Below are 556927 nucleotides of genomic sequence, written 5' to 3'. Positions count from 1 at the left end.
ACGAGAGGTGATTTCCACAAACGGGTCCCCAGCCCCCAGTGGAGGCCAGGCCCAGCCTGTGATGGGGATTGTCCCCAGAGCCATGGGGAAGCCCCCTCGACCCCAGCTCTGCCCCCCAGCGCAGGGGCAGCATTGTATGGGCCAGGCCGGCTCTCCTCTGCAACAGTGTCTGGCTGCGCCCGGCCATTTGGGACAGGAAGTGCGGCTCTGCAGATGAGTGCAGGGGGAGGGCAGATCCAGTTAGCTGGCCCAGGTGCCGGGCTCTGAGCCAGGAACTGTACAGCTCGGTCGCAGCCTGCGGGTCACAGACATGTCGTTAGAGCTGCAGGCGTGGGTGGCTCCGGCCCCGGCCGCGGCCCCTCACTCCACCCCCACCCAGGAGCGGGGAACAGCTAGTTCCAGGCAGGGCTGAGAATAGAACCCAGGCATCCTGGAGCCTGTGGTGACGGGCGGGTGCTGGGGCGGAAGGAGCATCCGTGGCACCCTCGGTCTCCGGCTGGGGCGGGCTCAGGACGAGGCCAGATTCCAGCCCAGCTGGGAGAGCCCTTGGCCAGCGCTGCCTCGAGCTGGGGGCCCCTCCGGGAGTGGGCAGCGGGTGCTGTGGGCCCCGACTGGAGCCACCTGGGCTCTGCACCTGGGCACCAGGGGATGGGAGACTGGCGGCAGGCTGGAGCCCAGAGGCTCTGTCTTGGAGGCCCTGAGGCCGTGTGGCCGGCCCTGGAGCAGAGCGGGACACCCGGGGCGCTGGCCGGCCGAGGGGCCCCTCGCTGGGGCGCGGTGCCGGTCCCAGCCTGGCCAGGGCTTCGCTGCCCCGAGCAGGGTCAGAGTCTGCTGTAGGTTGTAAGCTGCCCCCTGTTCTGGCCAGGCCCCGCCACCTGCCCCTTGTCGGCCGGCACCAAGCTGGTGCCTCCGGTGCCCCGTCTCCCCCAGAGCCTGGCCATTAGCACAGAGCCCCCAGCCGGGCGCCCCGTGTCCCGTGGGGCTTCGGCCTGGCCCCTCGGCACCAGCCGTGAGCGAGAGCTGCCCAGAGCCACCAGGTGCCTGGTCTCTGGGGTCCCCCCCAGCGCTCAGCTTCCTGCCTGTGGCTCTGGCTGATTGAATTAATGGGGCAGCGCCGGGCGGGCTGGAGTCGCTCAGCAGCCGGCCTCCGAACGAAGAGCCTGGTGCACAGCCAGGGAGCAGGCACTGGGGGGACAGAGACACCGAGATGGGGGGGTGTCACGGAGTCCCCGGGCGATGCTCTGGAGCTGCTCCCCAGGAAGCCAGGCAGGACTCTGGGGCAGTCGCCTTTCTGTGAGCAGCCTGTCTGCAGGACACACAGCTCACCCGGCTCCACCTTCCTGGGTCTGACCTCGGAGCCTTCAGCCTCCTCTGCCCCTCCGTGCGCTTCCCCCCCAGCGAGTCCACCCAGGCGGGCTCCTGGGGCGGCCAGAGGGTCCTGCCCCCAAACTCCACAGTCAGACGTGACTCTCAGCCAGCTGGGAAACCAGAAGGTTTATTAGGCAACAGGAACACAGCGTAGGGCAGAACTTGGTAGCACAGAAATCAGTGACTTTCAACCAAGTCCATCTTGGGAGTCCTGAGCCAAACGTTCTGGATTCCCTGCTCCAGTCCCCCCACGCAGACCCCCAACCTCCAGCCACCTGACCTCCAACACCCCTGTGACGAAGTGGGACTGTTCTTAATGTTTCCTCTGAATAGTGTGGGGATGCCTCAGTTTCCCCTAGGCAGTTCTTAAGTATCTAGGGGGTAGGATAAGGGGGTATGATCACTGCAGAGCCCTAGAGGGGAGGGGTGTGCAGGGGTCTGGACACAGAGAATGGCCGACACCCTCTTTCCTGGCCACTGATGGCCTGGGCCCTTCCCCCCCTGCAAGGTGAGAGCTAAAGGGTTGGAGCACAAAGGAATCCGATGACCTCCTGGCCCGGGAAAGGGACAAAGCCCAGAGGAGGAGGGGCTGGAGGGAGTTTCAGTTTGGGGCTGGCTGGGACATGGAGTGAAGTGCAGACGTGGTTGTCTGGCTCACTGCCCCCCAAAATGGACCCAGCTGAGGGGTCCTGTTCTCTGCACCTGCAAGCTCTGTTTTAGACCACGTTCCTGTCGTCTAATAAACCTTCTGTTTTACTGGCTGGCTGAGAGTCCCGTCTGACTGCGAAGTTGGGGTGCAGGACCCTCTGGCTTCCCCAGGACCCCGCCTGAGCGGACTCACTGTGGGGAAGCGCACAGAGGGGCAGAGGATGCTGAATGCTCCGAGGTCAGACCCAGGAAGGTGGGAGCTGTGTGAGCTGTGTGTCCTGAAGACAGGCTGCTCACAGAAAGGCGACTGCCCCAGAGTCCTGACTGGCTTCATGGGGAGCAGTTCCAGAGCATCGCCCAGGGACTCCGTGACAGGGGGTGCCTCAATTTCCCTTAAGCAGTTCTTAAGTATCTAGGTGGTGGGGTAAGGGTGTACAGGCTGCTCACAGGAAGGCGACTGCCCCAGAGTCCTGACTGGCTTCATGGGGAGCAGCTCCAGAGCATCGCCCAGGGACTCTGTGACAACTGCTGGCCGCGGTGGGATGTACTGCACCCCGTGGACGGCACTTCCTGCAGTAAGTGACTGGGGAGCAGTAACACAAAGGGGGATTGACGGGGACCAGGCATGCTGAAGGCTCAGAGAGGAGCGGTTTTGTGGGGCGGTTAACCCCTGGGAGTGTGTGACCAGCGAGAAGGACTGTGCGGTAATGGGGTCCCCCTGGGGAAGGCGGTGAGCAGTCTCAGGGGTGGAGGAGCCTGCGGCTTGGCCCTGGGAGAGAGAAGGACTTTTGCAGTAACAGGGTTCCCCTGGGGATTGCAGCGAGCGGTCCCAGGGGCGGAGGAGTCTGCAGCTCGACCCTGGCAAAGAGGGGGTGACCTCGAGAAGGGCTGGCACACGTGGGGTTCTCCCTGGAAACCGTGGGGAGCTGAGAGCACACAGTCCTGTGAGTCCACAACAACTTGGGAAGAGTGGAGTGATGGCCTGTCACCGTCTCCTTAAGAAGGACATTGTAACCCTGTGCAGAAAGAGAGGGTTGAGCATTGGGAAGTTCACCAAGGCACAGTTCATCGTGCAGCTGGAGGAGGATGGCCGCTCTAAGGAACAGATTCCTGACCCCAGCCAGATGGGTGGGGAGGTGGACAGGCTCCCACTCCTGACCCCAACCTATATGTCTGTGTGGAGTTTCCTGGGGTCAGGCCCCTCAGACCTCCAGTGGGAGCGGAAGGGGATGGTCAATGGGGAGACATTCCTGGGGTGGCGAGATCCTGGGATAGAGGGAACTGTTGTCAGGCCCCAGGTGGTGCAGCCTCAGATGCTGAGGGGCTGGGTGAGCTGGGTGAGGGTCCCAGGGATGAAGCCCCTCACCCTGCCTATGGCCCAGATCCCTGTGCAGACCCAGGAGGGGTGGGGCTGGCTGGTCGTTGGGGTGCTCCAGGATATCAGCTGCAAGACCCTGTTGTGGGGTGACTGTGTCTCTTTGGGACAGGATCCAGGCCCTGCTCCGGTAACTGCCAAGGGTTTGAATTTGAATCCAGGGGACCAATCGGCAGAGAGGGAAATGGTCAGTGAAAATGCAGATGACCTGTGTCACGGAGTGTGGGGGAGTCCAGGCCCTGCACCCCTCTTCCTGGGATCCACTGAGACTCTCAGCCAGCCAGTAAAACAGAAGGTTTATTGGACAACAGGAACACAGTCCAAAACAGAGCATGTGGGTACAACCAGGACCCCTCAATCACGTCCTTCTGGGGGAGCAGGGAGCTTAGACCCCAGCCCTGGGGTTCCCTGTGTTCCTCCACCCAGCCCCAAACTGAAACTAAACCCACCCAGCAGGTTCCCTGCTGCAGCCTCTGTTCACATTCCTGGGCAGAGGTGTCACCTCCCCGTCCCCCTCCTGGCTCAGGTGACAGGTTCTCAGGTCTCCCATCCCCAGGGACATTCCCAGGTCAACACTCCCCCCTCCCTGCTGAGTCACATCGTCACAACCTGGCTGGCAGTGGGGAGGAGCGGCTTGGCTCAGGCTACCTGCCTGCCTGTAACCCCTGGGGCTGGGTGGGACAGAGAGATGCTCCCCGCCCCCTTGCCCACTGGAGGGGGACTCACGCTGGCTCTGATGCAGTGAGGAAAGCAGTGAACTTGCTGCCTACCCCCACTGGGACAGCAAGGGCAGTGCTGAGCCCAGTGGGAGCTGAGACCCCAGCTGAGTCGGGGGAGACAGAGGCAGGACAGGGGATCTGTGGGGAGTGGTAAAGTGCTTGGTAAGGAAAGTCTGGATGAGCCTAGGCAGCCTTGTGAGCTGATGGCTTTGTCTAGTCAGCAGCGTGGGAAGGCGAGGAGAGTGGGAGATGAGTGTCCCTGGACCTTACCTGTTAGCTGGGTGGAGAATTGGGACAGGGAAGGAAACGTGCCTGTGTCTGTCAGGGGTATTGACTTGCCTATGGAGGGAGCTACCCCGGTCTCCAAGCAGTTGTCTGTGACCAGCCTTGTGTGCTGGGACCAGGGGAATGAGATCCCAACCTGTGTGTCTGGGAAAGGAGAAAGTGTGTCCGGCTCTTCTTTGTCTGTGGAGCAGACAGAAGGGGCCTTTCAGCCTGTGACGGTTGAGAATAGTGCAGTTGTCTCAGAGTCTCAGACCATGTTCCTGTCGTCTAATAAACCTTCTGTGTTCCTGGCTGGCTGAGAGTCACGTCTGACTGCGGAGTTGGGGGGCAGGCTGAGGGAGCTGGGATTGTTTAGCCTGCAGAAGAGAAGAATGAGGGGGGATTTGATAGCTGCTTTCAACTACCTGAAAGGGGGTTCCAAAGAGGATGGCTCTAGACTGTTCTCAATGGTAGCAGATGACAGAACGAGGAGTAATGGTCTCAAGTTGCAGTGGGGGAGGTTTAGATTGGATATTCGGAAAAACTTTTTCACTAAGAGGGTGGTGAAACACTGGAATGCGTTACCTAGGGAGGTGGTAGAATCTCCTTCCTTAGAGGTTTTTAAGGTCAGGCTTGACAAAGCCCTGACTGGGATGATTTAACTGGGAATTGGTCTTGCTTCGAGCAGGGGGTTGGACTAGATGACCTTCTGGGGTCCCTTCCAACCCTGATATTCTATGATTCTATGACTCACATGCGATATGACATAACAAGATGAATAAAACCTCACTTCATCACATGGGGTCTGGGTTTGTGGGGGTAGATGGGTGGTGGGTGGGATTGCTGGAGGGTGGAGGGGGCTGGGAGGAGGGGGGGGCTGCCAGACACTTCGCCTGCCCCTGTGCGGCCAGCCCCAGGCTCTGGCTATGATGGGTTTGCAGAGGGTGACCCCCCTCCCCTGGCTGATGACCCCCTGCCCCTCCCAGCTGCTGGTGGGTCTGGCTGCCCTCAGCCAGCAGGACCCGTCTGGGGGTGGGGCTGGGTGTCTGGGGCAGAGGGGCTGACACAAACCATGCTAGCCTCATTAGGCTCTGGGGTGATAGCCTGAGGGGTGCAGAAGGGCCTGGGTCTCTCACAGGGGATGGGACATTTCACAGCTGTGTCCATCAGGGGCTGTAACAGGGCTGTGCTGATGCGAGTTCCTGCAGCAGGGAGTTCCACAGCCCTGGAAGTTACAAAGTGTGGGGGAGTCATGGTCCTGTACCCTTGTTTTCTGTGATTCACATTCACCGTGACTCTCAGCCAGCCAGTAGAAGAGCAGGTTTATTAGAGACGACAGGAACACAATCCAACCCAGAGCTTGGAGGCATGAACAGGACCCTTAGTCAGGTCCTTCTGGGGCGTAGAGAGCTTAGATCCCCGCTCTGGGGCTCTCTCCTCTTCCCCAGCCAACCCCAAACTGAAACAAAAACCCTCTAGGGTCCCAACCAGCCTCCCCCCAGCTCCTCCTCCAGCCTTTGTCCCGTTTCCTGGGCAAAGGTGTCACCTGGCCCCAGCCCCCTCCTGGCTCAGGTTACAGGCTCTCAGATCTCCCATCCCCAATGAAAGAAAAGGAGGACTTGTGGCACCTTAGAGACTAACCAATTTATTAGAGCATGAGCTTTCGTGAGCTACAGCTCACTTCATCGGACGCATACCGTGGAAACTGCAGAAGACATTATATACACAGAGACCATGAAACAATACCTCCTCCCACCCCACTGTCCTGCTGGTAATAGCTTATCTAAAGTGATGCTGGAAATGGCCCACCTGATGATCACTTTAGATAAGCTATTACCAGCAGGACAGTGGGGTGGGAATAGGTATTGTTTCATATTCTCTGTGTATATATAAAGTCTGCTGCAGTTTCCACAGTATGCATCCGATGAAGTGAGCTGTAGCTCACGAAAGCTCATGCTCAAATAAATTGGTTAGTCTCTAAGGTGCCACAAGTCCTCCTTTTCTTTTTGCGAATACAGACTAACACGGCTGTTACTCTGAAACCCATCCCCAATGAAACTCCCTTGCCACCTTCTGTCACGGGGACCCCAGGTGATGCTCTGGAACTGCTCCCTAAAAAGCCAGTCAGGACTCTGGGGGAGTCTCCTCTCCGGGAGCAGCCTGTCTGCAGGACACACAGCTCACCCGGCTTCCCCGTTCCTGGGTCTGACCTCGGAGCATTCAGCCTCCTCTGCCCCTCCCTGCGCTTCCCACAGCGAGTCTGCCCAGGTGGGGCTCCTGGGGAAGCCAGAGGGTCCTGCCCCCCAACTCCGCAGTCAGACGTGACTCTCAGCCAGCCAGGAAAACAGAAGGTTTATTAGACGACAGGAACATGGTCTAACACAGAGCTTGCAGGTGCAGAGAACAGGACGCCTCAGCTGGGTCCATTTTGGGGGGCAGTGAGCCAGACAACCCCGTCTGCCCTTCACTCCATGTCCCAGCCAGCCCCCAACTGAAACTCCCCCCAGCCCCTCCTCCTCTGGGCTATGTCCCTTTCCCAGGCCAGGAGGTCACCGGATTCCTTTGTTCTCCAACCCTTTAGCTCTCACCTTGCAGGGGGGAAGGGCCAGGCCATCAGTGGCCAGGAAACGGGGTGTCGGCCATTGTCTGTGTCCAGACCCCTGCACACCCCTGCACTCTAGGGCTCTGCAAGGATCATACACCCTTACCCCACCCCCTAGATACTTACAAACTGCATAGGGGAAACTGAGGCACCCCCACACTATTCAGAGGAAACATTAAGAACAGTCCCACTTCGTCACACCTTCCCAGGTCAACACTCCCCCTCCCTGCTGCATCACATCTCTCCCCCCCTTCGAGACTGAACTGAGCGGGGTCACTCTGACCAGTGACCTGGGGAAGTTCGGGGCCCCCTCTCTGGGACAGCACATCCGCTATCAGGTTGGCACTTCCCTTCATGTGGACCACGTCCATGTCATAATCCTGCAGGAGCAGGCTCCATCTCAGGAGTTTGGCGCTGGCTCCTTTCATCGGGTGCAGCCAGGTCAGGGGAGAGTGGTCGGTGTAGACAGTGAAGTGTCGCCCGAAGAGATAGGGCTCTAGTTTCTTGAGGGCCCACACCATGGCCAGGCACTCCTTCTCAATGGCCGCGGAGTGTTGCTCCCGGGGTAGCAACTTCTTGCTCAGGTACACGATGGGGTGTCTCTCCCCCTTTTCATCCTCCTGCATTAACACCGCCCCCAGTCCCGTGTCGGAGGCGTCGGTGAACACCACAAAGGGCTTGTCAAAGTCTGGGTTTGCCAGGACTGGGACACTGACCAGAGCCTCCTTCAGCGCCCAGAAAGCCACCTGGCACTGCTCGGTCCAGACCACCTTGTCTGGCTTCCCCTTCTTGCATAGCTCCGTGATGGGGGTGGCGATGGCGCTAAAGTGGGGCACAAATCTTCGGTAGTAACCTGCCATCCCAATAAAGGCTTGGACCTGCTTTTTGGTGTGGGGAGCGGGCCAGTCTCTGATCACCTCCACCTTGGCTGGTTCCGGCTTTAGGCGGCCGCTCCCCACCCGATGGCCCAGGTAAGATACTTCCGCCATCCCCACCTTGCACTTCTCCGCTTTTACAGTCAGCCCAGCCCCCTGGAGTCGGTCCAGCACTTGTCTAACCTGGGACACGTGGTCCCCCCAGGTCTGGCTAAAGACACAGATGTCATCAATATATGCCAGATACAGTGATGGCATTGAGCTTCCGATAGTCCACACAGAACTGGATCGACCCGTCCCTTTTGGGGACCAGCACCACCGGCGAGGCCCAAGGGCTGGCAGATGGCTGGATCACCCCCAAAGCCAGCATGTCCCGGACCTCTCTTTCCAGGTGTGACATTATGAGTGTAATATAATATCTCATTGAGAGGTGACCGGGCCAGAAAGAGTTAATGAACGCACAGACTGACCTGAGCCAGGGCCGGACTTTAAAGACTGGTTAGGGAGAGATGGAAATGGAGAGCTTTGAAATGCAGCCAGCATTGTTAGAGAGAGAAGGGGAGATGTTCGCTCAGGTCTTGCGATGTCAGCAAACAAGTCTTGTCTATGGCTATAGCTTGGATTCAAAAAGGACTATTAACAGACACTGGAGGGGAATAGTGTTATTGTCTACATGTCTCTCTGAAGGTCGTGGTAACCTGTATCCGAACTGTTCAATGGATAAATTATCCCGCACTAATTGCCAGGATGTTTGGGAGAAGGAAAGTCAAGCCTGTTGTTTTCTCAGGCCAAAAGGCTGCTGGAAATGTATAAAAACCCTGGGACAGGATCCTTCTTCATCCCAGATCTGCTTTGGGCTTCAAGAGGGGGAAACCTTAAGCCATAAGGATGGAGATCCCCAGTCACTGACTGGAGTCACCCTGAACATGGACATTGGACTATAACCTCTGGACTATTTCTAAAAGGGCTTTTGGCCACTACAAACTCATCTCCGCTCTGTATCTGGACCTCAAGAACTGAATTCAAGTCTGTCTGTATATTGATCTTTTAACCAACACTCTTTTCTTTTTTAATAAATTTTAGTTTAGTTAATAAGAATTGGCTATAAGCGTGTATTTGGGGTAAGAGCTGAGTTATCATTTGACCTGGGTCTGGGGCTTGGTCCTTTGGGGTCAGGAGAACCTTTTCTTTTCTATGATGAAATAAGATTTTCAGAATTTATCATCGTATGTTTGACAGGTGTGTCTGGATGGAGGCCAGAGGCCGGGCACTTTAAGGGAACTGCATTATTTGGACATCTGAGTAACCAGAGAGGTGATACAGAAGCTGGTTTGGGCTGGCTGGGTAAATCTCAGTCGTGGAATATCTACCAGAGTTTGGGGTTTCTCTGCCCCGGTCTGTTTGCAGATCACCATGATTGATTGACCTCAGCTGGCTCCCACAGTCAGCACCCTCACACAAGTTCCTGAGCCATTTTCCCTGTGACTCGGAAGGGGGAGCATCTTATCAGCGGGTGCGACCCTGTCTGCACCCGGTGGACAGTCAGATTAGGGCGTCCAGGCTGGTTGGAAAACAGCTGTCGGTACGGATGCAGCACCCCCCTGACCTCAGCTTGCTGGGCAGGGGTTAGCTGATCCGAGAGGGGAATTGTTTCCAGGGGGGAACCAGCTCTGGTCCCAGGGAATAGATCTACTAAAGGGTCATCTCCCTGCTCTTCCCACTGTCCACACACGGCCAACACCACATTCCCCCTGGCATAATATGGCTTCATCATATTCACATGGTACACCCGGCGGTGGTGCGCCCGGTTCGACAGCTCCACCACAGAGTTTACCTCATTGAGCTGCTTGACGACCTTGAAAGGGCCCTCCCAGGCGGCCTGTAGTTTGCTCTTTCTCACTGGGATGAGAACCATCACCTGATCCCCGGTGGCGTAGGCACGGGCCCGCGCCGTGCGGTCATACCAGACCTTCTGCTTCCTCTGGGCTCTGGCCAGATTCTCCCTGGCCAGGCCCATGAGTTCAGCCAGTCTCTCTCGGAAGATCAGGACATACTCCACCACTGACTCTCCATCGGGAGTGGCCTTCCCCTCCCACTCGTCTCTCATCAGGTCCAGGGGGCCCCTCACCCTCCTGCCATATAACAGTTCGAAAGGCGAAAATCCAGTAGACTCCTGGGGCACCTCCCTGTACGCGAACAGCAGGTGAGGTAAGTACTTGTCCCAATCCTGCGGGTGCTGGTTCAAAAAGGTTTTCAGCATCATCTTTAGCGTCCCGTTAAACCTCTCCATCAGCCCATTGGACTGGGGGTGATAAGCTGAGGCCCAGTCGTGCCGGACCCCACATTTCTCCCACAAGCACCGGAGCAGGGCCGACATGAAGTTGGAGCCTTGGTCTGTCAAGACTTCCTTGGGGAACCCCACTCGGCTGAAAATGGTCAGGAGCGCATCGGCCACGGTGTCTGCCTCAATGGAAGCTAAGGGCAGTGCCTCGGGGTAGCGGGTAGCAAAATCTACCACCACCAGAATGTATTTCTTCCCCGACCGGGTCGTCTTGCTGAGAGGCCCCACGATGTCCATGGCCACCTTCTGGAAAGGCTCCTCTATGATGGGCAAAGGTCTCAAAGCCGCTTTCCCCTTAGAATCATAGAATCATAGAATCATAGAATATCAGGGTTGGAAGGGACCCCAGAAGGTCATCTAGTCCAACCCCCTGCTCAAAGCAGGACCAATTCCCAGTTAAATCATCCCAGCCAGGGCTTTGTCAAGCCTGACCTTAAAAACCTCTAAGGAAGGAGATTCTACCACCTCCCTAGGTAACGCATTCCAGTGTTTCACCACCCTCCTAGTGAAAAAGTTTTTCCTAATATCCAATCTAAACCTCCCCCACTGCAACTTGAGACCATTACTCCTCGTTCTGTCATCTGCTACCATTGAGAACAGTCTAGAGCCATCCTCTTTGGAACCCCCTTTCAGGTAGTTGAAAGCAGCTATCAAATCCCCCCTCATTCTTCTCTTCTGCAGGCTAAACAATCCCAGCTCCCTCAGCCTCTCCTCATAACTCATGTGTTCCAGACCCCTAATCATTTTTGTTGCCCTTCGCTGGACTCTCTCCAATTTATCCACATCCTTCTTGTAGTGTGGGGCCCAAAACTGGACACAGGACTCCAGATGAGGCCTCACCAATGTCGAATAGAGGGGAACGATCACGTCCCTCGATCTGCTCGCTATGCCCCTACTTATACATCCCAAAATGCCATTGGCCTTCTTGGCAACAAGGGCACATTGCTGACTCATATCCAGCTTCTCGTCCACTGTCACCCCTAGGTCCTTTTCCGCAGAACTGCTGCCTAGCCATTCGGTCCCTAGTCCCGGATCTTCCTCACCCTCTGACAGGGGTCACAGGATCAGCAATACTGCCGGACCGTGGTAAAGACCCCAGGCCAGTAAAAGTTCTGTAGCAACCTCTGCCGGGGGCGCCGGATTCCCTGGTGCCCTGCGAGGGGGATGTCATGGGCCAGGTACAGGAGCCTGCGGCGATACTTCTGGGGGACCACCAGCTGCCTCCTGATCCCACAGGACTCTACTTCCCTTGTGGGAGCCCATTCTCGGTACAGGAACCCCTTCTCCCACAGGAACCTCTCCTGGCAGCCTCTCCTCATGGTCCGTACCACACTGAGGTCGGCCAGGTCCCTGAGCTTCTGCAAGGAGGGATCTTTCCTCAACTCGGCCTGGAACTCAGCGGCTGGGGAACGGGGCCCGGTTCCCCCTCAGTGACCAGGTCTGAGGCCTCAGCCTCTCTGAGCCGTGCCCCTCGGCGCTCCCTCCCCACCAGGGTAGGGTCCTGCGCCTCCGGTGTGGTACTCTCCCCAAGGACAGGGTGCAGTGCCCCTCGCCGGCTCTGGCTACGCGTCACAACCAGGGCGGTCTGGGGCTTGCTTGGCCAGTCCTCTAGGTCTCCCCCCATCAAAACCTCAGTGGGCAAATGGTGGTGTACCCCCACATCCTTGGGGCCCTCCTTGGCCCCCCATTTCAGGTGTACCCTTGCCACGGGCACCTTAAATGGGGTCCCGCCCACCCCTGTCAGGGTCAGGTACGTGTTGGGCACCACCCGATCTGGGGCCACCACCTCGGGCCGGGCCAGCGTCACCTCCGCGCCCGTATCCCAGTATCCATTGACCTTCCTCCCATCCACCTCCAGGGGAACAAGGCACTCTCTCCGGAGGGACAGCCCCGCGCCCACCCTGTAAACCGAGCACCCTGAGTCCAGAGCCTCCAGCCCTCTGGTGGAGCTGGCCTGGGGTACTCTTCCCTCCGGGGCAGGTGGTAAACTGGTAGCCCCCCTTGCCTGGGCCGTCTGCCCCTCGTCCAGCTGGGTCCCTACCCAGTTAACCCTGGGTAGGTTGGGTCTGCTCAGTCTGTCCCTGAGCCCAGGGCACTGGGACCGTACGTGGCCTCTCTGGCCACAGTGATAGCAGCTCAGGTCACGTTGGTCCCCTCGAGCAGGTCAGAGGGGCCCGACACCAGGCGTTCCCCTTGGGAGGGGGTTCTCCCTATTTCCCCACTGGGAGGCCCCCGTGGTGACTCTCTCTCTGCATCGGGGGGGGTCTGTTCTTTTGGGACTCCTCCCGGCTACCCCCTGACCGACTGTTCACAAACTCGTCGGCCAGCTGCCCTGCGTGCTGGGGGTTCTCGAGCTTTTTGTCCACCAACCACAGCCTCAGGTCGGACGGGCACTGTTCATACAGTTGCTCCAGTACGATTAGGTCCAGCAGGTCCTCTTTAGCTCGGGCCCCAGCTGTCCACTTGCGGGCATACCCCTGCATCCGGTTGGCCAGTTGTAGGTAGGTGACCTCAGGCGTTTTACGCTGACTCCGGAACCTTCTCCGGTACATCTCGGGGGTCAGCCCAAACTCACGGAGCAGGGCCTGTTTGAACAGTTCATAGTCCCCTGCCTCCGGCCCTGTCATCCGGCTGTACACCTCCACGGCTTTGGGGTCCAGTAACGGGGTGAGGAACTGGAGCCTGTCTGCAGGGTCAACCCTGTGCAGCTCACAGGCATTCTCAAAGGCCGTCAGGAAGCTATCTATGTCCTCCCCCTCCTTCCGCTGGGCCAGGAAGCACTTATCCAAGTTCCTTGCAGTCTTGGGTCCCCCCGCACTCACCGCAGCCGCAGCCGGGGCCCCACTGCTCTTCAGCCTGGCCAGCTCCAGTTCATGCCGATGCTGCTTTTCCTCATGCTGACACTGCCTTTCACGGTCCTGTCACTTCTTCTCTCGATCTTCCATTTCTCTCCGTTTCATCTCCCTCTCCCATTCCAGCCACCTCCGCTCCAGGGATGGGGAGCTCCACCGGCAGGATCCCCTGCTGGCTGCCGGGGTCAGGGTGCCCTCGGTATTTGCTGGGCTCCTCCCATCCCCTCCCCCAAGCATAGGTAGGAGGGGTCCCGGGATGCCCTCGGCAGCCGTCTGACCACTCCCAGCTGGGACAGACACTGGTGCCCACGCTGCCTCTCCTGGGCTGCTTCCCCCAGAGACAGGGATCGGGTCATCCAAGCGATCCTCCTCCTCCAGCTGGGCAATCAGCTGTTCTTTGGTGGGCCTTCCAGTGCGCAGCCCCCTCTGCCTGCACAGCTCCACCAGGTCGCTCTTCAGGCGCTTCGCGTACATCTCCCTGCTGGCCACTCGCAGGCCTGGGTGCTCTCAGCTCCCCATGGATTCCAGGAGGACCCCTAGGGTGCCAACCCTTCTCCAGGTCACCACCTCTCTCCCAGGGTCAAGCCACACACTCCTCCGCCCCGCAGCCTGCTCACCGCAGTCCTCAGGGGGACCCTGTTATTGCAACAGTCCTTCTCGCTGGTCACACACTCCCAGGGGTTAAGTGTAGCTCCTTCGCCCCCCCGAAACCGCTCCTCTCTGACTCTTCAGCACGCCTGGTCCTCGTTAACCCCCTTTTGTTTTACTGCTCCCCAGTCACTTACGGCAGGAAGCGCCGTCCACAGGGTGCAGCAGATCCCACCGCTACCACCAGTTGTTATGAAGCGTCAGGGAATCAGGGTCCTGTACCCTTGTTTGCAGGGTCCTGTACCCTTGTTCACCGTGACTCTCAGCCAGCCAGTAGAATAGAAAGTTTATTAGAGAGGACAGGAACACAGTCCGGGCCAGAGCTTGCAGGCATAAACAGGACCCCTTAGTCAGGCCCTTCTGGGGGGCAGGGAGATTCATCCCCTGCTCTGGGCTCTCCCTTCTTCCCTAGCCCACTCCAAACAGAAAGAAAAACCCTCCAGCCAACTCACCCAGCCTCCCACCGGCTCCTCCTCCAGCCTTTGTCCAGTTCCCAGGCAAAGGTGTCACCTGGCCCTAGCCCCCTCCTGGCTCAGGGGACAGGCTCTCAGGTGTCCCATCCCCTGCCACCTTCCCAGGTCAACACTCCCCCGTCCCTGCAGCGTCACTCTGGCATAGCCCAGTGCTGCTTATGGGACGTGCCCACCCCGCAGCTCCCGCTGGGGGGCAGAGGAGGTGACGGGACAGGGATTGTGAGGGATGAGATGCTGGGTGGGGGCACGGGGAAAGCTAATGGAAGGGGGCTCATGGCAGGATCGGGGCTACACCCCCAGCTTTGGAGCCCCGCCAGCTAGCCACCCCCCCAGGATCATGCAGCTCCACCGCCTCTGGGCTCCAGCTGCCTGTGTCCCACCCTGAGCTCTGCCCAGAACGTCCAGCTGTGATGGGCCCTGGGGAGCCGTGCCCGCCCTGCAGGGCCCCTCCCTGCTGGGAGCCATAGCCCCTGTCCCGGGGTCCCCGGGCGATGCTCTGGAACAGCTCCCTACGAAGCCAGGCAGGACTCTGGGGCAGTCTCCTCTCGGGGAGCAGCCTGTCTGCAGGACACAGCTCACACGGCTTCCACCTTCCTGGGTCTGACCTTGGAGCATTCAGCCTCCTCTGCCCCTCCGTGCGCTTCCCACAGCCAGTCCGCTCAGGTGGGGTCCTGGGGAAGCCAGAGGGTCCTGCCCCCCAACTCCGCAGTCAGACGTGACTCTCAGCCAGCTAGGAAAACAGAAGGTTTATTAGACGACAGGAACAAGGTCTAACACAGAGCTTGTCGGTACAGAGAACAGGACCCCTCAGCCAGGTCCATTTTGGGGGGCAGTGAGCCAGACAACCCCGTCTGCCCTTCACTCCACGTCCCCAGCCAGCCCCCAACTGAAACTCCCTCCGGCCCCTCCTCCTCTGGGCTTTGTCCCTTTCCCGGGCCAGGAGGTCACCGGATTCCTTTGTTCTCCAACCCTTTAGCTCTCATCTTCCAGGGGGGAAGGGTCCAGGCCATCAGTGGCCAGGAGACTGTGTGTCGCCATTTATGTACCCTGGCCCTTTGCTCTGCAACAATCACACCCCCTTATCCCCCCACCTAGAGACTTAAGAAATGCCTAGGGGAAACTGAGGCATCCCTACAGTATTCAGAGGAAACATTAAGGAAGGTCCCACTTCATCACACTTGGTTGCAACCATGTTCTGTGTGGTCCCAGAGTAGCAGCCGTGTTAGTCTGTATCCACAAAAGAAAAGGAGGACTTGGGGCACCTTAGAGACTAACCAATTTATTTGAGCATGAGCTTTCGTGAGCTACAAATAAATTGGTTAGTCTCTAAGGTGCCACAAGTCCTCCTTTTTTTATATGGTCCCAGTTCAAGTCAATAATGTGATACCCCGGGAGAGCTGCCAGTGCCTGGTCCCCGCTCCTGCCCGCAGGGCTCTCGGCTCAGCTTCCCTGCAGAGAGGGGAGAGTCAGGGTCAGCACCCAGGCAAGTGGCTTTGATTCCCCACCGACATGGGCTGGCCATGGCCAGTGGTTTGTACTGGCCCCTTCCAGCTCAGCCAGGCCACAGCCCCGCTGGGTCTCTCAGGCCACAGCTATGCTCAGACCGTGGGCGACACCCGTGACATCAGCCTACAGCCGCTGCGGTTCGTAAGGCGCTGGGGCACGTGACGCTCGGGTCCGTGTGTTGCTGCTGCACGTCCTCACCAGGCACCCACGGCCCTGCACAGGGCAGAGCGCCATGAGCGGCTCCCGCAGCGAGGTACCCGCCACCGCCCAGCTCAGGGGCTGGTGGGATGTGGGATGGGTCCCCCCCAGGACGCCACCTGGAACTGGGGTACCACTGAGCCCCCTGACCCACCCCAACTCCCCAGCCCAGAACCCCAGAGCGGCATCATCTGGCCCTGGTCAAAACCTGACCAGTGTGAATTTATTACCCAGTCCACCACTTCCACAAAGGAAAGTGGACGTGCCCCAACGCTTGTTACTGAGCGGAGATTTATCCCCTTGGCACTTCAAACAGCACAGTGTGTCCTAGGTAAAATCTAAGAGATTTATTTATCGGAAAGACAGAGCAGGTCGTGCTGGTGGGGGAGGAGCACCATATGTGAAAGAAAGTGTAGAAGTAAAAATCTTAAATGAACCAAACTGTGCTAGAGAATCTCTGTGGCTAGTAATTCCATGCCTGAATAGTAAGACGCCAGCAGCAGGGCTCTGTTACTGACCACCCGACCAGGATGGTGATAGTGACTGTGTAATGCTCAGGGTGATTAGAGAGGCGATAAAATAAAAAACTCAATAATAATAATGGGGGATTTCAACTATCCCCATATTGACTGGGTCCATGTCACCTCAGGACGGGATGGAGGGGAGAGGCAATTCCTGATTTAGTCCTAAGTGGAGCACAGGATCTGGTCCGAGAAGTGAATATAGCTGGACCGCTTGGTGACCATCCCTGGGGACGGGGGTCAGAAGCCCACCACAGTCCAGAAAGGGGAACTACACGACAGTGAGGAAGTTAGTGAAAAGGAAATTAAAAGGTACATTGCCCTGGGTCTGACGGTTCCCATTGGGCAGTGCTGTCTCTGAGAGGTTTCTATTGTGCACAGTTGCTGGGGTAGCCCTGGTGCGTGTGTGCATTTCCCCAGTGAGCCATTGACAGGTGTGGCCAGTTTACTGTCGTACCTGAAAGGCGGCTTGTGGGTGTTCTCAGCCTCGCCTCACGTGTCAGTAGCACACACACAGCCAAACGTCGTAACGTCACACTCGAGGGTAGCAGGTACAAGCCCGCGAGATGTGACCGTCCAGCAGATCAACACACTCGCAAGGACACCTCACAAGGCGCCCTCTGTACCCAACGTACCATCGTGATCTGCCAGTGGTGACTATGGGGTGTGGCCACTGCATGGTGGGGCACAAGTGAGTCGCGCGCAGGTACCTGGGCTTTGCAGAGCCCGACCCCACGGCTGGGAAGGTAGTGGTCGGGGCCAGAGGAGGGGATGTCAGCTGGGCCCCTCACCCTGCCGTGAGTGCGGAGGGGCTGGGGGAGGGGTCGTGCCCCATGCGGGCGCCTCCAGCTGCCTTATTCCGCCCACGTCCCTCTCTGCTCATTGAGCGGAGCGGGGCCAATGCAGCCAGCCCTTCCCAGCTGCGGGGTCGGGCTCTGCAAAGCCCAGACACCTGTCCGCGACGCATTTGTGCCCCACTGTCCAGTGCCATCCCAGCCCCCAGCCACACCGAGGGGCCCATCCCACAACCCAGACGCTCCTACCGGGGGCCCGTCCCAGTGCCCAGACGCTCCCACCGTATAGATCATTATTGCAACCAAGGTCCTATAGTTGCACCGAATCTGATACAAAGGAGGTCCAGTGAGGTGTCTATGGAGAGGTTATGATTTGCTGGGTATGATGATGCTGTCTGTCTGGGTGTAACATTTCTGTAGTTGACATTATGAATATTGGCTCTCTACTTTGTATCTCAAACGTATTTGATTCTAAGTAGCACCCGTGAAGCATTTGCTCAGCTTCTGGAGAAGGGACAATTCTCAGAAAGTGCCCAGTTGAGAAACACTGAACTGACAATGGACTTTGGGGGACGCCAATCCACATCTGAGGAACCTTCCTGGGAACGTTCAACGCAGCATGTGAGCAATGGCTGCTCTGCCTGCAAACTGAGTCCTGCATGGAGATGTGACTTGCCCATGTGACTCCAAACTCCATCTTGCTGCTGTGATTTTCCACAGTAAGAACAAAGGGGTGTCCTTCCACAGGCAGAGGACATAAAAGGCCATGGAGACCCTTCCATCTTGTCTTCAATCCGGCTTCTTGCCCCTGGAGGGACTTTGCTACAAACTGAAGCTTTGACCCAAGGACTGAAAGACCCATCCCAGCTGGGGATGCTCTCCAGAGACTTGATTTGAACCTGCCGTTTATTCCATCACTGCTGCAAGCCTGAACCAAGAACTTCGCTGTTACTGTCTGTCATTGATTCTATTTCACCCATTCTAGCTCTCATCTCTATCTTTTTCCTTTTATGACTAAACCTTTAGATTTTAGGTTCGAAAGGATTGGCAACAGCGTGATTTGTGGGTAAGATCTGATTTGTATATTGACCTGGGTCTGGGGCTTGGTCCTTTGGGATCGAGGGAACCTTTGTTCTTTTACTGGGGTATTGGTTTTCATAACCATCTGTCCCCATAACGAGGGGCCTTGGTGGGGATACTGGGAAACTGGAGTGTCTAAGGAAATGGCTTGTATGACTTGTAGTCAACCAGCGGGGTAAAATCAAAGTCCTCTCTGGCTGGCTGGTTTGGTTTGCCTTGGTGTGCACAGAAACCCCAGCCTGGGGCTGTAACTTCCCTGCTTGAAGCAATTTGTCCTGAATTGGCACTCTCAGCTGGGTCCCGCTGGAACCAGCCTCGTTACAGTCCCCCATACGAAACAAGGAAAAACAAGAAACTCCCCCACTGCGTCACACCCCTGGGCAGCCCCCAGACTGGCACCTCCAGGCCGAGCGCCTGGGCAGGGGCTGGTCTCTGCTGCGGCAGGCGGGAGCCTGGCGCACGGGGCCTGGTGAAGGCCTGGACCGCAGTCAGCAGGAGTCCGGCTCCCGGCCAACGCCGGCTCACGTCCCCTGGCTGGTCCGTGCACTTGGCAGGGGCCCAGCTGGCGCTGCCCAAACTCAGCCGCTCCCAGGACGTGCCGGGCTCGGGTGCTCGTGTAAACACTTTCCAGCAGCGAGTCCAGCGACGGGATAAACCCCGGCCTGGAGCTGGCCCAGGGACGCGCTGACCCCGGGCAGAGACACGGATGAGCAGGACGAGGGATGGGCTGCGGGGGGAACCTGCAGGGCTGCGGTGCAGGGTTGGTGGAGTGCCAGGCACCAGGCTGGCAACTTTCTAAATGCACAAAACTGAACGCCCTTGCCCCTCCCCCTGCCCTTCCCGGAGGCCCCGCCCCTTCCTGGAGGCCCCGCCCCTGCCCCGCCAATTCCCAGAAGTCCCGTCCCTCTCCTGCCCTTTCTCCGAGGCCCCGCCCCCACTCACTCCAGCCCTCGCCTCCCTCGCTCGCTGTACCCCACCCTCACTCACTTTCACCAGGCTGGCGCAGGGGGTTGGGGTGCAGAAGGGGGTGAGGGCTCTGGGGTGGGACAAGAAATGAGGGGTTCAGGGTGCGGGAGGGGGTCCCGACCCAGGGTGGGGGGTTTGGGGTGCAGGTATCAGTGGGGTTCTGGGAGGAAGTTTGGGGTGTGGGTGGGGGTTCTGACCCGGGACGGGGGGGTTGGGGTGCTGGTGAGGGTGGGAGCTCTGGTAGGGAGTTTAGGGTACGGGTGGGGGTGCGGGGTCCAGGAGGGAGTTTGGGTGTGGGAGGGGGTTCCGACAGGGGAGGGGGGTTGGGGTGCGGGTGGGGGGTGCGGGGTCCGGGAGGGAGTTTGGGTGTGGGAGGGGGTTCCGACAGGGGCAGGGGGTGCGGGTGGGGGGTGCGGGGTCCGGGAGGGAGTTTGGGTGTGGGAGGGGGTTCCGACAGGGGCAGGGGGGTTGGGGTGCGGGTGGGGGGTGCGGGGTCCGGGAGGGAGTTTGGGTGCGGGGGGGGGTTCCGACAGGGGCAGGGGGGTTGGGGTGCGGGTGGGGGGTGCGGGGTCCGGGAGGGAGTTGGGGTGCGGGAGGGGGTTCCGACAGGGGCAGGGGGGTTGGGGTGCGGGTGGGGGGTGCGGGGTCCGGGAGGGAGTTTGGGTGTGGGTGGGGGTTCCGACAGGGGCAGGGGGGTTGGGGTGCGGGTGGGGGGTGCGGGGTCCGGGAGGGAGTTGGGGTGTGGGAGGGGGTTCCGACAGGGGCAGGGGGGTTGGGGTGCGGGTGGGGGGCCGGGGCCGGGAGGGAGTTGGGGTGTGGGAGGGGGTTCCGACAGGGGCAGGGGGGTTGGGGTGCGGGTGGGGGCTGCGGGGTCCGGGAGGGAGTTGGGGTGTGGGAGGGGGTTCCGACAGGGGCAGGGGGTTTGGGGTGCGGGTGGGGGGCCGGGGCCGGGAGGGAGTTGGGGTGTGGGAGGGGGTTCCGACAGGGGCAGGGGGGTTGGGGTGCGGGTGGGGGGTGCGGGGTCCGGGAGGGAGTTTGGGTGTGGGAGGGGGTTCCGACAGGGGCAGGGGGGTTGGGGTGCGGGTGGGGGGTGCGGGGTCCGGGAGGGAGTTTGGGTGTGGGAGGGGGTTCCGACAGGGGCAGGGGGGTTGGGGTTTGGGGTGGGGGTGCGGGGTCCGGGAGGGAGTTGGGGTGTGGGAGGGGGTTCCGACAGGGGCAGGGGGGTTGGGGTGCGGGTGGGGGGTGCGGGGTCCGGGAGGGTGTTTGGGTGTCGGAGGGGGTTCCGACAGGGGCAGGGGGTTTGGGGTGTGGGGTCCGGGAGGGAGTTTGGGTGTCGGAGGGGGTTCCGACAGGGGCAGGGGGGTTGGGGTGCGGGTGGGGGGTGCGAGGTCCGGGAGGGAGTTTGGGTGTGGGAGGGGGTTCCGACAGGGGCAAGGGGGTTGGGGTGCGGGTGGGGGGCCGGGGCCGGGAGGGAGTTGGGGTGTGGGAGGGGGTTCCGACAGGGGCAGGGGGGTTGGGGTGCGGGTGGGGGGTGCGGGGTCCGGGAGGGAGTTTGGGTGTCGGAGGGGGTTCCGACAGGGGCAGGGGGTTTGGGGTGTGGGGTGCGGGGTCCGGGAGGGAGTTTGGGTGTCGGAGGGGGTTCCGACAGGGGCAGGCGGGTTGGGGTGCGGGTGGGGGGTGCGGGGTCCGGGAGGGAGTTGGGGTGTGGGAGGGGGTTCCGACAGGGGCAGGGGGTTTGGGGTGCGGGTGGGGGTGCGGGGTCCGGGAGGGAGTTTGGGTGTGGGAGGGGGTTCCGACAGGGGCAGGGGGGTTGGGGTGCGGGTGGGGGGTGCGGGGTCCGGGAGGGAGTTGGGGTGTGGGAGGGGGTTCCGACAGGGGCAGGGGGGTTGGGGTGCGGGTGGGGGGTGCGGGGTCCGGGAGGGAGTTTGGGTGTGGGAGGGGGTTCCGACAGGGGCAGGGGGGTTGGGGTTTGGGGTGGGGGTGCGGGGTCCGGGAGGGAGTTTGGGTGTGGGAGGGGGTTCCGACAGGGGCAGGGGGTTTGGGGTGCGGGTGGGGGGCCGGGGCCGGGAGGGAGTTGGGGTGTGGGAGGGGGTTCCGACAGGGGCAGGGGGGTTGGGGTGCGGGTGGGGGGTGCGGGGTCCGGGAGGGAGTTTGGGTGTGGGAGGGGGTTCCGACAGGGGCAGGGGGGTTGGGGTTTGGGGTGGGGGTGCGGGGTCCGGGAGGGAGTTTGGGTGTGGGAGGGGGTTCCGAGAGGGGCAGGGGGTTTGGGGTGGGGGGTGCGGGGTCCGGGAGGGAGTTGGGGTGTGGGAGGGGGTTCCGAGAGGGGCAGGGGGGTTGGGGTGCGGGTGGGGGTCCGGGTCCGGGAGGGAGTTGGGGTGTGGGAGGGGGTTCCGACAGGGGCAGGGGGTTTGGGGTGCGGGTGGGGGTCCGGGTCCGGGAGGGAGTTTGGGTGTGGGAGGGGGTTCTGAGAGGGGCAGGGGGGTTGGGGTGCGGGTGGGGGGTGCGGGGTCCGGGAGGGAGTTGGGGTGTGGGAGGGGGTTCTGAGAGGGGCAGGGGGGTTGGGGTGCGGGTGGGGGGTGCGGGGTCCGGGAGGGAGTTGGGGTGTGGGAGGGGGTTCCGACAGGGGCAGGGGGGTTGGGGTGCGGGTGGGGGTGCGGGGTCCGGGAGGGAGTTGGGGTGTGGGAGGGGGTTCTGAGAGGGGCAGGGGGGTTGGGGTGCGGGTGGGGGTGCGGGGTCCGGGAGGGAGTTGGGGTGTGGGAGGGGGTTCTGAGAGGGGCAGGGGGGTTGGGGTGCGGGTGGGGGTGCGGGGTCCGGGAGGGAGTTGGGGTGTGGGAGGGGGTTCTGAGAGGGGCAGGAGGGTTGGGGTGCGGGTGGGGGGTGCGGGGTCCGGGAGGGAGTTGGGGTGTGGGAGGGGGTTCTGAGAGGGGCAGGGGGGTTGGGGTGCGGGTGGGGGTGCGGGGTCCGGGAGGGAGTTGGGGTGTGGGAGGGGGTTCCGACAGGGGCAGGGGGGTTGGGGTGCGGGTGGGGGGTGCGGGGTCCGGGAGGGAGTTTGGGTGTGGGAGGGGGTTCCGACAGGGGCAGGGGGGTTGGGGTTTGGGGTGGGGGTGCGGGGTCCGGGAGGGAGTTTGGGTGTGGGAGGGGGTTCCGAGAGGGGCAGGGGGTTTGGGGTGGGGGGTGCGGGGTCCGGGAGGGAGTTGGGGTGTGGGAGGGGGTTCCGAGAGGGGCAGGGGGGTTGGGGTGCGGGTGGGGGTCCGGGTCCGGGAGGGAGTTGGGGTGTGGGAGGGGGTTCCGACAGGGGCAGGGGGTTTGGGGTGCGGGTGGGGGTCCGGGTCCGGGAGGGAGTTTGGGTGTGGGAGGGGGTTCCGACAGGGGCAGGGGGTGTGGGTGGGGGGGTGCAGGGTCCGGGAGGGAGTTGGGGTGTGGGAGGGGGTTCTGAGAGGGGCAGGGGGGTTGGGGTGCGGGTGGGGGGTGCGGGGTCCGGGAGGGAGTTGGGGTGTGGGAGGGGGTTCCGACAGGGGCAGGGGGGTTGGGGTGCGGGTGGGGGTGCGGGGTCCGGGAGGGAGTTGGGGTGTGGGAGGGGGTTCTGAGAGGGGCAGGGGGGTTGGGGTGCGGGTGGGGGTGCGGGGTCCGGGAGGGAGTTGGGGTGTGGGAGGGGGTTCTGAGAGGGGCAGGGGGGTTGGGGTGCGGGTGGGGGGTGCGGGGTCCGGGAGGGAGTTGGGGTGTGGGAGGGGGTTCTGAGAGGGGCAGGGGGGTTGGGGTGCGGGTGGGGGTGCGGGGTCCGGGAGGGAGTTTGGGTGTGGCAGGGGGTTCCGACAGGGGCAGGGGGGTTGGGGTGCGGGTGGGGGGTGCGGGGTCCGGGAGGGAGTTTGGGTGTGGGAGGGGGTTCCGACAGGGGCAGGGGGGTTGGGGTTTGGGGTGGGGGTGCGGGGTCCGGGAGGGAGTTGGGGTGTGGGAGGGGGTTCCGACAGGGGCAGGGGGGTTGGGGTGCGGGTGGGGGTGCGGGGTCCGGGAGGGAGTTGGGGTGTGGGAGGGGGTTCCGACAGGGGCAGGGGGTTTGGGGTGTGGGGTGCGGGGTCCGGGAGGGAGTTTGGGTGTGGCAGGGGGTTCCGACAGGGGCAGGGGGGTTGGGGTGCGGGTGGGGGTGCGGGGTCCGGGAGGGAGTTGGGGTGTGGGAGGGGGTTCCGACAGGGGCAGGGGGGTTGGGGTGCGGGTGGGGGGTGCGGGGTCCGGGAGGGAGTTGGGGTGTGGGAGGGGGTTCCGACAGGGGCAGGGGGTTGGGGTTTGGGGTGGGGGTGCGGGGTCCGGGAGGGAGTTGGGGTGTGGGAGGGGGTTCCGACAGGGGCAGGGGGGTTGGGGTGCGGGTGGGGGGTGCGGGGTCCGGGAGGGAGTTTGGGTGTCGGAGGGGGTTCCGACAGGGGCAGGGGGGTTGGGGTGCGGGTGGGGGGTGCGGGGTCCGGGAGGGAGTTGGGGTGTGGGAGGGGGTTCCGACAGGGGCAGGGGGTTTGGGGTGCGGGTGGGGGGCCGGGGCCGGGAGGGAGTTGGGGTGTGGGAGGGGGTTCCGACAGGGGCAGGGGGGTTGGGGTGCGGGTGGGGGGTGCGGGGTCCGGGAGGGAGTTTGGGTGTGGGAGGGGGTTCCGACAGGGGCAGGGGGGTTGGGGTGCGGGTGGGGGGTGCGGGGTCCGGGAGGGAGTTGGGGTGTGGGAGGGGGTTCCGACAGGGGCAGGGGGGTTGGGGTGCGGGTGCGGGGTCCGGGAGGGAGTTGGGGTGTGGGAGGGGGTTCCGACAGGGGCAGGGGGGTTGGGGTGCGGGTGCGGGGTCCGGGAGGGAGTTGGGGTGTGGGAGGGGGTTCCGACAGGGGCAGGGGGGTTGGGGTGCGGGTGGGGGGCCGGGGCCCGGGAGGGAGTTGGGGTGTGGGAGGGGGTTCTGAGAGGGGCAGGGGGGTTGGGGTGCGGGTGGGGGTGCGGGGTCCGGGAGGGAGTTGGGGTGTGGGAGGGGGTTCCGACAGGGGCAGGGGGTTGGGGTGCGGGTGGGGGGTGCGGGGTCCGGGAGGGAGTTGGGGTGTGGGAGGGGGTTCTGAGAGGGGCAGGGAGGTTGGGGTGCGGGTGGGGGGTGCGGGGTCCGGGAGGGAGTTGGGGTGTGGGAGGGGGTTCTGAGAGGGGCAGGGGGGTTGGGGTGCGGGTGGGGGTGCGGGGTCCGGGAGGGAGTTTGGGTGTGGGAGGGGGTTCCGACAGGGGCAGGGGGTTTGGGGTGGGGGGTGCGGGGTCCGGGAGGGAGTTGGGGTGTGGGAGGGGGTTCCGAGAGGGGCAGGGGGGTTGGGGTGCGGGTGGGGGTCCGGGTCCGGGAGGGAGTTGGGGTGTGGGAGGGGGTTCCGACAGGGGCAGGGGGTTTGGGGTGCGGGTGGGGGTCCGGGTCCGGGAGGGAGTTTGGGTGTGGGAGGGGGTTCCGACAGGGGCAGGGGGTGTGGGTGGGGGGGTGCAGGGTCCGGGAGGGAGTTGGGGTGTGGGAGGGGGTTCTGAGAGGGGCAGGGGGGTTGGGGTGCGGGTGGGGGGTGCGGGGTCCGGGAGGGAGTTGGGGTGTGGGAGGGGGTTCCGACAGGGGCAGGGGGGTTGGGGTGCGGGTGGGGGTGCGGGGTCCGGGAGGGAGTTGGGGTGTGGGAGGGGTTCTGAGAGGGGCAGGGGGTTTGGGGTGCGGGTGGGGGTCCGGGTCCGGGAGGGAGTTTGGGTGTGGGAGGGGGTTCCGACAGGGGCAGGGGGTGTGGGTGGGGGGGTGCAGGGTCCGGGAGGGAGTTGGGGTGTGGGAGGGGGTTCTGAGAGGGGCAGGGGGGTTGGGGTGCGGGTGGGGGGTGCGGGGTCCGGGAGGGAGTTGGGGTGTGGGAGGGGGTTCCGACAGGGGCAGGGGGGTTGGGGTGCGGGTGGGGGTGCGGGGTCCGGGAGGGAGTTGGGGTGTGGGAGGGGGTTCTGAGAGGGGCAGGGGGGTTGGGGTGCGGGTGGGGGTGCGGGGTCCGGGAGGGAGTTGGGGTGTGGGAGGGGGTTCCGAGAGGGGCAGGGGGGTTGGGGTGCGGGTGGGGGTGCGGGGTCCGGGAGGGAGTTGGGGTGTGGGAGGGGGTTCCGACAGGGGCAGGGGGGTTGGGGTGCGGGTGGGGGGTGCGGGGTCCGGGAGGGAGTTGGGGTGTGGGAGGGGGTTCCGACAGGGGCAGGGGGGTTGGGGTGCGGGTGGGGGGTGCGGGGTCCGGGAGGGAGTTGGGGTGTGGGAGGGGGTTCCGAGAGGGGCAGGGGGGTTGGGGTGCGGGTGGGGGTCCGGGTCCGGGAGGGAGTTGGGGTGTGGGAGGGGGTTCCGACAGGGGCAGGGGGTTTGGGGTGCGGGTGGGGGTCCGGGTCCGGGAGGGAGTTGGGGTGTGGGAGGGGGTTCCGACAGGGGCAGGGGGTGTGGGTGGGGGGGTGCAGGGTCCGGGAGGGAGTTGGGGTGTGGGAGGGGGTTCTGAGAGGGGCAGGGGGGTTGGGGTGCGGGTGGGGGGTGCGGGGTCCGGGAGGGAGTTGGGGTGTGGGAGGGGGTTCTGAGAGGGGCAGGGGGTTTGGGGTGCGGGTGGGGGTCCGGGTCCGGGAGGGAGTTTGGGTGTGGGAGGGGGTTCCGACAGGGGCAGGGGGTGTGGGTGGGGGGGTGCAGGGTCCGGGAGGGAGTTGGGGTGTGGGAGTGGGTTCTGAGAGGGGCAGGGGGGTTGGGGTGCGGGTGGGGGGTGCGGGGTCCGGGAGGGAGTTGGCGTGTGGGAGGGGGTTCCGACGGGCAGGGGGGTTGGGGTGCGGGTGGGGGTGCGGGGGTCCGGGAGGGAGTTGGGGTGTGGGAGGGGGTTCTGAGAGGGGCAGGGGGGTTGGGGTGTGGGTGGAGGGGTGCGGGGTCCGGGAGGGAGTTGGGGTGTGGGAGGGGGTTCTGAGAGGGGCAGGGGGGTTGGGGTGCGGGTGGGGGTGCGGGGTCCGGGAGGGAGTTGGGGTGTGGGAGGGGGTTCTGAGAGGGGCAGGGGGGTTGGGGTGCGGGTGGGGGTGCGGGGTCCGGGAGGGAGTTGGGGTGTGGGAGGGGGTTCTGAGAGGGGCAGGGGGGTTGGGGTGCGGGTGGGGGGTGCGGGGTCCGGGAGGGAGTTGGGGTGTGGGAGGGGGTTCTGAGAGGGGCAGGGGGGTTGGGGTGCGGGTGGGAGGTGCGGGGTCCGGGAGGGAGTTGGGGTGTGGGAGGGGGTTCCGACAGGGGCAGGGGGGTTGGGGTGCGGGTGGGGGTGCGGGGTCCGGGAGGGAGTTGGGGTGTGGGAGGGGGTTCTGAGAGGGGCAGGGGGGTTGGGGTGCGGGTGGGGGTGCGGGGTCCGGGAGGGAGTTTGGGTGTGGGAGGGGGTTCCGACAGGGGCAGGGGGTTTGGGGTGCGGGTGGGGGGCCGGGGCCGGGAGGGAGTTGGGGTGTGGGAGGGGGTTCCGACAGGGGCAGGGGGGTTGGGGTGCGGGTGGGGGGTGCGGGGTCCGGGAGGGAGTTTGGGTGTGGGAGGGGGTTCCGACAGGGGCAGGGGGGTTGGGGTGCGGGTGGGGGGTGCGGGGTCCGGGAGGGAGTTGGGGTGTGGGAGGGGGTTCCGACAGGGGCAGGGGGGTTGGGGTGCGGGTGCGGGGTCCGGGAGGGAGTTGGGGTGTGGGAGGGGGTTCCGACAGGGGCAGGGGGGTTGGGGTGCGGGTGCGGGGTCCGGGAGGGAGTTGGGGTGTGGGAGGGGGTTCCGACAGGGGCAGGGGGGTTGGGGTGCGGGTGGGGGGCCGGGGCCCGGGAGGGAGTTGGGGTGTGGGAGGGGGTTCCGACAGGGGCAGGGGGTTGGGGTGCGGGTGGGGGGTGCGGGGTCCGGGAGGGAGTTGGGGTGTGGGAGGGGGTTCTGAGAGGGGCAGGGGGGTTGGGGTGCGGGTGGGGGGTGCGGGGTCCGGGAGGGAGTTGGGGTGTGGGAGGGGGTTCTGAGAGGGGCAGGGGGGTTGGGGTGCGGGTGGGGGTGCGGGGTCCGGGAGGGAGTTTGGGTGTGGGAGGGGGTTCCGACAGGGGCAGGGGGGTTGGGGTGGGGGGTGCGGGGTCCGGGAGGGAGTTGGGGTGTGGGAGGGGGTTCCGAGAGGGGCAGGGGGTTTGGGGTGCGGGTGGGGGTCCGGGTCCGGGAGGGAGTTTGGGTGTGGGAGGGGGTTCCGACAGGGGCAGGGGGTGTGGGTGGGGGGGTGCAGGGTCCGGGAGGGAGTTTGGGTGTGGGAGGGGGTTCCGACAGGGGCAGGGGGTGTGGGTGGGGGGGTGCAGGGTCCGGGAGGGAGTTGGGGTGTGGGAGGGGGTTCTGAGAGGGGCAGGGGGGTTGGGGTGCGGGTGGGGGTGCGGGTTCCGGGAGGGAGTTGGGGTGTGGGAGGGGGTTCCGACAGGGGCAGGGGGGTTGGGGTTCGGGTGGGGGGTGCGGGGTCCGGGAGGGAGTTGGGGTGTGGGAGGGGGTTCCGACGGGGGCAGGGGGTTTGGGGTGTGGGGTGCGGGGTCCGGGAGGGAGTTTGGGTGTGGGAGGGGGTTCTGACAGGGGCAGGGGGGTTGGGGTGCGGGGTCCGGGAGGGAGTTGGGGTGTGGGAGGGGGATCTGACAGGGGCAGGGGGGTTGGGGTGCGGGTGGGGGTGCAGGGTCCGGGAGGGAGTTGGGGTGTGGGAGGGGGTTCCGACAGGGGCAGGGGGGTTGGGGTGCAGGTGGGGGGTGCGGGGTCCGGGAGGGAGTTGGGGTGTGGGAGGGGGTTCCGACAGGGGCAGGGGGGTTGGGGTGCGGGTGGGGGGTGCGGGGTCCGGGAGGGAGTTTGGGTGTGGGAGGGGGTTCCGACAGGGGCAGGGGGGTTGGGGTGCGGGTGTGGGGTCCGGGAGGGAGTTTGGGTGTGGGAGGGGGTTCCGACAGGGGCAGGGGGGTTGGGGTGCGGGTGCGGGGTCCGGGAGGGAGTTGGGGTGTGGGAGGGGGTTCCGACAGGGGCAGGGGGGTTGGGGTGCGGGTGCGGGGTCCGGGAGGGAGTTTGGGTGTGGGAGGGGGTTCCGACAGGGGCAGGGGGGTTGGGGTGCGGGTGGGGGTGCAGGGTCCGGGAGGGAGTTGGGGTGTGGGAGGGGGTTCCGACAGGGGCAGGGGGGTTGGGGTGCGGGTGGGGGGTGCGGGGTCCGGGAGGGAGTTTGGGTGTGGGAGGGGGTTCCGACAGGGGCAGGGGGGTTGGGGTGCGGGTGTGGGGTCCGGGAGGGAGTTTGGGTGTGGGAGGGGGTTCCGACAGGGGCAGGGGGGTTGGGGTGCGGGTGCGGGGTCCGGGAGGGAGTTGGGGTGTGGGAGGGGGTTCCGACAGGGGCAGGGGGGTTGGGGTGCGGGTGCGGGGTCCGGGAGGGAGTTTGGGTGTGGGAGGGGGTTCCGACAGGGGCAGGGGGGTTGGGGTGCGGGTGGGGGGCCGGGGCCGGGAGGGAGTTGGGGTGTGGGAGGGGGTTCCGACAGGGGCAGGGGGGTTGGGGTGCGGGTGGGGGGTGCGGGGTCCGGGAGGGAGTTGGGGTGTGGGAGGGGGTTCCGACAGGGGCAGGGGGGTTGGGGTGCGGGTGGGGGGTGTGGGGTCCGGGAGGGAGTTTGGGTGTTGGAGGGGGTTCCGACAGGGGCAGGGGGGTTGGGGTGCGGGTGCGGGGTCCGGGAGGGAGTTGGGGTGTGGGAGGGGGTTCCGACAGGGGCAGGGGGGTTGGGGTGCGGGTGTGGGGTCCGGGAGGGAGTTTGGGTGTGGGAGGGGGTTCCGACAGGGGCAGGGGGGTTGGGGTGCGGGTGGGGGGTGCGGGGTCCGGGAGGGAGTTTGGGTGTGGGAGGGGGTTCCGACAGGGGCAGGGGGGTTGGGGTGCGGGTGCGGGGTCCGGGAGGGAGTTGGGGTGTGGGAGGGGGTTCCGACAGGGGCAGGGGGGTTGGGGTGCGGGTGGGGGTGCAGGGTCCGGGAGGGAGTTGGGGTGTGGGAGGGGGTTCCGACAGGGGCAGGGGGGTTGGGGTGCGGGTGGGGGGCCGGGGCCGGGCGTGGGGCTGAGCCCCGGGCTGGAGCGGAGGCGGAGGGGGCAGTCCCCGATCGGGGGGGCGAATGTGCCCCCCCTTAGCGGGATGCTCCTGCGTGGCCCTGGTTGCCATGGCGATGGGCTGGTATCCATGGCACCAGGCTCTGACCTTGGTGGCTGCATGAGCAGCTCCCCTCCCCCTCCCAGCGCAGGCAGGCGACAGGGCAGGGGATGGGGGGCAGGGCTGGGGGGCAGGGCCGGAGGACAGGGCTGGGGGGAGGCTGGGGGAGAGGGCAGGGGGCTGGGGGACAGGGCTGGAGGGCAGGGCTGGGGGGCAGGGCCAGAGGACAGGGCTGGGGGGAGGCTGGGGGAGAGGGCAGGGGGCTGGGGGGCAGGGCCGGGGGGCAGGACTGGTGGGCAGGCTGTGGGGCAAGACTGGGGGCAGGGCTGGGGGGCAGGGCTGTGGGACAGGGCTGGGGGCAGGCTGGGGGAGAGGGCAGGGGGCTGGGGGACAGGGCTGGAGGGCAGGGCTGGGGGGCAGGGCCAGAGGACAGGGCTGGGGGGAGGCTGGGGGAGAGGGCAGGGGGCTGGGGGGCGGAGCTGGGGGGCAGGGGTCTCTGGCTCATATGCCAGGTGCCTCCAAGCCGCAGGGGCCACGGCACCAGCTCCCTTCCCCCCGGCCCCCCTGCGCAGCGACAGCCTGTGAGCCCGGACGCCTGGGTTCCTTCCCAGCGCGGCGAGGGGGGGCTCTGCTGTTCTAACCACGGCAGGCCATTTCCCTCCTGGCCCCCCGTCACCCCCTCAGCACTCTGCCCCCGAGCTGTACCCCAAGGCCGGGGGCCCCGGCAGGGCCCTCACACAAAGCACCTCGACCGCGGATTGTCACCCATGAGCCGCACGGCAGCGTGTGGGACCAGCCCCCCGGCCCCACCCACGCAATGGGGCCCCCTTCCCCGGCCGTCGGCCACCCACCCACCCAGCTCTGTGGGGGGAGCAGGGCTGGGGGGGCAGGGGGCTGCGGGTCGGGAGTGAGGGGCGCCGGCGGGGCTGGGGGGGGGAGCAGGGGGCTGCGGATCGGGAGTGAGGGGCGCCGGCGGGGCTGGGAGGGGAGCAGGGGGCTGCGGGTCGGGAGTGAGGGGCGCCGGCGGGGCTGGGGGGGGGAGCAGGGGGCTGCGGATCGGGAGTGAGGGGCGCCGGCGGGGCTGGGAGGGGAGCAGGGGGCTGCGGGTCGGGAGTGAGGGGCGCCGGCGGGGCTGGAGGGGGGGGAGCAGGGGGCTGCGGGTCGGGAGTGAGGGGCGCCGGCGGGGCTGGGAGGGGAGCAGGGGGCTGCGGGTCGGGAGTGAGGGGCGCCGGCGGGGCTGGAGGGGGGGGAGCAGGGGGCTGCGGGTCGGGAGTGAGGGGCGCCGGCGGGGCTGGAGGGGGGGGAGCAGGGGGCTGCGGGTCGGGAGTGAGGGGCGCCGGCGGGGCTGGGGGGGGGAGCAGGGGGCTGCGGGTCGGGAGTGAGGGGCGCCGGCGGGGCTGGGAGGGGAGCAGGGGGCTGCGGGTCGGGAGTGAGGGGCGCCGGCAGGGCTGGAGGGGGGGGAGCAGGGGGCTGCGGGTCGGGAGTGAGGGGCGCCGGCGGGGCTGGGAGGGGAGCAGGGGGCTGCGGGTCGGGAGTGAGGGGCGCCGGCGGGGCTGGGGGGGGAGCAGGGGCTGCGGGTCGGGAGTGAGGGGCGCCGGCGGGGCTGGGGGGGGAGCAGGTGTCCATGTTCTCGTCTCCCATCTGTACCTGGAGCTTTCAGTGCCCAGATGGTGCCGAGCCCCCCTCCCACCCCCGGCCTTCATTCGCAGCCAGGCCAGGCTCCCCCCCCAACCCTCCGGGATCCTCCGCCCGCCCCCCCCGGGCTCCACACAAGCTCAAAGAAAGACTAGGAATGGAGGGGGGAGGGGAGAGACACCCCCCCCCGGCGCTGCCCCCACCTTCCGCCAGCTGGTATCAGGGCTGCAGAACCAGGCAGGACAATCCCACTGGTGCCCCTCACTCCCGACCCGCAGCCCCCCAGTATCCCAGCCCTGCCCCCCCCAGATCTGCCGGTGCCCCTCACTCCCGACCCGCAGCCCCCCAGTATCCCAGCCCTGCCCCCCCAGCCCCGCCAGTGCCCCTCACTCCCGACCCGTAGCCCCCACTAGCTGAGTCCTGCACCCCCCAGCCATGCCCCCCCAGGCGCTCCCTTTGCCCCACAGCCCCTCTGGGAGCCCTGTGGGGGGCAGCCCCAGGGCACACAGGGAGCACGGGCAGATCCGGGCGGGGGGGCATGCACATGATAAGGGGGCCCAGCACGGCCTCCCCGAATGGCTCAGGAGCGGGGTGGAGACAGGGGAGGCAGAGAAAAACCTCAGGCCGAGGAGTAAGGCAGAGTGGGTCAGTCCCAGCCCCTCTGCAGGGCCCTGGCCCCCCATTCCCCGTCAGCTCCCCCATGCGCCCCCAGGGTCCTGCCCCCATGTCCGCTGTCAGCCCCCCCCGCGGATCCTGCCCCCATCCCCCGACAGCTCCCCTATCCCCCCCCAGGGTCCTGCCCCCATGTCCTCCCCATCAGCTCCCCCCTCCCCCAGGTTCCTGCCCCCATGTCCCCCATCAGCTCTCCCCCCCCCCGCGGATCCTGCCCCCATCCCCCGTCAGGTCCCCTATCCCCCCCAGGGTCCTGCGCCCATGTCCCCCCCATCAGCTCCCCCCTCCCCCAGGTTCCTGCCCCCTCCATCAGCTCCCTGCAGAGGATGGATCTGGCAGGCGAAGGGGAGGCAGGTAAATGTTGCAGCGAGGCCTGTGCCCTCCCCGTGCCCCCGTCCCGTCCCTCTGGGGGGCTCTGTGACCCTCCCCCCCAAATGCAACCAGGCCCCACACCAGCTTCTGCCCCGTCCCCTGCAGTGCAGCCCGGGCAATGCTGGGGCCGGGGCTCCCTCTGCTGGGGCCAGGCGGTACTGCAGGTCACAGGCCAGTAGTGGGGATGGGCCCTGCCTGTGCCAGGCCTTGGGGGTGACCCCTGTACTGGGCTGGGCCCCAGGCCCCCGCAGCTCACAAGGGAGGCCTGCGGCCTCCGAGGCTGGCCCATTGTCCGGGGCTCCCTGCCACGAATCTGGCCCTGGCGAGGAGCTGGTGCGTCCCCATCAGGGCACGATGCTCCCCGGGACCCCGGCAGGTCCCCCTCGACCAGTCACCTGGCTACTGGCTGCCAGGCCGTGGCTGGCTGGGGGTGGGGGGGCTAAGCCGGAGCAGCCTGGCCGGCACCAGGCCACAGGAGCCAAAGGCCAGAGCGCCTCAGCTCCTGTCGCCTCATCCGGCAGAGCCCTGCTGAGGTCCCCACCCGCCTGCCGCAGAGCCCTGGCTTGGTGTCAGTCGTTCAGTCTTGGGGGTTCCCCTGTCCTGGATCCTCCCTGAGCTGGGTGGGTTTCAGCCGTTCTGAGCGCCCATCACCCCTCCCCAGGGGGGATTCCCCGTCTCCGCAGGGCTGCTGAGCAGAGAGCCCAGCTCCGGAGCCCCAGCCGGGAGGGGTGAGGTGGGGATCAGAGCTGGGGGTGGGAGGAGTCGGGGCTCTTGTCCTAGGAGCAGCAGGGATCTGTATGCTCGGTATAACCTGTATGCTCAAGAGGTCTCTTACGCCTTCCCCCTTTGTCTCCTCTCCCTCTCTGAACCCCTGGGACGGGGCTTGCCCCCGCCCCCGCCCTTCTGGACTGCTTGGGGGATGGATGGATGGATGGATGGGCTGCTTGAGCAGCTGGAAGATCAGAGGAGGGAGACAAGGCGTCTGGGAGCCTGATTAGGCAGCGATCACACCCCCAAGGCAGGGACCCTTCCCTGGTGGAGTAGGACCAACCGGCCAGGTCATCTCCAGTCGCAGGCCATGTGGAGCAGGTCCTGACAAGGGGAAGGGCCATGTGCTCGGCAGGGCACTCACAAGCTTGTACCTCCCGGAAGGCCCTTCGCCCAGCCCGCCCGGCCAGGGGTCCACCGCCTTGCATGGCATCGAGCCTCAGGAAGACTCACCTTCATCGCACCCCCCTTCTTCTGCACTTCATTAGCAGTGCAGGAAGACAGCTGCTTTCCGCCAAACTCTGGTGGGTCCTTAGTCCTCCCTCAGCTTCCTAGCTGGCCCAATTTCAGATAACAGGGCTGGCCAAGGAGACTGACGGAGCCTGAGCCCAGGGGTTCCCCACAGCCTGGCTGGCCCAGCAGGGCCTGGGATTTCCCCGTCCGTTCTCTGCCCTGCCCCCAGGCTCCCTGGTGACCGACAGACGTCTGCATGGGTGTCACAGCAGCTCCTGGCTGGGGGTGTTGGTCCCTCCCCCTGGGGGAGGCCAAGAACTGGGCTCTGGGCTCCCCACCCCCGAGACACACCTGACTGAGGGGTCCTGGTCTCTGTACCTACAAGCTGTGCTTTGGGCCGTGTTCCTGTCGGCTAATAAACCCTCTGTTGTACTGGCTGGCTGAGAGTCCCGGGGAATCGCAGGAAGTGGGGTGTGCAGGGCCTGACTCCCCCGCACTCCATGACACCCATGCACCCTCCAGCGGACAGAAGCTGCCAGTCGGGTCATTCAGTCAGCCGGCCCCTGTCTCTCTCTCATAGAAGAGAATATCAGGGTTGGAAGGGACCCCAGAAGGTCATCTAGTCCAACCCCCTGCTCGAAGCAGGACCAATTCCCAGTTAAATCATCCCAGTCAAGGCTTTGTCAAGCCTGACCTTAAAAACCTCTAAGGAAGGAGATTCTACCACCTCCCTAGGTAACGCATTCCAGTGTTTCACCACCCTCTTAGTGAAAAAGTTTTTCCTAATATCCAATCTAAACCTCCCCCACTGCAACTTGAGACCATTACTCCTCGTTCTCTCATCTGCTACCATTGAGAACAGTCTAGAGCCATCCTCTTTGGAACCCCCTTTCAGATAGTTGAAAGCAGCTATCAAATCCCCCCTCATTCTTCTCTTCTGCAGGCTAAACAATCCCAGCTCCCTCAGCCTCTCCTCATAACTCATGTGTTCTAGACCCCTAATCATTTTTGTTGCCCTTCACTGGACTCTCTCCAATTTATCCACATCCTTCTTGTAGTGTGGGGCCCAAAACTGGACACAGTACTCCAGATGAGGCCTCACCAATGTCGAATAGAGGGGAACGATCACGTCCCTCGATCTGCTCGCTATGCCCCTACTTATACATCCCAAAATGCCATTGGCCTTCTTGGCAACAAGGGCACACTGCTGACTCATATCCAGCTTCTCGTCCACTGTCACCCCTAGGTCCTTTTCCGCAGAACTGCTGCCGAGCCATTCGGTCCCTAGTCTGTAGCTGTGCATTGGGTTCTTCCGTCCTAAGTGCAGGACCCTGCACTTATCCTTATTGAACCTCATCAGATTTCTTTTGGCCCAATCCTCCAATTTGTCTAGGTCCCTCTGTATCCTATCCCTCCCCTCCAGTGTATCTACCACTCCTCCCAGTTTACTATCATCCGCAAATTTGCTGAGAGTGCAATCCACACCATCCTCCAGATCATTTATGAAGATATTGAATAAAACCGGCCCCAGGACCGACCCTTGGGGCACTCCACTTGATACCGGCTGCCAACTAGACATGAAGCCATTGATCACTACCCGTTGAGCCCGACAATCTAGCCAGCTTTCTACCCACCTTATAGTGCATTCATCCAGCCCATACTTCCTTAACTTGCTGACAAGAATACTATGGGAGACCGTGTCAAAAGCTTTGCTGAAGTCAAGAAACAATACATCCACTGCTTTCCCTTCATCCACAGAACCAGTAATCTCATCATAAAAGGCGATTAGATTAGTCAGGCATGACCTTCCCTTGGTGAATCCATGCTGGCTGTTCCTGATCACTTTCCTCTCATGCAAGTGCTTCAGGATTGATTCTTTGAGGACCTGCTCCATGATTTTTCCAGGGACTGAGGTGAGGCTGACTGGCCTGTAGTTCCCAGGATCCTCCTTCTTGCCTTTTTTAAAGATTGGCACTACATTAGCCTTTTTCCAGTCATCCGGGACTTCCCCCGTTCGCCACGAGTTTTCAAAGATAATGGCCAATGGCTCTGCAATCACAGCCGCCAATTCCTTCAGCACTCTCGGATGCAACTCGTCCGGCCCCATGGACTTGTGCACGTCCAGCTTTTCTAAATAGTCCCTAACCACCTCTATCTCCACAGAGGGCTGGCCATCTCTTCCCCATTTTGTGATGCCCAGCGCAGCAGTCCGGGAGCTGACCTTGTTAGTGAAAACAGAGGCAAAAAAAGCATTGAGTACATTAGCTTTTTCCACATCCTCTGTCACTAGGTTGCCTCCCTCATTCAGTAAGGGGCCCACACATTCCTTGGCTTTCTTCTTGTTGCCAACATACCTGAAGAAACCCTTCTTGTTACTCTTGACATCTCTGGCTAGCTGCAGCTCCAGGTGCGATTTGGCCCTCCTGATATCATTCCTACATGCCCGAGCAATATTTTTATACTCTTCCCTGGTCATATGTCCAACCTTCCACTTCTTGTAAGCTTCTTTTTTATGTTTAAGATCCGCTAGGATTTCACCATTAAGCCAAGCTGGTCGCCTGCCATATTTACTATTCTTTCGACTCATCGGGATGGTTTGTCCCTGTAACCTCAACAGGGATTCCTTGAAATACAGCCAGCTCTCCTGGACTCCTTTCCCCTTCAAGTTAGTCCCCCAGGGGATCCTGGCCATCCGTTCCCTGAGGGAGTCGAAGTCTGCTTTCCTGAAGTCCAGGGTCCGTATCCTGCTGCTTACCTTTCTTCCCTGCGTCAGGATCCTGAACTCAACCAACTCATGGTCACTGCCTCCCAGATTCCCATCCACTTTTGCTTCCCCCACTAATTCTACCCGGTTTGTGAGCAGCAGGTCAAGAAAAGCGCCCCCCCTAGTTGGCTCCTCTAGCACTTGTGCCAGGAAATTGTCCCCTACGCTTTCCAAAAACTTCCTGGATTGTCTATGCACCGCTGTATTGCTCTCCCAGCAGATATCAGGAAAATTAAAGTCACCCATGAGAATCAGGGCATGCGATCTAGTAGCTTCCGTGAGCTGCCGGAAGAAAGCCTCATCTACCTCATCCCCCTGGTCCGGTGGTCTATAGCAGACTCCCACCACGACATCACTCTTGTTGCTCACACTTCTAAACTTAATCCAGAGACACTCAGGTTTTTCTCTCCTGACCGTGCGGGTGTTTGATTGAAAAGCGTGAATTGGAAGTGCTTTGTTCCAGGTGGGCCTTGAGTGGTTGATTGGAGGGAAGCCTCTGAGCCGGGCCACCTGCTTGGAGCCAGCAGCCTTATAAAAAGGCAGCCAATTGCGAAGTGAGTGAGCAGCGAACCGAGGACAGGCAAACAGAGGGAGTTTGCCCAGAGTGTTTCTGCCTTTCAGGCTCCGGTGAGCAGTACATACAACATGTGAAGCACCTCTTAGAAGGAAGACATGGCTAGTGAGCGATCATAGAATCATAGAATATCAGGGTTGGAAGGGACCCCAGAAGGTCATCTAGTCCAACCCCCTGCTCAAAGCAGGACCAATTCCCAGTTAAATCATCCCAGCCAGGGCTTTGTCAAGCCTGACCTTAAAAACCTCTAAGGAAGGAGATTCTACCACCTCCCTAGGTAACGCATTCCAGTGTTTCACCACCCTCTTAGTGAAAAAGTTTTTCCTAATATCCAATCTAAACCTCCCCCACTGCAACTTGAGACCATTACTCCTCGTTCTGTCATCTGCTACCATTGAGAACAGTCTAGAGCCATCCTCTCTGGAACCCCCTTTCAGGTAGTTGAAAGCAGCTATCAAATCCCCCCTCATTCTTCTCTTCTGCAGGCTAAACAATCCCAGCTCCCTCAGCCTCTCCTCATAACTCATGTGTTCCAGTCCCCTAATCATTTTTGTTGCCCTTCGCTGGACTCTCTCCAATTTATCCACATCCTTCTTGAAGTGTGGGGCCCAAAACTGGACACAGTACTCCAGATGAGGCCTCACCAATGTCGAATAGAGGGGAACGATCACGTCCCTCAATCTGCTCGCTATGCCCCTACTTATACATCCCAAAATGCCATTGGCCTTCTTGGCAACAAGGGCACACTGCTGACTCATATCCAGCTTCTCGTCCACTGTCACCCCTAGGTCCTTTTCTGCAGAACTGCTGCCTAGCCATTCGGTCCCTAGTCTGTAGCTGTGCATTGGGTTCTTCCGTCCTAAGTGCAGGACCCTGCACTTATCCTTATTGAACCTCATCAGATTCCTTTTGGCCCAATCTTCCAATTGGTCTAGGTCCTTCTGTATCCTATCCCTCCCCTCCAGCGTATCTACCACTCCTCCCAGTTTAGTATCATCCGCAAATTTGCTGAGAGTGCAATCCACACCATCCTCCAGATCATTTATGAAGATATTGAACAAAACCGGCCCCAGGACCGACCCTTGGGGCACTCCACTTGATACCGGCTGCCAACTAGACATGGAGCCATTGATCACTACCCGTTGAGCCCGACAATCTAGCCAGCTTTCTACCCACCTTATAGTGCATTCATCCAGCCCATACTTCCTTAACTTGCTGACAAGAATACTGTGGGAGACCGTGTCAAAAGCTTTGCTAAAGTCTAGAAACAATACATCCACTGCTTTCCCTTCATCCACAGAACCAGTAATCTCATCATAAAAGGCGATTAGATTAGTCAGGCATGACCTTCCCTTGGTGAATCCATGCTGGCTGTTCCTGATCACTTTCCTCTCATGCAAGTGCTTCAGGATTGATTCTTTGAGGACCTGCTCCATGATGTTTCCAGGGATTGAGGTGAGGCTGACTGGCCTGTAGTTCCCAGGATCTTCCTTCTTCCCTTTTTTAAAGATTGGCACTACATTAGCCTTTTTCCAGTTGTCCAGGACTTCCCCGGTTCGCCACGAGTTTTCAAAGATAATGGCCAGACTACATGATCAGCTGCTGTGACCTGCTCAGAATGTTTGTCTTTCTCCGAGAGGACAGAGGCGACTTCGGCTGTACGAAGTGCACGCTGGTCTGCATATTGGAGGAGCAGGTTAAAGGACTAGAGACCCAAGTATCAACCCTGCACCAGAGAACATGAAGGTTTTCTGGATAGAAGTCAGTGTTTGGTGCTGGAAGCACAACGTTCGGAAGGTTCAGAGCGGGCGGTGCAGAACGGGGAAGAGTGCGGCAGCAGGTGACCTCCAGAAGAAGGAGGAGGAGAGCCCACGTCCCCCCGCGCAGACAGAGGTGTGAAAGGCTCTCCGCACAGGCACTACAGTGGAGAGGGATTTGGAAGAGCCCTCGGCGGGAAGGGAGCAGAAGGAGACCCCATCAGCCGGAAGGCCTGGGATGCACTGCCCTAGGGATGGGGGTTCCACGGCCACCACTCCCAAGAGGAGGAGGCGGGTGGTGGTGGTCGGGGACTCCCTCCTAAGGAGGACAGAGTCATCCATCTGCCGACCAGACAGGGAAACCCGAGAAGTCTGCTGCTTGCCAGGAGCTAGGATTCGCGATGTGATGGAGAGACTGCCGAGACTCATCAAGCCCTCGGATCGCTACCCATTCCTGCTTCTCCACGTGGGCACCAATGATACTGCCAAGAATGACCTTGAGTGGATCACTGCAGACTACATGGCTCTGGGAAGAAGGATAAAGGAGTTTGAGGTGCAAGTCGGGTTCTTGTCCATCCTCCCCATGGAAGGGAAAGGGTCCAGATAGGGACCGTCAAATCGTGGAGGTGAAGGCATGATTGCACAGGTGGGGTGGGAGAGAAGGCTTTGGATTCTTTGACCATGGGATGGTGTTCCATGAAGGAGGGGTGCTGGGCAGAGACGGGCTCCATCTTACGAAGAGAGGGAAGAACATCTTCGCAAGCAGGCTGGCTAACCTAGTGAGGAGGGCTTTCAATTAGGTTCGCCGGAGGATGGTGACCTAAGCCCAGAGGTAAGTCGGGGAGTGGGATACTGGGAGGAAACACAGGAGGAAAGAAGGGAAGACAAGAAGGGGAGCCTCCTGATTCATATTGAGAAAGCAGGGCAATCGGCTAGTTTTCTTAGGTGCCTGTACACGAACGCAAGAAGCCTGGGAAACAAGCAGGGAGAACTGGAAGCCCAGGCACAGTCAAGGAATTAGGATGTGATTGGAATAACAGAGACTTGGTGGGTTAACTCACATGACTGGAGCACTGTCATGGATGGGTATAAACTGCTCAGAAAGGACAGGCAGGGCAGAAAAGGTGGGAGAGTTGCACTGTATGTAAGGGAGCAGTATGACTGCTCAGAGCTCCGGTAGGAAACTGGAGAAATGCCTGTTGAGAGTCTCTGGATTAAGTTTAGAAGTGTGAGCAACAAGGGTGATGTCATGGTGGGAGTCTGCTATAGACCATCGGACCAGGGGGATGAGGTGGACGAGGCTTTCTTCCGGCAACTCACAGAAGTTACTAGATCGCACGCCCTGGTTCTCATGGGAGTCTTCAATCACCCTGATATCTGCTGGGAGAGCAACACAGCGATGCACAGACAATCCACGAAGTTTTTGGAAAGGGTAGGGGACAATTTCCTGGTGCAAGTGCTGGAGGAACCAACTAGGGGCCATGCTCCTCTTGACCTGCTGTTCACAAACCGGGAAGAATTGGTAGGGGAAGTAGAAGTGGGTGGCAACCTGGGCAGTAGTGACCATGAGATGGTCGAGTTCAGGATCCTGAAGAAAGGAGAGCAGCAGAATATGGACCCCGGACTTCAGAAAAGAAGACTGTGACTCCCTCAGGAAACTGATGGGCAGGATCCCCTGGGAGAATAACATGAGGGGGAAAGGAGTCCAGGGGAGCTGGCTGTATTTTAACCTTATTGAGGTTACAGGGACAGACCATCCTGATGTGTAGAAAGAATAGCAAATATGGCAGGCGACCAGCTTGGCTTAACAGTGAAATCTTCAGTGAGCTTAAACACAAAAAGGAAGCTTACAAGAAGTGGAAGATTGGACAAATGACCAGGGAGTAGTATAAAAATATTGCTCGGGCATGCAGGAGTGAAATCAGGAAGGCCAAATTACACCTGGAGTTGCAGCTAGCAAGAGATGTGAAGAGTAACAAGAAGGGTTTCTTCAGGTAAGTTAGCAACAAGAAGAAGGTCAGGGAAAGTGTGGGACCCTTACTGAATGAGGGAGGCAACGTAGTGAGAGAGGATGTGGAAAAAGCTAATGTACTCAATGCTTTTTTTGCCTCTGTCTTCACGAACAAGGTCAGCTCCCAGACTACTGCACTGGGCAGCAGAGCATGGGGAGGAGGTGACCAGCCCTCTGTGGAGAAAGAAGAGAACCTGGGGAACCATAGGCCAGTCAGCCTCACTTCAGTCCCTGGCAAAATCATGGAGCAGGTCCTCAAGGAATCCATTCTGAAGATGAGATAACTGGCTCTGTGGATATGGGGAAAGCAGTGGATGTGATATATCTTGACTTTAGCAAAGCTTTTGATACGGTCTCCCCAGCAAGTTAAGGAAGTATGGGCTGGATGAATACACTATAAGGTGGGTAGAAAGTTGGCTAGATTGTCGGGCTCAATGGCTTGTGATCAATGGCTCCATGTCTAGTTGGCAGCTGGTATCAAGTGGAGTGCCCCAGGGTTGGTCCTGGGGCCGGTTTTGTTCATCTTTATTAATGATCTGGAGGATGGTGTGGATTGCACCTTCAGCAAGTTCGTGGATGACACTAAGCTGGGAGGACAGGTACATACGCTGGAAGGTAGGGATAGGATACAGAGAGACCTAGACAAATTGGAAGATTGGGCAAAAAGAAATCTGATGAGGTTCAACAAGGACAAGTGCAGAGTCCTGCACTTAGGATGGAAGAATCCAATGCACCGCTACAGAGTAGGGACCGAATGGCTAGGCAGCAGTTCTGCAGAAAAGGACCTAGGGGTGACAGTGGATGAGAAGCTGGATATGAGTCAGCAGTGTGCCCTTGTTGCCAAGAAGGCCAATGGCATTTTGGGATGTATAAGTAGGGGCATTGCCAGCAGATCGAGGGATGTGATCGTTCCCCTCTATTCGACACTGGTGAGGCCACATCTGGAATACTGTGTCCAGTTTTGGATCCCCCACTACAGAGAGGATGGGGACAAATTGGAGAGAGTCCAGCAGAGGGCAACAAAAATGATTAGGGGACTGGAACACATGACTTATGAGGAGAGGCTGAGGGAACTGGGGATGTTTAGTCTGCAGAAGAGAAGAATGAGGGGGATTTGATAGCTGCTTTCAACACCTGAAAGGGGGTTCCAAAGAGGATGGCTCTAAACTGTTCTCAGTGGTAGCAGATGACAGAACGAGGAGTAATGGTCTCAAGTTGCAGTGGGGGAGGTTTAGGTTGGATATTAGGAAAAACTTTTTCACGAGGAGGGTGGTGAAGCACTGGAATGGGTTACCTTGGGGAGGTGGTGAAATCTCCTTCCTTAGAGGTTTTTAAGGTCAGGCTTGACAAAGCCCTGGCTGGGATGATTTAGTTGGGGATTGGTCCTGCTTTGAGCAGGGGGTTGGACTAGATGACCTCCTGAGGTCCCTTCCAACCCTGATCTTCTGTGATTCTATATAGGCAATAACACTATTTCACTCAAGTGTCTTTCTAAATGTTAATATTCCTTTTTTTTTATCTTTGAATCCAAGCTACAGCCATAGACAAAACTCGTTTGCTGACATCACAAGACCTGAGCAAACATCTCCCCTTCTCTCTCTAACAATGCCAGCTGCATTTCAAAGCTCTCTTCATTTACAGATCTTCCTGAGTCTTTACAGTTCGGCCCTGGGTCAGGTCAGTCTGGGAGTTAATTAACTCTTTCTGGCCCAGTCACCTTTCAATGAGATGTTATATGACACTTCTAATGTCACAGAGGGGTGTTGGCCCGGGCCCCACCGGGAAGGGGCGTGTCACGGAGTCCCTGGGCAATGCTCTGGAACTGCTCCATACGAAGCCAGGCAGGACTCTGGGGGAGCCTCCTCTCTGGGACCAGCCTGTCTGCAGGGAAAGAAGCTTCCCCAGCTTCCACCTTCCTGGGTCTTACCTCGGAGCATTCAGCCTCCTCTGCCCCTCCGTGCGCTTCCCACAGCGAGTCCACCCAGGCGGGGTCCTGGGGAAGCCAGAGGGTCCTGCCCCCCAACTTCGCAGTCAGAAGTGACTCTCAGCCAGCCAGTAAAACAGAAGGTTTATTAGACGACAGGAACATGGTCTAAACCAGAGCTTGCAGGTACAGAGAACAGGACCCCTCAGCCGGGTCCATTTTGTGGGGCAGTGAGCCAGACAACCCCGTCTGCACTTCACTCCATGTCCCCAGCCAGCCCGAAACTGCCTCCCCCTCCAGCCCCTCCTCCTCTGGACTTTGTCCCTGTCATAAATATAAAGGGAAGGGTAAACCCATTTGAAATCCCTCCTGGCCAGGGGAAAGCTCCTCTCACCTGTAAAGGATTAAGAAGCTAAAGGTAACCTCGCTGGCACCTGACCAAAATGACCAATGAGGAGACAAGATACTTTCAAAAGCTGGGAGGAAGGAGAGAAACAAAGGGTCTCTGTCTGTCTTTATGCTGCCTTTGTCGGCGATAGACCAGGAATGGAGTCTTAGAACTTTTAGTAAGTAATCTAGCTAGGTATGTGTTAGATTATGATTTCTTTAAATGACTGAGAAAAGAATTGTGCTGAATAGAATGACTATTTCTGTCTGTGTATCTTTTTTGTAAATTAAGGTTTTGCCTAGAGGGGTTCTCTATGTTTTGAATCTAATTACCCTGTAAGGTATTTACCATCCTGATTTTACAGGGGTGATTCTTTTACTTTTTCTTCTATTAAAATTCTTCTTTTAAGAACCTGATTGCTTTTTCATTGTTCTTAAGATCCAAGGGTTTGGGTCTGTGGCCACCTATGCAAATTGGTGAGGATTTTTATCAAACCTTCCCCAGGAAGGGGGTGCAAGGTTTTGGTGAGGATTTTGGGGGGAAAGACGTTTCCAAACAACGCTTTCTCAAAAATTAACCCGGTTAGACGTTTGGTGGTGGCAGCGAAAGTCCAAGGGCAAAGTGTAAAATAGTTTGTACCTTGGGGAAGTTTTAACCTAAGCTGGTAAAAGTAAGCTTAGGAGGGTTTCATGCAGGTCCCCACATCTGTACCCTAGAGTTCAGAGTGGGGAAGGAACCTTGACATGGTGGCAGAGCGGTGGGATTAACTTGAAATCATTTTGAGATCAATTTGAGATTTTTTGAACCAGAAACACAGATTTTAAAAGGGAATTTTTTTTTCCTCCTTTGGGCTGCTGGAAAGCAGGTTTTAAGCTGAAAGCAGTTAGAGTTTTTTTTGTCTCTGCTTGGGGGCCACAGCAGAGACAAAAGGGAATTGTCTTTTGTGAGCTGGAGTTTTCTCTACCTAAAGGCAGGGTAGTTAACCTCCTGCAGGGAAATTCACAAGTCTTCACAGACCGGAAGTTTTTTGTTTTTTTTTTCTTCTCCAAAGAGCAACTAGAGGGGATTTCTGTCTATTTGCCTGGCGACAAAAGTGTTAGGGTTTTTTTTTAGGATTTCTCTGTAGGCTGACAATCATTATCAGAGAACATAGTATCCGGACAGCACAGCAAAATTATACAAGCCAAGCTTTTTTGTTTTTGTTTTCTTTCTAACTCTCGGGTGTAAAGTTAGTTAAAAACAGAGAGCTTAGGATGACAGACTCCACGGTTCAACAAAAGCTGGAATTAGCCAGATTTGAGGCTGAGGAAAAACAAAAGGAATATGAAAGACAGATAGAACTCATACGGAAAGAAATGGAGGCAAGGGAAAAAGAAATGGAGGAGAAAGAAAAAGAGAGGAAGCACATGGAGGAAGAGAAGGAAAAAGAGAGGAAGCATGCACTGGAGATGGACAAGGCAAAGGCTCAGCAGAATATACCAACAAACCCTAGCAATCCTTCTCCAGGTACCACTTCCCATCCCAGAAAGTTCCCCACCTACAAGGCAGGCGATGATACCGAGGCCTTCTTAGAAAACTTCGAAAGGGCCTGCCTTGGGTACAACATCTCTACCGACCAATACATGGTAGAGCTGAGGCCGCAGCTCAGTGGACCCTTAGCTGAGGTGGCGGCTGAAATGCCTAAGGACCACATGAACGAGAATGAACTGTTTAAAATCAAGGTGAGAGTCAGAATGGGGCTAACACCCGAGAGTTCCTGTCAGCGGTTCAGAGCCCTAAGGTGGAAACCAGACGTGTCATTTGCCCGACATGCCAACCACATTGTGAAACATTGGGATGCCTGGATATCGGGAGCAAGTGTTAAATCTCTGGAAGATTTGCCCTTCCTAATGCAAATGGAGCAGTTCTTAGAGGGTGTTCCTGAGGAAATAGAAAGATACATCTTAGATGGAAAGCCCAAAACTGTAATCGAGGCGGGGGAGATTGGAGCCAAATGGGTGGAGGTGGCAGAGAAGAAAAAAACTGGTCGCAGTGGGAGCGGATACCAGAAGGGACAACCTCAGATCACACCCTACTACCGGGGGCAGCCCAAGGCAGCCCAACACTCCAGCCACCTTATCGTCCCGCCACCCCGTTCTCCAGCAAACCCCCTCGCCCCAGTGACCCGTCAGCTAGACGATGTTTTAAATGTAATGAGCCAGGGCATGTAAAGGCCAACCGCCCCAAGAACCCCAACAGATTACAGTTCATTGCACCGGAATCACCCCAGAGGTCCTCAGGCCCAGATACCTCCCAGATACCTCCCAGATACCCTTGGAGCGGAGGGAAACTGTGAGTGTGGGCGGGAAGAAGGTCACCGCATGGAGGGACACTGGAGCACAAGTGTCAGATATCCATGCTTCCTTAGTGGACCCCAATTTAATCAACCCAGAGATCCAAGTGACGATTCAACCCTTCAAGTCCAACTCTTTCAATTTGCCTACAGCCAAGTTGCCTGTCCAGTACAAGGGTTGGTCAGGAACGTGGACTTTTGCAGTCTATGATGATTATCCCATCCCCATGCTGTTGGGGGAAGACTTGGCCAATCAGGTGAAACGGGCCAAGAGGGTGGAAATGGTCACCCGCAGCCAGGCTAAACAAGCCGTGAGGCCTAGCTCTGTTCCGGAAACTTCTACCAGGACCCGGTCAGAGGTGATGGACCCGGACCCCAGGCCAATGTCTGCAACAGCAGTAGTGGGTCCAGTCCCAGAGACCCAGACAGAGTCAGTCCCAGAACCGGAACCGGCTGAACAACCAGCACCAGACCCATTGCCAGCACTGAGCCCAGTACTTGCAACCCCAACACCAGAGGGCCCCACTGAACCTGAACCAACAGCAGCCCATAACCCTACACAAGAGGCTCAGCCGGAGCTTGAAACCCAACATAGGGCACCAGCGAGAGCGGTTCACAGTCAACGGAAACAGCCCTGATAAAGAAAAGAACCAGAAAACAACCCTATAATCATGTAAAGCTAGGCTTCTGTCTTTTTTCTATACTTAGCTGTCCTTTCCCTACGTTTATGGGTAGAAAGAATTTGAACTATGTGTAACCTGTACTCCCCGTTTGGGGAAAGAATTCCTTATACGGGTGGGCCTCCATGTTCATTCCTCAGGACTCAGACCAACAGGGGTTGACCGGTTTGAACTGGAAGAGATATCACAAAGTATGTTGAACCAAGCTATAAAAGCTCTACCTTGTTCTTTGTTCTGGGCTTCGCCATTTTCCTCTGTGTAGGAATTGGTGAGCCCTTCAGCTGTCGTACTTGCTAGCATTAAAGTGCCTCATTTTATCTAAGAGTCCTGACTCTGTGTTTGTTTGGCTAATACAGAAGTCCAGGGAAGGCTACCCTCCCAACCCTAGACGGGAGGGAAACCCTTTTTCCCTAACATTTTTTGGGGGCTCGTCCGGGATTGCCGCTTCTCCGGACCAGTGGACGGTCGGGACTCTGAATCCTTCTTGCTGGTACCTGGGTTGCTTTAACCCTGACGGTCGGGACTCTGAATCCTTCTTGCTGGTACCTGGGTTGCTTTAACCCTGAAGACTTCCTGTCTCGCCTCCACCCGCCGTTTCGGCAAAATAAGGCATCCCTCAAGGCACTAGGGTCCAGACCTATTGGTGAACACCGGCCGGTGGGAACTTGGTGAGTTCTGAATTTTTCTTTTGTGATTGTCTAGACAACAGTCAGGGGTTCTGTCTTTGGGAAAAGATGGGAGGGGGGTCCAGTAGAACTGTCAATCCTTCTACGCCCCTGGGCTATGTGTTAGAACATTATGATAGGGATATCAAGGCCTTACAATAGGATAGCAACAAAGCTGTGTATAAGTTTATATTTTTGTGTCAAGGTCCCTGGGTGGGAATGACGCAAGACAACCCGGAGCCAGGAAATCACTGGCCGGGGGAAGGAACACTGGAGTTACATACAGTTGTTCAATTACAGAAAGTATTGTATGATTTGAAACCGCGGCAACTTAAGTATTCAGATGTATGGATAAGAGAGGCCGAACGGCGCAAAAGCACCAGTGTAACTACTAGTTTACGAATTGAGGTAGAAAAACTTAAAGCCGTGCGGCCTCCACCCTACAATCCAGGATCCGGTGATGCTGACCGGAAGCCAAAAACACCAAAGTCTATTTATCCCCAACTCCCATTGAAGGAAGCAGGGGATCCTATACCATTGGACGAATGTACCTGGATATGGGGTGGGGAACCGCAGCCCGGCCCCGACACACCCACGTCCCTGGAGAGCGACCGGGCGCGCTACACGGAGAGGAGCGGCCCCGCTCTCCTGCTAGCTCCTGATGCACCCACACCCGACACAGAGCAGGGGGATGCTTAGCAGGCTGGCATCCCTACAAGGGAGGTGACACGTCTTGATCCGCGACATCCCAGTGATGCGACGCCCACTAAAACCTGCTCTCAAGACACACCTCAGGCAAAAGTTATTGGTGCTGTGATGGCTAGTGCAGTCCAAATGCCTATGCGACAACTACCAAGTGGTGTGGGGGAAAGCAAATGGTGTATGTCCCTTTTACCAGCACGGATCTAATGAATTGGTCACCTACTTTTCCCCCATTTTGAAAGTGTCTGGAAGAATTTATTAAAAAGTTGAAGGGTATTTTCACAATGTATAATTGTAACTATGATGATGTGGAGATAGTTTTGAATCAAGTGCTAAGTGAGGGTGAGAAGGCAACGGTGTATAAGAAAGCCAGAGAGATGGTACAAGGCAAGGAGGCTTATCCGCAAGAGAAACCTGAAATGGATTGGGATGTTCCGGAAAATGTTTGTGTGTGGGATAATATGAGAAAGCGATTTTTAGAAGCATTAGAGGGGATGTCTAAGCCTGTTTATGATTGGGGAAAGGTGGATGCATGTGTTCAGAAGCACGATGAACACCCAGGGGAATTTTTCCACCGCCTGTGTAAGGTTTTGAAAAACCATGGTGGCTTAGATCCAACCTCCCCTGTAGCAAAAACACAAGTGTTCGGCCAGTATGTAGAAAACTTATTGCCATTTGCTCGGAATCATAGAATCATAGAATATCAGGGTTGGAAGGGACCTCAGGAGGTCATCTAGTCCAACCCCCTGCTCAAAGCAGGACCCATCCCCAATTAAATCATCCCAGCCAGGGCTTTGTCAAGCCTGACCTTAAAAACTTCTAAGGAAGGAGATTCTACCACCTCCCTAGGGAACGCATTCCAGTGTTTCACCACCCTCCTAGTGAAAAAGCTTTTCCTAATATCCAACCTAAACCTCCCCCACTGCAACTTGAGACCATTACTCCTCATTCTGTCATCTGCTACCACTGAGAACAGTCTAGATCCATCCTCTCTGGAACCACCTCTCAGGTAGTTGAAAGCAGTTATCAAATCCCCCCTCATTCTTCTCTTCTGCAGGCTAAACAATCCCAGTTCCCTCAGCCTCTCCTCATAAGTCATGTGTTCCAGACCCCTAATCATTTTTGTTGCCCTTCGCTGGACTCTCTCCAATTTATCCACATCCTTCTTGAAGTGTGGGGCCCAAAACTGGACACAGTACTCCAGATGAGGCCTCACCAATGTCGAATAGAGGGGGACGATCGCGTCCCTCGATCTGCTGGCTATGTCCCTACTTATACATCCCAAAATGCCATTGGCCTTCTTGGCAACAAGGGCACACTGCTGACTCATATCCAGCTTCTCGTCCACTGTCACCCCTAGGTCCTTTTCTGCAGAACTGCTGCCGAGCCATTCGGTCCCTAGTCTGTAGCTGTGCATTGGGTTCTTCCGTCCTAAGTGCAGGAAGTATGTGTGTAGTCAACCAGCTTATGAAAACAAAACGCTGGAGGAGGTGGTGGGTTTAGCAGCCCATGCTTGGAGAAATAGAAAGGAATTAGACACTAGGAGGTCCGAAAAGCTTCTTAATCTGCAGTTGCAAGGGCTCCAAGACGGCTTTCGGGGACGAGACGCCAGCTGTAGGAGGGGAGGCTCTCGGGGACGAGACGCCAGCTGTAGGAGGGGAGGCTCTCGGGGACGAGGCGGAAGGGGAGGCAGCTCTACCCAGGGATGGGAACCACAAGGTCAGAACTTCCAGCCACGGCCCAGGAGGGCAGGGCCAGATGAGTGCCGGCGGTGCCGGCAAAAGGGACACTGGGCTGCCCAGTGTCCGAATTACCCCCGCTCAGTCAGCTGACCCTCTTATGCAAGCCTACCAAAGGGTTCAGGAAAGGGGGCAAGAAGAAGGAGGTACTGATTGAAAGCTAGCCGCCCACTATGCCTCGCTCCCCCCGCCAGAAACCCCCTCCACTTCTTGGACAGTGCAGCTGGATGCAAACCATCCGGAACTTCCCGTTGTGGTGGGAGGAAAAACGTATTCAGCGTTGGTTGACATCGGAGCAGAGAGAAGTACTCTACAGGACCCCAGCCATCCTACTGCTGCTGCAACTGTAAAGGCTAAAGGCGTTGGTGGCACCGTGTGCACCCTTCCTCTAACTGCGGAGCAAACAGTCCAGCTTGGCCCGTTATCGGAGGCCCATGGCCTTTTAATTGCGACCTCCTCTCCTGCAAATCTACTAGGCAGACACTTGCTATGTAAACTACGAGCAACTGTCTTTTGCAGCCTGGATGGGCTAAACCTCTCGGTCCCTATTTCTGTCCCTGAAGGTACGGTAATGGCATTGTTAGCTACCACAACTGCCCCCACTGCCCCTGTTGAGTTATCTGGAATTCCGGAAGCGTTGTGGGCCACAACTTCCACTGAAACTGGACTTCTAAAGCCAGCGGAACCAGCTTGTATCACTTACCATACAGGTGTCCCTCTGCCCCGAAAGATGCAATATCCATTGCCCAAAGAGGCCATAGAGGGCATTCGGCCAGTCCTACAACAGCTTTTAACCCAAGGGATCATGAAAGAAACTACCAGCTCCTGTAATACACTGATCCTTGCTCTTAGGAAACCCAAGCCTGGCCCTGATGGCAAGCCGGTTTACCGCTTCATGCATGACCTCTGCTTGATAAATGCTATTGTGATTCTGAGAGCTCCGGTTGTTCCCAATCCTGCAACTGTTTTGACTGCTATTCCCCCAGGAGCTACTTATTTCTCCGTGATTGATCTGTCTTCAGCATTTTTCAGCATCCCTGTGCACCCAGACTCGTAGTTCCTATTTGCCTTTACCTTTGACGGACGTCAATATGTGTGGACCCGCCTCCCTCAGCCCTACCATCTTCAGCCAGTATTTAAAACGAGATCTGGACTCTATTTCATTGACTATGGGTTCTACTTTGATACAATACGTTGATGATCTGCTATTATGCTCTACAGCCAAGGATGCCTGTGCACAAGACATTCGAATCCTTCTCTTTGCATTGGCCGAAAAAGGTCACAAGGTGGCACTTTCCAACCTACAGTTTGCCCAACCCGAGGTGGAATATTTAGGGCACCGTATTTCTTATGCCTCTACTGCGCTCACTCAAGACAGGATTGAAGCATTCTGGGCATGTCTAGGCCTACCACAAAAAAACAACTCCGCCAGTTACTGGGGCAAGTGGCTATTGTAGAGCCTGGATTCCGGCTTATGCGGAGTTAGGGCACCCCCTCACTGGTTTGCTGCTGGATTCCGTTCCCGAGCCCCTGCCATGGACGGCTCTACACGACAATGCCCTCACAGCCCTCAAACAAGCATTAACTTCTGCACCAGCTCTGGGCAGACAGGATTACGCGAAGCCTTTCACCTTATTCTGCCATGAACGAGATGGCACGGCGTCTGGAGTGCTAACTCAGCCCTTTGGACCTGGACAGCGACTGGTGGCTTATTTTTTGGTCCTTCTTGACCCAGCCGCTCAGGGTCTTCCGCCTGGTCCCCGCGCTGTTGCGGCTGCCGCCGTGTTGGTTGAAAAATCTTCGGGGCTTACCTTGGGTCACTCTCTTCTAGCTCCGGTGCCTCATGCCGTTGCAGCACTTCTCAATCGTGGATCCACGCAGCACCTCACAGCAGCCAGGTTGGCCAAGGACGAGTTGGCCTTGCTCGCCAATCAGACTGTCACCTTACGCCGCTGCGAAGTCCTGAATCCTGCAACCCTCTTGCCTCTGCCTGAGGACGGGGAACCTCATAATTGCCTGCACTTGGTGGATTTGATCTCCATGCCCCGTCCTGATCTCCCAGACGTTCCATTGCAGAATCCTGACCTCCAACTGATTTGTGATGGATCCGCCCGTTGGGACGAGTTTGGAGCCGTACGAGTTGCTATGCAACTGTTACCCTGACGACCACGCTGAAGCGCATGTCTTACCTACTCGTGGCCCTTGTGCGAGCCCGCCAATTAGCTGAAACCAGGCCTGTGGCCGTCTACACCGATTCTAAATATGCCTTTTCAGAGGGCCACTCTACTGGACAACTTTGGAAACATCGTGGGTTCCTGACTTCCTGTGGTTCCCAGATCTCCCATGCCGCCCTGATCTCTGCCTTGTTAGAGGCTATTCAACTTCCTGCGGCTGTTTCAGTTACGCACTGTAAGGGCCACTCCCGCGTGCCAGATGAGGGTTCCAAGGGAAATGCTGCAGCCGATTCGGCGGCCCGTCTGCTGCCCTCCACGGGGTTCCAGCCCCTTTCCCCTTTTTGGCCCCCCGCTACTGCAACCAGTGACGCCAGCTGTTCTACTCTCTGCCCAGCAGACAACACCCCTGGCCGAAGTTAACCGTTGGAAGTCCATTGGATGCCACTGGAATGAGGACAACCTCTATGTCAGCCCGGATGGTCGTCCAGTTCTTCCAAGACAACTCCTCCCTCAGGTTTCCCAGGCACTCCATTCAGCCTCGCACCTGGGAAAGGGGGGAGTGGTGGCTCAGATGGAGAAATTGTTTTTTGCTCCGGGGGTCCATGCAGCTGCGAAGGCCATCACAGCACAGTGTGGGTTGTGTCAACGATATAATCATCAAGGAGCAATCAAACCACAAGTTATGGGACATAGCAAACTGCCTGAGTACCCATTTGCTGTGGTCCAGATGGACTTCATGGACTTACCACCATTGACAGGACTAAAACACTTGCTTGTCCTGGTTGACCTTTTTTCAGGATGGGTTGAGGCGTTCCCCACTTGAAAAGCAGATGCAGTATCCGTAGCAAAGTTCCCCGCTTTGGAGTAATGACTCGTTTGGAAAGTGACCAAAGATCCCATTTCACTTCCCAAATTATTCCACACTTAGCGAAGGCCCTAGGCATAAAACAGGCCTTGCATACCCCCTATCATCCACAAAGTTCAGGAAAAGTGGAAAGGGTGAATGGGCTGATAAAACCCAATTAGCAAAGCTATGTGAGCAGACTGGATTACAGTGGCCTGAAGCGTTACCCATAGTGTTAACCAACCTGCGTAATACACCCCAGAGGAAACTCGTTGACACCGTTCGAAGTTCTATTTGGCCGACCCTTGCCAATCCCCCTAACCAGTACAAACGGGTTTGTTCCAGCGAAAACTTCATTAATGGCAGGACAAGATAAGTTGGCAGGTTACTGTCGCATGTTGCAAGATGCGTTGAGTGATGCATGGGCCAAAGTAAGGGATGCCCAAACTTTATCACTTGATATTTGTGCACGCTCTCTTTTTCCAGGTAACTTTGTCTGTGTTAAAATCCATCGAAGGAAGCATTGCCTGGAACCACGGTGGTCGGCCCCGGCCCAAGTCCTTCTGACTACTCCAACTGCGGTAAAGATCGAGGGCATCAACAGATGGGTGCACTGCAGCCACTGTAAAAGGGTTCCTGCTCCAACGTCTCCGACGACTGCCATCGCGACCGCCGCTCCTACATGAGCTGTGTACCGGTCGGTCAGCGGGATCAGAAGCAGTTACAGAATTCTGGGGCATTGGTTATACTGTCACAATTTGTTTTACCTTGTGTTTTGTTTGTAGTTGTTAGTGTTTACAATGTATATATGGTTATGGGCATTAACCTGGAACCTTGCCCTGGGGGGTTGGGATAAAAATACGTTTTTACAATTAGCCCAAAATCTAACCAACTCCTGGAATGTTAGTGATTGTTGGGTGTGTTCCCACTTCTCCTCCCATTCATTGCAAGGGTTCCCCATTTTGCCGGTTCCAGTACTCCTTGATTCTTGGCAAAATGGTTTGGTGTGGTACGGCCAAAAGGGAAAAAGGGGCAGGGGACCCATGGATTTTAGGAAGTGGATCCCAAACCATCGCCCAGACTTGCTTGTTAAGGCCCCCTTGTGTGTAGAGAAAAGGTCACTGCTCTCTCAAGGTAAAACCACTCTGGGAAAATACCCAAAAGCCCAATGTGAGAAAATTCAATTTTGGGAATGAATGCAAGTACTACCCTCTTGCAATATCCCAATGGTGCTGAGGTAACCAACTATAACCAAGCTGGTGGCTATGTGGGGTACATCCTCCGAGAAAATATGACCCGGTTCGCCAACCTTACAGTGCGGAATCAGGGAGGCATAGGAACCAATCATGATGATGCTTCGTCCCTGATAGGACTATTGCAGGACGTTTCTCAGAATTCAGGGGGCAAGAAAGACAGCTATAGCACAGTATTAGGAGATCACCATTTATGGTGGGTATGTGGCACCTGGGCAGGAAAAACCTTGCCCCCAAATTGGTTAGGAAGATGCACGGTGGCCTTTGCCTGGCCAGGAGGGATGCATCGTAGAAATTTAATGAACATCAAAGACACAACTCGAAGAACCCGTCGAGATACCAGTTATAATCCTATTGTCGAGGAAGGCAGTGCAGGTATGCGCGCCTTCCATATTCTTGTTCCGTGGGTGGGGGTGGGCCAACTTGAATATGCTCTAAAAAATATGTCAGCCGAAATGGAAATATTTGCGAACGCCACTCAAGATGCACTCCAAGCTCTGCAAGAAGAAATAAACTCACTAGCTCGCTACAGTATGCAGAATAGGTTGGCCCTGGATCAGCTTTTAAGTGCACAGGGAGGGGTGTGCACGTTTCTCAATGCCTCATGCTGCCTTTATGTGAATCAAAGCGGACGCATAGCCACGGATACAAATATAATTGCAAACGTGTCAGCCTTCTTCCATAAGCAGGCCTATCTTTCTCCCAGTGTGGGCTTTGACTTATGGGGCTGGCTCACCAGCTGGTTGCCTAACTTTGGATGGCTAAAAACCTTGTTTGTGTATGGAGTGGGATTCCTTATGATTGTGGGTCTGCTGTTCTGCTGTGTGTCCAGTTGTTGTGCCCTCTTCCACCGGGTATGTACAAAAGCCATGAGCCCAGGGAAAATATTATATGTAAGAAAGGGTGGCGTTAACCAAGATGAAAAGCATATGAACATGTTAAACAATGAATAATGAGCCATGTAAGATAATTATGTTTAGGCTCAAAGGGGGGAACTGATAAAGAAAAGAACCAGAAAACAACCCTATAATCATGTAAAGCTAGGCTTCTGTCTTTTTTCTATGCTTAGCTGTCCTTTCCCTACGTTTATGGGTAGAAAGAATTTGAACTATGTGTAACCTGTACTCCCCGTTTGGGGAAAGAATTCCTTATACGGATGGGCCTCAGGGGTTGACCGGTTTGAACTGGAAGAGATATCACAAAGTATGTTGAACCAAGCTATAAAAGCTCTACCTTGTTCTTTGTTCTGGGCTTCGCCATTTTCCTCTGTGTAGGAATTGGTGAGCCCTTCAGCTGTCGTACTTGCTAGCATTAAAGTGCCTCATTTTATCTAAGAGTCCTGACTCTGTGTTTGTTTGGCTAATACAGAAGTCCAGGGAAGGCTACCCTCCCAACCCTAGACGGGAGGGAAACCCTTTTTCCCAAACAGCCCCATCCCCTACATCACTTACAGAGGGACCAAGCCTAAGTCCACAATCCAATGAGGAACTGATGTCTCCAGCATCAAGGGAACAGTTCCAGATCGAACAGGAAGCAGATGAAAGCCTCCAGAGAGCTTGGACAGCAGCACGGAGCAACCCACCGCCTCTCAGCTCTTCTAATCGATCCAGGTTTGTTGCAGAAAGGGGACTTTTATACAAGGAAACTCTTTCTGGTGGACACCAGGAAGACTGGCATCCTCAGAGACAGTTGGTAGTTCCAACTAAGTACCAGGTCAAGCTCTTGAGCTTAGCCCACGATCATCCTAGTGGCCATGCTGGGGTGAACAGGACCAAAGACCGTTTGGGGGGGTCATTCCACTGGGAGGGAATGGGCAAGGATGTTTCTACCTATGTCCGGTCTTGTGAAGTATGCCAAAGACTGGGAAAAACCCAAGAGCAGGTCAAAGCCCCTCTCCAGCCACTCCCCATCATTGAAGTTCCATTTCAGCGAGTAGCTGTGGATATTCTGGGTCCTTTCCCGAAAAAGACACCCAGAGGAAAGCAGTACATACTGACTTTCATGGATTTTGCCACCTGATGGCCGGAAGCAGTAGCTCTAAGCAACACCAGGGCTAAAAGTGTGTGCCAGGCACTAGCAGACATTTTTGCCAGGGTAGATTGGCCCTCCGACATCCTCACAGATGCAGGAACTAATTTCCTGGCAGGAACTATGGAAAACCTCTGGAAAGCTCATGGGGTGAATCACTTGGTTGCCACTCCTTACCATCATCAAACAAATGGCCTGGTGGAGAAGTTTAATGGAACTTTGGGGGCCATGATACGTAAATTCGTAAATGAGCACTCCAATGATTGGGACCTAGTGTTGCAGCAGTTGCTCTTTGCCTACAGAGCTGTACCACATCCCAGTTTAGGGTTTTCCCCATTTGAACTTGTATCTGGCCATGAGGTTAAGGGGCCATTGCAGTTGGTGAAGCAGCAATGGGAGGGGTTTACACCTTCTCCAGGAACTAACATTCTGGACTTTGTAACAACCTACAAAACACCCTCCGAACCTCTCTAGCCCTTGCTAAAGAAAACTTACAGGATGCTCAAAAAGAGCAAAAAGCCTGGTATGATAAACATGCCAGAGAGCTTTCAGAGTAACAGCCGTGTTAGTCTGTATTCGCAAAAAGAAAAGGAGTATTTGTGGCACCTTAGAGACTAACCAATTTATTTGAGCATGAGCTTTTGTGAGCTACAGCTCACTTCATAAGTCCACTTTATGCATCCGATGAAGTGAGCTGTAGCTCACGAAAGCTCATGCTCAGATAAATTGGTTAGTCTCTAAGGTGCCACAAGTACTCCTTTTCTTTATGCCAGAGAGCGTTCCTTTAAAGTAGGGGACCAGGTCATGGTCTTAAAGGCGCTCCAGGCCCATAAAATGGAAGCATCGTGGGAAGGGCCATTCATGGTCCAGGAACGCCTGGGAGCTGTTAATTATCTCATAGCATCCCCCACCTCCAATCGAAAGCCTAAGGTGTACCCTATTAATCCTCTAAAGCCCTTTTATTCCAGAGAGTTAAAGGTTTGTCAGTTTACATCCCACGGAGGAGACGACGCTGAGTGGCCCGAAGGTGTCTACTACGAAGGGAAAAGTGCTGATGGTGTGGAAGAGGTGAACCTCTCCATGACCCTTGGGCGTATGCAGAGACAGCAGATCCAGGAGCTGTGCACTAGCTATGCGACTGACTGAACGGGCATACCACTCCATTGACACAGGTAATGCTCACCCAATTAGGGTCCACCCTTACCGGGTGTCTCCTCAAGCTAAAACTGCTATAGAACGGGAGATTCAGGATATGTTACAGATGGGTGTAATCCACCCCTCTGAAAGTGCATGGGCCTCTCCAGTGGTTCTAGTTCCCAAACCAGATGGGGAAATACGTTTTTGCATGGACTACTGTGAGCTAAATGCTGTAACTCGCCCAGACAACTATCCAGTGCCACGCACAGATGAACTATTAGAGAAACTGGGACGGGCCCAGTTCATCTCTACCTTGGACTTAACCAAGGGGTACTGGCAGGTACCGCTAGATGAATCCGCCAAGGAAAGGTCAGCCTTCACCACACATCTCGGGCTGTATGAATTTAATGTACTCCCTTTCGGGCTGCGAAATGCACCCGCCACTTTCCAAAGACTTGTAGATGGTCTCCTAGCGGGATTAGGAGAATATGCAGTCACCTACCTTGATGATGTGGCCATATTTTCGGATTCCTGGGCAGACCACCTGGAACATCTACAAAAGGTCCTTGAGCGCATAAGGGAGGCAGGACTAACTGTTAAGGCTAAGAAGTGTCAAATAGGCCTAAACAGAGTGACTTACCTTGGACACCAGGTGGGTCAAGGAACTATCAGCCCCCTACAGGCCAAAGTGGATGCTATCCAAAAGTGGCCTGTCCCAAAGTCAAAGAAACAGGTTCAATCCTCCTTAGGCTTGGCCGGTTATTACAGACGATTTGTACCGCAATACAGCCAAATTGCCGCCCCACTGACAGACCCAAAAAGAAACAGCTAAATGCCGTTCAGTGGACTGAAGAGTGTCAGAAGGCCTTTAACCAGCTTAAAGCGACACTCATGTCTGACCCTGTACTCAGGGCCCCAGACTTTGACAAACCGTTCCTAGTAACCACAGATGCGTCCGAGCGTGGTGTGGGAGCAGTTTTAATGCAGGAAGGACCTGATCAAGAATTCCACCCTGTCGTGTTTCTCAGCAAGAAGCTGTCTGAGAGGGAAAGCCACTGGTCAGTCCGTGAAAAAGAATGTTACGCCATTGTCTACGCTCTGGAAAAGCTATGCCCATATGTTTGGGGACGGCGTTTCCACCCGCAAGCTCTCCAAGATTTTGATTTCGACATCCAACACATCTCAGGAGCTTCTGATAAAGTGGCTGATGCACTCTCCCGTGCAAGTTTCCCAGAATCAACTGGTTAAAATTGTCCTTGAGATGTGGAAAATATTGTTAGTCTTTATGTACTTGGTAGTATATTTAGAGATGCATGTGTCTTATTAACTCTGTTTTTTCCTTGAGCTCCAGGAAGAAATCCCAGCCAGCGTTTCACCCTAGCTGAGATTTGGGGGGCGTGTCATAAATATAAAGGGAAGGGTAAACCCCTTTGAAATCCCTCCTGGCCAGAGGAAAAACCCTTCTCATCTGTAAAGGGTTAAGAAGCTAAAGGTAACCTCGCTGGCACCTGACCTAAAATGACCAATGAGGAGACAAGATACTTTCAAAGCTGGAGGGGGGGAGAAACAAAGGGTCTGTGTCTGTCTGTGTGATGCTTTTGCCAGGGACAGAACAGGAATGGAGTCTTAGAACTTAGTAAGTAATCTAGCTAGGTATGCGTTAGATTCTGATTCCTTTAAATGGCTGAGAAAATAAGCTGTGCTGAATGGAATGGATATTCCTGTTTTTGTGTCTTTTTGTAACTTAAGGTTTTGCCTAGAGGGATTCTCTATGTTTTGAATCTAATTACCCTGTAAGGTATTTACCATCCTGATTTTACAGGGGTGATTCTTTTACTTTTTCTTCTATTAAAATTCTTCTTTTATGAACCTGAATGCTTTTTCATCGTTCTTAAGATCCAAGGGTTTGGGTCTGTGGTCGCCTATGCAAATTGGTGAGGATATTTATCAAACCTTCCCCGGAAAGGGGGTGTAAAGGTTGTAGCCAGACAGCCGCCCCCCCCCCCCTCAGACCAGCATTGCTGGAAACACAGGAGGAAGCAGGAACAGGGCACTTAACATATATTCCAGCACAGCCTTTGAAGCTGTGAAAGCACAGGTGTGCTGCTACAATGTGCCTCTGGGAACAGACACAAGGATTAAGCTCACAGCAGGCAGAGGCCCTGTGACAGACATGGCTCTTAGCCCCAACTAAATAGCGTGATGCACACACACCAACATCCTAGTTGGGAAAATATTTACCCTGATAAAAGAAATGTCCAGTAGTCGACACTTATTGTTTCTCTCCTTTGCAAGTGTAAACTACTCTTGCGAAAGCTGGCGTCACCCAGACAGATCAGCCTCAATTTGGCATAAGAAAGGAGAAAGAGAATAAAGGAGTACAGAGGTATAAGTAGGGGACCTACAGCACCATGATTTTTGAGTGCTTTTCACTATCTATCTGCTGGTCAGATAAGTGACAGCCTCCCAAGGCTTCTGCAGCTAAGAGGGTCCCTACGCCTTGTCCCTTATTCGTCTTTCCGCGGAATTGAGTGACCGATCCTGGCTTGGCACCGCTGGAATCGAGAGATGCAAGGAGGGTAAGAAGCACCCACACCTGATCTCCTATCTTTAGTGTACACATATTTTGAAATAGAGCTCTATACTTTGTTTTCTTTCTTTGGGATTGTGGCTTCAGTTTTGTAACTTGTTTGTATGTGTAACATCTCTACATTTAAATAAGTAGGTACTAGCAATTTTGTAACCACATGATTAGAATCTAGCTTAATAAATTTTGGTAACCATTTATGCATAAGCCTGACTTGTTTTCTCTGGTTTACTGTAAAGCAGCCAACACAATTAAAGAACCTCAGCCATTTTGGCTCTAAAGCCTGGCCATTAGGTGAGAGTACTAAGAGCCTAGCGTTGAGTTGTGCCGCCTCCACGGGGCAAACTCTTGGGGCACCTGTCAGTCAATCCTGGCTGCCCGCTGCGAAGGAGCTCTGAGCTCTAGCAGTTAAAGTCACGGGTGTGGAGAGGCTCTTAGTGCTGCCATTGGGGCACCTGTCAGTCAGTATTGACTGCCCACTGCGAAGGAGCTCTGAGCTCTAGCAGTTAAAGTCACGGGTGGTTAGGACCTTGGGGCATCCGTCAGCCTAGCCCGGGCTGCCCGCCGCGAAGGGACAGTGCGTCCTAGCGGTTAAAGTCACGGATGGTATAAACGGGCATAGCTGGCACCTCACCAAACATCCTTGGCCGTCGGCTAACAAAGGTAAGGGAGGATTTTTGGGGAAAGACGTTTCCCAACAGACCCTTTCCTAGTAATATACTGGTTAGACGTTTGGTGGTGGCAGCGAAAGTCCAAGGGCAAAGAGTAAAATAGTTTGTACCTTGGGGAAGTTTTAACCTAAGCTGGTAAAAGTAAGCTTAGGAGGTTTTCATGCAGGTCCCAACATCTGTACCCTAGAGTTCAGAGTGGGGAAGGAACCTTGACACTTGCCCTTGGTGAATCCATGCTGACTGTTCCTCATCACTTTCCTCTCCTCTAAGTGCTTCAGGATTGATTCCTTGAGGACCTGCTCCATGAATTTTCCAGGGACCGAGGTGAGGCTGACTGGCCTCTAGTTCCCAGGATCCTCCTTCTTCCCTTTTTTAAAGATGGGCACTACATTAGCCTTTTTCCAGTCATCTGGGACTTCCCCCATTCGCCACGAGTTTTCAGAGATAATGGCCAATGGCTCTGCAGTCACATCCGCCAACTCCTTTAGCACTCTCGGATGCAGCGCATCCAACCCCATGGACTTGTGCACGTCCAGCTTTTCTAAATAGTCCCGAACCACTTCTTTCTCCACAGAGGGCTGGTCACCTCCTCTCCATGCTGTGCTGCCCAGTGCAGTAGTCTGGGAGCTGACCTTGTTCGTGAAGACAGGGGCAAAAAAAGCATTGAGTACATTAGCTTTTCCCACATCCTCTGTCACTAGGTTGCCTCCCTCATTCAGTAAGGGGCCCACACTTTCCTTGACTTTCTTCTTGTTGCTAACATACCTGAAGAAACCCTTCTTGTTACTCTTAACATCTCTAGCTGCAACTCCAGGTGTGATTTGGCCCTCCTGATATCATTCCTGCATGCCCGAGCAATATTTTTATACTCATCCCTGGTCATTTGTCCAATCTTCTACTTCTTGTAAGCCTCTTTTTTGTATTTAAGATCAGCAAGAATTTCACTGTTAAGCCAAGCCGGTCGCCTGCCATATTTACTATTCTTTCGACACATCGGGATGGTTTGTCCCTGTAACCTCAATAAGGATTCTTTAAAATACAGCCAGCTCTCCTGGACTCCTTTCCCCCTCATGTTATTCTCCCAGGGGATCCTGCCCATCAGTTCTCTGAGGGAATCAAAGTCTGCTTTTCTGAAGTCCAGAATATTTTTTATGAATAAACCTTTAGATTTTAGATTCGAAAGGATTGGCAACAGCGTGATTTGGGGGTAAGATCTGATTTGTGTATTGACCTGGGTCTGGGGCTTGGTCCTTTAGGATTGAGAGAACCTTTTTCTTTTTACTGGGGTACTGGTTTTCATAACCATCTGTCCCCATAACAAGAGACCTTGGTGCGGATACTGGGAAACTGGAGTGTCTAAGGGAATGGCTTGTGTGACTTGTAGTTAACCAGCGGGGTAAAACCAAAGTCTTCTCTGTCTGGCTGGTTTGGTTTGCCTTGGTGTGCACAGAAACCCCAGCCTGGGGCTGTAACTGCCCTGCTTGAAGCAATTTGTCCTGAATTGGCACTCTCAGCTGGGTCCCGCCAGAACCAGCCTCATTACAACCTTCAACTTGCACCTTTGCAGGGGAAGGGCCAGGCCCTCAGTGGCCAGGAGACAGGGTGTCGGCCATTCTCTGTGCAGACACCATCCCACTGGCCCTCTAGGGCTCTGCGACAATCACATCCCCTGATCCCCCCACCTAGAGACTTAAGAAATGCACAGGGGAAACTGAGGCACACACCCAGTATTTGGAGAAAACATTAAGAACAGTCCCCCTTCCTCACAGGCTGTGACCCTGGGGCCCACCAGGGAGGGGAGTTGGGTCCCTCAGGCCCAGAGAGCCCACGAGAAGTGGGAGCCCAAACTGCTGCAGGTAACAGAGCACCTGGCAGAAGCACATCCCAGTCAGGGATTCAACGAGACACTAAAGCCCCCACAATCCCCTCGGTGCCCCCCCAGTGACCCCACAATGCCCCACGGTGCCCCCCCAGTGACCCCACATCCCCCACAATGCCCCATGGTGCCCCCACCAGTGACCCCACAGCCCCACAATGCCCCGCGGTGCCCCCCCCAGTGACTCCACAGCTCCACAATGCCCCGCGGTGCCCCCCCCAGTGACTTCACAGCCCCCACAATGCCCCTTAGTGCGCCCCCAGTGACCCCACTGCCCCACAATGCCCTGTGGTGCCCCCCCAGCCCCCACAATGCCCCGCAGTGACCCCCAGTGACCCCACAATGCACCGCGGTGCCCCCCAGTGACCCCACAGCCCCACAATGCCCTGCGCTGGCCCCCCCCAGTCACACCTCAGCCCCCACAATACCCCACGGTGCCCCCCCAGTGACCCCCCAGCCCCCACAATGCCCCTCGGTGCCCCCCCATGACCCCACAGCCCCACAATGCCCCTCGGTGCCCCCCCCGCAGTGACCCCACAGCCCCACAATGCCCCTCGGTGCCCCCCAGTGACCCCACAATACCCCTCGGTGCCCCCCAGTGACCCCACAGCCCCCATAATGCACCACGGTGCCCCCCCAGTGACCCCCCCAGCCCCCACAATGCCCCACGGTGCCCCCCAGGGACCCCCACAGCCCCACAATGCCCCGCGGTGCCCCCCAGTGACCTCCACAGCCCCACAATGCCCCGCGGTGCCCCCCCCGACACTACAGCCCCCACAATGCCCTGCGCTGCCCCCCCCCCGACACTACAGCCCCCACAATGCCCTGCGACGGGTTCTCTCGAACAGGGAGGGGCACCAAGTTTTAAAGTCATGATAAACAGTTGCAAACAGGGTCTTGTTGGAGAGATTCCCCCCCGGAGAGAACCCAGGAGTCCCAGCGCCCAGCCCCCACCATGAGTTCCCGCTTCCCCCCCCCACCTGGTGAGAACCCAGGAGTCCTGGCGCCCACCCCCCACCCCCCCGAGTTCCCCTTCCTGGAGAGAACCCCGGAGTCCCGGCTCGATCTCACCGCCCCCCCCCGCAGAGCCGGGGAGAGAACCCAGGAGTTCTGGTTCCCACCCCCCTCACCCTCCAGCCCTCCCACAGCTGAGGGGGAGGCCGGAGTCCCGCGCCCCCCCCCGGGGGGCTGCAGCCAGGTGGGGTGGTGGGAGCCGGGGCGTCGGGGCCGGGCCAGCGGGGAGCAGTTCGGGTCCGAGGCCACGTGCAGGGGGGAGCTCCTGGGGGGCGGGGAGCGGCGGGGGGCCTGGGGGGGAGTTCCCGGGCGGGGCCCGGCGGGGAGCTCCTGGGGGGCGGGAGCTGGGGGGGGCAGGGCCCGGGCGGGGAGCTCCTAGGGGGCGGGAGCTGGGGGGGGGAGTTCCCGGGCGGGGCCCGGCGGGGCGCTTCCTGGGCGGGCGCTGCGGGCTCCGGCGCTGCTGCCGGACTCGCCATGGCCGGGGCCGCCGGGCTGCTGCTGGCTCTGGCCTGGCTGGTGCCGCTGGCCCGGCTCGGCTCGGCCCGGCCCGGCGCCTGGGGCCCGGCCCCGCTGCGGGAGCAGCTGGCGGCCGCGGGGGCGCAGTTCGGCTGGAGAAACCTGAGCTGCGCGGCCTGCCGCGTCCTCTTCTCCGCCATCGACCTGGGCGTGCAGGTAACGCCCGCCGCCCCTCACCGCCGCCTCGGGCCGGACCCCCGGGCCGGGCCCTGCCTCTGCTCCGCTCCGAAGGGAACCGCCGGTTCCGGAGAGCGTCATTCCGCCTCCCCCTCCCCCACCGGATGCCTGGGTTCCCTCCCGGCTCTGGGTGGGGAGCGAGGTCTGATGGGGTAGAGTGGCGGGGGGGCTGGCAGCCAGGATGCCTGGGTTCCCTCCCGGCTCTGGTGTTAGCGTCTGGCAGCGGTGTGAGGTGCCCGTCCCAGCTTTGGTACGAGATACAATCATCCGTGGGGCTGGGCAGCCTGCTCCATGGGGGCTCCGGGATCAGGACCCGCTGCCTGCCTCGCTGACCTCCGCCGCCGCCCCCCAACCCCCCCAGTGCCTGCTGGGAACAGTTTCTCCTCCCAGCCCCCAGAGTCTGTCCTCGCTTCCCCTGTGTTACAGAGGGAAACTGAGGCTGCTGGATGGGACAGGGCTGGGCACCCTGTGGGTCTGTGGCAGAAGCCAGGATCTGAACCCAGCCCCCCCCCCCGTTGTCGGAGCGGGACGTGTTTGCTGTCACCCGTGGCACAGCTGTGTCTCCCCTTGTGCAGAGGCCGGCAGGCTGGTGGGAGAGCGGGGCAGAGTTACGGGTGTCTGCCCACCTGGTGCCCCTCGCTCTGAGCCCCACAGCAGGGTCCTATCCCAGCGATGCGCCCTCAGGCCAGGTGTCCTGAGTCCTGCCCCAGCAGCAGAGAAATTCTGGGCCCGAGCTGCCAGGACAGTTGCCCAGAGCCCCTTGTGCCCTGAGCATATGGCCCCCCGGCAGTGCTGCAGTGACCCCCTCCCGGAGCCCCTCGACAGGCCCCCTGCCCCCCGCTGGTCCAGCCCCAGTGCGGTACCTGCGGCATCGTGCACGGCCAGCTCTGCCTGGCTGTGTGAGGCAGGACCCTTGGCTCAGCTGCCGGTGGCTGACCCCCGGGGGCCGCGCCGAGCCGATGGGGGACTGACTGGCCCTGTGGTCCTTGTCGAGGGCAGAGCCTGCCCCGCTTTCCCCCCCTTCCCGGGGCCTTGACCCGCTCCTGCGCCCCCCACAAGGCCTGGGGGCCCTTGGGCAGAGATGCCAGGGCTGCAGGCGAGTCTGGCGGGGAACCAGCCGTCCCCCCGGGGAACCAGCCCCTGCCCTGGGCTGAGAAGCTTTGAGACAAGCGGAGTCTCCCCCCGCCCCGGGGTCAGCGTGTGGGGCTGCGGCGGGCGTCCCGTGGGCGTGGGGGCTGGATCACGGCGCCCGGGCCCTGGGCTGCGGGCAGAGCCCAAGTGCAGAGGGAGCCTTGTGAGGGACACCGGAGGCTGGGCGCGTGCCCTGACCCCGTGGCGTCTTGCAGATGCAGTCGAGCGAGGCCCGCCTCGGGCGCCTGGCGGAGAGCGTCTGCACAGAGCTGCGGCTGGCGCGGCGGGAGGTCTGCCAGGACGCCATCCGGCTCTTTGAGAAGGACGTGGTGTCGGCCTGGGTGCGCTCGGTGCTGCGGCCGGCCGAGATCTGCGGGCTGCTGGTGGGCGCCGGCTGTGGGCACTGGGACATCCTCTCCGACTGGAATGTGACGCTGCCCGGCACGCCCAAGCCGCCGGTGGAGCCGCCCGCGCCCCCCCCGCCCGGCGCCCCCACCGCCCGCCTGCTCTTCCTCACCGACCTGCACTGGGACCGGGCCTACGCGCCGGGCAGCGACCCGGCCTGCAAGGACCCGCTGTGCTGCCGGGGGGGCCGGGTGCAGGGGCCCCCCCAGGCGGGCGCCGGCTACTGGGGCGAGTACAGCAAGTGTGACCTGCCGCTGCACACCATCGAGAACCTGCTGCAGCACCTGGCGCGCGGCCCCCCCTGGCAGCTGGCCTACTGGACAGGCGACCTGCCCGCCCACAACGTCTGGCAGCAGAGCCGCACCGACCAGCTCCTGGCGCTGCGCACCCTCAGCGCCCTGCTGCGCAAGTACCTGGCGCCCCTGCCCGTCTACCCCGCCGTGGGCAACCACGAGGCTGCGCCGGTCAACGGCTTCCCCCCGCCCTATGTCCATGGCAACCAGTCCTCCGCCTGGCTCTACGGCGCCATGGCCGAGGCCTGGGAGGACTGGCTGCCCCCCGAGGCGCTGGAGACCCTCAGGTGGGGCAGGGGCTGGGGGGCATGGAGAGATAGGGGAACTGGCTGGTGAGGAAAGGGGGCCGGGGGGCAGGGCCTTGAGGGCTGCGGGAGGTGGGGGGAGCTGGGGCTCGGGGGGCCAGGGTCCTGAGGACGGGGGAGGTGGGGGCAGCTGGTGCCCGGGGGGGCAGGGTCCTGAGGACGGGGGAGGTGGGGGCAGCTGGTGCCCGGGGGGGGCAGGGTCCTGAGGATGGGGGAGGTGGGGGCAGCTGGTGCCCAGGGGGCCAGGGCCCCGAGGACTGGGGGAGGTGGGGGCAGCTGGTGCCCAGGGGGCCAGGGCCCCGAGGACTGGGGGAGGTGGGGGCAGCTGGTGCCCAGGGGGCCAGGGCCCCGAGGACTGGGGGAGGTGGGGGCAGCTGGCGCCCAGGGGGCCAGGGCCCCGAGGACTGGGGGAGATGGGGGCAGCTGGCGCCCGGGGGGCCAGGGCCCCGAGGACGGGGGAGGTGGGGGCAGCTGGCGCCCGGGGGGCCAGGGCCCCGAGGACGGGGGAGGTGGGGGCAGCTGGCGCTCGGGGGGCCAGGGCCCTGAGGACTGGGGGAGGTGGGGGCAGCTGGCGCTCGGGGGGCAGGGCCCCGAGGACGGGGGAGGTGGGGGCAGCTGGCGCTCGGGGGGCAGGGCCCCGAGGACTGGGGGAGGTGGGGGCAGTTGGCGCCCGGGGGGGCAGGGCCCCGAGGACTGGGGGAGGTGGGGGCAGCTGGCGCCCGGGGGGGCAGGGCCCCGAGGACTGGGGGAGGTGGGGGCAGCTGGCGCCCGGGGGGGCAGGGCCCCGAGGACTGGGGGAGGTGGGGGCAGCTGGCGCCCGGGGGGGCAGGGCCCCGAGGACTGGGGGAGGTGGGGGCAGCTGGCGCCCGGGGGGGCAGGGCCCCGAGGACTGGGGGAGGTGGGGGCAGCTGGCGCCCGGGGGGGCAGGGCCCCGAGGACTGGGGGAGGTGGGGGCAGCTGGCGCCCGGGGGGGCAGGGCCCCGAGGACTGGGGGAGGTGGGGGCAGCTGGCGCCCGGGGGGGCAGGGCCCCGAGGACTGGGGGAGGTGGGGGCAGCTGGCGCCCGGGGGGGCAGGGCCCCGAGGACTGGGGGAGGTGGGGGCAGCTGGCGCCCGGGGGGGCAGGGCCCCGAGGACTGGGGGAGGTGGGGGCAGTTGGCGCCCGGGGGGGCAGGGCCCCGAGGACTGGGGGAGGTGGGGGCAGCTGGCGCCCGGGGGGGCAGGGCCCCGAGGACGGGGGAGGTGGGGGCAGTTGACGCCCGGGGGGGCAGGGCCCCGAGGACGGGGGAGGTGGGGGCAGCTGGCGCCCGGGGGGGCAGGGCCCCGAGGACGGGGGAGGTGGGGGCAGTTGGCGCCCGGGGGGGCAGGGCCCCGAGGACGGGGGAGGTGGGGGCAGCTGGCGCCCGGGGGGGCAGGGCCCCGAGGACGGGGGAGGTGGGGGCAGTTGGCGCTCGGGGGGGCAGGGCCCCGAGGACGGGGGAGGTGGGGGCAGCTGGCGCCCGGGGGGGCAGGGCCCCGAGGACGGGGGAGGTGGGGGCAGCTGGCGCCCGGGGGGGCAGGGCCCCGAGGACGGGGGAGGTGGGGGCAGCTGGCGCCCGGGGGGGCAGGGCCCCGAGGACGGGGGAGGTGGGGGCAGCTGGCGCCCGGGGGGGCAGGGCCCCGAGGACGGGGGAGGTGGGGGCAGCTGGCGCCCGGGGGGGCAGGGCCCCGAGGACGGGGGAGGTGGGGGCAGTTGGCGCTCGGGGGGGCAGGGCCCCGAGGACGGGGGAGGTGGGGGCAGCTGGCGCCCGGGGGGGCAGGGCCCCGAGGACGGGGGAGGTGGGGGCAGCTGGCGCCCGGGGGGGCAGGGCCCCGAGGACGGGGGAGGTGGGGGCAGCTGGCGCCCGGGGGGGCAGGGCCCCGAGGACGGGGGAGGTGGGGGCAGCTGGCGCCCGGGGGGGCAGGGCCCCGAGGACGGGGGAGGTGGGGGCAGCTGGCGCCCGGGGGGGCAGGGCCCCGAGGACGGGGGAGGTGGGGGCAGCTGGCGCTCGGGGGGGCAGGGCCCCGAGGACGGGGGAGGTGGGGGCAGCTGGCGCTCGGGGGGGCAGGGCCCCGAGGACGGGGGAGGTGGGGGCAGCTGGCGCCCGGGGGGGCAGGGCCCCGAGGACGGGGGAGGTGGGGGCAGCTGGCGCCCGGGGGGGCAGGGCCCCGAGGACGGGGGAGGTGGGGGCAGCTGGCGCCCGGGGGGGCAGGGCCCCGAGGACGGGGGAGGTGGGGGCAGCTGGCGCCCGGGGGGGCAGGGCCCCGAGGACGGGGGAGGTGGGGGCAGCTGGCGCTCGGGGGGGCAGGGCCCCGAGGACGGGGGAGGTGGGGGCAGTTGGCGCTCGGGGGGGCAGGGCCCCGAGGACGGGGGAGGTGGGGGCAGCTGGCGCCCGGGGGGGCAGGGCCCCGAGGACGGGGGAGGTGGGGGCAGCTGGCGCCCGGGGGGGCAGGGCCCCGAGGACGGGGGAGGTGGGGGCAGCTGGCGCCCGGGGGGGCAGGGCCCCGAGGACGGGGGAGGTGGGGGCAGTTGGCGCTCGGGGGGGCAGGGCCCCCCAGCCGGGATCTCACCCCCCCCCCCCCCCCGCAGACTCGGCGGATTCTACACCCTGCAGCTCCGGCCCGGCCTGCGGCTCGTCTCCCTCAACATGAATTTCTGCTCCGAGGCCAATTTCTGGCTCCTGATCAACGCCACCGACCCGGCCGGGCAGCTGCAGTGGCTGGTGGGGGTCCTGCAGGCGGCCGAGGGGCGGCAGGAGAAGGTGAGGGGTCTGGGGGGGTCGGAACGGGGCACGGTGATTGGGGGCCACTGCCCCTCCCCCGACCTTGCTGGCTGACTCCAGGGTTGCACCTTCAACCCCCCGCAATGGGAACCCCTCCCCCAGCCTGCCCCCCCCCGCAAGGGGAACCCCTCCCCCAGTGACCCCCGGGCTCCCCTCCCCCAGCCTGCCCCCCCCCCCGCAATGGGAACCCCTCCCCCAGTGACCCCCGGGCTCCCCTCCCCCAGCCTGCCCCCCCCCGCAATGGGAACCCCTCCCCCAGTGACCCCCGGGCTCCCCTCCCCCAGCCTGCCCCCCCCCCGCAATGGGAACCCCTCCCCCAGTGACCCCCGGGCTCCCCTCCCCCAGCCTGCCCCCCCCCGCAATGGGAACCCCTCCCCCAGTGACCCCCGGGCTCCCCTCCCCCAGCCTGCCCCCCCCCGCAATGGGAACCCCTCCCCCAGTGACCCCGGGCTCCCCTCCCCCAGCCTGCGCGCCCCCCCCCGCAATGGGAACCCCTCCCCCAGTGACCCCGGGCTCCCCTCCCCCAGCCTGCCCCCCCCCGCAATGGGAACCCCTCCCCCAGTGACCCCCGGGCTCCCCTCCCCCAGCCTGCCCCCCCCCGCAATGGGAACCCCTCCCCCAGTGACCCCGGGCTCCCCTCCCCCAGCCCGGGCCCTGGTGTCACTGTCCCCCGGGTGGGGGATGGTCGCTGTTGGGGGCCGTGTGTGCGGGTCCCACTCACCCCCCTGCCCCCCAGGTGCACGTCATCGGGCACATCCCCCCCGCCCACTGCATGCGGAGCTGGAGCTGGAACTACTACCGCATCATCAACAGGTGAGCCCCGCCCGGACGCCTGGGTTCCCCCGCCCCCAGGAGCCCCGCCCCGCCCGGACGCCTGGGTTCCCCCGCCCCCAGGAGCCCCGCCCCGCCCCGCCCGGACGCCTGGGTTCCCCCGCCCCCAGGAGCCCCGCCCCGCCCCGCCCGGACGCCTGGGTTCCCCCCGCCCCCAGGAGCCCCGCCCCGCCCCGCCCGGACGCCTGGGTTCCCCCCGCCCCCAGGAGCCCCGCCCCGCCCGGACGCCTGGGTTCCCCCCCGCCCCCAGGAGCCCCGCCCCGCCCGGACGCCTGGGTTCCCCCGGCCCCAGGAGCCCCGCCCCGCCCGGACGCCTGGGTTCCCCCGGCCCCAGGAGCCCCGCCCCACCCCGCCCGGATGCCTGAGTTCCCCCCACCCCCAGGAGCCCCGCCCCGCCCGGACGCCTGGGTTCCCCCGCCCCCAGGAGCCGAGCCCCGCCCCGCCCGGACGCCTGGGTTCCCCCGCCCCCAGGAGCCCCGCCCCGCCCAGACGCCTGGGTTCCCCCGCCCCCAGGAGCCCCGCCCCGCCCGGACGCCTGGGTTCCCCCCGCCCCCAGGAGCCCCGCCCCGCCCGGACGCCTGGGTTCCCCCCGCCCCCAGGAGCCCCGCCCCGCCCGGACGCCTGGGTTCCCCCCGCCCCCAGGAGCCCCGCCCCGCCCCGCCCGGACGCCTGGGTTCCCCCCGCCCCCAGGAGCCCCGCCCCGCCCGGACGCCTGGGTTCCCCCCGCCCCCAGGAGCCCCGCCCCGCCCGGACGCCTGGGTTCCCCCGGCCCCAGGAGCCCCGCCCCGCCCGGACGCCTGGGTTCCCCCGGCCCCAGGAGCCCCGCCCCACCCCGCCCGGATGCCTGGGTTCCCCCCACCCCCAGGAGCCCCGCCCCGCCCGGACGCCTGGGTTCCCCCGCCCCCAGGAGCCGAGCCCCGCCCCGCCCGGACGCCTGGGTTCCCCCGCCCCCAGGAGCCCCGCCCCGCCCAGACGCCTGGGTTCCCCCCGCCCCCAGGAGCCCCGCCCCGCCCGGACGCCTGGGTTCCCCCCGCCCCCAGGAGCCCCGCCCCGCCCGGACGCCTGGGTTCCCCCCGCCCCCAGGAGCCCCGCCCCGCCCGGACGCCTGGGTTCCCCCCGCCCCCAGGAGCCCCGCCCCGCCCCGCCCGGACGCCTGGGTTCCCCCCGCCCCCAGGAGCCCCGCCCCGCCCCGCCCGGACGCCTGGGTTCCCCCCGCCCCCAGGAGCCCCGCCCCGCCCCGCCCGGACGCCTGGGTTCCCCCCGCCCCCAGGAGCCCCGCCCCGCCCCGCCCGGACGCCTGGGTTCCCCCCGCCCCCAGGAGCCCCGCCCCGCCCGGACGCCTGGGTTCCCCCGCCCCCAGGAGCCCCGCCCCGCCCGGACGCCTGGGTTCCCCCCCGCCCCCAGGAGCCCCGCCCCGCCCCGCCCGGACGCCTGGGTTCCCCCCGCCCCCAGGAGCCCCGCCCCGCCCGGACGCCTGGGTTCCCCCCCGCCCCCAGGAGCCCCGACGCGGACGCCGGGGTTCTTGCTCTGCCCCTAGGGCTGGGAACCTCCTGACCAGCCCCTCCCAGAGCCCCCCTGGCTGACCGGTCATGGAGCCACTGGACCAGCCCCAGGCTCTCCACCTGGCATGGACCAAGCTGGGGTGTCCTTGGGGGGCCCTGGCCCTTAAGGCTCCATCTCTGCCCGCTCGTAACCCTCCTGCTGGGGCCTTCGCTCTGCTCCCTGGGGCCTGGAGGTGTGGGGGTGCCCCAGCCCCTCCCCCCGCCCGGGGGCCTGGCCACCCCCACAGGGATGTGGCTCTCAGGGCAGGGTGGGCCCAGCAGCACAGGGCCTCTCGGCGCCAGGCACCCGCAGCTCCAGTGCCAGCCGAGGCCTCCGCAGCGGGTGCTGGGCTTGGGCACTGCAGGGGGGCCCTTGGGAATGGCCGAGCAGCCGGCTGGCAATGGAGGGCACCCGCCCCGCCCCTTCCAGAGCTCCTGGAGCCGCTGGCCCCCCGCCAGAGCGCAGCAGGGCTGGGCTCAGCCCCCCACGGGCAGCCTCTGGCCCAGCTGCGGGGCCCCACGGTGAGCAGCCTGGCCCCCCGACTTCCGTCTCCGCCCACGGCAGGTTCGAGGGCACCATCGCGGCTCAGTTCTTCGGGCACACGCACGTGGACGAGTTTGAGATGTTCTACGACGAGGAGACGCTCTCGCGCCCCGTCTCCGTGGCCTTCGTGGCCCCCAGCGTCACCACCTACATCAACCTCAACCCCGGTGAGTCCAGCCCCCGAGCCGCGGCCTCCCCGCCTGGGGCCCCGCCGGCCCGCAGGGGGTGACTCTCCGCTCTCCCCAGGCTACCGCGTCTACCAGCTGGATGGCGACTACCCCGGCAGCTCCCACATGGTCCTGGATCACGAGACCTTCATCCTGAACCTGACGGAGGCCAACGTGCCGGGGGCCGAGCCGCGCTGGCAGCAGCTGTACCGGGCCCGCCAGGCCTACGGGCTGCCCAGCCTCTTCCCGGCCGACTGGGACGGGCTCCTGCGGCGCTTCCAGGCCGACGAGCCGCTCTTCCAGCGCTTCTGGTTCCTCTTCCACAAGGGCCACCCGCCCCGGGAGCCCTGCCGCGAGGCCTGCAAGGCGGCCCTGCTCTGCGCCCTGCGCACCGGCCGCTCCGCCGACCCCGGCCTCTGCCACGCCCTGAGCCCCCGCCTGCCCTTCCACCGCGTCCAGGCCCTCTGGCGGCAACGCCGGCTCTGCTGAACTGGGGGGCGGGGGGCTGGGCCGGCCGGGGGGGTGGGAGCCGGGCTGAGCTGGCTGGGGGCTGAGCCGGGCATGGGGCCGGGGGGGCTGAGCTGGCACTTGGTGGGGGGGACTCCAGCCCCTCAATAAAAGCGAAGAGAAACACAGATGTGCTGCTGATGACTGCTGGTGACCGGGAGCTCAGACAGGCCTGGGGTGGGGCAGGGCGGCTGAGTCAGGCCTGGGGGGCGGCTGAGCCGGGCATGGGGCCGGGGGGGCTGAGCCAGGGCTATGGCTGCCCAAACTTCCTGGAGTTCTTGGCCGTGTGGCCCGGCCCCAGGGCGGGTCTGTGACGAAGCGGGACTGTTCTTAATGGTTCCTCTGAATAGTGTGGGGGTGCCAGACCAGACGGGGGTCTTCACGATCGGGTTCCCCATCGGGGGATCGGAGACGGACGGGACTGGAGCTGAGTCCGAGGGAGCAAGAGGACGGTGAGAGACAGCGAGAGCCCGAGAAAGAGCTGCAGAAGCAGCAGCAGCATGAACTGGCGGTGGGGGAGTGGAGAGGCCTGGGGGACCTCCCCGGGGTGAGTGGGGATAGATCCCGGGGGGCCAGTTCCGCAGGGAACCTCGAGACTAAATTGCTGCCCCTGGTTAAGGAGGGGGGGATGTGGATGCCACCTCACTGCCTTTGAGCAGGTTGGCGATTTGAACCAGGGGGACCCTGCGGAAAAGCCCCGGTGTCTAGCTCCCTTGCCGGGTCCCAAGGCCATAGACTCCGTCAGCCAGATGGGTGGGGAGGTGGACAGGCTCCCACTCCTGACCCCAACCTATATGTCTGGGTGGAGTATCCTGGGGCCAGGCCCTTGGACCCCCAGTGGGAGCGGAAGGGGATGGTCAATGGGGAGACATTCCTGGGGTGGCGAGATCCTGGCACAGAGAGAACTGGTGTCAGACCCTGGGTGGTGCAGCCTCAGATGCTGAGGGGCTGGGTGAGCTGGGTGAGGGTCCCAGGGACGAAGCCCCTCGCCCTGCCTATGGCCCAGATCCCTGTGCAGATCCAGAAGGGGTGGGGCTGGCTGGTCGTTGGGGTGCTCCAGGATATCAGCTGCGAGACCCTGCTGTGGGGTGACTGTGTCTCTTTGGGACAGGATCCAGGCCTTGCTCCTGTAAAGGCTGAAGGTTTGAATTTGAATCCAGGGAACCAATCCGCAGAGAGGGAAATGGTCAGTGAAAATACAGATGACCTGGCTGGCAGGGGGGAGGAGCGGCTAGGCTCAGGCTACCTGCCTGCCTGTAACCAGCCCCCTGGGGCTGGGTGGGACAGAGAGATGCTCCCCGCCCCCTTGCACACTGGAGAGGGGACTCACGCTGGCTCTGATGCAGTGAGGAAAGCAGTGAACTTGCTGCCTACCCCCACTGGGACAGCAAGGGCAGCGCTGAGCCCAGTGGGAGCGGAGACCCCAGCTGAGTCGGGGGAGACACAGGCAGGGCAGGGGATCTGTGGGGAGTGGTAAAGTGCTTGGTAAGGAAAGTCTGGATGAGCCTAGGCAGCCTTGTGAGCTGATCGCTTTGTCTAGTCAGCAGGGTGGGAAGGCCAGGAGAGTGGAAGATGAGTGTCCCTGGACCTTACCTGTTAGCTGGGTGGAGAATTGTGACAGGGAAGGAAACGTGCCTGTGTCTGTCAGGGGTATTGACTTGCCTATGGAGGGAGCTACCCTGATCTCCAAGCAGTTGTCTGTGACCAGCCCTGTGTGCTGGGACCAGGGGAATGAGATCCCAACCTGTGTGTCTGGGAAAGGAGAAAGTGTGTCTGGCTCTTCTTTGTCTGTGGAGCAGACAGAAGGGGCCTTTCAGCCTGTGATGGTTGAGGGTCGTGCAGTTGTCCCAGAGCTGGTTCTGGATTCAGCTAAAGCCCAGGAAGGGAAGGGTCCTAAGTTTGGGTCTGCTCGGGAGAATGGCCCTGTAACTAGGTCGCAGCCAGTTAGTGTCTATGCAAAATCCAAGAGCCCAGACAATTCTGGTGCGTGTATTTTGCCTGTTGCTAGTGTGTTGTTGGGAAAGGGTGTCGCAACTCTGTCTAATCAGAGTGAGATCCTAGCCAGGGCACAAGGAGAGCATGAAGGTGATGTGATTGTTACCTACTGAGGGTGTGGAAACCTGTAGCAAGAAGGAAAAGATTCCTGAACTTTTGTGTGGCAAAGGGAAGGAGAATGCTTCTGACCTTTTATCTAGGAAGTCTGTCAGTTTGCCTGAAAGGGGATTGTGTAGGAATCCGCCGGATGGGCCAGAGGTGATTCTGGATGTAAGGGAGACCCAGAAAGAGTCTGTTGTTGCTCAGGAAAGTGTTCCTCTAGAGCAAGCCCTAGGTGAAGAGGGTAAGAGCAGAATTTCTGGGAGGGGTGAATTGTTGCATAGAAAAGCCCTCGGGAAAGGAATCCTCATGGAGTCTTTGCAAGCAGTTTACTGCCACTGAAGGGTGTGAAAGTGATTTAATCAAGAAAGTTTCAGTTCCTAACGGCCAGAAATTTTCTGTTGTGAATGAAGCCACTTTCACTTTGTTGAAAGACCCAGTGTGGAGAGCTTTGAGAAGGTCTCAGATCGAGTGACAGCTGTTAAGAAAGTTAAACAGTCCTATAACCAAGTGGCTGTGTTTGGCCGGCTTGTTGGGGAGCAGACCCAATTCCAGTTTGACTCCCTGGGCTTTTGGGGTGGCCAAAGGGCAGGGGCTGCATAAACCTTCCCACATGCGGCCTGTGAGTGCTATCGAACACCCCCCCAACCGAAGGGAGGGCGTGAAACTGGAAGTGCCTGGTGTAACTCCTACCAAGGAATGGGAGAGATGCTGGGGCATCCATGGGAACGTTGGTGGCTTTGAACTTCCCCAGGTCACTGGCTAAAGTGACCCCGCTCAGTTTGATCTCGAAGGGGGGAGAGATGTGATGAAGCGGGACTGTTCTTAATGTTTCCTCTGAATAGTGTGGGGGTGCCTCAGTTTCCCCTATGCAGTTCTTAAGTATCTAGGGGGTGGGATAAGGGTGTATGATCATTGCAGAGCCCTAGAGGGCAGGGGTGTGCAGGGGTCTGGACACAGAGAACGGCCGACACCCTGTTTCCTAGCCACTGATGGCCTGGGCCCTTCCCCCCTGCAAGGTGAGAGCTAAAGGGTTGGAGAACAAAGGAATCCGGTGACCTCCTGGCCCGGGAAAGGGACAAAGTCCAGAGGAGGAGGGGCTGGCTGGGGACAGGGAGTGAAGGGCAGACGTGGTTGTCCAGCTCACTGCCCCCCCCAAAATGGACCCAGCTGAGGGGTCCTGTTCTCTGCATCTGCAAGCTCTGGTTTAGACCATGTTCCTGTTGTCTAATAAACCCTCTCTTTTCCTGGCTGGCTGAGAGTCACGTCTGACTGCGGAGTTGGGGGGCAGGACCCTCTGGCTTCCCCAGGACCCCGCCTGAGCAGACTCGCTGTGGGAAGCGCACGGAGGGGCAGAGGAGGCTGAATGCTCCGAGGTCAGACCCAGGAAGGTGGAGCCGGGGGAGCTGTGTGTCCTGCAGACAGGCTGCTCAGAGAGAGGAGACTCCCCCAGAGTCGTGCCTGGCTTCGCAGGGAGCAGCTCCAGAGCATCGCCCGGGGACTCCATGACAGGGTCATAGCGGCCTGGGATCCCCTGCAGGATCGGGGCCTGGCCCCAATCATGCCAGCCCCAGACTCCCCTCCCCCTGCCAGCCAGTGATGGGGGTGGGGCAGGCCCCGGGGCACAAGGTACCCACAGGCCAGCGCAGGGGGCAGCGGGGCCAGGTTTGTGCCAGGGCGGCTGCCCACACGACTGAGCTGCGGGTGCCAGATTCAGAACAGGGTCGGCCCTGCCCCCCGGGCCCTGCTACCCTCTGCCCCGATTCCGGCGCTCCGTTGGCGAACTGCCCCCCTCCGCCCCCCCATGGGCGAGGCTGGCGAGTTCACACACGCACCCCGTTGGTGCACAGAGCGAGCCGGGCCGGTCGGGCCGGCCGGGTTTATTAACGAGTTAGTACAACACCAACCTCGTGACAGCCTAGACGCAGCTCCCAGGGCCCCCCCAGCACTAACCAGCGGGTCACATGCAGGGGGGCGGGGCCCCATAGGCCGGGGGGGGGGGGAGCTGAGCCAGGATCCCGGTCTCAGGGCCCAGAACAGAGCCGGGGCGGGAGGGGGCGGGGCCTGCAGATGCGGGGAGGGTGGGCAGCCCAGGTGCCGTGGGGCTGCTGCCGTGGGCCCAGCTGTGGCCTGTTCCCTGCGTTATGCCTGTAGCCCTGGCAGGCTGCCCGTGGGCACTGCCCCCGGCGGGGTCGCCCCGGCTCACGGCGTCTGCGCCCCAAGGCGCGAGGGCTTCAGGCTCCCCAGCAAGCTCCGGACGCCCCTGCGGACGCTGGACCCCACGCGCCGGGCCACGGAGTCAGCGGGCGGCGCGGGCAGGCAGGAGCTGGGGGCCTGGGGCCGGGCATCTAGGCACTTCTGATAGCGCAGCTGGGGGGAGACGGGGGGTTACCAGCTGGGGAGAGAAACCCAGAAACACCCCACCCACCCAGAGGGAGGGGCGCCTGCCCCCTGTAGGCTCTGGGTCCCAGGGCAGGGATGGGGCAGGCCCTGAGTGCACGGTCCCGGGGGGCAGGGCTCAGGTACAGCACCCTTTTGGTTGGGGGGGCAGGGCCCTGTGGGCTGGGGAGCAGGGCTGGGGGGCAAGGATGGGAGGCAGGGAGCAGGGCTCTGGAGGGCAGGGATGGGGATGGGGGGGCAGGGCTCTGGGGGGCAGGCCCCATGTGTCTGGGCAGCAGGGCTCTGGAGGGCAGAGCCCCTGGGGCAGGGTTGGGGGGCAGGGCTCTGGAGGGCAGAGCCCCTGGGGCAGGGTTGGGGGGCAGGGCTCTGGAGGGCAGAGCCCCTGGGGCAGGGTTGGGGGGCAGGGCTCTGGAGGGCAGAGCCCCTGGGGCAGGGTTGGGGGCAGGGAGCAGGGCCCCTTGGGCAGGGTTGGGGGGCAGGACACAGAGCAGGGCTCTGGAGGGCAGGGTTGGGGGGCAGGGCAGGGAGCAGGGCCCCTTGGGCAGGGCCCCGGGGAGCAGGACACGGAGCAGGGCCCCGGGGGGCAGGGTTGGGGGGCAGGGCCCCGGGGGGCGGGGTGGGGCTCACCATGCAGGCGGCCTGCAGGGCCTCGCTGAGCCCGGCGGCGTTGGGCTGGCACCAGAGCATGTGGCAGTGGAAGGCGCCCGGGGCGCTGGCCGTGATGAAGGCGAAGGAGCGAACGTCCCGGCCCACGCCCATGAAGGAGAGAAACCGCACCCGGCACTCGCACAGCACCGCCTCCGTCTGGGGGGAGAGCAGGGGTCAGGGGCAGGACCCCCACGGCACGGCTCCCGGGGGAGGGGGGGGAGAGCAGGGGCCGGACCCCCACGGCACGGCTCCGGGAGGGGGGGGGAGAGCAGGGGCCGGACCCCCACGGCACGGCTCCGGGGGGGGGGGGGGGAGAGCAGGGGCCGGACCCCCACGGCACGGCTCCGGGGGAGGGGGGGGGGAGCAGGGGCCGGACCGCCACGGCACGGCTCCCGGGGAGGGGGGAGAGCAGGGGCCGGACCGCCACGGCACGGCTCCCGGGGGGGGAGAGCAGGGGCCGGACCCCCACGGCACGGCTCCCGGGGGAGGGGGGAGAGCAGGGGCCGGACCCCCACGGCACGGCTCCGGGGGAGGGGGGAGAGCAGGGGCCGGACCCCCACGGCACGGCTCCGGGGGAGGGGGAGAGCAGGGGCCGGACCCCCACGGCACGGCTCCCGGGGGGGGAGAGCAGGGGCCGGACCCCCACGGCACGGCTCCGGGGGAGGGGGAGAGCAGGGGCCGGACCCCCACGGCACGGCTCCTGGCGCCGGGGGGCGGGAGAGCAGGGGTCAGGGGCTGGACCCCCACGGCACGGCTCCCGGGAGGGGGAGAGCAGGGGTCCGAGGGTGCATGGGGCAGGCCTGGGCATGGGAGAAAGACCCTGCCCCACGCAGTGGGGGGGCGGAGCAGGGAGTGGGGCGCACTGACCTGGGGATGTTCCTGGGACTGGCTGCGTTGGAGCTGGATTGTGGGGGGGTAGCGGGGGTGACGTCACTGGCGGGACGATACCTGCGCAGGTGACCTGGGCCGGGGGGGGCTGGGTGAGACGGCTGTTGGGGGGGTTTCAGTTTGGAGCTTGCTGGGGAAATGGAGGGAGGCCCAGATGGGGCTCTGGGCTCCCTGCCCCCCAAGATGGACCCAGCTGGGGGGTCCTGGTCTCTGCACCTACAAGCTCTGTGTTAGACCATGTTCCTGTCGCCTAATGAACCCTCTGTGTTCCCGGCTGGCGGAGCGTCCTGGGGAATCGCAGGATGTGGGGGTGACAGGGGCCCCTGACCCCAGATTGGGGAGGGCAGGAGTGGCTGAGCCAGACCTCAGGCCTGAGGGAGCCAACGGGTCTGGCATTTGCAAGGGGTGCAGGTGCCATGGTGCCTACCCCGCGGTGGGGGGCAAGGGCAGATGGGCCCTGGTGGGAACACTGGGTGTGCCTCAGTTTCCCCATGTCTTACTTAAGTACCGAGGTGGTGGGACAGGGTGTGTTATCATTGCAGAGACCCCCAGAGGGCAGGTCTGGCTGCTGACGGGCTGCAGAGAACGGCCGACACTCGGCAGCCTGGCAACTGCTGGCCAGGCCCCCTCCTCCGCAAGGAGCAGCCGGGGGTGTTGGAGACCAAGCGAGAGGTGATGCCGAGCGCGGGGCAGGGGAGGGGGGGTCTCACCTGTGCGTGGGTGATGCTGAGCGTGGCGGGGGCCACGTGGACGTGGCTGGGGGTCCAGTGGTCCCGGCTGGGGGCCGCCAGGGCCGAGTCCAGGGCCGCGTTGATCACGTCCATGCCTGGGAACGGGCCAATCACAGCGACCGTCAGGCCCTGCCCCAAGCCCCATGGAGCCGCTGGGGGAGCCCGCCCAGGGGGCCCTGCCATGGGGTGGCCCCCGGCCCCGCTCCCCCCAGCCCCCAGGCCAGCGACAGGCAGAGGCTGGAGCCCCAGCCATTAACCCCTTGTGGACAGGAGCCCGCTGGGCTCAGCCCAAGGGGGCAGCGTGCACCGTGGGCCCCCCAGCCCCCCACGCAGGCCGTACCCACAGGCCTGGCGACGGGCGCGCTGCCCAGGTAGGAGACCTGGAACTTCTGCACCAGCTCAGTCTTGGGGGCCGGGAACTCCACTGCCAGAGAGAGACGGGGGTCAGACGGGGGCGCACGGAGTCTGGGCTGGCAAAGCCGCACAGTCCCCCCCAGGACCCTGCCCCCCAGCCCAGCCTGGCCCCACCCTGCCCCCCACTGCTAAGCCCCCCATACCCCCAGCCCAGCCTGGCCCCACCCTGCCCTGCCCTCCCAGCCCAGCCCCCTCTGTACCCCCCAGCACAACCTGGCACCATGCTGCCCCCCTCTGCCCAGCCCAGCCTGGTCCCATCCTGCCCAGCCCCCCAGTACTCTGTCCCCCCAGCCAAGCCTGGCCCCACCCTACCCCCCACTGCCCAGCCCCCCTGTACCCCACCCCTCCAGCTCCCCTATGCCCCCACCCTCTCCCTTTAACCCCCCCATGACCCTGCCCCCACCCCCACTCTATGACCCCACCGTATGCCCCACGCCCAAACCCCGGCCCCAGGCCCCCACCCCGCCACTGATCCCGCCTGGCCCCAGCCATGCCACCCCCCAGCACTCGTGTCCCCACCCTGCCATGAGGCCCCCAGTCGTCCCCCCCGCTACCTTGGAAGGGAATCTCCACCATCTTGGCGTGCTCCAGTGCGAGGCTGTTCACCAGAGCCCGGGTGCTCTGCCGCTGCGCCATCATCTAGGGGAGGGGGGTCACAGCGGGTCTGGCTGCAGGCGACCCCCCCCCCCAGGCACCGCTACCCCTCCCCAGGCACCAGGCCCCCCGCCAGGCACTGCATCCAGCCCCCCCGGACACCGACACACACGCTGGGGTGAATCCCTGCCCCCCCACCCACCCAGCCCAGCCAGCCCCACACGTGTGGGGCGCCCCGGGGCCAGCTGGAGCTGGGAGCCATTCCCGCAAGCCTGGTGTGATGGGGCCCAGGGGCAACACACCCAGACACACCACATGCTGTCTGACCGGTGGGGACTGGCGCCGGGCGAGCCTCTGCCCCGGGTCCACAGCCCAGCCCAGGGGCTGGCAGAGACCCCAGGAAACCTCTGCCCAGGGCCCTCGGGGCTGACCCACCTGGCTGGCAGCAAGGGCCAAACCGGGGCCTGCATGAGAGAAGGGGTCTCATCTGGGAGCAGATGCCCTGCAGGCTGGTGGTGACGGGGGGAGGTTCGGGGGGAGGTTGGGAGCGATCAGGGGGGTTGGGGAGGTCGGGGGGGTCTCACCTGGGAGCAGACCCCCTGCAGACTGGTGGCCATGGGGGGCGGTTCAGGGGGGATCAGGGGGCCCGGAGAGTTCGGGTGTTCTCACCTGGGAGCAGACCCCATGCAGGCTGGTGGCATCAGGGGGGAGGTTTGGGGGGGCTCAGGGGGTCTGGGGAGGTCAAAGGTCTCACCTGGGAGCAGAACCCATGCAGGCTGGTGGCCATGGGGGGAGGTTCGGGGGGGCTAAGGGGGGCCCGGGGAGGTCAGGGGGTCTCATCTGGGAGCAGACCCCCTGCAGGCTGGTGGCCATGGGGGGAGGTTTGGGGGGGCTAAGGGGGGCCCGGGGGAGTTGGGGGATCTCACCTGGGAGCAGACCCCATGCAGGCTGGTGGCCATGGGGGGAGGTTCGGGGGGGCTAAGGGGGGCCCGGGGAGGTCGGGGGGATCTCACCTGGGAGCAGACCCCCTGCAGGCTGGTGGCCATGGGGGGAGGTTCGGGGGTGCTAAGGGGGGACCGGGGGGTTGGGGGATCTCACCTGGGAGCAGACCCCATGCAGGCTGGGTGGCCATGGGGGGAGGTTCGGGGGGGCTAAGGGGGGCCCGGGGAGGTCGGGGGGTCTCACCTAGGAGCAGACCCCCTGCAGGCTGGTGGCCATGGGGGGAGGTTCGGGGGGGCTAAGGGGGGCCCGGGGAGGTCGGGGGGTCTCACCTGGGAGCAGACCCCCTGCAGGCTGGTGGCCATGGGGGGAGGTTCGGGGGGGCTAAGGGGGGACCGGGGGGGTCGGGGGATCTCACCTGGGAGCAGACCCCCTGCAGGCTGGTGGCCATGGGGGGAGGTTCGGGGGGGCTAAGGGGGGCCCGGGGAGGTCGGGGGGGTCTCACCTGGGAGCAGACCCCCTGCAGGCTGGTGGCCATGGGGGGAGGTTCGGGGGGGCTAAGGGGGGACCGGGGGGGTTGGGGGATCTCACCTGGGAGCAGACCCCATGCAAGCTGGGTGGCCATGGGGGGAGGTTCGGGGGGGCTAAGGGGGGCCCGGGGAGGTCGGGGGGTCTCACCTAGGAGCAGACCCCCTGCAGGCTGGTGGCCATGGGGGGAGGTTCGGGGAGGCTAAGGGGGGCCCGGGGAGGTCGGGGGGTCTCACCTAGGAGCAGACCCCCTGCAGGCTGGTGGCCATGGGGGGAGGTTCAGGGGGCTAAGGGGGGCCCGGGGAGGTCGGGGGGTCTCACCTGGGAGCAGACCCCCTGCAGGCTGGTGGCCATGGGGGGAGGTTCGGGGGGGCTAAGGGGGGCCCGGGGAGGTCGGGGGGTCTCACCTGGGAGCAGACCCCATGCAGGCTGGTGGCCATGGGGGGAGGTTCGGGGGGGCTAAGGGGGGCCCGGGGAGGTTGGGGGGTCTCACCTAGGAGCAGACCCCATGCAAGCTGGGTGGCCATGGGGGGAGGTTCGGGGGGGCTAAGGGGGGCCCGGGGAGGTCGGGGGGTCTCACCTAGGAGCAGACCCCCTGCAGGCTGGTGGCCATGGGGGGAGGTTCAGGGGGCTAAGGGGGGCCCGGGGAGGTCGGGGGGTCTCACCTGGGAGCAGACCCCCTGCAGGCTGGTGGCCATGGGGGGAGGTTCGGGGGGGCTAAGGGGGGCCCGGGGAGGTCGGGGGGTCTCACCTGGGAGCAGACCCCCTGCAGGCTGGTGGCAATGCGCTTGGCTGGCGTCTCGCACCGGAACACGTGGCATTTTAGCATCTGTGTCAGTGGGTCCCGGGCCACGTAGGCAAAGTCCCTGTGGGGGGAGACCCGGAGGGTCAGAGCCCCCTGCTGAGCCCTCACCCTGAGCACTGAGCAGAGGGGTCAAGGCTGAGTTCTGGAGGTCACGACCTCTGACCCTGCCTGCCAAACTGAGCCCTGCAGCATCTTCCCACCAACCCGGCCGGGCAGAAGGGATCCACGGCCCCCCCCAGCCCTGGGCTCCGCGCCGGCCTGGCGGGCCGGACTGGACCCAGATCGACCTGAGGCCAGATCCCGTCCATCCAGGGGCCAGACGAGACAGGTGTCAGCTGAGATGTGCAATGAGTCTGGAGCCAGTTTCCCCTCACCAAGGGGGGCCCCCATGGGGCTGGCAGCCGGGTGCAGAGCCCAGAGCCCCCCAGCAGTGGGTGCAGAGCCCAGAGACCCCCAGTAGCGGGGTGCAGAGCCCAGTGCCCCCCCGGCAGTGGGTGCAGAGCCCAGTGCCCCCCCGGCAGTTGGTGCAGAGCCCAGTGCCCCCCGGCAGTGGGTGCAGAGCCCAGTGCCCCCCGGCAGTGGGGTTGACATACTGGGGATTTTCCCTTGTTATGTTGTATGTGAGTGTGATGCTCTGTACCTCGGAGGAACACCCAGCACCCCCATGTTCGTCTTTATAAAATGATTGTGTGGTATCCAGTGCGAAGTTTGTCGTGCTCGGGGTCTTCGGAAGTCCCATGATGCCCTGAGCATTGTTGTTATCGTGATGCTATATGTGTAATTTCATGTCTATAGTTAAGAGGCTGGAAATGTGTCCTCCTGGCTTAAAGCAAGCCCAGGCAAAACTCTCCAAGGGCAGACAAGCCGTTCACACCTCATCAGGACAAACCCGGCCCAGCCTCACAGGAACAAAGGACACTGGCCTAGGCAGCAACACAGGATCTGTTGGTCTCTCAAGTGAGTCACCCCCCCTTCCCTTGGTCAGTTTGGGACTGCGATGAGGTAATGCTCACCTGACCCTGAAGGGGGGGGGGCAAAGCCAAGAGGGAGGAAAGGACATGATAAAAGGAAGAGACGTTTGCCAGGCTCTTCCTCTCTCTTCCACCTCCATCTACAGACGCCACCACCCGCAAGCCACTGAAGCGCTGATGAAAGGGGAGAGCCTGGCTGAAGGGCAACCAGCCAGCCTGTGGTGAGAAGCATCTAAGCTTGCAAGGGCACTGAAAGTGTTAAGATCAGCTTAGGATGAGTTCTGCTTTTATTTCATTTGATCAAGTCTGACTTGTTTTGCTTTGACTTATAATCACTTAAAACCTATCTTTGTAGTTAATGTTTGTTTGTTCTACCTGAAGCAGTGCGTCTGGCCTGAGGCGTGTCAGAGCCTCCCCTTAGCATAACAAGCCTGGTGCATATCAATTAATTTGTTAAACTGACAAACTCATATAAGATTGCAGTGTCCAGTTGGCATAATGGGATGTTGCAAGACTGAGGATCCTAGGGTTGTGTCTGGGACCGGAGCTATTGGCTAGTGTCATTCGGTTGCATAATCCAAGGAGCAGCTTACATGCAAAGGCTGTGCGTGACCTGCCCAGGAGTGGGGGTTCTCACAGCAGAGCAGGGTCAGGCTGGCTCCCAGAGTCAAGGCTTTGAGTGACCGAGTGTGACAAATTGGGGATTTTCCCTTGCTATGGTGTATGTGAGTGTGACATTATGAAAGGTGACATAGGGCCAGAAAGAGTTAATTAACTCACAGACTGACCTGACCCAGGGCCGAACTGTAAAGACTGGTTGGGAAGAGATGTAAATGAACAGAGCAGCCGGCATTGTTATGCAGCCGGCATTGTTAGAGAAGGGCAGAGGTTTGCACAGGTCTTGTGATGTCAGCAAACAAGTGGGGGAGGTCGAGGCTTGACAAAGCCCTGGCTGGGATGATTTAGTTGGGGATTGGCCCTGCTTTGAGCAGGGGATTGGACTAGATGTCCTCCTGAGGTCCCTTCCAACCCTGATATTCTATGATTCTAAGCCTTGTCTATGGCTATAGCTTTGATTCAAAGATCAAAAAAGGAGTATTAATATTTCAGAAGATACTTGAGTGGAATAGTGTTATTGTCTACATGTCTCTTTGAAGGTCGTGGTAACGTGTATCTGAACTGTTCAATGGATAAATTACCCTGGGCTAATTGCCAGGATGTTTGGGAGAAGGAAAGTTAACCCTATTGTCTTCTCAAGCCAAAAGGCTGCAGGAAATGTATAAAAACCCTGGGACACGATCCTTCTTCATCCCAGATCTGCTTTGGGTTTCAAGAGGGGGAACCCTGAGCCATAAGGATGGAGATCCCCAGTCACTGACTGGAGTCACCCTGAACATGGACGTTGGACTATGACCTCTGGACTATTTCTAAAAGGGCTTTTGGCCATGACAAACTCATCTCCGCTCTGTATCTGGACCTCAAGAATTGAATTCAAGTCTGTCTTTATATTGATCTTTTCTTTTTAAATAAATTTTCGTTTAGTTAACAAGAATTGGCTAGAAGCGTGTATTTTGGGTAAGATCTGAGTTCTAATTGGACCTGGGTCTGGGGCTTGATCCTTTGGGGTCAGGAGAATCTTTTCTTTTCTATGATGCGATCAGATTTTCAGTAATCATCATCATACCTGACAGGTGTGTCTGGATGGAGGCCGGGCACGTTGAGGGAACTGCGTTGTTTGGACGTCTGAGTAACCAGGGAGGTACTGCATGTAGATAAATCTCCGCATTAAGCATCTTCGCAGAACTTCCACACGACTTCGTGTCAGGCCTCTTCGTACAACCTTGTCTTGGGTCTGTCCATGCGCGTCCTCTGTTTTCATGCAACTTTGTGTCAAGTCCTTTGATATGGGAACTTTGTATCAAATCCTGATACAGAAACCTTGTATTGAGCTTGGTATAATGTCATAGCCCCTAAGGACAGTTAAGGTAGAAGAAAAATGTCTTTTCCCGAGGACCAGAACAAGCTCCCCAGCCCCCGTTTTAGTCCATTGCCCCGTTGGATGAACGAGGTGTGAACGGGGGTGGTGGAAGGCCGGCACCTCCAGACAGCCGCAACCCTCGGAGAGGGGATGGGAGCCAGGGCCAAGAACAGCAAAACCGGCCCAGTGGGCTCACGGCAGAAGAGCAGACGTGTTGACGGCCTTGGGGGTTAGACGCGGCACCTTCTTTTGAAAACACCCTCTCTGGACGTAAACGTGGGGCAGTGGGACAGCGCCCAGAAGGAAGTGCCGCCAGGGACCCACAGACACAGATTTTGACGCTGGGCTCGATTTGCGGGAGAGGGAAGCGGCTATATATGTGAGGTGTCGTGCAGAGGACCCTGGGTCTCGTCTTGTCAACATGGGAGCATCGATCCGGATCGGCAGAACCCGGCTCCACCCCTCCCCCGTCGAACTCACCTGGCCAGAGATGTTCAGGGGAGCAACGAGGTGGTAACGAGGAGACGGCGTGTGTGCGTGTGTGTGCGGGAGTGTAATATCCACCCTATGCCGATGACACAGTGCGGATTGATACATGGATTACCTTGTCCCCCCCCGAAAAGATCCTGTCCAGAACTCGAAGTACCACACACACACAGGCTGGTTTGGGCTGGCTGGGTAAATCTCAGCAGTGGAATATCCACCCGCGTGTGGGCTTTGTCTGCCCCGGTCTGTTTGCAGTTCACGCTGGTGGAGTGTCCTCAGCTGGCTCCATGGGCAGCACCATCACAGTGAGTCTGACTGTTTTGCATGAATGCTGGTTGTGCCTCAGTTTCCCTGTGTATTGCACCAGTGCCTGGGTGGGTGGGAATAAGCATGCGTGACTTTTGCCGGGGCTGCTCCAGCTGCCTGCAGGGGTGCTGTGGCCGCCCCTTCATAACCTGAGACACCGGAGGGGGATGCGACCAGATGACTCTGGCCCAAGAAGCGAGAGAAAGGCCAGAGGAGGAGCAACGGGCAGGTCAGGAGCCAGGCAGCTGGAAGCGAGTCGGTCTCCGCTGGCTTGGGGCGCAGTGGTGGTGGGGGAGGGAACCAGAGCCCCGGCTCTGGGCTCCATTTGCCCCAAGATGGACTTGGCTGAAAGTCACTGATTTCTGTGCTAACAAGTTCTGCCCTACGCTGTGGTTCCTGTCGCCTAATAAACCCTCTGTTTTTCCGGTTGGCTGAGAGTCACGTCTGACTGCAGAGTTGGGGGGCAGGACCCTCTGGCTTCCCCAGGACCCCGCCTGGGCGGACTCGCTGTGGGAAGCGCACGGAGGGGCAGAGGAGGCTGAATGCTCCGAGGTCAGACCCAGGAAGGGGGAAGCTGTATGTCCTGCAGACAGTCTGCTCAGAGAGAGGAGACTTCCCCAGAGTCCTGCCTGGCTTCGTAGGGAGCAGTTCCAGAGCATCGCCTGGGGACTCCGAGACAGGGGTGCAGAGTCCAGCGCCCCCCCAAGCAGCGGCTGTTCCTCTGAAGGCCTTTTCAGATTCCAAGCAATTTCCCCCCCACATCCCAAACCCCAAGGGACAGTGCCTCCTCCCCAGACTGCTGGAGGCCCCTTGGAGAGCAGGGGGGCCCAGTGGCAGTGGGAAACGGGACTGAGGTACAGGGGGGCACAAGGGGGGCAGATGGCATGTGGTGGGGGGGTGACAAAGTGTGAATGTTCTTAATGTTTTGCCTGAACACTGTGTGTGCCTCAGTTTCCCCATGTGTTACTCAAGTACCGAGGTGGTGGGACAACGGTGTGTTATCATTGCAGAGACCCCCAGAGGGCAGGTCTCTGGTGGGCTGCAGAGAACGGCCGACAATTGGTAGCCTGGTGTCACGGAGTGTGGGAGAGTCAGGGCCCCGCACCCCCCACTTCCTGCGATTCACCAGGACTCTTAGCCAGCCAGTAACACAGAAGGTTTATTAGATGGCAGGAACATGGTCTAAAACAGAGCTTGTAGGTATAGGGAACAGGACCCCTCAGTCAGGTCCATCTTGGGGAACAGGTAGCCTAGACCCCGGCTCTGGGTCTCCCTCCGTTTCCCCAGCCACCTCCAAACTGAAACCCCTTCCAGCCGTCTCAAACAGCCTCCCCGCGGCTCCTCCTCCAGCCTTTGTCCAGTTTCCCCTGCCGAAGGTGTCACCTGGCCCCAGCCCCCTCCTGAGTTACAGGCTCAGGTATCGTCCCGCAAGTGACGTCACCCCCTGATACCCCTCTACCATCCAGCACCAATGCAGCCAGTCCCAGTAACATCCGCAGGTCAATGCTCCCCACTCCTTGCTCCATCACACCTGGCAGCTGCTGGCCAGGCCCCCTCCTCTGCAAGGAGCAGCCGGGGGTGTTGGTGCACCTGGGGTGACCTGCTGGACCGGGGAAAGGGACAAAGGACGGAGGACGGCAATGGGCGTGATGGGGGCTGGGCAGCTGGAAGCGAGTCATTCTCCTGGTTGGGGACTCAGGGGCGAGGGCCCAGGGCTCTGCCCCCCACCAGATGGACTTTGCTGAGGGTCCCCGATCCCGGTGCTACCAAGCTCTGTTCTACGCTGGGTTCCCGACGATAATAACCCGTCTGTGCCACACGCGGGCTGGGAGTCACGGCTGGCTGCGGCGTGGGGGGCAGGGCCTTTTGGGGGTGAGGGTCCCCAGGGGTCCCGCCCAGGGGGACTCGCTGCGGGGAGCTCATGGGGTGACCAGGGGGCTGAACGCTCCGAGGCCAGACCCAGGAGGCCCCGAAGCGGAGCAGGGTCCTTGCCCTGGGACAGGTGCCCTGAGGGCAGACGCTGCCCAGAGTCCTGCCTGGTGTCACTCGGATCGGGGCCAGCGCCCCCAGCCTGGGCGCTCTGGAAAGAGGGCTGACGGGAGTGTGACGTTGTTGACATAATCTGGGACCACGTAGATCATTGTTGCAACCAAGGTCCCGTAGTGGCACCAAATCTTGTATACAGGGAGTCAAAGAAGGCGTCTAAGACAAGGTGATGGTTTGCTGGTTAGGCTGATGCTGTCTATATGTGTGTATCATTTCTGTACTTAAAGATATAGGTATTGGCTCTGTACTGTCTGTATTTCAAACTTGTGCTGTGCTTCTGGGTGACACCCCAGACACGTTGGTGTCAGCTCTGCCCAGCCTGCTGGATGGGCCATTAAGGACCATCAGCGATACAATTGCAGGGACTTGCCCATGTGACTCCAAACTCCATTTTGCTGTAACTTCCCACAGTAAGAACAAAGAGGGGTTCGTACACCTGGAAGAGACTATAAAAGGGTGATGTCTCATCTCCATCTGGTCTTCAGTCCTGATTCTTGCCTCTGGAGGGACTTTGCTACAAACCGAAGCTTTGAACCAAGGACTGATGACCCATCCCAGCTGGGGATGTTCTCCAGAGACTTGATTTGAACCTGCAGCTTATTCCATCATTGCTGCAAGCCTGAACCAAGAACTTGGCCGTTACTGTCTGTCATTGATTCCATTTCACCAGTTCTAGCTCTCATCTCTGTCTTTTCCTTGTATGAATAAACCTTTAGATTTTAGATTCGAAAGGATTGGCAACAGCGTGATTTGTGGGTAAGATCTGATTTGTATATTGACCTGGGTCTGGGGCTTGGTCCTTTGGGATCGAGAGAACCTTTTTCCTTTTACTGGGGTACTGGTTTTCATAACCATCTGTCCCCATAATGAGTGACACTGGTGGGGATACTGGCAAACTGGGGTGTCTAAGGGAATGGCTTGTGTGACTTGTGGTTAGCCAGTGGGGTGAGACCAAAGTCCGCTCTGGCTGGCTGGTTTGGTTTGCCTTGGTGTGCACAGAAACCCCAGCTTGGGGCTGTAACTGCCCTGCTTTGAGCAATTTGTCCTGAATGGGCACTCTCAGCTGGGCCCCGCCAGAACCAGCCTCGTTACAGGAGGCCAGACGGGGAGAGCACACGGAGTCCACGGCACATGGCGGGCCGATGAGGGCAGACAGTGGCCATGGCACACTGGAGGCAGATGTGGTGCAGACGGAGGGGCACATGGGGGGCAGATGGCACACAGGGGGGCAAAGGGGGCAGTTGGGGGCCATGGCACATGGGGGCCAGACGGGGGGGCACACTGGGGCCATAGCACATCGGGGGCAGATGGAGGTCATGGCACATGGGGGGCACATGGGGGCCAGATGGGGGGGACACGGGAGGACACACCGGGGTCAGACGGGGGCCATGGAACACGGGGGGACACACGGGGCCGGTCCGTGCCCCGGAGCGTTAGGGTGGCCGGGCGAGGGGGCCCCCAAGCTGCGCCCTGCAGGGGCACGGCCGGTTGCCCAGGGCCACCTACCTGCCATCGTCCCGGCCGACGCCCCACACGCGGATGGTGGCCACGGGCTGGGCGTGCAGCAGCGTCCGCGCCACCGGATCCACCAGCTGCAGCGTCTCGTGGTCCAGGAACATCAGCATGGCCCGGCCCTAGGGGGAGAGCGGGGTGAGCGGGGGCAGGGCGGGGGAGGGGCTCAGAGCGCGGGGTGAGCGGGGGCAGGGGCTCAGAGCGCGCGGTGAGCGGGGGCAGGGCGGGGGAGGGGCTCAGAGCGCGCGGTGAGCGGGGGCAGGGCGGGGGAGGGGCTCAGAGCGCGCGGTGAGCGGGGGCAGGGCGGGGGAGGGGCTCAGAGAGCGGGGTGAGCGGGGGCAGGGCGGGGGAGGGGCTCAGAGCGCGGGGTGAGCGGGGGCAGGGCGGGGGAGGGGCTCAGAGCGCGGGGTGAGCGGGGGCAGGGCGGGGGAGGGGCTCAGAGCGCGGGGTGAGCGGGGACAGGGTGGGGGAGGGGCTCAGAGCACGGGGTTGGGGGGAGGGGCTCAGAGCGCGGGGTGAGCGGGGGCAGGGCGGGGGAGGGGCTCAGAGCGCGGGGTGAGCGGGGGCAGGGCAGGGGAGGGGCTCAGAGCGCGGGGTGAGCGGGGGCAGGGCGGGGGAGGGGCTCAGAGCGCGGGGTGAGCGGGGGCAGGGCGGGGGAGGGGCTCAGAGCGCGGGGTGAGCGGGGGCAGGGCGGGGGAGGGGCTCAGAGCACGGGGTTGGGGGGAGGGGCTCAGAGCGCGGGGTGAGCGGGGGCAGGGCGGGGGAGGGGCTCAGAGCGCGGGGTGAGCGGGGGCAGGGCAGGGGAGGGGCTCAGAGCGCGGGGTGAGCGGGGGCAGGGCGGGGGAGGGGCTCAGAGCGCGGGGTGAGCGGGGGCAGGGCAGGGGAGGGGCTCAGAGCGCGGGGTGAGCGGGGGCAGGGCGCGGGAGGGGCTCAGAGCACGCGGTGAGCGGGGGCAGGGCGGGGGAGGGGCTCAGAGCGCGCGGTGAGCGGGGGCAGGGCGGGGGAGGGGCTCAGAGCGCGGGGTGAGCGGGGGCAGGGCGGGGGAGGGGCTCAGAGCGCGGGGTGAGCGGGGGCAGGGCGGGGGAGGGGCTCAGAGCGCGGGGTGAGCGGGGGCAGGGCGGGGGAGGGGCTCAGAGCGCGGGGTGAGCGGGGGCAGGGTGGGGGAGGGGCTCAGAGCACGGGGTTGGGGGGAGGGGCTCAGAGCGCGGGGTGAGCGGGGGCAGGGCGGGGGAGGGGCTCAGAGCGCGGGGTGAGCGGGGGCAGGGCAGGGGAGGGGCTCAGAGCGCGGGGTGAGCGGGGGCAGGGCGGGGGAGGGGCTCAGAGCGCGGGATCAGCATAGGGTCAGAGGTCAGACCTGGGGCAGGGCAGCAGTCGGGGGGATGCCTGGCTGGGGATTAGCCCTATGGGGACCCCATTCCCTGCAGCTCACTGCCCAGCCCAGCCCGCGCCCCCAGGGACTGGCCCCGCCCCCCTCCTCCCCCGCTCACCTGGTCCCAGCCCCCCAGCGGGGGGGGCCCGCGGGGGGCCAGCTGGCGGATGCAGGAGTTCACAGCCGCGCTGCTCTTGCCTGGCGCCATCTCCTCCTCGCTCATCTCCACCCAGCCCAGCGACCGCACCGGGAAGCTCTGGGGAAGGGGGCACACCATGGGGCCGCTGCCAGCCCCCCAAACAGCCCCCTCAAGGCACAGCCTCCCCAGCCAGTCCCCCCGGAATAGCCACCCCGCCAGCCTCCCCCGCCAGCCTCACCTCCTGGCAGAGCCACCACCGCCAGCCCCCCCCCGGCACAGCCCCCCGGCCACCCCCCACCGACTCTCCCCCTCCTGGGAGAGCCACCACCGCCAGCCCCCCCCCCGGCACAGCCCCCCGGCCACCCCCCACCGACTCTCCCCCTCCTGGCAGAGCCACCACCGCCAGCCCCCCCCCCGGCACAGCCCCCCGGCCACCCCCCACCGACTCTCCCCCTCCTGGCAGAGCCACCACCGCCAGCCCCCCCCCCGGCACAGCCCCCCGGCCACCCCCCACCGACTCTCCCCCTCCTGGGAGAGCCACCACCGCCAGCCCCCCCCCCGGCACAGCCCCCCGGCCACCCCCCCACCGACTCTCCCCCTCCTGGCAGAGCCACCACCGCCAGCCCCCCCCCCGGAACAGCCCCCCGGCCACCCCCCCACCGACTCTCCCCCTCCTGGCAGAGTCACCACCGCCAGCCTCCCCCCCGGCACAGCCCCCCGGCCACCCCCCCACCGACTCTCCCCCTCCTGGCAGAGCCACCACCGCCAGCCCCCCCCCTGGCACAGCCCCCCGGCCACCCCCCCACCGACTCTCCCCCTCCTGGCAGAGTCACCACCGCCAGCCCCCCCCCCGGCACAGCCCCCCGGCCACCCCCCCACCGACTCTCCCCCTCCTGGCAGAGTCACCGCCGCCAGCCACTGGAGGGCCTAGGGTCTGACCGAGGGGGGCGGACGGGAGACATGGGCTGGCTGGGCCCAGGGTCTGACCCAGGGGTGAATCATACCAGGCTAAATGGATTCACTTGCTGTACTTAGCCGGCAGCTCCTCCCAGCGCCATGACAACCGTAACCCGGCAGCCCCTGCTGCCCCGGCGCCACGACGACCGTAACCCGGCAGCCCCTGCTGCCCCGGCGCCACGACGACCGTAACCCGGCAGCCCCTGCTGCCCCGGCGCCACGACGACCGTAACCCGGCAGCCCCTGCTGCCCCGGCGCCACGACGACCGTAACCCGGCAGCCGTACCTTGGAGCCCAGGGGCGAGCCCAGATGCAGCGTCTGTTCCTCGGTTTTCGGCGCGCTGAGGAAGAGCAAGAGAGGCTGGTGAAGCCCTGGGCACTGCCTGGTGCCTGGCCCCCCGCACCCCACGGGACGGGCCCCTGGGCTGATCTCCGTCACCCCCAGCCCGTGGATCCTGCAGCCCTGCCCTACTCACGTGAGGCTCAGCAGTGCCAGGTGCAGGGTGGGCTGCTCCAAGCCCTGCTGCCCGGGCTCCGGGGTCCCCTCCTCCGACGGGACGTCCTGGGCAAGGAACAGAGCGTCACAGCGTGTCAGGATGGACAGAACCTGCCCTGGGACCCCTCGCAGCCCCGCCCTGCCCCTGGGACCCCTCGCGGCCCTGCCCTGGGACCCCTCGCGGCCCTGCCCTGCCCAGGGACCCCTGGCGACCCTGCCCTGGGACCCCTCACAGCCCTGCCCTGCCCTGGGACCCCTCGCAGCCCTGCCCTGCCCTGCCCTGGGACCCCTGGCGACCCTGCCCTGCCCTGCCCTGGGACCCCTGGCGACCCTGCCCTGGGACCCCTCGCAGCCCTGCCCTGGGACCCCTCGCGGCCCTGCCCTGCCCTGCCCTGGGACCCCTCGCAGCCCTGCCCTGCCCTGCCCTGGGACCCCTGGCGACCCTGCCCTGGGACCCCTGGCGACCCTGCCCTGCCCTGGGACCCCTGGCGACCCTGCCCTGGGACCCCTCGCGGCCCGGCCCTGCCCTGCCCTGCCCTGGGACCCCTGGCGACCCTGCCCTGGGACCCCTCGCGGCCCTGCCCTGCCCTGCCCTGGGACCCCGGCAACCCTGCCCTGGGACCCCTCGCGGCCCTGCCCTGCCCTGCCCTGGAACCCCTGGCGACCCTGCTCAGGGACCCCTTGCAGCTCTGCCCTGCCCAGGGACCCCTGGCGGCCCTGCCCTGGGACCCCTCATGGCCCCGCCCTGCCCCTGGGACCCCTCGCAGCCCTGCCCTGGGACCCCTGGCGACCCTGCCGTGGGACCCCTCACGGCCCTGCCCTGCCCTGGGACCCCTGGCGACCCTGCCCTGGGACCCCTGGCGGCCCTGCCCTGCCCAGGGACCCCTGGCGGCCCTGCCCTGGGACCCCTCATGGCCCCGCCCTGCCCCTGGGACCCCTCGCAGCCCTGCCCTGGGACCCCTGGCGACCCTGCCGTGGGACCCCTCACGGCCCTGCCCTGCCCTGGGACCCCTGGCGACCCTGCCCTGGGACCCCTGGCAGCCCTGCCCTGGGACCCCTGGCGACCCTGCCCTGCCCTGGGACCCCTGGCGACCCTGCCCTGGGACCCCTCGCAGCCCTGCCCTGCCCAGGGACCCCTCGCGGCCCCGCCTATCCCTGGGACCCCTCGCAGCCCTGCCCTGGGACCCCTGGCAACCCACTCTGGGACCCCTCATGGCCCTGCCCTGCCCAGGGATTTTCCCTTGTTATGTTGTATGTGAGCCTATGTGAGTCTTACTGTTTTGCATGAATGCTGTGTGCCTCAGTTTCCCTTTGTATTGCACCAGTGTCTATGTGGTGGAGTGGGGCGCATTGACCTGGGGATGTTGGGGGGAGTTAGACTGGGACTGGCTGCGCTGGTGCTGGATGGTGGGGGGTATCAGGGGGTGATGTCAAGGGACGATACCTGAGCAGGGGCCCTGAGCCCAGGAAGGGGTTGGGGCCAGGTGACACCTGCCCAGGCACCTGGACAAAGGCTGGAGGAGGGGGTGGGGGGTGGGAGGGGGCTGGGTGCGAAGGCTGGAGGAGGTTTCAGATTGGAGCTGGCTGGGAAAACGGAGGGAGACCCGAGGTCGGGGTCTAGGCTCCCCACCCCCAAGACGGACCTGACTGAGGGGTCCTGGTCTCTGCACCTACAAGTTCTGGTTTGGACCAGGTTCCTGTCGCCTAATAAACCTTCTGTGTTACTGGCTGGCTGAGAGTCCCGGTGAATCGCAGGGAGTGGGGGGTGCGGGGCCCAACTCCCCCACACTCTGTGACACTAGTCCCCTCCCATCGCCCCACTGCCCGGTCCCCTCGCCCCCACTGTCTGCCACCCTCAGGCTCACAGCTCAGGCCTCCCTGCCCCTCAGAATCCAGGTCTGCTCTGTGCCTGGCCTGTCCCAGGCCTTGGGGGTGACCCCTGTACTGGGCCGGGCCCCAGGCCCCCGCAGCTCATAGGGGAGGCCCGTGGCCTCCGAGGCTGGTGTGAAGTGGGACTGTTCTTAATGTCTCCTCTGAATACTGTGGGGATGCCTCAGTTTCCCCTCAGCATTTCTTAAGTCTCTAGGGGGTGGGATAAGGGGGTGTGATTGTTGCAGAGCAAAGGGCCAGGGTACATAAATGGCCGACACTCTGCCTCCTGGCAACTGATGGCCTGGGCCCTTCCCCCCTGCAAGGTGAGAGCTAAAGGGTTGGAGAACAAAGGAATCCGGTGCCCTCCTGGCCCAGGAAAGGGACAAAGCCCAGAGGAGGAGGGGCTGGAGAGAGTTTCAGTTTGGGGCTGGCTGGGGACATGGAGTGAAGGGCAGACGGGGTTGTCTGGCTCACTGCCCCCCAAGATGGACTCGGCTGAGGGGTCCTGTTCTCTGTACCGACAAGCTCTGTCTTAGACCATGTCCCTGTCATCTAATAAACCCTCTGTTTTACTGGCTGGCTGAGAGTCTCACGTCTGACTGCGGAGTTGGGGGGCAGGACCCTCTGGCTTCCCCAGGACCCCGCCTGGGGGGACTCGCTGTGGGAAGCGCACGGAGGGGCAAAGGAGGCTGAATACTCCAAGGTCAGACCCAGGAAGGGGGAAGCCATGTGAGCTGTTTGTCCTGCAGACAGGCTGCTCCCCGAGAGGAGACCCCGTGACAGCTGGGCTGTTGGCACCAGCGACCCGTCTCTGTCCGGGCTCCCTGCCGCAAATCCGGCCCGGTCAGGCCCTGGCAAGGGGCTGGTGCGTCCCCGTCAGGGCGCGATGCTCCCCGGGACCCCGGCAGGTCCCCTTGACCAGTCACCTGGCTACTGGCTTCCAGGCCGTGGCTGGCTAGGGGTGGGGCTAAGCCACGGGCCAGAGGCAGGGGAGGGGGCTAATCCATGAGACATCAGAGGAAGCCAGTGAGAGGAGCCAGCCCAGCTGTGGGACGCCAGCCCAAGCTCTGTTCCCCTGTCCCCTCGCTCCCTGGCCCCGCGTCCCACCCTCTTAGAGGGGATTGTTCAGGGCTTCGTCTTTCTGATCCTCTGCTGATCTGAGTTCGTTTCCCCCACGTCCTTTTGCCCAGACAGGGGGCGACCCCCCCCACACCGCTCACTGGGTGGCCATGCAAAGAACAGAGGGAAACTGAGGCACACACGGGATTAATACAAATATTACAGAACGCCCCTGCCCCCAGGACACAGGCCTGGTCCCTGCCCCCACAACGGGACGTGGTGCCCACAGCGACCTGGCCCGTGCTTTGCTGCCATTCTCCAGCCACTGGCTGGGTGGTGAGCACCCCGATTGCTGCCCAGCCTGCCCTGCCCAGCCTGGGCGCCCCCAACACCGGCCCCACCCCGCAGTGCCGCACTCACCTTCCAGCCCTCGGCATCCGCCAAGCGCTCGGCCTCCACAAAGCCCGTCCAGGTGAGCTGAACAGCGGGACAGAAACCAGCCAGTGTGGGTCAGTGGCCTGCCCCGGGATTAGGGGGTGTCTGTCTGCCCCCGATGGGTATCACCCTCTGCCTCGTGGGGCGAATTCCCAGGGCTGCCCAGAGATAGGGGGACACCAGAGCAGCATCTCTTTGTCCCCTGATGAAGTGAGCTGTAGCTCACGAAAGCTTATGCTCAAATAAATTGGTTAGTCTCCAAGATGCCACAAGTCCTTCTCTTCTTTTTACGGATACAGACTAACACGGCTGCTACTCTGAAATGTGTCCCCTGAGGGGTCGAGGATCCCCAGGGAATCTGAGGCATCGCCCTCTGCACCCCAGGGTGGGGGGTCCCCGGGGCACTGGCAGTGTCTCCCCAGGGTGGGGGGTCCTTGGGGCACCAGCAGCATCTCCCCAGGGTGGGGGGTCCCTGGGGCGCCGGCAGTGTCTCCCCTGAAGGAGGGGTGGCCCCTGGGATACTGGCAGCACCTCCCCAGGGTGGGGGGCATCCACGGGGCTCTCACCTGCTGCTCTTCAGTGGGCGTGTTCCCCTGGGAGTCACGGTCGGGGCCGCGGCCCCCCTCGCCCTGCCCCAGGTCTGTGGGCGGCTCCCACTGCGTGGTGCCCGTGGGGATGTGCCAGTAGTAGGTGCCCGAGGCGTCCTGCACCCTCACCCATCCGGCCGGCAGGTCTGAGTCCGTCTCGAAGGCGTTGCGGGCCCAGGAGGCGTCTGTGGAGGGTGGGGGGTAAGTGGGGCCAGGCGCCCCGGGGAGTTGGCATGGACCAGAGCTGGGGCAGGACGAGGCCCCAACATCGGCCCAGGCCCCAGCCCAGCCGCCACCCCACCGCCCTGCCCCTCACTCTGCCCACTCGTCCCCCCAGGGCCAACCCTCACCTCAGCCCCCCCAGCCCTCCAGCCCTTTCCAGGGTGGCTGCTTCCCAGGGCCAGCCCCAGCCAGGCCCGGGGCTCCCCGGCGTGACCTGGGCTCGGCTGGATCGACTCGCACGGCCCCAGCGCCGGCTCGCTCGGGGCACAGCCAGCCCCCCATTACCCCCCCATTTCCCAGCAGTGACGGAATCGTTGCCTGCAGCCCAGGCCAGCGCGTGGCGAGCACCGGGCTGGGAACAGCCCCTGCGGGACCCCAGGAACAGCCCTGGAACCCGGGGCCCCCATTGCAACGATGGGCGGTGCCCGGCAGAGCCTCGTCCGGACGGCACCAAGTCAGACGTCTCCGAGCCTCTGCCTACGACACAGTCCCCTTGTCGTCCCCCCCAGCCACACCCAGCCGAGCCGGGCACCAGCCAGACCCAGCCAAGCACAGACCCAGCCAAGCCGGGCACCGGCCAGACCCAGCCAAGCACAGACCCAGCCAAGCCTAATCTAATCGCCTGCCCCCTGCTAATCTAATCGCCTTTTATGATGAGATTACTGGTTCTGTTGATGAAGGGAAAGCAGTGGATGTATTGTTTCTTGACTTTAGCAAAGCTTTTGACACGGTCTCCCATAGTATTCTGGTCAGCAAGTTAAGGAAGTATGGGCTGGATGAATGCATTATAAGGTGGGTAGAAAGCTGGCTAAATTGTCGGGCTCAACGGGTAGTGATCAATGGCTCCATGTCTAGTTGGAAGCCGGTATCAAGTGGAGTGCCCCAAGGGTCGGTCCTGGGGCCGGTTTTATTCAATATCTTCATAAATGATCTGGAGGATGGTGTGGATTGCACTCTCAGCAAATTTGCGGATGATACTAAACTGGGAGGAGTGGTAGATACGCTGGAGGGGAGGGATAGGATACAGAGGGACCTAGACCAATTGGAAGATTGGGCCAAAAGGAATCTGATGAGGTTCAATAAGGATAAGTGCAGGGTCCTGCACTTAGGACGGAAGAACCCAATGCACAGCTACAGACTAGGGACCGAATGGCTAGGCAGCAGTTCTGCGGAAAAGGACCTAGGGGTGACAGTGGACGAGAAGCTGGATATGAGTCAGCAGTGTGCCCTTGTTGCCAAGAAGGCCAATGGCATTTTGGGATGTATAAGTAGGGGCATAGCGAGCAGATCGAGGGACGTGATCGTTCCCCTCTATTCGACATTGGTGAGGCCTCATCTGGAGTACTGTGTCCAGTTTTGGGCCCCACACTTCAAGAAGGATGTGGATAAATTGGAGAGAGTCCAGCGAAGGGCAACAAAAATGATTAGGGGACTGGAACACATGAGTTATGAGGAGAGGCTGAGGGAGCTGGGATTGTTTAGTCTGCAGAAGAGAAGAATGAGGGGGGATTTGATAGCTGCTTTCAACTACCTGAAAGGGGGTTCCAAAGAGGATGGCTCTAGACTGTTCTCAATGGTAGCAGATGACAGAACGAGGAGTAATGGTCTCAAGTTGCAGTGGGGGAGGTTTAGATTGGATATTAGGAAAAACTTTTTCACTAAGAGGGTGGTGAAACACTGGAATGCGTTACCTAGGGAGGTGGTAGAATCTCCTTCCTTAGACGTTTTTAAGGTCAGGCTTGACAAAGCCCTGGCTGGGATGATTTAACTGGGAATTGGTCCTGCTTTGAGCAGGGGGTTGGACTAGATGACCTTCTGGGGTCCCTTCCAACCCTGATATTCTATGATTCTATGATTCTATGATTAAGCCGGGCACCAGCCAGACCCAGCCGAGCCGGGCACCAGACCCAGACGAGCCGGGCACCAGCCAGACCCAGCCAAGCACAGACCCAGCCAAGCCGGGCACCGGCCAGACCCAGCCAAGCCGGGCACCAGACCCAGACGAGCCGGGCACCAGACCCAGACGAGCCGGGCACCAGCCAGACCCAGGCGAGCCCAGACGCAGCCGAGCCAGGCACCAGACCCAGCCGAGCCAGGCACCAGACCCAGACAAGCCCAGACCCAGCCGAGCCAGGCACCAGACCCAGACAAGTCCAGACCCAGCCGAGCCCAGACCCAGCCAAGCCAGACACCAGACCCAGACAAGCCCAGACCCAGCCGAGCCGGGCACCGGCCAGCCCCAGCCGAGCCCACAGTGATAGTGATCACTGGGCCGAATGCGTCCCAGCTCAGCCTCCCCATGAGCAAGGGGGACGCAGCCACCTGCCCCTCCCCCCGCACGGCCCAGCACTGACGAGCAGCTCCTGCCATGGGCTGCCCCACCCACAGGGACAGACCGACAAACCCAGCCGGGGCTGCAGCCCCCCCACCCCGCCAGCAGCTGCAGGGCCCCCTCCCCCAAACCCAGCCAGGGCTGCAGGGCCCCCTCCCCCACCCAGAGCTGCAGCCCCTCCACCAGCCTTTGTCCTCTGCATCCCCCCATGGGATGGGCACTTGTCAATTTGGGTGAGTTTCAAGCACTTTAATGACTCCTCAGTCCCCCCAGACAAGCAGGTGACCCGCACCTGCGTTCCTTCGCCTCCCCAAGAGCAAACTCAGTCCCTTCCCTCCCGCCCGGGAAACGAGGCACGCCGGGGAAACTGAGGCACACCAAGGCTTCATACAAATATTGCCAACAAACGCCCGCGTTGTCCCCCTGCACTGAGCCCAGAGACCCGGGTTGGGCTGAATCCTCTTCCCGGAAGGCCTCCAGCCCGGCTTGAGGGGCACCAGGGCCAGCGACACAGGGGGACTTTCCATAACATCCTCACTAGGTGGGGAAACGTGGTTGGCAGAGACCCAGAGATCGGCTGTGACAGCGCCTGGCTGCCTGGGGCCCACGGCCATGGGGAGCCCCACAAGACAACGGCCCCTCCAACTGCCCGGACATTTGGCACCTAGCGACTAACAACCAGGGATGGGTCCCGCTCGGCAGGGAGCCAGCCCCTGTGACCAGCCGGAGAGCAAAGGGCGGAGGAGGGGCCGGGGAGAGGGGTTGGGAAGTGGGGGGCTGCCAGAAGGAGGAGAAGCTCCTGGATGGGGATTACAGAGAGGCCAGGGGGCTCTGATCCAACCCGGCTGGCCCAGGCTCTAACTCTCTGCGCTGGATCCAGACCCCCAGGCACCCCCCTGCTGTTACCCGCTGGCTGAGTCACTGCAGAGTCAGGCAGGGGGGTGCCTGGCTCCCTTGGGGTACAAGTCTCCCACGGGGGTCCCACCCAGGGGGACTCACCGAGGGAGCTCCCGGCGTGAGGTGGGGGCTGGGGGCTCTGAGGCGAGGGGCTGACCCCAGCGAGTGTGACCCAGAAGGGGCTGACGCCTGCAGGGGGCCTGCCAGGGCCTGTCCTGGAGCCGGGCAAGGGCACTGGACCGGTGGAGCTGGGCAAGGGCTGGTGGAGCTGTGACGGACGGTTCCACTGACCAGGCATGTCCCTGGATTCAGCTTCCAGCCCTTTCTTGGCCGGCCTGTCCCCCCAGAGCACAGAGCCCCCGAGCCAGCCGGTCCCCCCTGTGACGAAGTGGGAATGTTCTCAATGTTTTCTCTGAATACTGTGTGGGTGTCTCGGTTTCCCCTCGGCATTTCTTAAGTCTCTAGCTGGTGCGATAAGGGGGTGTGATTGTTGCAGAGCCCTAGAGGGCCAGTGGGATGGTGTCTGCACAGAGAATGGCCGACACCCTGTCTCCTGGCCACCGATGGCCTGGTGCTGACTGAAGGGGCTGGAGAACAAAGGGATCAGGTGGCCTCTTGGCCGGGGAGAGAGAGAAAGGCCAGAGGAGGGGCTGGAGAGTTTCAGTTTGGAGCTGGCTGGGGAAACGGAGGGAGACCCAGTTGGGGCTCTGGGCTCACCGCCCCCCAAGACGGACCCGGCTGAGGGGTCCTGTTCTCTGTACCTACAAGCTCTGGTTTGGACCATGTTCCTGTCGTCTCATAAACCTTCTGTGTTAGTGGCTGGCTGAGAGTCCCGGGGAATCGCAGGAAGTGGGGGGTGCAGGGCCCAACTCCCCCACGCTCCATGACACCCCCAGAGCACGGAGCCCCCAGCGCAAACCAGCCGACGCTCCTTTGTCCTTAAGGCGCCATAGACACAGACCCTCCCCCCAGACACAGACCCCCCCCACACACTGAGCTCAGGGCCCCGACATGCCAGGCACCCCACAGAGCCCCCCAGCCGACGCCCCGGGCACTGTACAGTCTCTGTGGACAGTCCCTGCACACCCAGACAGATGTGGGGGGCAGAGGGCCTGAGGATCACACCGGACGCCCCGGCAGAGCCCGGCCCTGCACCCAGCCCATGGCCCGGGTCTGAGCCCTGGGCCTTGGCCCCAAAGCAGCCTGCAAACAAGCCCAGGCCCCGAGACGCAGCTCCCGAGAGCTCACCCTGCCCGGGGCTCCTCTGGTGCTGGGGGCAGGCGGGCAGCGTCCGTGGTCGCTCCCAGAGCCTGGCTGTGCCCCGCTCCCGGCTCCCTTCCTGGGCGAGCAGCCAGCGAGCGACGGCCTGGCAGGGATCCGAGCTGTACGTGGTGCTGACAGCCGGTGCCACCCGCCCCCGTGGGCACAGCTGGCCGGGAGCAGCGTAAACAGCCTCCTGCCTGGCTCTGCGCAGCACCGTGCCCTCCCCGGTGCCTCCGGCTGCCTCCCCCGGGGCGGGGGCCCTGCGAGCTGCATGGAGCTCGCTGCAGCTGGCATCCACACACCGCCCTCGCCCCCCTCGAACGGAGCTCAGTGGGGGGGTCTGGGTCGCCTTCGGGGCAAAGGAGCATCGGCTGGTTTGCACTGGGGGCTCCCTGCTCTGGGGGGGACAGGCCGGCCCGGGGACTCTGTGCTGTGGTGGGACAGGCCAGTCCAGGGGGGCTCCGTGCTCTGGGGGGGACAGGCCGGCCTGGGGGCTCCGTGCTCTGGGGGGACAGGCCGACCGGGGGGGCTCCGTGCTCTGGGGGGACAGGCCAGCCCAGGGGGCCTCCGTGCTCTGGCGGGGACAGGCCAGCCTGGGGCAGCTCCGTGCTCTGGGGGGACAGGCCGGCCCGGGGCGGCTCCATGCTCTGGGGGGGACAGGCCGGCCCAGGGACTCTGTGCTGTGGTGGGACAGGCCAGTCCGGGGGGGCTCCGTGCTCTGGGGGGGACAGGCCAGCCCAGGGGGCCTCCGTGCTCTGGGGGGGACAGGCCGGCCCGGGGGCTCCGTGCTCTGGGGGGGACAGGCCGGCCCGGGGGGGACAGGCCAGCCTGGGGGCTCCGTGCTCTGGGGGGGACAGGCCAGCCTGGGGCGGCTCCGTGCTCTGGGGGAGACAGGCCAGCCGGGGGGGCTCCGTGCTCTGGGGGGACAGGCCAGCCCAGGGGGCCTCCGTGCTCTGGGGGGGACAGGCCAGCCTGGGGGCTCCGTGCTCTGGGGGGGCACAGGCCAGCCCAGGGGGCCTCCGTGCTCTGGGGGGGACAGGCCAGCCTGGGGGCTCCGTGCTCTGGGGGGGCACAGGCCAGCCTGGGGGCTCCGTGCTCTGGGGTGACAGGCCGGCCGGGGGGCCTCCGTGCTCTGGGGGGGACAGGCCAGCCTGGGGGCTCCGTGCTCTGGGGGGGACAGGCCGGCCCGGGGGCTCCGTGCTCTGGGGGGGACAGGCCAGCCCAGGGGGCCTCCGTGCTCTCGGGGGGACAGGCCAGCCTGGGGCAGCTCCGTGCTCTGGGGGGACAGGCCGGCCCGGGGCGGCTCCATGCTCTGGGGGGGACAGGCCGGCCCAGGGACTCTGTGCTGTGGTGGGACAGGCCAGTCCGGGGGGGCTCCGTGCTCTGGGGGGGACAGGCCAGCCCAGGGGGCCTCCATGCTCTCGGGGGGACAGGCCGGCCCGGGGGGGCTCCGTGCTCTCGGGGGGACAGGCCGGCCCAGGGGTGTCCCTAGCCTCTGTTTGCCAGAAGCTGGGAACTGGGGTGTCACAGAGTGAGGGGGAGTCACGACCCTGCACCCCCCTCCCGGCTCAGGTGACAGGCTCAGGTATCGTCCCTCCAGTGACGCCCCCCCCCGCTATCCCATCCCCAGTGGAGACAGTCCCAGCAAAACTCCCCTGTGACACCCCCAAGTCAATCCACCCCCCTCAGTCCCTGCTGCAGCACAGGGGGACGGGGACGGGACCTGGGCTGGACGGACCGTCAGGCTGACCCAGTCCGGCCGTTCTCATGTAACTACTCCTGTGCCCCACATAGCATCTGCCCCCCCCCGCCCCCCGCCCTGCCGCTGCCCCTCACTCCCAACCCACAGCCCTGGGCTCCCCCAGCTCTGCCAGTGTCCCTCTAGGGGCCCCCATCCCTCATCCAGGCCCAGGGTGGGGACTGGCTGGCTGTGGGGCAAGGAATGGGACATGAGGCCTGTCCCCTCTGGGGGGCACCAGTCCTGTGGGGGAGTGGGGTAAGGTCCATGGCTCCTGTCTGATCTGGAAGGGACCCAGGAGTCCTGACACAGCTCCCCCTCCCACCTACTCAGCGAGGCGACTCCTCTGGTGAAGCTGGCCAGAGACTGCCGGGGCCCCAGCTCCTACGGTGGGTGCTGCGGCCCTGTGCCCCCCGCTCCATGCGGCTGGCCAGGTCACAGCACCCCCCCGCCACTGACTGGGCAGTGGGAGGTGGTCCATATGGGGGGGCAGCAGGATGTGGGGGGAAGGGGTCGTTGTCCTGGGGCAGATGCCCTGAGGGGGGACGCTGCCCCAGAGTCCTGCCTGGCGTCACTCAGGGCAGGGCCGGCACCCCCAGCCTGGGGCTCCCTGTGGGGACCCCGGCAGAGTCAGGCGTGCTGGAGGTTCCCAGGGGGCCGAACCCCAGAGAGAGCCCCCCTCGCTGTCACGGTGCCCTGGCAGCCAGTAGCCAGGTGACTGGTCAAGGGGGACCTGCCAGGGTCCCGGGGAGCATCGCGCCCTGACGGGGACGCACCAGCCCCTCGCCGGGGCCTGGCCAGGCTGGATTCGCAGCAGGGAGCCCCTGACAGAGACGGGTCGCAGGTGTCAACGGCCCAGCCTCGGAGGCCACGGGCCTCCCCTGTGAGTTATGGGCGCCCGGGGCCCAGCCCAGTACAGGGGTCCCCCCCATGGGCCTGGCAGGGACACCCCCATTGATCTGTCCATCCGCCCGCGCAGAGCTCCGCCCCTCCATCCAACCGCCCGCGCAGAGCTCCGCTCCCTCCATCCAACCGCCCGCGCAAAGCTCCGCCCCCTCCATCCATCTGCCCGCGCAAAGCTCCGCCCCCTCCATCCATCCGCCCGTGCAGAGCTCCGCCCCCTCCATCCATCCGCCCGTGCAGAGCTCCGCCCCCTCCATCCATCCGCCCGCGCAGAGCTCCGCCCCCTCCATCCAACCGCCCGTGCAGAGCTCCGCCCCCTCCATCCATCCGCCCGCGCAGAGCTCCGCCCCCTCCATCCAACCGCCCGCGCAGAGCTCCGCCCCCTCCATCCATCCGCCCGCGCAGAGCTCCGCCCCCTCCATCCAACCGCCCGCGCAGAGCTCCGCCCCCTCCATCCATCCGCCCGCGCAGAGCTCCGCCCCCTCCATCCATCCGCCCGCGCAGAGCTCCGCCCCCTCCATCCAACCGCCCGCGCAGAGCTCCGCCCCCTCCATCCATCCGCCCGCGCAGAGCTCCGCCCCCTCCATCCATCCGCCCGCGCAGAGCTCCGCCCCCTCCATCCATCCGCCCGCGCAGAGCTCCGCCCCCTCCATCCAACCGCCCGTGCAGAGCTCCGCCCCCTCCATCCATCCGCCCGCGCAGAGCTCCGCCCCCTCCATCCATCCGCCCGCGCAGAGCTCCGCCCCCTCCATCCATCCGCCCGCGCAGAGCTCCGCCCCCTCCATCCATCCGCCCGCGCAGAGCTCCGCCCCCTCCATCCATCCGCCCGCGCAGAGCTCCGCCCCCTCCATCCAACCGCCCGCGCAGAGCTCCGCCTCCTCCATCCATCCGCCCCTGCAGAGCTCCGCCCCCTCCATCCATCCGCCCGCGCAGAGCTCCGCCCCCTCCATCCAACCACCCGTGCAGAGCTCCACCCCCTCCATCCATCTGCCCGCGCAGAGCTCCGCCTCCTCCATCCATCCGCCCCTGCAGAGCTCCGCCCCCTCCATCCATCCGCCCGCGCAGAGCTCCGCCCCCTCCATCCAACCGCCCGCGCAGAGCTCCGCCCCCTCCATCCAACCGCCCGCGCAGAGCTCCGCCCCCTCCATCCAACCGCCCGCGCAGAGCTCCGCCCCCTCCATCCAACCGCCCGCGCAGAGCTCCGCCCCCTCCATCCAACCGCCCGTGCAAAGCTCCACCCCCTCCATCCATCCGCCCGCGCAGAGCTCCGCCTCCTCCATCCATCCGCCCCTGCAGAGCTCCGCCTCCTCCATCCATCCGCCCCTGCAGAGCTCCACCCCCGCCATCCAACCGCCCGCGCAGAGCTCCGCCCCCTCCATCCAACCGCCCGCGCAGAGCTCCGCCCCCTCCATCCAACCGCCCGCGCAGAGCTCCGCCCCCTCCATCCAACCGCCCGCGCAGAGCTCCGCCCCCTCCATCCATCCGCCCGCGCAGAGCTCCGCCCCCTCCATCCATCCGCCCGCGCAGAGCTCCGCCCCCTCCATCCAACCGCCCGTGCAGAGCTCCGCCCCCTCCATCCAACCGCCCGCGCAGAGCTCCGCCCCCTCCATCCATCTGCCCGCGCAGAGCTCCGCCCCCTCCATCCAACCGCCCGCGCAGAGCTCCGCCCCCTCCATCCATCCGCCCGTGCAGAGCTCCGCCTCCTCCATCCATCCGCCCCTGCAGAGCTCCGCCCCCTCCATCCATCCGCCCGCGCAGAGCTCCGCCCCCTCCATCCAACCGCCCGTGCAGAGCTCCGCCCCCTCCATCCATCCGCCCGCGCAGAGCTCCGCCCCCTCCATCCATCCGCCCGCGCAGAGCTCCGCCCCCTCCATCCATCCGCCCGCGCAGAGCTCCGCCCCCTCCATCCATCCGCCCGCGCAGAGCTCCGCCCCCTCCATCCAACCGCCCGCGCAGAGCTCCGCCTCCTCCATCCATCCGCCCCTGCAGAGCTCCGCCCCCTCCATCCATCCGCCCGCGCAGAGCTCCGCCCCCTCCATCCAACCGCCCGCGCAGAGCTCCGCCCCCTCCATCCAACCGCCCGCGCAGAGCTCCGCCCCCTCCATCCAACCGCCCGCGCAGAGCTCCGCCCCCTCCATCCAACCGCCCGCGCAGAGCTCCGCCCCCTCCATCCAACCGCCCGTGCAAAGCTCCACCCCCTCCATCCATCTGCCCGCGCAGAGCTCCGCCTCCTCCATCCATCCGCCCCTGCAGAGCTCCGCCTCCTCCATCCATCCGCCCCTGCAGAGCTCCACCCCCGCCATCCAACCGCCCGCGCAGAGCTCCGCCCCCTCCATCCAACCGCCCGCGCAGAGCTCCGCCCCCTCCATCCATCTGCCCGCGCAGAGCTCCGCCCCCTCCATCCATCCGCCCGCGCAGAGCTCCGCCCCCTCCATCCATCCGCCCGTGCAGAGCTCCGCCCCCTCCATCCAACCACCCGTGTAGAGCTCCGCCCCCTCCATCCATCCGCCCGCGCAGAGCTCCGCCCCCTCCATCCATCCGCCCCTGCAGAGCTCCGCCCCCTCCATCCATCCGCCCGCGCAGAGATCCACCCCCGCCATCCAACCGCCCGCGCAGAGCTCCGCCCCTGCAGAGCTCCGCCCCCTCCATCCATCTGCCCACGCAGAGCTCCGCCCCCTCCATCCATCCGCCCCTGCAGAGCTCCGCCCCCTCCATCCATCCGCCCACGCAGAGATCCGCCCCCGCCATCCAACCGCCCGTGCAGAGCTCCGCCCCCTCCATCCATCCGCCCGCGCAGAGCTCCGCCCCCTCCATCCAACCGCCCGCGCAGAGCTCCGCCCCCTCCATCCAACCGCCCGCGCAGAGCTCCGCCCCCTCCATCCAACCGCCCGCGCAGAGCTCCGCCCCCTCCATCCAACCGCCCGCGCAGAGCTCCGCCCCCTCCATCCAACCACCCCTGCAGAGCTCCGCCCCCTCCATCCAACCGCCCGCGCAGAGCTCCGCCCCCTCCATCCAACCGCCCGCGCAGAGCTCCGCCCCCTCCATCCAACCGCCCGCGCAGAGCTCCGCCCCCTCCATCCATCCGCCCCTGCAGAGCTCCGCCCCCTCCATCCATCCGCCCCTGCAGAGCTTCCCCCCGTCCCCGCAGCGTCTGGCAGTTCTGCCCCCCAGTGCCGGGCCGGCAGAGGAGCTGAGCGAGCCCGTGGGCCCCGGCCTGCCCCTACCTGTGTCGTCGGGGGAGCTGCAGGCCGGGCTGCCCTGGCTCAGCGTGGCCCAGCTGGAATCCTCGTCGCTGGTGGCACTGGCCCGCGGGCCGAAGAGCAGGCTGGCGTTCTTGCCGGGCTCGCGGGGCACACGCTCCGAGCTCTGCTCCGACTCAGCCGTGATGGGGTCGCTCTGTACCGGGGTGGAGTCGGCGTCCTCCTCCTCCTCCTCCGGGCCCCCCAGGGGCAGGTCACTGAGCAGCTCCGTGGCCAGAGGGCCAAGCTCGTTGCGGTTCTGGTCCTGCTCGGCCGCCTGGAGCAGCTGGTTCTGCCCGTCCTTCACCCACTTGGCGTTGGCGGGCTCCTCCGCAGGCGGGGGGCCCGGACCCAGGGCGCTGTGGAGGGCGGGGCAGGCGCAGGGCCTGTGCCCCGGGGGCGAGGCCTGGCACGGCAGCATGCCATTCAGCAGCTCGCTGTGGGGCACCCGCAGCGCCAAGCTCAGCCCCGGGCAGCTGTTGTCATTGGCCAGGTCGCTCCTCTGGCTCAGCGGCCGCGACATGGCCCCAGGCACCCTGGGAAGGGAGAGATGCTGGCGTGAAGGCTGGCCCGGCACAGAGCACACGGCTGGGCCTGGCCCTGGGTGCAGCCAGCCAGGGGCACATCCATAACAACACAAGAATAGTCCTACTGGGTCAGAGCAAAGGTCCATCTAGCCAAGTGTCCTGTCTCCCGACAGTGGCCACTGCCAGGTGCCCCAGAGGGAGTGAACAGAACAGGGGATCATCAAGTGACCCATCCCCTGTCGCCCACTCCCAGCTCTGGCAAACAGAGGCTAGAGACACCATCCCTGCCAATCCTGGTTGATAGCCATTGATGGACCTATCCTCCATGAATGTATCTAATTCTTCTCTTGAACCCTGTTATGGTCACACGATCCTCTGGCAAGGAGTTCCACAGGTTGACTGTGTGTTACGTGAAGAAATACTTCCTTTTGTTTGTTTTAAACCTGCTGCCTGTTAATTTCATTTGGTGACCACTAGTGGTTTTTTACCTATGAAAGCTTATGCCCAAATAAATCTGTTAGTCTTTAATGTGTCACCAGACTCCTTGTTCTTTTTGTGGATACAGACAAACACGGCTACCCCCTGATACTTGACACCTAGTTCTTGTTGTATGAGGAGTAAACAACACTTCCTTATTCACTTTCTCTGCACCAGCCATGATTTCATAGCCCTCAATCATATCTCCCCTTAGCTGTCTCTTTTCCAACCTGAAACCTGAAACGGGTAGTGATGGCTCCATGTCTAGTTGGCAGCCGGTATCAAGTGGAGTGCCCCAAGGGTCGGTCCTGGGGCCGGTTTTGTTCAATATCCTCATTAACGATCTGGAGGATGGTGTGGATTGCACCCTCAGCAAGTTTGCAGGTGACACTAAACTGGGAGGAGTGGTAGATATGCTGGAGGGGAGGGATAGGATACAGAGGGACCTTGACAAATTGGAGGATTGGGCCAAAAGAAATCTGATGAGGTTCAACAAGGACAAGTGCAGAGTCCTGCACTTAGGACGGAAGAACCCAATGCACCGCTACAGACTAGGGACCGAATGGCTAGGCAGCAGTTCTGCGGAAAAGGACCTAGGGGTGACAGTGGACGAGAAGCTGGATATGAGTCAGCAGTGTGCCCTTGTTGCCAAGAAGGCCAATGGCATTTTGGGATGTATAAGTAGGGGCATTGCCAGCAGATCGAGGGATGTGATTGTTCCCCTCTATTCGACATTGGTGAGGCCTCATCTGGAGTACTGTGTCCAGTTTTGGGCCCCACACTACAAGAAGGATGTGGAAAAATTGGAGAGAGTCCAGCGGAGGGCAACAAAAATGATTAGGGGACTGGAGCACATGACTTATGAGGAGAGGCTGAGGGAGCTGGGATTGTTTAGCCTGCAGAAGAGAAGAATGAGGGGGGATTTGATAGCTGCTTTCAACTACCTGAAAGGGGGTTCCAAAGAGGATGGATCTAGACTGTTCTCGGTGGTAGCTGATGACAGAACAAGGAGTAACTGTCTCAAGTTGCAGTGGGGGAGGTTTAGGTTGGATATTAGGAAAAACTTTTTCACTAGTGGGACTATTCTTAATGTTTCCTCTGAATAGTGTGGGGGTGTCTCAGTTTCCCCTAGGCAGTTCTTAAGTATCTAGGGGGTGGGATAAGGGTGTATGATCGTTGCAGAGCCATAGAGGGCAGGGGTGTGCAGGGGTCTGGACACAGAGAATGGCCGACACCCTGTTTCCTGGCAACTGATGGCCTGGGCCCTTCCCCCTGCAAGGTGAGAGCTAAAGGGTTGGAGAACAAAGTAATCAGGTGCCCTCCTGGCCCAGAAAGGGACAAAGCCCAGAGGAGGGGGGGCTGGAGGGGAAGGCAGTTTGGGGCTGGCTGGGGACATGGAGTGAAGGGCAGACGGGGTTGTCTGGCTCACTGCCCCCCAAAATGGACCCAGCTGAGGGGTCCTGTTCTCTGCACCTGCAAGCTCTGTGTTAGACCATGTTCCTGTCATCTAATAAACCTGTATTTTACTGGCTGGCTGAAGTCACGTCTGACTGCGGAGTTGGGGGGCAGGACCCTCTGGCTTCCCCAGAACCCCGCCTGGGCGGACTCGCTGGGGGAAGCACACGGAGGGGCAGAGGATGCTGAATGCTCCGAGGTCAGGCCCAGGAAGGTGGAAGCTGGGTGAGCTGTTTGCCCTGGGGATAGGCTGCTCCCAGAGAGGAGATTTCCCCAGAGTCCTGCCTGGCTTCGTAGGGTCAAAGAATTCTAGGAGATTGGTGAGGCATGATTTCCCTTTACAAAAACCATATTGACTCTTTCCCAATAAATTGTGTTCATCTCTGTGTCTGACAATTTTGTTCTTTACGATAGTTTCAACCAGTTTGCCCAGTACTGAAGTGAGGCTTACTAGCCTGTAATAGCTGGAATCACCTCTGGAGCCCTTTTTAAAAATTGGCGTCACATTAGCTATCCTCCAGCCATCTGGGACAGAAGCTGATTTAAATGATAGGTTATAGTCTACAGTTAGTCGTCCTGCAATTTCACATTTGAGTCCCTTCAGAACTCTTGGGTGAATCCCATCGGGTCCTGATGATTTATTCCTGTTTAGTTTATCAATTTGTTCCCAAACCTCCTCTAATGACACCTCAATCTGGGACAGTTCCTCAGATTTGTCACCTGAAAAGAATTTGGCTAGCTGTTCTTCAAAATTTTTTTTGGCCTTCCTAATTATGTTCTTCCACTTCACTAGCCAGTGTTTATGCTCTTTTCTATTTTCCTCACTAGGATTTAACTTCCACTTCTTCAAGGATGCCTTTTTGCCTCTCCCTGCTTCTTTTACTTTGTTGTTAGCCACGGGGACACTTTTTTGGTTCTCTTACTATGTTTTCTAATTTGGGGTATACACTTAAGTTGAGCCTCTGTTATGGTGTCTTTAAAAAGTTTCCATGCAGCTTTCAGGAATTTTACTTTTGGCGCTGAACCTTTTAATTTCTGTTTAACTAACCTCCTCATTTTTGTGTAGTTCCCCTTTCTGAAATTAAATGCTAGAGGGTTGGGCCACTGGGGTGTTTTCCCCACCCCGGGATGTTAAATTTAATTATATTGTGGTCACAGTTACCAAGCAGTCCAGCCGTATTCACCTCTTGGACCAGATCCTGGGCTCCACTTAGGACTAAATCAAGAATTGCCTCTCCTCTGGTGGGTTCCAGGACCAGCTGCTCCAAGAAGCTGCCATTTAAGGCGTCAAGAAACTTCCTCTCTGCATCCCGTCCTGAGGTGACATGGACCCAGTCAATATGGGGGTAGCTGAAATCCCCCATTATTATTTATTATTATTATTATTAGTGAGTTTTTTATTTTTTAGCCTCTCTAATCTCGCTGAGCATTTCACAGTCACTATCACCATCCTGGTTGATAACAGATCCCTCCTGCTCTCGTCTTATTATTAGAGCCTGGAATTACGATCCATCGAGACTCTATGGCACAGTTGGGTTCATTTAAGATTTTTATTTCATTAGATTCTACGCTTTCTTTCACATACAGTGCCCCTCTCCCACCAGCAGGACCTGCTCTGTCCTTCCGATATGTTTTGTACCTTGGTATTACTGTGTCCCATTGATTATCCTCATTCCACCAAGTTTCTGTGATGCCTATTATATCAATATCCTCATTTAATACGAGGCACTCTAGTTCACCCATCTTATTATTTAGACTTCTAGCATTGTATATAAGCACTTTAAAAACTTGTCACTTTTTAGCTGTCTGCCATTACACAATGTAATTGAAAGGGACTCTTTTTCATTTGACTGTTTCTCATCAGATCCTACACATATTTTATCATCTTCCATCCTCTCCTCCTTACTAGGACATAGAAAATCTCCATTAATAGAGCCTCCCCTAAGGGATGTCACTGTTCAAACCACATGTTCCTCCACACCTGTCCGCTTTCCCCAGCCCTTAGTTTAAAAACTGCTCTACGACCTTTTTAATGTTAAGTGCCAGCAATCTGGTTCTGTTTTGGTTTAGGTGGAGCCCATCCTTCCTGTATAGGCTCCTCCTTTCCCCAAAGGTTCCCCAGTTCCTAATAAATCTAAATCCCTCCTCCCTACACCATGGTCTCACCCAGGCATTAAGACCCTGCAATTCTGCCTGTCTACCTGGTCCTGAATGCTACCATGGAGATCCTGGACTTCAATCTCTTACCTAGCAGCCTAAATCTGGCCTCCAGGACCTCTCTCCTACCCTTCCCTATGTCATTGGTACCTCCATGTACCATGACCACTGGCTTCTCCCCAGCTCTACTCATAAGTCTATCAAGATGTCTCGAGAGATCTGCAACCTTCGCACCAGGCAGGCAAGTCACCATGCGGCTCTCCCAGTCATCGCAAACCCAGCTATCTATGTTTCTAATGATCGAATCCCCCAGTACAAGAAGGATACATAACATCATCTGGAAGGAAGGTCCCAACTATGGGATCATTTCCCTCTGCTCCAGTTGGATGTTCTCCTTCCCTGAGACTTTCATGCTCCTCAACAGCACAGAGGCTGTCAGACCGGGGGTGGGACCGTTCTACTGCATCCCAAAAAGTCTCATCTATGTATCTCTCTCTCTCTCCCAGCTCAGCCAGCCTGGTCTCCAAAGCCCGTACGCGGTCTCTGAGGGCCAGGAGCTCCTTTCACCGAATGCACACATACGCCTACAAGGCAGGTAATCAGACACGCTGCATTGGCTGCAATATACTGGGATATATACACGGTATATCCAGAACCACATGCCCTGACAGCCCAGCTCCTGGCCTCAGGCCCCGCCAGGCTCCCTCAGCCAGGGTAGGGGCACACGACCGAACTGCGAGAGCCCAGGGCCGGGTGACGCTCAGCCATGGGGGATGAGGGAAGCTGCTGAATGCAACCACACCCTGGCCAGGCACCCCAGTGCGGGCACCCCGGGCATCTCCAGGACGGGCACCCTCGGCCTCTGCTCACACCGGGGGCCCTGTGCACAATGGCACCTCTGCGATCCAAGCCTGCCAGAGGTGGCCAGGGACCCTGGAAGTGCTGTAGCAGCTTGGGCAACAGGCCCATCTACCCGGGCATCCTGTCCTAGAACCACCGCCCCACAGGGCTAGAAGGGACCGCAGGGGTCAGCTAGTCTGGCCCTGCTGAGATGATGCAGGATTGGTTGGTTCTGACCGATCCCAGACAGACCCAGCCTCTTCTGGAAAGCCTCCACTGAGGGAGCTTCCCTGACCTCCCGAGGCGTCTGGTCCATTGTCCTCCTGGTCTTACAGTTAGAAAGTTCTTCCTGAGACTTCATCTAAACCTGCTCTGCTGGAGTTTGATCCCATCGCCTCCTGTCCTGCCCTCTGTGGCCAGAGAGAACAATTTTTCTCCATGTTTCTATGGCGTCCTTTCAAGGATCTGAAGACCGTGGTCACGTCCCCCCTCAATCTCCTCTCTTCCAGACTAAACATACCCAGTTCCTTCAGCCTTTGCTCGTATGGCTTGTATTCCACCCCTTGGATCCTCTTTGAACTCGCCTCTGGATCCTTTCTGGTTTCTCTCCATCCTTCCTAGGCACTGGTGACCAAACTGGACACCGTGCTCCAGCCGAGGCCTGGCCAGCAGCAGAGTGGGTGCTCTGCCCTCCCGTGACTCGCACACACTGCCTCTGTTACTGCAACCGGACAAGGCATTTGCTTTTAACAGCATCACATGGCTGACTCGTGCGGAGGCTGCGACCCACCCCTGCTCCCAGCTCCTCAGCCACGCTGCTGCCAGGCCAGCTCTCCCCCAGGCTGCATTGGTGCGTTCGGTTTCTCTTCCCTAGGCGGAGCACCATACATTTGTCTTTCTTGGCTTTCTATAAAATTTTAGTTTTATCCTCCAAAGTGTCGGTGCCCCCCCGCCCCCCCCCGGTTTGTGTCATCTGCATATTTGATCAGTACACTCTCTCATCCAGCTCATTAATACAGACCAGCCCCAGAACCGATCCCCGTGGAACCCCACTCAAGACCTCCCGCCAACCCGACCTCAGTCCATTCATAGTCCATCTTTCCTGGATCAGACTCACGGCCTGTCCAGCCCGGGATCCCATCCGCCCCCCTAGCTCACTGGGCACCATTCTACAGGCCCAACAGCGCCCCTGGATGGCGCCCTTACCCTCTAGCTGCAGGCCAAGGGTGCCCCTGAGGACCGGGACATCCGTGTCCATGCGGGGGTGCTGCGGGGGACCAACTCCCAGTACCTGGAGACAGAGGAACAGGAGAGGGGGTCACTCGGGAGGGCAGCGGGGTCAGACCAGATCCCAAGGGCAGGCGAGATGGACGGGATCAGCTGATCTGACGCCTGCCGAGCACAGGCCACAGGACGCCCCAAATTCCCCCCATCAGACTAGAGCCGTTCTAGGCAAACGTCCCAGTGGGACTCAAAGCCAGTTGTGGGGGACAATCCAGGCTGACCCTGGGAAATGCCCCAGCAGCTAATTCACCCCACTCCAGGGAAACTGGCTCGGGTCAGACCTTCGTGTGCCAGGCTCAGGAGCGCAGCCCAGACTGTGATCCCCCGAGGGCTCAGGATTCGGGGCTCCTGGGCCTGCCCCTGCTTTGGGGGGGTTTCTGGGCGCTCGGCAGCACATGGGCTGGGCTCAGGCGCCCTCCCAACCTCCCACGTGTGGATCACGTCTGGATGTCAATGGCCAAGGAGTCCAGCCACCACGCAGCCCAGCCCCAACGGGGGGTGACTAGCCGCAGAGCTAAGCTGCACCCAGCGCTGCTCACCCGCACGTGTGCCCCACGCCTGGCAGGGCCTGACCCACAGCCCCACAGACACGTAACTCCACACCCTGGGCTCCCCTGGCCCCGCTGGTGCCCCTCACTCCCGACCCGCAGGCCCCTGCACCCCTCACTCCCGACCCACAGCCCCCCGGCCCCCCTCACTCCCGAACCAGAGCCCCCTGCTCCCCACAGCGCCCCTCACTCCCGACCTGCAACCCCCTGCTCCCCCCAGTGCCCCCCACTCCCGACCCACAGCCCCCCGGCCCCCCTCACTCCCGAACCAGAGCCCCCTGCTCCCCCCAGCCCCCCCGGTGCCCCTCACTCCCGACCTGCAACCCCCTGCTCCCCCCGGTGCCCTTCACTCCCGACCCACAGCCCCCCGGCCCCCCTCACTCCCGACCCACAGCCCCCCGCCCCCCCAAACCAGAGCCCCCTGCTCCCCCCAGTCCCCCTCACTCCCGACCCACAGCCCCCCGCCCCCCTCACTCCCGAACCAGATCCCCCTGCTCCCCCCAGCCCCCCCGGTGCCCCTCACTCCCGACCTGCAACCCCCTGCTCCCCCCGGTGCCCTTCACTCCCGACCCACAGCCCCCCGGCCCCCCTCACTCCCGACCCACAGCCCCCCGCCCCCCCGAACCAGATCCCCCTGCTCCCCCCTGCTCCCCCCGGTGCCCCCCACTCCCGACCCGCAGCCCCCCGCCCCCCCGAATCGCAGCCCCCCCGCACTCCCGAACCAGATCCCCCTGCTCCCCCCAGCCCCCCCGGTGCCCCCCACTCCCGACCCGCGCCCCCCCCGGCCCCCGGACCCGCAGCCCCCCGGCCCCCCCGAACCAGAGCCCCCTGCTCCCCCCGGTGCCCCCCCCTCCCGACCCGCGCCCCCCCCGGCCCGGCCGGTACCTGCCGCGGCTCGGCTCGGCTCGGCTCGGCGCTGGGGGAGGAGCCGCCGCTTCCGCTTCCGAGAGACTTGCCCCGCCTGGGGGCAGCTGGGGGGCAGGTGGGCGCTGGGGGGCTGCCGGGGCCGGTGCAGGCAGGTCCGGGCCCCCCCGGACCCAGCCCGGCCCCCCCGGCCCGGGCCCCCGAGCCAGCAGCGGGGTGACCCCGCTGGGGGGGGCCGGGCGAGCTGGGGGGGCCGGAGGGGCCGGGGGGGCGGCGCGGGCCCCCCACGCTCCCAACGCGCGTGTCTGGCTGGGGGTCATTCGCCAGGGGCAGGACGGGGGTCCCCCCGCGGGGGGGCGAAGTGGGGGGTGCTTGGTTGTCAGGGATTTGCAGGCCGAGGGGTGGGACTCAGTTTCCCTGGGTGTTGCTGGTTTAAGGAGGGGAGGGGAGGGGGGCTTGTGGGGACACAGGGCGGGGGGGACAAAGGGCGGAGGAGGGGCCCAGCGACCGAGACAGAGGGCAGAGGCGGGGCTTGGGGGCGGTGATGGGGGGCTCGGCGGGGGGAGGGGGCGGGCAGAGCCCCCCTGGCTGGGCTGGGGGAGGCCAGGCCTGAGGCCGGGCAGTTTCCTGTGCCGGGTTCAGACACTCACGGACCCTCCTGTGGTACGCTGGCGCTGGCCCGGAGTCGCTCAGGGCTGGAAAATGGGGGGGCATTATTCCCTCTGGGGTGGGGGCTCCGGGGGGCAGAGCGAGGGGGCTCCCTGAGGGGGCCCATGGCAGAGACAGGTGGGCTAAGGCTCAGAGAGGTGCAGTTCCAGGAGGTGGAGGGGCTGGACCCCTGAGAGAGTGGCCCCCCAAGAAGGGCTGTCGCACTGAAGGGGGCTCCCCCCAGGGACTGCACGGGGCCAAGAGTGGGCATGACCTGGGAGTCTGTGACAGGGGGTCAGTGGATCCCCAGTGAAGTGGGGGGTTCCCCTCACTGGGGGTTGGTGGATCCGAGGGGGAGTGGTGGGTTCCCCTCGCGGGGGGGTCAGTGGATCCGCAAAGGAGGGGGGGTTCCCCGCGTGGGGGGTCAGTGGATCCCCGGGGAGGTGGGGGGGTTCCCCTCACTGGGAGTCGGTGGATCCCCGGGGAGGTGGGGGGGTTCCCCTCACTGGGAGTCGGTGGATCCCCGGGGAGGTGGGGGGTTCCCCTCACTGGGAGTCGGTGGATCCCCGGGGAGGTGGGGGGGTTCCCCTCACTGGGAGTCGGTGGATCCCCGGGGAGGTGGGGGGTTCCCCTCACTGGGAGTCGGTGGATCCCCGGGGAGGTGGGGGGGTTCCCCTCACTGGGAGTCGGTGGATCCCCGGGGAGGTGGGGGGTTCCCCTCACTGGGAGTCGGTGGATCCCCGGGGAGGTGGGGGGTTCCCCTCACTGGGAGTCGGTGGATCCCCGGGGAGGTGGGGGGGTTCCCCTCACTGGGAGTCGGTGGATCCCCGGGGAGGTGGGGGGTTCCCCTCACTGGGAGTCGATGGATCCCCGGGGAGGTGGGGGGGTTCCCCTCACTGGGAGTCGGTGGATCCCCGGGGAGGTGGGGGGTTCCCCTCACTGGGAGTCGGTGGATCCCCAGGGGTCTGCTCTGGCTCCCCCGAGGGGGCTGATGCTGGCGTCACTGGGGGTCAGTAAATCCCGGGGTAGATGGATGTGGAGCTCAGCGGGGATCACAATGGCTACAGAAGGGAGCGAACCCCTGAAGGAGCCAGGACTGGGGGGGCCGAGACACTGGGCCAGGAGCCATGGCACCGAGCTCTGCCCTTGGCAGCCCGTCCCCCGCCCTCCACGTGTGCTCGGCGAGCAGATAAGGCCGGGATATCAGCGGGGAAGGTGCCCGCTGCTCAGTCCTCGAGCCCGAGCTGAAGGCAGCATCACCCCTGGGCCCCTGGATCAGGTAGGGGCCACGGACTCGCTGCCTGGGGACCCTGGCTCTGGCCAGCCCAGCCCCTTGCTCCCGGGGCTGCAGGGAGGTGGGACCAGGCTGCTCCAGCCTGAGGTCCCCCCATGCATCCCCAGAGGCAGAGACCCCTCCTGGCAGGGGGTGTTGGCTGGGGGTCCTGCGGGTGCAGGTCTCTCTGGTCCCAGCAGGGCCTGTTCTGCCCAGGGTGGGCCTGGGGGCCTTGGCAGAACAGGGGAGAAGGAGAGCCCAGTGAGAGGCCCTCTGCAGCCCCTCCTGTCCCAGCTGGGCCACTCCCTGGGGCTGTTTGCACCCCGGTCCCAGCGCCCTGCCCTTGGAGCCGGCTGCGACCCACCTGGGCTGGGACGTGCGTCTGGTGGGGTCACCTTCAGCAGGTGGCTCCTGCCCGGCTTCCTGGGCCTGCCCCCGCGGAGCCAGCCCGGCTCCCTGCACCCCCCCCCAGGGCCCCTGGCACCCACTTTTCTGACAAAAGGGAGTTTGTCCCGTTCGCTCTTGGTCGGCAGCAAGCAGGAGAGATACCCACTTCTGCCAGAGGCTGTCCCAGCCAAAGCGGGAGGTGCAGTCGCTCTGCCGCAGGGGGGCTGGCAGAGAGCAGGGCTCAGAGTCCTGGCTTGGGCTGGCACATCCCCAAGTGAGATAGGGGGCCAGGCACTGCACAGACACTGAATGAGACTCCCCCACACCCAGCCCCCTGGGCGCCCATCCCCACTGTGCTCACTCACAGCCCCGCACGCGTGCCCAGCTCCCACCGTGCACCCAGCCCCCCCAGCTTGCGCCCAGCCCCCCACTGTGCACCCAGCCCCCCCCAGCTTGCGCCCAGCCCCCCACTGTGCACCCAGCCCCCCCCAGCTTGCGCCCAGCCCCCCACCGTGCACCCAGCCCCCCCCCAGCTTGCGCCCAGCCCCCCACCGTGCACGCGCCCAGCCCCCGCAGCCGGCAGAGGGACGCGCTGTCTCTGGTGGACGTGAACGGGGGTAGGCGCGAGGTCGTGGTGGTCACAAGTGGGGCAGCCTGGGCCCCCCCCGTTGCTCACACCCAGCCACAGGCCCCAGACTCTGCGAGATCCCATCCTGCCCCCTGACCCGTGGGGGCCCTGCTCCTCCCACCCCACTGCCGCAGCCCCGGGGCGAGAGGGAAGAGGGGCTCCCGGGGCTGAGTGTGGCCCCCCAGGCCGCGGCATGGCGCTCTTCGGGCAGCTCCTGGAGCCCCCGGCTCCCTGCAGTCTCTGTGCTCGCTGATGCGGGCGTGGTGGCACAGCGGCAGGGCACGGCCATGCCCGAGGAGCTGGCGTTCGCGCAGCGGGAGCTGCTGGACCGGCAGCGGGCAGGGCCCGGGGCTGCTGGACGGGGCGCTACGAGGACAGCGTGGCTGCCGGGTACGGGCGGCTGGGGGGGCCGGCGCTGCTGGGGCAGGCTGTCCAGGCCCACCGGCCCCGCCGCTGGCAGATGGCTCAGTTCTGCCAGCAGCTCAGCCTGGTGGCGGGCGCGGGGCTGCTGTGTCTGCTGACCCAGGCCGGGCTGACGGGGCGGGACGGGGCCCTGCTGCTGGCCCGCTGGGCCGGCCGCGTGGGGGCCCTGCACCAGCGCATGAAGGAGGCCGTGGCCCAGTGCGCCGCCTACTTCCGGGGCAGGCGCAGGAGGACCTGGCCGGCGGCCTGGCCCTGGCCCCGCGGCCTGGCCCCGGCCCCGCGGCCTGGCCCCGCCGAGGTGGCCGCCAGGGTCCTCAAGAAGCTGGAGAAGAACTTTGACTGGCTGCGCTGGGCGGTGGGGGCGTGGGGCGGGGAGCCGCAGCCCGGCCCGGACGGGGACCGGGTGCTAGCCCAGGGCAACTACATCACGGGCCAGGCGGCCTGCGGGCTCCAGGTGGTAGCCTGCTACAGCGAGAGCCCCTCCTCGCTGGACAAGGGCCGCACCCACCAGCTGATCGGGGAGCTGGAGTGGAAATTGCCCAACCCGCCGCCCGAGGTCTATGCCAGCCTGGAGGCTGAGCCAGCCCAGGCCCGTGGCTACCTAGCCCAGCGCATGCTGCAGAAGCTGGGTGAGGGGCTGGGGCCCGGCGTCACCGTCCACGTGGTGCCTGGCAAGCTGGAGATGAGGAGCAACTTCCCGCCGGCCGCCTGCCTGCTGCACGAATACCGGCACCGCCTGGCCTCCGGCACCGTCTGCATCTTCGGCTGAGCCGGCGCGGCCAGCGGGGGGGCTGTTCTGGGGGCCCTGCCCGCCCAGCTGGGCTAAGCCAATAAAGCTTCGGGCTACAAAATGCTGCATCAGTTGGCCGTGCATCATCCGCCCGCGCAGATCTCCCCCGGGCACGTCCCCACGTGGGCACGGCTCCGAGCCGCACCCTCACGCTGCCTAGGCTTCTGCTTTAGCCCGACACCTTTCCAGAACCCCGGCACAGAGCCACAGGGTCGGCACTACCCCCAACTTTCAGACAGGCCCTTGGGGGGGCCCCATAGGTGCGCTGGAGCCGCAAGGGGTCCCGCTCTCCCTTCAGGATAAACACACAGGAGGAAGGACTTCACCTGCCACACTGCCAGCCTGGGCAACTCACTGCCAGGGGCTGCTGGGAAGGGCAAAAGTGTAACAAGGTTCAAAGAAGAACTAGCTACGTGCATGGAGGGTGGGTCCATCAGTGGCTATTAGCCAGGGTGGGCAGGGATGATGTCCCTAGCCTCTGTTTGCCAGACCCTGGCAATGGGCGACAGGGGATGGGTCACTTGAGGATTCCCTCTTCACTGGGCTAGAGGGACCTTTGGTCTGACCCATTAGGGCCGTTTGTATGTTCAGGGTGAGCCACAGGGCCGCGGAGAGAGTTGTAAGGGGGGCGAACGGTCCTGTTGTGGGGAACACCACCCCAGTGAAATGGGCTAGTGAAAGGATCTGAGTCCTCGCTCCCGCTCCCTTACCCAGAGGCCTGCCTGACTCGAGGGGTCTCCTTCCACTCTCCTGGGTGGCAGAGTCCTCGTAGCCCCGACCAGGGTGGGCCCAGGATTCCTGGGGCTTGACCCCCAATCTGGCTGTTGTACTTAGGACAGGGCTCGGGTGTCCCCACTCCGGGGTGCTCTGTCCACGCCAGGCGCTTCCCTGACCCACTCATCATCACAGACCGTTCAAAGAAAACACGATTTATTCCACAGCAAGTCATTAAAAATGAGGAGAAACTGGGAAAGGTGGAAGGAAAAGCCGTCACCCCGCTCTGTGGCCCGGGGGAACCCCAGACAGCCGTGGCTGGATGTCAGGGCAGTTCACGGTCTGTCCCTCACACGGCCCAGGCCCTGCCCAGCTGGCTGCGCTGCAGGGATGCCGCAGGTCAGACACTTGCTCTGGCGGTGGCCACACGCCATCAGGCTCTAGGTGGCAGGGCCCTGCCCCCCAGCATTGCCTTCTCCCCCCCATGGGGGTTACGATCCCCCTCCCAGTCTGGGCTGCAAGGTCTCTTGGCCGGGGGGCCTCTCAACTCTGCCCAGCTGGCTGCTCACGCACTCGGCTCCGGTCTGCTCCAGCCTCAGCCCCCAGCTCGCGCCCCCAATTCCAGCCCCCAGCTCGCGCCCCCAATTCCAGCCCCAGCCCCCAGCTCGCGCCCCCAATTCCAGCCCCCAGCTCGCGCCCCCAATTCCAGCCCCCAGCCCCCAGCTCGCGCCCCCAATTCCAGCCCCACCCCGTCCCACTGCTGCTCTCCCTGGGCTGCCCCCTCTGGCTGTGGCTGCGGCTCTGTTCCCCCTTAGTGCGCCCCGCTCTGGCCCGGGCAGCCCCAGATCCCACCGAGGATGGGACCCCTGGACTCGTCACTCTCTCATTGGCCTGTCGCCCTGTCAGTCAGGCTGACCGGGGGCATGGGCCTCTCCCCATTGCCCCTGGGGCCTGTCAGTCTCAGGGACCTGGTTTCCCATCGACGCTCCCCCTTCCTTTTGGTGCTGGGGGAGAGCCAATCAACCGCCCCCCCGTGTCAGTGCGGGGCCAACAGCCCCCCCAACACAGAGCTTCTGCCCCAGCCACCTGCACCCCCCGGCTCCTGCATCCCCCCCCACAGCCAGTCAGGGGCCACAGCCCCCCTTGCCCAGCCCTCTGTGCCCTCCCAGCTCCTGCATCCACCCCCCCCATACCCAGTAGGGAGCCACAACCCCCCCCAGCTTCTGCATCTGCCACCCCCACACACCCAGTCGGGAGCCACAGCTCTCCCTGCCCAGCCCTCCGTGCCCCCCCCCAGCTCCTGCATCCCCCCCCACACCCAGTCAGGAGACACAGTCCCCCCCAGCCACCTGTGCCCCCCACAGCTCCTGCATCTGCCCCCCAACACCCAATAGGGAGCCACAGCCCCCCCCACAGCCACCTAGGCCCCCCCAGCTCCTGCATCTGCTCCCCCCACACCCAGTAGGGAGCCACAGACCCCCCGCCCAGCCCTCTGTGCCCCCCCAGCTCCTGCATCCACCCCCCCACACCCAGTCAGGAGCCAGAGCCCCCCCACACACACACCTGGCGCTCCCATGAGAACCCCCCAGCACCTCCCCCAGCGGGCGCCCTCAAGGGCCTTGTTGCTGGTCAGGACCCACCTGGTCTCAGCTCCCAGCCCTTGGCTCCTGTTCTGGGCCCCTCCTGCCCGGGGGGTCCCCAGGGGAGGTGCTTGGTGAATGTTAGGATACAGATATTCAGGCCTGTCTGTAAAGGCCTATACTCTAAGAATTTAGGTGTATTCCTATCACTTGGCTAGTTAGAGGTATAAAAGAAAGAATCAAAATCACTGTCTGCCGGTGTAAGGGCCTTCTCTTACTGTGACAGTCTGAGGCCCTGTTCTTAGGCTAAGGCCTTTGGCTAAGCGACAGAGGCAGCCATAAGCTGGGAAGTGAATGGTCACCTCCTCACATTCCAAACTAGTCACATGGAAATCAGGTGCTATTGGGCTGTTAGGAATTTAATCCTGTCCTTATAGTGCCTATCACCTCCAGAGAAAGGGAAGTGCCTAGAAGCTGTAAAAGGAAATTGAGGTTGATAGTTTTCTGTCTGGTAAGAACTCACTTATCAATAGACACAGCTGGGAAACTCTTATGTTTTTATAGATGTCGTTGTGAAATCCTCACTTCTGTATTGTTTTGTCATTATAGTTCCTACTTTGCTATTGTTTATTGGCATGGTCTCTGTCTGGTTCTGTGATTGCTTCTGGCTGCTGTATAATTAATTTTGCTGGGTGTAAACTAATTAAGGTGGTGGGATATAATTGGTTAGCTAATCCATGTTAGGATTGGTTAGTTAAATTTTAGTAGAATGATTGGTGAAGGTATAGCTAAGAATATTACTATATAAATTAGGGGCAAACAGGAAGTAAGTTGGGATTCGAAAATAAGGAAAAAAGGAACTTGTATTTAAGCTTGCTGGAAGTTCACCCCAATAAACATCGAATTGTTTGCACCTTCGGACTTTGGGTATTGTTGCTCTCTGTTCATGCGAGAAGGACCAGAGAAGTAAGTGGGTGAAGGAATAAGCCCCCTAACATCTTGGTGCCGTGACTCGGATACATCGCATTGGATAGGTGAGTGGCAGCCTGTAAGTCCCCCTCCCCAACAGTCCGCGCAGCTGCTTGGAGGGGGTATGGCGAACTCTCGTGATGGTAGTTGCGGGTTCTGGCAAGCTGGGGTAACGGATTTTTTGAACAAATGGATAAGGAAGAATCAGGGCCCATACCAGGTGCAGGGGTTCACCTGGGATGAGATTGAGAAGGAGATGGGAGAGGTTTTGGGAGACCCCAAGGGAAAGGAGTGTAGGAAAAAGGGAATGGTATTACAAGGTTTGTGTGCTGGGATGGCATACTGGGTAAAAAGGGAAGCTGATCTCCTCCAACACATTAAGGATTTGGAGGAGATTGTGGATCAGCAACGGATTTTAACAGAAAAATCTGTGTTAGCAGTAGAGGTAGCGGATTTGAAGGCACGGGATGCTGCACGGACAGAGGAGTCTTGTGAGGCAATCCGGAGAGAGAGGGACGAACTGCTGGGGAGAGTAGGAGACTTAGAGGAGGAATTGTATTATTGTAAACATGGGGGCAATGGATTTGGGGACCTCAAACCATCCACCCCACTAATGGAACTGAAGGAGACACCTCCACCACCCTACCCTGAAAAAACACTGTACCCACCACTGCCGGTGGGTGTTGTAAGCCGGCGATCCACAGTTACAGCCCCTGCGAGAGAGGCTACCTGGGAGGAACTGCAGGAGGCAGGAATAGTGGCCCCGGTTGCGGGGTGGGGGGACCATGCCCCACAGGTAGTAGAACAGGCAGAAATCCGCCCCTTGTCCCTGAAGGACCGGGAGGCAGTACTGGGCCGTTTGGGAAAGGTACCCCGGGATGATCGGGATCAGTTTGTGCTGTGGCTAGTGGAAGTGGGCAGGGAGATGGAGGGTCTAACTCGGGAGGACCAGGTGATGTTATGGCGTAGTCTTTTGGGACGAGGTACCTTGGGAATCGATGTGGCAGGAGTGGCACACCCATTTCTAATTCCCGGACAGGTGGCAAAACACTTGTTTGGGGTGTACTCTCGTACTGCGGGGATGAATAAGATGAAGCGAGTCCCTGGGGAAACAGGGCGGGATACACTTAATCGCATACAGGCCTGGGCATGGTGCTGGGTGGATCCCCTGGACGGTCCATGGGTGCTGCCCCAGGCAGGGCCACCGGGACCTGGTGGGGGTGTGGAGCAGGGCAGGGGTGTGGAATTGCTGGAGAAATGGTTGGAGCTGAGCAATCCGCAGTTCGTGGGGCATTTAAGGTTGTAGCACCCTGAACTTGCTCCCAATCAGCTACCCCAGTTTCTGGAACAGGCAGATGTGTGGAGGCAGATGCATCAGGGGGAAGAGCCAGTCCATGCTATTACTGCGGGGGATCAATACAAGGTGGAAAGGGGTGGGTCAGCCTGGAGAGGAGGAGGTAGAGGGAGAGTTCGTGGCTTTGGGAGGGTAGTCAGGGATGAGCGGGCAGCTATAAAGCAAGAGATCCAGAGACTGCAGGCTAAACTGACTACCCACGATCTTACCAGATCAGGGGGAAAGTGGCCACGGAGGCCAAGGGACTGGGACTGCCTGAAATGCCAGACACACAATTTTGCATGGAGACAGGAATGTGTTCGGTGCCAGGACCCCCGGTCCCCCCATGAACCAGTGGGAGGGACAGAGGTGGGTACTGCAACTTAGGGGTGCCCTGGGAGGCATCCTGTCCATGTTCTCAGTTTAGGACGGGATGCATCTGGTCGCCCCACGCTCCAGGGGGCAATCGAAGGGAGTCCCATGAGGGATTTTTTGATAGACACTGGAGCAGCCATCAGTTTAACCACATGGGGGCAGGGGAGACCCTCAGAAGGGACTGTGACAATTGTAGGGGCAACGGGAGGGGAGACACAGTTAACCCTGAGGAGGGGACAAATCAAAGGAATCTGGGGGGAAGGGGAGATTATGTGGGGTTGTAATGATATGCTTAATCTGTTGGGGGCAGGAGATTTACACAAACTGGGACTCGTACTGGATTTAGCCAATTGGGTGTGTTTACTGGGGCAAACACAGGACGGTCAGGGCTTTACCATTCCCATGGGGATAGCCACTATGACCATTAAAGCGGCACATGCCCTCCCACCACCCCCGGCTGGGTGGGAACACATCCCTGTGTGGGCTAAGGATAACCTGGATTGTGGTAGGGGCAGCATGGAGGTACTGATGGAGGGAGGGGACCCTCCCCCACAGAAACAGTACCCTATTCCTCGGGAGGCATTGGCAGAGGTGGGGACAACTATTGAGGAGTTGGAACAGAGGGGACTGATTCGGGCAGTTGCATCCCCTTGTAATGCTGCTGTGTGGCCCGTGAGGAAGCCAAATGGTACCTGGCGCCTCACTGTGGATTACAGGGCGCTAAATGCTCTGGCCAATTCGCCAGCCTCAGTGGTGGCAGCGTATCCTGAAATGTTGGCCCGTATTGGACCCCAATTCCGAATTTTCACTGTTTTGGACATAGCTAATGGATTTTGGTCTCTGCCACTAGCTACCTCGTGTCAGTATAAAACTGCATTCACATGGGAGGGCAGACAATTCTGCTGGACAGTCCTACCCCAGGGATATAGGGACTCCCCTGCAATTTTTCACAGATACATGAGACAGGCTCTGGAGGGGGTGGATTCAGCAAGGTGCATACAATATGTAGACGACCTGTTGCTAATGTCAGGGACAGAGGAAGAAGACAGGGAACTAACCGAGCAGGTCCTGCAAGCTTTGGCAAGAGCAGGATTGAAGGTCAATGAGAAAAAGGCTCAGATGGGACAGACAAGAGTGACCTACTTAGGAGTGGAAGTGTCTCAGATGGGAAGGGAAATCGATAAGGGACGGGTGCAACTGATCCAGTCCCTGCCACTGCCTACGGATGTTAAAAGCTTGCAAAGTTTTCTGGGTCTAACTGGATTTTGCAGGGATTTTGTGGCCAATTATGCAGAAATAGCCCAGCCTCTATTTGACCTAACCCGAGCCTCAACTTGGGAATGGTCAGAAGAGTGTCCTGAGGCAGTGAGAGTGCTAAAGGAAAACCTGGCCAGTGCTCCAGTGCTGGCCTCCCCAGATGGGGAGAAATTCTTTTATCTGTACCCTTTGGTATCGGACATTACCATTGGTTGTGCATTAACACAGGAGTATGGAGCAAAGGACCGACCTGTGGCCTTTGCCTCTCGACTTTTGAGTGCTGTGGAATTGAAGTATGGATGGTGTGAAAAGGTGCTGTTGTGCTCCTACTGGGGGGTAGGGAAATTTAAATACCTTACGGGAATGCAGAAAGTAATAATCCGATCTCATCATGACCCCCTGCGGCTGTTAAACATGCACACTATTTTACAGGGACAAGTGAGTGGGCAGCGTATTGCTAAATGGTTGCTGGCTCTACAAGCAGAAAACATTAAAGCAGAGGTGTTAAAGGAACCCATAGTCTGGGTAGCTGGATTACATCTGGCTGGCACCCCACACCAATGTGAAGCCAGCCCAGGTAAAACCCAACATCAGGTGTTTCGGGCAGCTAATCCCAATCAGGTAAAGGAGGGGACACTGGTATGGTTTTTGGATGGAAGTTGTAGCTATCAAGGGGGACGGAAAACTGCAGGCTTAGCTGTTGTGGGAATCAGAGGCAATGAGACAGTCAGCACCATTGGTTTCTCACTAGAAGCAAAGTCAGCTCAGGAGGCAGAACTGGCAGCCTTGCTAACAGCTTTAAATGAAGTGGATCCCAAATTTGAGGCAGAATGTTGGGTGGTGGTAGATTCAGATTATGTATTTCGTGGTGCCACATTAATGCTGAGATGGTGGGCAGATAATCATTTCAGGGCGACAGACGGCTCCACAATCAAGCATGCTACCTGGTGGAAGCGAGTGGAGGAGCTGAGTCACTGTTTTACACGGATCAATGTGGTGAAGGTAAAGGCACACAAGAAAACAGGACCCCTAAGCAAAGGGAATAATCTGGCCGATGTAGAGGCCAAGCGGGCTGCAACAGAGGCACCTCCATGGCCCTGGGAGCCAGAAGAGAGTGTGCCTGTAGCAGTGTTAACAAGAAGCGGGGTGGATACAGATCGGGGAGGGCGAATTCGAGAGTTGCAGGAATCTGACCCAGGACTGGAAGGCATCATGAAACTTGGACAGGCATGTGCCAAAGGTGGAACTAATGGAAGGGATTTGGTGTGTCTTAACAACTGAGGGACCGGTCATGTTGTGCCCTCAGGGAAGTCGGACGGCTTTCTTAAGCTGGGTGCATGGGAGCTTGGCAGGGGGACACCCCGGGTTTGAGGAGGCACTGGGAACTTTAAAAAGGTTGTGCTGGTGGCCAGGAATGGCAGCTGATTTAAAATCACATCTGGAACGTTGTTTGGACTGTGCCAGGCACAGCCCACCTCACAAGGTGCTAAGGGGAGAATTAATGAGACAAGCCCCAAGGGAACCATGGGAAAGGATACAGATTGATTACACAGGACCCCTACCACCAGATCACAGGAAAAACCGATTCATGTTGGTGGTAGTGGATGCTTTCAGCCGGTGGGTGGAAGCTTTCCCCACAAAGTATCAAACAGCCCGGGTAACTGCTGCAATACTGGTAAATGAGGGATTCACTCACTGGGGGGTCCCAAAGGTGATTGACTCAGACCAAGGAGCTGCTTTTCGGTCAGATCTGTTAGGGGAGCTATCAGCCCTCCCTGGAATCACACAGTTGTTCCGCATTGCTCATCACCCCCAGGCTGCGGGGCAGGGGGAATGCATGAACCGCACCATTAAGAGCAAGCTAAGAAAGGGAGTGGAAGTCGGAGGAAAAAACTGGTCACAGTTACTGCCCTTTGTCTTAATGAGAATAAGGGCCCGAGAATCAAAGGGCACAGGATTTTCTCCATATGAAGCTCTCATGGGAAGGCCTATGGAACGGTGGGAAAATCTACTTACCCCAGTACCTGGGGAAGTCACTACACACGGCCTAACACAAGAATGGATTTTAACTTTAATTGACCATGTAAAACAGGTACAGCAGGCGGTGGCCTGGGGAGACGAGCAAGGAGCAGCAAGAGTCAGACCGTGGTATGACCTGCCTGGGGAGCGTAATCTACCCACGGTGGGAGATCTAGTGATGTACAAGATTCCAGGTCAACACCATCCATTCCCAGCTCCTAAATGGAAGGGCCCCTATCTTGTCCTTGACCAATTAGGGCCCAGTCTGCTATTACTGGGTACAGAGAATGGAGGACGGGAGTGGGTTCACTGCACGCAAATAAAAAGGTACAAACAGGGGATTGGGAAAGGGGACGTGTAAATTGTGTTATGTGTGTATTACAGGTTAATTCAAAAAGGAGAAAAGAATGAAAATTCCCTGGCCCTGGATGAAACACTTACTAGTGCTAATCACAATTGTCACATTTACAAATTCTATTCAGATCCCACGATGTGAAGTGTCAAAAGGAGGAAACACATGGACGGCTACACATGCAACCTGTGGTAATAAAGCTAATGAAGACTATGAGAATCTCCCCATAGAAAGATGTACCACTAATACTCCAACAGGAATTTGGCAGTGTCGGTATATGGTTTATGGATTAGATGGGGGAATCCCAACCAGGTGGAGAATATCAAATTTATCAGGAAATATTGCATGGTACTCCCTGGGTGCTGCCATGATTAACGATAGTGAAAAACACAGTTACCCAGCTATGTGGTTTGTTACAGAGGGTCCAAAGAATATAACCCTCAGGTCTCCTGGAGCAAATGAACCCTCTTGGGAAAATAGGGCCCCACATTTAGGGTGTGATGTTACCATATGTAACCACAATGGTACTTCCATGGAAGATAATCCCCAAAGGTGTGATTGTTATGTACATATTACATTAGGCGTAAAATCCCCTTTGGGACGCTGGGTGTACGATGAGTTAACCATTTTACAGAATGTAACCCTACAGGTGATATGGATGCCAAGTTGGAAGAATCCAAATTTAAAGTGGCCACAGCCTGGAGCCAAGAATATTCCCCGACGAGCAAATGTCTGGGAGCCATTGTGGGAGCAGGTGCAGCCAGCACTTTTTAACGTGTCCTTTCACTCTATTACATGGGTGGTACGCCCCAAGGAATGGTGGGTGGACCAAATCCATCCTAATTGTAGTATGTACATAAAAGGATTGAAACAACAATTCAATGCATGGGTGAGGGGACACACCTGGAATCGTCGTCGGAAAAGGGGGTTGTGGGCAGCGGGGAACACTATGCTGGGTACATGGAATCTGGGGGACGAGTGGGTAACCAAACAATTAGTAAGCCAAAATGTGAAATTTCAACAACAAATTAATGAATTAATGGCACAGCAACTATCAGCAGTTGCCACAGGGTGGAGGACAGCAGTAGAGGTAAACTTGCAGTTAACTCATTGGGCAGGGGACCTGGTGACATGGGTAGAAGATGGCTTCAGAAGACTAACATGGGGAGAAGTGTGCATAGGTATTCAAAATGCTCAGTTAATAATGTTAATGGATATTATGAGAGATGCTTGGTCAGAACAATGGCCTTCAGTATTGAATCGGGAAGCTAGCCCATATTTATCCACAATTGCAAAAACATACCCATCTACCTGGAAAATAACATCCCCGACCTGTGGGGACAGTTCTTGTGTAATTGTTACTATGATACCATGGGAAGGAAATGCAAATAAGGTGGTTCCCTTGTACCCTATGGGAGTAAGTAGGGAAGGGGGAGCACGTTGGGAGCCACTAGGGAATAGGTGGGGGGCATGAAATGGGGTAAATTGGACTGTCATCACATTAAGCAGTTGTATATCCAGAGGAGGAATATGGATGTGCCCCTCTCCCATGACTATGGAGGAGCAGGATCAATGGCCTATTGCAAAGGGGGGGCATTTAGGGGTAATGTATATGGGGTATGGTGTATTCTGTTGGGAATGTATGCAATCCTGCAATATAACACTAGGAGGCAAAATCCTTCCAGTGTATAACAAAATTATGAACTTCTATACTCTGCCACTTGGACTATGGTGCACCAATGGATCAGTGGACTCAATCGTTGTAAACAATCGAACCAGCACCTACTACCCCATACCGTACCAAGTAGTTGAATTGGTTTGGACAATACCAAATTTCACTGTGGATATTCAATGGACACACAATATGGACAAAAGTACACAAAGATTACAAGAGCAACTTGCTGCAAGCAACAACAGTTGGACACACTTACAATACACACTACAGGATGGCGCTGACAAAATTTTAACCTTATCAAAGGAGGAGAAGCAGTGTTTTTGGTGGTGGCCAGGATGTTGGACCATACTGCAGTGGTCAGGACTCTCGGTGTTGCTGTGGAGTATCATAGCAGCTAGTGTATTGTTAACTATATGTGTGTTACATTGCATATGGAAACGATCAAGGGGGGCACAACCCCCTAGAGAACAGCCACTAATTATAACTTATAAGTAATGTGGTAAGCCCCCCAAGTGTACTAGACAACCTGGACCCAACCTTCTCGGGCCCACTACACTGGGAAGTCTGGAACACTAATTGGAATAGGTGTGGTATGCCCGTACGAGAGAAGGTGCAGGGCACTATACTACACAAGGGGCAGTGGGACAGATGGAGCATCGACACCTTCCACCTCGATGCCTGGCCCTATCAGGAAATGTGTCGCCATATGTCCTATGCTTTTCCAGGGATACCTGGGCAGGAGGATCCCAAAAGAAAAAGAAAAAAAAGGGGTGGAGTGTTAGGATACAGATATTCAGGCCTGTCTGTAAAGGCCTATACTCTAAGAATTTAGGTGTATTCCTGTCATAAATAAAGGGAAGGGTAAACCCCTTTGAAATCCCTCCTGGCCAGGGGAAAGCTCCTCTCACCTGTAAAGGGTTAAGAAGCTAAGGGTAACCTCGCTGGCACCTGACCAAAATGACCAATGAGGAGACAAGATACTTTCAAAAGCTGGGAGGAGGGAGAGAAACAAACGGTCTGTGTCTGTCTGTAGTTGTCTTGGCCGGGGATAGACCAGGAATGGAGTCTTAGAACTTTTAGTAAGTAATCTAGCTAGGTATGTGTTAGATTATGATTTCTTTAAATGGCTGAGAAAAGAATTGTGCTGAATAGAATGACTATTTCTGTCTGTGTATCTTTTTTGTAACTTAAGGTTTTGCCTAGAGGGGATCTCTATGTTTTTGAATCTAATTACCCTGTAAGATATCTACCATCCTGATTTTAGAGGGGGGATTTCTTTATTTCTATTTACTTCTATTTTTTATTAAAAGTCTTCTTGTAAAACACTGAATGCTTTTTCATTGTTCTCAGATCCAAGGGTTCGGGTCTGTGGTCACCTATGCAAATTGGTGAGGCTTTTTATCCAACATTTCCCAGGAAAGGGGGGGTGCAAGTGTTGGGAGGATTGTTCATTATTCTTAAGATCCAAGGGTCTGGGTCTGTAGTCACCTAGGCAAATTGGTGAGGCTTTTTACCAAACCTTGTCCAGGAAGTGGGGTGCAAGGTTTTGGGAAGTATTTTGGGGGGAAGGACGCGTCCAAACAGCTCTTCCCCAGTAACCAGTATTAGTTTGGTGGTGGTAGCGGCCAGTCCAAGGTGTAATATTTTGTACCTTGGGGAAGTTTTGACCTAAGCTGGTAAAGATAAGCTTAGGAGGTTTTTCATGCAGGTCCCCACATCTGTACCCTAGAGTTCAGAGTGGGGGAGGAACCTTGACATGGTGGCAGCGGTGGGATGAACCTGAAATCATTTTGAGATCCAGTTGAGATTTTTTGAACTAGAAATACAGATTTTAAAAAGGAATTTTTAGGAAGTCCAGGAAGCAACTTTGAAACTGAAAGCAGCTTGGTTTCTCTCTGCTTTGTGGCCAAGCAGAGACAAAAGGGGATTATCTTGTGAATTGCAGGTTTTCTTTGCCTGGAGGCAGGGTACTTAACTCCTGCAGGGAAATTCACAGTCTTCCAACCCAGAGGTTTTTTTTTTTTCTTTTCTTCCTAAAAGTAAATAGGGGGTGTGTGCTCTACCCATTTGCCTGGAGACAAAAGTGGCAGGGTTTTTTTTTAGGATTTTGATTTTTTTTTTGTTTTACAAGGAGCACAGGTTTGAAAAGAAATTTTTTTTTTCTTTGGGCTGGGTAAGCAGGTTTCCAAGTAGTTGGAGGTTTTTTGCTTTAATTTGGGCCCAGAGCAGAGACAAGGGAATTGTCTTTTTCTGTAGGCTGACAATCACTATCAGAGAATAGGTATTCTATTCCAGCACAGCAAAATTTTACAGCCAAGTTTTGTTTGTTTATTTCTAAACCTCGGGTGTAAAGTTAGTTAAAAACAGAGAGGTTAGAATGGCCAAATCCTCGGCTCGACTACAGCTGGAATTAGCCAAATTTCAGGCTGAGGAAAAACAAAGGGAACATGAAAGACAGATAGAACTCATGCGGCTGGAGAAGGAGGTACAGGAGGCTGCGCACAAGAGGGAAATGGAGGCAAGGAAGCATGTGGAGGAGATGGAGAGGATAAAGGCCCAGCAGAATATACCAACAAACCCTAGCAATCCTTCTCCAGGTACCACTTCCCATCCCAGAAAGTTCCCCACCTACAAGGCAGGTGATGATACTGAGGCCTTCTTAGAAAACTTCGAAAGGGCCTGCCTTGGGTACAACATCTCTACTGACCAATACATGGTAGAGCTGAGGCCGCAGCTCAGTGGACCCTTAGCTGAGGTGGCAGCTGAAATGCCTAAAGAACATATGAACAAGTATGAACTGTTTAAATCCAAGGCGAGAGTCAGAATGGGGATAACACCCGAGCAGTCTCGTCGGAGGTTCCAAGCCCTAAGGTGGAAACCAGACATGTCATTTACCCGACATGCCTACCACATTGTGAAACATTGGGATGCCTGGATATCAGGAGCAAGTGTTGAATCTCCAGTAAATTTGCCCTTCCTAATGCAAATGGAACAATTCTTAGAGGGTGTTCCTGAGGAAATAGAAAGATACATCCTAGATGGGAAACCCAAAACTGTAATCGAGGCAGGAGAGATTGGAGCCAGATGGGTGGAGGTGGCAGAGAAGAAGAAAACTGGTCGCAGTTGGAGCGGAGACCAGAAGGGACCACCCCAGACCACACCCTATTACCGGGGGCCGCCCAAAGCCCCACCTACCTCCCAAAGAACCCTCCAGACCCCTTATCGTCCCACCACCCCGTTCTCCAGCAACCCACCTCGCCCCGGTGACCCGTCAGCTGGACGATGTTTTAAATGTAACGAGCTGGGGCATGTAAAGGCCAACTGCCCCAAGAACCCCAACAGATTACAGTTCATTGCACCGGAATCACACCAGAGGTCCACAGGCCCAGATACCTCCCAGATACCCTTGGAGCGGAGGGAAACTGTGAGTGTGGGCGGGAAGAAGGTCACCGCGTGGAGGGACACCGGAGCACAAGTGTCAGCTATCCATGCTTCCTTAGTGGACCCCAATTTAATCAACCCAGAGATCCAAGTGACGATTCAACCCTTCAAGTCCAACTCTTTCAATTTGCCTACAGCCAAGTTGCCTGTCCAGTACAAGGGCTGGTCAGGAATGTGGACTTTTGCAGTCTATGATGATTATCCCATCCCCATGCTGTTGGGGGAAGACTTGGCCAATCACGTGAAGCAGGCCAAGAGGGTGGGAACGGTCACCCGCAGCCAGGCTAAACAAGCCGTGGGGCCTAGCTCTGTTCCGGAAACTTCTATCGGGGCCCGGTCAGAGGTGATGGACCCGGACCCCAGGCCAATGTCTGCAACAGCAGTAGTGGATCCAGTCCCAGAGACCCAGACGGAACCAGCCAAACAACCAACACCAGACCCCGTGCCAGCACTGAATCCAGTACTTGCAACCTCAACACCAGAGGGCCCCACTGAACCTGAACTGGCAGCAGCCGATAACCCTACACAAGAGGCTCAGCCGGAGCCTGAATCCCAACATAGTGCACCAGTGGAGAGCGGTTCACAGTCAACAGAAACAGCTCCATCCCCTATATCGCTTCCAGAGGGACCAAGCCTAGGTCCGCAATCCAATGAGGAACTGATGTCCCCAGCATCAAGGGAACAGTTCCAGACCGAACAGGAAGCAGATGAAAGCCTCCAGAGAGCTTGGACGGCGGCACGGAGCAACCCACCGCCTCTCAGCTCTCCTAATCGATCCAGGTTTGTTGTAGAAAGAGGACTTTTATACAAGGAAACTCTTTCTGGGGGACACCAGGAAGACTGGCATCCTCAGAGACAGTTGGTAGTTCCAACTAAATACCGGGCCAAGCTCTTGAGCTTAGCCCACGATCACCCTAGTGGCCATGCTGGGGTGAACAGGACCAAAGACCGTTTGGGGGGATCATTCCACTGGGAGGGAATGGGCAAGGATGTTTCTACCTATGTCCAGTCTTGTGAGGTGTGCCAAAGAGTGGGAAAACCCCAAGAGCAGGTCAAAGCCCCTCTCCAGCCACTCCCCATCATTGAAGTTCCATTTCAGCAAGTAGCTGTGGATATTCTGGGTTCTTTTCCGAAAAAGACACCCAGAGGAAAGCAGTACATACTGACTTTCATGGATTTTGCCACCCGATGGCCGGAAGCAGTAGCTCTAAGCAACACCAGGGCTAAAAGTGTGTGCCAGGCACTAGCAGACATTTTTGCCAGGGTAGGTTGGCCCTCCGACATCCTCACAGATGCAGGGACTAATTTCCTGGCAGGAACTATGAAAAACCTTTGGGAAGCTCATGGGGTAAATCACTTGGTTGCCACTCCTTACCATCATCAAACAAATGGCCTGGTGGAGAAGTTTAATGGAACTTTGGGGGCCATGATACGTAAATCCGTAAATGAGCACTCCAATGATTGGGACCTAGTGTTGCAGCAGTTGCTCTTTGCCTACAGAGCTGTACCACATCCCAGTTTAGGGTTTTCCCCATTTGAACTTGTATATGGCCGTGAGGTTAAGGGGCCATTGCAGTTGGTGAAGCAGCAATGGGAGGGATTTACACCTTCTCCAGGAACTAACATTCTGGACTTTGTAACCAACCTACAAAACACCCTCCGAACCTCTTTAGCCCTTGCTAGAGAAAACTTACAGGATGCTCAAAAAGAGCAAAAAGCCTGGTATGATAAACATGCCAGAGAGCGTTCCTTCAAAGTAGGAGACCAGGTCATGGTCTTAAAGGCGCTCCAGGCCCATAAAATGGAAGCATCGTGGGAAGGGCCATTCGTGGTCCAGGAGCGCCTGGGAGCTGTTAATTATCTCATAGCATTCCCCACCTCCAACTGAAAGCCTAAGGTGTATCATATTAATTCTCTAAAGCCCTTTTATTCCAGAGAATTAAAGGTTTGTCAGTTTACAGCCCAGGGAGGAGACGACGCTGAGTGGCCTGAAGGTGTCTATTACGAAGGGAAATGTGCTGGTGGTGTGGAAGAGGTGAACCTCTCCATGACCCTTGGGCGTATGCAGCGACAGCAGATCCAGGAGCTGTGCACTAGCTACGCGCCAACGTTCTCAGCCACCCCAGGACTGACTGAACGGGCATACCACTCCATTGACACAGGTAATGCTCACCCAATTAGGGTCCACCCTTACCGGGTGTCTCCTCAAGCTAAAACTGCTATAGAACGGGAGATTCAGGATATGTTACAGATGGGTGTAATCCGCCCCTCTGAAAGTGCATGGGCATCTCCAGTGGTTCTAGTTCCCAAACCAGATGGGGAAATACGTTTTTGCGTGGACTACCGTAAGCTAAATGCTGTAACTCGCCCAGACAACTATCCAATGCCACGCACTGATGAACTATTAGAGAAACTGGGACGGGCCCAGTTCATCTCTACCTTGGACTTAACCAAGGGGTACTGGCAGCTACCGCTAGATGAATCTGCCAAGGAAAGGTCAGCCTTCATCACACATCTCGGGCTGTATGAATTTAATGTACTCCCTTTCGGGCTGCGAAATGCACCCGCCACTTTCCAAAGACTTGTAGATGGTCTCCTAGCGGGATTAGGAGAATATGCAGTCGCCTACCTTGACGATGTGGCCATATTTTCGGATTCCTGGGCAGACCACCTGGAACATCTACAAAAAGTCCTTGAGCGCATAAGGGAGGCAGGACTAACTGTTAAGACTAAGAAGTGTCAAATAGGCCTAAACAGAGTGACTTACCTTGGACACCAGGTGGGTCAAGGAACTATCAGCCCCCTACAGGCCAAAGTGGATGCTATCCAAAAGTGGCCTGTCCCAAAGTCAAAGAAACAGGTTCAATCCTTCTTAGGCTTGGCCGGTTATTACAGACGATTTGTACCGCACTACAGCCAAATCGCTGCCCCACTGACAGACCTAACCAAAAAGAAACAGCCAAATGCTGTTCAGTGGACTGGAAAGTGTCAGAAGGCCTTTAACAAGCTTAAAGCGACACTCATGTCTGACCCTGTACTAAGGGCCCCAGACTTTGACAAACCGTTCCTAGTAACCACAGATGCATCCGAGCGTGGTGTGGGAGCAGTTTTAATGCAGAAAGGACCTGATCAAGAATTCCACCCTGTAGTGTTTCTCAGCAAAAAACTGTCTGAGAGGGAAAGCAACTGGTCAGTCACTGAAAAAGAATGTTATGCCATTGTCTACGCTCTGGAAAAGCTACGCCCATATGTTTGGGGACGGCGTTTCCACCTGCAAACCGACCATGTTGCACTAAAGTGGCTTCACACCGTCAAAGAAACTAACAAAAAACTTCTTCGGTGGAGTTTAGCTCTCCAAGATTTTGATTTCGACATCCAACACATCTCAGGAGCTTCTAACAAAGTGGCTGATGCACTCTCCCGTGAAAGTTTCCCAGAATCAACTGGTTAAAATCGTCCTTGAGATGTGGAAAATATTGTTAGTCTTTATGTACTTGGTAGTATATTTAGAGATGCATGTGTCTTATTAACTCTGTTTTCCTAGAGCTCCAGGAAGAAATCCCAGCCAGTGTTTCACCCTAGCTGAGATTTGGGGGGCGTGTCATAAATAAAGGGAAGGGTAAACCCCTTTGAAATCCCTCCTGGCCAGGGGAAAGCTCCTCTCACCTGTAAAGGGTTAAGAAGCTAAGGGTAACCTCGCTGGCACCTGACCAAAATGACCAATGAGGAGACAAGATACTTTCAAAAGCTGGGAGGAGGGAGAGAAACAAAGGGTCTGTGTCTGTCTGTAGTCGTCTTGGCCGGGGACAGAACAGGAATGGAGTCTTAGAACTTTTAGTAAGTAATCTAGCTAGGTATGTGTTAGATTATGATTTCTTTAAATGGCTGAGAAAAGAATTGTGCTGAATAGAATAACTATTTCTGTCTGTGTATCTTTTTTGTAACTTAAGGTTTTGCCTAGAGGGGTTCTCTATGTTTTTGAATCTAATTACCCTGTAAGATATCTACCATCCTGATTTTAGAGGGGGGATTTCTTTATTTCTATTTACTTCTATTTTTTATTAAAAGTCTTCTTGTAAAACACTGAATGCTTTTTCATTGTTCTCAGATCCAAGGGTTTGGGTCTGTGGTCACCTATGCAAATTGGTGAGGCTTTTTATCCAACATTTCCCAGGAAAGGGGGGGTGCAAGTGTTGGGAGGATTGTTCATTATTCTTAAGATCCAAGGGTCTGGGTCTGTAGTCACCTAGGCAAATTGATGAGGCTTTTTACCAAACCTTGTCCAGGAAGTGGGGTGCAAGGTTTTGGGAAGTATTTTGGGGGGAAGGACGCGTCCAAACAGCTCTTCCCCAGTAACCAGTATTAGTTTGGTGGTGGTAGCGGCCAGTCCAAGGTGTAATATTTTGTACCTTGGGGAAGTTTTGACCTAAGCTGGTAAAGATAAGCTTAGGAGGTTTTTCATGCAGGTCCCCACATCTGTACCCTAGAGTTCAGAGTGGGGGAGGAACCGTGACAATTCCTATCACTTGGCTAGTTAGAGGTATAAAAGAAAGAATCAAAATCACTGTCTGCCGGTGTAAGGGCCTTCTCTTACTGTGACAGTCTGAGGCCCTGTTCTTAGGCTAAGGCCTTTGGCTAAGCGACAGAGGCAGCCATAAGCTGGGAAGTGTAGGGTCACATCCTCACATTCCAACCTAGTCACATGGAAATAAGGTGCTATTGGGCTGTTAGGAATTTAATCCTGTCCTTATAGTGCCTATCACCTCCAGAGAAAGGGAAGTGCCTAGAAGCTGTAAAAGGAAATTGAGGTTGATAGTTTTCTGTCTGGTAAGAACTCACTTATCAATAGACACAGCTGGGAAACTCTTATGTCTTTACAGATGTAGTTGTGAAATCCTCACTTCTGTATTGTTTTGTCATTATAGTTCCCACTTTGCTATTGTTTATTGGCATGGTCTCTGTCTGGTTCTGTGATTGCTTCTGTCTGCTGTATAATTAATTTTGCTGGGTGTAAACTAATTAAGGTGGTGGGATATAATTGGTTAGCTAATCCATGTTAGGATTGGTTAGTTAAATTTTAGTAGAATGATTGGTTAAGGTATAGCTAAGAATATTACTATATAAATTAGGGGCAAACAGGAAGTAAGTTGGGATTCGAAAATAAGGAAAAAAGGAACTTGTATTTAAGCTTGCTGGAAGTTCACCCCAATAAACATCGAATTGTTTGCACCTTCGGACTTTGGGTATTGTTGCTCTCTGTTCATGCGAGAAGGACCAGGGAAGTAAGTGGGTGAAGGAATAAGCCCCCTAACAGTGAATCAAGGCACCTGGGAGCTGGGCTGGGGGGCCTCTCCATGCCATGCCTGGCAGCAGTGTCCCGCGTTGGGCTCCCCCACCTAGTGAGGGCAAACCCCCTGCTCCGCCTCACTGCCCCCGGGGCCTGCGGCTGCCAGGCTCCAAGCAGCAACCCCTCTGCCGCAGCGCCGGGGAGAGCTGCCGAGCCCCTCCTGTGGGCAGCTCCCGGGCACCCGCCTGCCCCCTTCCCCTCGCTCCTAAGCCCTTCCCACCCTGACAGGGCTCCCTGGTTGCGGGGGGCTCGTTGGGGAGCCAGAGTCTCTGTGGATTTGGGTGGGTTTCAACCATTCCTGTGACATCCCCGTCACTACACACACCCAGACATGCAAACTTGCACACATGCAAACGCACCCACATACACGCATGCACACGCAACTGCACACACAAACACACACATGCAAACGCACCCACATACACGCATGCACACGCAACTGCACACACAAACACACACATGCAAACGCACCCACATACATGCATGCACACGCAACTGCACACACAAACACAAACACGCACACATGCAAACACGCACATATACGCGTACGCAAATGCATGCACATGCAAATACACACACACAACCTCGCACATGCAAACACACACACAGAAACATGCAAACTCGCACACATGTAAACGCACATACAAACACACAAACTCGCACACATGCAGATACATGCATGCACACGCAACTGCACACACAAACACACGCACATGCTGTCACAGAGATTGGGGGAGTCCGGGCCCTGCACCCCCACTTCCTGCGATTCACCGTGACTCTCAGCCAGCCAGGAGAACAGAAGGTTTATTAAAGACAACAGGAACACAGTCCAGACCAGAGCTTGCAGGCAAAAACAGGACCCCTTAGTCAGGCCCTTCTAGGGGGCAGGGAGATTAGACCCCAGCTCTGGGGGCTCCCTCCTCTTCCCCAGCCCACTCCAGCCTCCCCCCAGCTCCTCCTCCAGCCTTTGTCCAGCTTCCCAGGCAAAAGGTGTCACCTGGACCCAACCCCACCCCCCCAGCTCAGGTGACAGGCTCAGATATCGTCCCTCCAGTGACACCCCCCTTCTATCCCATCCCCATTGCAGACAGTCCCAGTAAAAACCCCCTGCGACACCCCCAGGTCAATCCGCCCCACTCAGTCCCTGCTGCGTCACACATGCAAACTTGCACACATGCAAACACGCACATACACGCCTATGCAAATACACGCACATGCAAACGCACACAAACATGCACGCATGTGCAAATGCACACGAACATGTAAACTTGCACACATGCATATACACACATACACAAATGGACGCACATGAAAACACGCACACACACGTAAGAAGGGTCTGAATGAACTCTCCCCTGACAGCTGGCTGGGCAGGGGAGAAGCTTCAGGAGCCAACCGTACTTCCGTGAACACACCTACTCAACCTACAGAGCAGCGTTGCTTTAGCTGGTGTCGGGTCACAGATCACTTTAGTACCGAATGCAGGAGTATGAAATGCTGTTATCAATGTCGTTGATTTATTGTATGAGTAAAGGGGGGCAGAACTGTGCTTAACCTGTCCCAAATGAGGGGGTCACCCTCAGCTGGAAGGACCTCGTTAAGCCAGGGACTCGAAAGCCAGAGCCCGGTGACAGTAAGAGGGATGGGGACAAGGGTTCCAGCTACGAGATGCGCCCAGTCCATGGTCTGGTTTAACCTGTTTCTCCCCGCGGTTCAAAGACACAGCTAAATAAGCTTTATTAGGAGCCTGTTTGTTATTGTAAAGGTTCAAAGGGAGCTGAGGCCGGTTGTGGTGGGGCATGTTTCTGCCCAGTCTGCTCAGCGCTAAAAATCATGAAGAGACTGGCCGGCAGAGGTCACAGCAGAGAGGCGACTGGCAGGTAACCAGTGGAACAAGTGGCTGGTGAGGGAGCCAGCCAGAGCAAGTGCCCAGATGGCAGAGCAAGCCAGGTGCCATCTTCCCCGGGTGGGAGGGGAACTCTGAGCCCCGGGGCCTCACTGGCCCAGGACACCCCCTGTGCGTGGGGTGGGTGGAGGGAGACGGGAGGGGCACAGTAAAGGAACCGGGGGGCGGCTGGAAGGTCCCACTCGCCCCCAGGGGTCAGGCAGCGGTGCCCCATCAGTGGGGGCACCCAAAGAGGACGGCCGTCACGTTCTGGGGGGGGGAGGGCTTGGGGCTGGCCGTGAGCTCGGCCACGCTGGCGTAGCGGTGGAAGGTAGCACCGTGGAAGAGGTGCACCCCGTCCGCATTGCACATGGCGCTGTCCACCTGGGCGTGGGGGATGGGCCCCTCCAGCCTCTCGCTCCGCGGGCTCAGGTTCAGATCCACCCGCCTCAGGGAGTTTCCTGCAGGGCAGAGAGGAGCCGTCAGAGCCCCCGGCCCGGCCCGCACGCCCCTCCCCCGGCCCAGCCAGTGCACCCCTCCCCCGGCCACGTGAACAGAGCCCCCGGCCCAGCCCGCACGCCCCTCCCCCGGCCCAGCCAGTGCACCCCTCCCCCGGCCACGTGAACAGAGCCCCCGGCCCAGCCCCGCACGCCCCTCCCCCGGCCCAGCCAGTGCACCCCTCCCCCGGCCACGTGAACAGAGCCCCCGGGCCAGCCCGCACGCCCCTCCCCCGGCCCAGCCAGTGCACCCCTCCCCCGGCCACGTGAACAGAGCCCCCGGCCCAGCCAGTGCACCCCTCCCCCGGCCACGTGAACAGAGCCCCCGGCCCAGCCCGCACGCCCCTCCCCCGGCCCAGCCAGTGCACCCCTCCCCCGGCCACGTGAACAGAGCCCCCGGCCCAGCCCGCACACCCCTCCCCCGGCCCAGCCAGTGCACCCCTCCCCCGGCCACGTGAACAGAGCCCCCGGCCCAGCCCCGCACGCCCCTCCCCCGGCCCAGCCAGTGCACCCCTCCCCCGGCCACGTGAACAGAGCCCCCGGCCCAGCCCCGCATGCCCCTCCCCCGGCCCAGCCAGTGCACCCCTCCCCCGGCCACGTGAACAGAGCCCCCGGCCCAGCCCCGCACGCCCCTCCCCCCGGCCCAGCCAGTGCACCCCTCCCCCGGCCACGTGAACAGAGCCCCCGGCCCAGCCCGCACACCCCTCCCCCGGCCCAGCCAGTGCACCCCTCCCCCGGCCACGTGAACAGAGCCCCCGGCCCAGCCCCGCACGCCCCTCCCCCGGCCCAGCCAGTGCACCCCTCCCCCGGCCACGTGAACAGAGCCCCCGGCCCAGCCCCGCACGCCCTTCCCCCGGCCCAGCCAGTGCACCCCTCCCCCGGCCACGTGAACAGAGCCCCCCGGCCCAGCTCCAGGCACCCCTCCCCCAGCTCAGCCCCGTGTGCCCCTCTCCTGTCCCAGCCCCACCCGCGCCTCTCACCGGCCATGTGAACAGAGCCCCCAGCCCAGCCCCACACGCCCCTCCCCGATGATGTGAACGGAGACCCCCAGCCCAGCACTGTGCACCCCCACCCCACCTGTTCTGACCCTCCCCTCCCCACCCCTCCTGCTCCGACCACTAGACCTCACTGCCCTTCTCGCCAGGCCGTGCCCGGCCCACACCTTTGATGACGAAGAGCTCAGCGGAGTGGGGGCAGGTGAAGGTGGCGTCTGCCCCTGTGATGCCCAGCTCCTCCTCCAAGCCCCGGGGGTAGCCCTGCACCAGCGTGTAGCCCTGGCCCACCCGGTAGATGTAGACCTTGGAGCCCTGCAAGGCACACGCAGACCGGTGGGGTGGGGGTGGGGGACAGACACCCAGCCCCCACCCTGCCCTGGGGGGGACACAGACACCCCAACCTCCACCCTGCCCTGGGGGACACAGACACCCAGCCCCCGCCCTGCCCTGGGGGGGACACAGACACCCCAACCTCCACCCTGCCCTGGGGGACACAGACACCCCAGGCCTCGCCCTGCCCTGGGGGGGACACAGACACCCCAACCTCCACCCTGCCCTGGGGGGGACACAGACACCCCAGGCCTCGCCCTGTCCTGGGGGGGGCACAGACACCCCAGCCCCTGCCCTGCCCTGGTGGGGGGTCAGACACCCCAGCCCCCACCCTGCCCTGGGGGGGACACAGACACCCCAACCTCCACCCTGCCCTGGGGGGACACAGACACCCCAGCCCTCGCCCTGTTCTGGGGGGACACAGACAGCCAGCCCCCACCCTGCCCTTGGGGGGGCACAGACACCCCAGCCCCTGCCCTGCCCTGGTGGGGGGTCAGACACCCCAGCCCCCACCCTGCCCTGGGGGGGACACAGACACCCCAACCTCCACCCTGCCCTTGGGGGGACACAGACACCCCAGCCCCCCCGCCCTGCCCTGGGGGGACACAGACACCCCAGCCAAGCAGGCCCTGAGCTGGACACCCTGTTGTGAGTTGTCCACACAGCTGGGCTTGGCCAGAAGACGCCCCCCTCCCCCCGTACCTGGATCAGGTAGAGCTTCTTGTCCCAGCTGAAGGCGCTGTCCACCGGCCCGGCCAGCTCCTGCCACGTGTGGTTGAGAGGCCACGAGTGCCAGCCGTCCCGCTTGGAGTCCAGGCGGAAGTACTGCCCCCCTAGGCCGGGCGAGAACACTCCGCTCGGCATCACTGCTCTGGGGAGGGGGGCTGCTGGGCGTGCTCTCCGGACCATGGCCGGGACGTCCCGGTCACACCTGGAACCAGCAGCCGAGGGGAAGGGGTTTGCCCGCCAGACAAGGGGGGCCTATGGGGAGCGGTGGGGCTCTGGGGACTGTCCGGACAAGAGGGGTCGATGGGGAGCGATGGGGCTCCAGGAGCTCCAGCCAGGGGGCTGCAGGGCACCAGACAAGTTCTCCCTCCACAGGCACAGTGGCCCCTCGAGGCCCGAGCAGGCTGGAGCCGTCCTCAGGGTTGGGGCCGGGCTGTGGGGACCCGGGAGGGGGGCCAAGGCAGCAGGTTGGGGACCCCTCTGCCTCCCGGCGCAGCTGCTCCCCACTCACCCCGGAAGGCGTAGGTGCGGTTGGCATCGTCCGTGGTGAAGGCCTGGAAGGCGAGGCCGCTGCAGCGGTCCCGGATGGCCATGGCGGTGGCGTTTCTGCGGGCCTCGTGCCCGTGACCTGCACCCGTCAGCAGGGGAGAGAAGGGTCAGGTACACGGCAGGGGGGTGAGATGTCACAGGTGGGTCGGGGGCTGTTGGGGGTCCCAAGTTGGCTGGGGGGAACAGGGGATATCAAGGTCACAGGATGGCCAGTGGGTCTGGGGTGTTTTGGTGGCGGGCTCACAGGGCCAGGTTGTGTCAGGGGAGCCCGGGACACATTGGGGTCATGGGGCAGCTGGTGGGGGTCCAAGGAGGTTGGGGTCTATGATGAAGTGGGAATGTTCTTAATGTTTTCTCGGAATACTGTGTGTGTGCCTCAGTTTCCCCTAGGCAGTTCTTAATTCTCTAGGTGGTGGGATCAGGGTGTGTGATTGTTGCAGAGCCCGAGAGGGCAGGTGTGATGCCGTCTGCACAGAGAATGGCCGACACCCTGTCTCCTGATGGCCTGGGCCCCTCCTCTGCAAAGTTGCCCACTGAAGGGGCTGGAGAACAAAGAGATCAGGTGGCCTCCTGGCCCGGGAGAGAGAGAAAGGCCAGAGAAGGGGCTGGAGAACAAAGGGATCAGGTGGCCTCCTGGCCTGGGAGAGAGAAAAAGGCCAGAGAAGGGGCGGGGGAGTTTCAGTTTGGAGCTGGCTGGGGAAACGAGGCCCAGTTGGGGCTCTGGGCTCCCTGTCCCCCAAGACAGTCCTGACTGAGGGGTTCTGGTCTCTGTACCCACAAGCTCTGGTTTGGACCATGTTCCTGGCGTCTAATAAACCTTCTGTGTTACTGGCTGGCTGAGAGTCCCGGGGAATCGCAGGAAGTGGGGGGTGCGGGGCTCTGACTCCCCATCACTCGGTGACAGGGTCATAGGTTGGCCAGGGGGTATTGCAGGGGCTGTTGGGGGATGGGAGTATTATAGGGGGACAGGGGGTCAGAGTCACAGAGTGGCCAGGGGAGTTGGGGGTTGTGATCCTGGTGAGGCCAGGGATATTGAGGGGCAGCCACAATATCACGGGCGGGGGCCATTGGGGGTATCACGGGGGGGGGCTGCTGGGAGGATCATGGTGGGATATCGCAGGGGGGCTGTAGCCGGGGGTATCATGGGAGGAGCAGCCGGGGGGAATCAGGGGAGCTGTGGCAGGGGCTATCGTGGTGGGGCAGCGGGGGGAATCAGGGGAGCGGTGGCAGGGGGCATCGCGGGGGGCAGCGAGGGGGGCAGCGGTGGGAATCAGGTGAGCGGTGGGGGGGGCAGCGGGGGGAATCAGGGGAGCTGTGGCGGGGGCATCACGGGGGGGGCAGCGGGGGGAATCAGGGGAGCGGTGGGGGGGCATCGCGGGGGCAGCCGGGGTACCGCGATCTCACCCCTCCCGGGGCAGGCCATGAAGTAGTCGCGGGCGTCGTGGGGGTAGCCGGGGGGCACCTGGCCCGTGGCCGGCTGGAAGCGCAGGAAGAGGACACGCTGGAAGCAGTAGTAACGCTCCAGCCAGCGCACGGCCGCCGAGCAGCTGCTGACCGAGGGCCACGAGCGACGCTTCAGCACCCCCAGGCCCAGGTCGTAGAAGAAGACCTCACCCCCTGCAGGGAGAGAGACACGGCCCGGGTCAGCGCCCGCCCAGCCCCGGACCCCCCCACGGCCTGGGTCAGCGCCCGCCCAGCCCCGGACCCCCCCACGGCCCGGGTCAGCGCCCGCCCTCCTCCCAGACCCCCCCACGGCCCGGGTCAGCGCCTGCCCAGCCCCCCAGCCACCCACATGGCTTGCACAGCTCCCCTCTAACCAAGACCCCTACACAACACCTTCCCTGAGCCTGCCCCACCTGCCCTCCCCCAGCCTGGCCCCGTACCCTTGAAGAAGAGAAGGCTCTCGGCCGTGCAATCCTCGGGGTGACACTCCACGGCGCTGTCCAGGTCCCCAGGCACCCCCTTGAACTCGTCCCCGATGAGCCGGGGGTAGCCGGGCCGCAGCCGGCCCCCCGCATACGCCCAGACCCGCATGCCCTGTGGGCACACACACCTCAGCTGGACCATGGGGCTTTACGGAGACGGGCCCGGCCTGGCACCTGAGCCGGTAGGACCCCAGGATCCCGGGTACCGGCCTTTCCCGACAGCTACTCTGCCCCCAGCCCACTTGCACCTCAGCCCCACTGAGCCCCCACCCGGTCCCTGCAGCCCAGACCCCCCCTGCCCCCCGAGGCCCCCTGCAACACAGCCCCCCACTGAGTGGGAGGGATAGCTCAGTGGTTTGAGCATTGGCCTCCTAAACCCAGGGTTGTGAGTTCAATCCTTGAGGGGGCTATTTAGGGATCTGGGGCAAAAATTGGGGATTGGTCCTGCTTTGAGCAGGGGGTTGGACTAGATGACCTCCTGAGGTCGCTTCCAACCCTGATATTCTATGATTCTATGAGCCCCCACCCCACCCCCTGCAGCCCAGCCCCCCCACTGAGCCCCCACCCCACACTGAGCCCTGCCCGGCACCCCCCAGCACCTGGAAGAGGTAGACGCTGTCGTGCACACCGGGGGCCTCCTTGTGGTGGATGCGCAGCGCAGCGTCCACGGGGCCCTGGATCTCAGGCCAGGTGGCGTTGATGAGCTGGGCCGGGCCGTGGAAGCCCTTCCAGACGTGGTCACCTGCCGGGCGAGGCCAAGGGAGCCTGAGCAGGGCAGGGCTGGGCCCCGGAGCACGATGGGAAGTGGGGAGGGTGACGAAGTGAGAACGTTCTTAATGTCTTCTCTGAACACAGTGTGTGCCTCAGTTTCCCCATGTGTTACTCAAGTACTGAGGTGGTGGGACAGGGTGTGTTATCATTGCAGAGACCCCCAGAGGGCAGGTGTGGCTGCTGATGGGCTGCGGAGAACAGCGAACACTCGGCAGCCTGGCAACTGCTGGCCAGGCCCCCTCCTCCGCAAGGAGCAGCCGGGGGTGTTGGTGCAGCTGGGGTGACCTGCTGGACCGGGGAAAGGGACAAAGGACGGAGGACGGCAATGGGCGTGATGGGGGCCGGGCAGCTGGAAGCGAGTCATTCTCCTGGTTGGGGACTCAGGGGCGAGGGCCCAGGGCTCTGCCCCCCACCAGATGGACTTTGCTGAGGGTCCCCGATCCCGGTGCTACCAAGCTCTGTTCTACGCTGGGTTCCCGACGATAATAACCCGTCTGTGCCACACGCGGGCTGGGAGTCACGGCTGGCTGCGGCGTGGGGGGCAGGGCCCTTTGGGGGTGAGGCTCCCCAGGGGTCCCCCCCAGGGGGACTCGCTGCAGGGAGCTCATGGGGTGACCAGGGGGCTGAACGCTCCGAGGCCAGACTCAGGAGGCCCCAAAGCAGAGCAGGGTCCTTGCCCTGGGACAGGTGCCCTGAGGGCAGACGCTGCCCAGAGTCCTGCCTGGTGTCACTCAGAGCAGGGCCAGCGCCCCCAGCCTGGGCGCCCGGGACAGCCTGTGACGGACGCCCCTTTCCTTCCCCTGCCCCAGCGAGCCAGAGGCCCCCGTACCTCTGAAGAAGAGCATCACGCCGTGCTCGTCCAGTGTGACGGCGTCAAAGCCCCCCTCGTCCGCACACCGGCTTGCCACCTCTGGGGAGGAGAGTACAGTGCAGTCCAGCAAAGGGAGCTGGGGGGAAGCCCCCCATCCTGTCCCCCAGGAACTACCCGACCTCCTCCCACCACATTCACTGACCAGACCTGCCTCCACCCCGCCCCTGCTGCCACATCCCCAGGAACCAACCCTCCCTCTCCACCATGAGAATGTGGGAATTTTCCGAGTGTTTTGTACAACAACAGTGTGTGCCTCAGTTTCCCTGTGTGCTGCACGGTTACCTGGGGTTTGGGAGGAAAAGGTGGCTTGCTCTTTGTAGAGACCCAGAGATCCAGGTGGGATGGTGTGACGAAGTAGGACTGTTCTTAATGTTTCCTCTGAATAGTGTGGGGGTGCCTCAGTTTCCCCTATGAAGTTCTTAAGTAGCTAGGTGGTGCGATAAGGGTGTATGATCATTGCAGAGCCCTAGAGGGCAGGGGTGTGCAGGGGTCTGGACACGGAGAATGGTCCACACCCTGTTTCCTGGCAACTGATGGCCTGGGCCCTTCCCCCCTGCAAGGTGAGAACTAAAGGGTTGGAGAACAAAGGAATCCGGTGCCCTCCTGGCCCGGGAAAGGGACAAAGTCCAGAGGAGGAGGGGCTGGAGAGAGTTTCAGTTTGGGGCTGGCTGGGACATGGAGTGAAGGGCAGATGTGGTTGTCTGGCTCACTGCCCCCCAAAATGGACCCAGCTGAGGGGTCCTGTTCTCTGCACCTGCAAGCTCTGTTTTAGACCATGTTCCTGTCGTCTAATAAACCTTCTGTTTTACTGGCTGGCTGAGAGTCACGTCTGACTGCGAAGTTGGGGAGCAGGACCCTCTGGCTTCCCCAGGACCCCGCCTGAGCAGACTTGCTGGGGGAAGCGCACAGAGGGGCAGAGGAGGCTGAATGCTCCGAGGTCAGACCCAGGAAGGTGGAGCCGGGTGAGCTGTGTGTCCTGCAGACAGGCTGCTCGCAGGAAGGCGACTGCCCCAGAGTCCTGACTGGCTTCATGGGGAGCAGCTCCAGAGCATCGCCCAGGGACTCCGTGACAACTGGTGGCAGCGGTGGGATGTACTGCACCCCGTGGACGGCGCTTCCTGCAGTAAGTGACGGGGGAGCAGTAAAACGAAGGGGGATTGACGGGGACCAGGCCTGCTGAAGATTCAAAGAGAGACGGTTTCAGGGGGCGGTTAACCCCTGGGAGTGTGTGACCAGAGAGAAGGACTTTTGCAGTAACAGGGTCCCCTGGGGGATTGCAGCGAGCGGTCCCAGGGGCGGAGGAGTCTGCAGCTCGACCCTGGCAAAGAGGGGGTGACCTCGAGAAGGGCTGGCACACTAGGGGTTCTCCCTGGAAATGGTGGGGAGCTAAGAGCGCACAGGCCTGTGAGTCCACAACAACTTGGGAAGAGTGAAGTGATGGCCTGTCACCGTCTCCTTAAGAAGGACATCGTAACCCTGTGCAGAAAGAGAGGGTTGCGCATTGGGAAGTTCACCAAAGCAGAGTTAATCGTGCAGCTGGAGGAGGATGACCGCTGTAAGGAACAGATTCCTGACCCTCAATGGGGCTATAGCAGGATCTGGGAGCAGCGGAAGTGGTAGCCAGGCATCGCCAAGACTCCTGTCCCCGACCAGACGGGGGTCTTCACGATCGGGTTCCCCATCGGGGGATCGCAGACGGACAGGATTGGAGCTGAGTCCGAGAGAGCAAGAGGACTGTGAGAGACAGCGAGAGCCCGAGAAAGAGCTGCAGAAGCTGCAGCAGCATGAACTGGCGGTGGGGGAGTGGAGAGGCCTGGGGGACCTCCCCGGGGTGAGTGGGGATAGACCCCGGGGGGCCAGTTCCGCAGGGAACCTCGAGACTAAATTGCTGCCCCTGGTTAAGGGGTGGGGGATGTGGATGCCACCTCACTGCCTTTGAGCAGGCTGGCGATTTGAACCAGGGGGACCCTGCGGAAAAGCCCCGGTGTCTAGCTCCCTTGCCGGGTCCCAAGGCCATAGACTCCGTCAGCCAGATGGGTGGGGAGGTGGACAGGCTCCCACTCCTGACCCCAACCTATATGTCTGGGTGGAGTATCCTGGGGCCAGGCCCTTGGACCCCCAGTGGGAGCGGAAGGGGATGGTCAATGGGGAGACATTCCTGGGGTGGCGAGATCCTGGCACAGAGAGAACTGGTGTCAGACCCTGGGTGGTGCAGCCTCAGATGCTGAGGGGCTGGGTGAGCTGTGTGAGGGTCCCAGGGACGAAGCCCCTCGCCCTGCCTATGGCCCAGATCCCTGTGCAGACCCAGGAGGGGTGGGGCTGGCTGGTCATTGGGGTTCTCCGGGATATCGGCTGCGAGACCCTGTTGTGGGGTGACTGTGTCTCTTTGGGACAGGATCCAGGCCCTACTCCTGTAACTGCCGAGGGTTTGAATTTGAATCCAGGGAACCAATCGGCGGAGAGGGAAATGGTCAGTGAAAATGCAGATGACCTGGCTGGCAGCAGGGAGGAGCTGCTTGGCTCAGGCTACCTGCCTGCCTGTAACCAGCCCCCTGGGGCTGAGTGGGACAGAGAGATGCTCCCCGCCCCCTTGCACACTGGAGGGGGGCTCACACTGGCTCTGATGCTGTGAGGAAAGCAGCAAGCTCACTGCCTACCCCCACTGGGACAGCAAGGGCAGCGCTGAGCACAGTGGGAGCGGAGACCCCAGCTGAGTGCGGGGAGACACAGGCAGGACAGGGGATCTGTGGGGAGTGGTAAGGTGCTTGGTAAGGGAAGTTTGGATGAGCCTAGGCAGCCTTGTGAGCTGATGGCTTTGTCTAGTCAGCAGCGTGGGAAGGCGAGGAGAGTGGCAGATGAGTGTCCCTGGACCTTACCTGTTAGCTGGGTGGAGAATTGGGACAGGGAAGGAAACGTGCCTGTGTCTGTCAGGGGTATTGACTTGCCTATGGAGGGAGCTACCCTGGTCTCCAAGCAGTTGTCTGTGACCAGCCCTGTGTGCTGGGACCAGGGGAATGAGATCCCAAGCTGGGTGTCTGGGAAAGGAGAAGGTGTGTCTGGCTCTTCTTTGTCTGTGGAGCAGACAGAAGGGGCCTTTCAGCCTGTGACGGTTGAGGGTCGTGCAGTTGTCTCAGAATTGGTTCTGGATTCAGCTAAAGCCCAGGAAGGGAAGGGTCCTAAGTTTGTGTCTGCTCGGGAGAATGGCCCTGTAACTAGGGTCGCAGTTAGACAATTCTGGTGCTTATATTTTGCCTGTTGCTAGTGTGTTGTTGGAAAGGATGTAGCAACTCTGTCTAATCAGGGTGAGATCCTAGCCAGGGCACAAGGAGAGCGGGAAGGTGTGTGATTGTGTTACCTACTGAGGGTGTGGAAACCTGTAGCAAGAAGGAAAAGCTTCCTGAACTTGTGTGTGGCAAAGGGAAGGAGAATGCTTCTAATCTTTTATCTAGGAAGTCTGTCAGTTTGCCTGAAAGGGGATTGTGTAGGAATCCGCCTGATGGGCCAGAGGTGATTCTGGATGTAAGGGAGACCCAGAAAGAGTCTGTTGTTGCTCAGGAAAGTGTTCCTCTGGAGCAAGCCCTAGGTAAAGAGGGTAAGAGCAGAATTTCTGGGAGGGGTGAATTGTTGCATAGAAAAGCCCTCGGGAAAGGAATCCTCATGGAGTCTTTGCAAGCAGTTTACTGCCACTGAAGGGTGTGAAAGTGATTTAATCAAGAAAGTTTCAGTTCTTAACAGCCAGAAATTTTCTGTTGTGAATGGATCCACTGACTGTCCTGTTGAAAGACCCAGTGTGGAGAGCTTTGAGAAGGTCTCAGATGAAGTGAAAGCTGTTAAGAAAGTTAAACAGTCCTATAACCAAGTGGCTGTGTTTGGCTAGCTTGTTGGGGAGAAGACCCAATCCCAGTTTGACCCCCTGGGGTTTTGGGGTGGCCAAAGGGCAGGGGCTGCATAAACCTTCCCACATGCGGCCTGCGAGTGCTATCGACAACCCCCAACCTAAGGGAGGGCGTGAAACTGGAAGGGCCTGGTGTAACTCCTACCAAGGAATGGGAGAGATGCTGGGGCATCCATGGGAACGTTGGTGGCTTCAAACTTCCCCAGGTCACCGGCTAATGTGACCCCGCTCAGTTCGATCTCAGAGGGGGGAGAGATGTGACGAAGTGGGACTGTTCTTAATGTTTCCTCTGAATACTGTGGGGGTGCCTCAGTTTCCCCTATGAAGTTCTTAAGTATCTAGGTGGTGGGGTAAGGGTGTATGATCATTGCAGAGCCCTAGAGGGCAGGTGTGTGCGGGGGTCTGGACACAGAGAATGGCCGACACCCTGTTTCCTGGCAACTGATGGCCTGGGCCCTTCCCCACTGCAAGGTGAGAGCTAAAGGGTTGGAGAACAAAGGAATCAGGAGACCTCCTGGCCCGGGAAAGGGGAAAGCCCAGAGGAGGAGGGGCTGGAGGGAGTTTCAGTTTGGGGCTGGCCGGGACATGGAGTGAAGGGCAGACGTGGTTGTCTGGCTCACTGCCCCCCAAAATGGACCCAGCTGAGGGGTCATGTTCTCTGCACCTACAAGCTCTTGTTTTAGACCATGTTCCTGTCGTCTAATAAACCTTCTGTTTTATTGGCTGGCTGAGAGTCACGTCTGACTGCGGAGTTGGGGTGCAGGACCCTCTGGCTTCCCCAGGACCCCGCCTGAGCAGACTCGCTGTGGGAAGTGCACGGAGGGGCAGAGGAGGCTGAATGCTCCAAGGTCAGACCCAGGAAGGGGGAAGCCGGGTGAGCTGTGTGTCCTGCAGACAAGCTGCTCCCAGAGAGGAGACTTCCCCAGAGTCCTGCCTGGCTTCATGGGGAGCAGTTCCGGAGCATCGCCCGGGGACTCCGTGACAGAGGGGCACCTGAGCCCAGACACCAGCCCAGGCCTCGGGTACCTAGCAACTGACAACCCCCCCACCCCCTTGCGCCCCCTTGCGGACCAGCTGGAGGACAAGGGCCAGGTGACCAGGTTTGCCCAGGAACTGGAACAAAGCTCGGAGGAGGGACTGGGGGTAGTGATGCAGGGGCGGCTGGACACATGTTCCTGGACAGGGATTACAGAGGGGCCGGGGGGCTCTGGGCTCTGATCCGACCCGGCTGGCCCAGGCTCTAACTCTCTGCGCTGGGTCCAGACCCCCAGGCACCCCCCTGCTGTTACCCGCTGGCTGAGTCACTGCAGAGTGAGGCAGGGGAGTGCCTGGCTCCCTTGGGGTACAAGTCTCCCACGGGGGTCCCACCCAGGGAGCTCCCAACGTGAGGTGGAAGCTGGGGGCTCCGAGGGTCGGTCCCAGGAGGGGGGGAGCCGAGGGGCTGACCACGGGGAGTGTGACCCGGAGGGGGCTGACGCCTGCAGGGGGCCTGCCAGGGACTGTCCGGAAAGCAGGCGAGGGATCTGGGCTGGGGGATCCCTGACACACACACCCCGCTGCATCCCGACCCCCCGGCCGCAGGCTGCCCCCCGGCTGCGTCTCACCTGTGTCGTTGAGGTGGGTCCCAGCCCCATGGTGGAACCGCAGTCCGGCCTCCCCCGGTTTGCCAGGGCTGTTGTGGAGAGAAGGCAGTGTGGGTCCCGGTACCCTGAGGTCTCCTCCCCAGCTGGATCCTCTCCTTGCTGGGGCAGTGTGGGGGGCAGAGGGACCCCAGACCTCCAACAAGGGGTAGCTTTAGTCTTGGGGCCTGGGCCCTGCTGTGAGCTCCTGGGGGACGGGGCACCTGGGCGCTGGGCACCGGGTCTGGGCAGGTGTGCTCGGGACAGGTCCTGAAACACACCCACCTCTCCCGGCCTGCAGGAGCCACACCCGGGGTCTCGGCAGCTGCGTGCACGAACGCCCGCGCCCTCCTGACGTGCACCAGCGCCCGTCCCTCTCGCACCAGGGCCCGTCCCTCTCGCACCAGGGCCCGTCCCCCTCCCACATCTGTCCCTCTCGCACCAGCACCCGTCCCTCTCGCACCAGGGCCCGTCCCTCTCGCACCAGGGCCCGTCCCCCTCCCACATCTGTCCCTCTCACACCAGCACCCGTCCCTCTTGCACCAGCACCCATCCCTCTCGCACCAGCACCCGTCCCTCTCGCACCAGGGCCCGTCCCTCTCGCACCAGGGCCCGTCCCTCTCGCACCAGCACCCGTCCCCCTCCCACATCTGTCCCTCTCGCACCAGCACCCGTCCCTCTCGCACCAGCGCCTGTCCCCCTCCCACATCTGTCCCTCTCGCACCAGCACCCATCCCTTTCTCACCAGCACCCATCCCTCTCGCACCAGCACCCATCCCTCTCACACCAGCACCCGTCCCTCTAGCACCAGTGCCCGTCCCTCTAGCACCAGCGACCGTCCCTCTCGCACCAGTGCCCGTCCCCCTCCCACATCTGTCCCTCTCGCACCAGCACCCGTCCCTCTCGCACCAGCGCCCGTCCCCCTCCCACATCTGTCCCTCTCGCACCAGCACCCGTCCCTCTCGCACCAGCGCCCGTCCCCCTCCCACATCTGTCCCTCTCGCACCAGCACCCGTCCCTCTCGCACCAGTGCCCGTCCCTCTCGCACCAGCGCCCGTCCCCCTCCCACATCTGTCCCTCTCGCACCAGCACCCATCCCTCTCGCACCAGTGCCCATCCCCCTCCCACATCTGTCCCTCTCGCACCAGCACCCGTCCCTCTCGCACCAGTGCCCGTCCCTCTCACACCAGCACCCCCGCCAGCCCTTCCTCACACAAACGCTTCTGCCAGTGCCATCCCCACCTGCACACACAGCCAGGCCCTGCCCCTCGTACATGGGCCCCCCTCACACCATCCCCCCTCGCACGGGCCCTCTGGCCGCACACGCCCTCGGCCCCCTCTGCACACGTGGCAGGAGCTGTGCCCATGCCCCACGCCCCAGCTGTGCCACTCACAGGGAGTGGGCGAGCCCCAGGGCCAGCGCCCAGGCCAGGGACAGGGTGGCCACGGCACCCCGCATGCTGATCTGGCTCAGGGCTCTGGGCTGTCGCCTGCCCCTATATAGAGTGGGAGGCAGGGCCCAGAGCCCATGGCACAGCCCCCACCCCCCCAGCCCAGAGCAGCTCCAATTAACCCTGCACACGCCAGGCTCCCTGCTGCCCCGGGGACCAGCCCCACAGCCCGGAGCCGAGAGCCCCGGAGACCCCCAGAACCCAGCAGAGGCAGCCAGGTGGAATGGGGAGACTCTGCCCCCCTGGAGCCGAGCAGGGTGGGGGTTGTTCACTGTCTGCCCCAGGACTTGGCCCCCGGGGCCTTGCTGGGATGGGGTGCAGGGCTGAGCACAGGTCCACACCACCGCTGCCCCCCACCCAGGGCTGCCCCTGGGTCCCCACTGGGTAAATCCCCTGAGTGCTGGCTAGGGGCCTGGGGAGAGCTGGGGGCGGGGAGGGGGAGATGCATGGGGCAGAGGGACAGGGCGAGGGGGGGCGCTGCATGGGGGCTGCATGGGGCAGAGGGGACCGGGCCGAGGGGGCTACATGGGGCAGAGGGACAGGTGTGGGGGCTGCATGGGGCAGATGGCCGGGCTGGGGTGGGTTGCATGGGACAGAGGGACCGAGCCGGGGGGGGGGGGCTCCATGGGGCAGAGGGACAGGGCAAGGGGGGGTGCTGCATGGGGAAGAGGGGACCAGGCCAGGGGGTGTGTGTGCGCGCATGGGGCAAAGGCAACCGGGCTGGCAGGGCTTCATGGGGCAGAGGGACCAAGCCGGGGGGGCTGCAAGGGGCAGAGGGACAGAGCGAGGGGGGGCGCTGCATGGGGCAGAGGGGACTGGGCCGGGGGGGCTGCATGGGGCAGAGGGATGGGACGGGGGTGCTGCATGGGGCAGACGGCTAGGCCAGGGGGTACATTCCTGGCACTGTCCTGCCTGTTTCCCAGCAGCTCCCTGGGGACGCCCCGCAGGGGGGTAACCCTGGCCCCAGCTCTGTTTGCTCAGCTCAGGGCAGCGACCAAAGTGCAGGTCAGTGAGCACAGCACCCGGGGGTCAGCGCCCTGCCACCCTCCCCCACCCTGGGCCTGGGCCATACCCACCCTTACCTGGGCCTGGGTTAGGGCCCCCCCCTTCCCTGGCCACGGGGCCCTGCCTCCCTCCTGTCATGCTGGGTACAGGGCCCTGCTCCCTTTTCCTGGGCACGGGACCCTGCCTCCCTCCCCTGCTCTGGGCATGGGGTCCTGCCCCTCTCTCCCCCTCTGGGCACGGGGCCCGCCCCATTCCATTAAACTAGCCAGAGACATAAAGGGTAACAAGAAAACTTTCTACAAGTACATTAGAAGAAAGAGGAAGACCAAGGACAGGGTTGGCTCATTACTCAGTGAGCGGGGGAAACAATAACAGGGATTGTGGAAATGGCAGAGGTGCTAAATGACTTCTTCGTTTTGGTTTTCACCAAGACGGTTGGTGGTGATTGGACATCTAATGTAGTGAATGCCAGTGAATACCAGGTAGGGTCAGAAGAGGCTAAAATAGGAATAGAACAAGTTAAAAGTTACTTAGACAAGATAGATGTCTTCAAGTCACTGGGGCCTGGTGAAATGCATCCAAGAACACTCAAGGAGCTGACTGAGGAGAGATCTCAGCCATTAGCGATTATCTCTGAGAAGTCATGGAAGACGGGAGAGATTTCAGAAGACTGGGAAAGGGCAAATCTAGTGCCCATCTCTAAAAAGTAAAATAAGGACAACCCAGGGAATGACAGACCAGTCAGCTTAACATCTGTACCCAGAAAGATAATGGAGCAAATAATTAAGCAATCATTTTGCAAACATCTAGAAAATAATAAGGTGATAAGTAACAGTCAGCATGGATTTGTCAAAAACAAATCGTGTCAAACCAACCCGGTAGCTTTCTTCACCAGGGTAACGAGCCTTGTGGATAGAGGGGAAGCGGTAGACGTGGTATATCCTGACTCCAGTAAGGCTTTTGATACTCTCACAAACAAACTAGGGAAATGCAACCTAGATGGAGCTACTATAAGGTGGGTACAAAACTGGTTGGAAAACCGTTCCCAGAGAGGAGTTATCAGTGCTTCACAGTCATGCTGAAAGGGAATAACGAGTGGGGTCCCACAGGGATCAGTTCTGGGCCTGGTTCTCTTCAATATCTTCACTGATTTAGATAATGGCATACAGAGTACACTTACAAAGTTTGTGGACAATACCAAGCTGGGAGGGGTTGCAAGTGCTTTGGAGAACAGGATTAAAATTTAAAATGATCTGGACAAACTAGAGAAATGGTCTGAAGTAAATAGGATGAAATTCAATAAGGACAAATGCAAAGTACCCCACTTAGGAAGGGACAATCGGTTGCACACATACAAAATGGGCAATGACTGCCTAGAAAGGAGAACTGCAGAAAGGGATCTATACGAGTCAACAGTGTAACGCTGTTGCAAAAAAAGCAAACATCATTCTGGGCTGGATTAGCAGGAGTGCTGTAATCAAGACACAGGAAGTAATTCTTCCACTCTACTCCGCGCTGATTAGGCCTCAACTGGAGTATTGTGTCCAGTTCTGGGTGACACATTTCAGGAAGGATGTGGACAAATTGGAGAAAGTCCAGAGAAGAGTAACAAAAATGATGGAAGGTCTAGAAAACATGACCTGTGAGGGAAGATTGAAAAAATGGGATTTGTTTAGTCTGGAAAAGAGAAGACTGAGAGGCAATGGGCTTACGTTGCAGCAAGGGCGGTTTAGGTTGGACATTAGCTAAAGCTTCCTAATTGCCAGGGTGGTTAAGCCCTGGAATAAATTGCCCAGGGAGGTGGTGGAATCTCCATCATTGGGGATTTTTAAGAGCTGGTTGGACAAACGTCTGTCAAGGATGGTCTAGATAATACTTAGTCCTGCCACGAGTGCGGGGGACTGGATGTGACAAAGTTGGGGATGTTTGTGGTGATTTACATTAAGAGCATGTGTGCGCCTCAGTTTCCCTGTGTCCTGCACGTTTAACAAGGTGGTGGGAGAGGGGGGTTGTTGCAGAGGACAAGGTGTGACCTCGCCTAGCAACCGGGACCCCGGACAATGGCCTGGAGACGGGGAACCCCAACACCTGGTGACTAAGAGGCCCACCCCAGCTTGGCCGATAGCCGGGTCTGGGCAGTGGGAGGACCCCGGTGACCGGACCAGCGGGTCCCGCCGGGGGGGAACAAAGGGCGGAGGAGAGGGGCCCCAGCGACCGAGACAAAGGGCAGAGGCGGGGCTTGGGGGCGGTGATAGGGGGGCTCGGCAGGGGGGAGGGAGCGGGCAGAGCCGCCCTGGATGCGGGACAGCCCTAAATGGGCTGGGCTGGGGGAGGCCAGGCCTGAGGCCGGGCACTTTCCTGTGCTGGGTTCAGACGCTCACTAAACCCTCCTGTGTTACGCTGGCCCAGAGTCGCTCCAGTCTAGAGATTGGGGGCAGCGGGGGGGGGAGGGCCCTGGGGGTCCAGAGCGAGGGGACTCCTTGATGGGGCCCATGGCACAGACAGGCGTGCTGAGGCTCAGGACTTGTCTACACTACCCACAGGAGCAACGGGCAGCGGGGGTCGATTTATCGCATCTAGAGGCGATAAATTGACCCCTGAGCGCTCCCCCGTTGACGCCGGGACTCCACCGGAGCGAGAGGCAACGGGGGACCGTCAGCCGTCGACTCCGCGCAGCGAAGACACCGCGGTGAGTAGATTGAAGTACGTCAACTTCAGCAACACTGGTTTCGTAAAAAGAACAGGAGGACTTGTGGCACCTTAGAGACTAACCAATTTATTTGAGCATGAGCTTTCGTGAGCTACAGCTCACTTCATCGGATGCATACTGTGGAAAGTGTAGAAGATCTTTTATACACACAAAGCATGAAAAAATACCTCCCCCCACCCCACTCTCCTGCTGGAGTTGCATATCTTAGATCGAAACACACACACCCTTCCCCCCGAGTGTAGACCAGCCCTCAGAGAGGTGCAGTTCCAGGAGGCCGGGGGGCTGGACCCCTGAGAGAGAGTGGCCCCTCGAGAAGGGCTGTCGCACTGAAGGGGGCTCCCCCCAGGGACCACACGGGGCCGAGCGTGGGCGCGACCGGGGGTCCGTGGCACTGGACGAGCTGACCTCTCGAGGGCCCTTCCGGTCCTGTGATTCTCTGGTCAGTGCCAGGGGCTTGGAGGACGATCTTCGCAGCAGCAGACTGAGTGGATCTGGGCAGCCAGGATGACACTGGATCAGGTGTCCCAGAGCCGCACGATCGGTGCTACACCCCCTGCTTCGGAAAAGTCTTTTTGAGGGAACCTTCAGCGTGCCAGAGGCGAGGCCGGAGAGCGGGGGGGCAGGGATGGAGACACAAGAGACCTGGAGGAGAGTCTGAGCTCTGTGGGTGGCTCTGCCTCGGGCTGGAGAGGTGATGCAGGATGTATCCACAAGCCTTCGCCAGAGCCAAGCGGGAAGGAGCTGGAGCCCAGGGCCGAGGTACAGGCAGGCTGGGCTTGTGGCCACGGGGACCGAGAAAGGAGGGAACAGGGAGGGTTTGTGGAGGGAGATTTAAGTCTCCAGTTTTGCCATGTGGCGCTCGAGCTGCCCCTGCAGAGACAGGCCAAGGCCGCCCTTTGCACCAGAGAGGCCAGGCTGGAGCAGAGGCCGGGTTGGAGCAGAGGCTGGGCTGGATCAGGGAGGCCAGGCTGGAGCCGGGAGGCTGGGCTGGAGCCAGGAGGCCGGGCTGCAGCAGAGGCTGGTTCATTTGTGTTTGCAGACAAGGTGACCCAGAGACAAGGGCAGAGCATTCTCAGGAGTCTGGTTTGCAATTTTTTCCGTCCCCCGCTGGGCTCCTCCCCCGGTCCTTCGTTCCGAGCAGGGTCTCGAGCCCCCCAGGGGAGAACGGGGGCTCTGAATCCCAGCGACGGAGCGGCTGGATGGAGTGGCTGCACCCAGTGTCAGTTCGTATAAGTACATGGCACAGGGTCCTGGACCCGCAGGCCGGGAGGGGCCCAGGGGGCATTGGCTGGTCCCGTCCCTGCACTCAGGGCAGGGCCAGGCATGACTCGGCTTGTTGGGTTCTGAGCCTGCAGCCTGGGTGATGAATTTCCAGGGCTACAAAGTGGAGCTCAGACGTTGGGCTGCAGCACAGTGACAGGGGGCAGGGCGGCGAGGGCTCTCCCGGCTCCCCCCAGCCTCGGCTCTCCCTGCCGGTGGCCTCCAAGCACCCGGCATCGGCCGACCAGGAAGAGACGCATGACAGGTGCGGCCCTGAGAAATCCTGCCCAGAATGTCCCGCATCCCGTGGGCGGAGAGGAAACAGGGAGGGGATTGACCCGGCGGCCAAGGCCGGTGGTGGGTGCTATGGGGGGCTCCCTGCCTGCAGGGTCCTGCTGGGAGCGTCTCGCCACCAAGGGACTGTCTGGCTGTGTCACGTCTCTGTGTTTGACTCCCCAGGCTGGTCTCTGGGGTGCAAGGAGGGGGTGGGGACGTAAAACCAACCTTCAGGGGGACGAGCCAGAGGGGAACGGGCCAAGTGTCTGGCAGCTAGGAGCTTGGGGAGGGGGATTTGGGGAGACTCAGGGTCACCCTGCAGGGACTGACAGGGCTGGGGAGAGCCAGGGGATCAGGGCTCTGAGTTCAGGCTGTGCAGAGTGAAGCCCTCCAGGTTGCTGACCAGCAGTGACAGGACCCCTCACTGCACTGGGGGCCCCCAAAACATCAGACACCTTCACCAGGATCCAGCTGAGGTCTGAGAGCTCCCCCGTCCCTGTGTCACCAGGGCGGGGACTGGTGAGCGCAGTGTGGCGGGGCCAGTCACCATCGCTGAGACCAGGCCGGCTGGGGTATCAGATTGGCTCGCACGGCGTCTGGCATTTGGACTCTGCTCCGCTGCACGTGTGGCCAATGCTCCAGGGGCACGTCTGCACCCCGGCTCCTCACGTTCACACGGGATTTCGTCATCACACATTTGTAACAAAAAAATAATCTCCCTTTTGGGCGGCTTCTCGGATTCCCAGGACAGGGCTGTGCCTGCAGCTTTGGGACAGGCCTGGGGAGGAACCCCCCGATGACCCAGACCCCCAAGGATTCCTGTTCTCCCTCCAGGGCCGGCCATGCGGCCTCACCACCTCCTCTTAGCTCCAGCCTCCTGCGACTCCGGTCAGAGACCTTTACACTCTGCAGGGAATCTTGTGCCTGTCTTGGTCGTCCTCCCTGGGGAGACCCCATGCTCCGCTGGCCAGAGCTTCCCGGCTGGGGGCGTTGAGTGGTTCAGTCCTTGGAGTCCTCATTGTCCTTCGGGTCCTGCACTGATATGGGCTGGTCCTAGCCAGTCCAGACGCCCCGTCCTATCGTCCCAGACGGCTACAGGACGCAAATGCCTCAGCTCTCCTGCTCTGCCCCATGAGCAGCCCCTGAGCCCTTCTGCAGCCCTGGGGCAGCAATCTCTGGCCGGTCAGCCACTGTTGTGCCATAAAGCTATTGCAGATGAGTCCCACATCTTCACTGGGTGTTTGCTGGCCCTGTGGCAATGTCCAGGAGCGGTTCACGGTCAATTGCACGCAACATCAGACACGCAGAAATAAAGACATGAAACTTTTTATACCCTTGGATTATGTCCAAAGTCTCCTTCTCTACCTGATAAGCTATTACCAGCAGGACAGTGGGGTGGGAGGAGGTATTGTTTCATGATCTCTGTGTGTATATAAAGTCTGCTGCAGTTTCCACGGTATGCATCCGATGAAGTGAGCTGTAGCTCACGAAAGCTCATGCTCAAATAAATTGGTTAGTCTCTAAGGTGCCACAAGTCCTCCTTCTCTTTTTGCAAATACAGACGAACACGGCTGTTACTCTGAACCTTCTCTATCTGAGCACCGTGAGAGGGAAGCCAGGGGTCTGACTCCTCTGATAACACCCTGCTGAGGGCACCTGTGACAGCTCCGGCCTGCTCCACACCACACAGGTGTGGACACGTCTCCCTAGGGAGAAGCGCCCCATTCCAGCCAGGCAGGAACACCCCCTTCCGAGGGCGTTGTGCCATGGTCCATGTATTCAGAGTAGCAGCCGTGTTAGTCTGTATCCGTAAAAAGAAAAGGAGGACTTGTGGCACCTTAGAGACTAACCAATTTATTAGAGCATGAGCTTTCGTGAGCTACAGCTCAGTTCATCAGATGCATGCAGTGGAAAATACAGTGGGGAGATTTATATACACAGAGAACAGGAAACAATGGGTGTTACCTACACACTGTAACCAGAGGGATCAGGTACGGTGAGCTATTACCAGCAGGAGAGCAGGCAGGGGGACCTTTTGTAGTGTTAATCAAGGTGGGCCATTTCCAGCAGTTGACAAGAACGTCTGGGGTGGTCAGGGGGAGATAAACATGGGGAAATAGTTTTACTCTGTGTAATGACCCATCCACTCCCAGTCTTTATTCAAGCCTAAGTTAATTGTATCCAGTTTGCAAATGAATTCCAATTCAGCAGTCTCTCGTTGGAGTCTGTTTTTGAAGTTTTTCTGTTGTAATATCGCAACTTTCATGTCTGTGATTGCGTGACCAGAGAGATTGAAGTGTTCTCCGACTGGTTTATGAATGTTATAATTCTTAACATCTGATTTGTGTCCATTTATTCTTTTACGTAGAGACTGTCCAGTTTGACCAATGTACATGGCAGAGGGGCATTGCTGGCCCATGATGGCGTAGATCACATTGGTGGATGTGCAGGTGAACGAGCCTCTGATAGTGTGGCTGATGTGATTAGGCCCTATGATGGTGTCCCCTGAATAGATATGTGGACACAGTTGGCAACGGGCTTTGTTGCAAGGATAGGTTCCTGGGTTAGTGGTTCTGTTGTGTGGCGTGTGGTTGCTGGTGAGTATTCGCTCCAGGTTGGGGGGCATGTATTGAGATCGGCACGGCGTGAGTGTCAACGCCGCATTACTCATGTCAACCATAGCAGTCCTCCAGCAGCTGCCCCACAATGCCCCCACTCTGACCGCTCTGGCCACCATTGTGAACTCCACTGCCCAGGGGTCACAGAGACCAGACCCCCCTGGCGTGGATTTCGGAAATTCCCTTTCCTGAGAGCAGCTCTCCACTGGTGTGTGCAGTGTCCTGCTGGCTACGCGCTCCAGACGCACTCCTGCCTGGTGCTCACGGGAGATGCTGGATCTCCAGGGCCGGTGGGGAGAAGCACCGTTCCGATCCAGCTGTACGTCAACAGCTGCGATCTGGTTGCTCGGGCGGAGCAGGAGAAGGGGCGCGTCAGGGCCCAGAAGCAGAGCCACAGGAAAGCCAAGAAGCTGGGGCAGGTGTCCCGGAACGCCAGGGAGGCCGACCATCGACGCGGTTGGCTTTGACGTATTGCTGCGTGCCGTACTTGGTGAAGACAGTGAGCTCAATAACTCCCGGAGCTCTGGGGCACTGCTTGGCTCAGTCGGTGCCCGCTGGGTCCCATTGTTTCCTTTGTTACTCATAGATGTAGCCTGCAAAGGCAGAGAATGGGCCACTTGACACAAGACCAGCGTGACAGGAGCGTTGCCTATTCACCCAAAGCAGATCGCTGGGGAAGGCAGTCCACGGCTTTTTAGGATACAATTTTTTCAATTTTACTCACTAAAATCATAGGGGAAACCATCGACCACTTTTTAACCCTGAGTCCCTTTTATCCCATAACGTGTTTTGGTTTGTGTTTGAATTCTGCAAGAGAACTGAGTCCGGAACTAAGATACCAAAAGAACCCAAACCCAAGGATGCAATAGTCTCCATACTCCGATGCCCTCTGCAGAAGTTCCTCCTCACTTAGGGAGGGAGACCAATGGACTTTTGAAACGTTACCCCTAAACTATTGCTAAGACTATCGTGCATATACGGGGCGGGGTGGGGCTGCTGTTTGAAAACTGGGAACAGCACAATCAAGGATTCCAAAGCACATTACTTGAAGTGACTGGACTAAGGGAAGTTGCTATAAAGGTTAGCCATAATGTTAATGTCACCAAATCACTGGCCATGCTCTGGAACTGCTCCATACAAAGCCAGGCAGGACTCTGTGGAAGCCTCCTCTCCCTGAGCAGACTGTCCCCAGGGCAAGAAGCTTCCACAACTTGGACCCTCCTGGATCTGACTGGTATGATTTAGTTGGGGATCGGTCCTGCTTTGAGCAGGGAGTTGGACTAGATGACCTCCTGAGGTCCCTTCCAACCCTGATAGTCTATGACCTTGGAGCATTCAGCCTCCTCTGCCCCTCCGTGCACTTCCCACAGCGAGTCCGCCCAGGCGGGGTCCTGGGGAAGCCAGAGGCTCCTGCCCCCCAACTCCGCAGTCAGACGGGACTCTCTGCCAGCCAGTAAAACAGAGGGTTTATTAGATGACAGGAACATAGTCCAAACCAGAGCTGGTAGGTACAGGAAACAGAACCCCTCCGTCAGGTCCATCGTGGGGCCAGGGAGGCCAAACTATGGGTCTGAGCCTCCCTCTCTTTCCCCAGCCAGCTCCAAACTGAAACTCTCCAGCCGCTCCTCTGGCCTTTGTCTCTTTCCTGGGCCAGGAGGCCACCTGATCCCTTTGCTCTCCAATCTCTTCAATTGGCACCTTGCAGGGGGGAAGGGCCCAGGCCATCAGTGGCCAGGAGATAGTGTGTCAGCCATTCTCTGTGCAGACACCATCCCACTGGCCCTCTAGGGCTCTGTAACAACCACACCCCCTTATCCCACTGTTGCCGGCACCCAGTGCCGAGAGGCTGAACAACAGCTTGAGTTGGTTCGTTACCCGGTGTGCTACACCCAATAATCACAACGAGGTGGAGAAGCAGAAAAGTTTATTTGCAGCTGCAAAAAGGTACAGGGAGAATAAAATCTCAAATCCTGCACAACAGAGCAGGAAGTTACACAGGCTTTTATACATCCTTTTTCCCAGCATACTTATCCAATAGCAAGCTGCCCCAAGTATCCATATAGCCAGCCAATCCAGTTCCCAGCTAGTTCCCTGATTCTCTGTATCATTTGTTAAACTATATATAAAGCTGCTTTATTCAGCATTGTTCTTCCATATCTCCCCTGTTTGGCCTTGCTTAGTTTCAGGCAGTCTGACTCTGCAACATACTGTTGCAGATTCTCAGCATAACTGCTGTGTGTGCCTCCAGGCGGGGGGGCCAAGGACACTTGGGCCTAGTACGCAGAGCTGCTGCGAGTGCCTCCAGGCAGGAGGGGGGGCCAAGGACACCTGGGCCTAGTGCGAGGGGGCTTCATCGACACTCGTGGTCTTCCATCCCCTTGAGTTACCTAGTGGCCATGCCCCAGTGTCCCCAACACCACCACCTAGATACTTAAGAAATGCATAGGGAAAACTGAAGCACACACACAGTATTCAGAGAGAATAGTAAGAACAGTCCCACTTTGTCACAGCTAATGAGGGGCTTTTTACCATTTTTAAAGACCAAGGCTAAAGGCTTTATGTAAAAAGAGGTAATTCAATTTCTGGTACAAAACTAAAAGTGAATAAGGATGGCTGTTAACTTTGCGTACAGTTTGTAACTAAGGAAATCTACCTGCATGTATGACGGAGCCCGTGGGAGCTAGCTGAGGTCACTCAATCAGGGTGATCTGCAAACAGACCAGGGCAGACAAACCCCAAACGCTGGTGGATATTCCACTACTGAGATTTACCCAGCCAGCCCAAAACAGCTTCTGTATCACCTCCCTGGTTACTCAGATGTCCAAATAATGCAGTTCCCTTAAAGTGCCCAGCCTCTGGCCTCCATCCAGACACGCCTGTCAAACATAGGATAATAAATTCTGAAAATCTTATTTCATCATGTAAAAGAAAAGGTTCTCCTGACCCCAAAGGATCAGCCACACACCCAGGTCCAATTAGAACTTAGATCTTACCCAAAATACACACTTATAGTCAATTCTTGTTATCTAAGCTAAAATTTATTTAAAAAGAAAAGATCAATTATACAGACAGACTTGAATTCAATTCTTGAGGTCTTAAGATACAGAGCGGAGATGAGTTTGTAGTGGCCAAAAGCTCTTTTAGAAATAGTCCAGAGGTCATAGTCCAATGTCCATGTTCAGGGTGACTCCAGTCAGTGACACGGGATCTCAATTCTTATGGCTCAGGGTTCCCCCTCTTGAAACCCAAAGCAGATATGAGATGAAGAAGGATCGTGTCCCAGGGTTTTTATACATTTCCTGTAGCCTTTTGGCCTGAGAAGACAATAGGCTTAACTTTCCTTCTCCCAAACATCCTGGCAATTAGCCCAGGATAATTTATCCATTGAACAGTTCACATACAGGTTACCACAACCTTCAAAGAGACATGTAGACAATAACACTATTCCACTCAAGTGTCTTCCTAAATGTTAATATTCCATTTTTGATCTTTGACTCAAAGCTATAGCCATAGACAAGACTTGTTTGCTGACATTGCAAGACCATATCTCTAACAATGTGGGCTGCATGTCAAAGCTCTCTTTATTTACGTCGCTTGGCCCTGGGTCAGGTCAGTCTGGGAGTTAATTAACTCTTTCTGGCCCTGTCACCTTTCAATGAGATGTTATATGACACTCATAATGTCACAGCATGTTCCTGTTGCCTGGTGTTTTAACAGTTTGTTAAAACTTTACATTGTTGAGATTTTGAAAACACCTTAGGGACGTAGAAGAGTGTGGGGGAAAAGTCCCCTCTTCCCTCCGGGATGAAGTGTTTGCTTGTAACATAAGCCAGTATTTCTCTGAACTCTGCCTGGGTGTGTTTTGTCTAAAGCTTTCTTTGTGCTTTACGAGTGATACGCTTTTAAGAAGCAGACAGGCAACACTTTCAAAAACCAGCTAACGCTTTATTTCCTGGAAGGCTGCTGTATTTCTACCAAGACTTTGCATTACAGGCAGCATCTCTCTTTCCATTCCTTTGTGTGAGGCGCTGTATTTTTTAAATGGACCAAGGCTCGATGGCCACACCTCCATGGTCATGTGGCACATTCTGATTGGTTCAAGACAATGCATTCTATGATGTCGCCATAGAATAGCTTCTGAGGGGCTCAGCCAAGAGGCCTGGTTTGCCCCAGGCTGGCTGAGCCCGAAATTGTTGGCAGTTGCCGAGACGTGGTTTTCTCCTCTCCCTGCCACCTGCTCAGTGACAGGCCCTTTGTTTTGCCTCTTTCTGTAGCAGGCTAAGAGGCATTTGCTTTTCTTAGCTGCTCTTCAAGCCTCTCGCACTTCGTGCCGTGTTTATTTCCTGTATTTTTATGTATAAAGTCTGAAAAATAGGCGCGTGGAGGGCAGGACATAAACCAAAAAGGGGTGTGGAAACCTGTCAGAGTACAGAGTCCTTAACGACTCATTTCCCATTAAAACAGAGGTTTTCAAACTGTGGGTCGGGATCCCAAAGTGGGTCGCGACCCCATCAGGGCCAACGTTAGACTTGCTGGGACCCAGGGCTGAAGCTGAAGCCTGAGCTCCATGCCCGCCTGGGGCAGCGGGACTCGGGGCCCCCCCTCCCCCGGGGCCATGTAGTAACTTTGCTATCAGAGGGGGGTCGCGGGGCAACGAAGTTCGAGACCCCCTGCGTTAAAATGATGTGCTGACGGCCCCGCCCCGCAGAACACCTGAGCCGGGCAAGGAGGTCATGACGTGTCCAGTGAGATCCTGCAGCCAGCGCTGCATGGGACCGGGAGCACAGGGCCCGGAGAGCAAACGCTGCAGGCAGCCTGGGGAAGGGAAACGCGGAGAAGAAAAAGGCCGAGGAGTCCCAGCAGGAAAAGCAGAGGGGAGGCTCCAGGACGTGTGGGGGCTTCTCCAGCAGCAAGCACGGCGGCTGCAGACTCTGGTGGACCTCCTGGGCTGGCCTCCCTCCGCAGCCCGTGGAGAACTGCACTGCAGCACCTGCCGGGCCCCCTCACCATTCCACATGGCACCAGGGGCCACCTCCCTTCCCCTTCCCCTCCTCCTCCCCCCGGGGGGACGCCCACCGCCTGGTGACAGCCGCGGTTGCTGTATGTCCAGGTGGCTGTTCTTTCCCTCGTTAATATGTTCATGGAGCAGAACCTGAACGCTTCATTGTTTTAAATTGCTCCGGGGGGTTGCACTGGTTTAATACTGAATACAATTCTGAAAGTTGGAAAACGATCACGGTTCTGAGCTCCCAGCATATGCTGCAGAGAGACCCCACGTGTTACCGCTCGGTGTGACGCAGCTCCCAGGCTCAGTGACACACCCCGTGTGACAATCGCACGAGTGCAGAACACAGTCCCTAGCAGGCAGGGCCAGGGAGCGCACCGGGCACCACGGCACCCGGGATTCTTCAGACAGGCATGAAGATCACAGGCTACAGATCGCATTATGGGATGCAGACGCTGCATGCTGGGAAGTTGAGCCCTGGCTCCCACTCACCCGGCGTCTCTGCTCCACCCTGCATTGCCAGAACGTCCCAGCAGCCCCTGCGCTGGACGGTGGTGGTGGCACGCGGGGGCAGCCAGCCCCGGTGCACGGCCCTGCCCATGGCACAGGCAGCCTGGTGAGCAGGTGCTGCGCCGACGTGGCGAGGACCCGGGGACGCACCAGCTCAGGAGCCCCACGCGCCGCGGGGGCCGAGTGCATCAGCAAACGCTTGTAGCGTAGCCGTGGCCGCAGGTTTGCTCCTCCTGGCCTAGTACCACAGCGGGGGAGGGCAGGCTGTTTCACTGAAAAACATCCTCAGTTTCTCAGACTCTTTATGACGCTTTGCATCTCCTCTCCACAGGACACCTTTGCATGCCCTGCCCTGCCTGGGCAGCTCAGTCAGGCTCCAATTTCCCCCCGTGGGTCCCTGTTCGAAGGAAACTCTGCTCTCCTCTCTCGGCTGCTGGGGCAGGTGTGGGGGCCTTTTCTTTCAGCGTCTCTAACTGGGGTCCTGGCAACCCCTTGGCAAATTAACAAATGTCCCATTAGCTTCCCGGCGGGCAGCCCGTGTGCCTGGTGCCGCAGCTGTGTCCGTTGCTCCGGGGAAGAATCCACTGGTGCTGTCGTCACCCTCTGAATCCGGGCGGTGCACTCGGTGTTTGCCAGCTCCTGCAGGAACTGAAATGGGTCCCACCACTTTGCATCTGTTCCCATAGACTGGGCATTGGCTGGCTTGTGCTGGTTGTCACAGTGTGTGCAGCTCCATGCGCGGCTCTGGTTAGAGGCTTTGAGAGCTGTGTGGCTTTCTGCCTCAGGCCTCTGTTGGAGCCTGTCATGTCCAGTGTCAGAGCACGGGCCACCCTGCACAAACGTCACTCTGGGCTGGGCAACTTCTGGGGTTTGGCAAATCCTAATGGCCTTGTAGTCACGCAATAATCTGAGCTTTTCATTCCGATTCCCACCGTGCTTTGGTCTCTGATCAGGGACTCAGTTAACTCCCTAAACTTGGCTGTTCAGCCTCGGGTCAGCTGCGAACTCCCCATCATTTCTGCTGCCTGAGTGGACTGAAACCATTAAACCCGCGTGTGACACCTGGCATCCCCATAGTCCCCACTGTCATGGAGTGAGGCTAGGTTTTGTACAAAGTGTCATTCTAAACGTGCTGGCCAGTCGTATCTCGCTGGATTGTACCTGCTACCTCTGGTAAGATGAGGCCCTGAACCATAAACCCTTGGTATCTGAGGCCCGGGATGGGGCCTGAGGCCCAAAGTAAAGGAATGGTCAAGACTTTGCTACCATAAAGCAAAGTTCAGCTGGGAGCCAGAGGCAGGCCCGGCTCACAGAAGCTGCCAAGAAGAAGGCTGCTAGTTGCATATATATACATACCTAAAGGGGACCAAGCACTAATAGGATAAACATGGACAAGGATGGCACCAGAACGGTCCGCTACGAACACTTCCCACAGAGATAACGAGGAACAGGCTGACCCATCCTAAAGACAGGGTCAGAAGGACAATACGATGGATAGACTTGTTTCTTGGAACCAACCTGTACCAGGAGAGAGGCAGCACCCCAACACAGAGGGGCTGGACCTCCATGCGTCAGGAGTGATGTGTAACCTGTTTCTACCTGTGTACAAGAACGCACCTCTGAGGGGTTGACTTTGTCTGGCCTAGGGAGCAGTGGAGAGTACCGCCATTGACTGAGCTGTGTCCATTGCCGGGGGGCACATATTCGTAGTGTGTCCAGTAGAGTCTGCCGGAAACTATTTCTGTGCTTCGTTTGGCAATAAACCTGGCCGGTTGCCTTCGTACCTTACTGGAGTCTGTGGTCATTGGGGGTCCTCTCGGGGTCTGCTGTGTCAGCGATCTGCAGAGCCGGGGCAGCACGCAGGGAGAACACACACGCAGCCGACTGTTATCATCACTGGACAGAGCAGAGCACCACCCCGGTGACGTCTGACCATCCGCAGGTGACAGCAGCTGGGTGTGTCCTACCTGTGTGAATGCTGGTGAAAGTGCAGCTGGGGGGCTTTGCAGCTTGTCACAGCAGCACGGTGTAAGCGGGAGTCCAGGCTGGTGGGCCGGGGGGCTCAGTGGTACCCCAGTTCCAGGTGGTACCCCGGGGGGACGCATCACATTGCTGAGTGCAGCAGAACCAGCGAATATTGGAAACCGGCACCCCTCTGCGCAGCACCTTCTCATGGGCAGAATGAATTCCCTCCATCGTCTCCAAACTTCCAGAAAGCTTGAGCATTTAGCTGCTCCGTTCTCCCCCTCAGGGCTTGGCCTTGGTTTCTGTTTGCTCCGGGAGACACACGGTGGGTCAGTAACATCCCTCCGGGCCCAAGGGGCTTCAGACAGACCCTCCACTCAGGACCCTTCCCTGCTCCTTCTGCACCACAGAGCAGGAGCCTCAGCAGCCCCTGCCCGACCTCCTGCCTGCAGGACTAGCCCCCAGAAGGGTCCCCTTCCCTCTGCCAGACCCCACTGCTGCCCCCCACCAGCTACGTCCCTCTGCTCCTTGGGGAGGATGGGCCCTGTCTCGAGGGGGGTCCCGCTGCTGCCGGAACACAACCAAAAAGCAACGAGCTGCACAAGACTCCCTCCCCTCCGGGTGCCAGGAACCGGCCCTTGCCCAGCGCCCACGCCCGCAGAGCTGTGCAGCTCACATCTCTGTGCACCAGCAGCAGGGACAGAGGCCTGCTCCTCGCAGGCCCCGGGAGGGTGAAGTCACGGCGGGGGCTTGACAGACCCCCTGGAGGAGAGGCCCCATCCCCCAGGGAGGGCAGCCGGGCACAGCCCGAGCGCCAGGTGTGTCTCCTGCAGGCCCCTCAGGCTCTGCCCAGCGAGTGATGGCACCTCTCCCAGCTCTGGGTCCGCGGGGAGCAGGGTGAACCTGGGTGCGGTGGGGAACCTCTCCGGGAGCAGGGCAGGAGGAAGCAGGGCTGGGAGAGGTGCCCCCCTCGCCACCCAGCCCAGAGGAGCCAGGTCCAGCCCCCAGAGCGGCCCCCTACGTTCCCTCTCAGCTGCACGGCCGCACAGGTGCTCAGGGCTGCGGCGGGGAGAACGTCTGCAGCCAGGTTAAGAGAGCAGCAGCCATGAGCTGAGACGCAGAAACTCACATCCCCACAATCCCTCTAAATGACATTGAAACAATGGACTATCCGGCGGCGAAGAAGGAGACCCCGTCCTAATGGCCCCCGCTAGCACCAGGTACAGAAACGGATCTTAAGCTGGTTAAAGAAAACTTGGTTTGATAGTGTCTGTCTGGAAAGAAATCACTTCTCAAGAGTTGGGGTTGTGAAATCCTCATTTCTTTATTGTTTTGTCATTCTGCTCCCCACTTCCCTATGGTTTGTCTGTCTGGTCTCTGCCTGGTGCTTGGATTGTTTCTGTCTGTTACATAATTGATGTTGCTGGGCGTAAATGAATTCAGGGGTGGGGTAGGAGAGGTTCGAGAACGTTGTTACCCTTGGTTGGAAGTGGTTTGTAAAATGTTAGGGTAACGAGTGGTTAAGGTCTCGCTAAGCAGGGCTCAGACTGAAGGCTGCAGGGCAGGTGGTGTCAGGGAGCTGGCAGCCAGCTACCACAAGACACACTCCTTCCTGCGGGAGGCAGGGGATAACGGGGCGACCCCTGGGCACCCCGAGAACCGTCACAACAGGTGAGGAGGTGGCTGGGCGCTGGTGAGTTTTTCTTGGACCCTGTTGTATTTAGCAGCTACTCGGGCTGTTTGAACGTTGTGGGTGGAGCTGTCCCCTTAAGGACAAGGTGGGAAATGGTCGAAAGTTACCTGGGTAAGTTCCCCATGCGTCCCGCTGATCGCCCGCGGCTGGCAGCCTCCCCTCAGGACCCCCGGACACTCACCGGCGAAGCACACCGGAGCTGGCTGGTGCAGGGCTCAACGGGGATGGGGGGGGGTCAGGACCCCCCTGGGCTCTTTGCTTTTCCTACTCCCATCCCCCAAGGCCCCTGTGAGTGGGGGCACGACCTGGGGTCAAATCAACGCTCTCCACAGGCCGGAGTAAGGTCTAGTCCTCCCATTTGCCCCAGGGAATCCAGGCACCATCCAGCGTCTTCACTCCCAGCCCCCCAGGTAATTTTCACGGTGTGACGGAGCAGGGAGTGGGGCGCATTGACCTGGGGATGTCCCGTGGGAGTTTGACTGGGACTGGCTGCATCGGTGCTGGATGGTGGGGGTGACGCCTCTTGGGGGACGATACCTGATCCTGTAACCTGAGCCTGGGAGGGAGGAGGGGGGGGCTGGGCTGGGGCCAGGTGACACCTTTGACCAGGAAACTGGACAAAGGCTGAAGGAGCAGCTGGGGGGGGGCAGGGTGAGGCAGCGTGAAGGGGTTTCAGTTTGGGGCTTGCTGGGCCAATAAAGGGAGGCCCAGCTGGGGCTCTAGGCTCCCCACCCATCAAGACGGACCTGACTGAGGGGTCCTGGTCTCTGCACCTACAAGCTCTGCTTTAGACCATGTTCCTGTTGGCTAATAAACCCTCTGTGGTGGGCAGAGAGTCCTGGGGAACTGCAGGAAGTGGGGTGCAGGCCCCGACTCCCCCACGCTCCGTGACACCCTGTACGGCTGCAGCTTGCTGGGGCATGGGGGCAACAGAGTCCACAAGTCAGCGCCACGCGAAGGCACCCAGGATGAGCACACCTGGCGGGCCCGGGACCCAACACGAGTGGCGCGTTTGCTGGCAGCCGGATTCCTTAGCTCCGTCACGAAACGCTGCTGGAGGCGGGAACACGAGGCCTGGCGGGGGCTTTGGCGTTCCCCACTGGCTGAAGTGAGTGACGCGTGTGTCAGGCGGGCACAGCAGCAGAGCCCAGCCCTGAGCGAACCCAAACCTTGGTGGCCAGAGGGAGCCCCGGAGCCCACGGCCACAAGGCCAGCAGGGGGCAGTCGTGCTGCAGCCGCTGAGCTTGTGACTGACGGCCACGGAGCTGCGGGACCTGCCAGTGCCACTCAGGCGAGCACGGCCGGACAGTCAGACCGCGGTCAACAGTAGAACGAGGCCGTTACACAAACTGGGGGCTGTACACACCAGCCTGCACAAAAGTGCAACGCCCGGACAATACAGTGACTGGTTCCAGGCAGCCATTCTCCAGCCTGCATGACACAGGGGCCCAGGCCAAGTGATCCTAATGCTGCTTTCCAACCTTGAGCTCTCTGAATCGTGGGCTAAGCGGCGCCGCTAACCAAGTGTGCATCAGGAATGAGCTGGAGCCATGGCCAGGTGGGAGCCACGTGCATTCATAGAATCACAGACTATCAGGGTTGGAAGGGACCTCAGGAGGTCATCTAGTCCCACCCCCTGCTCAAAGCAGGACCAATCCCCAACTACATCATCCCAGCCAGGGCTTTATCAAGCCTGACCTTAAAAACTTCTAAGGAAGGAGATTCCACCACCTCCCTAGGGAACCCGTTCCAGTGTTTCACCACCCTCCTAGTGAAAAAGTCCAACCTAAACCTCCCCCACTGCAACTTGAGACCATTACTCCTCGTTCTGTCATCTGCTACCACTGAGAACAGTCTAGATCCATCCTCTTTGGAACCCCCTTTCAGGTAGTTGAAAGCAGCTATCAAATCCCCCCTCATTCTTCTCTTCTGCAGGCTACACAATCCCAGTTCCCTCAGCCTCTCCTCATAAGTCATGTGTTCCAGTCCCCTAATCATTTTTGTTGCCCTCTGCTGGACTCTTTCCAATTTTTCCACATCCTTCTTGTAGTGTGGGGCCCAAAACTGGACACAGTACTCCAGATGAGGCCTCACCAGTGTCGAATAGAGGGGAACGATCACGTCCCTCGATCTGCTGGCTATGCCCCTACTTATACATCCCAAAATGCCATTGGCCTTCTTGGCAACAAGGGCACACTGCTGACTCATATCCAGCTTCTCGTCCACTGTCACCCCTAGGTCCTTTTCTGCAGAACTGCTGCCGAGCCATTCGGTCCCTAGTCTGTAGAGGTGCATGGGATTCTTTCGTCCTAAGTGCAGGACTCTGCACTTGTCCTTGTTGAACCTCATCAGATTTCTTTTGGTCCAATCCTCTAATTTGTCTAGGTCCCTCTGTATCCTATCCCTACCCTCCAGCGTATCTACCACTCCTCCCAGTTTAGTGTCATCTGCAAACTTGCTGAGGGTGCAATCCACACCATCCTCCAGATCATTTATGAAGATATTGAACAAAACCAGCCCCAGGACCGACCCTTGGGGCACTCCACTTGATACCGGCTGCCAACTAGACATGGAGCCATTGATCACTACCCGTTGAGCCCGACAATCTAGCCAACTTTCTATCCACCTTATAGTCCATTCATCCAGCCCATACTTCTTTAACTTGCTGGCAAGAATACTGTGGGAGACTGTGTCAAAAGCTTTGTTAAAGTCAAGGAACAACATGTCCACCGCTTTCCCCTCATCCACAGAGCCAGTTATTTTGTCATAGAAGGCAATTAGAGGAGAGGAAAGTGATCAGGAAGAGTCAGCATGGGTTCACCAAGGGCAAATCATGCCTGACTAATCTAAGTGCTTCAGAATTGATTCCTTGAGGACCTGCTCCATGATTTTTCCAGGGACTGAGGTGAGGCTGACTGGCCTGTAGTTCCTAGGATCCTCCTTCTTCCCTTTTTTAAAGATGGGCACTACATTAGCCTTTTTCCAGTCGCCCGGGACTTCCCCAGATTGCCATGAGTTTTCAAAGATAATGGCCAATGGCTCTGCAATCACAGCCGCCAACTCCTTTCGCACTCTCGGATGCAACGCATCCGGCCCCATGGACTTGTGCTCGTCCAGCTTTTCTAAATAGTCCCGAACCACTTCTTTCTCCACAGAGGGCTGGTCACCTCCTCCCCATGCTGTGCTGCCCAGTGCAGCAGTCTGGGAGCTGACCTTGTTCGTGAAGACAGAGGCAAAAAAAGCATTGAGTACATTAGCTTTTCCCACATCCTCTGTCACTAGGTTGCCTCCCTCATTCAGTGAGTGTCCCACACTTTCCCTGACCTTCTTCTCGTTGCTAACTTACCTGAAGAAACCCTTCTTGTTACTCTTAACATCCCTTGCTAGCTGCAACTCCAGGTGTGATTTGGCCTTCCTGATTTCACTCCTACATGCCCGAGCAATATTTTTATACTCCTCCCCGATCCTTTGTCCAGTCTTCCACTTCTTGTAAGCTGTTTTGTGTTTAAGATCACCCTCCTGGTGAAATAGTGTTTCCTAATATCCAACCTAGACCTACCCCACTGCAACTTGAGACCATGACTCCTCGTTCTGTCTTCTGCTACCACTGAGAACAGCTGAGTTCCATCCTCTTTGGAACGCCCCCCCCCCCCCTTCAGGTAGTTGAAAGCAGCTAACAAATCCCCCCTCATTCTTCTCTTCTGCAGGCTAAACAATCCCAGTTCCCTCAGCCTCTCCTCATAAGTCATGTGCCCCAGCCCCCTGATCATTTTCATTGCCCTCCGCTGGACTCTCTCCAATTTGTCCACATCCTTTCCGTAGTGTGGGGCCCAAAACTGGACGCAATACTCCAGGTGTGGCTTCACCAGTGCCAAATAGAGGGGAACGATCACGTCCCTCGATCTGCTGGCAATGCTCCTACTAATGCAGCCCAATATGCCGTTAGCCTTCTTGGCAACAAGGGCGCAGTGGTGACACATATCCAGCTTCTCATCCACTGTAAACCCCAGGTCCTGTTCTGCAGAACTGCCTCTTAGCCAGTCGGTCCCCAGCCTATAGCAGTCCCTGGGATTCTTCCTTCCTAAGTGCACTTGTCGTTGTTGAGGGCAGAGATAGGGTGCAGAGTGACCTAGATAAATTGGCGGATTGGGCCAAAAGAACTCGTATCTCCCCACCCCCACCCCCGAAAGTGTAGTGTCATCCACAAGCTTGCTGAGGGTGCAATTCATCCCATCATCCAGATCATTAAATGGGAGAAAGAATTAAACAGAAATCTGTGACAAGTAACTGGGGACTGTAACAGCACTTCCTTAGCTGCTCCAAAAGCCACCATCCCACCCCGGAGAAAGAAGGCCGTAGTGGTTAAAACTAACCTGGCTTAGAGGAGAAGTCAGCTACAAACGCCGCATCTAACAAATGGAGGAAAGGGAGAGTTGATAGCAAAACTGTAACCCAGGAATCAGGAATTGTAGAAAATCGATAAGGGACAAAAGTAGAAACTTGTGGTCAGCAAATTTAAGGACATGAAGTTTTAAAAAGAATATTAAGAAAAGGAATCCTACCAGTGGTATTGGTGTATTATGAGACAGAACTGATACATTTGATCAATAATAATGCAGAAAAGGAAAAAGTGGTCAATAAATATTTGTATCCTGTATTTTGGGGAAAAAACATCCTGTCATCCTATCAAACAATGAGGCTGGCACTTGTTCCATTCTACCAGTATCACTGGAGGATGTTAAACAGCAGCTACTAAAATTAGACATTTATAAATCAGAAGATCCAGGTAACTTGTGTCCAAGAGTTTTAAAAGAGCTGGCTGAGGAGCTCACTGGACTGTTAATGTTGGTTTTCAGTAAGTCTGGGGATGTTCCAGAAGAATGGAAGACAGCTAATGTTGTGCCAATATTTAAAAGGGCAAACGGGATGGCCTGAAGTAGTCTGTCACTCTGATATCAATCCTGGGCAGATGGGGGAGACCGTTTTGCAGAATACGCCACTCTGCCCCCATACGCCACAGCCATGCCAATGCTGCGCCGGCTACGCCACACCCAGAGGTCCAGGCATGGCCGGGGTTCCCTCCACATGGGAGAGGTGCCTTCCTCCCAGCTGGGTGCCTTCCAGCAACCACCTGCACCCTGCGGCGTTGCAGACGAACACGTAACAAGGGCTGCACGAAGGCCACCTAGGGAGGAAGCACCGATGGGCAGCGCCAGCAATGTTTCACAGCAGTATGGAGCCAGCTGCCAGGGCTGTGCACTGCCGAAGGTCCATTGCTGGCTGGACGAGCCCCGGACAGTTCCAGGCATCGCCTTTCCAGGCTCCCATGAGAGGCCAAACAATCCTCCATGTCCCCATGTCGTGGGTCAGCCCCAGTCCAGGTGCAGCAGGCCCTGGCCCTCCAGGCCCACCTCTGCCCCAGGTGCCAGCCCAGGCCTTGGGGATCAGCAGCAAGGGCCTGTTTGTTCTGTGCCGATTCCCTGGGCTGCTTCCTGCCTTTGCCCAGCTGCAGACATTGGTCGGAGAGCCATGCTTGCCTGTCTCCTCCCGCCCGAGCTGCCAGCTCAGCATCTGCTCAGTTCGCTGCGGTGGGTGGGTGTTCTCAGGGGGCTCTGATCCGTGCTCGAGAGGTAACCGAGCCCTCCATTAACCCTTCCTGGCTGCCATCACAGCTGTACGGGCCAAGGCCAAGCCACGAGCCAGAGCCCACCTGGTGGCCCAGGATGGATTTCCCACCCCCTGGAGCCGAGTAGGCACAGACTTGGCTGCACTGGCTGGGAAAATGCTCCCATCCGTCTCGACTGCGTGTCCCTGAACCATCCTGGGCCGGGGCTGCTACAGACAAGGGGGGGTCGCGCTAACACATCTATCGGGCTGCACACAGACCACATGCCCAGAGTGCAGCCTGGCTGGGGTTTGCACGGCAGCCATGGCGCGGGGGTGGGGGGGAATCCTGCTGACACCTGGGTTCAGAGCAGACTGAGCCCAGGCTGCCTGTCGTGCCCGGCGCGGATGTCAGAGATTTGCAGACACATGGCGACGGCTAACTGAAGCCAGCGGGCGGCTCCGGGGTCCCGGGTGGCCCCACATCCCACACACAAGGGCCGTGCACATTGCTGGGGGAACCTGGGGTGCAACCAGCAGGGGGCTCACATGTGGTCACACGTGGGGTCGTAGGAGGGCGTCACCCCAGAGGAACAGGCGACAGGGTGGCCAGAGCCCAGAAGGCGGGCGAGAGGGGTCCCCGAGTCAGTCTCAGGCAGGCACCGGCCCCCGGGCACCAGGGCACAGCAGGGCCACAGGAACTGGCCTGGTTCTCCTGGCATCCGAGGTGCTGCTTGGGTGAGAGACCCGCACGTCCAACGCCCGTGCAGGGCACCAAGCGCTCGGTCTCCACTGCTCGCTCTAGCTCCGCTCGGGCCCAAGCACTGCGCTCTCCTGCGCCTGGCTCCCCCTGCCGAGGCCAGGGCTCCCCCAGGCAGCACCTCCCAGCCCTGGGAGCAGCACCGGCCACGGGACCGTCCCACAGCGCTGGGGCGGGCACGGTGCCATCTCAGGGGGTGGGGAGACGCGGGCAGTCGTGCGCTAGAAATGCTGTGACCCCGTTCCCCGGCTGCGGGGGGAGGAGCCGCACCGCTTGGCCACAGCGTCACCGAGCACATAGGAGCGAGCCCTGCCCCGGCCTCCCTCGGGACCCTCTGGCTAAGTGCCAGGCTCAGCCGCGGCCTCCACGTCGCCCCAGGCAGCCAGCGGACGAGGGGAGGCCTGAGGCTTTGCTGGGGGAGCCGGGCCGAGCTCCCAGCACTGATGCCCGGGGGGGGGGGGGGGCACGGGCACTAAGGCGTTCCCTCCCCAGTGCTCACACCAAGGCCGCGGGGAGGGGGGGGCGGACCTTGCTGATTTACACCCAACCCCCAGGAGGGCAGGTGCTGCGTGGACACTGTGCCCTTTGTCACCGGGCACCCCATCCGCTGGGCCCCTGCTGCGCCCGGCTCACCTCAGCCCCTTCGGGGCAGCGGAGGGCTGGGGCGGGGGCTTGCTGGGGGCGGGGGCTCCCCTGCCTGGGGCACAGCCCATGAGGGAGACAGGAACCTGGCATCATGCTGCTGTGGCCCTAACGCTGGCCCCCACCCAGGCCTCGGGGCTGGTGCCCGGCTCTGAGAGCCCACCCCCTGCCCCGCCCCAGCAAGAGGCGCCCCTTCTCCCCAGCCACCCGTAGGCCCAGCAGCCGCATCACACAGCCCGTACCCTTGTCATGGGCGCCCGGGGGCGTGAAAGGGGCAGTTTGCCCCCCAAAGCTAAGCAGCACTGTGACCCGGTGAGCGAGGCCCCCAGAGCCTCACCGTTATCTGCCCTGCCAGGAGCTGGAGCCAGCCCCAGCCCCGGGACAGGGCCCGAGCAGCTGGTGGGTCCGAGCAAGGGCCAAGCATGGGAGCTCAGCCCCTGCGGTTTGCTTGTCTCCCAGGTGCCCTCTGCTGCCCACACGGCTTGTAGGTGGTGCCAGGCTACAGCCCCAGTTAGGGGGGCTGCACACGGGGGGACCCCAGGGATCCCCAAGGCAGGAAAGCCCCGTGAGGCTTGCACAAGCAGCAAGGGGCTGAGCCGCACCCCACCCTGAGGCCCTGCCAGTCACTTCTTGCCATGCCCACCGCTCTCTACCCCACATCTGTCTCGTGGCTCCACCGCAGAACAGGGGGGCGGGGGCATGGCTCTGCGTGTGGCCGGGGGGGAGGATTAGGCAGGGCCAGGGGTGGGGCAGGGCAGGGCTGGCGGAGGGCCAGGTGCAGGGATGGAGTACGACAGGCCAGGGCGAGAACCAAGAGTCCAGCCTGTAGCAGGGCAGCCAGCACCCGTCACTGGTTCCCTCCAGGCCAGGGGACGGGCACTAGCCAGGGAAAGCAGGGGAGGAGGCTGCCCCCGATACACCCCGTATCCCCAGCAGCTGGGTCAGTCTGGGTTACAGCACCCACAGATCCACCGTTCCACCAAGCGCTAGCAGATGCCCGGGGGGGCACCCCCTCCCACCCCACTCACTGACCCAGGGCCCCCTGACAGAGGCCCTTGGCTGCCCCTCGGCACCGCCCTCCGTGTGAGCCTGGCAATGCTGCAGCCCTGCGGGCCCCTGCACCCCAGGGCCCCACTCAGCCCTCTGTCCCCGCACCCTCCACAGCGCTGCACCCCCTGCCAAGCCCCCACTCATGGCAGCCCAGCGATCCTGGTGCCACGGGGAGGTTGGGCCTGCCTCCCCCGACAGGGACAGGGCCCAGCATACTTTCAGAATACTTTATTTTGTACATATGGTTCATTAGCATACGGCAGTCCCACCCCCACTTGCACCCATGTGTGGAGGGTGCTGGCTGTAACCCTGGGACTGCGGGGCTGAAAGCTGGGGGGGGAAGCTTAGATTCGTGGCTCCTGGGCGTGAGGGTAGCATTACCCTGGGGGCAGGAGGGGCAGGATCTGGCTCCTGGGGGGTTCATAGCGGCGATGGCTGTGGGGCTCCCTAGGCACGGGGGTGCAGCCAGGATTGGGGGCTCCCCTGGAGACTAGCCCCCAGCATGGAGGGGGAACTGGGCTGGACACCCTCCCACCCGTGGGGTCTGCGGGGGGGGGAGGGACTTGCCAGGACCTGGCAGTGCCATGATGGGCAGGCCTAGGGCATGCATCCCTGGAGTAACACAGAGTGAGACGCACCCACAGCCAGGGCCTGGCAGAGGCCAGGGCACGCCCCGCTGCCCAGACCCACGCCAGGCCGCTGCTCTGGGGCCTGCAGGTCCCACGACCCCTCCCTGCCCCCAGTGCTGGGCTCGGCAACCCCATCCCTGAACCCAGCCACAGAAATAAAGTGCAGATCAACCCTAGTGAGAAGGGAGACACAGGGAGGGAGAGAGGGGAACGTGGGGGAGGGGTTACTGGAGGGCAGATCGGGGTGGGCTGGGGGAGGCCACAGTGGGAAGGCAGCTGGGGGTTGCTGGTGGGGTGCATAGCTGGGAGACACCGGAGAGGTGAGAGGTGCCAGGGAGCACAACGGGCTTTGCTGGCGGCACATGGGGGCAGCAGGTTGGCATTGCAGGGGGCACAGCAGGGCAGGGGGTGGGCATTGCTGGCGGGCACCAGGGGGCTGGGCAGGTGTTGCTGGTGGGCACAGGGGGCAGGCACTGCTGGGTGGCACCAGAGGCAGCGGGCAGGCGGTGAGGGGTTGCACTGGGGGGTGGGCGTTGCTGCGGGCACTGCTGGGTTGCACTGGGGGGCGGTGGTGCTAGGTTTTACAAGGGAGTGGGCGGTGCTGCGGGCATTGGGGGGCGGGCGGTGGTGCTACATTGGGGGGTGGGCGGTGCTGGGTTCTACAGGGGAGTGGGGGGTCCGGGTGCTGGACTGCACTGGGGTGCAGGCAATGCTGGGGGCTCAGAGGTGGGAGTTGCTGGTGGGTACGGGGGCGGTGATAGGCAGGAGATGCTGCACCCCAGAGAGAAGGAACAACAGCCCCAGCTCCCGTATTCCCATTGACCGTCTGGCCCGGATGGCTGGGGTGAGGGGCAGCCCCCCAACAAACACCAAAGGGCCCAGGTGTGGGGGAAGGGAAGACAGCCCCTAACCTTCACCGCAACCAGGGGGACCTGCTGGGCCGCCCCTCTCCGCGGGCCAGTCTCCCTGCTGTGGGGCACAGGCCGGCAGGCTCAAGGGTGGGTCCCCCCTCGCCGGGCTCTTGCACTGCAGCTTGGGGGGCCCAGGGCTCCTGCAAGCCCCCCCAGTGGGGCTGGGCACTCAGCACAAGCCTGCAGGTGGGGGAGCAGCCCCTCGGTCTCTAGTCCAGGCAGTGGGGCAGGTGCAGGCTGGGGCCCACCCGGTGCCCCTCAGCTACTGCAGGTAGCGATAGGCCTTGAAACAGTGGTTGCCCGAGTCGGCCACCACCACGTGTCCGTCCGAGGTGAGCGCCAGGCCCTGCGGCCCATACAGCGGGTCGGCCAGCGTGTTGATGTAGGACAGGAAGGAGCCTGAGCTGTCGAAGACCTGCCGAGAGAGGGGACTGTGACAAACCTGAGGGACGGTCTCAGACTGAGGCGGTTCTGGAACAAACTGATGAATTTAAACAGCAATAAGTCACCAGGAGCAGGTGGTCACCCAAGAGTTCTGAAGGAACTGTGAAATTGCAGAACTACTCTGTAACCTATCGCTTACATCAGCTTCTGTCCCAGATGGCTGGAGGATAGCTAATGTGACACCAATTTTTAAAAAGGGCTCCAGAGGAGACCCTGGCAACTACAGGCCAATAAGCCTGACTTCAGTACCGGGCAAACTGGTTGAAACTAAAGAAAAGAACAAAATTGTCGGACACAGAGATGAACGTAATTTGTTGGGAAATAGTCAACATGGTTTTTGTAAAGGGAAATCCTGCCTCACTAATCTACTAGAATTGTTTGAGGGGATCAACAAGCACGCGGATAAGGGTGATCCAGTGGATACAGTGTGTTTAGATTCTCAGAAAGCCTTTGACAAGGTCCCTCACCAAAGGCTCTTAAGCAAAGTAAGCTGTCATGGGATAAGGGGGAAGGTCCTCTCATGAATTGGTAACTGGTTAAAAGACAGGAAACAAAGGGTAGGAGTAAATGGTCGGTTTTCACAATGGAGAGAGGTGAATAGTGGTGTCCTCCAGGGGTCTGTATGGGGCCCAGTCCTATTCAATATATTCATAAATGATCTGGAAAAAGGGGTAAACAGTAGGGCTGTCAATTAATCGCAGCTTTAATCACACTGTTAAACAATAGAATTCCAATTGCAATTAATTAAATATTTTTGGATGTTTTTCTACGTTTTCAAATATATTGATTTCAATTACAGCACAGAATACAAAGTGTACAGTGCTCACTTTATATATATATATATTTTTTGTTACAAATACCTGCACTCTAAAAACAAAAGGAATTTTTCAATTCACCTCACAGAAGTACTGTAGTGCATTCTCTTTAGAGATGGTGTCCCTAGCCTCTGTTTGCCAGAAGCTGGGAATGGGCGACAGGAGATGGCTCACTTGATGATTCCCTATTCTGTTCATTCCCTCTGGGGCACCTGGCACTGGCCACTGTCAGAGACCATCGTGCTGACCCAGTCTGGTCGTTCTTATGCTCTTTATCATGAAAGTGCAACTTACAAATGTAGGGTTTTTTTGTTATATAACTGCACTCAAAAACAAAACAATGCAAAACTTTAGAGCCTACAAGTCTAATTACGCTAACTTCTTGTTCAGCCAATCGCTAAGACAAACAAGTGCGTTCACTTTTGTGGGAGATAATGCTGCCCACTTCTTGTTTACAATGTCACCTGGAAGTGAGAACAGGCATTCACATGGGACTTTTGTAGATGGCATTGCAAGGTATTTACGTGCTAGATATTAAACATTTGTATGCCTCTTCATGCTTTGGCCACCATGTGATGTTATTGACATAATCTGTAACCATTTAGATCACGGTTGCAACCACTCTCATATATTTGCAGCAAATATTGTACAAAGGTTATCATATAAGGCGTCTAAGACAAGGTTATGTGTTGCTGGTTAGGATGATCCTGCCTGTTTGCACATATCATTTTGTATTTAAAGATATAAGTATTGGCTCTAGACTGTCTCTATTTCAAACTTCTGCTGTGCTTCTGGGTGACACCCCAGACATCAGCTCTGCCTAGCCTGCTGGATGGCCCATTAAGGACCATCAGTGACACAAGTGACCCATTGAGAGAAGGCAGACATGCCTTGGGACTCAGCAAGGCGTGCAGGGACCTGCCTAGGGACAAAACTCTGAGGTTTTTTCATGCCCTGTGCTGGAATGATTGTCTTAGAAAGAAAGAAAGAAAGAAAGAAAGAAAGAAAGAAAGAAAGAAAGAAAGAAAGAAAGACCACATGACAAGAGACTATAAAACCCTGCTGCAGCTCCTCTGTCTTGTCTTCAGTCCTTCTTGCCTCTGGAGGGACTTCGCTACAAACGGAAGCTCTACACAAAGGACTGAACGACCCAGCCAGCTGGGGATGTTCTCCAGAGACTTAATTTGAACCTGCCGTTTATTCCATCACTGCTACAAGCCTGAACCAAGAACTTTGACATTACTGTATGTCATGGATTCCATTTCACCAGTTCTAGCTCTCATCGCTCTCTTATTCCTTTTATGAATAAACCTTTAGATTTTAGATTAGAAAGGATTGGCAACAGCGTGATTTGTGGGTAAGATCTGATTTGTATATTGACCTGGGTCTGGGGCTTGGTCCTTTGGGATCGAGAGAACCTTTTTCCTTTTACTGGGGTATTGGTTTTCATAACCATTCGACCCCATAACGAGGGGCACTGGTGGGGATACTGGAGTGTCTGAGGGAATTGCTTGTGTGACTTACGTCTGACTTATGGGCAAAACCAAAGTCTTCTCTGTCTGGCTGGTTTGGTTTGCCTTGATGTGTATAGAAACCCTAGCCTTGGGCTGTAACTGCCCTGCTTGAAGCAATTTGTCCTGAATTGGCACTCTCAGCTGGGTCCCGCCAAAGCCAGCATGGTTACACACCATTCAAAAGACATGCTTCCATGCTGATGATGCTCGTTAAAAAAAATAATCCATTAATTAAATTTGTGACTGAACTCCTTGGGGGAGAATTGTATGTCTCCTGCTCTGTTTTACCTGGATTCTGCCATATATATTTCATGTTATAGCAGTCTCAGATAATGACCCAGCACGTAGAATCATAGAATATCAGGGTTGCAAGGGACCTCAGGAGGTCATCTAGTCCCACCCCCTGCTCAAAGCAGGACCAACCCCTAAATCATCCCAGCCAGGGCTTTGTCAAGCCGGGTCTTAAAAACCTCTAAGGATGGAGATTCCACCGCCTCCCTAGGTAATGCATTCCAGTGCTTTACCACCCACCTAGTGAAAAAGGTTTTCCTAATATCCAACCTAGACCGCCCCCACTGCAACTTGAGACCATTACACCTTGTTCTGTCATCTGCCATCACTTAGAACAGCTGAGCTCCGTTCTCTTTGGAACCCTCCATTCAGGTAGTTGAAGGCTGCTACCAAATCCCGCCTCACTCTTCTCCTCTGCTGACTAAATAACCCCAGTTCCCTCAGCCTCTCCTCATACGTCATATCCCCCAGCCCCCTAATAATTTTCGTTGCCCTCCACTGGACTCTCTTCAATTTGTCCACATCCTTTCTGTAGCAGGGGGCCCAAAACTGGACGCAATACTCCAGGGGTGGCCTCACCAATGCTGAATAGAGGGGAATAATCACTTCCCTTGATCTGCTGGCAGTGCTCCTACCAATATAGCCCAATATGCCATTAGCCTTCTTGGCAACAAGGGCACACTGTTGACTCATATCCAGCTTCTCGTCCACTGTAATCCCCAGGTCCTTTTCTGCAAAACTGCTGTTTAGCCAGTCGATCCCCGGCCTGTAGCAGTGCATGGGATTCTTCCGTCCTAAGTGCAGGACTCTGCACTTGTCCTTGTTGAACCTCATCAGATTTCTTTTGGCCCAATCCTCCAATTTGTCTAGGTCACTCTGGACCCTATCCTTACCCTCCAGCGTATCTATCTCTCCCCCGAACTTAGTGTCATCCACAAACTTGCTGAGTGTGTAATCCATCCCATCCTCCAGATCATTAATAAAGATGTTGAACAAAACTGGCCCCAGGACCGACCCTTGGGGTACTCCACTTGATACCAGCTGCCAACTAGAGATTGAGCTGTTGATCACTACCCGTTGAGCCCAACGATCTAGCCAGCTTTCTATCCACCTTATAGTCCATTCATCCAGCCCATACTTTATTAACTTGCTGGCAAGAATACTGTGGGAGACCGTATCAAAAGCTTTGCTAAAGTCAAGATATATCACATCCACCACTTTTCCCATATCCACAGAGCCAGTTATCTCATCACAGAAGGCAATCAGGTTGGTCAGGCATGACTTGCCCTTGGTGAATCCATGCTGAGTCTTCCTGATCACCTTCCGCTCCTCCAAGTGCTTCAAAATGGATTCCTTGAGGACCTGCTCCGTGATTTTTCAGGGACTGAGGTGAGGCTGACCAGTCTGTTCATTTTAAGAACACTTTCACTGCAGATTTGACAAAACGCAAAGAAGGTACCAATGTGCAATTTCTAAAGATAGCTACCGCACTCGACACAAGGTTTAAGAATCTGAAGCGCCTTCCAAAATCTGAGAGGGACGAGGTGTGGAGCAAACTTTCAAAAGCCTTAAAAAAGCAACACGCCGAGGAGAAAACTACAGAACCTGAACCACCAAAAAAGAAAATCAACCTTCTGCTGGTGGCATCTGACTCAGAGGATGAAAATGAACATGCGTCGGTCCGCTCTGCTTTGGATCATTATTGAACAGAACCTGTCATCAGCAAGGACGCGTGTCCCCTGGAATGGTGGTTGAAGCATGAAGGGACATAAGAATCTTTAGCGCATCTGGCACGTAAATATCTTGCTACACCAGTTACAAAAGTCCCATGCGAATGCCTGTTCTCACTTCCAGGTGACACTGTAAACAAGAAGTGGGCAGCATTATCTCCCACAAAAGTGAACACTTTTGAGCGATTGGCTGAACAAGAAGTAGGACTGAGTGGATAGGCTCTAACGTTTTACATTGTTTTGTTTTTTAATGCAGTTATTTTTGTACATAATTCTACATGTGTAAGTTCAACTTTCAGGATAAAGAGATTGCGCTACAGTCCTTGTAATGGGGGAACTGAAAAATGCTATCATATTTTTTTTACAGTGGAAATATTTGTAATCAGAAATAAAGTGAGCACTGTGCACTTTGTATTCTGTGCTGTAACTGAAATCAATATATTTGAAAATGAAAAAAAAAACATAAATATTTCAATAAATTGAATTCTATTATTGTTTAACAGTGTGATTAATCACAATTAATGTTTTTAATCGCTCGACAGCCGTAGTAACCAGTGATGTGGCAAAATTTGCAGATGATACAAAACTGCTCAAGATAGTTAAGTCCTAGGCAGACTGCGAAGAGCTACAAAAGGATCTCACAAAACTGGGTGACTGGGCAACAAACTGACAGACGAAATTCAATGTTGATAACTGAAAAATAATGCACATTGGAAAACATAATCCCCGCTATCCATATAAAATGATGGGGTCTAAATTAGCTGTTACCACTCAAGAAAGATCTTGGAGTCATTGTGGATAGTTCTCTGAAAACATCCACTCAGTGTGCAGCGGCAGTCAAAAAAGCTAACAGAATGCTGGGAATCATTAAGAAAGGGAGAGATAAGACGACAGAAAATATCAGATTGCCCCATCTAAATCCATGGTACGCCCACACCTTGAATACCGCGTGCAGATGTGGTCGCCATATCTCAAAAGTCAACAAAATTGATTAGGGGTCTGGATCCGTATGAGGAGAGATTAATAACACTGGGACTTTTCAGTTTGGAAAAGAGACGACTAAGGGGGGATATGATAGAGGTCTATAAACTCATGACTGGTGTGAAAACAGTAAATAAGGAAGCGTTATTTACTCCTCATAACACAAGAACTAGGCATCACCAAATGAAATTAACAGGCAGCAGGTTTAAAAGAAACAAAAGGAAGTATTTCTTCACACAACGCACAGTTAACCTGTGGAACTCCTTGCCAGAGGATGTTGTGAAGGCCAAGACCATAATCAGGGTTCAAAAAAGAACTAGCTAAGTTCATGGGGGATAGGTCCATCAGTGGCTATTAGCCAGGATGGGCAGGGTTGGTGTCCCTCGCCTCTGTTTGCCAGAAGCTAGGAATGGGCGACAGGGGATGGATCACTTGATGATTACCTGTTCAGTTCATTCCCTCTGGGGCACCTGGCATAGGCCACTGTCGGAAGACAGGATACTGGGCTGGATGGACCTTTGGTATGACCCAGTCTGGCCGATCTTTTGTTCTTATGTACTGCAGAGCCGGAGCACCACCCCCCAACAGGGTCTCCTCACCCCCCGGAACAACCTAGGCCCCTGCCCTGCCCTGCACAGTGCCAGGCCTGTAGGGGGTCTGAGCCACATCCTGGATTGCTACCCACCAGTGCCAGTCACAAGCTGGGCAGCCCTGGGGACAGCCTCATGGACCAGGGGAATCCCCTCCTGCTCCACATGTCACAAGCCTACGGAACTCACTGCCACCAGATACAAAGGGGCCGGGCACTTAGAGTCAAGGAGGGATGGGGCATTTCTCTAATGTCAGAGAAGTGAATGCCAATGTGTGGGGGGAGGGGAGGAACTGCTGCATCGGGGCAGGACCACCAGCCTGGCAGGTTCCCAGTGCCCCCCATGCAAGTCCCGGCCCTCGTGCCCTACCTGGATCCGGCTGTTGCCCCAGTCGGCCACGATGATGTTGCCGTTGGAATCCACGGCCACGCCGGTGGGAGCGTTGAACTGCCCGTTCCCCTCCCCGTGTGAGCCAAACTTGAAGAGGAACTCACCATCGGCGCTGTACACCTGGGGGAAGGAGAGGGGCTTGTCACCCCGCCAGCCACCACAGGGAGCCCCCGACCCAGCGCTTGGCTGGCAGGGACCCAGCCGGCTGGGACTGTGCCAGCACAGAAGGGCTAAGAGCTGGAACCTGGAGGAGGCGTTGGCTCGATGGAGGGCCACCACGGGCCGGGGAGCACCGGAGCGCGGGAGCGGGGCAGGTGGAAGGTGTGAGCAGGCCAAGGGGCCGGCAGGGGCCAGGCTGGGGCCTGGGGACCGGCAGCGAGGGAAAGGTCAACTCGTTCCATGGCAGACGGGCTGGGTGGCGACCTCTTAACCGCTGCTGCTCTTGGCTCCCCAAGGTCGCCCCACGCTGGGGCCGGGACTGGTGAACCCTACACTGCCCTCAGCTGGGCGGGGGGCCCTCCGCAGGGACACGGCTCCCCAGGGCCCATTGTGGCAGGAGGCGCTGGGCAGAGCGCAGCCGGGACGCAGGTGGCTGGAGCCCAGGGGGTCAGTCTCTGGGGTGCTGAGGCAGTGTATGCCGAGGAGAGCGGGATCCCGGGGGACTGGCCTGCAGAAGAGTTCCTCCCAGGGCCAATCCTGTGGCTAGGTGCCGGGGTGCGGGCAGGGCCAGGTGTGATGAAGTGGGGCTGTTCTTAATGTTTCCTCTGAATACTGTAGGGGTGCCTCAGTTTCCCCTAGGCATTTCTTAAATCTCTAGGGGGTGGAAATAAGGGGGTGTAATTGTTGCAGAGCAAAGGGCCAGGGTACATAAATGGCCGACACTCTGTCTCCTGGCAACTGATGGCCTGGGCTCTTGCCCACTGCAAGGTGAGAGCTAAAGGGTTGGAGAACAAAGGAATCAGGAGACCTCCTGGCCCGGGAAAGGGACAAAGCCCAGAGGAGGAGGGGCTGGAGAGAGTTTCAGTTGGGGGCAGGCTGGGGACGTGGAGTGAAGGGCAGATGGGGTTGTCTGGCTCACTGCCCCCCAAAATGGACTCGACTGAGGGGTCCTGTTCTCTGTACCTACAAGCTCTGGTTTAGACCATGTTCCCGTCGTCTAATAAACCTTCTGTTTTACTGGCTGGCTGAGAGTCACGTCTGACTGTGGAGTTGGGGGGCAGGACCCTCCGGCTTCCCCAGGACCCCACCTGGGTAGACTCGCTGTGGGAAGCGCACGGAGGGGCAGAGGAGGCTGAATGCTCCGAGGTCAGACCCAGGAAGGTGGAAGCCGGGTGAGCTGTGTGTCCTGCAGACAGGCTGCTCACAGAGAGGAGACTCCCCCAGAGTCCTGCCTGGCTTCATAGGGAGCAGTTCCAGAGCATCGCCCGGGGACCCCGTGACACCAGGGCCCGACTCTCACCTTCACCGAGTGGTTGTGGAAGTCGGTCACTACGATCTCGTTCTTGTTGTTAACAGCGACGAAGTGGGGCCCTGGGAGGAGAGAAAGAAACCCCTGAACCTGCCTCAGCGCATGGGGCTGGGGCGGGCTCTGCTCGTCGGGGCAGGAGCCAGCTGGGGGCAGCTGGGGCAGGGGGAACCAGTGCCTGCCTCATGGCGGGGCAGGTCTGTCACCCCATCAAATGCCCGCTCTCCTGGGGATGGGGCAGGGAGGGCACAAGCCAGGGGCAGTGGAAGGGCCCAGGCCAGGCCCTGGAGGTTAGTGCACAGTGAATGCTGTAAGGGTTCAGGAGCAGCTGGTCAGCCTGGGCACTGGGGTGGGTGTGTGAGAAAGGGCAGTTAGTGACCACAGCAGCTGCCAGACCCATTAGAGAGGGAGAGACTTCAGCAGGAAACACCAGCCCTGCAGGGCATCATGGCCATTCACAGAGGACAAGTGCTGAGAAAGGAGAGAAAAGAACCCAGGAGTCCTGACTCCCGGCCTGCCCCGCCCCAACCCACCAGACCTCACTCCCCTCCGAGGTGGGAGAGAACCCAGGAGTCCTGGCTCCCAGCCCCTCTTGCTCTAACCCACCAGACCCCACTCCCCTCCCAGCCGGGATAGAACCCAGGAGTCCTGGCTCCCAGCCCCTCTTGCTCTAACCCACCAGACCCCACTCCCCTCCCAGCCGGGAGAGAACCCAGGAGTCCTGGCTCCCAGCCCCTCTTGCTCTAACCCACCAGACCCCACTCCCCTCCCAGCCGGGATAGAACCCAGGAGTCCTGGCTCCCAGCCCCTCTTGCTCTAACCCACCAGACCCCACTCCCCTCCCAGCCGGGAGAGAACCCAGGAGTCCTGGCTCCCAGCCCCTCTTGCTCTAACCCACCAGACCCCACTCCCCTCCCAGCCGGGAGAGAACCCAGGAGTCCTGGCTCCCAGCCCCTCTTGCTCTAACCCACCAGACCCCAGTCCCCTCCCAGACAGGAGAGAACCCAGGAGTCCTGGCTCCCAGCCCCTCTTGCTCTAACCCACCAGACCCCACTCCCCTCCCAGCCGGGAGAGAACCCAGGAGTCCTGGCTCCCAGCCCCTCTTGCTCTAACCCACCAGACCCCAGTCCCCTCCCAGACAGGAGAGAACCCAGGAGTCCTGGCTCCCAGCCCCTCTTGCTCTAACCCACCAGACCCCACTCCCTTCCCAGCCGGGATAGAACCCAGGAGTCCTGGCCCCCAGACCCCCCTGCCCTAACCACTATCCCCCACTCCCTTCCCAGACAGGAGAGAACCCAGGAGTCCTGGCCCCCAGTCTCGCACTCAGGCCACAAGTGTGCGCTGCCTGTCCAAGCGCCCGGTAGCCCAGCGGAGTGAAGGTCACCAAACTCACCAGGCTGGCCCAGCAGGAAGCCAAAGGCATGCAGTAGTAAGGACCTGCCGGTCGCGGTATTACCATCGAGGGTACCTGCAAACTGCCGCTCCGCCGTGCCGCGGCTGCCGAACTTGGTCACCAGCTTCCCGTTGGACTGGAAGATGAAGACGCAGCAGGCCTTGTTGTCCACCACGATGATGTGGCCATTGCGGTCCACGGCCACACCCTTGGGGCCCATCAGCCGCCCAGCCCCGATCTTCGTCTGCAGCGGCAGGGAGCGGGACATTGGATCACATGGCCTGGGGACTGGAACCTGTACGAGCCCTGCCTCACTCCCTCCACCCACCCCCGCGTCTGGAATGGGAACAGCCTCCAGCCCTCAGGGCTGGCATGTCCCCAATAACCTGTCCCTGAGGAAGGGCCCCCAGGCTGGGGGGTTAGACCCTGCTATTCAGCCCCCTCTGGTGTTGTTCTGCAGACTCGTTACGGGGCACAAGAACGGCCAGACTGGGTCAGACCAAAGGTCCCCCTAGTCCAGTATCCTGTCTGCTGACAGTGGCCAATGCCAGGTGCCCCAGAGGGAATGAACAGAACAGGAAATCATCAAGTGATCCCCCGTCGCTCATCCCCAGCTTCTGGCAAACAGAGGCGAGGGACACCATCCCTGCCCATCCTGGCTGACAGCCATTGACGGACCTATCTTCCATGAGCTTATCTAGTTCTTTTTTGAACCCTGTTATAGTCTTGGCCTTCACAACATCCTCTGGCAAGGAGTTCCACAGGTTGACAGTGTGTGGTGCGAAAAAACCATGTTGACTCTTCCCCAACAAATTATGTTCATCTATCTTTCTGACAATTCTGTTCTTTACGATAGTTTCAACCAGTTTGCCTGCTACTGAAGTGAGGCTTACCAGCCTGTAATTGCCGGGATCACCTCTGGAGACCTTTTTAAAAATTGGTGTCACATTAGCTATCCTCCAGCCATCTGGGACAGAAGCTGATTTAAGCAATAGGTTACCTACCACAGTTAGTCGTCCTGCAATTTCACATTTGAGTTCCTTCAGAACTCTTGGGTGAATCCCATCGGGTCCTGGTGACTTATTACTGTTTAGTTTAACAATTTTTTCCCAAACCTCCTCTAACGATACCTCAATCTGGGACAGTTCTGCAGATTTGTCATCCTGCTCAGTTCCTGGCTCAGGGGACCTAGTGGCAGAGAGTTCCACAGGCCCGTTGTGAAGTGGATTTAGAAGTGTTTCATTTGCCCCAGTATACATTTGCTAACTGTCAGGGTCTCCCCTTCATTCCAGGGGGAAGGAGACACCCAAACCCACCTTCTCTGCCCCAGGCAGGTCTTTCTCTCCCTTGATCCCATCCCCTCTGGGCACTCACCAGCCCATCTGGTCATTCTCTGCCCTTCCCCCAACCCCCTGCCCTGCCCTCTCACCTTGAACTTGCCCTCGGGGGAGAAGATGCTGACCCAGCGGTTGTCGTAGTCAGCTATGATGATGTCCCCATTCATGTCAACCGTGACACCGGTGGGGCGCTGCAGCTGCCCTGGGGAACGGCCCCGGACGCCGAAGCGCAGCCGGAACTGGCCCTCGTTGGAGAAGACCTGGCGGGAGCAGAGCAAGGCGGTTGGTGGGGTGAAGCTGGAAGGGAGAGAGAGGGGAGGGGGCTTGGAGCTGACGAGTCCCTACCTGCACACACTGGTTATTGCTGTCGGCCACCACGATGCGACCGGAGTTGGAGGTGGAGATGCCCTGCAGGTTGGTGAATTCCCCCTTCTCCCGGCCTCGGCTTCCTACAGGCAGAGCACAGGGTGAGGGGGCATCAGCCAGGGGAGCCAGGCAGGAGGGGCGTGGGGAGCAGGCACAGAATCACAGCAGTGTAGGACCGGAGGGACTTGAGAGGTCCCTTGCTGCAATGGGACCTCCCTTGCTGCAATGTAAGCCCATTGCTTCTTGTCCTGTCCTCAGAAGTTAAGAAAAACAATTTTTCTCCCTCCTCCTTGTAAGAGCCTTTTAGGCACTTGAAAACTGTGATCATGTCTCTCTCAGTCTTCTCTTCTCCAGACTAAACAAACCCAATTTTTTCAATCTTCCCTCACAGGTCATGTTTTCTAGACCTTCCATCATTTTTGTTGCTCTTCTCTGGACTTTCTCCAATTTGTCCACATCCTTCCTGAAATGTGTCACCCAGAACGGGACACAATACTCCAGTTGAGGCCTAATCAGCACGGAGTAAAGCGGAAGAATTACTTCTCGTGTCTTGCTTACAACACTCCTGCTAATACATCCTAGAATGATGTTTGCTTTTTTTGCAACAGCATTACACTGTTGACTCATATTTAACTTGTGGTCCACTCTGACCCCCAGATCCGTTTCTGCAGTTCTCCTTCCTAGGCAGTCATTGCCCATTTTGTATGTGTGCAACTGATTGTTCCTTCCTAAGTGGGGTACTTTGCATTTGTCCTCATTGAATTTCATCCTATTTACTTCAGACCATTTCTCCAGGTTGTCCACAAACGTTTAAGTGCTCTCCCTATGCCAGTATCCAAATCATTAATGAAGATATCGAACGGCACCAGACCCAGGGCGGACTCCTGTGAGACCCCACTCGATATGCTGTCACATTCCCCAGGGTACAATCTTGATCTGTCCTTCCAGCTTGGAGTTCGGTTTTCCAAGCAGTCGCACACTCACCTTACAGGAGGTTTGTCTAGGCACACCTCCCTAGTTTGCTTATGAGAAGGCCATGAGCCTTATTAAAGCTGAGATATGTCACATCTCCCGCTTCCCCCCATCCACAAGGCTTGTTACCCTGTCGGAGAAGGAAATGAGGTTGGTGTGACACGATTTGTTCTTGACAAATCCATGCTGACTGTCACTTCTCACCTGATTCTCTTCTAGATGCTCAAAGACGGGCTGATTATTTGCTTCATTGCCACCGAGTGTCAGCTGTGATGCAGTGCTGAGCCGATCCGGCCTCCCTCAGGACCCTCTGGCTAAGTGCCGGGCTCAGCCGCGGCCTCCACGTCGCCCCAGGCAGCCAGCGGACGAGGGGAGGCCTGAGGCTTTGCTGGGGGAGCCGGGCCGAGCTCCCAGCACTGATGCCCGGGGGGGGGGGGGGGCACGGGCACTAAGGCGTTCCCTCCCCAGTGCTCACACCAAGGCCGCGTGGGGGGGGGGACACCTTGCTGATTTACACCCAGCCCCCAGGAGGGCAGGTGCTGCGTGGACACTGCGCCCTTTGTCGCCGGGCACCCCATCCGCTGGGCCCCTGCCGCACCAGCCTGTGCCCGGCTCACAATGGGGCAGGAGCTCAGACTAGCTCTGAGGACAGGCAAAGAGCAAGTTAAGAATGTAGACAGGTTAGCGGTCTTCCAGTCGGCAGGGCCTGATGAAACCCAGCCTAGAACACTCCAGGAGCTGGCTGAAGAGATCTCTGAGCCATTGGCCGTTAGCTTGGAGAACTTCTGGACGACCAGAGAGATCCCAGAAACTGGAAATGGTCAAGTATAGTTGTCAGGGATCCACAGGCCGGTGTCCTGGCCCAGCTCCGGGACAGGCCCTGGCAGTCCCCCTGCAGGCGTCAGCCCCCTCCGGGTCACACTTGCTGAGGTCAGCCCCTCGGCTCCCCCCTTCCCGGGACTGAACCTCGGAGCCCCCAGCCCCCACCGGGAGCTCCCTCAGCGAGTCCCCCTGGGTGGAACCCCGGTGGGAAACTTGTACCCCAAGAGAGCCGGGCACCCCCCTGCCTGACTCTGCAGTGACTCAGCCAGCGGGTAACAGCAGGGGGTGACTGGTTGTCTGGACCCAGCGCAGGGAGTCCTGGGTTAGCACCAGGAACGGAGAGTTACAGCCTGGGCCAGCCGGGTCGGATCAGAGCCCAGAGCCCTCCCAGCCCCTCTGTAATCCCCATCCACCAGCTTCTCCTTGTGCCACCCATGCTTATCACACACACCCCCCCGACCCCTCCTCAACCCTCTGTCCTCCAGCTGGTTGCATCGGCTGGCTGCCTGTGGAGGGGGGCCCATCCCTGGGCATCAGTTGCTAGGTCCAGGCAGTTGTCTTCTGGGCCTCTCCATGGGACCAGGCCCCAGCCAGCCAGGCACAGTCAGATCTGGGTCTCTGCAAAGAGAAAATGCCCCTCCCCCGCAGCTAACCATGCAGCACATGGGGAAAGTGAGGCACGCCCTGTGTTCATCCAAAATATGAAAAATTCCCACTCCATCACTTCAGGATCTATCTATAAACAGGGACATAACCCAGGGAATTACAGACCAGTCAGCTTAATCTGAGCTCCTGCCCCATTCACACTGAGGCTGGCTGTGTTCGTCATCTGATAGCTGCTTACGTTTGACCATAAGAACGGTCACACTGGGTCAGACCAAAGGTCCATCTAGCCCAGTATCCTGTCTTCCGACAATGGCTAGTGCCGGGTGCCCCAGAGGGAATGAACAGAACAGAGAATCATCAAGTGATCCATCCCCTGTCATCCAGTCCGAGCTTCTGGCCATCAGAGGCTAGGGACACCATCCCTGTCCATTCTGGCTATTAGCCATTGATGGACCTGTCCTCCATTAACTTATCTAGGTCTTTTTCGAACCCTGTTATAATCTTGGCCTTCACAACATCCTCTGGCAAGGAGTTCCACAGGTTGACAGTGTGTCGTGTGAAAAAATACTTTCTTTTGTTTGTTTTAAACCTGCTGCCTGTTAATTTCATTTGGTGACCCCTAATTCTTGTGTTATGAGAAGGAGTAAACAACACTTCCTTATTTACTTTCTCCACCCAGTCATGGTTTTATAGACCTCGACCATATCCCCCCTTAGTCACCTCTTTTCCAAGCTGAAAAGTCCCAGTCTTATTAATCTCTCCTCATATGGAAGCTGTTCCACGCCCCTCATCATTAATGTTGCCTTTTTCTGAACCTTTTCCAATTCCAACATATCTTTTTTGAGATGGGGAAACCACACCTGCGCGCAGTATTCAAGATGTGGGCATACCATGGATCTATCTAGAGGCAATATGATATTTTCTCTCGTCTTATCTCTCCATTTCCTAATGATTCCCAACATTCTGTTTGCTTTTCTGACTGCCACTGCCCATTGAGTGGATGAAGTGAAAACTGAAACAAAACAGGTATTTAGCACTTCAGCCCTTGCTGTGTTTTCTGTTATTCTCTTTCCCTCTTCACTGAGTAACAGGCCTACCCTGTGCTTGGTCTTCCTCTTGCTTCTCATGTGTCTGTAAAACGTTTTCTTGTTACCCTCTATGTCCCTGGCTCATTTAATCTCATTTTGTGCCTTGTGTGACAAAGTGAGAATGTTCTTTATGTCTTCTCTGAACACAGTGTGTGCCTCAGTTTCCCCATGTGTTACTCAAGTACTGAGGTGGTGGGACAGGGTGTGTTATCATTGCAGAGACCCCCAGAGGGCAGGTGTGGCTGCTGATGGGCTGCGGAGAACAGCGAACACTCGGCAGCCTGGCAACTGCTGACCAGGCCCCCTCCTCCGCAAGGAGCAGCCGGGGGTGTTGGTGCACCTGGGGTGACCTGCTGGACCGGGGAAAGGGACAAAGGACGGAGGACGGCAATGGGCATGATGGGGGCCGGGCAGATGGAAGCGAGTCATTCTCCTGGTTGGGGACTCAGGGGCGAGGGCCCAGGGCTCTGCCCCCCACCAGATGGACTTTGCTGAGGGTCCCCGATCCCGGTGCTACCAAGCTCTGTTCTACGCTGGGTTCCCGAAGATAATAACCCGTCTGTGCCACACGCGGGCTGGGAGTCACGGCTGGCTGCGGCGTGGGGGGCAGGGCCTTTTGGGGGTGAGGCTCCCCAGGGGTCCCGCCCAGGGGGACTCGCTGCGGGGAGCTCATGGGGTGACCAGGGGGCTGAACGCTCCGAGGCCAGACTCAGGAGGCCCCAAAGCAGAGCAGGGTCCTTGCCCTGGGACAGGTGCCCTGAGGGCAGACGCTGCCCAGATTCCTGCCTGGTGTCACTCAGAGCAGGGCCAGCGCCCCCAGCCTGGGCGCCCGGCACAGCCTGACCTGTCTCACTTTGTCCCCACTTGCTTGCATTGGTTTTTTTACATTCATCTTGCGCGAGCTGACGCTGGGAAGACGCTGGCCATTTCTGGGAAGGCTGAGGAGGCCAATGAGGTCTGTGCCCCCTGCAGGACCCTCTCCCTGCTGTGGGTGCCACCCCTAGGCAAGCCCCCTACTCTCAATGACCCCCAGTCCCCACAACCTCCCGGCCCTCGCGCTCACCCACGCGGAAGATGAGCTCGTCCTCGATGGGATTCTCCTTCTTCTTGCCGGTGCCGTACATGCTGGAGGGGCGCCGCACGGCCTTCTGCCGGATGTGCCCGCTGCTGGGGGACTTGACACGGCGCTTGACGTCGTCGGGCGAGGGGGGCACGTCGCAGGCCTTGAGGGCCTTGGTGCGGAAGGGGCTGCCCTTGATGGGCTGCCCATAGAGCAGGATGGAGAGCAGGAAGTCGCCCTCCTGCCGCGGCGTGTACACCAGCTCGTAGGTGCCGTTCTTGTTGTCCAGCACCTCGGCTTCGGCCCGGCTGCCGTCGGGCGCCGTCACCTGGGCCTGCAGGCTGGCGCTGCCGCTGCGTACCAGCTCCCCGGCCCTGTCCTTGGTGGTGATGGTGAGGGAGGAGGCCTGCCCCACCACTGCGTGCCGCAGCCCCTCGCCCGTGGCCACCGTCTTGTGGGCGATGGCGCTGGTGGTGATGAGCACGCCCAGGTTGAGGATGGACTTGCGGACGCCGTCCGTCTCCACCACGTAGTCCAGCTGGTCGTTCTCCTGCGGCTGCTCGGGGAACTCCTGGCTGGCCAGGGCGCTGAGCCGCTCACTCATCTGCTTCTTCACCAGCAGCACCTCGGTCTCCGTGCCATGGTGCAACGCCTGCTCCGTGAAGGTGCAGCTGCTCAGGATGTTCTCCTGGCCCTGCCGCAGGGCGTCCAGCTGGGCCTGGAGCACCTGGGGAAGGGGCACATCAGCCAGCGGGGCATGGGAGGGACAGCAGGGGCGGGGCGGGGCTGGGGGGCAGGATCAGCCAGCAGGGCACAGATGGGGCTGGGGGGCAGGGACGGGGCATGGCGCAGGGGCAGCGGGGGGCAGGGGCAGCTTGAGGGCAGAGGCGGGGCAGGGCTGGGCTGGGCTGGGCTTGGGGGCAGCCAGCGGGGCATGGATGGGGCTGGGCTGGGGCAGGGTCAGCTGAGGGGCAGGGGGCGGGGTGGGGCTGGGGGCAGGGGCAGCCATCGGGGCACAGCCAAGGCAGGGCCAGGTGGATGCCCAGCGACAAACTGCTCAGAGGGACAATGCTGCTCCCCCGGGGCACTTCCTTTTACTCGTCTCCCAAGTCACTCTGCACGGTAGGGTCTATGGGGTGTATCTGCAGGGGGTGCTGGGGTAGAGCTATGGGGGTTCTGGGTGGGGCAGGCAGGGCTATCGGGGGCTCTGACAGAGTGGGAATTTTTTGTAATATTTAGATAAATCCGGTTCCCCTGTGTGCGTGGCTCACTAGGTGGTTGGCAGAGACCCAGAGATCGGCTGTGACAGCGCCTGGCTGCCTGGGGCCCAGGCCCATGGGGAGCCCCACAAGACAACGGCCCCTCCAACTGCCCGGACATTTGGCACCTAGCAACTAACGCCCGGGGGATGGGCCCCGCTCGGCAGGGAGCCAGCCCCTGTGACCAGCCAGAGAGCAAAGGGCGGAGGAGGGGCCAGGGAGAGGGGTTGGGAAGTGGGGGGCTGCCGGAAGCAAGAGACGCTCCTGGACGGGGATTACAGAGGGGCCGGGAGGCTCTGGGCTCTGATCCGACCCGGCTGGCCCAGGCTCTAACTCTCCGTGCTGGGTCCAGACCCCCAGGCAGCCCCCTGCTGTTACCTGCTGGCTGAGTCACTGCAGAGTCAGGCAGGGGGATGCCCGGCTCTCTTGGGGTACAAGTCTCCTGCCGGGGTCCCACCCAGGGGGACTCACCAAGGGAGCTCCCGGCGTGAGCTCCGAGGGTCGGTCCCTGGGGAGGGAGCTGGGGGGCAGACCCTGGCCGGAGCAGGGCACCAGGCCGGTGAGCCGGACCAGAGGCACAGGGAGGGGCTGGGGTTACCTTCTGCTTGGCGCTGCAGGTGGCCTCCAGGTCACGCACGAGCAGCCCCTTGCGCTGCTGCAGGGCCTGCTCCAGCTCCCCGAAGGAGCCGCTGATCTCGCCCACGGCGGCGTTCTTCCGCTCGACGAGCTGCTTGCTGATCTCGGTCACCAGCCCGATGGCAGCCGTCAGCTGGGGCAGCCTGCGGGGGGGCGGGGCCGTCACCCACGGGGCAGCCCCCTACACCCCGTCCCCCACGGGGCAGCCCCCCCCACAGCCATCAGCTGGGGCAGCCTGCGGGGGGGCGGGGCCGTCACCCACGGGGCAGCCCCCCTACACCCCGTCCCCTACGGGGCAGCCCCCCCCACAGCCATCAGCTGGGGCAGCCTGCGGGGGGGCGGGGCCGTCACCCACGGGGCAGCCCCCCTACACCCCGTCCCCCACGGGGCAGCCGCCCCCACAGCCATCAGCTGGGGCAGCCTGCGGGGGGGCGGGGCCGTCACCCACGGGGCAGCCCCCTACACCCCGTCCCCCACGGGGCAGCCCCCCCCACAGCCATCAGCTGGGGTAGCCTGCGGGGGAGCGGGGCCGTCACCCACGGGGCAGCCCCCCCCACAGCCATCAGCTGGGGCAGCCTGTGGGGGGGCGGGGCCGTCACCCACGGGGCAGCCCCCTACACCCCGTCCCCCACGGGGCAGCCCCCCCCACAGCCATCAGCTGGGGCAGCCTGCGGGGGGGCGGGGCCGTCACCCACGGGGCAGCCCCCCTACACCCCGTCCCCCACGGGGCAGCCCCCCTCACAGCCATCAGCTGGGGCAGCCTGCGGGGGGGCGGGGCCGTCACCCACGGGGCAGCCCCCCTACACCCCGTCCCCCACGGGGCAGCCCCCCCCACAGCCGTCAGCTGGGGCAGCCTGCGGGGGGGCGGGGCCGTCACCCACGGGGCAGCCCCCCTACACCCCGTCCCCCACGGGGCAGCCCCCCCCACAGCCGTCAGCTGGGGTAGCCTGCGGGGGGGCGGAGCCGTCACCCACGGGGCAGCCCCCTACACCCCGTCCCCCACGGGGCAGCCCCCCCCACAGCCATCAGCTGGGGCAGCCTGCGGGGGGGCGGGGCCGTCACCCACGGGGCAGCCCCCCCTACACCCCGGCCCCCACGGGGCAGCCCCCCCCCACAGCCATCAGCTGGGGTAGCCTGTGGGGGGGCGGGGCCGTCACCCACGGGGCAGCCCCCCTACACCCCGTCCCCCACGGGGCAGCCCCCCCCACAGCCATCAGCTGGGGCAGCCTGCGGGGGAGCGGGGCCGTCACCCACGGGGCAGCCCCCCTACACCCCGTCCCCCACGGGGCAGCCCCCCCCACAGCCATCAGCTGGGGCAGCCTGCGGGGGAGCGGGGCCGTCACCCACGGGGCAGCCCCCCTACACCCCGTCCCCCACGGGGCAGCCCCCCCCACAGCCATCAGCTGGGGCAGCCTGCGGGGGGGCGGGGCCGTCACCCACGGGGCAGCCCCCCCTACACCCCGGCCCCCACGGGGCAGCCCCCCCTCACAGCCATCAGCTGGGGTAGCCTGCGGGGGAGCGGGGCCGTCACCCACGGGGCAGCCCCCCCTACACCCCGGCCCCCACGGGGCAGCCCCCCCCACAGCCATCAGCTGGGGTAGCCTGCGGGGGAGCGGGGCCGTCACCCACAGGGCAGCCCGCCCTACACCCCGGCCCCCACGGGGCAGCCGCCCCTCACAGCCAGTTCCACACCTGGGAACCTCCCCTTGTGCAGGACACCAGCTCCCCCACCCCGCCCTCTCCCCAGCTCCCCATACCGGCTCTTGATGGCGTCGAGCTGCTCCTGCAGCGAGGCCTTGTGCTGCTCCACCACGTTGCGCAGGGGCACGGTGACGTGCTCCCGGTGCTCGCCCTCCGTGCACTCGCGGCACATGGCCGTCTCGCACGACTCGCAGTAGAACTCCATCACCTGGGGGCGGGCAGGGGCCGTCAGGGGCTGCCACTCCCCACGGCTGCAGGCCCCCCAGCCCTGGCTGTCCAGGTCCCGGGGGCGGGGCGGGGAGGAGGCTGGCACCAGGCCAGAAAGCCCCCCTCGCTCTGTCACTCCGCTCCCAGAGAAGTGGGGTCACCCTGCTCCCTCCCCTTCATGGGCTCCTGCCCAGGCCACCTCCCCCAAGCCAGGCTGGCACCCAGCTCCCTGAAAAGTGGGGGCACTCTGGCCTGGCCCTTTCTCCTAGGGGCCCCCACCTCCCCAGGACGCGGGGTCACCCCGCCCCTCTCCCGGCCAGGGGCCCCCACCTCCCCAGGACGCGGGGTCACCCCGCCCCTCTCCCGGCCAGGGGCCCCCACCTTGCCCTCGTGGTTGGGGCAGGACAGCGGCTGGCCGGTGATGGCGCTGACGGGGTCCAGCGTGGTGGCGTCCGGGCGGCTGCTGCCCTCGGGGGTGCGCTGCAGCACCTCCATGAGGTTGGTGATGAAGAAGTTGCTCTGGAGTGCGGCCACGCCCTGCTCCGGCAGGATGGAGGTCTGGCGGCACACGGGGCAAGACAGGGTGAGGCTCTGGGGCGGGATATAGTTCTGGAGACACCTGGGACAGAGCGGGCAAAACAAGAGGGTCAGGAGGCGCGGGCCAGGCTGAGGGCAGGCTGCAGGGAGCTCGGCTGGGCCAGCACCGGGACAAGTGGAGCCTACGAGGGTGGATCGGACAGACGGGGAAGGGATCCGGGCAGGGGGAGATGGACGGACGGGGGCAGAGAGGGAGGGAGAGACAAACAGTCGGACAGGGAGGGAGGAGATCCGGACAAACGAGTGCACGCCAGGCAGCAGGGTGATCCCAGAGACGAGCCAGCCATGAGCCCTGTGAATGGGGTGGGACAGACGGACGGACAGGTGAGTGGGTGCGGGACAGTGGGGAGCTGGGGGGGAAAATGAGGCAGAGGGAGATAAGTGAACATCACTCCAGGGGGGTGCAGAGGGTCACGCCCTGAGACACCCAAAATGAAGCTCCCCCCAGGCAGCTCTGATGGAAGGGGGGGCACCTGTCCCCTTCAAAATTCTTTCCCATCGCCCCTGGGCCAGCCCGGCCTGGTCGCTCTCCCCGGGCAGGAATCTCTCCGGCCACTGAGAGTTCCCAGAGCCCATCTCTGCCCCCACCTCTCTTCCACACCGGGGGGTGGATCCAGCGCGGGGAATGGACCCAGTGCAGCGCCCGGGGGAGGGAGAGCAATACAGCGATGCACAGACAATCCAGGAAGTTTTTGGAAAGCGTCGGGGACAATTTCCTGGCGCAAGTGCTGGAGGAACCAACTAGGGGTGGAGCTCTTCTTGACCTGCTGCTCACAAACCGGGAAGAATTAGTAGGGGAAGCAAAAGTGGATGGGAACCTGGGAGGCAGTGACCATGAGATGGTCGAGTTCAGGATCCTGACACAAGGAAGAAAGGAAAGCAGCAGAATACGGACCCTGGACTTCAGGAAAGCAGACTTTGACTGCCTCAGGGAACTGATGGGTAGGATCCCCTGGGAGAATAACATGAGGGGGAAAAGAGTCCAAGAGAGCTGGCTGTATTTCAAAGAATCCCTATTGAGGTTACAGGGACAAACCATCCCGATGTGTCGAAAGAATAGTAAATATGGCAGGCGACCAGCTTGGCTTAACAGTGAAATCCTTGCTGATCTTAAACACAAAAAAGAAGCTTACAAGAAGTGGAAGATTGGACAAATGACCAGGGATGAGTATAAAAATATTGCTCGGGCATGCAGGAGTGAAATCAGGAAGGTCAAATCACACCTGGAGTTGCAGCTAGCAAGAGATGTTAAGACTAACAAGAAGAGTTTCTTCAGGTATGTTAGCAACAAGAAGAAAGCCAAGGAAAGTGTGGGCCCCTTACTGAATGAGGGAGGCAACCTAGTGACAGAGGATGTGGGAAAAGCTAATGTACTCAATGCTTTTTTTGCCTCTGTCTTCACAAACAAGGTCAGCTCCCAGACTGCTGCACTGGGCAGCACAGCATGGGGAGGAGGTGACCAGCCCTCTGTGGAGAAAGAAGTGGTTCGGGACTATTTAGAAAAGCTGGACGTGCACAAGTCCATGGGGCCGGATGCGCTGCATCCGAGAGTGCTAAAGGAGTTGCCGGATGTGATTGCAGAGCCATTGGCCATTATCTTTGAAAACTCATGGAGATCGGGGGAAGTCCCGGGCGACTGGAAAAAGGCTAATGTAGTGCCCATCTTTAAAAAAGGGAAGGAGGAGGATCCTGGGAACTACAGGCCAGTCAGCCTCACCTCAGTCCCTGGAAAAATCATGGAGCAGACCCTCAAGGAATCAATCCTGAAGCACTTAGAGGAGAGGAAAGTGATCAGGAAGAGTCAGCATGGATTCACCAAGGGAAGGTCATGCCTGACTAATCTAATTGCCTTCTATGACGAGATAACTGGTTCCGTGGATGAAGGGAAAGCAGTGGACGTGTTGTTCCTTGACTTTAGCAAAGTTTTTGACACAGTCTCCCACAGTATTCTTGCCAGCAAGTTAAAGAAGTATGGGCTGGATGAATGGACTGTAAGGTGGATAGAAAGCTGGCTAGATTGTCGGGCTCAACGGGTAGTGATCAATGGCTCCATGTCTAGTTGGCAGCCGGTGTCAAGTGGAGTGCCCCAAGGGTCGGTCCTGGAGCCGGTTTTGTTCAATATCTTCATTAATGATCTGGAGGATGGTGTGGATTGCACCCGCAGCAAGTTTGCAGATGACACTAAACTGGGAGGAGTGGTAGATACGCTGGAGGGGAGGGATAGGATACAGAGGGACCTTGACAAATTAGAGGATTGGCCAAAAGAAATTTGATGAGGTTCAACAAGGACAAGTGCAGAGTCCTGCACTTAGGACGGAAGAATCCAATGCACCGCTTCAGACTAGGGACCGAATGGCTCGGCAGCAGGTCTGCAGAAAAGGACCTAGGGGTGACAGTGGACAAGAAGCTGGATATGAGTTAACAGTGTGCCCTTGTTGCCAAGAAGGCCAATGGCATTTTGGGATGTATAATTAGGGGCATTGCCAGCAGATCGAGGGATGTGATTGTTCCCCTCTATTCGACATTGGTGAGGCCTCATCTGGAGTACTGTGTCCAGTTTTGGGCCCCACACTACAAGAAGGATGTGGATAAATAGGAGAGAGTCCAGCGAAGGGCAACAAAAATGATTAGAGGTCTGGAACACATGACTTATGAGGAGAGGCTGAGGGAGCTGGGATTGTTTAGCCTGCAGAAGAGAAGAATGAGGGGGGATTTGATAGCTGCTTTCAACTACCTGAAAGGGAGTTCCAAAGAGGATGGCTCTAGACTGATCTCAATGGTAGCAGATCACAGAACGAGGAGTAGTGGTCTCAAGTTGCAGTGGGGGAGGTTTAGGTTGGACTTTTTCACTAGGAGGGTGGTGAAACACTGGAATGCGTTACCTAGTGAGGTGGTGGAATCTCCTTCCTTAGAAGTTTTTAAGGTCAGGCTTGACATCTTGGCTGGGATGATTTAGTTGGGGATAGGTCCTGCTTTGAACAGGGGGTGGGACTAGATGACCTCCTGAGGTCCCTTCCAACCCTGATATTCTCTGACCCAGCATGGCCCCGGGGGGGGGCGGGGTCAGGGGAAGCAGACCCAGTGCAGTGCCTGGAGCTCACCTACCAGCGCTAGGGGGCGCTGCCCAGAGCCTCGGGAAGGAACGTACCACCCAGACACCAGCACTGGGGGGCTGGGTGATAAAGAAAAGGAAGTGGAATTTAGGAGCATCTGTTCGATCTAGTTGTGATTGCTGTAAGCTGGTGGGATGATTCGCACAATTGCAGTGTTAGAGTCACTGGTTATAACCCATTGAGGAAGGGGTGAGTGTGCAAAAGAGGAAGGGGAGGGACTTTGTCAAAGATAGCATCACCTGTGTCCAAGTCACTGCTAACTCAGAAGACACATGATCCTGTTGAATGCGTGTAGATCAGTGTCCTAGGCGAAAAAGGCCCAGGTGGGGTGTTGGTACATGTCTGTTCCAGACTCCAAATGACCCTCTGGATGCGCCTGGCTGCAGCGTGTAGGGAAAAGCACTGCATGCCACTGAATCTGTGTGATGCACGCTGGAGCGTCCCATGCCAGTACGAGCAGCCCTTTGGAATCCCTAAGGACTGTAGAGGAGAATTTCCTAACTCCAACAGCACAGCACCGGCACGGGTCATGGGGAGAGGTTCTGTATTAGACCCTGGCCTAAGAGACAATGAAGAACTGATCACAGAACTCAAAGTTAATGGTAGCTTAGGTACAAGTGGTCATGACTTGATCCCATCTATAATGTGTAACAGAATGAAGTCCATGGTGCTTTAATAGGGCCAGTTTCACAAGGCTGAGAACAAAGCGAGAGGTGGAGGCCAGGTGCCCGGTTTGCCCAGGAAAGAGACAAAGGATGGAGGGGGGCAGCTGGAGGTGACTGAGGCTGGGCTGCAGGAGGCAAGTCAGTCTGCAGCTGGGGGACTGAAGAGGGGGAGCCCGAGGCTCTGCTCCCCCGCCCCCCGCCACACCGCTCCCAGGGCTTTGCCCTGGTGACAGGTGCCCTGAGGGGAGATGTCGCACCAGAGTCCTGCCTGGCTTCATCCAGAGCCGTTCCAGAGCCCCTGGCCTCTGCTCTTGTGACAGTTTAACAGGGTCTATTTTCCATAAACCCATGCTGATTTGCATTAATTACATTTCCCTCCTTTAGTTCTTTATGAATCAAGTGCTGTATCAGCCACTCCATTATCTTGCCCTGCATTGATGTCAGGCTGACAGGCCTGTAATTACCTGTGTCAGCCCCTTTACCCTTTAAAAATATTGCCACATTAGTTTCTTCCAGTCTCAAACTTGTCAAAAATCAACATAACAGTCCAGCAAGCTCCTCATCCAGCTCTTTTAAAACTCTTGGGTGCAAGTTACATGGATCTGATGATTTTAAAATAGTAGCTGCTGTTTAACATCCTCCAGAGGCACTAGTGGGTGGAAAGAGTGTTAGTATCACCATATGGCCATCACCAAGTCACCCTCACCTTCTCTTTGTTCCGCTACCCAGACTGAGCTCCTCCAGTCTCTCACTCCGGGGAGCTCTGCAGCCCTTGAGTTATTCCCATCACTTTTCCAAGCCTTCTTCCATTCATCACCAGCCTTCCCCAATGGGGACCCCAGAACTGACACAGACAGCCAAGCGTGGGTCAGCCCCATGTGATAGGGCGGGTTTGAGGCCAGGCCGCTGGAAGTGAGTCAGTCTCCTGGCTAGGGACTCAGGGGCGAGGGCCCAGGGCTCTAGACCCCCCATCTCCCCACGATAATAACCCATCTGTGTCACACACGGGCTGGGAGTCACAGCTGGCTGCGGAGTTGGGGGCAGGGCCCTTTGGGGATGAGGCTCCCCCAGGGGGACTTGCTGCAGGGAGCTCACAGGGTGACCAGGGAGCTGAACGCTCCGAGGTCAGACCCAGGAGGGGCCAAAGTGGAGCAGGGTCCTTGCCCTTGGACAGGCGCTCTGAGGGGAGACACTGCCCCAGAGTCCTGGGTGAGCTTCATCCAGAGCCCGGGACACATGAGCCCAGAAGTGGCACTATCCCAGCTGCAGCTGCTCTGTGAATCCCACCACGCCCCTCGAGTGGGTTTCACTACATCCCCCAGCATCGGCATGTTCCCCGCAGCTCTGCAAATACCCGAGGACCGCACACGGCTCGCAACACTCAGGACAACAGAGCAGACCTGTGCGGGCGCCATGCTTCTGGGAGAGATGGGGAACAGCGACTCGTCCAGCCCAGGATCGTGGGAAAGTGAAAAGAGGTGCAAAAGTTATGGGATAGAGATATTATGGGATGGAGACCGTTGCATTATGGGAAGTTGACCTCTTGCTCCCAGTCACCTGTTCTGTCTCATTTCTGTCCCCGCATGCATTGCCTATGCTACCCGCTACGCTGGACGGTGGCGGGTTGCTCGCTGGGCCCCGCCCATTGTGCACAGCCTCGTGCACGGACACAAGCACTCCTGGTGAGTACGCGAGGAGCTGAGTGTGCATGCGCACCAGTGACGTACGACCGCAGTGGCTCTATGCCAACGAAACTTGTGTCAGCAAAATGTCGTCGTGCGGACACCCTCAGAGACACGGGTATAAACGAGCTGTCGGAGCCGAGAGGGGCAGTAAAAAGAACTGGCCAAGGCCAACCCCACAGCAGCGGTCTGTGTTTTTCCCTTCCGTCCTCTGGGCTACCCTAAGGACTCCCTAGGTGGCTAATAAACGGGACTCTCCTCTGAAAAGGTGGCTTGGTGCATTCATCCCTGAAGAGGGGACCCATCTCAGAGCAGGGTCCGTTGGCTGGACTCACGGAGCAGAGCTCACCCTGGGAAGCAGCAGGCTGGAGTCCAGAGTCTGTTTCCCAGGTGGTGAGGCTGCGTGACCTGCCCTGTAGGGAGAGTGAGACCCCCTGCAGGTCTGGCACACTGAGGGACCACATCTGGGGCACAGCACGGAGCCTGCGGCCCCAGGACATGGTGTATGTGGGACAAAGTGGGAATGTTCTTAATGTTTTCTCTGAATACTGTGGGGGTGCCTCAGTTTCCCCTATGCAGTTCTTAAGTCTCCAGGTGGGGGGATCAGAGGGTGTGATTGCTGCAGAGCCCTAACAGGGCCAGTGGGATGGTGTCTGCACACAGAATAGCCGACACCCTGTCTCCTGGCACCTGATGGCCTGGGCCCCTCCCCTGCAAAGGTGGCAACTGAAGGGGTTGGAGAACAAAGAGATCAGATGGCCTCCTGACCAGGGAAAAAGAAAAAGGCCAGAAGAGGGGCAGGAGAGTTTCAGTTTGGAGCTGCTGGGGAAGGAGGGAGGCTCAGATCCCCTGCCCCCCAAGATGGACCTGACTGAGGGGTCCTCTTCTTTGTACCTCCAAGCTCTGTGTTAGATCATGTCCCTGTCATGTAATAAACCTTCTGTGTTCCCGGCTGGCTGAGAGTCACGTCTGACTGTGGAATTAGGGTGCAGGAGCCTCTGGCTTCCCCAGGAGCCCCGCCTGCACGGACTCGTTGCAGGAAGCGCACAGTGTGAGAAGACGATGCTGAATGCTCTGAGGTCAGACTCAGGAAGGTCGAAGCCGTGTAAGTTTCTTGCCCTGGAGACAATCTGCTCTCAGAGAGGAGGCTCCCCCAGAGTCCTGACTGGCTTCGTATAGAGTAGGTCCAGAGCATCGCCCGAGGACTCCGTGACAAGTGGTGGGATGTACTGCATCCCGTGAATCCCATTTCTTGCAGTAAGTGACTGGGGAGCAGTAAAACAAAGGGGGCTTAATGAGGACCAGGCGTGCTGAAGGCTCAGAGAGGGGTGGTTCCAGGGGGCGAAGGAGCTACGCTTAACCCCTGGGAATGTGTGACCAGCGAGAAGGACTGTTGCAGTAACAGGATCCCCCTGGGGACTACGGCAAGCAGTCCCATGGGTGGAGGAATCTGCGGCTCGACCCTGGGAGAGAGGTGGTGACCTCGAGAAGGGCTGGCACACTAGAGATTCCTCCTGGAAACCGTGGGGAGCTGAGAGCACACGGGCCTGTGAGTCCACAACAACTTGGGAACAGCGGAGTGATGGCCTATCACCATAGAATCACAGAATATCAGAGTTGGAAGGGACCTCAGGAGGTCATCTAGTCCAACCCCCTGCTCAAAGCAGGACCAATCCCCAATTTTTGCCCCAGATCCCTAAATGGCCCCCTCAAGGATTGAACTCACAAACCTGGGTTTAGCAGGCCAATGCTCAAACCACTGAGCTATCCCTCCTCCCCACGATAATAACCCTGTGCAAAAAGAGAGGGTTGCGCATGGGAAAGATCACCAAAGCACAGTTCATCGTGCAGCTGGAGGACGATGACCGCCCTAAGGAACAGAGTCCTGACCCCAAATGGGGCTATAGCAGGATCTGGGAGCAGCTGGAGTAGTAGCCAGGCATCCCCAAGACTCCTGTCCCCAACCAGACGGGGGTCTTCACAATCGGGTTTGCCATCAGGGAATCGGACGGGATTGGAGCTGAGTCCAAGGACCGTGGGAGACAGCGAGAGCCAAAGAAAGAGCTGCAGGAAAAGCAGCAGCATGAACTGGCGATGGTGGGGTGGAGAGGCCTAGGGGACCTCCCAGGGGTGAGTGTGGATAGACCCCCAGTTCCGCAGGGAACCTCGAGACTAAATTGCTGCCCTGGTTAAGGGGGGGGATGTGGATGCCCACCTCACTGCCTTTGAGCAGGCTGGCGATTTGAACCAGGGGGACCCTGCGGAAAAGCCCCGGTGTCTAGCTCCCTTGCTGGGTCCCAAGGCCATAGACTCCGTCAGCCCGATGGGTGGGGAGGTGGACAGGCTCCCGGCCCCAGCCTATATGTCTGTGTGGAGTTTCCTGGGGTCAGGCCCCTCAGACCTCCAGTGGGAGCGGAAGGGGATGGTCAATGGGGAGACATTCCTGGGGTGGCGAGATCCTGCGACAGAGAGAACTGGTGTCAGGCCCTGGGTGGTGCAGCCTCAGATGCTGAGGGGCTGTGTGAGCTGAGTGAGGGTCCCAAGGACAAAGCCCCTCGCCCTGCCTGTGGCCCAGATCCCTGTGCAGACCCAGGAGGGGTGGGGCTGGCTGGTCGTTGGGGCTCTCCAGGATATGGGCCGTGAGGTCCTGTTGGGGGGTGACTGTGTCTCTTTGGGACAGGATCCAGGCCCTGCTCCTGTAACGGCCGAGGATCTGAATTTGAATCCAGGGAACCAATCGGCGGAGAGGGAAATGGTCAGTGAAAATGCAGATGACCTGGCTGGCAGTGGGGAGGAGCTGCTAGGCTTAGGATACCTGCCTACCTGTAACCAGCCCCCTGGGACTGGGTGGGATGGAAAGAGGCTCCCTGCCCCCCTGCACACCGGAGAGGGGGCTCACGCTGGATCCGATGCTGTAAGGAGAGCAGAGAGCTCGCTGCCTGCCCCCACTGGGACAGCAAGGGCAGCGCTGAGCAAGGGTGGAGCTGAGACCCCAGTTGAGGGGGGGACCCACAGGCAGGGCAGTTCGGCTGCCAACCAGGTTTAGCTGGTCCAGAGATGCTGCTGGGAAGTGATCCCAGGGCAGGGAGGGAGCGACCAGGGACAGGGCTCAGCGGGGCTGTGACCCCAGGCCCAGCCCACGAGAGGGAGCAGGTCCCACTCCCGTCCCCAGCACCTGAATTCCAGACCGAGCTGCGGAAGGATCCCTCCTAGGAGGAGCTGAGGGGACTTGCTGGCCACAGGCTGCAAACCCCCGTGGGGAAGGCTGCAGGGACAGATTCCCGTGGGAGAAGGGATTCCTGTACCGAGACGGGGCTCCCCCAGGGGAAGTAGAACCGTGGGGGATCAGGAGGCCGCTGGGGGTGCCCCGGAAATGTCACCACCAGCTGTCGTACCTGGCCCGCAATGACCCTCTCTCGGGACACCAGGGGATCCAGGCCCCAGGCAGCGGCTGCTGCAGAACCACGACTGGCCCGGAGTCTGGGACGCGGCCCAGCGGCACGGCAGGTCCTGCAACCCTGGCCAGAGGTGGGGGGGAGGGAAGGCCAGGATAAGGGAGAAGCTCCCTTGAGACCCCTGCCCAACACAGAGGAACCTTTCCAGAAGGTGACTATGGACATAGTGGGGCCCCTGTGACGAAGTGGGACTGTTCTTAATGTTTCCTCCGAATATTGTGGGGGTGCCTCAGTTTCCCCTATGCAGTTCTTAAGTATTTAGAGGGTGGGGTAAGGGTGTATGATCATTGCAGAGCCCTAGAGGGCAGGGGTGTGCAGGGGTCTGGACACAGAGAATGGCCAACACCCTGTTTCTTGGCAACTGATGGCCTGGGCCCTTTCCCCCCTCCCCACCCCCAAGGTGAAAGCTGAAGGGTTGGATAACAAGGGAATCAGGTGACCACCTGGCCCAGGAAAGGAACAAAACCCAGAGGAGGAGGGGCTGGAGGGAGTTTCAGTTTGGGGCTGGCTGGGACATGGAGTGAAGTGCAGACGTGGTTGTCTGGCTCACTGCCCCCCAAAATGGACCCAGCTGAGGGGTCCCGTTCTCTGCACCTGCAAGCTCTGTTTTAGACCACGTTCCTGTCGTCTAATAAACCTTCTGTTTTACTGGCTGGCTGAGAGTCACGTCTGACTGCGAAGTTGGGGTGCAGGACCCTCTGGCTTCCCCAGGAGCCCCGCCTGAGCGGACTCGCTGTGGGAAGCGCACAGAGGGGCAGAGGAGGCTGAATGCTCCGAGGTCAGACCCAGGAAGGTGGAAGCTGTGTGTCCTGAAGACAGGCTGCTTACAGGAAGGTGACTGCCCAAGAGTCCTGACTGGCTTCATGGGGAGCAGTTCCAGAGCATCGCCCGGGGACTCCGTGACAGCCCCTCAGCAAGGCGACCCGGGCAGGGAAGAAATAAGGCCTGGGGGTGATGGATTTCGCCACCCACTACCCAGGGGCGGGTCCTCCACCAAGGCAGACGCGCTGCTGACCATCTTCAGCAGAGGCGGGGCCCCAGCAAGGTCCTTATCGACCAGGGGTCCAATGTCCTGTCAGTCTTGCTCTGGGGCTGGCGGGGGAAATGGGTCAGGAGAAATTAAGGTCAGGCTTGACAAAGCCCTGGCTGGGATGATTTAACTGGGAATTGGTCCTGCTTCGAGCAGGGGGTTGGACTAGATGACCTTCTGGGGTCCCTTCCAACCCTGATATTCTATGATTCTATGAAATGGGGGGTCTGGCCCACCTGGGCCTCTGCAGGTCACCCTCCGTCCCATGGGCTGGTGGAGAGAGTTTATGGGCCCCTGGGGTTGATCCTGAGGACTTTTATGAATCAGCATCTGCAGGACGGGGACAAGGACCTGCCCCACCTGTGATATGGGGAAGTGCCCCAGGAATCCACCAGGTTCTTCCCTTTTGAGCTGCTCTATGGGAGGAGAGTGAGGGGACCCTGGACCTGGTAAGGGTCGATTCGGAGGAGAAGGGGGAAGACCCCCGGGTGGATCTCTTCCCTGAGGTGGGGGCCAATCCTCCCATCAGGTGTCCCTTGTTCAGAGTCCCTGGGAAAACAGCCCAGAGCCTGGAGAGAGAGGTCAAGGATAGGCTGGCTTTAGGGGTGATCCAGCCGTTCAATAGCCCATGGGCCCATCTCAGCCCCAGCTGGTGGGGGGTCTCCCCCATAGCGTTAGCTGGCTAGAACAAAAGGCCTCAGGGCACAGTGCAGCTTGGCCAGCACGCCGGAAGCTCTGGTGCTGAATCAGGGCACCCCACTCCCATCCGCACTGGGACACGGCGCTGGGTCACAGGCAGATCCACCCCTGCAGCCCCACCCCCCACTGGGAGACGGTGCTGGGTCACATAGAATCATAGAATATCAGGGTTGGAAGGGACCCCAGAAGGTCATCTAGTCCAACCCCCTGCTCGAAGCAGGACCAATTCCCAGTTAAATCATCCCAGCCAGGGCTGGCCATGCTGCCCACATCCCCCCCAGGGACACGGCACCGGGTCACAGGCAGGTGAGGCCCTGAAGGCCCCCCCCATCTCACCGCTCACAGAAGGGGTGGAGGCAGAGGGGGAGCCCTGGGGGGGATGGAAGGGACCTGGGGGGGCGCTCACCGCTCACAGAAGGGTTGCAGGCAGAGGGGGAGCCCTGGGGGTGATGGCGGTGCCTGGGGGGGCGCTCACCGCTCACAGAAGGGGTGGAGGCAGAGGGGAAGCCCTGGGGGGGATGGAGGGGGTCTGGGGGGGCGCTCACGGCTCGCAGAAGGGGTGCAGGCAGAGGGGGAGCCCTGGGGGCGTGGAGGGGGTCTGGGGGGGCGCTCACCGCTCACAGAAGGGGTGGAGGCAGAGGGGAAGCCCTGGGGGGGATGGAGGGGGTCTGGGGGGGCGCTCACGGCTCGCAGAAGGGGTGCAGGCAGAGGGGGAGCCCTGGGGGTGTGGAGGGGGTCTGGGGGGGCGCTCACCGCTCACAGAAGGGGTGGAGGCAGAGGGGAAGCCCTGGGGGGGATGGAGGGGGTCTGGGGGGGCGCTCACGGCTCGCAGAAGGGGTGCAGGCAGAGGGGGAGCCCTGGGGGCATGGAGGGGGTCTGGGGGGGCGCTCACCGCTCACAGAAGGGGTGGAGGCAGAGGGGAAGCCCTGGGGGGGATGGAGGGGGTCTGGGGGGCGCTCACGGCTCGCAGAAGGGGTGCAGGCAGAGGGGGAGCCCTGGGGGCGTGGAGGGGGTCTGGGGGGGATGGAGGGGGCTGGGGGGGCGCTCACCGCTCACAGAAGGGTTGCAGGCAGAGGGGGAGCCCTGGGGGGGCGGAGGGGCCCGGGGGGGGGTGGAGGCACTCACCGCTCACAGAAGGGTTGCAGGCAGAGGGGGAGCCCTGGGGGGGCGCTCACCGCTCACAGAAGGTGTGCTGGCAAGGGGGAGCCCTGGGGGGGATAGAGGGGCCTGGGGGGGCGCTCACCGCTCACAGAAGGTGTGCAGGTAGAGGGGGAGCCCTAGGGGGGTGGAGGGGCCCTGGGGGGGCGCTCACCGCTCACAGAAGGTGTGCAGGCAGGGCAGCACCTTGGGGTTGCGGTACCGGTCCAGGCAGATGCTGCAGACCAGGAACTGCTTGTCGATCTGCCGCACCACGGGGCTGGCGTTGGCCTCCCGCTTCGCCATGGTGACCCTCGGTCAGCGAGGCTGCGGGCCCAACTGCCACTGACCTGCAGGGGCGAGAGTGGGGGTGAGCCAGGACCGGTGCCCTCACTCAGCGCTGTCCTGAACGGCCCCAGGCCCTGGGGTGCCCTCAGACGCCCCCCCAGGACCTGGCATCCCGCCCAGGCAGGCACCAGGCCAGAGGCAGCTCTCCGTCCTCTGGCCAGCTCCCTGCCCAGGGCCAGGAGCATCCAGCCACCCTGGTCCTGCTGAGGCTCTGCCCCCTGGGCACCCCGCCCCTTGTCCCGGCTCAGGGAGGGGGAGAACCCAGAAATGGCTCAGGGTGGCCAGAGCCTTATGGGGCCTGCCCATCCCTTGGAGGCCCCGCCAGCTCAGGCCACACCACCCAGTATCCAGTGTCCTCTGAGACCATGGGCACAGTTGGCAAAGAGCAGGGGCTGCAAGAGCCGGCTAGCCCCAGCTCCGGGGCTCCTCTACACCGAGAGCCGGGAGCTCCGTCCCAGAGCCGTGGGGCGAGCAGGTGCTGGGAGCAGGGGCACTTCAGAGCCTCGCATGGGGGCACTGCTCCCCCCTTCCCCCCAGCTCTGTATGCCCCCCTCCCTCCAGCGAGCTCTGCATCCCCCCCTCCCCAGAGGGCGCTGCTCCCCCCTCCCTCCAGCGAGCTCTGCATCCCCCCCTCCCCAGAGGGCGCTGCTCCCCCCTCCCTCCAGCTCTGCATCCCCCCCTCCCCAGAGGGCGCTGCTCCCCCCAGCTCTGCATCCCCCCCTCCCCAGAGGGCGCTGCTCCCCCCCAGCTCTGCATCCCTCCTACCCCCAGCGAGCGCTGCTCCCCCCTCCCCCCAGCTCTGCATCCCCCCCCCCGAGAGAGCACTGCTCCCCCCTCTTCTAGCTCTGCATCCCCCCCTCCCCAGAGGGCGCTGCTCCCCCCCAGCTCTGCATCCCTCCTACCCCCAGCGAGCGCTGCTCCCCCCTCCCCCCAGCTCTGCATCCCTCCTACCCCCAGCGAGCGCTGCTCCCCCCTCCCCCCAGCTCTGCATCCCCCCCCGAAAAAGCACTGCTCCCCCTCTTCTAGCTCTGCATCCCCCCTCCCCAGAGGGCGCTGCTCCCCCCCTCCCCGGAGGGCACTCTGCCCCACCCACCACCAGGCTCTGCACCCCCCAGAGAGCGCTGCCCCCCACGCCAAGGCTCTACATCTCCGCCCCCCAGCACTGCCAGGCTCTGCAGCCCCCGACTCACGCTAGCGGCTCTCCGCGCCGCAGGGTCCCAGGCCCGGCCGCCGCCCCGCCCGGCCGGCCATTGTGCGGGCAGCAGCTGAGCGAGGCTACGTCACCGCCGCCGCCCCGCCCCCGCCGCCGTCACAGCGCCCCGCCCCCGCCGCCGCGACAGAGGGCGGGGCCGCTGGGCTAGGGGATCCCGGCGGGGGGGGGACGTGGCTGGGGATCTCGGCAGGGGGCGAGGTGGGGGGCAGGGCGCTGGCTGGGGGATCCCGGCAGGGGAGCGGGGGGGAGGGACGTGGCTGGGGATCCGGGCGGGGGGCGCAGCGGGCGGGGGGACGTGGCAGGGGGATCCCGGCGGGGGGCGCAGCGGGGGGGGGGCAGGGCGCCGGCTGGGGGATCCCGGCGGGGGGCGCAGTGGGGGGGGACGTGGCAGGGGGATCCCGGCGGGGGGCACAGCTGGGGGGGGCGCAGCAGGGCGCTGGCCGGGGGGAGCAGCGCGCCGGCTGGAGGATCCCAGCAGGCGGTACTGGGGAGTGTGGGGGGAGGGTGCCGATTGGGAGGCTCACGGGTGTAACCGCCCCATGGCCAAGGGGGCACAGTGCCCTGGGGGGGCAGGCACACCGGGACAGGGGGGCTGAGGAGGGGGCTCAGGGGGCCGAGGCCGACCCTGCCGTCCCTGGGGCAGGACATGCACAGGCTGCCCACGCCCCTCCCTCGCTTGGGGCCGTGGCCAAGGGCCCGAGCCACTGAGGGTCCCGCCAGGGCAGAGTGGCCGGACAGGCCAGGGCGGGGCCGGGGTTCCCCAGAGGGGGAGGGTACCCGGACCCCAGGGTGTGGCAGAGAGTCCGGCCGGGTGACGGGTAGCACCGGGCCCAGGAAACCCTGCTAGCCTTCCTGCCAGGCCCCGGTGCCCGGCCCCTCGCCCCACGGCCAGCGCCAGGCCCCGGTGCCCGGCCCCTCGCCCCACGGCCAGCGCCAGGCCCCGGTGCCCGGCCCCTCGCCCCACGGCCAGCGCCAGGCCCCGGTGCCCGGCCCCTCGCCCAGCGCCAGGCCCCGGTGCCCGGCCCCTGCCCCCCCCGCCCAGCGCCAGGCCCCGGTGCCCGGCCCCTGCCCCCCCCGCCCAGCGCCAGGCCCCGGTGCCCGGCCCCTGCCCCCCCCCATCTCCTCCTCATAGCCAGCGCAGAGTCGTCAGACACCCCCAGCCTCAGCCCCCCGCACCCCTTCCCCAACAGCCCCCCGCATCCTCTCTCGCCCCCTCCCCCAGCAGTTGTGCCCCCCCTCCCCCAGCAGTTGTGCCCCCCCTCCCCCAGCAGTCGACCCCGCCGCTCTGCTCTGCGCTCCCTCTGCCCCGCCCCCAGGCCGGGCCGGGCCGGGCCGGGCGATGCTGCCCCACACGGCTCCAGCCCCACTCACCACGTGGCCGCGCCGAGCCGAGCCGAGCCGGGGTAGCGGGCGGGCCAGGCGCTGGGTGGCGGCTCCCAGCAGCGCAGGCCCGGCCCGGCCCGGCCCGGCCCGGCTCGGCCCCGCCCCCAGTGTTCGGACCGCAGCAAGGCGTGGACGCGACTGGTTACCATGGGAACCACATCCCGCCCCGAGCCTCGCCCCCAACCAGCCCCGCCCAGCCCCTGAGCCCCGCCCCCAGCCCCGCCCCGCCCTGCCCCAGAGGCCCCCCCCCCAGCCAGCCCCACCCCGCCCAGCGCCTGAGCCCTGCACCTCCAGCCCCGGAGCCCCATCTGGGTAGAAGGGGGATGTAACAATGGAAGGGGTGTATGGAGGTGGGGGTGGATGACTGGAAGGGGTGAATGGGTGTGGAGTGTATGAATGGAAGGGGTGTATGGAGATGGGGTGAATGGATGAAAGGTGGGGGTGGATGACTGGAAGGGGTGAATGGGTGGGGGGTGTATGAATGGAAGAGGTGTATGGAGATGGGGTGAATGGGTAGAAGGTGAGGGTGTATGAATGGAAGGGGTGTATGGAGATGGGGTGAATGGATGAAAGGTGGGGGTGGATGATTGGAAGGGGTGTATGGAGATGGGGTGAATGGGTAGAAGGTGAGGGTGGATGACTGGAAGGGGTGAATGGGTGGGGGGTGTATGAATGGAAGAGGTGTATGGAGATGGGGTGAATGGGTAGAAGGTGAGGGTGGATGACTGGAAGGGGTGAATGGGTGGGGGGTGTATGAATGGAAGGGGTGTATGGAGGTGGGGGTGGATGACTGGAAGGGGTGAATGGGTGGGGGTGTATGAATGGAAGGGGTGTATGGAGATGGGGTGAATGGATGAAAGGTGGGGGTGGATGACTGGAAGGGGTGAATGGGTGGGGGGTGTATGAATGGAAGAGGTGTATGGAGATGGGGTGAATGGGTAGAAGGTGAGGGTGTATGAATGGAAGGGGTGTATGGAGATGGGGTGAATGGATGAAAGGTGGGGGTGGATGATTGGAAGGGGTGTATGGAGATGGGGTGAATGGGTAGAAGGTGAGGGTGGATGACTGGAAGGGGTGAATGGGTGGGGGGTGTATGAATGGAAGAGGTGTATGGAGATGGGGTGAATGGGTAGAAGGTGAGGGTAGATGACTGGAAGGGGTGAATGGGTGGGGGGTGTATGAATGGAAGGGGTGTATGGAGATGGGGTGAATGGGTAGAAGGTGAGGGTGGATGACTGGAAGGGGTGAATGGGTGGGGGGTGTATGAATGGAAGGGGTGTATGGAGATGGGGTGAATGGATGGAAGGTGGGGGTGGATGACTGGAAGGGGTGTATGGGGATTGGAGTGAATGGGTGGGGGTGTATGAATGGAAGGGGTGTATGGAGGTGGGGGTGGATGACTGGAAGGGGTGAATGGGTGGGGGTGTATGAATGGAAGGGGTGTATGGAGGTGGGGGTGGATGACTGGAAGGGGTGAATGGGTGGATGACTGGAAGGGGCGTATGGGGATTGGAGTGAATGGGTGGGGGGTGTATCAATGGAAGGGATGTATGGAGATGCATGACTCTAAGCTCAGGAGCATTCGGCATCCCCATTTCACACCGTGCGCTTCCCACAGCCAGTCCGCCCAGGCGGGCTCCTGGGGAAGCCAGAGAGTCCTGCCCCGCAACTCCGCAGTCAGACGTGCCTCTCAGCCAGCCAGTAAAACAGAAGGTTTGTTAGATGACAGGAACTGTGACGAGATTGACGTGAACTGGGACTGTACAGGTTTCAGAGTAACAGCCGTGTTAGTCTGTATTCGCAAAAAGAAAAGGAGGACTTGTGGCACCTTAGAGACTAACCAATTTATTTGAGCATGAGTTGCAACCAAGGTCCTGTAGTGGCACCAAATCTTGTATAAAGGGGGTCAAAAAAGGTGTCTAGGACAAGGTTATGGTTTGCTGGTTAGGATTATGCTTTTTTATATTTAAAGTTATGAATATTGGCTTTATACTGTCTGTATTTCAAACTTGTGCTATGCTTCTGGGTGATACCCCAGATAAGTTGGTGTCAGCTCTGCCCAGCCTGCTAGATGGCCAATTAAGGACCATCAGTTATATAACTGATCCACTGAGAGAAGGCAGATACACCTGGTAACTCAGTAAGGTATGCAGGGACCTGTCCGTGTGACTCCAAACTCCATTTTGCTATAATTTTCCACAGTAAGAACAAAGATGGGTTCTTACACCTGGAAAAGACTATAAAAGGCTGATGCCTCATCTCCATCTTGTCTTCAATCCTGCTTCATATCTCTGCTATAAACTGAAGCACTGAACAAAGGACTGAAAGACCCATCCCAGCTAGGGATGTTCTCCAGAGACTTGATTTGAACCTGCCTTTTAATCCGTCACTGCTACAAGCCTGAACCAAGAACTTTGCCATTACTGTATGTCATTGATTCCATTTCTCCAATTCTAGCTCTCATCTATATCTTTTTCCTTTTATTAATAAATCTTTAGATTCGAAAGGATTGGCAACAGCGTGATTTGGGGGTAAGATCCGATTTGTATATTGACCTGGGTCTGGGGCTTGGTCCTTTGGGATCGAGAGAACCTTTTTCCTTTTACTGGGGTACTGGTTTTCATAACCATCTGTCCCCATAACGAGGGGCCCTGGTGGGGATACTGGGAAACTGGAGAGTCTAAGGGAATGGCTTGTGTGACTTGTGGTTAGCCAGTGGGATAAAACCAAAGTCCTCTCTGGCTGGCTGGTTTGGTTTGCCTTGGTGTGCACAGAAACCCCAGCCTTGGGCTGTAACTGCCCTGCTTGGAGCAGTTTGTCCTGAATTGGCACTCTCAGCTGGGTCCCACCAGAACCAGCATTGTTACAGGAACACAGTCCAAAACAGAGCTTGTAGGTACAGGAAACAGGACCCCTGATTCGAGTCCCATTCATTTCCCCAGCCAGCTCCAAACTGAAACTCTCCAGCCCCTCCTCTGGCCTTTTTCTCTTTCCCTGGGCCAGGAGGCCACCTGATCCCTTTGCTCTCCAACCCCTTCAGTTAGCACTCCTGTGGAGGAGGGACCCAGGCCATCAGTTGCCAGGAGACAGGGCATCGGCCATTCTCTGGGCAGACAACATCACACTGACCCTCTAGGGCTCTGCAACAATCACACCCCCTTATCCCACCAGCTAGAGACTTAAGAAATGCATAGGGGAAACTGAGGCACCCACACAGTATACAGAGGAAACATTAAGAACATTCCCACTTTATCACATCCCTCCCCACTTCGAGACCAAACTGAGAGGGGTTACTTTAACCGGTGACCTGGGGAAGTTCGAACCCACCAATGTTCCCATGGATGCCCTAACATCTCTCCCACTCCTTGGTGTACGACCGGACCACAGGTGGGGCAGGTCCTTGTCCCCGTCCTGCAGATGCTGATTTGTAAAAGTCCTCAGCATCAACCCCAGGGGCCCATAAACTCTCTCCACCAGCCCATGGGACGGAGGGTGACCTGCAGAGGCGCAGGTGGGCCAGACCCCCCATTTCTCCCACCAGCCCCGGAGCAAGGCTGACAGGACATTAGACCCCTGGTCTCTAAGGACATTACTGGGGCCCCCCCCTCTGCTGAAGATGGTCAGCAGCGCGTGTGCCCTGGTGTCTGCCTCGGTGGAGGACAGAGCCCCCGCCCCTGGGTAGTGGGTGGCGAAATCCATCACCCCCAGGACGTATTTCTTCCCTGCCCGAGTCACCTTGCTGAGGGGCCCTACTATGTCCATAGCCACCTTCTGGAAAGGTTCCTCTGTGTTGGGCAGGGGTCTCAAGGGAGCTTCTCCCTTATCCCGGCCTTCCCTACCCTCTGGCCGGGGTCGCAGGACCTGCCGTGCCGCTGGGCCGCGTCCCAGACTCCGGGCCAGTCGTGGTTCTGCAGCAGCCGCTGCCTGGGGCCTGGATCCCCTGGTGTCCCGAGAGAGGGTCATTGCGGGCCAGGTACGACAGCTGGTGGTGACATTTCCGGGGCACCCCCAGCGGCCTCCTGATCCCCCACGATTCTACTTCCCCTGGGGGAGCCCCGTCTCGGTCCAGGAATCCCTTCTCCCACGGGAATCTGTCCCTGCAGCCTTCCCCACGGGGGTTTGCAGCCTGTGGCCAGCAAGTCCCCTCAGCTCCTCCTAGGAGGGATCCTTCCGTAGCTCGGTCTGGAATTCAGGTGCTGGGGACGGGAGTGGGACCTGCTCCCTCTCGCGGGCTGGGCCTGGGGTCACAGCCCCGCTGAGCCCTGTCCCTGGTCGCTCCCTCCCTGCCGTGGGATCACTTCCCAGCAGCGTCTCTGGACCAGCTAAACCTGGTTGGCAGCTGAACTGCCCTGCCTGTGTCTCCCCCCTCAGCTGGGGTCTTATATCCCCCCCTTGCTCAGCGCTGCCCTTGCTGTCCCAGTGGGGGCAGGCAGCGAGCTCTCTGCTCTTCTTACAGCATCGGAGCCAGTGTGAGCCCCCTCTCCGGTGTGCAGGGGGGCAGGGAGCATCTCTCCGTTACAGGTAGGCAAGTATCCTAAGCCTAGCAGCTCCTCCCTGCTGCCAGCCAGGTCACCTGCATTTTCACTGACCATTTCCCTCTCCGCCGATTGGTTCCCTGGATTCAAATTCAAACCCTCGTTTGTTACAGGAGTAGGGCCTGGATCCTATCCCAAAGATACACAGTCACCCCCCAACAGGGTCTCACAGCTGATATCCTGGAGAAGCCCAACGACCAGCCAGCCCCACCCCTCCTGGGTCTGCACAGGGATCTGGGCCACAGGCAGGGCGAGGGGTTTCATCCCTGGGATCCTCGCCCAGCTCACACAACCCCTCAGCATCTGAGGGGTTGCACCACCCAGGGCCTGACAACAGTTCTCTCTGTCCCAGGATCTCACCACCCCAGGAATGTCTCCCCATTGACCATCCCCTTCCACTCCTACTGGAGGTCTGATGGGCCTGAGCCCAGGAGAGTCCACGCAGACATATGGTCACGGGCTGTAGGGGAGTCAGGGCCCTGCACCCCCCACTTCCTGCGATTCACCGGGACTCTCAGCCAGCCAGTAAAATGGAAGGTTTATTAGGGACAACAGGATCACAGTCCAGACCAGAGCTTGTAGGTACAAACAGGACCCCTCAGTCAGGTCCTTCTGGGGGGCAGGGAGATTAGTCCCCAGCTCTGGGAGCTCCCTCCTCTTCCCCAGCCAACTCCAAACTGGACAAACCCCTCCAGCCGTCTCACCCAGCTCCTCCTCCAGCCTTTGTCCACTTTCCGGGGCAGGAGGTGTCACCTGGGCCCAACCCCCCTCCCGGCTCAAGTTACAGGCTCAGGTATTCTCCCAGCCAGTGAAGTCACCCTCTGATATCTCATCACTGACGCAGACAGTCCCAGTAAACTCCCCTGCCACATCTCCAGGTCAATCCGCCCCCCTCCCTGCTGCGTCACACATATGGGCCAGTTTCAGAGTAGCAGTCCTGTTAGTCTGTATCCGCGAAAAGAAAAGGAGGACTTGTGGCACCTTAGAGACTAACCAATTTATTTCATAGAATCATAGAATATCAGGGTTGGAAGGGACCCCAGAAGGTCATCTAGTCCAACCCCCTGCTCAAAGCAGGACCAATTCCCAGTTAAATCATCCCAGCCAGGGCTTTGTCAAGCCTGACCTTAAAAACCTCTAAGGAAGGAGATTCTACCACCTCCCTAGGTAACGCATTCCAGTGTTTCACCACCCTCTTAGTGAAAAAGTTTTTCCTAATATCCAATCTAAACCTCCCCCACTGCAACTTGAGACCATTACTCCTCGTTCTGTCATCTGCTACCATTGAGAACAGTCTAGAGCCATCCTCTTTGGAACCCCCTTTCAGGTAGTTGAAAGCAGCTATCAAATCCCCCCTCATTCTTCTCTTCTGCAGGCTAAACAATCCCAGCTCCCTCAGCCTCTCCTCATAAGTCATGTGTTCCAGTCCCCTAATCATTTTTGTTGCCCTTCGCTGGACTCTCTCCAATTTATCCACATCCTTCTTGAAGTGTGGGGCCCAAAACTGGACACAGTACTCCAGATGAGGCCTCACCAATGTCGAATACAGCTTATGCTCAAATAAATTGGTTAGTCTCTAAGGTGCCACAAGTACTCCTTTTCTTTTTACATATAGGCTGGGGCCAGGAGTGTCCACCACCCTACCCGTCAGGCTGACGGTGTCTATGGCCTTGGGACCCGGCAAGGGAGCTAGACACTGAGGCTTTTCTGCAGGGTCCCCCTGGTTCAAATCGCCAGCCTGCTCAAAGGCAGTGAGGTGGACATCCACATCCCCCCCCTTAACCAGGGGCAGCAATTTAGCATCGAGGTTCCCTGCGAACTGGCACCCTGGGATCTATCCCCACTCACCCCGGGTAGGTCCCCTAGGCCTCTCCGCTCCCCCACCGCCAGTTCATGCTGCTGCTGCTTCTCCTGCCGTTCTTTCTTGGGCTCTCGCTGTCTCTCATAGTCCTCGGAGTCAGCTCCAATCTCATCTGTCTCCAATTCGTTGATGGGGAACCCGATCGTGAAGACCCCCGTCTGGTCGGGGACAGGAGTCTTGGGGATGCCTGGCTTCTACTCCAGCTGCTCCCAGATCCTGCTATAGTCCCATTTGGGGTCAGGAATCTGTTCCTTAGAGTGGTCATCCTCCTCCAGCTGCTCGATTAACTCTGCTTTGGTGAACTTTCAACTGCGCAACCCTCTCTTTCTGCACAAATTACAATGTCCTTCTTAAGGAGATGGTGACAGGCCATCACTCCGCTCTTCCCACGTTCTTGTGGATTCACAGGCCTGTGCGCTCTCAGCTCCCCACGGTTTCCAGGAGCAATCTCTAGTGTGCCAGCCCTTCTCCAGGTCACCACCTCTCTCCCACGGTCAAGTCGCAGACTCCTCCGCCCTTGGGACTGCTCACCGCAGTCCCCATGGGGACCCTGTTACTGCAACAGTCCTTCTCGCTGGTCACACACTCCCAGGGGTTAAGTGGAGCTCCTTCGCCCCCTGAAGCTGCCCCTCTCTGAGCCTTCAGCACCCCGGTCCTCATTAATCCCCCTCCATTTTACTGCTCCCCAGTCACGTACTGCAGGATGCTCTGTCCAAGGGATGCAGTACATCCCACTACTGCCACCAGTTATCATGGAGTCCCCGGGCGATGCTCTGGAACTGCTCCCTACGAAGCCAGTCAAGACTCTGGGGGAGCCTCCTCTCTCTGAGCAGCCTGTCTCCAGGGCAAGAAGCTCACACGGCTTCCACCTTCCTAGGTCTTCCTGCTGCTCACAAACCAGGAAAAATTAGTAGGGGAAGCAAAAGTGGATGGGAACCTGGGAGGCAGTGACCAGGAGATGGTCGAGTTCAGGGGAAAAGGAGTCCAGGAGAGCTGGCTGTATTATAAAGAATCCTTATTGAGGTTACAGGGACAAACCATCCCGATGTGTAGAAAGAATAGTAAATATGGCAGGAGACCAGCTTGGCTTAACAGTGAAATCCTTGCTAATCTTAAATACAAAAAAGAAGCTTACAAGAACTGGAAGATTGGACAAATGACCAGGGATGAGTATAAAAATATTGCTCAGGCTTGCAGGAGTAAAATCAGGAAGGCCAAATCACACCTGGAGTTGCAGCTAGCAAGAGATGTTAAGAGTAACAAGAAGGGTTTCTTCAGGTATGTTAACAACAAGAAGGAAGTCAAGGAAAGTGTGGGCCCCTTACTGAATGAGGGAGGCAACCTAGTGACAGAGGATGTGGGAAAAGCTAATGTACTCAATGCTTTTTTTGCCTCTGTCTTCACGAACAAGGTCAGCTCCCAGACTGCTGCACTGGGCAGCACAGCATGGGGAGGAGGTGACCAGCCCTCTGTGGAGAAAGAAGTGGTTCGGGACTATTTAGAAAAGCTGGACGAGCACAAGTCCATGGGGCTGGATGCGTTGCATCCGAGAGTGCTAAAGGAGTTGGCGGCTGTGATTGCAGAGCCGTTGGCCATTATCTTTGAAAACTCGTGGCGAACGGGGGAAGTCCCAGATGACTGGAAAAAGGCTAATGTAGTGCCCCTCTTTTAAAAAGGGAAGAAGGAGGATCCTGGGAACTACAGGCCAGTCAGCCTCACCTCAGTCCCTGGAAAAATCATGGAGCAGGTCCTCAAGGAATCAATTCTGAAGCACTTAGAGGAGAGGAAAGTGATCAGGAACAGTCAGCATGGATTCACCAAGGGCAAGTCATACCTGACTAATCTAATTGCCTTCTCTGACGAGATAACTGGCTCTGTGGATGAGGGGAAAGCAGTGGACGTGTTGTTCCTTGACTTTAGCAAAGCTTTTGACACGGTCTCCCACAGTATTCTTGCCAGCAAGTTAAAGAAGTATGGGCTGGATGAATGGACTATAAGGTGGATAGAAAGCTGGCTAGATTGTCGGGCTCAACGGGTAGTGATCAATGGCTCCATGTCTAGTTGGCAGCTGGTATCAAGCGGAGTGCCCCAGGGGTCGGTCCTAGGGCCAGTTTTGTTCAATATCTTCATTAATGATCTGGAGGATGGTGTGGATTGCACCCTGAGCAAGTTTGCAGAGGACACTAAACTGGGAGGAGAGGTAGATACGCTGGAGGGTAGGGATAGGATACAGAGGGACCTAGACAAATTGGAGGACTGGGCCAAAAGAAATCTGATGAGGTTCAACAAGGACAAGTGCAGAGTTCTGCACTCAGGACGGAAGAATCCAATGCACCGCTACAGACTAGGGACCGAATGGCTCGGCAGCAGTTCTGCAGAAACGGACCTAGGGGTGACAGTGGATGAGAAGCTGGATATGAGTCAGCAGTGTGCCCTTGTTGCCAAGAAGGCCAATGGCATTTTGGGATGTATAAGTAGGGGCATAGCGAGCAGATCGAGGGACGTGATCGTTCCCCTCTATTCGACATTGGTGAGGCCTCATCTGGAGTACTGTGTCCAGTTTTGGACCCCACACGACAAGAAGGATGTGGCAAAATTGAAAAACGTCCAGCGAAGGGCAACAAAAATGATTAGGGGACTGGAACACATGAGTTATGAGGAGAGGCTGAGGGAACTGGGATTGTTTAGTCTGCGGAAGAGAAGAATGAGGGGGGATTTGATAGCTGCTTTCAACTACCTGAAAGGGGGTTCCAAAGAGGATGGCTCTAGACTGTTCTCAATGGTAGCAGATGACAGAACGAGGAGTAATGGTCTCAAGTTGCAGTGGGGGAGGTTTAGATTGGATATTAGGAAAAACTTTTTCACTAAGAGGGTGGTGAAACACTGGAATGCGTTACCTAGGGAGGTGGTAGAATCTCCGTCCTTAGAGGTTTTTAAGGTCAGGCTTGACAATGCCCTGGCTGGGATGACTTAGTTGGGGATTGGTCCTGCTTTGAGCAGGGAGTTGGACTAGATGACCTTGATAGTCTATGATTCTATGACCTTGGAGCATTCAGCCTCCTCTGCCCCTCCGTGCGCTTCCCACAGCCAGTCTGCCCAGGCAGGGCTCAGGGCTCCAGCTGAGGGCGCTGGCTCTGGGGTGGGTTTGGGGATGCAGGAGGGTGTGCCGGGATGGGACCAAGGGGTTTGGAGGGCAGGAAGGGGATCTGGGTTGGGGCAGTGGTGCAGGAGTGGGGCATGCTCCAGGCGATGCTTACCTCAAGCAGCTCCCAGAAGCAGCAGCATGTCCCTGCTCTGGCTTCTATGCGGAGGCATGGCCAGGCAGCTCTGCGCACTGCCCTGTCCGCAGGCGCTGCCCCTGTAGCTCCCATTGGTTGTGATTCCCAGCCAATGGGAGCTATGGGGGAAATGCTTCGGGCGGGGGCAGCGTGTGGATCCCCCTGGCTGCTCCTGTGCGTAGGAGCTGGAGGGCGAACATGCCCGTTTCCAGGAGTTGCGCAGAGCGGGGCAAGCCCCCAACCCCACTCCCTGGCTGGAGCTCCAGAGCGGGGTAAGCCCCGGACCCCGCTTCCCGGCGGGATCTCAAGGGTCAGATTAAAATGTCCGGCTGCGGCCCCCGGGCTGTAGTTTGCCCACCCCTGCTCTAAGCTCACAGGGGACCATGTGAACAGCTCCTGTGGCTGCTTGGCTAGCCCAGGTCTGACCCACTCTCCCAGCAGCTGGCTCCAGTGGGGCTTTCGGAGCCCTGGCTGCTCTCTCCTTACCAGCTCGTGTGGGTGAGTCGCCATCGCCCCAGGCAGCGGCTCCAGCGGCAGACCGCTCTCCTGGCTCGGGCCCACGTCCCAGCTCCTGGCTGCATTGGCCCAACGCCGCTCAGCCCCTGGGTCTCTCGAGATTCCGGGTCCCCAGGCCAGAGGGGCGCAGGAGGACTGTGTGACCCCGTGTGGCGCCCAAGCCAGAGACCGGCCCCCACGATCCCTAGAGCGGAGCTGCTAGACAAACATTGAACGTGGCCAGGGATGGAGAATCCCCCGCAACCCTCGGCAAGTCCTCCCCGTGGTTAATTGCCGCCTGGTACAACGGTGCCACATCTCACTGCAGCTTCCTGCCCCGCATGGGTCCCCCCTTCGGCTGCTGGACTGCAGAGCCCGTGACACTGCACAACTGCGGCCCCTCCGAGTCCCTGCTTTCCAGCCAGTCTCCCCACCCCTGGGCACAACCCGTCTTCTCGGCCCCCAGCCAGTCCCCTGCGTCTGGCCCTGGGATGGTGCATGGTGGGGCTGGGACGATTTAACCCGTGACTTGACCCCTCTGTTCCTGGCCAGCAGCCCAGCCCAGATTCGCCTGATGGAGGGATGGGGGGCACCTCCCTGCTCAGATCATCCATAGCCCTGGGAACCCAGCCACTGGCGGGCAGGGCCACCCTTGCCACCAGTCCCTGCTCCAGGGCAGATCTCCTCCTGCCCTCCTGCCCCCCACTCAGCCCTGCTGCCCCCCAGCCGGAAGGAGGGGCAGGCGCAGGCATGACAATGTTCCTTGTGATTTATTAACAAACAACCCCAGCAACGGGCGCTGACAGGGACAGTTAAAATGGCCGAGCGGCTGCTGGTGCCTGAGGGGCGGCCCAAGGCAGGGGCCAGGGCACCCTGAGGGGAGGGTGGGGACCAAAGTCCCCAGGCCGCAATATGGCTCCAGGCCGTCCCAGGCCCTGACAACAGCATTGGGGGGACAGGCCTGGGGGCATGAGTACAGGGCCCCCCAGCAGTCTCCCCATTAAAGCCCCAAGGCAGCCTTGCGCCCCTGGCCAGGAGGGGCGGGGGCTGCAAAGCTACCCCCACGCCCGGCACCATGGCCCCCTCAGCTCTGGGAGGACCCAAGCGGCTTCTCGGCCAGGCTGAGGCGCCAGAAGAAGCCAACGAGGGTGGAGACGCCCTTGGGGGAGGCCCTGGGGGAGATGGGGCCAGCCTGCTCCTCAGCCCCCTTGGGGGGCCCCTTCTTATGGGAGAGGCTGGGGAAACGCGGGGGAGCAGCCTTTTGGCGAGGCCCCTGAGGATGGGAGATGCTCAGGGAGTCAGGACAGGAGGCCCCCTTTCCTGCCCACGGGGGCGGCAGGGGGCCCTGGCGGGGAGGTGTGGTTGGGGGGAGCAGGCGCTGGGCCCAGGGAGTCCTGAGGCTCGGGGTGGGCTGGGAGGGTGGCAAGCGTGTGGAGCCGGCTCAGGCATCTCTGGCCGGCCTGGCCCTCCCCCCTGGCCAAGGGCCCAGCCATGGCAGCCCGGTCAGGGCAGGCCCCGGCCCCAGAGGCCAGGCTGGCACAGGGCCCAGTGCTTGGGCGGGGGCCCTGGGGGGTGCGGCTCCGGCGGCACGGCTGGGGTGTGCGTGTGAACAGGACATCCAGCTCCGGCTCCCGGGCGGAGCACGTGGCGATTGCGGCGCTTCTCCTGCCGGCGCTGCTCTGCCTGCATGGTTCTCCTGCGGGAGACAGGGCTCAGGGACCGGGTGGAGTGCACAGGCCCCCAGCTGCGCCCCGCAGACCCCACTCCCTCCCCACGCCGGCATGGAACCCAGGAGTCCTGGCCCCCAGGCCTCCCTCTGCCTACCACAGCCCACTGCCCACACAGCACCAGGATAGAACCCAGGAGTCCCGGCTGCATGCCATTCTAATCAATAGACCCCACCCCACCCCACCGGAGGGGTGTTCTGAGCATGGTGGGAGGGGGTCGGGGCAGATGTGTGTATGTGGGGGGAGCCCTGGGGGTGGCAGACAGGGGCGGGGGGGGGTACCTGCACAGTAGTCCAGACGCACACCCCGAAGGCATGCAGCACTCAGGGGACAGGAGGGTTTGCGGGGCACAGGGGGGTGGGAGGGTTCAGGGGGTACCTGCATGGCAGTCTGGAAGCACCCCCTGAAGGTGTGCAGCACTCAGGAGGTATGAGGGTTTGGGGGGCACAGAGAGGTACGGGGGTTCAGGGGTACCTGCACAGCAGTCTGGAAGCACCCCCCCAAAGGCGTGCGGCACTCAAGGGGTATGGGGGTTTGGGGGGCACAGGGGGCTTCAGGGTACCTGCACGGCAGTCTGGAAGCGCCCCCCGAAGGCGTGCGGCACTCAAGGGGTATGGGGGTTTGGGGGGCACAGGGGGGTTCAGGGTACCTGCACGGCAGTCTGGAAGAGCCCCCCAAAGGCGTGCGGCACTCGAGGGGCACGGGGGTTCGGGGAACACAGGGGGGGTTCAGGGTACCTGCACGGCAGTCCGGAAGCGCCCCCTGAAGGCGTGCGGCACTCGAGGGGTACAGGGGTTTGGAGGACACAGGGGGGTTCAGGGTACCTGCACGGCAGTCTGGAAGCGCCCCCCGAAGGCGTGCGGCACTCGAGGGGTACAGGGGTTTGGAGGACACAGGGGGGTTCAGGGTACCTGCACGGCAGTCTGGAAGCGCCCCCCGAAGGCGTGCGGCATTCGAGGGGTACGGGGGTTTGGGGGGCACAGGGAGGTTCAGGGTACCTGCACGGCAGTCTGGAAGCACCCCCCGAAGGCGTGCGGCACTCGAGGGGTACGGGGGTTTGGGGGACACAGGGGGGTTCAGGGTACCTGCACGGCAGTCCAGAAGCGCCCCCCGAAGGCGTGCGGCACTCGAGGGGTACGGGGGTTCAGGGGGCACAGGGGGGGTTCAGGGTACCTGCACGGCACTCCGGAAGCGCCCCCTGAAGGTGTGCAGCACTCGAGGGGTACGGGGGTTTGGGGGGGTTCAGGGTACCTGCACGGCAGTCCGGAAGCGCCCCCCGAAGGCGTGCGGCACTCGAGGGGTACAGAGGTTCAGGGGTCACAGGGGGGTTCAGGGTACCTGCATGGCAGTCCGGAAGCGCCCCCCGAAGGCGTGCGGCACTCGAGGGGTATGGGGTTTCAGGGGGCACAGGGGGTGTTCAGGGTACCTGCACGGCACTCCGGAAGCGCCCCCCGAAGGTGTGCGGCACTCGAGGGGTACGGGGGTTTGGGATGGTTCAGGGTACTTGCACGGCAGTCCGGAAGCGCCCCCCGAAGGCGTGCGGCACTCGAGGGGTACGGGGGTTTGGGGGGCACAAGGGGGTTCAGGGTACCTGCACGGCAGTCTGGAAGCGCCCCCCAAAGGCGTGCGGCACTCGAGGGGCACGGGGGTTCGGGGGACACAGGGGGGTTCAGGGTACCTGCATGGCAGTCTGGAAGCGCCCCCCGAAGGCGTGCGGCACTAGAGGGGTACGGGGGTTTGGAGGACACAGGGGGGTTCAGGGTACCTGCACGGCAGTCCGGAAGCGCCCCCCGAAGGCGTGCGGCACTCGAGGGGCACGGGGGTTTGGGGAACACAGGGGGGGTTCAGGGTACCTGCACGGCAGTCCGGAAGCGTCCCCTGAAGGCGTGCAGCACTCGAGGGGTATGGGGGTTCGGAGGCCACAGGGGGGTTCAGGGTACCTGCACGGCAGTCTGGAAGCGCCCCCCAAAGGCGTGCGGCACTCGAGGGGTACGGGGGTTTGGAGGACACAGGGGGGGTTCAGGGTACCTGCACGGCACTCCGGAAGCGCCCCCGAAGGTGTGCGGCACTCGAGGGGTATGGGGGTTTGGGGGGGTTCAGGGTACTTGCACGGCAGTCCGGAAGCGCCCCCCGAAGGCGTGCGGCACTTGAGGGGTACGGGGGTTCGGGGGACACAGGGCGGTTCAGGGTACCTGCATGGCAGTCTGGAAGCGCCCCCCGAAGGCGTGCGGCACTCGAGGGGTACGGGGGTTTGGAGGACACAGGGGGGTTCAGGGTACCTGCACGGCAGTCTGGAAGCGCCCCCCGAAGGCGTGCGGCACTCGGGGGGCACAGGGGGGTTCAGGGTACCTGCACAGCAGTCTGGAAGCACTCCCCGAAGGCGTGCGGCACTCGAGGGGTACGGGGGTTCGGGGGGCACAGGGGGGTTCAGGGTACCTGCACGGCAGTCCGGAAGCACCCCCCGAAGGCGTGCGGCACTCGAGGGGTACTGGGGCTCAGGGGGCACAGGGGGGCTTCAGGGTACCTGCACGGCACTCCGGAAGCGCCCCCCGAAGGTGTGCAGCACTCGAGGGGTACGGGGGTTTGGGGGGTTCAGGGTACCTGCACGGCAGTCCGGAAGCGCCCCCCGAAGGCGTGCGGCACTCGAGGGGTACGGAGGTTCAGGGGGCACGGGGGGGTTCAGGGTACCTGCACGGCACTCCGGAAGCGCCCCCCGAAGGCGTGCGGCACTCGAGGGGCACGGGGGTTTGGGGGGCACAGGGGGGGTTCAGGGTACTTGCACGGCAGTCTGGAAGCGGCCCCTGAAGGCGTGCGGCACTCGAGGGGTACGGGGGTTCGGGGGGCACAGGGGGGGTTCAGGGTACCTGCACGGCAGTCTGGAAGCGGCCCCCGAAGGCATGCGGCACTCGAGGGGTACGGGAGTTCGGGGGGCACAAGGGGGGTTCAGGGTACTTGCACGGCAGTCCGGAAGCGCCCCCCAAGGGCGTGCGGCACTCGAGGGGTACGGGGGTTCGGGGGGCACAGGGGGGTTCGGGGGGCAGACACCTGCAGGCAGAGCGGCGCCTGGGCCTTGCGGAAGAAGTCGCACAGCGCGGCCGTGGCCTGGCACAGCAGCTCTCGTGCAGCCTGCTCCGTGCCCAGCTCCAGGAGGCTGCCGCGGGCCCCCGCCAAGGGCTGACCCAGGCCCTGCAGCTCCGATGCCACCTCCTGCTCCTGGATCCTGCGCACATGGACGGGGCGAGGGAACCCGTCAGCTCCATGCTGCCCCTCCACCCTCCCATCCCTCCAGCCCCACACTGGGGAGAGCAGAGACCCTGGCCCGGGGCAGAGTCAGCCCCAGGCACCAAGGGCAGAGGGGCCCACAGGGTACAGCTCTGGGGGCTGGAGGGGGGAGCTCACCGTGATGCCAGCCCCACGTGCTCCAGTTTGCTCGGGAAATCCAGCAGGCTCTTGTCCTTCCGCTCAGCCTCCTGGGGCAAGAGCCAGAGTGACCCCTGCCCCCCACAGCACAGCCCCCTCAGCACCTCAAACACTTCAGCCCCCCACAGCACATCCACCCCCAGTACCCCACCCACAGCCTCGCTCCCTCACATCTCTCAGCCCCCCACCCCACAGCCACTCTCAGTACGCCACCCGTCCCCCACAGCCCCCCCTTCACCCCCCCACAGCCTGCTACAGCCCCGCCCCTTCACATATTTCAGCCCCCCCACCCATCCCCCACAGCACAGACCCCCACTGTATCCCCACAGCACCTAGCGACCCCCCCACCCTAAAGCACCACCCCACAATTCCTGGATCACAGCGCTTCTCCCACCACTCACTCCACCCCCCTCCCCACAGCCCCCAGTGCCCTTCCAGTACCCTGTCCCACAGCACACCACTACACGGCACTCTCCACAACACTCCCCTGCCCCCCCACAGCACCCTCCCACCACCCCACATAGCACAGGCCCCCATGCCATAACATACACCCCCATGCCATCCTCCAACACTCGGAATATTTTGTAACATTCCTATGAAGCCTATGTGTGCCTCAGTTTCTCCTATATGCTGCATTGTTACCCAGTGGGGGCAGGGAAGGACTGTCTGCCCTCAGGTCGGGCGACAAGACATAGGTGTGAGTGTTGTCTAGCTGTCTGGGCCTCAGTCTCCATATCATACACCTGGGAAATTCTGCACCACTGCACACACTCAGAATTCATGTGCGCTTCAGATTCCGCCCCCCCCACCGAGGTCACACGGCAATTACACCTTTCGCCCACCAGGGGCTGCTGTAGCGCTAGAACAGGCAGGGCTGGGGGCCCTGGCCTCTGTTTGCCAGAGCTGGCAATGGGCGACAGGGGACGGAGTCACTGGGAGATTCTCTGTTCTGCTCACTCCCTCTGGGGCACCTGGCCCTGGCCACTGTCGGCAGACAGGACACTGGGCTAGATGGACCATCGGGCTGTCCCGGGGTGAAAGTTGTCACGAGATCTCCGGGCGATGCTCTGGAACTGCTCCCTACAAAGCCAGGCAGGACTCTGGGAGAGTCTCCTCTCTGGGAGCAGCCTGTCCGCAGGGCAAGAAGCTCACACGGCTTCCACCTTCCTGGGTCTGACCTCGGAGCATTCAGCCTCCTCTGCCCCTCCGGGCGCTTCCCACAGCGAGTCCACCTAGGTGGGGTCCTGGGAGGGCCAGAGGGTCCTGCCCCCCAACTCCGCAGTCAGACATGACTCTCAGCCAGCCGGGAAAACAGAGGTTTATTAGGTGACAGGAACATGGTCTAACACAGAGCTTGTAGGTGCAGAGAACAGGACCCCTCAGCTGGTCCATTTTGGGGGGCAGTGAGCCAGACAACTCCGTCTGCCCTTCACTCCTCATCCCCAGCCACCCCCAAACTGCCTCCCCCTCCAGCTTTGTCCCTTTCCAAGGCCAGGAGGTCACCGGATTCCTTTGTTCTCCAACCCTTTAGCTCTTACCTTGCAGGGGGGAAGGGCCCAGGCCATCAGTGGCCAGGAGACAGAGTGTCGGCCATTTATGTACCCTAGCCCTTTGCTCTGCAACAATTACACCCCCTTATCCCACCCCCTAGAGACTTAAGAAATGCCGAGGGGAAACTGAGGCACCCCCACAGTATTCAGAGACATTAAGAACAGTCCCACTTTGTCACAAAAGTAACTCCAGACACTTACTGGTGCGGGGCTGGCTCCAGCCCCCGGAAGGGGTGGGGCTTCGGGCAGACAGGGCAGGGCTGGGGGGGGTCAGCATCCCCCAGCCAGCCCTTCCAGGCTGCCTGGGCTGCGCCCGGGGCTCCAGTGGTGATTTAAGGGGCCTGGGGGAGCTGCTCCCTTTGCCCCTCACCCGTCGGTGGCCAAGGGGGGGGGGGCAAAAGGGGCAGGGACATTGAAGTGCTGCAGGGTCCTTTCCCATGACAGCACTTGTGTACGGCTGGTGTGGGTGTGACATTATGAGTGTAATATAATATCTCATTGAGAGGTGACCGGGCCAGAAAGAGTTAATGAACGCACAGACTGACCTGAGCCAGGGCCGGACTTTAAAGACTGGTTAGGGAGAGATGGAAATGGAGAGCTTTGAAATGCAGCCAGCATTGTTAGAGAGAGAAGGGGAGATGTTTGCTCAGGTCTTGCGATGTCAGCAAACAAGTCTTGTCTATGGCTATAGCTTGGATTCAAAAAGGACTATTAACAGACACTGGAGGGGAATAGTGTTATTGTCTACATGTCTCTCTGAAGGTCGTGGTAACCTGTATCCGAACTGTTCAATGGATAAATTATCCCGCACTAATTGCCAGGATGTTTGGGAGAAGGAAAGTCAAGCCTGTTGTTTTCTCAGGCCAAAAGGCTGCTGGAAAGGTATAAAAACCCTGGGACAGGATCCTTCTTCATCCCAGATCTGCTTTGGGCTTCAAGAGGGGGAAACCTTAAGCCATAAGGATGGAGATCCCCAGTCACTGACTGGAGTCACCCTGAACATGGACATTGGACTATAACCTCTGGACTATTTCTAAAAGGGCTTTTGGCCACTACAAACTCATCTACGCTCTATATCTGGACCTCAAGAATTGAATTCAAGTCTGTCTGTATATTGATCTTTTAACCAACACTCTTTTCTTTTTTAATAAATTTTAGTTTAGTTAATAAGAATTGGCTATAAGCGTGTATTTGGGGTAAGAGCTGAGTTATCATTTGACTTGGGTCTGGAGCTTGGTCCTTTGGGGTCAGGAGAACCTTTTCTTTTCTATGATGAAATAACATTTTTGGAATTTATCATCCTACCTTTGAATGGCGTGTCTGGATGGAGGCCAGAGGCCGGGCACTTTAAGGGAACTGCATTATTTGGACGTCTGAGTAACCAGGGAGGTGATACAGAAGCTGGTTTGGGCTGGCTGGGTAAATCTCAGCAGTGGAATATCCACCAGCGTTTGGGGTTTCTCTGCCCCGGTCTGTTTGCAGATCACCCTGATTGAGTGACCTCAGCTGGCTCCCACGGGCAGCCCCCTCACAGCGGGTTCTTACCGGTACACTGTACCGGCCCACTTTCACCCCCGGTCTGACCCCTTATGGCCAGTCTTGCGATTTTACTTACCAGAGGGCAGTGGGCTCATGGGCTGGGGGAGGGGGCAGAGGCTGCGTTCCTCCCAGTGCCCTGCCCCTGGGGTGAGGAGACACGGGATATGGGGGGTCACACAGACTGGGGTTCAGAAGGGCTAGTGGGGGAACAGATGGGTGGGGACACAGAGCCAGGGGCTGGGGGGAGGGGGTGCAGGGACCCACGTGGAAAGGGGCAGATGTGCCTGACTGACTGAGAGAAGCTAGGGGTCGGGCAGTGTCTGCACGGGGGTGGCTCCCTAACTGCCTAACAATTCCTCCTGCCCAAAAAGTCTGTTCCATACTTCTCCAAGAAGGCCAATGGCATTTTGGGATGTATAAGTAGGGGCATAGCGAGCAGATCGAGGGACGTGATCGTCCCCCTCTATTCGACATTGGTGAGGCCTCATCTGGAGTACTGTGTCCAGTTTTGGGCCCCACACTTCAAGAAGGATGTGGATAAATTGGAGAGAGTCCAGCGAAGGGCAACAAAAATGATTAGGGGACTGGAACACATGAGTTATGAGGAGAGGCTGAGGGAGCTGGGATTGTTTAGCCTGCAGAAGAGAAGAATGAGGGGGGATTTGATAGCTGCTTTCAACTACCTGAAAGGGGGTTCCAAAGAGGATGGCTCTAGACTGTTCTCAATGGTAGCAGATGACAGAACGAGGAGTAATGGTCTCAAGTTGCAGTGGGGGAGGTTTAGATTGGATATTAGGAAAAACTTTTTCACTAAGAGGGTGGTGAAACACTGGAATGCGTTACCTAGGGAGGTGGTAGAATCTCCTTCCTTAGAGGTTTTTAAGGTCAGGCTTGACAAAGCCCTGGTTGGGATGATTTAACTGGGAATTGGTCCTGCTTCGAGCAGGGGGTTGGACTAGATGACCTTCTGGAGTCCCTTCCAACCCTGATATTCTAGGATTCTATGATTCTATGATTCCCATTGACACCCATCAACCTTCCAGGTACACACCCAGGCTCCTTACCAGCAATTACTTCCCTCTCCCTCGGCTCCTCCGCTACCCCAACTCCCCCGAGCCTTTGGGCTGCTTCCGAGGGGGGCGAGAAATCCGGTTCTGTATCGTAGTTTAATTGAATTCTTACTCAGCATTCTGTATTAACATGCCTAGTATGGAATCTATTTGTCAAAAACATTTCCTGAATCGTTTCCATTGGCTGTATTGTCACAAACACACCTGCTGGCAGGTCTTTTGAAATAAATTACCAAAATCATTGAAAGTGGCGTGATGATACTGTGGTATTTTGACAAATGAAACCTGCAGGATTGTTTATTTTTGGTGCAGAATTTCCCCAGGAGTGGTACCATGACCTAGACGGCCCCACCTCTCTGCAGGGAGCAGGAGAAGAAAGGGCTGGGGTGAGTGCGGGAAGCAGTCTGGGCTCACCTGGCAGTCTGTGAAGGGGGTCAGACAGACACACAGAGCTCGAACAATGGTGTTCACTGCAGCCTGGCTGGGCACTGGCTCACCAACCATCAGTGCCGCGGTTACCTAAGGGCTCCAGGTGACTGGTAACCTGGCTGTGCCAGCACCATGGGAGCGTGACTGCCAATGCTGGGCGAAGGGCACTGATCCCTGCGGCGGGGGCATGGCTCCCCCAAGGTCTGTCTCTGGGACTGTCACGGAGTGTGGGGGAGTCCAGGCCCTGCACCCCTCTTCCTGGGATCCACTGAGACTCTCAGCCAGCCAGTAAAACAGAAGGTTTATTGGACAACAGGAACACAGTCCAAAACAAAGCTTGTGGGTACAACCAGGACCCCTCAATCACGTCCTTCTGGGGGAGCAGGGAGCTTAGACCCCAGCCCTGGGGTTCCCTGTGTTCCTCTCCCCAGCCCCAAACTGCAAACAAACCCACCCAGCAGGTTCCCTGCTGCAGCCTCTGTTCACATTCCTGGGCAGAGGTGTCACCTCCCCCTCCCCCTCCTGGCTCAGGTGACAGGTTCTCAGGTCTCCCCTCCCCAGGGCACATTCCCAGGTCAACACTCCCCCCTCCCTGCTGAGTCACATCATCACATCTCTCCCCCCTTCGAGACTGAACTGAGCGGGGTCACGCTGACCAGTGACCTGGGGAAGTTCGGGGCCCCCTCTCCGGGACAGCGCATCCGCTATCAGGTTGGCACTTCCCTTCACGTGGACCACGTCCATGTCGTAATCCTGCAGGAGCAGGCTCCATCTCAGGAGCTTGGCGTTGGCTCCTTTCATCTGGTGCAGCCAGGTCAGGGGAGAGTGGTCGGTGTAGACGGTGAAGTGTCGCCCGAAGAGATAGGGCTCTAGTTTCTTGAGGGCCCACACCATGGCCAGGCACTCCTTCTCGATGGCCGCGTAGTGTTGCTCCCGGGGTAGCAACTTCTTGCTCAGGTACACGATGGGGTGTCTCTCCCCCTTTTCATCCTCCTGCATTAACACCGCCCCCAGTCCCGTGTCTGAGGCGTCGGTGAACACCACAAAGGGCTTGTCAAAGTCTGGGTTTGCCAGAACTGGGCCACTGACCAGAGCCTTCTTCAGCGCCCGGAAAGCCACCTGGCACTGCTCGGTCCAGACCACCTTGTCTGGCTTCCCCTTCTTGCATAGCTCCGTGATGGGGGTGGCGATGGCGCTAAAGTGGGGCATAAATCTTCGGTAGTATCCTGCCATCCCAATAAAGGCTTGGACCTGCTTTTTGGTGTGGGGAGCGGGCCAGTCTCTGATCACCTCCACCTTGGCTGGTTCCGGCTTTAGGCGGCCGCTCCCCACCCGATGGCCCAGGTAAGATACTTCCGCCATCCCCACCTTGCACTTCTCCGCTTTTACAGTCAGCCCAGCCCCCTGGAGTCGGTCCAGCACTTGTCTAACCTGGGACACGTGGTCCTCCCAGGTCTGGCTGAAGACACAGATGTCATCAATATACGCCACGGCAAAACTCTCCATCACCCTCAGGAACTGATCCACTAGGCGCTGGAAGGTGGCCGGCGCTCCCTTGAGGCCGAAAGGCAGGGTCAGGAACTCACAGAGCCCCAGAGGGGTGATAAAGGCCGATTTCAGTCGGGCATCTGCATCCAGCGGCACTTGCCAGTAGCCCTTTGTAAGGTCCATGGTGGTAAGGTACCGAGCTCCTCCCAGCTTGTCTAGGAGCTCGTCCGGCCTGGGCATGGGGTAGGCATCAGATACAGTGATGGCATTGAGCTTCCGATAGTCCACATAGAACCAGACCAACCCATCCTTTTTGGGGACCAGCATCACCGGCGAGGCCCAAGGGCTGGCAGATGGCTGGATCACCCCCAAAGCCAGCATGTCCCGGACCTCTCTTTCCAGGTCCTGAGCAGTTTTCCCTGTGACTCGGAAGGGGGAGCATCTTATCGGCGGGTGCGACCCTGTCTGCACCCGGTGGACAGTCAGATTAGTGCGTCCAGGCTGGTTGGAAAACAGCTGTCGGTACGGATGCAGCACCTCCCTGACCTCAGCTTGCTGGGCAGGGGTTAGCTGATCCGAGAGGGGAATTGTTTCCAGGGAGAAACCAGCTCTGGTCCCAGGGAATAGATCTACTAAAGGGTCATCTCCCTGCTCTTCCCACTGTCCACACACGGCCAACACCACATTCCCCCTGGCATAATATGGCTTCATCATATTCACATGGTACACCCGGCGGTGGTGCGCCCGGTTTGACAGCTCCACCACATAGTTTACCTCATTGAGCTGCTTGACGACCTTGAAAGGGCCCTCCCAGGCGGCCTGTAGTTTGTTCTTTCTCACTGGGATGAGAACCATCACCTGATCCCCGGTGGCGTAGGCACGGGCCCGTGCCGTGCGGTCATACCAGACCTTCTGCTTCCTCTGGGCTCTGGCCAGATTCTCCTTGGCCAGGCCCATGAGTTCAGCCAGTCTCTCTCGAAAGATCAGGACATACTCCACCACTGACTCTCCATCGGGAGTGGCCTTCCCCTCCCACTCGTCTCTCATCAGGTCCAGGGGGCCCCTCACCCTCCTTCCATATAACAGTTCGAAAGGCGAAAATCCGGTAGACTCCTGGGGCACCTCCCTGTACGCGAACAGCAGGTGAGGTAAGTACTTGTCCCAATCCTGCGGGTGCTGGTCCATAAAGGTTCTCAGCATCATCTTTAGCGTCCCGTTAAACCTCTCCACCAGCCCGTTGGACTGGGGGTGATAAGCTGAGGCCCAGTCGTGCCGGACCCCACATTTCTCCCACAAGCACCGGAGCAGGGCCGACATGAAGTTGGAGCCTTGGTCTGTCAAGACTTCCTTGGGGAACCCCACTCGGCTGAAAATGGTCAGGAGCGCATCGGCCACGGTGTCGGCTTCAATGGAAGCTAAGGGCACTGCCTCGGGGTAGCGGGTGGCAAAATCTACCACCACCAGAATGTATTTCTTCCCCGACCGGGTCGTCCTGCTGAGAGGCCCCACGATGTCCATGGCCACCTTCTGGAAAGGCTCCTCTATGATGGGCAAAGGTCTCAAAGCCGCTTTCCCCTTGTCCCGGGCCTTCCCCACCCTCTGACAGGGGTCACAGGATCGGCAATACTGCCGGACCGTGGTAAAGACCCCGGGCCAGTAAAAGTTCCGTAGCAACCTCTGCCGGGTGCGCCGGATTCCCTGGTGCCCTGCGAGGGGGATGTCATGGGCCAGGTACAGTAGCTTGCGGCGATACTTCTGGGGGACCACCAGCTGCCTCCTGATCCCACAGGACTCTACTTCCCTTGTGGGAGCCCATTCTCGGTACAGGAACCCCTTCTCCCACAGGAACCTCTCCTGGCAGCCTCTCCTCACGGTCCGTCCCACACTGAGGTCGGCCAGGTCCCTGAGCTTCCGCAAGGAGGGATCTTTCCTCAACTCGGCCTGGAACTCAGCGGCTGGGGCAGGGACGGGGCCCGGTTCCCCCTCAGTGACCAGGTCTGAGGCCTCAGCCTCTCTGAGCCGTGCCCCTCGGCGCTCCCTCCCCACCAGGGTAGGGTCCTGCGCCTCCGGTGTGGTACCCTCCCCAAGGTCAGGGTGCAGTGCCCCTCGCCGGCTCTGGCTACGCGTCACAACCAGGGCGGCCTGGGGCTTGCTTGGCCAGTCCTCTAGGTCTCCCCCCATCAAAACTTCAGTGGGCAAATGGTGGTGTACCCCTGTGACGATGTGACTCAGCAGGGAGGGGGGAGTGTTGACCTGGGAATGTGCCCTGGGGATGGGAGACCTGAGAGCCTGTCACCTGAGCCAGGAGGGGGAGGGGGAGGTGACACCTCTGCCCAGGAATGTGAACAGAGGCTGCAGCAGGGAACCTGCTGGGTGGGTTTAGTTTTCAGTTTGGGGCTGGGTGGAGGAACACAGGGAACCCCAGGGCTGGGGTCTAAGCTCCCTGCTCCCCCAGAAGGACGTGATTGAGGGGTCCTGGTTGTACCCACAAGCTCTGTTTGGGACTGTTCCTGTTGTCCAATAAACCTTCTGTTTTACTGGCTGGCTGAGAGTCTCAGTGGATCCCAGGAAGAGGGGTGCAGGGCCTGGACTCCCCCACACTCCGTGACAACTGGTGGCAGCGGTGGGATCTACTGCACCCCGTGAACGGCGCTTCCTGCAGTAAGTGACTGGGGAGCAGTAAAACGAAGGGGAATTGACGGGGACCAGGCGTGCTGAAGATTCAGAGAGAGACGGTTTCGGGGGGCGGTTAACCCCTGGGAATGTGTGACCAGAGAGAAAGACTTTTGCAGTAACAGGGTCCCCCAGGGGATTGCAGCGAGCGGTCCCAGGGGCGGAGGAGTCTGCAGCTCGACCCTGGCAAAGAGTCGGTGACCTCAAGAAGGACTGGCACACGAGGGGCTTTTCCTGGAAACCGTGGGAAGCTGCCCGGCCTGCGAGTGGCCAGCAGGGAGATGTACGCTAAACGCCTGAAGAGCGACCTGGTGGAGCTGTGCAGGCAGAGGAGGCTGCGCATCGGGAGGTCCACCAAGGAACAGCTGATTGCCCAGCTGGAGGAGAGGGATCGCTTGGATGACCCGATCCCTGTCCCTGAGGGAAGCTGCCCGGGGGACGCAGCGTGGGCCCTGGGGCCTGACCGGGCTGGGAGGGGTCAGACTGCTGCTGAGGACATCCCGAGACCCTTCCTACCTATGTCCGGGGGAGGGGTTGGGGGAAGCCCAGCGAATACCGAGGGCTCCCTGACCCCGGCACCCAGCAGGGGATCCTCCCAGCGGACCTCCCCATCCCTGGAGCGGAGGCGGCTGGATTGGGAGAGGGAGATGAAAATGAGGGAGCTGGAGGATCATGAAAAACTACGTCAACATGAGGAGAAACAACGTCAACATGAGCAGGAGGAGAAGGAGAAACAACGTCAACATGAGCAGGAGGAGAAGGAGAGGGAGCGTCAGGAGAAGGAGAAGCAAAGACAGCATGAACTGGAGCTGGCCAGGCTGAAGAGCAGTGGGGCCCCGGCTGCGGTGAGTGCGGGGGGACCCAAGACTGCAAGGAACTTTGATAAGTGCTTCCTGGCCCAGCGGAAGGAGGGGGAGGACATAGATAGCTTCCTGACGGCCTTTGAGAATGCCTGTGAGCTGCACAGGGTTGACCCTGCAGACAGGCTCCAGTTTCTCACCCCCTTACTGGACCCCAAAGCCGTGGAGGTGTACAGCCGAATGACAGGGGCGGAGGCAGGGGACTATGAACTGTTCAAGCAGGCCCTGCTCCGTGAGTTTGGGCTGACCCCCGAGATGTACCGGAGAAGGTTCCGGAGTCAGCGTAAAACGCCTGAGGTCACCTACCTACAACTGGCCAACCGGATGCAGGTGTATGCCCGCAAGTGGACAGCTGGGGCCCGAGCTAAAGAGGACCTGCTGGACCTAATCGTACTGGAGCAGCTGTATGATCAGTGCCCTTCCGACCTGAGGCTGTGGTTGGTGGACAAAAAGCTCGAGAACCCCCAGCACGCAGGGCAGCTGGCCGACGAGTTTGTGAACAGTCGGTCAGGGGGTAGCCGGGAGGAGCCCCAAAAGAACAGGCCCCCCCCGATGCAGAGAGAGAGTCACCAGGGGGCCTCCCAGCGGGGAAATAGGGAGAACCCCCTCCCAAGGGGAACGCCTGGCGTCAGGCCCCTCCGACCTGCTCGAGGGGACCAACGTGACCTGAGCTGCTATCACTGTGGCCAGAGAGGCCACGTACGGTCCCAGTGCCCCGGGCTCAGGGACAGACTGAGCAGACCCAACCTACCCAGGGTTAACTGGGTAGGGACCCAGCTGGACGAGGGGCAGACGACCCAGGAAAGGGGGCCTACCAGTTTACCACCTGCCCCGGAGGGAAGAGTACCCCAGGCCAGCTCCACCAGAGGGCTGGAGGCTCTGGACTCAGGGTGCTCAGTTTACAGGGTGGGCGCGGGGCTGTCCCTCCGGAGAGAGTGCCTTGTTCCCCTGGAGGTGGATGGAAGGAAGGTCAATGGATACTGGGATACGGGCGCGGAGGTGACGCTGGCCCGGCCCGAGGTGGTGGCCCCAGATCGGGTGGTGCCCAACACCTATCTGACCCTGACAGGGGTGGGCGGGACCCCATTTAAGGTGCCCGTGGCAAGGGTACACCTGAAATGGGGGGCCAAGGAGGGCCCCAAGGATGTGGGGGTACACCACCATTTGCCCACTGAAGTTTTGATGGGGGGAGACCTAGAGGACTGGCCAAGCAAGCCCCAGGCCGCCCTGGTTGTGACGCGTAGCCAGAGCCGGCGAGGGGCACTGCGCCCTGACCTCGGGGAGGGTATCACACCGGAGGCGCAGGACCCTACCCTGGTGGGGAGGGAGCGCCGAGGGGCACGGCTCAGAGAGGCTGAGGCCTCAGACCTGGCCAGCGAGAGGGAACCGGGCCCCGTCCCTGCCCCAGCTGCTGAGTTCCAGGCCGAGTTGAGGAAAGATCCCTCCTTGCGGAAGCTCAGGGACCTGGCTGACCTCAGGGTGGTACGGACCATGAGGAGAGGCTGCCAGGAGAGGTTCCTGTGGGAGAAGGGGTTCCTGTACCGAGAATGGGCTCCCACAAGGGAAGTAGAGTCCTGTGGGATCAGGAGGCAGCTGGTGGTCCCCCAGAAGTATCGCCGCAGGCTCCTGTACCTGGCCCATGACATCCCCCTCGCAGGGCACCAGGGAATCCGGCGCACCCGGCAGAGGTTGCTACGGAACTTTTACTGGCCCGGGGTCTTTACCACGGTCCGGCAGTATTGCCAATCCTGTGACCCCTGTCAGAGGGTGGGGAAGGCCCGGGACAAGGGGAAAGCGGCTTTGAGACCTTTGCCCATCATAGAGGAGCCTTTCCAGAAGGTGGCCATGGACATCGTGGGGCCTCTCAGCAAGACGACCCGGTCGGGGAAGAAATACATTCTGGTGGTGGTAGATTTTGCCACCCGCTACCCCGAGGCAGTGCCCTTAGCTTCCATTGAAGCGGACACCGTGGCCGATGCGCTCCTGACCATTTTCAGCCGAGTGGGGTTCCCCAAGGAAGTCTTGACAGACCAAGGCTCCAACTTCATGTCGGCCCTGCTCCGGTGCTTGTGGGAGAAATGTGGGGTCCGGCACGACTGGGCCTCAGCGTATCACCCCCCAGTCCAATGGGCTGGTGGAGAGGTTTAACGGGACGCTAAAGATGATGCTGAAAACCTTTATGAACCAGCACCCGCAGGACTGGGACAAGTACTTACCTCACCTGCTGTTCGCGTACAGGGAGGTGCCCCAGGAGTCTACCGGATTTTCACCTTTCGAACTGCTATATGGAAGGAGGGTGAGGGGCCCCCTGGACCTGATGAGAGACGAGTGGGAGGGGAAGGCCACTCCCGATGGAGAGTCAGTGGTGGAGTATGTCCTGATCTTCCGAGAGAGACTGGCGGAACTCATGGGCCTGGCCAGGGAGAATCTGGCCAGAGCCCAGAGGAAGCAGAAGGTCTGGTATGACCGCACGGCACGGGCCCGTGCCTACGCCACCGGGGATCAGGTGATGGTTCTCATCCCAGTGAGAAAGAACAAACTACAGGCCGCCTGGGAGGGCCCTTTCAAGGTCGTCAAGCAGCTCAATGAGGTAAACTATGTGGTGGAGCTGTCAAACCGGGCGCACCACCGCCGGGTGTACCATGTGAATATGATGAAGCCATATTATGCCAGGGGGAATGTGGTGTTGGCCGTGTGTGGACAGTGGGAAGAGCAGGGAGATGACCCTTTAGTAGATCTATTCCCTGGGACCAGAGCTGGTTTCCCCCTGGAAACAATTCCCCTCTCGGATCAGCTAACCCCTGCCCAGCAAGCTGAGGTCAGGGAGGTGCTGCATCCGTACCGACAGCTGTTTTCCAACCAGCCTGGACGCACTAATCTGACTGTCCACCGGGTGCAGACAGGGTCACACCCGCCGATAAGATGCTCCCCCTTCCGAGTCACAGGGAAAACTGCTCAGGACCTGGAAAGAGAGGTCCGGGACATGCTGGCTTTGGGGGTGATCCAGCCATCTGCCAGCCCTTGGGCCTCGCCGGTGGTGCTGGTCCCCAAAAAGGACGGGTCGGTCCGGTTCTGTGTGGACTATCGGAAGCTCAATGCCATCACTGTATCTGATGCCTACCCCATGCCCAGGCCGGACGAGCTCCTAGACAAGCTGGGAGGAGCTCGGTACCTCACCACCATGGACCTTACAAAGGGCTACTGGCAAGTGCCGCTGGATGCAGATGCCCGACTGAAATCGGCCTTTATCACCCCTCTGGGGCTCTATGAGTTCCTGACCCTGCCTTTCGGCCTCAAGGGAGCGCCGGCCACCTTCCAGCGCCTAGTGGACCAGCTCCTGAGGGGGATGGAGAGTTTTGCCGTGGCGTATATTGATGACATCTGTGTCTTTAGCCAGACCTGGGAGGACCACGTGTCCCAGGTTAGACAAGTGCTGGACCGACTCCAGGGGGCTGGGCTGACTGTAAAAGCGGAGAAGTGCAAGGTGGGGATGGCGGAAGTATCTTACCTGGGCCATCGGGTGGGGAGCGGCCGCCTAAAGCCGGAACCAGCCAAGGTGGAGGTGATCAGAGACTGGCCCGCTCCCCACACCAAAAAGCAGGTCCAAGCCTTTATTGGGATGGCAGGATACTACCGAAGATTTGTGCCCCACTTTAGCGCCATCGCCACCCCCATCACGGAGCTATGCAAGAAGGGGAAGCCAGACAAGGTGGTCTGGACCGAGCAGTGCCAGGTGGCTTTCCGGGCGCTGAAGAAGGCTCTGGTCAGTGGCCCAGTTCTGGCAAACCCAGACTTTGACAAGCCCTTTGTGGTGTTCACCGACGCCTCAGACACGGGACTGGGGGCGGTCTTAATGCAGGAGGATGAAAAGGGGGAGAGACACCCCATCGTGTACCTGAGCAAGAAGTTGCTACCCCGGGAGCAACACTACGCGGCCATCGAGAAGGAGTGCCTGGCCATGGTGTGGGCCCTCAAGAAACTAGAACCCTATCTCTTCGGGCGACACTTCACCGTCTACACCGACCACTCTCCCCTGACCTGGCTGCACCAGATGAAAGGAGCCAACGCCAAGCTCCTGAGATGGAGCCTGCTCCTGCAGGATTACGACATGGACGTGGTCCACGTGAAGGGAAGTGCCAACCTGATAGCGGATGCGCTGTCCCGGAGAGGGGGCCCCGAACTTCCCCAGGTCACTGGTCAGCGTGACCCCGCTCAGTTCAGTCTCGAAGGGGGGAGAGATGTGACGATGTGACTCAGCAGGGAGGGGGGAGTGTTGACCTGGGAATGTGCCCTGGGGATGGGAGACCTGAGAACCTGTCACCTGAGCCAGGAGGGGGAGGGGGAGGTAACACCTCTGCCCAGGAATGTGAACAGGGGCTGCAGCAGGGAACCTGCTGGGTGGGTTTAGTTTTCAGTTTGGGGCTGGGTGGAGGAACACAGGGAACCCCAGGGCTGGGGTCTAAGCTCCCTGCTCCCCCAGAAGGACGTGATTGAGGGGTCCTGGTTGTACCCACAAGCTCTGTTTGGGACTGTTCCTGTTGTCCAATAAACCTTCTGTTTTACTGGCTGGCTGAGAGTCTCAGTGGATCCCAGGAAGAGGGGTGCAGGGCCTGGACTCCCCCACACTCCGTGACAACCCCCACATCCTTGGGGCCCTCCTTGGCCCCCCATTTCAGGTGTACCCTTGCCACGGGCACCTTAAAGGGGGTCCCGCCCACCCCTGTCAGGGTCAGATAGGTGTTGGGCACCACCCGATCTGGGGCCACCACCTCGGGCCGGGCCAGCGTCACCTCCGCGCCCGTATCCCAGTATCCATTGACCTTCCTCCCATCCACCTCCAGGGGAACAAGGCACTCTCTCCGGAGGAACAGCCCCGCGCCCACCCTGTAAACCGAGCACCCTGAGTCCAGAGCCTCCAGCCCTCTGGTGGAGCTGGCCTGGGGTACTCTTCCCTCCTGAGCAGGTGGTAAACTGGCAGCTCCCCTTTCCTGGGTCGTCTGCCCCTCGTCCAGCTGGGTCCCTACCCAGTTAACCCTGGGTAGGTTGGGTCTGCTCAGTCTGTCTCTGAGCTCGGGGCACTGGGACCGTACGTGGCCTCTCTGGCCACAGTGATAGCAGCTCAGGTCACGTTGGTCCCCTCGAGCGGGTCGGAGGGGCCCGACGCCAGGCGTTCCCCTTTGGAGGGGGTTCTCCCTATTTCCCCGCTGGGAGGCCCCCTGGTGACTCTCTCTCTGCATCGGGGGGGGCCTGTTCTTTTGGGACTCCTCCCGGCTACCCCCTGACCGACTGTTCACAAACTCGTCGGCCAGCTGCCCTGCGTGCTGGGGGTTCTCGAGCTTTTTGTCCACCAGCCACAGCCTCAGGTCGGAAGGGCACTGATCATACAGTTGCTCCAGTACGATTAGGTCCAGCAGGTCCTCTTTAGCTCGGGCCCCAGCTGTCCACTTGCGGGCATACCCCTGCATCCAGTTGACCAGTTGTAGGTAGGTGACCTCACGCGTTTTACGCTGACTCCGGAACCTTCTCCGGTACATCTCGGGGGTCAGCCCAAACTCACGGAGCAGGGCCTGTTTGAACAGTTCATAGTCCCCTGCCTCCGCCCCTGTCATTCGGCTGTACACCTCCACGGCTTTGGGGTCCAGTAAGGGGGTGAGGAGCCTGTCTGCAGGGTCAACCCTGTGCAGCTCGCAGGCATTCTCAAAGGCCGTCAGGAAGCTATCTATGTCCTCCCCCTCCTTCCGCTGGGCCAGGAAGCACTTATCAAAGTTCCTTGCAGTCTTGGGTCCCCCCGCACTCACCGCAGCCGGGGCCCCACTGCTCTTCAGCCTGGCCAGCTCCAGTTCATGCTGTCTTTGTTTCTCCTTCTCCTGACGCTCCCTCTCCTTCTCCTCCTGCTCATGTTGACGTTGTTTCTCCTCATGTTGACGTTGTTTTTCATGATCCTCCAGCTCCCTCATTTTCATCTCCCTCTCCCATTCCAGCCGCCTCCGCTCCAGGGATGGGGAGCTCCTCCGGGAGGATCCCCTGCTGGGTGTCGGGGTCAGGGTGCCCTCGGTATTCGCTGGGCTTCCCCCAACCCCTCCCCCGGACATAGGTAGGAAGGGTCTCGGGATGTCCTCAGCAGCAGTCTGACCCCTCCCAGCCCGGTCAGGCCCCAGGGCCCACGCTGCGTCCCCCGGGCAGCTTCCCTCAGGGACAGGGATCGGGTCATCCAAGCGATCCCTCTCCTCCAGCTGGGCAATCAGCTGTTCCTTGGTGGACCTCCCGATGCGCAGCCCCCTCTGCCTGCACAGCTCCACCAGGTCGCTCTTAAGGCGTTTAGCGTACATCTCCCTGCTGGCCACTCACAGGCCGGGCAGCTTCCCACGGTTTCCAGGAAAAGCCCCTCGTGTGCCAGTCCTTCTTGAGGTCACCGACTCTTTGCCAGGGTCGAGCTGCAGACTCCTCCGCCCCTGGGACCGCTCGCTGCAATCCCCCGGGGGACCCTGTTACTGCAAAAGTCTTTCTCTCTGGTCACACATTCCCAGGGGTTAACCGCCCCCCGAAACCGTCTCTCTCTGAATCTTCAGCACGCCTGGTCCCCGTCAATTCCCCTTCGTTTTACTGCTCCCCAGTCACTTACTGCAGGAAGCGCCGTTCACGGGGTGCAGTAGATTCCACCGCTGCCACCAGTTGTCACGGAGTGTGGGGGAGTCCAGGCCCTGCACCCCTCTTCCTGGGATTCACAGTGACTCTCAGCCAGCCAGTAAAACAGAAGGTTTATTGGACAACAGGAACACAGCCCCCAACAGAGCTTGTGGGTACGACCAGGACCCCTCAATCACGTCCTTCTGGGGGAGCAGGGAGCTTAGACCCCAGCCCTGGGGTTCCCTGTGTTCCTCCACCCAGCCCCAAACTGAAACTAAACCCCCCCAGCAGGCTCCCTCCTGCAGCCTCCGTCCACATTCCCGGGCAGAGGTGTCACCTCCCCCTCCCCCTCCTGGCTCAGGGGACAGGTTCTCAGGTCTCCCCTCCCCAGGGCACATTCCCAGGTCAACACCCCCCCTCCCTGCTGAGTCACATCATCACAGGGACTCACTGGGCAGAGCTCACAGGGGGCGGCAGGCCCGGAGGTCCAGTCTCAGTAGGCAATGGGGGCACAAGGCTCAGCCTGGAGGAACCGTGAGCCCCCCAGGGGTCTGGCACACTGATGGGGTCCCCCCCAGAGACTGCTCCAGAACTCGGGCATAGCCCCGATCCTGTGGATCCGTGACAGCCCCAAGTCCCACCACCAGCTGCACCCTCCGCCTGCAGATATCATCCCCCACAAGACAGCCTCCCTCCTGAGTCCCTGTTCCCCTCCCCCAGCCCTGACTCTGGGGTGAGCCCCCTTCCCCACTCACCATGGCCACGAAGTGCAGCAGGTCCATGCCTGGCTTGTTGCCCTGGTGTCTGCCAGCCTGAGGAGAGATGCCAGCCGGAAGCCTGCGGCATGGCCAGCGTAGCCACCCTGATGGGGAAAGTGCATGCCATGGAAACAGGTACCTCCAGCAGCCTCCCTCCCTCTAACCACTAGTCCCCACTCTCCTCCCAGAGCCGGGGAGAGAACCCAGGTATCCTGGCTCCCCCCACCCCCGATCTAATCGCTAGTCCCTACTTCCTTCCCTTCTCCCATCTTCACTTGTACTAGGGAGGTGCCAGAGATGCGTGGGGAGTGGGGCTGGAATGGCTGTGGGGGGGGGGGTGTCAGGAGACACTGGCCAGGATGCACCCTGTGACCAAGTTTTGAACGAATACACTGTGTGCCTCACTTTCCCCACGTGCTGCATGGTTAGCTGGGTAGGGGGTGGGGCATTTGCTCTTTGCAGAGACCCAGGTCTGACAGCGCCTGTCCTGCCTGGGGCCTGGGCCCATGGGGAGCCCCACAAGACAATGGCCCCTCCAACTGCCCGGACATTTGGCACCTAGCAACTAACGCCCAGGGATGGGCCCCGCTCGGCAGGGAGCCAGCCCCTGGAACCAGCCGGAGAGAGGGGTTGGGAAGTGGGGGGCTGCCGGAAGCAGGAGACGCTCCTGGATGGGGATTACAGAGGGGCCGGGGAGCTCTGATCCGACCCGGCTGGCCCAGGCTCTAACTCTCTGCGCTGGGTCCAGACCCCCAGGCACCCCCCTGCTGTTACCCGCTGGCTGAGTCACTGCAGAGTCAGGCAGGGGGGTGCCTGGCTCCCTTGGGGTACAAGTCTCCCGCCGGGGTCCCACCCAGGGGGACTTGCCGAGGGAGCTCCTGGCGTGAGGCGGGGGTTGGGGGCTCCGAGGGTTGGTCCCAGGAGGGGGAGAGCCAAGGGGCTGACCACGGCGAGTGTGACCCGGAGGGGGCTGATGCCCTGCAGGGGGCCTGCCAGGGGCTGTCCCAGAGCTCGGTGAGGGCACCAGTGGATCCGTGATACCCCGCTTGGCCCCTCAGACCCAGCCAAGCCCCCTCGCCACGGCCCCAGAGCTGGCGCTCACCGTGTTCATATAGTTGCCGGTTCTCAGGACAAGGCGGAGGACGATGTGCAGCTCCTCGCACCCCAGCAGCTCTGCGGAGAGGGGACGGGGGAGGTGAGCGGGAGGGGCTCTGCTCCAGGGGCCCAGCCCCTCCCCCACCCTCCAAAAACAGTGCCCCGGCCAGCCCCACACGCACCTCGAGCTGCCTCGGTCAGGATCTGGATGGAGCACTTGAGCGAGTTGAGCTGGGGAAAAAACTCCTCCTTCAGGACGAGCAGCTCCAGGCGCCGGCCGGTCGTAGCTGGGGGGAAGCAGAGAGAGGAGAGCGGAGAGGCCAGGCTGTGGAGATGCTCGGGCAGCGAGGTCCAGCCTGAGCTCTGGGATCCCAGCAACCGGGGCTCCCCAAGACCCTTGTCCACGTGCAGCGACCCCCACTTCAAACCGGGGCCTGGTCCCAGCCACGCAGCATCTGGCCCAAAGTGCCGTGCTCCGGCAAAGCCTTGCCCACAAGGGGGACTGTGCCAGGCCAGACACACCCCTGGACCTGCCTGGCTAGGGGGCCAAGCCAGGCCCCAGGAACGCAGAGCCCACCCCGTCCCCGGCCGTGCGGCCGAGCCAGGCCCCAGGAACGCACAGCCCGCCACATGGCCGAGCCAGGCCCCAGGAACACAGAGCTGTCCCAGGTGCCCAGGCTGGCTGAGGGTCGTGCCCACCTGTGACGAAGTGGGACTGTTCTTAATGTTTCCTCTGAATAGTGTGGGGGTGCCTCAGTTTCCCCTAGGCAGTTCTTAAGTCTCTAGGGGGTGGGGTAAGGGTGTATGACCATTGCAGAGCCCTAGAGGGCAGGTGTGTGCAGGGGTCTGGACACAGAGAATGGCCGACACCCTGTTTCCTGGCCACTGATGGCCTGGGCCTTTCCCCCCTGCAAGGTGAGAGCTAAAGGGTTGGAGAACAAAGGAATCAGGTGACCACCTGGCCCGGGAAAGGGACAAAGCCCAGAGGAGGAGGGGCTGGAGGGGGTTTTCAGTTTGGGGCTGGCTGGGACATGGAGTGAAGTGCAGACGTGGTTGTCTGGCTCACTGCCCCCCAAAATGGACCAGCTGAGGGGTCCTGTTCTCTGCACCTGCAAGCTCTGTGTTAGACCATGTTCCTGTCGTCTAATAAACCTTCTGTTTTACTGGCTGGCTGAGAGTCACGTCTGACTGCGAAGTTGGGGTGCAGGACCCTCTGGCTTCCCTATGAGCCCCGCCTGAGCGGACTCGCTGGGGGGAAGCGCACGGAGGGGCAGAGGACGCTGAATGCTCCGAGGTCAGACCCAGGAAGGTGGAAGCTGTGTGAGCTGTGTGTCCTGCAGACAGGCTGCTCACAGAAAGGTGACTACCCCAGAGTCCTGATTGGCTTCATGGGGAGCAGTTCCAGAGCATCGCCCAGGGACTCCGTGACAACTGGTGCATTTTGGGGGGCAGTGAGCCAGACAACCACATCTGCACTAAAAAACCACGTCTAATAAACGTCTGTTTTACTGGCTGGCTGAGAGTCCCGTCTGACTGCGGAGTTCGGGAGCAGGACCCTCTGGCTTCCCCAGGACCCCACCTGGGCGGACTCGCTGGGGGAAGCGCACGGAGGGGCAGAGGAGGCTGAATGCTCCGAGGTCAGACCCAGGAATGGGGAAGCCGGGTGAGCTGTGTGTCCTGAAGACAGGCTGCTCACAGAAAGGCGACTGCCCCAGAGTCCTGACTGGCTTCGCAGGGATCGTTCCGAGCATCGCCCGGGGACCCCGTGACAAGGGATCAGCTTGCAGCCTACGTGAGCTATGTGGAGGTAGAGCCATCACTCCAACCTTGCTCCCCACATGAGGGGGTCTATGGTGCAGCCCCACTGCCCCACAGAATCCCTGTCAGTGCTCAGCCTCCCCGCCACAGCAGCCCATGCTGGGAGACACCCCTCCACAGCCAGCGCCCCACCCCCACAGCACTCCTGCCCCCCACAGCGCCCCCTCCCACTGGGAAACCCCCACAGCCAGCGCCCCACCCCCACAGTGCCCCCCAGCACCCCATCCTAGGATCCCCCCAGAGCTACCACCCTGCCCCCCACAGCACTCCCTGATGGGTGCCCAGAGCTCTCACCTGGGAACCCCCACAAGCAACAGCGAGAAGGTCTCAGCGTCCGAAAGCTGGCTCCAGGGGCCCTGGAACGCCCTCAGTTTTCTGACCTGCTGGGACAGAGCCGGGCAGCGGGTTAGCCCGGGGAGCTCCCGCAGGGGCTGGGCTGGCTGCTCCCTCCAGTCCCCTCACCTCTTCTGCTGCACAGGCCTGGGAGCAGAAGAGATGTCAGCTCAGCCCAGAGACCAGCCCCCAAGCAACCCCAGACCCCCACACCTCAATCCCTGCCCCTCAAGAGCCTCCCATCCCCACCCTCCGAGACCAGCCACACCCTCCCTCCATCCCTGCCCCCGACATGAGGGGGTCTATGGTGCAACTTGGGGCTCCCCTCCTGTCATGGAGTCCCCGGGTGATGCTCTGGAACTGCTCCCCATGAAGCCAGTCAGGACTCTGGGGTAGTCGCCTTTCTGGGAGCAGCCTGTCTGCAGGACACACAGCTCACCCGGCTTCCACCTTCCTGGGTCTGACCTCGGAGCCTTCAGCATCCTCTGCCCCTCCGTGCGCTTCCCACAGTGAGTCTGCCCAGGCGGGGTCCTGGGGAAGCCAGAGGGTCCTGCCCCCGAACTCCGCAGTCAGACGTGACTCTCAGCCAGCCAGGAAAACAGAGGGTTTATTAGATGACAGGAACATGGTCTAACACAGAGCTTGCAGGTGCAGAGAACAGGACCCCTCAGCTGGGTCCATTTTGGGGGGCAGTGAAACACGTCTGCCCTCCATGTCCCCAGCCAGCCCCAAACTGAAACTCCCTCCAGCCCCTCCTCCTCTGGGCTTTGTCCCTTTCCCCGGGCCAGGAAGTCACCTGATTCCTTTGTTCTCCAACCCTTTAGCTCTCACCTTGCAGGGGGGAAGGGCCCAGGCCACCAGTTGCCAGGAAACAGGGTGTCGGCCATTCTCTGTGTCCAGACCCCTGCACACCCCTGCCCTCTAGGGCTCTGCAACGATCATACACCCTTATCCCACCAACTAGATACTTAATAACTGCCTAGGGGAAACTGAGGCACCCCACACTATTCAGAGGAAACGTTACAAACATTCCCGCTTCATCACACCTCCCATTGCGAGCTGCTCCCCAACCCTGACCCTGCGCCCCTCCGCTGTCCTGAAACGGGTCACTGTGGTGCCAGGCAGCTCACCCCCACCCCCACCTGTTCTTACCTCTTAAACTGCTTCAAAAATATCTCCAGATTCAGGATCTTCTTTGAGTCCAGGACAGAGACCTGGGAAGATGGGTGGGGGGAAGGGGCGGGGGAGGGGGAAGGGATGGGTTGAGCATGGAGAGAAGAGAAGGGCGAGGAAGGGAGGCAGAGACCTGCAGGCACACAGGGACATGCAGCCCCTGGGGCTGGGGGGAGTTCAGCCTGGCACAGCAGGCTGAGTGCCTTGGGGTCGGGGGCAGTCTCTGGTCCTACTGAGCCCATCCCAACCCCTCCAGTGGTCTGGGCCCGCGGGAGAAGTGGGGGTCAGCCCCAGGCAGAGTGCAGCATGCAACTCCCCCTCGCTTGTCCCCCACTTAGGGGGCCCACTGCCACCACCCGAGGGGGCCGCAGGACAAAAGCAGGGGCCAGCCCATCAAGGGCCTGTCCTGGGCTGAGGATGCAGGAGGGAGCCCCAGGGGAGACGTCCTGCTGGGAGGGACCCACGCGCCCCGCGGTGCCAGCCGCTGACCCAGACTCACCTGGCCCTGGGGCCGGCCCAGCAGTGAGGGTCCCCGGGGGCCCCAGCCCGGCTGCTCCCCAAAGAGCTTCTCCAGTGCTCCACGTCCAGGGGGGCGCAGTCATGCCGGCTGCTGGCCGTCCACACGCTGCCGTGCCCGCCCACCCGCTCCGCCGGGATCGCAGTCCAGTGGACGCTGCGCGTGCATCCCCTGGGGGCGGGGGCGGGGGCACTGGCGGGGCAGGGGCCCCGGGCGGGGGGGACAGGGCAGAGTCCTTTGAGGAGGGGCTCCTTAGGGTCACCGTGGCTCCCGAGGGGAGCTGCTGGGATTGGCCCATGGGGAGGTGCTGAGCCGGGTCACCCCTTGCTGCCAGCACCAGCCACTGCTGGGAGAAAAGGGGTTAATGCACCATTGGGGGATCCCCCCAGCCGCACCTGGGGCGCCCAGCGGCCCTGGACTCTGCGGGGGAAGGGAGCCCAGCTCAGAGCCTGGGGGAGCCCCAAGGAGACACCCCAGCTGGGCCAGGCACCTGCCTCCAGTGGAGAAAGGCCACAGAGACCCCAGGGCTCCCCCCTACCAGGGCCCACGGGCACCCCGGGACACAGCGCAGCTCTGCGGGGAGGGTCCCAGAACTTTATCGCTTCTCCTCACCCAGGCTCAGCTGGGCAGGGGCCCCAGCCCCGCAGGTCCCCCCAACCCCAGCCCAGCCCCGGCTCCCCCCCGCCCAGCCGCAGGTTCCCCAGCCCGGCCCCGGCTCCCCCAGCCCGGCAGGACCCCCGAGCCCGGCCCGGCCCCCCAGGACCGCCCAGCCCCGCTCTCACCCGGCTCCGCCGGCATGGGGGGCGCTGGCCGGGAGGGACTATCCGTGCCGGAGGCCGGGCGGGGCTGCGGGCGGTGCAGGGGGGGCGGGCTATTCCCCTGACCAGTCCCACCGGCCCGGGCACCTCCAGGGTGGGTCCCTGACGGAAAGGGGGAGCTTTGCTCACGGGAGGGGGCTGGGAGCCAGGACTCCTAGGCTCTAACCTGCCCGTCAGAGGGGAGCAGGAGCTGCTGTAGGAGCAGGGGTGCTGGCTGCGTGCCCCCTTTGCCCCAGCTGGTGGGGGCATTCAGTGTCCCCCTACAGCTTGGGGGCGGCAGGCAGAGCTGCCTGTTGGGCTGTCCAAGGGGGCAGGATACCTCCGGGTCTCCCCGCCCAGTACAGCCATTTCTCCTGCTCGGGGGCGCCTCTCCGGGCCACTGGGTCAGTAGCCCTGCCTGGGGCTCATTCCGCCCATCCCAAACCTCGGCCCTGGCTCTCCCCGGGCCTTGGCCGATGTGGGCAGGCCCCACACGCTCTGACCCCACCCCGTTCCCCAGGGGCTGCCCTGCTCCCAGCCCCGGGGACTTTTCTTCGTGCCTGTTCCCTCTGGGGGACCCTGCACCTGGGGTCAGCGGCACCTTTCAAGTAACAGTGGAGACACGGTCAGGTTGTGCCTCACCAGGATGGGGGCAGGGGCCAGGCCACGCCGGGAGTGGGGCAGGGGCCAGGTCACGCAAGGAAAGGGGCAGGTGCTTGTGACAAAGTGGGACTGTTCTTAATGTTTCCTCTGAATAGTGTGGGGGTGCCTCAGTTTCCCCTATGCTGTTCTTAAGTATCTAGGTAGTGGGGTAATGGTGTATGATCGTTGCAGAGTCCTAGAGGGCAGGTGTGTGCAGGGGTCTGGACACAGAGAATGGCCAACACCCTGTTTCCTGGCAACTGGTGGCCTGGGCCCTTCCCCCCTGCAAGGTGAGAGCTAAAGGGTTGGAGAACAAAGTAATCAGGTGACTTCCTGGCCCAGGAAAGGGACAAAGCCCATAGGAGGAGGGGCTGGAGGGAGTTTCAGTTTGGGGCTGGCTGGGACATGGAGTGAAGGGCAGACGGGGTTGTCTGGCTCACTGCCCCTCAAAATGGACCCAGCTGAGGGGTCCTGTTCTCTGCACCTGCAAGCTCTGTGTTAGACCATGTTCCTGTCGTCTAATAAACCCTCTGTTTTACTGGCTGGCTGAGAGTCACGTCTGACTGCAGAGTTGGGGGGCAGGACCCTCTGGCTTCCCCAGGAGCCTGCCTGGGCGGACTCGCCGTGGGAAGTGCACAGAGGGGCAGAGGAGGCTGAATGCTCTGAGGTCAGACCCAGGAAGGTGGAAGCCAGGTGAGCTGTGTCCTGCAGACAGGCTGCTCCCAGAGAGGAGACTTCCCCAGAGTCCTGCCTGGCTTCGTAGGGAGCAGTTCCAGATCATCGCCCAGGGACTCCGTGACAGGGCTGCACCGGGAAGGGGGCAGGGGCCAGGCCACGCTGGGAGGGGAGCAGGGGCCAGGCCTCACCAGGATGGGGGCAGGGACCAGGTCACGCAGGGAATGGGGCAGGGGCTGCACTGGGAAGGGGTCAGGGGCCAGGCCAGCTGGGAGAGGGGCAGGGGCCAGGCCGGGAGGGGGGTAGGGACTGCACCAGGAGTCGGGCAAGGGCCAGGCTGCACCAGGAGGAGCTCTCGGGTCACATCACAGCAGGAGGGGTGCCATGGGCAAGCCATTGGCTGGGCTACGCTCTTGGGCCCCGTCACACAAACCCAAAGGGCGATGCTAACCCCAGGTGGTGCCTGTTCTGAGCCCTGGCTCACTGTGGGTCTGTCAGTACCAGCCCATGCTGCCCCAGGTGTTTCTGCTGAACCTCGGCCCCAGGCAGCGCCCACAAAGGGCCGGGGCTCCCTGGTGACCGGCACCCGCCCTGGGGCAGCTGGAGCTCCAGGTGTCAGCCCCACAGCTAGGCCTTCTCCCTGGGGGCAGGACACTAGGCTCCTGCCGCGGAGTCCTGCTGGGGGGTGTGGTGCCAAAGGGAAGGAACCTGCTAACGGCTCCTCCCTCACCCCTTGGCTGGATGCTGAAGCCAGACACTTCCAGCCTGGAAACAAAGGGACACGTAGTGCACCAGGGAGGGGAATTAGCCACTGGGGCAGTTTCTCAGGGTCATGCTGGATTCTCCATCCCTGCCAGGTTTGTGTGACTCAGGCGTCAGACTAGAAGCCAGGCATGTTAGCCCCTTCTGGCCTTGGGCACATGGAAGGTGCGGGGGCGGAGGGGAGGGGCTCCCTCTGGCCCTGATTCTGCTGTGGCAGCCTAGGTGCATCCTGGAATAGCTGCGAGCGCCCAGGGAGCAGAGAAACCCTTCCCTTTCTAGGTTAGATTCCCCCAGGCAATTCAGATCACTGTGGGAGTGGCCTGGCCTCTTTGTTATTTACCAAGCCCCCAATTTTTGCATGAACTACAAACTTTATGGGTGATGCTTTTATGTTTTGTCAGGTAACTGATGAAATATTGAATAGCGCAGGGCCAAGAACCGCTCCCTGCCGGACCCCACTGGGAACAGCCCCCTTGATTATCCCCACACACATTCTGAGAGTTGGTGGTCAGCCAGTTTTAAACCCATTCTCCGGGTGTGTACGATGTTAACTTCACAGAGACAAGGCAGGGGAAATAAAAATCTTCTCTTGGACCAACTTCTTTTGGTGACAGACAAGCCTGTGAGCTACTCAGAGATGTGACCTCGCCCCTGCTGCCTAATACCCTGGCATGGCCACAGTTAATCTGATGGCACAGGAGTGTTTTACATCAAAAGGTCACCTTCCGGAAGTCTGAGTACGTCTGCCCCAGGGGTCCTGTCCAGGTGGACCCGCGACTGGGAAGTGCACGGTGAGAACAGGGGGCTGAATGCTCCGAGGTCAGACCAGAAAAGCTGTAGCCAAGGAGGCTCCTTGCCCTGGACAGCCCCTAGGGGAGTCAAGCCACCTCAGAGTCCTAGGAGATCAGGGTTGGAAGGGACCTCAGGAGGTTATCTAGTCCCACCCCCTGCTCAAAGCAGGACCAATCCCCAACTAAATCATCCCAGCCAGGGCTTTGTAAAGCCTGACCTTAAAAACTTCTAAGGAAGGAGATTCCACCACCTCCCTAGGTAACGCATTCCAATGCTTCACCACTCTCCTAGTGAAATAGTGTTTTCTAATATCCATCCTAAACCTCCCCCACTGCAACTTGAGACCATTAGTCCTCGTTCTGTCTTCTGCCACCACTGAGAACAGCTGAGCTCCATCCTCTTTGGAACCCCCTGTGATGTTATTGACATAATCTGGGACCACATAGATCATTGTTGCAACGAAGGTCCCGTAGTGGCACCAAATCTTGTATAAAGGGAGTCAAAGAAGGCGTCTAAGACAAGGTGATGGTTTGCTGGTTAGGATGATGCTGTCTATATGCATGTATAATTTCTGTACTTATAGATATAGGTATTGGCTCTGTACTGTCTGTATTTCAAACTTGTGCTGTGCTTCTGGGTGACACCCCAGACACGTTGGTGTCAGCTCTGCCCAGCCTGCTGGATGGGCCATTAAGGACCATCAGCGATACAATTGCAGGGACTTGCCCATGTGACTCCAAACTCCATTTTGCTGTAACTTCCCACAGTAAGAACAAAGAGGGGTTCGTACACCTGGAAAAAACTATAAAAGCTGATGCCTCATCTCCATCTGGTCTTCAATCCTGCTTCTTGCCTCTGGAAGGACTTTGCTACAAATGGAGGCTCTGAACCAAGGACTGAATGACCCCTCCCAGCTGGGGATGGACTCCAGAGACTTGATGTCTGGGGTTTGGTCCTTTGGGATCGAGAGAACCTTTTTTCTTTTACTGGGGTATTGGTTTTCATAACCATCTGCCCCCATAACGAGTGGCCCTGATGGGGATACTGGGAAACTGGGGTGTCTAAGGGAATTGCTTGTGTGACTTTTGGTTAGCCAGCGGGGTAAAACCAAAGTTTTCTCTGTCTGGCTGGTTTGGTTTGCCTTAGAGGTGGAAAAACCCCAGCCGTGGGCTGTAACTGCCCTGCTTTGAGCAGTTTATCCTGAATTGACACTCTCAGTTGGGTCCCGCCAGAACCAGCATCGTTACACCCCCCTTCAGGTAGCTGAAGGCTGCTATCAAATCCCCTCTCACTCTTCTCTTCTGCAGACTAAATAGCCCCAGAGCATTGGACTCCATCACACCAGCCTGCAGTGACTCTCAGCCAGTCTCACACCAGAGCATTATTGAACGTCTGAACCCAGCCCTGGCAGTTCTCAGGGGTCTCAGCCTGGACAGTCTCACACCGTCCAGCTGGGTCTGTCCCCGTCTGCTCTGTCTCCCATCCAGCTGCCCCCTCCTTGCAGCTGAGCCCCCGATATCACCTCCCCCAAGAGCCCTCCTGCATCTTCCGTCCCTGGCAAACCGGTTGCTGGGGCCCCCTCCCTTCTGTCCTGTGTGCCCACGGGCCGGAATGGCTGGCCAGCTCACTGGGGCCCTCTCAGCCCGTTGTCCTCCCACTGGCCATAACCGGCTGGCTGCCAAGCTGAGCTGGGCCTTCCGGTCACCAGAGTACCCAATCTCCAGGCCCTTGTCTGGGGTGCTGCCCGCTAGGTGAGGTTACCCCAGCCCTCTGCCACAACACACCCTCTCCCACCCCCCTTGTTCCACGTGCAGCACACAGGGAAACACACAGACACACACCATATTAATGCAAACCCCTAAGAACACCACCCACTTTCTCGCACTATTACCTTTATCAGCCAAATTTATAATCTCATCGAAGAAAGCTATCAGATTAGTTTGTGATGAAGTGGGAATGTTCTTAATGTCTTTCTGAAGTGTGTGCCTCAGTTTCCCCTATGTGTTACTCAAGTACCTAGGTGGTGGGACAAGGGTGTGTGATCTTCGCAGGGACCCCCAGAGGGCAGTCTGGGCACAGACAATGGCTGACACTCTGTAGCCTGGCAACTGATGGCCAGGGCCCATCCTCTGCGAGAGCCAGCTGGAGGTGTTGGAGAACAAAGTGAGAGGTGGAGGCCAGGTGCCCGGTTTGCCCAGGAAAGAGACAAAGGATGGAGGAGGGCAGCTGGATGTGACTGAGGCTGGGCTGCAGGAGGCAAGTCAGTCTGCAGTTGGGGGACTGAAGAGGGGGAGCCCGGGGCTCTGTTCCCCCCCCCCCCCCGCCACACCACTCCCAGGGCTTTGCCCTGGTGACAGGTGCCCTGAGGGGAGATGTCGCACCAGAGTCCTGCCTGGCTTCATCCAGAGCCGTTCCAGAGCCCCAAGCCTCTGCTCTTGTGACAGTTTAACAGGGTCTATTTTCCATAAACCCATGCTGATTTGCATTAATTACATTTCCCTCCTTTAGTTCTTTATGAATCAAGTGCTGTATCAGCCACTCCATTATCTTGCCCTGCATTGATGTCAGGCTGACAGGCCTGTAATTACCTGTGTCAGCCCCTTTACCCTTTAAAAATATTGCCACATTAGTTTCTTCCAGTCTTGAACTTGTCAAAAATCAACATAACAGTCCAGCAAGCTCCTCATCCGGCTCTTTTAAAACTCTTGGGTGCAAGTTACATGGATCTGATAATTTTAAAATAGTAGCTGCTGTTTAACATCCTCCAGAGGCACTAGTGGGTGGAAAGAGTGTTAGTATCACCATATGGCCATCACCAAGTCACCTTCACCTTCTCTTTGTTCCGCTACCCAGACTGAGCTCCTCCAGTCTCTCACTCCGGGGAGCTCTGCAGCCTTTAAGTCGTTCCCATCACTTTTCCAAGCCTTCTTCCATTCATCACCAGCCTTCCCCAATGGGGACCCCAGAACTGACACAGGCAGCCAAGCATGGGTCAGCCCCACGTGATATTTGATACAAATTACATGAGCTAATTTACATATTTAATAGATCCTGCGTAGACCAGGCCAGAGACCACCTAAGGCCAGATACCACCACCCAAGTTCCTCTGTATTGAGCCAATAACTCGTGTCTGGCTAAACCAGCTTCCAGTGTGGATGTGAAGACACCAAGAGATGGAGAATCCCACACTTCCCTTGGGCCTTGTTCCAGTGGCTAATCACCTCCCTGGGACACACTTGGGCCTTGTTTCCAATCTGAATGTGTCTGGCTCCATCTTCCAGGCACAGGCTCTTGTACTGCCTTTCCCCACTAGTGTAACAAGCCCGCTCAGATTCAGTGATTTCCCCCAGGAAGGGACTTCCACCCTGCAATCAAGTCACTTCTTGATCGTCTTTTTGGTAAGCTGAACACATCATGCTCCTTACGGCTCTCACTCAAGGCACATCAGGCCTTTTTTCCAGCCCTTCAATCAGTTCTGTGGCTCTTCTCTGCCCCTTTCCAGTACGTCACCATTGTGTTCGAAACACCGCCCAGTGCTATTGCAGTGCTGAGGTCACCGATGCCGCGCCCAGAGGTAAAATCACCTCCCTGCTCCCGTTTACACCTGCAAGGATAGCATCAGGGCTCTGGGCCACAGCAGGCCCTGGGAATGCGTGTCGAGTGGCTACAGCCTCCGCACCCTGCTTAGAGCGATGGCTTTCCGGGAGGCAGGGCCAGTCTTCCTTGGGCCAACATGAAGGACGTTGCCCGTGTCGGGGTTAAAACACGGTTTGTTTGAAGGCTTCCCAAGTGACCCAGATGGCTCAGGGGGACGGCCCTGGTCCCAGCAGCACTGACCGCGCCGCCCACCAGCGTTAGCAGCAATCACTTTGCTTTCTTCCAGCTCGTGGGGCCCACAGCAGATCCTGTGGAACCACCCACAACTGGCCGGGGAAAGAACTCAGCGCGGCCCGGCTCTGCACGGCCTGTCGCTCCGTTCCAGAACGTCGGCGAGCCTTCGCGGCGCCCCTGAGGACAAGACGCTGGTGAGCCAGGGCAGCAGGGGGAGGCAGGGACCTCCGAGCAATGGAGCCTCAGACTGGCCTGGGGGCGAGGGGCCCGGCAGGGGGAAAGCTCTGCCTGCAGCAACAAGGAAACGTGCAACCCTCCAGTAAACGTGCATTTAATACACCTGCAGCCTCACCAAGCCGGGCGTAGGGCCTGCAGCGCTGGGTGGAGCCCCAGCCCAGTGTACCGTGCTGTGTGGGCGGGGTGGACAGAGCCTGGCACCAGTACCAGGGGATCCAGCAGGGCGAGCTGGGGCCATGATGGGACAGGGCAGCCAGCAGCCCTGGTGTCCAGCAATGGGCTCACGGATGCCATACAGAGGCTCTGCCCCCACTAGAAACACCCTGCCCAGGGCGGTGCTAGGCTCAGCTGCAGCAGGCTGGGAGAGCTCAGCCATGACCCCAGTCCTTTCCCAGGGCACAGTGCCCAGCCTGGATGGGGCAGCTGAGTGTAACGAACCCCCCAGAGGGACAGCCCCACCCCAGCATATGAGCTCCCTTCTCCTTGCAAGGGGTAGAGCTGCCCCACCAAGGCACTGCTCCTGAGCTGCCCCTCAGGGGCTCCTGCCCAAGCCCAGGCTGGCAAGGCCCTGGTGTGACGTTATTGGCAGAATCTGTAACCGTGTAGATCACTGTTGCAACCACTGTTATATATGTGCAGCAAATATTGTGCAAAGGTTGTCGTGTGAGGTGTCTACGGGAAGGTTATGATCGGCTGGTTATAATTATGCTGTGTATATGTGTATCAGTTTTGTAGTTGAAGTTATGAATATTGGCTCTACACTGTCTGTATTTCAAACTTATGCTATGCTTCTGGGTGACACCCCAGACAAGTTGGTGTCAACTCTGCCTAGACTGCTTAATGGCCTATTAAGGGCCATCAGCTACACAACTGACCCATTGAGAGAAGGCAGACACACCTTGTGACTCAGCAAGGTGTACAGGGCCCTGCCTAGGGTCAGAACTCTGAGGTGTTTCCAGGCCATGTGCTGGATAGCGTGTCCTTGGGACAAAGAAAGCGAAGACCACATGGCAAGAGACTATAAAAGGGTGATGTCTCATCTCCATCTTGTCTTCAGTCCTGCTTCTTGCCCCTGGAGGGACTTTGCTACAAACCGAAGCTTTGACCCAAGGACTGAATGACCCCTCCCAGCTGGGGGTGTTCTCCAGAGACTTGATTGGAACCTGCAGCTTATTCCATCACTGCTGCAAGCCTGAACCAAGAACTTCGCTGTTACTGTATGTCATTGATTCTATTTCACCCATTCTAGCTCTCATCTCTATCTTTTTCCTTTTATGAATAAACCTTTAGATTTTAGATTTGAAAGGATTGGCAACAGCGTGATTTGTGGGTAAGATCTGAGTTGTATATTGACCTGGGTCTGGGGCTTGGTCCTTTGGGATCGAGAGAACCTTTTTTCTTTCACTGTGGTATTGATTTTCATAACCATTCGTCCCCATAACAAGTGGCCCTGGTGGTGATACTGGGAAACTGGAGTGTCTAAGGGAATGGCTTGTGTGACTTACATCTGACTTATGGGCAAAACCAAAGTCTTCTCTATCTGGCTGGTTTGGTTTGCCTTGGTGTACAAAGGAACCCCAGCCGTGGGCTGTAGCTGCCCTGCTTTGAGCAGTTTGCCCTGAATTGGCACTCTCAGTTGGGTCCCACCAAAGCCAGCATTGTTACACCTGGGCAGAGCCCTTGGCAGCTCCTGGGTGAGGGAGGGAGCCCCAGACAGTCAGGGGGCACCTGCCACAGCCCCTGTGAGGGGACCAAAGCACTGGGAGGACATCCCCTCCCCTCTGCCCAGCATCCCCCAGCGTGTGCCGCTGTCCGATCCTCAGCCCGGCCCAATGCCCAGCAGGGCTCCAGCTCCCAGCCCCACCACACACAGGGCGACTTCGTACCCTTTTATTCGGGAATCTTCACAGACGTTGGGGGGTTGGGGTAGAACCAGAGATTAAATTAGCAAAAAATACCAAACCACTTCTCCCCTGGCAGAGGAGAAAGGGCCACAGCGCCCCGCTGGCCTGGTGGCAGAGGGGCCCCGGCGTGGACAGCACACGACAGACCTGGCTACCTTCCCGCACACACGCATGCTGGAGGAGCAGGAGGAGCCCAGTGCTGCTGGAGTGGCCAGCATTGGCCACAGGAGGCTGGCTCTGTGCAAATGGAAAGGCTGCAGCCAGCAGGAGTGTGCCAAGCCCAACCTGTCCCCCTGCCCCACAGTGGGGGAGGGGGCTAGAGCCCAGGGGCAGGGCAGCCCCCAGACCCCCGCTGCCCCAGTGCAGGGGAAAAAGGGGCTGTAGTGTGTGTGTCCGAGGGGGGAGGAAGTAATGAAAGCAGCTGATTCCCCCGCCTCCGGAAATGCCAGAGACCAACTACACAAGGGGAGGGAAGGATTGGCCCCAGATCACAAGCCAGAGCTGGGATAGAACCCAGGAGTCCCGGCTCCCAGCCCCTCTGCACCCTTCCCCCTGAGAACACTGAGGCCTGGGGGCTGCACCCCCGGTGCTGTAAGGAGTGAGGCCCCCAGGGGCAGGACAGGAGACACTGGCCCCTCCTGCTCCCCAGAAGGCCTTGAAGTGGGAAAGGAAACGCTGCCCCTCCCAAGAGGGCTGGGGGGACAGCACAGACTCCCCCTGCCCCTGCAAGGAGTGAGGCCCATTGGGGGGCTGGGGGATGGGACACACTGGCCCCCCCAGGAGTGAGGCCTGTTGGGGGCTGGGGGACGGGACACGCTGGCCCCCCGCAAGGAATGAGGCCTGTTGTTGGAGACAGGACACACCGGCCTCCCCGGAGTGTGGCTGGGGGATGATGAGTGACCCCTGTTGCCCTGCAGCTGCACTGGGTGGGGGGCCACTGAAGCACTGCACCCCTATGAGCAGCCCAGGCTGGGCACACCGAACTCGCAGGGCAGAGGTGCAGATGGGGGAGCCCTGCCGCAGCTCAGGGCACCTCTCCTGCCCCCACCTGGGCACAGAGCCCAGGGCTGCCCGAGGCAGAGAGACCCCATTTACCCAGCCGGGGTCCAGGCCTTGGGGCTTCCGTGGGGGTCCTGTCTCACTGGCCCCAGCCGGGCCCCCCTCGCCCACACGAGCCTGGCCCCGGGCCAGAGCTCAGAGTTCAAGCCGCTCACTGCTCCTCCAGCCACGAGGGCTTCTCGGCGCCCGGCGTCTTGAGCTTGATGTTGAACTGCCGCAGGGTCTGCACCAGCTGCTGCTGGTTGCCGGCGAAGTAGGCGGAGACAGCGTTGTGGAAGAGCAGCAGCTGCTTGTGCATCACCTTGATCTGGGGGGAGGGGGGAGCAAGAGATCAATCCCAGAACAGCCCGCCCCCCACACCCACTGAGCCCGCCCCTAGCCCCACCACCCAACACCCCCGGAGCCCATCCCCTGGCCCAACACGCCCCTAAGCCCATTCCCCAGCAACCCAGCCTGACCCTGCCCACCAACCCCAACACCCCCAAGCCCCGCTCCTGGCCCCGCCCCCCACAACACCCTCCCAGCCCTGCCCCTGGCCCCGCCCCCAACACTCCCCAAGCCCACCCCCCAGAAGCCCAGCCTGGCCCTGCCCCCCAACACTTCAAAGGGGTTACCAACACCCCTGACCCAGCCTCCCAGCCTGGCGCTGCCCCGCCACGGGGAGAGATGTGATGAAGTGGGAATGTTCTTAATGTTCTCTCTGAATACTGTGTGGGTGCCTCAGTTTCCCCTCGGCATTTCTTAAGTCTCTAGCTGGTGGGATAAGGGGGTGTGATTGTTGCAGAGCCCTAGAGGGCCAGTGGGATGGTGTCTGCACAGAGAATGGCCGATGCCCTGTCTCCTGGCAACTGATGGCCTGGGTCCCTCCTCCACAGAAGTGCTAACTGAAGGGGCTGGAGAGCAAAGGGATCAGGTGGCCTCCTGGCCCAGGGAAAGAGAAAAAGGTCAGAGGAGGGGCTGGAGAGTTGCAGTTTGGAGCTGGCTGGGGAAATGGACGGAGGCCTGGATGGGGCTCTAGCCTCCCTCACCTCAAGATGGACTTGATTCAGGGGTCCTGTTTCCTGTACCTACAAGCTCTGTTTTGCACTGTGTTCCTGTAACGATGCTGGTTCTGGTGGGACCCAACTGAGAGTGCCAACACCCTGTCTCCTGGCCACTGATGGCCTGGGCCCCTCCCCTGCAAAGGTGCCAACTGAAGGTGTTGAAGAACAAAGAGATCAGGTGGCCTCCTGGCCTGGGAGAGAGACAAAGGCCACAGGAGGGGCTGGAGAGTTTCAGTTTGGAGCTGGCTGGGGAAATGGAGGGAGGCCCAGATGGGGCTCTGGCCTCCCTGCCCCCCAAGACAGATCTGACTGAGGGGTCTGTTTTACTGGCTGGCTGAGAGTCCCGTCTGACTGCGGAGTTGGGGGGCAGGACCCTCTGGCTTCCCCAGGACCCCGCCGGGATGGACTCGCTGTGGGAAGCGCATGGAGGGGCAGAGGAGGCTGAATGCTCCGAGGTCAGACACAGGAAGGTGGAAGCTGTGTGAGCTGTTTGCCCTGGGGACAGGCTGCTCTCAGAGAGGAGACTTCCCCAGAGTCCTGCCCGGCTCCGTAGGGAGCAGTTCCAGAGCATTGTCTGGGGACCCCGTGACAAGAGGGGGTCGGGGTCACCAACATCCCTGCACCGGTGACCCAGAGAGCTGTTAGCAGTGGGGCTCACGGTGGGGCAGGCAGCCCAGCACTGGGGAGGGTGGAGTGGCTCTGGAGGTACTGGCCCAGCTCCTGGCGCAGGGAGGCTGGCCCAGCCTGTGGCCCCGGGGGGCACGTGCAGCAGGCCCGGCCGGGCCCCGCCCCTCACCTTGTTCTCCTCCAGGAACTTGAGCTTGATGGCCACGTCGGCCCGCAGCTTCTCGTACTTCTCCTTGTGGCTCTGGAAGTGGCTCTGGGCGGCGTCGAGGCGGCACAGGGTGCTGGTGTCCCGCGGGCCCATGCTCAGCTCCTCCAGGTCTGTGCGGTAGGCGTCGTACTCCAGCCTGCAGGGAGGTGGGGTCAGAGCCATGCTTCCCCCAGGGGCCCTCTACCGAGCACGGGGTAACCCATTGCTGCCGCCGCTGTGCCGGGCCTCAGCGCCCCCCGGGACCCCCCACCCACCCTCTACTGAGCGCGGGAAACCGTAATCCATCACTGCCCCCACTGTGCCAGCCCCCAGCACCCCGCAGGACCCCCCCCCGCCCCTCTACCGAGCACGGGAAACCGTAACCCATCGCTCCGGCCCACCTCACGCCTACTGCTGTGCTGGCCCCCAGCGCCCCCCGCAACTGAGCACAGGGAACCGTAACCCATCGCTCCCCCTGCTGTGCCGGCCCCCAGCACCCCCCGGACTGGGCCCCTCACCCGCTCACCTGGCCGTCTCGTACTGCTTAACAGTCATGAGCGTGTCCTCCATAGTCTTGTTCACCAGAGTGTTGATGCTGGAGACGAAGAAGTTGACGGCCCCGAGCAGGGTCTCTCCATTCTTACACAACAACTTCTGCGTCTCTGCGTTACAGCCAAACTCCTCCTGGGGTGGGGACGGGGCGGGTCAGGGCCCCCAGGATCCTGGAAGCCTGCCTGCACCCCATGAAAGAGCCCATCCCTCCCTTGCCACGGTCTGGGCTGGGAGCCTGGGGCACTTCCCTGGCCCATTGAGTGCACCAACCCCTCCGCCCCCGTGCGGCAGGGCAGGGCTATCAGCCCCCCATTCGCACGGAAGGGGAAGCTCAGGGCCCAACCCAAGGTCACAGGCCGTGACGGTGGTGCCAGGTGCCAGCCGGCCCTTGCCCCGGGCTCCATCCCGCCCCGCCAGAGCCAGCCAGCCCTCACCCTAGGCCTCGCCCCAACAAGCTGGCCCTTGCCCCGGGTCCCGCCTTGCCCCAGCCAGCCGGCCCTCACCTGGGCCCCATCCCGCCCGGCCAGAGCCAGACGGCCCTCGCCCTGGGCCCCGCCACACCCCAGCCAGCCAGCCCTCACCCGGGCCCCATCCCGCCCCACCCCAGCCAGCCGGCCGGCCGGCCCTCGCCCAGGCCCCGCCCCAGCCAGCCAGCCCCGCCCGGGCTCGTACCTGCAGCTCGGGGGATTTCTGGCTCAGGTCGGAGAAGGCGTCGCCCAGGGCGCGCTGCGTCTGCACCAGGCTGTAAAAGTGGTGGGTCAGCGCCCGCCCCAGCTGCAGCACGCACTCGTACTTGCGCTTTGTGTCGCGCAGCAGCTCGATCTGCGTCTCCAGCTCCAGGTCCACCGTGCGCGAGCCCCGGCCGAAGCGCTCCGAGATCAGCTGCTTGGTGCACTGCGGGAGGGCACGGGTCAAGGGGGCCCGGCTCCGGGGCAAGAGCTGCCCCGGGGGTGGGTCCACAAGGGGCAGCTCCAACAAGCCCCCACTGAATGTTTAGGAGGGACGTTCGTACTCCAGCGCCCTCCCTGGCCCCATGGGACACCAGGCATAAAACCACAGACTATCAGGGTGGGAAGGGACCTCAGGAGGTGTCTAGTCCCACCCCCTGCTCAAAGCAGGACCCACCCCTGACTACATCATCCCAGCCAGGGCTTGGTCAAGCCGGGCCTTAAAAACCTCCAAGGAAGGAGATTCCACCACCGCCCTAGGGAACCCATCCCAGTGCTTCACCACCCTCCTAGTGAAATAGTGTTTCCTAATATCCAACCTAGACCTCCCCCACTGCAACTTGAGACCATGACTCCTCGTTCTGTCATCTGCTACCACTGAGAACAGTCCAGATCCATCCTGTTTGGAACCCCCTTTCTGGTAGTTGAAAGCAGCTATCAAATCCCCCCTCATTCTTCTCTTCTGCAGGCTAAACAATCCCAGTTCCCTCAGCTTCTCCCCCCAGCCAGTCCCAGCCTCATGGGCAGCCCAATCGCAGACACCCCTGCCCCTGCTTCAAGGGACAGTCAGCCTCTCTCCTGCCCCCAGCAGCCCATTCCCCCTCCCAGCTGCCCCATGGGACAGCGGGTCCCTCCCCCCCAGGCAGCGCAGCCCCTCCCCCAACAGGACTGCCCATTCCCTCCCCCACGGCCCAAGACAAGAGACTCACCTTGTATGTGTTGATGCCCCATTTCTTGACAATATCAAACTTCTCCACAGCGATGCCCCGGGCGGCCTCGTCTCCTGTCGCCAAGGAGCTGGGGTGGGGTGGGTGCAGCCCAGAGCCTGGAACACACGGAGCCCAGGACAGGGCAGTGAGACCCCCCTGCACCGAGGCCTTGCTTCAGGCCCATGGCTAGGATGTGGGGTAGCAACTCCTCCAAGGCCTAGTCACTGTCCCTGGGGGCAGCTGCCAGGCACTGCCCTGCTCTGGAGGCCCCCTCCCAGGCCCTGAGACCCACTTCCCACGGCTAGGCTGAGCTTCCCGGCACACTGGCCCCCTCAGCAGCACAGGGAAGGCGGTGCTGGTGCCCCACCAGTAGGAGGGCTGGGGACCTGGTGCCACCAACTCTTCTGGGTTTGTCTCCAGCCAAACAATGCTAGGTTTGCCGAAAGCCCCAGCTCCCGGAGGTAGGGGATTTGAGAACCGTGCTGTCGGGCAAAACCACTTTGTGACAAAGTGGGAATGTTCTTAATGTTTTCTCTGAATACTGGGTGGGTGCCTCAATTTCCCCTAGACAGTTCTGAAGTATCTAGCTGGTGGGATAAGGGGGGTGATTGTTGCAGAGCCCTAGAGGGGCTGCTGTCTGCACAGAGAATGGCCGACACCCTGTCTCCTGGCCACTGATGGCCTGGGCCCCTCCTCTGAAAGGTGCCAACTGAAGGGGATGGAGAACAAAGGGATCAGGTGGCCTCCTGGCCTGGGAGAGAGACAAAGGCCAGAGGAGGGGCGGGAGCATTTCAGTTTGGAGCTGGCTGGAGAAATGGAGGGAGGCCCAGATGGGGCTCTGGCCTCCCTATCCCCCAAGATGGACCCGGCTGGGGGGTCCTGGTCTCTGCACCTACAAGCTCTGTTTTAGACCATGTTCCTGTTGCCTAATAAACCTTCTGTTTTCCCGGCGGCTGAGAGTCACGTCTGACTGCGGAGTTGGGGTGCAGGACCCTCTGGCCCCCCCAGTACCCTCCTTGGGCGGACTCGCTGTGGGAAGTGCACGGAGGGGCAGAGGAGGCTGAATGCTCCGAGGTCAGGCCCAGGAAGGTGGAAGCTGTGTGAGCTGTTTGCCCTGAAGACAGGCTGCTCCCAGAGAGGAGGGTCCCCCAGAGTCCTGCCTGGCTTCGTAGGGAGCAGTTCCAGAGCATCGCCCGGGGACTTCGTGACACACTTCACAGTCCACTGGCTGGAAGGGAAAACTCCAAACAGTGACCCACTGGGTGCCCATAGGGCTCCCCCGGCAGCAGTGCACCCCTCCACATCAGCCCCGGCCTCAGAGCACACCCATCCCCGCTGCACCTGATGGCCTCAGCGCGCACACAGGTTATTCAAGTGGCCCCAGGGCGAGTCCCCTTTCCTGGGTGGCCCCAGTGCACGCACGCCCCCCTCCCCCCGCCACAGCCCCCTGGCCCAGGTGCACGTACGCCCCTCCCTCATCCTCCCCCGACACACGTACACACTTCCCCCCTCCCCCCTGGTGGCAGCCCCCTGGCCCAGGTGCACGTACGCCCCTCCCCCATCCTCCCCCGGCGCACGTACACACTTCCCCCCTCCCCCCGCCACAGCCCCACCAGCCCAGGTGCACGTACGCCCCTCCGCCGGCGCATGTACACACTTCCCCCCTCCCCCCTGGTGGCAGCCCCCTGGCCCAGGTGCACGTACGCCCCTCCCCCATCCTCCCGCGATGCACGTACACACTTCCCCCCTCCCCTGGTGGCAGCCCCCTGGCCCAGGTGCACGTATGCCCCTCCCCCATCCTCCCCCCCCCCCGGTGCACATACACACTTCCCCCCTCCCCCTGCCACAGCCCCACCAACCCAGGTGCACGTACGCCCCTCCCCCATCGCACGTACACACTTCCCCCCTCCCCCCTGGTGGCAGCCCCCTGGCCCAAGTGCACGTATGCCCCTCCCCCATCCTCCCCCCCGGTGCACGTACACACTTCCCCCCTCCCCCCGCCACAGCCCCACCAACCCAGGTGCATGTACGCCCCTCCCTCATCCTCCCCCGATGCACGTACACACTTCCCCCCTCCCTCCTGGTGGCAGCCCCCTGGCCCAGGTGCACGTATGCCCCTCCCCGACGCACGTACACCCCCCCTGGGGATAGCCCCACTGGCCGCAGTGCACACGCACCCCCACCCCCCCGGGCGACCCCACTGACCCCGACGCACTTGTTATGCTGTTGTCCCATGGTTTCCAAGCCAGCTGGCACTGCGAGCCCTCTCTGGGTGGGCGCTGCCAAGCTCGCCCTCTCCGCCATGCAGGGGTGGCCCCAGCAGATGAGCAGCGGCAGGGCCTGGACAACAGCAGTGGGGGCTCGGCTGGGGCCAGCATCACTCAGGGGTGATATTCACCAGGCCACGGTGCCCCTGCAGCCTCATGAGGCCCCTTGCCTGTGCCCCTCCAGGCTGCCCTGCGATGCCAGCAAGAGCGGGGGGCCTCAACCCTACACCACAGCAGGGCAGGGGCAGCTCCCCAGGGCAGTCACTGGGGCTAATCCTTTGGGAGAGGATGGATTCCCCTGCAGATACTGGAAGACACCCTCTGGCCTGGGGCAGGGAGTCCATGAGGCGTCAAGGAGGGGACCTGCTGATGCATCTGCCTGGCTGGCAATCTGGCTGGCAGCAGATTTACTGGGTGAGATGGCTGGTCCGCGGGAGGAAAGAGACGTGACAAAGGAGCCTGGAAAGGTAGGGGATGGGCCAGGCAGGGCAGTGCCAAATGAGGAGCAGTATGACTGCTCAGAGCTCAAGTATGAAACTGCAGAAAAACCTGAGAGTCTCTGGATTAAGTTTAGAAGTGTGAGCAACTAGGGTGATGTCGTGGTGGGAGTCTACTATAGACCATCGGACCAGGGGGATGAGGTGGACGAGGCTTTCTTCCAGCAACTCACGGAAGTTACTAGATCGCAGGTCCTGGTTCTCATGGGAGACTTCAATCACCCTGATATCTGCTGGGAGAGCAATACAGCGATGCACAGACAATCCAGGAAGTTTTTGGAAAATGTAGGGAACAATTTCCTGGTGCAAGTGCTGGAGGAACCAACTGGGGCAGAGCTCTTCTTGACCTGCTGCTCACAAACCGGGAAAGAATTAGTAGGGGAAGCTAAAGTGGATGGGAACCTGGGAGGCAGTGACCATGAGATTGTCAAGTTCAGGATCCTGACACAAGGAAGAAAGGAGAGCAGCAGAATACGGACCCTGGATTTCAGAAAAGCAGACTTTGACTCCCTCAGGGAGCTGATGGGCAAGATCCCCTGGGAGAATAACATGAGGGGGAAAGGAGTCCAGGAGAGCTGGCTGTATTTTAAAGAATCCTTATTGAGGTTGCAGGGACAAACCATCCCGATGTGTAGAAAGAAAAGCAAATATGGCAGGCGACCAGCTTGGCTTAACAGTGAAATCCTTGCTGATCTTAAATACAAAAAAGAAGCTTACAAGAAGTGGAAGATTGGACAAATGACAAGGGAAGAGTATAAAAATATTGCTCAGGCTTGCAGGAGTGAAATCAGGTGAAAATCACACCTGGAGTTGCAGCTAGCAAGAGATGTTAAGAGTAACAAGAAGGGTTTCTTCAAGTATGTTGGCAACAAGAAGAAAGCCAAGGAAAGTGTGGGACCCTCACTGAATGAGGGAGGCAACCAAGTGACAGAGGATGTGGAAAAAGCTAATGTACTCAATGCTTTTTTTGCCTCTGTCTTCACGAACAAGGTCAGCTCCCAGACTGCTGCACTGGGCAGCACAGCATGGGGAGGAGGTGACCAGCCCTCTGTGGAGAAAGAAGTGGTTCGGGACTATTTAGAAAAGCTGGACGTACACAAGTCCATGGGGCTGGACGCGTTGCATCCGAGAGTGCTAAAGGAGTTGGCGGATGTGATTGCAGAGCCATTGGCCACTATCTTTGAAAACTCCTGGCGATCGGGGGAAGTCCTGGACGACTGGAAAAAGGCTAATGTAGTGGCCATCTTTAAAAAAGGGAAGGAGGAGGATCCTGGGAACTACAGGCCAGTCAGCATCACCACAGTCCCTGGAAAAATCATGGAGCAGGTCCTCGAGGAATCCATTCTGAAGCACTTAGAGGAGAGGAAAGTGATCAGGAACAGTCAGCATGGATTCACCAAGGGCAAGTCATGCCTGACTAATCTAATTGCCTTCTATGACAAGATAACTGGCTCTGTGGATGAAGGGAACGCAGTGGACGTGTTGTTCCTTGACTTTAGCAAAGCTTTTGACACGGTCTCCCACAGTATTCTTGCCAGCAAGTTAAAGAAGTATGGGCTGGATGAATGCACTAGGTGGATAGAAAGCTGGCTACCAAGGGGTTGTGATCAACGGCTCCATGTCTAGTTGGCAGCCGGTATCAAGTGGAGTGCCCCAGGGGTCGGTCCTGGGGCCCGTTTTGTTCAATATCTTCATAAATGATCTGGAGGATGGTTTGGATTGCACCCTCAGCAAGTCTGCAGATGACACTAAACTGGGAGGAGAGGTATATAGGCTGGAGGGTAGGGATAGGATACAAAGGGACCTACACAAATTAGAGGATTGGGCCAAAAGAAATCTGACGAGGTTCAATAAGGACAAGTGCAGAGTCCTGCACTTAGGACGGAAGAATCCCATGCACCGCTACAGAGTAAGGACCGAATGGCTGGGCAGCAGTTCTGCAGAAAAGGACCTAGGGGTGACAGTGGACGAGAAGCTGGATATGAGACAACAGTGTGCCCTTGTTGCCAAGAAGGCCAATGGCATTTTGGGATGTGTAAGTAGGGGCATTGCCAACAGATCGAGGGATGTGATCGTTCCCCTCTATTCAACATTGGTGAGGCCTCATCTGGAGTACTGTGTCCAGTTTTGGGCCCCACACTCCAGGAAAGATGTGGAAAAATTGGAAAGAGTCCAGCGGAGGGCAATAAAAATGATTAGGGGACTGGAACACATGACTTATGAGGAGAGACTGAGGGAACTGGGATTGTTTAGTCTACGGAAGAGAAGAATGAGGGGGGATATGATAGCTGCTTTCAACTACCTGAAGGGGGGTTCCAGAGAGGATGGTTCTAGACTATTCTCAGTGGTAGCAGATGACAGAACAAGGAGTAATGGTCTCATGTTGCAGTGGGGGAGGTTTAAGTTGGATATTAGGAAAACCTTTTTCACTAGGAGGGTGGTGAAACACTGGAATGCATTACCTAGGGAGGTGGTGGAATCTCCTTCCTTAGAGGTTTTTAAGGTCAGGCTTGAAAAAGCCCTGGCTGGGATGATTTAGTTGGGGATCGGTCCTGCTTTGAGCAGGGGGTGGAACTAGATGACCTCCTGAGGTCCCTTCCAACCCTGATACAGAATGGCCAGGCCCTCCCTGAATCTTGCTAAGCCCTTGGCCTCAGTGACATCCTGTGGCAGAGAGTTCCACAGGCTAATTACACTGTGTGACAAAGTCTCCCTTTTCGCACCTTTCCATGCCATTGACTGCCCCCCGTCCCTGTGCTGTGGGGCTGAACGGAAGCCCCAATCTCCCTCCTCCTGCACAGCCCCAGGCAGAATTTATAGATTTCTCTCATTCTCACTCCAGGCCAAGAGAAGCCATGCAGTGACACAGTTGGCCACTGACACACCTGGCTGTTAGCCACAGGCTACCTGCCGGGACTCTGCCAATGCAGCCTCTTCACCACCCTGTCTCTGACCGAAAGGGCTCCAAGGGTGAAGCCAGTGGCCCCATGACTGGGCTGCCTTCCTCCACAGGGCAGGAGCCTCATGGGACAGGGCAGCCCTGACGCCCGTGCCACAGAACAGAGGCCAGGCTGGGGGATACAGCCGGGTCTTGGCTACCAGCATCTGGACACTGGCCCTGGTCGAGATCCCAGGTGTGACAGATGCCAGAACATGAGCCGGCAGGTTCTTTCCCCCACCCCACGGGACCATGGTGGAGATGTGCGCCTTGGGGACATGCTGGCCTCTCCCTGCATGGGACTATGGAGAGGACCTGTCCAGAGGGTGGGATGCCAACCCCTCTCCCCATGGGACCACGGTGGGACTCTGCCCGCGGGACAGGACACTGGCATTATCTCACTTTCCAGGGTCCGGCTTTACCTTGCGTCACTAAGTTACTCTACCAGCCCGGAGACAGCACTCTCCCTCCTGTGCTGGCCGGTGGCCATAGCCATGCAGCCAGGCCTGCACTGGAACAAGGCAGGGTGTTCCCGATGAGCTAGTGCCCTGAGGGTGCCTTGCGCGCACGCCCACCCACCCACCCCTGCTGACACCAGTATTCACATGCGTGAGGAGCACACAGCAGCGCTCCCCTCCCGCCCGACTCCTCCAACGAGCCACAGCAGCGATGCCCAGCCCCTGCTCCCAGCGCTAGACCCCACAGAGAAGGAGGTGGGAGTGGCCTGTGGCCTCCGCCTTTGATCCTGACCCAGTGGGGTTCAGTGTCCAGCAGAGGCCAGGAAGCATTAGTGAGGGGAGACTCCAGCCAGGCCTCTCCATCAGTCAGTACAGGTGTGAAGCAGGTGGAGGGAGCAGATGGATTAGCAGTTCGTTGTGACGAAGTGGGACTGCTCTTAATCTCTCCTCTGAATACTGTAGGGGTGCCTCAGTTTCCCCTCGGCATTTCTTAAGTCTCTAGGTGGTGGGATAAGGGGGTGTAATTGTTGCAGAGCAAAGGGCCAGGGTACATAAATGGCCGACACTCTGCCTCCTGGCAACTGATGGCCTAGGCCCTTCCCCCCTGCAAGGTGAGAGCTAAAGGGTTGGAGAACAAAGGAATCCGGTGACAGGACAAAGCCCAGAGGAGGAGGGGCTGGAGTAGGAGTCAGTTTGGGGCTGGCTGGGGATGAGGAGGAGGAGTGAAGTGCAGATGTGGTTGTGTGGCTCACTGCCCCCCAAAATGGACCCAGCTGAGGGGTCCTGTTCTCTGCACCTACAAGCTCTGGTTTAGACCATGTTCCTGTCATCTAATAAACCCTCTGTTTTCCCAGCTGGCTAAGAGTCACGTCTGACTGTGAAGTTGGGGGGCAGGACCCTGCCTGGGCGGACTCGCTGTGGGAAGTGCATGGAGGGGCAGAGGATGCTGAATGCTCTGAGGTCAGACCCAGAAAGGTGGAAGCTGGGTGAGCTTCTTGCCCTGGAGACAGGCTGCTCACAAAGAGAAGACTTCACCAGAGTCCTGACTGGCTTCATAGGGAGCCGTTCCAGAGCATCACCCAGGGACTCTGACACCCGGCAGCCCCCCTGTCCCCGCAGGGCCCACGGGCCCTCTGATAGCCCCAGGCCAGGCTACCAGGAGAGCAGTTCCTGCACGGGCCAGTTAGTGAAGCCCCGAGGAGGAAAACGGGAGCCACCTTGTGCATGAAGGAGCCGCAGTCCCGGGAAGGAGGTGTTATACTGCACCGCAGGGCCTAGACAGAACCACACAACAGGGTCGGAGAGGGGCAAACACCCCAGGTGCCCCCACCCAGCAGGGCCTGGCCTCCCAGGCTGGGGCCCAATGTGCCATTCCAGATCCTCTGCCCCGGGAGCTGCCTGCTGGGTTCCTAGCTAGCCTCCCACCCGCTGGGGAGGGGCAGCAGCTCTGCACCCACTCTCCCAGCCAGCGGAGTCCTCAGGGCCAGGCAGGGCTTGGTGCTGGGTCTCAGCTGCTCTCTTCTCCTAGGTCACCCTGGGGGCAGGGCTGGGTTAGGGGCTCCCCAGTCTGGCTACCCTGGCCTCCACAGCCTGGCAGGGAAGCAGACAACAGAATAGCTAAAGCTAGTGCCCCTCCTCTGCAATGCACTAGGTGGCCAGTGGGGGTGCTGTGCCCCACAGCAGAGCTGTGTCTTTCCGTACACCGTTGCCCTCTAGAGCCCCTGGGGGCCCGCTACTGCCCCAGACTTTGGGGCAGCCCACCTCTCACTCTACAGAGCCCTTTGCCTGACAGACTGTAGCTGGCAGTGCCCCTGCAGAGGCACCAGGCCCAGGGATGCCTCAGAGAGGACCAGCAGGGGAAGACCCACCCCAGGGCCCCTTACCTTTGACAGTGCTGGTGGGGATAATCCCCTCGGCGGTGCCCCCGTAGCCCCCCGACACAATGCTGGTCTCGTTCAGGTTGGGCCCCGACACCATCACCTGCTGCAGGTCCTGAAACGGACAAGAGCAGAGTCCGCTCTGGGCTCAGACCGGCCCCTGGAATTGGGAGTCAGCCCCCAAGGGCAGCCTGGCCCTGCTGCACCCAGCCAACCTAGGAGGAAGGGGGGATCCCTGGTATGTCCGTTTCCCTCTGTACCTTCATGGCTAGCCAGGGTGCAACAGGGGTGGCACCTCGCTGTCTGGGGGGCATGACTGGCCATTGAAGAACTGGCTGACACTGACCCAGATCGACAGAAGATCCAGAGACAAAACAGGTTTCAGTGTAGCAGCCGTGTTAGTCTGTATCCGTAAAAACAAAAGGAGGACTTGTGGCACCTTAGAGACTAACAAATTTATTTGAGCATAAGGTTTTGTGAGCTATGGCTCACTTCATCGGATGCCTCCTCTCCCCCAAACCACTTCCAGCAGCCAGCACCTAACCCTCAGGGCAGTCACCCTGGGCAGGTGAACCCTCACTTGGGACTGACGGAGATAAGACGGGCGATGTAAGACCGCTCATTGGGCCAACTTCTCATGGTTAGAGAGAAGCTTTCTCAGAGGATCCACAGAGCTCTTCTTGAGAGCCAGAATAGATAACAGCTTTCATTGCCCTGGCTTAACCTTTGTCCTCTGTGCTAGCCAAGGGCACTCAGATTCTGTAGCCAGTAATTAACAAATGGTAACTTTGTTTTGCAAAGGCCTCGCTGCAAAGACTCCCAGGGAGCACTGCACCCTGACGGGGCCAGTACCCACCAGGGCTGGGCTGGGCTGGATTCGCTGTAGGGAGCCATGGAGAAAGACGGGTCGCTGGTGCCGAAGGCCCAGCCTTGGAGGGAGCTCTGTGGGTCCTTAGAGCCCAATACACACTGCCTCCCCTCCCCCCGACACAGTCCCCCCTAGCCCGGCGCCTCCCCTCCCCCCGACACGTCCCCCCTAGCCCGGCGCCTCCCCTCCCAACACAGCCCTCTATTCCAGCGCCTCCCCTCCCGGCCACACATCCCTTCTAGCCCAGTACCTTCCCATCTCCTAGCCCGGTGCCCCCTGTGACAAAGTGGGGTTTTCCTTTGCTATGTTGTACTCACTTATGTGAGTCTGTGACGAAGTGGGGTTTTATTCATCTTGTTAGGATGCACATGACTCTTACTGTCCTATACTTATACTGTGTGCGCCTCAGTTTCCCTGTTGTACTGCATCAATAATTCAGGAATTGTGGGTGTGATTTTGCTGAGGCCCTCAAGGCAGGTGAGGCTGCCCAGCTGTTTGCACCTGTGTGACCAGAGACCCAGAGGGGGGATGCGACCAGGTGACACCTTTTGCCCAGGAAGCGAGACAAAGAGACAGAGGAGAACAGGGGGATGTCAGACTGGGTGGCTGGAGGCCTGCATGTGGGGACTGGACCAGGGAATCCAGGGTGTCTGGCCCAGGACTCCCAAGATGGACTGTGCTGAAAGTCACCGATTTCTGGACCAACAAGTTCTGCCCTATGCTGTGTTCCTGTCACCTAATAAACAGTCTGTGTTCCTGGCTGGCTGAGAGTCATGTCTGACTGCGGAGTTGGGGTGCAGGACCCTCTCACTTCCCCAGGACCCCGCCTGGGCGGACTCGCTGCGGGAAGCGCACGGTGTGGAAGGGGATGCTGAATGCTCCGAGGTCAGACCCAGGAAGGTGGAAGCTTCTCCCCCTGGAGACAGTCTGCTCTGAGAGAGGAGGCTCCCTCAGTATCCTGCCTGGCTTCGTAGGGAGCAGTTCCAGAGCATCGCCCTGGTGACTCCGTGACAGAGTTTTACTGTTTTGAATTAATACTACATGTGTCTCAGTTTCCCTTTTTTCTGCACCAATGTCGAGGTGGTGGGGATAAGGGTGTGAATTTTGCTGAGATCCCAGGGGCGGTGAGGCTTCTCCAGTTGCCTGCAGATAGCGATGGCAGGATGCCCTTAGTAACCTGAGAACCAGGAGGGGGATGCAACCAGGTGACACTTTGTCCGGGAAAGGAGACAAAGACCAGGAGGAAGAGCTACAAGGATGTCAGAGGCCAGGTCGCTGGAAGCTGGGTGGTCTTCTGCTGTGGGGGACTCGGAGATGGGGAGTCCAGGACGTCTGGCCCAGGGTCTCCCGAAAATGGACTGTGCTGAAAGTCACTAATTTCTGTTCTAACAAGCTCTGCTCTATACTGTGTTCCTGTCTCCTAATAAATCTTCTGTTTTACTGGCTGGCTGAGAGTCACGTCTGACTGCGGAGTTGGGGTACAGGACCCTCTGGCTTCCCCGGGGTCCCGTCCAGGTGGACCCGCAAATGGGAGGTGCACGGTGTGAACAGGGGGCTGAATGCTCTGAGGTCAGACCAGGAAGGCCATAGCCGAAGAGGATTCTTGCCCCAGACAGCCCCGAGGGGAGTCACACTACCTAGAGTCTTGGCTGACTTCATACCGAGCAGTCCCAGAGCATTGGACCTGTAACTCCATCACACCTCCCATCCCACCACACGCCCCTCTAGCCCGGGGCCTCACCGCCCCTCCCCCCGACACGCCCCTCTAGCCCAGGGCCACCCCTCCCCCGACACGCCCCTCTAGCTGGGGCCTCCCCTCCCCCCCGACACGCCCCTCTAGACCTGCGCCTCGCCGCCCCTTCCCACGACACACCCCTCTAGCCCGACATGCCCATCTCACCCAGCCCACATACCTGCTCCAGGCCATCATCCTCCGGCAGGCTCCCTGTGTCCCCGGCTCCGTTGATGGGGATCTCCATGGTGGCAGCTTTGCTCATGAGCCCATCCGTCATGGTCAGGATCTGCAGGGACAGGGCGAGGCTGAGAGGCCAGCAGGCTTGGTCCCAGCCTTGCTCTCTGCAGTCTGCTCCCCAGGCCCCGGCCCACCCGCCACCCCCAGCTCTCCGAGGAGCTCCGCTGGGACTCAGCCCCAATGGTCACCCGCAGAGACCGGCACACAGATTTACCCCACCCTCTGGGATCCCGGCCCCTGAGAACTGCCCGCAGCGCCCTGGGCATCCTGTCTGCCCACAGGAGGTCTGGCCCTGCAAGCACACACAGAGAACAGGCCAGGGCAGAGGGCGACGTTGCTTTAGGCGCAGGCAGGGGCAGCGACACAGCACCACGGGCCTCCAGGCGCTGCCCAGGTGTTCCAGCCCCCGCAGCTCCCCCACCCCGGGGCTGGCTGTTGCCCACCCCAGCTGAGGCTGCCTCAGGTCTCTGGTGAGAATGGCAGCAGTACGGGCAGCTTGGCTGGCACTGCCAAGACAGCATGTCCTGGCTTCCAGAGATCACCAACTGCCCGCTGCCCACAGGCACCTTCATGGGTAAGCCAGGTCGGTCCCTCCCCTGGGGCTGGGGCTCACGGAGCAGAAGAGACGGCAGGCCTTTCTGGCTAGAGGCAGCATTGCACTGTCGAGGACTGGGTTCAGGGACACACCCTGGGCTCCTAGCAGACGCAGCAGTGTGGCTGTGACTCACCCCAGAGGTGGCTGCCTTACCACCAGAGAGAGCACAGCTCCCCTTGTCCCCAGCCTGTTCCCCAGGGTTGTGTCCTGCCCAAGCACTCGGCTCTCCACTCTCAAGAAACGATGGCTCACCCAGATCCACCTTCCTGGGGGGAGCTCACCTGAGAGTTGGCCTGAACACCCCCATCCCCAAAGGTCTCCCCTGTGTACCCCTTCCCTGATGTAAAGCTGGGGCTCATCTTCCACAGAGATGCTGGGACCGTCCTGGCTCCTGCTCAGCTCCTGGGCCATGGCACCTGCTGGCAGTGAGTTCCACAGGCCCACTGTGCTCTGCGTTTAGAAGCATTTCCTTGGCTCCCTGTCAGTATCAGTGACTCTCCCTTGGTCCGGGAGCGGGGGTTGGGGTTGTGTGGAACAGGAGGCCCCCAATTCACTTACAGGGAGTAGCATCTGCTTCCCCACTTCACAGGCTGAGTGGCCCCTCCCCTTGGGGCAGCAACAGCTCACTCCCTGCCTCACACCATCTCCTGAGTTCTCCAACACCTGCAGCTCTACAAGGGGGGCATGCCTGCAGGCCGCCCCAGGACACACCTGGCCCTCGCAGCTGAGCAGCTCCTGGCCCAGTGCCCAGGGAGCAAGTGCCAACAGCCACGTCCCCAAGGCTCTGCAGCAGGAGCTACCTTCAGCCTGTGCCAGAAGTACTGCTTCATGGGGGGCGCTGCTTCACTCCATGCAATGGGCAGGAGTCATTCTGCAGCTGGCTCCTGCTTTCAGGGCAGCCCCTTGAGGAGAAATTAAGACACAACCAGACCCCTTGAGCCTGCCCTGCAGCCCAGCCCCACATGCCACAGAAAAGCCAAGCTAGAGGGACCCGCCCCAGCACTCTTGGGCCCCCAGAAGAGCACTTCACTCAGCTTGACAGAAACCTGGGCCCAGCTGGCCCCCACACCAGGCCGGGGGTGTGTGTGTGTGTGTGGGGAGGGAGGAGGAACAGCACCAAGCCCTTCTGCACGTAAGACCAGGGAGCTACTAAATCTGGAGGTTACAGCCCTGCCTTACCCTCCCTCCCCAAGACCAGGCGACATGAACCCCAGCTCCCAGCCCGGAGGCGGGCCAGCGGGCAGCAAGGGGGAGACACCTGGGCCGGGGGCAGCAGGCTCCAGCAGGAGCCAGAGCCCAGCCGGCCCAGACCAGTCTGTGCACATTCCACAGCAGGCAGTGCCACACCCCGCCCCACAGCTCCCGTTACCTTCACAGGGCCCCCAGGCCTGGGACACCCACCCAGGTCGGGAGGAATTAGGGCCGCCAGGACTGGGTTGGGGGGGTCTAGCAATGGGAACCAGCCAACTCTCTCCCCCTCCCAAGAGCCCGGCAGCCAGCAGCACGGCAGGCATAGACCCGTGCCCAAGAAAGAGCCAGTGGGGCCTGCTCCCTGGGGGTATTTAACCAGGCCCCGGGGACCAAAGCCGCTTGTTCTCTACCACAACCGCACCCGTGCCAGGGCCATGGACGGCTCCAAGCCGGGCCTCCAGACAAACCGAATCCCCACCAGGGCGCTCCCCTGACCCCCATCCCAGAGCGCGGGGCAGGCAGCGGGGCTGAGCCATGCGCTGCCCATACAGGTCCCCCTGCTAATCCCAGAGGTGGGGTGAGGGACACTCAGCATAAGGGGACGCTAAACAAACGTGAGGCCCCCCCAGCACAGCCCCCGCGACTCCCCTTTCCACAGCCCCCCCAGCACGGCCCCTGGGACCCCCCCGCCCCCTTCCTCGGCCCGCACGACCCCCGAACCCCCTTCCAGCCCCCCCCCAGCACGGCCCTCGCGACCCCCTTCCCCGCCCCCCCCCAGCACTGGCCCCGCGTGACCCCCCCCAGCACCGGCCCGCGTGACCCCCTTCCCCGGCTCCCCCCCCAGCACGGGCCCCGCGTGACCCCCTTCCCCGGCCCCCCCCCTCAGCACGGGCCCCGCGTGACCCCCCCCAGCACCGGCCCCGCGTGACCCCCTTCCCCGGCCCCCCCCCCAGCACGGGCCCCGCGTGACCCCCTTCCCCGGCCCCCCCCCACCACGGGCCCCGCGTGACCCCCTTCCCCGGCCCCCCCCCTCAGCACGGGCCCCGCGTGACCCCCTTCCCCGGCCCCCCACCCCGGGCCCCACGTGACCCCCCCCAGCACGGGCCCCGCGTGACCCCCTTCCCCGGCCCCCCCCCTCAGCACGGGCCCCGCGTGACCCCCCCCAGCACCGGCCCCGCGTGACCCCCTTCCCCGGCCCCCCCCCACCACGGGCCCCGCGTGACCCCCTTCCCCGGCCCCCCCCCTCAGCACGGGCCCCGCGTGACCCCCTTCCCCGGCCCCCCCCCAGCACGGGCCCCGCGTGACCCCCTTCCCCGGCCCCCCCCCACCTGCTCCGGCCGCTGCCGGGTCCCCAGCGCGGGAGGCTCTGGGTCCGCTCGGGGGACAGACCGGAAGCCGCGCCGGGAGCCGGGCAGCGCCGCGGGGGGAACGGAAGTGACGGCTTCACCATAAAGGAGCGGAAGCCGCTGCAGGCAAGGATGTGACACCTGACCCCGGAAACAGTTCTAACCGCTAGGACGGAAGTGACGTCTGAAACCAGGCCGGGTCTGTCGGAGAAGTGAGTCACGTGACCTCTGCAAAGCGTCGGGGCAGGTCACGTGCCCTAGGGATGGAGGCGACGGGGGAGCAGCAGCAGCTTCGCAGCGTGAGTGGGGGCGGGGGGGACAGTGGGGGGCGGGGCGCTGGGAGCGGGTGGGGGGGACAGTGGGGGGTGGATGTGACGGCGGGGGAGGCTCGGGAGGAGGGGGGAGGCTGGCTGGGGGAGGCTCGGGGCCGGCGGGGGAGACGAGGGGGGAGGCTCGGGGCCGGCGCGGGAGACGAGGGGAGAGGCTCGGGGCCGGCGGGGGAGACGAGGGGGGAGGCTCGGGGCCGGCGCGGGAGACGAGGGGAGAGGCTCGGGGCCGGCGGGGGAGACGAGGGGGGAGGCTCGGGGCCGGCGCGGGAGACGAGGGGAGAGGCTCGGGGCCGGCGGGGGAGACGAGGGGGGAGGCTCGGGGCCGGCGCGGGAGACGAGGGGGGAGGCGCGGGAGACGAGGGGGGAGGCTCGGGGGGAGGCGCGGGAGACGAGGGGGGAGGCTCGGGGGGAGGCGCGGGAGACGAGGGGGGAGGCTCGGGGCCGGCGGGGGAGACGAGGGGGGAGGCTCGGGGCCGGCGGGGGAGACGAGGGGGGAGGCTCGGGGCCGGCGGGGGAGACGAGGGGGGAGGCTCGGGGCCGGCGGGGGAGACGAGGGGGGAGGCTCGGGGGAGGCTCGGGAGACGAGGGGGGAGGCTCGGGGGAGGCTCGGGAGACGAGGGGGGAGGCTCGGGGCCGGCGCGGGAGACGAGGGGGGAGGCTCGGGGCCGGCGGGGGAGACGAGGGGGGAGGCTCGGGGGAGACGAGGGGGGAGGCTCGGGGGAGGCTCGGGAGACGAGGGGGGAGGCTCGGGGGAGGCTCGGGAGACGAGGGGGGAGGCTCGGGGGAGGCTCGGGAGACGAGGGGGGAGGCTCGGGGGAGGCGCGGGAGACGAGGGGGGAGGCTCGGGGGAGGCGCGGGAGACGAGGGGGGAGGCTCGGGGCCGGCGCGGGAGACGAGGGGGGAGGCTCGGGGCCGGCGCGGGAGACGAGGGGGGAGGCTCGGGGCCGGCGCGGGAGACGAGGGGGGAGGCTCGGGGCCGGCGCGGGAGACGAGGGGGGAGGCTCGGGGCCGGCGCGGGAGACGAGGGGGGAGGCTCGGGGCCGGCGCGGGAGACGAGGGGGGAGGCTCGGGGCCGGCGCGGGAGACGAGGGGGGAGGCTCGGGGCCGGCGCGGGAGACGAGGGGGGAGGCTCGGGGCCGGCGCGGGAGACGAGGGGGGAGGCTCGGGGCCGGCGCGGGAGACGAGGGGGGAGGCTCGGGGCCGGCGCGGGAGACGAGGGGGGAGGCTCGGGGCCGGCGCGGGAGACGAGGGGGGAGGCTCGGGGCCGGCGCGGGAGACGAGGGGGGAGGCTCGGGGCCGGCGCGGGAGACGAGGGGGGAGGCTCGGGGCCGGCGCGGGAGACGAGGGGGGAGGCTCGGGGCCGGCGCGGGAGACGAGGGGGGAGGCTCGGGGCCGGCGCGGGAGACGAGGGGGGAGGCTCGGGGCCGGCGCGGGAGACGAGGGGGGAGGCTCGGGGCCGGCGCGGGAGACGAGGGGGGAGGCTCGGGGCCGGCGCGGGAGACGAGGGGGGAGGCTCGGGGCCGGCGGGGGAGGCTGGCTGGGGGAGGCTCGGGGCCGGCGGGGGAGACGAGGGGGGAGGCTCGGGAGACGAGGGGGGAGGCGCGGGGCTGGCGCGGGAGACGAGGGGGGAGGCGCGGGAGACGAGGGGGGAGGCTCGGGGCCGGCGGGGGAGACGAGGGGGGAAGCTGGGGGACAGTTGGAGGCCGGGGGAGGCTCGGGGCCGGCGGGGGAGACGAGGGGGGAGGCTCGGGGCCGGCGGGGGAGACGAGGGGGGAGGCTCGGGGCCGGCGGGGGAGACGAGGGGGGAGGCTCGGGGCCGGCGCGGGAGACGAGGGGGGAGGCTCGGGGCCGGCGCGGGAGACGAGGGGGGAGGCTCGGGGCCGGCGCGGGAGACGAGGGGGGAGGCTCGGGGCCGGCGCGGGAGACGAGGGGAGAGGCTCGGGGCCGGCGGGGGAGACGAGGGGGGAGGCTCGGGGCCGGCGCGGGAGACGAGGGGGGAGGCTCGGGGCCGGCGCGGGAGACGAGGGGGGAGGCGCGGGAGACGAGGGGGGAGGCGCGGGAGACGAGGGGGGAGGCGCGGGAGACGAGGGGGGAGGCTCGGGGGGAGGCGCGGGAGACGAGGGGGGAGGCTCGGGGGGAGGCGCGGGAGACGAGGGGGGAGGCTCGGGGCCGGCGCGGGAGACGAGGGGGGAGGCTCGGGGCCGGCGGGGGAGACGAGGGGGGAGGCTCGGGGCCGGCGCGGGAGACGAGGGGAGAGGCTCGGGGCCGGCGGGGGAGACGAGGGGGGAGGCTCGGGGCCGGCGCGGGAGACGAGGGGGGAGGCTCGGGGCCGGCGGGGGAGACGAGGGGGGAGGCTCGGGGCCGGCGCGGGAGACGAGGGGAGAGGCTCGGGGCCGGCGGGGGAGACGAGGGGGGAGGCTCGGGGCCGGCGCGGGAGACGAGGGGGGAGGCTCGGGGCCGGCGCGGGAGACGAGGGGGGAGGCGCGGGAGACGAGGGGGGAGGCGCGGGAGACGAGGGGGGAGGCGCGGGAGACGAGGGGGGAGGCTCGGGGGGAGGCGCGGGAGACGAGGGGGGAGGCTCGGGGGGAGGCGCGGGAGACGAGGGGGGAGGCTCGGGGCCGGCGGGGGAGACGAGGGGGGAGGCTCGGGGCCGGCGGGGGAGACGAGGGGGGAGGCTCGGGGCCGGCGGGGGAGACGAGGGGGGAGGCTCGGGGCCGGCGGGGGAGACGAGGGGGGAGGCTCGGGGGAGGCTCGGGAGACGAGGGGGGAGGCTCGGGGGAGGCTCGGGAGACGAGGGGGGAGGCTCGGGGCCGGCGCGGGAGACGAGGGGGGAGGCTCGGGGCCGGCGCGGGAGACGAGGGGGGAGGCTCGGGGCCGGCGGGGGAGACGAGGGGGGAGGCTCGGGGGAGGCTCGGGAGACGAGGGGGGAGGCTCGGGGCCGGCGCGGGAGACGAGGGGGGAGGCTCGGGGCCGGCGCGGGAGACGAGGGGGGAGGCTCGGGGCCGGCGCGGGAGACGAGGGGGGAGGCTCGGGGCCGGCGCGGGAGACGAGGGGGGAGGCTCGGGGCCGGCGCGGGAGACGAGGGGGGAGGCTCGGGGCCGGCGCGGGAGACGAGGGGGGAGGCTCGGGGCCGGCGCGGGAGACGAGGGGGGAGGCTCGGGGCCGGCGCGGGAGACGAGGGGGGAGGCTCGGGGCCGGCGCGGGAGACGAGGGGGGAGGCTCGGGGCCGGCGCGGGAGACGAGGGGGGAGGCTCGGGGCCGGCGCGGGAGACGAGGGGGGAGGCTCGGGGCCGGCGCGGGAGACGAGGGGGGAGGCTCGGGGCCGGCGCGGGAGACGAGGGGGGAGGCTCGGGGCCGGCGCGGGAGACGAGGGGGGAGGCTCGGGGCCGGCGCGGGAGGCTGGCTGGGGGAGGCTCGGGGCCGGCGGGGGAGACGAGGGGGGAGGCTCGGGAGACGAGGGGGGAGGCGCGGGGCTGGCGCGGGAGACGAGGGGGGAGGCGCGGGAGACGAGGGGGGAGGCTCGGGGCCGGCGGGGGAGACGAGGGGGGAGGCTCGGGGCCGGCGGGGGAGACGAGGGGGGAAGCTGGGGGACAGTTGGAGGCCGGGGGAGGCTCGGGGCCGGCGGGGGAGACGAGGGGGGAGGCTCGGGGCCGGCGGGGGAGACGAGGGGGGAGGCTCGGGGCCGGCGGGGGAGACGAGGGGGGAGGCTCGGGAGACGAGGGGGGAGGCTCGGGGCCGGCGCGGGAGACGAGGGGGGAGGCTCGGGGCCGGCGCGGGAGACGAGGGGGGAGGCGCGGGGCCGGCGCGGGAGACGAGGGGGGAGGCGCGGGAGACGAGGGGGGAGGCTCGGGGCCGGCGGGGGAGACGAGGGGGGAGGCTCGGGAGACGAGGGGGGAGGCTCGGGGCCGGCGCGGGAGACGAGGGGGGAGGCGCGGGGCCGGCGCGGGAGACGAGGGGGGAGGCGCGGGGCCGGCGCGGGAGACGAGGGGGGAGGCTCGGGAGACGAGGGGGGAGGCGCGGGGCTGGCGCGGGAGACGAGGGGGGAGGCGCGGGAGACGAGGGGGGAGGCTCGGGGCCGGCGCGGGAGACGAGGGGGGAGGCTCGGGGCCGGCGCGGGAGACGAGGGGGGAGGCTCGGGGCCGGCGCGGGAGACGAGGGGGGAGGCTCGGGGCCGGCGCGGGAGACGAGGGGGGAGGCTCGGGGCCGGCGCGGGAGACGAGGGGGGAGGCTCGGGGCCGGCGCGGGAGACGAGGGGGGAGGCTCGGGGCCGGCGCGGGAGACGAGGGGGGAGGCTCGGGGCCGGCGCGGGAGACGAGGGGGGAGGCTCGGGGCCGGCGCGGGAGACGAGGGGGGAGGCTCGGGGCCGGCGCGGGAGACGAGGGGGGAGGCTCGGGGCCGGCGCGGGAGACGAGGGGGGAGGCTCGGGGCCGGCGGGGGAGGCTGGCTGGGGGAGGCTCGGGGCCGGCGCGGGAGACGAGGGGGGAGGCTCGGGGCCGGCGGGGGAGGCTGGCTGGGGGAGGCTCGGGGCCGGCGGGGGAGACGAGGGGGGAGGCTCGGGGCCGGCGGGGGAGACGAGGGGGGAGGCTCGGGAGACGAGGGGGGAGGCGCGGGGCTGGCGCGGGAGACGAGGGGGGAGGCGCGGGAGACGAGGGGGGAGGCTCGGGGCCGGCGGGGGAGACGAGGGGGGAGGCTCGGGGCCGGCGGGGGAGACGAGGGGGGAAGCTGGGGGACAGTTGGAGGCCGGGGGAGGCTCGGGGCCGGCGGGGGAGACGAGGGGGGAGGCTCGGGGCCGGCGGGGGAGACGAGGGGGGAGGCTCGGGGCCGGCGGGGGAGACGAGGGGGGAGGCTCGGGAGACGAGGGGGGAGGCTCGGGGCCGGCGCGGGAGACGAGGGGGGAGGCTCGGGGCCGGCGCGGGAGACGAGGGGGGAGGCGCGGGGCCGGCGCGGGAGACGAGGGGGGAGGCGCGGGAGACGAGGGGGGAGGCTCGGGGCCGGCGGGGGAGACGAGGGGGGAGGCTCGGGAGACGAGGGGGGAGGCTCGGGGCCGGCGCGGGAGACGAGGGGGGAGGCGCGGGGCCGGCGCGGGAGACGAGGGGGGAGGCGCGGGGCCGGCGCGGGAGACGAGGGGGGAGGCGCGGGGCCGGCGCGGGAGACGAGGGGGGAGGCGCGGGAGACGAGGGGGGAGGCTCGGGGCCGGCGGGGGAGACGAGGGGGGAGGCTCGGGGCCGGCGCGGGAGAGGAGGGGGGAAGCTGGGGGACAGTTGGAGGCCGGGGGAGGCTTGGGGCCGGCAGGGGAGGCTGGGGGACACTTGGAGGCGTGCGGGAGGCTGGGCGAGACAGCGGGGGAGGCTGGGGGATGCTTGGAAGCGGGGGGGGGCTGGGCACTGAGCTGCTGGCCAAGGAGCTGGGGGCCCTCGCCCCGGGGGTGGGGGGCGCTTTGTGGGGCTTTTCTCTCGCCCCGCTGCGCTGCTTCGACATGGCAGGCTGGAGAATCCCAGGATCCTGCTGCGGCCACGCACACAGACCGAGTCACCTCACTGCTTAGCGGGACCATATTTCCCAAAGGGAAAAAGGGACACCACAGTGGTCTGGCCCAAGCCGTTTGCCCATGCCCTCGTCCCCCCAGGAGCCCAGAGTCGCTGGAACGCTGCCTTCCCGCCCTGCACTGGGCTGGCATCGCCACTCACCCCCCCCCCCCATATTCCACCACACCACACTCTTTTGACAAAAGGGCATTTGTCCAGTTTGCTCTTGCCAGCTGATCAAGTCAGCAGCAAACAGGACAAATACCCACTTCTGCCAAAAAACATCGGGATGGCCAGGACAGGGCTTAAAAAAGGGGCTGTCCAGGCCAAAACGGGAGGTATGGTCGCTGGGAGCTCATGTTCTGATCGTTATCCACCCGCCCAACCCCCAATCTCTTTCTGGGTTGCTGCTTCCCGGGGCCCAGTCCCCAGCCTGTCTGCGTGGCTGACATTTGCTGTTCCCAGATGCACACAGCCACGTTTAGCTGTGTTACTGCATATTGCTTGCTGGCTAAGCTCCCAAGCGATGGAGCCCGCTGTGTATCAGGGACCTGTCTGCTGCATTGTTCACCACTCCCCCAGTCTTTGTTTTCCCTGCAAAGTTTATCTGTGACAATTTTGTTTTCTTCTAGGTGATTGGCACAGATGTTAAATAGTATAGGGTCAAGAACTGACCCCTGCAATTCCCTGCTGAGAACAGACCAGCTCAATGACGAGTCCCCATTTACAATCATATTTCGAGGCCTCTTGCTTATCCAGTTTTTAATGCAGTCAGTACAGCGGCTGCCTCAGACTCCCTTAGCAAAGGAAACGGGTGTAAGCCCAGTCATCCTGAGCGCACCGTAGCCACCCCGCGGGAGTGGGATCTGCTTTGTGCCAGCAGAGGTGGCTCTCCAGCCAGGCGGTGGGCTACCAGTGATGAGAGTCAGAACAGCAGCTCTGCCAAGGGTGAAGGATCTGTGGGGAGCTAGTGGCTGGGGCAGTGCGTCAGAGTCAGGGTCTGACCCCCCCACTGCTGCTCTTGTTCCAGCTGCGGGATTTCCTTCTTGTCTACAACAGGATGACGGAGCTCTGCTTCCTGCGCTGCATCTCCAACCTGAACTACCGGGCGCTCACCAGGGACGAGGTGAGCTCTGGACCCTGCCCAGGCATGAGGGCTGGGGGGGAGCTCTTCCCGGAGCACAGCTGGCCTGCTCATTCCCTCCAGGCCGAGGAGCTGTCCATTCCTAGCTCTGCATCCCAGAGCCGTGGGCTGTCCAGCTTCGTGGGCACGGGTATTGAGGATGGCAGGGTGCCTTTGTGGAGGGGGCCAGGCAGTGGGAGCTGTGGGCAGGAATGGGAATCTGCTCCCCATGGAGCTGGGACCCTCATGACATCCGTGGTTTGTCCTTGCAGGAGGCCTGTCTAGATGGCTGTGCTGGGAAGCTCGTCCACTCCAACCACCGCCTGATGGGGGCCTACGTGCAGCTCATGCCCTCCATTGTGCAGCGCCGCATCTCGGACTACGAGGCCCCTGCAGCCCAGGCGGTGCCAGGCTCCAGCCCGACGCAGGTCCCTGGTGCTGCCCCTGCGGCCCTGCCTGCAGCAGTTGGCACGGAAACCCACCCTAGCCAGCAGGTGGCTGCCAGTCTCCTCACTGCCGCTGAGAGCGCTCCAGATGCCGTCAGCTAGTGCCCTACTGCCTCCCGGCGTTGCGTGGTCCCCCATGGCTGCACCCTGGACTTGGGCCTGGGTGTGAAACAGTCTCTCGGGGGCACTGCAGCCGCACCCTGGGCTGGGCCTCCTCCCAGCACTGGATCCAGCCCAGATGGACACTCCCTCCCTCTCCAGTCGGGACTGGGCTGATTAGTGTCAGCATCAGAGCTTCCCAAGCTGCAGCCTGGGCCTCCTGACAGCAGAGCCATGCAAGCTCCAGCTGCGTTTGGGCCAGGCCAGCCGGTCTAACGCTGGGGCGCTGAGCAGCACGGGTGGGGCCTTTCAGCTGCTCGGGCCCATTGCCCTCTGGAGCAGCCTGTGGAAGTGCCCTGCTGAGGGCTCATTAGTCACAGCAGCAGCTCTCAGCCAGGCTCTCTTGCCCCAGGGCAGGGTTTTCTCTCTGTCCCTGGAAGGCTATTTCCTATTACCACTAGATCAGTGTCCTCTTGATTCCCTGGGTGTGTGGGATGCCTTGGGCATGGCCAAGCCTGCTCACCCCGCTGTTAGCCTCCTGCAGCAAGCACACAGCTGCTGGAAGGGCCTGGGAGCTCTCCCAGGCTGTCGTTTCTCCTCGCCCTGTCCCTGTCCATAGGGCCCTTGCATGGATCCAGGAGCTGGCAGAGACCAGCCCCAACCAGACCCTGATTGTACCCCATGGCTACTCGGTCTCTGCTCCATTTCGACACTGAGTCACTAGAGCAAGCCCTGCCCCCTTGCCCCACTCCCCAGGGCCTGGGAGACTCTAAGGAGAGGAGCTCCACCACAGGTTCCCGTACACCAGGCAAATGGAGCTTGTGTGGCCCCACAAGAGTGAGGGGCGTGTCTTGCACCCTTCCTGGGAAGGCCCCTGTCCGCCATCCCTGCGCCAGTCCCATGTATCCAATGCATGACGCTCTGAGGTTGAGCATGGGGCTGCGGCACTTGTCACGCATTGACAGGCTCTGCCCTGCTTTTAAACAGTTGTCCTGGGAGTCATTCTTAATGCACCAGGCCCTGCTCCGCCCCCAAGCAGGCCACGTAGCCGCAGCACCTGCTGGACTGGGCCTGAGGCAGGCTCCTGCTCAGAGATCCCTCACGGCCTCGGGGAGCACAGCAAATGACAAGCCGGTTGGGTCGGAACGAGGGGGTAGCGCCTGGGTGTGGTGTTAGGAAAGGTGGGAGCTGTGGCCTGAAGCACCCTGCTCTGCTGAGGTCCAGCTTGTCTCTCGCTGGATGGCTGCAGCACCTATCTCCGCTCTCTGTCCCTGGGAGGAAAGCCTCTGTCCCGTTCCAGGGGCGGCCGTGCCAAGTGGAGTGCACAGAGCTGTACACAGGTAATAAAGAGATTAACACAAAGCTCGCTCGTTTGTTTCAGGCTTCCTACAGGGCCCTCAGCTCTTGCATCCCCCTGCCAGCTGGGCCTGAGCCTGCTGGGCACAGGACTGGTTCACTCAGGTCCCAGCCCTGTCCCTGGACATTGTGCTGGGTCGGCTCCCCCTGCACTCCCCTGGGTTCTGTGCTGGATCTGCTCCCCCACTTCCTTCCCCCTCGCCCCCCGGAATGAGGAGGAGTCCTTGACAGTAACAGGGAACAAATGTATGGAGGAGGGAAGGAAACACTTCTTAACTCAGTCACAATTGGCCTGTGGAACTCACTGCTACCAGGTCCCCCTGGGCCAGTAGCTGAGCAGGATCCAGGCATGTCTATAAAGCAGCTGGTTCTGGCTATGTCAGAGGTGGTAGCTGGGTGGGCTGGGACCCAGGCGCTGAACCTAGCTGGCAGTTGCAGTCAGATAACCAGTGTCCCAACACCCACAATGTGACCCCCATGTGGCACCGTTGCAGCTTTAGCACCCACTTCCCCTTCTCCAAAAAACCCCCACAGCACCGCACTGGGGAGCAGTAGGTCTGGAGGCTGGGAGAGGGCGCAGGAGCAGCCCCTGAAACAGGCAGGCAGCTCGGTGATGAGCTGGCACTTTCGGGGCAAGGAGCCATGGGGGGGTATTCTGTGGGGGTCAGATGGGGCAGTTCAGAGGAGAAGGAGCCACGGGTGGGGCTCTTCTGTGGGGGGTGAGATGAGGCAGTTGGGGGGGGGGAGAGGAACCATTGTGCTGGTGAGATGGGGCAGTTTGGAGGGGGAAGGGACTATGTGGTGGGTGAGATGGAACCGTTGGGGGGGGTGGAGCCATGTGGGGGGGGGGTGAGATGGGGCAGTTTTGAAGGAGCTGTGGGGGGTGGGGCTGTTCTGGGGGGTGGGGTGGGGCAGTTGGGGGAAGGAGCCGTGGGGGCGGGGCTGTTCTGTGGGGGGTGGGGTGGGGCAGTTGGGGGAAAGGAGCCGTGGGGGGCGGGGCTGTTCTGAGTGGGGTGGGGCAGTTGGGGGGAAGGAGCTGTGGGGGGCTGGGCTGTTCTATGGTGGGGAAGGAGCCGGGGGGCGGGGCTGTTCTGAGTGGGGTGGGGTGGGGCAGTTGGGGGGAGGGAGCCGGGGGGGCGGGGCTGTTCTATGGGGGGGAAAGAGCCGGGGGAGGCTGTTCTGAGTGGGGTGGGGTGGGGCAGTTGGGGGGAAGGAGCCGTGGGGGGCGGGGCTGTTGGGGGGAAGGAGCTGTGGGGGGCGGGGCTGTTCTGTGGGGGGTGGGGTGGGGCAGTTGGGGGGAAGGAGCTGTGGGGGGGGCTGTTCTGAGTGGGGTGGGGCAGTTGGGGGGAAGGAGCTGTGGGGGGCGGGGCTGTTCTATGGGGGGAAGGAGCCATGGGGGCGGGGCTGTTCTGAGTGGGGTGGGGTGGGGCTGTTGGGGGGAAGGAGCTGTGGGGGCGGGGCTGTTCTGAGTGGGGTGGGGTGGGGCTGTTGGGGGGAAGGAGCTGTGGGGGCGGGGCTGTTCTGAGTGGGGTGGGGTGGGGCAGTTGGGGGGAAGGAGCTGTGGGGGCGGGGCTGTTCTATGTGGGGGAAGGAGCAGGGGGGGCGGGGCTGTTCTGAGTGGGGTGGGGAGGGGCAGTTGGGGGGAAGGAGCCGTGGGGGGCGGGGCTGTTCTATGGGGGGGAAGGAGCCGGGGGGGTGGGGCTGTTCTGTGGGGGGTGCGGTGGGGCAGTTGGGGGGAAGGAGCCGTGAGGGGCGGGGCTGTTCTATGGGGGGGAAGGAGCCGGGGGGGCGGGGCTGTTCTGGGGGTGGGGTGGGGCAGTTGGGGGGAAGGAGCTGTGGGGGCGGGGCTGTTCTGAGTGGGGTGGGGCAGTTGGGGGGAAGGAGCTGTGGGGGGCGGGGCTGTTCTGGGGGTGGGGTGGGGCAGTTGGGGGGAAGGAGCCGTGGGGGGCGGGGCTGTTCTATGGGGGGGAAGGAGCCGGGGGGGCGGGGCTGTTCTGAGTGGGGTGGGGTGGGGCAGTTGGGGGGAAGGAGCTGTGGGGGGCGGGGCTGTTCTGAGTGGGGTGGGGTGGGGCAGTTGGGGGGAAGGAGCCGTGGGGGGCGGGGCTGTTCTATGGGGGGGAAGGAGCCGGGGGGGCGGGGCTGTTCTGTGGGGGGTGGGGTGGGGCAGTTGGGGGGAAGGAGCTGTGGGGGCGGGGCTGTTCTGTGGGGGGGGGCAGTTGGGGGGAAGGAGCTGTGGGGGCGGGGCTGTTCTGGGGGTGGGGTGGGGTGGGGCAGTTGGGGGGAAGGAGCTGTGGGGGCGGGGCTGTTCTATGGGGGCAAAGGAGCCGTGGGGGCGGGGCTGTTCTGAGTGGGGTGGGGTGGGGCAGTTGGGGGGAAGGAGCCGGGGGGGTGGGGCTGTTCTGGGGGTGGGGTGGGGCAGTTGGGGGGAAGGAGCTGTGGGGGCGGGGCTGTTCTGAGTGGGGTGGGGCAGTTGGGGGGAAGGAGCTGTGGGGGGTGGGGCTGTTCTGGGGGTGGGGTGGGGCAGTTGGGGGGAAGGAGCCGTGGGGGGCGGGGCTGTTCTATGGGGCGGGAAGGAGCCGGGGGGGCGGGGCTGTTCTGAGTGGGGTGGGGTGGGGCAGATGGGGGGAAGGAGCCGGGGGGGGCGGGGTTGTTCTATGGGGGGGCAAGGAGCCGGGGGGCGGGGCTGTTCTGAGTGGGGTGGGGTGGGGCAGTTGGGGGGAAGGAGCCGTGGGGGGCGGGGCTGTTCTATGGGGGGGGAAGGAGCCAGGGGGGCGGGGCTCTGCGGGGGCGGGGCTGTTCTATGGGGGGGGAAGGAGCCGGGGGGGGCAGGGCTGTTCTATGGGGGGGGAAGGAGCCGGGGGGGGCGGGGCTGTTCTATGGGGGGGGGAAGGAGCTGTGGGGGCGGGGCTGTTCTGAGTGGGGTGGGGTGGGGCAGTTGGGGGGAAGGAGCCGGGGGGGCGGGGCTGTTCTATGGGGGGGAAGGAGCCGGGGGGGCGGGGCTGTTCTTTGGGGGGGGAAGGAGCCGGGGGGCGGGGCTCTGCGGGGGCGGGGCCAGCCCATCGGGGCGGGGCGATTTTCGCGGCCGCCTCGCGCCCTGCGACCGTTGCTCGTTCCCGCCCCGCGGGGCCGCCGCGTCCCTGGTAACGGCCGGGCGGGGTCGTGGGGCGCCGAGCGCAGGGTGGGTGCGGCCGGGCCCCCCCTCGGTCCCCCCCCGGTCCCTCCTGCGCCCCGCCCCCCCCGTGTCCTCCCCTTCCCTCCCCCACCCCGGCCCCCTTGGTCCCCCCCGTGTCCTCCCCTTCCCTCCCCCACCCCGGCCCCCCCGGGTTCCCCCCCGGGTCCCCTTCTGCCACCCGCCCCCCTCCGCCCCCCTCGTTCCCCCTGCCTCCTGCCCCGCCCCCCTCGGTCCCCCCCGTGTCCTCCCTTTCCCTCCCCCACCCCGCCCCCCTCGGTCCCCCCCGTGTCCTCCCCTTCCCTCCCCCACCCCGGCCCCCCCGGGTCCCCCCCCGGGTCCCCTTCTGCCACCCGCCCCCCTCCGCCCCCCTCGTTCCCCCTGCCTCCTGCCCCGCCCCCCTCGGTCCCCCCCGTGTCCTCCCTTTCCCTCCCCCACCCCGCCCCCCTCGGTCCCCCCCGTGTCCTACCCTTCCCTCCCCCACCCCGCCCCCCTCGGTCCCCCCCGTGTCCTCCCTTTCCCTCCCCCACCCCGGCCCCCCCGGGTCCCCTTCTGCCACCCGCCCCCCTCCGCCCCCCTCGTTCCCCCTGCCTCCTGCCCCGGCCCCCTCGGTCCCCCCCGTGTCCTCCCCTTCCCTCCCCCACCCCGGCCCCCTTGGTCCCCCCCGTGTCCTCCCCTTCCCTCCCCCACCCCGGCCCCCCGGGTCCCCCCCCGGGTCCCCTTCTGCCACCCGCCCCCCTCGTTCCCCCTGCCTCCTGCCCCGCCCCCCTCGGTCCCCCCCGTGTCCTCCCCTTCCCTCACCCACCCCGGCCCCCCCGGGTCCCCTTCTGCCACCCGCCCCCCTCCGCCCCCCTCGTTCCCCCTGCCTCCTGCCCCGCCCCCCTCGGTCCCCACCGTGTCCTCCCCTTCCCTCCCCCACCCCAGCCCCCCCGGGTCCCCTTCTGCCACCTGCCCCCCTCGTTCCCCCTGCCTCCTGCCCCGCCCCCCTCGGTCCCCACCGTGTCCTCTCCTTCCCTCCCCAGCCCCACCCTCGGCCCCGTCGGTTCCCCCCCCCCGGGTCCTCTCCTTCCCCCTGCCCCCCACCCCGGCCCCCTCGGTCTCTCTCCGGGTCCTCTCCTTCCCCCCGCTTTCCCCCCTCAGGTTCTCTCGTTCTCCCCCGCCCCCCCACCCTGCCCCCACGGTTCCCTCTCGGGTTCTTTTGTTCTCCCCCACCCTGCCCCCCGCGTTCCCCCGGTTCACTCCTTCCCCCCGCGCCCTCCTGGTTCTCTCGTTCTCTCCTGTCCCCCTTGCCCCCCGTGGTTCCCCCCCCGGTTCTCTTCTTCCCCCTGAGGTCTTCCCCCAGTTCTCTCGTTGTCCCCTGCCCCCTCAACCTGCCCCCCCGCGGTCCCTCCGGTTCTCTCCTTCCCCACTCCCCTCCCACCCCCACGCTTCCCCCCACTCCTCTCCTTCCACCCCGCCCCTGCTCCGCCCCCGATGTCCCCCCACTCCTCTCATTCCGCCCCCTGCCCCCTCCACTCTGTACCCTTGCCCCCCACTCCGCCCCCTGAGGTCCTCTCTTTCCCCCCCACTCCTTCTCCTTCCCCCTCGCCCCCCATTCTGCCCCTGGAGGTCCCCTCGCCCCCCCGCTACTCTCCTTCTCCTCCGCCCCCTCCACTCTGCCCCCCCGAGGTCCTGTCATCCCCCTCCTTCCCCCTCAGCCCCTTCACTCTGCCCTCTGAGGTCCCCTCACCCCCCCTTCCCCTCCGCTCCTCTTGTTCCCCCCTGCCCCCGCTCTCCCACTGAGGTCCCCTCACCCCTCCGCCCTGCCCCCACTCCTCTCATTGCCCTGCCTTCCCCAATCTGCCCCCCTGGGTCCCCTCCCCCGCCTGCTCCTCTCATTCCCCCCGCCCCTTCCCGAGGTCCCCCCGGTCCCCGCACTCTGCCCCCCCCCAGGTCCGCTCCCACTCTGCCCCCCGGCTCCTCTCATTCCCTCTGCCTCCCCCATCAGGCCCCCTCCGGCTCCCAATGCTCTCCTCCCTCCCTCAGTGCCCCCATCACCTATCGCCCCCCAGCTTCCCTTCACCTTCCTCTGCCCTGTCCCTCCAGCCCCCAGTGCTCTGTCCCCCCCTCTGCTGCCCCCCATCATCTATCCCTCCACTCACCTACGTTTTATCCCACTACCCAGCATCTCCAGTTCCCCCATCACCATCTCTGTGCCTCATCATTGACCTACCCACCGCACCCCTGATCACCACACCTCCACCATCCCCTACTGCCTGCTCCTCCCAGCACCTCCAACCGCTCCCTCCTGCTGCCCCATCACTTACCCTGTAAGGGACCAGTGCGAAGGCAGTTTGGCCTAGTGGTCACAGCTGAGGTCCACACGTCAGGGATGGTATCAGTGAGCAGAGGTCAGAGGAATCGCTAGAGCTGGGTTCAGTAAGCAAGAGTTGAGGCCAGAGTCAGGCTGGGATCGGAGACCAGAAGCCAAGGTGAAGTCTGAAGTCAGGCTCTGCAGACCTGGGTTGTAGGCCACAAATCTTTACATCTTTACCCCTGCCTCTTCTTCAGGGGCAGCCTTCCTATGGATGGGCACTGGGCTTGGCTTATCCAGGTGGTCCAGATGAAACCTTTTTACCGTCTCAGGGTATGGACATGGGCAATGAATTCCCAGGAGTGTTCTTTAGTTCTCCCAATTGGTTAGGGAGTACAGTCTCCTTCACTGCAATATAGAGTCAAGGACAGAGTGGACCATATATTCCTCATGCCCTTGGAGCTGGACTGGCAGGGGTGGCTGTTGGGATCAATCAGGAAAAGGGTCCTATGTGTTAGGTTTCAGGAGGGATACGTGGAAATTATTAGGAATCATTAAAAAGGGGATAGAGAATAAGACAGAGAATCTATTATTGCCCTTATATAAATCCATGGTACGCCCACATCTTGAGTACAGTGTACAGATGCGGTCTCCTTGTCTCAAAAAAGATATACTGGCATTAGAAAAGGTTCAGAGAAGGGCTACTAAAATGATTTGGGGTTTGGAATGAGGAGAGATTAAAGAGGCTAGGACTTTTCAGCTTGGAAAAGAGGAGACTGGGGGATATGAGAGAGGTATGTAAATTCATGAGTGCTGTGGAGAAAGTGAATAAGGAAAAATTATTTACTTGTTCCCATAATATAAGAATTAAGGGCCACCAAATGAAATTAATGGGCAGCAGGTTTAAAATAAATAAAAGGAAGTTCTTCACACAGCGCAAAGTCAACCTGTGGAACTCCTTGCCTGGGGAGGTTGTGAAGGCTAGGACTTCACATTGCCATGTGAGGCAATATCAGGATGTAGCAGGTCCCAACAGGTCCACAAAGAAAACTTCAAGAAAAGAATTGCAAGTGGAGGGAGTAGCTCATCCATTTGTAGCAGGATGGTATGAACCAGAGGGGGGAGGGATATAGCTCAGTGGTTTGAGCATTGGCCTGCTAAACCCAGGGTTGTGAGTTCAATCCTTGAGGGGGCCATTTAGGGATCTGGGGCAAAAATTGGGGGTTGGCCCTGCTTTGAGCAGGGGGTTGAACTAGATGACCTCCTGAGGTCCCTTCCAACCCTGATATTCTATGTGATTCTATGTGACTATAACAGGGTTTAAAAGAGAACTAGATAAATTCATGGAGGTTAAATCCATTAATGGCTATTAGCCAGGATGGGTAAGGAATGGTGTCCCTAGCCTCTGTTTGTCAGAGGGTGGAGATGGATGGCAGGAGAGAGATCACTTGATCATTACCTGTTAGGGTCACTTCCTCCGGGGCACCTGGCATTGGCCTCTGTCAGCAGACAGGATACTGGGCTGGATGGATCTTTGGTCTGACCCAGTATGGCCGTTCTTATGGTCTTATGAAAACAGATCGAGGGAGCTGCAATTTGAAGGTGACAGGGTGGATTTGCTAACCTATCCAGAAAGGTCTGAGAAACTGGTGGTCTAGCTTGTGAGATGGCGTGTTTATATGGAGGTGCGTTGCTGCGAGTCAGACTTTTCGACCCACTGTGAAAACTGGGTCTTCCTGGTGTGAATGGTCTGAGTACCACTTATTTTCCTTTTTTGTGTCTTCAAGGTGGTCCTTAAGCTCCTCCTGGATATGATGAATTTATTTGATCCAGTTGGCAGTGGCTGGGTTTGGAGAGGCTGCTGGCAAGGCCAAGTGGAAACAAGGGTGAAACCTGTAATTTTCAAAGAAGGTGCTCTGCCCCGTGCAGGCCTGGTCAGTGTTGGATGAGAACTTGGCATGAGGAAGGAGGGAGAACCAGTTATCTTGATGGTAGTTGACAAAGCACCTTAGGTATTGCTCTAATACTTGGTTCACCTTCTCTGTCTGCCTATCTGTGTGTCGGGTGGTATGTGAAGAAGGTAAAAGCATGAATGTCCATTAGCTGGAGTGCTTCACTCCAAAAGCGAGAGACAAACTGCAGGCCTCTCTCTGAGGTGATATGATCCAAAAGTCCATTAAGGCAGACCACATAAACCACTAGTAGTCAAGCTGTGTTTTCAGCAGAGAGCAGGCTGTTACAGGGGATGAAGTGCACCGTTTTGGTCAGTTGGTCTACCACAATTAAGGCTACTGTGTGGCCATGAGAGTCAGGGAGTTCCACTATGGAATCCATGCTGATTGAGGCCCATGGTATAGGTGGGGTCTCCAGGGGTACTAGGGTGCCGAGGGGCTTAACATGAGGCATCTTGGTGCGCGCACACAGGTCACAAGAGTCAACCTAGTCCTGGACTTTAGCTTGCTTATGGGGCCACCAGAAGAAACAGGAAGCCGTGTGGAAAGTCTTAAGGAGGCCAAAGTGGCCTCCCCATGGAGTGTTGTGGCAGAGATGGAGCACTTCTAGCCATGGGAATGTATGTGTGCCTATTGAGGTAGGTGATCCCGTCCTGTGTGGAGCACTGCATTTTGGTTCTGGCTCTTGTTTGCGCAGGCTGTTCTGTCACCTCCTGGGCTAATGGATCACCCCACAAAGTGGATCAGATTAGATCAAGCAGGTCTTGGTGGATTTTGGCACGAAGGAAGTTCCGAGGTTTTGGGAGACGGAGTGGTTCTTGGTTAGCTCTTCGCCCTGTCATTGTCTTTCCTATTCCTGGGTGATAGATGATGATGAAATCAAACTGAGAAGAATAATGCCCACCTGAGATGTCTTTGGTTCAAAGTTCAAACCTTAGACAGATATTCAGAAAAGACTTGGACTGGGTTTCTGTGTCCCTTGAGGAGATGGTGCCATTCTTCAAAGGCTGATTTAATTGTGAGTAGCTCCTGATTTAATATCTCATAATTCTGTTTGGCAGAATTGATTGTTCAGGAGTAGTAGGCACAGGGGTGCAACACTTGATGTGGACCATGCCTCTGAGAGAGTATGGCCCAATGGCTACACTGGAGGCATCAGCTTCCACTGTGAATGCTTGGGCTGGGTGTGCTAGACAGGAGTGGTGGTGAAAGCAGCTTTGAGCTGTTCGAAAGCATGATGAGCTTCCGGTGTCCAAACAAATTTGACAGCCTTGTGCAGGAGGAGGCTGTTTGCCCTGAGAAGTCTGGAATGAACTGTCAGTAAAAATTTATGAAGCTCAGGATGGGGGGACCTGGGCACTGCCCAATTGCAGATGGCCTCCACCTTCTGGGGGTCCATCTTGATGCTGTTTGAGGAAAGGATGTAACCCAAGAACTCTGTAGGGGACTGGTCAAAGGTACATTTTTCCAGTTGCATGAACAGGCCACGCTTCTGTATCCTTTTCAGGATGAAACCAATGTCATAACAATGCTGCTTGGGATTATCTGAAAACGCAAGTATATCATTGAGGTAGATGACACATGCTGATCCAGGGTGTCTCTAAATACATCATTCACAAAGTGTTGAAAGATCGTGGGAATGCTGGTCAGCCTGAATGGCATTACTAGATATTGAAAGTCCCCATAATGAGTTCAAAAGGCAGTCTTCCATTTGTCTCCTGCCCTGATGAACATAAGAATGGCCAGGCTGGGTCAGACCAAAGGTCCATCCAGCCCAGTATCCTGTCTGCTGACAGTGGCCAATGCCAGATGCCCCAGAGGGAGTGAACCTAACAGGTAATGATCAAGTGATCTCTCTCCTGCCATCCATCTCCACCCTCTGACAAACAGAGGCTAGGGACACCATTCCTTAGGGACACCAGTCCTTACCCATCCTGGCTAATAGCCATTAATGGATTTAACCTCCATGAATTTATCCAGTCCTCTTTTAAACCCTGTTATAGTCTTAGCCTTCACAACCTCCCCAGGCAAGGAGTTTCTCAGGTTGACTGTGCGCACTAGATTGTAGGCGCCCTGGAGATCCAGTTTGGTGACAACTCTGGCAGCCTGCACACAATCTGGAATTGGAAAAGGTTCAGAAAAGGGCAATAAAAATGATTAGGGGTATAGAATGCCTTCCATATTAGGAGAGATTAATAAGACTGGGACTTTTCAGCTTGGAAAAGAGGCAACTAAGGGGGGATATGATAGAGGTATATAAAGTCATGAGTGGTATAGAGAAAGTAAATAAGGAAGTGTTCTTGTATTATGAAGAGTAAATAACAAGAGGCCACCAAATGAAATTAATAGGTAGCAGATTTAAAACAAACACAAGAAAGTATTTTTTCACTGTCAACCTGTGGAACTTCTTGCCAGAGGCTGTTGTGAAGCTTGATACTATAACTGGGTTCAAAAGGGAGCTAGATAGATTCATGGAAGATAAGTGCATCAATGGCTATTAGCCAGGATGGGCAGGAATGGTCTGTTTGCCAGAGCTGGGATTGGGTGACAGGGCGTGGATCACGTGATGATAACCTATCTGTTCATTCCCTCTGGGGCACCTGGCATTGGCCACTGTCAGCAGACAGGATACTGGGCTGGATGGACCTTTGGTCTGACCCCTTATGGCCGTTCTTATGTTCCCATCCAAACATTTGGGTAGTGGTACTGTGGGGCCCTGTTCAAAAGGCAGTAGGGCCCAACCCAATCCTGGAGCATGGAATTTTCTTTCTGAGACCATGCTAGCTGCTCGCGACATGTCTGATTTTCTGCTAGGAGCTGCATCAATTGGGACTGCAGCAGATGGTTCTTGGTTTGGAGTCGTGCAACCTGCTCCTGGAGATCCGGTACTCCATGGAGTCCAGTGGGCAATAGTAGACCCGCCCCTTCCATAACCCTGCTCAGGGGCTGCTGCAGAGGGGATCGGAAGGGGTCTGGACAAACTGTAAGACTAGGACATAGATGGTCTGGCTTAGCAGTCACAGCTGGGCTGGGGTCTACACGTCAGGGATGATAGTCAGTGAGCAGGAGTCAGAGGAATCGCTAGAGCTGGGTTCAGTAAGCAAGAGTCAGGGTCAGAGTCAGGCTGGGGTTGGAGAGCAGAGGTAGTATCAGGGTGAAGTCAGGAGGCAAGAGTCAGGGTCATTGTTGGACTGGGATCAGGAGACAAGGTGAAGTCTGGAGTTGCAGCAGGCCCAAAGTCTGTGTGGTTGCCCAGACAACTTCCTGGGGCACCCTCCAGGATTAAATAGGGTGCTTGGTCAATCAAAAGGCTGCAGGGGTCAAACTGCATCCCTTGGGTGGTACTTCGTGTGGTGCCTGCTCTCCAAAGTGCTCTGCGTGGCCTCCTGGTGGCATTGTGGGAATGTCAGCTGTCCCAGGCTCTGCAGACTTAGTTCTAGTCCGTGAATGCTTATATGCACCATCAGGGCCCCCCATCACCTACTCGCCCGCACATCCCTCTCAGTGCGCCCCTTACATCCTCCACCTCTCCCATTGTCCCCCATGGCACTGTCTGACTCCACCCCCTCCCCCACTTTCTCCTCACCCGATGGCATTACCTAACATCCTCTAACCCCACTTTGTCCACTCCCGCACCATGGCACAGCTTGCCCCCTCTGATCTCACTTTGTCCCCCGCCCGAGAACAGACTGCCTGTGATCCCATCCTCCTGAAACAACCTGCCCCCATTTTGCCCCTTCCCCATGCTTCAATGGCACCTAGACTGACCAGGCCTTTGTCTTTAGCAGCTTTGTGTGCACAGAGATACCATGCAGTCTTCCCCGACTCTCCCCAGTCTGTTCCCTGCTGCTGCTGGCCCAGGTAAGGAGCCTTCATCTCTGCTGCCACAACCGGGGGAGTACAGGGACTTAGAGGGTGGTGTCGGAGAGAAGGCTTTGGATTCTTTGACCATGGGATGGTGTTCCATGAAGGAGGAGTGCTGGGCAGAGACGGGCTCCACTTACGAAGAGAGGGAAGAGCATCTTTGCGAGCAGACTGGCTAACCTAGTGAGGAGGGCTTTAAACTAGGTTCACCGGGGGAAGGAGACCAAAGCCCTGAGGTAAGTGGGAAAGTGGGATACCAGGAGGAAGCACAGGCAGGAACGTCTGTGAGGGGAGGGCTCCTGCCTCATACTGAGAATGAGGGGCGATCAGCAGGTTATCTCAAGTGCTTATATACGAATGCACAAAGCCTTGGAAACAAGCAGGGAGAACTGGAGGTCCTGGTGATGTCAAGGAATTATGACGTGATTGGAATAACAGAGACTTGGTAGGATAACTCACATGACTGGAGCACTGTCATGAATGGTTATAAACTGTTCAGGAAGGACAGGCAGGGCAGAAGAGGTGGGGGAGTAGCACTGTATGTAAGGGAGCAGTATGACTGCTCAGAGCTCTGGTACGAAACTGCAGAAAAACCTGAGTGTCTCTGGATTAAGTTTAGAAGTGTGAGCAACAAGAGTGATGTAGTGGTGGGAGTCTGCTATAGACCACCGGACCAGGGGGATGAGGTGGATGAGGCTTTCTTCCGGCAGCTCGCAGAAGCTAGTAGATCGCACACCCTGGTTCTCATGGGTGACTTTAATTTTGCTGATATCTGCTGGGAGAGCAATACAGCAGTGCATAGACAATCCAGGAAGTTTTTGGAAAACATAGGGGACAATTTCCTGGTGCAAGTGCTAGAGGAGCCAACTAGGGGGGGAGCTTTTCTTGACCTGCTGCTCACAAACCAAGAAGAATTAGTGGAGGAAGCAAAAGTGGATGGGAATCTGGGAGGCAGTGACCATGAGTTGGTTGAGTTCAGGATCCTGACACAGGGAAGAAAGGTAAGCAGCAGGATACGGACCCTGGACTTCAGAAAAGCAGACTTCGACTCCCTCAGGGAATGGATGGGAAGGATCCCCTGGGGGACTAACATGAAGGGGAAAGGAGTCCAGGAGAGCTGGCTGTATTTCAAGGAATCCCTGTTGAGGTTACAGGGACAAACCATCCCGATGTGTCGAAAGAATAGTAAATATGGCAGGTGACTGGCTTGGCTTAACAGTGAAATTCTTGCTGATCTTAAATACAAAAAAGAAGCTTACAAGAAGTGGAAGATTGGACAAATGACCAGGGAAGAGTATAAAAATATTGCTCGGGCATGTAGGAATGAAATCAGGAGGGCCAAATCGCACCTGGAGCTGCAGCTAGCAAGAGATGTTAAGAGTAACAAGAAGGGTTTCTTCAGGTATGTTGGCAACAAGAAGAAAGCCAAGGGAAGCGTGGGCCCCTTACTGAATGAGGGAGGCAACCTAATGACAGAGGATGTGGGAAAAGCTAATTTACTCAATGCTTTTTTTGCCTCTGTCTTCACTAACAAGGTCAGCTCCTAGACTGCTGCACTGGGCATCACAGCATGGGGAGTAGATGGCCAACCCTCTGTGGAGAAAGAGGTGGTTAGGGACTATTTAGAAAAGCTGGACGTGCACAAGTGCATGGGGCCGGACGCGTTGCATCCGAGAGTGCTAAAGGAATTGGCGGCTGTGATTGCAGAGCTGTTGGCCATTATCTTTGAAAACTCGTGGCGAATGGGGGAAGTCCCAGATGACTGGAAAAAGGCTAATGTAGTGCCAATCTTTAAAAAAGGGAAGAAGGAGGGAACTACAGGTCAGTCAGCCACACTCAGTCCCCGGAAAAATCATGGAGCAGGTCCTCAAGGAATCAATCCTGAAGCACTTAGAGGAGAGGAAAGTGATCAGGAACAGTCAGCATGGATTCACCAAGGGAAGGTCATGCCTGACTAATCTAATCGCCTTCTATGATGAGATTACTGGTTCTGTGGATGAAGGGAAAGCAGTGGATGTATTGTTTCTTGACTTTAGCAAAGCTTTTGACATGGTCTCTCACAGTATTCTTGTCAGCAAGTTAAAAAAGTGTGGGCTGGATGAATGCACTCTAAGGTGGGTAGAAAGTTGGCTAGATTGTCGGGCTCAACGGGTAGTGATCAATGGCTCCATGTCTAGTTGGCAGCCGGTATCAAGTGGATTGCCCCAGGGGTTGGTCCTCGGTCCGGTTTTGTTCACTATCTTCATAAATGATCTGAAGGATGGTGTGGATTGCACTCTCAGCAAATTTGCGGATGGTACTAAACTAGGAGGAGTGATAGATTCGCTCGAGGGAAGGGATAGGATACAGAGGGACCTAGACAAATTGGAGGATTGGGCCAAAAGAAATCTGATGAGGTTCAATAAGGATAAGTGCAGGGTCCTGCACTTAGGACGGAAGAACCCAATGCACGCTACAGACTAGGGACCGAATGGCTCGGCAGCAGTTCTGCAGAAAAGGACCTAGGGGTGACAGTGGACGAGAAGCTGGATGTGAGTCAGCAGTGTGCCCTTGTTGCCAAGAAGGCCAATGGCATTTTGGGATGTATAAGTAGGGGCATTGCCAGCAGATCGAGGGACGTGATCGTTCCCCTCTATTCGACTTTGGTGAGGCCTCATCTGGAGTACTGTGTCCAGTTTTGGGCCCCACACTACAAGAAGGATGTGGATAAATTGGAGAGAGTCCAGCGAAGGGCAACAAAAATGATTAGGGGTCTGGAACACATGACTTATGAGGAGAGGCTGAGGGAACTGGGATTGTTTAGTCTGCAGAAGAGAAGAATGAGGGGGGATTTGACAGCTGCTTTCAACTACCTGAGAGGTGGTTCCAGTGAGGATGGTTCTAGACTATTCTCAGTGGTGGAAGATGACAGAACGAGGAGTAATGGTCTCAAGTTGCAGTGGGGGAGGTTTAGGTTGGATATTAGGAAAAAATTTTTCACTAGGAGGGTGGTGAAACACTGGAATGCGTTACCTAGGGAGGTGGTAGAATCTCCTTCCTTAGAAGTTTTTTAGGTCAGGCTTGACAAAGCCCCGGCTGGGATGATTTAATTGGGGAATGGTCCTGCTTTGAGCAGGGGGTGGGACTTGATGACTCCTGAGGTCCCTTCCAACCCTGATATTCTATGATTCTAGGGGGAGCTCTTTCCTCATGGTCAGTGCTGGCCCCATTGCCCCAGGCTTGCCCTGGGGGTTGTTGTGCTACAAGTGAGGTCAGAAGTGAATTTGGCGGCATCTCTGTTCTAATGCCAACAGCCCAATAGCTCATTGTGATGAGATCCCCAGGGTGCAGCCTTAACCCTGCTTTGCTAGTGACAAGCAGCAAACCCCTCCAGGCGCTGTGATCACTCAGCAACAGCAGGTGGAGCCCCTCAGCCAGCTAGATCGCATGAATGCTCCCAGAGCCGGTCATGAATCACTCAGAGAAAGGCACCAGCCGAATTCCCCCAGCTCCCAGCCTTGCACCTCAGGAATATACAGGAACTCCTCATTTAAAGTCGTCCCGGTTCACGCTGTTTTGTTGTTATGTTGCTGATCAATTAGAGAACATGCTCATTTAAAGTTGTACAATGCTCCCTTCTAACATCATTTGGCAGCCGCCTGCTTTGTCCACTGCTTGCAGGAAGAGCAGCCCATTGCAGCTAGCTGGTGGATGGTTGGAACTAGGGTGGACTGGCAGCCCCCCTATCAGCTCCCCGCTCCCCTAAGTTCCCTGTGCAGCAGCTGCCCAGCAGGCTATCAATTGCCCGCAGTTCAGCTGTCCCTCCCCCCACTGCCGTGTGCTGCTCCCCAAGACTCCTGCTTGCTGGGGGGGGAAGAGGAGGGCTAATGTCAGGGTGTCTCCCTCCCCCCTGCTCCTGCACCCCGCTTACCCCATCTTCCATAGAGCAGGGACACATGACAGGAGGGAGGGAGCTTGCCCTGGCAGCAGCTGTGGCTCAGCTTGCTGATCTAATTAACAAGGCAGTGTACTTAAAGGGGAAATGCACATCTCTCTCACACACACAAGGTGTGTGTCTCTGTCTCTGTCTGCCCTCCTTCCTTTCCTGCTGCCTTGTAGAGTGTGAGAGTTAACCCTTTAGGGCTCAGCCAATTGCTAGTTCATCATTTAGCAGTAAGGCATTGCCCGGGAAATATCCCACCCTCTGACTCCTCCACCTCAACCAAGCTTCACAATCATCATCACTGTGTATCCGAGGATCCTGTTGAAGCTCACAGATAGGCCGTCAAAGATCACATCTGTGGGAGGGAATCTGACCTCGCAATACAGTCCAGTAGGGTGTGGGCAGTGTAGGGGGCTAGGGTGGGGGCGCCCTCAGCCTTGGGCTGAGCACTTGCTCACTTCTCCTGGCCCTATCTCATGACTCTGTCCCTTTGCAGGTGGCAGAGAGCCCAGGAGCTCCCAGCCAGTGGAGCGTGGCTGGGCCTGGGGTGTCCGCCAGCGCCTTGCTGCCCAGCTCCAAGAGACAGGGAGGCCTGACCCCCAGCACTTGGACGCACTCGTGGCTGAGCTGATTGCTGTGTTTGTGAAGGTGCTGCAGAGGAGCAGCCGAAGTGCCTGGCTGCACCTACTGGATGTCCTGCAGCTCCTCAGCCCCTTCCGGGAACAGCTGCGTTGCCGGGAGGAGCTGCTGCCCTACCTGGAGAGGCTCTGTTACCAGTACTACCGAAGTCAGGCCCTCGTGTCTGACATGGATGTCCTAGGAGCCATGGGCCAGGCCTTCCCCAGGGACCACTCGGAGCTGTTTGCCCATCCACTTGCTGCACACTACAGGGATCCAGTGCCCCCAACCAATCTGCTCCCTGTTGGCTCAGAGCCAGCCTTCGCAGGGCAGCCCTGCCTCTTTGTCCTAGACCAGGAGGTAGAAGAACCAGCAGCTGTGTGCCAGCCAGGCCCAGTGTCTTTGCAGCAGCTGCAGAGAAGTGTGGGTCTGGTGGGCATGGAGCTGGCTCAGGAGGAGACCCAGTGGACAAGAAGCCTGGGTCTCATGTCCCTTGCCCTTGGTACAGAGGTGCCTGTGAAGTATTGCTGTGCTGAGCCGAGGTAAGGGCTTCCTCCGCCAAATCCTGGCTCGAGGCTTCAATGTCCTCCCCCAGGGCATGGGCTGTTCTTGTGGGTCCCGCACAGAACAGGGATCACCCACACTCCCCAGGGCCACAGGGATGCTGGACTGTATGCCCCAGAGCTCACTGTGACTGGAGAGCCTGCCAGCTGGTGGTGGGGACTGTGAGCCAGGACTCCTGGGTTCTGTTTTCAACTCTGACAGGAGAGTGGGAGCTTGGGAGTTCGCTCAGGGGAACTGGGCAGCCAGGAGTCCTAGATATTTTTTCTAGTCCTCCCTGTGTGATGGTGTAATGGTACAGATCCCCCCTGGGGAGTGAGTGTCTCTCCAGCACTGTGAAGGTGCAAATCCTAGCCATGTTGAGTATGGCATCCCAGCTGCTCTCCCCCTGCCCACGCACTGGAGGGGGACGTGGGGTGACCTCTGCCCTGGAGCTCTCACAGTCATGCTGTCTTCACTGCAGGCTCCTTCCAGACCCAGGCGGAGAGGCTGCCACGCCCACCCCACAGGTGGTGGAAGGAGAGCAGAGCTTCTCCTGGCAGTCCCTGACGGGGCTCCGGGCTGCTGAGATTTTTGTGAGGAACAGGCACCTGGGGAAAATCAATTTTGTCTACCTCAACGTTGCCCCCAACAGGCACTTCAGGTAACTGCACTCCAAACTCAGCCCTCTGCACCCACACTGCCCCTACCAGGCACTTCCCCAGTGCTGTGTTAGCCTCTGGGATGTCAGGCCCAGTGCCCCAGTGGTGCTACAGGGCTCTGTGCCCTGCTGGCCTCCCCATGGCAGGGGCAGGGGTATGTGGATGGGTGGAGCAGCCAGGCCCTGCTTCCTGTTTCCATATAGGCCTTCAGAGTAACAGCCGTGTTAGTCTGTATTCGCAAAAAGAAAAGGAGTACTTGTGGCACCTTAGAGACTAACCAATTTATTTGAGCATGAGCTTTCGTGAGCTACAGCTCACTTCATCGGATGCATACCGTGGAAACTGCAGCAGACTTTATATACGTTGGTATCTTTCTTTCTCGATACAGGCCCTACGACCTGGTTGTGGTTCCTAAGCGGCAGGCCAACCCCCAGCACTATGTCTTCTCCCCCTTTGGGGTGCTGCACGTGCACCCAGATGAAGGCGCTGAGACCCTGACACTCGGAGAGTGGCACCGAGAGGCCCTGCTGTGGCAGCTACTCCAGTGCATCCCCTTCTTCAGGCACTACCTTGTCCGCAAAGCCTTTGCCTGGTGAGTGGCCCAGGGCACTGCAGAGGAACCTGAGAGATACCACCCTCCACACTGTGCTCGGAGGATGGTGCCTGGGGGCCTGAGCCCTGGATGCAGGGGACCTATACTGCACATGTTGGAGCAGGACCTGAGGTTGATTGGGCCCCATTAGCAACCCCATTAGCAGCTTACAGGATCTGCACCTGATGGTTCTTGCTGCAGGCACATGGGCTGGAGCCCAGGGATGTGGACAGGGTGGGACCGATAGCAGCAGGTCGGGATGGAGCCCCTTGTTGATGTGCAGTGTCTCACCTCCCTGAGCTAGTCCCTCCTCTCAGCATGGCACAGCTCCTAGTCTTACTCTCCTTCCCCCATAGCTGGTGGCAAAATGTGAAGCACCTGCAGCTGCTAACACGCCAGGAAGCCCTGGGCAGCTACCTGCTCCTGGCTGTTCCCCACTTTGGAGCAGCACTGCTCCACATTTCCAGGTAAGAGGGAGAATGTGTGTGTGGGAGGGGTGTCCCTGCCCCAGCCAGGACCTTAACTGAGAGCTGTACCCCACTCAGAGCAGCCCCTGTCCAGGTGCCGCTCCCCTTGGAATCCCAGCTGAGAACACCCCGTGCTGGAGGCCCAAGGCCGTGGATGTAACCTTATCTATAGTTCGTGGTTACTTTAACAAATTCCCACCCCAAGGGCCAGCCTCCGAGACAGCTTGCAGGAGAGAGGTTACCACAGAAGGGTCCCAATGGTGCGCAGCAGAGACTCCCATAGTGTTCTTTCCATAATAATTCCCTTTATTAATCAACCAAACAATGCACACACTGTGTTACCAACCCAAAGCTCTTGGTAACTTTTACTCTGTGTGAGGTGGTGTCAGGAAATAAATCAGGGGAGACATGGCCGACCGACCGATAGATGACTGGCACAAACAGGACAACACAAGAGTGCTTTTGCTTAAAGCTGAACTTTATTTAGTCTCAAGCACTTATACACACGTCCGCAACAGGTTAGTAAAACACCCCCAACCCTTGATAATTACCAAAGCTGAGTGTGGCTCTCGAGTGGCACAGCGGCAGCCCGTCTACCGGTGGGCAACATAAGATGCAGCCAGAGGGAGAGTCCAGTCCTGAAGAGTCCCACCACCTCAAACTTTTCCCCATTATTTATACATTAGTAATAGAATGACATGTCCCTTAAAGAAAACTTGTTAAGTAAGCAGTTTCAATGGTCAAGCAAGAGATTCCTTCTGATTATTGATTAACCAGGTGTGGGTTTTTCCAGAGTTTGCAGGCTTGAGGCCCCAATAGACATTCCTGGGGCACATCCTGCTCCTCTAAGATGCATGTAACAGCAACTTCAACACAATTCTTATCAGGAAGGACGCGGGGTCAAGCTGCCCTCTCTGTGGCACCCAAAAAACATTAAACTGAGACTGCTGAATGTCCAATTTACAGCCTGTTGACTTGGCTGCTTTTAGCAATAAGTCATAGTGGTTTCAGGCACTTTACTGGTTTGCCAAAGTTTCCCCGTACAACTGCAGTCTGGTAAAGCAGAGAGAGAGACCTGTACAGAATGGTGTTAGTCTTCTTTGTCATCGTCCTTGTTAGGTGGCTTATTCCTTCACCCACTTACTTCCCTGGTCCTTCTCGCATGAACAGAGAGCAACAATACCCAAAGTCCAAAGGTGAAACAATTCGATGTTTATTGGGGTGAACTTCCAGCAAGCATGATTCCAGTTTCCTTCCTTAGTGTCCCCCTTCCCAGCTCTGACACCACAGAGCCTTACACCTGTGTTCCTGTTCCCATTCCTGCCCTTAGCCAAACATGATTCCAATTTCCCCACCCCCATTCCCTGTTCCCAGTACCCACACGCACACACCCACTCACTTCCTGATTGACTGCAGACTATATAGTAAAACCTGAGTTCTGCTTAGCTATACCTTAACCAATCATTTTACTGAAATTTAACTAACCAAACCTAACATATTGTAACATAATTATTTAACCAATTATATCCCACCACCTTAATGAGTTTACACCCAGCAAAATGAATTATACAGCAGACAGAAACAATCCCAGAACCAGACAGAGATTATACAGACAAACAATGGGGAAATGAAAAGGAGTACTTGTGGCACCTTAGAGACTAACCAATTTATTTGAGCATAAGCTTTCGTGAGCTACAGCTCGCTTCATCGGGTGCATACATAATGGGGAAATGGGGACTACAGTGATAGAACAAACACAGAAGTGAGGATTTCACATCCCAGCTATTGATAAGTGAGTTCTTGCCAGACAGGATGCTATCAAACTAGGTTTCCTTTTACATCTTCTAGGCACTTCCCTTTCTCTGGAGGCGATAGGCATTATCAGGACAGGATTGTATTCCTAACAGCCCAATAGCACCTTATTTCAATGTGACTAGTTTGGGATGTGAGGAGGTGACCGGTCGCTTCCCAGCTTATGGCTGCCTCTGTGGCTTAGCCAAAGGCCTTAGCCTAAGAACAAGGCCTCAGACTGTCACAGTAAGAGAAGGACCTTACACCGGCAGACAGTGATTTTGATTCTTTCTTTTATACCTCTATAACTAGCCAAGTGATAAGAATACACCTAAATTCTTAGAGTATAGACCTTTACAGACAGGCCTGAATATCTGTATCCTAACAGTCCTTACCAGTGGGTGTCCTCCTGGCATCTCCCCCAGACAAGGCACGCAGGCTGGGATACACCCACTGGGGTTCAGACATATTTATGAAGGTTTGAACCCCTTTTCTGTATTTGAACTTCCACACCTCACTACTTTTGGGGTGCCCCATTTTTCATAGGCTAACTCATTAATATTTACATCACCTTAGCATGGTAGTAACAGGTGGTTTCCTGAAGCAAGTCTCGAACATTTCACCCTGACTAGCAGTGTTTGTCTTGTGGCATCTGCTATCTTTCAGAGACATTAGTGTCGAAACTCTGCAGTTTTCAAAACAGCAGCGTCAGGAACATACACGTAGGCTCAGCCGGTTTATTGTTAACATGCTAATGCTACAACATTCAGTAATACTTACCTTTCACCTCTTTGTCCTAAATATACCTGATACCCTTTATCCTGGGTTATGCAGAAGACAGAGCACACGCACCCCCTACCCCCCGTCTCTTTAGGTTCTCCAGTGGTCCTCACTGAGTGCTTTCTCCCCAAGCAGGGGCCTGAGGAGCTTCTGTGGGGCTCTTCCCTTCAGGGGCCAGTTGTCTTCACACTCCTGACTCCCTTCAGGCTCACAGGGGACATTTGCTTCAGTGGTGCTGTGAGCAGAGCCTTGGGGATGAAGGGCTGAGGCCCCAGCCAGTGAGCTCAGGGTTACTGGACTGGACCCCAGGAGGGACTCTCAGGCTTCTACACTCGTGGTCCTATCCTCGACTGTCTGGGGCTGAGTGCCCAGGTGAGGCTGGCTGTTCCTATGGCCCTGCCTGATGGATCCTGCTTCCTTCTAGACTCCTGCAGGAGCTAAGATCTGTACACTGGCTGCCCCAGGATGACTCCAAATGCTACACCTTCCCGGAGCTACAGCAGGCCCTGGCACAAGAGAATGGCCGTGCCCGAGGCCTGCTCAAGAGGTTCCTCACCCTCTGCTCAGCCATTCTCGAGCTGGTAAGGCAGGGTTGGATCATCAGGGAGACCTGTACTCCCAGTGCCCCTTGGCTTCTCTCCTGGAGTGCCCCCTGCTGGGAGGGGTCAGAACTGCAGTACCAGTAGCTCCACAATCAGTGCTCCTGCCCTGCTCCCTACAGTGCCCTCTGACGGGAGCTCCACTCGCAGCCGGTGCCCCTGCCCGGCTCCCTACAGCTCCTGCGGGGAATGGCCAGGAGCTCCACAACCCCGCGGCCGGTGCCCCTGCCCGGCTCCCTACAGCTCCTGCGGGGAATGGCCAGGAGCTCCACAACCCCGCGGCCGGTGCCCCTGCCCGGCTCCCTACAGCTCCTGCGGGGAATGGCCAGGAGCTCCACAACCCCGCGGCCGGTGCCCCTGCCCGGCTCCCTACAGCTCCTGCGGGGAATGCCCAGGAGCTCCACAACCTCACAGCCAGTGCTCCTGCCCAGGAGCTCCACAACCCCACAGCCAGTGCTCCTGTCCTGCTCCCTATAATGCTCTTCCAGTGCTGGGAGAGGAGTACCTGGGAGTTCCCCTCCACAGGTCCTCCTCTCCCATTGAAGCTCCACGCCTGCCCTATGGACCCTACAATTCAAGGCTTTTAGGGTCCTGGTTTGGCTAGGAAAGCTCTGGGAACTCTCAGGATTGTGTTCCCCAGTCAAATCAGGGAATAGTGCTTCCGCCATGCCTAATGTTTCTATCAGAGACCTTTTAGGACCCTCTTTCTCCATCCCAGAGCAGCAAGAAAGAGTCTCCTGCAATAATGTGGAGCTCCATAGCTGGGAGAGATTTGGGCAGCTCCCTTCACTCCTTCCCCATCCCACCCTGAGCACTGACGGGGAAATGGGTCTGTGCAGGGAACCTGCCTTTCTCAGCCCCCCTGTGTCCATGTCCTTGCAGGTGCGGGATGACACCTACAAGATGGTGCATGGGCTGCAGACCCAAGTGCAGAGCTACAAGCTCTACATCACCAAGGAGTCCCTGTATCAGCAGAGAGTCCACCACAGGGACCTGGAGAGGAGGCTGAAGGAGGCCGAGTTCTGGATGCAGAGGCTAGGCAGCCTGGCCCAGCTGGTGAACCTCCTGACCTGCCAAAACCTGGTCTCCATCGTGCAGGAGGAGGTCACAGCGTTCGTCAGCAACGTCATGAAGGTGAGGCAGGGAAAAGGAGGCTGAAGGCTTTGAGTCTTTCACACCCTTGGCCTGCCCTTTCTCAGTCTGACCCTGGCATAAACTCAGAGTTGAAGGCCAGACAGGGCCATTAGGCCCCCTAGGCTGACCTGTGATAGCACAGCCAGAGACTCCTGTCCAGCCCCCTGCACTGAACCCCGTCACTGGTGTTTTATCTAAAGCAGTGGTCTCCAAACATTGGGGTTGCCATGCCCCCCGTGCCCTTGTCTGTGCCCCTCGGAGCTGTGGCCGTGAGAGAGAGACATGGGGTAAGAGAGCTGAAGCTGGGGCCAGGGGCTGGGGGTGGGAGCGGAACCGCAGACAGGCCGTGGTGGGGGCTGGCAGCTGGGCCCACGGCCAGGTGTGGCTACACTCCCAGCCCTGCCCCAAGGCCAGGGACAGAGCCGCAGCCAGCAGACATGGCTAAGGGCAGGGGCGGGTCTGGGAGCGGAGCAGCAGTTGGGCCGGAGGCTGGGGCCGGGGCCGGGGCCAGGGCCAGGGGCGGGGCTAGGAGTTGGGTGAGGATGCCACTGCAGATGGGACCAGATCAGAGCGGGGGGTGGGGAGGGGCTGCAACTCACAAGCATTCAATGAAGTCTAAACACATTCTTATCATTCTAATACCTAGTTAACAATACTAACACATGGGTAAGCCAAAAGCTGGTTTCAGCTATGTCAGTATTCAGCTGAGACATTGGGACTTTGGCCTGAGCTATCTTGTCTGTCAGCATCACAGAAGACTCCACCACTTCCCTTGGGTCACCATTGCTGTTAAACATTTGGGCCTTATTTCCAATCTGAATTTTTCTGGCTTCAGCATCCAGCCATTGGTTCTTGTTCTGCCCTTCTCCACTAGCTTTAAGAAGTCTCTAGCATCTGGTATTTTCTCCATAAGGTGATAATTATACACCATAGTCAAGTCACCTCGCAATCTTCTTTTGGATAAGCTAAACAATTTGAGCTTTTTAAGTCTCTCCCTATAAGGCATTTTTCCCAGCTCTTGAATAATTTTTGTGGGCCTTTTTTGGCACTCTCTCCAATTTTTCAACATCCTGTTTAAAATATGGATACCAGAACTGGATGCATTATTCCCGGCTCAGTCTCACCAATGCCATATACAGATGTAAAAATCACCTCCCTGCTCATTCTCACTCCTCTCTTGTTTATATAGCCAAAGTTCCCATTAGCCCTTTTTGCCACAGCATCACACTGGGAGTTCATGGTGAGCTGCTTGTCTGCTATGATCCCTTTCAGAGTCTATGCTTTCCATTATATAGTTCCCCATTCAGTAGGTGTGGCCTGAATTCCCTGTTCTTCTTCGAGTGATTGCAAGTGTGCATTTCTCTCTTGGTTTGTGTGTGCCCTACGCACGATCACCAGACATTTCTTCGCTCAGTGGTAGCTGTCAGGGCGGCTCAAGCACCTTCTGCTGCCACACACTGCTGGCATCTGTGTAAAGCATGCAGCTGACTCTGAGCCCCCACCCCGCAAGTTCCTTCTTACTGCCTGGGTTGGTTGCTGGAACGGCTCTTCTTGCATTTGCAAGTTCTCTTAGTGGGCTGTTTTTTCTTGTATTGTAAATAGTGTTATTAAGGTTATTAGGATTTAATTAGTTAGAATTTTTTTTAACAATCTCAGGGTTTCGTTTGTCTCCTGGTGCCAAGGGATGCCCCTGTTAACAAGCTTCAAGCCCTGTGTTTCCTGCAGTAAGGCTATGCCTGTGAGCAACCTGCACTCAAGGTGCTTGAAGTGCCTTGGGGAAACTCAGATTGGAGGGCATTGCCAAATTTGCAGGGACTTTTAAACCTTGTAGAAGAAAGTTTCTACTCATCGAGGTGGTCTTGAGACCTCCATCTGAGCCAGGCTGGTCAGACTTGGCACTGAGTGCCTCAGCATTGGTGAAGAGTGTGCCTCCTATGTACCTGAGTCCTGAGACTGCTGAAAGTGGGAGAGGCTTGACACAGAAATCTGCTGGGCAGGGGGCTAAGTGGAGAGTGCAGTCTAAGCCCAAGCTGCTTCTGTACAACAGAAGATGGTACCGTTGACTCCAGCACGTGGGCAGGTTTCATCGAGTCTGGAGCCAGAAGGAGCTCCTTCCACATCTGTGGCACCACACTGCACTCTTGCTATCTTGGTACCAACCATGCCGGCAGCATTTACGGCTGCCAGGGACCTCCTGGCCCTGTTGGGGGCAGTATCGCTGGCAGTACAAGAGGTGTTGCTGGACATGGGAGAACCAGCAGGATTGGTACAACACTCAGTACCGTGCCAGCCTCATTTACCCTTGATGGCTCAGTCTTTCGCACTGTCCTCTCTGTGGGCCTCTCCACTTTGGCACTGGTTGCTGGCACTATCTGAAACTGCACCTCTGTGGTTAGCGGCAGGAGAATCATCGTCTTCTGAATCAGAGGTTGGGTCCTATGTTTCCTGTCCTCATAGACTCTCTTGCTATTCCTCCTCCAGACATTTCCACCCTTCCATGAGCCAGTCACAGAAGTACCATTGAGTGGTTAACCAGGAGAGTAGTCTAGGGGTACAGCAAACAGTGACTGCACCCCGACTCCTAAGGTCCCACCCACCTGTGCCCCTCCTCCTGTGGTATTACTTGCGGAGTTGAGACTGACGCATGACTCGAAGCAAGGGGTGGCATGTGACCCTGCTAGGAACCCTTCCCCCCATCGTCAATTAATCAGAGTGGGTTTCAGCCCTGTTGGAGCTCCCCGAGAGTAGATTTGACCAATCAAGGCAAGTTCAGCTGTGGGGAGACCTTTCTGGAAGAGGGTCATGTGACCCCTTGAAGAACTTCTCCCACCACCCTCTAATAGTCAGCATAGTCCCTCCTGGAAAGGAAATGTATACTAATCAGAACAGGTCTAGCACAAGGGCCTAGGCCGGAACTCTCGATCTCTGGAGTTCAATGGTTGGCCAGTCAGCAGCACCACTCCTGGAAGCCCATTGTCTGTGGAGGAGGCCATCTTGTTTCAAGAGCTTGTTTTTCAGATTTCTGGAAATGCTACGGGGAAACATGGCCTCCGCCATCACCCCCATGAGAACCATGGAATTCGTTTGAGCTTGGAGGGTCCATAGTCATCTGCAGAGACGGTGCTACATCAATGACCGTTCTGAGGAGGCGGTAGGAGCTGCCGAGGGGAGCCCTTTGGCCCAGCCATTGATGGATGCACTGGAACCCGACCCCAAGACCCAAGTGCTTGTGAGGCAGACTGACGAGCATCATGAACGCCCAGCATCTGCCCCTGTAGAGGAGGGCGACAGTGGTTCACTGCAGTTGGACAAGGTGAACAGAGATGACGTTGCTTAGGTAAATAGACTGTAAAAACTGGCAGTTGAGGATTGGGTATAATGGGCTAGGAGCCGACCTGCATAACTCTAAACCCAGTGCACATGCAGCTGTTTCTTTTCTGAAAATCTCGCTGCCGCCTTTCTAGAGGACCCAGAGGCCCTGGACAGCTTTGCATCAGAGAGCGAAGGGGAATCAGGCTCAAGTTGGTTTTGTTCAGCACCAAGACAACTTGTTCAAGAGGAGACCGAGTGTGAAGAGGATAATGGCTGTATGGATTTAAAGAAGGCCCTTGGCATAGAAGTAACTGAGCCAGTGCCATACTGTGAGTGTAAAAGAGCAATGTGGTTTATTGTATGTGTTTCTGTCTATGCTGTCCTTAGTCACTGTCTTAGGGAGACGCTTTTGAAGATTGTGAGGGCTATGTTGTAGACGAGCCAGGCCAGTGGCATCATGACTGTGTGACTTGGACGTCAGAGGATAGAAACTGCAAGCTCCAGGCCCTGTGTGCTGACCTGTTTTTGGAAAGCTTATTGAACACTCTTATTGCCATAGGTTATGCAATGCAGTGTCTGTGTGTAACCCAAGAAAATTTAGCGGAAGGGATGACCTTGGTAAATGCTGTGCAAAGCACTCGAGACGCTGACAGTGACTTAAACAATATTACCAAGCTGAAAGATACCCACTTAGTGCATTATCTTGATCACCTGCTCAACACAAAAAGTTACAGAACCCTGCTTAGGGGAAAGACTAATGGTAAGAAATCTAAAAGGATTAAATTAGAGAATGGTGAGGGACAAGCATGTGATATAATAAAACTTGGCAATGTAAAAGGTCTGCATGGCCTTTAAATAGCATGAAAGTTTTGGTGGGGCATCTCCGTTTGTTTTCAAGGGCTGTATGTCTGTAACCCTTCTGCCTGTCAGAGTTGGCAGCAACAAGGGCCGGGTTCAGTATCTAGGGGTTCCATTCCAATAACACAATGCAAACCGGCTCGAGCCCCCACCCAGTGACCTGGGACAAATATATACCACTCCCGCTGGGCGCCTCCAAGAGGCAATACTTCCCCTCTTGCAAGCATATAGTCTGAGTGTAGCAAAAGTCTTTTAATAACAGAGAGAAACAATGTGGCATTATGTTGGGGAAACACCACCAACAGGATTCATAACACAACCCATGAGCAAAAAAAAAACCCACCCCAGGCAAATTGGGGCATGCCCTTTGGTTCTTGAGTCCAGCAACCCCAAATCACCCAAAGTCCCAAAAGTCCAATGCCCCAAAAGTCTATGTCCCTGGTCAGGGCAGCCCCAGAGTTCGAAAGTTTATCTGCGGAGCTTTACCTCCCAACCTGGGTGGAAATGGGACGGGGGTAAGAGGCACGTTACGTGATCTGAAGCTGACCGCCCCATAGTTCCATAGCGGCGCTCCACTCCGCCAGCCGCCCCACAAACTCCTTCGCTCAGCTGCGCTCCGCTCCGCCAGCCGCCCCACGAACTCCTTCGCTCAGCTGCGCTCCGCCAGCCGCCCCACGAACTCCTTCGCTCAGCTGCGCTCCGCTCCGCCAGCTGCCCCACGAACTCCTTCGCTCAGCTCCACGGCCCACAAGCAGCTCCTGCCATCCACACACTGCTCCGCGTCGAACTGCTTCACCAGCCGTCCCGCAAACTGCTCCACAATATATCTTCAGGCTCCCCCACTACTTAACACAACACTCAGTGATTTCAGCTCTTAGGTGAATTCAGCTTATAATAGGGGAGCCCCAGTGCTGGTGCACTGTCAGCCCAAAGTGAGCTCAGCAGCCTATAACTAGACTTCTAATGAAATCAAAATTAGCTCTGATATTCCACAGTGGAGAGAGGAGGAAGTGCAATTAGCATGTAAGGCCCTCACCAAGAGGCCCATGCCACCAAGTATTAATACTTGTCCCTAGCCTCTCTCCATTCACACAGTTTTGGAACCCATGACCCTTGCCTAGCGAGTGCTACTTAGTTGATGGTGAATCCCTCCATCATAACAAAAGGCCACGTACAGTTCCAAGCACAGTTCCCATAATCAGGGTAATAACAATTTATTCTTCCTGCCCCAATAACAGAGACACTGGGGATCCCACAGCAGCCAAAGTGACCATTTGGGCAGCTATGGTCTCATTCTAGGCGTGGTGGGTGTGCCTATGCAAATGAGATCGGCCCCTGAAGTTCTTTTCCACAACTTGCCACACCTCACCACCAGATGTCAGGGTGGAGCTCATCCTGACACTGCTTACATGTCTTTTAAATAAAAATAGTTTGTGAGAACCCAGTTATTGTGTCATTAAGAAAAGAGACCTATTTACATGAGAAAGCTGAAGTGCAAGTAGTAGAATTCAGTGGAAAGAAAACAAAATCATGTTTAAAATAAAGCTAAAACGCTCTGATATTCTGTATAAAACATGGATGTTCGCGATGTGAGTACAAATGAGCTGACTCAACGCCATTGAACTGCATCAGTTTAACCAGAACCTACTGAAAAAACGGGGTTGTGTGGAGCCTATTGCTATCCAACACAATCACACGTCCAGGTTTTCTTCATGTTCCATCGGGGTTAAAGATATTCGGTCCTGTTGGAATTGGAAATGTGATCAGTAATGAGGTTTGATGAGCATTCATCCACAATAAGGGGGGTAGGAAGTACGGATTAATATTAATCAGGGGGTTGTACAATGCTGTGGGGCTGTCTTTCCAGTAACTCAATCATTAAAAGTTTAAAAATAATATATTAAACAAACAAACAATGGTCTAACCCAAAATGGAAGGTGGCAAGAGTTCACAAACCTCCACCACCTCATAACATAAGAATGTGCTGTAACATTTAAAAGCCAACATTGTAGGTTGTTTACTCTGGTTGTGCTACATCTGTTTTTATTTAAAAACAAAGCAGAACTTTAAGTACAAAAGAAACATGTTTAAAATGAAAAGAAACAAAAACAAAAAAACTAAGACATTCATTGATATCTGCAAGGCTCCCACTCTAGTCATGGAAAGGGGTACAGGTAAAAGGGACATCCTCAAGGGGAAACTGAGGGGTAAACAAAAGGGAGGTCAGTGTTTGGAGGATAAACAGATGGCCGTCAAAAAGATATCATCAAGGATGCTTGCAATTTTTTTTTAAAAGGTTAAACAGGTGATGAGAAAAAAACAAAAAGCGATGCCCCCTAGTGGAGGCTGTCAAACTGTCATGTCTGAAAATAGGGAGGCTGGAGCGGCCTTGGGCACTTATGGGGCGGTGGTGACTCTCACATAGGGCTGGTCTACACTGTGTCATTAGATCGACATTCCCCGCATTGGGTCGAATTTATAATTAGCTTGTCTACATTACAGAGCCCTTCCTGCCGACCTAAAGGGCTTTTAAAATCGCCTGTACTCCACCTCAATGAGAGGAGTAGCGCTAGTTTCGACCTTCCCAGGTTGAAGTAGGGGTAGTGTAGACACAGTACAGTGTATTTCAACTTGTTTGGCCTCCGGGAGGTGTCCCAGAGTGCTCCAATGTGTCCCCTCTGGACAGCACTTTCAACTCCACTGCACTTCAGCCAGGTAAACGGGAAAAGCCCCAGGAACTTTTGAATTTAATTTCCTGTTTGATCAGCGTGGAGAGCTCACCACCACAGCTGACCATGGCTGCCCAAGTACGCAAACATGGAGCATACAGGAGATACTGGATCTGAGTACTGTGTGGGAAGAAGAGTCCGTGCAGGCAGAACTCTGAACCAGCAGAAGAAATGCTGACATTGATGCCAAAATCGCACAGGGCCTGGGGGACAAAGACTGCACCAGGGGCACACAGCAGTGCCCTGTGAAAATAAAGGAGCTCAGGCAAGTACCAGAAGACAAGGGAGGCGAACAGTCGCTCTGGTGTGGAGCCACAGACGTGCCGCTTCTATGGGCAGCTGCATGTGATTCTAGGCAGGCACCCCACCAGGACTGCAACACGCTTCGTGGAAACCTCCCGGGGGACACAAGTGGCCGTGGGCAACAACAAGGAGGACATTGTTGATGAGGAAGAGGAGGAGGAGAATAATGCACAGCAGGCAAGTGGAGGATCCATTCTCCCCGACAGCCAGGACCTTTTCCTAACTCTGTGGCCAGTCCCCTCCCAGGACCCACTGGTGTGGGACTGTGATGGCGAGGAAGGCACCTATGGTGAGTGCACACTTGTAATAACACTACAGGGGTTAAATGCAGTTGTGGTTACTGTTTAATTTGAGGTAAACAATTGGGATACAGTGGTGGCCAGTGCAGCCACAAAAGGGTGCTTCCCAGAAAAGCCTGTTTATGTGCCAAGAGTTTCCACACTACAAAATTTTCCCAGGTGTGCCCCCACACCGCCTACCCTTTTGTGTGTGCTTACCATGCCTGCCTGCAAACCGAAATCTGCCGCCCAGAGCTCTGCCATGTGTTGTACCTTACTGGCATGTTCTTCTTTTAAAACACTAAATTTGGCCGAGTACCTCAGGGAATGTATTTACTGCTATGAATTGTTTTATTCATTGCAACAGTTAACCTTTTGTTTTCAACAATGTATGCTTTTCCTTGCAGCTGCAACATTTTCTCTGGGTGCTTCCTCCACTCCAGCACAAAGGCTGTCCCAGATTAGAAGGCGAAAAAAGCAGACAAGGGAAGACATGTTCTGTGGTTTGATGCGTTCCTCCAAGGCTGACAGGGCCCAGCTCCGTGCATGGAGGCTCTCACTTTCAGAGAGCATGCGCATCGACCAAGAGGGCCGGAAAGCAATCAGGGAACAAGAGCGTAACACGCAAGAGGAGATGTAGCAGCTTATGGGGGAGCAAACTGACATGTTGAGGTGTCTGGTTGAGGTGTAGGAAAGGCAGCTAGACCTTAGAGTCCCACAGAGCACCATATCAGTATCACCTGCCATGTCGTCAATGCAGCAACTTATCGTGTTTTCTGAAAGGGGAAATTTTTCAATTTCCTTGCATATGCGCCTAATATTACTCTGACAATTTCTTTGCATGCTGGTAAAATTAATGTCTCTGTGACTGTATGTGGTTTTTTGCCTCTGCTACAAGCTCAGTGACCATGTAGCTTGCTTCTACAAGCCATTACCCTCTGATCCCACTGAGAGTTACCAAAAGCAACTACAGCATTTGCTCAAGAAACTTCCTGAAAAAGCACAAGATCAAATCCGCACAGACACACCCCTGGAACCCCGACCTGGGATATTCTATCTACTACCCAAGATCCATAAACCTGGAAATCCTGGGCGCCCCATCATCTCAGGCATTGGCACCCTGACAGCAGGATTGTCTGGCTATGTAGACTCCCTCCTCAGGCCCTACGCTACCAGCACTCCCAGCTACCTTCGAGACACCACTGACTTCCTGAGGAAACTTCAATCCATCGGTGATCTTCCTGATAACACCATCCTGGCCACTATGGATGTAGAAGCCCTCTACACCAACATTCCACACAAAGATGGACTACAAGCCGTCAAGAACACTATCCCCGATACTGTCACGGCTAACCTGGTAGCTGAACTTTGTGACTTTGTCCTTACCCATAACTACTTCACATTTGGGGACAATGTATACCTTCAGATCAGGCACTGCTATGGGTACCCGCATGGCCCCACAGTATGCCAACATTTTTATGGCTGATTTAGAACAACGCTTCCTCAGCTCTCGTCCCCTAAAGCCCCTACTCTACTTGCGCTATATTGATGACATCTTCATCATCTGGACCCATGGAAAAGAAGCCCTTGAGGAATTCCACCATGATTTCAACAATTTCCATCCCACCACCAACCTCAGCCTGGTCCAGTCCACACAAGAGATCCACTTCCTGGACACTACAGTGCTAATAAACAATGGTCACATAAACACCACCCTATACCGGAAACCTACTGACCGCTATTCCTACCTGCATGCCTCCAGCTTTCACCCTGACCACACCACACGATCCATCGTCTACAGCCAAGCTCTGCGATACAACCGCATTTGCTCCAACCCCTCAGACAGAGACAAACACCTACAAGATCTCTGTCAAGCTTTCTTACAACTACAATACCCACCTGCAGAAGTAAAGAAACAGATTGATAGAGCCAGAAGAGTTCCCAGAAGTTACCTACTACAGGACAGGCCTAACAAAGAAAATAACAGAACGCCGCTAGCCGTCACCTTCAGCCCCCAACTAAAACCCCTCCAACGCATTATTAAGGATCTACAACCTATCCTAAAGGATGACCCAACACTCTCACAAATCTTGGGAGACAGGCCAGTCCTTGCCTACAGACAGCCCCGCAACCTGAAGCAAATACTCACCAACAACCACATACCACACAACAGAACCACTAACCCAGGAACTTATCCTTGCAACAAAGCCCGTTGCCAATTGTGCCCACATATCTATTCAGGGGACACCATCACAGGGCCTAATAACATCAGCCACACTATCAGAGGCTCGTTCACCTGCACATCCACCAATGTGATATATGCCATCATGTGCCAGCAATGCCCCTCTGCCATATACATTGGTCAAACTGGACAGTCTCTACGTAAAAGAATAAATGGACACAAATCAGATGTCAAGAATTATAACATTCATAAACCAGTCGGAGAACACTTCAATCTCTCTGGTCACGCAATCACAGACATGAAGGTCGCTATCTTAAAACAAAAAACTTCAAATCCAGACTCCAGCGAGAAACTGCTGAATTGGAATTAATTTGCAAATTGGATACTATTAATTTAGGCTTAAATAGAGACTGGGAGTGGCTAAGTCATTATGCAAGGTAGCCTGTTTCCTCTTGTTTTTTCCTACCCCCCCCCCCCAGATGTTCTGGTTTAACTTGGATTTAAACTTGAAGAGTGGTCAGTTTGGATGAGCTATTACCAGCAGGAGAGTGAATTTGTGTGTGTATGCGGGCGGGGGGGATGTGAGAAAACCTGGATTTGTGCAGGAAATAGCCCAACTTGATTGTCATGCACATTGTGTAAAGAGTTGTCACTTTGGATGGGCTATCACCAGCAGGAGAGTGAATTTGTGTGGGGGGGTGGAGGGTGAGAAAACCTGGATTTGTGCTGGAAATGGCCCACCTGATGATCACTTTAGATAAGCTATTACCAGCAGGACAGTGGGGTGGGAGTAGGTATTGTTTCATATTCTCTGTGTATATATAAAGCCTGCTGCAGTTTCCACGATATGCATCTGAGGAAGTGAGCTGTAGCTCACGAAAGCTTATGCTCTAATAAATTGGTTAGTCTCTAAGGTGCCACAAGTACTCCTTTTCTTTTTGTCAGAAACAGTTGCACAGTCAGTCATCAGTCTGACTGATGGATAAGCTATTACCAGCAGGAGAGTGAGTTTGTGTGTGTGGTTTTTGGAGGGGGGTGAGGGGGTGAGAGAACCTGGATTTGTGCAGGAAATGGCCCACCTTGATTATCATGCACATTGTAGAGAGAGTGGTCACTTTGGATAAGCGATTACTAGCAGGAGAGTGAGTTTGTGTGTGTGGTTTTTGGAGGGGGGTGAGGGAGTGAGAGAACCTGGATTTGTGCTGGAAATGGCCCACCTTGATTATCATGCACATTGTAGAGAGAGTGGTCACTTTGGATAAGCGATTACTAGCAGGAGAGTGAGTTTGTGTGTGTGGTTTTTGGAGGGGGGTGAGAGAGTGAGAGAACCTGGATTTGTGCTGGAAATGGCCCAACTTGATGATCACTTTAGATAAGCTATTACCAGCAGGACAGTGGGGTGGGAGGAGGTATTGTTTCATGGTCTCTGTGTGTATATAATGTCTTCTGTAGTTTCCACGGTATGCGTCCGATGAAGTGAGCTGTAGCTCACGAAAGCTCATGCTCAAATAAATTGGTTAGTCTCTAAGGTGCCACAAGTACTCCTTTTCTTTTTTCATCAGTCATGCTTGCTTTTCATTCCGATCCCTCAAATACTTAAAAAAAAGTTCAACTTGGCAGGGGATGAATGCTTGCTTGTAAGGTGTCATTTTAACTTGGCACCATGGCATGGTTTGAGAGTTTCTCCCTACTCACAAGACATTGTGGCAGAGGGCAAGGTGGTTCCCCTGTAGATGAACATCCATATTGCAGATAGCTCTCACAGAAGTGTTGGTTCACTTCCTTAGTTTCATGTTCAGCTTCATCACTGCAAGTAGATATGAAACTGCCAAAATCTTTTTCTTCAAGTATATGTCCATTTTGGGGTCATCAATTTGAAAGTCACCGCTGTAACTTTTGAGATTTGTAAGATTTGAAAAACACACTGACCATCATGAGACTCCACTAACGTCAAGTTATATTGTGAGGAATTTCATTTTGTCAATCTTGAGTGAATAGGTTCAACCTGGCAGGTTAGTTGTTTGTTGATTACGTTAACGGTAGGCTAGCCCCAGATTATTTTGTCCAGTTATGTTTAGAGCTATAATTAAAATAACCCTTTGTTTTCAGTAAGAACTAGGGATAATCCATCTGCTGAAGATTTCTTAAATCAGGCTGCTAAACTTCTATAGAGTAATAGATACATGTCAATGGGATGTTATGTCTCTTTGTGACAATTAAAAACATGAGCAGTGGTGGCCGTAGAGTTTTAAATTCTAACTTCAATAATCAAATCATCAGTAAAAAGAGAAGTTAGTAGACCTGAATTACAATGATATTAATCTGTGTTTTGTGGGTATCCTCTTGGCTATCGTGTCCGACAGTAAACCTACAGAATTGTTAGATGGGGGACAAAGCTGCAAGAGAAATTGGGGTGGTCAGATCAAAAAAAGATTATGCTCAGTGACATAGCATTGTTTGAACCGCATTTACCGGTCAGCCAATAAGTGGTGCTTTATGTGGAGAAAAGGGAGTGTTTTTTAAGAAAAACCAAAAAAACAAAAGACAGGACCTGGTGTATCCCAAAACTTTTTTTTCAGCTTGCTGCACAATGAGCATTATTATGGGGCTCTGGATGCCAAAAAGTTCATAGATTCATAGGTATTAAGGTCAGAAGGGACCATCATGATCATCTAGTTTGACCTCCTGCATTATGCAGGCCACAGAATCTCACCCACCCACTCCTGCGATAAACCTCTTACCTATGTCTGAACTATTGAAGTCCTCAAATCATGGTTTAAAGACTTCAAGGTGCAGAGAATCCTCCAGCAAGTGACCCGTGCCCCATGCTACAGAGGAAGGCGAAAACCCCCCAGGGCCTCTTCCAATCTGCCCTGGAGGAAAATTCCTTCCCGACCCCAAATATGGTGATCAGCTGAACCCTGAGCATATGGGCAAGATTCACCAGCCAGATACCCAGGAAAGAATTCTCTGTAGTAACTCAGATCCCACCCCATCTAACATCCCATCACAGGCCGTTGGACCTATTTACCATGAATATTTAAAGATCAATTAATTGCCAAAATCATGTTATCCCATCATACCATCTCCTCCATAAACTTACCGTGTTTAATCTTGAAGCCAGATAGGTCTTTTGCCCCCACTGCTTCCCTTGGAAGGCTATTCCAGAACTTCACTCCTCCGATGGTTAGAAACCTTTGTCTAATTTCAAGTCTAAACTTCCCGATGGCCAGTTTATATCCATTTGTTCTTGTGTCCACATTGGTACTGAGCTTAAATAATTCCTCTCCCTTTTCGGTATTTATCCCTCTGATATATTTATAGAGAGCAATCGTATCTCCCCTCAACCTTCTTTTGGTTAGGCTAAACAAGCCAAGCTCCTTGAGTCTCCTTTCATAAAACAAGTTTTCCATTCCTCGGATCATCCTCGTAGCCCTTCTCTGTACCTGTTCCAGTTTGAATTCATCCTTCTTAAACATGGGAGACCAGAACTGCACACAGTATTCCAGGTGAGGTCTCACCAGTGCCTTGTATAATGGTACTAACACCTCCTTATCTCAACAGGAAATACCTCGCCTGATGCATCCCAAGACTGCATTAGCTTTTTTCACGGCCATATCACATTGGCGGCTCATAGTCATCCCGTGATCAACCAATACTCCAAGGTCCTTCTCCTCCTCCGTTACTTCTAATTGATGGGTTCCCAGCTTATAACTAAAATTCTTATTATTAATCCCTAAATACATGACTTTACACTTCTCACTATTAAATTTCATCCTATTACTATTACTCCAGTTTACAAGGTCATCCAGATCCTCCTGTATGATGGCAATACCTCCCAGCTTTGTCATCTGCAAACTTTATTAGCACATTCCCACTTTTTGTGCTGAGGTCAGTAATAAAAAGATTAAATAAGATTGGTCCCAAAACCGATCCCTGAGGAACTCCACTGGTAACCTCCCTCCAGCCTGACAGTTCACCTTTCAGTATGACCTGCTATAGTCTTCCTTTAACCAATTCCTTATCCACCTTTCAATTTTCATATTGATCCCCATCTTTTCCAATTTAATAATTTCCTATGTGGCATCGTATCAAATGCCTTACTGAAATCTAGGCAAATTAGATCCACTGCGTTTCCTTTGTCTAAAAAATCTGTTAGTTTCTCAAAGAAGGAGATCAGGTTGGTTTGGCACGATCTACCTTTTGTAAAACCATGTTGTATTTTGTCCCATTTACCATTGACCTCAATGTCCTTAACTACTTTCTCCTTCAAAATTTTTTCCAAAACCTTGCATACTACAGATGTCAAACTAACAGGCCCGTAGTTACCTGGATCACTTTTTTTCCCCTTTCTTATAAATAGGAACTGTGTTAACAATTCTCCAGTCATACAGTACAACCCCTAAGTTTACAGATTCATTAAAAATTCTTGCTAATGGGCTTGCAATTTCGTGTGCCAGTTCCTTTAATATTCTTGGATGAAGATTATCTGGGCCCCCCGATTTAGTCCCATTAAGCTGTTCAAGTTTCACTTCTACCTCAGATATGGTAATATCTACCTCCATATCCTCATTCCCATTTGTCATGCTACCATTATCCCTAAGATCCTCATTAGCCTTATTAAAGTATTTGTTTAGATATTGGGCCATGCCTAGATTATCCTTAACCTCCACTCCATCCTCAGTGTTTAGCGGTCCCACTTCTTCTTTCTTTGTTTTCTTCTTATTTATATGGCTATAGAACCTTTTACTGTTGGTTTTAATTCCCTTTGCAAGGTCCAACTCTACTTGACTTTTAGCCTTTCTCATCCCTACATGTTCTGACCTCAATAAGGTAGCTTTTCTTGCTGATCTCTCCCATCTTCCACTCCCTGTATGCGTTCTGCTTTTTCTTAATCACCTCTCTGAGATGCTTGCTCATCCAGCTTGGTCTACAACTCCAGCCTAAGAATTTTTTTCTCCTTTCTTGGGATGCAGGCTTCCGATAGCTTCTTCAGCTTTGACTTAAAGTAATCCCAGGCCTCCTCTGCCTTTAGATCCATAAATTCTTCAGTCCAATCCACTTCCCTAACTAATTTCCTTAATTTTTGAAAGTCAGCCCTTTTGAAATCAAAAACCCTAGTCGCAGATTTATTTTTGTTTAACCTTCCGTTCAGTTTGAACTGAATTAGCTCATGATCACTTGAGCTGTAGCTCACGAAAGCTCATGCTCAAATAAATTGGTTAGTCTCTAAGGTGCCACAAGTACTCTTTTTCTTTTTGCGAATACAGACTAACACGGCTGTTACTCTGAAACCTGAATCAAGCTTGTCCCTTACAACCATTTAGCCTATGAGGTCCTCCCTACTCACCAAAACCAAATCTAAAATGGCATCTCCTCTAGTCGGTTCAGCAACTACTTGATGAAGGAATCCATCAGCTATCGCATCTAGGAAAATCTGAGCCCTATTATTATTACTAGCACTTGTCCTCCAGTCTAAATCTGGGAAGTTGAAGTCTCCCATGATCACGCAGTTTCCATTAGTATTTACTTCATTAAAACATTAAAGAGGGCTCTGTCCATATCCAGATCGGATCCCGGCGGTCTCTAGCACACCCCAAGCACTATCCCAGGGGAGGCTCGAGTCGTTTTCTTCCCCAATATGATTTTTGCCCAGACGGACTCTGTCTTATCCATTCTGTCACTTCTTTCTTTACATTCTACCTCATCATTGATAGACAATGCTACTCCACCACCTTTACCTTTATTTCGGTCTTTCCTAAACAGCACATACCCTTCAATAGATGTAGTCCAGTCCTGACGACTATTCCACCGTGTTTCTGTTCTCCCTAGAATATCTGGTTTCACTTCCTGCACCAGTAGCTCTAGAGCCTCCATTTTGTTACCTAGGCTCCTCGCATTGGTGTACAAACATCTTAATTTTTGCTGTTTGGCCTCCCTCACGTTCTTTACCCGATTAGGCACGGATATTCTGCAGCCAATATGACCTATTAGACTGGTATCCACACTGCCCTTCCTCCTTATGTCCATTCTCCTACCCACGGCTGTATCCTTCCGTACTTTGTTTTCTTCCCTCTCAATGCTAAAATCTGGTGTGGAGAATACCTGGACATCTCCCAACCATCGCCCCCAAATTCCTAGTTTAAAGCTATCTTAATCAGTTGTGCCAACCTCCATCCTAGAAGTCAAACTCCTACTTTGGAATTGCAAAAGTTAAAGTGTACCCTTCACAAAGCTTCTCTTTCCCACTGTTATCTGTCAGAGTGGGCACCAAGTTTTTGTTCTTGCTATGCCAAACCTGTGCAGAAACCAAGCTGTGGGAGACATGCACCCATACTGACGAGATGGCCATCCTGGGGACTTGATGCCCAGTGAAATTGAACATGACCATAGCAAAGGAGTACATGGCAGGGAAAATCTGTGAAATCTGGCATTTTGAAGAAAAATCCAACAAACTTTCTGAGTACATAAAATTTCTCCTCCGTCAATAACAAGAGTTTTTGGGGTATCCCAGTTGGTGCAGACATGAAGAAAAACAAAATAAGTTAGTTAATGATTTCTACAAGAAAGAAGGCATGCACTTATGCCAACATGAGATCACATTGAACCCCACAAAGTGCTGTGGTAAAGTCAGGCCAGACGGCTTCAAGAGGGTCATGGAAGGCAGATGTGTTAGCCTTAGAATGTTAAAGGCCCTTTTTCCTACAAACTGAGAAGGGGTTACTTCAGGTTAATTAAAGACCTGAATCCAATTAAGGGCTGCCTGAGACCTTTTAAAACCCCTCCTACAGTGAGAGAAAGGGAGGAGAGAGAGAGAGAGACACTAGCTGTTACCAGGCTAGTAGCAGCAGGGAAGTAGCTTCTCCAGGTGGAGAGGTCGTGTTCCTTCCCATAGGGGAAGCAGACAAGCCCAAGTGCCGGCTAGGGTAAGGACTGACACCCCAGAACAAACAACAGGATGACACCCCCTCTCAGTGAGGAGGCAGGGAAAGGTATTACCCTTTGTTTGGATCTGTAGGACTAGTTCCCTTTTTTGAGAGGGGGAGGAGCACCGCTTAGGCTTACCCTCAGGTCTCCTGAAGACACAACCAAGGGAGCACTGAAGGGGGAGGGAAAACCCTGCCTGAGTGGGACTGATTACCCCAGGCCCACCATCGCCGGAAGGGAGAAATGCTAAGGCTGGCGAGAGAAAAGAGGTGCCTTGCCACAGTGCCAAATTACCAAACTGTTTTCGCAAAAACAAAAGGAGGACTCGTGGCACCTTAGAGACTAACCAATTTATTTGAGCATGAGCTTTCGTGAGCTACAGCTCACTTCATCGGATGCATACTGTGGAAACTGCAGAAGACATTATATACACAGAGACCATGAAACAATACCTCCTCCCACCCCACTCTCCGGTGGGAGGAGGTATTGTTTCATGGTCTCTGTGTATATAATGTCTTCTGCAGTTTCCACAGTATGCATCCGATGAAGTGAGCTGTAGCTCACGAAAGCTCATGCTCAAATAAATTGGTTAGTCTCTAAGGTGCCACGAGTACTCCTTTTCTTTTTGCGAATACAGACTAACACGGCTGTTACTCAGCAAACTGTTTTAAAATTCTCTGTGGGGTAAATCTGGCCAAAGAACAAACCCAACTAGTACCAGCATTTTGAAACATCCCGATGAACTCTTTCAGTACCTGCTTTCCCGCAATTATGGGGTTTCATCCTCTGAGTTTATCAACAATGAAACAGCTTGCTTGTCTTGGAAACATGCAAAAGATTGCTACACAGTCTCTGGCAATACAAACATTTCCATAGCTTGTTTCACCACCACTTACGCCTGCTTTGAACTATACAACCTGTAAGACAATTTGCAAGAGCAGGGCCTGTGTCATGACACAGACTCGGTGATATTGTGAAAAGGGAGTGAGACTGGAACCCCATTCCTGGGGGATTATTTAGGGTACCTCAGGAGTAAGATCCTGGCAGGCAAACCCATCACAGAGTTTGTGTCAGCAGATCCAGAAATATATTGGTACAAGCTGTTGGAAGGGAAGGCCTGCATGAAAGTCAAAGGGATTACCCTCAACATAGCAAATTGTGAAAAGATCAACATAGACAGTTTGAAAGATCTAGTCTTGGACTATAGCACAGACCTGGGTGAGAACACCCCAACAAAAAGATAGATGTGCAGCAGTCCTCTATTGCAAAGAGCAAAAATCAGTGGCTAATAGAAACAAAGACCCTTAAGAAAATGCAGAAAGTCATTTTCAACAAGAGGGTCACCATAGAAAGATTTAAAACCCTGCCCTATGGCTTTTGAAAATGGATATGAAAATGGATATGCAATGGAAACACCACTTTTCTGTAATTCTTGTAGGGCCTAGCAACTGTGGGAAAAGTTACCTAATTAAAAATGTGTTGGATAATATTGAGCAATGTTATTTGTTATGCCTGAGAATATTGTGTGGTGTTACAGTTGCTGGCAACCTCTGTATAAAGAACTATTTGTAAATATTGTGACAGGGTCAGGCCAGATGGCTACAGGAGAGTGATAGAAGGCAGATATATTAGCCCCAGATTAAGTAGGTCCCTTTCCCCTAGGTAAGTTAACAGGGAGGTTCCAGAACAATCAGGAACTTTCTGGAAACGATTAAGGCAGACAGGCTGATTAGAACACCTGCAGCCAATCAAGAAGCTGCTAGAATCAATTAAGGCAAGCTAATCAGGGCATCTGGGTTTAAAAAGGAGCTCACTTCAGTTTGTGGTGTGCTTGCGAGGAGCTGGGAGCAAGAGGCAGAAGAAGCTGAGAGTGAGAAGGCATACTACTGGAAGACTGAGAAGTACAAGCATTATCAGACATCAGGAGGAAGGTCTTGTGGTGAGAATAAAGAAGGTGTTGGGAGGAGGCCATGGGGAAGTAGCCCAGGGCGTTGTAGCTGTCGCACAGCTGTTCCAGGAGGCACTCTAGACAGCTGCAATCCACAGGGCCCTGGGCTGGAACCCGGAGTAGAGGGCAGGCCCTGGATTCCTCCATCCCCCCAACTCCCTACTTGATACCGGAGGAGCTGAACTGGACTTTGCGTTCCACCGGAGGGGAAGGTCTCTGGCCTGTTCCCCAATCCAGGATCAGCAGAGACTGTGGGGATTGTTCTTCTTCCTTTCCCTAGTGATGAAGCTAACTGAATGAACGGCAGATTTGAGCCACGAAAGTGGCCAAACTGAGGGCTGCCGTGAACCTCTGAAGCGAGAAAATCCACCAATAAGTGCAGGACCCACCAAGGCAGAGGAACTTTGTCACAATACCCTTTCATCAATTTTGTGGGGGGGTTGCCTGGGTTTTTTTTGTTTTATGACTGTTTCCTACCAATAAAGTAAATATGGTTGTTATAGACGATTTGATGAACTCTGCATGTGAAAGTGATGAAACTGAGAAAGCCTTTGCCAAGTGTGTGCATCACAGGAACTTGAGCATTATGTATGTAGTTCAGAATGTATTTTGTCAAGGAAAAGAGAGTAACAAATTAACCTAAACAAGACCAAGACCATAATCAGGGTTCAAAAAAGAACTAGATAAGTTCATGGAGGATAGGTTCATCAATGGCTACTAGCCAGGATGAGCAGGGATGGTGTCCCTAGCCTCTGTTTGCCAGAAGCTGGGAATGAACGACAGGGGATGGCTTACTTGATGAATACCTGTTATGTTCATTCCCTCTGGGCACCTGACACTGGCCATTGTCGGAAGACAGGATACTGGGCTAGATGGACCTTTGGTCTGACCCAGTAGGGCCGTTTGTATGTTCTTATATATACACAAAGTACATAGTTCTGTTCAAAACCCCCAGGGATAAATCCCTATGCTTGCTTGGCAAATGTACCCTGGCAAGGCACAATTCTTTCTAGAAGCTTTTGAGGATGCTATCAAATAACCTTATGGCTACACTGAATCAAGTCATGATCCTAGACAACTCCTAACTTCCAATCCAGTGATTAATTCATCTTTATCAATCATAACAAGGTCCAGAAAAAATGATCTCATGTAGCGTGCAATACGTTTTGTGTTACAAAATTATCAGCTGTAATGTTTAGAAACTCCAGTGATGTTTTACTGCTGGCTGCATGAGTCCTCCAGCATATGTATTCCAAACTGAGTTCCTCCGTAACAATGCAATTTTTTGTTTCCACACATTATTTTACTAGGTGCTCTTGTGCCTTGGTGACACATGAGGCCCCCACAGTCTTTCCACCTCCCTCTGTCTAATGCCACGTTTCTTGCTCTGTTTCCATGACAGCAACATCTTCATCTACACACTTTACAAACAGGTGCTTATCATGAATCTGGTTTTGGGAAGTCCAGCCCTTCTTGAGGAGTGATGTACTGAACTCCAGGAATACAGGTGGGCTGTGGGTTGGTGTGTGGGGCGGAGCCAGGCTTTTTGAGACGGCTTCCTGAATCTGCATGATCTTTTCAGCACAATAGGATGATAGTTCTTTGCAGCGCTGGGTGCTCAGCTCTGACGCAGGTTGTAAGCACCCAGGATTGCTGAAGTAGTTTACCACCATGGATAGCTCCTTGGGGCAGGGTTTGCCAGCTTCAATGGAGGCTCATAGGAAGGCTCTTGACCTGTATTTAAGCCTCAGCATGAGCTTGGAAGAATTCCTCATGGTTCATTTTTTGTCTTTATCAGCCTTCGATTTTGCTGTTGGCTCTTGAATTTCTGCCCTTCTTTCGTCTTCTGGTTGAGGGTGTCAGAAAACCAGGAGGCTGCCTGGGCGATGGGGAGGAAGGGGCCACTGGGGGCCCGCATGTTGATGGTCCAGGCTAGCATACGCAGATTATGATTCACCAGGTCCTAAGCTCTTTATACTGTGAGTGGAGTGTTGCTGCTCTCTAGCACGCTGTAGAATTTGTTAGTGTCCATGAGTCTTTATGGTCACAGATTCATAGAGGTCTAAAACCAGAAGGGACCACTGTGATTATTTAGCCTGACCTCCTGTAGAACAAAAGCCAGAGAACTTCCTCCAGATAATCCCTAGAGCAGAGCTATTAGACAAACATCCCATCTTGAAGTAAAAACTGCTACTGATGAAGAATCCATCACAATCCATGGTAAGTCACTGTTCAAATATTTGCACCTTATTTCCAGTCTGAATTTGTCTAGCTTCTACTTCCAGCCATTGGATTGTGTCAGATCTGCTAGACTGCAAAGCTCATTGTTAAGCATTTTTTCCCCGTGTCCGTATTTAGACTGTGGTCAGTCATCCCTGAACCTTCTCTTTGGTAAACTACGCAGATTGAATTGCTGGAGTCTCTCACTATGAGGCAGGTTTTCCAACCCTTTAACATTCCTGCTGCTCTTCTCTGACCCCTCTTCACTTTATCAATGGCCTTCTTGAATTGTGTCCAGCCCTGGTGTCCCCAGCATCAGCAGCCTCTGTCACACCAGAGCCAGCTACACAGTAACTTGTGTTTGAAAAGGCATCTCCTTGAAAGACCTTTTAGGCCTCTTCTTTGTTCAGTTACCCTGGAAATGGATGTTACAGCCTCAAGCACGTGGCTAGCCCTCCCCCCGCCCCGGGCCATCACCTCAGCCACCCAGAGCCCAGGGTACCCAGGGCATGCAGAGCCCGCAATGTGAGGTTAGGGCTGACCCTGTCCTGACTCTCTCCTCTGCAGGCCAATGGTACCACACGGAAGGCTGTCCTCCGAGTGCACCTGGTGTTTGATGCTGACAGCCAACTGGTCCCCTTTCCCTCCAGTCAGGTGCTGGAGACCAGCCTGCTGGGGGCCCTGGAGGCCGTGGTGGAGTCTGTAGTGCAGGTTGGTACCTCTGATTCCCAGCTTGGCAGTTGTCCCTCCCCAGCTGTGCTGACGCCAGTGAGAGTGGGGAGTCTGCCTGCATCCAAAGAGCACATTTGAGGGCCGAATGGCCATCCATCTCCTGTGGATTGGTCCCTGTGCCAGGCTCTTCTGCTGCACTGCCATTACTGAAGGTCAGGCACATGCCTGGGGCTTAGGTGCTTTCACCACAGTGCTGGTGGGTGATGGGAGGAGCCAGCTCCCATCAAGATCTCTGTGTCAAGTCAGTGCTTCAGCTATGTGGATGGGCTGGCTTAGGGGCAGCGAGTGGGGAACTGGTGCTCTTGCTATGGAGGAGTGGAAAGGGCTGGCGGCTCTTGCTGGGAGGTCGGAATGGGTGCTCCTGCTGTAGAGTGAGGAACCAAGCGTTAGTGTTGAGGTGGGCCTGGCCCGGAGGTTGAAGGACCCTGTTGTGTGGAGTGGAGGGCTGCAGAAGGTGAACAGGACTGTGCCAAGCACCTTTCTGCAGCCAGCGGGGATCTCCCAGTCCCTCTCCTGTCTCTGCAGGTGACCCGCACCAGGAAAGAGAAGCCAATGACCCAACCTGAGCAGAGTCCTGGAGAGACAGAGAGTCTCAGAAGTCAGGACTTGGCAATGGTGCTGTGCAAACCCCAGCCAAGTGGTAGGTGACTTCCTCACGCAGGGTCTCTCTATCAGGGCCCATCCACATCTGCTGCTTCCTGGCCAGATGGAACACTGCCACTGCCCTGGTTCTGCCCACTACATCCGAGGGAGAGGGGAGTGAGCACCCCCCATCATCCCTGCTGAGATGGTTGGTTGAGCCCTCGCTGTCTCTCTCTTTCTCCTGTGCAGCCCTTCTAGAGGCAGATAAAGGAGGCCCTGGGGCCCCCCAGCCCCAGTCCCCCGATGAGCTGCTCCAGAGTCTGCCTGCTGAGGTGCTCTGTGGCCAGGAGCCACAGCTGGTGCATCATCTGGATCTGAAGGTCATCGGGGGTCTGGAGGTGAGTGGGCATCGGCTGAGGAGCCAGTACCCAGTGCCATCGAGGGAGCAACTGGAGCAGGACCTGCACTCGGACAGCAGTATCCAGGGGGCCCTGGCCAGCCAGCGGGCTTTGCTGGCGGTGAGTGAGGGGGGCTCACTGCACTGCACTAGTCAGTCCAGGACTGGCTAGCGTTTTTTCCCTTTGCAATGTCTCTAAGAGCTGGCCTTTCACCAGAACTCAGCCCAGCCCTATGCACCCTCGGCCCAGGGCTGCCTGCATGTTGCCACCCCATCCACAGCTTGGGCACGTCCGATCATGTTGCCATCATCCCTCTTCACTGCATCCCACAACGCCTCCCTGCTTCTCCACTGCTAGCAGCTGATTGACCCCCACAGCTTTGGAGCGTCCAGTTGCACCCGACTAAGCATCCCCCGGCTCACGCTGTGTGCACTGGGCACTAAAGAGACTGAGCTCCGGGGAGGGACCGCCTCTCCCTTGGAGTCTGTGAAGCACCCAATGTAATCGGGCCTGATCGTTACTGGGGCCTCTGGGCATTGCTGCAGTATCACTCATCCTGAACTCCCCTCTGCCTCTCCCCCATCCCTCCTATTTATCCCCTGCCCACCCAGGGCCTTCCCTTGTAGGAGCCCTTCTTTAGCACTCACTCCTCTCTGACCACTTCCTCCTGGAGCTCCCCAGACCAGGGCCCCAGCCTGGCTCTTCTCCAAAGCCATTGCCTTATCTGGGTGATAGCTCATCCCATTTCAGACAGGCAGCCTTGCCTGGGGAAGGAAGTGGGATCCTGGAGTGGGGCCTGGGCTCCCAGGAACCAGGCTGCCGAGTTGGGCACCAGCTGTCGCTTCGGAGTGGTCTTTGAGGGTAGCAGAGCTAATGGTGGGTTTTGGTCTGTATCTCCTGGGGCCTGGTGATGTGGTTTGCTGAGAGCCCTGTGCTATTCCTGCAGGAGGCACTGAGTGAGACCCAGGAGATCTGCAAGCAGCACACCTGGGTGGCAGAGATCCACAGCTTTGCTCACAGCTGGAGCCCCAAGCAGCTGCAGCTGATGAAGGGCTGGCCTGCGGGCAAATATGTGCAGCGAGTCGTACAGCTGCGTGCCTGGACAGAACGTGTCAGAGAGGTGCCCTCCACAGTCATCACCTGCAACCGGCTCCTCATGGTGGATTGCAGCACCATGCAGCAGGAGACTGGTGTGTGGGGCATGAGGGGACATGCAGGGAATTGTGCGCCCTGCGGGGGGATTGCTATGTGGGCATCGGGAGGGGCAGAGGCGCTCACATGGGCACCGGGCAATGAGACCCTCGTGGAGCAGGCAAAAGTCAGGTGAGGTTAGTCATGGCGATGGAGTCTGGGGGTGGGGGGGAATGGCTGGTCGCAGAGGGGAGGAGTAATGGGACCTGACAATGGTCTCCAGGGTGGGGGGTGTAGCAGGTCGTATGGGGGAGGTAATGGGTCTTTAGTAAGTGGGGGAGCTGTGGATTTTGGAAGTGTGCGGCTGGTGACATAGTGGGGGTTATGGGCCATTAGTAAGGGGGGAGCAGTGGACTCTGGGAGCATGTGGCTGGTGACGTAGAGGAGGGTCGATATGGCCCCAGTTTTGGAGAGGGCTGGGTGGGGTTGGTGACGGGCAGTGATGAGCTGTTAAAATCTGAAGATCCAGTTCCTTCAGTCGCTCCGAGTCTTCAGCGGCACATCCTTCACTTGCTCCGGGTCTTCGGCTGCACTGAGGGCACCGAAGACCTGGAGCACCGCCACCTGAGTAAAAAGGGATTCTCAAGGGGAGCCTCCTGAGCCGGGAGCTCAGGCAGGCTGGACAGGATAGTCCTGCGGGCCAGATGTGACCCGCGAGCTGGAGTTTGCCCAACCCTTTAACAACCGGTTCTAAACCGGCTTCTAAATTTAACAACCGGTTCACATGAACTGGCATGAACTGGCTCCAGCTCACCGTTGGTGACGGGCCCAAGTCGGGGTGTCTCTGTGGTCACGCACGGAGGGTTGGGGGGTGCCTGTGGATGGGAAATTGGTGATGGCAGCAGTGCTGGCTGCCCTTGCCTCATGGCCTGATACCCACTTGCTCCATGCCCCCCAGTGTCCCTGCTGGACTCTATCATCAAGGAGATCCTCTCCCTGCTGCTAAGCGAGACGTCCCAGCGCAGCGAGATCCTCATTTCTGAGCTTGGCGGGGTCTTGCAACTCTACCAGAGTGTCAGCACTGACATCTTCATCATCGCCAAGTGCTCTCAGAAGGTATGGCTGGAACAGACCTGGTGCCGTGGACTCTGGGTTCAGCCAGCTGGGGCCCAATGAGCATCCCCACCTCATGGCCCCACCCTGTTTGGGCCATCTGCTGGGGAGGCCCCCACTCCACTCCTCTTTGAGCAGGCTGCAGCCTCCCCTTCCCCATACCACTGCCCCATGCCCCATGGATCGGCGGACATCCCCAAGGAGGAAGGATTCAGCCCCACCACCCAAGCTAGGCACTCTGTATGGGGTCCCATGCTGGCATAGCAAAGAGACTGGCTGCTGTCAGCAGGAGTCTCCTAGAGCAGTGGGCTTCAGAGCTAATAACTAGACCTGGGCAAATAGTCAATTTGCCAGAGAAGGCTTGTCATGGCACTGCAGCATGTACGTGCCGACTGAATTTGGTGACGAGTTTCAGATGAAAAAACCTGAAAATCAAAGTGTCAGCAATGTGGAAGCAGCTTGTCCCACCACTGCATTTTGTTAACCTGAACAAAGGGGTATCCAGAGAAATGGACAAAATTCCGTTTGTTAAATTTGTTTTTCCAGAGTTTTCACTCAGCTCTACAAATAAACCATTGGGGTGAGTGGGGCATTTCACCTACTGTGCCTCTGTCTCTCTGAAGACTCATGGCAGGTGTCTCTGTGCCAGACACACTCAGCACAGCCCTGCCTCGCAGAGCAATAGAGCCAGGGGACAGTGATTTCTCAGTGCGCGGAGATCTGGGGCACTCAGCATGAGGGGCTGTGAGATCTGCTGTGAAGGGAACAGGTGGGGTCCAGACCCAGTATGACAGAATGGTGCTCACTCTTCCTGCAGCTGGAGCAATACGAGGGCCAGATGACAGAGCTGCAAGAGCGTGTGGAGTATGTGCGAGCTCTGAACGAGGTGATCCGTCAGCACTTCCGCCCAATCAGCCTGGATGAGGAGAACCTGGAGAACCTGGTGAGGCTCCCAGCAATGGCATGCTATGGTTGTGAAGGGAGACAGTAAGAACTGACACACTGGATAAGGCCATTATCTTGTCTACATCCTTAACCTCAGTGACTTGTGGATGGCCAGTTTATAGCCATTTGTTCTTGCCACTCCTAAGGCAGGTTTTCCATTCCTCGAATCATCATAGTAGCCCTTCTCTGCACCTAACCAGTTTGAATTCATCTTTCTTAAACATGGGAGACCAGAAGTACACACACTATTCCAGATGAGGTACTATGAGATAATGGTACTAACATTTTCCTGTCTCTACTGGAAATATCTCACCTGATGCATCCTAGGATTGCATTAGCCTTTTTCACAGCTGCATCCATATTGGTGGCTCAGAATCCTCCTGTGATAAATCAGTACACCCAGGCCTTTCTCCTCTTCTGTCCCTTCCAACTGTCCCCAGCTTATAGCAAAAATTCGTGTTAGTCCCTAAATGTATGACCTGGCACTTTGCACTATTAAATATCATCCCATTTCATCAACTCCAGTTTACAAGGTCATCCAGATCTCCTTGTACGACATTCTGGTCCTCCTCTGTACTGGCAATACCTTCCACCTTTGTGTCATCTGCAGATTTTATTAGCACACTCACACTTTTTTTTGCCAAGGTCAATAATAAAAATGCAAGTCTACATTACTGCTTAAAGAAAAGGAGTACTTGTGGCACCTTAGAGACTAACCAATTTATTTAATAAACTAACCAAATAAATTGGTTAGTCTCTAAGGTGCCACAAGTACTCCTTTTCTTTTTGCGAATACAGACTAACACGGCTGTTACTCTGAAACCTGTCATTACTGCTTAAGACGATCTAATTTATGTTGCTCAGGGGTGTGAAAAAGCCTCCTGCCTGCACCCCCTCCCCCCGTTCCCCCCCCAAGGGCATAAGAACAAACCAGAAAGATGTGCAGAAAGAATAGCAAATATGGCAGGCAACCAGCTTGGCTTAACAGAGAAATCTTCGGTGAGCTTAAACACAAAAAGAAAGCTTACAAGAAATGGAAGCTTGGACAGATGACTAGGGAGGAGCTATTACCAGCAGGAGAGAGAGGGGAAAAAAAACCCTTTTATAGTGATAATCAAGGTGGGCCATTTCCAGCAGTTGACAAGTATGTGTGAGGAACAGTGCGGGGGGGGGGGGGGAGAGGAGGAGAGGGGGGAATAAACATGACTCCGTCGAGAGACTGCTGAATTGGAATTAATTTGCAAACTGGACAAAATTACATTAGGCTTGCATAAAGACTGGGAGTGGATGTGTCATTACACAAAGTAAAACTATTTCCCTATGTATATTTTCCCCACCCCCACCCCCGCCCCACATCCCTCACATGTTCTTGTCAACTGCTGGAAATGGCCCATCTTGATTATCACTACAAAAGGGTTTTTTTCATTTTTTTCCTTCTCTCTCTCTCTCCTGCTGTTAGTAGCTCACCGTACCTGATCACTCTTGTGACAGTGTGTATGGTAACACCCATTATTTCATGTCCACCCTGACTGAATTGGCCTTGTCATCACTGGTTCTCCACTTGTAAGGTTTCAGAGTAACAGCTGTGTTAGTCTGTATTCGCAAAAAGAAAAGGAATACTTGTGGCACCTTAGAGACTAACCAATTTATTTGAGCATAAGCTTTCGTGAGCTACAGCTCACTTCATCAGATGCACCGATGCATCAGATGCGTCCGATGAAGTGAGCTGTAGCTCACGAAAGCTTATGCTCAAATAAATTGGTTAGTCTCTAAGGTGCCACAAGTACTCCTTTTCTTCTTTCCACTTGTAAGGTAACTCCCTTCTCTTCATGTGCCAGTATATTTATGCCTGTATCTGTAATTTTCACTCCATGCATCTGAAGAAGTGGGGTTTTTACCCATGAAATAAAAAATAATAATATCAAGTGGGCACTGTGCACTTTATATTCTGTGTTGTAATTGAAATCAACATTGAAAATGTAGAAAAACATCCAAAGGTATTTAATAAATTTCAATTGGTATTCTATTGTTATAAGTGTGATTAATCACTATTAATTTTTTTGAGTTAATCGCGTGAGTTAACTGCGATTAATCGACAGGCCTAATAATTTCCCATGTGGAACTGTATCAAATGCCTTACTGAAATCCTGGTAGATTAGATCTACTACATTTCCTTTGTCTAAAACAACAGTTATCTTCTCAAAGAAGGAGATCAGGTTGGTCAGGCCTGTAGTTTCCCAGATAATTTTTTCCCCTTTCTTAAAAATGGCAACTATATTAGCAATTCTCCAGTCATAGGGTATGACCCCTGAGTTTACAGAGTCATTAAAAATCCTTGCTATTGGGCTTGCAATTTCATGTGCCAGTTCCTTTAATATTCTTGAATGGAAATTATCTGCCCCTCCCGCTGATTTAGTCCCATTAAGCTGTTTGAGTTTGACTGCCACCTTGGAATTGTGAAATTTCACCTTGAAATTGGAATTTCTACCTCCGTATACTTGTTCCCATTAGCCATCCTGCCACTACCTCTAAGCTCTTCATTAGCCTTATTAAAAACAGAGGCAAAATATTTGTTTAGGTGTGGGGCTATACCTAGATTATCTTTAATCTCCACCCCATCCTCAGTGTTTAATGATCCCACTTCTTCTTTCCTTGTTTTCTTTTTATTTGGATGGCTATAGAACCTTTTACTCTTGGGTTTAATTCCCTTTGTAAGGTCCAGCTCTGCTTGGTTTTTGGCAGTTCTCACTTTTCCCCTACACTTTCTGACCTCCAAGAGGTAGCTTTCTTTGCTGATCCTTCCCATCTTCCATTCCTTGTAGGCTTTCTGCTTTTTCTTAATAACCTGGTTGAGATGCGTGCTCATCCAGTTTGGTCTGCAAATCTTCCCTAGGAATTTTTTCCCCTCTCTTGGGAGGCAGCTTCAGAGAGCTTCTGAAACTTTGACTTAAAGCAATTCCAAGCCTGCTCGACATTCAGATCCTTGAGTTCTTCGGTCCAGTCCACTTCCCTAACTAATTCTCTTAATTTATTAAAGTTTGCCCATTTGAAATCAAGAACCCTAGCTGCAAATCTATTTTTGTTTATCCTTCCATTTAGTTTAAACTGAATTAGCTCATGATCACTCAAACCAAGGTTGTCCTCTACAACTAGTTCTTCTATGCGGTTCTCACTACTCACCAATATAAAATCTAAAATTTTGTTGGTTCAGTGACTATTTGGTGAAGAGATCTGTCAGCTATCACATCCAGGGATATCTGGGCCCTTTTATTCTTAATAGCACTTGTCCTCCAGTCTGTATCAGGGAAGTTAAAGCCTCCCATAATCACACCCCAAGCATTAGCCCAGGGGAACCTCTAGTAGCTTTCTTTCCCAAAGTGATTTTGGCCCAAACAGACTGTTTTATCCATTTCATCACTTTTAATTTCTTTACAGTCTACCTCATCATTAATATACAGTGCTATTCCCCCACCTTTGCCTCTAGCACTGCACTGTCCTGTGTGAGATGGTGGGGACCAGTCTGGCACATGGTTTCCAGATGAGGCCTCACCATTGATTGATTCAAACGTATTAGAATATTCTCTGGATTATTCTCCCTCCCATCCTTTATGGATCTGAACATCTTTGCTTTTATGCTGATAGCTGTGGATTGATGCCCAGGTTGCTCTCCTGAGCTGATGCAGTTAGGTAAGGTGTACAGGGGGGTTAGATTTTCCCTCCAGGTTGCTTTTCTTTGTGTTGACCTTGAATTTCATCTGCTGTTGTGCTGCCCGTTCTCCTGGCTGGGTTTGGTCTTTCTGAAGTTCCTTAGAGTCCTTTCTGGCCCTGGCTAACCTAAGTAACCTTGGCACCTGCAAAAGTAGCCCCCTTACTGCTCCTCTTCTTTCCACATCATTAATAAATACACTAAGAAAGACAGGAGCTAGTCTGGAACCTTACAGCCCCTACTGGTCACGCATGCTTCTCAGTTCCAGATGAGAAATTAGTTAAATTGGAGAAGATGGGGATTAATATGAGAATTGAAGGATGGATAAGGAACTGGTTAATGGAGAGACTACAACAGGTCATACTGAAAGCTGAACTGTCAGGCTGGAGGGAGGTTACTAGTGGAATTCCTCAAGGATCGGGCTTGGGACCTGTCTTATTTAACATTTTATTACTGACCTTGTCACAAAAAGTGGGAGTGTGCTAATAAAATTTTGCAGATGACTCAAAGATGGGAGGTATTGCCAATACGGAGGAGGACCAGATTATCGTACAAGGAGATCTGGATGACCTTGTAAACTGGACTAATAGAAATGGGATGATATTTAATAGTGCAAAGTGCAAGGTCATACATTTAGGGACTAACAAGAATTTTTGCTATAAGCTGGAAGGGAGAAAGGAGGATGAAGACCTGGGTGTATTGCATGGACGGAGGATATCACAGGCTGGGAGAGGCTAAACCTTCCCAAACAGCCCCAGCATGGCCTCCCCATGCTTTGCCCCCAGATCCCCTCCAATTTCCTGCTCTTCCTGCTGCTTGGGGATAGGGTGGCCTGCAGCTGGGACTTGGAGTGGCTGGGGCTGCTGCTTGCGCTGCCCAGTGGTCCAGGACTGGGGGCTCTGGGGCCATGCTGCCCATCCAGTGCTTTGACACTGGGGCCGTGCTGCCCATCTAGTGCTCTGACACTGGGAATGTGCCGCTCGCCCCGCGCTCCAGGGCTGGGGGCGCTTGGGCAGCCCGGGCCTAGGAGCACTCAGGTGGCCCGGGGCTGGGATGGGAGGTCCAGCGGCTGAGGTGGGGGGTCCCTGGGCTCCGGTGGGGAAGGGGAGCGGTGGGGCCTCGGGCAGAAGGGGCAGGGCTGGGGGATAGCCTCACCCAATGGGTGGTTCACGTGCCACCCATGGTGTATTGGTTGATCACAGGATGACTATGAGCCATCAATGTGATGTGACCGTGAAAAAGGCTAATGCAGTCCTGGGGTGCATCAGGTGACATATTTCCGGTAGAGACTGGAAAGTGTTAGTACCATTATACAAGGCAGTGGTGAGATCACGTCTGCAATACTGTGTGCAGTTCTGGTCTCCCATGTTTAAGAAGGATGAATTCAAACTGGAACGGGGCAGAGAAGGGCAACTAGGATGATATGAGGAATGGAAAACCCATCGTACGAGAGGAGACTCAAAGAGCTTGTCTTGTTTAGCCCAGCCAAACGAAGGCTGAGGGGAGATACGATTGCTGTCTATATATACACATCAGAGGGATAAATACCAGGGAGGGAGAGGAGTTATTTAAGTTAAGCATCAATGTGGACCCCAGAACAAATACATATAAATTGACTATCAACAGGTTTAGGCTTGAAATTAGGCGAAGGTTTCTATCCATCAGAGGAGTGAAGTTCTGGAGCAGCCTCCCCAGGGTAGCAATGGGGACAGAAAACCTTAACTGGCTTTAAGACTGAGCTTGATAAGTTTACAGAGGGGATGTTATGACGGGACTGCCTACAATGGCATGTGGCCCATTGGTGACTGCTTGTAGCAAAAATCCCCAGTGGCTGGAGACGGGACACTGGGAAGGGTGGTGTGGCTCTGACTTACTACAGAGAATTCTTTTCGAGGTGTTTCCTGGTGGGTCTTGTCCACATGCTTAGGATTTAGTTGATCACCATATCTGGGTTCAGGAAGAAATTTTCCCCCATGCCTGATTGGCAGAGGCACTAGGGTTTTTTCGCCCTCTTCTGCAGCATGGTGCTTGGGTCACTTGCCAGTTTAAACTAGTATAAATGGTGAATTCTCTGTAACTTGACATCTTTAAACCATGATTTGAGGGGAGGGTAGATGTGACGCAGCAGGAAGGGGGAGTGTTGACCTGGGAATGTGGCAGGGGAGTTTCACTGGGAGACCTGAGAGCCTGTAACCTGAGCCAGGAGGGGGAGGCAACACCTCTGCCCAGGAATGTGAACAGAGGCTGCAGAAGGAAGCCTGCTGGGGGGGGGGGGGGGGAGAGGGGTTTAGTTTCAGTTTGGTGCCTGGTGGTGGAACGCAGGGAACCCCAGGGCTGGGGTCTAAGCTCCCTGCTCCCCCAGAAGAACTTGACTGAGGGGTCTTGGTTGTACCCACAAGCTCTGTTTGAGACTGTGTTCCTGTGGTCCAATGAACCTTCTGTTTTACTGGCTGGCTGAGAGTCACAGTGAATCCCAGGAAGAGGGGTGCAGGGCCTGGGCTCCCCCACACTCCGTGACAGGTAACTCAGCCAGAGGTTAGGGGTCTGTTAGAGCAGAGGGTGGGGTGAGGTTCTGTGGCCTGCAATGTGCAGGAGGTCAGACTAGATGACCACAATGGATCCTTCTGACATCAGTAATAGTAAGAATATACATTACAATTTTAAACCTAACAAGTGTCCCTTAAGGGACTTGCCACAAGATGTCAGAACATGTTCGTATTAGAGCTGAGTGGGTCTAATATTTATTTAAATTACTTTACTTTATTGATATCTCCTGCCAGAGATTCCTAAGTTATCTGTAAAAAAACACTTTAGTTTTCATAAAAAGAAAAGGAGGATTTGTGGCACCTTAGAGACTAACAAATTTATTAGAACATAAGCTTTCTTGAGCTATAGCTGAAGTGAGCTGTAGCTCCTGAAAGCTTATGCTCTAATAAATTTGTTAGTCGCTAAGGTGCCACAAGTCCTCCTTTTCTTTTTACGGATACAGACTAACACGGCTGCTACACTGAAACTTGACTTTTCAGTTGCCCAAGTTGCCCCTGGAATCATGGTTAAAGTTGCCTCCCCCCGCAAATGTGAAGTGGTGCCATTGTGGGCAGGCAAGGAATTTGCCACCCCAGCCTCCCTCACAAATTTAGAAGATAAACTACACCTATGCTGTGCTCTTTATTCCCAAAGAGATCTGGGTACCAGTGTCTGTGCACCCTAGGCATTCTTTGGCAAGTTTAATAAACTCAGCAACCACCTCCAGGGGGGTCAGACCTTCCAGAGTTTATCAGGCATCCTCAGGCACCTCTGTGTCGTGTGTTTACAACAGCCACATTAACTTGGGCTGGGGCTGGATGGGATGTGGTCTTAGATTAAGAACATAAGAACAGCCATACTGAGTCAGACCAAAGGTCCATCTAGCCCAGTATCCTGTCTTCTAACAGTGGCCACTGCCAGGTGCCCCAGAGGGAATGAACAGAATAGGTAATCATCAAGTCATCCATCCCTTGTCACCCAGCTTCCGGCAAACAGAGGCTAGGGAGTACTGTGTCCAGTTTTGGGCCCCACACTACAAGAAGGATGTGGATAAATTGGAGAGAGTCCAGCGAAGGGCAACAAAAATGATTAGGGGTCTGGAACACATGACTTATGAGGAGAGGCTGAGGGAGCTGGGATTGTTTAGCCTGCAGAAGAGAAGAATGAGGGGGGATTTGATAGCTGCTTTCAACTACCTGAAAGGGGGTTCCAAAGAGGATGGCTCTAGACTGTTCTCAATGGTAGCAGATGACAGAACGAGGAGTAATGGTCTCAAGTTGCAGTGGGGGAGGTTTAGATTGGATATTAGGAAAAACTTTTTCACTAAGAGGGTGGTGAAACACTGGAATGCGTTACCTAGGGAGGTGGTAGAATCTCCTTCCTTAGAGGTTTTTAAGGTCAGGCTTGACAAAGCCCTGGCTGGGATGATTTAACTGGGAATTGGTCCTGCTTCGAGCAGGGGGTTGGACTAGATGACCTTCTGGGGTCCCTTCCAACCCTGATATTCTATGATTCTATGATTCTATACAGAAGATCTTTTACTTTCCACAGTATGCATCCGATGAAGTGAGCTGTAGGTCACGAAAGCTTATGCTCAAATAAATTGGTTAGTCTCTAAGGTGCCACAAGGATTCCTCTCCTTTCCCTGGAGGGCATTCAGTCCCCATGGGCAGGGACCTTCTTCCACTACCCATATACCAAAGGACAGTGGGCTCCTCAGCGCCCCACATCCCTCTGGGTCCCCTTACACTTCCTCCATTTCCTTTTTAATCTCATCCCAGGTTGACCCCTGCACCTGGTATGGGCCCTGGTTCTTCCTTATCCATTTATCCAAAAAATCCTTTATCCTGGCTTGCCAGAACCCGCAGCTACCATCAAGAGAGTTCGCAATACCCTCTCCAAGAAGCTGCGTGGACTGTTGGGCAGGGGGACTTACAGGCTGCCACTCACCTATCCAATGCGATGCATTCGAGTCATGGCACCAAGATGTTAGGGGGCTTATTCCTTCACCCACTTACTTCCCTGGTCCTTCTTGCATGAACAGAGAGCAACAATACCCGAAGTCCAAAGGTGCAAACAATTTGATGTTTATTGGGATGAATAAAGCAAGCATGATTCCAGTTTCCTTCCTTAGTGTCCCCCTTCCCAGCTCTGACACCACAGAGGTTTACCTGTGTCCCTGTTCCCATTTCCCCCTTTAGCTAAACATGATTCCAAATTCCCCAGCCCCATTCCCTGTTCCCATTCCCCCCCCCCCACCCACCTACTTCCTGATTGACTGCAGACTACATATATAGTTTGCTCCAGCATCTCTTCTAACATGACAGTCCCTGAGAGCACCTGATCTGCAGCCTGAAAAGAGCATGACCAGGGCCGGGATCACGCCCGCACACTCTACAGCAAAGAGCGAGGTAGCTCTTTGGGTTCAGAACTGTGGCTGTTAAAGCGGTACGATCCCCTAGCAGGAATGCAGTTTTACCGAGATAAAGATGCTTATAAAAGCTATTTTGATTGAGCTTCCTTTGTACCAGTATCACTGTGCACACTCATGGGTTGTGCTGCTTTAACTGTACAGAATTATAGCAGTAAAAACGAGAGCCCTGAGAAAAACCATAACCTTCTGACAGATGACAGATGACACTAAACTGGGGGGAGAGGTATATACTCTGGAGGGTCAGGATAGGATACAGAGGGACCTAGACAAATTGGAGGACTGGGCAAAAAGAAATCTGATGAGGTTAAAACTGATGAAGTTCAAGTGCAGAGTTCTGCACTTAGGACAGAAGAATCCAATGCACCGCTACAGACTAGGGACCGAATGGCTAGGCAGCAGTTCTGCAGAAAAGGACCTAGGGGTGACAGTGGACGAGAAGCTGGATATGAGTCAACAGTGTGCCCTTGTTGCCAAGAAGGCCAATGGCATTTTGGGATGTATAAGTAGGGGCATAGCGAGCAGATCGAGGGACGTGATCGTTCCCCTCTATTCGACATTGGTGAGGCCTCATCTGGAGTACTGTGTCCAGTTTTGGGCCCCACACTACAAGAAGGATGTGGAAAAATTGGAAAGAGTCCAGCAGAGGGCAACAAAAATTATTAGGGGACTGGAGCACATGATTTATGAGGAGAGGCTGAGGGAACTGGGATTATTTAATCTGCAGAAGAGAAAAATGCAGGGGGATTTGATAGCTACCTGAAAGGGGGTTCCAAAGAGGATGGATCTTTACTGTTCTCAGTGGTAGCAGATGACAGAATGAGGAGTAATGGTCTCAAGTTGCAGTGGGGAAGATTTAGGTTGGATATTAGGAAAAACTTTTTTCCTGGGAGGGTAGTGAAGCACTGGACTGGGTTCCCTAGCGAGGTGGTGGAATCTCCATCCTTAGAGGTTTTTAAGGCCTGGCTTGACAAAGCCCTGGCTGGGATGATTAATTGGGGATTGGTCCTGCTTTGAGCAGGGGGTTGGACTAGATGACCTCCTGAGGTCCCTTCCAACCCTGATATTCTATGATTTTTTTACTTGCTCCTTCACCCACGAACCAGACAGCCTGCTGATGCATTCGTGGCTTGCTGCTTCTGAGAGGTTGAAATAATTTGATGTTTGAAATCCTTCCATCCATTCCTCCTAATTTTCCTTTTACTCCTTTCCTGCTTTAATTTATGCTCATTGGCTGGGGTCAGAGTTCCAAATTTGACATGGTTTCTGTTTGGCTCAGACAGCCTCTTGCACTGTCAGTCAGCCTTTGCCTTCCTGATCTCTGTTTTGTTCAGATCATGGCTTTTGGGACTCCATCACTATTCCCTTAAGTAGCTTCCATGCGACTGTAAGGGTTTTACTTCCTTTACTTTTACCTGGAGACTCTTTTTGACTAGCCCCTCCTCATTTCTAAAGGTTAGTGTCTCTGCAGCTGGGTGTATGGTAGCAGTGCTTTTCCAGCACAGGAATCCTGGTACACTACAGAGCCGGCACCAGTGAAGGAAGCAGGTGCCTGGGGCGGCCAATAGAAAGGGGCTGCACTCTGCCCGTGATTGGGGTGGCACGTCTGCGTATTTGGCGGCAATTTGGCAGCGGGCCTTTCACTCCCTCTCTCCCTCTTCGGCAGCAGGTCCTGCTTCTTTATTTTTTTTCTTTGCTGCTTGGGGTGGCAAAAAAGCTGGAGCCGGCCCTGGTACATTGCCCCAGCAAGTGCTGCGAGGGGTTACTGTTAGTGCTGCAGAGCGTTGCTGATGCTGCCAGTGTGGCTGTCCTTGCAGACAGTGCAGCACGTTCATTCAGCACACCTCCACGTTATTCATGAGACAGGCCACAGCCTCGCTCTGGTGGCGAAGGCGCTCAGCCTGGTAGATTGTCGACGAAGAACGGTCGTAGTGCCCCACAGGGAGCTACAGGTGCAATAGCCCACGTGTGCCCACGACAATGGTGCCTGCTCAGTCAGCACACCTGGATGCTGTCCCCTTGGCAATGCCCCTCCTAGGATTCTCCTTTGAAACATTGATACAAACATGTTTCATTTCACACACCAGACGTTGTTAGTTACCACCCGTCTCCTTGTACCCGCTAGTTCCAACAAAACATCCCTATCCATGATCCTGTCATCCACTCCTTTCCGTACAATGGGTCGGTGTGTTCCCGCGCCATCTCTTAGGAATGTGTTCGTGCAGTTACTTGAGAGATCTGTGTGTTTTTGCACCACCCTCTCTAGTCAGGCATGTGCTTACTAACCAACACCTGGTGTGCTGTTATTCTGCCAAGTCCAGGCTGACTCTGGCTACGCTGCTTGTTCTGCCTAAGACTCCAGCATGGACTACAGGTACAGCTACTCCCCCAAGGCTGCACTGCGCAGCACTCCAGCAAAACCAGCCCCGGCTTTGCTGGCTTGCTTGCACCTTGACTAGGGGCTTCTGCATCTGCACCGCTCTGCGAGTCAGAGATCACACCTTCCCGCACCTCTGACCCACAGAGCTATGCTGAGAGAAGTCTGGAGTATAGACATGTATTGTGTCACTTTGGGGTTCTGGGACTCAAGCCAGGCTGCAAGCCAGGACCTGTCCAAGACTCTGCCACAGTCTAGCTAGTGCCAGCAGGTGAGCATGGGAGCCTGGGAAGGGGAAAGGGAACTCAGGTACGTGTGTGCATGCATTTTTCCTTAGAATGCTTAACAATGGTGCCCAGTCCATTGCCAAACTGACAGAACCCTACAACTCGTGTGAGAGGAGGGAGCAGAGTTGGCATTAAGCTAGGTTGGGTTAGGCAGTGGGAGTGGGGCCATGTGCGTAAGGATGTCCCTTTTATCCTCCTGAGAGATCTTGATGAAGCATTCATGTAGATACAGTACAGACCTGTTTATGCACGAATGTCAGGAGTCAAGCCGTCACGACTGCATGTTAACGGACCGCAGGTTAAGAGGGCCATGCTGAAAAAAGTGTCTATGATTCACTTAGGAAAAAAAAGCTGTTATTTTCTGCTCTTTCTGGCTCGCACTTTTTTTCTTTCTTATGAAGTCTGTCATTCGCCGCAGATGAATGATTTCGATATTTTCCACATTTTGCTCCTCCATAAATCTTACAACAGTTTCTACAGCTGTAAGGGCTTCTGTGGGCGAAATTTTGACCTTTTCAACGACATCCTCCTCATCATGGTCATTTAGGCCTGCATTATTAGAATTCTTACCATCACTTTCGCGGTCTGACATAGCTTCACAGCCCGTTAATATTTCTTCCTCCGACAGAAATTCTGAAGTCGGGCAATCTTTATCCATCTCCAGCCACTCGGTAATGATTTCCAGCGCCGTATCCAAACTAAGAAAATTTATCATTTGAAAGAGAAGGTTACCTTTATCCTCTTTTGTCTGCATGCGTGTTTGTAGGACGTCTTCTTCTGAAAATCCTTCAAAGTCTGGCTCTGAATCAGTGCCACTGCTGGAGTTTTCCGAGTCTGAGCCGTCTTTGACAGAAAAGGCATCACCGAGAGCCTTCATCCAGCAGTTTTCAATGGACTTTTGTTTTACTCCGTGCCAAGCTTTTTTAACTAAATAATTTCCTTCATGTTTAACTGTTTCAGGAATTCGGAAATGCCTGAAGACATGCATGACACGATCGCTGAAATCAGCTCCCATCGATAATTGTTTTTAAAATTCTGAATAATGCCCTGGTCTAAAGGTTGAATTTTTGATGTTGTGTTGAATGGTAGGTATAGCACTTGAATTTTTTCTGTCTCTCAATACCAGTGATTCGGCTGGAGGATGGGCTGGACAGTTGTCAAGTAGCAAAAGTGCTTTGGCTTCGAGTTTCTTCAACTGCAGATGCTTACGAACAGCTGGAACAAAGCTGTTGTGGAACCAGTCGTCGAAAATGAGTCTCATCATCCAAGAATTTTTGCTGTTAGCATATATTACTGGCAGTTTGGCTCTATTGAGGTGATTAAAGCAGCAAGGGTTATGAAAGCGGCCAACGAGAAGAGGGACAAGCTTATGGAAGAGATGGCCAGCCCTCTGTGGAGATAGAGGCAGTTAGGGACTATTTAGAAAAGCTGGACGTGCACAAGTCCATGGGGCCGGACGAGTTGCATCCGAGAGTGCTGAAGGAATTGGCGGCTGTGATTGCAGAGCCACTGGCCATTATCTTTGAAAACTCGTGGCGAACCGGGGAAGTCCCGGATGACTGGAAAAAGGCTAATGTAGTGCCAATCTTTAAAAAAGGGAAGAAGGAGGATCCTGGGAACTACAGGCCAGTCAGCCTCACCTCAGTCCCTGGAAAAATCATGGAGCAGGTCCTCAAAGAATCAATCCTGAAGCACTTGCATGAGAGGAAAGTGATCAGGAACAGCCAGCATGGATTCACCAAGGGAAGGTCATGCCTGACTAATCTAATCGCCTTTTATGATGAGATTACTGGTTCTGTGGATGAAGGGAAAGCAGTGGATGTATTGTTTCTTGACTTTAGCAAAGCTTTGACATGGTGTCCCACAGTATTCTTGTCAGCAAGTTAAGGAAGTATGGGCTGGATGAATGCACTATAAGGTGGGTAGAAAGCTGGCTAGATTGTCGGGCTCAACGGGTAGTGATCAATGGCTCCATGTCTAGTTGGCAGCCGGTATCAAGTGGAGTGCCCCAAGGGTCGGTCCTGGGGCCGGTTTTATTCAATATCTTCATAAATGATCTGGAGGATGGTGTGGATTGCACTCTCAGCAAATTTGCGGATGATACTAAACTGGGAGGAGTGGTAGATACGCTGGAGGGGAGGGATAGGATACAGAAGGACCTAGACCAATTGGAAGATTGGGCCAAAAGGAATCTGATGAGGTTCAATAAGCATAAGTGCAGGGTCCTGCACTTAGGACGGAAGAACCCAATGCACAGCTACAGACTAGGGACCGAATGGCTAGGCAGCAGTTCTGCGGAAAAGGACCTAGGGGTGACAGTGGACGAGAAGCTGGATATGAGTCAGCAGTGTGCCCTTGTTGCCAAGAAGGCCAATGGCATTTTGGGATGTATAAGTAGGGGCATAGCGAGCAGATCGAGGGACGTGATCGTTCCCCTCTATTCGACATTGGTGAGGCCTCATCTGGAGTACTGTGTCCAGTTTTGGGCCCCACACTTCAAGAAGGATGTGGATAAATTGGAGAGAGTCCAGCGAAGGGCAACAAAAATGATTAGGGGACTGGAACACATGAGTTATGAGGAGAGGCTGAGGGAGCTGGGATTGTTTAGCCTGCAGAAGAGAAGAATGAGGGGGGATTTGATAGCTGCTTTCAACTACCTGAAAGGGGGTTCCAAAGAGGATGGATCTAGGCTGTTCTCAATGGTAGCAGATGACAGAACGAGGAGTAATGGTCTCAAGTTGCAGTGGGGGAGGTTTAGATTGGATATTAGGAAAAACTTTTTCACTAAGAGGGTGGTGAAACACTGGAATGCGTTACCTAGGGAGGTGGTAGAATCTCCTTCCTTAGAGGTTTTTAAGGTCAGGCTTGACAAAGCCCTGGCTGGGATGATTTAACTGGGAATTGGTCCTGCTTTGAGCAGGGGGTTGGACTAGATGACCTTCTGGGGTCCCTTCCAACCCTGATATTCTATGATTCAATGATTCTATGGCTGCCCGTCTTATTACTACAAAAAAGAAGAGTCACATGATCTTTTATCTTTTTAAATCCAGCTGTTTTCTGTGTCTCGTAGTTAAAGGCTAAAGTCTTATCAGGTAGCAGTTTTGCAAATAAAGCTGTTTTATCACAATTATAAAGTTGTTCTTCGTGGTAGTCTTAATTTTGTAAAATAGATTTTATCTCGGCGGGAAACGCGTTCACGGCCGATTCATCAGCTGATCGGCTTTCTCCAGAAATCGATACCTGCGCTATGCCATGATGCTTTTTAAAACAACTTATAAACCCCTTGCTGGCTTGGAATGATTCATCCCCCGTTAAATTTCCAAATTTTGTCGCTTGGGCTTGAAGCATTGGCCCACTGAGTGGCATTCCTTTCAGCCTTTCCTGAGCAAACCCCGTGCGCACGGCTGTGTCTACTGTGGGTTTTGCTGAACAGCGCACATGTTTTTGCCTAAGCCCCGCGGCAGAATCGATATTTTGTACAAAGCCGTTCAGTTTAGATTCATTTTTTAGCCATCCTCAGAGAGTAGATTCGGCAATCCCAATAGCTTTTGGGACCTTGTCCTGGGTTTCTCTGCTATTTACTCGATCTATTGCAGCTAGCTTCTCTTCTACAGTGTAGGAACGCTGACGCTTGCCCTGGAGCGATCTGGATCTCTGTGTAAAGGGGGCTCATTTCCACCACAAGATTTAATACAGCCAGATACCAGGCCCTCCCTCAGCTAGGAACAAAGAATGTAGCTCACAGTTAATGGCCAGGGAAGCAAGAACTCTGAAAAAGCCTGTGGCCTTGTGGTGGAGCCCACTGGAGCACGAGCTGCCGGGCCATTCTATTAGGCCTATGGTTAACATTTTCTAATGTAGTATATCTATCCCTATATAACTACTACATATTATATATCTCTCTGGCGTGACAATGACTAAGCGTGCGTGATACGTCCTTACCAATATCTGTAAAGACGCTCAACACGTTTCTGCTCCGCGCTTCCTGCCAGTTTCTGTGTCAGTGAGTTAGTGAGCAAATCTGTAGCAGTACGCAGCAAGTTCCTGTACCGCGTGTTAACGAGTCTCGCGTCTTAAACAGGGAGCACTGGGAGGCCTGGCCCTACCGCGCTTTAAGCAGATTCTCACGTAAATGGGTCTGTTCTGTACTCTGCAATCCTCTCCTAAAAACGTCTAGGGATGGCGGCCTTATTTCTTCCTTCACGCTAGGGCACTTTCCCAGCTGGCACCGTTGCAGCAAACCAGGCTAGAGGCTCCATGCTTCTGTCAGAGACGGCAGAAACTGAAACATGCCGTGCTGGTTTCGGATTTAAAAAAACCTGCAAAAATGCTGGGATATGGATGGCATTATGGGATGGAGAAAATTGACTGCTAGGAACTTGAACCCGAGCTCCCAGAGATCCCTGAGTGAGTAGATATGCCCAACGGCCCGTGATGGGACGTTAGATGGGGTGGGATCTGAGTTACTACAGAGAATTCTTTGCTGGGTGTCTGGCTGGTGAGTCTTGCCCACATGCTCAGGGTTCAGCTGATCGCCATATTTGGGGTCGGGAAGGAATTTTCCCCCAGGGCAGATTGGCAGAGGTCCTGGGGGTTTTTCGCCTTCCTCTGCAGCGTGGGGCATGGGTCACTTGCTGGAGGATTCTCTGCACCTTTAAGTCTATAAACTATGATTTGAGGACTTCAGTAGCTCAGACATAAGTTAGGGGTTTGTTACAGGAGTGGGTGGGTGAGATTCCATGGCCTGCGTTGTGTAGGAGGTCAGACTAGATGATCATAATGGTTCCTTCTGACCTTAAAGTCTATGATTCTATGATTTCCATCCCACAACACATTGTGAAAATTTCCCGAAAGGCATCGTGCCGGACTGCAGCCCATGGCACACTGAGATACCATGGGGCACACACTTTGCATCACCACAAGCACTCCTGGTGAGTACACACAGTGTTAACACAAGCAGCTAAGTATGCACATGCCCAAACAATATACTGACTTCGGCAGCTGTATGCTGACATGACTTTGTTGACCAGTGTGTAGCGTAGACATGGCCTTAGTGTGCCCACCTCAAAGTGTTGTGGAAATTCTTCCAGGGTGTCTCCATGCTGTGGCCTATGGGGGAAGAAGGAAGGCTGGAGCCTCCCTTTCCTCGGAGCTGGAGGGAGGCTGGGGATCAGCCGCTCAGTGTGACAGTTCAGCTGAACCCTTGACACCTCTCAACCTCTCTGAGCGGAGCCCCTCCAGTTGTCAGTCCTGAGCCTTCCCCTTTCTGGGCTGGAGTCCTGCGATTCTTTCACTCCTTAGACCCCGTTCACAGGGGGAGAGCCCCCTTTACCAACTGTGATTGCTTAGCAGGCCATGCTGGATTCTGCTCCCGTTGGGAGCAGTGTCCAGCAGGAGCTAAAACAGCCTTTCCAAAACACAGGACCTTTTTAATCTTCATAGTCGAAATCAAAGCCTAGCCGGAGCACAGGGTAGTGTCTGCATGTGTCAGCTGTCCCCCTGATCAGGGTCTGCCTCTGTCCCCAGCTCCTGGACACCTGGGAGGCCTTCGTGTACCAGCAGCAGGAGGCCTCGGACTTCATTGTCTCACGGCGCCTCAGCATCATTGCTGAGCTGGTTGACTCACTGCAGAGAGCCAGACAGGAGCTGCAGGAGTTGCTGACCATGGCCACCACAGGGCAGTTCCTGGACCCCTCCCAGAGCCCACGTGCCATGGAGCAAGAGCTGCAAGAGCTGCACTGCCGCTTCCAGGCCATGGCCACCCGTGTGGCTGAGCTGTGCCGCTCCCAGAGGATCCTCACAGGCATGAGAGCAACGGGGCCCTGTCCTGCATCTGCTGGGGAGACAGAACCCCAGGGCTCCCTACTTGTCCCTGTTACTTCCCAGAGCACACACCCTCGCATCCCCAGGGAAATGCCTCTGTGATTCCCCTCACCTCCGGGCCCCTGCCCACCTCCCTGGGTCCCAGGGGCTCTGCACCCAGCCTGCATGAGAACAGCAGCGGGAGTGCTGCATCCCCTCTGTGCTGCTGCCTGGCTAGGGGTGTGGGCGAGAGTCCTCCCGAGTGAATGTCATGTCCTTGCTCTTCCCAGGGGAGCAGACAGACATCTCCTTCGTGGCCAGGAGCCGGGGGCTCATTGAGGCCCATAAGCATGTCTGGAAGCTGCTCCGCACCATCTCCGAGCAGATCACTGAATGGAGGTGCCTCGCCTTCAGCAAGGTAACAACCGGCACCTGCCTTACAGCTATCCCAGCCCCGGTTCCCTCACTCCCGACCCACAGCCCCCTGTTAGCTCAGCCCTGGGCTCCCTCTAGCTTTGCCAGTGCCCCCCCAGTCTTGAGCTGCAACTCCCCAATATCTCAGCCCTGAGCTCCCCCCGAGCTCTGTTGGTGCCCTTCACTTTTGGCCCACAGCTATTCCAGCCCTTAGCTCTGCCCATCCCAGCTCTGCTGGTGCCCCCAATCCTGACTTACAATCTCCCTTGTTATCCCAAATTTGGCCTCCTCCCACACATTCACAGCTCTGCTGATTCCCACCTGCAGCCACCCCGCTATTCCATAGGGCTCTCCTGAGTGTGGATGGATTTACCTGAGGGAGGCACCCTCCCTCCAGGCTATCTGAGCACCTGCTGGTCTTTCTGTCCTACTAGTTCAACGCCCCACTGGCCACGGAGAAGATGGCTGAGTGGCAGAGGGAAGTATCCCACATGGAAGAGTCCCTGCCTGCCGATCACCCCATCCTGCAGGCCTGTGTGCACATGATCACTAGTTTCCAGCAGTTTCTGCCCCTGCTTCAGAAGCTGGCCAGCTCGCTCATGAAGAATAGCTGCTGGAGGGAGTTCTTCATGGGTGAGCCCTGCAGGGAGCGATGGGAGGGAAAATCCATAGCAGAGTGGGGACAATTCTGCAGACTCATTATCCCTGGAGCCCTGCATTCAGCTCCGGCACCTTCAGGCCCAGAAAGGCCTTGACAAAGTGGAGGGAGCTCCAGGCAGCCCCGGCAGGGGCTGAAGAGGCAGAGCTCTGGGAGAAGCGGAAGGAGCCGTATCTGCCCTGCTTAGCTGAGTGCTGGCTCTGAGAGGGGCAAGGGACGATCAGTCTGGGGAGAGCTCCTGGGGTTTATGGTACAGTAGCCTGGACACGTGGGAAGTTGGTTCAAGCATGGCCCAGCAAGTGAAAGGGTGTGTCCTGCTGGAGCAGCATCAGTGCCCAGAACATGGCTTTATGCACCAGAGCTTGGCAGGCAAAGGCAACCCAATGGCAGGTCTGGGTGGCACAGGGAGCTGGGCTTATGTAAAAGACTGTGGGCTCTTTGCCTCAGTTCCACACGACATTCTGATTAAACGTTGGCACTATACCAAATCAGCGTGGCCCATGAAATGGGTAAAAGCTGGCTACCTCAGAGAGCCCAGAAGGTAATCAGGAATGGGGATGCATTGTCTCATGCTGATGAGAGGGATGGTCCAGTGGTCAGGGCACCAGCCTAGGACTTGGGAGACTTGGGATCAGTTCCCTGCTCTGCCATGGATTTTTGTGTGACCTTCGACAGGTCACTTAGCTTCTCTGAGCCTTGGTTCCATCTGTACACTGGGGATAGCCCTGCCGCCCAGGGTGCGGTGAGGTAAAGTGCTTTGAGAGGACTGATGAAAAGTGCTGTGTCAGAGCTAGGGGCATTGATATGTCGGTGGGGGGGATTCTAGTGGATCCTGCAGGGAGCAGTTCTCAGTCCAAGGCTAGTCCACAGCCTCACAATGAGCTGGTAGAAAACCTAAAATCATTGCTGGCAAAGTTTGCAGCTGACACAAAAAGTGGTGAGTAGTAAATAGTGCTAGTGACTGGCTAGTTCCCCAGAGTGACCTGGATCTCTGGGTAAAGGGGGCTCATTTCCACCGCAGGATTTAATACAGCCAGATACCAGATACCTCCCTCAGCTAGGAACAAAGAATGTAGCTCACAGTTAATGGCCAGGGACCACTGTGCCCTGGGAAGCAAGAAATCTGAAAAAGCCTGAGCTGCCAGGCCATAGCATGAGCTGCCAGGCCATCCATTAGCTGCGAGGGCACCTGCACCCAGGCGGGCTAAACGGGAATGTCGAGAAGCAGGGAGGTGGTGTTACCGGACATGGCTTTAGTGGGACCAGCACTGGGTGTCGTGTCCCATTCTGGTGTCCACACTGCAGAAAGGATGTTGGCAAATTGAAAAGGGGTCAGAGAAGAGTGACAGCGATTCAAGGTCTGGAAAACCTGCCTTCTAGTGAGAGACACCAGGAGCTCAGTCTGGCTAGGTGAAGGGGTCCTGGTCGACAAATACCTACATGAGGAGAGGCTTCTGTGAGCCACTTGCTCTGCGATCTCCCAGCCAAAGGCAGAGTTAAACAACTTCAGCCTGGAAATCAGGTGCAGATGTGTAAATTGTGTGTGGAATGAGTCCGGAGCAGCTCCCCCAGGGATGGGGTAGTTTCCCCATCATTGGGATTTAGAGAGGCTCTTTCTAAAAGCCTGGCTCTGGCTCAGCTGTTAGGTACCCGCTGGACACAAGCGTCACTCTCTGTACAGGAGCTAATGGTCCCTTCAGGCCTTGAAATCTATGAACATGTCTGGGGCTTGGGGCCTGCAGCTTTGCCTGTGCCTGCTGGAGCCCAGGACTCCCTGCAGCCTCTGCGAGAGGGTCTGGGCACTGGGGTGCTGACAGTAACCCCCTTGTGTTCTCTTGCAGCAATGGGAGTGAAGTGCCCTGGCAACCTGCAGTTCACGCTGGGCCAGCTGCTCTCCTACCCATTACTGGAGCACAGCGACACTATCCTCAAGGTGAGAGAGGCCCACTGCTGCCCTGTGGGATGGGGGCTCGGCTGTGGCCAAATGGCTATGGAGCGGGGAGGATGCTGGCACCCATCACTGTGGGACCTGGATCCATGGGCAGGCTCACCCTGCCATGTGACTCTCGGTGTTGCGTGGTCAGGATCAGTGATAGCATGGGTTCAACATGGGTAGTTTGGACTCCATATGGGTGGCCTTCCCCTCTGGTCCCACTGGGGGCACTGAGCTGGGCACCCCAGCCCAGATGCTGAGTGGCTGGAAGCGTGGAGTTGAGGGGATGGGTTTCCCCTGTATAGTCCTGATCTGGGGAAGGACCTCCTGTGACCATGGTGTCCCCAGATGGCTGAGAGGCTCTGAAACTTCAGGGAGTTCTGTTCTCAGGCAGTGGGGTGGGTCTGGAGGGGAAGTGAAGGCAGCTGTAAAAATTATATATATAAAAACAAATGGAAGAAAGGGGAAGTTGCTAGTAATATAAATCTGAAGCTAGGAATTGTAGAAAATCGAAAGCCAAGGGGAATAAGGAGAAATCTATGGCCAGCAGATGAGTTTTCAAGTATATTAGGAACAAAAAAAATCCTAATAATGGTATTTGTCCATTACTAAATGGAAATGGTAGAATTATCAAAAATAATAGGCAGATGTGTTAAATAAATGTTCTGTATTTGAAAAAAACCCAGGTGATGTCATCATGCCCTATCATGATGGTAACACTCTTTTCATTTCACTAGTATCTCAGGAGGATTTTAAACGAACTACAGTGACTCCAGAGTGTGGGTACCAACCTCAGGGCGACTGTTAGGAACCAGGGCACAAAACAACTGGTTATCAAGCGTGAACTCCTCAGGCACTATAACAGCCTGGACACGGAGTCACAGACGGTCCCCTTGGGTACGCCACTCTGTCTTGCCACCCCAATACCTTTATGATAGAAGGTCCCTTACACCAAAGGTCACAGCACAGCATCCGATGAAGTGAGCTGTAGCTCACGAAAGCTCATGCTCAAATAAATTGGTTAGTCTCTAAGGTGCCACAAGTCCTCCTTTTCTTTTAGCAATATTCAGGTTGCTCCTAGTCCCAAAGGACCAGTCGCTTACCCAAGGTCAGTTGCATTTTAGATCTCTCACCAAAGACAATGCTTGTAGCCAATCCTATAATAAACTAGCTAAAAGTAATACTAAATAGGAAAAGGAAACAAGAGAATTATTTACAAGGTAAAAGCAGGTAAACATACATATGCAAATGAGTGACAATCTTAAGTTTCAAAAAATAATAGAAGCTTCTGTAAGCAAGTTCTATATGTTCTTTGGAATCATAGAATCATGGAATATCAGGGTTGGAAGGGACCTCAGGAGGTCATCTAGTCCAACCCCCTGCTCAAAGCAGGACCGATCCCTGACTAAATCATCCCAGCCAGGGCTTTGTTAAGCCTGACCTTAAAAACTTCTAAGGAAGGAGATTCCACCACCTCCCTAGGTAACGCATTCCAGTGTTTCACCACCCTCATAGTGAAAAACTTTTTCCTAATGTCCAACCTAAATCTCCCCCACTGCAACTTGAGACCATTACTCCTCATTCTGTCATCTGCTACCACTGAGAACAGTCTAGATCCATCCTCTTTGGAACCCCCTTTCAGATAGTTGAAAGCAGCTATCAAACCCCCCGTCAATTCTTCTCTTCTGCAGACTAAACAATCCGAGTTCCCTCAGCTTCTCCTCATAAGTCATGTGTTCCAGTCCCCTAATCATTTTTGTTGCCCTCCGCTGGACTCTTTCCAATTTTTCCACATCCTTCTTGCAGTGTGGGGTCCAAAACTGGACACAGTACTCCAGATGAGGCCTCACCAATGTCGAATGGAGGGGAACGATCACGTTCCTCGATCTGCTGGCAATGCCCCTACTTATACAGCCCAAAATCCCATTGGCCTTCTTGGCAACAAGGGCACACTGTTGACTCATATCCAGCTTCTCATCCACTGTAACCCCTAGGTCCTTCTCTGCAGAACTGCTGCCTAGCCATTCGGTCCCTAGTCTGTAGCAGTGCATTGGATTCTTCCGTCCTAAGTGCAGGACTCTGCACTTGTCCTTGTTGAACCTCATCAGATTTCTTTTGGCCCAATCCTCCAGTTTGTCTAGGTCCCTCTGTACCCTATCCCTACCTGCATAGTATCTAGGGGACTAGTATCTAGGGGGTGGGATAAGTGTGTATGATCGTTGCAGAGCCCTAGAGGGCAGGTGTGTGCAGGGGTCTAGACACAGAGAATGGGCAACACCCTGTTTCCTGGCAACTGATTGCTTGGCTCTTCCCCCTGCAAGGTGAGAGCTAAAGGGTTGGAGAACAAAGGAATCGGTGCCCTCCTGGCCCTGGAAAGGGACAAAGCCCAGAGGAGGAGGGGCTGGAGAGAGTTTCAGTTTGGGGCTGGCTGTGGACATGGAGTGAAGGGCAGATGGGGTTGTCTGGCTCACTGCCCCCCAAAATGGACCCAGCTGAGGGGTCCTGTTCTCTGCACCTACAAGCTCTGTTTTAGACCATGTTGTTAGGGGGCTTATTCCTTCACCCACTTACTTCCTTGGTCCTTCTCGCATGAACAGAGAGCAACAATACCCGAAGTCCAAAGGTGCAAACAATTCGATGTTTATTGGGGTGAACTTCCAGCAAGCATGATTCCAGTTTCCTTCCTTAGTATCCTCCTTCCCAGCTCTGACACCACAGAGCCTTACACCTGTGTCCCTGTTCCGATTCCTGCCCTTAGCCAAGCATGATTCCAACTTCCTTACTCCCATTCCCTGTTCCCATTTCCCCCTTTAGCAAAACATGATTCCAATTTTCTTACCCCCATTCCCATTTCCCATCTCCCCCTTTAGCAAAACATGATTCCAATTTTCTTACCCCCATTCCCTGTTCCCATCTCACACACCCACATGCCCACCCCCACCCACACCCAGTCACTTCCTCATTGACTACAGATTATATAGTAAAACTTGAGTTCTGCTTAGCTATACCTTAACCAATCATTTTCCTGAAATTTAACTAACCAATCCTAACATATTGTAACATGATTATGTAACCAATTATATCCCACCACCTTAATTAGTTTACACCCAGCAAAATTAATTATACAGCAGACAGGAACAATCACAGAACCAGACAGAGATTATACAGACAAACAACAGCAAAGTGGGAACTATAATGACAAGACAATACAGAAGTGAGGATTTCACATCCCAGCTATTGATAAGTGAGTTCTTGCCAGACAGGATGCTATCAAACTAAGTTTCCTTTTACATTTTCTAGGCACTTCCCTTTCTCTGGAGGTGATAGGAATACAGTCCTGTCCTGATAGTGCCTAACAGCCCAATAGCACCTTCTTTCAATGTGACTAGTTTGGAATGTGAGGAGGTGACCGTTCGCTTCCCAGTTTATGGCTGCCTCTGCTGCTTAGCCAAAGGCCTTAGCCTAAGCACAGGGCCTCAGACTGTCACAGTAAGAGAAGGACCTTACACCAGCAGACAGTGATTTTGATTCTTTCTTTTATACCTCTATCACTAGCCAAGTGATAAGAATACACCTAAATTCTTAGAGTATAGGCCTTTACAGACAGGCCTGAATATCTGTATCCTAACACATGTTCCTGTTGTCTAATAAACCCTCTGTTTTCCTGGCTGGCTGAGAGTCACGTCTGACTGCGGAGTTGGGGGGCAGGTCCCTCTGGCTTCCCCAGGACCCCACCTGGGCAGACTCGCTGTGGGAAGCCCTCGGAGGGGCAGAGGAGGCTGAATGCTCCGAGGTCAGACCCAGGAAGGTGGAAGTTGTGTGAGCTGTTTGCCCTGGGGACAGGCTGCTCTCAGAGAGGAGACTTCCCCAGAGTCCTGCCTGGCTCCATAGGGAGCAGTTTCAGAGCATCACCCAGGGACTCCGTGACTGGCTGCTCTAGCCTTTGTTCCTGGTACAGTGTGAGGAACTTAGAATCATAGAATATCAGGGTTGGAAGGGACCCCAGAAGGTCATCTAGTCCAACCCCCTGCTCGAAGCAGGACCAATTCCCAGTTAAATCATCCCAGCCAGGGCTTTGTTAAGCCTGACCTTAAAAACTTCTAAGGAAGGAGATTCCACCACCTCCTTAGGTAACGCATTCCAGTGTTTCACCACCCTCATAGTGAAAAACTTTTTCCTAATGTCCAACCTAAATCTCCCCCACTGCAACTTGAGACCATTACTCCTCATTCTGTCATCTGCTACCACTGAGAACAGTCTAGATCCATCCTCTTTGGAACCCCCTTTCAGATAGTTGAAAGCAGCTATCAAACCCCCCGTCAATTCTTCTCTTCTGCAGACTAAACAATCCGAGTTCCCTCAGCTTCTCCTCATAAGTCATGTGTTCCAGTCCCCTAATCATTTTTGTTGCCCTCCGCTGGACTCTTTCCAATTTTTCCACATCCTTCTTGCAGTGTGGGGTCCAAAACTGGACACAGTACTCCAGATGAGGCCTCACCAATGTCGAATGGAGGGGAACGATCACGTTCCTCGATCTGCTGGCAATGCCCCTACTTATACAGCCCAAAATCCCATTGGCCTTCTTGGCAACAAGGGCACACTGTTGACTCATATCCAGCTTCTCATCCACTGTAACCCCTAGGTCCTTCTCTGCAGAACTGCTGCCTAGCCATTCGGTCCCTAGTCTGTAGCAGTGCATTGGATTCTTCCGTCCTAAGTGCAGGACTCTGCACTTGTCCTTGTTGAACCTCATCAGATTTCTTTTGGCCCAATCCTCCAGTTTGTCTAGGTCCCTCTGTACCCTATCCCTACCTGCATAGTATCTAGGGGACTAGTATCTAGGGGGTGGGATAAGTGTGTATGATCGTTGCAGAGCCCTAGAGGGCAGGTGTGTGCAGGGGTCTAGACACAGAGAATGGGCAACACCCTGTTTCCTGGCAACTGATTGCTTGGCTCTTCCCCCTGCAAGGTGAGAGCTAAAGGGTTGGAGAACAAAGGAATCGGTGCCCTCCTGGCCCTGGAAAGGGACAAAGCCCAGAGGAGGAGGGGCTGGAGAGAGTTTCAGTTTGGGGCTGGCTGTGGACATGGAGTGAAGGGCAGATGGGGTTGTCTGGCTCACTGCCCCCCAAAATGGACCCAGCTGAGGGGTCCTGTTCTCTGCACCTACAAGCTCTGTTTTAGACCATGTTGTTAGGGGGCTTATTCCTTCACCCACTTACTTCCTTGGTCCTTCTCGCATGAACAGAGAGCAACAATACCCGAAGTCCAAAGGTGCAAACAATTCGATGTTTATTGGGGTGAACTTCCAGCAAGCATGATTCCAGTTTCCTTCCTTAGTATCCTCCTTCCCAGCTCTGACACCACAGAGCCTTACACCTGTGTCCCTGTTCCGATTCCTGCCCTTAGCCAAGCATGATTCCAACTTCCTTACTCCCATTCCCTGTTCCCATTTCCCCCTTTAGCAAAACATGATTCCAATTTTCTTACCCCCATTCCCATTTCCCATCTCCCCCTTTAGCAAAACATGATTCCAATTTTCTTACCCCCATTCCCTGTTCCCATCTCACACACCCACATGCCCACCCCCACCCACACCCAGTCACTTCCTCATTGACTACAGATTATATAGTAAAACTTGAGTTCTGCTTAGCTATACCTTAACCAATCATTTTCCTGAAATTTAACTAACCAATCCTAACATATTGTAACATGATTATGTAACCAATTATATCCCACCACCTTAATTAGTTTACACCCAGCAAAATTAATTATACAGCAGACAGGAACAATCACAGAACCAGACAGAGATTATACAGACAAACAACAGCAAAGTGGGAACTATAATGACAAGACAATACAGAAGTGAGGATTTCACATCCCAGCTATTGATAAGTGAGTTCTTGCCAGACAGGATGCTATCAAACTAAGTTTCCTTTTACATTTTCTAGGCACTTCCCTTTCTCTGGAGGTGATAGGAATACAGTCCTGTCCTGATAGTGCCTAACAGCCCAATAGCACCTTCTTTCAATGTGACTAGTTTGGAATGTGAGGAGGTGACCGTTCGCTTCCCAGTTTATGGCTGCCTCTGCTGCTTAGCCAAAGGCCTTAGCCTAAGCACAGGGCCTCAGACTGTCACAGTAAGAGAAGGACCTTACACCAGCAGACAGTGATTTTGATTCTTTCTTTTATACCTCTATCACTAGCCAAGTGATAAGAATACACCTAAATTCTTAGAGTATAGGCCTTTACAGACAGGCCTGAATATCTGTATCCTAACACATGTTCCTGTTGTCTAATAAACCCTCTGTTTTCCTGGCTGGCTGAGAGTCACGTCTGACTGCGGAGTTGGGGGGCAGGTCCCTCTGGCTTCCCCAGGACCCCACCTGGGCAGACTCGCTGTGGGAAGCCCTCGGAGGGGCAGAGGAGGCTGAATGCTCCGAGGTCAGACCCAGGAAGGTGGAAGTTGTGTGAGCTGTTTGCCCTGGGGACAGGCTGCTCTCAGAGAGGAGACTTCCCCAGAGTCCTGCCTGGCTCCATAGGGAGCAGTTTCAGAGCATCACCCAGGGACTCCGTGACTGGCTGCTCTAGCCTTTGTTCCTGGTACAGTGTGAGGAACTTAGAATCATAGAATATCAGGGTTGGAAGGGACCCCAGAAGGTCATCTAGTCCAACCCCCTGCTCGAAGCAGGACCAATTCCCAGTTAAATCATCCCAGCCAGGGCTTTGTTAAGCCTGACCTTAAAAACTTCTAAGGAAGGAGATTCCACCACCTCCCTAGGTAACGCATTCCAGTGTTTCACCACCCTCATAGTGAAAAACTTTTTCCTAATGTCCAACCTAAATCTCCCCCACTGCAACTTGAGACCATTACTCCTCATTCTGTCATCTGCTACCACTGAGAACAGTCTAGATCCATCCTCTTTGGAACCCCCTTTCAGATAGTTGAAAGCAGCTATCAAACCCCCCGTCAATTCTTCTCTTCTGCAGACTAAACAATCCGAGTTCCCTCAGCTTCTCCTCATAAGTCATGTGTTCCAGTCCCCTAATCATTTTTGTTGCCCTCCGCTGGACTCTTTCCAATTTTTCCACATCCTTCTTGCAGTGTGGGGTCCAAAACTGGACACAGTACTCCAGATGAGGCCTCACCAATGTCGAATGGAGGGGAACGATCACGTTCCTCGATCTGCTGGCAATGCCCCTACTTATACAGCCCAAAATCCCATTGGCCTTCTTGGCAACAAGGGCACACTGTTGACTCATATCCAGCTTCTCATCCACTGTAACCCCTAGGTCCTTCTCTGCAGAACTGCTGCCTAGCCATTCGGTCCCTAGTCTGTAGCAGTGCATTGGATTCTTCCGTCCTAAGTGCAGGACTCTGCACTTGTCCTTGTTGAACCTCATCAGATTTCTTTTGGCCCAATCCTCCAGTTTGTCTAGGTCCCTCTGTACCCTATCCCTACCTGCATAGTATCTAGGGGACTAGTATCTAGGGGGTGGGATAAGTGTGTATGATCGTTGCAGAGCCCTAGAGGGCAGGTGTGTGCAGGGGTCTAGACACAGAGAATGGGCAACACCCTGTTTCCTGGCAACTGATTGCTTGGCTCTTCCCCCTGCAAGGTGAGAGCTAAAGGGTTGGAGAACAAAGGAATCGGTGCCCTCCTGGCCCTGGAAAGGGACAAAGCCCAGAGGAGGAGGGGCTGGAGACAGTTTCAGTTTGGGGCTGGCTGTGGACATGGAGTGAAGGGCAGATGGGGTTGTCTGGCTCACTGCCCCCCAAAATGGACCCAGCTGAGGGGTCCTGTTCTCTGCACCTACAAGCTCTGTTTTAGACCATGTTGTTAGGGGGCTTATTCCTTCACCCACTTACTTCCTTGGTCCTTCTCGCATGAACAGAGAGCAACAATACCCGAAGTCCAAAGGTGCAAACAATTCGATGTTTATTGGGGTGAACTTCCAGCAAGCATGATTCCAGTTTCCTTCCTTAGTATCCTCCTTCCCAGCTCTGACACCACAGAGCCTTACACCTGTGTCCCTGTTCCGATTCCTGCCCTTAGCCAAGCATGATTCCAACTTCCTTACTCCCATTCCCTGTTCCCATTTCCCCCTTTAGCAAAACATGATTCCAATTTTCTTACCCCCATTCCCATTTCCCATCTCCCCCTTTAGCAAAACATGATTCCAATTTTCTTACCCCCATTCCCTGTTCCCATCTCACACACCCACATGCCCACCCCCACCCACACCCAGTCACTTCCTCATTGACTACAGATTATATAGTAAAACTTGAGTTCTGCTTAGCTATACCTTAACCAATCATTTTCCTGAAATTTAACTAACCAATCCTAACATATTGTAACATGATTATGTAACCAATTATATCCCACCACCTTAATTAGTTTACACCCAGCAAAATTAATTATACAGCAGACAGGAACAATCACAGAACCAGACAGAGATTATACAGACAAACAACAGCAAAGTGGGAACTATAATGACAAGACAATACAGAAGTGAGGATTTCACATCCCAGCTATTGATAAGTGAGTTCTTGCCAGACAGGATGCTATCAAACTAAGTTTCCTTTTACATTTTCTAGGCACTTCCCTTTCTCTGGAGGTGATAGGAATACAGTCCTGTCCTGATAGTGCCTAACAGCCCAATAGCACCTTCTTTCAATGTGACTAGTTTGGAATGTGAGGAGGTGACCGTTCGCTTCCCAGTTTATGGCTGCCTCTGCTGCTTAGCCAAAGGCCTTAGCCTAAGCACAGGGCCTCAGACTGTCACAGTAAGAGAAGGACCTTACACCAGCAGATAGTGATTTTGATTCTTTCTTTTATACCTCTATAATTAGCCAAGTGATAAGAATACACCTAAATTCTTAAAGTATAGGCCTTTACAGACAGGCCTGAATATCTGTATCCTAACACATGTTCCTGTTGTCTAATAAACCCTCTGTTTTCCTGGCTGGCTGAGAGTCACGTCTGACTGCGGAGTTGGGGGGCAGGTCCCTCTGGCTTCCCCAGGACCCCACCTGGGCAGACTCGCTGTGGGAAGCCCTCGGAGGGGCAGAGGAGGCTGAATGCTCCGAGGTCAGACCCAGGAAGGTGGAAGTTGTGTGAGCTGTTTGCCCTGGGGACAGGCTGCTCTCAGAGAGGAGACTTCCCCAGAGTCCTGCCTGGCTCCATAGGGAGCAGTTTCAGAGCATCACCCAGGGACTCCGTGACTGGCTGCTCTAGCCTTTGTTCCTGGTACAGTGTGAGGAACTTAGAATCATAGAATATCAGGGTTGGAAGGGACCCCAGAAGGTCATCTAGTCCAACCCCCTGCTCGAAGCAGGACCAATTCCCAGTTAAATCATCCCAGCCAGGGCTTTGTCAAGCCTGACCTTAAAAACCTCTAAGGAAGGAGATTCTACCACCTCCCTAGGTAACGCATTCCAGTGTTTCACCACCCTCTTAGTGAAAAAGTTTTTCCTAATATCCAATCTAAACCTCCCCCACTGCAACTTGAGACCATTACTCCTCATTCTGTCATCTGCTACCATTGAGAACAGTCTAGAGAACTTGACTGGCCATCTGTAACAATGCTGGTTCTAGCGGGACCCAGCTGAGAGTGCCAATTCAGGACAAATTGCTTCAAGCAGGGAAGTTACAGGCTGGGATTTCTATGCATACCAAGGCAAACCAAACCAGCCAAACAGAGAAGACTTTGGTTTTACCCCACTGGCTAACCGCAAGTCACACAAGCAATTCCCTTAGACACTCCAATTTCCCAGTATCACCACCAGTGTCACTCATTATGGGGACAGATGGTTATGAAAACCAGTACCCCAGTAAAAGAGAAAAGGTTCTCTTGATCCCAAAGGACCAAGCCCCAGACCCAGGTCAATATACAAATCAGATCTTACCCACAAATCACGCTGTTGCCAATCCTTTCGAACCTAAAATCTAAAGGTTTAGTCATAAAAGGAAAAACATAGAGATGAGAATTGGTTCAATGGAATCAATGACATACAGTAACGGCCAAGTTCTTGGTTCATGCTTGTAGCAGTGATGGAATAAACTGCAGGTTCAAATCAAGACTCTGGAGGACATCCACAACTGGGTCATCAGTCCTTTGTGTAGAGCTTTCATTTGTAGCAAAGTCCCTCCAGAGGTATGAAGCAGGATTGAAGACAAGATGGAGGAGCTGCAGCAGCTTTTTACAATCTCTTGCCATGTGGTCTCTGCTTTCTTTGTCCCAAAGACAAGCTGCCCATCCCATGGCCTGGAAACACCTCAGAGTCCTGTCCATAGGCAGGTCCCTGCATACCTTGCTGAGTCGCAAGGTGTGTCTGCCTTCTCTCAATGGGTCAGTTGTATAGTTGATGGTCCTTAATGGACCATCCAGAAGGCTGAGCAGAGTTGACACCAACTTGTCTGCGGTGTCACCCAGAAGCATAGCACAAGTTTGGAATACAGACAGTACAGAGCCAATACTTACATCTTTAAATACAAAAATGATACATGCATATAGACAGCATCATCCTAACCAGCAAACCATACCCTTGTCTTAGACGCCTTATTTGACCCCCTTTATACAAGATTTGGTGCCACTGCAGGGGCTTGGTTGCAACAATGATCTATACGGTCCCAGTTCATGTCAATCACGTCATAGAGGTCTCCGTTGTCTAGGCGCTCTCTCTGAGCAGTCTCCGTTGTCTAGATGCTCTCTCTGAGCGGTCTCCATTGTCTTCGAGCTCTCTCTGAGTGGTCTCCTTTGTCTTCGAGTTCTCCCTGAGAGGTCTCCACTGTCTAGGCGCTCTCTCTGAGTGGTCTCCATTGTCTAGGCGCTCTCTCTGAGAGGTCTTCATTGTCTAGGAACTCTCTCTGAACAGTCTCCATTCTCTACGAGCTGTCTTCGAGAGGTCTCCATAGTGACAGGTTTGGTCACAGAGACCCCCTTGGGACTGTCACCTGACGTGCTGAAACTACCTCTGAGCCCGTTTTTCCTGTCAGCTTGGGACTCCAGAACCCTGTCTTGTTGAGCCAGACACGCAAGCCTGCTGCAAAACAGACCCGTGGTCTGAACCATGTCCCCAAAGCTGCAGGTTTAAACTGAAAACCACTCAGCAGGTACTCCTGTCTGAGCACCCAGACACCCAGCTCCCAATGGGATCCAAACCCCAAATAAATCCATTTTACTCTGTATAAAGATTATGTAGGGTAAACTCATAAATTGTTTGCTCTCTATATCGCTGATAGAGAGATACGCACAGCTGTTTGCTCCACCAGGTATTAATCACTTACTGTGGGTTCAATAATAAACAAAAGTGATTTTATTAAGAATAAAAAGTAGGATTAAGTGGTTCCAAGTAATAACAGACAGAACAAAGTAAGTCACCAAGTAAAATAAAGCAAAAACACTCAAATCTAAGCCTAATACATTGAGAAACTAAATACAGGTAAATATCACCCTCAGAGATGTTCCAATAAACTTCTTTCACAGACTAGACTCCTTCTTAGTCTGGGCCCAATCTTTTCCCCTGGTACAGTTCTTGTTAGTTCCAGGTCAGGTGGTAACTAGGGGATTTTCCATGACTGCAGCCCCTTATGTTCTGTTCCACCCCCTTTTATATCTTTGGCACCAGGCAGGAATCCTTTGTCTCTCTCTGGGTTCCCACCCTTCCTTCTAAATGGAAAAGCACCAGGTTTAAGATGGATTCCAGTACCAGGTGACATGGTCACATGTCCTGTGAGACCTCAAGCCTCCATTCTTTCCGTCCTGACTCACGGGAACACAGGAAGTCTTACAAGTAAACAGAGCCATTTACAACCAATTGTCCTAGTTAATGGAGCCATCAAGATGCCAAGCCACCATTAATGGCCCACACTTTGCATAGTTACTTCAGAGTAATACTTTGTATTTCTAGCTTCAGAGACGAGAATGATACATTCATACAAATAGGATGAACACACTCATTAGATTATAAGCTTTATAAAGTAATGATACTTTACTGGAGACCTTTTGCATGAAGTATATTCCAGTTATATTATATTCACACTCATTAGCATATTTTCATAAAGCATATGGAGGGCAATGTCAAATTCATTGTCTACGAGCTCTATCTGAGAGGTCTCTATTGTCTAGGCACTCTCTCTGAGCGGTCTCCATTTGTCTACAAGCTTTCTCTGAGTGGTCTCCGTTGTCTAGGAGCTTTCTCTGAGCGGTCTCCGTTGTTTAGGAGCTTTCTCTGAGCGGTCTCCGTTGTCTAGGAGCTTTCTCTGAGCGGTCTCCTTTGTCTAGGAGCTCTCTCTGAGAGCTCTCCTTTGTCTAGGAGCTCTCTCTGAGTGGTCTGAGTTGTCTGGGTGCTCTCTTTGAACGGTCTCCGCTGTCCAGGCGCTCTCTCTGAGCGGTCTCCACTGTCCAGGCGCTCTCTCTGAGCGGTCTCCGCTGTCCAGGCGCTCTCTCTGAGCGGTCTCCGCTGTCCAGGCGCTCTCTCTGAGCGGTCTCCGCTGTCCAGGCGCTCTCTCTGAGCGGTCTCCGCTGTCCAGGCGCTCTCTCTGAGCGGTCTCCGCTGTCCAGGCGCTCTCTCTGAGCGGTCTCCGCTGTCCAGGCGCTCTCTCTGAGCGGTCTCCGCTGTCCAGGCGCTCTCTCTGAGCGGTCTCCGCTGTCCAGGCGCTCTCTCTGAGCGGTCTCCGTTGTCTAGGAGCTCTCTCTGAGCGGTCTCTGTGTCTAGGAGCTCTCTCTGAGCGGTCTCTGTGTCTAGGAGCTCTCTCTGAGCGGTCTCTGTGTCTAGGAGCTCTCTCTGAGCGGTCTCTGTGTCTAGGAGCTCTCTCTGAGCGGTCTCTGTGTCTAGGAGCTCTCTCTGAGCGGTCTCTGTGTCTAGGCGCTCTCTCTGAGCGGTCTCTGTGTCTAGGCGCTCTCTCTGAGCGGTCTCTGTGTCTAGGCGCTCTCTCTGAGCGGTCTCTGTGTCTAGGCGCTCTCTCTGAGCGGTCTCTGTGTCTAGGCGCTCTCTCTGAGCGGTCTCTGTGTCTAGGAGCTCTCTCTGAGCGGTCTCTGTGTCTAGGAGCTCTCTCTGAGCGGTCTCTGTGTCTAGGCGCTCTCTCTGAGCAGTCTCTGTGTCTAGGCGCTCTCTCTGAGCAGTCTCTGTGTCTAGGCGCTCTCTCTGAGCAGTCTCTGTGTCTAGGCGCTCTCTCTGAGCGGTCTCCACTGTCTAGGCGCTCTCTCTGAGCGGTCTCCACTGTCTAGGCGCTCTCTCTGAGCGGTCTCCACTGTCTAGGCGCTCTCTCTGAGCGGTCTCCGCTGTCTAGGCGCTCTCTCTGAGCGGTCTCTGCTGTCTAGGCGCTCTCTCTGAGCGGTCTCTGCTGTCTAGGCGCTCTCTCTGAGCAGTCTCTGCTGTCTAGGCGCTCTCTCTGAGCAGTCTCCGCTGTCTAGGCGCTCTCTCTGAGCCGTTACCTTTGTCTACAGTTCCTGAGATAGTGGATTCTTTCCTTGATGGGCTATCAGTATGTTTGGCTCCTCTGTTGTTGTACCTGAAAGGCTGGTTGTGGGTGTTCCCAACCTCACCACCGATTTCAGAAACACACACATAGCAAAAGTTCCTAACATCCCATACAGTGACAGCACACACAATCCAACAGGACATTAATATTCAACAGATCAAGATGCCTCAGAAGGCATCCTTTGTACCAGGCATACTTTTATTATATGACAGGGGTGAATATAGGGGGATTTCAGGGAGCTGCTTTGAGGTACAGAGTCCCACGGGGGGCATGGAGGAATGTTCTGGTGGGTGGGGTGAGCAGCGACCCCTGGCAGCTCGGGCCAACTCTGCATGGCGGTGCTCAGGGAAGAACACCACCTCCACCCCCTGACTCACGGCAGCAGGCCACCCAGGGTCAGTGTCCACATCTGCTGCTGGTGTGCCAATTTCTGCTCCTGGCAGCCTCCGTGCCCAGCACTGGCTCTGCCCCCAGAGACTGCCGCTCGTGCCTTCCCACACCCTGAAAAGCTGAGGGGGGAGGTGTGGGTATTGTGTCTATTTTTGTCTCGGGTATGGGGGCGCAACCAAAAAGTGTAAATCAAGGGGGGTCTCAGCTCAAAAACTTTGAAAACTGCTGGATTAGCAGAAAAGGCTCCAACCTGTCGTGGCACTGCCCTAAGCAGCAGGACTGCCTGTCTCTCACGGAGCTGCTGCAAGCCTGAATGCGCACAGCCGGGGCTGCAGCTCACGCCTGCTCCTGCTGCTCCCACTCAGCATGTGTTTGGTGCCCCCAGATCTGGTCAAGTGAGCGAGGCCGTTGCCACTCCCTGGACGTCCTGCGCCAGCTGCAGAAGGCCTGGGCTGAGAGGCAGTTCCGCTTGGTCAACTTCATCCTGAACGTGCCCTACCAGGCCCCACTGCCTGACCGTGCCCGCCGCCCACCCAGCAGGCGCTGCCGCCCACCCAAGCAGGAGTACGTTTCCAAGGACAGCGGCACCTTCGTGCTGGCTGGTGAGTGCTGCATGAGCAGTGGGCCCATAGTCATTGATATCAGGGCTTGATTGACCAGGGGGGTGTATCAGAGATTCACAGGTCTGGGCTATGCCCCAGCTTGAAACCAGTCCCTTGGGAGCGAACCCTATAGTGTGCTGGGCCCCAAAGAGCCACACAGGGCAGGCCTGCAGCCTCCAAGACTATGAGACTTGGCCTTTGGGCACCAGCAAACCTGCCTCTCCCCGTGGCTTCCTGTAGTGATTCCAGCCCAGCCAGGTGCCTGTGGGAGGCTGGTACTGGCCCCGTCAGGGCGCCAAGCTCTCAGGGAGCATTTGCAGTGATACCAGGCAGCCTTTGCAAACAAGGTAACATTTTATTAGTCACCTGGCTACAGAATCCAAAAGGTCTTGGCTAGCTCAGAGAGGCAAAGGTGAAGCCATATCCACCCCGGCCAAGCCAGTGCAAAACACCAGTCAAGTGCCTGTCTCTGTCCTGACCCATTCCCAGGGCAGAGCAGCCAACGTCTTCAGAAACCCCTGCTGGCCATCTCCAGTCCTTTGTCTCCAGGCAGGGCATGTGGAGTTCACAATCCCACCTGCCAGAGCTCCCCACTGCTGAGTGTTGGGCATTCCGTCGTTGGGACTTCCTAGTGTTTCTCTGACCCGGTGTTAATCTGGCTCGGTTTCAACTAGTTCCTTAACTACCCTGTTTATTCCATCCAGGCAGCACGGTGGCCCCCACAGGTAGCAATGCAAAGTATAGAGGAAACTGAGGCATGTGAAGGAATAATGAAAATATTACCAAAAATTCCCACTTTGTCACAGGCTGCACGGGGGGGTCGGGGGGAGGTGGGTCTGAGCAGAGCTGCAACCAGAGCCAGCACTCTCCCTCCCAGGGAGACATGGGGCAGCTGTTGTTCTCTGACTACCCGCTCCTTTCACCTCTGAGACTGGCCAGACCACGGCTCCGAGTCCCCTTGGGACATGGACTCCGCTCTGTCCAATGAAGCCACCTGGAGTTCCCAGGAGTCTCTCCTAGGAGTGTAGGACTTGAGCTGCTGTGGTCCTGGCTGGTTCCCATCCTCACTGGAAGTTTCAGGCTCCAGACTTGGGGGAAACTCACCCATCCCACCCACTGTCCCAGAGTCCAGAGCTGGGGCAGCAGCGCCCCAGGAGTGTCCACAGCTCAGAGGGTCTCCATCACCAAGGTACAGAGCTTATGCTGGGCCAATGCCCCTGTGTGTACACCTGTGTGCAAGGCCTCAGCTGTGGCTCCAGCACCTCTTTGGGCCTCTTGGGGTTGCCAGAGTCTTCACCTCTTCTCTCCCTGAATCCAGACACAGCAGAACTCAAAGCCCTGATGGAGAAAAGCCTGCTAACCTTGAAGAACATCATCCTCTCACCCCACGCCATGGAGCTCCGGGAGGAGGCAGAGAGCTGGATCAGTACCTTGCGTGGCTTTGGTGAGGGCCTGGGGGTGTGAAGGGGAAATGTTTGGCCAGAAGCTGGGAGTGGGTGACAGGGGATGGATCACTTGATGATGACCTGTTCTGTTCATTCCCTTTGGGGCACCTGGCACTGGTTGGGCAGGAGGGGGTGACAGGTTGATTTCCGCCCAGGTGTTCCCTTTTCTTACAGCTGCTTTGCTTGGTGTTGGCTTCTCCTTTCACGGTCTGCCTGCACCACAATGTGAGCCCAGGCTCTGCGGGAACTGGTGTTTGCAGGCCTGGGCTTGAACATCCACACTGAATACTGATCCTAGGGTTCGGATTTCTGGACCAGGAACTCATACCCATGCTCACGTGTCCACACTGCACGACGCAGAGCCCAGTCCAACCAGCTTCTCCCAGGCTTCCTCGTGCCCTCCCCAGCTGTAGCCTCTGTAGCCTTGTTTGAGGTGCACTGTGGGAAAACGTGACTGTCCATCCCATGGCACTTGACAGGAAGTTCTTGCAGCCCACCAACGCTTCCAGCCAAGCTGTCTTGTGGGTCTGCACCAGGAGTGCTGGAGCCTGTGTAGAAGTGGGGGTGTGGGGGGGTTGGCGCCAGAGCTGTGGCTACCCTGCTCCTCCTCTTCCCCCCGAGGCCCCACCCCGAGGGCCCACCCCCGGCCAGGCTGGAAGCTGAAGTCAGGCCATGATAAGAGTTGCCCAGGGAGCCCAGGCCACTGTGGGGATCCCTGGACCCTCCACCTGCCCTGGCCAGGGGCCTGAAAGCAAGCCCCCAGCCATGTCCCCACTCCCTTTGAGAGAATGGACTTTCCAAACTGCGCCAGACCATTGATGGGATCCACATGCCCACAGCTTGCCCTCCTCAAAGGGCGCTACTCCATTGTTATGCAGGCCCTTTTGGGCCACAGAAGCCAATTTGTGAACACCAGTGTGGCCTGCAATGAAAAAGTTCATGATGCCAGGGCTTTCCTCTGATCAGGGGTCTACATTCATGGACACTATTCCCTTCAAATGATACCAAAGGACATAATGGGAGTTACTGTCCCTACTGTTATTCTAGGGGACCCTGCATACCCCCTTTTGTCTTGGCTTATGAAGCCATCTTCTGTTCTCCAAGGGCTTGGTGTGGGTGTAGAGGGGTGGTTGAATGTGCGATTGGCAGATTGAAATCTCACTGGCGCTGTTTATAGAACTGTTTTGATCCCAGTGTTATTAATGCTGTCTGCATCACTGTGTCTTGCTGTGCCCGTCACAATCTTTGTGAATCCAAAGGTGGGCCGTTTGCCCTGGGTGGCTAAACTGGTACACTCAGCCAGCAAGTGCACATGGGCAACGGACACCAGGGATGCTTTGTGTGCTCACACGATGGACTTGCACGGACCAGCAGAGGAGGGAGAATAAGATATTTGTAGAGCAATTTTTATAGTAAATGAAGTTTTTCAAGCGATTGCCGTGTCCATCCCACTTCAGCTGTGTGCACACCCAATGCACCAGCGTCAGAGATTTCCCTAAGTGATACCTGTTGGGGCAGCATATGCTCATGCTGCTGTTTGTGGTCTAAAGGTCAGAGCCATAGCCACCCCCCCTCAGTTCCTTCTTACGATCTGTGATGGCTGTCAGAGCATGCTACCGCAAGTCTTTTCCTCTTTCTTAGTGTTTTTTAGTTTACGTAGTTGGTATTTGTTAGCAGTCTTAGTGTAGTGTTTTAGCAGTAGGGTTCCCTTTTCTTTTACTAGTGTACTTCCTTTATGCTTCATTTCCTGTCAGTTCTGGGCACCGATGCCCAGTGCTGGGGCATGCCTTGGTTCATGGGCTTCAAACCTTGCAATGGATGCCAATACCAGTCAGTGACCCGCACTCCAGGTGCTTGAAGTGCCTAGGAGAAGCTCACATCAGTGACGATTGCCAGATTTGCAGGGACTTTAAGCCCGGAACCTAAAAGGACCAGGAGGTCAGATTTGAGGACTTCAGTAACTCAGCTAGAGGTTATGGGTCTACTGCAGAAATGGACGGGCAAGGTTATCTGGCCTGTGATGTGCAGAAGGTCAGAATTGATGATCACGATAGTCCCTTCTGGCCTTAGTGGTCTGTGAGTCAGGTTAAAGCCCCTCCTTATGGACGCAGCCCTGCTCCCAGCCTTGCAACCTTCCCGCTCAGGGCAGTCACCAACCACCGCCACTTGCGTTAGGAACGCTCCTCCTGTTGAGGCAGAGTTTCAGCGCTGATCTCTGATACCCAAGAAGAAACACTGGAAGATGGCATTGAGGGACCCATGATCCAGAAGCTCGAGATCCCAGGTACCACTGTCCAGCAATCAACGTGGGAAGCAGGATACAGTGTGCTTTGAGCCAAGGCCCTGCCTGGTGCACGTGGAGCCTCTGGCAGGGTTGTCGACTGGTACCAGTACCATTGAATGCCAGCCTGTTCCTCTGTGCCGTCCTCTCTGGCTCAGCAGCAGCGAGAGACTCTCCCGGTGCTGTTGTGTAGTCATAAAATGTTATGTTTGTATTTTGTACCATTTAAAATAAAGGCCTAATGTGCCATTAATAAAAATGCATCAGCCAGAATTTCTTTGTGTCTGGCCTGATTTCAAGGTCACCACTTCATTACAGGCTTAGCATTTTAAAATAAGTTAAAAAATGCCATAATTGTTTTTCTTCTGCATTGCAATTTGATGTTCCTGTTCAAAATGTTTTGTGTAAATTAATTCTGTTTTGTATATAAATAAAAAATAAATATTAAAAAATAAGTATAAAAGCCATCACTAAACCAAATATTCTAAAAAAAAACCCCAAACAAATGCAAGGGCGCCAAAGAATTGCTACATGCCCCTATTAAAATATCAAAAAATAGCAAATTAACAACTCTAAAAATAAAACAGGCACCTATCAATAAAAACAAATAGTTGTAATCAAAAACCAGCATAAAATAACTCCCTAAAAATTAATAAAAAAAACAAAATAAAAAATAAAAAACTATTTAAAAAAACAAACACTCATCGAACAACAATTGATTACAGCATGATGGTGCAAAACTCATTGGTCCCAATAAAAAAAATCACTATATAAACAGGGTGACTTGCCTTAAAACTTTGGATTCGTCCTGCCAAGACTTCCCCAAAGCATCATGTCATGATCGACAGAACCCAGCTCCTCCCTACCCGTGATCAACCTAGCTGGCCACTAGATTGATCCAAACTCTAAACTAGTAACTATAACATTGACTGGCGGGGCAGAGTGTGTGTGTGTGTGTGTAATTAAATGAATATGCTAATTGTTGTATCTTCAATAAAAGCGGCGTATGGCCTTTTCCCCTCAAAAAAATCCCGTGCGCTTCTTATAAGCACAACAGTCACACCAAAGCATGCAGTCTGCCAAGTCTGTTGGTGCAGAACATGCCAGCTGCTAGAGTTCAGCATCCAGTCCGGTGGGCACCTCCAGACACTGGTATCCCCTTGTGAGGTGCTGTCGAGGGGCAAACCAGATGTGATTTCCCTGGTGCTGTCCACTCTGGACTCCTGTCACTGTTCCCTGGCACCCAGAGGCATGGCACCTCCTTGGTTAAAAGACTCAGGTTCATTGTCTGAGTCAGAAGTTGGATCTTATGTCTTGGCCACATCACATAAACCATCACTCTTCTCCAAGAAGTTCTCACTCTGGTATCCAGCAGTGGCTCTGCGTTGGCCAGTCAGTAGGGAGCCTTGGTTGGGAAGAAGTGAAGAACATAAGAACGGCCAGACTGGGTCAGACCAATGGTCCAGCTAGCTCTCTCTCCTTTCTTCCCACAGTGGCCAGTGCTAGAGCTTCAGGGGGAATGTACAGAACAGGGCAATTTGAGTGACTCACCTGTCTTCTCCTCCCGGCTTCTGGTAGTCAGAGGTTTAGGGTTGCCCCCAGCATGGGGTTGCATCCCTGACCATCTTGGCCATTAGCTTTGATAGACCTGTCCTCCATGAACTTATCTGGTTCTTCTTTGAGTGACGTCCTTATGGGTGCTCCACTTGTAGGTGCAGCAGTGCCCCCTGCAGCTGGTATTGGAGATCTTCATCAGCAGTCCCCATTGGACTTCTCCCATCTCATGCAGTGTGCAGGACGTATATATAGCGCTGTGTGGTCCAGCCACCCCTAATTCCTTCTCTACCACCTTTGGCCTGGGACAGAATCCACAGCAGAGCCCGCTTCTCCTATTCCTTCAGTAGATAGTATCTTACCTGCTAGCGTAGCATAGTTAGTATTTTCTTCTTCTTCTCTTTTCTTCTCCTAAAAAAATTTTTTTTTTCTATTGGTTTTGTTTAACTTTACCTCTACAGTTATCTCACTGTGACGTTGCACCCCATAAGGCTTTATGGAAATATGCTTATGAATGTATATATGACATAACTGGAATATGTTTTATGCTACATATGCCATGTAACATATCTCTGTAAAGGTTATGATCTACTGAATCTAGTCCTCCTTTTTGTATGCATGTATCATCTTTGTATTTGAAGTTATGAATATTGGCTGTGTACTTGCTTGATTTTAAGTAGCCTTAGTAAAGCATTTGGTCAGCTTCTTGAGAAAGGAATGTGCAAGTTAAGTGCCCAGTCAAGAAACACTTAATGGACAATAGATCTTGGAAGGCTCCAATCCACATAAGAAGTCTACTTGAGAACGTTCAAGGTAGCATGTGAACCATGGCTGCTACCTGTAAGTTCTGAGTCATGCATAGACATGTGACTTGCCCATGTGACTCCAAAACTCCATCTTGTAGCTGGGATTCTACACAGGGGGAGGGAGGGGTGTCCACCCACAAGAGGAAGTCTATTTAAATCCCTGGGAGACCCCTCCATTTCGTCTTCAGCTGGCTCAAGAGATAGCCTCTCCACCCCCAAAGGATACCTGAAGGAAACTGGAACAAAGGACAGTAACTACAGGTGGTGTGAATGATTGCTGGACCCAGACTAGAAGGAGACTAGTCTGTAAAAGGAAGTTTACTGGAACACCTCTGAGGGTGAGGTTTTGTCTGTATTCAGTCTTCTTACTATATGAGGCATAGGCTTGTGTGTTTTATTTTACTTGTAATTCACTTTGTTCTGTCTCTTACTACTTGGAACCACTTAAATCCTACTTTCTGTAGTTAATAAAATCACTTTTTACTTATTATTTAACCCAGAGTATGTATTAATACCGGGGGAGGCCGGTGGCGGGGGCGACGACCGGCTGTGCGTATCTCTTTATCAGTGTTATAGAGGGCGAACAATTTATGAGTTTACCCTGTATAAGCTTTATACAGGGTAAAATGGATTTATTTGGGGTTTGGACCCCATTGGGAGTTGGACATCTGAGTGTTAAAGATAGGAACACTTCTTAAGCTGCTTTTCAGTTAAGCCTGCAGTTTGTGGGAACATGGTTCAAACCTCGGTCTGTGTTTGTAGCCAGCAAGCATGTCTGGCACAACCAGGCAGGGTTCTGGAGTCCAAAGTTGGCAGGGAAGGCAGGAGCAGAAGTAGTCTTAGCACATCGGTTGGCAGCCCCGAAGGAGTTTCTGTGATCCAACCTGTCACACTCATAGCTAGGTTTCTCTTTTTTCCTGCTTCCTGCCTGGGAAGCCTTTTTCTGTCACCCTTATACCTGAATCCTCTGGGTTTAAGAGGTGTGTTTCCTGCAGGGCTACTTTCCCAGTAACGGACGGCCAAACTAAGTGCATCCACTGTTTGGGAGAGGGGACACATCCTGCAAAAGTGTTCCCACTGCCTCGAACTTCTCCTCATAGAGAAATTGCTGCAGCTGGCATTGGATCTGGGCCCAGACTCCTCCCCAGAGAGGGTCCCACACAGTTCTAGGTCATCTGCTAATCCTCACTCCCCACATCCTGTGAAGAGAAAGTCATCCCTTTCTTGCTTGGACAGAAAGAAATGGGCTCCCTCCTCACACTCTGAGGTGCACATCATCGGAACACCATCCCTGGCCAGGTCTGTGGCCTCAACATTATCTGGCAGGGGACACAGCTCCAGGGCCCGTCCAAGTCCCTCTGGTACTGACTCAAAGAAAAGGTCTACAGACCCTAACTGGGCAAACCTACAGCTCTGAGGAATGAGACAGGCCAAATGCAGGAGCTACGGCGCTAGCACCCTTTCCTATATCAACGAAGTCGTCAGCACCGAGTAAGCCCTTGGCACCATCCAAATCATTGGCCCCTGGCCAAGTCTTCAGTGCCAACCAAGCCATCAGCACTGACCAAATCTTCAGTGCCAACCAAGTTTCTGGTGCCATCTACTGACACCTCAGGGGCATACACCCTTCCTTTGGCACCGTCTTTACACTACCACTGATGATGCTTTTTCCCCCTCCACAAGACTTTAGATACTATAAAGACCTGTTAGTATCAGACACTCCTTCGATATGACCTCCCCTGACTTTCACCCTCCTCTCCAGACTCACGACACTCCCCCCTCTCTCTGCCTTGGATCATAGAATATCAGGGTTTGAAGGGACCTCAGGAAGTCATCAAAGCAGGATCAATCCCCAATTTTTGCCCCAGATCCCAAATGGCCCCCTCAAGGATTGAACTCACAACCCTGGGTTTAGCAGGCCAATGCTCAAACCACTGAGCTATCCCTCCCCCCCAAGGGATGGTACCTCCCTTCCCCAGCGATGAGGATAAAGAGGAGGAGGAAGACATCACTTCCTCATCTACTAGACAAATCACACCTGCTCATCCTCACTACCCATGGTCTACCTCTGGTCTTCAGTCTTGGCAGGAACCACCATGGATGCAGCTACATGTGCCACTCCCTCCAAACTGACCATATTCGGACTCTTGGGTCATGTGCAGGGCACAATTCGAAAGCTCTCCCAGAGAGCAAAGCTGGAGACCTACACCTCTCCCTTCTCCATCAGTCTCTTGCCCTCTGGAAGCTGAACCCCCGCTGTTACCAACTGAAGAGGAAGAACAAGAGGAGCAACAGAAGGAGGAGGCTCCACCAACACTAGGTTTTTCCTTCTTCCCTGTTGAGGCTATCGTGCCTCCACCCCTACGTCTGCCAACAACTTCAGGCACTTTCAAGATCTATTCCACAGGATTGCAGACTTCCTACAGATCCTTTTGGAGGAAGTCAAGGACCAGCAGCATAAACTACTGGATATCTCTACACATTCTCTTCCTCCAAGATTGCTCTACCCATCAACAAGGCTCTTTTTGACCCCACAAAGGTGTTGTGGCAGACCCCGGCATCCATCCCTCCGACCTGCAAATGCACCAACAAGAAATACTCTGTTCTGGCAAAGGACACAGAATTTCTGTTCTTGCACACACCCACCCAAATTCTTTGGTAGTCAATGTGGTGCAAGAGAAAGGCTGTCAATATCAATCTCATTCTAGTCATCCAGACAGAGATCGGAAATGCCTAGACTTGTTTGGATGCAAAGCGTAGTCATCAGCCATGCTCCAATTTAGAATCTCAAACTACAAAGCCCTTATGGCTAAGTATAACTACTTAAACTACTCCATAAGAACATAAGAATGGCCATACTAGGTCAGACCAAAGGTCCATTTAGCCCAGTATCCTATCTTCCGACAGTGGCCAATGCTAGGTGCTTCAGAGGGAATGAACAGAACAGGTAATCATCAAGTGATCCAACCTCTGCCACCCATTCCCAGCTTCTGGCAAATTGGAGGAACTCTGCCAGGACATACCAAAGGCCAAGAAAGAGCAATTCCAGTCCCTGATATCGGAAAGGCACCTCCCAGCTCAAACAGCCCTACTAGCCTCATTAGACTTTGCAGATACTGCTACCCGATCCATCGCAACTGCTGTGGTTAGGAGGAATGCATCCTGGCTCCACCTCTTGGGTTTTCCTAAGGAGGTACAAACCACGGTAGAGGACTTATCTTTTGAGGGCCAGAAACTATTCTCGGAGTACATGGACGATTCTCTATACTCCTTTAAGGACTCCCAAGCTACATTCTGATCTCTTGGCATCTACACGCCAGCGCCAAAGAGACCTCATGGAAGTACCAACTCCCGCCACAATCCTGAACACAGCAGTACACTCCTTAACAGCACTATGACACCCAGCGCCAAAAACAGAGGCCTCCTACCAAATGTAGACAACCCACTGTTCAAGAGGCTACCTCTCTCACACATCCACTGAAGCAGCAATTTTGAAGGTGTGGTCAAGGCTCTGAGACTCCTTCCCCTCTTCCAGTCATTCTCAGCATCTTCAAGGTCCTAGCAGTTTGGCAACTGTTTAGCTCCATTTTCCCCATCTTGGAGACTCATCACCTCAGACAGGTGGGTGCTAGAAATAAGCAAGGAAGGATACTCCATCCCCTTCCTATCTATCCCACTTGCCATCCCCCCTCCTGGTCCCTCTTCATGGACCCTCTCACAATTCCATTTATTTATTCTAAAAAATAAATCCTCTTCTGCAACTGGGAGCCATAATACTGGTCCCTTCCCAGCATGTGAGACAGGGTTTCTAATCCCACTATTTCCTGATCCAGAAGAAATTCAGTGGCTGGCGACCCATCCTGGATCTTCGCAATCTAAACAAGTTTGTCAAACTGCAACATTTTAAGGTGGTTACCCTTTCCACTATTATCCCAGCCCTAGAACAGGGAGACTGGTTCTTGGCCCTTGACGTCCAAGACGCATAGTTTCATATTACAATACACCCTGCCTACAGACGATTTCTCTGATTCATCATGGGCAATGATCACTACCAGTACAAAATACTGCCCTTCGGGCTGTCCACAGTGCCTCGGGTATTCTTCAAGGTCCTGGCGGTAGTCAATGCCTACCTCAGAAAACAAGGAGTCATCATCTTTCCATACTTGGACGACTGGCTTCTCAAGGCCCCATCCAAAACTGACACTCTCCGAGCTGTCCACGTAACGATGGACCTGGTCATGAAACTAGGCCTCCTCATGAATCTAGAAGATGAGATAACTGGTTCTGTGGATGAAGGGAAAGCAGTGGACGTGTTATTCCTCGACTTTAGCAAAGCTTTTGACACGGTCTCCCACAGTATTCTTGTCAGCAAGTTAAAGAAGTATGGGCTGGATGGATGCACTACAAGGTGGGTAGAAAGTTGGCTAGATTGTCGGGCTCAACGGGTAGTGATCAATGGTTCCATGTCCAGTTGGCAGCCGGTATCTAGAGGAGTGCCCCAAGGGTCGGTGCTGGGGCCGGTTTTGTTCAATATCTTCATTAATGATCTGGAGGATGGTGTGGATTGCACCCTCAGCAAGTTTGCGGATGACACTAAACTGGGAGGAGTGGTAGATACGCTGGAGGGTAGGGATAGGATTCAGAGGGACCTAGACAAATTGGAGGATTGGGCCAAAAGAAATCTGATGAGGTTCAACAAGGACAAGTGCAGAGTCCTGCACTTAGGACGGAAGAATCCAATGCACCGCTACAGACTAGGGACCGAATGGCTAGGCAGCAGTTCTGCAGAGAAGGACCTAGGGGTGACAGTGGACGAGAAGCTGGATATGAGTCAACAGTGTGCCCTTGTTGCCAAGAAGGTCAATGGCATTTTGGGATGTATAAGTAGGGGCATTGCCAGCAGATCGAGGGACGTGATCGTTCCCCTCTATTCGACATTGGTGAGGCCTCATCTGGAGTAGTGTGTCCAGTTTTGGGCCCCACACTACAAGAAGGATGTGGAGAAATTGGAGAGAGTCCAGCGAAGGGCAACAAAAATGATTAGGGGACTGGAACACATGAGTTATGAGGAGAGGCTGAGGGAACTGGGATTGTTTAGTCTACGGAAGAGAAGAATGAGGGGGGATTTGATAGCTGCTTTTAACTACTTGAAAGATGGGTCCAAAGAGGATGGATCTAGACTATTCTCAGTGATAGCAGATGACAGGACAAGGAGTAATGGTCTCAAGTTGCAGTGGGGGAGGTTTAGGTTGGATATTAGGAAAAACTTTTTCACTAGGAGGGTGGTGAAACACTGGAATGCGTTACCTAGGGAGGTGGTGGAATCCCCTTCCTTAGAAGTTTTTAAGGTCTGGCTTGACAAAGCCCTGGCTGGGATGATTTAGTTGGGATTGGTCCTGCTCTGGGCAGGGGGTTGGACTAGATGGCCTCCAGAGGTCCCTTCCAACTCTGTTATTCTATGATTCTATGATAAGAGTCCACTTTAATGCCAGTTCAACAGCTGGAATTCATCGTCACACAACTGGATGGCATACCAGCAAGAGCCTTCCTACCACCTCACAGATTCTTCACACATCTGGTATCCAACGCCCGGGTCTGCCCTCAGATCTCTGCCAGAACCTGTCTCCAACTTCTAGGCCACATGGCCATGTTTGTGGTCAGGCACTCAAGACTACATATGGAATGTCTTCAGACATGGCTCCATTCAGTATATCTTCCCCACAAACAGCCTCCACAAACTCTTATCCATGCTGATGCGAGTCAAGGACTCACTACTGTGGTGGACACAGCCCTACAATGTCTGTGTAAAAGTTTCTTTCTTCCAACCAACATAGACTATGATCCTAACAACCAGTGCCTCCCTAATCGGTTGGGGAGCACATCTCCAAGATCACACAGTTCAGGGCAGATGGTTGTTCACAGACTCCACCCTACACATCAGTCTCCTAGAACTATGAGCAGTCTGCAACTCCAATTGAAATTTCTTACCTCTACTTAGAGCAGGGGTTGGCAACCTTCAGCATGTGGCCCATCAGGGTAATCTGCTGGCGGGCCGTGAGACAATTTGTTTACATTGACTGTCCACGGGCACAGCTCCCCGCAGGTTCCAGTGACCACGGTTCACCATTCCCGGCCACTGGGAGCTGCGGGAAGTAGCACAGGCTGCGGGAACATGCTGGCTGCCGCTTCCTGCAGCTCCCAGTGGCCGGGAATGGCAAACCATGGCCACTGGGAGCTGCAGAGGACCATGCCTGAGGACGGTCAATGTAAACAAAAATCTCACCTGCATGTCTTACATCAACAGGAAGGGTGGAGTGAGATCCCGCTCTTTATGCTCAGAGGCATTCAAACTGTGGAACTGGTGTATTCAGAACAGCATCTCTATTTCAGCAGCGGACCTCCCTGGACACCAGAACACCAGTGCAGACACATTGAGCAGGAGTTTCTCCCATGATCATGAGTGGGAACTGGATATGTAAGCACTTCAGCCCATCTTCAACCACTGGGGCCGCCCCACCATAGATCTCTTTGCCACTCAGCACAACACCTGCTTCCCTCAATTCTGTTCCAGAGTGAGACTAGGACATGGATCGCTGGGAGATGTTTCTCATAACATGAGATGCACCACTGCTTTGTGCCTTCCCTCCCTTTCCCCTCCTGTTCCGAGTACTTCACAAGATACAGGAAGACCAAACTCATGTCATACTAATAGGTCCAACATGGCCACAGCAGGTCTAGTATATTTACCTCCTCCACATGGTGGTATGCTGACTGATCTCTCTCCACGTAACACCATGGCTTCTTTCACAGGACATCCTCCATCCCAACCCACAGATGCTTCATCTCAAAGCCTGGCTCCTCCGTGGTTCTGGAGTCCAGAAATAACCTGCTGAGACGCAGTGAAACAGATACTTTTGAATAGCAGATGTGACACGTGCACAACTGTGTTACATGCACAAATGCACTAGATTTCACTGCTGATGCACCTCCCGCCAAGTTCATGCAGCACACACTCCACTACTGCTTATCCTGGACTGCATGTGACACCCGAAACAGTCAGGATTATCCACTAGCTCCATTCGGGTACACTTGGCAGCAACCACTACTTTTCACTGCCCCATAGATGGTCATTCCGTCTTTGCACATCTGCTCATGAAACATTTTCTGAAGGGTCTCCAAAATCTTTATGTTCATATAAGAGACCTGACCCTTGCCTAGGACCTTGGCCTCATCCTACGTTCTCTGACTAGACCCCCATATGAACCGATGGTAACCTGTTCTTATGTGCATCTGTCAATGAAAATGGCCTTACTCATCGCCATCACTTCTGCCCAATGAGTTGGCGAAATCGCAGTTCTTATGGCATATCCACCAAACACATTGTTTTGTAAGGACAAAGTTACACTACACCCACATCCAAGATTTCTACCTAAGGTCCCAACATCTTTCCATCTCAACCAACCAATACACCTTCCTGGCTTTTTCCCAAAGCCTCACAGTGACCAATAGGAGGCAGTTCTACACATTCTAGACGTGAGACGAGCATTAGCTTTTACTTTGACAGGACTAAACACGATTATTCTTCTGTCCTAAGTGCAGAACTCTGCACTTGTCCTTGTTGAACCTCATCAGATTTCTTTTGGCCCAATCCTCCCATTTATCTAGGTCCCTCTGTATCCTATCCCTACCCTCCAGCGTATATACCACTCCTCCCAGTTTAGTGTCATCTGCAAACTTGCTGAGGGTGCAATCCAAACCATCCTCCAGATCATTTATGAAGATATTGAACAAAACCGGCCCCAGGACCAACCCTTGGGGCACTCCACTTCATACCAGCTGCCAACTAGACATGGAACCATTGATCACAACCCGTTGAGCCCAACAATCTAGCCAGCTTTCTATCCACCTTATAGTCCATTCATCCAGCCCATACTTCTTTAACTTGCTGGCAAGAATACTGTGGGAGACCGTGTCAAAAGCTTTGCTAAAGTCAAGGAACAACACGTCCACTGCTTTCCCCTCATCCACAGAGCCAGTTATCTCGTCATAAAAGGCAATTAGATTAGTCAGGCATGACTTGCCCTTGGTGAATCCATGCTGACTGTTCCCGATCACTTTCCTCTCCTCTAAGTGCTTCAGAATTGATTCCTTGAGGACCTGCTCCATGATTTTTCCAGGGACTGAGGTGAGGCTGACTGGCCTGTAGTTCCCAGGATCCTCCTTCTTCCCTTTTTTAAAGATGGCCACTACATTAGCCTTTTTCCAGTCGTCTGGGACCTCCCCCGATCGCCATGAGTTTTCAAAGATAATGGCCAATGGCTTTGCATTCACATCCACCAACTCCTTTAGCACTCTCGGATGCAACGCATCCGGCCCCATGGACTTGTGCTCGTCCAGCTTTTCTAAATAGTCCTGAACCACTTCTTTCTCCACAGAGGGCTGGTCACCTCCTCTCCATGCTGTGCTGCCCAGTGCAGCAGTCTGGGAGCTGACCTTGTTCGTGAAAACAGAGGCAAAAAAAGCATTGAGTACATTAGCTTTTTCCACATCCTCTGTCACTAGGTTGCCTCCCTCATTCAGTAAGGGGCCCACACTTTCCTTGACTTTCTTCTTGTTGCCAACATACCTGAAGAAACCCTTCTTGTTACTCTTGACATCTCTCGCTAGCTGCAGCTCCAGGTGAGATTTGGCCCTCCTGATTTCATTCGTACATGCCCCAGCAATATTTTTATACTCTTCCCTGGTCATATGTCCAACCTTCCACTTCTTGTAAGCTTCTTTTTTATGTTTAAGATCCGCTAGGATTTCACTATTAAGCCAAGCTGGTCGCCTGCCATATTTACTATTCTTTCGACTCATCGGGATGGTTTGTCCCTGTAACCTCAACAGGGATTCCTTGAAATACAGCCAGCTCTCCTGGACTCCTTTCCCCTTCAAGTTAGTCCCCCAGGGGATCCTGGCCATCCGTTCCCTGAGGGAGTCAAAGTCTGCTTTCCTGAAGTCCAGGGTCCGTATCCTGCTGCTTACCTTTCTTCCCTGCGTCAGGATCCTGAACTCAACCAACTCATGGTCACTGCCTCCCAGATTCCCATCCACTTTTGCTTCCCCCACTAATTCTACCCGGTTTGTGAGCAGCAGGTCAAGAAAAGCACCCCTCCTAGTTGGCTCCTCTAGCACTTGCGCCAGGAAATTGTCCCCTATGCTTTCCAAAAACTTCCTGGATTGTCTATGCACCTCTGTATTGCTCTCCCAGCAGATATCAGGAAAATTAAAGTCACCCATGAGAATCAGGGCATGCGATCTAGTAGCTTCCGTGAGCTGCCGGAAGAAAGCCTCATCTACCTCATCCCCCTGGTCCGGTGGTCTATAGCAGACTCCCACCACTACATCACTCTTGTTGCACACACTTCTAAACTTAATCCAGAGACACTCAGGTTTTTCTACAGTTTCGTACCGGAGCTCTGAGCAGTCATACTGCTCCCTTACATACAGTGCTACTCCCCCACCTTTTCTGCCCTGCCTGTCCTTCCTGAACAGTTTATAACCATCCATGACAGTACTCCAGTCATGTGAGTTATCCCACCAAGTCTCTGTTATTCCAATCACATCATAGTTCCTTGACATCACCAGGACCTCCAGTTCTCCCTGCTTGTTTTCAAGGCTTCAGGAGACTCCTGGAACCTGAGCTGTGCTGCTTGGAGGGTCCTGGAGCTGCTGGCAGAAGGAATTACCTCTCTCTCTAGAGCCACTGGTCCCCAGTAGCAGAGTAGCAGTTCTCCCTGCTTGTTTCCAAGGCTTTGTGCATTTGTATATAAGCACTTGAGATAACCTGTTGATCGCCCCTCATTCCCAGTATGAGGCAGGAGCCCTCCCCTCACAGACATTCCTGCCTGTGCTTCCTCCCGGTATCCCGCTTTCCCACTTACCTCAGGGCTTTGGTCTCCTTCCCCCGGTGAACCTAGTTTAAAGCCCTCCTCACTAGGTGAGCCAGCCTGCTGGCAAAGATGCTCTTCCCTCTCTTCGTAAGATGGAGCCCGTCTCTGCCCAGCACTCCTCCTTCATGGAACACCATCCCATGGTCAAAGAATCCAAAGCCTTCTCTCCGACACCACCTGCGTAGCCATTCATTGACTTCCACAATTCGACGGTCCCTACGCAGGCCTCAGAGTGGCCTGAGGGATTAGTGGGGGGCTGGGAGCAGCCCACCCCGCTTCCCTCACCCCGGCCCCAGACGTGTCACTCAGGGGAGTGGGCTTGGGGGAAGGGATCCTGCCCCCGCACTCACTGGCAGCGGCGGGAAGCGGAGCAGCCCGGCCTCAGCCCGCTGTACTCTGCCAGCTCCCAGCCGCGGCACTCCGCTTCCCGCTGCCGGTGTGTGCGGGGTGGGGAACCTTTCCCTAACCCAACCCCCCGCCCGAGCGACATGGCCGGGGCAAGGGAAACGGAGTGGGCTGGGGCCGTGTCGCTCCAGTTCCCACCACCGGTGAGTGCTGTGGGGGACCTTTCCCCAACCTCCCCGCACTCACCAGCGACGGGAAGCGGAGCGATGTGGCTGGGAGCTGGTGGAATAGAGCGGGATGGGGCCGAGTTGCTCCGCTTCCTGCCGCTGCTGGTGAGTGTGGGGTCGCTGGGGAAGAGGTGGAGTGCGGGCAGGCCGGGGGCGGATCAGGGGGGAAGGGTAAGAGATGGGGTGGAGGGAGTTGTCCGGGTCCCCACACCCTCCTAGGGACGGTCCTGTCCCTTGCAGCCCCTGGGGGGGCCAGCCGAGGGATAGGGCCAGTCGCCGGGGCTGGTGCTGCCATGTATGCAGCACGCAGCTGCATAGGGCACCATGAAATTTGGGGCAGTTTGATGCCCCAGATTTCATGGTGCCCTACACAGCTGCGTATGCTGCTTGTGCCTAAGGATGGCCCTGCTACACAGTAACAAGTCACCAGGACCCAATGGGATTCACCCAAGAGTTCTGAAGGAGCTCAAATGTGAAATTGCAGGACGACTAACTGTGGTAGGTAACCTGTTGCTTAAATCAGCTTCTGTCCCAGATGGCTGGAGGATAGCTAATGTGACGCCAATTTTTAAAAAGGGCTCCAGAGGTGATCCCGGCAATTACAGGCTGGTAAGCCTCACTTCAGTACTGGGCAAACTGGTTGAAACTAAAGTAAAAGGTGACCAGAACTGGACAGAGTATTGAAGGTGTGAGCAGAGCATATAGTGGCATTATGATATTTTCTGTCTTTTTTCTATCCCTGTCCTGATAGTTCTTTATATTGTTCGCTTTTTTGATTGCTGCTGCGCACTTAGCTGAAGTTTTCAGTGAACTATCTGTGATGACTCTGAGATCTCTTTCTTGAGTGGTAACAGCTAATTTAGACCCCATCATTTTATATATATAGTTGGGATTATTTTTTCCAATGTGCTTTACTTTGCATTTATCAACACTGAATTTCATCCGCCATTTTGTTGCCCAGTCACCCACTGAGATCCCACTGTAACTCTTCAGAGTCAGCTTTGGACTTAACTATCTTCAATTATTTTGTGTCATCTGGAAACTTCACCACTTCACAGTTCGCTTCCTTTTCCAGATCATTGATGAATACGTTGGACAGCACAGGCCCCAGTTCAGAGCCTTGGGGGACCCTGCTGCTTACCTCTCTCCACTGTGAAAACTGACCATTCATTCCTACCCTTCCTACTTTTAATCAGTTACTGATCCATGAAAAGACCTTCCCTCTTATTCCAGGTAGTAGTAGTAGTCGGCACCCTTCAGTCTCGAGAGCCCATGGGTACACACCCCTGAGAGGTAAAGAATTTACTGGGTTTGTTTTATGGCAGCCGTGGCTGTGGCTGAAGAGACCCACTTGAGAGAGACAATCTCTGCTGCATTTGTCACATTTAAAGGTGGTGTCTCAACCTTTTGGGCTTTGACTTCTGCACGCTCTTTTCTCCTCTGCTAAGCTGGACGGCTTCCTCTTGGAACTCCAGAGACTTCTGTTGAGCTCTTGGTTCCAAAGGCTGCAGTCTTGAGTGTGATCTTCCCATTTGTCCACATGGATGTCCATTTCTTTGAGATCTCGCACACATCCTTGAAACGCAATTTTGGGCATCCTTTGGGTCTTTTTCCAAATGCCAGTTCGCCACAGAGGATGTCCTTTGGGATACGCCCATCATTCACTCGGCACACATGCCCAAGCCAACAGAGGCATCTCTGTTTGAGGAGTGTTTGCGTGCTGGGTATGCTGGCCTGTTTGATCAACTCAGTGTTGGTGACTCTGTCCCTCCAGGAGATTCCAAAGATTCGACGAAGGCAACGCATATGAAAGCTGTTCAGCCTCTTTTCCTGATGAGAGTACCAGGTCCATGTCTCACTCCCATACAAAAGTATGCTGGTAACACATGCACGATACGCACAGATCTTTGTTTCAGAGTAGCAGCCATGTTAGTCTGTATTTGCAAAAAGAAAAGGAGGACTTGTGGCATCTTAGAGACTAACAAATTTATTAGAGCATAAGCTTTCGTGAGCTACAGCTCACTTCATCAGATGCATGCAGTGGAAAATACTGTGGGGAGATTTATATACACAGAGAACATGAAACAATGGGTGTTACCATACACACTGTAACGAGAGTGATCAGGTAAGGTGAGCTATTACCAGCAGGAAGGGGGGGGAAGAACCTTTTGTAGTGATAATCAAGGTGGGCCATTTCCAGCAGTTGACAAGAACGTCTGAGGAACTGTAGCGGGGGTGGGAGGAATAAACATGGGGAAATAGTTTTACTTTGTGTAATGACACATCCACTCCCAGTCTTTATTCAAGCCTAAGTTAATTTTATCCAGTTTGCAAATTAATTCCAATTCAGCAGTCTCTGGATGGAATCTGTTTTTGAAGTTTTTTTGTTGAAGAATTGCTACTTTTAGGTCTGTAATCGAGTGACCAAAAAGATTGAAGTGTTCGCCAACTGGTTTTTGAATGTTATAATTCTTGACGTCTGATTTGTGTCCATTTACTCTTTTACATAGAGACTGTCCAGTTTGGCCAATGTACATGGCAGAGGGGCATTGCTGGCATATGATGGCATTTATCATAGAACATCAGGGTTGGAAGGGACCTCAGGAGGTCATCTAGTCCAACCACTGCTCAAAGCAGGACCAATCCCCAACTACATCATCCCAGCCAGGGCTTTGTCAAGCCTGACCTTAAAAATATCTAAGGAAGGAGATTCCACCACCTCCTTAGGTAATGCATTCCAGTGTTTCACCACCCTCCTAGTGAAAAAGCTTTTCCTAATAACCTCCCCCACTTAAACCTCCCCCGCTGCAACTTGAGACCATTACTCCTTGTTCTGTCATCAGCTACCACTGAGAACAGTCTAGATCCATCCTCTTTGGAACCCCTTTCAGGTAGTTGAAAGCAGCTATCAAATCCCCCCTCATTCTTCTCTTCTGCAGACTAAACAATCCCAGTTCATAGAATCATAGAATCATAGAATATCAGGGTTGGAAGGGACCCCAGAAGGTCATCTAGTCCAACCCCCTGCTCAAAGCAGGACCAATTCCCAGTTAAATCATCCCAGCCAGGGCTTTGTCAAGCCTGACCTTAAAAACCTCTAAGGAAGGAGATTCTACCACCTCCCTAGGTAACGCATTCCAGTGTTTCACCACCCTCTTAGTGAAAAAGTTTTTCCTAATATCCAATCTAAACCTCCCCCACTGCAATTTGAGACCATTACTCCTCGTTCTGTCATCTGCTACCATTGAGAACAGTCTAGAGCCATCCTCTTTGGAACCCCCTTTCAGGTAGTTGAAAGCAGCTATCAAATCCCCCCTCATTCTTCTCTTCTGCAGGCTAAACAATCCCAGCTCCCTCAGCCTCTCCTCATAACTCATGTGTTCCAGTCCCCTAATCATTTTTGTTGCCCTTCGCTGGACTCTCTCCAATTTATCCACATCCTTCTTGAAGTGTGGGGCCCAAAACTGGACACAGTACTCCAGATGAGGCCTCACCAATGTCGAATAGAGGGGAACGATCACGTCCCTCGATCTGCTGGCTATGCCCCTACTTATACATCCCAAAATGCCATTGGCCTTCTTGGCAACAAGGGCACACTGCTGACTCATATCCAGCTTCTCGTCCACTGTCACCCCTAGGTCCTTTTCCGCAGAACTGCTGCCTAGCCATTCGGTCCCTAGTCTGTAGCTGTGCATTGGGTTCTTCCGTCCTAAGTGCAGGACCCTGCACTTATCCTTATTGAACCTCATCAGATTCCTTTTGGCCCAATCTTCCAATTGGTCTAGGTCCTTCTGTATCCTATCCCTCCCCTCCAGCGTATCTACCACTCCTCCCAGTTTAGTATCATCCGCAAATTTGCTGAGAGTGCAATCCACACCATCCTCCAGATCATTTATGAAGATATTGAATAAAACCGGCCCCAGGACCGACCCTTGGGGCACTCCACTTGATACCGGCTGCCAACTAGACATGGAGCCATTGATCACTACCCGTTGAGCCCGACAATCTAGCCAGCTTTCTACCCACCTTATAGTGCATTCATCCAGCCCATACTTCCTTAACTTGCTGACAAGAATACTATGGGAGACCGTGTCAAAAGCTTTGCTAAAGTCAAGAAACAGTACATCCACTGCTTTCCCTTCATCCACAGAAGCAGTAATCTCATCATAAAAGGCGATTAGATTAGTCAGGCATGACCTTCCCTTGGTGAATCCACGCTGGCTGTTCCTGATCACTTTCCTCTCATGCAAGTGCTTCAGGATTGATTCTTTGAGGACCTGCTCCATGATTTTTCCAGGGACTGAGGTGAGGCTGACTGGCCTGTAGTTCCCAGGATCTTCCTTCTTCCCTTTTTTAAAGATTGGCACTACATTAGCCTTTTTCCAGTCATCCGGGACTTCCCCGGTTTGCCACGAGTTTTCAAAGATAATGGCCAGTGGCTCTGCAATCACAGCCGCCAGTTCCTTCAGCACTCTCGGATGCAACTCGTCCGGCCCCATGGACTTGTGCACATCCAGCTTTTCTAAATAGTCCCTAACCGCCTCTATCTCCACAGAGGGCTGGCCATCTCTTCCGCATTTTGTGATGCCCAGCGCAGCAGTCTGGGAGCTGACCTTGTTAGTGAAAACAGAGGCAAAAAAAGCATTGAGTACATTAGCTTTTTCCACATCCTCTGTCACTAGGTTGCCTCCCTCATTCAGTAAGGGGCCCACACATTCCTTGGCTTTCTTCTTGTTGCCAACATACCTGAAGAAACCCTTCTTGTTACTCTTGACATCTCTGGCTAGCTGCAGCTCCAGGTGCGATTTGGCCCTCCTGATATCATTCCTACATGCCCGAGCAATATTTTTATACTCTTCCCTGGTCATTTGTCCAACCTTCCACTTCTTGTAAGCTTCTTTTTTATGTTTAAGATCCGCTAGGATTTCACCATTAAGCCAAGCTGGTCGCCTGCCATATTTACTATTCTTTCGACTCATCGGGATGGTTTGTCCCTGTAACCTCAACAGGGATTCCTTGAAATACAGCCAGCTCTCCTGGACTCCTTTCCCCTTCAAGTTAGTCCCCCAGGGGATCCTGGCCATCCGTTCCCTGAGGGAGTCGAAGTCTGCTTTCCTGAAGTCCAGGGTCCGTATCCTGCTGCTTACCTTTCTTCCCTGCGACAGGATCCTGAACTCGACCAACTCATGGTCACTGCCTCCCAGATTCCCGTCTACTTTTGCTTCCCCCACTAATTCTACCCGGTTTGTGAGCAGCAGGTCAAGAAAAGCGCCCCCCCTAGTTGGCTCCTCTAGCACTTGCGCCAGGAAATTGTCCCCTACGCTTTCCAAAAACTTCCTGGATTGTCTATGCACCGCTGTATTGCTCTCCCAGCAGATATCAGGAAAATTAAAGTCACCCATGAGAATCAGGGCATGCGATCTAGTAGCTTCCGTGAGCTGCCGGAAGAAAGCCTCATCCACCTCATCCCCCTGGTCCGGTGGTCTATAGCAGACTCCCACCACTACATCACTCTTGTTGCACACACTTCTAAACTTAATCCAGAGACACTCAGGTTTTTCTGCAGTTTCGTACCGGAGCTCTGAGCAGTCATACTGCTCCCTTACATACAGTGCTACTCCCACATCTTTTCTGCCCTGCCTGTCCTTCCTGAACAGTTTATAACCATCCATGACAGTACTCCAGTCATGTGAGTTATCCCACCAAGTCTCTGTTATTCCGATCACGTCATAGTTCCTTGACATCACCAGGACCTCCAGTTCTCCCTGCTTGTTTCCAAGGCTTTGTGCATTTGTATATAAGCACTTGAGATAACCTGTTGATCGCCCCTCATTCCCAGTATGAGGCAGGAGCCCTCCCCTCACAGACATTCCTGCCTGTGCTTCCTCCCGGTATCCCGCTTTCCCACTTACCTCAGGGCTTTGGTCTCCTTCCCCCGGTGAACCTAGTTTAAAGCCCTCCTCACTAGGTGAGCCAGCCTGCTGGCAAAGATGCTCTTCCCTCTCTTCGTAAGATGGAGCCCGTCTCTGCCCAGCACTCCTCCTTCATGGAACACCATCCCATGGTCAAAGAAACCAAAGCCTTCTCTCCGACACCACCTGCGTAGCCATTCGTTGACTTCCACGATTCGACGCTCCCTACCTAGGCCTTTTCCTTCCACGGGGAGGATGGACGAGAACACCACTTGCGCCTCCAACTCCTTTATCCTTCTTCCTAGAGCCACATAGTCCGCAGTGATCCGCTCAAGGTCATTCTTGGCAGTATCATTGGTGCCCACGTGGAGAAGCAGGAAGGGGTAGCGATCCGAGGGCTTGATGAGTCTCGGCAGTCTCTCCGTCACATCGCGAATCTTAGCCCCTGGCAAGCAGCAGACTTCTCGGTTTTCCCGGTCAGGGCGGCAGATAGATGACTCAGTCCCCCGGAGGAGAGAGTCCCCGACCACCACCACCCGCCTTCTCCTCTTGGGAGTGGTGGTTGTGGAACCCCCAACCTCAGGACAGCGCATCTCATGCCTTCCAACCAGCGGAGTCTCCTTCTGCTTTCTCGCCCCAGAGATATCATCTGGTCCACTCTCCGCAACAGTACCTGTGGAGAGAACATGAAAGCGGTTAGTTACCTGTGTCTGTGTTACTGGAACCCGGACATTCCGCTTACCTCTTCTGGAGGTCACATGTTGCCAAGCTTCTTCACTGGCCTCTTGGCTCCTCTGTGCAACCTGCTCTATATCTGTAGAGCTTTGTGCCCCTAGAAGCCTCTCCTCATAAGTTCCCTCAGCCTCTCCTCATAAGTCATGTGTTCCAGTCCCCTAATCATTTTTGTTTGCCCTCCGCTGGACATTTTCCAATTTTTCCACATCCTTGTAGTGTGGGGCCCAAAACTGGACACAGTACTCCAGATGAGGCCTCACCAATGTCGAATAGAGAGGAACGATCACGTCCCTCGATCTGCTGGCAATGCCCCTACGTATACATCCCAAAATGCCATTGGCCTTCTTGGCAACAAGGGCACACTGTTGACTCATATCCAGCTTCTCGTCCACTGTAACCCCTAGGTCCTTCTCTGCAGAACTGCTGCCTAGCCATTCGGTCCCTAGTCTGTAGCGGTGCATGGGATTCTTCCGTCCTAAGTGCAGAACTCTGCACTTGTCCTTGTTGAACCTCATCAGATTTCTTTTGGCCCAATCCTCTAATTTGTCTAGGTCCCTCTGTATCCTATCCCTACCCTCCAGTGTATCTACCTCTCCTCCCAGTTTAGTGTCATCTGCAAACTTGCTGAGGGTGCAATCCACACCATCCTCCAGATCATTTATGAAGATATTGAACAAAACCGGCCCCAGGACCAACCCTTGGGGCACTCCACTTGATACCGGCTGCCAACTAGACATGGAGCCATTGATCACTACCCGTTGAGCCCGACAATCTAGCCAGCTTTCTATCCACCTTATAGTCCATTCATCCAGCCCATACTTCTTTAACTTGCTGGCAAGAATACTGTGGGAGACAGTGTCAAAAGCTTTGCTAAAGTCAAGGAACAACACGTCCACTGCTTTCCCCTCATCCACAGAGCCAGTTATCTCATCACAGAAGGCAATTAGATTAGTCAGGCATGACTTGCCTTTGGTGAATCCATGCTGACTGTTCCTGATCACTTTCCTCTCCTCTAAGTGCTTCAGAATTGATTCCTTGAGGACTTGCTCCATAATTTTTCCAGGGACTGAGGTGAGACTGACTGGCCTATAGTTCCCAGGATCCTCCTCCTTCCCTTTTTTAAAGATGGCCACTACATTAGCCTTTTTCCAGTCATCCGGGACTTCCCCGGATCACAATGAGTTTTCAAAGATAATGGCCAATGGCTCTGCAATCACAGCCGCCAACTCCTTCAGCACTCTCGGATGCAACGCATCCGGCCCCATAGACTTGTGCTCGTCCAGCTTTTCTAAATAGTCCCGAACCACTTCTTTCTTCACAGAGGGCTGGTCACCTCCTCTCCATGGTGTGCTGCCCAGTGCAGCAGTCTGAGAGCTGACCTTGTTGGTGAAGACAGAGGCAAAAAAAGCATTGAGTACATTAGCTTTTTCCAGATCCTCTGTCACTAGGTTGCCTCCCTCATTCAGTAAAGGGCCCACACTTTCCTTGACTTTCTTCTTGTTGCTAACATACCTGAAGAAACCCTTCTTGTTACTCTTAACATCTCTTGCTAGCTGCAACTCCAGGTGTGATTTGGCCTTCCTGATTTCACTCCTGCATCCCCGAGCAATATTTTTATACTCTTCCCTTGTCATTTGTCCAATCTTTCACTTCTTGTAAGCTTCTTTTTTGTGTTCAAGATCAGCAAGGATTTCACTGTTAAGCCAAGCTGGTCGCCTGCCATATTTACTATTCTTTCAACACATCAGGATGGTTTGTCCCTGTAACCTCAATAAGGATTCTTTAAAATACAGCCAGTTCTCCTGGACTCCTTTCCCCCTCATGTTATTCTCCCAGGGGATCCTGCCCATCAGATTCCTGAAGCTGTCAAAGTCTGCTTTTCTGAAGTCCAGGGTCCGTATTCTGCTGCTCTCCTTTCTTCCCTGTGTGAGGATCCTGAACTCGACCATCTCATGGTCACTGCCTCCCAAGTTCCCTTCCACTTTAGCTTCCCCCACTAATTCTTCCCGGTTTGTGAGCAGCAGGTCAAGAAGAGCTCTGCCCCTAGTTGGTTCCTCCAGCACTTGCACCAGGAAATTGTCCCCTACATTTTCCAAAAACTTCCTGGATTGTCTGTGCACCGCTGTATTGCTCTCCCAGCAGATATCAGGGTGATTGAAGTCTCCAATGAGAACCTACGATCTAGTAATTTCTGCGAGTTGCTGGAAGAAAGCCTCGTCCACCGCACCACCCTGGTCCGGTGGTCTATAGTAGGCTCCCACCACGACATCACCCTTGTTGCTCACACTTCTAAACTTAATCCAGAGACTCTCAGGTTTTTCTGCAGTTTCATACTTGAGCTCTGAGCAGTCATACTGCTCTCTTACCTACAGTGCAACTCCCCCACCTTTTCTGCCCTGCCTGTCCTTCCTGAACAGCTTATATCCATCCATGACAGTACTCCAGTCATGAGAGTTATCCCACCAAGTCTCTGTTATTCCAATCACATCATAATTCCTTGACTGTGCCAGTTCCAGTTCTTCCTGCTTGTTTCCCAGGCTTCATGCATTTGTGTATAGGCACTTGAGATAACCCGCTGATCGCCCCTTGTTCTCAGTATGAGGCAGGAGCCCTCCCCTCTCACGCACTCCTGCTCGTGCTTCCTCCCGGTATCCCACTTCCCCACTTACCTCAGGGCTTTGGTCTCCTTCCCCCGGTGAATCTAGTTTAAAGCCCTCCTCACTAGGTTAGCCAGCCTGCTTGCGAAGATACTCTTCCCTCTCTTCGTTAGGTGGAGCTCATCTCTGCCTAGCACTCCTCCTCTTGGAACACCATCCCATGGTCAAAGAATCCAAAGCCTTCTCTCCGACACCACCTGCGTAGCCATTTGTTGACTTCCACGATTCGACGATATCACATTGGTAGATGTGCAGGTGAACGAGCCTCTGATCGTGTGGCTGATGTGATCAGGCCCTATGATGGTGTCCCCTGAATAGATATGTGGACACAGTTGGCAACGGGCTTTGTCGCAAGGATAGGTTCCTGGGTTAGTGGTTCTGTTGTGTGGTGTGTGGTTGCTGGTGAGTATTTGCTTCAGGTTGGGGGCCTGTCTGTAAGCAAGGACTGGCCTGTCTCTCAAGATCTGTGAGAGTGATGGGTCGTCCTTCAGGATAGATTGTAGATCCTTGTTGATGCGTTGGAGTGGTTTTAGTTGAGGGCTGAAGGTGATGGCTAGTGGCGTTCTGTTATTTTCTTTGTTGGGCCTGTTTATTCGTGTTTATTCCCCCCCACCTCCCGCTACTGTTCCTCAGACGTTCTTGTCAACTGCTGGAAATGGCCCACCTTGATTATCACTACAAAAGGTTTCCCCCCCGCCCCCCACTCTCCTGCTGGTAATAGCTCACCTTTCCTGATCACTCTCGTTACAGTGTGTATGGTAACACCCATTGTTTCATGTTCTCTGTGTATATAAATCTCCCCACTGTATTTTCCACTGCATGTATCCGATGAAGTGAGCTGTAGCTCACGAAAGCTTATGCTCAAATAAATTTGTTAGTCTCTAAGGTGCCTGTCACGGGGTTCCTGAGCGATGCTCTGGAACTGCTCCCCAGGAAGCCAGGCAGGACTCTGAGGAAGTCTCCTTTCTGTGAGCAGCCTGTCTGCAGGACACACAGCTCATAGGGCTTCCATCTTCCTGGGTCTGACCTTGGAGCCTCCAGGCTCCTCTGCCCCTCCATGCACTTCCCACAGCGAGTCTGCTCAGGCGGGGCTCCTGGGGAAGCCAGAGGGTCTTGCACCCCAACTTCGCAGTCAGACGTGACTCTCAGCCAGCCAGTAAAACCGAGGTTTATTAGACGACAGGAACATGGTCTAAAACAGAGCTTGTAAGTGCAGAGAACCGGACCCCTCAGCTGGGTCCATTTTGGGGGCAGTGAGCCAGACAACCATGTTTGCCCTTCACTCCATGTCTCCAGCCATCCCCAAACTGAAACTCTCTCCAGCCCCTCCTCCTCTGGGCTTTGTCCCTTTCCCGGGCCAGGAGGTCACCGGATTCCTTTGTTCCCCAACCCTTTAGCTCTCACCTTGCAGGGGGGAAGGGCCAGGCCATCAGTTGCCAGGAAACAGGGTGTCGGCCATTCTCTGTGTCCAGACCCCTGCACACCCCTGCCCTCTAGGGCTCTGCAATGATCATACATCCTTACCCCACCCCCTAGATACTTAAGAACTGCATAGAGGAAACTGAGGCACCCCTACAGTATTCAGAGGAAACATTAAGAACAGTCCCACTTCGTCACAGTGCCACAAGTACTCCTTTTCTTTTTACTGATCTTTGTGTGTTCTGTCAGTTTGTTGTTTTGCCATATCCTCTTGTTCAGTCTAGACATTGTTGTGGCTTTTCCCATGCAGATGCTGAGTTCTGTTTCAAGTAAAAGGTTGACTGTGATAGTGGACCCCAGGTATGTGAACTTGTTCACACTTCACATTCATAGTTGCAGATCTTGATGGAGGGTGCTTCCTCAACTCCCTGGCACATTGTTTGTCCTTTTTAGGCTTATTGTAAACCCGAAGCCTTGGCAGGCTTTGGAAAAAACTGTCCATTAAGCTTTGGAGATGGGCTTCTGTTTGGCTGTTACTGCTGTGTCGTCAGCAAAGAGAAGGTGTTGGATAAGGGCCTGCTGAGTCTTGGTTTTAGATCTGAGTCTTGCAAGATTGAACAGCTTTCCATCGGCTCTTGTGTGAAAGTAGATTCCTGCCATTGAGGAACCAAAGCTTGTTTCAGTATCAGGGAGGACAAGATCCCAAACAGAGTTGGGGCAAGTACATGACCTGGCTTAACTCTGCTGTGAATCTGGAAAGCCTCAGATCATAGAATAATAGAATCATAGAATATCAGGGTTGGAAGGGACCTCAGGAGGTCATCTAGTCCAACCCCCTGCTCAAAAGCAAGACCCATACCCAATTAAATCATCCCAGCCAGGGCTTAGTCAAGCCTGACCTTAAAAATGTCTAAGGAAGGAGATTCCACCACCTCCCTAGGTAACGCATTCCAGTGTTTCACCACCCTCCTAGTGAAAAAGCTTTTCCTAATATCCAACCTGAACCTCCCCCACTGCAACTTGAGACCATTACTCCTTGTCCTGTCCTCTTCCACCACTGAGAATAGTCTAGAACCATCCTCTCTGGAACTACCTCTCAGGTAGTTGAAAGCAGCTATCAAATCCCCCCTCATTCTTCTCTTCTGCAGACTAAACAATCCCAGTTCCCTCAGCCTCTCCTCATAAGACCCCTAATCATTCCAGACCCCTAATCATTTTTGTTGCCCTTCGCTGGACTCTCTCCAATTTATCCACATCCTTCTTGTAGTGTGGGGCCCAAAACTGGACACAGTACTCCAGATGAGGCCTCACCAATGTCGAATAGAGGGGGACGATCACGTCCCTCGATCTGCTCGCTATGCCCCTACTTATACATCCCAAAATGCCATTGGCCTTCTTGGCAACAAGGGTACACTGCTGGCTCATATCCAACTTCTCGTCCACTGTCACCCCTAGGTCCTTTTCTGCAGAACTGCTGCCTAGCCATTCGGTCCCTAGTCTGTAGCTGTGCATTGGGTTCTTCCGTCCTAAGTGCAGGACCCTGCACTTATCCTTATTGAACCTCATCAGATTTCTTTTGGCCCAATCCTCCAATTTGTCTAGGTCCCTCTGTATCCTATCCCTGCCCTCCAGCATATCTACCACTCCTCCCAGTTTAGTATCATTCGCAAATTTGCTGAGAGTGCAATCCACACCATCCTCCAGATCATTTATGAAGATATTGAACAAAACCGGCCCCAGGACCGACCCCTGGGGCACTCCACTTGACACCGCCTGCCAACTGGACATGGAGCCATTGATCACTACCCGTTGAGCCCGACAATCTAGCCAACTTTCTACCCACCTTATGGTGCATTCATCCAGCCCATACTTCCTTAACTTGCTGACAAGAATACTGTGGGAGACCATGTCAAAAGCTTTGCTAAAGTCAAGAAACAATACATCCACTGCTTTCCCTTCATCCACAGAACCAGTAATCTCATCATAGAAGGTGATTAGATTAGTCAGGCATGACCTTCCCTGGGTGAATCCATGCTGACTGTTCCTGATCACTTTCCTCTCATGTAAGTGCTTCAGGATTGATTCTTTGAGGACCTGCTCCATGATTTTTCCGAGGACTGAAGTGAGGCTGACTGGCCTGTAGTTCCCAGGATCCTCCTTCTTCCCTTTTTTAAAGATTGGCACTACATTAGCCTTTTTCCAGTCATCCAGGACTTCCCCCGTTCGCCACGAGTTTTCAAAGATAATGGCCAATGGCTCTGCAATCACAGCCGCCAATTCCTTTAGCACTCTCAGATGCAACTCGTCCGGCCCCATGGACTTGTGCACGTCCAGCTTTTCTAAATAGTCCCTAACCACCTCTATCTCCACAGAGGGCTGGCCATCTATTCCCCATGTTGTGATGCCCAGCGCAGCAGTCTGGGAGCTGACCTTGTTCATGAAGACAGATGCAAAAAAAGCATTGAGTACATTAGCTTTTTCCATATCCTCTGTCACTAGGTTGCCTCCCTCATTCATTAAGGGGCCCACACTTTCTTTGGCTTTCTTCTTGTTGCCAACATACCTGAAGAAACCCTTCTTGTTACTCTTAACATCTCTCACTAGCTGCAGCTCCAGGTGCGATTTGGCCCTCCTAATTTCATTCCTACATGCCCGAGCAATATTTTTATACTCTTCCCTGGTCATATGTCCAACCTTCCACTTCTTGTAAGCTTCTTTTTTATGCTTAAGATCCGCTAGGATTTCACCGTTAAGCCAAGCTGGTCGCCTGCCATATTTACTATTCTTTCGACACATCGGGATGGTTTGTCCCTGTAACCTCAACAGGGATTCCTTGAAATACAGCCAGCTCTCCTGGACTCCTTTCCCCTTCATGTTAGTCCCCCAGGGGATCCTACCCATCTGTTCCTAATACTGAGCCGTTGTATTGGACTGTGCTGTGCGTGTTTTCAGGGAAGGATCGAATCATGCTGAAGAGCTTGGGGAGGGGGGGAACATCCAAACCTTTCTAGAAGTGCCAATAGTCCACTTCTACTGACAAGGTCAAAAGCCTTTGTGAGATTGGTGAAGGCTATGTAGAGGGGCTTCTTGGTTCTCCGCATTTCTCTTGCAGTTGTGTGAGCGAGAAGATCATGTCAATAGCAGACCTTTCAGCTCTGAAGCCACACTGTGATTCAGGGTAGATTCTGCCTGCAAGGATCTGCAGTCTGTTCAGGACAACTCAGGCAACTCCCATGACCACTTAAAGAAACTAAGCCTTTGGTGAGAGACCTTGTCAAAGACTTTCTGAAAATTCAAGTACACTGTATAACTTGATCACCCTTATCCATAAAATTCTAATAGATTGACGAGGCATGATTCCCCTTTACAAAAGCCATGTTGACTCTTCCCCAAGGTGTCTGATAATTCTGTTCTTTACTACAGTTTCTACCAGCTTGCCTGGTACTGAAAGTAGGCTTACAGACTTGTAATTGCCAGGATTGCCTCTGGAGCACTTTTTAACAATTGACGTTACATTAGGTAGCTTCCAGTCATCTGGAGCTTACACAGCGCTCTTCTTCAGGGCTGGGAAAAGTGCTAAGAGCATTACAGCTAAATATAAGGTAGAACGGATTGTTTAGCATAAGGAGTTAACACATATTTCAAGGGACCATTCAAGGTGAAGTGGCCTGTTAACATTTCTCCAGTGGTGTGTGGTGGAGGAAGTTGGGTGGAGGTTAGTGGGTTATAGATTGTAGAAGTATATCCACTGTGATATGTCATAAATCCAGTGTCTCTGTTCAGTCCATTATTTCTAGTGTCTAGCAAAGCTATGGATTAAGCTACCAGGCTTGTCTTTGGAAGGTGTTCTGCAGGTTTCCTTTGAGGCTGAGGACTGAGAGGTCAGATAAAGAGTGACCACTTCATGAAAAGTGTTCACCCACAGGTGGTAGGATGTTTTTGTTTTTTATCATTTTCCTGTGTGAGTTCATTCAAGACGTATTGGTTGCCTGGTTTCACCCACATAGTTGTTATTAGGGCATTTATGTGTAGGGCCCATGGATCTCAAAAGATGTGTTGAGGGGGGTGTTGATCATCATAGTAGTGGAGATATGTCTACAGGTTTTGTATCTGTTGTTCTGGCAGGGTCTGCTGCCTCATTGAGTTGTGTGTCCAAGTCTAGGAGGAACTTGTTTCTGATGATGAGCTTGGAGAGGTTGGGGGGTTGTTTGAAGGCCAGAATCATAGAACTGGAAGGGACCTCGAGAGATCAGCTAGTCCAGTCTCCTGCACTCACGGCAGGACCAAGCACAATCTAGACCATCCATGACAGGTGTTTGTCTAACCTGCTCTTTAAAATCCCCAATGATGGCAATTCCACAACCTCCCTAGGCAATTTATTCCAGTGCTTAACCACCCTGACAGTTAGGAATTTTTTCCTAATGTCCAACCTAAACACCCTTGCTGCAATTTAAGCCCATTGCTTCTTGTCCTATCCTCAGAGGTTAAGAAGAACTATTTTTCTCCCTCCTTCTTGTAACAACTTTCATCAAGTGTGGGGGTGTCAGGGCCCTGCACCCCTCTTCCTGGCATTCACCGTGACACTCAGCCAGCCAGTAAAATTGAAGGTTTATTGGATGACAGGAACACAGTCCCAAACAGAGCTTGTAGGTACAACCAGGACCCCTCAGTCAAGTTCTTCTGGGGGGCAGAGAGCTTAGACCCCAGCCTTGGGGTTCCCTGAGTTTCGCCTGCCAGCCCAAAACTGAAAACAAACCCCCCTCCAGCCGTCTCTCTCCCACTCCCCCCAGCTCCTTCTTCAGCCTTTGTCCAGTTTCCCGGGCAAAGGTGTCACCTGGCTTCAACCCGCCTCCTGGCTCAGGTTACAGGCTCAGGTATCGTCCCTCAAGTAAAGTCACTTCCTGCTATCCCATCCCCAATGCAGATAGTCCCAGTAAAACTAGACGACATTCCCGGGTCAATCCACCCCGCTCCCTACTGCGTCACAACAACCTTTTATGTACTTGAAAACTGTTATCCTGTCCCCCCTCAGTTTTCTCTTCTCCAGACTAAACAAACCCCGTTTTTTCATCTTCCCTCATAGGTCATGTTTTCTAGACCTTTAATCATTTTTGTTGCTCTTCTCTGGACTTGCTCCAATTTGTCCACGTCTTTCCCGAAGTGTGGTGCCCAGAACTGGACACAATACTCCAGTTGGGGCCTAATTGGAAGAGGAGGTTCAGGAAAGATTTCTTTCAGAATGTGGTCCCATGAAGTATGGGTTGTAATTATTTGAGGATACCCTATATGGGTTCCAGTGTGGAGTGGTAAGTTGACATCCAGGAGTGTGGAGTTGGCAGTGGTTTTATAGAATCATAGGGTTAGACAGGGCAGCAGCGCAAGGGTCATCTAGTCTAATCCCCATCAAGATGCAGGATTTGTTGGGTCTAAATCATCCAAGACAGATGGCTCTCCACCGTCCTTTGGAAAACCTCCAGTGAAGGAGCTTCCACAACCTCCCTAGTCATCTGGTCCATTGTCTTACAGTGAGGAAGTTTATCCTGAGATTTTATCTGAGCCTTGTCTTACATTGCAACATACTCTCAGTGACTCAGCCCTCCAGCCAGGTCATGTTTTCAGTTCCACACTGTTTGGGGTGTATATATATAAAGAGTCCAATATTCGGGAGTCTTCAGGGCAAGGGAGGGATTCAGGGCTTCCCCTTTGGGTTGAGGTCTCATGGTCCAGCTCCTTGTACCTTCAAAGTCTTCCCCCATCTAGGTTCCCCACTGAGGGATAGACTTCCATTGTAATCACTCTTTAGGGGTTGGTGGGGAGCCCAGACCCACCCGTCTCTGATCCAGTGCCCAACGGTAGGCAGCTAAGTCCTGCACCCTCAGGGGCTGTGCAGCTCCTTCCCTGCCAGTCCTGTCTCTTCCCACTGAATAAAGTAAATAACTAATCACCAAGATAAAGTCTGTGCCTTCAGAGAGTCACAGGTCCCTTCTTTGTGGGCTTGGGCAGGTCACTCCTGTGGCCTTCCTTCCCAAGAGCTCTGGGGCAGGTTCACCTCAACTGTCTGCCTGCACCGTAAGCTTTGTAAGCTCCACCTCCAGCCTGTGTCGGCTTTGCAGGTGTGGTGGGTAGGGCCACTGGGGCTGAGAGCAGCTCCTTAGCCCCTACCTTTCCAGTGTGGGGTTTGTATACCCTGGAAGGTACCCCAGGAATGCTCACACCCAGACTCCTCTCTCCACAGGAGCCCTGCTGGACGTCTGGGTCAGTTTCCAGCAGAAGTGGATTTTCCTGAATATAGTGCTGTATGAGATGGACATCAGCCTGCCCAGCAGCGAGCTGGTGAGTCGTCTCCCGCACCACATGCCCCTGCCCTGAGCCAGTGAGTCCTCCCTCCCATCCTTACTGCCTCCAGTTCCCTGCCCCTTGGGGCTTCCCTTGTACAGGGCTGATGCTTGCTTTCCTCATGCCAGGACTGCCTGTTCCAGAAGCTGGACAGCAGGTTCCGGGAGCTCATGGAGGTGACGTCCAAGCACCCTTTGGTGCTATCCAGCGTGATGCCTATGGCCACCTCCAACCGGGAGAGCTGCTTTATGGGTGTGCCCCTGCAGACCATGCTGAGTGAGGGTGTTGAGGACCTGCAGCTCCTCATCCACGCACTGGAGTATGTCCTGGAGGCTACGCGCATGGGCTTCCCCCGCCTCTTCTTCCTCAGCAACACAGAGGTGGTGGCTATGGTGGCCTCGCCAGCAGAGCCCATGGAGGTGACTATCTGGGCCCGCCGCTGCTTCCCAACTGTGCACCAGCTGGCCTTCCGCCAGCCCTCGACCACTGGAGACCCTGCCACCTATGCTGCCCTGCTGCCCGTGTCAGAGGCCACGGGCCTGGTGGGAGCCTGTGGGGAGACGGTGCCGCTGTGTTCCCCGTTGCCCCTCAACCAGAAGGTCACTAAATGGCTGTGCGCCCTGGAGCAGCGCATGAAGGAGGCCCTCTTCCACCTGCTGCAGGCATGCATGGCCCAGCGCCTGGCCCTGCGACCCCAGCTTGACGTGGCCTTCGAGCAGCGCCCAGCTCCCACCAAGCTGCCACTGCACCTGCTGGTGGAGCACTGGGGGCAGCTGGCAACAGACTTCCCAGCCCAGTGCGTGCTGCTGGCTGAGGAGGCCTTGTGGTTTGCAGATGTGCAGGAGCGGCTCTTCGGCACCGTGTGCAGGCCCGGCCTCAAGCTCAAACACAGACTCAAGCTGGAGGCCCTGGCCCACTATGTCCGCAACTACCGCAGCAGCCATGCCGGGCAGCCGGGCAGCGCCCAGCTCAGCACACTGCTGGGGGCCCTGCTCACTGTCACCGTGCACCAGCGCGACATGCTGACCTGCCTGCTGGAGCGCAAGGTCGACTCACCCACCGCCTTTGCCTGGGCCCAGCTGCTCAAGTACCGGCTGGTCCTGCACCCCGAGAGCGCCAGGGCAGCCGGGGCTCCCATTGAGAGCTGGGCCGCCAGCACCCCTGGCTGCTGGGCCGAGATCCTCGACATCCGCCTGCACTATGACTATGAGTATGTGGGGAACTGTCCCCACCTGGTGGGGAGCCCCCAGCTGGACAGGAGCTTCCTGGGCTTCCTGCTTGCCCTGGAGGAGTTCCGCTGTGGCGCGGCTCTGGGCTGCCACGGAGTCGGGAAGACGGCCACCATGCAGCACTTGGCCAGGGTTCTGGGGCGCCAGCTCGTCATCCTGCACTGCTCCCAGCAGATGGGCCTGGGCTGCCTCCGCCAACACCTGAGTGGGGCTGTGCAGGCCGGGGCCTGGCTGCTGCTGGAGGCTGTGGACCAGCTGGGGCCCGGCGTCCTGTCAGGGTTCAGCCAGCTCTTGTCAGACCTGCAGATGCTCTGCATGGGCCTGCAGCCGGAGAAGGGCCAGGTGACCCCCAACCACAAATCCAAGAGCAAGGACGGGGAGGGGCAGGAGCAGCCTGCAAGGGCCCTGCCAGAGCTGGGCCTGGATGAAGCAGAGCCATACCAGCCCCGCGTGCTGGGGAACATCCTCTTTGGGGAGCGGCTGCTGCGGGTCAGGGAGACCTACGGCTGCCTGGCCACCCTGCAGCGTCTCCCTGAACTCCTGCGCCTGGCCTTGCGCCCTGTGGCCCTGCTGCCTCCTGACCTGCACAAGGTGGCCGAGGTGACCTTGCTGGCAGCTGGCTTCCGGGAAGCAGCACAGCTGGCCAAGAAGCTGAGTTATTTCTTCTGGCTGGAGGGGGAGCTGGGCCCAGGCCCTGCACCCAGCCGGCTGGCCTTGTTGAAGGAGGTCATTGAGGCAGCCATTGGCATTGTGTATCCGCCCGTGGCGAGGCCACAGCCAGAGCCCAGGCAGCAGCTCACAGCCCAGCAGTCATCCGTTGAGGGTCTGGCTGAGGAGCCTGCCCTCATCCAAGCTCTCTGCCTCTCACCCTTCTTGGCTGCCTTGGAGGACCCCCGGCTGAGTAGAGTGTGGGAGCTGCTCCGAGGGGTCTTCCCTGCCTCCTGCTCCCTGTTCCCTGAGGCCCATGCCCCCCCCGGACTGCTGGGTGCCATGACAGCACAGCTGCATGAGGACAAGCTCCATGCAGACCCCGAGGTCACCAGCACCATAGTGCAGCTTTGCCAGGCCCTGCTGGGCTCGCCGGGGGTCCTGCTGGTGGGGCCCGCAGGCAGCGGCAAGACCACAGCCTGGAAAACCCTGGCCAAGGTGCTGAGCAGGCTGGCTGTGAGCAAGTCCTTGGAGCTGGCGCCAGGGGCGGGCAGGCCAGGCACTCAGAAGGACGTGGCATACCTGCCCATCAGCACTGTCTGCCTCTGCCCCAACAGTCTCAGCACCTCTGAGTTCCTGGGCAGGCTTGAGGGAGGCATCTGGAGGGAGGGTGTTTTCTCCAGGCTCCTGCAGAGAATGGCTTCCTCAGCCCCTGCTGCTGGGCTGAGCGGGCCAGGCACCCAGCAATGGATGGTGCTGGATGGATCTGCCAGCTCCGAGTGGCTGGATCCCATCTCATCACTGTTCAGTGCAGAGCCTGCTCTCAGCCTGCCAAGCGGGCAGCGGCTCCATTCCCCAGAGGGCGTGAAGTTCCTCTTTGAGCTGCCTGATGTCTCCAGCATCTCTCCATCCATCTCCACACGGTGTGCCCTCCTGCACTGCGGGGGCTCATGCGTCTGGCAAGCACTGCTGGCCTCATCCCTAGCCACCATCTACCACAGGTACAGTGTGAGCCAGGAGAGTGTGGTCATGCTGCGTGGCCTCGCTGAGGATGTCTTCCCCCCTACGCTCACCTTCCTGCAGCAACACTGCAGCTCCCTGCTGCAGTCTCACGCCGACCTGCGCAGCCCCATGGCCTGGGGCATCCCGGAGACCACAGCCTTCACCAGGCTCCTGAAGGCTCAGCTGGACCGACACCTGAGCCATGACAAGGCGAAGGCCCAACCTCTGAGAAGGGAGGACCAGGCAGGTGAGGGGAACCCCAGCAGGACCAATGACCTTGTGCCCCCCTGCTCTTATAGGGTCCAGATTAGAACCAGTCCCCAATGCTTCTGAACCCAACCAGCCAAGGTCCCCCATGTGACGATGTGACTCAGCAGGGAGGGGGGAGTGTTGACCTGGGAATGTGCCCTGGGGATGGGAGACCTGAGAACCTGTCACCTGAGCCAGGAGGGGGAGGGGGAGGTAACACCTCTGCCCAGGAATGTGAACAGAGGCTGCAGCAGGGAACCTGCTGGGTGGGTTTAATTTCAGTTTAGGGCTGGGGAGAGGAACACAGGGAACCCCAGGGCTGGGGTCTAAGCTCCCTGCTCCCCCAGAAGGACGTGATTGAGGGGTCCTGGTTGTACCCACAAGCTCTGTTTTGGACTGTGTTCCTGTTGTCCAATAAACCTTCTGTTTTACTGGCTGGCTGAGAGTCTCAGTGGATCCCAGGAAGAGGGGTGCAGGGCCTGGACTCCCCCACACTCCGTGACAACTGGTGGCAGCGGTCGAATCTACTGCGCCCCGTGAACGGCGCTTCCTGCAGTAAGTGACTGGGGAGCAGTAAAACGAAGGGGAATTGACGGGGACCAGGCGTGCTGAAGATTCAGAGAGAGACGGTTTCGGGGGGCGGTTAACCCCTGGGAATGTGTGACCAGAGAGAAAGACTTTTGCAGTAACAGGGTCCCCCGGGGGATTGCAGCGAGCGGTCCCAGGGGCGGAGGAGTCTGCAGCTCGACCCTGGAAAAGAGTCGGTAACCTCAAGAAGGACTGGCACACGAGGGGCTTTTCCTGGAAACCGTGGGAAGCTGCCCGGCCTGCGAGTGGCCAGCAGGGAGATGTACGCTAAACGCCTTAAGAGCGACCTGGTGGAGCTGTGCAGGCAGAGGGGGCTGCGCATCGGGAGGTCCACCAAGGAACAGCTGATTGCCCAGCTGGAGGAGAGGGATCGCTTGGATGACCCGATCCCTGTCCCTGAGGGAAGCTGCCCGGGGGACGCAGCGTGGGCCCTGGGGCCTGACCGGGCTGGGAGGGGTCAGACTGCTGCTGAGGACATCCCGAGACCCTTCCTACCTATGTCCGGGGGAGGGGTTGGGGGAAGCCCAGCGAATACCAAGGGCACCCTGACCCCGGCACCCAGCAGGGGATCCTCCCGGCGGAGCTCCCCATCCCTGGAGCGGATGCGGCTGGAATGGGAGAGGGAGATGAAAATGAGGGAGCTGGAGGATCATGAGAAACAACGTCAACATGAGGAGAAACAACGTCAACATGAGCAGGAGGAGAAGGAGAAACAACGTCAACATGAGCAGGAGGAGAAGGAGAGGGAGCGTCAGGAGAAGGAGAGGGAGCGTCAGGAGAAGGAGAAACAAAGACAGCATGAACAGGAGCTGGCCAGGCTGAAGAGCAGTGGGGCCCCGGCTGCGGTGAGTGCGGGGGGACCCAAGACTGCAAGGAACTTTGATAAGTGCTTCCTGGCCCAGCGGAAGGAGGGGGAGGACATAGATAGCTTCCTGACGGCCTTTGAGAATGCCTGTGAGCTGCACAGGGTTGACCCTGCAGACAGGCTCCAGTTTCTCACCCCCTTACTGGACCCCAAAGCCGTGGAGGTGTACAGCCGAATGACAGGGGCGGAGGCAGGGGACTATGAACTGTTCAAACAGGCCCTGCTCCGTGAGTTTGGGCTGACCCCCGAGATGTACCGGAGAAGGTTCCGGAGTCAGCGTAAAACGCCTGAGGTCACCTACCTACAACTGGTCAACCGGATGCAGGGGTATGCCCGCAAGTGGACAGCTGGGGCCCGAGCTAAAGAGGACCTGCTTGACCTAATTGTACTGGAGCAACTGTATGAACAGTGCCCTTCCGACCTGAGGCTGTGGTTGGTGGACAAAAAGCTCGAGAACCCCCAGCACGCAGGGCAGCTGGCCGACGAGTTTGTGAACAGTCGGTCAGGGGGTAGCCGGGAGGAGTCCCAAAAGAACAGGCCCCCCCCCGATGCAGAGAGAGAGTCACCAGGGGGCCTCCCAGCGGGGAAATAGGGAGAACCCCCTCCCAAGGGGAACGCCTGGCGTCGGGCCCCTCCGACCTGCTCGAGGGGACCAACGTGACCTGAGCTGCTATCACTGTGGCCAGAGAGGCCACGTACGGTCCCAGTGCCCCGGGCTCAGGGACAAACTGAGCAGACCCAACCTACCCAGGGTTAACTGGGTAGGGACCCAGCTGGACGAGGGGCAGACGACCCAGGAAAGGGGGCCTACCAGTTTACCACCTGCCCCGGAGGGAAGAGTACCCCAGGCCAGCTCCACCAGAGGGCTGGAGGCTCTGGACTCAGGGTGCTCAGTTTACAGGGTGGGCGCGGGGCTGTCCCTCCGGAGAGAGTGCCTTGTTCCCCTGGAGGTGGATGGGAGGAAGGTCAATGGATACTGGGATACGGGCGCGGAGGTGACGCTGGCCCGGCCCGAGGTGGTGGCCCCAGATCGGGTGGTGCCCAACACCTATCTGACCCTGACAGGGGTGGGCGGGACCCCATTTAAGGTGCCCGTGGCAAGGGTACACCTGAAATGGGGGGCCAAGGAGGGCCCCAAGGATGTGGGGGTACACCACCATTTGCCCACTGAAGTTTTGATGGGGGGAGACCTAGAGGACTGGCCAAGCAAGCCCCAGGCCGCCCTGGTTGTGACACGTAGCCAGAGCCGGCGAGGGGCACTGCGCCCTGACCTCGGGGAGGGTATCACACCGGAGGCTCAGGACCCTACCCTGGTGGGGAGGGAGGGCCGAGGGGCACGGCTCAGAGAGGCGGAGGCCTCAGACCTGGCCAGCGAGAGGGAACCGGGCCCCATCCCTTCCCCAGCCGCTGAGTTCCAGGCCGAGTTGAGGAAAGATCCCTCCTTGCGGAAGCTCAGGGACCTGGCCGACCTTGGTGTGGTACGGACCATGAGGAGAGGCTGCCAGGAGAGGTTCCTGTGGGAGAAGGGGTTCCTGTACCGAGAATGGGCTCCCACAAGGGAAGTGGAGTCCTGTGGGATCAGGAGGCAGCTGGGGGTCCCCCAGAAGTATCGCCGCAGGCTCCTGTACCTGGCCCATGACATCCCCCTCGCAGGGCACCAGGGAATCCAGCGCACCCGGCAGAGGTTGCTACAGAACTTTTACTGGCCCAGGGTCTTTACCACGGTCCGGCAGTATTGCCGATCCTGTGACCCCTGTCAGAGGGTGGGGAAGGCCCGGGACAAGGGGAAAGCGGCTTTGAGACCTTTGCCCATCATAGAGGAGCCTTTCCAGAAGGTGGCCATGGACATCGTGGGGCCTCTCAGCAGGACGACCCGGTCGGGGAAGAAATACATTCTGGTGGTGGTAGATTTTGCCACCCGCTACCCCGAGGCAGTGCCCTTAGCTTCCATTGAAGCCGACACCGTGGCCGATGCGCTCCTGACCATTTTCAGCCGAGTGGGGTTCCCCAAGGAAGTCTTGACAGACCAAGGCTCCAACTTCATGTCGGCCCTGCTCCGGTGCTTGTGGGAGAAATGTGGGGTCCGGCACAACTGGGCCTCAGCTTATCACCCCCAGTCCAATGGGCTGGTGGAGAGGTTTAACGGGACGCTAAAGATGATGCTGAAAACCTTTATGGACCAGCACCCGCAGGATTGGGACAAGTACTTACCTCACCTGCTGTTCGCGTACAGGGAGGTGCCCCAGGAGTCTACCGGATTTTCGCCTTTCGAACTGTTATATGGCAGGAGGGTGAGGGGCCCCCTGGACCTGATGAGAGACGAGTGGGAGGGGAAGGCCACTCCCGATGGAGAGTCAGTGGTGGAGTATGTCCTGATCTTCCGAGAGAGACTGGCTGAACTCATGGGCCTGGCCAGGGAGAATCTGGCCAGAGCCCAGAGGAAGCAGAAGGTCTGGTATGACCACACGGCGCGGGCCCGTGCCTACGCCACCGGGGATCAGGTGATGGTTCTCATCCCAGTGAGAAAGAACAAACTACAGGCCGCCTGGGAGGGCCCTTTCAAGGTCGTCAAGCAGCTCAATGAGGTAAACTATGTGGTGGAGCTGTCAAACCGGGCGCACCACCGCCGGGTGTACCATGTGAATATGATGAAGCCATATTATGCCAGGGGGAATGTGGTGTTGGCCGTGTGTGGACAGTGGGAAGAGCAGGGAGATGACCCTTTAGTAGATCTATTCCCTGGGACCAGAGCTGGTTTCCCCCTGGAAACAATTCCCCTCTCGGATCAGCTAACCCCTGCCCAGCAAGCTGAGGTCAGGGAGGTGCTGCATCCGTACTGACAGCTGTTTTCCAACCAGCCTGGACGCACTAATCTGACTGTCCACCGGGTGCAGACAGGGTCGCACCCGCCGATAAGATGCTCCCCCTTCCGAGTCACAGGGAAAACTGCTCAGGACCTGGAAAGAGAGGTCCGGGACATGCTGGTTTTGGGGGTGATCCAGCCATCTGCCAGCCCTTGGGCCTCGCCGGTGGTGCTGGTCCCCAAAAAGGACGGGTCGGTCCGGTTCTGTGTGGACTATTGGAAGCTCAATGCCATCACTGTATCTGATGCCTACCCCATGCCCAGGCCGGACGAGCTCCTAGACAAGCTGGGAGGAGCTCGGTACCTCACCACCATGGACCTTACAAAGGGCTACTGGCAAGTGCCGCTGGATGCAGATGCCTGGCTGAAATCGGCCTTTATCACCCCTCTGGGGCTCTATGAGTTCCTGACCCTGCCTTTTGGCCTCAAGGGAGCGCCGGCCACCTTCCAGCGCCTAGTGGACCAGCTCCTGAGGGGGATGGAGAGTTTTGCCGTGGCGTATATTGATGACATCTGTGTCTTTAGCCAGACCTGGGAGGACCACGTGTCCCAGGTTAGACAAGTGCTGGACCGACTCCAGGGGGCTGGGCTGACTGTAAAAGCGGAGAAGTGCAAGGTGGGGATGGCGGAAGTATCTTACCTGGGCCATCGGGTGGGGAGCGGCCGCCTAAAGCCGGAACCAGCCAAGGTGGAGGTGATCAGAGACTGGCCCGCTCCCCACACCAAAAAGCAGGTCCAAGCCTTTATTGGGATGGCAGGATACTACCGAAGATTTGTGCCCCACTTTAGCGCCATCGCCACCCCCATCACGGAGCTATGCAAGAAGGGGAAGCCAGACAAGGTGGTCTGGACCGAGCAGTGCCAGGTGGCTTTCCGGGCGCTGAAGAAGGCTCTGGTCAGTGGCCCAGTTCTGGCAAACCCAGACTTTGACAAGCCCTTTGTGGTGTTCACCGACGCCTCAGACACGGGACTGGGGGCGGTGTTAATGCAGGAGGATGAAAAGGGGGAGAGACACCCCATCGTGTACCTGAGCAAGAAGTTCCTACCCCGGGAGCAACACTACGCGGCCATCGAGAAGGAGTGCCTGGCCATGGTGTGGGCCCTCAAGAAACTAGAGCCCTATCTCTTCGGGCGACACTTCACCATCTACACCGACCACTCTCCCCTGACCTGGCTGCAGCAGATGAAAGGAGCCAACGCCAAACTCCTGAGATGGAGCCTGCTCCTGCAGGATTATGACATGGACGTGGTCCACGTGAAGGGAAGTGCCAACCTGATAGCGGATGCGCTGTCCCGGAGAGGGGGCCCCGAACTTCCCCAGGTCACTGGTCAGTGTGACCCCGCTCAGTTCAGTCTCGAAGGGGGGAGAGATGTGACGATGTGACTCAGCAGGGAGGGGGGAGTGTTGACCTGGGAATGTGCCCTGGGGATGGGAGACCTGAGAACCTGTCACCTGAGCCAGGAGGGGGAGGGGGAGGTAACACCTCTGCCCAGGAATGTGAACAGAGGCTGCAGCAGGGAACCTGCTGGGTGGGTTTAGTTTCAGTTTGGGGCTGGGGAGAGGAACACAGGGAACCCCAGGGCTGGGGTCTAAGCTCCCTGCTCCCCCAGAAGGACGTGATTGAGGGGTCCTGGTTGTACCCACATGCTCTGTTTTGGACTGTGTTCCTGTTGTCCAATAAACCTTCTGTTTTACTGGCTGGCTGAGAGTCTCAGTGGATCCCAGGAAGAGGGGTGCAGGGCCTGGACTCCCCCACACTCCGTGACACCCCATTCTGGGTGCCTCAGGGTCTGAGCAGGGGCAGAGCCCCAAGGAAGGGGCCAGATGGTGGAGGCTGCCCGGGGCTCTCTGTTGGGCTGGCAGGATCTCACCATCCAGGGAGTCCTGGGTGACTGGCATGGATCCTCCTAGGGGCTGCTCTGCCCGTCATTGCCCATGAATGCTTGTGACAGGGCCAGTCTGGACCTCGGGCCCACACAGAGCTCTGCAGCACCTGCCAGGCCCAGGCTTTGCCAATGAGCTGCCAGAAGGTCTGCCATCGCTAGGCCAGGCCAGGCTGGGGTCTCCTGCCTCAAGGTGACTGACTCTTTCTCTCCCCAGTGGCTGAGAACAGCTGTGCAGGGGTGTCAGCTGTCCCTTCACCCTGGGGCTTGGATGAAGCTGTCCCCTCCCATCACCACCTGCTCGTCCGCAGCATCTTCGTGTTTGCCTACATCTGGGGCTTCAGTGGCCACCTGCACCCCAGGTACCAGCCAGGGGTTCCCTGGGCTAGCCACGTCATCGATGATGATGAGTGAGCAGCACCAGGAGGCCGAAGCAATGGAATGTGGACACTGGGGATGGGGTTGGAGGCTGGAAGCCAGAACTCCTGGGTAGGGAGGAAGGGAGTGGGGTCTATGGGTTAAAACAGCAGAACAGGGAGTCAGGACTCCTGGGTTCTAGCCTGGCTCTGGGAGCAAAGTGGGGTCTAGTAGTTACAGCAGGGCACTCTCCCCTTCACTGTCCATCTCTCTGTCTCTATTTTTTGCAGACACTGGGCCCTCTTTGACAGCTTTGCCCGTAGAGTCCTATACAGCAGCCGCTACACCATAGAGCTGCCTTCAGCTGATTCTGTCTTTGACCTCTGTCCCCAGCCTGAGGATGGGAAACTGGAGGTCTTTGATGGGAAGTATCTGTCTGGCAGAGTCAAGGCAGTTCCCGTGAGCTTCACCATCCTGCCCCAGGTACGGCCAGGTACGGGGGTCCCCAGGAGCTGCCCCATCCTGCTGCAGGTACAGCCAGACCTGGGCAGGGGGGTCCCCAGGAGCTGCCCCATCCTGCTGCAGGTACAGTCAGGCCCTGTGAGCTGCCCCCGTGCTGCCCCAGGTACAGCCAGGCCCCAGCTGTCCCCATGACAGGCCCCGTCATGCCCCAGCTATGGCCAGGCTCTGGGGGGTCCTGTGAGCTGCCCCAGGTACTACTGGCCCCCAGGGGGTCGCCGGGAGCTGCCCCGTTCTGCCCTAGGTCCATCCAGGACCATCAAACACTGTAACGTTCCTACTGGTGATAAGCGCCAGAGTTGCTGGATGACGTCTGGGATGCCAAAGAAGGAGAGGTCAGATGCTAGAGGCACAGAGGGGGCAAGGCTGGGAGCTCTTCCAAGAGCCCCAGGCAGCCAGGAGACGTGGCATGAGGCAGCACACGCTCCTTGCCCTCTGATGTGCCCGAGTCTCCATGGCGCTCCCCTCTGGTCAGCTGCTACACAGTCCCAGGGCTCCTCCCTGGCACGGTCTCTCTGCTCTGCAGTACGAGCGACTCCTCTACGTGCTGGACCTGCTCCTGGGCTCCAGGCAGCCAGTGCTTCTGGCCGGGGAGCCGGGCTGTGGCAAGTCATCCTTCGCGGAGCTGCTGATCCAGCCCAATCACTCCTACCACCGCGTCGCCATCTCACCTGCCCTTGGCACTGGCCACGTGCGCCACCTGCTGGAGAGCCACATCCTGGGCAGCACGCGGGACAAGGCCCTGTTCACCAGCCTCCTCGGATCCCGGTCCCCTGCCGCCAGGGGCGGAAGGAGCTGCTACCTGCTCCTGCTGGATGACCTGCATGCCGCCGAGCTGGGTGAGCCCCCGCCTCACGTCAGACAGTGCCCTGGGCTGAGCTGGAAATGGCCACATACCCTTTGTGGGGCCTGGCTCCCCCTGGCACAGTACAGCCCAGCTCCCCCTCCTTGGCCCAGACACCCTCTGCCCCAGGGCTCTGCAGGGCCCAGCTCCCTCTGGCTCGGCCTGGCTCCCCTCACTGGGGCCAGATACCCTCCGCCCCAGGGCTCTGCTGGGCACGGCTCCCCCTGGCTGGACCCAGCTCCCCATCTCAGGGCCTGGACACTAGCGTTGCCAGGTGTCCAGTTTTTTACCAGAACACTCGGTCGAAAAGGGACCCTGGCGGCTCCAGTCAGCACCGCTGACCAGGCCATTAAAAGTCCAGTTGGCAGTGCAGTGGGGCAGGCAGGCTCCCTGCCCAGCTCCTCACGGTTCCCGGTAGTGGCAACATGTCCCTTGGCTCCTAGGCACAGGGGCAGCCATGGGGGCTCCGAGCTGCCTCCCGCCCTGAGCGCCGGCTCCACAGCTCCCATTGGCCAGGAGCTGCGGACAATGGGAGCTGCAGGGGCGGCACCTACAGGTGAGGGCAGAGCACAGCCCCCGTGGCCGCGCCCTGAGCCTAGCAGCCAAGGGACATGTCGCCACTTCCGGGAGCCGCCTGAGGTCAGCACTGCCCAGAGCCCGCACCCCAAACCCCCTGCCCCAGCGCTGAGGACTCTCCCACACCTGAACTCCCTCCTAGAGCCTGCACCCTCTCCCGCACTCCAACCCCGTGCCCCAGCCCAGAGCCCCCTCCAGCATTCTGACCCCCTATGTCCCAGCCTGGATCCTCCTCCTGCACCCCAAACCCCCTGCCCCAGCGCTGAGCTCGCTCCCACACCCGAACTCCTTCCTGGAGCCTGCATGCCCCTGCTCTAGCCAGGAGCCCCTTCCCACACCCTGAACCCCTCATTTCTGGCCTCACCTTGGAGCCCTCACCCTCTCCCGCAACCCCCTGCCCCAGCCTGGTGAAAATGAGTGAGTGAGAGTGAGCGACGGGGTGTATGTGTGGAGTGAGTGGAGGGCAGGGGGCCTCAGGGAAGGGGCAAGGCAGGGGTGTTCAGTTTTGTGTGATTAGAAAGTTGGCAACCCTTCCGGACACCCCAACCCCCAGGGCTGTACAGGGCCCAGCTCCCCGTCATTAGGTCTGGAACCCCGAGCTGGACCTGGCTCCCCCTGGCCAGGCCCGTCACCCAGGGTTGGTTAAGTCCGCAGGGCTGTGTGTGTTAGTGCCCTCCTGCCACTGGCGCTTGGCTCCTAGAAGAGCCTGTGGGTGGCCGATGGTGGGATAGGCAGGCTGCTCCAAGGCGTGATGGTCCTTTCTGTCCCAGATGCCAGGCAGAGGAGTCACCCCGTGGTGGAGACCCTGCGCCAGGCCCTCTCTCACCAGGAGGTCTATGGCGCCGAGACCCTGGAGCTCCGACACATCCCTTCAGCAGAGTTCAATTGCTTTGGCTTGGTGGCTGCCCCAGCGATCGGTGTCCACCCGCTCTCCCCTCGCTTCACTCGGCTCTGCAGCATCCTCTCGCTCCCCAGTGTCTCCAGGGAGTCTCTGATCAGCATCCACAGACCCCTGGTCCTGGCCTGGCTGGAGAAGTTCCCCCTGCTGGCCAGGCACAGCGAGCTGGCTACTGCCCTGGTGTGGGCCACTGTGGACGTGTACGAGGCCATGACGGCCAGATTCCGCTCCTCCCCCGCCTGCTACCACTTCTCCTACCACCACATTGAGAAGGTTCTCAGGGGCCTCTTCCTTCTGCGGCCCTGCCCCGGGATTCACCTCACCAGCCCCTTGGAGGACCCCAGCACCCTCAGGGCTGCAAAGCGAGGCCAGCCGGGGATAAGCCTCAGCCTCACGCTGAGCACCCGGGTCATCGTCCGTCTCTGGCTGCACGAGTCGCTGCGCATCTTCTGCGACCCGCTGCTGTTGGAGCGCGAGCGGCAGGAGAGCGGGCAGCTGCTGCTGGACGTGGCTGCCAGCACCTTCTGCACCAAGAGGAGCATGCTGAGGGTGGTATCCACCAGTGACAAGGAGCCGCAGCAGCGCGAGGGAGCCAGGAGCATCATGGAGCCCGCCGGGCAAGACGCTGCCATGGAGCTGGGCGCTGAGCAGGGTGTGCTGGCTGACAGCCATGAGGAGCCTTCCTCGCAGAGCAGCAGCGACGGGGACTGCCCCGACGCCTTCGATCCCATAGACCAGGCCCCAGCCCTGGCCTTGGACCAGCCGGATGCAGTGCCATCCAGGGACTCTGCCCTGGACACACTGGAGCCCGAGGGGGCAGAGGCGACTGAGATGAAGAGAATGGTTTCCATCCAGCCCTTTCCAGCCCTGCACCCTCGCTTCCAGGAGCAGCACCCGGCCATGGGGCGCCACACCAGCACCCGCCAAACCACCCCCCTGAAGAGCAAGCGCAGGCCCTCCACCAAGAAGGAGAGCAACAAGCCCCTGCTGCCCTCCCACCTCCTGCTGCTGCCAGGAGAGGACGTGCGCAACATCCTCTTCAGCAGGGAGTTGGTGCCGGCCTCCTCCAGCCGGGAGAGCCTTTACCACGAGAGATGCTGGGACACCATCCAGCAGCAGCTCAGCACCTTCCTCCCCAGGGGCTTCGTGCTGTGCAGAGAAGTCACCCATCACCTGGTGCGCCTGCTGCGGGTGCTGTGCTGCCCACAGGGGCATGGGGCCCTCCTCTCCCTGCACCTCTCCACCGGCAGGAGGTCCCTGGTGGCCCTGGCTGCCAACGCCACCGGCTCCCAGCTCTTTGAGCTGACGGGGCAGGCGGGGGAGTGGGAGGTGAGAGAGCTGATCAGGAAAGCTAGCTGGCAGGCCGGGATCCTGGATGCTAGAGTCGTGGTGCTGGTGCACCAGGGGGTGGCACTGGGCACCATGCAGAAGCTGGTGGATCTGATGAGAGAGGGCACCTACCCTGGCCTGTACACTGCTGAAGACACCGCACACATCGTGAGAGAACTGCTGCAGGAGAACCAGAACATCAAAAGGACCATGAGGCCCAACATAGTCCTGCAAAGGTCAGGGAGGGAGTGACAGAGACCATGGCCAGGGGAAGTTGGGAATACTTTGAGCTGGGCAGGTCTAACAGGAGTGACCCCGGAGGGGGGAGGGGAGGAGATGGGATCCCTGAGCTGGGCAGCTCTAACAGGAGTGACCATGGGGCGGGGGAGCAGGAGGGAGATGGGATCCCTGAACTGGGCAGGTCTAACAGGAGTGACCCCGGAGGGGGGCGGGGGGGAGATGGGATCCCTGAGCTGGGCAGATCTAACAGGAGTGACTGCGGGGGGGAGGGGGGATCCCTGAGCCAGGCAGGTCTAACAGGAGTGACCGCGGCTTGGGGGGTGGGATCCCTGAGCCGGGCAGGTCTAATGGGGGTGACCCCAGGGGGGTGTAATATCCTCCCCCCACTTCTGTATTGAAGGGTGCACACAGGCTCCAGACCTTGCCTGCCCTGGGGGGAATCATAGAGGCCCCGCCCGCACACGGGGGGGCATCCTCTTGTCAGGGGTATTTGGCGAGAGAAGGAAATTCCAGCTGGGCCTGCCCTGAGACCCTGCTGGGCTGGGGCTATCCACTGGTGGCAGGGGGCACTCCCTGTGCTGGGTGGGGGTTAGTGTCAGTCCCCCTCAAACTGGACTGGGAGGGAGGGGTTTGGTGTCACCCCATATCTTGGGGGTCCCCCTCTCTTCCCTCAGCCCCGTGGCCTTCTCTTCCAGGTTCTACCAATCTGTGAGGAGCAATCTGCATTTGCTGCTGCTGCTGGATGGGCACAAGGGCTGGGCGAAGGGCAGGGGGCCCTTGGGTTACCCCACAGCCATGGCCACAGCCCTGCTCACCCTCACCTGCAGCACTGATGTGTACCAGCCCTGGAGCCAGGAGTCCCTGGTGCAGGTGGCTACCCAGCGCCTGGAAGATGCCCTCAGCCAGCAGCCTCTGCAGAGCCCAGGTGAGGGCTCGGCCTGCTTCTGGGGTCTCAGCCCCTCCTGGATCCTAGCGGCTATGCAGCCAGCAAAGGGCCAGGCCCACCTGGGTTCAGCACAGAATACAGGCACCAAGTGCCTGGCCGCTCGTGCTGGCCAGCTCCAACCCGTGGGCCCTGCTGCCTCCTCTCCACAGTCTCTAATGGTGTCCACTTGCTTGTCTGTCAGTCCCAGCGTCGCTGCAGGCCCTGGAGAATTCGCTTGCCAGCATTGCCTCAGCCATGGCTCTGATTCACCGCTCTGCCAGCTGCTACGCCACATACCTGGCCCCCAGCATGCCCGTCATCACCCCAAAGACCTTCCTGGATTTCATCGACATTTTCCTCATGTTCTCAGCACAGTTGCAGAGGCAGAGCTGGACTCAGGCTGATCGGTGAGGAATGAGGCCAAACCCTGCTCCCCATCACAACCTTAACTCTGGCCCCATGGTGCCCCCACATGGCTCTGCCCCATGGGCCAGGCCATCAGCGCTGAGCAGGGTAAACTTCCCATGTCAGTAATGGCTGGACTGTGGGGTCTCGACACTCAGCAAGAGGGCCTTCAAGCTGCCCCCATTCTAACAGCCGGCAGCAGTGTTCTGGGGGGCCATGCAGCCACAGCTCCAGACTTGTGTGTGCCAAGCTTCTGTGACTGAGGAGACGTGGCTGAGGGAGAGAATGGGGATGGGGTGCCTCCTTTTCCCCCTCCACCCCAGGAGTATGGGTGAGGAGCAGGGTCTGACCCCCTGACCAGGACACAAGCCGCCTCTCCCTGCCAGGGTCAGGTTATCCCAGAGTTGCCCACTAGGGGCTCCTGACTTTGGAACAGAAGGATCCAGCTGGAGGGGTCCCTGGGCTGCACCCCCACATTCAAGTGCCCCTAGTGCCCTGGATCTGAACATGTGCTGGGGGGTGCGGGAGCCTCACTCTGCTTTCCTTGGGGCAGGATGAAGCTTGCTCTGACCAAGATGTGGGCAGTGAGTGAGAAGCTGCGGGAGCACAACCAGGACATCAAGTATCTGCAGGAGAAACTTCGCATGGCCAAGGAGGTGAGAGGGTGGCCTCCAGGAAAGCCTGGCGCCCTGTGCTGTCACCCACCAGATCAGCTCACCCAGCGTGGTGCTGGGGGCGCTGTGCTGCAGAGTGGGGACCCTTCCCAAGGCCGCAGTACAGCTGCAGGAGAAGGCAGGGGGCGCTCTCCACAGGGTTTGGGGATTTGTACCTCCAGACAGAGTGGGGCGAGTATTCATCCGTAGAGTAACTGTCCTGCTCAGACACTCACAGCCTGGAGCAATGGCTTGGGTTGATGCTGGGGGTGAGGCAGGGGTTGGGCAGCAGCAGAGGGAAGGGCTGTGTGGGCTGCTGGTGCCATGTCTGCTCCCCTCCTGCCCTCAGCAAGTGGCCAGGTGCCGGCGGCGGGCAGAGCGTGAAGAAGTGGTGCAGAAGCAGCAGGAGCAGGACTGTCAGCACCGCGAGGCGCGCATCGAGATCCTTACACAGGAGCAGCAACTGCTGGAGCAGAGCAAGGAGTCTGCCATGAGAAAGGTGTGCACGGACCTGAGCCCCTGGAACGGCAGGGGATGGGCACCCGGCCCGGCTGCCTGGCTGAGCCCCTGGAACGGCAGGGGTGGGCACCCGGCCCGGCTGCCTGGCTGAGCCCCTGGAACGGCAGGGGGTGGGCACCCGGCCCGGCTGCCTGGCTGAGCCCCTGGAACGGCAGGGGGTGGGCACCCGGCCCGGCGGCCCGGCTGAGCCCCTGGAACGGCAGGGGATGGGCACCCGGCCCGGCGGCCCGGCTGAGCCCCTGGAACGGCAGGGGATGGGCACCCGGCCCGGCTGCCCGGCTGAGCCCCTGGAACGGCAGGGGATGGGCACCCGGCCCGGCTGCCCGGCTGAGCCCCTGGAACGGCAGGGGATGGGCACCCGGCCCGGCTGCCCGGCTGAGCCCCTGGAACGGCAGGGGATGGGCACCCGGCCTGGCTGAGCCCCTGGAACGGCAGGGGATGGGCACCCGGCCCGGCTGCCCGGCTGAGCCCCTGGAACGGCAGGGGATGGGCACCCGGCCCGGCTGCCCGGCTGAGCCCCTGGAACGGCAGGGGATGGGCACCCGGCCCGGCTGCCCGGCTGAGCCCCTGGAACGGCAGGGGATGGGCACCCGGCCCGGCTGCCCGGCTGAGCCCCTGGAACGGCAGGGGATGGGCACCCGGCCCGGCTGCCCGGCTGAGCCCCTGGAACGGCAGGGGATGGGCACCCGGCCCGGCTGCCCGGCTGAGCCCCTGGAACGGCAGGGGTGGGCACCCGGCCCGGCTGCCCGGCTGAGCCCCTGGAACGGCAGGGGTGGGCACCCGGCCTGGCTGAGCCCCTGGAACGGCAGGGGTGGGCACCCGGCCTGGCTGCCTGGCTGAGCCCCTGGAACGGCAGGGGTGGGCACCCGGCCCGGCTGCCTGGCTGAGCCCCTGGAACGGCAGGGGTGGGCACCCGGTCCGGCTGAGCCCCTGGAGATGCAGGGGCTTAGGTGCAAGGCCCATCAGTAGGGGTGAGCCTCACATGGGCGGGAGTTGGTGTGGGTCAGGATACGTTATTGCTGCCCAGCTGGTTGGCCAGCAGGGGCAACGGGTGGGAGATGGGTGGGAATCGGCCCGGTATGTGGTGGTCAGGGGGATACGTGGGATTCCCTATTGATGCCTGTCCATCAGGGGAGGTGAAGTCACTGATCCACCGGATCTGTGCCACCCCCGATCTTTTAAACAGTCCCTTGGGGGAACCCCTTCAGTGGGCCAGACCTCAAAGGATCCTGCTGTCCCTTAAGGTCAGGCCATGCAGCCTCAACGCCTACTAGACTGAGCCACTGGGCTCCAGCCTCCTGGGTCCCGCCCTGAGCTCTGCCCAGTGAGTGCAGCTGCCATAAGCTCCTGGTCAGAGACTTCTACACTCTTCAGGGATCCAGGCACCTCAGCCAGGATTTGCAGCGACACCAGCCACCTGTGCAAAGCAGGCACCTGGAGCACAGCCCGGGGAAGCCCTTAAGTCAGCCCTGGGAAGCAGCGGTTTGGACATTGTCCATGCTGGCCAAGCCATTTCTGTCTCTTTGTCTCCCAGGCCCAAATGAGCCCCCAGGCCTCTTCAAAGGCTGCTTTTATCCCAGCCTCCTGTCACCTTTCATGCCATTGTCCTCCTGGAGTTCAGTCCCCTGCCAGAGTTCCCTGCTGTCAAGGTGTCAGCGGTTCAGTCCTGGCCACTTCCCCTGTCTGAGCATCCTCCCTTGAGCTGGGTCAGATTGAGCCAGGCCTAACTCCCCTCATCCCACCCCAGAGAGTTCCTGACACATGCTCCAGGACCTGCCTTGCCCTGAGACCAGCGGCTGACCCGTTGGCTCCCACTGGGTAGCAACACCTAGTCCAGTCACTGCCTTGCCTGTCATTCATAAACTTGTTAGAGAATTCCCGTGGCATCACAGGGGTACATGGGGTGCCCCAGTGAGGCCTGGCTGCCCTGGAACCTGCCCAGAGGAGAGGGGAGTATGTGGGGTGCCCCAGTGAGGCCCAGCCTGGCCCAGTCCCCACCCATCTGGGGAGGGGTGTATGTGGGATGCCCCAGTGAGGCCTGGACTGCCCCGGTCCCTGCCCGTCTGGGGAGGGGTGTATGTGGGATGCCCCAGTGCAGCTTGTCTGTCCCTTCCCTCAGATGAATACTGAGTACAAGGCAGCACTGGCTGGACTGCAGGTGCAGGACATTGAGGAGCTGCGGAGCTACCGGTTACCACCAGCGTCCATCCTGAGGGTGACGGATACCCTGTGCATGATGTTCAGCAAGGAGCCTGGCTGGGAGAGTGCCAAGCAGCTGCTTGGCCAAGAGGACTTCTACCAGGTGCCGGGAGGGGCTGTTGTATTGATTTAGACAGAGTCAGTGGGCCAGAGGTGTTCACAGAACCCAGTCACTGTCCAGCACTGAGCAGTGTTAAAGAAGGTGTGAGGGCTGGCGGGTGGAGTCCTCAGCCTGCCTGGTACCACAGCCAGCAAACCAGCAAACATCCTTGTAGCCCTTTAGTAGCGATACGGACGAGATGGGAGAGAGCTGACCCTTGCCTGTAGAGCAGTGAATGGGGCTTTCATCTGAACAGCTTCCCTTCCCCTTTGCCTGTAGCTGAGCGAGTTTCAGCAGAAAGCCCCTGGGTTTGGCATGCCCTCAGACGTATCAGAGATGGTGATAACGCTGCTTTTGGGGGAAGGCAAGGACGTGAGCTGAGAGGGGTTGGAGCTGCAGCTGCTGTTACAGTCCAAGCCCATTTCAGCTCAGGTGGTGACCAGGATTCAGCTGAAGCTGGCGGGGGAGGAAGTGTCTGCGTCCTTTCTAGCCCAGGTTGGTAAGGATGTCCCTCAGGCATAGGAGAGAAGGCCCTGGGTCACAGGAGATGGTGGGCGCAGCTGATGCTGGTGACGTTTGCTCCAATAGCCTCCATCTGTTCTCCCCCTCCGCCAAAGTCTCTTTCTCTGAGGACCCCAAAAGGCGGTGATGGCGGAATAGCCAGCCCCTCATTATTTTGTCCACCAATCAAGCCTAATATCCAGCACACCAATTTTAATTGATTAATATCCGGTTCCACCTCATCTGATTTTTACCAAGCATGATTTTAACCCAGTCCTAGATTTATATTCCCATGCCTTCTGCACCCCGGCAATGTACACCCAGCTGCTGCCATGGAAACAGTACACCCCAGCTCCCTGGTTCCACCTCAGTCCCCAGGCTCCTCAGCACAAGGCACTGGACAGGTTTATGGGAACACCAGACTGGAGTTTATTGAGAGAAAACGCTTCAGATAAAAGCAAGTGCAAGGGTTTGGAAACCTCTCAACATCAAGGGTAGCATTGCGTGCTTCAATTCCCAGATTAGTTTGATGGATCATTGAAAGTAGCTTCATCCACAAAGATGATGTCAGAATGGATTCAAATTTGGACATGTGCCTCTGAACAGACTGAAGTTCAGTTCGAGCCTGTGCAGTGAGACTGAGAGCTTCAGGCTCATCTAAAGCCTTTCTCACTGAATTCAAATGCTGCGCAACTGGTTGAACCCCATCAATCCGTGCAGACCATCTAGTTCTGGACATCCCCTGCAGTGAAACAGGAAGAGATTGCTTCAGAATTTCCCACCTTTGTGGGCTGCTACTGAAGAGATTGTACATTTGCTGAACAGTTCCAGAGGAAGTAATTGCCTCCTTGCATGATTCAGCACAGTCAACACCTACCAGGTTCAGTGTGTGGTTTCCACAGCTGGAGAAAATACAGTTTGAATTATTCTCAAGCAGAACTGCTTGTCCACCTTTGTACTTCCCGGCCATATTGGATCCATTGTCATGGCTCGACCAATGCAGACTTGAAAATCTCACTTAAAACCTTCTAGAATTACTAGTACTTGAGCAGCAATTTCTTTCCCAGTTTTTCTCATGAAATTATCAAACAAAATAAACCTTTCTTCAATTCAAAATTTTGAGCTGTCTACAATCTTAACGTATCAAATAACCATAGTAGTCTGTTCCCTGTGAGAACAATCTGGAGTGGCATCAACAATGATTGAAAAATACTTGGCATTTTGAATCTCATCAAGAATTGTTGTTTGTACGAATGACCCACATAGCTCAATAAACCCGTTTTGTATGCATGTGGCGAGATAATGGACTTGTATGTGCTTTTGATTCTCTTGCGATTCTCAAATACATTTAACATACTCTGATAAAAGTGGGTCATATTTGCTGAGGAGCTCCACTATGCCTAGAAAGTTTCCATTTGCACGATCACCAGTACATTGACTAGAACCAAAGAAAGCCAATCCCCAGTCAAAAAGAAAAAGGATGACATTCAGGATGCGCTCAAGAAGTTTTTTCCAGTTGTTAGTTTCTGTAGAGAGTTCAGTCAAGAGTAAATTCTCAACTGAACTTTCAGCTAATGCTGCCCTACTGGCTGATTTCCATGCAACATAGTGTTCTTTGTGTGACGGTGAACTCTCACGGGATGGTATTCAGTCTTTCAACTTCCTCCAACCCCTGTTGATGTGCCATCCTGATTGGTCAGAGAGACCTGATGCATTTGCAGCACTTTTGTTCAAAATGAAGCAGGGTGCACGGTACAGAGATTGTTTTTCCGTACTCCAGCATAACCAGTCTCTTGTGCAGGTCTCACCACTTGGAAGAGTTTTTGTCAGCAGATGAGTAGGGAAAGCATGATTAACAGCATCTCATGGAATGTTACTTGGAATTTCAAAACAACTAATTTGAAGAAAAGATTGTATTTGGGCAGCATTGCTCTTGTCAATAATTCCAATGTCAGTCATAGTCAAACCTGTAGTACTCATGAATTGCTCTTACTGCGTAAGATCTACATCTTCCTGTTGCTGTTGAGTTTCTTAATCGTACACAGTATCTTCTTCTGCATCTGTTACTGTTGGCACATCTCCTTCTTGACTACTGTCCTCATGTTCAGGTATTGGCACTGAAATATCACCTGTTGCAGTTGCGGAGTTTTCATTATCTGTAGCATTGTTTGTTGGGTAAGGTGTGTTTTCCAGTGGTTTGAGAAATGAAGTTATTGACTTTGAGCTCTTAGCTGCTGCTTCACTCAGTTGTTTTCGTCATCTCTTCCTTGCACCACTTTCAAATCTCCTCTTCATAGTGATCTATCTGGTCAATATGGAGCCTATCCACACTTGAAATATTCTGCTGTAAATAAATAGCTTATCTACACTTGAAATCTTCTACTGTAAACGTACACAAATGCTGAATGATACACAAATGCTGAAAATGAAGGAATACTAATTAAGAACACAAAATGAAACAGTCAGGTTATTATTCTTATCACTGAATCAAAACTCAAGCACGCAAGGTATAATATAATAGGCTGATCTGAAGACAAAGGGATTACGTATGTATAGTAAACACAGACACGGATACAGACAGAGGGATAATGTCCAAACATTTCAAATGTGTGTCCTCACGAAACTCACTGTACAAGACTGTCCTCACAAATTTTCACCTTGAATCCGGGCCTACGGACTACGAAAGTCATGATGATGGCCAAGCTACCAAGCTAGGGCTCAACCAGCCCAACCAGTCACCTCTTTTAGCTACCATATGAAGATAATAATGAAGAATTCTCACACATAAATAATACCTTAGTCAACTAGACATAAAACTGTAAAGATACTAAAATGTAACAATTCTGTACCTTTCAGCACGCACTTGATCCAGCACCAGCCACTAGTAGTGGTTTGTTTATGTAATCAGCTGATCTGAGAGAACACGTTCATCACGGTCTAATCTTGTGCCATCAGAACCAATATATTTTTATTAATATTTGTGAACATTTTGAACTCTTTAATATGACAAAACCTATATCACTTAACAAAAAAATTCTGTCTTTTACCAAATCACAGCTCTTATTTGCTTAAAATTGCAGTTCTAAGCTGAGAGAGTGTGTCACATTTTGGTCCAATAGGGATGGGCATAAAAACAAGTTGCAAAACTTATCAAATGCCAAAAAATTAACAAGTATCTAAATTTGAGGCCCACTTTGAGTTTGAGGCCCAGGCCAAATGGCCCTCCTGGCCCCCCCCTCTGCTTGGCCGTGGTGAGGCCCAGTAAAATGGAGCCTAGATCCTGATTGGAAGAGAATGGGGCTGGAGGCAGGCTGCCCATGGGGCAGGTGAATGCCATCTTGGCTCTGTGGTTACAGATGTAGAGCTGGCTGGCTCAGTTAAGGGAGCAGCGAGCTCCAGGCTGAGGCTCTGCATGGGGCCGCAAGTGCAGTGTTAACAGGATTCACAAGGTCTGTGCTATGCCCCCGCCTTTCAACCATCTCCGGGGAGAACTCTGTTAGTGTGCCAGGCCCCCAAGAGGTCACCCTGTGCTACAAGGGCAGGCCACCTGGCCTCAACAGCTCCAGTACTGGGCCTTCGGGCGCCAGCACCCTGTTCCAGCTGGGCTCAGATGCCAGGGAGAGGCTGTGCTACCAATGAGCCTCTGGAGAAACACAAGGCAAAACGAAGTCGTATTTATTAGCATGACACTGTCTGGTGTTAACGATGCTGTCTGGGTGAATTGCTACCACCAGCTTACAGCATGAGGGCTGTCATGGGGTCTCCGGGCGATGCTCTGGAACTATTCCATACAAAGCCAGGCAGGACTCTGGGGGAGCCTCCTCTCTCTGAGCAGACTGTCTCCAGGGCAAGAAGCTCACACAACTTCGACCTTCCTGGGGCTGACCTCGGAGCATTCAGCATCCCCTGCCCCATCATGCGCTTTCCACAGTGGGTCCACACAGGCAGGGCTCCTGGGGAAGCCAGAGGGCCCTGCCCCCCAACTCCGCAGTCAGACGTGACTCTCAGCCAGCCAGTAAAACAAAAGGTTTATTAGATGACAGGAACATGATCTAAAACCATGAACTTGTAGGTACAGAGAACAGGACCCCTCAGTCAGGTCCATCTTGTGGGGGTAGGGAGCCCAGAGCCCCATCTGGGCCTCCCTCCATTTCCCCAGCCAGCTCCAAACTGAAACTCTCCAGCCCCTCCTCTGGCTTTTGTCTCTTTCCCGGGCCAGGAGGCCACCTGATCTCTTTGTTCTCTAACACCTTCAGTTGGCACCTTTGCAGAGGAGGGGCCCAGGCCACCAGTGGCCAGGAGACAGGGCATCAGCCATCCTCTGTGCAGACACCATCATACTGGCCCTTTAGGGTGCTGCAACAATCACACCTCCTTATCCCACCAGCTAGATACTTAAGAAATGCCTAGGGGAAACTGAGGCACCCACACAGTATTCAGAGAGAACATTAAGAACATTCCCACTTTGTCACATCTCTCCCCGCTTCGAGACTGCAGATGCTGATTCATAAAAGTCCTCAGCATCAACCCCAGGGTCCCATAAACTCTCTCCACCAGCCTGTGGGACGGAGGGTGACCTGCAGAGGCCCAGGTGGGCCAGACCCCCCATTTCTCCCACCAGCCCCAGAGCAAGGCTGACAGGACATTGGACCCCTGGTCTGTAAGGACCTTGTTGGGGACCCCCCCTCTGCTGAAGATGGTCAGCAGCGCGTCTGCCCTGGTGTCTGCCTTGGTGGAGGACAGAGCCCCCGCCCCTGTGTAGCGGGTGGCGAGATCCATCACCCCCAGGACGTATTTCTTCCCTGCCTAGGTCGCCTTGCTGAGGGGCCCCACTATGTCCATAGTCACCTTCTGGAAAGGTTCCTCTGTGTTGGGCAGGGGTCTCAAGGGAGCTTCTCCCTTATCCCGGCCTTCCCCACCCTCTGGCCAGGGTCGCAGGACCTGCCGTGCCGCTGGGCCGCGTCCCAGACTCCGGGTCAGTCGTGGTTCTGCAGCAGCCGCTGCCTGGGGCCTGGATCCCCTGGTGTCCCGAGAGAGGGTCGTTTTGGGCCAGGTACGACAGCTGGTGGTGACATTTCCGGGGCACCCCCAGCGGCTTCCTGATCCCCCACGGTTCTACTTCCCCTGGGGGAGCCCCGTCTCGGTCCAGGAATCCCTTCTCCCACGGGAATCTGTCCCTGCAGCCTTCCCCACGGGGGTTTGCAGCCTGTGGCCAGCAAGTCCCCTCAGCTCCTCCTAGGAGGGATCCTTCCGTAGCTCGGTCTGGAATTCAGGTGCTGGGGGAGGGAGTGGGACCTGCTCCCTCTCGTGGGCTGGGCCTGGGGTCACAGCCCCACTGAGCCCTGTCCCTGGTCGCTCCTTCCCTGCCCTGGGATCACTTCCCAGCAGTATCTCTGGACCAGCTAAACCTGGTTGGCAGCCGAACTGCCCTGCCTGTGGGTCCCCCCCCCCTCAACTGGGGTCTCAGCTCCATCCTTGTTCAGCGCTGCCCTTGCTGTCCCAGTGGGGGCAGGCAGCGAGCTCTCTGCTCTCCTTACAGCATCGGAGCCAGTGTGAGCCCCCTCTCCGGTGTGCAGGGGGGCAGGGAGCATCTCTCTGTCTCACCCAGCCCCAGGGGGCTGGTTACAGGCAGGCAGGTATCTTGCCCTCCCCCCTGCTAGCCAGGTATCCTGTCCTCCCCCCTGCAGCTCCTCCCCACTGCCAGCCAAGTCATCTGCATTTTCACTGACCATTTCCCTCTCCACTGATTGGTTCCTTGGATTCAAATTCAAACCCTTGGCCATTACAGGAGCAGGGCCTGGATCCTGTCCCAAAGAGATACAGTCACCCCGCAACAGGACCTCACAGCCGATATCCTGGAGAACCGAATGACCAGCCAGCCCAACCCCTCCTGGGTCTGCACAGGGATCTGGGCCATAGGCAGGGCAAGGGGCCCCATCCATGGGACCTTCACCCAGGTCACACAGCCCTTCAGCATCTGTTGGGGCTTGTCATGGAGTCCCTGGGCGATGATCTGGAACTGCTCCCCATGAAGCCAGTGAGGACTCTGGGGAAGTCTCCTTTCTGTGAGCAGCCTGTCTTCAGGACACAAAGCTCACCCGGCTTCCATCTTCCTGGGTCTGACCTCAGAGCATTCAGCCTCCTCTGCCCCTCCGTGCACTTCCCCCAGCGAGTCCGCCAAGGCGGGGTCTTGGGGAAGCCAGAGGGTCCTGCCCCCCAACTCCGCAGTCAGACATGACTATCAGCCAGCCAGCAAAACAGAAGGTTTATTAGACGACAGGAACATGGTCTAAAACAGAGTTTGCAGGTGCAGAGAACAGGACCCCTCAGCTGGGTCCATTCTGGGGGGCAGTGAGCCAGACAACCACGTCTGCCCTTCACTCCATGTCCCAGCCAGCCCCAAACTGCCTCCCCCTCCAGCCCCTCCTCCTCTGGGCTTTGTCCCTTTCCCGGGCCAGGAGGGCACCTGATTCCTTTGTTCTCCAACCCTTTAGCTCTCACCTTGCAGAGGAGGGGCCCAGGCCATCAGTTGCCAGGAAACAGGGTGTCGGCCATTCTCTGTGCAGACACCATCACACTGGCCCTCTAGGGCTCTGCAACAATCACATCCCCTGATCCCACCGCCTAGAGACTTAAGAAATGCCTAGGGGAAACCGAGACACCCACACAGTATTCAGAGAGAACATTAAAAACAGTCCCACTTCATCACAAGGGCGTCTATCAGCTGCAGGCAACACAAGCTCCCCTTCTGGACTACCAGAAGCCCCGGTCGTTCCCCCTGCAGGCTAGCAGTTTACACACTCCATCTAATTACAGGAGATGCCCAGTCCCTTGTCATCTGGCCACCTGCCGAGTATACTGATTCGCTGGCCCTCGGGAAACAGTTCTTCCCAGGCATCTCCTCTCGTCAGCACTGCCCAAAGCACACGGCACTTAGACACATCTAGACTGAACCCAAACTGAAACTTATTACCATAGCTGGAGTTAAAGATTCAGATAAAAGCGAGTAAAAGGATTTGGAAAGTGTAGAACTCCACATCAGATCTGCAAGGGAGTTTTGTTCTCCCTAGAACTTCTCACAAAGTCGGTAGTGACCGCTGCTTCATTGCTGGGTTGGGGAGCCCATCTTGACAACTTTACAATACAACAGGGTTCGCACACTTGTTCCTGGCACTAGCCCATGTTAATGAATTCTTTCCTCCTGGAAACCAGGCAGCATGGAAGTTACCATTTTGAAGAGCAAAATGGCATCCTTCATGCTTTGTGACCTCACACACACCATACATGCAAGGTCACGCTGCGTGGAGCAAAATGGTGCCCTCCATACACTAGTGATCACCGTGACCCCATCTGCTGAGGATGCAACCCTATAGGGTCGCAACCCACAGTTTGGGAACCACTGCAGTACAGTGTCAGTGATTTCGAAGAGAGGCTTGGCTTCATATCAACGTCCTGGAATTCAAAGTGATACATAAGAACATAAGAATGGCCATACTGGGTCAGACCAAAGGTCCATCCAGTCCAGTATCCTGTCTACCAACAGTGGCCAATGCCAGGTTCCCCAGAGAGAGTGAACCTAACAGGTAATGATCTAGTGATCTCACTCTTGCCATCCATCTCCACCCTCTGACAAACAGAGGCTAGGGACACCATTCCTTACACATCCTGGCTAATAGCCATTAATAGACTTAACCTGGCTCATAGCCATTAATAGACTTCTGTGAATTTATCCAGTTCTCTTTTAAACCCTGTGTGACAGGGTCGGGCCAGATGGCTATAGGAGAGTAATAGAAGGCAGATATATTAGCCCTAGGCTAAGTAGGTCCCTTTTCCCTGGGTAAGGGAACAGGGAAGGTTCCAGAATAATCAGGAACCTTCGGGAGACAATTAAGACAGGCTGATTAGAACACCTGCAGCCAATCAAGAAGCTGCTAGAATCAATTAAGGCAGGCTAATCAGGGCACCTGGGTTTTAAAAAGGAGCCCACTTCAGTTTGTGGTGTGCGTGTGAGGAGCTGGGAGCAAGAGGCACTAGGAATTGAGAGTGAGAAAATCCTCCCAAACCCCCAATCCTCCCAAATCCTCCCAACTCCTGGTCAGACACAGGAGGAGTCAACCTGGACTGTGGGTTCAGAAAAACGGCCAGGCTGAGGGCTGCCGTGAAGCTCCAAGGCGAGCAAATCCACCAATAAGCGCAAGACCACCAAGGTAGAGCAGGAACTTTGTGACACCTGTTATAGCCCTAGCCTTCACAACCTCCTCAGGCAAGGAGTTCCACAGGTTGACTGTGCACTGAGTGAAGAAGAACTTCCTTTTTTTTGTTTTAAACCTGCTACCCATTAATTTCATTTGGTGGCCCCTAGTTCTTATATTATGGGAACAAGTAAATAACTTTCTCTCATTCACTTTCTCCACACTACTCATGATTTTATAGACCTCTCTCATATCCCCCCTTAGTCTCCTCTTTTCCAAGCTGAAAATTCCTAGCCTCTTTAATCTCGCCTCATATGGGACCCGTTCCAAATCCCTAATCATTTTAGTTGCCCTTTTCTGAACCTTTTCTAATGCCAGTATATCTTTTTTGAGATGAGGGGACCACATCTGTATGCAGTATTCAAGATGTGGGCATACCATGGATTTATATAAAGGCAATAAGATATTCTCTGTCTTATTCTCTATCCCTTTTTTAATGATTCCGAACGTGCCGTTTGCTTTTTTGACTGCCATTGCACTCTGCGTAAATGTCTTCAGAAAACTATCCACGATGACTCCAAGATCTTTCTCCTGATTATTTGTAGCTAAATTAGCCCCCATCATATTGTATGTATAGTTGAGGTTATTTTTTCCAATGTGCATTACTTTACATTTATCCACATTAAATTTCATATGCCATTTTGTTGCCCAATCACTTAGTTTTGTGAGATTTTTTTGAAGTTCTTCACAGTCTGCTTTGGACTTAACTATCTTGAGCAGTTTAGTATCATCTGCAAACTTTGCCACCTCACTGTTTACCCCTTTCTCCAGATCATTTATGAATAAGTTGAATAGGATTGGTCCTCGGACTGACCCTTGGAGAACACCACTAGTTACCCTTCTCCATTCTGAAAATTTACCATTTATTCCAACTCTTTGTTCCCTGTCTTTTATCCAGTTCTCAATCCATGAAATGATCTTCCCTCTTATCCCATGACAACTTAATTTACATAAGAGTCTTTGGTGAGGGTCCTTGTCAAAGGCTTTCTGGAAATCTAAGTACACTATGTCCACTGGATCCCCCTTGTCCATGTGTTTGTTGACCCCCTCAAAGAACTCTAATAGATTAGTAAGACATGATCTCCCTTTACAGAGGCAATGTTGACTTTTGCGCAACAATTTATGTTCTTCTATGTGTCTGACAATTTTATTCTTTACTATGGTTTCAACTAATTTGCCCGGTACTGATGTTAGACTTAACGGCCTGTAATTGCCAGGATCACCTCTAGAGCCCTTCTTAAATATTGGCGTTACATTAGCTATCTTCCAGTCACTGGGTACAGTAGCTGATTTAAAGGACAGGTTACAAACCACGGTTAATAGTTCTGCAATTTCAAATTTGAGTTCTGTCACGGAGTGTGGGGGAGTCCAGGCCCTGCACCCCTCTTCCTGGGATTCACTGAGACTCTCAGCCAGCCATTAAAACAGAAGGTTTATTGGACAACAGGAACACAGTCCAAAACAGAGCTTGTGGGTACACCCAGGACCCCTCAGTCAAGTCCTTCTGGAGGAGCAGGGAGCTTAGACCCCAGCCCTGGGGTTCCCTGTGTTCCTCCACCCAGCCCCAAACTGGAACTAAACCCCCCCAGCAGGCTCTCTCCTGCAGCCTCTGTTCACATTCCTGGGCAGAGGTGTCACCTCCCCCTCCCCCTCCTGGCTCAGGTGACAGGCTCTCAGGTCTCCCATCCCCGGGGCACATTCCCAGGTCAACACTCCCCACTCCCTGCTGCCTCACATCGTCACATCTCTCCCCCGTTCGAGACTGAACTGAGCGGGGTCACTGTGATCAGTGACCTGGGGAAGTTCGGGGCCCCCTCTCCGGGACAGCGCATCCGCTATCAGGTTGGCACTTCCCTTCACGTGGACCACGTCCATGTCATAATCCTGTAGGAGCAGGCTCCATCTCAGGAGTTTGGCGTTGGCTCCTTTCATCGGGTGCAACCAGGTCAGGGGAGAGTGGTCGGTGTACACGGTGAAGTGTCGCCCGAAGAGATAGGGCTCTAGATTCTTGAGGGCCCACACCATGGCCAGGCACTCCTTCTCAATGGCCGTGTCGTGTTGCTCCCGGGGTAGCAACTTCTTGCTCAGGTACACGATGGGGTGTCTCTCCCCCTTTTCATCCTCCTGCATTAACACCGCCCCCAGTCCCGTGTCGGAGGCGTCGGTGAACACCACAAAGGGCTTGTCAAAGTCTGAGTTTGCCAGGACTGGGACACTGACCAGAGCCTCCTTCAGCACCCAGAAAGCCTTCTGGCACTGCTCGGTCCAGACCACCTTGTCTGACTTCCCCTTCTTGCATAGCTCAGTGATGGGGGTGGCTATGGCACTGAAACGGGGCACAAATCTTCGGTAGTATCCTGCCATCCCAATAAAGGCTTGGACCTGCTTTTTGATGTGGGGAGCGGGCCAGTCTCTGATCACCTCCACCTTGGCTGGTTCCGGCTTTAGGCGGCGGCTCCCCACCCGATGGCCCAGGTAAGATACTTCCGCCATCCCCACCTTGCACTTCTCCGCTTTTACAGTCAGCCCAGCCCCCTGGAGTCGGTCCAGCACTTGTCTAACCTGGGACACGTGGTCCTCCCAGGTCTGGCTAAAGACACAGATATCATCAATATACGCCACGGCAAAACTCTCCATCCCCCTCAGGAGCTGGTCCACCAGGTGCTGGAAGGTGGCCGGCGCTCCCTTGAGGCCGAACGGCAGGGTCAGGAACTCCTAGAGCCCCAGAGGGGTGATAAAGGCCGATTTCAGCCGGGCATCTGCATCCAGCAGCACTTGCCAGTAGCCCTTTGTAAGGTCCATGGTGGTAAGGTACTGAGCTCCTCCCAGCTTGTCTAGGAGCTCATCCGGCCTGGGCATGGGGTAGGCATCAGATACAGTGATGGCATTGAGCTTCCGATAGTCCACACAGAACCAGACCGACCCATCCTTTTTGGGGACCAGCACCACTGGCGAGGCCCACGGGCTGGCCGATGGCTGGATCACCCCCAAAGCCAGCATGTCCCGGACCTCTCTTTCCAGGTCCCGAGCAGTTTTCCCCATGACTCGGAAGGGGGAGCATCTTATCGGCGGGTGCGACCCTGTCTGCACCTGGTGGACAGTCAGATTAGTGCGTCCAGGCTGGTTGGAAAACAGCTGTCGGTACGGATGCAGCACCTCCCTGACCTCAGCTTGCTGGGCAGAGGTTAGCTGATCTGAGAGGGGAATTGTTTCCAGCGGGGAACCAGCTCTGGTCCCAGGGAATAGATCTACTAAAGGGTCATGTCCCTGCTCCTCCCAATGTCCACACACGGCCAACACCACCTTCCCCCTGGCATAATATGGCTTCATCATATTCACATGGTACACCCGGTGGTGGTGCGCCCGGTTTGACAGCTCCACCACATAGTTTACCTCATTGAGCTGCTTGACAACCTTGAAAGGGCCCTCTCAGGTGGCCTGTAGTTTGTTCTTTCTCACGGGGATGAGAACCATCACCTGATCCCCGGTGGCGTAGGCACGGGCCCGTGCCGTGCGGTCATACCAGACCTTCTGCTTCCTCTGGGCTCTGGCCAGATTCTCCCTGGCCAGGCCCATGAGTTCAGCCAGTCTCTCTCGGAAGATCAGGACATACTCCACCACTGACTCTCCATCGGGAGTGGCCTTCCCCTCCCACTCGTCTCTCATCAGGTCCAGGGGGCCCCTCACCCTCCTGCCATATAACAATTCGAAAGGCGAAAATCCGGTAGATTCCTGGGGCACCTCCCTGTACGCGAACAGCAGGTGAGGTAAGTACTTGTCCCAATCCTGCGGGTGCTGGTCCATAAAGGTTTTCAGCATCATCTTTAGCGTCCCGTTAAACCTCTCCACCAGCCCATTGGACTGGGGGTGATAAGCTGAGGCCCAGTTGTGCCGGACCCCACATTTCTCCCACAAGCACCGGAGCAGGGCCGACATGAAGTTGGAGCCTTGGTCTGTCAAGACTTCCTTGGGGAACCCCACTCGGCTGAAAATGGTCAGGAGCGCGTCTGCCACGGTGTCTGCTTCAATGGAAGCTAAGGGCACTGCCTCGGGGTAGCGGGTGGCAAAATCTACCACCACTAGAATGTATTTCCTCCCCGACCGGGTCGTCCTGCTGAGAGGCCCCACGATGTCCATGGCCACCTTCTGGAAAGGCTCCTCTATGATGGGCAAAGGTCTCAAAGCCGCTTTCCCCTTGTCCCGGGCCTTCCCCACCCTCTGACAGGGGTCACAGGATCGGCAATACTGCTGGACCGTGGTAAAGACCCCGGGCCAGTAAAAGTTCTGTAGCAACCTCTGCCGGGTGCGCTGGATTCCCTGGTGCCCTGCGAGGGGGATGTCATGGGCCAGGTACAGTAGCTTGCAGCGATACTTCTGGGGGACCACCAGCTGCCTCCTGACCGCACAGGACTCTACTTCCCTTGTGGGAGCCCATTCTCGGTACAGGAACCCCTTCTCCCACAGGAACCTCTCCTGGCAGCCTCTCCTCACGGTCCGTACCACACTGAGGTCGGCCAGGTCCCTGAGCTTCCGCAAGGAGGGATCTTTCCTCAACTCAGCCTGGAACTCAGCAGCTGGGGAAGGGATGGGGCCCGGTTCCCCCTCAGTGGCCAGGTCTGAGGCCTCCGCCTCTCTGAGCTGTGCCCCTCGGCGCTCCCTCCCCACCAGGGTAGGGTCCTGCACCTCCGGTGTGGTACCCTCCCCAAGGTCAGGGTGCAGTGCCCCTCGCCGGCTCTGGCTACGGGTCACAACCAGGGCGGTCTGGGGCTTGCTTGGCCAGTCCTCTAGGTCTCCCCCCATCAAAACTTCAGTGGGCAAATGGTGGTGTACCCCCACATCCTTGGGGCCCTCCTTGGCCCCCCATTTCAGGTGTACCCTTGCCACGGGCACCTTAAATGGGGTCCCACCCACCCCCGTCAGGGTCAGGTAGGTGTTGGGCACCACCCGATCTGGGGCCACCACCTCGGGCCAGGCCAGCGTCACCTCCGCGCCTGTATCCCAGTATCCATTGACCTTCCTCCCATCCACCTCCAGGGGAACAAGGCACTCTCTCCGGAGGGACAGCCCCGCGCCCACCCTGTAAACCGAGCACCCTGAGTCCAGAGCCTCCAGCCCTCTGGTGGAGCTGGCCTGGGGTACTCTTCCCTCCGGGGCAGGTGGTAAACTGGTAGCCCCCCTTTCCTAGGTCGTCTTCCCCTCGTCCAGCTGAGCCCCTACCCAGTTAACCCTGGGTAGGTTGGGTCTGCTCAGTCTGTCCCTGAGCCCGGGGCACTGGGTCCGTACGTGGCCTCTCTGGCCACAGTGATAGCAGCTCAGGTCACGTTGGTCCCCTCGAGCGGGTTGGAGGGGCCCGACGCCAGGCGTTCCCCTTTGGAGGGGGTTCTCCCTATTTCCCCGCTGGGAGGTCCCGTGGTGACTCTCTCTCTGCATTGGGGGCGGCCTGTTCTTTTGGGATTCCTCCCGGCTAACCCCTGACCGACTGTTCACAAACTCGTCGGCCAGCTGCCCTGCGTGCTGGGGGTTCTCGAGCTTTTTGTCCACCAACCACAGCCTCAGGTCGGAAGGGCACTGATCATACAGTTGCTCCAGTACGATTAGGTCAAGCAGGTCCTCTTTAGCTCGGGCCCCAGCTGTCCACTTGCGGGTATATCCCTGCATGCGGTTGACCAGTTGTAGGTAGGTGACCTCAGGCGTTTTACGCTGACTCCGGAACCTTCTCCGGCACATCTCGGGGGTCAGCCCAAACTCACGGAGCAGGGCCTGTTTGAATAGTTCATAGTCCCCTGCCTCCGCCCCTGTCATCCAGCTGTACACCTCCACGGCTTTGGGGTCCAGTAAGGGGGTGAGAAACTGGAGCCTGTCTGCGGGGTCAACCCTGTGCATCTCGCAGGCATTCTCAAAGGCCGTCAGGAAGCTATCTGTGTCCTCCCCCTCCTTCCGCTGGGCCAGGAAGCACTTATCAAAGCTCCTTGCAGTCTTGGGTTCCCCCTCACTCCCCGCAGCTGGGGCCCCACTGCTCTTCAGCCTGGCCAGCTCCAGTTCATGCTGTCTTTGTTTGTCCTTCTCCTGATGTTCCCACTCCTTCTCCTCCTGCTCATGTTGACGTTGTTTCTCCTCATGTTGATGTTGTTTCTCATGATCCTCCAGCTCCCTCATTTTCATCTCCCTGTCCCATTCCAGCCGCATCCGCTCCAGGGATGGGGAGCTCCGCCGGGAGGATCCCCTGCTGGCTGCTGGGGTCAGGGTGCCCTTGGTATTCGCTGGGCTTCCCCCAACCCCTCCCCCAGGCCTAGGTAGGAAGGGTCTCGGGATGTCCTGGGCAGCAGTCTGACCCCTCCCAGCCCGGTCAGGCCCCAGGGCCCAAGCTGTGTCCGCCGGGGGGCTTCCCTCAGGGACAGGGATCGGGTCATCCAAGCGATCCCTTTCCTCCAACTGGGCAATCAGCTGTTCCTTGATGGACCTCCCAATGCGCAGTCCCCTCTGCCTGCACAGCTCCACCAGGTCGCTCTTAAGGCATTTAGCGTACATCTCCCTGCTGGCCACTCGCAGGCTGGGCAGCTTTCCACGGTTTCCAGGAAAAGCCCCTCGTGTGCCAGTCCTTCTTGAGGTCACCAACTCTTTGCCAGGGTCGAGCTGCAGACTCCTCCGCCCCTGGGACCGCTCGCTGCGATCCCCCGGGAGACCCTGTTACTGCAAAAGTCCTTCTCTCTGGTCACACACTCCCAGGGGTTAAACGCCCCCTGAAACCGTCTCTCTCTGAATCTTCAGCATGCCCGGTCCCCATCAATCCCCCTTCATTTAACTGTTTCCCAGTCACTTACTGCAGGAAGCGCCGTTCACGGGGTGCAGTACATCCCACCGCTGCCACCAGTTGTCACGGAGTGTGGGGGAGTCCGGGCCCTGCACCCCTCTTCCTGGGATCCACTGAGACTCTCAGCCAGCCAGTAAAACAGAAGGTTTATTGGACAACAGGAACACAGTCCAAAACAGAGCTTGTGGGTACAACCAGGACCCCTCAATCACGTCCTTCTAGGGGAGCAGGGAGCTTAGACCCCAGCCCTGGGGTTCCCTGTGTTCCTCCACCCAGCCCCAAACTGAAACTAAACCCACCCAGCAGGTTCCCTGCTGCAGCCTCTGTTCACATTCCTGGGCAGAGGTGTTACCTCCCCCTCCCCCTCCCCCTCCCCCTCCTGGCTCAGGTGACAGGTTCTCAGGTCTCCCATCCCCAGGGCACATTCCCAGGTCAACACTCCCCGCTCCCTGCTGCCTCACATCGTCACAAGTTCTTTCAGAACTCTTGGGTGAATGCCATCTGGTGACTTGTTACTGTTAAGTTTCTCAATTAATTCCAAAACCTCCTCTGGTGACACTTCAATCTGTGACAGTTCCTCAGATTTGTCACCTACAAAGGATGGCTGAGGTTTGGGAATCTCCCTAACATCCTCAGCCATGAAGACCGAAGCAAAGAATTCATTTAGTTTCTCCGCAGTGACTTTATTGTCTTTAAGTGCTCCTTTTGTGTGTCACTTACTTGCATGGTATTTTACGCCCAGAGCAATTCTGCTCCAACAAATTAAAAATTCTGCATACAATATTTTAAAATTCTGCAAAATTCTATATATTTTATTTGGTTAAAATAACACCATATCATCGCGCCAGTTTCAATTATTTTGGTAATTTATTTCAAAATACCTGTCAGCAAGTTTGTCTGTAACAATACAGACAACAAAAAATAAATGTTTTTTTGGGAAATAGGTTCCTTACTAGGTATATTAATACAGAACACTGAGTAATAATTCATTTAAACTACAATACAGAACCAGATTTCCCGCCCCACTCAGAAGCAATGCAAAGGCTTGGGGAATCGGGGTAACTGAGTTGCTGAGGGAGAGGGAAGTAAATTGCTGGGAAGGAGCCTGGGTGTGAACCTGGAGGGTTGTTGGTTGTGGGTGGGAGAAGTATGGAAGACCCTGGCTGACCCCTAGCCTCTCCCAATCAGTCTGCCCCTATCCCAATGTGGACCTGTATCCCCCACCCCCCGTCCCATGTGTCTCTGCACCACCACTCAGCTGTCCCCATGCACCCACCGCCCCTTGTCCCCATGTGGCCCTGCACTCCCTCAGTTAGCCAGCCCATCCCAAAGTGACCATGCATGCGCCTTCCCCATGTGGCACTTCACCTCCACTCCCATTAAGCTCCCTCCCCACTCTGTCCCCTCCACTAGCCCTTCTGAACCTCAGTCTGTGACCCCCCCAGTAGCCCCATGTGTCCTGCTCTGTCCCCCCCCCCCGCCGCCCCATATCCCATGTCTCCTCCCCTGGCCCCACAGGCAGGGCACATGGGGGGAGGGATAGCTCAGTGGTTTGAGCATTGGCCTGCTAAACCTAGGGTTGTGAGTTCAATCCTTGAGGGGGCCATTTGGGATCTGGGGCAAAAATTGGGGATGGGTCCTGCTTTGAGCAGGGGGTTGGACTAGATGACCTCCTGAGGTCCCTTCCAACCCTGATAGTCTGTGATTCTATGAACGCAGCCTCTTCTCTTCCTTCTCTGCAGCTGGCTGCTATGGCTGGTGATCCGGCTGCCCTCTGTTCTGGTGCCACAGCAGCCCCTGGTGAGCCTCAGAAACAACTCTGACATCATAATCAAAAAGGCTGACAAAGGAGGTGCTGTTGTCGTCATGAATAGGTCGGAATATGAACAAGAGGCTGCTCGGCAGCTCTCCAACACGAGTTTCTACAAGTCATTACCCTCTGATCCCACTGAGAGTTACCAAAAGCAACTACAGCATTTGCTCAAGAAACTTCCTGAAAAAGCACAAGATCAAATCCGCACAGACACACCCCTGGAACCCCGACCTGGGATATTCTATCTACTACCCAAGATCCATAAACCTGGAAATCCTGGGCGCCCCATCATCTCAGGCATTGGCACCCTGACAGCAGGATTGTCTGGCTATGTAGACTCCCTCCTTAGGCCCTACGCTACCAGCACTCCCAGCTATCTTCGAGACACCACTGACTTCCTGAGGAAACTACAATCCATCGGTGATCTTCCTGATAACACCATCCTGGCCACTATGGATGTAGAAGCCCTCTACACCAACATTCCACACAAAGATGGACTACAAGCCGTCAAGAACACTATCCCCGATAATGTCACGGCTAACCTGGTGGCTGAACTTTGTGACTTTGTCCTTACCCATAACTACTTCACATTTGGGGACAATGTATACCTTCAGATCAGCGGCACTGCTATGGGTACCCGCATGGCCCCACAGTATGCCAACATTTTTATGGCTGATTTAGAACAACGCTTCCTCAGCTCTCGTCCCCTAAAGCCCCTACTCTACTTGCGCTATATTGATGACATCTTCATCATCTGGACCCATGGAAAAGAAGCCCTTGAGGAATTCCACCATGATTTCAACAATTTCCATCCCACCACCAACCTCAGCCTGGTCCAGTCCACACAAGAGATCCACTTCCTGGACACTACAGTGCTAATAAACAATGGTCACATAAACACCACCCTATACCGGAAACCTACTGACCGCTATTCCTACCTGCATGCCTCCAGCTTTCACCCTGACCACACCACACGATCCATCGTCTACAGCCAAGCTCTGCGATACAACCGCATTTGCTCCAACCCCTCAGACAGAGACAAACACCTACAAGATCTCTGTCAAGCTTTCTTACAACTACAATACCCACCTGCAGAAGTAAAGAAACAGATTGATAGAGCCAGAAGAGTTCCCAGAAGTTACCTACTACAGGACAGGCCTAACAAAGAAAATAACAGAACGCCACTAGCCGTCACCTTCAGCCCCCAACTAAAACCCCTCCAACGCATTATTAAGGATCTACAACCTATCCTAAAGGATGACCCAACACTCTCACAAATCTTGGGAGACAGGCCAGTCCTTGCCTACAGACAGCCCCGCAACCTGAAGCAAATACTCACCAACAACCACATACCACACAACAGAACCACTAACCCAGGAACTTATCCTTGCAACAAAGCCCGTTGCCAACTGTGCCCACATATCTATTCAGGGGACACCATCACAGGGCCTAATAACATCAGCCACACTATCAGAGGCTCGTTCACCTGCACATCCACCAATGTGATATATGCCATCATGTGCCAGCAATGCCCCTCTGCCATGTACATTGGTCAAACTGGACAGTCTCTACGTAAAAGAATAAATGGACACAAATCAGATGTCAAGAATTATAACATTCATAAACCAGTCGGAGAACACTTCAATCTCTCTGGTCACGCGATCACAGACATGAAGGTCGCTATCTTAAAACAAAAAAACTTCAAATCCAGACTCCAGCGAGAAACTGCTGAATTGGAATTCATTTGCAAATTGGATACTATTAATTTAGGCTTAAATAGAGACTTGGAGTGGCTAAGTCATTATGCAAGGTAGCCTGTTTCCTCTTGTTTTTTCCTAACCCCCCCCCCCCCCAGATGTTCTGGTTTAACTTGGATTTAAACTTGAAGAGTGGTCAGTTTGGATGAGCTATTACCAGCAGGAGAGTGAGTTTGTGTGTGTATGGGGGTGGGGGGGATGTGAGAACCTGGATTTATGCAGGAAATAGCCCAGCTTGATTGTCATGCACATTGTGTAAAGAGTTGTCACTTTGGATGGGCTATCACCAGCAGGAGAGTGAATTTGTGTGGGGGGGTGGAGGGTGAGAAAACCTGGATTTGTGCTGGAAATCACTTTAGATAAGCTATTACCAGCAGGACAGTGGGGTGGGAATAGGTATTGTTTCATATTCTCTGTGTATATATAAAGCCTGCTGCAGTTTCCACGATATGCATCTGAGGAAGTGAGCTGTAGCTCACGAAAGCTTATGCTCTAATAAATTGGTTAGTCTCTAAGGTGCCACAAGTCCTCCTTTTCTTTTTGCGAATACAGACTAACACGGCTGTTACTCTGAAACCTGTATCACCTCTGTGGCAGAATGTATTTTCTGCAGAGAAAAAAATCGGGGGGGGGGGGGGGGGGGAGACACATGAATTCTGCACATGCGCAGTGGTACAGAATGCCCCCAGGAGTAACCTTTCTCCCTCATATCAAAGATCTGAGTGTGCATGAAAGAACAAACAATGCCACCACCATGTTTTATGTAAACAGGGAGGAACCAGATCAATGATCTGGTGCAGGGAAGCAATGAACACTGTAACACTAATGTAGTTCATCTTCCAGGCCTACACAACATGCTCGCAGACCATCTAAGCAGCATTTTCAGAATCAGAAATTGTTCATAGAGGATTCAGGCGTCAAGTCCATTATCAATCAGAGGGTGCGCCCCACATAGATCTTTTTGTAGCTGAACAGAACAGGAAAGCCAAGTATTTTGTTCCAAGAGAGGACAGAGACCAAGTTCTCAAAGAGATGCCTTCTGATCTCTTGGACTCAGGGCCTGTCGTATGCTATTCCTCCAATTCCATGTGTGAAGGAAGGTCAAACAGTTCAGGGCCTCAGCAGTGGTTCATGGAAATCAGAAATCTCTCAGTGATACCTCCAGTATTGATATGTTTCTGTCAGACTTGATCACTCAGAACAATGGGAAAACATTTCATCCTGATGTATTGTCATGCAATGGAGAAGAATTGTTCCGTTGATGTACAGAGCCTATTGATTAAGCACAGAAAGCAGTCTGCAAGGACAATTTGTACTGCAGAATGAAAACATTCTTCATCCAGAGCTTCCCAACATGACCTTTCTCCCTGAGAGACATCAGTTCCTTATATCCTTGAGTGTCTATTACCTTTAAACACCTCCTCTTTGTCACGAAGCACATTGTGTGTTCATTTGGCTGCTTTCTCTGGACGTCATTCACCAATTCAAGATCATGCTGTTGTTTCTCATCCTTCAGTCAAAAAGTTTGTGAAAGATCTTCTAAGAGTTTTCCCTCTGATAAGCTAACCCCCTCCCCCATGGAATCTTAATGTGGAACGTACAGGTCAGGGCGATCACAAGATAAATATGAATCAAGAGTGTAACGCTGCTGCAAAAAAAGTGAACATCATTCTGGGATGTATTAGCAGGAGTGTTGTAAGCAAGACACAAGAAGTAATTCTTCCGCTCTACTCCACTCTGATGAGGCCTCAGCTAGAGTACTATGTCCAGTTCTGGGTGCCACATTTCAGGAAGGATGTGGACTAATTGGAGAAAGTCCAGAGAAGAGCAACAAAAATGATTAAAGGTCTAGAAAACATGACCTGTGAAGGAAGATTGAAAAAATGGGGTTTGTTTAGTCTGGAAAAGAGAAGACTGAGAGGGGACATGAGAACAGTTTTCAAGTACATAAAAGGTTGTTACACGGAGGGAGGTAAATTGTTCTTCTTAACCTCTGAGGATAGGACAAGAAGCAATTGGCTTACATTGCAGCAAAGGAGGTTTAGGTTGGACATTAGGGGAAACTTCCAAACTGTCAGGTTAAGCCCTGAAATAAATTGCCCAGGGAGGTGGTGGAATCTCCATCATTGGGGATTTTTAAGAGCAGGTTGGACAAACACCTGTCAGTGATGGTCTAGATAATACTTAGTCCTGCCACGAGTGCAGGGGACTGGAGTAGCTGACTTCTCAAGGGCCCTTTCAGTTCTATGATTCTATGTTTCTGTGGCGACAAGCCCAGCGTGGAATGGGAAGGAATGAGGTCATTTGACTCAAGCAGCAGCCTGATTGGAGACCCAAGTCAATAACAAATTGAATAAAGTCTACACATGTGAATGGAGAATCTGAAGACACAATAGAAATCCCAATGGCTGGGACAGTCACACCTAGCAACCCCAGCTAAGAGGACGGCGATTTCCCCCACCTCTTGGCAGGAAAGCAACGCAAAGGCCCCAAGCTGGAGAAACAAGGAGAGGGGTCAGGGCAAGCTCTCAGAGACACAGGGGGCTGGCTACAGACAAAGGGACCAAGACAGAGGAAGGATAGATGGTACCTACAGCAGCCTGGCTCCAGGGAGCCCTGGCGTGGGCCAGTCTGAACTCCCTTAGCCTTGCCTCTCTGCGATGACTTAAGGACTTTCAGGTGACTGATAAATTGTTACCTTGTTTGGAAAGGCTGCCTGGTGGTGCTGCACATACTCATTAAGAGTGTAAGAAAGGGAATGGTCCTGTTCTTGCGGGGAACTTTCGTGGCTTATACACTACCCCGGTGAAATGGGCTAGTGAAAGGATCTGAGTCCTCGCTCCCGCTCCCTTACCCAGAGGCCTGCCTGACTCGAGGGGTCTCCTTCCACTCTCCTGGGTGGCAGAGTCCTCGTAGCCCCGACCAGGGTGGGCCCAGGATTCCTGGGGCTTGACCCCCAATCTGGCTGTTGTACTTAGGACAGGGCTCGGGTGTCCCCACTCCGGGGTGCTCTGTCCACGCCAGGCGCTTCCCTGACCCACTCATCATCACAGACCGTTCAAAGAAAACATGATTTATTCCACAGCAAGTCATTAAAAATGAGGAGAAACTGGGAAAGGTGGAAGGAAAAGCCGTCACCCCGCTCTGTGGCCCGGGGGAACCCCAGACAGCCGTGGCTGGATGTCAGGGCAGTTCACGGTCTGTCCCTCACACGGCCCAGGCCCTGCCCAGCTGGCTGCGCTGCAGGGATGCCGCAGGTCAGACACTTGCTCTGGCGGTGGCCACACGCCATCAGGCTCTAGGTGGCAGGGCCCTGCCCCCCAGCATTGCCTTCTCCCCCCCATGGGGGTTACGATCTGGTTGCTGGCACCCGAAGGCCCAATATTGGAGTGCTGGAGGTCCTAGGCCTGCCCCCATGGAGCTGTGTGGGTCCTGAGTCACTCCCAAGGACATAGACAAGAGTGACAGAGGGATTGTTCATAAAACCATTCCCAACCATTCCCACATTCATCACGTGCCCCACGTCTCTCAAGCATGCCATACCATGGGCTCCCTCGCCTACCCCTGTGAGACCACCGCACCCGCTGCTGTTAGGGTGGCCAGTCTTGGCTGGACGTATCCCTGGAGGGGCTATCCCATGACATAAGCTTCAATTAAAGAGTCATCTTTAACTCCTGGAGACTCCAGGACAGTCCTGGAGGGCTGGCAACCCTGCCTGCCATAATAGTAGGGTAGATAAAATAGTAGGGTAGATAAAATTGTAGTGGGCGGGATTGGGTGGGCAAAACAACCACGTGGCAGGAATTTGCAGGAAACCAGTAAAACTCTCCTCAGTTTAGCATGTACAACGTGTGTCTGCATTCCGTGTCTACGGCTCATATGTGGCCTGGTGTGTTTGGGTTTGTGTGTTCATAGCATGGGGCGGGGGAGGCGGCTTGTGCGTGCTCTCTTGCAGGAATTGGGGGGCCACGGGTTTGGCTGGTGGAAGTGGGATAAAAATGCAAGAACCAGTGTGGGGCAGGAGCGGGATTAAAAAATCCAGGGCTCTACTATGGGGGGTCAGGGTCTGGCTTTGGGGTGTGCCATGAGTCCAGGGGGCCTGGCTGCCTGAGGCCCCCCCCCCCGAGTCCAGCCTCACCCGTCTCCTCTCTACTCGCCAGGAGCTGCTCTTCTACCCGAAGGACGAGCTCCCCAGCGACCTGTTCCAGGCTCTGGGCCAGGTGGTGTCGGATGCGAGCTTCTGCGCTGCCTCCCTGCAGAGTATCAGCAAATCCGCGGCTGCCCTGTGCCAGTGGATCTGCGCCATCTACTGGTACCACCGGGCTCTGCGCATTTGGGAGCCCACTTTGATGCAGCTGCAGCACTGCCAACTCCAGATTCGGGCGGAGAAGGGGCGGCTGGGCGACCGGCACCTGCAGGCTGAGAAGCTGAGAGAGTTGAGCTCGGACTGGGGCGTGGAGCTGCTGAAGGCCACTGAGCATCAGGAGGCGGTGGACCGCGAGCTCCGTCACGTCCTGCAGGAGAAGGAGAAGGCTGGCACTGTTGAGAGCTTGTTGGCAATGCATGTGGCCAACTGGACAGCGGCAGTGAAGGTAACGACTGGGATTGCCTCGTCACGTCCCCTCCCCGACGCCTGGGGCAGCCAGTGTCTCAGGAAGCCAAAGAGCCAGTGCTAAGGATTTGGGGACATATCTCTCCACCCGTTCCTGGGACTCCCCTTCTCTCCTTGCCCTGTACGCTGGGACTCCTGTAGGCCAAGTCCAGCGCTGCCCGGGGCTGCGGCAGTCAGAGCCAGCCCGCGGCACCTCTTGGTGCTGCCAGTGCCCACCTCCAGGATCTGCTCCCCCTGGCTGGAGGGAGGGGCCGTGTGTCGAGTTAGTCTGTCTTGGTGTGAGGGTTGGAGATATGAGTATAGACTCTGGATGCAGGGGTCTCTAGGAGTGGAGATTGGGGTGAACAGGATCTGGGAGCAGGGCTCCCTCTGGGGGTGGGGTCTGGGTGTGGGGCTCCCCCCCGGGGTCAGGGATCGGGTTCTGGGGTCAGGCCTTCTCCTAGGGGTGGGATTCCCTGCTGACCCTGCCTTGTCTCCTGACAGCTCCTGGAGCAGAACTGCAGCACGGCCCAGGGGGACGCACTCCTTTGTGCAGCCGCTGTCTCCTACTTGGGTGCCTTCCCCCCACCGCGGCGCCAGGAGCTGCTGGAGAAGTGGCAGGATATCTGTGCCAGGCGCCAAAGCTCCCTGGGGCCAGACGACGTGCGGAGGGTGCTGGAGAAGGAGCTGCCCTGCCCTGGCCCGGCCCCCCGTGGCCCAGCCCTGCTCCCTGTGCGACAGGACTTCTGCCTGCTGACCATGCTGAGCTCAGAGAGGGAGCAGCGTGCCTGGGACAGGGCCCGGAAGCCACAGGACTTGGCCGGGCGCCAGGCCGCCCTGCTGCTCTGCACAGACACTCGCGCCTGCTCCCGCGGCTGGCCCCTGCTGCTCGACCCTGACCAGCAGGCCCTCACCTGGCTCCTCATGGCACAGACAGTGGATGAGGGTGAGTGAGGTGAATGAGAAGCCAGGCCTGGGACCAGCTAACCCCCCACCCCAGCACCTGACCCTCTGCCTCGGGTGGGTAGTGAATGAGCCCTCTGCTACTGGGGACCAGTGGCTCTAGAGAGAGAGGTAATTCCTTCTGCCAGCAGCTCCAGGACCCTCCAAGCAGCACAGCTCAGGTTCCAGGAGTCTCCTGAAGCCTTGGAAACAAGCAGGGAGAACTGGAGGTCCTGGTGATGTCAAGGAACTATGATGTGATTGGAATAACAGAGACTTCGTAGGATAACTCACATGACTGGAGCACTGTCATGAATGGTTATAAACTGTTCAGGAAGGACAGGCAGGGCAGAAGAGGTGGGGGAGTAGCACTGTATGTAAGGGAGCGGTACGACTGCTCAGAGCTCCGGTACGAAACTGCAGAAAAACCTGAGTGTCTCTGGATTAAGTTTAGAAGTGTGTGCAACAAGAGTGATGTCGTGGTGGGAGTCTGCTATAGACCACCAGACCAGGGGGATGAGGTAGATGAGGCTTTCTTCCAGCAGCTCGCGGAAGCTACTAGATCGCACGCCCTGGTTCTCATGGGTCACTTTAATTTTGCTGATATCTGCTGGGAGAGCAATACAGCGGTGCATAGACAATCCAGGAAGTTTTTGGAAAGCGTAAGGGACAATTTCCTGGCGCAAGTGCTAGAGGAGCCAACTAGGGGGGGCGCTTTTCTTGACCTGCTGCTCACAAACCGGGTAGAATTAGTGGGGGAAGCAAAAGTGGATGGGAATCTGGGAGGCAGTGACCATGAGTTGGTTGAGTTCAGGATCCTGACACAGGGAAGAAAGGTAAGCAGCAGAATACGGACCCTGGACTTCAGGAAAGCAGACTTCGACTCCCTCAGGGAATGGATTTGTAGGATCCCCTGGGGGACTAACATGAAGGGGAAAGGAGTCCAGGAGAGCTGGCTGTATTTCAAGGAATCCCTGTTGAGGTTACAGGGACAAACCATCCCGATGTGTCGAAAGAATAGTAAATATGGCAGGCGACCAGCTTGGCTTTACGGTGAAATCCTAGCGGATCTTAAACATAAAAAAGAAGCTTACAAGAAGTGGAAGGTTGGACAAATGACCAGGGAAGAGTATAAAAATATTGCTCGGGCATGTAGGAATGAAATCAGGAGGGCCAAATCGCACCTGGAGCTGCAGCTAGCCAGAGATGTTAAGAGTAACAAGAAGGGTTTCTACAGGTATGTTGGCAACAAGAAGAAAGCCAAGGAAAGTGTGGGCCCCTTAATGAATGAGGGAGGCAACCTAGTGACGGAGGATGTGGAAAAAGCTAATGTACTCAATGCTTTTTTTGCCTCTGTCTTCACGAACAAGGTCCGCTCCCAGACTGCTGCGCTGGGCATCACAACATGGGGAATAGATGGCCAGCCCTCTGTGGAGATAGAGGTGGTTAGGGACTATTTAGAAAAGCTGGACATGCACAAGTCCATGGGGCCGGACGAGTTGCATCTGAGAGTGCTAAAGGAACTGGCGGCTGTGATTGCAGAGCCATTGGCCATTATCTTTGAAAACTCGTGGCGAATGGGGGAAGTCCTGGATGACTGGAAAAAGGCTAATGTAGTGCCAATCTTTAAAAAAGGGAAGAAGGAGGATCCTGGGAACTACAGGCCAGTCAGCCTCACTTCAGTCCCCGGAAAAATAATGGAGCATGTCCTCAAAGAATCAATCCTGAAGCACTTACATGAGAGGAAAGTGATCAGGAACAGTCAGCATGGATTCACCCAGGGAAGGTCATGCCTGACTAATCTAATCGCCTTCTATGATGAGATTAATCATAGAATCATAGAATATCAGGGTTGGAAGGGACCCCAGAAGGTCATCTAGTCCAACCCCCTGCTCAAAGCAGGACCAGTTCCCAGTTAAATCATCCCAGCCAGAGCTTTGTCAAGCCTGACCTTAAAAACCTCTAAGGAAGGAGATTCTACCACCTCCCTAGGTAACGCATTCCAGTGTTTCACCACCCTCTTAGTGAAAAAGTTTTTCCTAATATCCAATCTAAACCTCCCCCACTGCAACTTGAGACCATTACTCCTCGTTCTGTCATCTGCTACCATTGAGAACAGTCTAGAGCCATCCTCTTTGGAACCCCCTTTCAGGTAGTTGAAAGCAGCTATCAAATCCCCCCTCATTCTTCTCTTCTGCAGGCTAAACAATCCCAGCTCCCTCAGCCTCTCCTCATAACTCATGTGTTCCAGTCCCCTAATCATTTTTGTTGCCCTTCGCTGGACTCTCTCCAATTTATCCACATCCTTCTTGAAGTGTGGGGCCCAAAACTGGACACAGTACTCCAGATGAGGCCTCACCAATGTCGAATAGAGGGGAATGATCACGTCCCTCGATCTGCTCGCTATGCCCCTACTTATACATCCCAAAATGCCATTGGCCTTCTTGGCAACAAGGGCACACTGCTGACTCATATCCAGCTTCTCGTCCACTGTCACCCCTAGGTCCTTTTCCGCAGAACTGCTGCCTAGCCATTCGGTCCCTAGTCTGTAGCTGTGCATTGGGTTCTTCCGTCCTAAGTGCAGGACCCTGCACTTATCCTTATTGAACCTCATCAGATTTCTTTTGGCCCAATCCTCCAATGTGTCTAGGTCTTTCTGTATCCTATCCTATCCTATCCGACAATCTAGCCAGCTTTCTACCCACCTTGTAGTGCATTCATCCAGCCCATACTTCCATTACTGGTTCTGTGGATGAAGGGAAAGCAGTGGATGTATTGTTTCTTGACTTTAGCAAAGCTTTTGACATGGTCTCCCACAGTATTCTTGTCAGCAAGTTAAAGAAGTATGAGCTGGATGAATGCACTATAAGGTGGGTAGAAAGTTGGCTAGATTGTCGGGCTCAACGGGTAGTGATCAATGGCTCCATGTCTAGTTGGCAGCCAGTGTCAAGTGGAGTGCCCCAGGGGTCGGTCCTGGGGCCGGTTTTATTCAATATCTTCATAAATGATCTGGAGGATGGTGTGGATTGCACTCTTAGCAAATTTGCAGATGATACTAAACTGGGAGGAGTGGTAGATATGCTGGAGGGCAGGGATAGGATACAGAGGGACCTAGACAAATTGGAGGATTGGGCCAAAAGAAATCTGATGAGGTTCAATAAGGATAAGTGCAGGGTCCTGCACTTAGGACGGAAGAACCCAATGCACAGCTACAGACTAGGGACCGAATGGCTCGGCAGCAGTTCTGCGGAAAAGGACCTAGGGGTGACAGTGGACGAGAAGCTGGATATGAGTCAGCAGTGTGCCCTTGTTGCCAAGAAGGCCAATGGCATTTTGGGATGTATACGTAGGGGCATAGCGAGCAGATCGAGGGACGTGATCGTCCCCCTCTATTCGACATTGGTGAGGCCTCATCTGGAGTACTGTGTCCAGTTTTGGGCCCCACACTACAAGAAGGATGTGGATAAATTGGAAAAAGTCCAGCGAAGGGCAACAAAAATGATTAGGGGTCTGGAACACATGACTTATGAGGAGAGGCTGAGGGAACTGGGATTGTTTAGTCTGCGGAAGAGAAGAATGAGGGGGGATTTGATAGCTGCTTTCAACTACCTGAAAGGGGGTTCCAGAGAGGATGGTTCTAGACTATTCTCAGTGGTGGAAGAGGACAGGACAAGGAGTAATGGTCTCAAGTTGCAGTGGGGGAGGTTTAGGTTGGATATTAGGAAAAACTTTTTCACTAGGAGGGTGGTGAAACACTGGAATGCGTTGCCTAGGGAGGTGGTGGAATCTCCTTCCTTAGAAGTTTTTAAGGTCAGGCTTGACAAAGCCCTGGCTGGGATGATTTAATTGGGGATGGGTTCTGCTTTTGAGCAGAGGGTTGGACTAGATGACTTCCTGAGGTCCCTTCCAACCCTGATATTCTATGATTCTATGAAAAGTTTCCCCAGCCCCATCCGGGGCCTCAGGGAAGGAAGGCCCCTTCTGCGAGCCCCTTTTCAGGCTCTGAGTAGGAACCGTCTCCTGTCTCCTGCAGACGAGTCCCTGCTCTTCGCCGGCTTGGAGACGCTGTCCAGCGCCGAGGAACCAGGAAGCAATGAAGAGTCACCTGAGAAAAATCTCCAGGTGCTGTCGGCTGCAGACCCCAGGCTGGAGCAGAACCTCCTGGCTGCAGCCAGCACTGGTAAGGGCGGGCGTGTGAGCCGTGACCAGCTGCAGTGCAGGGCGTGGGGTCGACACGGCATGCCCCCAGCATGCCACTGGGCCTGACCTGGCTTCCAGAAACTCTGGGCCCCCAGCGTACACCCCCTGCAGACAACTGGCCTCCACCATGCTGGGGGCCCAGCGGGGATCCCCAGAGACACTAGGGCCAGGCCTGCATTCTCTGAGTCAGATGGTTATTGCATGCTGGGGACCCGCACCCTCAGTAGGTAGGGAGCTGGGCAGGCTGAGGAGGGCTGGGCAAGCGATGGGGGTCAGGCTATGGGGGGCTGGGCAGGTGATGGAGAGCAGGCTATGGGGGCCTGGGCAGGCTGAGGGGGACTGGGCAGATGATGCGGGGGTCAGGCGGTGGGGGGCTGGGCAGGCGATGGAGGACAGGCTATGGGGAGCTAGGCAGGCTGAGGGGGACTATGCAGATGAGGGGGGGTCAGGCGGTGGGGGGTTGGGCAGATGATGGCGGGTCAGGTGGTTGGGGGCTGGGCAGATGATGGGGGTCAGGCTATGGGGGGCTGGGCAGGCTATGGGGAACTGGGCAGATGATGCGGGGGTCAGGTGGTGGGGGCTGGGCAGGCGATGGGGGTCAGGCTATGGGGGGCTGGGCAGGCAATGGAGGGCAGGCTATGGGGGGCTGGGCAGGCTGAGGGGGACTGGGCAGATGATGGGGGGGTCAGGCGGTGGGGGGCTGGGTAGGCGATGGGGGTCAAGCTCTGGGGGGCTGGGCAGGTGATGGCGGGCAGGCTGTGGGGGGCTGGGCAGGCGATGGGAGTCAGGCTGTGGGAGACCGGGGAGGAGATGGGGTAGGGAGCTGGGCAGGTGATGGGGGTCAGGCTCTGGGGGGCTGGGCAAGTGATGGGGGTCAGGCTTGGGGGGCTGGGCAGGTGATGGGCAGGCGGTGCGGGGCTGGGCAGACTGAGGGGAACTGGGCAGGCAATGGAGGGCAGGCGGTGGGGGGCTGGGCAGGCAGTGGGGGTCCAGCTGGGCCGGTGGTGGGGCAGGAGCTGGGCCCTGGTGGCGCAGCAGGGGGATAACTGAGGCTGTTTCCCCAGGGTTGCCCGTCCTGCTCCTGGACTTTGAGAAGAGCCCCAGCTGCCCGGTTCTCCTGCAGCTCCTGCAGAAGGAGACGCTGCTGGGTGTGGGGGGCTGCACCCTGCGCTCAGAATCGCTCGGGGCTGTGGAGGTGCTGCCCTCCTTCCGGCTCTACCTGAGCACCACCCTGCCGCTCCGTGACTTGGGGAAAGGTAAGCGGGACAGGGCAAGCCAGGCGCTGGGGCTTCCCACCCTCCAGGGAACACTGCCTGTCATCTTTAAACCCCCTGCTTCCCCTTTGCTCCTCCCCCTGGGGCTCCCTACCAGGGACCAGCGACAGACCCCCCCCATAGCTCGTGCTGAGCGGTGTGAGGCAGGGTTAGCTCTTCTCCTCTCTTCCAGGACTTGGCCTGGCTGGGCCTTTTGGGGAAGGAGGGGCAGGGCTGAGCACAGGTTGCTGGAGGGTGACTTCCCAGAGCCCTGCCGAGAGGGGCTCCATCTCCCTGCTCCTGGTGCAGTCCCCATCTCATGGCGGGTTTTGGCTCTTTGTATGGGCTTTAGCATAAGGGCCATCCAGTGCTGCCCAGAGATATCCCTACTCCAAAGACACAGCGCATTATAAACAGCCTTAGTTCTACCAGGAGTGGTCCAGAGTTCCCAGTGGCTCTGGAGAGGAGCTGGGACCTAACTGGACATTGGCTTTTGGCCTCCTGGCTGGGGGAGAAGGACCCTGAGGTCAAAAGGGGGCGACAGTGGAGAGGCACGGTGCTGACTTTTGTTCTCTCTCCAGCAGCTGTTCAGTGCTGTGCCTGGCACAGGGGATTAATAGCATTAAGGCCAGAAGGGACCATTAGATCAGTGACTGACGGACTTCTTGATGTCAGCTGGCAGCATGCACAGGAGTACACAGTAGTACAGGGGTCCATCCTCAGAGCTATATGGTCGGGAGCTTTACGCTCCTGGGAGGGTCTCCCAAGGCAAACGGGTCTGAGGGGAGGTCCCAGACAAAGCATGATCCAATCCCCCAAGTCCTCAACAGTAGATCAAGCAGAAGAAGATCTTCGGATCTCAACGGCTGTGAAAGCAGATGAAGGCTGCAGCAAGTTGGAGATCTCCAGTCGTCTCAGACTTTCTCTGCCACTGGGCCCCAGATCTTCAGCTTGTCATGATGGCGTGGTCGCTGTAGGTGCACCAGCTTCCCCACGTTAAAAGAAATCGCGCGCAGGCCTCTACCAGGGGAAATAACATCTTTGCAACCTTCCCAGCCCTGCAGCGATGGACTGGTTGTGACAGGGACGGGATTAGTGACTGGCAGTGCCTAGCCACGAATCTGTGCATAGGCGGGTGGTAGTTAGATGGTCATCTGGCACCTGAACTGAGACAGGTGCAATTTGGCAGCTGCTATTGCAACTGAGCGGTCCTCTTTAGCATCCCCTCTGCTCACCCCTCAGGGGGAGAGGGCTAGAAAAGGTGCCCCTAAACCTAGGCTCTCTCACCCACTCCTGGCTGGATTACCGCAGTCAGTGGGATCACTGTGCCTGTGGTTGAAGCTATAAGAACATAAGAACGGCCATACTGGGTCAGGCCAAAGGTCCATCCAGCCCAGTGTCCTGTCTGCTGACAGTGGCCAATGCCAGATGCCCCAGAGGGAGTGAACCAAACAGGTAATGATCAAGTGATCTCTCTCCTGCCATCCATCTCCACCCTCTGACAAACAGAGGCTAAGGACACCCTTCCTTACCCATCCTGGCTAATAGCCATTAATGGACTTAACCTCCATGTATTTATCTAGTTCTCTTTCAAACCCTGTTATAGTCCTAGCCTGCACAACCTCCTCAGACAAGGAGTTCCACAGGTTGACTGTGCGCTGTGTGAAGAACTTCCTTTTATTTGTTTAAAACCTGCTACCAGTTCATTTCATTTGGTGGCTGCTAGTTCTTATATTATGGGAACAAGTAAATAACTTTCCCTTATTCACTTTCTCCACACCACTCATGATTTTATAGACCTCTATCATATCCCCCTAGTCTCCTCTTTTCCAAGCTGAAAAGTCCTAGCCTCTTTAATCTCTCCTCATATGGGACCCGTTCCAAACCCCTAATAATTTTAGTTGCCCTTTTCTGAACCTTTTCTAATGCCAGTATATCTTTTTTGAGTTGAGGGGAACACATCTGTACGCAGTATTCAAGATGTGGGCATACCATGGATTTATATAAGGGCAATAAGATAATCTCCGTCTTATTCTCTATCCCTTTTTTAATGATTCCAAACATCCCGTTTGCTTTTTTGACTGCCACTGCACTCTGCGTGGATGTCTTCAGAGAACTATCCACGATGACTCCAAGATCTTTCTCCTGATTATTTGTAGCTAAATTAGCCCCCATCATATTGTATGTATCGTTGAGGTTATTTTTTCCAATGTGCATTACTTTACATTTATCCACATTAAATTTCATTTGCCATTTTGTTGCCCAATCACTTAGTTTTGTGAGAGCTTTTACCATAAACCATAAAAGACGGTGACTTTTGCTACATGGAATGTTCTCACCCGATGGATAACAAAGATAATGTATGGCCAGAAAGAACTGCTGTCGACGCCAGGGAACTTGTGAGATATAATAACATCAGTGTCACTGCCCTGAGTGAGACAGGGTGCCCAGATGAAGGTCAACTGAGAGGAAAAGGTGGAGGCTACACGTTTTTCTGGAAAGGAAAATCTGTAGAGGACAGGCGCATTCATGGTGTCGGTTTTGCTGTTAGGAATAAATTTGTCATTCAGCTTACAGAATTGCCGGTAGGAATCAATGAATGTCTTATGACTCTTCGTCCTGAGCTCAGCAACACTCGTATGCCCCAACACTTGATTCTATCGAGGATATCAAGGAGCAGTTCTATACAGATCTTGACAGAGTCTTGACCAACATTCCCAAGGAGGACAAGACCATTCTCCTCAGAGATTTTAACTCTACAGTCAGGCATGAGTCAGATCTCTGGAGTGGCTCAATCGGAAAAGAAGGAGTAGGAAAGGCTAACTCCAACGGCATTCTCCTTCTGAGCAAATGTGTAAAACATGGCCTGATCATCACGAACACCCTCTTTAGACAAGGTGAGACATGTAAGACCACCTTCTTGACTATGTTATTGTTAGAGCTCGAGATCGGAAGGATGTCCACATCACGGTGGTCATGCATGGAACCGATGACTGTTGGACAGACCATCGACTTGTTAGATCAATCATGACTTTCCAGATCGCCTGAAGGCATCGCAAATAGGCAAAATCAGTACGATAGAAATTCAGTGTCAAGTCCCTTCGAGATATAGTGACTTGGAAGAAACTTCAGCAGTGTCTCCAAGAGAGGTTCGCCGCTATGCCTACAGCTGATGATTATGATGAAAGTTTCTGGAAGGGATTAAAGGCTGCCATTCTCGGCATGTGCTGAGTCCATGGACTATGTCACCCAGCATCACCAAGATTGGTTTGATGAGAACGATGCTGAGATTCAGGGTCTGCTCGATGAGAAAAGAAAAGAAAAGCTCATTGCATGTGGCAACACAACATATCACACCAGCAAAAGAAAGAGTCGTACAAGCAACTCAAGGCTGAAGCCCAAAGGAAAATCCACATCATCAAAAATAAGTGGTGGCGAAAAAGGCCAAGGAAATTGAGCTTTATGCTGATAAACATGACATGAGAAGCTTTTTTCAGGCAATAAGGGTCATTTATGGTCCAAGCTCCCATGGTCCCACACCACTCCGAGCCCAAGACAGGTCAACGTGGTTTAAGGACAGTGAAGCCATCAAAGCCAGAGAGAAGGAGCATTTTGAGTCACTCCTGAACCATGAATCATAGAATCATAGAATATCAGGGTTGGAAGGGACCCCAGAAGGTCATCTAGTCCAACCCCCTGCTCGAAGCAGGACCAATTCCCAGTTAAATCATCCCAGCCAGGGCTTTGTCAAGCCTGACCTTAAAAACCTCTAAGGAAGGAGATTCTACCACCTCCCTAGGTAACGCATTCCAGTGTTTCATCACCTTCTTAGTGAAAAAGTTTTTCCTAATATCCAATCTAAACCTCCCCCACTGCAACTTGAGACCATTACTCCTCGTTCTGTCATCTGCCACCATTGAGAACAGTCTAGAGCCATCCTCTTTGGAACCCCCTTTCAGGTAGTTGAAAGCAGCTATCAAATCCCCCCTCATTCTTCTCTTCTGCAGGCTAAACAATCCCAGCTCCCTCAGCCTCTCCTCATAAGTCATGTGTTCTAGACCCCTAATCATTTTTGTTGCCCTTCGCTGGACTCTCTCCAATTTATCCACATCCTTCTTGAAGTGTGGGGCCCAAAACTGGACACAGTACTCCAGATGAGGCCTCACCAATGTCGAATAGAGGGGAACGATCACGTCCCTCGATCTGCTCGCTATGCCCCTACTTATACATCCCAAAATGCCATTGGCCTTCTTGGCAACAAGGGCACACTGATGACTCATATCCAGCTTCTCGTCCACTGTCACCCCTAGGTCCTTTTCTGCAGAACTGCTGCCGAGCCATTCGGTCCCTAGTCTGTAGCGTGCATTGGGTTCTTCCATCCTAAGTGCAGGACCCTGCACTTATCCTTATTGAACCTCATCAGATTTCTTTTGGCCCAATCCTCCAATTTGTCTAGGTCCCTCTGTATCCTATCCCTACCCTCCAGCGTATCTACCACTCCTCCCAGTTTAGTATCATCCGCAAATTTGCTGAGAGTGCAATCCACACCATCCTCCAGATCATTTATGAAGATATTGAACAAAACCGGCCCCAGGACCGACCCTTGGGGCACTCCACTTGATACCGGCTGCCAACTAGACATGGAGCCATTGATCACTACCCGTTGAGCCCGACAATCTAGCCAGCTTTCTACCCACCTTGTAGTGCATTCATCCAGCCCATACTTCCTTAACTTGCTGACAGGAATACTGTGGGAGACCGTGTCAAAAGCTTTGCTAAAGTCAAGAAACAATACATCCACTGCTTTCCCTTCATCCACAGAACCAGTAATCTCATCATAAAAGGCGATTAGATTAGTCAGGCATGACCTTCCCTTGGTGAATCCATGCTGGCTGTTCCTGATCACTTTCCTCTCATGCAAGTGCTTCAGGATTGATTCTTTGAGGACCTGCTCCATGATTTTTCCAGGGACTGAAGTGAGGCTGACTGGCCTGTAGTTCCCAGGATCCTCCTTCTTCCCTTTTTTAAAGATTGGCACTACATTAGCCTTTTTCCAGTCATCCGGGACTTCCCCGGTTCGCCACGAGTTTTCAAAGATAATGGCCAGTGGCTCTGCAATCACAGCCGCCAATTCCTTCAGCACTCTCGGATGCAACTCGTCCGGCCCCATGGACTTGTGCACATCCAGCTTTTCTAAATAGTCCCTAACCACCTCTATCTCCACAGAGGGCTGGCCATCTCTTCTGCATTTTGTGATGCCCAGCGCAGCAATCTGGGAGCTGACCTTGTTAGTGAAAACAGAGGCAAAAAAAGCATTGAGTACATTAGCTTTTTCCACATCCTCTGTCACTAGGTTGCCTCCCTCATTCAGTAAGGGGCCCACACTTTCCTTGGCTTTCTTCTTGTTGCCAACATACCTGAAGAAACCCTTCTTGTTACTCTTGACATCTCTGGCTAGCTGCAGCTCCAGGTGCGATTTGGCCCTCCTGATAACATTTCTACATGCCCGAGCAATATATTTATACTCTTCCCTGGTCATATGTCCAACCTTCCACTTCTTGTAAGCTTCTTTTTTATGTTTAAGATCCGCTAGGATTTCACCATTAAGCCAAGCTGGTCGCCTGCCATATTTACTATTCTTTCGACTCATTGGGATGGTTTGTCCCTGTAACCTCAACAGGGATTCCTTGAAATACAGCCAGCTCTCCTGGACTCCTTTCCCCTTCAGGTTAGTCCCTCAGGGGATCCTGGCCATCCGTTCCCTGAGGGAGTCGAAGTCTGCTTTCCTGAAGTCCAGGGTCCGTATCCTGCTGCTTACCTTTCTTCCCTGCGTCAGGATCCTGAACTCAACCAACTCATGGTCACTGCCTCCCAGATTCCCATCCACTTTTGCTTCCCCCACTAATTCTACCCGGTTTGTGAGCAGCAGGTCAAGAAAAGCGCCCCCCCTAGTTGGCTCCTCTAGCACTTGCACCAGGAAATTGTCCCCTACGCTTTCCAAAAACTTTCTGGATTGTCTATGCACCGCTGTATTGCTCTCCCAGCAGATATCAGGAAAATTAGTGTCACCCATGAGAATCAGGGCATGCGATCTAGTAGCTTCCGTGAGCTGCCGGAAGAAAGCCTCATCTACCTCATCCCCCTGGTCCGGTGGTCTATAGCAGACTCCCACCACTACATCACTCTTGTTGCACACACTTCTAAACTTAATCCAGAGACACTCAGGTTTTTCTGCAGTTTCGTACCGGAGCTCTGAGCAGTCATACTGCTCCCTTACATACAGTGCTACTCCCCCACCTTTTCTGCCCTGCCTGTCCTTCCTGAACAGTTTATAACCATCCATGACAGTACTCCAGTCATGTGAGTTATCCCACCAAGTCTCTAAGGTGCCATAAGTACTCCTTTTCTTTTTGCGAATACAGACTAACATGGCTGTTACTCTGAAACCCACCAAGTCTCTGTTATTCTGATCACGTCATAGTTCCTTGACATCACCAGGACCTCCAGTTCTCCCTGCTTGTTTCCAAGGCTTTGTGCATTTGTATATAAGCACTTGAGATAACCTGTTGATCGCCCCTCATTCCCAGTATGAGGCAGGAGCCCTCCCCTCACAGACATTCCTGCCTGTGCTTCCTCCCGGTATCCCGCTTTCCCACTTACCTCAGGGCTTTGGTCTCCTTCCCCCGGTGAACCTAGTTTAAAGCCCTCCTCACTAGGTTAGCCAGCCTGCTGGCAAAGATGCTCTTCCCTCTCTTCGTAAGATGGAGCCCGTCTCTGCCCAGCACTCCTCCTTCATGGAACACCATCCCATGGTCAAAGAAACCAAAGCCTTCTCTCCGACACCACCTGCGTAGCCATTCGTTGACTTCCACGATTTGACGCTCCCTACCCCGGCCTTTTCCTTCCACAGGGAGGATGGACGAGAACACCACTTGCGCCTCCAACTCCTTTATCCTTCTTCCTAGAGCCACATAGTCCGCAGTGATCCGCTCAAGGTCATTCTTGGCAGTATCATTGGTGCCCACGTGGAGAAGCAGGAAGGGGTAGCGATCCGAGGGCTTGATGAGTCTCGGCAGTCTCTCTGTCACATCGCGAATCTTAGCCCCTGGCAAGCAGCAGACTTCTCGGTTTTCCTGGTCAGGGCGGCAGATAGATGACTCAGTCCCCCGGAGGAGAGAGTCCCCGACCACCACCACCCGCCTTCTCCTCTTGGGAGTGGTGGTCGTGGAACTCCCAACCTCAGGACATCGCATCTCATGCCTTCCAACCAGCGGAGTCTCCTTCTGCTTTCTCGCCCCAGAGATATCATCTGGTCCACTCTCCGCAACAGTACCTGTGGAGAGAACATGAAAGCGGTTAGTTACCTGTGTCTGTGTTACTGGAACCCGGACATTCCGCTTACCTCTTCTGGAGGTCACATGTTGCCAAGCTTCTTCACTGGCCTCTTGGCTCCTCTGTGCAACCTGCTCTATATCTGTAGAGCTTTGTGCCCCTAGAAGCCTATCCTGAGTTTTGTCCAGAAAATCCTCAGTTTCCCGTATGCAACGCAGGGTCGTTATCTGTTGCTCCAGACCTTCAATCTTCTCTTCCAATATGGAGACCAGCTTGCACTTTGTACAGACAAAGTTGCTTCTGTCCTGTGGAAGAAAGACAAACATGGCACATCCTGTGCAGGTCACAACAGCTGAACCCCCCCCTTCCATATCACCTTCCTACTACGAGCTTCCTCAGAGCAGTTTGCAAGACATAAGCCTCACTGGGCTCACTCCAGGCGAACTCCCAGGCAAACTCCTGCTGTGAGCTGCTCTGCTGTCCCCGCTGCTCAGCTGGTTCTCCGCCGCTCTAATCTAAGGCCTTTCCCTCAGGAACCAAAAATCATTCCTCAGGACTATGGCCAGACTCTGCAGCCCAGCCCTCTCCTGGCTGCGCAAGGATTAGATCATCACTAGCTGCCTGCTGTGCTGTGGGTCAACATGTTCCTTCGAACAGCAGAGACTCGTCTACCAGCTCTGCTTGCCGTCCTAGCAAAGCACTCTGTCTTCACAGGCTCCTAGCAGTTTATTTGTGTTATCTGGGTCACTTAAAAGAGCAAGGCCTTTCCTGCCATGAGTTCAGTAAGGGGTCACCTGGCTGCTATCTCAGCATTTCAGCTCCCTACAGAGGGCAGGGCTGTGGTCTCCAACCCCAGGACATCCAGGTTTCTGAAAGGTCTGGACAGACTTTTCCCTCCTCGTGAAGCTCCATTGCCAGGACCTCCATTTGCCCCCTGGCCACCTGCTTGTTGGTTCATCTCTCAGTGTAGTTAGCGTTTAACAGCTGTCACTTCTGTGAGGCAGGCAGCAGTGTCCCAGGCCTGTCTGGCCAACCCTCCTGGTACGGTTTTCTACAAGGACAAACTGGCCCTTCAGCCACACCCCAAATGCCTCACCAAATGGTTTTGGCTTTTCATAAGAATCTGCTGCCACCCATCTGCCCAAACCTCCCCCTCACACAGCTGTGGGAAAGCTGCAGGCCCTCGATGGTCAGCACACTAGCGTTTTATGTGACAGGACTACGGCATTTCAGTTATCGCTACAGCTAGTTCCTTGGCTGAAAGAATGAAAGGAAAAGTTGTGACTTCCCTGGGATTTCTTCAGGCATTTGCCTGTTGCTAATACTCCTCTCTCTCCGAGAGTGGTCCCACATTCTACAGGGGCCCAAGCAGCAGCAGCTTTCCTGGGTCCCGGTCCATCAGTGACCTTTGCAAGGCTGCTAGGTGGGCTCCGGTTCCTACGGTCACCCTGGCTGTGTCTCTCCCTGGCCTCCAGGGCAGGGCTGGGTCTGGGCGAGCAGTACTACACCCCTGGTTTAGATGGGCTCCCATACCCGCCTCTGGCTGGCAGTGCTTGGGAGGCACTCAGAGTACAATGCACATTGCAGCCCCGCCCCACCTCCCTCCCCTCTGCATCAGGCTCACTGTAATACTGGCTTCTGGCAGGGTCAGAACGGCGCCAGCCCTTTATACCCTGGGCTGGCAGCACAAAGGCCTACGCACTGCCCGCCGGCTGTCGCTACGGGACAAACGTCCGGGCACGCATTGAACGGAAGAGTTACCACCGTTTCATGCCGCTGTGCTGGTGTCTCTCCGAGTCCCAGCTCCCTCAGGCCTTCTCCTCAGCAGAGACAATTAAGATTTATGGGGCCCTGGGTACAAAGAGCATTTAGGCCCCCCATGGCCTGGAGGCCCAGGGGTACCAGAACAGGGGGTTAGGGCCTCCCCCACTTATCATGGGCATAGTAGCCTCGGGCAGGTGTGGAGTGGCAATGGCTGTGCTTCCTGCCGGGGGGAGCTGATGCTCCTGCTAGCAGTGCAGCCTCTTACCAGTGTGGGGGTCTGAGTTGGGCCTTAGACCCCCCACCTCGCCACAGGGCCCTGCCCCCTGCTCCTCCTCTTCCCCCCAAGGCCCAGCATTCCTCAGCTGCAACATCAGCCTGGTCCAGTGCCGCCGACGGCCAGTGTTGTGGGCAGCCCACCCAGGGCCATCAGTGAGAGGTGTGGGGCTGCTCCTTGGGCCTCTGGCCACTGCCCCCACCACAGCCCCAGGCCCCCTGTGCCCTCACTGCCTGCCCTGGGCTTGCTTCACTGCAGAAATGGACCACGCCTTCCTGAAGGGCCTGACTGTGATTGACTTGAGCCTTAGCCAGTCAGCGCTGGAGGATCTGCTGCTGGAGGAGGTGCTGCATGCCGAGAGGCTGGAGGCCCAGACCCACTGGCGCACACTGCAGCTCAGCATCCTGCAGCTGGAGGACAAGCTGCAGGACACGGAGGTGAGAAGGCGTCACTGGCCCAGCACGGAGAATGGCTCCCTGCTGGGGCCAGCTCACGCCTCCACCCGATGCCAGGCCTGCCTGGAGGGTGCTGCGGGCACCGCGGGAGCAGCCCCAGCCCCCAACTGCCCCTGCCCCGGCGGGAGGAGGAGCCTCAGCCTGTTCTTAGCCACATGGGCATTGCTCCCTGGCTGATGCTGGGCCTGCCCCCCCATGGCACCCGAGCCCCCCATTGCACCCTGTGACACCTGAGCTCCCCGCCACGCCCCAGTGACACTGAGCCCCCCCTACTGTGTCCCTGTGACACCTGAGCTCCCCGCCACGCCCCCGTGATACCTGAGCCCCCCCACTGTGTCCCTGTGACACCTGAGCTCCCCGCCACGCCCCAGTGACACTGAGCCCCCCCCACTGTGTCCCTGTGACACCTGAGCTCCCCGCCACGCCCCCGTGATACCTGAGCTCCCTGCCACGCCCTCGTGATACCTGAGCCCTTCGCCACGCCCCAGTGACACCTGAGCTCCCCGCCACGCCCCCGTGACACCGAGCCCCCCCCACTGTGTCCCTGTGACACCTGAGCTCCCCGCCACGCCCCCGTGATACCTGAGCCCCCCCCACCGTGTCCCTGTGACACCTGAGCTCCCCGCCACGCCCCCGTGATACCTGAGCCCCCCCCACCGTGTCCCTGTGACACCTGAGCTCCGCGCCACGCCCCCGTGACACCGAGCCCCCCCACTGTGTCCCTGTGACACCTGAGCTCCCCGCCACGCCCCCGTGATACCTGAGCCCCTCGCCACGCCCCAGTGACACCGAGCCCCCCCACTGTGTCCCTGTGACACCTGAGCTCCCCGCCACGCCCCCGTGATACCTGAGCCCCCCCACTGTGTCCCTGTGACACCTGAGACCCCCACCACGCCCCCGTGATACCTGAGCCCCCCCCACTGTGTCCCTGTGACACCTGAGCTCCCCGTCACGCCCCTGTGATACCTGAGCCCCTCGCCACGCCCCAGTGACACCGAGCCCCCCCCCACTGTGTCCCTGTGACACCTGAGCTCCCCGTCATGCCCCCGTGATACCTGAGCTCCCCGCCACGCCCCTGTGATACCTGAGCCCCTCGCCACGCCCCAGTGACACCGAGCCCCCCCCACTGTGTCCCTGTGACACCTGAGCTCCCCGCCATGCCCCCGTGATACCTGAGCCCCTCGCCACGCCCCCGTGATACCTGAGCCCCTCGCCACGCCCCAGTGACACCGAGCCCCCCCCACTGTGTCCCTGTGACACCTGAGCTCCCCGCCATGCCCCCGTGATACCTGAGCTCCCCGCCACGCCCCCGTGACACCTGAGCCCCTCGCCACGCCCCAGTGACACCGAGCCCCCCCCACTGTGTCCCTGTGACACCTGAGCTCCCCGTCACGCCCCTGTGATACCTGAGCCCCTCGCCACGCCCCAGTGACACCGAGCCCCCCCCCACTGTGTCCCTGTGACACCTGAGCTCCCCGTCATGCCCCCGTGATACCTGAGCTCCCCGCCACGCCCCTGTGATACCTGAGCCCCTCGCCACGCCCCAGTGACACCGAGCCCCCCCCACTGTGTCCCTGTGACACCTGAGCTCCCCGCCACGCCCCCGTGATACCTGAGCCCCCCCCACTGTGTCCCTGTGACTCCGAGCCCCCCCCACAGGACAGCTTTGCCCCCCCATGACTCCTGAGCTCCCCCAGTCTCTGTGACACCCCCCACCCCCAACGCTGGGACCCACCCCCTGCTCTCTGTGCAGGAGGAGTTGCTGGAGCTGATCTTGCAGCCCTCGGGCCCCCTGCTGGAGGAGGAGAAGTTCCTGCCCCTCGTGCGGCTGCTGCAAGGCCAGCTTGCGACCCTGCGCGCCAGCCACCAGCACCTGCTCTCCCTGCGCCAGCACCCCCTGGCCCTGCAGGCCAAGTACCGGCAGGTGGCGTGCCTGGGGGCAGCGCTGCACCAGGCCCTGCGGCAGGTGTGCCGCCTGCACCCCTCCTACCGCTGCTGCCCGGCCCGCTGCGTGGCCCTCGCCCGCAGGGCCCTGCTCGCCACCAAGCGCGCAGACGCCAGCAAGCTGGAGGCGCTGGAGGCGCGGCTGCTGGAGCTCAGCACACGCCTGTCCCGCCAGCTGCTGGCCCACGCTCAGCCACGCCTGCAGGAGCCGCACAACCTGCTCCTCAGCTTCCTGGGGGCCCTGGCACCCCTCCGTCTGGCCGGCCAGCTCAGCCCGCTGGACTGGCTGGCCTTCTGCCAGGGCCTGCAGGCACCTGCAGCCGAGCAGCTGCTGCAACCAGCCAGGGCCGCGAGGCCGGGCTGGGTGCGTGCCGCAGCCTGGCGCGAGGGCGGGCTGCTGGAGTGCCTGCCTGGCTTCCGGGGCCTGCGGGCCTCCCTGGCCGAGCAGGCTGCCCAGTGGCAGGAGTACTTTCGCCGTCCCGCCACGGTGGTGGGCCCCGCCCTGTGCCCCAGCCAGGCCCACCTCAGCCTCTTCCAGCGGGCCGTGCTGTGGCGCATCTTCTGCCCCGAGAAGCTGAGCGGCGTGCTCCGCGACCTCGCCACCTGCCTGCTCGGCCGCCCTATCGCCGAGGATGCCAGCTACAGCGCTGCCAGCATCTACGCCTGCAGCCAAACCGACCTGCCCCTGCTCTTCCTCACCCCACGCTGGGGCCTGCCCGGAGCGGCCACACACCCGCTGCACTGGATCCGGCAGATGGCCAAGCAACGGCACTGCGTAATGCCAGCCCCTGCTGGGGCCGCACCTGGGGGGCAGCATGGAGGGAGACTGGTGGAAGAGGGGCAGCGAGGTGGGGTGGGGGAGGGGCCTGGTGGGCGGGGCCAATGGAGGGAGGTTGGTGCAGGGGAGGGCATGGCTTGGGGGGACAGCAAGGTGGGATGGCCACTAAGGGTGCTGGGGTGGGCACTGGGGTGCGGCGGGGGCAGGGTGTCCCGTGCTGGTTGCTGGGCGACTGACCCAAGCAGGCCTGAGACCCCCCTCCCGCGGATCCCACACCCCTGCTTGGGCAAGGGCCAGGCCGGCTGCACTGCCCTGCGGGGAGCTGGGGGGCAGGGCCCTGAGGCCAGGCCAGTGTAACCTGCTTCTTCTGCAGCTGGGCATCGTCGTCATCTCCCTTGGCACCCCGGGCTGCATGCACCATGTGGCCGAAGCCCTCGGCACCTGCCCCAAGCTGGGCCACTGGCTGGTGCTGAACAACTGCCACCGCCAGGAGTGCTGGCCCCCGGCGGTGCTCGCGCAGCTCAGCAAGCTCCAGAGAGCCCCTGAAGGTGAGGGAACCTCACCTCCCCCCCCGCCCCGGACCCCAAATGCGGTCCCACCACGCCCTCCCCTGCGCCTGGCTGCTCCTGGGAGTCGCTTGCCTGCCTGCACCCCCACGGCAGCTTCCCCTCCAGCCGCCTCCCAGACCTCCCCATCCCCGTCCTGTGAGCAGACTCCCACCCCTCCATGTCCTGCCCGCCCCGCAACCGCGGCATGAGGATTTCTGTGCCTTTGTCTCTTACTGCAGGGGGGGCGAAGGCCCCTGATCTGCAGCTGGCAGACATGAAAGGGGACGAGATCCACCCCAAATTCCGCCTCTGGCTCATCGCTGCAGCTGATGCCACAGGGGCCGTGCCAGGTGCGTTGGTACCCTGCTGCGTCTGCCAGACCTGAGCTCTGCCTACCCAGCACACGGTGCCCCTTCCTCACAGGGCGCAGCACACCGTGTGGGGTGAGGCCAAGCCCAAGCCACCCATGGGCCGGGCCCTGTGGGCTGTGGGGGGAGGCGCCGGGTGCAACGTGCGCTCTGGGCGGCAGCAGGCCTTGCCGTCAGCGCGCTGGGGCGCCTGCGTTAGTCCCTAAGTGGTGCCATGTGGGGGCCAGGCGCGGAGGGGTGACGCCCGTCTGTACCCCTGCAGGAGCTGTGCGCCGCAGAGCAGTGACGCTCTTCTGCGAGACCCCCCAGGAGCTGAAGAGCAGCCTGCAGCGCAGCTACGGCCAGCTGCTGGGCCAGCCGGCCTGGCGTGCCGCGCAGGAGCACGGGCTGGCCCTGCTGGTGCTGCACGCAGTGCTGCTGCACAGACAGCACTACGGCAGCCTGGCCCAGGCCCGGCTCTACCCCTGGTGAGTGCGGCCGGCCCGACCCCCCCCTTCCCCAGCTGCCCGAGATCTCACCGCCCGCTGTGTCCCCCAGGAGCGAGGCGGAGCTGTTCGCAGGCCTGAGGCTGCAGGAGCGGCTGGCGAAGGTGGTGTCCAACCCTGAGGAGGCCATGCAGGAGCTGGCAGGTAGGGAGGTGGCCAGAGCCCATCCTGCCTCCCAGGAACACTTGGGGCAGCAGCTGGGCCCATCCCTGCCCTCGCCCTCCGCGCGGTGCCCCGGAGCTCAGGCTGGCTGGGCCCAGGGCCGCGGGTCAGGGCCGTGACGGTTCCTTGCTGTTTCAGGGTCGATTCTCTACGGCGGTTACATCCTGGATGCTGGGGACACAGAGGCCGTGCAGAGCTTGAGCCAGCAGTGCCTGGGCAGTGCCTCGCGTCTGCTGCCCCCCCGGGGGGTGCAGACCCTCCTCACCGCCCTCATCAGGGGCTCCAACCTGGGTAAGGAAGTGCCCCTGCTGCCCAGTCTGCTCCCCCAGGGGTGCAGGGAGCCCTTGAGGGCGCTGCATGCCCCCGGCGGGCAGAGAATGGGGCTGGAGGAGCAGGGACACGGGGACGAAGGGGGCTGCGACTGACTGTAGCTTTCTGCCCCCAGCTCTGCCGGAAGAGGACGCGATCGCAGACACCCGGGCCCGCATACAGCAGCTCCCGGGCCCAGCAGACCCAGCCTCCTGTGGGCTGCACAAGGACCTACAGCAGCAGCTGTTCGAGAGCCAGAGCTCAAGCCTGCTCGCAGACCTGCTGCGTTCTCAGGACCTCTGGCAGCCCACCCCCCCGCCGAGCACCCAGCAGGGGGCCTTGGGGCAGCTGGTGCAGCAGGGGCTGCAGCTGGTGCGGGAGCTGCAGGACACGCTGCAGCAGCGAGGCTGGGAGGTGGGGGCCAGAGGGCATCTCCCAAGTGGGTGCACACGGCCGAAGCCCCGGCCCCTGCTTCGCTTCCTGCTGGAGGAGTGTGGCAGCTTCCTGGCCCTGCTGCAGCAGGTGGATCGGGACCTGCTCTGTGCTCAGGAGCAGCTGAAGGGGCGGCCCTGCCAGATCCCACGCTGCTCCACCATCCTGCGGGCACTGGAGCGGGGACGCCTCCCCCGCCCCTGGCTGCCCTATGCCCCCACTGGCCCCCAGGACCCACGCAGGTGGCTGCAGACCCTGAAGTGTCGCTGCCAGCTGCTGTGTGGGTACCTGGGGATGGCGGCTGGGCAGCCTGCGCTGCTCTACCACCTCTCTGCCTTCCAGTACCCACGGCGCCTCCTGCTGGCACTGCTCCAGGAAGCAGCCCGGGTCGAGAAGAAGGACCTGGACCACTACCACCTGGACCAGCAGGTAATGCCACCCCTCTGACGCGCAGGGCAGGCTCGCTGCTCCTGGGAAATCCTCCTTGGCCCCTCCCCAGGGCCGGCACCGGCCCTCCTGATCCTCCGCTGCTCTTCCAGGTGCTGCCCTGCTTGCTACCGCCCAGCTCCCCCCCTGAAAGCGGGCTCTACCTGACCGGCCTGGAGCTGCACCACGCCCTGTGGGACACGCGTTCAGCCCTGCTCCAGGAGACGCTCTCGGCCCAGCCCTGCCTGCTGCCGCCCATCTGGGTGCAGGCTGTGGGGGAGGCCTGGCGCGCTCCAAGGCCCAACGCTTCCCTGCTGCAGTACAGCTGCCCTATCTACCTTGGCCTGCCTCAGCGGCCTGTGCGCTTGAGTAGCCAGCGGGCCGTGATGCACCTGGCGCTGCCCTGCAAGATGCCACCCGCCCTGTGTGCCCAGCACCGGGTGCACATTGTCAGCACGCTGCCCTGCCTGGAATAGAGGAGAGAGCTGCTGTGTGGGACGCAGCATGGCCCTCGGGGGAAGAGCAGCCACAGGCCACCCTGTTACCCTGCCCCCACACTCCAGCGCAGCCCCACGAGGGCTCAGGACTCGGCTCGGGTGACCAGCAGGAATCACACAGCACGGCTCTGGGACTGCCCAAAGGAACAGGCTGCAGCTGCGATCCCCCCATCACCAGCGCAGCAGCTGCAGCCAGACCGGGTCCCTCTGGGGTTGTGGCCACATCAGTGGAAGATACTCAAGGGGGCAGTTTGGCAGCGCGGTTTGTGCAGCTCCCCAGACGCAGCCCCAGGTACAGAAATAGATTGATATATTAGTGTGTACAAAACATGCTGCCTTTGCTCTCTGTCCAGGCCCCTGGCTGTGTGCGGGGCCCTCCCTGCCAGTCCCATGTCCAGGCGCGCACACATATAAATAAGGCTGAGGCAGGCTGGATACAGTATTTACAGCCCTGCAGAGGGGCTGAGGCCTGCTCCGGGGCCTGCCCTGCGGAGCCCAGGTGCTGTGCCCGGCCTGCGGGATCCTCCATCCCATCCCGGCTTGGCTGGGGCTCATTTCAGGTCAACGTCAAAGTCCAGCACCAGCAGCTTGGTCTCCTCGGTGCCATTGCGGCTGCCCACAGCACACACCAACTTCGTGTTGGAGGCGCGAATGCGCCACACCACCCCCCCGCTGCCCCCACTCTCCAGGGCCACCAGGTTGCGCACAAACTCGCCCGTCTTGAGGTCCCAGAGCTTGACGGTGCCGTCGTCTGAGCTGGTCACCACGAACTTGGAGCTGAACTGGAGGCAGGTGACGGCGCTCTGGTGCTTGCTGGGCCCTGGGGGAAAAGCACCATTAACATTAACCTGCTGCGCTGTCCCCGGCCTCGCAGGAGGCTGACGCAGCGAACCTCACTGCACCCCCGCGGCCTGGGTCCGCACCACACCCCCAGCAGTATCTACCCCGGCCCAGCCGGGCAGAGAGTCGCCCCATGTGCTGTCTGAGGACAGGGCTGCCCCCACCCCGCCCCACTTACCCTGCAGCGTCTGCAGGCACTGGCCTGTTTTGATGTCCCAGATCTTGACGGTAGAATCTGCGTTGCCCGAGACCAGGATGTTGTCCCGCAGCTCCATGCCACTGGTGAGCGACTGGTGCCCCATCAGCGTGTGCAGGCAGTTACCGCTCTCCATGTCCCACACCCGGATCGACGTGTCCAGAGAGCCACTCACGATGTGCGTCCCATCAAACTGCCCGGAAAGAGACCGGGTGAGCCATGGGCACACCCCCAGGGCTGCCCCTTCAGCAGGGAGCAGGCACGGCCCAGGCAACCCTGGGGGGGGGGGGGGGGCCTGGCACTTCCTGGGCATGCAGCAGGAGGGGCTTGGGCAGGAAGCAAACCCAGCTGGTGTGAGAGGGAGTGTTCTCGCCTGGGGGGGGGCGGGGGGGGTCTCACCTAGGGGCAGGGCCTGGGAAAGGGGCAGGGTCTCGCCTAGGGGCGGTGCCTAGGCAGGGGGCAGGTCTCACCTAGGGGCGGCGCCTGGAAAAGGGGCAGTTTCTGGGCAGGGTCTTGCCTGGGGATGGTGCCTAGGCAGGGGACAGGGGTTGGGGTCTGGGCAGGGTCGCACCCAGGGGCGGGATCTCACCTGCAGGGAGTAGACGCGGTTGGTGTGGCCCTGCAGTGTGTGGATGCAGCTCTCACTCTCTGGGTCCCACACCTTCACCGTGTAGTCGTAGGCGCCGCTCACCACTTTGTGCCCATCGTACTGGACACAGCGCACGGCAGCCACGTGCCCCATCAGCACGTGCAGACACTGCCCGGTCTCGATGTCCCAGAGGCGCAGCGTGGCGTCCCGCGAGCCGCTCACCACCCTGCAGACAACAGGCACGCTGAGCAGCAGCAGCAGCCCCGCCCGGGATGGGCCCCTCTGCCCGCCCCCTCCTGTGTGGGCTTCCCCTGCCCCACGGATGAGCTCCAAAGTTGCCTGCCCCCAGGCAGGTGCCCTGCCCCCCTGCTCCCATCCCGGCGCCCCCACCCCGGGGTTACCTGCTCCCGTGCAGGTGCATGCAGCGTACAGTGGACGTGTGTCCGTACAGCGTGTGCACACACTCGCCCGTGTCCGCGTTCCACACCTTCAGCGTCCGGTCCGTGGAGCCGCTGATGACGATGTTGTCCCTCATCTGGGAGGACCAGACTCCCCCCGTGTGACCCACCAGGGTCTGCACACACTGCAGAGAGCACAAGAAAGTCAGGGGGGTGGGCAGCCACAGGCGGAAACCCCAGGTGTGAGAACAGCCAGGCCCAGGCTGAGGCCACCCCCAGCCCCCTGCAGAGGGAGCAGATGCCCCATTAGGAACAGCAGTGTGGGAGCAGCCAGCCAGGCTGCTCAGCCACCCGCCCCTGTGGGGCCCAGGGACACAGCAGCCCCAGCTGCAGGCCGGGCTCACCTCACCGGTGACGGCTGACCAGACCTTCAGGGTGTTGTCGTCGGAGCCACTGACAATACGGTTGCCACAGAACTGCAGGCAGGTGATGACATGGTCGTCATGTCCCTTCAGGACCTGTGGAGGGAAGAGCCGGTAACAAGGGAGCCAGCCTGGACAGACCTCCCCCTCCCAAAGGAAACAACCAGCACTGGAAGAAGTGGGAATTTTTTGGAATATTTTCATGACCCCATGTGTGCCTGTTTTCCCTGGGTGACTCAGTCTCCTTAGGGTGGTGGTGGAAGGGACTGAGTTTGCTCTTGGGGCAGGTGAGGGGACATAGTTGGGTGTCACCTGCCTGTCATGGAAGATGTGCTTGGAACCCACCCAAATTGACAAGGGGCCCGAGAGCCCTTGAGTTTCTGGCCGTGCAGGGGAGTGGAGAAGGGAGGGTGGGAGGGAGGGGAGAAGTGCTGGCTGCTGGAGGGAGCTGGTCGGAGGGAGAGCAGCTTGGCTGGGCTCTGGGACACTGACCAGCACGGTCTATGCTTTTACCCTCATGTCTCTGGCTCACCGGACTCCCTGCGCTGTGTCCAGCAGCCCCACAAACCCGACTGGTCTGAACTCTGCCTGCTGTCATGGCAAACAGCCTGCCAGGGCAGAGCTCGCGGCGGGATGCAGGAGGGCACGCAGAGGCTGTCTCAGGCCGCGAGGCGGCGGCGTGGCACACCCTGAAGGAAGCGAGAGACCCCTTGGCATGTGCAAAGGGTTTCTCCAAGAGACGTTCCAATGCTGGGGGCGTAGCCCCGACCTGGGGATCTGTGACAGGGCTCCACTCCAGACTCAGAGTAACATCCACCTAGACTGCAAATGGCCTTCCCCAGGCCCCCCCAAGAGGCTGCTACAGAAGTGAAGTCACCAGGGGGGTACAAAGCAAAGTTCTGCCCTGGATCAGTGCTATGGCCCAGCTTTGGACCAGTCTCTGGGAGGACCCCGGGGGGGGTCTCACTCTTCCTCCAGGGTCAGCCACGTGGCCTCACTGCTGCCTCAGCCTGGACTTCTGGGCACCTGCAGCACACGAGTTTCATTCAGCAAGTGCGAGGCAGAGGCCTGAGGGAGCCGCACACCCCCCCGCCAGCGTCTGCAGGTGTGCAGCCAGGGTTCCCCAGCAAAAGAGTGTGTTTGTTGACTGAGGCTGCGGTGAAGCCCTTGGTAGGACAGAGAACAGAACGTTACACCACAGTCCATCTGGTCAGCCCAGAGCCCCAGGCCCCCCCTCTGTCCCAGTTCAGGTGTGTGCCGACTGCTTCCCACAGCCCAACTCTTAACTCCCGCCTCACCCCCCAGCCCCTTGGTCCCAAGCTGGGGGAGGCGGCTCAGCCCCCTGCGGAGAGGTGGGGAGTCCCGATCTCTCTGAGTGTCCCTGTCTGGGCAGCTGGATTTGCCATGGTCCTCCCAAGAGCGCCGCTGCTGTGGAACCTCAGGCCCCAGACAGGGAGGTGCTATTCACACCCGTGTCTTACCCTGCCCAGAAAGCAGGGGACAATGCAGGATACGGGGGAAACTGAGGCACACAAAGCTTCATAAAAATATTACAAAAAATTCCCACTTCATCACAAGTACAAAGCGGCCAGGAGACAGAAAGCGAAGAGCCAGGTCACTGGTTCGTCCACCCGCGAGCGGGAGCTGAAGGTTCTGGACTAGCTCCCATCTTGGGTGATGTATATATTAGTGATCAGGAAAGTGGGGGAGCAGGGAGGGGAAACACTGGGGTCAGTCGAGAGCAGAGAGACTGAATCCAGCTGGGGAATGGACAGGACGACAGCCATGAAATCCCATGTCAATAAGTGCAGAGTAATGTGCACGGGCGGGGGGTGTCCGTAAACCAGGACACCTCACAGGAGGCAAATTAACCCCCTCAGCTCAGGGATGGGTGCTGGGTGCCACTATAGGCAGCCCAATGGAGCCCTGCAGGCAAAACTGCCAGAAGCTGTTGGCTGCACCAGGGATGGGATGCGAATGCCTTCAGGTCACTCAATGGTGCAGCCCCGTCTGGACGCCGCACAGTACTGGCCCCCATATCCCCCAGGGCAGTGCTAACGGGCTGGCAGGAATCACCAAGGGCTGGGAACAACTCTCCTATGGAGAGAGATGGAAAAGATTGGGATCGTTACTTGAGAAGGCAGAGAACAAGAGGGACATGGAAAATGTCTATAGATCCTGACGGGGAAAGAAACCAGGGGCTTCCGTTCTCCCAGTCCCATAGCACTGGGACAAGGGGACAGTCAATGACACGGAAAGGAGAGACACTGTGCAATTAGCCTGTGGAACTCACTGCCACAGATCTTCCAAGCTGGCCTTTGAATGGCTCGAAAGCTGCTCTGACCTCACCAACCTCGTCTTTCTAACGCCCTGAGATCAACCCGCTACAGCAACTCTGCAAGGAAGGGAAGGGAAGGGCTCCTCCTGCATCAGGGCTTAAGCCCATCTGTGCCCATTAGAGCCCAGGTTCCCTAGAACTACCTCCTGTGGGTTCCTGCATCTTCCGCCGAGGCACATGGTGCTGTCCTGCAAGGCACCAGGTACGAGGCAGGCTGGACCTGAGTTTGACCCTGCCTGACAGGCCGTGTTCAGCTGCACTGTCAGACTATGGGGGAAAGCCTCAAGGCAGAACACTGGCCTAGGTGCTCAGAGACCTCAGTTCAATGCTGTCACTCAGCAGCTCGGTACCTCAGTTTCCCCTCTCTGCAGTGGGGATCACGGTCCTGTCCTGCCACCCAGACACTGGGGTGATGGGTTGCAGGCAGACAGACCAGACTCTACTTCCGGCCAGGGTCACTGGGGAAAGGCAGGCCAGGCTGACGGTTCCTCTGCAGGGCGCAGGAGCAGCGGGTTCAGAGGAGCTCAGATCATCCCAGGAGAGACCGTGAGGCCACAAAGGGCCATTAGATCCTGTGATCCAGAGAACCTCCCCCCCCCCGGTTCCCCTCGCACCGAGCCCGACAGCTCGTGTCTAACCCCCCTCCCCGGTTCCCCCCGCACCGAGCCCGACGGCTCGTGTCTAAACCCCCCTCCCTGGTTCCCCCCGCACCGAGCCCGACGGCTCGTGTCTAAACCCCCCCCCGGTTTCCCCCGCACTGAGCCCGACAGCTCGTGTCTAACCCCGCCCCCCCCCGGTTCCCCCCGCACCGAGCCCGACGGCTCGTGTCTAACCCCCTTCCCCGGTTCCCCCCGCACCGAGCCCGACGGCTCGTGTCTAAACCCCCCTCCCCGGTTCCCCCCGCACCGAGCCCGACGGCTCGTGTCTAAACCCCCCTCCCCGGTTCCCCCCGCACCGAGCCCGACGGCTCGTGTCTAAACCCCCCTCCCCGGTTCTCCCCGCACCGAGCCCGATGGCTCGTGTCTAAACCCCCCTCCCCGGGTCCCCTCGCACCGAGCCCGACGGCTCGTGTCTAAACCCCCCTCCCCGGTTCCCCCCGCACTGAGCCCGACGGCTCGTGTCTAACCCCCCCCCGGTTCTCCCCGCACTGAGCCCGACGGCTCGTGTCTAAACCCCCCTCCCCGGTTCGCCCCGCACCGAGCCCGACGGCTCGTGTCTAATTCCCCCGGTTTCCCCCGCACTGAGCCTGACGGCTCGTGTCTAAACCCCCCTCCCTGGTTCCCCCCGCACTGAGCCCGACGGCTCGTGTCCAGAGCTTGCTGCAGAAAGAGGCCAGGGCCGGCACTGATCCACCGAGAGATGGGGAATCCACCACGGCCTTGGGAGTTAGTCTCAGCGTTAGACATTGGGGCCTTGTTTCCACTGAGCTTGTCTGGCTTCAGCTTCCGGCCGTGGTCATTGTCAGTGTCATCAGAGCCGTACAGAGGGGAAAATCCCCTCCCTGGCCCTACACACTGCTCCCCTGTGTGCATCCAAGGGCCGCATTTGCCAGTTGTGCCACAGTGTCGCACAAGGAGCTCCCATCGTGTGTCTGCTGATCCCCAGACCTCTGAACAGTGGCTGCTTTCCAGGACAGTCCCCAAGCCCCCTGGAGGGACAGCCAGCACTCCCCGCTGATAGGTAACTGCATCTTACCACTCGAAAACTCTCCTTTGAATGGGCCCCACTTCCCAAGAGAGCCAGGTCACTGACTGCCCCACTCGCTTCTGCAGCTCTGCCACCCACATGTCTTACAGGCACATTTCCAGGTCACAATGAAAATGCTGACCAGGGCCAGGCAGCACCACGCTCTGCAGATGCTCATTGGGAACACCCCATGGATGGCAATTCCCCATTGCCAGCAAGCCAGCCTGCCCTTCCTGCACTGAGCATGTGCTCTGCTGACAGACAGCACCGAGCGATTCCTCAAAGACGCCTCGTCGGCCTGCGGCATCACTCGCAGTGACCAGCTCCAGCCAGTCATGGGTCTAGACCGGAGCCAGATTTCTTTTCTTCCCAGATACTTACAATGCCCCCTGTTGTTCCTGGCCATGGATTGCTTCCACTCCCCCTATCGCATCTGTGCGCCTCACAGGGCCTAGTTCACCCTACCCATTGGCAGGGGCTCTGAGCAGGGGGCACTGCTGGGGGATGGCTCACGCTCACCCACCTTGGGCGCTTTGAGGTCTCCACTGCGCCAGTTCATGTCGATTTTGTGCTGACGCATGAAGGCGAATTTCCAGGGGCTGTACATGAAGCCGGGACTCAGCAGGCGCCGCTTTCGCAGGTTCAGGGGCTCCTCGATGCCTGTGGCAGGGGAAGGCAGCGAGACGTGGGCACAGGACTCCCAGCAGCAGAGCAGGGGCTGCGCTGCCCTCTCCGGTAGGAGAACAGGCCACCAGGGAGCCAGGGCAGGCGGGCGGAGGGGCCAGGCTGGGAGCCTCAGGGCGGGGGAGCTCCTGCAGGAGCGGGTGCCAGGAGCCTGTAGGGTCCTGCCCCACTTTGCCTCCTGCAGGGAGAGGGAGTGGCTCGGCAGGGGGCGTGGCCTGGAAGGGGGCGGAGCTCCTACCTTCCTCCCTGCACTTCTCCCTCCACAGTAGGTTGTCCTCAGCCAGGACCCTCCAGTAGCGGCAGGTCTGGGCGGCGCGGAGCAGGTCCCGGGGCTCCAGGAAGGACAGGACGTAAAGCGCCAGCTGCACAGAGGGGGCAGGTCAGGGGCCAGTCAGGGGCCAAGCCCCACGGGGCCAGTGGCTCCTGCTGTCCCCCAGGCTGGCCCCTCCCTCGCCCCACTCACCTCCTTGGGCAGCAGGGAGATGAAGTCTCTCTGGAACTGCGGCTCAATCACCTGCATCATGTACTTGATCTGGGAGGGCTCGCAGCGGTCGATGAGCTCGTCCAGGGCCACCAGCTTCTCCGGGCCACTCCACCTCTGGGCAGGAGAGAGCGCATGGGAAGGGCTGTGTGCCCCGGCAGCTGCACCCCACCCTCACTGCCCCCCCCACAAGCCCAGCCCCCCGCCCAGCCGCCCCTCCCCGCACGGTCCCAGCCCCCTGGCCAGCCGCCCCTGCCCCCTCTTCCCCACGGCTCCATCACCTCACCACACATGCTTTCCCTGTCTGTGACAGAGGAGGGCCCATTGGGCCGGCCCCGCTGCGCTGATGGGGAGGAGCCGGTCCCCTACCTGAAAGGTGCGGAGCCAGTCCTGCAGCTCTGGGGGCGGGGCGACTGAGGGGATGCGGCGCCGGCGGCCCTGGCCTGGCTTGGCGTTGCGCAGGTCCCCAAAGGTGGTGGTGGGGCTGGGAATGCAGGGGCCCAGCGTCCTGGTCACCATGGAGAGACCCGTCAGGTGAGACACAACAGCACTGGGGGAGTTATCTAGACCCCTCCACCCCCCATTCTCAAGAGCCAACCCCCAGCCACCAGACCCCCCCACTTGCCAGGCTCCCCCACCCCAAGAACCAACTGCATTCACCCCCCACTACCCACCGCCCCCTTGCCCCATACATCCCAGCCCCGCTCCGCACGGTTCCCCTTCGCCCAGCCGAGCACCCTGGGGGCCGCGAGCTGGTGCAGGCTGTCTGGCGGGCAGGGTGTGTGTGTGTGTATTGGTAAGTGGTGACCCCTTTTCCTGCTGCCCCAGGACAGCCCAAAGCTCACCTGCCGTACTCTGAGCCCTTGCAGAGCTTCTTGCCAGGGGACAGGGCCCTGCTGTCCAGGCCATGCTCCGACTTCCGCTTCATCTGCAAGCGGATGGGAGGGGGGAGATTGTTAGGCCAGGGGGACCCACAGTATAGCCCCCCAGAGGGCTAGGGGAGTCCCTGGGGGAGGGGGAGGGCAGGGATCACTAGGGAGGCATCTAGGCTGAAGACAGCCTGAGGGCCAGCTCCCAGCAGAGGAGGAGCATGAGCCTGACTCAGGCAGCAGCAGGGGACTCGGGGGACCCCTGGCAGCACAGGAGCCTGGGGGCCTGAGCCCCAAGCCTGGCCCAGCAGGGAGGAGACGCCCCATGCTGCACCCCTCAGGGCTGGAGCTTCCCAGCTCACTAGCTCCCAAGGCAACATGTGTCAGGCCCAGAGCAGTCCCTACACCAGGCCGGAGAACAGCTCCACTCCAGGCCCAGGCTACTCTCCGGGGAGGCTGGGCCTGAGGCCAGGCAGGGCCACGGTGCAGTCTCAGACACTCACCCCTCCCGAGGCAGCTTTCTCGGGAGCGGGAATCCCAGCCCCAAAGGCCAGGACAAGAAGCAAAGGACGAACAGCAAATGCTGGCAGGAGCTGAAGAATGGCGACCCCACATGGCGCAGCCAGCTGGCTTCTGGAGAGACCCTCAGGGACCCCCTGCCCTCCTCCACCCAGACCCAATACCACCCCCAACAGACAGAGAGACCCCATACCACCTCCTGACAGACAGAGACCCTGTACCATTCCCAGAGACCCCGTACCACCCCCACGCAGACAGAGACCCCATACTACCCCCATAGACCCCGCACCACCCCCAAACAGACAGAGACCCCGTACCACCCCCAGGCAGACAGAGACCCCTTACCACCCACAGACAGACAATGTTCCCTCTAATTTTTTCCATCCATGTGTGGAACAAATTTTGTTATGTGCACCGAGGTATGTGTGGATGTGCGTCACCAGTAGAAACAAAAAATCTAGATATAATATATATTTTTAAAAAGTTACCATAGGGATAATTACTTCAGACAGGACAGGTTAGGAATTTTAGAACTCATTACTCAAAAAATTAAATTTAAGTGTAAGAGAGAAAAAAAATTATGAAATGCACAGACCAGTCAAAACACTAAAATAAAATTTGAAAGAATAAAATTACAGAGAATATATGTGCATTGCTAGAACTACCAAGAAGTAACAACAAACAAAAATAACACAAATATGTGTTCGGAGATGAGTGTGAAAGACTCTGTGTGAAGTGGGCTGTAGCCCACGAAAGCTTATGCTCAAATACATGTGTTAGTCTCTAAGGTGCCACAAGTCCTCCTGTTCTTTTTGTGGATACAGACTAACAGGGCTGTTACTCTGAAATCTCTGTGTATGTGTGTGTATAGAGACACACAAACTCTGTGTGTGTGTAGACGTGTGTGTGCGTGCGCGCATGTGCACGCAGAGACAGGCTCTGTGTGTGTGTGTGCAGAGAGAGACAGACTGCGTGTGTGTATAGAGACACACAAACTGTGTGTGTGTAGACTGTGTGTGTACGTGTGTACGTGTGTGTGCGCGTGCAGAGAGACTGTGTACGTGTGTGTGTCTGTTTGCAGAGACACAGACTCTGCACACGCGCATATCTGTGTGTGTGAGAGAGAGAGATTGTGTGCGCTGGGGAAGTCTCTGAGAGACCGTGCGCTGTTTCCTTAAGTTAAAGGCACTCGCTCACCAGCTTTCAGACCTCAGACCCTTGGGGCTGTTCCCGCCCTGTGCTGGGGTGCACGGGGAGGGGGACACCCTGACATCAACACTCCGCCCCTGCACAGCCAGCAGGGCCTCCGGGGCAGAGGGCTGCTGAGCAGCGGGGGCGGGGCATCTGAACATGGGCTGCCAGCCTGATGGAGCCTCTCTGCTAACCAATCGCAGGGCACTTCGATCACTCCTGGGGCGCAGATTAGATGGGGCGCGGTTTAGAGGGAACACAGCTGACAGACCCCCGTGCCCCCCCCAGAACCTGTGCCACCCCCCCCACAGACCCCGTGCCACCCCCCACAGACCCCAATCCACCCCCAACTCACAGACCCTGTGCCGACCCCCCCGATAGAGCGTCCCCTGTGCCCCCCCCACAGACCCGGTACTGCCCCCAACAGACCTTGTACCACCCCTGACAGCCCCCCATCAGATACCCCATACCACCCCCATCCCCCAAAAGAGCCCATACCACCCCCACCGCCGACAGACAGACCCTGTACCACCCCTTACAGACAGACCCCCATCAGACACCCCATACCATCCCCACCCCGAGAGAGCTCGTACCATCCCCACCGCTGACAGACAGACCCTGTACCACCCCTTACAGACAGACCCCCATCAGACACCCCATACCACCCCCACCCTGAGAGAGCTCGTACCATCCCCACCGCCGACAGACAAACCCTGTACCACCCCTACCTCTCGACAGACAGACTGACCCCGTACCGCCACAGCGCTTGACAGACAGACCCCCGCCATATCCCTCCATCCCTCGACAGACCCTGTACCACACCCATCCCTGATAGAGACCCAGTACCATCCCCAACCCTCAACAGACAGACCAACCCAGTACTCCCAATCTAGAGCTGGCCCTGCCCCACAGGGCTCATTGTTCCACTCTCAGGCTGTGGGGAAATCCAGGTTTAATCTCTGCCCTAGTCAGGTGCTGTCCAGCTTCTCCTCCAGCCCTCCTCATGGGGTACAGAGACTCGGTACAGAGACTCGGGGCAGGGCTGGCCCTGGGCCTGCGGGGAGGTTCCCTTGTTCTTGGGAGAAGCCATCAGCCGGTGCCCCGTGGCAGCCCCCAGACCTGTACGCGCTCATCCCTATCGTGCAGGGAAGCCCCGACGGGCTCGTGGCTGCCCTGCCCCCGTTACCTTTGGCCGCACATGTCGGATGAGGCTGCCCTCCTCGGTCCTCTCCAGATAGTCAATCCAGCGCTCCCCAATGGTGTAATAGAAATAGACGTCACTGCCGTCCTCTCCTTCATCGCTGCAGCAGCTCCCCTCCTCCTCCTCCTCCTCCTGTGCCCCACAGACTCTGGAGCTGGCAGGCTCCAGCCCCCCATGGCCGGCCAGCTCCTCGGGCTCCTGCCCCACTCGCACTCTGGAGCCATTGGACTCTGGACCAGAACCCCCTTCAACACCTGAGCAATCCGATTCCTCCGACTCCCAGGCAGCCTGGACGCCGTTCTCCTCCTCAGCCAGCACCTGCAAGACACAGCGGCATGGGGTCAGGGGTCTGCGCACCCCCAGGCAGCTCACTGGTGGGGTCTGGGTGGGGAACAGCTTCTCCTGCTGACAGCCAGGTGCTGCATGGCAGAGCGCAGGGATGGCAGGCACCACAATGACGCACGGAGCCCTGTTCTGAGGACGTGAGGGCCAACGGGTCCCTTCTTCCACAGCCAGACCCAGCCAGGGGGAAGGGCCACAGGCACCTGGCATGAGTGGACAGCACCAGTGCCCTATTCAAAGGCTGTCAGGGCCTGCAGCCACCTAGCAGGGCCCCAGAGCCCCCGTAACACAGGGCTGGAAGTCACACGCACTCTGCTAGTGCGGTAACCCCAGTGCTCCCAACCCAGCAGCGTTTAGCTGCTTTAACAGCTCTCCGCAGCACTAACAGCGGAGCTGGGACCTGTCCCAGACTGGAGCAGCCCCCCCAGAGTCCTGAAGGTCCAGCTCCTCTTGCCTGGCCCTTGGCAGCAAGCTGGGCCCTGCACCAGGTGGTTGCCAAAGGGTAGATGCCGGGGGGGACAGAGTGACCTCCCCTTCAGACCAGGGCAGGGCACAGACTTTGCTCTGGACTCTCCTTAGATCTTGAGAAACTGGATCTTCCAAAAACGATAGATAACTTTCTAACACCCAACACCAGAAAGGGGGGGGGGTGAGAAAACCTGGATTTGTGCTGGAAATGGCCCACCTTGATTATCATACACATTGTAAAGAGAGTGGTCACTTTGGATGGGCTATTACCAGCAGGAGAGTGAGTTTGTGTGTGGTGGGGGCGGAGGGTGAGAAAACCTGGATTTGTGCTGGAAATGGCCCAACTTGATTATCATACACATTGTAAGGAGAGTGATCACTTTAGATAAGCTATTACCAGCAGGAGAGTGGGGTGGGAGGAGGTATTGTTTCATGGTCTCTGTGTATATAATGTCTTCTGCAGTTTCCACGGTATGCATCCGATCAAGTGAGCTGTAGCTCACGAAAGCTTATGCTCAAATAAATTGGTTAGTCTCTAAGGTGCCACAAGTATCCCTTTTCTTATCCCGGACTGCATACTGACACAGCCAAACCATCGCTAGCCTGGAAGTGGGCCGTGGCCTACGGACCAGGATCATCAGCCAATTACATTTGATGAGGGCAAAGAGAGACATGCCCCAACCAGTAACAAACACTTGGCTCCTCAGAAGGGCTAGTTCCCAAAGCCTAGGGAAAATGTGGACAGAGAAACGTGAATAGAAACGGGGAGCTCTCGAAGAGGTTGTTAGATGGCCAAAAAGCCACAATGTCCCCAAGGAAGAGTTTACTTGGCTCGCAACCCGCCCTGTTCAGTGGGGAAGTGAAGGGAGCAATCAGACATCAAACAGCAGCACAGAACGCATGGGAACGGGGGAAATCTATAGCAATCAGTACAACACAATGTCCCAGGAGGCACCCAAGACGCCCTGCCCTTTGCCCATCATCCCGACACTGGCAGGTCTGAGCGGGAGCAGATCAGCAGTGAGGTTGGGGGCTTTGGGAGCAAGGGGGAACACGCTGTGTTCCTGTCCACCCTCCCAGTGGAAGGTGAGGGCCCCGACAGGAACAGGCGAGTCCTGAAGATGAATGCACGGCTGCACAGATGGTGTAGATGGAAGGCTCTGGCCTCCTTGACCGTGGGATACTGTGCTGGGAAGAGATGGGGCTCACCTGACCAAGAAGGGGAAGAGCAGCTTTGCACACCGACTTGCCAGCTCAGTGAAGAGGGCTTTGAACTAAGTTCCCAGGGGGCAGGGGACAAAACCCCCAGGGAGGTATAAAAAAGTCTCTCTCTGACCTTACCAAAGGGATAAGTGTTTGGCTGGGGCAGAAGGGGGATGGAAAATGACAAGACAGATGTAGCAGCAACAAGAGGGAATTGCTCCACATCTTAGATGTCTGCCCATAAATGCAAGGAGCATGGGGGATAAACAGGAAGTGTTAGTACACAAGCTAAATGATGACTCAAGTGGCCTCCCAGTGACTTGGTAAGATAACTCTCCTGATTGGAATACTGGCACGCAGGGGTACAGGACGGCCAGGAAGGGAAGAGGGCAGAAGGGTTGCCTTACACACCAAGAATATATTCACGTGTTCTGAGGTCCAGAAGGAGGGGACAGGCAGACCAGCTAAAAGGCTTAGGGTGAAGGTAAAGTGGGAAAAAAGAAGGGGGATGTCATTAGGGGTCTGCTACAGACTGTTAGGGGGCTTATTCCTTCACCCACTTACTGCCCTGGTCCTTCTCGCATGAACAGAGAGCAACAATACCCGAAGTCCAAAGGTGCAAACAATTTGATGTTTATTGGGGTGAACTTCCAGCAAGCATGATTCCAGTTTCCTTCCTTAGTATCCTCCTTCCCAGCTCTGACACCACAGAGCCTTACACCTGTGTCCCTGTTCCCATTTCCCCCTTTAGCAAAACATGATTCCAATTTTCTTACCCCCATTCCCTGCTCCCATTTCCCACACCCACATGCCCATGCCCACCCCCACCCACACCCAGTCACTTCCTCACTGACTACAGATTATATAGTAAAACTTGAGTTCTGCTTAGCTATACCTTAACCAATCATTTTCCTGAAATTTAACTAACCAATCCTAACATGTGCTGGATTTGTGCTGGAAATGGCCCAACCTGATGATCACTTTAGATAAGCTATTACCAGCAGGACAGTGGGGTGGGAGGAGGTATTGTTTCATATTCTCTGTGTGTATATAAAGTCTGCTGCAGTTTCCATGGTATGCATCCGATGAAGTGAGCTGTAGCTCACGAAAGCTCATGCTCAAATAAATTGGTTAAGTCTCTAAGGTGCCACAAGTACTCCTTTTCTTTTTGCGAATACAGACTAACACGGCTGTTACTCTGAAACCAATCCTAACATATTGTAACATGATTATGTAACCAATTATATCCCACCACCTTAATTAGTTTACACCCAGCAAAATTAATTATACAGCAGACAGGAACAATCACAGAACCAGACAGAGATTATACAGACAAACAACAGCAAAGTGGGAACTATAATGACAAGACAATACAGAAGTGAGGATTTCACATCCCAGCTATTGATAAGTGAGTTCTTGCCAGACAGGATGCTATCAAACTAAGTTTCCTTTTACATTTTCTAGGCACTTCCTTTTCTCTGGAGGTGATAGGAACTATCAGGACAGGATTGTATTCCTAACAGCCGAATAGCACCTTATTTCAGTGTGACTAGTTTGGAATGTGAGGATGTGACTGTTTGCTTCCCAGCTTATGGCTGCCTCTGCTGCTTAGCCAAAGGCCTTAGCCTAAGCACAGGGCCACAAACTGTCACAGCCCTTACACTGGCAGACAGTGGTTTTGATTCTTTCTTTTATACCTCTGGAACTAGCCAAGTGATAAGAATACACCTAAATTCTTAAAGTACAGGCCTTTGCAGACAGGCCTGAATATCTATATCCTAACACAGACCAGATCATCGGGACAAGGAGGTGGATGAGGCGTTTTAGAATAACAAAAATCTCTGAAATACAAGACCAGGTAGTAATGGGGGACTTGAACTACTCAGGCATCTACTGGGAATGTCATACGGGAAAACACACAACCTCCAGTAAGTTCTGTGAACGTACTGGAGACAACTCTTAGTTTCCAGTGAAGGAAGTAACCAGTGGAACGGCCATTTCAGACGTGATTCTGCCTATCGGGGAAGAACTGCCTGTGAATCTGAAGGTTGAGGCAATGTGGGTGAAAGTGATCCTGAAATGAGGGATTTAATGATTCTAAGGCAGTGGTTTTCAACTCGTGGTTTGAGGACCCCTGGGGGTCTACCAACCATGTCTAAGATTTCCAAAGGGTCTGCACCTCATTTGAAATGTTTTAGGGGTCCACAGACAAGGTTGAAAACCACCGTGGTAAGGAAAGAAAGGCATGAGAGCAGCAGAATAAAGACAATGGACGTCTAAAAGTCGACAGTAACAAACTCAGGGAACTGGTAGGTGAGGTCCCATGGGAAGAAAATCTAAGGGATAAAGGAGTTCAGGAGACCTGGCAGTTTCTGAGAGAGACAACATTAAAGGTGCAAAGATCGGAGAGATAGTAAGAGGCCAATATGGCTCCATCCGGAACTCCTGAATGGCCTGAAAAACAAAAGGGAATGCTACAAAAAGTGGAAACATGGACAAACTGCTAAGGAGGAGTACAAAAGAGTGGAACAAGCATGTAGGGACAAAATCTGAAAGGCTAAGGAACAAAATGTGTTACACCTAGAAAGGGATATAAAAGGCAGTAGGACAAGGATTTATAAATACATTAGGTGCAAGAGAAAAGACAAAGAAAACTGTAGGTCCTCTACTTAGCAGGGAAGGAGAGTTAATAATGGACAACTTCAAGAAAGCTGACACACTTAATACCTACTTTGCTTCAGCCTTCACTAAAAACACTCAACGCAATTAACAACAACAACAAGGGGGAGGAAAGGAAGCCAGAATAGGGAAGGAACAGGTTAAAGGCTAATGTAGTGCCAATCTTTAAAAAAGGGAAGAAGGAGGATCCTGGGAACTACAGGCCAGTCAGCCTCACCTCAGTCCCTGGAAAAATCATGGACCAGGTCCTCAAAGAATCAATCCTGATGCACTTGCATGAGAGGAAAGTGATCAGGAACAGCCAGCATGAATTCACCAAGGGAAGGTCATGCCTGACTAATCTAATCGCTTTTTATGATGATATTACTGGTTCTGTGGATGAAGGGAAAGCATTGGATGTATTGTTTCTTGACTTTAGCAAAGCTTTTGACACGGTCTCCCACAGTATTCTTGTCAGCAAGTTAAGGAAGTATGGGCTGGATGAATGCACTATAAGGTGGGTAGAAAGCTGGCTAGATTGTCGGGCTCAACGGGTAGTGATCAATGGCTCCATGTCTAGTTGGCAGCCGGTGTCAAGTGGAGTGCCCCAAGGGTCGGTCCTGGGGCCGGTTTTGTTCAATATCTTCATAAATGATCTGGAGGATGGTGTGGATTGCACTCTCAGCAAATTTGCGGATGATACTAAACTGGGAGGAGTGGTAGATACGCTGGAGGGGAGGGATAGGATACAGAGGGACCTAGACAAATTGGAGGATTGGGCCAAAAGAAATCTGATGAGGTTCAATAAGGATAAGTGCAGGGTCCTGCACTTAGGATGGAAGAATCCAATGCACCGCTACAGACTAGGGACCGAATGGCTAGGCAGCAGTTCTGCGGAAAAGGACCTAGGGGTGACAGTGGACGAGAAGCTGGATATGAGTCAGCAGTGTGCCCTTGTTGCCAAGAAGGCCAATGGCATTTTGGGATGTATAAGTAGGGGCATAGCGAGCAGATCGAGGGACGTGATCGTTCCCCTCTCTTCGACATTGGTGAGGCCTCATCTGGAGTACTGTGTCCAGTTTTGGGCCCCACACTTCAAGAAGGATGTGGATAAATTGGAGAGAGTCCAGGGAAGGGCAACAAAAATGATTAGGGGACTGGAACACATGACTTATGAGGAGAGGCTGAGGGAGCTGGGATTGTTTAGCCTGCAGAAGAGAAGAATGAAGGGGGATTTGATAGCTGCTTTCAACTACCTGAAAGGGGGTTCCAAAGAGGATGGCTCTAGACTGTTCTCAATGGTAGCAGATGACAGAACGAGGAGTAATGGTCTCAAGTTGCAGTGGGGGAGGTTTAGATTGGATATTAGGAAAAACTTTTTCACTAAGAGGGTGGTGAAACACTGGAATGCGTTACCTAGGGAGGTGGTAGAATCTCCTTCCTTAGAGGTTTTTAAGGTCAGGCTTGACAAAGCCTTGGCTGGGATGATTTAACTGGGAATTGGTCCTGCTTCAAGCAGGGGGTTGGACTAGATGACCTTCAGGGGTCCCTTCCAACCCTGATATTCTATGATTCTATGATAAAGAATATTTAGATAAGTGAGATGTATTCAAATGAGCAAGGCCTGATGAAATTCACCTTGGGGTAGTTAAGGAACTAGTTGAAGCAATCTTGGAACTGTTAGAGATGGTCTTTGAGAACTCCTGGAAGAGGGGTGAAGTCCCAGAGGACTGGAGAAGGGAAAAAGGGGAACAAAGGACCTAGAGAATTAACTATAGACCAGTCAACCTAACTTTGATACCTGGAAAGACATCGGAACAAGCTATTCGGCAACCAACCCTGTAAGCACTTGGAGGATAATAAGATTATAAGGACTAGCCAACATGGATTTGTCAAGAACAAATCATGGCAAACCAACCTCATTTCCTTCTCTGACAGAGTGACTGACCTAGTGGATGGGAGAATGCTCTAGACGTGATGTATCTTGATTTTAGCAAGGCTTTTTACACAGTTCCACATGCCATTCTCATAAGCAAACTAGGGAAATGTAGTCTAGATTAAATTACTATAAGATGAGTGCACAACTGGTTGAAAGACCAGACTCAAGGAGTATTTATCAATGGGTCACTGTGAGGTTCGGCAGGGGTCAGTCCTGGGTTCATAAATGACTTACATAATGGAGTGGAGAATACAGTTTTGTAGATGTGAGGGAGATTCAGCAACTCGTCTTCACTGTTGAGGAAATGAGGTAGACTCCCAAACCTGAGCCATTCTTTTTGGGTGATAGATCTGAGGAACTGTCCCAAATTGACGTATCATTAGAGAAGGTTTTGGAACAAATTGATAAACTAAACAATAGTAAGTCTCCAGGACTGGATGGGATTCACCCAAGAGTTCTAAAGGAACTCAAATGTGAAATTGCAGGACTACTAACTGTCATCTGTAACCTATCATTTAAATCAGCTTCTGTACCAAATGACTGGAGGATAGCTAATGTGACACCAATTTTTAAAAAGGGCTCCAGAGGAGACCCTGGCAACTACAGGCCAATAAGCCTGACTTCAGTACCGGGCAAACTGGTTGAAACTATTGTAAAGAACAAAATTGTCAGACACATAGATGAACACAATTTGTTGATAAATAGTCAACATGGTTTTTGTAAAGGGAAATCATGCCTCACCAATCTACTAGAATTCTTTGAGGGGGTCAACAAGCATGCTGACAAAGGAGACCCAGTGGATCTAGTGTATTTAGATTTTCAGAAAGCCTTTGACAAGGTCCCTCACCAAAGACTCTTAAGCAAAATAAGCAGTCATGGGATAAGAGGGAAGGTTCTCTCATGGATCGGTAACTGGTTAAAAGATAGGAAACAAAGGGTAGGAATAAATGGTCAGTTTTCAGAATGGAGAGAGGTAAATAGTGGTGTCCCCCAGGGGTCTGTACTGGGCCCAGTCCTATCTCAAGATAGTTAAGTCCCGGGCAGACTGCGAAGAGTTGCAAAAGGATCTCTCAAAACTAGGTGACTGGGTAACAAAATGGCAGATGAAATTTAATGTTGATAAATGCAAAGTAATGCACACTGGAAAACGTAATCCTAACTATACATATACAATGATGGGGTCTAAATTAGCTGTTACCACTCAAGAAAGATCTTGGAGTCATTGTGGATAGTTCTCTGAAAACATCCACTCAATATGCAGCAGCAGTGAAAAAAGCGAACAGAATGTTGTGAATCATTAAGAAAGGGATAGATAATAAGACAGAAAATATCATATTGTCTCTATATAAATCCATGGTACGCCCACACCTTGAATACTGCATGCGGATGTGGTCGCCCCATCTCAAAGAAGATATATTAGAATTGGAAAAGGTTCAGAAAAGGGCAACAAAAATGATTAAGGGTATAGAACGGCTTCTGTATGAGGACAGATTAATAAGACTGGGACTTTTCAGCTTGGAAAAGAGGCGACTAAGGGGGGATATGATAAAGGTCTATAAAGTCATGAGTAGTATAGAGAAAGTAAATAAGGAAGTGTTATTTACTCCTTCTCATAATGCAAGAACAAGGGGCCACCAAATGAAATTAATAGCTGGCAGATTTAAAACGAACACAAGGAAGTATTTTTTCACGCAACGCACTGTCAACCTCTGGAACTGCTTGCCAGAGGGTGTTGTGAAGGCCAATACTATAATAGGGTTCAAAAGGCAGCTAGATAGATTCATGGAAGATAAGTGCATCAATGGCTATTAGCCAGGATGGGCAGGAATGGTGTCCCTAGCCTCTGTTTGCCAGAAGCTGGGATTGGGTAACAGGGCATGGATCACTTGACGATAACCTGTCTGTTCATTCCCGTTGGGGCACCTGCCATTGTCCACTGTCAGAGGACAAGATACTGGGCTTGATGGACCTTTCGTCTGACCCAATATGGCTGTTCTCATGTTCTTATGATGACACCAAGCTCGGAGGGATTGTAAGCACTTTGGAGAAGAGGATTAGAATTCAAAATAACATTGAGAAACTGGAGAATTGGTCTGAAACCAGCAAGATGAAATTCAATAAAGACAAGTGAAAGTACTGCACTTAGAAAGAAAAAATCAAATGCAGAACTATGGCATGGGGAAGAAATGGCTAGGTAGTAGCACTGCTGAAAAGAATCTGGCTTTACGGTGGATCACAAATTGAATATGAGTCAACAAAGTGATGCAGTTATGAAAAAGGCTAATGTTTCAGGGTGTATAACAGGAGTGTTGTACATAAGACAATGTCCCACTCTACTCAGCACTGGTGAGGCCTTGGCTGGATTACTGTGTCCAGTTCTGGGTGCCATACTTTAAGAAAGATATGACAATTGGAGACAGTTGAGAAAAGAGCAACACAAGTGATAAAAGGTTTAGAACATCTGACTTATGGAGATAGGTTAAAAAATGGGGGATGATTAGTCTTGAGACTAAGAAAAAGAACGGGGGGGGGGGAGACACAAGGGGACAGGACACACATGATAACAGTCTTCATATATGTTAAGGGCTGTTACAGAGATGATGGTGATCAGTTGTCCTCCATGTTCACTGAAGGCAGGGACATGAAGTAATGAGCTTAATCCAGGGGTGGGCAAACTATGGGCTGCATCTGGCCTGCCAGCCGTTTTAAGCTGGCCCTCGAGCTCCCGCTGGGAAGCCGAGTCTGGGGCTTGCCCTGCTCCAGCGCTCCAGCCGGCGAGCGGGGTCGGAGGCCGCTCCATGCCACCCCCGGAAGCAGCAACATGGCCCCGCTCTGACTCCTACACATAGGGGCAGCCAGCGGGCTCTGCTCTGCACACTGCCCCTGCCCCAAGTGCCGCCCCCGCAGCTCCCATTAGCCAGGGACTGCGGCCAATGGGAGCTGCGGGTGGTGCCTCCAGACGGGGCAGCATGCAGAGCAGCCTGGCTGTGCCTCCACGTAGGAGCCGGAGTGGGGACATGGCCGCTGCTTCCGGGAGCCACATGAGGTAAGCACTGCCCAGAGCCTGCACCTCTGAGCCTCTCCCTGCACCCCAACCCCTGCCCCAGCCCTGATCCCACTCCTGCCCTCCAAACCCCTTGGTCCCAGCCCAAAGCAACCTTCTGCACCCCAAACTCCTTATCCCCAGCCCCACTCCAGAGCTCCCCCGCACCCTACTCCCCCATCCCAGCCCGGAGCCCACTCCTGTACCCTGAACTCATTTCTGGCCCCATCCTGGAGCCCTCACCCCCAACCAGACCTCTCACCCCCCCTCCCACACCCCAACCCCAATTTTGTGAGCATTCCTGGCCCACCGTACAATTTCTATTCCCAGATGTGGCCCTTGGGCAAAAAAGTTTGTCCATCCCCGGCTTAATCTGTAGCAAGGGAGATGTAGGTTAGATATTAGGAAAAACTTTCTAACTATAAGGATAGGCCCTGGAATATAAGACTGGAAATAAGGCATACATTTTTTTACAGTGAGGTAATTGGAACAGGTTTCAGAGCAGCAATTTACCAAGGCTCACGGTGGATTCTCCCACCATTGACCCTTTTTAAACCGAGACAGGATGTTTTTCTAACTGATCGGCTGTGGGAATTATTTTGGGGAAGTTCTGTGGCCTGTGCTATAAAGCAGGTCAGACGAGATTCCAATGGTCCCTTCTGGCTTTAGAATCTATGAATCATGAAAAGGCTTCCAGGGGAAGATGTGGAATCCCCATCATTGGAGGTTTTTAAGAACAGCTTAGACAGACACCTGTCAGGGATGGTCTAGATATACTTGATCCTGTCAGCGGAGGTAAAAATAAGAAATTAAGCAATTTTTACCATATAATTATAAGAAATTAAGCAATTTTTCAGTAACAGTGGCTATGACACTTTTGTATTATGCCCAATTTTGTAAGCAAGTAGTTTTTAAGTGAGGTGAAACTTGGGGTGCGCAAGACAAATCAGACTCCTGACAGGGGTACAGGAGTCTGGAGAGGTTGAGAGCCACAGGACTAGACGATCACAAAGATTCCAAAGCCAGAAGGGAACAACAGAACCACTTTCTTTTTGTTCTTTTTGTTCCCGGCTTCCAATTTTTAGTTCTGTATTCAGTTCCTCTTTATCTGGCAAGACGAGGTCTAATACAGAATCCCCACAACACGTCTTTGAGTTAGGAAATTATCACGTATAAGGTTTAGATTTTCCAAAGATGTTTTAGTACTGGCAGCATGAGACCTCCAGCATATGTCACTCAAATTGAAGTTCACTGTGATCACGCAGTTTTTTTCTGATACATTATAGATTGGTGATTAAGGAGCAGGTCATCCTGTTCCATGGTGGGATGTGGTAATCTGCAGCAGAGTCCATCTCAGAGGTGGGCAAACTACGGCCCGCGGGCCACATCCAGCCCATGGGACCGTCCCGCCTGGCACTTGAGCGCCTGGCCGGGGAGGCTAAACCCCAGCCTCTCCCCTGCTGTCCCCCTGCCCTGCAACCTCAGCTCGCTGTGCAGCCAGTGCTGTGCCCAGCGGGGCTGCGAGCTCCTGCCAGGCAGTGTGGCGGTGTGTCTGGCTCCGGCTAGGCGGCACGGCTCCCAGTCCTGGTGCTCTGAGTGGCATGGTAAGGGGGTGGGGAGCGCGGGGGCTGGATAAGGGGCAGGAGGTTCCGCGGGGCAGTCAGGGGACAGGGAGAGCGGTGGGGGTTGGATAGGCATGGGAGTCCCGGGGGGGGGGGGCACGGTTAGGGAAAGGGGGTGCCAGGAGGGGGCAGTCAGGGGACAAGGAGCAGGGGGAGTTGGATGGGTTGGGGGTTCTAAGGAAGGCAGTCGGGGGCGGAAAGTTGGAGGGGGTGGATAGGGGGCAGAGGCCAGGCTGTCTGGGGAGGCACAGCCTTCCCTACCCGGCCCTCCATACAGTTTTGGAACACCAATATGGCCATCGGGCCAAAAAGTTTGCCCACCTCTGCACTATCTAATACCCCACCTTGTGTTTTAACTTTTGGTATATTGATACATAAGCATCCAAAAAAAACCCAAAAACCAGTTACTCACTTCTCGTAACTGTTGTTCTTCGAGATGTGTTGTTCATGTCCAGTCCAATTAGGTGTGTGCGCGCACACATGTGCATGGTAGCCGGAAGATTTTTCCCCCAGAAGCATCTGTCGGGTTGGTCTGGCCACCCCCTGGAGTCGCGCCTTCATGGCGCTCAACATAGAGCCCTCCTGACCCACCACCCCCTTACCGGCTACTCTGACAGAGGGGTAAGAGGGTGGGTATTCGAATGGAGATGAACAACACACCTCAAAGAACAACAGTTATGAGAAGGTGAGTAACCGGTTTTTTCTTCTCTGAGTGCTTGTTCACGTCCATTACAATCAGGTGACTCACAAGCCTAAGTTCAGGAGTTGGGGTTGGAGTCTTCCACTGATTGGAGCACGGCTCGTCCGAAGGCTGCATCGTCTCTGGCCTGCTGGGTAATTGCATAGTGCATGATGAAAGTGTGGATGGAGGACCATGTTGCTGCTCTACAGATTCCCTGAGTGGAAACCTGAGCCAGAAATGCTGTTGATGAAGCCTGCGCCCTGGTGGAGTGCACAGTGCTTGGGGATACGGGAACCGCCGCCAGGTTGTAGCACTTCTGGATGCAGGACGTGATCCATGGTGAAATGCACTGTGATGACACAGGCAGACCTTTCATTCTGTTCGCCACTGCCACAAATAACTGGACCAATTTTCTGAATGGCTTCGTTCTCTCGATGTAGAAGGCTAGCGCCCTGCGGACATCCACAGTGTGTAGTCTCTGCTCCCTGCTGCTGGAATGAGGCTTCGGGTAGAATACTGGGAGAAAGATGTCCTGGTTGATGTGGAACTGCGACACAACCTTTGGGAGGAAAGCAGTATGGGGCCTGAGCTGAACAGTGTCCTTACAGAACACAGTGTAGGGAGGCTCTGAGATTAGGGCCCTGAGCTCAGACATCATCCTGGCTGAGGTTATGGCCACCAGGAACGCCACCTTGTACGAGAGGTAGAGCAGTGGGCACGTGCCAAGGGCTCGAAGGACGGTCTCATGAGAGAGGCCAGGACCAGGTTGAGGTCACAGGCCAGGACAGGCTGACGGACGTGAGGGTATAGCCTGTCGAGCCCTTTTAAAAACTGACTAAATCATGGGATTAGCAAACACAGAGCGGGCCCTCCTGGCTCACATAAGTAATGAAGGAACTGCTCAGCCGCTTGCTGATGCAAGAGCAAGGGGAAGTCCCAGCTACCGTCACTGACGGGAAGAAGGAACTGAGGAGGTAGTGGGTCGGCAGGGCTCTCTATTGAGTGCCATGAAGGCACGACTCCAGGGTGCGCCAAGGCCAACCCATGAACGCTGCTAAGGGAAAAATTCTCCGGCTACCATGAACGCAGCACGCACACACCTTATTGGAATGGACATGAATAAGCACTCGAAGAACCACCATTTTCTTCCAAGTCATCAGTGACTTGGAAACAGGTAATGACATCTCTGGGACTGCTGCGATCATTTAATCTGACTTCCTGTACGACACAGGGTATAGGCCATTGGACTTCCTTGAATTAAGTCCCTGTTTGAACTAGAGCAGATCTCAACCAATTTTGATTTAACAATTGCCAGTGCTGGAGAATCCACCATATCCCTGGGTAAACTGCTCCAATGGTTAAATTACCCTCAGTGTTAAAAATCTGCATCCCATTTCTATTCTGAATTTGTCTGGCTTCAACTTCTAGGCATTAGATCTTGTTATACCTTTGTCTCCTAGACTGAAGAGCCCTCTATTATAAAGTTTTGGTGTTTATTAACTATGATCAAGTCATCCCATCATGGAGCCGCAAGATCGCTGCTACACCCCCAGCTTCTAGGAAGAAGCCCTCCCATGTGCCAGACCCAAGGGGTCTCACTCTCTCTTCAGGGCAGGCCAGGTGGCATCACTGCCTCCTGAGACTGGACCTCTGGGACTTCCCGCTTCACGCCGTGAGCTCTGTTCAGCCAGTCCCACCGAGACAGACTCCTGCCAGAGAATGTGCATTCTGCAGGGTCAGTGCACGGCACTAGTATTGGCAGTGCCACTCAAGCCGCGTTTTCAGAACAGTTGAGTTTATTAGCCATCTGGCACACAGCACAGGAAGCCCTTAGGTCAGCACAGAGAAATACAAAACACAGACGATCCTGGTCAGTCCAGAGCCCAGCCAAGCCGTAGTGACTCCAGTTCCTGCTCAGTCTGACCTCCTTGATCAGTTCCCAGGTGAGAGAGCTCCCAGCCTTCTTCCAGAGCTCACACTTACTCCCCACCTCACACTGCCCAGTCTTTTGTTCTCAAGCTGGGGCCCTTGCTCAGCACCTCTGCTGAGAGGCAGGGAAATCCAGGAGTCACTGGCGCTTACATTGTCTCTCTGGCCTCTTTTTGCTCTGGTCTGGTTTTAACTAGGTCCTTAATGACACTGAGTTCCACCTAGAGAGAGAGGTGAAACACACACTCCTGTCTCTTAGTCTGTCCTGAGAGCAAACTTAATCCCTTCCCCCCAACCACTGGGTAACCATGCAACATACAGGGGAAACTGAGGCACACACAGGACTCATAAAAACACTACAGAAAATTCCCATTTTCTCACAACCCCTTAACCTGCTGTTTATCAAGCCAAACAGACTGAGATCCTGAGCGCTCTCTCTAGAAGACAGAATTTCCAATCCAGCAGTAATTCTAATGGCTCTTCTTGAATTGTGGACAGCAGAACCGGAAACAATATTTGAGTGGCAGTCGCACCAGTGCCAGATGCAGGTTACAGAACATCTTCCTCCTACACGGGATTCTTCTGTTTCTACATCCAAGGAGCACATGTTAGGATACAGATATTCAGGTCTGTCTGTAAAGGCTTAGACTCTAAGAATTTAGGTGTATTCTTATCACTTGGCTAGTTATAGAGGTATAAAAGAAAGAATCAAAATCACTGTCTGACTGTATAAGGCCTTTTCTCACTGTGACAGTCTGAGGCCTGTTCTTAGGCTGAGATCTCTGGCTAAGCAACAGATGCAGCCATAAGCTGGGAAGTGTAGGGTCACATCCTCACATTCCAACCTAGTCACATTGAAATAAGGTGCTATTGGGCTGTTAGGAATACAATCCTGTCCTGATAATGCCTATCACCTCCAGAGAAAGAGAAGTGCCTAGAAGATGTAAAAGGAAACTTAGTTTGATAGCATCCTGTCTGGCAAGAACTCACTTATCAATAGCTGGGATGTGAAATCCTCACTTCTGTATTGTTTTGTCATTATAGTTCCCACTTTGCTATTGTTTGTCTGTATAATCTCTGTCTGGTTTTGTGATTGTTCTTGTCTGCTGTATAATTAATTTTGCTGGGTGTAAACTAATTAAGGTGGTGGGATATAATTGGTTAAATAATCATGTTACAATATGTTAGGATTAAGAAAAGGAGTACTTGTGGCACCTTAGAGACATCTGATGAAGTGAGCTGTAGCTCACGAAAGCTCATGCTCAAATAAATTGGTTAGTCTCTAAGGTGCCACAAGTACTCCTTTTCTTTTTGCGAATACAGACTAACACGGCTGTTACTCTGAAACCTGTCACTATATAGTCTGCAGTCAATCAGGAAGTGGGGGGTGTGTGGGTGGGAAATGGGAACAGGGGTGGGGAAATTGGAATCATGTTTTGCTAAAGGGGGAAATGGGAACAGGGAATGGGAGTAAGAAAGTTGGAATCATGTTTGGCTAAGGGCAGGAATGGGAACAGGGACACAGGTGTAAGGCTCTGTGGTGTCAGAGTTGGGAAGGGGGACACTAAGGAAGGAAACTGGAATCATCCTTGCTGGAAGTTCACCCCAATAAACATCAAATTGTTTCACCTTTGGACTTTGGGTATTGTTGCTCTCTGTTCATGCGAGAAGGACCAGGGAAGTAAGTGGGTGAAGGAATAAGCCCCCTAACAGCACATCAGCCCTTTTGGCCACAGCATTGCAACTGGAGCTCATGCTCAGCTGATTATCCACCACGTGGGATCAGTTCCAGGTCCGGTTCTGTCCAGTGTCTCCACCAATAATTTAGCTAATGGCATAGAGAGTACACTTATAAAGTTTGCGGACGATACCAAGCTGAGAGGGGTTACCAAGGCTTTGGAGGACAGGGTTTAAATTCAAAATGATCTGGACAAACTGGAGAAATGGTCTGAAGTAAATAGGATGAAATTCAATAAGGACAAATGCAAAATACTCCATTTAGGAAGGAACAATCAGTTGCACACATACAGAATGGGACATGACTGCCTAGGAAGGAGTACTGCAGAAAGGGATCTGGGGGTCATAGTGGATCACTAGCTAAACAGTGTAACGCTGTTGCAAATAAAAACAAACATCATTCTGGGATATTGTGATGAAGTGGGAATGTTCTTAACGTTTTCTCGGAATACTGTGTGTGTGCCTCAGTTTCCTCTAGGCAGTTCTTAAGTATCTAGGTGGGAGGATAAGGGGGTGTGATTGTTGCAGAACCCTAGAGGGCCAGTGGGATGGTGTCTGCAAAGAGCATGGCCGATGCCCTGTCTCCTGGCAACTGATGGCCTGGGGCCCTCCCCTGCAAAGGTGGCAACTGAAGGGGTTGGAGAACAAAGATATCAGGTGGCCTCCTGGCTTGGGAAAGGGACAAAAGAAAGGAGGGGCTGGAGAGTTTCAGTTTGGAGCTGCTGGGAAAATGGAGGGAGGCCCAGATGGGTCTCTGGCCTCCCTCCCGCCAAGATGGACCTGACTGAGCAGTCCTGTTCTCTGTACCTACAAGCTCTGTTTTAGACCATGTTCCTGTCGTCTAATGAACCGTCTGTTTTACTGGCCGGCTGAGAGTCATGTCTGACTGCGGAGTTGGGGGGCAGGACCCTCTAGCTTCTCCAGGAGCCCCGCCTGAGCGGACTTACTGTGGGAAGCGCACGGAGGGGCAGAGGATGCTGAATGCTCCAAGGTCAGACCCAGGAAGGTGGAAGCCATGTGAGCTTCTTGCCCTGGAGACAGTCTGCTCAGAGAGAGGAGGCTCCCCCAGAGTCCTGCCTGGCTTCGTATGGAGTAGTTCCAGAGCACGGCCCAGAGACCCCGTGACAGATATATTAGCAGGAGTGTTGTAAGCAAGACACAAAAAGTAATTCTTCTGCTCTACTCTGCGTTGATTAGGCCTTAACTGGAGTATTGTGTCCGGTTCTGGGAGCCAAATTTCAGGAAAGATGTGGACAAATTGGAGAAAGTCCAGAGAAAAGCAACAAAAATGATCAAAGGTCTAGAAAACATGACCTATGAGGGAAGATGAAAAAATTGGGTTTGTTTGGTCTGCAGAAGAGAAGACTGAGAAGGGACGGGATAACAGTTTTCAAGTACATAAAAGGTTGTTACAAGGAGGAAGGAGAAAAATTGTTCTTCTTAACAGCTCAGGATAGGACAAGAAGCAATGGGCTTAAATTGCAGCAAAGGATGTTTAGTTTGGACATTAGGAAAAACTTCCTAACTGTCAGGGTGGTTAAGCACTGGAATAAATTACCTCTGGAGGTTGTGCAATCTCTACCATGGGAGATTTTTAAGAACAGGTTAGACAAACACCTGTCAAGGAGGATCTAGATCAGGGGCGTGCAAACTTTTTGGCCTGAGGGCCACACTGGGTTTCCGAAGTTGTATGGAGAGCTGGTTAAAGGAGGCTGTCCACACCCCCGCCCCCTGAGCACCACCCCGAACTCCCCTGCCCTCTCTCCAACCCCCCTGCTCCTTGCCCCCTTACTGCGCTGCCTGGAGCACTGGTGGTCAGCCACACCACTGCGCAGCACAGAGCACCGGGTCAGGCCGTGGCTCTGCAAGAGCCCTGCCACCCAGAGCATTGTGCCGGCGGCGCAGTGAGCTGAGGCTGCAGGGGAGGGGGAACAGCAGGGGAGGGGCCAGGGGCTAGCCTACTGGGCCAGGAGCTCAGGGACCAGGTAGGAGGGTCCCGCGGGCTGTAGTTTGCCCACCTCTGGTCTAGATAATACTTGGTCCTGCCATGATTGCAAGTGACTGGACCAGATGGCCTCTCACAGTCCCTTCCAATCCTACCATTCAATATTTCCATGTCCCCCCCAACTTTTTCTCAGAGTCACGGCTAGTATCCTATCTTGTGCTTTATCTATTAGGACATTGATCCATGAGCATTTAAGATCATTTTCTTTCTAGCTGTTAATGATTTGGGAACAGGCAATGCCATTTTTGACATTAAGTGCCACCCTGCCCTCTCTTTATTGGTCCCATTGATTTTGATATCCCACCAAGTTGCTGTAACACTAACTAGATCCAATTTACGCTCAGGAATGACCAATTCCAATTCTTTTTACTTGTTCCCAGGCTCCCAATATTGGCATATAGGCAATTCAATCCTTTCTTCTCTTCGCATCCTTTGTTCTCCACATTATCATCTGCCGAGTGGTCAGATCTTCCCTCTTTTTACCCGCCCCCCCTGCTGGTATTGGTTTAAAACCCTCCGGACTCCCCAAAAGAAGCAGTCTGAAACTCTCTTTGTGGGCACACTGGATTTTCTTGCAGGTTGGGCTGGGCAGCCATCCACAGGTGTGCCCTGTACACCTCACCATTCCTGTCACCAAGCTAGACTCTCACAGATCTCTTATGAGTATGCATCCGATGAAGTGAGCTGTAGCTCACGAAAGCTTATGCTCAAATAAATAAACAGCAACTAACACGGCTGTTACTCTGAAACAGATCTCTTAAACAGTAATCATGCTGAGGACTTGCTATCGGAATTCCTCCTTGTCCTCTTCTCTCCGGTGGTCACAGCCCGTCCACCTCATCTGCCTCCGCCTGTGCAGAACACCACCCTGACCTCTTGCCTCAGGTGAATAGATTATTTAATGGTCCCTTCTGGACTTGAATCTATGAATCTGCCCTTACTCCCCTCATTCTCAGTGAAGATACTATGGCAGCCCCCCCCAGCCTGCCTGGCATGCTCTGCTGTCTGGCTGCCATCTCCCGGCTCAGTGCAGGCTCCTCCATGTGAAGACCGGGCAGACTGTGGGATGGCAGAGAGGCCTTTCCTACTGCCCCACGCTCTGACAGAGACCGACCATGGAAGGGGCATAGGTGCTCCGAGCCCATCACCCTGCTCCTCACTTCGGCGGCTGGAGGGTGAAGGGGCTACAGCTCAGGACCCCACTGTACAAGGAGGGCAGGCTGCAGGGCTCCTGCATGCAATGGGGCTCAAAGAGCTGTGCCTGCACAGGGAGAGGGAGGGGCACAGGACATGAAGACCAGGCTTCCTCAGCCCCCTTCTCTCATATGCTGCCTCCAGAGAAAGGCCACACCTGCCAAGGTGGGTCGAGGAAGGGGAGCCATTGCTGAACCCCGAACACTGCCTGCTGGCTCTGGGGTGAAGGAGTGCTTAGCACAGCAACCAGGGACTGCCCTCTCTTCCCACTGGGCATCAGGAGCAGGCTGCAGGAGACATTGCCCCAGGGACCTCCCAGAGCGAAGTGGTAGGGGATGCCAGCTGGGGTGCAGACACTCTGTGAGCTGCTCCGAGCGGCAGCGGGATGGCTCCAGCCCGGACGGCCCAGCCTGCCCTCCCCGTGCAGGGCAAACAGAAAGGGCTGTTTCTGCTCTGGGGAAGCGTTTCCTCGGCCTCTGCCGGGGAGTGATGCCTGGATAAGGGAGCACTGGGGAGTGACTGCAGGGTTGAGACGCAGAGTCTGCTCCAGGCCTGAGCAGGCTGCTGCCCAGAGCTGGCACGCCTGCCCCTGTGCACTAGCCTGGGCGGGGTCTGGTCTGGGCAACAACCTCAGGAAGCCAGGGCATAGCTGCTCTCAGGCCAGTACAGCAGTGCCAGGTCTTGGGGCCAGAAGCGCTCTCTGTGGCCAGAGCACAGCCCTGGTCGGGGACTCTGGGGCGGAGCAGGCTGCCATGGATCACCCCCGCCAGAGGCAGAGCACTCACAGGAGCCAGCCCTTGAGCTCTGGTGCCAAGGGGTGTGGCTCAGCCCCCCCCCCCCCCCCAGCAATGCCAGCGCCATGCTCTCTTTGGGGCGCCACACCAGAGAGGAAGGTAACGTCCCTGGCAGGCTACCAGGGATGTTACAGATGGATCAGTAGTCTCAGCAACTTTCAGTGCCTCCCCCACCCAGGAGGCTAAGACAGAGAATCACAGAATCATAGAATCTCAGGGTTGGAAAGGATCTCAGGAGATCATCTCGTCCAACCCCCCGCTCAAAGCAGGACCAATCCCCAATTTTTGCCCCAGATCCCTAAATGGCCCCCTCAAGGACTGAACTCACAACCCTGGGTTTAGCAGGCCAAAGCTCAAACCACTGAGCTATCCCTCCCCGCATTAAAATGATGAAAAAGATTCTGTGCAAATGAAACTCCCATGGGTACCTGCCTCCCTTCACAATAATGGCTGGACTCCTCCGACTCGGAGAGCCAGACACCCTCCCCCAACTGGGCACCCACTGGGCACCCCCGCAGCAGAGGCAGAGCATGGCCCGCGGCTCCCTACCTGAGGCGCGGGGGCACTGTGCCCCTGTTGGCTGGGGCTCCCACCAGGAGCCTCCTCGCTGCTTGGCCTCCTCCTGCAGGTCATGCGCTGGCTGTTCAGCTCCAGGATCCGGGTGGTGATGCCCTTGACGTGCAGCAGGTCATCCAGTGAGTTGAAGCCCTTCAGCTCCTGCCAGGGAACAAGCAGGACTCAGCTTGGCGTCGGGCCGAGCTTGGGCAGCCCCACACCAGAGCTTACCTGGAGCCCCCCCTTCTCCCCAGGGCTCTCTGTGCCCTCCCAGGAAGATACTTCCCAGCTGGAGCCCTCTCTCTGCAGGGTGCTCCCCCGAGATTCCCCTGCAGTCACCCCGATTACCCCCAGCCAGCACAGCTCAGCTCACACCTGGTCATCCGTGGGCCCTGCTGCCCAGCTGCCCTCCCGCAGATCCAGGACCCTATGCCCACGCCACACATGCTTCTCCCCTCACGCCCTCCCTGGCCCTCACAATGCCTAGGTGAGCCCAACTGCATGCTCCTCTGGGGGAGGCGCCCTGAGCTGGGACTGTGGCGGGGATGGGGGCAGAGGAGGGGCTGAAACACCTGGGAAGAGGAATTTTGTCTCTCTACCTGACAAGCCCCTGACCCAGCCCCAGATCTTCTGCCCCACGTTTCTTTGCCCCCTTACCCCTCCCACTCCTGGGAACAGGAACCAACCCCCCAAAGGGGAGTGGAAAAAACCCCCGGGGCTGGGGCCCACACTGCGCCCTCCTGGGTACAAGCACACTTCTCCAGGTTTCCAAACAGGATCCAGCAGCAGAGAGGCCTAGACAGGGAGCTGAGGAGAGGGGATCCCCTAGGGGTCTGGGGGAGAAGGTGTCTACTTCACAGATAGACAGGGACTTGCCCTGGGGAGGGGACACCCTCCCAGGATACAGGGGGAAGCTCCCTGCCGGCTCGTCTCTAGGCAGCTGGTGGCTGGCAGATGCCGTCCAGGTGCCCAGACAGGGCAGTTTGGAATCCAAGCATCTGTGACACCTACCACACCCACAATCTCTCACAAATCCCACACCCCACCCCACCCCAGTCCCTCAGGCTCAAGCGCCTTTGCTAGGAAACTGAGGGAGACAGGCCCAGGCTCTGACCCCAGGGCACACCCGGGCCTCGCACAAACCCTCACGTCTGGCTCTCTGTGGGCTGGATGGCATGCCAGGAACACAGGTCTCATGGAACCAGGACTGGGGCCACACTGCATGCTGGGGGCCCCGCTCCCTGCACACCATGCCATGGCCCTGCACCTGGCTGCACAGTCGGCTAGGCCTATGGTCTCTGTGGAGAGGGCGCTGAGGGAGCAGGAGGCTGCTGCCCAGAACCTACCAGGGTCCCCATACTGCCCACCTTCCCCACCAAGTGTCTGCAGGCAGGACAAACAGACTGATAGAGGGGGACTACAGGCCCCCGAGTCCTTCGTGGTACTCAATACCCTGAAAACGAGAGCACCATCTGCCTGATGGCACCATGGTGAGGAGCATGCCGCAAATTCCTTGTTCTGGTGTCACCAGGGTAGAAGGATCCATGGCCTGCATGGTCCCTTCCCTCCTCTTCTCCCCCTCACCCCTGGCACAGAGTCAGGGGGCACAGCCCAATAGCCAGCACAAGCTAGGCTGGATGGCTTGCACTGAAGAGAATCTGCCTTCAAGACTGGCTCTGACAGGAAGGAGCAGGGACTAGGCCAGAAGCTCCGTATGCTGACAGCCAGGCAAGCCCCCTCCATGGTAATCTATGCAGGCATCCTCCCATGCACATTGCCTGTCCCAGGGCCCCTCAGCCACAGCAAATGGAGCCAGAGCTGCATGCCATGTGAGGCCCTGCCAGCCAGGGTGCACAGCCTGGCCCAGCACTGCCGCCGCACTGACAGCCCTGCTCAGCCTCCCCCACCCAGAGAGGGAGTGCAAGGACCTACTGAGCAGCGCTGGCTCACCAGCTGCAGACAGTGTCCTCTGCACTGCTCACCCACTGTGCCCTGGCCTGCAGGGACTTCCCACCTCTGAGGCCACTGGCCAGGTGAGCTGTGCTAAGAGAGGTCCCCCGCTGACCCCTCAGACAGCAGCCCAGACTCTGATGTTCAGTGCCAAATACCACCGGTCATTGGTGCTGCCACCCCCTGGTGCCCCATGCTCTAGGGCAGAGGTGGGCAAACTACGGCCCGCGGGACCCTCCTGCCTGGCCCCTGAGCTCCTGGTCCGGGAGGCTAGCCCCCGGCCCCTCCCCTGCAGCCTCAGCTCACTGCGCCACCGGCGCAGTGCTCTGGGTGACAGGGCTCTTGCAGAGCCGCAGCCTGACGCGGGGCTCTGTGCTGCGCGCTGGTGTGACTGGCTCCAGCCGGGCGGTGCGGCTGCCTGTCCTGGTGCTCTGTGCTGTGCGGCGGTGTGACTGGCTCCAGCCGGGCGGAGCGGCTGCCTGTCCTGGTGCTCTGTGCTGCGCGGTGGTGTGGCTGGCTCCAGCCGGGTGGCGCGGCTGCCTGTCCTGGTGCTCTGTGCTGCGCGGTGGTGTGACTGGCTCCAGCGGGGCGGCTGCCTGTCCTGGTGCTCTGTGCTGTGCGGTGGTGTGACTGGCTCCAGCAGGGCGGCTGCCTGTCCTGGTGCTCTGTGCTGTGCGGTGGTGTGACTGGCTCCAGCGGGGCGGCTGCCTGTCCTGGTGCTCTGTGCTGTGCGGTGGTGTGACTGGCTCCAGCAGGGCGGCTGCCTGTCCTGGTGCTCTGTGCTGTGCGGTGGTGTGACTGGCTCCAGCCGGGTGGCGCGGCTGCCTGTCCTGGTGCTCTGTGCTGCGCAGTGGTGTGACTGGCTCCAGCGGGGCGGTGCGACTGCCTGTCCTGGTGCTCGGGGCGGTGCGGTGGTGTGGCTGGCTCCAGCCGGGTGGCGTGGCTGCCTGTCCTGGTGCTCTGTGCTGCGCGGTGGTGTGACTGGCTCCAGCCGGGTGGCGCGGCTGCCTGTCCTGGTGCTCTGTGCTGCGCAGTGGTGTGACTGGCTCCAGCGGGGCGGTGCGACTGCCTGTCCTGGTGCTCGGGGCGGTGCGGTGGTGTGGCTGGCTCCAGCCGGGTGGCGTGGCTGCCTGTCCTGGTGCTCTGTGCTGCGCAGTGGTGTGACTGGCTCCAGCGGGGCGGCGCGGCTGCCTGTCCTGGTGCTCTGGGCAGCGCGGCTGTAGCCCCGCCAGCCACCAATGCTCCAAGCAGTGCGGTAAGGGGGCAGGGAGCGGGGGGGTTGAATAGAGGGCAGGGAAGTTTGGGGTTGTGCTCAGGGGGCCGGGGTGCGGACAGCCTCCCCTAACTGGCCCTCCATACGATTTCAGAAACCCGATGTAGCCCTCAGGCCAAAAACTTTGCCTGCCCCTGCTCTAGGGTACCAAGAGCGGAGATCTGGGGTCGGGAGGGACTGAAACAGGAAGGGTCCCTGCTAGAGGGACAATAAAGCCTGGCTCTTTGACACTTCTTACAGGTGAGAGACATCAGCTGGAGTCTCCTAGTAGCACGGTCTGTCCCCACAAGAGTGGCTGGCCAGGATTCACCCAGGGGCCCATCCAGCCCAGCCTCCTGCCTCCGTTGGGGCCAGACCCTACTGCTTCCAAGACAGGAGTGCAGCCATGGGAAGTTCTGAAATAGCACGCCCCTTGAGGAGCTCTCCACCCACGTAACAGAGGTTAAAGCTCCTATGCTTTCAGCGACAGTTTGTTACACTGTGAACAATCATTTCCTTAACTCAGTTCTCACGTGCCTACAGGGTCTTTGATCCCTGCACCATACAGCGGGCCTCCGACAGCACCCAGGAATGAACCCCTCTTGCCATTCTGGGGGACCACGCCACAGCATTAGCCTTACCCTCAGGCTCATTCCTTCTAAGCTCAGTTTCTTTTTAAACACACACAGCAGGCTGCAAAGAGAGGCCCAGGCACTCCAGGGAGGGTCAGTGGTAACGCTGCCCATGCAGCCAGAATTGCACCTGGTCACACATGGCCCCAGCTCCGCTCCCCGGCACACGTGCAGCCTAACGACAGGACTGCACACTGATTTCAACGGGACCCCACCTCTCTGTGGCCAGACTCTATTTGCAGCGATGGCAGCATAAGCCCATAGTAGCTCTGGGGAGGCCATGGAGCGGTCCCATGCGTGTGCAGGCTGGGCCCAGCCAAGAAGGCAGGGGCCCATGTGCAGCAGGGCCAATCCCAGTCAGGCACTGAAAGCCACCCTGGAAGGAGAGGTGAGAACTCTACTGAGCACCTGGCAATTTCTGGCAGAGCAGGCAGGGGCACCAGCAGCCTTCCCACTATCATCAGCTACTTATATATACGCTCTCCCCACAGCCAAACCACCACACTTGCCCCCAAGGGACGCCAGCCTCCCACCCCCTCCAGGAAGTCAAACCCCAAACAGAGCCTTCCCCACCCTGCTGGGGACATCAAACCCCACAGGGCAGCCCTGCTCACTCGCCTCAGCAGTCAGTATCATCCTTCAATCTCATTGGCTCCCCCATCCCACAAATACTCAGCCCCCCTCCCCAGCCTACCCACCCACCTCCCTTGCTGCTCTCTCCTGTGCATTCTCCACATCCTGCACATCAGACTCAAGTCCCAGCACAGCCCACCTCCAGCCTGCCCTCTGACTTTCAGAAGGGCCATGTAGCCACAGTGACTGTGGGAGGAAGAGAGGCAGAGCAGGCCTTCCACAGCTCCCAGGGAATGGCCGAACAAGGGGCTGGACGAGATGACCTCTTGAGGTCAATCCTGCCCTACATTTCTGGGAGTCTCTGAGATGGGGATGAGCATGCAGCAGGGAGGGGAGCCTGAGGTTGCACAAGAAAGTTTAACCAGTTGCACTGGTGTAGTTGATCTAGGTACACCAGTATAAACACCCATGGGGACACTCTTACTCCAGTACAAAGGTGGCTTTATTCGGTTTACCTTGAACCACTTCTCAAGCGACAAAATCAGTGTTGAAAACAGGCTCTCTTATACTAGAACAAGAGTGTCTACGCAGGGGGTTAGACCGGTAGAACTAGAGTAGTTTAAACCTGCACCTGAGCTCATATCCAAATTGTGCCATAGAATCCTTATGGATAGTGATTCCATGCTCGAATAATAAGATGACAGAAGCCCACTGCAGTTCAGAAAGGGGAACTACACGACACTGAGGAAGTTAATGAAACGGAAATTAAAAGGTCCAGCGCCAAAAGTGAAATCCCTGCAAGCTGCATGGAAACTTTTTAAAGACACCATAACAGAGGCTCAACTTAAATGTATACCCCAAATTAAAAACCATAGAAAGAGAACAACAGAAGTGTCACCACAAAGTAAAAGAAGCAGTGAGAGGCAAAAAAGCATCCTTTAAAAAGTGGAAGTTAAATCCTTGTGAGGAAAATAGAAAGGAGCATAAACTCTGGCAAGTGAAATATAAAAATATAATTAGGAAGGCCAAAAAAGAATTTGAAGAACACCTAGCTAAAGACTCAAAAAGTAACAGCAAACAATTTTTATGTCCATCAGAAGCAGGAAGCTGCTCAACAACCACTGAGGCCACCGGAGGATGGAGATGCTCAAGGGCCGTAACTAAGGCGACGGGTTTGTCGCAGGTACTTTTAGTACAAGTCATGGACAGGTCACGGCAGAAAACAAAAATGTAGGACTGCGACCTGTCCATGACTTGTGCTATATACCCCGCACAGCCCCCCTCCGCCCCCGGGCCCCCCCGCAGAACCCCCCCTCCCCACGGCCCCCCGCACAGCCCCCCTCCCCACGGCCCGGGACGCCGCACAGCCCCCCTCCGTCCCCCGGTATCCCCCTGCACAGCCCCCTCTCTCCACTCCCCGGGCCCCCGCACAGCCCCCCTCTGCCCCCGGGCCCCCGCACAGCCCCCTCTCTCCACGGCCCCCCGCACAGCCCCCTCTCTCCACGGCCCGGGCCCCCGCACAGCCCCCCTCCCCACGGCCCGGGACGCCGCACAGCCCCCCTTCGTCCCCCGGTATCCCCCTGCACAGCCCCCTCTCTCCACTCCCCGGGCCCCCGCACAGCCCCCCTCCCCACGGCCCGGGACGCCGCACAGCCCCCCTCCGCCCCCGGTATCCCCCCCCACAGCCCCCTCTCTCCACCCCCCGGGCCCCCGCACAGGCCCCCTCCCCACGGCCCCCCGCACAGCCCCCCTTCGTCCCCCGGTATCCCCCTGCACAGCCCCCTCTCTCCACTCCCCGGGCCCCCGCACAGCCCCCCTCCCCACGGCCCCCCGCACAGCCCCCCTCCGTCCCCCGGTATCCCTCCCCACGGCCCGGTACCCCCCCACACCCCGGGCCCCCCCACGGCCCCCCTCTGCCCCCGGGCCCCCGCACAGCCCCCCTCCCCACGGCCCGGGACGCCGCACAGCCCCCCTCCGTCCCCCACTATCCCCCCCCACAGCCCCCTCTCTCCCCGGGCCCCCGCACAGCCCCCCCCCGCACAGCCCCCCCCACCTCTCTCTTGCGCACGATGCCCCGGGCCCGGCGCCGGCCGATGCCGCTCAGCGCCCCCTCCAGCTCGGACACCCCGGCGTGGTTGATGTCCAGCTTCCCCCCGCCGGGGCCCGGGCCCCCCGGACCCGACATCGCGGGGCAGGAAACACCGCGGCCCCGCAGGCCCGTCCGCACTGCGCACGCGCCCGAGGCCCTCGCGGACAGCCGCACTGCGCACGCGCCCGAACAGGCCCCGCCGCGGAAGGGAGCAGCCGCCGGCCAGTCTGAGCATGCGCGCAACCGGCGCAGCTTGTGCCCCGCCGAACTACAATCCCCACAAGGCACTGCGAGGCGATTGAACAAAAACTTTATTGGTATAAAGTGAACAGTGAAAACGACAGGCTCCCGGCGGCGGGCTCGGGGGGCCGCCCGCCCTTCTCCCCGACCGAGCAGTGACAGCCCCCAGCCGCCCCCACACACACACCGCCCCCCCTCCTCTCGACACACACACACACACACACAGCCCGCCCCACACCGCCCCCCCTCCTCTCGACACACACACACACACACACACCCCGCCCCACACCGCCCCCCCTCCTCTCCACACACACACACACCGCCCCCCCTCCTCTCGACACACACACACACACACACACAGCCCGCCCCACACCGCCCCCCTCCTCTCGGCACACACACACACACACACACACAGCCCGCCCCGCACCGCCCCCCCTCCTCTCCCCACACACACACACACACACACACACACACAGCCCGCCCCACACCGCCCCCCCTCCTCTCCACACACACACACACCGCCCCCCCTCCTCTCGACACACACACACACACAGCCCGCCCCACACCGCCCCCCTCCTCTCGGCACACACACACACACACACACACACAGCCCGCCCCACACCGCCCCCCCTCCTCTCCACACACACACACACACACACACACACACACACACACAGCCCGCCCCACACCGCCCCCCTCCTCTCGGCACACACACACACACACACAGCCCGCCCCACACCGCCCCCCCTCCTCTCCACACACACACACACACAGCCCGCCCCACACCGCCCCCCCTCCTCTCGACACACACACACACACACACACACCCCGCCCCACACCGCCCCCCCTCCTCTCCACACACACACACACACACAGCCCGCCCCGCACCGCCCCCCCTCCTCTCCCCACACACACACACACACACAGCCCGCCCCGCACCGCCCCCCTCCTCTCGGCACACACACACACACACAGCCCGCCCCACACCGCCCCCCTCCTCTCGACACACACACACACACACACACACACCCCGCCCCACACCGCCCCCCCTCCTCTCCACACACACACACACCGCCCCCCCTCCTCTCGACACACACACACACACAGCCCGCCCCACACCGCCCCCCCTCCTCTCCACACACACACACACAGCCCGCCCCACACCGCCCCCCCTCCTCTCCACACACACACACACAGCCCGCCCCACACCGCCCCCCCTCCTCTCGACACACACACACACACACAGCCCGCCCCACACCGCCCCCCCTCCTCTCGACACACACACACAGCCCGCCCCACACCGCCCCCCCTCCTCTCGACACACACACACAGCCCGCCCCACACCGCCCCCCCTCCTCTCGACACACACACACACCCCGCCCCACACCGCCCCCCCTCCTCTCGACACACACACACACACACAGCCCGCCCCACACCGCCCCCCCTCCTCTCCACACACACACACAGCCCGCCCCACACCGCCCCCCCTCCTCTCCACACACACACACACACACCCCGCCCCCCCTCCTCTCGACACACACACACACACACACCCCGCCCCCCCTCCTCTCGACACACACACACACACACACACCCCGCCCCACACCGCCCCCCCTCCTCTCCACACACACACACACACACAGAGCCCGCCCCACACCGCCCCCCCTCCTCTCCACACACACACACACAGCCCGCCCCACACCGCCCCCCTCCTCTCGGGACGGACACACACACACACAGCCCGCCCCACACCGCCCCCCCTCCTCTCGACACACACACACACACAGCCCGCCCCACACCGCCCCCCCTCCTCTCCACACACACACACACACACAGCCCGCCCCACACCGCCCCCCCTCCTCTCGACACACACACACACACACAGCCCGCCCCACACCGCCCCCCCTCCTCTCGACACACACACACAGCCCGCCCCACACCGCCCCCCCTCCTCTCGACACACACACACACCCCGCCCCACACCGCCCCCCCTCCTCTCGACACACACACACACACACACCCCGCCCCACACCGCCCCCCCTCCTCTCGACACACACACACACACAGCCCGCCCCACACCGCCCCCCCTCCTCTCCACACACACACACAGCCCGCCCCACACCGCCCCCCCTCCTCTCCACACACACACACACACACCCCGCCCCCCCTCCTCTCGACACACACACACACACCCCGCCCCCCCTCCTCTCGACACACACACACACACACACCCCGCCCCCCTCCTCTCGACACACACACACACACACCCCGCCCCACACCGCCCCCCCTCCTCTCCACACACACACACACACACAGAGCCCGCCCCACACCGCCCCCCCTCCTCTCCACACACACACACACAGCCCGCCCCACACCGCCCCCCTCCTCTCGGGACGGACACACACACACACAGCCCGCCCCACACCGCCCCCCTCCTCTCGACACACACACACACACACACCCCGCCCCACACCGCCCCCCCTCCTCTCGACACACACACACACACCCCGCCCCACACCGCCCCCCCTCCTCTCGACACACACACACACACAGCCCGCCCCACACCGCCCCCCCTCCTCTCGACACACACACACACACAGCCCGCCCCACACCGCCCCCCCTCCTCTCCACACACACACAGCTCGCCCCCCACCGCCCCCCTCCTCTCGACACACACACACAGCCCGCCCCACACCGCCCCCCCTCCTCTCCACACACACACACACAGCCCGCCCCACACCGCCCCCCCTCCTCTCCACACACACACACACAGCCCGCCCCACACCGCCCCCCTCCTCTCGACACACACACACACACACACCCCGCCCCACACCGCCCCCCTCCTCTCGACACACACACACAGCCCGCCCCACACCGCCCCCCCCTCGACACACACACACACACACCCCGCCCCACACCGCCCCCCCTCCTCTCGACACACACACGCACACACACAGCCCGCCCCACACCACCCCCCTCCTCTCGGCACACACACACACACACACACACAGCCCGCCCCACACCGCCCCCCCTCCTCTCCACACACACACACACACACCCCGCCCCACACCGCCCCCCCTCCTCTCGACACACACACACAGCCCGCCCCACACCGCCCCCCTCCTCTCGACACACACACACAGCCCGCCCCACACCGCCCCCCCCTCGACACACACACACACACAGCCCGCCCCACACCGCCCCCCCTCCTCTCGGGACACACACACACACACCCCGCCCCGCCCCCCTCCTCTCGGGACACACACACACCCCGCCCCACACCACCCCCCTCCTCTCGACACACACACACACACACACACAGCCCGCCCCACACCGCCCCCCCTCCTCTCCACACTCACACACACACACACCCCGCCCCACACCGCCCCCCCTCCTCTCGACACACACACACAGCCCGCCCCACACCGCCCCCCTCCTCTCGACACACACACACAGCCCGCCCCACACCGCCCCCCCCTCGACACACACACACACACAGCCCGCCCCACACCGCCCCCCTCCTCTCGACACACACACACACACACACACAGCCCGCACCGCACCGCCCCCCCTCCTCTCGGGACACACACACACACACCCCGTCCCGCAACGCCCCCCCTCCTCTCGGGACACACACACACACACACACCCCGCCCCACACCGCCCCCCCTCCTCTCGACACACACACACAGCCCGCCCCACACCGCCCCCCTCCTCTCGACACACACACACAGCCCGCCCCACACCGCCCCCCCCTCGACACACACACACATAGCCCGCCCCACACCGCCCCCCTCCTCTCGACACACACACACACAGACACACACACACACAGCCCGCCCCACACCGCCCCCCCTCCTCTCGACACACACACACACACACAGCCCGCCCCACACCGCCCCCCCTCCTCTCCACACACACACACACACACCCCGCCCCACACCGCCCCCCTCCTCTCGACACACACACACAGCCCGCCCCACACCGCCCCCCTCCTCTCGACACACACACACAGCCCGCCCCACACCGCCCCCCCTCCTCTCGGGACACACACACACACACCCCGCCCCGCCCCCCTCCTCTCGGGACACACACACACCCCGCCCCACACCGCCCCCCTCCTCTCGACACACACACACACACACAGCCCGCCCCACACCGCCCCCCCTCCTCTCCACACTCACACACACACACACCCCGCCCCACACCGCCCCCCCTCCTCTCGACACACACACACAGCCCGCCCCACACCGCCCCCCTCCTCTCGACACACACACACAGCCCGCCCCACACCGCCCCCCCCTCGACACACACACACACACAGCCCGCCCCACACCGCCCCCCTCCTCTCGACACACACACACACACACACACAGCCCGCCCCGCACCGCCCCCCCTCCTCTCGGGACACACACACACACACCCCGTCCCGCAACGCCCCCCCTCCTCTCGGGACACACACACACACACACACCCCGCCCCACACCGCCCCCCCTCCTCTCGACACACACACACAGCCCGCCCCACACCGCCCCCCTCCTCTCGACACACACACACAGCCCGCCCCACACCGCCCCCCCCTCGACACACACACACATAGCCCGCCCCACACCGCCCCCCTCCTCTCGACACACACACACACACACCCCGCCCCCCCTCCTCTCGACACACACACACACCCCGCCCCACACCGCCCCCCCTCCTCTCCACACACACACACACACACCCCGCCCCACACCGCCCCCCCTCCTCTCGACACACACACAGCCCGCCCCACACCGCCCCCCCTCGACACACACACACACACAGCCCGCCCCACACCGCCCCCCTCCTCTCGACACACACACACACACACACAGCCCGCCCCGCACCGCCCCCCCTCCTCTCGGGACACACACACACACACCCCGCCCCGCACCGCCCCCCCTCCTCTCGGGACACACACACACACACCCCGCCCCGCACCGCCCCCCCTCCTCTCGGGACACACACACACACACACCCCGCCCCGCACCGCCCCCCTCCTCTCGACACACACACACACACCCCGCCCCACACCGCCCCCCCTCCTCTCGACACACACACACAGCCCGCCCCACACCGCCCCCCCCTCGACACACACACACACACAGCCCGCCCCGCACCGCCCCCCCTCCTCTCGGGACACACACACACACACACCCCGCCCCACTCCTCTCAACACACACACACACACCCCGCCCCACACCGCCCCCCCTCCTCTCGACACACACACACAGCCCGCCCCACACCGCCCCCCTCCTCTCGACACACACACACAGCCCGCCCCACACCGCCCCCCTCCTCTCGACACACACACACACAGCCCGCCCCACACCGCCCCCCTCCTCTCGACACACACACACACAGACACACACACACACAGCCCGCCCCACACCGCCCCCCCTCCTCTCGACACACACACACAGCGCGCCCCACACCGCCCCCCCGCACCGCCCCCCCTCCTCTCGGGACACACACACACACACAGCCCGACCCACACCGCCCCCCCGCCTCTCGGCACACACACACGCAGCCTGACCCGCACCGCCCCCCCGCCTCTCGGCACACACACACACACACACTGCAGCCGATACACTCCGCCTCCCCCGCACCAGCCCCCCCCCGCACTGCCCCCCCACAGCCGAGTCCAGGAGACTCAACAGCTCCCCTCCCCACCCCACAAATGGAGTGGGACCCCCGAGGTTGGGCAGGGGCCCCAGGGCAGGGCGCAGGGGTGGGATCCAGGCGCAGGGGCCCCAGGGCGGGGCGAGGTGCCGGGCGAGGTGGGGGCCCCAGGGCAGGGCGCAGGGTGGGATCCAGGCGCAGGGGCCCCAGGGCGGGGCGAGGTGCCGGGCGAGGTGGGGGCCCCAGGGCAGGGCGCAGGGTGGGATCCAGGCGCAGGGGCCCCAGGGCGGGGCGAGGTGCCGGGCGAGGTGGGGGCCCCAGGGCAGGGCGCAGGGGTGGGATCCAGGCGCAGGGGCCCCAGGGCGGGGCGAGGTGCCGGGCGAGGTGGGGGCCCCAGGGCAGGGCGCAGGGGTGGGATCCAGGCGCAGGGGCCCCAGGGCGGGGCGAGGTGCCGGGCGAGGTGGGGGCCCCAGGGCAGGGCGGGATCCAGGCGCAGGGGCCCCAGGGCGGGGCGAGGTGCCGGGCGAGGTGGGGGCCCCAGGGCAGGGCGCAGGGGTGGGATCCAGGCGCAGGGGCCCCAGGGCGGGGCGAGGTGCCGGGCGAGGTGGGGGCCCCAGGGCAGGGCGCAGGGGTGGGATCCAGGCGCAGGGGCCCCAGGGCGGGGCGAGGTGCCGGGCGAGGTGGGGGCCCCAGGGCAGGGCGCAGGGGTGGGATCCAGGCGCAGGGGCCCCAGGGCCGGGCGAGGTGGGGGCTCCAGGGCAGGCCAGTATTCAGGCACAGGCACCCCACCCTGCCCCGGGGCCCGGTGCAGGGGTGGGGGCTCCAGGGCAGGCCGGGCGCGGTGCAGGCCCCAGGCAGACACCAGCTGAGGGGCCCTTCAGCGCTTCTTGTAGAGGCAGGGTCTCAGCGCCAGGCCAGGCAGGCTCCCCCCAGCCCGGGGCTGCCCCGTCTTGGAGAAATCAAACATATAGAAAAACGGATTGCCCAGGTCCTGCAAGGGGAGAAACAGCTGATGGGCGCTAGGCCAGCCCCGCACATCCCTCCAGGACACCTCCCTGCCCTCTGCCCACTGGCTCCTGCCACTGCCGAACACCTCCCTGCTGCACCCCCACAACCCATCTTATCCCTCCCCACACCTGCTCCTCACCAGCCCCCAACCTCCCCCTGCATCTACCACCCACCTCCCTGCTGCACCCCCGCCACAACCTCCCCCTCCCCGGCACCTGCCACCAAAGCCCAGCCCTGCCAGTGGGCCTCCTAGCCAGACACAGGCCAAGAGCAACTCAGCGAGCTTCCCTGCCCTACCTTGTCCTAGGGGCAGGGGGCAGCAACAGCTCAGGGGCAGAGGCAGGCCCCACCCTGCCCTGCTGGACCCTGGGGCAAGTCCTGCTCACATCACGCAGAGAGGGGGTAGGACTCACCTTGGAGACAATCTGAAAGCCCAGCTGAGTCACGGCGCTCACAAAGGCCCGGATGTCTCCGAAGCGGCTGGCAACCTCTGCCACCTTCAGCGTGCCCCTGGGGAGATGCCAGGTGAGGGGAGAGGGCTGGTTCCTTGAGCCACTGCCCGTATCCCCCACAACTCCTGCTCTGTGCAGCAATCCTCCACCCCTCTGCCAGTGCCCATATCCCTGTGACGAAGTGGGACTGTTCTTAATATCTCCTCTGAATACTGTAGGGGTGCCTCAGTTTCCCCTAGGCATTTCTTAAGTCTCTAGGGGGTGGGATAAGGGGGTGTGATTGTTGCAGAGTAAAGGGCCAGGGTACATAAATGGCCGACACTCTGTCTTCCTGGCAACTGATGCCCTGGGCCCTTCCCCCCTGCAAGGTGAGAGCTAAAGGGTTGGAGAACAAAGGAATCAGGAGACCTCCTGGCCTGGGAAAGGGACAACGCCCAGAAGAGGGGGGTCAGGAGGGAGTTTCAGTTTGGGGCTGGCTGGAGACATGGAGTGAAGGGCAGACGGGGTTGTCTGGCTCACTGCCCCCCAAAATGGACCTGGCTGAGGGGTCCTGTTCTCTGTACCTACAAGCTCTGTATTAGACCATGTTCCTGTCGTCTAATAAACCTCTGTTTTCCTGGCTAGCTGAGAGTCACATCTGACTGTGGAGTTGGGGGGCAGGACCCTCTGGCTTCCCCAGGACCCCACCTGGGTGGACTCGGTGTGGGAAGCGCCCGGAGGGGCAGAGGAGGCTGAATGCTCCGAGGTCAGACCCAGGAAGGTGGAAGCTGTGTGAGCTGGGTGTCCTGCAGACAGGCTGCTCAGAGAGAGGAGACTCCCCCAGAGTTCTGCCTGGCTTTGTAGGGAGCCATTCCAGAGCATCGCCCGGGGACTCCGTGACAATCCCCCACAGCTACTGCTCTGTGCAGCTCCCCTCCACCCCTTTAACCTCCCAGTTAGCAGTCCCTCTACCCCCACACCCACACTCACCCATCTTTGCGATTTCCCCACCACGGCTTCTGCTTTATCCTGCTCTCCTTTGCTCTCTGAGTGGCCACAGCTACTGTGCTGCTGGCAGACCAGATGCCCGTTGATCCCCAGATCCCAGTGTCTGCCCTGGGCACGGGCAGAGACAGAGCTGGAATCGGGGTGGCTCAGCCGTGTGTTAATATGGGAGTTGCTGGCTGCATTGTACTGTCTGTGCTGTGTGTCGGACTGTAATACTCGAGCCCATGTGACTGTCGAGTCTCCGTACAGGTGGGGACCAGCTGCTGCTCCATCCTAAACCCTTCCCCCCCAAAGAGCAGCCCTCCGATCCCAAATGGGCTCTGGGGGATCCTACAGCTGGAAACTCCCCACATCTGGGCTCAGAAAGCAGCAACAAGAGGACTCCTGCTGCTGTGAAGAGTGGACTCCTCTCAACAGCTGAGTTTGCCCCCTCTGAGCACACCACAGGAGGAGGGTAAAATTCCCAAACTAACCAAACTACCTAGCTCACTGCTGCTTGGACGGGGGTGGGGGGGCAGAGGCGGAGGTGGGCGCACGGGGGTGACTCGGCATGAGCAGGGATCCCCAGCTGCTTAGCCCGGGTTAGTCCTAAGGACAAAGGGAGCTTGCTGGGTACGGAGCCTGCAGTAGCTTTAAAAAACAAAGACTGCAACGCTTTCCTGTGCCTGGCTGGCTGCTCTAACCTGGGGAATCTCTCTCCCATTGACATCTGAAGAGTCTATCCCAGGACTGGCTACATGAAACCCAAAGAGCAGCTGACCTGGGCTAGGTGATGGGCCCTTTGAGTGGAAGAGTAGCCCAAGTGTGGCTGCGTGCGGGGAGCTGTGGCTGTTGGTCCTGGGAGGTTAGAGACACAAGGCCTCAAGAACTTTTATTGGACCCACTTTGGTTGGTGTGGGATACCAGCTTTCAAGCCGCACAGAGCCCGCCCGGGGGGGGGGAGGGGGAGTTCCCCCAGCATCCCAGCAACACTCTGTCCCCCTTGGCACCCTGCTGTGATTCGGGAGGCCAGGCCCATCAGTCAGAGATGTGCTCTCCGGGGTTTGTGCCCTGGTGCCTCACGGCCCACCCCCATGCTCCAGCTTTATGCCTCCACCCCTCAGCGTTGTGCTGCCACGCAGCCCCTCCAGGGCCTCCCAGGTTATCCCAGGCCCCCGTTACCCTGGCCTCAGCACCCGGTTGGCCTCTTCCAGGATCTCCTGCAGATTGGTGCCCATCAACGCCAGGCAGAACACGGTGACATCCACAGACTCATCTGCCAGCGGCACCTGCAAGGCCAGCCAGCAGCATGAGCCCCGGGGGCGAATGTGACAGAGGGAGACACCCCCCCTCCCCCACGCATACCTGTACCTGCTCCCTGCAGGCCCACGCCCAACCTCTGGTACCCCCCCACCTCCCCTACCTTGGCCATGTCACACACAGTGACACGTGGGCTCAGCGCCACCAGGTCGAAGGAATGAACCTTGTTCCTGACACTGGTCGCAATCTTGCAGTCGCCACAGCCAAAATCTGCCACCACCAGCGAGGCCGGCCTGAGGGGGAAGCAGAGAGTCAGTGCCAGGCCATGGACCCCCCCACCCTGGCCACAGGGTCCCCACCAGGGCTCAGCCATGCCCGACCCCTGCGCAGGGCCGAGGTCCCCCTGCAGCACCCACCCGGCCCCTGCACTCACCGACCCCGCAGGTACTGGATAATGCGGTGAACCGGATTCTCAGGCCAGCGCCCCACTTGCCGGGCAAAGCCGCGGTGATAGATGGCAAAGGCAGCAGGGTCGCGCTGGAAGAGCTGGGCTGCCTCCTGGCTGCTGGAGGTGTAGAGCTGCTCGTTGATGTAGCGGAAACGGGCTGACTGGAGCCGCTCCTCCATCCGGGCCCGCAGCACCCCCGAGAGCTCAGACGCGGGCAGTGCCGAGGTCCCCTGCCCCACATCCTGCCCCGCACCCGCTTTGAACTTGTTCTTCTGTCGCCTTTTATTCTTCTGTTTGTTCCTCCACTGCTTCCTGGTCAGCAATGGAACCGGCCTGCCAGCGGCTGCGCCCAGCTCCCGGCTCGGCTGCTCTTTGCTGGGTGCAGGCGCGCTGTCCCCAGGGGCCTCTGCTGCAGAATCTAGGGGAAGAGACAGGGCAGGCTGACGCTTAACTGCTGCATTGGCCCAGCGGCCCCCACACCACTTAGCTCTGGCGAGGACGCTCCAAGGCCGACAGGAGAGTTGGCGCACTCAGCCTGCCTGCCGGAGGTGGCTACACAGGTCCCACTCCCCGAGCGACGTAGCAACACCGGGATGGGCCTGGAAGCCTGGCTTCAGGGTGAGGCACCCACTCAGTGCGCACAGCTCAAGGGATTCAGGGTACAGCCCATCCAGCCCCTCTGCTACAGGGCTTGCTTGCTCCACGCAGCCCTGCCCACAAAGCCCAGGTGCAGTGCCAGCTGCTCCCAGCCGGACCCCCCAGCTCGGTCCCCCCTCCTGAGACGTGGCCCCAGGCGGGTGCATCTCCCTGCAGGAAGATCCCAAGACTCGACTTGGCTCCCCCCACTCTGGAGTCCCCCTGGGAGGGGGAGCTCTACAGGTCCGCTCCATACCTTTCCTCCGTCTCCTGCCAGCGGGGCCTGCCTCCGGTCCTGGGTGGGGAGCGCCGGAGCCGCTTGGAGCCCCTGGGGCGACACCGGGGGAGGAGGCAGCTCTGGGTTTCAGGCCCTGTCTCTGTTTCCTGGGCTGTTTCCTCCCTGCCCGGCCCACAGAGTCAGACTCAGATTCGCTGTCCCCAGACAGGGGCCCAGGGCTCTGAGGAGGGTCCGTGCAGCTCGAGGCCTCTAGGCGCTGCAGGGTCGCGAGGAGCCGTCTGCGCTGCTTCTGCAAGGAGCCTCTAGGAGCCTGGAGACAGCAGGGCATCAGTGCTGCCCCCAGAGCTAAGGGGGCCCAAGGGGTCTGCGCTGCTCCCACCCCACCTGAGGCAAAAGGCATCCCTCTCGCCCGCCCATGGAGCTTACCCCCTCCTCAGCTCCTGCCCCCATCCTGATCCGTGCCACCCGCCAGATGAGTCCACATCTCTGTAAAGATGGGGCGGGGGGGGGGGGCTCACCAGGGTGCAGTGCTGGGCAGGGCGGTGCCGAGGGCGCAGGAGAGCCTGGCTGAGAGCCTCCCCGCCATCCTCCTTGTTCCACCCCCCTTCGTCAAACATGGTGCAGCTGCCAGGAACCTGGCTGTCTCCCCAGGCGGCTCCCACTGGCCTAGAACAGAAGAACAGTGGTGAGGCCTCCAAGCTGTGTTTCCCTGGAGAGTCAGGGCCAATGGCTCCCGTATTTCCCCCGGGCGCCCCAGCAGCTGCATTTCGTGGGCAATACCCACATCTCCCCCTCCTGCGCAGGCTGCCCGGTCCCTGCGATTCCCAGCAACAGGGTGCTGGGCACAGAGTGACTGTCGGCAGTGAGGGGGGACCCCAGCTCTTTCCTTCGTAGGGCACCACATGACACTCCAAGAATCTACGTGCTCTGGCAGGAGCCGCCTTTCACCCCCCGCCAAGGGTCTCCTCTGTGGTCACAAATTCAGGCTGGCTTCGGCTCAGAACAGCCACTCAGCCTATAGGCCTCAGGAGCCCAGGCCTTCAACTGTACCCAAAGGATCGGGGCCCTCTCTGGACCAGAACCAGCCCATCGGGCAGATCAGGAAAAAGACTGGAGCCCGTTTAAAACAAGGCAATTTATCCACAAACTCTTTGTCAGTCAGTCAGTGGAGAACCCAGTTTAAACTACACCCTGGGCACAAACTGGATTTGGAGTTGGCGTCAAAGGGCTGATAACGAGGTTGCTCAGCGCTGTGAAAAATCCACTCCCCAGAGCAAGCTGACAGCGCCCTGGGGACGGGATTCACCACAGCCAGGGGAGAACTCCCTGCCCGCACTGTAAGTGTTGACATATCCACATACACAGCCACATTTTAAAAATAATGGACCCCAAAGGGGGTAAAACTATTTATTAAGCTTTCTCCAGGATATTGCACCAACATCTGACACAATCCCCCAAAAGCCTCACACCCTGGAACCAGGGAGCATTACACTGGTTCCCTCAGTCCCGACCCACAGCCCCTGCCCCCACAGCCCTGCCCCCCCCCAGCTCTGCCAGTGCCTCTCACTCCCGACCCGCAGCCCCTACCCCCCAGCCCCGCCGGTGCCCCTCACTTCCGACCCGCAGCCCCTGCCCCCCCACAGCCCTGCCAGTGCCCCTCACTCCCGACCCGCAGCCCCCTGCCCCCCCCCAGCCCTGCCGGTGCCCCTCACTCCCGACCCGCAGCCCCCTGCCCCCTCAGCCCTGCCGGCGCCCCTCACTCCCGACCCGCAGCCCCCTGCCCCCCCAGCCCTGCCGGCGCCCCTCACTCCCGACCCGCAGCCCCCTGCCCCCCAGCCCTGCCGGCGCCCCTCACTCCCGACCCGCAGCCCCCTGCCCCCTCAGCCCTGCCGGCGCCCCTCACTCCCGACCCGCAGCCCCCTGCCCCCCCAGCCCTGCCGGCGCCCCTCACTCCCGACCCGCAGCCCCCTGCCCCCCCAGCCCTGCCGGTGCCCCTCACTCCCGACCCGCAGCCCCCTGCCCCCCCAGCCCTGCCGGCGCCCCTCACTCCCGACCCGCAGCCCCCTGCCCCCCCCCAGCCCTGCCGGTGCCCCTCACTCCCGACCCGCAGCCCCCTGCCCCCCCACAGCCCTGCCGGCGCCCCTCACTCCCGACCCGCAGCCCCCTGCCCCCCCACAGCCCTGCCGGCGCCCCTCACTCCCGACCCGCAGCCCCCTGCCCCCCCACAGCCCTGCCGGTGCCCCTCACTCCCGACCCGCAGCCCCCTGCCCCCCCACAGCCCTGCCGGTGCCCCTCACTCCCGACCCGCAGCCCCCTGCCCCCCCACAGCCCTGCCGGCGCCCCTCACTCCCGACCCGCAGCCCCCTGCCCCCCCACAGCCCTGCCGGTGCCCCTCACTCCCGACCCGCAGTCCCCGGCTCCCGACCTGCTCCGAGTGACCCTCACGTGGCCGCTCTCGGCGGCTCCCACAGCCCCATAGAGCCGTGGAAACACGCGGCTAGAGCGGCCCCCCGCAGCCAGAAAGCCGGAAGTCCTGAGCTGGGGGCGGGACGGAGCCGGCTCCTCCCCGCTGGGCAGGGAGGGGTTCTGTAGGGGGCGGGACCTGGGGCCGGCGGGGGGGCGGGATCGGGGCCGGGGAGGGGCCGGCGGGGTGGGGCGGGACCTGGGACCGGGAGGGGCCGCCGGGGGGCGGGATTGGGGCCGGGGAGGGGGTGGGAGCTGGGGCCGGGGAGGGGCCTGCGGCGGGGTCGGAACCTGGGGCCGGCGGGGGGGCGGGACCTGAGGCCGGGGAGGGGCTGGCGGGGAGCGGGATCGGGGGCGGGAGCTGGGGCCAGGGAGGGGCCGGCGGGGAGAGGGATCGGGGCCGGGGAGGGGCCGGCGGGGGGGCGGGATCGGGGCCGGGGAGGGGGCGGGAGCTGGGGCCAGGGAGGGGCCGGCGGGGAGCGGGATCGGGGCCGGGGAGGGGCCGGCGGGGGGGCGGGATCGGGGCTGGGCAGTAGCCGGCGGGGGGTCGGAACCTGGGGCCGGGGAGGGGGTGGGACCTGAGGCCGGGGAGGGGCCGGCGGGAGCGGGATCGGGGCCGGGGAGGGGCCGGCGGGAGCGGGAGCGGGGCCAGGGAGGGGCCGGCGGGGGGCGGAACCTGGGCCGGCGGGGATCGGGGCCGGGGAGGGGCCGGCGGGGATCGGGGCCGGGGAGGGGCCGGCGGGGGGCGGGACCTGGGCCGGCCCCTTGCGGTCTCTCCCTGCAAATCCCAGAGCCGCCGCTAGGGGCCGCTACGCTCGGGCCGCTTCCGCGGGCGGGGCCGGGGCCGGGGCCCGTCGCTTCCCCGAGTCGGACTCGGAGCCGCCTGGAGCGCAGTGGCCGGGAGCGGGGCGGGCGTATGTTGGAGGGTGTATCCGTGGAGCCGGGCGAGTAGCGGGGGGGGTGTATCCGTGGGGCCGGGCGAGTAGCGGCGGGGGGGGGAGGGTGTATCCGTGGGGCCGGGCGAGTAGCGGGGGGGGGTGTATCCGTGGGGCCGGGCGAGTAGCGGCGGGGGGGGGAGGGTGTATCCGTGGGGCCGGGCGAGTAGCGGCGGGGGGGGAGGGTGTATCCGTGGGGCCGGGCGAGTAGCGGTGGGGGGAGGGTGTATCCGTGGGGCCGGGCGAGTAGCGGGGGGGGGAGGGTGTATCCGTGGGGCCGGGCGAGTAGCGGCGGGGGGGGAGGGTGTATCCGTGGGGCCGGGCGAGTAGCGGGGGGGGGGGAGGATGTATCCGTGGGGCCGGGCGAGTAGCGGGGGGGGGTGTATCCGTGGGGCCGGGCGAGTAGCGGCGGGGGGGGAGGGTGTATCCGTGGGGCCGGGCGATTAGCGGGGGGGGGGGGAGGATGTATCCGTGGGGCCGGGCGAGTAGCGGCGGGGGGTGTATCCGTGGGGCCGGGCGAGTAGCGGGGGGGGGTGTATCCGTGGGGCCGGGCGAGTAGCGGCGGGGGGGGGGAGGATGTATCCGTGGGGCCGGGCGAGTAGCGGGGGGGGGAGGGTGTATCCGTGGGGCCGGGCGAGTAGCGGGGGGGGGAGGGTGTATCCGTGGGGCCGGGCGAGTAGCGGGGGGGGAGGGTGTATCCGTGGGGCCGGGCGAGTAGCGGCGGGGGGGGAGGGTGTATCCGTGGGGCCGGGCGAGTAGCGGCGGGGGGGGGAGGGTGTATCCGTGGGGCCGGGCGAGTAGCGGCGGGGGGGGGAGGGTGTATCCGTGGGGCCGGGCGAGTAGCGGCGGGGGGGGGGAGGGTGTATCCGTGGGGCCGGGCGAGTAGCGGCGGGGGGGGGAGGGTGTATCCGTGGGGCCGGGCGAGTAGCGGCGGGGGGGGAGGGTGTATCCGTGGGGCCGGGCGAGTAGCGGCGGGGGGGGAGGGTGTATCCGTGGGGCCGGGCGAGTAGCGCCGGGGGGGGGGAGGGTGTATCCGTGGGGCCGGGCGAGTAGCGGCGGGGGGGGGGAGGGTGTATCCGTGGGGCCGGGCGAGTAGCGGCGGGGGTGGGGGGAGCGTGTATCCGTGGGGCCGGGCGAGTAGCGGCGGGGGTGGGGGGGAGCGTGTATCCGTGGGGCTGGGCGAGTAGCGGCGGGGGTGGGGGGGAGCGTGTATCCGTGGGGCTGGGCGAGTAGCGGCGGGGGTGGGGGGGAGGGTGTATCCGTGGGGCTGGGCGAGTAGCGGCGGGGGTGGGGGGGAGGGTGTATCCGTGGGCTGATGCTGCCCCCAGGCAGGCTGGGCCATTTTGAGTTTGCGGGGGGCGGTCAACGAGTCCCTGCCCCATGGATGCAGTGCTGGGAGGAGAGTGGGGGGACATGGGGTGAGCTGGGGGGGTCAAGGGGTGAAAGGGGGGTATGGCAGGGAAGAGGGGGGCCGAGGGCAGCTTGGGGCCCTACAGTGGCGCTGGTACACGGAGAGATGGGTTGAGGGGGTTGAGATGGGGGAGTGAGGCCAAGCGGGCCCAGGGCAGAGGGGGGCGTGTGGCGGAGGGGGTCCACGCGAGTGGGGGGTAGGTGGCAGAGCGTGCCCGGGGAAGCTGGGGGCGTGTGGCAGAGGGGAAGTGGGGGGCGCGTGGTGGAGCAGGCCTGGAAAGGGGGGGAGTGCGGCCAAGTGGGCCTGCGGGGGGGGTGGCAGAGAGGGTGGGGGGAGCTGGAGACGCACGCAAGAAGGGGAGCCAGCGACATATGGCGGAGCGGAGAGCTTGGGGTGGGGGGCCCATGGCGGAGAGGGCCCAGCAGAGCAGGGGGCGCGTGGCGGAAGGCGAGGGGGGGTGCGCAGCGGAGCGGGCCTGGGAAAGTGAGGGGCGCAGCCGAGCGAGCCCACGGGTAGCAAGTGGCAGGTGCATGGTTGAGTGGGCACAGACAGGAGAGTGGGGGGGCACAGGGTGAGCTGGGGGCGCATGACCAAACAGCCAGGGTCAGGGGATGAGGCACAGATGGGGCAGGCAGGCTGCAGATCAACAGTGATGGGGCAGGGTGACTGGGTGGGGCTCCAGGCTGTTTATCACGCCCAGGGGATCAGTGACCCAGCACCCCCTGCTCCCCTCTCTCTGGTTCCTGTCCCTGTGGGGTATGTGCTCTGTGGGGACAATAAGGCCCCTGGATTCCCCTCTGTCCCCGGCACTCCCTGTGTGTCTGCATTAGAAGCTGCGCCCAGGAGAGGAAAGCAGAGCATCTGTTAGCATTTATTGTGGGGTGCCCCCTTGCTGGGGCCAGCCCCAGTCACCCCAGCACCGTGCTGGGCCCTGGGGCCAGCAGTGAGTGCAAGAGCAGAGTGCCGTGCCCCGCACCACTCCCTGCACCCCACGGTTTTAGCTACAGAAGCGCTTTGCTCGCTGACCGTGTCCCTGGCAGGGCGGGGTGCCCATCTGCCCTGAAGGCAAGGAGGAGCATGGTCAAGCAATGAAAAGCTGGGTGCCAGGACTCCTAGGTTCCCTCCCCAGCTCTGGGAGGGCACTGGGGGCTGGATGGGGATCAGGACTCCTGGGTTCTACACTCACTGTGTCCCAGTGCCAGCCACTTGCCCTGTGGCCTTGCCAGGCCTCTTGTGGTTTTGCTGGGAAGGGGGATGGCCACCACAGCAGGAAGTGTCCCCCACACTCTCCCGCCCCCAAGGCCTCACACTTCCTCCCCGGTGGCTGCGAGTGGCTGGCTCTGTGCAGAGATAAGCCTGTGGAAGGGAAGCTGCTCACAGTGGGGCTGAGCACAGCCACTCGTGACACCCGTGTCAGCCAGGAACTTCCCCTCCTCCCTTGCCAGCCGTTGCACAGAACCTCCCTGGTCCTGCTCCGCTGCACTGAACCAGCGTGAGGCAGAGGAGGGGGCTGCTGGGCCCCCAGCCCCTCACTGGCAGCAACACAAGGGAGGGAGTTGGCTCCTGGGAGAGCCCCAGTGTTCAGGGTTGCACAGAGCCAGAGGATGGGCTGGGGGGGGCTGGTCCTGCAGAGGTGGGAATGGGGTTGGAGCCTGCAGGATGGGCCGTGAGTCTGGCGGTGCCTGGGGCAGTGCGGGAGGAAGGGGGTCGGAGCCCAGGGGATGGGCTGCAGGGCCAGGCCTGGTGGGGGGGCAGCAAATGGGCTCAGAGTCCCTGGGATGGTCCGTGGGGCCCAGCCCCCATCTCTGCTGACGGGACCCCTCTCCCTTGCAGGAGCCGGGATGGACGACATCTTCACGCAGTGCCGGGAGGGCAACGCCGTGGCCGTGCGCCTCTGGCTGGACAACACTGAGAACGACCTGAACCAGGGGTGACTGGGGCGGGCGTGGGCACCCTGCACGGGGGGGCACCCTGCCGGGGAGGGGGCTCAGCTGGGCTACCTGGGGCTGTAAGTGACGCAGCGGCTCGGCTGCCTGCGCCCCACCAGCAGCCTGCGGGAAGGGAGGAATTCAGCGCTCCGCCGGAGCAGGAAGTTACGACATCGCTAAGGCACGGGCTAGCAGCTGGCTTCTGGCCCCCAGGCATGGGCAGCGCCATTTCTCTGGCCCTGGGGGGCCCTTAGGGGGCTGGGGCCCGAGGGAATCGGCTGTTCTCTTTGTGCCCAAGCCGGAGCGATGGCTCCTGGGCCAGGCAGTAGGCGCAGTGGTCTCCCCTCCTGTGTCCCTGCCTGGTAGCGTTGCTCGCCCCGGGAGCCCAGCCTGGGCCGTTTAGCGTGCAGCTAGTGAGCTGCTGGTGTTGCAAATCCTGCAGGGAAGCGTCTCAGGTCCGTCTGATCCATCTCTGCCCCTGAGCCAGCCCTACCCCATCATCAGAGCTCTGCCTGACCCTGCACACAGGGGCTGCCCCCACCGCATCCATCCCACTGCCCCCAGCCTCCCTACACCCAGGGCTCAGCCCCTCAGGAGCCACTGCTGAGCCAAGTGGGGCAGGTTTTGTTCTGTTGCTCTGTCCCGGGACTCGGTCCCCTTGGAGGGAAGAGCCCAGGGCTGGCTGCTGGGGAGGGGGCGTGCTGGCAGGACAGATGCCCCAGCAGGGAGGGGCCCAGGGCTGGCATCTGGGGGGGCGCTGGCAGGACAGGTGCCGCAGCAGGGAGGGGCCCAGGGCTGGAAGCTGGGGCGGGGGGTCTGGCAGGACAGGTGCCGCAGCAGGGAGGGGCCCAGGGCTGAGTGAAGGGGCCTGGGGACAAACACTAGTTCCCCATATGCTCCCTCGTGCAGCTCCACTTTGGCTTGTGCTCCGCCCCGGGAGGGTTGGGAGAGTCCCCAGCCAGGCACTGGGTCGGTCGCTCCCTGGCAGATGCCAGCCCCAGGGGCTCCTGAGGGGCTGTGGCGGGTCGGGCAGGGAGCTGCATACCCTGGGTCTGTTCTGTCCCCCATGCTCCCACCCCTTGGGCTTAGCTGTCACTGTGTTTGGAGGGAACACGGGGGTGGGGGGCAGGGCCCTGGGGTCGGTTCTAGTCTGGGCACACGGGCGGCAGGTGTATCGGGGCAGGGCCCTGAGCAGGGGCTGGCTTAGGGTGGGGAATGGGGAGCTGCAGGGGAGGTTGTGGAGTGTGGACGGGTCACCAGTGCTGTGTCCCCGGGGGGCAGGCACTCTCTCAGATAGCCAGGTGGGGGAGCCCGCAGAGCTGTGGGCAGGACAGCGTGGGGCTCCCTGGGGCTGTGGGGCTGGATTGGGTGGAGGGGGGAGCTCCGTGGGGCTGGACTGGGTGGAGGGTGGGGGGGCTCCCTAAGGCTATGGAGCTGGACATGTTGGGGGAGGCTCCCCCGGGGCTGTGGGGCTGGACTGGTTGGGGAGGGGCTCCCTGGAGCTGGGTGGGGTGGAGAGGGGGAACTCTCTGGGGCTGGACTGGTGGGGGGCCTTCCTGGGGCTGTGGGACCGGGCTGGGTGGAGGGCGCACTCCACGGGGCTGAGCTGGGCGGGGGCTGAGCCAGGCAGGAGAGCTCCCCCCCCACCAGAATGGAATCTCCTTTTAAGGTCTGGCCTCTCTCAGCCTCCCTTACTGGCAGGGGGGTGGGGGGATTCCAGGCCGACTCAGCCGGGAGCAACTGGGACAGGGACAGGGCCGCCGGATCCCCCTGTGCTTGGGGGTCGAGAGAGGACTGGAGACAGCCCCCCCAGACCCCTCACTTCCCACAGCCCATTGCCAGGGCTTGGGGTTCCCCAAACTCAGCCTGATTCCCCCCATACTGCCTTGTTACCCCTCCCGTCCTCCTTGATCTGTGACCCCTCCCTCTCTGGTTGCTCCCTGCCACCCAGCCCCACAGGCATGGGGCTCAGGCCAGCTGGCTCCCTGCTCCCAGCACCCATGCGTGCATGCGCCTTGGGGGTCCCTGAACCAGCCCGGGCAGGGGAGGGGCTGCTGGAGCATGGTGTTGGCCCTGTCCCCCCAGAACTCACCCCCTCTCTCTCCAGGGACGACCACGGGTTCAGCCCCCTGCACTGGGCCTGCCGTGAGGGCCGCTCCACCGTGGTGGACATGCTCATCATGCGGGGCGCCCGCATCAACGTCATGAACCGCGGCGACGACACCCCGCTGCATCTGGCAGCCAGCCATGGGCACCGGGACATTGTGCAGAAGGTAGGGGGTGGTGCTGCCCCCTGCTGAGTCCCACGCTGAGCCCCCCAGCCACCCCTTGTCCCTGTGTGGGGGCTTCCCCTGCCAAGCCCCTCAGCCAGCCCCCCGCCCCTATGCTGGGGCTCCCCACAGCGAGCACCCCCTATGGGGATAGTTCCCCGCCCCCACCCTGGTGCCCTGCCCCCTCCCTGCAGCACCCCCTACTGGGAGCATCCACTTTACACTCAGCCCCTGTTTCTCCCCCCTCCTCCCTGTGCCCCTGCTGGCAGCCCCCTCCCCCCAGCCAGTCCCCTGCCCTTTCCCCCAGCGTGGAGAGGCTGGAGCTGGGGTGTCTAGAGGTGGGGGGGAGCGTGTCCCCGAAGTTCCCCCCAGCTGAGGCTGCTGTCTCTTCCCTCCCAGCTGATCCAGTTCAAGGCAGACATCAACGCAGTAAACGAGCATGGGAACACGCCGCTGCACTACGCCTGCTTCTGGGGGCATGACCAGGTGGCCGAGGTGAGCAGGGCCCCATGGGTGGTGGCAGGGTGGCATGGGGGGACTGGGCAGGGGGGCAGAAGATAGGGGTTGGTGGGAGTGGGGGCTGGGCACTAAGTTCTCACCCTGTCCCTGCCCCCAGGACCTGGTGAGCAGCGGGGCCCTCGTCAGCATCTCCAACAAATATGGCGAGATGCCTGTGGATAAGGCCAAGGTACCACTGCGCGAACTGCTGAAAGGTAGGAGCTCCCCGCCCTGGCAACCACCCATCCCGCCCTGCACCCCCACCCCCTGGTGACCTCCCCATCCTGCCCTGCATCCCCTGTCTTGGTGACCCTCCATCCTGCTCTGTACCCCCACCCCTTCGTGACCCCCCAATCCTGCCCTGCACCCCCTGCCTTGGCAACCCCGCATTCCACCCTGCATGCCCACCCCCCCGTGACCCTCCCATCCTGCCCTGCACCCCACCTGCCCTGCACCCCCTGCCCCTGGTGACCCCCCATCCTGCCCTGCACCCCCTGCCTTGGCAACCCCGCATTCCACCCTGCATGCCCACCCCCCCGTGACCCTCCCATCCTGCCCTGCACCCCCTGCCCCTGGTGACCCCCCATCCTGCCCTGCACTCCTCACCCCTGCAACCCCCATCCTGCCCTGCACCCTCACCACCTGGTGACCACCCACCTTGCCCTGCACCTCCAACCTCTGCTCCAATGATCCCCACCCCCCAATCCCTTTGCCCCAACCACACCACCAAGTCACCCCCCCCAACTATCCTGTCTCCAACCTCCCCCCTCGTTCCTGATCCTGCCACCCCCCCACCCCCGTCTTGCCATGCTCCCCCAGCTCTGTTGCTACCCCAGGGCTCTGCTGTATTGCTCTCCAAGAGCATGGTCCGACCTGAGAACAGTACCCAGACTCAGGGCTTTGTTCTTCCTAGCAGATGCCAGTGCATCCATTCCAAAGTTGGAAGTTTGCTGATCAAAACCCAGAGAGAACAAGAAACCAAAACAAGCCAAACTGACCTTGTGTTTGTTTTGCATAATCAAACCCTGAGTCATTTTGGAGGCAGACTATGTGAGTTTTATTTTACCAGCCACCTGTCTTTGCGAGAAAGGAAGAGGTTAATTTTACTCTGTCCTGCTCTGCGAAGGGATCCACTTCTCCTGTTTGTTAGAAACAGACCCAGCGTGGAGAAGAAAGGATAGAAAAGGTGGGGGCATACAGCTTTCGCTGCGGTTCGTGGAACACTGGGCGGCTGTTAGATGCTTTGGGATGGCAGGTTAGAAGGGCCCACTAGGATTTGTTGGGTCTAACCCATCCCAGACAGCTGGCTCCAGCCTCCTTTGGAAACCTCCAGCCAAGGAGCTTCCATGACCTCCCAAGGCATCTATAAGACCAGTAGGACAATGGAACAGTGAGGAAGTGGCTCCTGACTACGACCCATGTAGCTCTGGACCCTGGCTCGTGCAAGGAATGTCGCTCAGCTGGATCATTTCTCCTCAGGCAGGGCAGGGCTGTCTCATCTCCCTGGGCTGATGTGTGCTGTACAGTTGATTTCAGGATCCAGTGAAAAGCAAGAAAGGGATGGGGGGCAGAAAGTAACACAAGGGTGGGAGACAGAACGGCTCTTACATGCCTCTGACAATCAAAGAGGTCCAGTGAGGGCTGGCCAGGGAGCAGGAATGAGCAGCTGAGAATTTTTTCATACCCCAGTGGAGACGGCAAAGGGCCAGCATAGTCCAGCTTATTATTTCGTCCACCAGTTAAACCCACCTCTGTGCGGCCGGACTTGACGTAGGGAGCTTCTTTCCCACGTTAAGGGCACCTCACGGCCCTTGAGCCATGTCAGCTTGGCCTCTGCCTGGCCCAGCGCAGACTGGGTGCTGCTCTGGCATCTGGTTTCACAGTCTGTAGGAAAACTGCTTGACCAATTTGCTGCAGTTAGTTCCCCAGCAGGCAAAAATTACCGGTCACAAGAGCCCTCAGGTTCAGTTCTGGCTGCTCCACCCCAGCCCCCTAGTGCTGAGTGTCTCCATCTCCCCAGAGCGTGCAGAGAAGCTGGGCCAGAACCTGACCAAGATCCCCTACAAGGACACCTTCTGGAAGGGCACCACCCGCACGCGGCCCCGTAAGGACCTGGGCCCTGGCTGGGATTGGGGAGGAACGTGTGGGTGTCTCCCAGGAGGCTGCTTGGGGCACCTCCAGTGGGTTTGCGTAGGGGGAGGAGGGCAAAGTCTCTCCATCAGGGAGGGAGCCTCAGGGTGGGGGAGACTGAATGTGGGCAGTTGATTCGTATTGTGGGGATCCCCCAGCTCCTCCCCCCCTCACTCTTCTTGGCACAGAGAATGGCAGGGGGAGGGCTGCATGCAGGGATCCCTGGGGTGTGACAGTGTCTCCCTTTCTCATGGCAGGAAACGGGACCCTGAACAAACTGGCAGGCATAGACTTCAAGCAGCTGAGCCTGGGTCACAAACTCAACGAGAACCAGTCAGGAGAGGTGGGCGGGAGCCTCTGCGGTGGGCCCCGGGGCGGGGCATAGGAGACTCTCCAGGCAGCCACAGCAGGGGGGCCTGGCCAGGGGGAGGGGGCCAGACCCACAGTGGGGATGCTCCCTGCGCAGGTCCCTGGTGCAGCATGGATGCTGTCGGGCCTGGGACCAGCCCTCAGCATCTCATTGCCCAACTCCCCTCGGGGCCATGGGGTAGGAGCCCCTCCCTGCCTCCCTCGGGGGTGGGAGAGGAGACTCCATTAACAAATGGGACATGGCCGCTGCCAGTGTGGGGGTGGGGCATGTAAGTACCTACCAGTCAGGCTGTGTCCCTGCCCCCTGGCTAACCCTGACCAGCCTTAGTCCCCAACTACCCCAGTCTGCTGTCCCCCAGCTCACCCCAGCCTCTGAGCCCACCCTTAGTCCCCCAGATAACCCCGTCCCCTGTTCCGTCCCTGCTCTCCCCCAGCTCTGCCCTGCCCTCCGGCTCCCCGCATCCCTGACTGATACCCCGGCTGACCCTGTCTCATCCCTTCTCTGTCCCTACCTCCCCCCATCCAGGCTCTTCCCTGGCTCTCCCCACCCTGCCCCCAGCTGACCCTGTCTGGTCTCTGCTCTGTCCCCAGCTCCACCCCACCCCCAGCTGACTCTGTTCTGTCCCCCTGCAGCTGTGGAAGGGGCGCTGGCAGGGCAATGACATCGTTATCAAAGTGATGAAAATTCGGGACTGGACAACGCGGAAAAGCCGAGACTTCAATGAGGAGCATCCCAAGCTCCGGTAGGTGCTGGGGAGCCTGGGGCTGGCAGGGGCGGGGAGCCCACTGTTCTCACATTCCTCTCTCTTCCAGGATCTTCTCACACCCCAATGTTCTGCCGGTGCTAGGGGCCTGCCAGTCGCCCCCTGCCCCCCACCCCATCATCATCACGCACTGGATGCCCTACGGCTCCCTCTACAATGTCTTACACGAGGGGACGAGTGAGTGTCAGGGCAGGGAACGCGGGGAGAGGAAGTGCTAATGAAAATCGCTACTGGGGGCAGGGGGACAACTTTGGTACTAGAACTGGCCCAGAATTCACCCCTGGGGCCTGTCCTACCTGGTCCTCAGTGCTGGGGGTGGGGGAAGAGTCGTAGCCCATGATACACTTGCCTTATCCAGGCCCAGCCTCCGGCGCCTCACCCTGTGTTCTACACACACAGCACAGACATGCCCCCAGGGCCGTCCTTAGCCATACGCAAAGTATGCAGCTGTGTAGGGCACCAGGAAATTTGGGGCACCACATTTCCTGGTGCCCTGCGCAGCAGCATGCTGCTCCAGCCCCCGCCCCTGCTCCGCCCCCCACTCATAACTCTGCAGTAGGACAGGGCCTGCACTCACTGGCAGTGGGAAGTACAGCAACCCGGCCCCAGCCGCACTGCCGGTGAGTGCTGAGGGGTGGTTCCCCCCATTCCCCAAACCAGCCCAGCCCCATGCCCCCACGGAGTCCAGGGGCCAACACCCCGCTCTCCCCTCACAGAGGTCTGCCAGCACCCCAGAATAGCTAGGGATGGCCCTGCATGCCCCCCTCCCATTCGCCACCTTCCCCAGCACCAGCCTCAGTCCTGTATCCGCTCCCCTTGTCCATCTGTCTGTCTGTCCATCGCCAGCCCCACATCCCACCCCCCAGCGCTGACGCTCACTGTCTCCCTGCAGACTTTGTGGTGGATCAGATGCAAGCAGTGAAGTTTGCTCTGGACATTGCCCGGGGCATGGCCTTCCTGCACACGCTGGAGCCCCTCATCCCACGCCACAATCTCAACAGCCGCAGCATCATGGTGAGTGCAGAGGGACGGGGCTCTTAGCACTTCGGGGGCCAGGCTGCTGGCTGACCACCTCTCTCCCCGCAGATTGACGAGGACATGACAGCGCGTATCAGCATGGCTGATGTGAAGTTCTCCTTCCAGTGCCCAGGCAGGATGTATGCCCCAGCCTGGGTGGCGCCTGAGGGTGAGTGCCAAGCACCTGTGGGGGTAGCAGGGGGCTGCTGTCTCCTTGTGCTGCCCCTTCCTGAGGTGCATGCTCCCGACCCCTCCCCCCATGCTCATCGCTCCCCCGCTGGCTCCCCTGCAGCACTGCAGAAGAAGCCCGAGGACATCAACCGGCGCTCGGCTGACATGTGGAGCTTTGCGGTGCTGCTGTGGGAGCTGGTGACGCGTGAGGTGCCCTTCGCAGACCTGTCCAACATGGAGATTGGCATGAAGGTGAGTGGGAAGGCAGGGCCCGGCCCTCCGACGTTTACTGGAAAGGCTGGGGTGTCTGACAGGCCCAGCTCCTCATGTCGCCCACGGGGAGTGGGTGGGAAGGATCCAGCAGGGGCTGTGGCCTTGGTGCATGCCTGTCCCCAGCTCTCATCCTGCTTGCCCCCAGGTGGCCCTGGAGGGGCTGCGCCCGACCATCCCGCCTGGCATCTCCCCCCACATCTGCAAGCTGATGAAGATCTGTATGAATGAGGACCCTGCGAAACGGCCCAAATTCGACATGATCGTCCCCATTCTGGAGAAGATGCAGGAGAAATAGGGGCCAGGCCCCCTGCTGCTTGCTGCTGCCCCCTCCAAGTGCCTTCAGGAGGTGCCCCGCCCTTCCCAGCAGGCGGTGCTGGTGCTTTCCCAGACCCCGCAAACCTGAGCCGGCCACAGACCCATGGTACGGATGGTGCTATCTCCCCTGGAGCTACCCTGCAAGCTTCCTGCTCCAGACACCAACCCTGAGGCTTCCAGGACCCACTGCACAGCAGCCACCTCCATCCTCCCCCACAGCTGTGGGTACAGGCTGGCCTTAAGGCCTGGCCTGAGCCAGCACCTGCTAAGGGGTGAGGGTGGCTTTTACTAGCCGCAGGGCTAGGGTCAGGCCTTGGAGCCACCCAGCACCTTATGCCTCTCCTTGCTCTCACGGGCCCAGAACAATGCCCCACCCCTCTTTATATTATATATAAATTACCCCTGTCCCCGTGGTCTCCCCCTAGGACAGGGCCTCACTTGTCTGCCTGCACCTAGTGCTGCTCTGGCTTTGTGCTTCACCTTTTTAAGTCATTTCCAGCCAGGCCACACAGAAGAGCTGCCAGCATCTGAAATAAACATTTGTTATGAAAACTGGCCCTGTGTCACTCACCTGGCGACAACACTGTTCCCAAAGAGAAGCTCTAGGAGTTCTTGGGGGAAGGGCTCAGGCCTGTTAGAGAGGGGGTCAGGCTAGTGATCACAATGGGCCTGTCTGGCCTTGACTAGGGGGACACATGACTAGGGAAGGATCACAGGCCAGGGAGCTCAGCAGGAGTTTTAAGGAGGAGCTGGGCTCTTGCCGCACCATGAACCTCGAGCACTGCTTACCCTTGTGGGCCATGGGAGCACCTAGCCATGCACACAGCTCGCACAACCCTTTCCCCACTACGGGGTGGGGCCAGCCCCTCATTCCACATACCCGGCGCCAAGCAATGCAGGGCATGGGGAGCCCCCAAAGTTCAGCCACTTGGCCTGCAGGCCCACAACAGCAGCACCATCTGTAGGATCCAGAGGTCAAGTGCACCCACCTCCCAGTCCCAGCCCAAGGCCAGCCCCAGTTGAACACGCCCAGTTGCTGCCCCCAAGTGTTAGACACAGAACCCAAGGGGGGGGGGGGGGGAGTTCTCCAGCCCACTACCCTCCCCCCACCAGTGTGTGGGGATGAGGTTAGCTCCCTGCATTGACATACAGCACCTGCACAAGCAGCCCCCCCACAGGCCCAGTGAATGGCATATCCATTCCCAGAGCAGAGCCTGAGGGCTGTTCCCCTGACACCAACCCCTGGGCCAGGGCAGGGCATTATCACTGCCAGAGGAAGCAAAAAGCCCCTCACACACAAACCACCAGCCAAAATCAACTGTTTAATAACAGACCAGAGAAGAGCTCCTGCTTTCACCCAACGAGGGGCCAGGCCCAAGGTATGGCCTGCAGGTTCAGTTCAGGCACTAGGTGAAATAGTGCGGCTTCTTCACGTTGATGCCATACTCTGCAAGCGCCGGCATCAGGTCCTCCATGGTCAGTGTGTACTTCTTATCCTGTAGGGACAGGAGGCAGGGTCAGCAAAAGTAGGGGAGCTGCTGCCAGGTACCCTCACCCTCCCCAACCTTGTCTCTCCTTGGAGAAGGTATCGCTTTTATTGGACCACCTTCTGTTGGAGAGAGACAAGCTATCCAGGTTACACAGAGCTCAACAGCTCTAACAGTGACCTTTACTTCCTGAGCAAAGGCAAGAAACAGCACATCGTCCCCAGAGATCTCAGTGGCTAGACCCCTCTGACCACTACCTACAGCTCTGCAGCTGGACTTCAGAAAGCCTAAGGAACCACACACTCCAACAAGAAATCACCACGTGCTCCCACACACTGGAAGAAAGTCAGTCAGGAAAGTTACCTGGAAATCATGCAAGAAATCCAAACCAGCCTGATGACAGCCATTTAACATGAACTCCAAGTGTCACGGCTAAATACAAGCTTTGCTTGGTTTGGATTTCCCAGACCTGAAGAAGAGCTCTGTGGAAGCTCGACTCTCTCATCAACAGGAGCTGGTCCAATAAAAAACCTTACCTCTCTAATATCTTTGTCTCTCTAATATCCTGGGACCAACACTGCATACTAGAAAGAAGAGTTTTTCCAGGCCCTTGGCCATTCCTGGTGCCCTTTTCTGAGCCCCTCTCGTTCCGCCCTACCCTGTGGGAGACAGGGTACCAGTCCAGCAGCATCCAGAGGGGGCCACATCACAGCTTGTTTCAAAGGCATTAGAATATTCTCCATCCTATTCCTTATACAGCTGAACATGGTTTGCTTGTTTTGCCTGCAGTTGTACACGAAGCAGAGGTCTCCATTCCACTGCCTGCACTGACACCCAGCTCCCTTCCCTGAGCCAATACAATTTAAACCCTGTGAGGTGTACTGTTCTCCAGTGGCTTTACTCTGCATTTAACCCTGCTGAATTTAATTTGGCCACCACTGTGGGAGGGCCTTGCGCCCAAGCCAGAGGAACAGCCCCCCTGGGACAGGGTCATACCCAGCCCTGCTGACTGTCCCCTCACATCCCCTTCCCAGGGCAGACCCTCACCTTACTCTTGTTGCGGGAGCTGCCAGAAGCTGTGCCCTTCATCTTGCAGTGCTGCAGGGCATCGTTGGCAATATCTGAAATAAACTTCTGGGCAGCCAGTGAGATGAGTCGAATGCTGCAGTCAGAGAAAGCAACGGAGCAGCCTGAGACAGAACACCGAGCATAAGCAGCCAGGGCTGAGGAGTGTCTGCTGGACCCCACAACACAAAGACCTGACACAGGGGGTCTCCTACTCAGGGTGGTTGGGGATTTTCCAAATAGAACCATGCATCACTTACATGCGTGGATCAGAGGCCTCAAATCCAGCTCTGTTGAGGTAGTAGCCTGTGACAGCATCTGGGATCTGGGAAGACAGGAAAGCATTAAAAGGGACCAGCTTTTAGCTACCTCCCACCCCTTGCCCTAAACCATTCACACAGTGGCACTAACAAGGCTCAAAGAAAAGGAGTATTTGGGGCACCTTAGAGACTAACACATTTATTGGAGCATAACTTTTCGTGAGCTATAGCTCAGTTCAGCTGTAGCTCACGAAAGCTCATGCGCCAATAAATTGGTTAGTCTCTAAGGTGCCACAAGTCCTCCTGTTCTTTTTGCGAATACAGACTAACACGGCTCAAACACCCAATCCCCAGACCCAGACTGAGAATAGAACCCAGGAGTCCTGGATCCCACCCCCCTCCAGAGCCAGGGATGGCACCCAGGAGTCCTAGCTCCCAGAGCCCCTACCGTGGGGGTATAGTCCTCCAGCTGCATCAGGAAGTCTACCAGGGGAGTGGTGGAGACGACGGGTTTGACATCTCCGTTGGCCGCGCTGGGGGGCACGTAGACCCCGTTTGCCATGGGCCCGTCGGAGGCAGCTGCAGCCACCACTGTGGAGATGGGCCCTGAGAGAGACACACACAGGTCAGGGCTAGCCAGGGACAAGCAGCAGCACCCCGCGCCCCTCCCCACACCGGGACCCGACCCCTCGGGAGCCCCCCGCCGGGCCCCTCCCGCCCGGGGATCGCCGCCGGGCCCCCCCTTGACCCCCCGCGCCCCACCCCCCGCCAGGCCCCTCCCCCTCGGGAGCCCGGTCCCCGCCCCCTCTCACCGGGCCCCCCCTCGGTCCCCCGCCCGCCAGAGTCCCCCCCCCGCGCCCCACCCCCCAGAGTCCCCCCCCGCCAGGCCCCTCCCCCTCGGGAGCCCGGTCCCCCCCTCGGCCCCCCGCCAGAGTCCCCCCCCTCGGCCCCCCGCCGCCCGCCAGAGTCCCCCCCCGCCAGGCCCCTCCCCCTCGGGAGCCCGGTCCCCGCCCCCTCTCACCGGGCCCCCCCTCGGTCCCCCGCCCGCCAGAGTCCCCCCCCCGCGCCCCACCCCCCAGAGTCCCCCCCCGCCAGGCCCCTCCCCCTCGGGAGCCCGGTCCCCCCCTCGGCCCCCCGCCAGAGTCCCCCCTCACCGGGCCCCCGGCCGCCGGGCCCCCCCTCGGCCCCCCGCGCCCCGCCCCCCGCCGGCACAGGAGGCCCCGGGGCCGCGCTGCCCGCGGCGGCCGGGCTGGGTTTGCTCTCGCCGGCCGGGAGCGGGGCCGGGGCGGGGGGCGCCGGGGCCGCGGGGGCGGGGTCAGGCTCCGCGCTACCGCTCATGGCGGGGCCGGGCGGGGTTCGCGCGCCTCCCTGCCTGCGGCGGGTGCGTAGCGCTACGTGCTTTGCGCAGCGTTGCCGCCTGGATTGGCCAAGGGAGCTGTCACACAAAGCAACTCCCGCCCTGCTGCTCTCTGATTGGAGAACGCGGGTTCCGCTCCCGCCCGCTCTCGAGCCGGGAGCAGAGCGGCGCCCGGCGGAACCATAGAGTCGCGGGGACCCGCCTTACATGGCGCCGCAGCCGGGCGGGCCCCACGTGACGCAGACCGGAAGTGCATCGGGGGTCCGGGGTGCCGTGTCCGGGGCGCTGTTCCGGGTGGGGGAGGGGAGCAGGGTTCTCTGTTCTCGGGGGGGGGGCTGGTCCAGGTGGGGGCGGGGGAGCTGTTCCAGGTAGGGGTGGGGGCAGGGGCAGGATGCTCTGTTCCAGGGGGGGAGGGGAGCAGGGTTCTCTGTTCTGGTCCAGGTGGGGGCGGGGGCGCTGTTCCAGGTAGGGGTGGGGGCAGGGTTCTCTGTTCTCGGGGGGGGGGGGGGGGGCTGGTCCAGGTGGGGGCGGGGGAGCTGTTCCAGGTAGGGGTGGGGGCAGGGGCAGGATGCTCTGTTCCAGGGGGGGAGGGGAGCAGGGTTCTCTGTTCTGGTCCAGGTGGGGGCGGGGGCGCTGTTCCAGGTAGGGGTGGGGGCAGGGTTCTCTGTTCTCGGGGGGGGGGGGGGGGCTGGTCCAGGTGGGGGCGGGGGAGCTGTTCCAGGTAGGGGTGGGGGCAGGATGCTCTGTTCCGGGGGGGGAGGGGAGCAGGGTTCTCTGTTCTCGCGGGGGGGGCTGGTCCAGGTGGGGGCGGGGGCGCTGTTCCAGGTGGGGGAGGGGAGCAGGGTTCTCTGTTCTCGGGGGGGGGGCTGGTCCAGGTGGGGGCGGGGGAGCTGTTCCAGGTAGGGGTGGGGGCAGGATGCTCTGTTCCAGGGGGGGGAGGGGAGCAGGGTTCTCTGTTCTCGGGGGGGGGCTGGTCCAGGTGGGGGCGGGGGAGCTGTTCCAGGTAGGGGTGGGGGCAGGATGTTCTGTTCCGGGGGGGGGAAGGGGAGCAGGGTTCTCTGTTCTGGTCCAGGTGGGGGCAGGGAGTAGGGTTCTCTGTTCTGGGGGGGCTGGTCCAGGTGGGGGGCAGTGTGCTGTTTTTTGGGGGAGCTGTTCCCACTGATAGAGGGTAATTGGGGCAGGGTGAAAGAGGGGGCACCCTGTTCTGGGTGGGGAAAGTGGTCTGCACTGTTCTGGGCGGGGAAGGTTGAAGGGGGCACCCCTAGTTCCTGATGGGAGGTTCTGGGTGGGGGAGAGGGAGTGTTGGGGATCCCCAGGATTGGCACTACACCTCAGCTTTGGACCAGTCCCTAGGAAGAGCCCCTGTGATGTGTCAGACCCCCTGGCGTCTCCCTCTCCTTTCAGGACAGGCCACCCACCCTCCCGGCCTGAGCCCTGGCCTCCAACACCTGCATGCCAGGCTGAGCTGTGCTCGGTAGGCCCAAGCAGGCAGTGTCAAGGGCAAGCCTGGGATATGCAGGTCCGAGCAGCGATGCTCGCACAGCATTGCCGACACAATGGGGTTTGGGGGAGTCCTTAGGGTAGCCTAGAGAGCTGAAAAGAAAAGCACAGACCACGCTGGCCAGCCCAGAGCCCAGACAGGCTACTTTAAACCCTTTGTCCAGGCCCTGAGTCTCTCCCAAACTGACCTCCTTGGTCAGGTTGCAGGTGAGAGCCCCCAACTCCCATCCCCCACTCACACCTTCCCAGGCCTTGCTTCTCAAGCTGGGTTATTTTCAGCTTCTCTTCAGAGAGTGGGGAGTCATCCTTCTAGGGCTCTGGGTGCCAGGTGACACTGGTGACTAGATTAACAATGCAATGTCCAGAGGAAACTGAGGTACACCCAGAGGTCCTAGAAATATTACCCAAAATTCCCTTTTCATCAAAGGGAGGGTACCCTGCCCTAGGCAGGTGGGAGTGAAAGGGAGCACCCTGTCCGTGCACATACCCTGTTCCAGAGGAGTGAGGGAGAGGTTCCCTGTTCCAGGCAGGTGGGAGGGCAGACCCATTGGGCTCCCAGAGGGCCTCTGGGTACCTGCGATCCCTATCTCGTTCAGGGGCTCCCTGCAGCAAATCTAGGCTGCTGGGGGAGGCTGATACTGCATAATGCTGCAGCCCCACCCAGGGTTTTTCACACATGGGAACAAATTACTGTTGTTCTCCACCTGGACTACAGCATCTGAGCCCTTAGGTTAGCACTCAGAAATTTAGGGCTTGGCTACGCTTGCAAGTTAGAGTGCATTAAAGCAGCCCTGGGCGCCCCAGCTCACTCCCCATCCACACTGGCAAGGCACCCACAGCTAGAGTGTTCCTGGTACTCCACCTCGGCGAGAAGACTGACGCTTGCTGCGTCTTAGCTGAAACGCCCGAGCATCAGTGTGAACGAGGTGTTGCATTACTGCGCTCTGATCAGCCTCTGGAAACGTCCCATAATCCCCTTAAGTCACATGGCCCCTCTTGTCATTGTTTTTGAACTGCTACAGGAACGCGGATATGCCCTTTGAAAGCTCTGTTTCTGACAGCTGGCTGCTTATCTGCTCTGAGACAAAGCAACCATTAGTGTGGAATGCTGGGGGGGGGTCTGCTGTTGTCTGAACTTACAAGCCAGCATGCTGACATGCTCTCAGCCCCCCAAAAACCCACTGTCTCCCGCCACATACACACAACACGCTCCCTGTTACACTCCACCCCACCATTTGAAAAGCACGTTGCAGTCACTTGCATGCTGGGATAGCTGCCCATAATACACCGCTCCCAATGCCGCTGCAAGTGCCGCAAATGTGGCCATGCCAGTGTTCTTGCAGCTGTCCGTGTGGACAGGCTGCAGGGCTTTCCCTGCTGTGCTCTGCGAAGGCTGGTTTAACTCAAAGTGCTCTACATCTGCAAGTGTAGCCATGCCCTTAGTGTTCAGCCAGGCCCATACATGGCCAGGTCTCCTGAGCCAGGCTGCTGTCAAAGCCAGCTTGGCAATCTGGCTCTGTCCCTTTGTTCTTAGGTCTGCTCTATGCTAGAATATTAACTCAGTTTAACTACATCCCTCAGGGATGTGAAAAACCCACCACATTGAGAGTCATTGTTAAGCCACCCTAAATTCCTGTCACCCCAGCTACACCATCTCTTGGGGAGGTGGATTACCTGCACCACTGGGAGAACCACTGTGTAACAAGCCCTTGGTCTCAGTCATGCATGTCTCTCCCAAGGCCAGCTCATAAGCCAGCCACTGACACCTTCCCACTTTGTTCTCTGGCTGGGGGCAGTACCAGGGATGGGGAAACCTGCTAGGCTGAATCTCCCGACCTCCTGACTCCATGAGCGACAGGGTTTGTTTCAGCCAGTCCTTTAATGACCCACTCATAGCACAAAACAATCACACACAGGCCTCAGCTCTCCAGCTCTGCTTTACCTTGTCCATAACTGAGCACAGAGGGAAACGAAAGACACCTAGGAATCCCAAAATGCAGGCCAAAATTCCCCGAGTCCATGAAGCAGTAAATAGCGGCAGCCAGGTGTTTTATTTGCTCCAACCCCGAATCAGCCCACCCCACTGCACTACTGGGGACACTCCCAGCGCCAAGACCCTTATTTCCTTGCGCTGTCGCTGCTCCCCCTGAGGAAAGTTCATGTGAGAGCATCTCCCCTCCCTGCGCGGGACTCCCCCAAAGCAGCTCCCACCATGTCACCCCCTCCTGGGGGCCTGGGGCCAGGTAGGGGAATGCACAGCTCAGCTGCCACACTGGGCTGCAGAGTAGCAGTGCCTGAGATAACTGGAGGGAGGCACCAGCAGGCCTGAGCACGAGGTAGGGGGAAGCCTGAGCTGTTTCTTTCCAGGAGGCCCTGAATCCCCACCTGCTCACTAAGGTAAAGGGGCAGGAGGAGCAGTGACCTGCCCCTTGGCCCTACAGCTCAGAGGAAGGTGCCCCTGCTCAGGATAGATGTGATGGGAAGGAGGGAGGGAGGGGGCGAGAATGGGGGTGGTCCTGTGGTTTAGCCCACTGTGTACCCGTCTAGCCCCAGGTCTTTCCTCCTGCTGCCGGCATCACTGGTTGAGCAGAGCTCTCAGGAGCTGTGGGAAGTTGGGGGTACCCCAGCCTGTGACGGGGTCCCAGGAGGGGCCAGCACAGAACCCCTGCCCTTCCACTGCTGCATCCAGACACGACAGGTGGCAGCCCATGGTGACCTGGGGAGTCAGAGAGCTCAGTAAGTGCACACTGCAGTCGCTAGCTGCCCCGACCGCATGCAGACAAGCACAGAGCCAGGAGCAAGGCAACGGGGAATCACTGCCCTGCAGAGGGGGAGTTCCAGCTACAGGACACTCCAAGGCTGGGGCTGGAGCAGCCCCAGCCAGGCCGTCCCCTCCCCTGGATCCAGGGCAAACCAGGGGGGATCCCTTCTTCCTCCACCCTCAGATAGGGCTCGTCTCTCCAGCTCCCAGGCCTGCGTCCTCCCCTTGTACAGAGCCCACAGCTGCTGACACTTCACCCCTCAGCCCCACTCACGTCGTAGAGGGCGGTACTAGGTCCCTTCTCCTGCAGTTTGTAGAGCGCAGGGTTCAGGAAACCCAGGGGCGGCAGACCTTTCTGCAAACGGCGGTCGTTGATCAGGGCCACAATGCCCCCCACCACAGGGGTGGAGGCCTGGCGGGGGGAGGAAAGGTGCGTCAGGGCCCTGGAGATGTCAGGGAACTCATCGCCCACGGCCCTGCCTAGGGCTGCTCCTTACCGATGTCCCAGACACCCAGGGCAGGGGGATGCGGTTGGTCACCACCCAGTAGTTGTCGGACAGGGCAGCCAAGTCGGGGTAGGCACGGCCGCTGCTGTTGTAGTAGGAGCGGGGTGGCAGCTTTGGGGCCGAGTGCAAGAAATTCCTGACAGCTGCAGCCTGGAAGAGACAGACAGATGGGGAGGGAAACCTCGCACCTGGGCCCTGCCCCTGCTCCCGCCCCACCTGCCACCATCCTGCCCCTCACCACCCCCACCAGCCACCATCCTGCCTCTTCCCCTAACCCATCCCACCAGTAACCCCCCAACCTAGCCCCCACCCAACCTGCCAGCTACTGCGCTGCACTTCCCGCACCCAGCCCCACACCCCGGCCCAGCCACACGTACCTGGTAGTCAGGCATAGGGAAGACATTGCTGAAGCCCCCGCCACTGATATAGTCTGTCACCTCCCAGGTCACTCGGAAGGGGTTCTTAAAGGCTGTGCCACCCACTGTAGTCACATAGGGGCTGTGGGGACAGGTGTGGGGAGCTGCACTGGCCAGGCCACCAGAGACAGCTTCTCATTGTGGGGCCAGCAGCTCCCACAGCTCTCACAAATACTGCAGGAGCCCCCACTTCTCGGGCCTTCCAGGCCCCACTGCCCCCTAGTGCTGGCAGTTCTCAGGGCTCCCTCCCCGCATGGCCCTGGGATTGCTCAGGCCCCCAGTTCTCAGTCAGTTTGCATTGGTCTCTGAGCCCCTTTCCATTCCCTGGGGAACCTTGCTGCCTGCCCTGACCGGCCTTCCCCTTTAGCCTTCCTCTCCTGTCTGCCCCTGCCGTCTGCCCCATCCCGCCTGTCCCTCCAGCCTTCCCAGCCAGGCCTGCCCTCCCTGCCTTCCCCCACCCGGCCTGCCCCGGCCCGCCTTCCCCTCCTGCCTGCCCCCACCGCCTTCCCCCTCCAGCCTGCCCTGACCCGCCTACCCTTCCAGCCTTCCCCTCCTGCCTGCCCCACCTGGCCCGCCCCCGTCCGGCCTTCTCTCACCACCTCCCCTGCTCTCACCCTCCAATCTCGTCTGTGTTGCTTCTCCCCATCTCTGCCACAGCAGCCCCAAACCTCCTGGCTGGGGCTCTGCCAGGAGCACTCAGCCCAGGGCAAGCAGGGCCAGGAGTTGTAACAGGCTGCGCCCCCCCATGCCGCTTGGCCAGGGCACTGCATGCTGAGCTTGAGGCCAGGGTTGCAGCATTGTCTGCCCAAGACTTCCCAGCCCTCCCCACCCTTTTACCTGGAGGCTGGGAAGCTGGGCCGGAAAGTGTGCCTCCCTCCAGCAAGCTTTCTGCAGCCAGCTCCCTCATCACCTGCAAGGCAGGAATTCTGGGTCAGCCTGGCCTATGGGTGGCGGTGACAGACGGGGCCGAAGGGGATGGCCGGTGAGGCCTGGACCCTTGTTGGGGCCAGGAGCCAGGCACCCACCTCCCCACCCGAGTGCTGCAGGGAGTGACCAGGGGAACTCCTGGGTCTCAGCAGTGTCCATAGGGCACAGCCAGCAGGATCCACGCGCTCCCAGGGAGGAAGGCAGCTGAGGGCAAGAGGCGCAGGCAGGCTGTGTGTACCTGAGGCAAAGAGCAGAGTCAAGCCCCGTGCAGCAGCCTTCATGAACTCCCAATTGAGACGCTTCATGTAGGCCCTGGACAGGCTGTCCTCATCGTCGCCGTAGCTCACCGAGTGCACCGAGGGCAGAGAGGACGTGTTACTGAGCAGCAGCAGCCAGGCCAGGAAGGGCTCCTGGCTCTCATGCCTCCCTGAAAGGGGCAGCAGAGAAGGATCAGCCCCATCTGGAGCCTCCATCCCCATGGGGCAGAGCAGAGAAGGCCCAGGAGAAGGAACATAACATGGGTTAGAGTACTTCTAGCCCCCAGGTCTCATCCTGGGCACTAATAGAGACGATATAACATGCCTGCCAGAACTGTTACTCACTATACTCATTGCAGTCAGCGAATGGCCCGTCCCTCATTTAATCTTGCCAAGTCCTTGGCCTCAGATGCATCCTATGGCAGTGAGTTCCACAGGCTAATTACATATACCATGAAAACATATTTCCTTTCCATGTCACTGATTGTCCCCCTGTCCCGTTGCTGAGAGACCGGGAAAACAGAAGCCCACAATCTCCCTTCTCTTGATCAATCAGTAGTGATAGACTTTTCTCATGTCACCTCTCATTCGTATCACTTCTCCCAGTCGTTTCAATCTCTCTTGCACCCAAGAGAGATAAAAAGAGCTGGCCAAGCAGCTTCCTGAAATCCAACATAAGTGGTTCAATCACTTCTAGAGCACTGGGGAAGATCCACAGGACTGGAAGAAAGCTCACATTGTGCCAATATTCAAAGAGACCGTAAACGGGACAGCCTGGGAAATTATAGGTTTGTTGGTGATCACAGAATCATAGAATATCAGGGTTGGAAAGGACCTCAGGAGGTCATCTAGTCCAACCCCCTGCTCAAAGCAGGACCAATCCCCAATTTTTGCCCCAGATCCCTAAACGGCCCCCTCAAGGATTGAACTCACAACCCTGGGTTTAGCAGGCCAATGCTCAAACCACTGAGCTATCCCTCACCCCCAAGTTAAGATAATGGAGTGGCAGATACAGGACTCGATTAGTAAAGAAGTAAAGGAGGATAACAATTAATGCCAATCAACGTGGGTTTATTGGGGGGCACAGGCCTGTGTTGGGATGGGGTCGGTACTTGCATGGTGGGGGGGGAGGGGAGGAGATCACAGGCTCGTGTCGGGGTGGGGTCAGTACCTGCGTGGAGGCCTGTATGTGTATGGGGAGGATGCGAGGGGGGGCACAAAGGCGCGGCCTGTGTCAGGGTGGGGTCAGTACCTGCATTACTGAAGACCCAGGTGGAGATGTTGGCACCTGTGCTCATGATGTACTCCACATCCAGGCTGGCCTCCAGCCCTGCCTTGCCCAGCCCTTGGTGCCCGACCACCTGGTCAACCTGGGAACGGTGCCCAAAGCTGCTTCCGAAGAGCCACATGAACTCCGCCAGGTCGGCCGGATGGAAATACTGCTCCAGGAACTGCGGGGACAGGCAGGGACGGTGTGACATTCCTCCCCCACCCAGAGCACTATCCATCCCCCAGGCCTGGGACAAGCGCGCACCCCCTGCTGGGATCCCCACTGGCTGTCCCTGAGCCAGCTTTGGTGCCTCCACACTGGCCTCGCTTCTGCTGTCAACAGGTGGGGTTCCCATAGATCCTGGGGCACAGGTAGGCCACGGTTATGGGGTGTGTGTGTAACCATGGTTACCTGGGCTCAAGCATGGCTATTGTCACGGAAGGGTGTCACCACGGTTACCTGGGCACAGGCCTGGCTGTTATTGGGCAATGCCCCGATGTCCCCATCTGTCAGGTTGTATCTCTTGCGGATGACAGCGGGCGTCACGCCCAGATGGAAAGCTACCCTCCTCTGCTGGTGCCGTGCCATCACCTCCTCCTTCCTCGAAGCTCTGGTCACCATCTTCCTTTCCGCAGGGAACCGGTGCAGGCCGCCCACTGGATGCCGAGGAGAAAGCACAAGAGGCAGGGTTAGGGCCTGCGTCTCCAGTGGGGTGTGTGTGGGGGGGTCTCTTCTAGCCCCTCCTCCTTTCTGGTCTGCCTGGGAGCAGTGAAAGCTCATTCACTCTGCACTGGGAGCCTCCCAGACCTCCGCCCCAGCAGGGCGGGGCTGGCCCATGTGCGGATGAGAGATCACCCACAAAGAGCCAGGTGTTGCAAGATGGGCGCTCTCCCCTTGGGGTCAGTGCTCAGCAGGCTCCCCAGAGTCAGCATACCCCTACAACCAAACCGTTTCCATGCCTCCCTGCAGGGAAGAGCTAAGACTCCTCTTCACCTCCTATCCCAAAATGCTCCCTAGTGTTCTTGTGTGGTTGCTGAGTAGCTGCTGCTTCCCACCCCAGAGGTGGCTGCATGGTAGTGGCAGGTAACGTCACCCCATATCTTTCACCTCGCACGGCGGGGGTGGGAGCATCAGGCTTGGCTAACACTAGTTAATAATGCGTGGCCTGTTTACCCATTTGCAGAGTAGAGACCCCAGGACAGGCCTAGGGACACTGGTACCATGTCTGGGAGTAGGAGGGGCCTGACCGGCCAAGAAGGAGAGTGGAGTGGCTGAGGAATTGCAGGAGCCAGCCGGGAGCAGCAGGTGCTTGGGTTAGCACATCTCACACACCAGGTGAGTCTGCATGAGCTCTCCAGGTCTCCACAGCGCCGGGAACACGCAGCCCTTCCCCCCAGCCCAGGCCAGCTCATACCAAAGTCAATGTGCTCAGCCAGCTCCTCATGGAGGGTGTAGTGGACAGGGGAGCGCACAGCGCTGCGCTGGTCGTTCACATAGCGATGGAACCGGGCTCCTGGCAGGAGACGCTCTGCTGTGCTGCGAGAATCAAACGCCACCCATCAGCCTGGGGTAGAGGGGGACCGCCTCCCAGCTCCATCCCTGCGGCTGCTGGAACTCAGGCAGCCCTGCCCCTCCCCACACTACCCTCCCCCAGGCATGGCCCGGCTCACACTCTGTACACTGTGACATTCCCCAGGGTACGTGCTAGACCCTCGAACAGCTGCGTCCCCATAATTCTCAAACCTGGGGCCTGTTATACTGCAGCGCTTGTCAGAGCCATCAGCACGTGCCTGCTCAAAGCCATCAGCATGTGCATTCACTCCCCGCTAGACACAGGAGCCCTCTGACCAGTCCCTCATGAACTACGTACAGGGAGACATCCGCAAAGTCCTAGCCACAGCCTCGTCTCCCAGAAATGTGCGTCTGGCACATGAAAGGTCTATCCTTTCACAGGAGAATGATATGCACCAGCCTTGCTATCCCAAACAGAGCTTCCCACATGCAATCCAGACAGACTGGTTAAGATAAAACAATAAGACACTTTTATTAACAACAGAGAGACAGATTTTAAGTGATTTCAAGGAATGATGCTCAAGATTGTTACAAAATGAAAATAAAGGCGCAAAGCGCAAGCTCACCCCTAACTTAACAAGCTAAGTGAACTGAAAAGCAAATGTTCTGTCTCACCACATGCTGGGTCTCCTCCCCTTAGCTCAGTGCTCTGAGAGCAGCTGATGTCATGAGCAGCGATGGAGGAGGAGAGAAGGGAATTGGAGGCTGCTGACTCTCAGGCCTGGTCTATGCTACAGAGTTAGGGCGGTAAGGCAGCTGATCTGCCCTAACTGTAAGTGTCTACACCACAATGGTGCTCCCGCCAAGGGAAGTTGCCTCGTAGACAACTCCACCTCCGCGAGAGGCGCAGCGCTTAGGGCGATGTAGTCAGGGCCTGTTGGCTGTCAACCCAGCATGGGGCTCACAGCTGGAACCTGGCCCCCTGCCCCTGCCCCGGGGCTCATAGCTGGATCCCCCCCTGGCTCCGGGGCTCACAGCTGGAATCACACCCCACCCCGGGGCAGACAGCCCGAGCTGGCAGCTGGGAGCCCGGCGCAGGGCTCAGTTTCATAGCAGGGAGCCTACCAGCAGTGAAACAGACATTGTCCCTTGCTCCCCACAGCAGAGGCACTAGAATCAGCACCAGCTGACACCAGAGTGCTGGTAGCCCAGAAGGCTGACACCACAGAGACACGCACGCCTCTGCCTGACTTCCCCATTACCGACAGTGCAGCAACGGGGGGCTGGGGCCAGTCGGAGCAGTGATGGACTAGGGCAAGGGCAAGGGCACCACACACCCAGTTCCCAGTAGGATCCAAACCCCAAATAAATCCGTTTTACTCTGTATAAAGCTTATACAGGGTAAATTCATAAATTGTCCACCCTCTATAACACTGATAGAGAGATATGCACAGCTGTTTGCTCCCCCAGGTATTAATCACTTACTCTGGGTTCATTAACAAACAAAAGTATAAAATATAAAAAGTAGGATCTAAGTGGTTTCAAGTAATAACAGACAGAACAAAAAGAAAAGGAGTACTTGTGGCACCTTAGAGACTAACAAATTTATCTCAGCATAAGCTTTCGTGGGCTAAAACCCACTTCATCAGATGCATGCAGTGGAAAATACAGTAGGAAGACAGACATATAGACAGAGAACATGAAACAATGGGTATTGCCATACCCACTATAACAAGAGTGATCAATTAAGGTGAGCTATTATCAGCAGGAGAAAAAAACCTTTTGTGGTGATAATAAGGATGGCCCATTTCCAACAGTTGACAAGAAGATGAGAGTAACAGTAGGGGGGGAAAATAAGCATGGGGAAATAATTTTACTTTGTGTAACGACCCATCCACTCCCAGTCTTTATTCAAGTCTAATTTAATGGTGTCCAGTTTGCAAATTATTTCCAACTCAGCAGTCTCTCGTTGGAGTCTGTTTCTGAAGTTTTTTTCTTGTAATATTGCAACTTTTAGGTCTGTAATCGAGTGACCAGGAACATTAAAGTGTTCTCCGACTGCTTTTTGAATGTTATAATTCATGTTATGATCAAGAATTATAACAGTCAAAGTGATGATTTTATGGGTCATTGTCCTGGTTTGCTAGAGAACATTTGCTTGTATACTTGCAGTACAGACAATACCTCTGTCTGTTCAAGTGGTGTTATGTTATGGCGTACCTCAATGCTTTCACGGGATGAGTCGTTTTGGAATTCAGTAACCAAATCAATGAGGTTGGAGACCTCAGATTCTCCTTCAATACAACAAATCACATTTACCATTGATTCCCTGCGGTACTGGGTTTACAATGGTGCCAATGGCACCATGGCGCTGGGCCCACACTCAGAAGGGGCCCCGGCCTGGCCCGCTCACGCTGCACACCGAGGCCCCGGCAGCCCCCTGGCCACCCCACCAGCTCCTCTCCACCCCATCCCAGTGCAGCTTCAGCTCCAGGCTGTCTCTGCTGCTCACCACCTGTGGGGTCCCGCCTGCCTCCCCAGAGCTGAGCCACCTGGGACCGGTGCAGAAGCCTGGCCAGTCTCGGCCAATGCGGGGGGCTTGGCTGGGCCCCGCCAGGCAAGTGGGTCCTGAGGAAGCCTGGCTGGGAGCAGGCACTGGCCTGGCTGATTGTGCCACCTCCGAGGGGCTGGAGCGATTCCCTGCCCTGGGATCAGGACCGGCCCCAACTGCGCTGGCAGCTCAGCCTGGCAGACACAGTCACCTTCCAGCAGGTCTGATAAGTGCGGCCAGGGGCCAGGGCGTGGGGGAGTGGGTCTCTGAGGGGTCTGTGGAGGGCACTGTGTAGTTGTGGTGGGAGGGCTGTGAGGAAGGGCACTGGGAGGTGGGGGAGATCTGTGTGTTGGGGTGCTAGGGAGTGGGGGTTCTGTGTAGGGTGCTGGGCAGTTGTGGTGATGTGCAGGGCACTGTGCATTTGGGTGGGAGGGCTGGGGGGGGGCTCTGGGCATAGCAGGTCTGGGTGATAATGGGATGGGGGCAAGGGCTGTGGTGTGGCATGGGCCCGCTCCCGAGGGGAAGGGGCACGCTAGCTGCACAGGACCGGGCAGGCCTGCGTATGTCTAGCAGCTGCCAGTTTGTAAACAGTTCCCTTGCACTGGGCTGAGCGGACCAGCCCCCCTGCCATGCCCCGCCTGTTGCCTCTAGCCGGTCCCTTGCTCTAGGGACTCATTTCCCCCGGCCTTTGCCCCCATGGAGCCCACAAGCATGTTTGGCGCTGGGCCCACAAATGGTTAATTTGGCCCTGCTTCCCTACTGTGACTGGCTTTAAGCGTATTTGTACGTACTGTTCGTGGGGCAGTTTTACTGTGAGGGCTTTTAAAATGACAGGGTGAACAAATGCACCTTTCTACCACTTCAAAAGGTCCCTCATGAGAGTTCTGCATTTTGTATCTTTTCACAGGGATTAGCACCAGTACCACAGCCCTCACGTCAAAAGATCAGTCACAAGCATTTTTACCATACCACCCCTCTTGTTTGATTTGGCCATCAGTGCGAAATTAACAGGCAGCAGGTTTAAAACAAACTTAAGGAGGCACATTTTCACACAACGAACAGTCAACCTGTGCAAATCATTGTCAAGGGATATTGGGAAGGCCAAAGTAGAACTGGGTTCAAATAAGAATTAGATGAATTCATGGAGGATAGGTCAGTTAATGGCTATTAGTCAACATGACAGGGACACAACCTCATGCTCTGGGTGTCCCTAAACTTCTGACTGCCAGAAGAGACTGGACAACAGGGGATGGATCACTTGAGAAGTTGCTCTGTTCTGTTCATTCCTTCTGAAGCACCTGGCACCAGCCACTATTGGAAGACAGGATACTGGGCTAGATGGACCATTGACCTGACCCAGTATGACTGTTTGGACATGTTCAAAATATCATTTCCTACCAGCATTTCTACTGGAATACAATTCAACTCCCCAACTTTTAAGCTACTCTACAGAACTTCCCACTCCAAATGCACGTTAGCCAAAGTCACAGAAATTCCATATTTTCCCTATGCCAGGTAATATATGTCAGTCTCTTTGACCATGCTTTCCCTGACCAGAGAAATCTGAGCACCAGTTTCCCTCCAACCTAGACATTCTTTTCAGTTCACCTTGGCAACTGTGGCTGTAGGTACTGATAATATCACATTGCCAAGTACATCAAAAGGAAGCCAGATCTCAGTCGGCCAAAGACAACAAGGAGGAAGTACCACTGTTCTTCAACCACAAATGGCTATGTTTGTAGCAAAACCAACTCCAGAACTGAAACAAAAGACGGACATGAAAATTCCAGAATTTTTTTACCATTGTAATATTCCCTTTTCTGTTACTGAGTGTTACGGAGTCACCAGGGCGATGCTCTGAAACTACTCCATACGAAGCCAGTCAGGACTCTGGGGGAGCCTCCTCTCTCTGAGCATACGGTCTCCAGGGCAAGAAGCTTACACAGCTTTGACCTTCCTGGGTCTGAAGTTACGAAGGGGCGGTCATAGCATCAGTGCAGGCAGCTGGAGCAGCCTCTGCAAGAGTCACACCCCCTCATTCCCACCACCTACACATTGACACAATACACAGGGAAACTGAGGCACACATAGCATTCATGCAAAACAGTAAGACTCACATACAACATAACAAGGGAAAATCCCCACTTCATCACACTGAGCATCCAACTTTTCAAGCAACGATCAGCTGCCGAAGGTTAGGCTACAAACTACCCAATCGAAAGCAGACAGAAGGGGAACTATTAGATGTTGCTACTGACGGCTTGAGGGTGGAAGCATGCAACAAATTGCATGGAAAAGTAGTCACATTAATCCTGGATGGCTGGACTAGGGTGCACAGTGACCCAGGGATAGCTAGCTGTGTACAGATGGGGAAATTAGGGTTTACGTATCAGGAGCTGATACTGGAAGCAATAAGACAACTGAGAAGTACCGTGTGACACTGGGAAGAGAAGCCAAGCCACTAACAAATGCCCTGTACAGCTGTGTTGTTAAGAGCTACCTGACAGAGTATGAGACGTGCTTTGGAACGACATACCACCAGTTACGTATGGATGTACATCAGACCAGTTAAATCTACTCAGACGAGACCTAGCACCAAGTGCTTTGATGAAACAATACTGTGGATTTACAAAAGCATTTTCATAATCACCATCAGCCTGGAGCCTGGCTAACAAAATGCCAAGGATATGTAAAATCCCAAATCCCTGGTGACATGCGATGGACCAAACAACATGCCTGGAAACATAGGTTCAGCCGCTTTATTTTAGGCTTATGAGTGACCACAAGGCAGACCGCAAGGACAGAGTGGCGGTGGCCTGCAATATGCAGAAGATCAGACTGGAAGATTTGGTGGTCTCTTCTGGTCTTAAACTCTGTGACACTTGAGACCTGCAGGCATTTCTTGGCCAACACCGGAAACATGAGGAAGCAATTCCCCTGAACAATCCAGCCCCAGATTGATGCAGAGATGGCCCAATGCCACGCAGCCCCCACCACTTGGGCAGGGGTCAACGAGCACACAGCATGGGACCCTATGCAGGGTTACATCCCTGACCCGACACAGACCACAGACCACTTCCACACAGCTCAGCCCCAGCCCCACCCCCCGGCCAAGGGACTCACCTTGCTGGCATCACGCACTCTAGGAAGTCCAAGGTGCTAATGGTCTTGCAGCCCTTGATGCCGTAGGCCCCCAGCCACTTGTGCACGGTGCTGAGCGTGAGGAGAGATGGCTGGATAAGTGTGCGCAGCTCCTCCAGTGACAGGTACTTTCCTGCAGCATAGGGCAGAGGCAACAGCTAGTTGGCCCCCACCCAGGAGGCGAGTGGGGGAAGGGGGGGGGGCAGTAAGGCAGTTCTCTTGTGGAGGAGTCCAGCACTCCCGATGTCCCAGTGAAACATCTCCATATTTGTGCCCTTGGACTCCCACCACAGCATGTTTTCCCCCATGTTGTCAGATTCTGCTCTTCACAGCACCTGCGCCCAGAAGCAACTGCACTGGCTGGGCAAAGATATGCTCCCCGGGCAAGGGGGTGGGGAAAGCAGGGGCCAGCTGCATGAACAGCCCCAAGGCCCTCTGAAAGATCGCCCTCGGTCCCTGCTGTCTCCGGGGCAGTTACCATACTGAGGTGAATCGGGGTCCGAGACTCTTCCCACCAGCTTCGCCAGATGCTCCATGTTCTGCTGCCTGAGGGCAAAGGTCAACACAAGCTCGTCCAAGGGAGCGACCCGGCCCACGTGGCTCCATCCAGCAGGGACTCTGAGGGGAAGAGCGATCCTGTGGTGACCCAGCAGGATGGAGTGGGGCCCAAACAGCATGAGCAGAGCTGGTGCTAGGCATAAGTAGAGCGACTCACGGGGGCCCCCCAAAATATTCCTGTGTAGAGGCCGCAATGGGCTAGCATCCCCTCTGGGAGGGTGCGGGGAAACTCAGTTACGCTGGGAGCTCCAGCCACCCCTGAGCCAGGACTCTGCCCCACCCAGCAGGGCGCTGCCCCCAGATATTCCAGGTGCATGGGTGAGAAAAAGGGAGCGGCGGGAGGGGTGGCCTTCAGGCAGAGCAGAACCCAGCACTGGGTGCTCAGTTCCCACCCACGGGGCAGCACTTACTGGAGACTCTGGTCCGGCTCTGGGCCCGCTTGGGAGAGGCACCAGCCCGCGAGACTCACAGCGACCACAAGCAGGAACCTGCCACCGAAAGCACAGTGGACAGCATCAGGGCTGGATCAGGGAGACCCCGCCCCGCAGCTCCTTCCCCTTCCCCTTCCCCCTACCGGGGAGACCCCGTTCCCCCTCCCCCTCCCCCTACCGGGGAGACCCCGCCCCGCAGCTCCTTCCCCTTCCCCTTCCCCCTACCGGGGAGACCCCGTTCCCCCTCCCCCTCCCCCTACCGGGGAGACCCCGCCCCGCAGCTCCTTCCCCCTCCCCCTACCGGGGAGACCCCGTTCCCCCTCCCCCTACCGGGGAGACCCCGCCCCGCAGCTCCTTCCCCTTCCCCTTCCCCTTCCCCCTACCGGGGAGACCCCGTTCCCCCTCCCCCTCCCCCTACCGGGGAGACCCCGCCCCGCAGCTCCTTCCCCCTCCCCCTACCGGGGAGACCCCGTTCCCCCTCCCCCTCCCCCTCCCCCTCCCGGGGAGACCCCGCCCCGCAGCTCCTTCCCCCTCCCCCTCCCGGGGAGACCCCGTTCCCCCTCCCCCTCCCGGGGAGACCCCGCCCCGCAGCTCCTTCCCCTTCCCCCTCCCCCTACCGGGGAGACCCCGTTCCCCCTCCCTCCACCGCTCCTCCCCCGCCGGGGAGGCCCCGCCCCCCCGCAGCTCCTCCCCCCTCCCCCGCCGGGGAGGCCCCGCCCCCCCGCAGCTCCTCCCCCCTCCCCCGCCGGGGAGGCCCCGCCCCCCCGCAGCTCCTCCCCCTCCCCCGCCGGGGAGGCCCCGCCCCCCCGCAGCTCCTTCCCCCCCCCGCCAGGGAGACCCTGTTCCCCCTCCCCCCGCAGCTCTTTCCCCCTCCCCCGCCGGGGGGACCCCGTTCCCCCTCCCCCCGCCGCTCCTCCCCCCGTTACCGCGCCTCCATCCCGTCCCGTCTGCCCCCAGCCCGAATCGAGGTCACGAGCAGAGTCGGTCACATGATCCGATGAACCCACGTGACGAACCCGCTGCTGGGGTCACATGACAAGAGGCCCAGCCGGGGCGGGGCCACGGGGCGCTCCGGGGGGGGCGGGGCCGTCGGTGGGTTTCAGAGTGAACGAGCCATGGCGCCCGGCGCTGCGGGGACCGGGTCCCAGGCCCCGCTGGGAGCCCCGCGGCCAGGGGCCGTCTCCCGCCCCGGGTCCTGCGCCGTCGGGTGGCCGCTGGTCGGGGCCGGGGGCCGGGCGGGGCGGCCGGTGGGGGGAGGGGGCATGGGGCGGTGGGCTGGGGGGAGGGGGCGGGAACGGTGGGCATGGGGCGGTGGGCTGGGGGGCGGGAACGGAGGGGAGGGGGCATGGTGCGGTGGGCTGGGGGGCGGGAACGGAGAGGAGGGGGCATGGTGCGGTGGGCTGGGGGGCGGGAACGGAGGGGAGGGGGCATGGTGCGGTGGGCTGGGGGGGAGGGGAGGGGGCATGGTGCGGTGGGCTGGGAGGGGGCATGGTGCGGTGGGCTGTGGGGAGGGGGGCGGGAACGGTGGGCATGGTGCGGTGGGCTGGGGAGGAGGGGGCGGGAACGGTGGGCATGGTGCGGTGGGCTGGGGGGCGGGAACGGAGGGGAGGGGGCATGGTGCGGTGGGCTGGGGGGCGGGAACGGAGGGGAGGGGGCATGGTGCGGTGGGCTGGGGGGCGGGAACGGAGGGGAGGGGGTATGGTGCGGTGGGCTGGGGGGCGGGAACGGAGGGGAGGGGGCATGGTGCGGTGGGCTGGGGGGCGGGAACGGAGGGGAGGGGGCATGGTGCGGTGGGCTGGGGGGGAGGGGAGGGGGCATGGTGCGGTGGGCTGGGAGGGGGCATGGTGCGGTGGGCTGTGGGGAGGGGGGCGGGAACGGTGGGCATGGTGCGGTGGGCTGGGGAGGAGGGGGCGGGAACGGTGGGCATGGTGCGGTGGGCTGGGGGGCGGGAACGGAGGGGAGGGGGTATGGTGCAGTGGGCTGGGGGGGAGGGGAGGGGGCATGGTGCGGTGGGCTGTGGGGAGGGGGCGGGAACGGTGGGCATGGTGCAGTGGGCTGGGGGGCAGGAGGGGAGGCGGCATGGTGCAGGAGGCTGGGCTGGGCTGGGCAGGGAGGGGTCCTGGCGTGGCAGGTGGTGGGGTGGAGTGGGGCGGAGCAGCTCCCTTGGGAGGGGAGCGGAGGCTAATTCTGCTCGGGGGCAGCGGTGGGGAGGGGGCGCTCAGGCTGCTGCGGGAGGAACGCTCCAGTTGCGGGCGCTGGGCCCAGGGTGGGGCAGAATCGTCAGCCGCTCTCCAGGGTCTGGGCCAGGGTTCCCAGGTGATCCAGGGTGAGGGCTCCAGGCCTCAGCCCCAGCCCCCTCCCTGCCCCTCTCACCTCTACCTCCCATCTTTTCCCCATCACCTCTGGCCCCACCCCATTCCTGTGCCCCCTCCCACCTCTGCTCCTCCCCCACCTCTGCTCCCACCCCCATTCCT

The 556927-nt window shown here is 58.0% G+C and overlaps 13 protein-coding genes and 1 long non-coding RNA gene across 30 annotated transcripts; 6 read left to right on the top strand and 8 right to left on the bottom strand.

Annotated features, from left to right (window-relative positions):
* The first annotated feature begins 62811 nt into the window (after positions 1-62811).
* Positions 62812-74942, top strand: SMPD1 (sphingomyelin phosphodiesterase 1). Its single transcript, XM_084648381.1, has 6 exons — positions 62812-63052; positions 64420-65189; positions 67814-67985; positions 68743-68819; positions 70944-71089; positions 71169-74942. The coding sequence occupies exons 1-6, from the start codon at positions 62855-62857 to the stop codon at positions 71576-71578; spliced, it is 1773 nt and encodes a 590-aa protein (XP_084504507.1). The 5' UTR covers positions 62812-62854; the 3' UTR covers positions 71579-74942.
* A 587-nt stretch (positions 74943-75529) lies between these two features.
* Positions 75530-114752, bottom strand: APBB1 (amyloid beta precursor protein binding family B member 1). Of its 2 annotated transcripts, XM_084648354.1 has the most exons (15): positions 114618-114752; positions 113107-113191; positions 106430-106980; positions 95830-96035; positions 95249-95305; positions 91878-91963; positions 91688-91742; positions 90424-90561; positions 88931-89058; positions 81584-81698; positions 79326-79410; positions 78698-78781; positions 78337-78452; positions 76718-76894; positions 75530-76060 (listed from the first exon to the last, which is right to left on the bottom strand). In XM_084648354.1, exons 3-15 carry the CDS (start codon positions 106965-106967, stop codon positions 75893-75895), a joined length of 1953 nt encoding a protein of 650 aa, XP_084504480.1. In that variant the 5' UTR covers positions 106968-106980; positions 113107-113191; positions 114618-114752; the 3' UTR covers positions 75530-75892. The 2 variants fall into 2 exon arrangements, with proteins under 2 accessions (XP_084504480.1, XP_084504481.1); XM_084648355.1 differs by lacking the exons at positions 113107-113191; positions 114618-114752 and adding an exon at positions 110088-110199.
* Positions 114753-115708: 956 nt separating this feature from the next.
* Positions 115709-117319, top strand: LOC311519441 (uncharacterized protein). Its single transcript, XM_084625934.1, has 2 exons — positions 115709-116079; positions 116123-117319. The coding sequence occupies exon 2, from the start codon at positions 116236-116238 to the stop codon at positions 117211-117213; it is 978 nt and encodes a 325-aa protein (XP_084482060.1). The 5' UTR covers positions 115709-116079; positions 116123-116235; the 3' UTR covers positions 117214-117319.
* A 21983-nt stretch (positions 117320-139302) lies between these two features.
* On the bottom strand, positions 139303-153372 carry HPX (hemopexin). The gene is made up of 10 exons (XM_084632549.1): positions 153265-153372; positions 151856-151923; positions 146315-146395; positions 145314-145456; positions 144673-144826; positions 144194-144406; positions 142752-142868; positions 142217-142347; positions 141352-141496; positions 139303-140153 (listed from the first exon to the last, which is right to left on the bottom strand). Exons 1-10 carry the CDS (start codon positions 153327-153329, stop codon positions 139927-139929), a joined length of 1344 nt encoding a protein of 447 aa, XP_084488675.1. The 5' UTR covers positions 153330-153372; the 3' UTR covers positions 139303-139926.
* A 25260-nt stretch (positions 153373-178632) lies between these two features.
* Positions 178633-215063, bottom strand: TRIM3 (tripartite motif containing 3). 7 transcript variants are annotated; one of them, XM_084651497.1, is made up of 12 exons: positions 214937-215063; positions 212180-212354; positions 200008-200245; positions 199476-199627; positions 197681-197861; positions 195827-196550; positions 191255-191358; positions 191002-191169; positions 189573-189816; positions 188174-188244; positions 186694-186834; positions 178633-180374 (listed from the first exon to the last, which is right to left on the bottom strand). In XM_084651497.1, exons 2-12 carry the CDS (start codon positions 212308-212310, stop codon positions 180222-180224), a joined length of 2307 nt encoding a protein of 768 aa, XP_084507623.1. In that variant the 5' UTR covers positions 212311-212354; positions 214937-215063; the 3' UTR covers positions 178633-180221. The 7 variants fall into 7 exon arrangements, with proteins under 7 accessions (XP_084507623.1, XP_084507622.1, XP_084507624.1 ...); XM_084651496.1 differs by lacking the exon at positions 214937-215063 and adding an exon at positions 213543-213668; XM_084651498.1 differs by lacking the exon at positions 214937-215063 and adding an exon at positions 213543-213668 and having other exon boundaries at positions 189636-189816.
* Positions 215064-254035: 38972 nt separating this feature from the next.
* On the top strand, positions 254036-261235 carry LOC311517341. The gene is made up of 2 exons (XR_014710672.1): positions 254036-254326; positions 259746-261235. It is a non-coding gene; the product is annotated as an uncharacterized lncRNA (long non-coding RNA).
* A 571-nt stretch (positions 261236-261806) lies between these two features.
* On the bottom strand, positions 261807-281085 carry ARFIP2 (ARF interacting protein 2). Of its 4 annotated transcripts, XM_084645473.1 has the most exons (10): positions 279232-280194; positions 277778-277885; positions 275003-275111; positions 274337-274393; positions 269590-269685; positions 266960-267075; positions 265975-266196; positions 265277-265434; positions 264733-264907; positions 261807-263200 (listed from the first exon to the last, which is right to left on the bottom strand). In XM_084645473.1, exons 1-10 carry the CDS (start codon positions 279259-279261, stop codon positions 263045-263047), a joined length of 1227 nt encoding a protein of 408 aa, XP_084501599.1. In that variant the 5' UTR covers positions 279262-280194; the 3' UTR covers positions 261807-263044. The 4 variants fall into 4 exon arrangements, with proteins under 4 accessions (XP_084501599.1, XP_084501597.1, XP_084501596.1 ...); XM_084645471.1 differs by lacking the exons at positions 269590-269685; positions 279232-280194 and adding an exon at positions 280951-281085; XM_084645470.1 differs by lacking the exon at positions 269590-269685 and having other exon boundaries at positions 279232-280189.
* Positions 281086-281144: 59 nt separating this feature from the next.
* TIMM10B (translocase of inner mitochondrial membrane 10B) lies at positions 281145-289852 on the top strand. 2 transcript variants are annotated; one of them, XM_084645502.1, is made up of 3 exons: positions 281145-281267; positions 287853-287948; positions 288218-289852. In XM_084645502.1, exons 1-3 carry the CDS (start codon positions 281232-281234, stop codon positions 288491-288493), a joined length of 408 nt encoding a protein of 135 aa, XP_084501628.1. In that variant the 5' UTR covers positions 281145-281231; the 3' UTR covers positions 288494-289852. The 2 variants fall into 2 exon arrangements, with proteins under 2 accessions (XP_084501628.1, XP_084501629.1); XM_084645503.1 differs by having other exon boundaries at positions 281153-281267; positions 287882-287948.
* A 3088-nt stretch (positions 289853-292940) lies between these two features.
* DNHD1 (dynein heavy chain domain 1) lies at positions 292941-471109 on the top strand. The gene is made up of 44 exons (XM_084616938.1): positions 292941-293024; positions 301049-301121; positions 305543-306206; positions 306689-306868; positions 307255-307458; positions 307815-307925; positions 310921-311077; positions 311978-312229; positions 333554-333697; positions 334244-334358; positions 334550-334818; positions 335645-335888; positions 336788-336945; positions 337760-337885; positions 354741-355017; positions 355307-355434; positions 355865-356063; positions 357930-358021; positions 372281-372497; positions 373816-373941; positions 406049-406146; positions 406278-409275; positions 415695-415839; positions 416125-416317; positions 416880-417192; positions 418544-420236; positions 420936-421165; positions 421368-421572; positions 422124-422226; positions 422573-422722; positions 424862-425044; positions 448336-448767; positions 449271-449712; positions 453742-453888; positions 454973-455164; positions 464790-464968; positions 466740-467705; positions 468082-468256; positions 468496-468606; positions 468887-469091; positions 469162-469253; positions 469410-469562; positions 469717-470441; positions 470552-471109. The coding sequence occupies exons 2-44, from the start codon at positions 301070-301072 to the stop codon at positions 470912-470914; spliced, it is 14208 nt and encodes a 4735-aa protein (XP_084473064.1). The 5' UTR covers positions 292941-293024; positions 301049-301069; the 3' UTR covers positions 470915-471109.
* Positions 471110-471228: 119 nt separating this feature from the next.
* LOC311521621 (F-box/WD repeat-containing protein 7-like) lies at positions 471229-509192 on the bottom strand. Its single transcript, XM_084630002.1, has 13 exons — positions 508981-509192; positions 502515-502682; positions 482335-482667; positions 479415-479497; positions 478939-479077; positions 478552-478686; positions 478327-478450; positions 477928-478064; positions 473363-473476; positions 472962-473143; positions 472561-472786; positions 471954-472164; positions 471229-471755 (listed from the first exon to the last, which is right to left on the bottom strand). The coding sequence occupies exons 1-13, from the start codon at positions 509110-509112 to the stop codon at positions 471487-471489; spliced, it is 2253 nt and encodes a 750-aa protein (XP_084486128.1). The 5' UTR covers positions 509113-509192; the 3' UTR covers positions 471229-471486.
* Positions 509193-515358: 6166 nt separating this feature from the next.
* On the bottom strand, positions 515359-522460 carry RRP8 (ribosomal RNA processing 8). Of its 2 annotated transcripts, XM_084625212.1 has the most exons (9): positions 522336-522460; positions 520429-520576; positions 519929-520220; positions 519022-519454; positions 518752-518881; positions 518511-518617; positions 517332-517457; positions 516324-516420; positions 515359-515893 (listed from the first exon to the last, which is right to left on the bottom strand). In XM_084625212.1, the coding sequence occupies exons 2-9, from the start codon at positions 520525-520527 to the stop codon at positions 515780-515782; spliced, it is 1398 nt and encodes a 465-aa protein (XP_084481338.1). In that variant the 5' UTR covers positions 520528-520576; positions 522336-522460; the 3' UTR covers positions 515359-515779. The 2 variants fall into 2 exon arrangements, with proteins under 2 accessions (XP_084481338.1, XP_084481339.1); XM_084625213.1 differs by lacking the exon at positions 522336-522460 and having other exon boundaries at positions 520337-520436.
* A 698-nt stretch (positions 522461-523158) lies between these two features.
* Positions 523159-535006, top strand: ILK (integrin linked kinase). Of its 4 annotated transcripts, none has more exons than XM_084645843.1 (13): positions 523159-523287; positions 526553-526649; positions 528755-528920; positions 529317-529412; positions 529534-529630; positions 531436-531519; positions 531803-531888; positions 532548-532657; positions 532728-532855; positions 533571-533692; positions 533765-533864; positions 533988-534118; positions 534285-535006. In XM_084645843.1, the coding sequence occupies exons 2-13, from the start codon at positions 526561-526563 to the stop codon at positions 534432-534434; spliced, it is 1359 nt and encodes a 452-aa protein (XP_084501969.1). In that variant the 5' UTR covers positions 523159-523287; positions 526553-526560; the 3' UTR covers positions 534435-535006. The 4 variants fall into 4 exon arrangements, with proteins under 4 accessions (XP_084501969.1, XP_084501968.1, XP_084501970.1 ...); XM_084645842.1 differs by having other exon boundaries at positions 523173-523317; XM_084645844.1 differs by lacking the exon at positions 523159-523287 and adding an exon at positions 525246-525475.
* Positions 535007-535756: 750 nt separating this feature from the next.
* TAF10 (TATA-box binding protein associated factor 10) lies at positions 535757-538822 on the bottom strand (the record flags this gene model as incomplete). Of its 2 annotated transcripts, none has more annotated exons than XM_084645880.1 (5): positions 535757-535950; positions 536989-537103; positions 537267-537331; positions 537715-537872; positions 538666-538822. In XM_084645880.1, the coding sequence occupies 5 exons, from the start codon at positions 538805-538807 to the stop codon at positions 535861-535863; spliced, it is 570 nt and encodes a 189-aa protein (XP_084502006.1). In that variant the 3' UTR covers positions 535757-535860. The 2 variants fall into 2 exon arrangements, with proteins under 2 accessions (XP_084502006.1, XP_084502005.1); XM_084645879.1 differs by lacking the exon at positions 538666-538822 and adding an exon at positions 538421-538604.
* Positions 538823-541983: 3161 nt separating this feature from the next.
* TPP1 (tripeptidyl peptidase 1) lies at positions 541984-555479 on the bottom strand. The gene is made up of 13 exons (XM_084635854.1): positions 555380-555479; positions 554433-554510; positions 553943-554082; positions 553447-553597; positions 547675-547796; positions 546720-546916; positions 546243-546441; positions 544972-545160; positions 544644-544716; positions 543768-543888; positions 543382-543540; positions 543159-543296; positions 541984-542839 (listed from the first exon to the last, which is right to left on the bottom strand). The coding sequence occupies exons 1-13, from the start codon at positions 555388-555390 to the stop codon at positions 542699-542701; spliced, it is 1719 nt and encodes a 572-aa protein (XP_084491980.1). The 5' UTR covers positions 555391-555479; the 3' UTR covers positions 541984-542698.
* Positions 555480-556927: the final 1448 nt, after the last annotated feature.

The sequence above is a fragment of the Lepidochelys olivacea genome (genome assembly GCF_965140295.1).
Source record: "Lepidochelys olivacea isolate rLepOli2 genome assembly, chromosome: 1".
In the NCBI taxonomy this organism is placed as follows: domain Eukaryota; kingdom Metazoa; phylum Chordata; order Testudines; family Cheloniidae; genus Lepidochelys; species Lepidochelys olivacea.
The sequence above is the reverse complement of the archived record's forward strand: the minus strand, read 5'-3'. Positions and strand labels throughout refer to the sequence as shown.

Excerpts from the sequence above, each read along its gene's own strand:
- SMPD1 (XM_084648381.1), top strand. The coding sequence starts at position 62,855 with ATGGCCGGGGCCGCCGGGCTGCTGCTGGCTCTGGCCTGGCTGGTGCCG. Across the intron at positions 68,820-70,943 it reads TACTACCGCATCATCAACAG|GTTCGAGGGCACCATCGCGG; the intron begins GTGAGCCCCGCC and ends CGCCCACGGCAG. Across the intron at positions 71,090-71,168 it reads CTACATCAACCTCAACCCCG|GCTACCGCGTCTACCAGCTG; the intron begins GTGAGTCCAGCC and ends CGCTCTCCCCAG.
- APBB1 (XM_084648354.1), bottom strand. The coding sequence starts at position 106,967 with ATGTCGCGGCCGCTGAGCCAGAGGAGCGACCTGGCCAATGACAACAGC. Across the intron at positions 79,411-81,583 it reads TGCAGGGGGTCTGCTCCCAG|ATGATGGCGCAGCGGCAGAG; the intron begins GTGAGACCCCCC and ends CCCCTCCCCTAG. Across the intron at positions 78,782-79,325 it reads GGTGGAGATTCCCTTCCAAG|TGGAGTTCCCGGCCCCCAAG; the intron begins GTAGCGGGGGGG and ends TCTCTCTGGCAG.
- LOC311519441 (XM_084625934.1), top strand. The coding sequence starts at position 116,236 with ATGCTGGCGTCACTGGGGGTCAGTAAATCCCGGGGTAGATGGATGTGG.
- HPX (XM_084632549.1), bottom strand. The coding sequence starts at position 153,329 with ATGCGGGGTGCCGTGGCCACCCTGTCCCTGGCCTGGGCGCTGGCCCTG. Across the intron at positions 146,396-151,855 it reads GACCCACCTCAACGACACAG|AGGTGGCAAGCCGGTGTGCG; the intron begins GTGAGACGCAGC and ends TCTCCTCCCCAG. Across the intron at positions 140,154-141,351 it reads TGAGCTCTTCGTCATCAAAG|GAAACTCCCTGAGGCGGGTG; the intron begins GTGTGGGCCGGG and ends TCTGCCCTGCAG.
- TRIM3 (XM_084651497.1), bottom strand. The coding sequence starts at position 212,310 with ATGGCGAAGCGGGAGGCCAACGCCAGCCCCGTGGTGCGGCAGATCGAC. Across the intron at positions 197,862-199,475 it reads CTCGACGCCATCAAGAGCCG|GCTGCCCCAGCTGACGGCTG; the intron begins GTATGGGGAGCT and ends GCCCCCCCGCAG. Across the intron at positions 188,245-189,572 it reads CTTCCTGCTGGGCCAGCCTG|GGCCCCACTTCGTCGCTGTT; the intron begins GTGAGTTTGGTG and ends CTCTCCTCCCAG.
- ARFIP2 (XM_084645473.1), bottom strand. The coding sequence starts at position 279,261 with ATGAAGCAGTACTTCTGGCACAGGCTGAAG. Across the intron at positions 274,394-275,002 it reads CCCCACCAGCACTGTCAAAG|GCCCTGCGGTGCAGTATAAC; the intron begins GTAAGGGGCCCT and ends GGTTCTGTCTAG. Across the intron at positions 264,908-265,276 it reads AAGCAGTACGAGACGGCCAG|GCTGGAGTACGACGCCTACC; the intron begins GTGAGCGGGTGA and ends ACCTCCCTGCAG.
- TIMM10B (XM_084645502.1), top strand. The coding sequence starts at position 281,232 with ATGGAGGCGACGGGGGAGCAGCAGCAGCTTCGCAGC. Across the intron at positions 281,268-287,852 it reads AGCAGCAGCAGCTTCGCAGC|CTGCGGGATTTCCTTCTTGT; the intron begins GTGAGTGGGGGC and ends CTCTTGTTCCAG. Across the intron at positions 287,949-288,217 it reads GGGCGCTCACCAGGGACGAG|GAGGCCTGTCTAGATGGCTG; the intron begins GTGAGCTCTGGA and ends TTGTCCTTGCAG.
- DNHD1 (XM_084616938.1), top strand. The coding sequence starts at position 301,070 with ATGCAGTCTTCCCCGACTCTCCCCAGTCTGTTCCCTGCTGCTGCTGGC. Across the intron at positions 358,022-372,280 it reads ACAGCGACACTATCCTCAAG|ATCTGGTCAAGTGAGCGAGG; the intron begins GTGAGAGAGGCC and ends TGGTGCCCCCAG. Across the intron at positions 455,165-464,789 it reads GCTCCGTGACTTGGGGAAAG|AAATGGACCACGCCTTCCTG; the intron begins GTAAGCGGGACA and ends GCTTCACTGCAG.
- LOC311521621 (XM_084630002.1), bottom strand. The coding sequence starts at position 509,112 with ATGTCGGGTCCGGGGGGCCCGGGCCCCGGCGGGGGGAAGCTGGACATC. Across the intron at positions 473,144-473,362 it reads GGTCAGCCGTCACCGGTGAG|TGTGTGCAGACCCTGGTGGG; the intron begins GTGAGCCCGGCC and ends TGCTCTCTGCAG. Across the intron at positions 472,787-472,961 it reads ATGCACCTGCACGGGAGCAG|GGTGGTGAGCGGCTCGCGGG; the intron begins GTAACCCCGGGG and ends TGTTGTCTGCAG.
- RRP8 (XM_084625212.1), bottom strand. The coding sequence starts at position 520,527 with ATGTTTGACGAAGGGGGGTGGAACAAGGAGGATGGCGGGGAGGCTCTC. Across the intron at positions 520,221-520,428 it reads CTGCCCAGCACTGCACCCTG|GCTCCTAGAGGCTCCTTGCA; the intron begins GTGAGCCCCCCC and ends TGCTGTCTCCAG. Across the intron at positions 518,882-519,021 it reads ATCCAGTACCTGCGGGGTCG|GCCGGCCTCGCTGGTGGTGG; the intron begins GTGAGTGCAGGG and ends CTTCCCCCTCAG.
- ILK (XM_084645842.1), top strand. The coding sequence starts at position 523,290 with ATGTTGGAGGGTGTATCCGTGGAGCCGG. Across the intron at positions 532,856-533,570 it reads TGTCTTACACGAGGGGACGA|ACTTTGTGGTGGATCAGATG; the intron begins GTGAGTGTCAGG and ends GTCTCCCTGCAG. Across the intron at positions 533,693-533,764 it reads TCAACAGCCGCAGCATCATG|ATTGACGAGGACATGACAGC; the intron begins GTGAGTGCAGAG and ends CTCTCCCCGCAG.
- TPP1 (XM_084635854.1), bottom strand. Across the intron at positions 553,598-553,942 it reads CCCCGATTCACCTCAGTATG|GAAAGTACCTGTCACTGGAG; the intron begins GTAACTGCCCCG and ends CCTATGCTGCAG. Across the intron at positions 545,161-546,242 it reads CTGGGTCTTCAGTAATGCAG|GGAGGCATGAGAGCCAGGAG; the intron begins GTACTGACCCCA and ends TGCCCCTTTCAG.